Here is a 576,716-nt window from a genome sequence, read left to right as displayed (position 1 = left end):
CCCTTCAAGAGAGGACCAGCCACAGGAGTTCAGGAAGCTGAGAGCATCCAGCCATAGTGCCTTCAGGGCATGCCTCAGTCTTGGAGCCTTTCCTGAAGCTCTGTGACCTTCTGAGGTCTCTACTACCCAGCGCTCCGATCTGCCTCTCCTTTCATAGGCCTCACGTTAGCCATGGGCTTGAAGGCTTTCCCTTCGACTCTACTGCCTTCTCCCCTTTATCATCGAGAACTGTTAGCTCCAATGAATCTCTGGCACATCTAATTCCATCGTGACATCTACTTCCCAGAGGACATAAGCTTACACATTTGTCATTTACTTTTGATTCCATTCAGCCAATGGGATCGACTGGAGAGCAGCTAGAGGGAGGAAGGAAGACAGAACCGGGGTACATGCCCCCTCTCTCGACCACAGGGGCATCCCTGTTGTGGCCGCACCTCCTCCAAGGCGCCGGCCCCTGCGCCATGGCTCCTCTTTGTATGGGTCTCAGTTCCTGTCAAACTCGCCAGTTGCTAGGCTCCAGTTACACCACCTGCTCCCATCAGCTTCAGGAGTAATAGTAGCTTTCTGTTATTTTTAACATCTCGGTTGCCTCACCATTCTTTATCCCCAAAATAACCATATGGTAAAAGGTAGTTACCAAGCACTGTCTTTTGCAGAATATTTTGGTATCTTCGTATTGCCTGTCTGAGATCTGGGTCACTGAGGGAATGTTAGTTCCCTAGTTCTTTAATAGTTTCCTTTCAGACTGCTTCCTGAAATAGGCTTTTTTGAGCCCTGCATCCTTGCTCTTCTGGTAACAGATTGCCTCACTATTTTGTTCTAGAAATTGTTCCTTCTCTCCCTGGTAGTGCCCCAAATTTAGACATGTCCCACCTTCTTCTTCAGCAGTGGGGTTCGGGCATGAAAACCACTCTCAGTCAATCAGCATCCTTTTTCTGGAATGACCAGGGATGCTGGGGAGAGAGGAATCTTTTTTTGAACTTGTGTCCATGAAGACTATGCAACCCTATACCTGCTGGGGGCCATTTTGTGGAAGATGCCTGTCTGTGAGTGGCGCCAACCTCAAAGGAGACCAACCTAAAAGATAGAGACCTCATAACATTTTGTAAAGCTTTCAGGGGGAACCTGGGTCCTGTAGTCGGTTAAGTGTCTGACTCAGTTTCGGCTCAGGTCATGATCTCAGGGTCATGGGATCGAGCCCAATGTTGGGCTCTGTGCTTAGCATGGAGGCTGCTTAAGACTCTCTCCCTCTCCCTCCACCCCTTCCCCCATTCTCTCTCTCTCTCTCTCTTTCAAATAAATAAATCTTTTTTTAAAAAAGTTTTTGGATAAATGTGGGAATACAGCGCTGTTACGTGAAGTACAACCCAACACAAAAAACTGTCAAACTGTAAAAATCTTTCTCTTCTAGCTTCCTGAATGGGAGTTTTGAATAGAGGGGCTTTGTGGTAGGAGAGGGAGGTTGTTGGAGACAAAGTTAACTTGGGGTCACAGGCACAGAAGAGAAGGGTGTGTCTGGGTGCCTGGATGATTGCTGACGAGTGAAGGAACTTTGAGAACACAACACCAGCAGAAGTTGACTTACGTCTACATTTTCGTTTCCGAGCTTCTGGCCCTTTCTGCCACTTATGATGTCTGCAACACCCTTCCTTCTTATTGCAATGTGGCGTATCTCTAACTCTTTGAAGTCCAAGCCCTTTACTATTTGCTACCACCAGAGCTGACATCTGTGACTAAGCTCTCTGGCTGCCTTGGGATTTTTCTGGACCAGGTGCCATAAATTAGAGGAAAGGAGCTTGCTGAAGATTAAACTGTTTATTCATAAAACAGTAACATTTTTTTTTGTGGTAGGAAATAAAACCGCTTTTAAATGCCAATGAACGAACTGTTGAAAATAACATCTAAACAATCATCCATGTTTTCCTTAATTTTGAACGAATTCCTTTAGTGTATGTTTTCCTTAATGCTGTAGTTATATGGGTTAATGCTGTTGAATAGCTTACTCCATGCCGTGAATGGATAGGTTTCTGAGAGGATCTCAACATCAGCTGGGACATAAGAGCAGTAATTTTTTTTTTAACCGGATTATATAAACTTTACTTAGGCTAAGAATACTTTCTTTTTTCTGCTCTCGGACTCTGGGTCAGAGTAACTAGGCTGGCCATTCACTCTGACCCTGCTTTAATTTTCTGCATGAATCCCTCATGAATCACTATCTTGTCTTAGCCTTGGTCGGAACACTTAACATTTGTGCTGCCAAGTGAAGCTCTCGTTGAATCAGCTAGAACTTTGAATAGGAACCATGTTTATTGACATGCTCTTATATATTCATAGTGAATCATATAATTAATGATTAAAATAAGTTAAATGTTATTTAACTATAGGTTAATTAAGTTTATAAGCTATTAATGGTAGTCTTGTGAGCAGCATGATTCTGTGAATTGTAATTTCAGAATTTCGACCAACTCTGACTTCTCTGACACCTCAAGAATGAGTACATTGAGTCTTAAAGGATATTTCTAGGCTTCAGTGATGGGTGTGTGGATGTTCAACCCAGTGTTGTTTATCTATGCATATCTTGTTATGAGCTGTAGTTTCTAATAGTACTATATTTGATAATAAAAATTGCAAGTATATATAATCTTATGGAGACTGATCTTTCTTCTCTTCCAGTACAATTCTCTTTCTCTTACTGTGTTGGTGGGGGTAGAATGGGAAATAGGCTCTTATTTCCCACTTGGCTATTTGAGGGAGGAGAAGCCTGTGAATATTTGCACACAGAATATCTTCGTTTTGTGAAATGCGTTTCTCAGTGTCTGTCTCCTTGGTTGATTTGGGAGCTCCACAAGTGCTGGGATTGCCTCTGGCCTCTTCTCTGGTGTAATCCCAGTGCCAGGATAATACTTGGCTCAGCGTGGATGCCCAAAACCTGCCTGAAGAAAGAAGTATAGGATTTGGCCATGAATATAACATTGAATAAATGCATTCCTCAAACTTTTTACTCACACAAAATTCAAAACCTAGAATTGCTTCTTATTTTCTCTATGACTTTGGATAAGTTAATCTCTGACTCATTTTTCTCATCAGTGAGTATCATACAATGATACTCATTGTATCATCTTCTTTTATAAGATCCTGAAGATCAAACACAATTGAGTAAAATAGCAAGCATGGTATTGCCATCCAGTAAGGCCTCAGTGATGACCATATTGGATATCTTTTGCAGCACTACATAAATATCAAAACTTAAAAGGCTAAAAGGTTCCTGCTGATTTTTTTTTTTTTTCTATCAAATGGGATCTTTGGCCACTCTCCCATGGCTGTAGTTCCACCACAGAATTCAGTTGTACCGGAAGGACTGAGGACAAAAATGGCTCTGAGCCTAATTATTTCTTAACAAAAGTGGTGATACAATTTAGCAGCATATGAAAAGGTAGTAGAAGGAAAAGCAGTTAATGAATGCCTTGGCTATAGTGTTCAAAGCAAGGAAGTGGGATTTGCTGTGCCCATGTGAGAACACATCAAGGGGCAGCCAGATCACACCTTTTCCCATGTTTCACATAAGGTCACAATAAACTTTCCACATCCATGAGATATTATAACAACATGTCAAGGCAGTTTCAGATTTAATGGTAGAATGCACATTCTGGTGCGAGGGAGATAAACTTTGAGCTGGGCAGAAATGAATGTCCTTTCCAGTTGAGAAGAAACAGGAGGCATTGAAGCCACAACTGTCGTCAGAGCAAAGTAAAACAGTACCCAGATGTTTGGGGATTCCTTTGGCACTGAATTGTAATGGGGTGTAGGAAACTAACGCCAGACACATCTTGCTATAATTGTGCCAGCCAGAGAGAAAATCTAGCATAATTTTAGGTGTTTTTTTTATAAAATCAGCCCCACCTTTCCAGCTTACTTTTTGCAACTTTGAAATTAATGGGTGTCCCCTAGGTCTGCTTGACAGAAGAAAAAAAAAAAGTATAAAAGTTAGATGAATTTATCCAGCAACTAAACTTCATGGTTGAGCTATGTGATTTTTAGGAGTATGGAGTATTTAGCCCGTTTGTTGCAAAAGTCATTTCGTGATTGCCTATTCCTTCTTCACGTTCCACCCCCTGCCAACAATCCTTTCTCCGATCTCAACTCCCTCTGGTTATAACTAAACTTAGAGTCAAATTCCCTTCCCTTCCTCTTCTCCCTCCTCTCTGGCTTCTTCCTTTCCTTCCTTTCTATTAACAGTTATTGAGCACTATATATTTGGGACTCCACTAACAGCTTTTAATAAATTATCTCATATTCTTCATGGTAAACTTAGGTAGATAATAATATATTTCCCCATGGAACAAAAAACAGCTACTAGAAAGTAAGACTTAGGGAAGGGAAAAGTTTGTTCAAGGCCACACAAGTGGGAGGGGTAGAGCTGAGCTGGGTTTAGCTGAGTTTCATCCTCACTTTATCTCCAGATTCTGTGTTCTTAAACACTGAGCAATGCTATCTTCCAGTTGTGTGCAAAGAGAACCAAAATAGTGAGATAAATGTTTTTTTTTTTATGTGTGTAAAATGTGTAAGTAGTCTCATTAATCCCAGAAGCCTGCATCATACATTTTGCCAAATGTGCATTTTCACAGCAAGTCAGAGGGTAGTTGAGCATTTTAATAGAAAGGATGCAACCCTCCCTTTCCAAAACAGCTCGCTGCAGGACAGTTTGAGTTAATGTAACATGCCTTAGTTTTCTACATTTGATTTGCAAAGTGTTACTCTCTGATGGTTTTATAGGTCTCTAGGCAAGTGCTGAAGTGATGAAGTATGCAGAGAACTTCACTATGTAATTAAGAATACCTTCATGAGACCTGGAAGACAATCTTCTTTGCTGTGTGTTTACCACTTGCATTGAAAGAATAGATTTGGCATTGCTTAGCAAAAGACTCGTTTTGTTTGGTCTGCTAATGCCTGTGTTCTCAGTACTGTTTGAAAGAGTTTGCTTTAGCATAGAAAAAAATCATGCACTGAAATTTTTATTAAACCGACATACCAATGAAACTCAGATGTTTAAACAGACTGTCCAGACACGAAATAAACATAAGTAATCTTTCATTTCTTATTTATCCAATATTTCAGGTTATATGGGATGCATATATATATATGAAAACATAGATATTACCTTAGAAAATTTTAACTACTTTTTGGACTGGTGACAACAAAATGATGCATATTGTACCTTGTGGTTACAATTGTAAGCGGCATCAAATACTGCCTTGTAGATCTTAACCTATATAGCTCGGGACAAGAGTAATCATCTCCACTCTTCCCTGGCACGAAGGTATTATAGGCACTGACTGCTCTGTTTCTTTATTTGTAATACTGTCTGCTGCATGTTTCAAAAGACTTTCTTGAGGCTTTGTCCCTGTGTTAGAAGCAAGTTCCAGCAATCCCAGTTATGTAAATGATGCCACAATTGTGTAATGTCCTTTTGTTTTTTCAACAAATCAGAACATCTTTACTACAGATGAATTCTCTCGGGCAATTTAAGACCGCACAGACTTTAAAACTATTAAAAACCAGAACCTCAAAAAGGATTGCAGGAATGTTCAAAATAATAAGTCTTTCTCTCTACTTTTATAATTTTACCTGGTACTTGGTTCTTGTGTTTGAAAGATGGATTAACATATAGAACTATGATATGGACTTAATGGCCCAGATATGCATATATATATGTATTACTAGCTTGCTTCTAAGTGAGGTACTAGTACGTGTGTCTTGACACAGCTATTTCTTTGGTCCCAATTATTCTCTCTTCCATTGGCACATAAAATTCGTAATTTGTCCAAATGAGTCAGTAGATCTGGAAATTTGTGTGAGTAAATGTGTGTACAGCTTGCTCTGGGGGAAACTGTTCATTTCCGAGATCAGAGCAAATGGCACTGAACTTGCACAGGACTGTGGAAAGAGGAGAGGCTCCCTAAGTAGACGCACTTTGGTTCAACTACACCTTTTGCCAATTATTAGCTACGTTACCGTGAGCCTCAGTTTCCTCATTTAAAATGGGGATGATAATCTCTGTTAAATAGGAGTGATATGAAGGTGCATGTGAAATGAAGTGAAAGTTAAAGCAGGTCCTGAGATAAGATCAGCAGCTGCTGTCAAGCCTGTGGTTATCAGCTGTGGACCAGGCACTGTATCAAGTGCTTTATACACACTCTTTTAAATCTCTCAACAACCGCATTTACACAATTCACTATTCTCCATTTATGCAAGGCAAATGATCCTTGGGGAAATTAAAAAAAAAAAATGTCCAAAGTATCACCACTAATAAATGGTAACATGGGATTTTGAAGCCAGATCTTAGTGACACCAAAACTTGGGGCTCTTGGTGCTTCTATGAACCCCCTGGTGTAGTACTTGGGAAAGAGTACATGCGCAATAAGAGTAGAAACTTCTGCATATGTGCATATGTGCGTATTTTCCTAGAAGTAAAGATTTTTTTCTTTGTTATTTCATGGTAACTAGATTGTTGGATTGTTGTAGGATTCAAATGCCTCACATTGCTGTGTGACCCATATTAGAGTCTTTGTTTCTTGCTTTTTTATCCTAAATTTCTCTATTATCCTAAATATTTTTTTAACTATTTCTTCAAGTATTTTTGATATGAGAAAATTGACAGAGTTATCAGAGTACTTCAGCCTTTCAATGAATAGTAAACACAGAGAAGCGATAATGAGGATCTGGCCTCAGTGTCACTGGGAACCTTTGTGTTTCTGAACTTTCCAAAGTAAGTACTTATATTTAAATCTCTTTAAATTTTTGTTACTTTTAATAAGGTGTTTAAAAAGCTGTATGAGAAAAAAGACAAAATATGGGAAAGTTTTTGTTGATTGGTTTTTCAAAACTTCTAGGTGTAATAATTTAGTAAATAAATGATTTAGCATAAAAATCCTAATAGATAGATTTTCCTCCCATAAAAATATAATTAACAAATATTTAAAAACCAGTAATGGAAAGGAATGTCAAATCATTTGCCTTTCTGAAGCACCCTCCTATCTCAGTACATATGCGAAAATTCCCACCGGAACCGTCCGCCAGTTTTCTGTCTGTGGTGCTCAAGGAAGTCGAGGCAAGATGGGTAACTCTGAAAGGCGTTGATGTAAAAACGAAAATCCAAGCCACAGGAATTGACAGAGTTATATTAATCAGAGAGTAGAGATCGGGGAATGGTGGTATTTAAAACAGCTTTGTAGAACTCCAGAATCTTATGTTCAAGGAAAAGAGAATGAAATTGACTAGGGGACTAAGAAGTGGGAAGAGAGGTAGCAGGGATTTCCCAGAAGACTATTAGGGAGGAACTTTTTTTTTTTTTTAAGATTTATTTATTTTAGAAGGGGGCAGAGGGAGAAGGAGAGAATCCTAAGCAGACTCCCCGCTGAAGGGAGAGCCCAATGCAGGACTCAGTCGTATAGCCTGAGAGCATGGCCTGAGCGGAAACCAAGAGTCAGACGCTTAACTGACTGAGCCACCCAGGCACCTCAAGAGAAGAGCATATTTTAGAGATAAAGTAGTGGCCAATTGAATGCTACTAAGAAGTTAAGTAAGATGAGGACAAAATGTTACTAGATTTAGCACTAGGTAGATAATTGGATAAGGAGATCTTATGTCCCAGTTTGCCCTGGAGTGTCCTAGTTGAAGCCTGTTGTCCCAATGAAAGCGTTTCAGTGATGCAGCCTTCCTAGTCATTAGAAATTCTAGCAACAGTCATTTCAATAAGGTGATAGGAGAAGAAGTCAAATTTGAATGGATTAAGGAATGTGTAGGAGGTGAGGAAATGGGGACATTAAGGGGAGATAATTTCTTGAAAGAAGTGTGACTATAAAAGAGAGTAGGACCACAGACGGAATAAAATGTGAGGTCAAAGAATTTTTTTCTTAAAGTGAGCGAGACTGGAATATGTCTCATGGGAATATCCGGCAGGACAGGACAAATCAAAGAGATAAAGGTGAGAAGGCGTACTTAAACGGACACATCTTCTAAAGACGTGGCAGAGGGTAGGATCCAGAGTACAGGAGGCAGTTGGGCTGTAAAAGGGAGGAGGGGGACCTTAACAACTGCAACCACAAGGGTAGAGGGGATAGGAGTACAACTGCTAGTAGATAAGGATGTTTGCAATGGGAAGTGAAAGTCATTTTGACCTATTGATGTATTTTCTCTGAAGGAGGTGAGAATATTTGCTGAGAATGAGGGGATGAGGTCTCAGGAGTGTAGAGATGGTGTGAAAAGTTGTGTGTGTGTGTGTGTGTGTGTGTGTGTGTGTGTGTGTAGTGTGGTGGTAAAAGTTAAATAAAATCCTGCAACAGAATTGCTTGACAGTATTCAGGGCCCTGTTGAGGTACATTACGATTACAATGATACCCTTTGTGCAGTTTGCTCCAGGGGCATCCAGTTGCCTGGTGTCCAGCACAGATAAGGCAGGTGTATCATTTCATATAGAAATAAAGGTAAATTTTTGCAAATAGATGTAATAAAAGAACCAAGGAACAAAGAAGACATGAGAATTGGTGATAATATGAAATGAGAAACCATGAAAACTAAACTTGATTGGGGATACATGAATCCAGGAGAATGGGTTTATAGATAAGGAGAAAATATGGAAGACCAATAGCTTTCCACCATTAACGTTGTGGTAGAAAGAGTTGGACCAGCAAGCTGAAGGTTGGAGGTTGTGGTCAGAATCTGAGCTGTTTGAATCAGTGATTTGGAAAATAAAAGTGGATCAGTTGTCAACAAAAACATACATCTGCCTACTGTCTTAGGATTAATGTTAAGTGGACACCCCATTTTCTAATCTCTATTCTACATCTTAAGAACTCATATGTAACCTATTTCTGTTTACTAAGTTTGTATCCTGTGACTTTACTGAGTTCATTTACCAGTTCTGGTCATTTTTTTGGTGGAGTCTTCAGGGTTTTCTATATATGTATCATGTCATCTACAAAAAGTGACAGTTTCACTTTTTCTTTACCAATTTGGATGCCTTTTTCCCTGCCTAATTCTCTGGCTAAGACTTCCAGTAATGTATTGAACAAAAGTGGTGAGACTGGAGATCCTTGTCTTGTTACTGATCTTGGAAGAGAAGCTGTCAGTTTCTCACTGTGAGTATGATGTTAGCTGTGGGTTTTCATTTTTCTTATATGGCCTTTATTATGTTGAGGTATGTTTCCTGTAACCCTACTCCATTGTGAGCTTTTATCATAAATCAATGCTATACTTTGTCAAATGCTTTTTTTACATCTATAGAGATGATCATATGGTTTTTTATCTTTTCTCTTGTTAGTGTGATGTATTACACTTCTTGATTTGCTAATATTGAACCACCCTTGCATCCCTGGAATAAATCCTGCTTGACTATGGTAGTGATTTCTTTGGTGTATTGTTAGATTTGGTTTGATAATACTTTGTTGAGAATTTTTGTATCCATGTTCATTAGGGATATTGGCCTACCATTTTCTTTTTTGTGTGTGGTATCTTTGTCTAGTTTTGGTATGAGGGGAATGCTGGCCTTATAGAATGAATTTAGAAGCTTTCCTTCCTTTTCTATTTTTTTGGAATAGTTTGAAAAGAATAGGTATTAACTCTTCTTTAAATGTTTGGTAGAATTCATCTGTGAAGCAATCTGGTCCAGGACTTTTGTGGATTTTGATTACTGATTCAATTTCATTGCTAGTAATCGGTGTGTTCAAATTTTCTATTTTTTCCTGATTCGGTTTTGGGAAGTTACGTGTTCTAGAAATTTATTCATTTCTTTTAGATTGTCCAATTTGCTGACATATAATTTTTCTTACTATTCTCTTATAATCCTTTGTTTCTTTAGTTGTTATTTCTCCTCCATTTCTGATTTTATTATTTGAGACCTCTCTCTTTTTTCCCCCTTTTTGATGAGCCTGAGTAAAGGTTTATCAATTTTGTTGATCTTTTCAAAGAACCAGGTCTTGATTTCATTGATCTCTTTTATTGTTTATTTTAGCCTTTATTTCATTTATTTCTGCTCTATTTTTTTTTATTTCCTCGCTTTTGCTAAGTTTGCGTTTTGTTTGTTCTTCTTTTTCTAGCTTCCTGATAGTGATCATCTTTCATGTACCTGTTGGCCATTTGTATGTCTTCTCTGGAAAAATGTCTATTCAGGTCCTTTGCCCATTTTTTTCTTTTTTTTTTTTTGTTTTAAGATTTTATTTGAGATAGAGCAAGAGAGAGAGAGAGAACACAAGCAGGGGGAGCAGCAGGCAGAAGGAGAAGCAGGCCCTCCACTGAGCCAGGAGCCCAATGCGGGGCTCGATTCTAGGACTCCTGGATCACGACCTGAGCTGAAGGCAGACGCTTAATCCGCAGACTGAGACACCAGGCGCCCCCCCCCCCTTTATCCATTTCTCAATTGGATTATTTGAAATTTCCTTTCCTTTGTTTTCATCTTTTTCTGTTTCTTTTTTTTTCTTTTTGCTTTTGAGTTTTATGATTATATGTATATATAATATTGGATATTAACCCTTAATGGATAAATAGTTTACAGATATTTCCTCCCATTCCATAGTTTGACTTTTCATTTTGTCAATTGTTTCTCTTGCTGTGCAGAAGCTTTTTAGTTTGATTTAGTCAAACTTACTTATTTTTGCTTTTGTTGCTTGTGGTTTGGGTATCATATTAAAAAATCATTGTCAAGGTCAATGTTAAGGAGCTTCTCCCCTTTGTTTTCTTCTAGGAATTTTATGGTTTTAGGTCTTATATTCAAGTCTTTGACCTATTTTAAGTTCATTTTTGTGAGTAGTATAAGACAGGGATCCAATTTCAATCTTTTACATGAATGGCTGTCCAGTTTTTGCAGCACTATTTATTGAAGAGACATTCTTTCCCTACTGAATATATTTGGTTCCCCTGCCGTGTATCAGTTGACTGTATATATGTGGGTTTATTTCTAGGATCTTGATTCTGTTACACTGACTGGTTCCTGTGTCTGCTTTCTATGCCAGCACCACACTATTTTGATTACTAAAGCTTTGTAATGTAGTTTGAAATCAGGAAGTATGATACCTCCAGAATTGCTCTATTTGGTGTCTTTTGTGTTTCTATGTGAATTTTAAGATGTTTTTTCCTTATTCTGTGAAAAATGTAATTTGAATTTTGATAGAGGTTACATTGAATCTGTAGATCACTTTGGGTAGAATGGAAATTTCAACAATATTAATTCAGTCCAGGAAGATGGGATATATTTCCATTTATTTGAGTCTTCAATTTATTTCATCAGTGCCTTATAGTATGCAGCATACAGATCTTTCACTTTCTTTTTTTTGGATACAATTGTAAATGGGACTGTTTTCTTAATTTCTCTTATAGTTCATTTTTAGTGCATAGAAACACAACTGATTTTCATATGCTAATTTTGTATCCTGCAGCTTTACTGAATTCATTTAGTAGCTCTAACAACTTTTGGTGGAGTCTTTAGGGTTTTCTGTATATAATATGTTATCTGCAAACAGAGACAGTTTTACTCCCTTTTTTCTTATTTGAATGCTGTTTATTTAGTTTCCTTGCCTAATTTCTTGGGCTAGGACTTCCAGTACTAGGTTAAATATAAGTGCCAAAAGTGGGTTACTGGTCTTATTCTTGATTTTAGAGGAAAAGCTTTCAGCTTTTCACCATTGAGTATGGTGGTTGCTATGGGCTTGTCATATATGGCCTTATTACCTTGAGTTATGTCCCCTCTATACCCACTTTGTTGAGAATTTTTATCATAAATGGATGCTCAATATTGTCAAATACTTTTACATTTACTGTGATGATTATATAATTCTTATCCTTCCATTAATGTGGCAAATCACATTATTTGTGTATGTCGAGCCAATCTTGCACCCCAGAGATAAATCCCACTTGATCATGGTGTATGATCCTGTGATATACTCTTGAATTCTGTTTGCTACTATTTTGTTGATGATTTTTCTATGTTCATCAGGTATATTGGCCTGTAATTATCTATATTTAATATGTTTTTCTCTTTGTAGTGTCCTTATTTGGCTTTGATATTAATGCTGGCCTTTTAAAATGAGTATGAAGTAGTCCCTCCTTCAAACTTTTGGAAGAGTTTGAGAAGGATTGTATTAATTTTTCTCTAAGTGTTTGGTAGAATTCACCTGTAACAGCATCTGTTCCTAAGCTTTTCTTTGTTGGGACGTTTTCTATTACTGATTCAATCTCCTTACTTGTTATTGGTCTGTTTATATTTTTCAGTTTCTTCCTGATTCAGTCATGAATCATGTCAACATTTGTGTGTTGTGTTTTGTATATTTTTTGGTAGGTTGTATCTCTCTAAGAATTTATCCATTTCTTCTAGGTTGGGGGTATATAATTGGTCATAGTAGACTCTTAGGATTCTTTGTATTTCTGGAGTATCAGTTATATTGTCTCTCTCATTTATAATTTTATTTGAGTCTCCTCTCTTTAATTACTTAAGCTAAAGATTTGTCAGTTTTGTTTACTTTTTCAAAAAATCAGCTCTTAGTTTTGTTGATCTCTTCTGTTATTTTTCTGGCCTGTATTTTACTTGTTTCTGCTCTACCCTTCTGCTAACTTTGGTCTTAGGTTGTTCTTTTTCTAGTTCCTTGAGGTGTGAAGTTAGATTGTTTATTTGAGATCTTCTCTTTTCTTTCTTTTCTATGGACATTTATTGCTATGAACTTCCCTCTTGGAACTGATTTTGCCTATCCTATAATTTTTTGTATGCTGTGTTTCTTTTTTGTCTCAAGATACTTTTTTAATTTCCTTACTGATTTTTTTTCTTTGATCCATTGATTTTTCAGGAGTATGGTATTTAATTTCCACATATTTGTTAATTTTCTAATTTTCCCTCTGTCACTGATTTCTATTTGCATACCATTGTGGTCAGAAAAGATATTTGTTATGATTTCAATCTTAAATTTGTTAAAGCTTGTTTTGTGGCCTAATATACGATCTGTCTTGGAGAATATTCCATATGCACTTGAGAAGAATATGTATTTTGCTACTGTTGGGTGGAATGGTCTTTTAGGTTTACTTATTAGTCTCAGTGTTGTTCAAGTCTGCTGTTTCCTTATTTATTTTTTGTTTGAGTTATCTGTCAAGTAGTGAAAGTGGGGTATTGAAATCCCTAATTATTACAAAATTGTTGTCTATTTCTCCCCTCAGTTCTGTTAGTATTTGCTTTATATATTTAGATGCCTGGATTTAAGTGCATGTATACTTACAGTTGTTACATCCCTTGATCATTGACCCCTTTGTCATTATATAATGGCCTTCTTTTTCTCTAGTGACAGTATTTTACTATTGTGTATGTTGTTTGATACAAATATGGCCACTTCTGTTCCTTTGGTTTATGTTTGTATGAAATATCTTTTTTTCTTTCTTCACTTTCAGCCTATGTGTGTCCTTAAAGCTAAAGTGAGTCTCTTTTTTTTTTTTAAAGATTTTATTTATCTATTCAACAGAGATAGAGACAGCCAGCGAGAGAGGGAACACAAGCAGGGGGAGTGGGAGAGGAAGAAGCAGGCTCATAGCAGAAGAGCCTGATGTGGGGCCCGATCCCATAACGCCGGGATCACGCCCTGAGCCGAAGGCAGACGCTTAACCGCTGTGCCACCCAGGCGCCCCTAAAGTGAGTCTCTTATAGGCAGCATATAATAGGATCTTGGTTTTTTTATATATATATATACATTCAGTTACTCTATGTCTTTTGATTAAAGAATCTACTCTATTTACGTTTAAAGTAATTAATGATAGGTAAGGGCTTACTATTGCCATTCTGTTCATTGTTTCCTGATTGTTTTGTAGTTCCTTTTTTCCTTCCTCTCTTGCTGTCTTCTTTTGTGATTTGATTATTTTTTTGAGCTGAGGGTGGTATTTTTGCTTCATTTTTTTATATGAAATTTAAAAATTGTTGATTTGTGGTACAGTCCAGATTACAGAGAATTGTCTACCTGATGTCTGTGCTTTGCACATGGGTGTTAGTGATGAGATTATTGAGATGCATGTTGAATGTACATCATTTTCAAATGTCATTTTGCTTTTGTCCTTTTTTTTTTTTATTAAGCACTTGGTGTTATGAAAAGAAAAGAGATGGTTTAGGATTCAAAGTAAAGGTTAACAAAAAAGTGTTCCTTTTACTTTGTGTTCCTTGAAGTCTTGCATTTCTATCTTCACATTTGAAGAAGCAGTCACCTCCCCCAGTCTCTACTGATTGGCTTTGGCAGAAAAAGACCTTCACTGCTCAGCCCAGCTAGAGTTTCTGGGCATCTCTCAGACTTTTTATATAGAAGTGACCACTCGTCTTGTTCTCTCTTAGGGAATCCTAATGCCTTAGAATTCTGCACCTTCTTTCCATCCTGCAAAGCCAGGCCAGGTGCTGAGAGCTTCCTATTTATTTTCCCTAGGACCATGCCCTGAAGTGTTCAAGATGATACATCTTTCTCCCAGTCTTGCTGAGTCAAGCTAACTGCTAAGATCTGTACCTAATGCTGAGATTTATGTGCTATCTGTAGGGGCTTGCACAGCCGTCTTCAGGGGTAATGGGGCACATGAATTAGGTTTGTGGGGTTTTGCCATGGAATGGTATGTGGGATTCTGGGGGTGCAAATTGGTTGGTTGATGGGGGTGCTGTAGGCAAGTCATCCTGTAGAGTTCATGGATAATCCCCTTGGTGAAGTCCCTGAACAGGTTAGCAGGATCCACATCTTACTATTGAGATCTATACTCCATTCCTGTGAGTTCCTCCTTTCTTTCTGCTCTTAGCTGCCCCCAGATAACTGAGCCAGGCCCATCCCCTCATTGTTTGTTGTGGAGAGGGACAGGCATGGGCCTCCTAAGCAATACCCAAAAAGGCTGGGAAAGCCTGGTGCTCATTTGCTCTCACTTTTTTCCATGGGAGAAATTGTGGGCCAAGGGAGCGTCATTTGGTCCTGAGCTATACCTTCTTGGTTGGACATTGGGATTCCCACAAAGGTTTACATTTCTGTGGGTGGTTGCTAAGTTAATGTTTTTGTGGAGGAGATGAGAGCTGGAACCTCTTATTCTACCATCTTGCTAACACCTTTCCTGTAAAAGACCTATTTAAAAGTGTTCCAAATTGTTAAAATAATAATAGTAATCAACTCTGCAGTTAACAAAGTGCTTTTTATGGATTATAATTGATTACATTCTGAAAACAACTATCTGAAATAGATACTGTAATTCTCTGTAGATTATTTAACTAAGTCAGCTAGGACTAGTACCTCACATAGTCAACACAAAACCCAAATCTAAATCTTGGTCCTTTTGTTAAGGAAAACAATGCCTTTTAATTTTACAATGCTTTCCTTGTGCATAACTTATATTTTGTTAGTTATTTAAAATTAGAAGATTGAAAAATATTTTGTGGTTATTTTTTAGTAACACTGAAGTCTGTTTATAAAATATTTTGTTGATCCTCCAGAAAAAGCCATCAGATGCCTACAAACACTAATACTTATTAATATGTAGACTGGTGCTTGTGGCAAAAAGTATTTTCACTTCATACTCTTTTTTTGGAATTTATTTCCGGATTAGTTTTCATGTTAAATTACTTTTTGTCTCAACTATGCAAAATTGGTTAGATTTAAACAACAACAAAAAACTGTCACATTGTTTTAGTCTCTCAAATCAAATGGTTTTTAAAACTTTAGTTGTATAAAATAATGTAGAGAAGTTGTTAAAACGCAGATTCCAGGGTAGCTCCCAGAGTATGATTATTAGTGAGTCTGGGATGCAAACCAGCAATCAGCTTCTTTAACAAACACCCAGCTGATTTGTTGCAAGTGATTCTTGGACCGTATTTTAAGAAACATTGTTCTTGAATTTTGTTTTTTAATTTGCCCTAATACATGTAATTTTTGATAATATACCAAGTAACTTTTAGCCATATATATTGGAGACTCTAAATACTGCGCTAATATGATAGCTACAAGGCACATGTGGATAATTTAACACCTGTACTTTAGTTTTACATGGTAAAAAAAAAAAAAAAAAAAAAAAAGACAACTAAAACTAGTTCTATAGGAAACTATAATCTTAAGTAATATAATGGTCTATATAACTGAATTTGGATCTGAACCCTATATATTTAAAAGTGGTTCTTTGAGACCCCCAAAATTACTTGTACAATTACTTTTGCATCTCTAGCTTCTACTTGTAAGGGAAAATCAGATGATGACTTTGAATTGAGGGATTGTCAACATGTTTTCAGTGACCAATAAACACAAAAATTATTCTTATTAGTGGTCAGGGAAATGCAAGTTCAAACTATAGTAACATGCAATTTCCCACTTCTGAGATTGGCAAAAAAATAGAAAGCTGAACAGTATCTAATGTTGACAAGAGTGTAAGGAAACTGGTCCACAAATTCATTATTCATGGAAATGTGCGATATGCCATATATTTGGAAAGATTTGGATAGAAATCTATTGGTTGTTGGAATTAAAAATACACATACTTTTGATGATGTTTATATAATGATAGCCACAAAGGTAAGAGTTTGTATCATTATGTGCGTAAGCTTGATTTTTAATAACACTTTGTTTTGGCAAAACAACAGCAATAATTTAAAAACTTTTAATCAGTAGGAGAATGGCTGGATAAATTATGGATTTGAAATTTATGCATCTGTTTACAAAGAACAGATATATATTTAGTGACCTGGATGAAAGTCTATGACAATAATTTTAAGTGAAGCAAACAAAATTAGGCTGCAGAGCATTTTGTATAATAGACTTCATTTTTTAATGAATATGGCAAAAAGCCTTTAAGCATATATTATAAGATTCTAGATATTGTGTTGTCCAGTATGGTAGAGGGCACATGTAGTTAATTAAATTTAAATAAATTTTAAATTTTATTTAGATTTAATTAATTTCCTCAGTCTCATTAGTCACATTTCCCTGCTTAATTACCATGTGTGGCTAGCGGTACCACATTGGGCAACACAGATAGAATTTCCTAAGTGGTGGAAATGTTTTGTTAGACAGCCCTACTCTAGAAAATTCTGGAAGTGTCTTAAGTGACCTATGAACATCAGAAAATATTCATTATCATTAGTGGTCAGGGAAATGCAAATTAGAAGTACAATAACATGCCAGTAAACTGCATGGGTATACACTAAACTCATGAAGTCAGAACTGGAGATGAGATCGGCAGAAGGTTATTAGCATGTCATTGCATATTTCATATGGTTGATGTGTTCTGAATATATGAATTATTATCCAATTTTTAAATCTCATTAAGTAGAAAGAAGATATTTTGTTTCATTATTTACTGGGGGGGGGGTGTTTTTAAAAGCTTCTGCAGTGCTCATTAAAATAATTTCTCCTATTCTTTGTAATTAAATATTTGGTAATTCTTTCAAGGTCTGCTGTACAGTTGAATTTTCAGTCTTTTTGAGATGGTAGGACTTGCATAGGACAGAATATTGTAATGTGAAACACTGGGAGAACAAAGAAACATGTAATTAAATTCTGACCTTCTCTTTCAGGCTTGACTCTACTTTATCTGTCTCTCATACAGCCAAGGACACGGCTTTGCAAATTACAAGCACTCAATTTCTTTTTCCTGAGTTTTAATACCGTTATTCAGTTCATAAGGGATAATTGTTTTTATGGGGCTTGTACGTCTTTTTTTTTTTTTCTCTCTCTCTCTCTTTCAAACAATGCTGACGGCGTAACATGAGGGCACCCATCTTCACCATTCTGCTCTTCCTCTTTACTCTTATTGTCTCCCTATCCAAACAGCTAAATATTTATAAGCAAGTGTTCTGTGTGAGTGCAAATGAATAAAAAAACCAAAAAACGATGCATTCAGGAAATGACTTCGCTTCCACTATTGAGCTGTTTCCTTCTGACCAAACTACGAGTCCCAACAAGTCTCCGATGCGCTGACACTGCCTTTGGGTGACCTAGGTCAGTGCATTTTGTCTGTGGAACTTTGGCCACTCCAGAGCACTATGCAGTAAATATGGGAATGGAATGCGAGGTGTAGCGCTGAATTTTAATCACTTCCTTATTAAGTTTATTCAGAAAAAAATAGGAAATGTGCTTGGCCAAAAAGGAAGGGACATGTACTGCTGAGGTATGGACGTATGTTATAGTAAGGTACGATTCTTGCGCAGGGTTAGGCTTCTTTTGAGGGGCGGATAAAATCCAAAATCCAATGATTCTTTTAGATTTGGCTGAGAAACAACCACAAACCGCCTGCTGGTATCCAAGCTAGATATAAGAGAAAAAACAAATTTCATTTTGTTTTATAATCAACGTGAAGTGTTTTTTAGTGGAAAAAACAACGGAAGGAACTCCTAATGCCCTATTACACACTTTGCCGCTTTAGTTACTATAAACACTGGTGAACTTAGAGGTAGTTATTTTGGGTTTGCTTGCCTAAATATTGAGATAATAGGCAATTGCTGATCATTTGTCCATTGAGTCAACTGTACAAAGTGAAAGAATGATTCATGACTTGTGACGCGGAGCATGATCTGTGAATTAGTTGCGGTGAATACCAGGAAAAGCTGCTCGTGGTTTCGTTCCATTTGAATTCCTGCAGGTTGCAGAGCAGGTTGCAATGAGGGTATTTTGCAAATAAAAGCTATAAATAAAAGCCTGCTCATCCTTTTCCAATCCTCTGCTAACTTAACTCATTGGTGATTTTTTTTAAACTCATAAAAAGTGAATTTTCTGTACTAAAATGAGAATTCTAGAAGAAGGGGCTATTGAAATCATCTCTTCAACTCCATGATTAATACTCAAATTAGGGGCACCTGGGTGGCTCAGTCATTAAGCGACTGCTTTTGGCTCAGGTCATGATCCCAGGGTCCTGCGACCAAGCCCTGCATCGGGCTCCCTGCTCAGTGGGAAGCCTGCTTTTCCCTCTCTCACTCTCCCTGCGTGTGTTCCCTCTCTCGCTGTGTCTCTGTCTGTCAAATAAATAAAATCATTAAAAAAAAAAAAAAAAAAAACCCTCAAATTAACTCCAAATCCTGTATCAGGGATGTTTATCCTATAGCTGGAGGCCCTCTCCTGTCCTCTAATCTAAACCCGATCTTACTCTTAGCCAGGGAAATTTCCTTTTTTCTCAATAACAAGACAGTCTTACCATTTGTGGATTTGTCGTGTGTGTGTGTGTGTGTGTGTGTGTGTGGATGTGTGTGATCTGAATATCACAACTCTTTTGGCCAATATACTCTTTTGTAACCCAGTCTAATAATTTTCTGTCCAATGCGCAATTCTTTTGCCTAAATTCCTATCATGATATTCTGCTCCCAATATCCTTCTCGATTAGTGTGTTTCAACTAAGGCTGTCGTCAGAATGAGCTGTGAAGGTTTATTACACAGAGATTCCTAAACCATACCTCAGGCAGATTTGGCTTTAGAAGGTGAGGGCTGGTGACTAGGTGTCCACATTTTGAAATTGTCCCCAGACCATTATAGTATTAGGACTTTTCCCAAGGGTTTAATTTATTTCACTCCAGCTTCCGTTCCGCCTTTGTCTGGTCCGTTTATCAACTAACTGATCCACAGCCCTTGTGCTACAAAAATGAAGATTGCACAATTAGAGCCTGTACAGGAAGATCGGAAAAAGCAGTATATTCATTTGTGATATACGCTTATATACGTATGTATGTTTATGAAGTTTCCGTTGTGAAAAATACATGTCTGTATTTTGGTCTATTTTGGGTGTTATTCAAAAATGAATGGGGGAAGAGACAGGGGAAGAAAATTAAGACAGCATATGAAACTTGAGGAAATCTTTAGAGGTTCACAAAATTTAGTGTGCATAAAAATTACTGGGAGAGTTTGACAATTAAATACATAAATATTTAAACATATAAAATTATATATCTTTATATGTTGATGTATTTATATATTATATTTCATTAAACACACACTTTGGCTTCCAAAGTAGGTGAGGATGGAGGCCCAGCAATCTGCATATTTAATAGCTAGTGGGGTACAAATGGTCTTAGGACCACATCATAAGTGGCTTCAACCAACCACTGCATCATGTTTTCATCATGATTTTTTTAAAAAAACAATCTTGTCCTTTGACTTTCTACCTGACAATTAAGTTTTTGTCTGTATGGGTGAACTATTTGATCACTCAAAACCAAAGGTAGTTGATGCCTTTCAGCAAGTCTTACTTGGAACACAATGGAAGTATTGGAACACGATGTAATTATTTTATTTTTATATTCTCTTCTATGAAGAAGCTATAGCTCGTGATTTCTTTAGAAAAGGGAATAGCACACTTAACTCTTTTTCATTTGAGCACCATGAGGAAGTAGTAATAGCCGCTTTGTTAGCTGTGCGTAAGGCACCACCACCACCTGCTGGCAATGGATGGAAATTACAGGTTTAGTTGACGATGACTGAATTCACATGCACTCTGTGGTTCTGCTACAGGCTATCCCATTGGCATAAGTGGTAGTTGGAGGAAGTCTGAAAGTTCATTTTCTAGCGCATGATCTTTTCTGCATGGTGATTCAGTCTCAGCTCTACCTGTTAGCACTAATGTGCGGCTCTTTGTATGGTTTGAAGTTTTTTACTAAATAAAAAAAATTAAGGTTGAAAGATGAAAAGAGTAATGTTGACAGATTCTTGTCTTTTCCTAGTAGAGACATTATTATTTTTCTTTTAGTCCAGGGAATTCTTGTACCTTGTTATACTTTGGTGATATCGCCCTTGTTGGTCTTTTTAAAATCAGCTAAAGAAATTTCTAGAGAGAATGATATATAGATACAGATATATATCAGGTCTTCAGGATTTTGTAGCATGTACAGACATGGCCAGTAGACTGATAGATATTTTCTGAAGTTTTATACTACTACTCTCTCTTACCCTCTGAATTCATGTTAGTAACCAGTGGGAAAAGACAATCTTAACTTTAGACTACCTTTTGAATGTCCTTTTCCTCAAGACCATGATTACTCTTGTTTTTATTTTGGTTTAATATAAAAATGTATATACATTTTGTTGAAAGGCACTAAGAATATACAGTGCAGCATGTAGGGCAATGCTATTGTTCTAGTAAAGGCTTTCTATTTGATGGAATACGTGAGAATAATGTTATGATTTCAAGAGTAACTGAGCCCATGCATGTCCTCTCATGCTTGTAATTTCATGAACATGTAACAAATCTTCTTGTTTACTTTTGGGAGAAACTTAACATTAGAATAGTCCCTGGGACAAATGAACTTGAACTACCAAGAGAATTTATGATGAGTAGGAGAAACATAGCACCTGAATAGTGGAGTATCTGGAGAGTAAAATACTATAAAATAGCAAGGATAGAAGGGCTAAACACAAATTTTGATGATTCTTCACTTTTGCTAAAAGTCAGCTTCTGATTTGGGTTCCCAGTCATATATCTGGTTAAAGGTTGTGCTTCTCACCCTCTCTGACGATGCTACATACTTTTAAAAAGCCACATTTGGGAGCATCTAACCTTGTAATCAAGCCTCTGTCCCTGCGGGTAATAATATTGATCAAGTGCTTAGCAATTCATTGCACTGCCTATCCTCATTCTCTGTAGAAAAGGGCTGAATTCCTCCTAATGCCTGCCCAGGATACCTGACAAGACTATTACAACGAGAAAGAGAATATCTAAGTTCTTTTAGTTCTTTGAAACAAAGTATTTTCATCTATTAATAAACATAGTAGTCTATTTGGAGATGTGTGGGTAAAATTTTTAATTTTTGTTAGAGAAATTAATCATTCCTACTTGTCAGAATCCAAGCGAAACAAGATTACATTAAATGCTACCTCTCAAGTACAGGAAACAAATAACAAAGGAAAGCTCCCACCTAATCACATTTAAGCTAAAATAATACTACAGATTCTATTTCTGTTGAGTCATAGAAAGACTGTTTTGTTCTGTTTAAATGCATTCCCTAAGGAGTATCTATGGGAAAAATTGGAACAAACCTTCTTCCACCATTGTGTTTTGAAAGTACGGGATAAAAGAGTAAACAAATAAGGATCTTCCTCTCTTTCTACACTCTTTTAAGCTGTTCACTTTGAACTCTGTGGTTGCTGAGCTGATGGACACATCTGCAAAGGTTTCAACAGAGATCCTCCTGGTTTAAAAATTGAGATGATCAAGGCTTTAAACTTGGGTTTCTCGTCACCTGGTTGTGGTGCAATATGGTACCTAGCCCTCAGCTATCCTAAAGGAGCAGAGAGAGGGAACGACTCCCAGCATGTCACATCCTACAGGTATGGGGGTCAACACCAGCATTCCTAGGTTGCAGTCTGATACTAAACTGATCTACGCATGGCCAGCTGAACTTACATGTCTCCCGCAGGCAAAATTTATGTTCACTTTAGGGAAATAAAAATCTGGACACCCGCACATGCATGCATGTGTGTGCACGCGCACAAACACACACACACCCACCCCCCAAACCCCACACACACACCCACTCACCCACACACACAGTTTTAAAGTAATGTGGAAAAGAAATGCAAAAATCCTAAAGGTTTTACTTTTTGTCTATGGTTAGATACAGTATTTAAGATACCAACAGTCGTGGTCATTGGTGTGTTCCTTAAGGGATCATTGCATGCCCAGGGTTGCTTACCATGGGTTTTCAGGCCACGTAGTTGATGGACAAGCTAATTAACATATTTTCACTGTATGGAACATCCTTAGGGCATGTAGCAATGAGCTAATGTTGTCGTGTCTTGATTAATATAAAACCAATATAATTAAGCAGTTACATATTGTTCTTGGATGTGCTAAGAGTAAGAATGAGTTAAACACTGTACCAGGGTGATAATGAACACTCCAAAAATATATTAAATCTGTATGCAATCTATTTTAAGGGGAGCTATATAGAATTAAAATTCTATTAACAAACAAGTAGCTGTTTTTAACCCAAGATGTTTGTAATGTATTTGGAGAAACCAACCAAATATGCAAAAAAACATTTCAAAATAATCACCAAATAGTGTGAAATTTTTCCTTCTTACCAACAAATTCAAGTTTCTCAATGCTAAAAATCTCAAGTATATTTTTTCGTAACACAATAAATGCCCCTAGTTACTATGATAAAAAGCACACTGACACAGAATTTAACTTGGCTTAAAAAAATTGAGATGCTCCAGCTTTTCCCATTTTGATTTTCAGAAGTTTGACTGTTACAGTCAAGCAGTACTGATCCAATGCAGGTATTACGATAGCTAAAGGATTCATTTTAAATAGGTTAAAACAAAACACACACACACACATGCACGCGCGCGCGCGCGCGCTCACGTGTGTGCTTGTATTTCTATATTTTTCTGTGTTATTTATATATTTTATTTATAATTATATACATAATTTACATATTTTCCTGTGTTAATTCATATTCATAATTTATATTTCTATATTTTTCGGTTTTACTTCTAAATAGGTCTGTGTGCTTTTTTTTTTTTTTAAAGTATAGTTTCGAAGACCTGCATTTTCCTTAGTTAATTTTAACAAGAGCCTCACTTTCCTCCTATACCCTTTGCAAACTACTGGCTGCTTCATTTTCAAAATTTCAGGCTCTAGCTTCAGTGCTGTTCTCCAAGCCTAACAGTCCATGGTACTTTTCTCTTCGTTAGCTCTGTTCTTTCTCCCAGATCACTGTTCTCCACTGTCCTTTGCTGCCACTGTGGCAACTGAGGAAGGGGATTTATTTAAAATATTTAATATCCTGGGGCGCCTGGGTGGCACAGTGGTTAAGCGTCTGCCTTCGGCTCAGGGCGTGATCCCGGCGTTCTGGGATCGAGCCCCACATCAGGCTCTTCCGCTATGAGCCTGCTTCTTCCTCTCCCACTCCCCCTGCTTGTGATCCCTCTCTCGCTGGCTGTCTCTATCTCTGTCGAATAAATAAATAAAATCTTTAAAAAATATATTTAATATCCTTTTTAAAAAAGACAAAACCAAAAAAAGTCGCTCCTTGTGTAGAATGGATTGAGGAAAAATACGGCTAGCATGAGCCAGGAGTAACACATTACATACCAAGAGATAATCCGTCTGGGAAAACCACTGAGATAGCCATGCGCTTCTTTTGGAATTTCAAGACAAGAAATGGCGTGGAACCCCAGATCTTCTTTCATGTCTGTACCTTTGTCTAACACAGCATGTGCCTACAGAGGTGAGCCTGTCAAGAAAAGGAAGTTTCCTTTGTTGCTTTTGTTACTGTTGTTTTTATAATCGGCAGCTTAGTTATATTTCAAAAATAGAAATCTAGGTGGTGAATCAGGAGGAAAGCTTGGTATGAATTGGGGATGGGAGCAGCACACAGCGGTATCATAGACTGGAGGGGGCTCTGCAGGTGTCTGTCGGCACCTGCTCTATGGACTGGGCTCCCAAGTGAAGTGAGAAAGGAACGAACATGTCTACGTGCTTTACTAAGCCAGGTGCTTGAAGCAGACGTGGTGGCCTCTCTATCCGGCTGCCGCATCTCTCCTAGTTTTTCCTTTGCTGTGGAGTCTTCCTCACACCGGAAGGAAAATGCTGAATACTCACTTTCCCAGCTTTGCCCGTAGCCCAGACACAGGCGTGTAACCCAGTGTAGGCTAATGGGACCACAAGGGATATGCCTGGGCCTTCTGGGAAGAATTCTCTCTGATGAGAGACACGCAAAGAAGAATGGCCACGCTTCTGCTTTGGACATTGTCATGTAAGGGCATGATACCTGGAGCTACTACAGCCCGGATAATGACCGAGAACCAGACCGAGATCACGGCCGCCATCGGGCATGTGCACCAGTGCAGGGAATCCCTACCTCTGTTGCTGTTGTTGTTTGAGAAAAATTAACCCCTTGCATTGAAGGCACTTTTAGTTGACTATTTGGTGTCTGGCAGCCACATGCACCCTAACTGAACAACACTGTACCAGACGCTTGTCATATGATCTCTTTTGATATTTATTTATTTTTAAAAGATTTGATTGATTGATCAATTGATTAAGAGAGAGAAAGATACACCAAGTGGGGGCAGGTGCAGAGGGGGAGGGAGAGATAAAATCTCAAGCAGACCACACCAAGCAAGGAGCCTGACCCGGGGTTTGATCTCACGACCCTGAGATCATGACTTGAGCTGAAGTCAACAGTCAGTCGCTCAACTGACAGAGCCACCCAGGCTCCCCTGTTTCGATGTTTATAATCATCCTGCCAGCTAAGCCTTATAACTGCCCCTCCCCACTTCAGAGACAAGGAAACTGAGGCTCATAAGGAGGAAGGCTCTTGCCCAGTGTCCCAAACCCCGTAAGGACAGAAGGCAAGGTCTGAATCTGTGTGCTTGTGCCTGAAGCACATCTATGTCTCCAGTTCTCGTTCGCTTTCTGCCCTTCTGCGACCTCACGCCGCCTCTGCGGAACAGCAAATATTTACCGACGGAGTTAGAGTTTGAGCTGACGCGGCAGGGTGGGCGTAGGCAGGTGTGTCTTTGTTCTGAGACCACGGCAAGCACTGTAAGAAGTCAGGCTTGAGTGCAAAAGGCAGTTTTTGTTGCATGACACTTCAGAAAAAGCGAATATAATGTTTCTCTTTAGGGCCAGAGGGCTGGAGCCTATTTATCCTCGATTATAATTAGATATGGGGTCAAAAACAGAAACGTAGCTTTGCAAATCTTTTCTGGACACGGCATGACTGCAAGCCTCTTCACCGTGCTCGCTGTCCTCCCCAGAGCGCTCTCTCCTGGTCTTGAGCTGCCGAGTGACTCACGAGTCCAACAATGTAACTGGACGTCTTTGAAGAGCTGCCTCTGGCAAATGAGGGATGCTTTTGAATTCTCCCGTTTGAAAAGCCACAGAATCCCTCTAAGATAGGGGAGAGACTCAGAACAAAGGTCAGAGCATGTGGTCTTTCTTTTCCTCAGTACTGCTTGACTTTTAAAAGGGATTTAGTTCAACAAATTCTGTGAGGCCCTGGGCAGGTGGAATCCAATTATTTGTGTGTCTCACGGTGGGCCCTTAGACCTAATTCTGCAAGATGGAAGATTATCTTGCTGGTGTCACCTTTGCTTTGCTTTCCCAGATGAGGGATCACTGTCCTCGTTAGCCTGAATCCTGGGCCTCTTTGTCCTGTTCCAGCCCTCTCCTGACTGCATAGGATTCCTCTTTTGGGGATTTTTTCTTCCTAAACATTAGTGCTGATGTTCTCTTGGTAAGTTAATCCAAACTAGTGGCTAATGGCATTTCAAAGTTAAATTATCATATCACATACGTGTAGGAAGTAATATATTTACAAGGCTTTAACGCAGGGTAGTAACTTCCTTGGCGCGGAAATTTCTGCCAGAGTCGGAGGATTCCTCTAAGGGAGGCAGAATCGTGACACACGGACAGCTGCCTCTGCACTAACCAGCCCACAGGGAGATAGATGGCTATAGCTCGTTCTTCAGTAGGACACTGAGCTTTTGGAAAACATCGACTTAAGAAAGCCTTTATAATAATGTAAAAAGGCTTGGCTGCCCTGTTATATTCCTAAACTCATGTTAACAGTGAAAGCAGCCAGAGTGGGAGACCTAAGTAAATTCAGTTTCCACTGCTTCGAGCCTAAGCCACTGTCATCTGTTAACTGAAATCGATGAGATAATTCATTAGCCTCTAGCTTCCACTGTCACCAGTACACACCTCCCCTCTCAGTTCCTTCTCCAAATAGCAGCTTCAGTTACCCTTTAAAAGCGAAATCCAAACAAGACGTGCCCCTGATTAAAATCCTCCCCAGCTCTCCTGCTCCCCCAGGATAAAAGACAAAGTTCTGACACTGGCTTTAGGCCCTACTTTGCTTTCACCAGACTCGTACTAGACTGTCATGCCACTCCCGCCACACTGGCTTCGTCCTGTGCGTAGCAAACCCCAGGGCACCCCCACCTCAGGCCCTGAGCTGTCTTCTTGGCTCAGATGCTGCCTTCTCAGTGAGGTTACCTAACTGCCCTGTTCAAACTGCACATCTTCATTGGCTGGACGCCCTTCCTCTGCAGTCGATTCCCTTCCGGGCTTCACTGTTCTCTGTAGCCCCTCACAGCAACCGTAACACACATTTTCCTTGTCTGGATTGTTTTCTGTCATCTTCCGGTCAGGGCCCGCCCGCCCCCCCCCCCGCTAGAATGCAAACTATATGAGAGTAAGAAATATTGTCTTTGTTATTTTAATGCTGTATCTATAATACATGGTACAGTATTAGATCCAATAAATATTTATAAAATAATTTTCCCACCTGCTGTTCTGCCAGAGATTGTAGTTGCAAAACTACGTACGGTATGGCCTGGTTCTAAATCATTTAAGCAGAGAAAGAATTTGTTGAAACGAGATTGGAAGGCTTAAAATATCAGACTCCAAAAATGATTAGGAGTCAAAGACGGCTGGGCGGCAGAACAGCCAGGCACTGAGAACTCAGCAGAATTGCCGTGGGGTTGCTCGATCTCTGTCTCTGTGAGCGCTCTCTACCTGTCCCCGCGTCTTTGCACACTCCCTCTATGTGCTGGTCAGCAAGTTGGAGCCTCGCAGGTTATGCGCCAACAAGCTGGCCGTCAAGGGCCAGGGAAGACAACATGTAACCCCTGTCAGCTGCCAAGTCGAATCCCAGTGCTGCCTCCCACCAAAATTTACGCAAGGGATTCCCTGGAATAGGAATGGATCTGGATCACAGGCAGGCAAAGAAGAAAACACTAACCCAACAAAACCAAGTCTAACCCACAATTATAAATAGAACATGACTTTCATTTGTTGAATTTTGTTTTTCTCTAACTATTGTTTTCTAAAATTTCCCAGTGATATGAATAAGCATATGAGCTTATTTCATGACTTCTGTTAGAGAAAATTTACACTGAACCATATTTAGCTAATAAAAATTTTAGCCAGACCTTAATTTTCCCCTTGAGGCAGATTCTGACTTGTGACTTATCAATACTTCCATGCTAGAATGATAAATGAGGGAATTGAGTGGTCTTCAGTGAGTCATCTGATCTCTTCACAGTGAACTTTTTTCCAGAGATCGTTTCTGTTTAACTAAATTCACAGAATGAAATAAAGAGCGTCAATGAAAAGCAGATGCTCATCTGACTGAACCATTAATCACTTTATTCCCATAAAACACAGTCACGCATAGTATTGAACTAGAATTCAGATTTATCATGCAAGTTTTTTTGTTTGGTGTGGGATTATTCTGAAGATGGATGTGGCAATCCCTCCCAACCTGCAGTCCCCTTTGCAAGTGACTTTGCTACTCCCCTTACAAGACCCCCTTTGAAATTAAGCTAGCCCTGTGACTTGCCTTAAAATGTGGTAGAAGGGACATGAGTGACTTCTGGGCCAGCTCCTTACTATGCAGGTCGGCTCTTGAGTTTGACCTTGTAGAAGCCAGCTACCATGTAAGGAAGTCTGGGTTACCCTCTGGAAGAAGCAACATGGAGAGTAAGGCCCCACAGGATGCTCTGAATGGAAAAAAATGCAGGGCGTGCCCCCAGAAAACAGCCAGCATTAACTGCCATACACTGTGAGTGACGCCCTCTTGGATGTTCCAAGCCCCCCTGAGTCACCAGCGAAATGCAGTCATGAGTGACCCAGCCAATACCATGCGGGGCAGCAGAATCACCCGTAAAAGTGTAGCCAATATGCAGAATCGTGAAAACTCATTCATGTTGCTGTTTTACGCCAGTACATTTGGAGGTGGTTGTTACAGATCAATAGATTGCTGAAATATTTAAGATATAAAGTTTTAAAAACCTGATTAAGTAATGGCATTGTTAGATTTTTCTTGACAATTAGAAAATGTCCCCCTGAACCCTCTGAGTTCAAGGAGTACCGTATCATCTTCTTTGCTGGGCCACACTCTGATAAAAATCCAAGGGCTGGAAAACAATTGAATTTTTAAAAACTGATCAAATCTTTGTGTGTGTGTGTGTGTGTGTGTGTACACGCAGGCATGTGTGTACGTGTGTGTGCACATGCATCCTTCATCACCTGTGAGGTATGTACAGCTTCTGTCTCCTTGGCTTTATGAGTCCTGTCTCTGGTTTGCCCCACCACCAATTCCACGAACGAACTCACTTGACAGTCAGCCTTTAACTATTTCCCGGCATCTCCCGAGTACATAAACTTGTACTCGCAAGTACTGCTCTCTAGTTGTCTTATCCCCGTTTCCTTCTTTCCTGCTATTGCTTCTGCAGCAGGGTCTGCTGCTGAGGCAGCTTCTGCCCATTCAAGATACTCCAGAGGTGCCCATGACTGTTTCCGTGAAGCTGTCTGTTCCCCCACTATGTCACCAACATCACCCAGAGTTGATGACCCCGCGTTATAGTATCTTCTCCAGCCATCTCGCTGCTTCAGCGGGGCTGCAGATCAGGGCCAGCTTCAATTTCCTTTGTCTCAAGAGATTTTAGTAAAACTTCAGATATATTTGTGTTCTCCCTAAGGCTCAGATAGCAATCAGGTTGGGGCAGTTAATGATCTAAACAATGGACACTGAACTGATCACCTTTCCCTTGTGAAGTAACCTTTGAAGTTGTCTTGGTTCTGTCTTCCTCATATCACTGTTCCATTGCTGGAGACTCAAGCGATGCCAGCTATATATAGATTGAAGGCTCAATACCAGACAGATGCACGCTGTAAATGTATTGAAAGACCAATTCTCTACCCTTCTCAGGGTTATTAGCAGTTACTCATGTTAGACTGGAGAAAAGGCCAGAAAGCTCAGGATACCCCGGTCTGACACTATGACTTGATGTCCAAGTAAACAGAGACTTGGTGGTGGTGGTTTCTCCAGTTGAATGTTAGAATCATGGCTGTTAGTGGAGGTTCCTGGAAATGCAGTTTAGCAGCTGGTTTGAGGATGGTGACTCCTAATACCTATTTGTATGATCATCACTTCCCTCTCCTGCCTCCACCAATTGGTCCCAACTACAGTAGGGATTATGGGAAGCAGCAGGTCCTCATCACTTCTTTGACCTAAAGATAGAACCCTATAGACTCTGTTCTTAGAGAACGTTGCTTAGAGTTGACTTTGTGTCGCTGGGGCCTATGCAAGTACTTCTCTTTATCAGTTGTCTACTTATAGGCCCCCGGCATCTACACAGAGCCTCAGAACCACTTTCTTTCACTTGTAAAAGACACTATGGGACTGACCCTCCAGTTTTCTACTGGAAGCTACGCCACTTCACATCTTTTTCAATGAAGTCATAAAAGTACTCTCTAGATGCTGCAGAAAGATGCAGATGGGACAGTTCTCTTTAACTGTGGTCAGACCTGAGCATAGATCCCTCTGCGGTACCAGCAGCAAGAACCCTACAGTGTGACCTCTCTGAGGACTGGAGAAAACACCCATCAGTTGTACCTCCTGTGTGAACGCACGCACCCTCCTGTCCTCGGCGTACTCTGCTAAAGCTGATCTCAGCATGAGCTGTGTGGTTCTCTCCTCTCCTCCCTGCCCTCCTCCCTTAACCCTGCTCTCAGGGCTTGTTTTTTTAATGTTTGAATTAATGGTTTGTAGCTTACACAGTATTTTTTGGAAGCAGTTGAGGTATAAACATTTAATAAGTAAATAGATAAAAGTGTCACATTTCTTTATATCTGCTCCTTCCATAAAGTACAGAGCCAACTATTCAGAAAAAAACACCTAAGATAGGGATCCAGAATACCTCAGACATATATGCAAGCTAAACTCTAATAATGACCTAAATAAGTAATAGGTAAAAATTATCTGGCTCTAATGAAGCCACACTCCCTCGCACACCCAAGCCACTCCCATCCCCACTCCCAACCTCCTGTCCTAGCTCCATCTTCCTGGGCAGCAATATCCCATACTTCTCCTGAGGTCCACAGTAACTGAGCCGACCAATAGACCCTTCTCTGAAGTCTGAAAATCTCTTCTAGCTTCTCTTGTAAAATCAGTGCTCTAATGGAAAAGGGCAAGAGGAGTGCTGTCTCATAAAGTATATGTTTTGACTACTGATCCCCTTCCTCTTGACTTCTATGTCTCTATGATTGAATCTTTTAGTTAGTTGCCTCATATGGTGAGAGTTTCAGTCTGGTTAGGTGGGGCTTGTGTGGCAACAGCAGGATAGTGGGGAAGAGATTTGGGCACAAATGATTTTGTCACGTTAGAGGGGTTTCTTCATTTGATTAACACTATGTGGCAGACTTCCAGAGGCCCGAACTTCAGATACATTCTAGGCAGCCATTTCAGTATAGTTTCGATGTCAAACATTTAATTTAGACTGAGTCAATACTATAATAAAATAATAAGACTTAATTACACTTTATGTAGTTTTTTCGAGGTTTTTGAACATTTAGTCTGTGGTGCTTTACTGTATTTCTTAAAGAAAGCAAGTTCTACACCCGGCGTTCCTGGACTTTGCTGGCTCGGAGCTGCATTTTCAAGGAGGCTTACTTAAGGACCCCATAGATGTATCAACGAGGCAGACACAGGTAACACTATAATGTAATAGGTACATTTCAGTGAGGCCAGTTTTAGCAATGAAACTTTGGACAACTGTCTGAAGTGAGTTTGTGCTCTTGTACCCGGATGACATTGATTTCAGTTAACAAATTGTTATGACACATCTAGTATGCACCAGTTTTGGGACATGCAATTTGCAAGACTTGTTAAAAATATTAAATAAGGTTCCTTCCCTAAACGTACTAATAACGTATTGGGGGGAGAGAAAAGACCAAAGATATTATCGTGCCTGTGTTCAAACTCCACCCTACCACACTAGGCAAGTTTCTTTCTCTGTAAAATGGAGTATTAATAGTACCTATGTTATAGATGATCTATGTAAAGTGCTCGGAGATGTGCAGTAGATTTAGAGTAAACATCCAGACATGTAAACCCATATTGCCGATAGATACTCTTACGCCACCAAGAGATAGATGTCACCTTGGTTGTGTCATTTCGGCTCATTAGTTTACATATCAGTGTCCATAGCTGGGAAAAACATGTTTTTCACGATCCCCCTCAGCTCTATCAATTTTAGAGAGAAAGGAATTTACAAAATGCTAAAATAGGGGCACCTGGCTGGTTCAGTCCGTTGACATCTGCCTTTACTTCAGGTCATGATCCCAGGGTCCTGGGATGGAGCCCCACATCAGGCTCCCTGCTCAGTGGGGAGCCTGCTTCTCCCTCTTCCTTTGTCCCTTCCCCTGCTCATGCTCTATGTCTCTCTCTCCAATAAATAAATCTTTAAAAAAGCTAAAATATATTATTTATAATCTTTGTCACTTTTGTAGTTAAAATTTTAAAACCGTCTAAGTATTAGGATTGCCTTCTTTCAAATATTTCTCTATCTTTATAAACATTGTTTTTAAAACCTTAAAAGCAAGTGTTCCTGGGTGGCTCAATTGGTTAAGTGTCTGCCTTCCTCTCAGGTCATGATCCCAGGTCCTGAGACCGAGCTTCCAAGGGTCCTGGGGTTGAGAGCCCTGTGGCCTTGGGCTCCCTGCTCAGCAGGGAGTCGGCTTCTCCTCTCTGCTCATGCTTTCTTTCTCTCTCTCTCAAATAAAAAATCTTAAAAAAAAAAAAAAACCTTAAAAGCTAAAAGAAATGGAGCCTTTTTGCATTTTAATTATTTTGTTATCACTGAATTTGAATGGTATGAATTGAGTTCTAAGTATATCAAGATCAGTGATCACACTAACAATTCTATAAGTAATGCACTAATTTATTTCTTTAGTGGGTTTTTTGATTCTTGATTAAGGCACAGAATCACCTTTGAACTTTATTATTTGAGAATAGAAAATGCTAAGTTGTATATTTCATTCTTGGCTCTCCAAAATGCTAGCTTTGGGTTTGTTTTTTTTTTATGTTTGTATAGTAAATAAATTTAGTGAAACTACCAGTCGTCAGTTAATTAAACAGTTTAAAAACTGACATATCAAAACAGTTATCTTTGCCAAATAGCTTATTGGTAGAGGTTGGTCAGTAACAAGCTCATCTTAAAGGAAGGGTTGTAAGTTGAGCATAGTTAATTATACACCCTGAAGAGTTGTTTTCCAATCCTTGGTGATATTGTTGTGGCTGTTATTATTCCTAGTTCTAGTAAATGAATAAGCATTTCCTCCCAGTGTGCCTGTTTTATTATAAATGTGATATGCTGAACAAAAGGTCATCGTTGATATCTGTTTGATAAAGCGTTTTTATTTATATTTTACTCACCATTGTTTGCTGTTAGAAGATGAATAATCCACCTTCCCTGATAACTGAGCACTCTGGAGGGATGGGGAAGGAGAAATGGGAATATTGTTTTATCTTGTGTTTCAGATTTGACAAAAGTATGTCTCCAGTGTAATTTATCACAAAAATTTATAGAAAATAAGCTGGCTGAATCAGAGGTTGATAAATAAACAATACACTCCTGTGAGCCCACAGACACAAGAGTTTATAGTCAGGCATTTTAAGTTAAAAAAAAAAAAAAAAAGAAGATTGTATTTGAAGTGTTTTTGCACCAGTAAGTTACTGAGTCATATTTTGTCACATGATTTATATATTTTTACCAGGTAGTTGATATGTTTTACCAACATGATTTGAAATAAATATCAGACATTATATGTATGAATCTAGGTAAACAAATTAGGCTTAAAACTTTATTGTAAAAAATAGTATTACATTACTTTACAAAAAGATTAGTTCAAAATTAAACTTTAAAAGAAAAATCAAGTAAACTCAAATCTTCAGGGGAAAAGTGAATAATAAAACTTTAATTATTTCTAGAATTGTAAAGCATTCTTCATCCAAGGAACTTAGGATCAAAACATTATGCTCTCAAATTTTAAACTGTTAGCTATAAAAAAAAAATCTGCTTTAAATAGTTAGAGTGGGGGCTCCTGGGTGGCGCAGTCGTTAAGTGTCTGCCTTCGGCTCAGGGCGTGATCCCAGCGTTCTGGGATCCAGCCTCACATCAGGCTTCTGCGCTGGGAGCCTGCTTCTTCCTCTCCCACTCCCCCTGCTTGTGTTCCCTCTCTCGCTGGCTGTCTCTCTCTGTCAAACAAACAAATAAATAAATAAATAAATAAATAGAGTGGACATTTTTTGTACATTTTTCAGTGATAAAATCATACATTTTTGGATAATAAAGTAATCATAAATATAATCACTAAAATCTGGTATATATTTTAAGTGTTGGAATAATACCTTTATGAACTATGTTTCATAAGAAGACAGGAGAGTTTGAAGTGTTTGAATTAATAAGACTCTGTTCTCTAATTTCGGCTTTTAAGGATATATCTAACACCCTATTGATGCTATAGTCTGCAAACAAAAAAAAATAAACCAGTGAAACCACATTCAGTTTATTTCGTTTGTATATGAATACAATCCTTGCTAGAATACTATCCATTAGGTAAAGATTTGGGGGGAAATAATATAACTATAATAATTAAAAAAAAAAAAACTTCCTAAAGTGCTTAACATTTACTAGAAATAGAAGTAAAGGAATTTTCAAATTCTTTTTTTTGAAAGCTTATTTATCTTTTTATTATGTTCAGTTAGCCACTGTCTAGGACATCATTAGTTTTTGATATAGTGTTCAATGATTCATTAGTTGTGTATTGTTAAAATGTCTATCCTGCCCAGAGAAATCTACACTTTCAGTGCCATCTTTATTAAAATACCATTGGCATTTTTCAAGGAGCTGGAACAAACAATCCTAAAATTTGTGTGGAACCAGTAAAGACCCTGAATTGTCAAGGGATTGTTGAAAAAGAAAAACAAACCGGGGGGCATCACGTGCCTGACTTCAAGCTATATTACAAAGCTGTGATCACCAAGACAGCATAGTATTGGCACAAAAACAGACACATAGACCAAAGGAACAGAATAGAGACTCCAGAAATGGACCCTCAACTCTATGGTCAACTAATCTTTGACAAATCAGGAAAAAATATCCAATGGAAAAAAGTCTCTTCAATAAGTGGTAATGGGAAAATTGGACAGCTACATACAGAAGAATGAAACTGGACCATTCTCTTGCACCATACACAAAGATAAACTCAAAATGGGTGAAAGACCTCAATGTGAGAGAAATTCATCAAAATACTAGAGGAGAACATAGGCAGTAACCTCTTTAACATCACCCACAGCAATTTCTTTCAAGACACGTCTCCAAAGGCAAGGGAAACAAAAGCAAAAATGAGCTTTTGGGACTTCATCAAGATAAAAAGCTTCTGCACAGCAAAGGAATTTTCAAATTCTCTCAAGCAGAGAAATACCATTCAGATCAATATATGTTAATTATATGAGAAAATTATGAGATCAGTTCTTGCAGATGAAAATTTTCCTATCAAATTGTTTTAAGGTTGTTTCAAATTGCAGGGTTGTTTGAATGGTTTTTCTTACCCAAACTTTCTGAAGTATATCTCCTACCTCAGTGGAGTGAAGTTCAGACCAATGTCTGTCTTGAAAGTAGAGCAATACCCTTTACTTTGTCAAAGAAAATCAATAGATTCTCATTTGTTGAACCTGGAAGAAGCTGTTCTGCAAATGCCGCCGGCCCCTCTGCTATGGTGGACAGGCTATCATACAAAAATGAAGTAACCCCAAGCTACCTCAGTGGAAACACATGTGGGAACATCAACAGAACACTAGGCAGTGTGGCTCTATTTGTTATAAAACCTACTTCTAGAAAGATCAGTACTTAACACACAGAAGCTAGTTAAGTGGACATGATCTACAAAGCATTTCTGACAAGGTGCTTTGCACTAATCTAATCTCAGGGAAAATGTCAACTTTCAATTCAATTCCACAAATATTTGTTGAGCAAGAGCTTTCAATATTTGTTGTACAAGAGAACTCAGTACTCTGCCAAAGGCCCTGCTTTGACAAAAATTGGAAATCCGTATTTAAGCTTGGACAAAACTTTTAACCATCCTGGGTCTCACTTGCTCCATCTGTAAAATGAAGAGATTGGACCAAACAATATCTAAGATTTTGTAGTTCTGTGATGGGATTGGCTTAGACATAGGTGATGACAGATTACTTTTGCTTTTAACCCATACCTTAACCTCGCTGATGGAGTGAAAATAGAAATGCCAGAGATTCCCTGCAGTGGAAGGTACATTAGCCATTAGAAGATGAAATGTCCTCCAGGATCCTTGAGGTGGGGAGCATGGGCTTGGAGTGGGACTGCCTGGGTGGGCTCTGCCACTAACCAATCATGTGCCTTTGGACAGTTCCTTCACTTCTTGGGGCTTCAGTTTTTTCATTTGTAAGATGGAAATATTGTATTTACCTTATAGGGTTTTGTGAAGATTAAATGAGTTGAGGTACATAAAGCACTTAGAACAGTGCCTAACACAGAGTAAGTGTTCAATACGAGTAGCTATTATAACTCTGATTCAAGGCTCAGGGACACACATCAGTGGTGTGGGTTCAAACCCAAGCACTGACATTTGCTAAGGCATTGCTTAGTTATTTTAACTAATAGTAGCCAGGTCCCAGGATTATTCAGGAATTTAATATTTATAAATAAATATATATATGTATCTGTAGCTATATTTTATCTGCAACAATATCAGTGCCCAGCACAGAGTGACACCAGGAATTCAAATATTAAGAAATGGAGGGGGAAAATGTGTGCATGTACAGAAGTCTTTAGGTATTGAGCTTCATACATAACAGATTTATGAATTTAATTGGTAGGTTTTGCAAAATAAATATTCAGAACAAGAGTGTACAGCCGTGTAATCTATACGTAGTATGCTGTTCAGTAACTGTTTAGGAAATGTTGGAGTTTATTGTTAGTATCATTAGAAGCATTAAATCTTCCTTGGCTGTTATCGAAAGTTACCTTCAAATATGTAGTAAAATTATTTCAGTAGTGGAATAAATGCTTAAAAGATAAACTTAAAGAAAAAGTCCTTTTAACCACGTATGAGAACATGGTGTCATGAATGTGGCATGGCAGTGTAAAGGATTAAAAGAAAATAATTATAGCGTAATAAATAGAATTCATTGGAATGAAAACCCATTGTTTCAACTAAGTCCATCTAATCAATTAAATCCCCAGTGGTGTATACAGAAACAATGGACAAGCACTTTGGCTGCTAAGATTCTCTGTACTCTGCAAAAACTACAGTCTCATAAGAAAGAAGTTCATTTTCACTCAGCTAAAAATTTAAGTTAAAAGTATATCAAAATCAGGGGCGCCTGGGTAGCGCAGTCGTTAAGCGGCTGCCTTCGGCTCAGGGCATGATCCCGGCGTTCTGGGATCGAGCCCCACATCAAGCTCCTCCGCTGGGAGCCTGCTTCTTCCTCTCCCACTCCCCCTGCTTGTGTTCCCTCTCTCGCTGGCTGTCTCTCTGTCACATAAAAAAAAAAATTTATATCAAAATCATTAGCTAAAAACACTATTGTCCATGTATGGACACTCCATGGAATGAGAGGGGATGTGTGCCAAACACCTGCCCTAGATCTTCAGAGACTATTCTAGTAATTAGGTTCACAGTTTATCCATTCAGTAAGAGAGTTTCTATAAAACTCTTCTATAGATATTATGTGACTTCTATGTGAAATAATTTGCATAACTAAATATATGTCAGGCCAAGAAACTCAGGATAAATATTACAACTTACTGCTAGGCCTTGACAGTGTTAGAATATATAGTTAGATGCACAACCTTCAGAAGGATCACAAACTAGTCACTCGAGCAGTTTTCAAACCTTACTCCTTGTTTTTCCACATATGCCATGTAAAATTCTGTTGTTCAATATAGATCACCACATACCTCTTCAAAATGAAGAGTAAATGATTCCCTCTTTCCTTTTCCATGCTAAGCATGTTGGCCTAGGGATTGGAAGCGGCATGACTGGAGAGGATTTTTGCTTTGAGCTAAGATAGAATATTAGGGACTGAATTTACTCTCCTGCTTGAAACCACTAAAACACTTGACAAAAATATAAAACAAGTTTTCCGACATTGGACACCACACAGTGCAGACAGTGATCCCTGAGAGAGAGGCAACAAACCAGGTGAGCCCTCTGATTGTCCCAAACGACAGCCTAGAACGTTTCCAGGATGCAGCATAGGGATAAGAAACCCCGGTGAGGTTTAGAGCACTCCGTGAGTTGCGGTAGAGCTGGGAATCTGGGGAAGGCAGCTTGGTTGGTGTTTCAGCACATAGTTCCAGAAGGAGAGCTGCAGGCATCTATAGAATTCCTCTCTTAAGTCTTCTGCTCAGTACTAATCAGCACGTGTGAGAAGGAAACCACTCAAGTTTATGGACCACACCACCCTGAAGAAGCAGAGGGAATGACCCCTGGAGCCCACATAGGACCAGGAAATGTTTGTGCTCCCACCGGCCAGTGTGGGAGATGTCATCATTCACAGGGTACTGCCTACGTAGTGGGACAAAATCAACCCTAGACTAAAGGCTGGTAGGACGCCTCTGTACAAAGCTTAAAAGCAACCCTCAGAAGGTTCAAAGTGTTTGCAAGTAACTTAACCTCATTCTAGACCAAGGATCAGAAACTATTTACAGGAATACAAAGATATCCAGTACCCCACAAGGTAAAATTCACCATGTTTGACAACCAATAAAAAGTGACCAGTTACATAAGTAAGTGGATATAAGGGTAAAACATGTCTGTATACCTCCTCTTATCTCAATAGTCTGCTCACCAAATACTCTACTTCTGACTCTGCTGGCCACGAAATAGGCAGGGGTCCCCTCCCCACACACCAAGCAATTTTGTGACAACAGCTGGGTGTCCTCTGATTCACCTCAATTCTAGCACTATCCACCTGGAAATAGTGTCAGATCCCACCGGTTAAGGGCTCGGTCCGACACGACTGTCCTTCCCCTCTTGACTTCAGCTGCTGATCTCAAGTCCAGATTGTTATCTGTGCTTCTGACCAACTGGCCAAAAATCAGAGGTTTCCACAACCCTGTCTTAAGGTACAATTAATTTTCTAGAGTGGCCCAAAGAACTCAGGAAAATATTTTACTTACTGGATTGCCAGTTTATGACAAAAAGATGTAACTCAGGAACAGCCGGAGGAAAGAGAGGCATAGAGCAAAATCTGTGGGAAGGGGTTGGTGCTTCCGTGACCTCTCCTGGCATGCCACTTACCCAGCACCTCCCTGTGTTCACCAACCTGGAAGCTCGCTGAACCTGTCCTTTTGGACTTTTATGGAGGCTCTGTTACACAGACACGATGGAGTAAATCATTGGCCATTGGTGATTAAGTTTAATTTCCATTCCCTCTCCCCTTCCTGGAGTTCTGAGGGGCTGTGAAGCTGAAAGCTCTAATTGTATAATCACACGGTTGGTTCCCCTAGCAAACAGCCCCCCTTTTTAGGGACTTTCCAAAAATCACCTCATTAACCCAAATCGGGTGTGGTTGAAAGGGCCTTATTATGCATAATAGAAGTTACCTTTACCTCATGCTTATCACTTAGGAAATCCCAAGGGTTTCAGGAGCTCAGTGCCAAAAATGGAGGTAAACCAAATACATATTTCTAACTGTAAATCCAAATATTGTAGTAGATAGAACTCATAATGTGCAGAAAAGTCAATCAATTAGAAATATTTCCAGGAATGACATGGATGACAGAATTATTAGGCAGACAATAAAACTGTTGTTATAATTACAGTTCATGTAGTTTTGGAATTTTCCCTGTGTTTAAGAAGCTAGAGGAAAGATTGAGCATGTTAAATTAGATGCATGAAAGATATTAAAAACAAAAAAGACCAGCTTGAAGTTCTAAAGATGTCTGACATTAAAAAAAAATACACTTACTGGGATTAATACCAAATTACACACTGCATAAGAAAAGATTAGTGACTTGAAGACATACCAATAGAAGATATTTGAAATTGAACAAAAAGTACTGAAAACAAATGAATAGACATGAGAAAGTTGTCAGACAACTTCAAGCAGCCAAATGCAAGTGATTTTGGAGTCACTGAAAGAAGGGAGAGAAAAGGGGACAGAAAAAAAAAATTGAAGAGGGGCGCCTGGGTGGTGCAGTCATTAAGCGTCTGCCTTCGGCTCAGGGCGTGATCCCAGTGTTCTGGGATCAAGTCCCACATCAGGCTCCTCGGCTAGGAGCCTGCTTCTTCCTCTTCCACTCCCCCTGCTTGTGTTCCCTCTCTCGCTGGCTGTCTCTGTCAAATAAATAAAATCTTAAAAAAAAAGAAAAAAGAAAAAATATTTGAAGAAATCATGGTCAAACATGTTCCAAACTTGATGAAAACTATACAGGCATACTTCGTTTTATTGTGCTTTGCTTTATTGCACTTTGTAGATATTGCGTTTTTTGCAAATTCAATTTTTACGAATTGTGGCCACCCTGCATCAAGCAAGTCTATTGGTACCATTTTTCCAATAGCATTTATCTACTTTGTGTATCTATGTCACGTTTTGGTAATTCTCACAATATCTCAAACTTCCTCATGGTGGCCTGTGATCAATGATTACCACTGACTGAAAGCTCAGATGATAGCATTTTTTGGGATAAAGTATTTTTAGTTTTTTTTTTTTAAAGATTTTATTTATTTATTCGACAGAGATAGAGACAGCCAGCGAGAGAGGGAACACAAGCAGGGGGAGTGGGAGAGGAAGAAGCAGGCTCCCAGCAGAGGAGCCTGACATGGGGCTCTATCCCATAACGCCGGGATCACGCCCTGAGCCGAAGGCAGATGCTTAACCGCTGTGCCACCCAGGCGCGCCGGGGATAAAGTATTTTTAAATTAAGGTATGTGCTCTTTTTAGACATAATGCTATTGTACATTTAATCAACTACCGTATGGTATAAAGATAACTTTTATATGCACTGAGAAACCAAGAAGACTCATTTGACTTGCTTTGTTACAGTATTCTCTTTGGGTGGTGGAATCCCACAATATCCTTGTTTGGAAGTGGTGATTGGGAGTGGAATCCCACCATATCTCTGGTTGGGAGTGGTGATTGGGAGTGGAACCCCACAATTTCTCTGAGGTATACTTGTAAATAGATCTAAGAAGTGCAATGTACCCAAAGTACAAGAAACAAAAGGAAACAATAGTAAGATACACCATAATTAAATTATTTAAAAACAGACACAGGAAAGAAAAAACACTTTATATATAAAGGAAAAATATAAGACAACGTGTCTTGTTGGAAACAAGGTGAGCCAGAAGATGTTAGAAGATAGAAGATAGGTGAGACTAAAATAAACAAAATACAAAAAATTACAAAAAAACCCCGAGTATATATTGAATTCTATTCTCAGCAAAAACATATGAAAAAGAAAGGCAGAATAAACTTTCCTAGGTATAGAAACACTAAATGAATTAATCACCAGCAGAAATGTCAAAGAAAGTCCTTCAGTCAGAAAGAAAATGATACTAGGGGCACCCGGGTGGCTCAATTGGTTAAGTGTCTGACTCTTGGTTTCGGCTCAGGTCATGATCTCAGGGTCATGGGATCGAGCCCCATGTCAGGCTCCACACTCAGTGAGATGTCTGCTGGAGGTAGTCTCTCCATCTCTCTCTGCCCCTCTCCCTGCTTGCGTGCATGATCTCTCTTTCTTTAAAGTAAATAAATAAATTTTTAAAAAGAAAGTATCAGATGGAAATCTGCATTTACACAAAGGTTTGAAGAACATGTGGTAAATATATGGATAAATGTAAAAGGTATTTTTTATTGAAGTATAGTTGACACACAATGTTACATTAGTTTTAGGTGTGTAACATAGTGACTCTAGAACTGTATAATTATGCTCAGCTGACCACAGGTATGGCTACCATTCCTCACCATACAACCTTATTACAGTGTCATTGACTGTAGTTCCCATGCTGTACCTTTCATCTCTTTTGATTTAGTCATTGTGTAACTGGACACCTGCGCCTCCCACTCCTCTTCATCCCTTTTTGCCCATCCCCCTACTCCCTACCCCTCTGGCAACCACCGGGTCTCTGTATTTATGGATCTGTTTCTGCTTTGTTCATTAGTTTTGCTTTTTAGATTCCACGTATGAGTGAAATCATATGGCATTTATCTTTCTCTGACTTACTTCACTAAGCATAATACCCTCTACATCATTCAGGTTGTTGCAAATGGCATGAGCTCATTCTTTTTTATGGTTCCATCGTATACGTGTGTGTGTGTGTGTGTGTGTGTGTGTGTGTGTGTGTGTGTGTGTGTGTCTGTCTACCTATATACATCAATCACATCTTCTTTATTCATCTATCAGTGGACACTTGGGTTGCCTCCATATCTTGACTATTGTAAATAATGCTGTCATAAACATAAGGGTGCACATATCTTTTTGAATTAATGTTTTCATTTTCTTTGGGTAAATATCCAGTAGTGAAATTATTCTATTGTATGGTACTTCTATTTTTAATTTTTTAAGGAACCTCTTTATTGTTTTGCATAGTTGCTGCACCAATTTATAGTCCCACCAATAGTGTAGAGGGTTCCTTTTTCTCCACATCCTTGTTAACACTTATTATCTCTTGTCTTTTTGATAAAAGCTATTCTGACAGGTATAAGGTGATATCTCATTGTGGTTTTGATTTGCAATTCCCCGATGATCAATGATTTTGAGCATTTTTCCAAGGGTCTATTGACCATCTGTATTTTTTTTGAAAACTGTCTATTTAGGTATTTAGGTCTTCTCATTTTTAATCGGATAGTTTTCTGGGGGTGGTGGTTGAGTTGTGTAATTCCTTACATCTTTTGAGGATTAACCCCTTATCAGATACATCATTTGCCTTTCTCCCATTCAGTAGGTTGTGTTTTCATTTTGTTAATTGTTTTCTTTGCTCTGCAGAAGCTTTTATTTTGGTGTAGATCCAGTAGTTTATTTTTTGCTTTTATTTCCCTTGCCTAAGGAGACATATCTAGAAAAACATTTCTAGGCTAGTCTCAAAAAGGATATTGCCTAAGTTTTAGGAGTTTTATGGTTTCAGTTCTCATATTTAGGTCTTTAATCCATTTTGAGTTTGTTTTTGTGTATGGTGTAAGAAAGTGATCTGGTTCCATTGTTTTGCACGTAACTCGCCAGTTTTCCCAACACTTATTTGTTGAAGAGACTATCTTTTCCCCATTATATATTCTTGCGTCTTTTATCATAGATTAATTGACCATATAAGCGTGGGTTTATTTCCCCACTCTCTACTCTGTTCCATTGATCTTCTAGTATGTTCCACTGATTTTTTCAAATCCCTTTAAAAGCTATTTAACTGTTCAAAGCAAAAGGAGACAATATATTGTGGGATTTAAAACACATGTAAAAATGGGATGAAACTACACACTTATAAGACTCTTATCCTAAATGTGAAATGGTATAATATTCCTTGGAGGTAGACTGTGATCAAAGATGTGTACCATAAACCCTAAAGCCACCACTAAAAAACAAAACCGTTCTACCTTATAAGCCAACAAACAAGATAAAATGGGGAAAAAAGTAAAATTATTACAAATTTAGGAGAAATGAACCTTTATAGTCAAGAAACAAGTTTTCCAAAAATATGTAATTCTTATTTGTCACTTACTTAGCTCATGAGACCAAACCTGCCATTTCAAGGAATCTTAGTCACCTGCAGTTTAAAATGCACACTCTTTTAAGCAAAATCAGTCAATCCAGGAGTCTTTCTCTTTCCTCTTCTCCTTGACATTTCCCTGGAAGAGATGCACATTCCTGGGATGTTGTCCTGATGGAGGGAAGGCTTCTGAGCCAGATGCTTGAGTCCCAGTGTTAACTCTCCTGTTATCTGTTCTGTAACCATAGGCTGGTTCCTTACCTTTTGTTTGGTGCTTCTCTTTCCTCATCTGTAAAATGGGGGTATTGATAGAAGCAACTTTGAAGGATTATTGTGAGGATTCTTAAGATGACTTAAGGAAGCACTTACTATAGGACTTCACATACTAAGCCCTACACAAGAGCACTTACTGTCCGTCTGTGATCCTCTCTGCTGTTGCCGTATCTGCTGCAGATGTCCCGGCCGTGCCCCAGGCCCTGGAAGGGACCATGCAGCTAGCGGTTGCCTTCTGTCTTCATTAAGTACCCAGCTCAGTCAGCATTTCTCTACTTCCCTTGGGGGTTTTAGAAATACTTTTTAGTTTTCTGGGCCTGGATGGTCAGGACTCAGTGGTGCAGCCTCGAGTCCCATCTTTTGGACACTTCACTCCACTTTGCTTCTGTACTGCTCAGAAATGTCCACTCTCCCCAGTCCACACTCCTCAGAGCAAGATACAGTTCTTCCTGTGTTTCTCTGGCCACCAGAATCTCGCTTTCAAGGGTAATGTTTCTGATATGAGCTTAAAACCTTCATTTGGAAACTCAACACTAAGCAGTGACTTCTATGATCTTGCTGGAGCAGTCCTCCCCATGGCAGAACATGTGGCTCGTGGCTCCCTGTCCGCATGCCAAGGGCTGATAGAGGGGTAATAAGAGTGACAAGAAGGGGTGCCTGTGTGGCTCAGTCAGTTAAGAGCCTGACTTTTGATGTCAGCTCAGGTCACAATCTCAGAGTGGATGGGATCAAATCCTGCATCAGGCTGTGTGCTCAGTGGGGAGTCTGCTTGAGACTCTCTCTCCCTCTCTTCCCCTCCCCTTGCAGTCTCTCTCTTTCTCTCCAAAGTAAGTAAATAAATCTTAAAAAAAAAAAAAAAACAAGTAACAAGAAGAAACCTAGTAATATTGCCAAATATTACCTGCTCCCAAGACAGCCTTGAATCTGCTCTGTACATGGAAATGTTACTCATTCATTTGACTTTAACTGTTACTGGTAACAAATTAGTTATGACACACTAGAAAGTGATTGCCATTCGCCAATGTGTCATGATGCCATGGTGAAGAATTGTTGCCTAGGATACCAGGACTATTTGTTATCACACACAGGAAAAATATTGGACGCATTTGGAGAGTCCTAGAAGTGCCATATTGACTGACGAGGCCCTGAACATCCCTGGAAGCTGCAGTTGCCTCTTGATGAAGTCTCAAAAAACTCAAGTCTATAGACAATGGGCCACCTGCTGAGTTTCAGATCAGTTGAGAACAGTTCTGTGGGACCATTTTGGATCATTACAGCTGGAAATACTGTCTCTCTGTATGTTTCTCTTATGGCAACGATCACTCACTTACTTGTAGTATAATCATTCACATACGCTTCTGGTCTCCCCTGGTAGTCTAGAAGCTCCTTGAGCAGTGGGACTTATTCACATCTTGCAATCTCCACAGGGCCTAGCAGAGTCTTAGAAGGGGCTACTGCTACCACCACCACCAGCACTAAACATGAGAACACCACGCTAGACATGGCTTTAGAGGCTGCTCAAATATGATTCCATTTAAAGCTCATAGGATACTATCGGGCGCCTGGGTGGCTCAGTCAGTTGAGTCTGCCTTAGGCTCAGGTCATGATCCCAGGGTCCTGGGATCAAGCCCCACATCAGCCTCCCTGCTTAGAGGGGAATCTGCTTCTCTCTCTGCCTCTCCTCCTACTTGTGCTCTCTCAGGCTCGCTCTCTCACTCTCCATCAAATAAATAAATAAAATCTTTAAAAACATGAAGCTCATAGGACACTCTAATTTATTGTTTTCCCATTTTAAGGACAAAATAACTGAGGATCCAAGTAGTTTCAAGATTTGTGTAAAGGTGCAAAGTGTGGGACCCCAGTTCTCACCAAGCCTCTCATGCTTTACATCCTGTCAGTACATGTCTCCTTCACAGGACACCTCTCAGTGGTGGCTGCGCTTGTCTCCTTCTGCTGTACTGAGACTCTACAAGCCCTCTTGTGGTCAGGCTGCCCCGGGAGGGCTCTTAAACCCAGGGGAGCAGAGCCAACTGTGGCTACTGAGATAGTAGAGGTAAATAGCATTACCAAATACACAGACCATTACTTAAGAAATGAATGCCTGTGAAAATTGTATAAAGTACAGTCAACAATAATTTCTTTATATTTATCTTCTGAAAATATGATAAATTTACCAAAATGTTATAGTTAGGAGTGAAAGGAATTCAGCAGAAGGCATCTGAATAGTCTTCACATTTACAACCTATGTTAGCTAGAGTCACATACTTTTTTTTTTTTTTTCATAGAAAGTGAGAAGTGTGGGGTCATATTCACTAATTTTGGACTGGAAGTTCTGGCTTGTGGTCTGCATTTTAGAACTGCTGGATTGCATTCTACTCTAAAAAGGCATGTGACTTCGGAGCAGAACTCTATGGTGGAGTCGACAAAGCTTGTCTTCTGCTGTGCTCACTTCCCTCTTATGAAGCCTTTTCCCCCATTTACAGGCCCTTCTCCCTCTCACCTCCTCCTACTCTGGTTCTTAGTGCTCTGCTCTAAGTGTCCAGACGAGAATAGATCACTAATGCTTTAAGAGAAATTAGTCTGAGAGTTTGTAATTACCACAAGGAGAGTAACTCAAAATAACAAATCTCTAATGATAGAGATGATGAATAGTGGCATTTCCACTGCTGTTGTTCCTGGTTAAGTGAATTATTTTGATAGTAAATCATACCATTTGAGAGGTAAATTGTACCATTAAATCAGTCACCTGATAGGCCTACTTGGATAGACTTAATACTCCAAAGCTGATAGGAAAACCATTTTCCACTAGCCATATGTGAAGAAATACACAATCCCAAATTTGATTCCATTCTAATAGAGAGGCTGAAGTGTTATTAACAAACAGCAAAGCAAGATGAATGGAAACTTGCAAAGTGGTTCTTCGGTAAGAGTGTGCTACTGCTGACCTTGCTGTTGACCTCACTGCTTTCTCCCAATATGTGTCAATTGAGGGGACTTTTGACTGCTGGACATGAAGAAATCATATAATCAATGCAGAAATCGATGCACAAATGTATAATGGACTTCCACAATCTGCAAGGCTTGGTGGCAAATTGTACAAGGGATACAAAGATGATTTATGAAGGAATATCCCTGTTTTTAAGTAGCATATGGTAGCTATCAGGAAAGTGAATAATGCATGCTACAGGAGTCAGAGGAGAAAGCAATCCTTGCGGCTGATGTTGTCCAGAACAGTTTGGGGTTTTTTGTTGTTTTATTTTGTTTTTTTGAAGTAGTACTTGCCCTATTAAATAATATTGTAGGAAGTAATAGAATTCTTGAAGACATTCTTTGTGTCAGGCACTGTGTTAAGTAAGCTCTTCACGCATTTTATGTGTAAACTACTTAGACAAATAAGTGGCACGGGATAAATGCTTGGTAAGTGTTGCAGTTCCTACTATTGTGCTTTTCCTTCTAAATGCTTTCAATAGGAACAATTATTTCTCCCATAATATAGTTAAGAAGACTGGGGCACATCAACATCATGTAACTTGTGGAAGACATAGAACTAGTTAGTAATTTTGAACTCAGACACTGATTCCAGAGTCCATGCTTTTAACCACACTCTACTGCCTGGAATCAATAATATTGGTTTAAAAAGGCAGAATTGGAAGGGGGGGTAGATCCAAAGAGCAACAGGGCAAATGAATAGGGCGACAAAGTTCCAATCTTGTTCAAGAGGCCAGGAAGTTAACTAGGGTAGATGCTTTGGGTTAAAGCTGTGAGAGGGATGGCTAGAAAAATAATTTAGAACAAATCATGAAGGGTTTGAATATTAGCTGGGAAGACTATTAAAGGAATTTCAGCTGTAGCTTATATGTACCGGAGACTCAACAATTCTTACACACACATACATGCACACACACACTCCAACGTGAAGAAAAATAAATTTTTGTGAAGATTAAGATAGAGACATTATCAGGGCCAACTTATCCATTAGAGTAGGCTGTGGCTAGAGCTCACAGTACTTTCAGGGGCCCACAAAAATGTTTTAATTTTAATGTATTTTAAATCAGAAGGAAAAATAAATATCCTGAGTATATAATGAGCACAGCTTGGATTATATTCATCTTTATAACAATATGGTCATAAAATATAATTTAAAAATTTAGTAGAGAACAGGGCAAAAGTGCCTATGGCCCACAAAAGTCATACCGAAGCTCTGGATGTTATGCTGAATCACCTAGAACTGGGAGTGACTAAGCATAAGTAAAACAGGAAACTACTAAAACCATTATGTATGAAATAAGGCAGGCGTTGACTAAGTTTGTAGCCATGCCAGGTAATGAAAACAGATCAAAAGCACAGAAAAGTTAATAACTGCCTCTGATATATGGGTGTGGTGGACTATGGGACTATTAGTCACAACTGAGTACAAAACATTAAGTTTTCTGGTTCAAGATAATGAGCAGATACATACATGTCCTTTCTTTGTGTTCCAGCATTTCTTGAAAAGACAGATATATTTTTCAAAATCCATAATAGTGCTGAAAAAGTGAGTCTGAATCAGCAGACTAGGGGATGTTTGGGGATCCGATTGATAAAGAATCAAAAGTGAGAAACCTGAAACAGCCATTGGAGAAAGTTGCAGGATTCAAGTCAGAATAACCTGGCCTAGGAAGGGGGACTCAAAATAGATTGACTAGTGCCATGATTAATTTATAAAGAATTATGAAACACCCTGATCAGTTCTATATAGGGCAGCTGGCTTGAGTGTTTGCCTCTAGAATATAAAGCTAATGATAACAGCTTTCAGAACAATGCGCTGATGGAAAAAAAGTCTCTAATTAGAAATTTATAACCAACCAATTAGTTTGCAATATTTAAGAACCATAAAGATTTTTGTTGGACATGAAAAGTTACAGTAGATCATTCAGGAAATGAATTACCCAAGATGTGTTTCAGGAAAAGAATTACTTAAAATATATTTCTTTCATTTGTTCAAAATTAACCCAGAAAGAAGATGTGGTATATATAAAAGTGCATCAATATAGAAATCAATTGACTACATTGTTAAGCCTAAACAGTTATTAGCAATTTAGCCATAAATTTCAGTGTAGTTCATTATAAAAATAATTCTTAAAATAGTAAAGGCATTACACATAATAAATGAATAAACTCTAAATGATTTAAAAATAGTACTTGGAAACTATGAGTAGGATAGAGGATACATAGGGATCAGCTTTTCTGTTAACCTAAAACTGTTCTAAAAAATGAAATCTAATTAAAAAAAAAATACATGGGAGATGGAAGAAAAAGTGAAATAAAGCCATTTTAATGGCATTTCTGTTTCGGAAGAGGGAAAACAGATACTACTACTTCATATTTAAGAAAAATAAAGTTTGCATTTGTATCTTAAGAATTTAAAATATATAATGAAAAGAATTTAAAATATATAATGAAAAGAATTTAAATAGCATTTAGAACTTTTTTTTTTTTTAAAGATTTTATATATTTATTTGACAGAGAGACAGCCAGCAAGAGAGGTAACACAAGCAGGGGGAGTGAGAGAGGAAGAATCAGGCTCCCTGTGGAGGAGCCTGATGCGGAGCTCCATCCCAGAACACCGGGATCACGCCCTGAGCCGAAGGCAGACACTTAATGACTGAGCCACCCAGGCGCCCCAGCATTTAGAACTTCTAACCTGCTCAAAGTCAAAAAAGGAGCACATAAAATGTATTTCATTTAGCAGAAGATAAGAAAGAAAAGGAGAAGAAAAAGGACAATGAGAGGAAGGGGGAAGATAGGAAGAAGTAAATTGCATATAAAAGATGGCATAAAATGACAAATATAACATGGCTGGATAAAATATATAGTATCAGAAACCACAATAAATATGAGTGGTCAAATTTTCAAATAAATAATGACACTAAAACAAAAAGTAAAAAATCCAAGTACATTCTGTATACAGGAGACCAACGTAGCATAAAGTATTTCCTCACTCAATGGACATTTCATCTTGTTGGGACATCTGACTGTGGACTCTTTGTGGAATGGCAAAGGTCTGGGAAGCAGGTGAGGGAGAAAGGATCTAAGGGGGCACAGGAAATGTGTCTGATACAGACACTCAGGAAAATTGGTGGTTTTCAATGTACATATTAAAAAAAAGACACTGGGAAAAAATGGCAATCATGCTAAATTAACTACGAAAGATTTAATTAACTGAAACAATATAGCACTAGAATATATTACAAAGGCAGTAGGTTCATATAGTTTTATGAGTGTGTTAACTCAAATCTTTAAGAAACATATACTGATATAAAATTGTCCAAGTCATCAGAAAAGAAGGAAAGTCTCAAAAATTATTTTATAATGCTAGCAAAATTTGAGTAGGGATATTACAAAAATACCTTACAGGTCAAAGTGTTATATATTAGTTATAAATATTAACAAATCACATACAGCATGATTTAAAAGAGTAATGTACCAAGGCCAAGAAGAGTTTATGTAAGGGATACAAGAATGGGAAGGGCGGGGTTCAGAGGATGCAGTGGAATAAGGACAGGAATGAGAGGAGGTCAAGGAGGAGTTGCTCTGAGGGGGGCTTGTGGCCAAGAATTTGTGGAGTGGCTTAATGAATGGCTACAAAGTTTCCTAACAAAGCTGATATAAAATTGTTTTTAATACTTACATTGGCTGAGTTCCTAAGTAGAGTTGGACATACGAGGACAGTTCTACAGTCGTTGCCAGGATTCCAAATAGAATGGTGGGTGATAAGATATTTTTAATTATTGAGATATGATCATTCCAAGGACTTCATTTCTCAAAGAAATTAGCAGTAACCCTTGCTGCCAGTAGAATAAACTACCAGGATATGTGGTATGTTTAAATCTACTCTCAGTTTCTTGCAGACATTTTGAGAGGGGGATATTCCTTCATTATATATATTTAGAAGTGAAGAAAAAAAGTCATACTAGGGTTACAAACCCCTAATCCTAAATAGGCCAGGATGTAAAATATTTCCTAAATCTAATGGTAACAAACATCAGAGTAGGGAGATTTCCAAAGTTTAGAGTCTGAGTTATTAGGATCATGGTTTTGTTCAAGGCCACAATGGAGAATATAGAAGGGTAACAAGTTTTAGGGGCATATTAATGGATCAAGTTGAAGTGACTGCAGAACTTCCATGTGTAAATATCCAACAGACAGTTTAATACATAAGCCTGAGGTTTGAAAAGAGAAGATCAGGCTGGGTTTATAGATTTGGAGCTATCACACAAAGGAAAACTAGCCTAACTCTTGAGAATTCATGATGTGAAACAAAGACAATCAAAAGAGATCAGCCCAAAAAATAAAAAATGAAATTGAAATAAAGACAATCTTTAAAATGAAGCTAGGGAAACAGAAAGATCAGGAAAGACTCTTGCAGACCAAGGGAAAAGAAATGCTGAGAGATCTTGTACTGTTTATTTGTTCTACAAACATATACTGAGCACATCCCATGTATAAAGTAGATTAAATGGTCCTCACCCTCTGATGCATTTCATTTAACTTACAATATCTCTGTGGTATTTGTCCTTTCAGTTTGACTTATTTCACTTGGCATAAAACCCTCTAGGTGCATCCATGTCATCACAAAGAGCAGAATCCCATTCCTTTTTATGGCTGAGTAATATTCCACTGTATATACCACATCTTTACCCAACCATCTATCAGTAGACACCTAGGTTGCTTCCATATCATGACTATTGTAAAGCTGCAGTAAACACAGGAGTGCATATATCTTTTTGAATTAGTGTTTTCATTTTACAAATTTTGAATTTTGATCTTTTCCCTGGCTAGTAATATGTGGTACAACAATCCGGTGATTCTGGGCAGCAGTAGTTCCCAGTGAGCCACAGTTTCCAGTCAACCACACGGTCACAAGGGTAACCAACCATGCACTTCCAACCGTTCTATACCTATATACCCATTCTGTTTTTCACTTTCTGTGGAATATCCAATAACTTACATAAGATACTCAGTACTTAATTATAAAATAAGTTTGTGTTAGATGATGTTGCCCAACTGTGAGTTAATGTGTTCTGAGCACATTTAAGGTAGGCAAGGCTGAGTTATAGTGTTCAGTAGGTTAGATATATTAAATACATTTTGGCTTATGATATTGTCAAATTATGATGGGTTTATTGGATGTAATCCTACAGTGAATCAAGGAAGATCTGTATTTGGAAATACTCAGAGTAGGTTCCTCCCATAATCATCCCACATTCCTTTGTCTTCTCTTCTGTATCTTCTTCATCTTTTTTATCTTTTGGCTCATAATTCAAGTTGTTCTGTGACAGAGAAAAAAATCCTTATATAGATGTCTGAAAATATCTGCTTGAGGCGTCCAATCCGTAGAAGTCTTTCTGAGCTGTTCTAGATGTTGCAGATATAGCAGCGAACAAACAAAACTCTGTGAATTCCTGGTGTATTCTAGAAGGACAACTGCACAAATAAATACATGATTTATGAGTGAGAACAAATGCTGTGGGGAAGAACAAAGCAGGGAAAGGGTGACAAGTGTGCTGCAGACTTGGGAATGGTTGCTATTTTACTTAGGATAGTCAGGGAAAACCTCTCATAAAATAGCTTTTAAGCAGACACCCAAAGTAAGTAATAAAGTGAGTTATATGGCTCTCTTGAGAAAGAACATTCCTAGAAAGGAAAGGGCGAAACCCTCAGGTGGGGGCATGCTTGGAAAACCAATATGTCTGGAGCAAAATGAATGAGGGCAAGTGTTGCAGAAGCCACGGCTGGGGTTGGTACAGGGCCATCATGTTGGTCCTTGTAAGACGTAAGAAGCACATTTTGTTTTGTGCAGGAAGAAATGGGAAATCATTCTAACTTTTCACATGTAAGAGTGAAATAATCTAATTTATGTTTTAAAGTGATCACTGACTGTTGAGGGGCAGGGGGTACCAATCAGGAGGTCTCGATTTTTAAAGAACTTTACTTATACAATTTGTTTAACAACTTTTAAATAAATTCATGGATGGTATAGTAATTGTTATAAAATAACTGTTTGAATCTCCCCTGCACCAAGTTCATATGTTGAAACCCTAATGCCAATGTGATGGTATTTGGAAGGTGAGGCCTTTGGGAGATGATTAGGTTGTAAGGATGGAACCATTGTGAAAGGGATTAGTGCCCGTATAAGAAGAGGCCAGAGAAGTAGCTAACTCTCTTTCTGTCATGTGAGGATACAAGAAATCAGCTATCTGCTACCCAGAAGAGCGCTCTCACCAGAACCCAATCATGCTGGCACCCTCTTAAGACTTTCAGCTTCCAGAATTGTAAGAAATAAATGTTTGATGCTTAAATGACCCAGTCTATGGTAACTTGTTGTAACAGTCTAAATGAAAACAGTAATCAATTCATAGTTCACAAAATGCAACAGATATTGATGGCTGTCCCCTCAAATCTGTCCTTTTTCCTTAGTGTATCACTCTGCTAGTACCATACAAAGTACCACAGACTGGATGGCTCAAACAACAGAAATTTATTGTCTCAGAATTCTAGAACCTGGAAGTCCAAAATCAAGGTGTCAGCCGAATTGGTTCCTTTTGAAGACTCCTTTGACTTACAGAGTGTTTAACATGTATGTCTTCACGGTCTTCTGTCTATACGTGTCTGTGGCCAAAATTTCTTTTAAGGACAACAGTATATCAGATTAAAACCCACTCACATGGCCTCATTTTAACTTAATCACCTACCTAAAGACGCTGTTTCCAAATGCAATCACATTCTGAGATACTGGGGGTTAGAACTTTACCATACGAGTTTTGGGGCCATACGATTCAGCCGGTAACTCTAAGTAATAGAGTTGTGGCTAGAATGTAGCTGCCGGGTCATTGACTACGTGTTCCAGCCTCCGTTGCAGATAGACACTTGGCTAGAATCTCACCAGGGAAATGTGGGCAGAAGTGATGAGTTACGCTTCCACACTTCTAGCCAAGCTCATATAAAATTACAAGTATATTCCTCCAGGGCTCGCTCTTCTGGCTAAAATGGCAATGAAGAGAGGACCTTTTTAAAATAAAGGGTTGAAGATGGTGCAGCCTACGTCAGCTTGGGTTCCTGATTGTCTGTATGAAAAGACAAGGAACACCTCACCTGGATTATGACATGAGAGAGAATAAAATTCTGTATTCACTGAGCCACTAAATTATTATTGAATTCCTTGTTACTATAACTCATTATACCTTAAATAATATACATGCCCCTATGACTGTCTACCTAGTATTAACCAAAGGGAAATGTTACCATTAATCTTTAATTTGAATAGAGTTGTTAATATTAGAGCCAAGAAAACTTATGATATACACGTAATCTGGATTATAACTTAAATTGTAATTTTTTCTTAATTATAGTCATTTATGAATGCAACCCAGTTAATTCAACAGGTTGGTGCCAGGACTATGGACAAGATTCAACCCTAGACTCTGACTGTAAACAGTCCAGCAAGCAAAGTAGATGAATCCCACGTTGTCTCTGTCCTCAGGTTGCTCAGAATCCTCTGGGGAAGCTATGGATAAACAAATCCTCTGAGGCGCGCATAAGATCTGCTTGCTGGGGAGGTCTTGGAAACTTACAAATTCTAAATGGCACTTGAGCTGGACCTAGAAGAAACTGCAACAGGTTATTATTTAAGGATTCAAAGTAGAAAGTCCAAAAAAAAAAAATGTAGCTTACAAAGAATCTAGGGGAAAATAAAGTATTTTTAGTATTCGTTGAATGAAAATAATTTCCATTAGTTCAAACCTGGCAGAGAAGAAAAACACCTGTATGAGAGAACCATTGCCAATTTTCCTCTATCTTAGGTGAAAATCAGAGAAAATATGCTTATATTTAATCAGGAAATTTGATTAGTCTTGAGGAAACTTTCTGGAGGGGCAGGTGATAAAATACTATGTTCCTAGAGAGCGCTTAAGGGTCTGGACAAATCCCTGGCCTGGGGTGAATAGTTTCCATCCGTCTCGAGGCAAGAATGTAGAACAGGGAACATCTTGAGGCTGTTTCTTCACGAGGGTGAGGGGGAAAGCCATGGAATCTAGAGCGTACTGCTGTAGCCTCTTTACATGAATTATATAATTTAATTCTCATGAAAACCTAATTATTCCATTTTACCGGAGAAGAACCAGGTCCCAGAAGAGTCCAAGCTTGCATAACTAGTAAGTGGAAGAAGAGAGTTCAGTTTATCCGGATCCCATGCCTACGTTCTTTCCAGTGAGTTTCCTGCCTTGCTTTCTGTAACCACGGGATTGCTGGGGGAACTACCCGGGTCCCCGCGCCTTGCTGCAGCTTAGTTCACGCAGCTCCAGCGTAAGCACCTGTGCGTCTGCGCTCTGGGGCCCGGATACCTCGGTTTGAATCAAAGCTTCTTCTACTTATAAACTGTAGAATTTTTTATCAGATCCTCCTCCTCCCCCCCCCTTTTTTTTGCAAAATAAGCAATACCTACTGCACAGAGTTCCCTCATGTGCAGTGCATAAAGCAACCCCAACACATAGTAGGTGCACGATATGTATTTCTTGGCCATTAACGTAGAATTTGTTTTCTTTTGATAGCCACATTTAACTTCACAAATACTGCCTCAGTATGCAGTGTTAATCCGCACAATAAAAAGCAGGAACTCGAGCTCGTTATGCAAGTAGCTCTAAATATTTTTAACGATCATTTTAAAGTTTATTGGCCCCAAGTAAAATATTATATAGAACTATAAACCACGGGTATGTGAGGTTAAGATACGGGAACACTTCAGCTTTTGCCATCTGAACTCTTGGAATACCACAGCTACTTTTTATTTTGCAAAACGTGCTGTTGCAGGGGGTCTCTGGGAATTAATCCTTCCCATATTTACTGGCCTATAGACCATCAAAATCCCAAAGCGGAGCAAGAATTGATTCCGTTATTTACTATTTTGTTTTCATCTTCCTGTTTACTGTGTCCTCATGACTCATCTTTTTCCATTACCAGTGAATAATTGTAGGCCTCAGATCTTTATTTTTTTCTCTCCTTCCTCCTCTCTCTCCTCGCATCCGTGTGAATGTCCCACATCTGGGCCTCTTGTGTCTGGACACTGTTTCATAGCTTCCCCCTTGTTTGTTAACTGTGTCTATCACCCCAGAGTGTGCACACCATTTCTGAGATGAAGCAACAGACTGGACGGATTGCAAAAGTTATGTAACAATGACTGATAATCTTTAGCCTTCAGTTCCAAAATCTGAGGTGTTTCTAGCTTACTTTCTTAGCCAGGCACCAATCTGTTTGCCTTCTGGCATTTTAGTAGTAATCTTAGATATTCAGGTGTTTCTCCTTATCCTTGGTGACGTTACAATAAATGGAGTGTTACTAAGGAGTATGCCAAGACCATAGGTATGGATAGGGTGACCCCAAATCCCTTCTAATCCCCAAATCTCCCAGACCATCAATAAAGGAGCTAATACTCCAGACTTAGAATTTTATGTTTCTACCTACTCCATTTCCCTTGGCTATTTGTTCCTTAAGTTTTTAAATCTATCATCTTTTAGCTACAGTCACAATAAAATTTAAACTCAGTAGTACTATTATAATAATCAACAACTCAGGTAATTTTTAATTTCATTTGAGATTTAAAGACACAGGGATAAAACTAACTCATAGCAGTTTTCTTTTAAAATTTGATATTTATAAGCCAGTAGTTCACTGCTGCATCTTTCGTCAACTGAAATGTGTGCATGTATTTACATATCTGTGTGAGAGTATTCATAACAGTGTTATCTGTAGTAGCCCCAGACCGAAGATTATCCAAATTCCCATCAATAGTAGATCACATAAATCCTCATCTGTTCGCACAATGGAACACCGTACAGCCATGAGGAAACGAACCATAGCGACACACAACCATGAGGGAGCCAGATACGGATTGTGCATACTCTATGATTCCACCCATATAACGTTCAGAAAGAGCTAAAACTAATCTCTGGCCTTAGAAGCCATGAGAGTGGAAGAGGGGCATGGAGAGACTTCAGGGTGCCACGGTAGGAAGAATCTGGGATTCTTCTGGAGGCTGGTTAAATGAGTGTGTTCAGTTTGTGAAGCTTGTAAAGGGTCCTCATGTTATAGTCGTATGATCTGTGCACTTTTAATACATGTCTTGTACTTTGACAACATTTCAAAGGTAGACAGTGACATATAATAACATAGTTTTTAGGCATATGTAAATATTCCTCTTAAGAAAACTGGCATTACTTGTTTTATGATATGGAGACCAGGCTTTTAACAGACGGAAAGGGAGAATAGAAATTTGAATAGATTGGACACACTAACAGCAACAGTCAGTAAGCGTTGAGGGGAGCCCTCTTTAAACAACAACAGCAACAAAAATACAAAATTAGGTACAAATTGGGTATTTAGAACAAAATCACAAAGTGCGATAAAACATTTTTAACTGCCCGAAACACATTTATGAAACCTATTTTCCCACATGTTGTAACTGCCTTGATTGCCTCTTTCTATGATATGCTTTATAACATTTTCTACAAGGACACTACAAAGATTTTTTCCCTTAATGTGGTTGATCCAACACTTTTTTATTGAAAAAGAAGAGATCTCACACACATTTACTGCTTGTTGTATTGCTACAAATTTCGGTTCCACAAACACAGAGATTCTGATAGATTTTATTTCTTGCAATTCCCATACAAAGGAGTGGTGCTTTTTATAATTTGATACTTGCATTATAAAATATATCCCCAAACCCGAGAACTTCCATTTGACTAGGAACTTTCAAGAAGGTAATCCTCCACTTGAAATTTTACCAAACAAGCAGGAAGAATTTCCCATAGACTGGCCTCTTCCGTCATCACTGCCTGCATTCTCACAGACCCTGAGCACAGGACATGTTTATAATGCACACATCTTTGTGTTCAGGCGCTGAGTCTACCCAGCAGGCAAGAGGACTATTCCTGGTTTTCCTGCACCAGGACAGCCAGCAAGAACTTAAGTACAGACAGAGGTGATAAATATATCCCACTAACTCCAAACTAAATATGCCCAACTCAACTTCCCCCTAGTTGGATCTTATAAATGCCCACGACCTCTCCAGTTCCCTCCACACAAGAAGTATGGCAGAGACTAAGGTGAGGTGGGAAATAAGAGTGATCTCAACTGCTGTAAAATACTGTATTTTTGAAAATGTTGCAGAAGCCAATGAGCATATGAACCCAAGTGCCAGCTCCCTTCCCGGTGCCCTGGAAGGCACTGCTGCAAGCTTCATTTGCTTCTGTGTAAACCCACTTCTGCTCCCCACTTTGCCTCCCTGGTTGCATTTTGCTTCTCCGGGAAGTGAGCTCTTCATCTCTAATCACCGTCAAAACACTGCACGCACCTACAGTTGGCCCCTTTGTCCGCTGTGATTGTCTTCCCACAGTCAACAATCTGTGGGGCATTATTGAAGTTTCTCCTTCAGTGACTTTTTATAGAATTTCATCTGCCTGCCCCCTGGACAGTGGACAGCAGCTGGCGAGGTGTCTGGCTTTTGTTATCAACCATTGTTAGAAGATGACCAGCTGAGCACAGCTGAGAGGCGGCCATTAAGCTTCGAGGCAGTCGAACTGGCTGTGCTTCAAGGCCTTAATGGTTTGCCATGTGGTGCTGACTGGATGCTAGTGAATAGGGCAGAGCCTCTATGGATGCACGAGCAACAGCAGTATTTTCAGTCTTCACTCCGATTACACAATTCCTAATTCAATTCATCACTTGCCCGGACAGGAGCTGCTGTTACATATTTGCAGTTATGTATGACTTTCTGTTACACCTTTAAAAAAGTACTCAGAGTTTCTATTTCCTTTCACCCCATAATGTAGATTTAGTAATATGATAAACATTTGGGCTTGCCGTGAATTTCATAAGCACTCATCAGAGGAATAATTGCATAGGGAAAATATTTCCTTAATAAATTAATTTCTGCCATTTAGTGATATTCCGTGCTATCTTCGTTCTCTTCAGCCTAAAAAAGTATTTCGTTATTCTAAATTAATATAAAGCTTTTGCATACAGCACTGACATTCCTTTAAACTAACAACATTGGAAATTAAATAAAACGGATTTCTTTTATGCTAGCACTCAGAGAATCTTTATCGAATATGTTGCAGTTGCCACTGAAAGTTTTTCGATTCCTAATTTTTCCTCTTGCTCAGTTGTACCAAACAAGCACTTGTACTCAGTGTTGCACACATATTATTTCATTTAATTCTCACAACAAAACTTTAAAGAAGGCAATATTGTCTATGTTTTAAGGAAACTGAGCTTTAGACAAGGTATAAACTGACCCAAATTCCCACTGGAAATAACTGGTGGATCTGATATTCAAACATGGGTCTGCTGACACAAAGCTGGTGTTCATACCCCCTTTTTACTTTTAGATTTAGTAGTCTGGTAAACAAGAAGAAGCCAGAAATAAAAGATCATTGTTTTTAACAAGCCTCTCAAATCTAGAATGAACTGGAATTATATTCCTATGGTTGGACAATTGAAAAATATTAATTTATCATCTCCCAATCGTAAGAACAATTCATCATATTAAACATGTCTTGAGTTACCATTCAATTGGGCTGTATTTCTTAGTAAATTTATTTTATTTTGGCTATTCTAGTACCTGTCATGCACTTTTAGTCAGAGTGTGGTCACGTGCCTGAGCGTGGTCTGAGATGTTTGTTCAAATGAGGAGTTCTAGGCCCCATTGCAAACCTACAGAATCATACTCATTTGTGCTGGGGCAAGGAGTCTGCATTTTTACACTAACAATTAGATTGCAATTCTGAAGAGCACTTAAAGTCTTTAGAAAGAGTTTCCCCTGTGTTTGTGGTGGTTCATATTTCTTGACCAGTCATATATATGTTCTCTTAAGATATTGATATGGAATCTCAGTGTAACTGCTTCTCTGAGAAAGGCTCCTCTGGAGTCATTAGCCTTCTTCACAAGTATCCTGATTCTTCTCTGTCAAAGCACAAGATGAGATTGCATCTCCCTGCACCCTCGAAATCAGGGGTAGCCATGTGACTTCCACTGGCCAATGGAAATGAGTGGAAGTGATGTGTTCTCCCTTCCCTGGCTCCAGGAACCATCTACGCTCCAGACAGTGGAGGCTTTATCAGTCTGCACTCCTGCATGAATATGAGACGAAGCAGAGCCCCAAGCTGATCCCCAGTAGATCTGGCAAAATAGAACACTAGCAGGATGTTAGTTCTTTTCCAATATCATACTGAACTTACACATTAGTTGTAAAAACAGTTTTTGGTTGGTCACATTACTTTTCAGCTAAAAGATTAACTTTTCCAGTCTACTTTGTAGCTAGATATAGTTATTATGTTAAATACTGGCCATGAGGTATAAGTGGGGATTATATTTCATTGCTAGCAAGTATCCTTAAAAGATGAAGGTGCTCTCACCTTCTTTCCTTTTTCAAGCTTCCTGGAATGCAGATGTAATGACTAAAGCTTCAGCAGCTCTCTTGGGCTATGAAGTGAGTTTTAAGATGCAAACCACAATAAACAGAGGAAAAAGGGAGAAGGAGCCTGGGTCCATAACAATGTGAGGCTTCCATATTTCCCTGGAAAGCCTACCCCTGGATTTATTCTATATGAATGAGAAATAAACCTGTACAAATCACTATTTTCAGATCTTTACTTCCTACCACAGAATCTTATTCTCTCTGGTACAAAGAAGTCTATCTACTTGTAATTACTTATTACCCAGGACTCTGCCATTAACTAACTTTATTAGTTTGGGCAACCTACTTCATAAATCTAGGCATTGTTCGTCACTTGCAGACAAAGCGGTGATAGTGAGGACCAGAGCTTTATCCAATGTAGATGAGCTAATGCAGCCCCTGCAGCTTCCATGCCTTCCAGAAGTGGGACGTGATTTCTGTGCATGTCAGCCAGGCTCCTAAAATGATATTCTGCATTTTCTGGGCCACTTCGCCAGCTCACCCATGATCAGCGTGGCACTGGTCAGCATCCTATCAAGATAGATGGAGTTTGTGAAGGATTGCCAGCCTTCCTCAAAAACAGCTGGAGGAGTGATTCTGAGCTCGCCAAAGTGACTGAACTCACCAAAGACCCATACGCGTTTCCTACAGGAGCTTCAAAGGAGCTGATGAGTCCATTTATTTTGGCACTCATTTATCTAACGTAAATCATACTGATCAACTTCAAATGGGGTTGCTGTTTTGCGGAACTTCTCTAATCAGCAGAATTCTGCCGTTGGAAGGTTTAGAAGTGGCTGAGCTCAATAATTGGATTTTACATTTGAGGAAAATAAGCTGCGGGGAGCAGACAGGACCCGACTAATGAAGAGCCACCCAGCTCAGCTCAGGTTAGAAGGGAGAGCTCTGATTCTCCACCCATGTTTGCTTGTGTTTTGTCTAAACTAAGGTTCCCCAATGGCCACTGCATCCTCCTTTCCCCTGCTTTACTTTCATCTTCGTTCCATAGCACAGAGTCAGCAGTTAGCTGGAGTCTTTCAAGCTGAGTCCGAGTTTTGCATTTATTCTGGTCTTAATAATCTCTCCAGCATTAAAAAAAAAAAAAAAAAAAGTGTCCCCTCTTGAGGTTTTTCTCCTAAATTCCCGAAGCAAATGGCCTCTCTAATCATTTGGGCATCTGTACTCTCTCCCAGCCTTTTGCCTGCCTCCTCTTAAAATATGCCTAGTTCTTTCCTATCTTTACATAACCTATGGCTTTTAATGTTTTAAGTAGAATTAACTGGACCATATAAGCTTTTGAATTCTTCATTTTCCGGGCAGCTTTGTTCAGAGATTTTATTCAAGATCTTCTTTTGCTTTGTTACTTTGCCTTATTTTCTCCCTACCATTTGTCAATCTCTGGCTCCCCCTTTTCCTCCTTACCACATTTCCTCTCGTTGATATAAAATATCTTTGAATCGCCAGTGGCTGGCATATGTGGAGTATATTTTTTGAATTAAGAAATAGTAGATGGCTAGAAAGGAAATCTGGCTGTTCATTAAATATCTTTCAGGTGGAACCATGGCTATTTATACAAACTTGTGACTGTACCTACAAAGGAGGATCTCAGTAACTTATGTGTTCATTGTGTACCTGTCTCTGTTTTAAGCACCGTACCTGGTATCGCCTCACTTGATAATAACCATAATCATAATCACGATACAGATAGTGCTCCGGGTGTGCCACCTGCCTATTCAGATCACTTTAATATGTATTCATGTATTTATCCTCACAAAAACTCTATGAGGTAGGCACTTTATTACCCTAACGAAGACATAGAAATAAGGGCCACTGGATGGCTCAGTCAGTTAAGCATCTGCCTTTGGCTCAGGTCATGATCCCAGGATCTTGAGATCAAGGCCTGCATTGGGCTCCCTGCTCAGTGGGGTGTCTGCTTCTCCCTCTCCTTCTGCCTCTCCTCCTTTCTTGTGTACTCTCTCTCTCAAATACATAAATAAATTTTTTTAAAAAGACCTAGAAATAAATAAATTCCTTCCTTCCTTCTTTCCTTCCTTCCTTCCTTCCTTCCTTCCTTCCTTGTTTGATAATTTCTAAATATGCACTCTTAGGGTGCTAGCAGTTCCATTGATTTCAGATGAACTTTAACTTTCATTTTACAAGGCACTATCATAGAGACAGAGCATTTGGAGAAGTGTGACAGGACACCAAAATACGGCTCTTCCTGTCTGGGGGTTTAGACCAAGTCCCCAAAGCTGAGAATAACAAGTACTCCCTTGGTAGGCAAGATGGACCATTTATAAAGGAAGTGGCCAAAAAGTAGCTCTGCCAATGTGTATCAAAGAAGAATTCAGGAGAAGCTAAGTGATGGGAGAGTGAGGGTTATTTAAAGAGAGAGTTACCTATTCCTTGAGGAAATCTTCTCAGAGAGGCAGACTTCAAGAGAGCCAGGAAAAGTTTTTGGCCTGTGAGCTCTGAAACTAAGGAAAACTTAGAGATTAAAATTGTGGCTCATGTCTGGAAACGTCAAACTACTGTGCAAGATTTGCCAAAAGTCAAAAGGGAGGATTTGAGTAGAAGCAAGGTGAATCTTCACGTGAGGTGAAACAAAGGCATGTATTTTCTGTGGGCCAGAGGTGGCCCATGGAAGGTAGGCTGCTGTGAGCCCTTTTGACAGCTTTTCCCCAAAAGAGATCACTGGAAAGCTAATTACCAGCTCAAGAGGATGGATTGGGAGAAGCCAGGGGCTTGACAGCAGTCTTATCTGGCTGGCTAGAGGAAATGTCACTAGTGCCAGGGAGCGGCAATGGGACAGTCCAGCAAGATGGTCCCACAGGAAGAATCTCATTGAAGAAGCAGCTGGTCATCCGACACACCCACGAGACACCAATGCCTGATTACAGTCAAACAAGTCTAATAAGAACTTGTGCATCCCCTTCCATCTCCTCTTTCCCCTGCTCCAATGCTGGAGGGTCTAGGGTTAGGAGAAATGAGAAGAAGAGCAAAGTGAAGAAATAACAAAGAAGTCTATAACTTCTGTGTAGCCTGGGATAAGCTGGGGAGTAGGCGAAGACATAGAGCAGATAAGAAAGAGAAGTTTAAGTTTCAATTATGGGTCGAACTGACTTGTTATTACATAAGAATGAGATTATGTTTTCACATCTGATAGAGTCCTAAAAGTTCTGGCATTTTCCGGAGATTTTATCCACAACAAAGCAGGATGAGTCAATAGACTAAGTTTAACAGAGTATGTTGAGAAACAATAAAGTCGTCTTCCTCTTGAAGCGTACTGAGTGTGACGCAATAAACTCTTTAGAAATTATATAAATTTAGAAGGAAGAGAGCCAAAAACCCTATGGGTATATGAAGAAAAAAATCACTCTGTAAAACATTGCACTATTTCTTATCATGAAGGTTCTCCATAAATTTAAGAAAATTAATTTTAGGAAGCTTCTTTGAACTTTGAACTCAGATAAACTATTCAACCAGAACATTAGAGCTGAAAAGTGTCATTGGCAATCAGAGAATTTTGTGGTGGATATTAACTATAAAAATAGTGGATATCAAATAATGTTTATCACTTTGAATATGATCTGAAAATAGTCATGCATGAAATCAGAACACTGTGAAGAGTATATTAATGTTTGTCTTTGTGTCCTGCTGCTGCCATGACTAATTTAGTGGCACAAGCAAGACCAACTTCGTGATCTCACAGCAGGTCAGAAGTCGGCCAGGCTTATCTGTTCTTCTGCTCCAGTTTCACAAATCCAAAATCAAGGTGCTCGCAGAAGTGCATGTCCCACTAGAGGCTGTGGGATGGAATTCAGTTTGTTGTGGTTATAGGACCAACATATTTGTTTTCTTACTGGCTGTTAGCTGAAGGCCATGCTCAGCTTCTGAAGAATGCCTCATTCCTTGGCTGGTGGCCATCTTTCTCTGTCTTCAAAGTCAGAAATGGCAGGGCAAGTTTTTCTCACGCTTCAGATGTCTCCTGTACCTTCTATCACCCCATCTCTCTGTCTGCAGCTGGAAAGGGTCTCTGCTTTTAAGGACTGCAATGGTTAAATTGGGCTGGTCTAGATAATCCAGGATAATCTTTCCATCTCAAGATCTATAATCTTAATTGCATCTGCAAAGTCCCTTTTGCTGTGTAAGGTAGCATACTTATAGGTTGCAGGGGTAAGAGCACGGTCATCTTTAGAGAGCCATTATTGTGTCTACCACAGTGTTAATGCCCTCACAGCTGTTATTTTCATGATGAAGTAAATGATTAAATCATCCCCGGAGTGCCAAGTAGCAGTGGTGTAATCGAGAAAATAACATTTAGAATAGCTATGACGAGGAGTGAGAATAAGAGTAAATAGGAATTTTGAAAAAAAAACAAAAAAAACCCTGTGGTGGAGACAAGGGATTAAGTGAGTGTTAAGCACCATTTGGCAACAAGCCACGTATAACTAGGAATCATGCAATTATTACACATGCTGATCTGAGAAAGCATCATTAATTTAAAATTATATCTACCTGCTCTTCTTAGGGAATTCACTGGTGTGAGTAATTTGCATCATGAATTCTTTTTTTTTTTTTAAAGATTTTTTATTTATTTATTTGACAGAGAGACAGCCAGCGAGAGAGGGAACACAAGCAGGGGGAGTGGGAGAGGAAGAAGCAGGCTCATAGCGGAGGAGCCTGATGTGGGGCTCGATCCCACAACGCCGGGATCACGCCCTGAGCCGAAGGCAGACGCTTAACCGCTGTGCCACCCAGGCGCCCCTGCATCATGAATTCTTAACCTTTGTTAAATGGTCAGACTCATTAACTTTCAATTAATACATAGCTATGGCTGCTGCAAAATGGAATTAATTCTTTTTTCTTTATTCTAAGATTTTATTTATTTATTTGGGGGGAGGAGAGAGTATGAGCAGGAGGGTCAGGGAGGGGCAGAAGGAGAAGCAGACTCCCTGCTGAGCAAGGAGCCCAAGGCTCTATCCCAGGAGCCTGGGATCGTGCCCTGAGCTGAACGCAGAGGCTTCACTGACTGAGCCACCCAGGCGCCCTAATTCTACTTACCATTCGATAACCAGAGCATTGATTTTCAGCAGAAGGAGAAATAGTACCAGGGGTTGGGGGAGAACAAGGTGGAGTAAAGCCTCTGAATCTCCAGGAGACTAAGAAGATTGAAAAATTATATTCAGTATGTAGTTTAATGTTATATTTTAGAAAGGAAAAACACTTATAAAATTGGAAATATGAAATATAGACTGGGGAGCAATTGAGATTCTTAAATTTATCAAAAAGAGATTTTCTAAAAATTGAAAACCACTGATCTAGAGAAGACCCTTTAGGTTTCATTAACTTTTGTTTATTTGGCTGGGAATATACAGGTCTCTGTGTTTAGTCTGCATCAGTAGCCTAAACTCACCCTTTCCTGAAGTTTGTGTGTGTGTGTGTGTGTGTGTGTGTGTGTGTGTGTTTGCTTACTGTTTATTTCTTTTATTTTTAAAATTTTCTGGAGCCATGGTCTTTTGTTTGGTCACAAGTTATAATTGGGCCTAACTTAGGATTGCCTTTGTCCACCCCAACACATTTTCCAATTCAAATTGGAAGAGTGTATAGCTAATACTAGAACTTTCTTCAATCTCAACTACCCTGTACCCATGGTTTTAGTTTGATCAGTAATAGCTGACTATGGAAAAAGTTTAAAGGGCTATAAACTCAAAGTTCGATACGAGACACCACAGAACACTGGGCAGGAACCCGAACTGTCAGGTGCACATCTCCGGCAATGGAAAGGTGAACATGGTAGAGGGGCCTGAAGCAGCAACTTTATGTGGTAGCCAGAAGCTATAGCTAGCTCTAGAAGACAGTGTCCTCTTATTCCATTACCATATAAATTAAAGATATGATAAATATGGGGAGAACTAACGAACACAAAGCAATGTTGCCATCATGGTAAGGAAAATAGTGTAGACTCCCCAAGTACTCCCCCAAACTCTCCTCATTTCCAGGCTCAGGATGATAATGGTCACTTCTGAGGTGGTTAGGCATATTTCAATATTATGAATTGACTTTCTAATAAGATTTTTAAATCTTTATTGGAGAAAGACTCTTTCCTTCTTTATCTTCTTCTTCCCTTTCCTTACCTTCCTGAAAAGTTCAGTCCTAAAGCCATTAAGTAGAGTTGATCAAGGTGACGTCATGCCAGAGTGAGGGGAGCTACCATGGCTCACTATCACAGAGTGCAAGGAAGTGAGGAGGATTTCCTCATGGAGCGACAGCCTGATGTAAGCAGGATGGGGAGGACATCACACAAGAGGGCATCCCAGGATAGGGTATCAGAGCATGAGCAATTCGAGGAGGTGTCCACGTGGGCAGTGCTCAGGCATGGAACACCGGAGCCTCAATGGGAGTGTTAAGCATGGTGTAAGTGGTCAGAGCCTTGGTGGGATAAGGAAGGCATCTACATAGTGGGACAACACAATTTAGGTCTATCAAAACTTGAGTGAGGTCAAAAGGGGTGTCTGGCATGGGGTATTGGAGCCAGTTGAGATGATAGAGAGTGTCTGTGCAGGTGTTAGGAGGATACTGATCTGGTGTCAGGACCTAAGTAGGGTGAGGGAATGTCCTTACAGGAAAGTATCGCAGCCCAACGAGGTGAGGCAGCTTCCGTGCTGAGGAATGTCAGAACCCAGGCAGGTGAGTGGGGTGCCCATCCAGGGATGGGGTGTAGTACAATGAATCAGAACTCAAAAAGGCTGAAGTGTGTATCCATGCAGGGGAGAGGCTGGTAGAAGCAGTGGAAGATATTACTTCCTGAGGAACTGAACCAAAAAGTAAATGTATGAAGATAATGGGAAGCACATTTCTCACCTTTGCAGAGGGGAATTCCAAGAATGGAAAGGGAAATAATCTAGAAGGAACTCTGTCTTGTTAGCTTAGACTTAGATATGTCGGTGTGAACTCATGGTTTTCAACTACGTAGATAAAGAACTACATAGATTTTAACGTGCATGTGTGCGTACGTGTGAGTGTTGCTAGGCTGGAGTGGCAGTGGTTTCTCAGTAGACACAAAGACACCAGCAGCTGGATTGCGAATTCTAAATACCACCCCCAGTCTATGATTGACTCCCAGGCTGGGGCAGGGAAAAGGACAAAATGACTCTGGGACTCTTTTTTCTGCCAGAAAGAAAGTGCTGACAGAGTGATGTGAACACATTGGAAGGAGAGAAAAGCCAGTTTGAGGGGCGCCTGGCTGGCACAGCAGTTAAGCGTCTGCCTTCGGCTCAGGGCGTGATCCCGGCGTTGTGGGATCGAGCCCCACATCAGGCTCCTCCGCTATGAGCCTGCTTCTTCCTCTCCCACTCCCCCTGCTTGTGTTCCCTCTCTCGCTGGCTGTCTCTATTTCTGTCAAATAAATGAATAAAATCTTAAAAAAAAAAAAGAAAAGAAAAGAAAAGCCAGTTTGAAGGGTCTCGTACTGGCCAGATGGGGGACAATTTGAACATAAAATACCAATAACGGTATAAATCTTAAAGTAGGAAAGCGTGAATCCATGCTGTTGGATATCAACAGTCTCAAAGTAACTCTCTCATTCATAGAACGCTTATGAATGGCAAAGGGAAAATCAGTAATTCTACAGTGGAGAATTCTGGCAGCTATCATCTTAGCCAGGTGATCAGAGAACATGATCAGCAAGGGAACAAGTCGAACTGTGTATCACCTGATAAGATGTAATGAGAAGAACACAGTGTTTCTTCTCTAATATTCTTGCCAAAAATGCATAACCTGACTCTAGTCACAAGGCAACATTGGAAAAAGCCAAACTTAGGCTCATTCTACGAAATACCTGAGCTGTAATCTTCAGCTACAAGGAACACAGAGTATAACTAGAGTTAGCTATAACCATTTGTCTCTGATAACAAGAAGTAAAGAAGTAGGCAGCCCAAGGCAGCAAGGCAGTTCACTGATGTCAGCAAGGACAATCATAGGCACGTTAGCTTCCATTCTTTATTGCCACGTTGCACAAGATGGTTATAGGACACAGGTTTTATAACCCTACAGGCAAGAAGAAAAGAGCACAAACGGATTATAGAGCACACCAACTGAGTCTGTCTTTTCATTTTTTTAAGAGAGCACAATTTCTCAGAAGCTTTTGTCCACTAGACCTTTCTTATATCACTTTGATTAGAACCGAGTCACATAATGCCCCCGAGATAAATCACTGTGGGGCAGGAGAAGTGGGAAGAAGGGTGGTATTACTATAATTAATTCAGGTCACTTATGATTTATCTTCCAGAACTGGGGCAGGGATCAGCTTTCTCAGTAAGACCATCCTTAGTATGTTACCTGAACACACCAGGGTTCTATTAGCAGGGACGAGGAGGGGGGGTGTAGGTGTGTAGACAATGGATGTTTTCTGTCCTAAATGGCCACAACTGTTAGTCAATTACATTAAAATGTAACAGTTTATCACCAGATCCTTCTGAAAATATCAACCTAAGATATACTAGTAAAATATGGTTGTAACCTGCTTACCATTTAAGCAATTATGAGATCTACAGAGCTTTTTTTTATATATCTTTAGCATATTTTTTAGATACAAATATAAAATCGGAGCACGTAGAATCCTTATTGAGGATGAGCTAAGATCTATTAAATTAGTCCCAGTTTGTGATTAAAAGCTCTCAATCTTGGAAAGAAAGAAAAGTTTTCCATTGTGTGAGAGAGATGGGATTCCATACAAAATCCTGAAGGAGCACAGGGGACCGTGTTTCTGTCTTCATGGTGTGGGAAAGACCTCAAATGAGTAGAATACAAATCCAAAAACTATTTCTCAATATGACCTCATGAAGATCATCTAATCTTGCTCCCTCTTTGCAGATAAGAAAGGACTGAGGCCCAGAGAGAAAAGATAAGGCAAGTCGCCAGAGGTTGCTCTGTCGTTAGGGGGGGTGGAACTCGATCTCACACCTCTTCACCCCAATCCAGTCTTCTTTTACCTGTATTCCTCTGAGGCTGAGACAGTCCAATAATCTGGAAAAAAATGTGCGTGAGTTGTCTTGATTTTTGTTGAAAAGAGAAGAGATAGAAAACAGAGAAGTTTCCTGGATAGTCTAACCTCTGGCTAGGAAGAGAGGACCAGAGCTGAAACATTCTTATATCATGAACAGGGAGAGAAATAACAGATATGAATGTTTGGTTTTATGTAACCAGCAAGTCTAACAAAACTCTAAACTTGTCTCCCCCCTCCCCCCACCTCCATATATTTACTGAACACCTATTTTCTATCTGGCACAGTAGGATATAAAATGAAATCCTATCTTCATCTTCCGTACAAGCTAGGTTTTCAAATCTGCTTCAGGATTATACTCATGATCACAAAGAATCAAAATTATGGTTCGCAGTCTACTAGGAATCAACTCTGTCACCATCGTCCAATGCAACTAGTGCTGGCTCTAAAATTAGAACAGGTTTCTGATTTCTCAGGTGAGCACTGGATGAAGTAGCTGTCTTTGGTTTAGGGGCCATGACTGTTAACAGATGCTACCTTTGCACACTCACATCACACTCATCGTTGTGGGGCACATGCACGGTGAGCCAGAAATCAAGGCAGACTCTGAGGATTGAACACCAGCATCCAGTCTCCCATCTTAAATTCAGTCTGAGGCCTGTGTTTATTTGAAGAGAATGATGTGCAGAACTGTTAGTTTTCGGTCTTTTATTCTTTTTAAATTATTCTTAATAAAATATACAGAAGTTAGGGGCGCCTGGGTGGCTCAGTCGTTAAGCGTCTGCCTTCGGCTCAGGGCGTGATCCCGGCGTTCCAGGATCGAGTCCCACATCGGGCTCCTCCGCTAGGAGCCTGCTTCTTCCTCTCCCACTCCCCTGCTGTGTTCCCTCTCTCGCTGGCTGTCTCTCTCTCTGTCAAATAAATAAATCTCTAAAAAAAAATACAGAAGTTAAAGTGTATATACAGTGTGGCATATGTACACTGTTAAATTAGTGTGTAAATGACTATGTCAATATAGAATTATAACTCAGTAGTTCGTGGGTTGCTAGCAATGAGTATCTAGTTAGATCTGCAGTGAGAAAGGGTAATAAGCAACTAGCAAATAAATGACTGCTTAGAGGTCTATGGTGAGAGGTGACCATTTATTAGGAGAAGAGAACTACCGAGGAGCGTCTCCTCCCTGCCAGATGTTTTACAGATCTTACTTCTTTTAAGCCTCATAGAAATTGCACGAAGTGACTTTTATTATCCCCGATGGAACAAAAATGGAACCAATTCAAGCACTTCTCCAAGATCATATAGTTGGTAAGTGGTAGAGCCCAGATTGGAACCCAGTTCTGTATGACTCTGAAATTTGTGTTCTTTCGTAACAGCGTCCTGTCCCCAACAGACCGCACAGCTTAGGATCCTGTGCATGAAATTACCTTCTTTATGTCCCGGCCTGGGAGGACTATCCCTGGTCTCTAGCCAGGGATAACTTTTTGAGGGTCTTATGTGCAAATGTTATGTTTTTAACTTGAGGACACTCTGAGTGCATCTTCTTATTCTGAGTTTCCTGTTACAATCCTTAGCATCAAATTTGTGACTCATCTCTAGCAAGCTAGAGAACCTACTCTATGCATATATTTTTTTTCAAATGTCCTTCTTGCCTTCATGTTAACTTTTCTTTCTTCTATGCTTCGTCCCACTTTCATATGCAATTATGTTATGCTAGTTTATTTTATTGCACTGTAATGGAATAATTACTTTAAATTCTGCCTGTAACAAGTCATAATCTTAAGAATGAAATAGAAACCCAAATATAAGATCATTCACTGGCAGAACATGACTTTAAGACTGAAGGATTAACTTACAAATAAAGTCATAAACTGTAGAAGCGTATTTTAACAACGTAATTTACTTATAGTTTTCTTCATTGTTGTTGATATTAACCAAAGCATTGCTCTGTTATGTGTTAGAAATGAGAGAAGCACAAAGGAAGGAATTGTTTGTTTATAGGAATAGATACTCATTTTTTTTTCACAACCCGTAATATATGCTATATGTCAGGCATCATGCTAGGCCTGGGAGTAAAAAGACAAATGAGACATAATCTCTCCCCTTAGTTATAGATAATTGCCATGGAGAGTGATTAGTGCTATAATAGACACTTGTACAAGACCTTCTGATATTAATGCAATAAAATGACTGAACGTTTAGCCTTTAAAGTCAGTTAGACTTGGATTTAAGATAGTTCTTTGCTGTATTACTGTCCTAGGGCTGCTGTAACAGATTACCACCCACCAGGTGGCTTAAAACAATATGAATTTTCTTTCGTTCTGGGAACCAGAAATCTGAAATCAAAGTATCAGCAGGGTTGTTTCCTTCTGGAGGTTTTGAGGGAGAATCTGTTCCGTGCCTCTCCTAGTTTCTATGGCTCTGACAATCTTTGATGTCTTTTGGCTCGTAGATGCATCATTCCAATCTCTACCTCCATTGCCACATGGCTTTCATCCCTTTGTGCCTCTGTGTCTTCATATGGCCTTCTTATAAGGACACTAGCCTTTGGATTCAGAGCCCACTCTGCAGCTGCAGCTGCAAAGACGCTCTTTGCAAATAAGGTCATATCCTGAGATTCCAAGTGGACATGAATTTTGGAGCAGCACTGTTCAACCCAGTGCACTCACCTACCGGTTACCTTAGTTTAAATAATTATTTCTCCATTCCTCATCTGTAAAATGGTGATGGTGGTAGTAGCTATCTTCTAAATTGTTAGGATATTTAAATAAAACTTACATAAAATATGCTGCATACTACTTTGCACAAAATAATTGCCGAATAAGAGCTAGCTAGTAGTGGTTTTGAGAACTGTTGAGTCCACTTTTTTCTTTCAGTGCTAAGGCTTAACTACTTAGTATTCGGGAAGTTTATTTTCCAAAGTCTATGATATCCACCCACTTGTATAATTTAGATTATTTCTAAAACTTTGCAGTGGAAAACTGTCATATGTGAGCAGGAAGTGTCTGAGGAGTATTGGTATGTCAAGCACTTTACAATCATGGGGATTAGAAATATGAGTCACGTATCAAAAATGTGTGCATTTGGAAATAAGTCACTTAAATTTGATCTTTAAAAGGGTACAACTATTTTCAACATCTCTAGTAAATTTGAATTAACTTAAGCAATAAACTCTTTTAGTCAATGTGATGAGGTTATAAATAACAGAGTCATTCCGATCTCTAAGATCCAATTTCTTATTAAATCAAGAAAATTGTTTCCTGAGTATTTTAGTCTTAGGTTTGTTGTTTATTTTTAATTGACCTTATTTTTAGAGCAGTTTAAGGTTAATATCAATCAGTTGAGCAGAAGGTATGGAGATTTTTATGTATCCCCCACCCCCATGATGCAGTACTCCTCATTATCAACATCGCCCACAAGACTGGTACGTTCGTTACCACTGATGAACTTACACTGACACATCATTATCATCCGAAGTCTGTACTTTACATTGGGTTCACTCTTGGTGTTTTACATCCAATGCATCTGGACAAATCTGCAATAACATATACCCACTACTATTGTATCACACAAAGTAGTTTCACTGCCCTAAAATTCCTCTGTGTTCTGCCTTCTCATCTCTCCCTCTCCCCTGAAAGTGATGGCAAGCACTGATCTTTTAATTGTCTCCATAATTTTTCTTTTCCCTTAATCATAGTTGGGATCACACACTGTGTAGTCTTTTTAGATTGACTTTTCGCTTAGCAATATGCATTTAAGTTTCCTCCATGCCTTTTCCTGGCTTGATAGCTCATTTTTTTAAAGCGCCGAATAATATTCCATTGTCTGAATATACCACAGTTTATCCATTTACCTACTTAGGGACATCTTGGTAGCTTACAAGATTTGTGAATTATAAATAAGCTGCTATAAACATCTGTGTGCAGATTTTTGTGTGAACATAAGTTTTCCTTTGGGTAGATACCGAAGGGCATGACTGCCGGATTGCATGATAAAAGTATGCTTAATGTTATAAGAAACTTCCAAACTGTCTTCCGAAGTGGCTGTACCATTTTGCATTCCCATCAGCAGTGAATGAGAGTTCCTACTGAGCCACATCCTCACCAGTATTTGATGTTGTCAGTGTTCTGAATTTTGGCCATTCTAATAGGTATATAGTGGTATCTCGTTGTTGCCTTAATTTGTATTTCCCTGATGATGTGTGATTAGAACATCTTTTCATATGCTTATTTACCATCCATGTATCTTCTTTGGTGAGGTGTCTGGTCATGTCCTGGGCCCATTTTGGATAGTCATCCCTTCTTAACTGTCTTTTGCAAATATTTTCCCTGTCTGTGGCTTGTCTTCTCATTCTCTTGACATTGCATTTCACAGAGCAGGAGTTCTTAATTTCAACAAAGTCTAACTACTAATTCTTTCCTTCAGGGATCATGCCTTTGATATTGTATTCAAAAAAATCATCACCATTCCCAGGATCATCTAGGGCTTTTCCTATGTTATCTTCCAGAAGCTTTATAGTTTTTGTGCTCTACATTTAGGTCTGAGATCCATTTTGAGTGAATTTTTGTGAGGGGTAGAAGATCTGTGTCTAGATCCATTTTTTGCATGTGGATGATGAATTGTTCTGGCAGCATTTGTTGTAAAAATAATCTTTAATCCATCAAATTGCCTTCGCTCCTTTGTTAAAAATCAGCTGTATTTATGTGGGTCTGTTTCCGGGCTCTCAGTTCTGTTTCACTCATCTGATTTTTCTATTCTTTCACCAATTTCACATTGTCTTTATTACTGCACCTGTAGCAAATTCTGAAAGTCAGGTATTCCAGTCTTCCCACTTTGCTTTTCTCCCTCAGTGCTGAATTGGTTATTCTGGATCGTTTGCCTCTCCGTATAAAGATTTTATTTATTTATTTGACAGAACACAAGCAGGGGGAGCAGCTGAGGGAGATGGAAAATCAGGGGAGCCCGATGTGGGGCTCCATCCTAGGACCCTGGGATCATGACGTGAGCAGAAGACAGATGCTCAACCGACCGAGCCACCCGGGCGCCCCACCTCTCCACATAAACTTTAGAATCAGTTTGTCCATATCCACGAAATAACCTGGGGAGATTTTGGTTGTGATTGCACTGAATCTGTAAGTCAGGAACCCCTTGACAATATCGAGTCTTCCTATATATGAACATAGAGTATCTCTCCTTATTTAGTTCTTTTATTTCTTTCATCAAAGTTTTATAGTTTTTACTCATATAAATCTTATACACATGTTGTTAATTTATACATATATAAGTATGTAATTTGGGGGTTGCTAATGTTAATGTTATTGTGTTTTTATTGTCAAATTCTGCTTGTTCATTGCTAGTGTATAGAAAAGTGCTTGACTTTTGCATATCAGCCTTGTGCTATGGGTAGAATGTTTGTGTCTCCTCAAAGTTCATATGTCAAAGTCTAACTCCCAAAATGAATGAAATTAGGAGGTGGGGCCCTGGGAGGTGATTAAGTCGTGAGGGCAGAGCCATAATGAAAGGGATTAGAATTCTTATAAAAGAGGCCCCAGAGTACTCCCTCGCCCCTTTTAAGGGCAGGAGGGAAGACGGACATCTACCAGCCAGGAAGTGGACGCTCTCCAGACACTGAATTTGTTGGTGCTTTGATCTTGGACTTCCCAGGCTCTAGAACTATGAGAAATAAATCTCTGAAGAAATTAGCTACCTTGGGACACCTGGGTGGCTCAGATGGTTAAGCATCTGCCTTTGGCTCAGGTCATGACCTCTGGGTCCTGTGATCAAGCCCTGCGTCAGGCTTCCTGATCAGCGGGGAGTCTGCTTCTCCACTTTGCTCTGCCTCTGCTCCCATTGGTGCTTGCTCACGCTCTCTCTCTCTCTCTAGTGAATAAATAAAATCTTTTTTAAAAAAGAACAAAAAAGAAATCATGCACCCAGTCTGTAGCAGCCACAACAGACTAAGATACATTGTATCCTATAACTTTGCTACAATAGCTTATTAATTCCAGGAGGCTAGTTTGCTTTGAAATTGATCTGAAGAGCCAGTAAAGGGAAGGAAAGACAGAGGAGAGACACTACAAAAGCAGGATTCTTCTTAGTACAATCCTTTGCACTAATCATCTGTATACTATTCAGTTTCATTTCCCTCTTGGCTGTTATCTCTCAGTCTGTCCCTTCAGCACTGACTCATCTAGCAGCAACTTTTTTAAATGAAGATGTTGACACTTTTTTTTTCACCTTCCCTTTTAATAATTTTCTAACAACCATAATTAATTTTTAAAGTTATGACTCATTTAATACCCTAGTTTCATTTCCTTGATCTTTACATTAGTAATCTTTACCTCTAACCACTCACATGTCTGTCTACACCTCTAATATCTTAAACCCTGAGATTTTTCTCTCTGAATAAACATTCCACCTCTTCTACTTCCTCAATTTCAGTAAGATTGATTTTTGCTTTTGTTGTGATCTTCCCTATTCCCAATTTATTTATTATTAGCTTCCAGTTTATTAGAATCTAAGCTTCATTTTCTGCTAATCACCTTTCAACAAGAAAGTATGCCCCTGCTCCTTGATGCTATAAACGTCCTCCAAGCTTGTTGGATAACATGCCTCATTCTACTCCAGCTCCCCCAGATTTCTGAATTTATCACTAATTTTCACATTTATAGCATTTTACTACTCTGTGGGCTTGTGGCTCAGCCCTGCATTTAGTGTTAGAACCATGTTTTTCCTCTTGGATAGTAGACTGGGCTTTCCCTTGTCTGTGTTGCCTGTAGGCATCTGGATAAATATCTTTTTCCTAGAATTTTTCAATCCTGAATCCTAGCCTTGCTACAAACCTTATAGGTGGAGCTGTTAGTGATTCCACCCTTCCCCATGTATATGATCTCGATACTCCCTACACAGCCAGAATCCCAGGGTTCCTCGTGTCAAGTATATATACCCATTGGACACTTTTCATTCTTTTACTTTCTTGACTGTTTAGTGGAGTTTATACTCCATTAATTTCCAAATCTGGATCACCCTACTGATTCACAATCTCTAATTCCATTCCAAGATTTTTAAATACTCTTAAAGAAAATTGCATAATCATGTTGGTTGGGATGCATTGATGTTTACAGTTTTCAGCTTCAATGAGATAAGCAATTCTTTTAATCATTCTTAGTCAATCCTTTACACATTCCTTTTAGTAACTGTTCAAAACAAAACAAAAAACCTTTATGGTTCTTTTCAAGCCCCTGATTAATAAAAATAACCTACTTTTTATGTAACCCTAGAATCTGTATATCTTATAAGAACAACCCCAATTTCACTATTTACTCTTTCTAACATGCTATTCTTTCATCATCTTTCTCTCTCCCTTCTGTGTCAGCCAGGGTGACACAAATGGGTTCTCCTAAGGAAAAATGGAATTTACCAGAAAGATATTATCATATCAAGTGCCAGATAATACTATCAAAAGGAAGCTTAGAAATGTGGATTTGGAAATTTTCGAGAACCAAGGAAGCCCCAGGGGAAATTATAAAACAGTCTCTTGAATGACAAAGATAGTTTGGTGTTCCAGTCCCGACCTCTGGGATGAATCCAGCTGTTTCTAGTCTCCTGTTACTCTGCCCAGTATTAAGCTTCTGGGAAAAGAACATTCAAGTGGCTTAGTTTGGATTACAGAAGTTACTTCTTGGCTAAGTGGAAGCAGGACTCTCAATTACACATCCACCAGACTCTGACTACTGGGGAAGTCATACTTCCCCCAAAGGGAATTGGGATGCTATGGAGAAGGGAAAAGCGAACGCTAAACAATCGAAATGTAGCAAAAATCCACTATCCTTCCTGTCTCTGAGAAAGAATTGGTTCTACTCTGTTGCAATTCTCCCACTAGGTTCTGATTCAATCCCTTGTAGGATTTAGTCATATCCTTCCTCTCCGACATACTCCTTCAAATCCTGCTCCTCTTCATATCTGTTGAAAACCATTATATGTTCCAGTCCTACAAATTATAGGCTTCAGAGTCATCTTTGTCTTTTTCCTCTTATTTACCAACCATCATCCAGTTAATTGATGTTAAAGGTTCATTGATACTATGTGAACGATAGCTCTCCAATTACGTTCCTTTCTTTTTACCTCAACGGAACCCATCATAGACTATTATAATAACATCGTATTTTCTTTAATATTTTAGGGTTATTTTTTCTCTTTAATTTTTTGTTTTTTTTTCTTTTTTTTCAAATTTTTACTTAAACTCTAGTTAGTTAACATACAGTACAATGTTGGTTTCAGGAGTAGAATTCAGTGCTTTATCACTTACATACAACACCCAGTGTTCATCACATCAAGTGCCGTCCTTAATCCCCATCACCCATCCAGCCCATCCCCCACCCACCTCCCTCCATCACCCCTCAGTTTGTTCTCTATCTTTAAGAGTCTCTTATGGTTTGTTTCTCCCTCTTTTTTTTCTCTCCCCCCCCCCAATATGTTCACCTGTTTGGTTTCTTAAATTCCACTTATGAGTAAAATTATATGGCATTCGCCTTTCTCTGACTGACTTATTTCACCTAGCACAATACAGTCCAGCTCTATCCATATCATGTCGAAGGCAAGATTTCATTTTTGATGGCTGAGTAGTATTCCATTGTGTATATATACCACATCTTCTTTATCCATTCATCAGTCAGTGGACATTTGGTCTCTGCCCATAGTTTGGCTACTTTTGATAATGTTGTTATGAACATCAGGTGCATGTATCCTTTCAAATCTGTATTTTTGTAGCCTTTGAGTAAATACCTAGTAGTGTAATTCCTGGAGTGTAGGGTAGCCCTGTGGTTAACTTTTTGAGGAATCTTCATACTGTTTTCCAAAATGGCTGTACCAGTTTGCATTCCCACCAACAGGGCAAGAGGGTTCCCCTTCCTCTGCATTCTTGCCAACATCTGTTATTTCCTGTGTTGTTAATTTTAGCCATTCTGACAGGTGTGAGGTGGTATGTCATTGTGATTTTGTTCTGTATTTCCCTGATGATGAGTGGTGTTGAGCATTGTTTCATGTGTCTATTAGCCATCTGGATATCTTCTTTGGAAAAGGGTCTCTTCATGTCTTCTGCCCATTTCTAAACCAGATTACTTGTGTTTTGGGTGTTGAATTCAATAAGTTCTTTATAGATTTTGAATACTAACCCATTGTCAGGTATTTCATTTGCAAATATCTTCTCCCATTATGTAGGTTGCCTTTTGGTTTTCTTAATTGTTTCCTTCACTGTGCAGAGCTTGATGAAGTCCCAATAGTTCATTTTTACTTTTGGTTCCCTTGCCTCCAGAGATGTGTCTGGTAAGAAGTTGCTATGGCCAAGGTCAAAGACGTTGCTCTTGTGTTCTCTAGGATTTTGATGATTTTCTGTTTCACATTTAGGTCTTTCATCCATATTGAATTTATTTTTGTGTATGGTGTAAGAAAGTGGTCCAGTTTCATTCTTCTGCATGTTGCTGTCAAGGTTTCTCATCACCATTCATTGAAGGGACTTAATTCCATTGGCTGTTCTTTCCTGCTTTGTTGAAGATTAGTCAACCATTATGGTTGTGGCTCCATTCCTGGGTTTTCTATTCTGTTTCACTGATCTATGTGTCTGTTTTTGTGCCAGTACCATACTGTCTTGATCACTACCACTTTGTAATATAGCGTGAAATTCAGAATGGGCATGCCTTCAGTTTTGGTATTCTTTTTCAAGGTTCCTTTGGCTATTCAGGGTCTTTTGTGGTTCCATACAAATTTTAGGATTATTTCTTCCAGCTCTGTGAAAACTGCTGGTGGTATTTTGATAGGAATTGCATTAAATGTGTAGATTTCTTTGGGAAGTAAAACATTTTTACAATATTCTGCTAATCCATGAGAATGGAATGTTTTTCCATTTCTTTGTGTCCTTTTCAGTTTTTTTTTTTTTCATAAGTGTTCTGTAGTTTTCAGAGTACAGAACTTGTACCTCTTTGGTTAGATTTATGCCTAAGTGTCTTATGGTTTTTGGTGCAGTTGTAAATGGAATCAATTCCTTGATTTCTTTTTCTGCTTCCTTATTTGTGTATATAGAAATGCAACAGATTTCTGTATATTGATTTTATATCTTGTGTTTTTATTGAAATCATGTATTCTAGCAATTTTTTGATGGAGTCTTTCAGGTTTTCTACATAAAGTATCATGTCATCTGCAAATAGTGAAAGTTTGAGGGGTGCCTGGGTGGCGTAGTCTTTAAGCGTCTGCCTTCGGCTCAGGGCGTGGTCCCAGCGTTGTGGGATCGAGCCCCACATCAGGCTCCTCTGCTGGGAGCCTGCTTCTTCCTCTCCCACTCCCCCTGCTTGTGTTCCCTCTCTCGCTGGCTGTCTCTCTCTGTCAAATAAATAAATAAAATCTTTAAAAAACAAATAGTGAAAGTTTGACTTCTTCCTTGCCGGTTTGGATACCTTTTATTTCCTTTTGTTGTCCAATTGCTGAGGCTAAGTCTCCCAGTACTATGTTAAGTAGTAATGGTGAGAGTGGACATCCTTGTCTTGTTCTTGAACGTAGGGGAAAGGCTCTCAATTTTTCCTCACTGAGGATGATATTAGCGGTGGGTCTGTTGTATATGGCCTTTATGATGTTGAGGTGTGTTCCCTCTATCCCTACTTTGTTGAGGGCTTTTATCAAGAACGGATACTGTACTTTGTCAAATGCTTTTTCTGCATCTATGGAGAGGATCATATGGTTCTCACTCTTTTATTAATGCGGTGTCTCACGTTGATTGATTTGCCAATATCAAACAAGCCTTGCACCCCAGGGATAAATCCCGCTTGATTGTGGGGAATGATTCTTTCCTGTACTGTTGGATTTGCTTTGCACCCACGTTCATCAGGAATATTGGCTGTAATACTCTTTTTTTAGTGGGGTCTTCATCTGGTTTTGGAATCAAGGTAATGCTGGCCTCAGAAAATGAGTTTAGAAGTTTTCCTTCCATTTCTACTTTCTGGAATAGTTTGAGAAGAATAGGTATTAACTCTTCTTATAATGTTTAGTAGAATTCGCCTGGGAAGCCATCTGGCTTGGAACTTTTGTTTGTTGACAGATTTTTGATTACCAAATCATTTCTTTGATGGTTGTCCATGTGGTCAAGTTTTCTATTTCTCCCTGTTTCAGTTTTGGTAGTTTATAGGTTTCTAGGAATTTACCCATTTCTTCCAGATTGCCCAATTTGTTGGTGTATAATTTTCCATAATATTCTCTTTTAATTGTTTATATTTCTTTGGTGTTGGTTTTGATCTCTCCCGTTTCATTTGTGAAATCATTTATTTGGGTCCTTTCTCTTTTCTTTTTGATAAGTCTGGCTAGGGGGTTTATTGACTACATTAATTCTTTCCAAGAACCAGCTCTTAGTTTTGTTGATCTGTGCTACTGGGTTTTTGGTTTGTTTGTTTCTCTATCATTTCTTTCTGCTCTAATGTTTATGATTTCCCTTCTTCTGCTGGCTTTAGGCTTCATCTGTTGTTCCTTTTATAGCTCCTTTAGGTGGAAGGTTAGGTTGTGTATTTGAGATTTTTCTGGCTTGTTGAGGTAAGCCTGCAATGCTATATGCTTCCCTCTTGTGACAGCTTTTGCTGCAGCCCAGAGGTCTTGCATGGACTGTCATGTTTTCATTTTCATTTGTTTCCTTGCATTTTTTTATTACTTCTTTAATTTCCTGGCTGATTCATTCAGTCTTTAGTAGAATGTGCTTTAACCTCTATGGATTAGTGGTCTTTCCAAATTTTTTCTTGTAATTGACTTCAAGTTTCATAGCATTGTGGTCAGAAAATATGCATGGTATGATCTCAATCTATTTGTACTTGTACTTGTTGGCTTGATTTGTGACTTCCTTTGTGATCTTATCTGGAGAATGTCCCATGTGCCCTTGAAAAGAATGTGTATTCTGCTGCCTGAGGATGAAATGTTCTGAATGTATCTGTTAAGTCCACCTGGTCCAATGTATCATTCAAAGCTATTATTTCTTTGTTGATTTTTCTGCTTAGGTGATCTGTCCATTGCTGTAAATGGGGTGTTAAAGTCCCCTACTATTGTATTGTTATCGATGCGTTTCTTTGTTTGTTACTAATTGGGTTATATACTTGAGTGTTCCCAAAGTTGGAGGGCCTAAATATTTGCAATTGTTAGATCTTCTTGTTGGATAGACTTCCTTTATTATGATATAGTGTCCTTCTTCATCTCTTGTTACAGTCTTTGGTTTAAAATCTAGTTTGTCTGATATGAGTATGGCTCCTCTGGCTTTCTTTTGCTGTCCATTAGCATGATAAATGGTTCTCCATCCCCTCACTTTCAATCTGCCGGAGTCTTTAGGTCTAAAATGAGTTGTAGCAGCATATAGATGGGTCTTGTATTTTTTTAAATCCTTCTGACCCCCTCTGTGTTTTGATTGGAGCATTTAGTCCATTGCATTCAGAGTGATTATCGATAGATATGAATTTCGCATCACTGTATTACCTGTAAAGTCGTTTCTGGAGATTTTCTCTGTGCCTTTCTAGTTCTTGTGCTTTGGTCTTTCTTTCCCACTCCAAGAGTCCCCTTTAATATTTCTTGAAGGCCTGTATTTGTGGTCATGAGCTCCTTTTGTTTTTGTTTGTCTGGGAAACTTTTCTTTCTTTCCTTTTTTTTTTTTTTTTTTTTTTTTTTTTAAGAGAGAGACAGAACACACAAGAGGGGGCAAGGAGTGACAGAGGAAGGAGGAATTTAAACGGGCTCTGTGCCCAGTGCAGAGCCCAGTACAGGCCTCAATCTCATGACCCTGGGATCATGACCTGAGTGGAAATCAAGAGTCAAACACTTAACCAACTGAGTTACCCAGGTGCCCTTCTGGGAAACACTTTATCTCTACTTCTATTCTGAATACTGGCTTTGCTTGGTAAAGTATTCTTGGCTGCATGTTTTTCCCATTTTGCACGTTGAATATATCATGACATTCTCTTCCAGCCTATCAATTTTCTGTGGATAGATCTGCTTCTAACCTTATTTGTCTCCCCTGTATGTCAGGGATTTCTTTTCCCTTGCTGCTTTCTGGACTTTTTCCTGTGTCTGTGTTTTGCAAATTTACTATGATATGTCTTGGTGTTGGTCTGCTGTTGATTGTGGGGGAGTTCTCTGTGCCTCCTGGATTTGGATGTCTGTTTCTTTTCCCAGATTAGGGAATTTTTCAAGTATAATTTGCTTAAATAAACCTTCTGTCCCTTTTTCGCCTCTTCTTCTTCTGGAACTCATATGATATGAATGTTATTATGCTTCATGGAGTTGCTGAGGTCCTTAAGTCTACCTTCACGATCCAATATTCTTCTTTCCCTCTTTTTTTCGGCTTCATTATTTTCCATAATTTAATCTTCTATATCATTTATTCATTCCTACGTTCCTTCCTGTAGTCATTCCAACCAGTCAGTTTCGTATCTCAGTTATAGCATTTTTTATTTCAGCCTGACTAGTTTTTACGTCTTTCATCTCTGTGGTAAGGGACTTCCTGGTGTCTCCTATTCACAAGCCCAGGTAGTATCCTTATGATTGTTGCTTTAAATTCTGGATCAGTCATATTACTTATATATGTTTTGATTAGATCCCTGGCCGTGACCTTTTCTTGTTCTTTATTTTGGGATGAATTCCTCTGTCTTGGTATGTTGTCTCGGTCTCTGTCTTCTTCTGTGTGTTAGGAAAGCCTGGTATGTTTCCTGTTCCTGAGAGTAATGGCTTTATAAAGAGGAGGTCATATACTGTCCAGGGCCTGGTGCTTCAGGAAGCGTTTCTGGTGTGTGCAGTATGCACTCTGCAGCGCTCTTTTGGCTGCTCTTTCCTTCAGGTTCTCTGCAAAGTTTGCCTTCAGTGGGGAGTGTTTGGCCCTTGGCCAGTTTGTGGTGAGTTGAACTAGGTGTGTTTAAAGAGGCTAGATCCTATTTCCACTGGAGCTATAGCTTTGTAGCATGCTGTGGTCAGTAGACTTGGGGCGTGCGGGAAGCTTGTGCTGGTCTTCTGGGGGAGGGTCCCGCCGTTGCTCTGGTTCTGGGGCACAGTTGCCCTAGTCAATAAGCACCAGCAAAGCACAGGTGGGTGGGGCTTGGTGTAAGGGGCTCATAGGGGCTCTGCTGCTCGCTGAAGTCCATTTGTGTTGCTGGGTGGGGGAAAAATGGTGTCGGTCTGCTCTCTAGTCCATGAGGGGGGAGTTTGGCCTGCTGCTGTTGAGGAAGCCCTCACAGAAGTGAACAATCTCTCCTCATGTGCCCCAGGCAGCCCTCAGCTCCCTGCCTTCACCCTGTGTCTGGACAATCTTCCCCCCTGGTGGCACAGTGAGCCTGTGTTTTATCTGAGGCGCACTGGTTGGGTTTCCAGTCTCCACGTTTTAGGGACCTGGCATGGCATGGACTCACCCTGATCCGCTGGGGGAGGTTTTGCCATGCTGTGGCTGGTGCTGGCAGTCGCACGACTGTGTAGGAGCTTGGCGTTCATGGTAAAGTGCAGCAAAAAGCCGGTGTCCACGTTAGCTGCCCTCAGCGGTCTCTCTTCTGCGATGCTACTGAATGGAGCAGCGCAACGGTGTCCACCAGCTCTTTTGTCCCCAGAGAGACAGTGCTGCCTCTCCCACATGCACTCCCAAAAGGGGAACTATCTCTCCCACTGACGTCCAGGGGATCCTCAGATCACGCTGCTGGCCCATGGGCCTCTGCCCTCCTTCATCACAAGAGCACTGCTATGCCCATGAGGCTCCCCCTGGGCAATGAAGATGACTTCTAGAACTTCAGTCTTTGAGCTCCACTGCTCATAAAAACTTGCAATTATCAGCCCCTCTTGTTTTCCCAGTGATTTTGGGGACATGTTTGTCTTGTGCAATCCCCTGTGTCCTGCCTTCTTTCCCCGCCTTCTCTTTCCCTCTCTCCTCCCATAATCAGGGCTCCCTCCCATCCACAGCACCCACAATTCTTTTCTCCCCCAAATCACTTCTCCATACCTCCTACCTTCCACCTCCACCTTTTTTCCCTCTAGTCGTGCAGTTTCTTCTCAGTCCTCAGATCAATTTCTTGGGTATTCCGAATGATTTGATATTTACCTAGCTTTTTTCAGGGATGAGACAAGCATAGGATCCATCTACTACTCTGCCATCTTAACTCGTTCTACTGGGTTCTTTTATAGGCACCAAAAGCACAGAAATAAACAAGCTGACAGAAGTCTCAGCCCTCGTAGAACTTATTTTCTAAGGGGGAGAAACAGAAACTAACCACTAACAAAATGGTAAGGTGTACAGTGGTATAAAGTATTATGGAGATAAATAAATCTCCGGAAAAGTGATAGGGAATGCTAGGGAAAGACTGTAATGTAAAATAGGGCAGTCAGGGAAAGCCTCACTAAAAAGGTGAAATTTGAGCAAATATTTAAAAGACATAAGAAAGTAGGTGGATATCTGGGGGGAAGTTAAGGCAGCAGTGTATACATCATGTTGTGTCCGTGTGTCATGAAAGAATAAGTACACCAGTAAGCGTGGTGGGACAGGAGCCAAGAGGAGAAGAAGAGTTGCAAATTTAAATGAGGGCCAGACCATACGAGACCTTTTAAGCAGTTGACTCCAAATAGAGAATTTGGGCAGAGAATTACTAGGATCTGTTTCCTCTCCTCTCTCACACTTCTCTCTCTCCCTCCTCTCTTTCCAGTTACTGTGTGTGTGGTTTCTTTATTTCTTTTTTTTTTTTTAATCAGAGTATAGTTGGCACACAATGTTACATTAGTTTCAGGTGTACAGCATAGTAATTCAGTAAGTCTAGACGTTACCCTATGCTCTCCACAGGTGCAGCTGCCGGATGTCACCAGACAATGCTATTACAATACCACTGACTGTCTTCCCCATGCTTTGCCTTTCATCTCCATGACTTGTTCATACTTCTCTTTTTAAAGGATCATTCTGGCTGTTGGACTGAGATTAGAGTTTGGGTAAACATATATCACACGATATAATTATTAGTTATTTATCTCTCAGATCTCTTCCCCCTTTGAGTGCAAAAGCTGTATCTTGTTTATCTTATGATGCTTGTGACTTCTACGTGCTTGAGAGACTTAATGGGTAATTGTAATATTTGCTGAATTCCATTTCCTTCATCAGGCATAAGAGAAATGTTTGTATTAAATTCAATCTGAAAAGATTACATTAAGCTTAATTTCATAGGAAAGCAACACTAAGCTGATAAAGACAATAGAGTGTAGAAAGGGAAAAAGAGGGGCGCCTGGGTGGCACAGCGGTTAAGCATCTGCCTTCGGCTCAGGGCGTGATCCCGGCGTTATGGGATCGAGCCCCACATCAGGCTCCTCCGCTAGGAGCTTGCTTCTTCCTCTCCCACTCCCCCTGCTTGTGTTCCCTCTCTCGCTGGCTGTCTATCTCTGTCAAATAAATAAATAAAATCTTTAAAAAAAAAAACACAAGAAAGGGAAAAAAGAAAGTTAAACCTACGCGTAGGTAAATAAACATAGGGTGCGGTTTTAAAATAAGGGATAATTTGTCTTTAGATTTTTAAATGATTAAGAGCTAAGGTAGTGCCGAATCCTAGCTTTATCAAATATATTAAGCAAACATCTAGAATGACACTAGCTAGACTATAATGATGTATGTCTCTATTAAAATCGAAGTCCTGGTAAAATGTTGGAAAGTTAGTCATTTCTCAAATGGCTGTATAACAGTAGCATAGACAAATCATCAGATAAGTATCCCATAGTTAAATAACTTGTCCCTTGAATCTAAATCAAATTACATGTTTGAGGCATGTGTATTACTTCCAAATACAAATTTGCAACTTCATTCAATTTTCAGACAATTCCTAGGTTTCACTAAATGTATTCTTTTGCACCATCATTTGTCTGGTGTTTGAAAAGCTGTATTCACAAGTTCAGCTAGAAAATATAAGCCCTATGGTGCCAGGCATTGGCAAATGTCCTCTCTGGACATGTGCTGAAGGGAACAAGCCAATACAACTGCTTCCCTCCCACATAATCCCTCTGGCTCATTGAAATTGGATGACCTTCCTGGGAACCCTTTACTGTGGCCTCCGTGGGTGCCAAAAGCCCAAGAAAGCTTGCTGGGTTGTTCTCATTCAAATACTGAGCTTGCTGGGTTTTCATTCAGGGATCTTTAGACACACTTCCTTCTTGCTCAGCGACACTGCTAATTGGCACAGGAAACATCCCAGCTTTGTCCATTTTCTATACAAGTTGGAAATGCTTCTACCTCACTGTGCTGACGGAATTATATTTTCAATGGTTTGAATGCTCCAGACATTTCAATGATAACTTGGGGAATAAAATAAAACATGTAATGCAGTTAGTTAGTCTTACACAGCCTCATGCCATAGAATAAGTGGTTACAAGCAAGAGTCCTCCAAAATTGGGAGCTAAAGAAATGTGTGCTTGGGATATAGTTATTTAACTTTGATAAAAGCTGTACCTAGTGACTTTGTGTTGCTGTGTTCTTTACCTTAATTGGCCCATTTGCACAATTATACATTTAATCTGTTTGCCACTAGTTATAAATAAGAGGCTGTTGTGGTCTGTTTCCAAGGAATTTTTCCATCAGTTCAAGAAAGCATGTTACATTGCCAAGAGTGAAGAAAATTGTTCTTGTATTTTTCATTGGCTAAGAGCCTATGTCTCGCATATTTATAAATGGGGGGAAAAAACGCTCTAATCTGTATTTTTAGGTCTTTCCTGCTTGTAATGGACTTGTGTAGAGTGATAGGCAGAAAGGAGATGTAATTACTTGTGAGAGTGCCTGGGCTGGGTATTGAAATTACTTGAACATTTTTAAGCCAGTCTTAACATTTTGTAAGTTTGTTTATGACAAATTGCCAAAAGCTACCTTAAATTCTTTGCATACGTATATGCATGTGTGTCTTCTTTGAATTCAAGGGATGCATAAAGGTTTTGTAGAGTTTTTTGAGGCTAATGATGCTCTTTAGTTGTGATATTTCACATCAAATATATTGATACGAGCAAAATCCATTCAAAAATATTGTTAAATAGATTATTAATGTTTTGCTTGTGTTTCTAATTGCATGTTGTGAGGTTTTGGAGTGTTCAGTAAGAATGAGATAGCAATTCATGACATCACCATCTTTTGTGTTTAAAAGATCATGACGGGGTGACTGACCAGGTTACTAGTCATGCACAGAAAAATCCAGTCATTTCCAGTTTTTACTTCATGTATAAGAAGTTCATTCATGCTGCCTTGTTTCCAGTGCTAGAAGTATTTGATTCATTGAAATTCTATGTGCCCACAAAATGTCTGGAACTGTGATAAATATTTGAATGGATAAAAAAAGAAGTCTCCTGGAGAACTTTTGTTTAGGTCCTCTTTGAATTATGATATTTAATTCTTGCCAAGTTGTTTTGTTGGAATTAACTTTTAAAGGATAGTTTCAAAGGATAATATTTTATGCCTCCCCAAATTAAAGATCCATTAGTTTGTGAAACAAAACTAAAAACAATTTTCAAGATCCTGTAAGTCAAAGAGGCTGATGCTTGACAAGGAACGAGATGATAAATAAAACAGAATTGACAATTCTAGAAATAGAGCCAAAATACACATAGGGATTTAGTGTGTGGCAATGCTATTATTTCAAAGCAGTGGGGAAAGATCAATTATTTAATACACAGCGTTGAGACAGCTGGCTAGTCATTTGGGTGAAGAGCAAGCTGAATCTCTATACAAGAGCCCTAATAAATTTTTGGTAAAATACTTTTTAAAATAATAATAGGAACCCTAATAAATTAGGGAAAAATTGAATACAACTTTTTAAATTTATTTAGGATCATGAGATGGGCAAAGTGTGTTTAAACAAAAAAGTATCACCTAAAATCTCTAAAGAAAAGGAAATGGCAGAATTGACTGTGTAAAATTTTAAACTATCTGTGCAGCAAAATGTATCATAAAAATATAAGAAGAAAAACACAAACTGGGAAAAATATATGCTGAACATATAATAAGCAAAGGCTAATTTTCTAGATATGCAAAAAACAAAAAAACCCCTCAGAAACCAACATAAAGATAACACCTGAAAGAAAATTGGCAAAAATATAAACATTGCTTACAGAAAAACATAAATGACCGATAATCATTCATGTCACAAATGTGTGCTGAAAACCTCCATGTGCCAGTATTATTCAAGGTGCTTATAATATATTAATAAAACAGACACAAATTCTTGTGCTTGAGTTCGTTCTATCACAAGGGATGGCGGTAAAGAAGACAATAAGCAGCCGCCTGGGTGGCTCAGTCAGTTAAGCGTCTGCCTTTGGCTCAGGTCATGATCCCAGGGTCCGGGGATAGAGCCCATGTGGGGCTCCCTGCTTAGCTGGGAGCCTGCTTCTCCCTCTGCCTCTGCCCCTCCGCCCTTTTCATGCGCTCTCTGTGTCAAATAAATAAATAAAATCTTAAAAAAAATAAAAGATAAATAGTACAGCTAAAAAAATAATTATATAAAAATTAGATCTGTGGTTCCCAAACTATGTGCCGAGGCATCTTGAGGTACTACAGCAAAATTACAAGATGATGCACGTTACCTACATTTTTAAGGGAAACATGGCAGCATCTATCAGAAAATGTACAAATTACTAGCTGAGGTAGCTCAGAGTTTCAACATTAAATTGTACTAAATTTCTTTTGGTGACATCATATCTTTTCAAACTTAGCTCTTCAGTGGTTGCTATAATCAGCAAATCCTGTACAAAAATCAGTGTGCATCAGGAAATGAAGACGGTGCTGTCCATGATGATAACAAGTGTTGACAAGCCATTCAGGGTCCAAGAGGAACACACATCCTATTAAGGAACTAATTGATTAATGAAGAATGAATATAAATATTATTACTTTTTAAAATGGCTAGTAAGTTGTTTAAACATCAGTGCTATTTGGTTGTTCAGACCTATCTACTTAATGAATGGAATCGTTAGATATTTCTTTTGGCAGGAGGTGCTGTGAACATTTTTTGAGAAACTAAGGGTACCGCGGACTGATGAAGTTTGGGAACCTCTGTGTTAGTTGGTGATAAATACTATGAAAAAAAAATTCAGAACACACTGAACCGGTCTGAGTGCTGAGGGTAGACGGGGGCAGGTTGCTCTTTGAAATAGGGTGTATAGAATGAGCTTAAGTGAAAAGGTGACATTTGAGCAAAGCCTTGAAGAGGTGAGGGAGTGAGCCATGTGGAAGGATACCTGAAAGGAGAAGTGCAAGCTGAGAGCACAGCCAGTGCAAAAACCCCAACATGGCAGTGTGTTTAGAACATCCAAGGAGTTCAGTGTAGCTAGAGCAGAGGGAGCCAGGGAAAGTGGTCCAAGGAAAGGTCAAGTAGGGGTCAAGGACGCATGTCACAGAGGCCATTCCAGAACTTTGGCCTTTGCTCTGAGAGAAATACAGAATTATTGCCTTTTAAAATAAGCCTTTCAATATATTTACCTTCCAAAATAGTTTATTTAAAAAAAATACTTATATTTGACTCTTCTGATAGTTCAATAAACTCTTCACCAGAAAGTGTGAACTATTGTACATATTGCAAAATTCATGTATTTTTTAAAATATATCTTTTTGTCTTCGGGAACTTAGCTTTCTATCTTTGAAGTGAATCACATAATGACATTATTTCTTAGAATGTAAAAGTTGTCCCTCAGATTGTTAGAGGCTATCAACATTTCATTCCCCACCCCATTTTCTCTTACAAAAGAAACACTTCCAGTAGTTAAGCCTAGAAGTACCCAATCTTAAATTTAAAACACTTATTCATGAAGAGTAGAGGGAGATAATTTATTTTATAGTAGTTTTCACCATCGAACATCTAAAGAGTTATAAATAGAGTTATTTTTGAACAGTATTCTTTAAGGTTACATTATTTCCTGAAAGCTCTTGGAGGGTTATGGTAACACATTTTAAAATATTTCAAATGATGATTTTACATTATATGAATATTATGTGAATATGTTTAATTACATACATGGTTTTCTTTTGCCTGAGATGAAAATCCTAGAGAGTTTTTATGACCGAACATAAATACTGTATTTGAGTGAATTTATTTTAGAATGAGAGTTAGGGTATTTACAAACAAATAGGACTAAAATCACTGTATATATTCAGAAAAAAGCAATATACCTCATTGTACTTAAGTGGCAGCCAAAATATTAATTGTGAACACATTATCCTATTGAATAAATAATTTCTTACTGTAGCAAGTAATCAATACTAGTCATAAAACAATTTTCAGTTAATAGAAGTAAAAACGTAGGGTATAATTTTTAATATTTCTAAGACTTCATGTAGATAATAGCTACAAAGAACTCCTTTTAAAAATGTCAAGTTAAAGGTTTTTTGGGTTTTGTATTTTTGCAGTAAGATCAGAAGTTCAGTTTGGGATGTGTGAGATTTCACTCAGATACCCAAGAGGCAAGGGATCTGGGCTGGATAAATTAATTAGGTGTACTTGCTACATCTGTGTTATTTAAAGAACGCAGACTGAATCAGATCACCAAGGAGTGAGCATATTCTAACAGAAGAGTGCCAGGGACTGAGCCATAGAGCACTTCTTCATTAACAGGACAGGAAGATGAGGAAGGAAGAGAATAAGAAAGAGCAACTATGAAAGAAGCCAAAAAAAGACTCAAAAAGCGTACGAGGGCATGTTCAGTAAATGAGGATTCCGAAATGAGCATTGGAATTCAGTCCATAAGAAATCTTGGTAAGAGTAGTTTCAGTGGAAATGAAAATCTGATCGAGTTTAAGAATGCAGGATGAAGAGGATTTCCACTTTAGTAATCCCATAGGTAAACTTGATCGACACTTCAGATGAGGAAAACAAACTTGATAAAATGGGAAAGAAAAATGTCCAAGATACTAGAGAGGTAAAAACAACAACAAAAGCCTCAGAGAGAGATGCAAGGCGTTCGGGGACACCTTTTTCTTAGGGATACCCACTGATAATAGAACTGCCAGCTAAAGCGTTCAGAAGCTGAGTAGAATTTTAAAACAACTCTCAGGGCTGGTGCATTGGACTCAGGGCTTGCCAAGGAATATGAGCCCTGGCCGAAACAAACCAACCAACCAACCAACCCAAGCCTTAGGTTGGGACCCTGAAGGTGTGAGAGACAATAGATGGACAGTCCAGAGACCCAAATTTAATGTCAAAATATCTCAATTTCTGATTAGGTTAAGGCAGTCATGGGGAGGAAGCTGATTTTGTCCCCCAGAGGATGTTTGACCATACCCTAGACACTTTTTACTGTCGTGCTGGGGGATGCTGCTGGCGTCTAGTGGGTAGAGCCCAGGGATGTTGCTAAAGACCCTAAAATGCACAGGGCTGCCCCATAACAAAAGATTATATAGTTAACAATGTCAGGAGTGCTGAGGTCCAGAAACCCTGGATTAAGGTGATCTGGAATCGCTAGCGCCCCTCGCTGCCTTACGAAACTAATAAAATCTTCTTAGGATAAAAATATTGCTATTTGTGAGGATAAAAATGACGCTATTCGTGGACTCAAGCTATATCTATAATTGGTTTTTAAATTTTTGTTTATACATGTTATATTGTAGATATGGTTCTTCCATTCTTAGTGCTTTACAGTATTCCATTTTGTGCATATACCATAATACATTTGTTCCATTGTCAGTGGGCATTTGAGTAGTTTTCAGTCTGGGAAATTATACGCAGTACTGCTACCAACATTCTTATCCATGTCCAATGTTAAGTATGCTTCTGAGAACGTGTAGGTAGTAGAACTGCTGGGTCATAAGGGATGCAGACACTCAGCTTTCATTGATATTGCCCATGAGTTTGTTTTTTTAAGACTGTAGTTTATTTTATTTATTTATAGTTTATTTGTTTTCCTTTTTTTTTCACATTTTTATTTAAATTCCAATTAGTTAACATACAGTGTAATGTTAGTTTCAGGTATAAAATTTAGTGATTTATCACTTACATACAATACCCAGTGCTCATCACAAGTGCCCTTCTTAATCCCATCACCTATATAGCCCATCCCCCCACCCACTCCTCTCCAGCAACCCTCAGTTTGTTCTCTGTAGTTAAAAGTCTGTTTTATGGTTTGACTCTCTCTTTTCTTTTTCCTCATGTGTTCATTTGTGTTGTTTATTAAAATCCACATTATGAGTGAAATCATATGGTAATTGTCTTTCTCTGACTTATCTCGCCTAGCGTAATACTCTCTAGCTCCATTCGCATCTTTGCAAACGACAAGATTTCATTCTTTTTGATGGCTGAGTAATATTCCTGTGTGTGTGTGTGTGTGTGTGTGTGTGTGTGTGTGTACCACATCTTCTTTATCCATTCATCACTCTGTGAACATTTGGGCTCTTTCCATGATTTGGCTAATGTTGATAATGCTGCTATAAACATTGGGGTGCATGTATTCCTTCAAATCAGTATTTTTGTAGCCTTTGGGTAAATACCTAGTAGGGCAATTGCTGGGTTGTAGGGTAGTTTTATTTTTAAATTTTTGAGGAATCTCCGTAAATGCTGTACGGTTTGCATTCCCAGCAACAGTGCAAGAGAGTTCCCCTTTCTACATATCCTTGCCAACATTTATTGTTTCCTGTGTTGTTAATTTAGCCATTCTGACAGTGTGAGGTGATATCTCATTGTAGTTGTGATTTGCATTTCCCTGCTGATGAGTGATGTTGAGCATCTTTTCACGTGTCTATTAGCCATCTGGATGTCTTCTTTGGAAAAGGGTCTATTCATGCCTTCTGCCCATTTTTAAACTGGATTGTTTGTGTTTTGGGAGTTGAGTTTGATAAGTTCTTTATAGATTTTAGATACTAACTCTTTATCGGATATGTCATTTGCAAATATCTTTTCCCATTTTGAAGGTTGCCTTTTAGTCTTGATGATTGTTTCCTTCGCTGTGTAGAAGCTTTCTATCTTAATGAAGTCCCAATAATTCATTTTTGCGTTGGGTTCCCTTGCCTCCAGAAATGTGACTAGTAAGAATTTGCTACGGCCCATGTCAAAGAGGTTACTGCCTGATCTCTCCTCTAGGATTTTACTGGTTTCCTTCTTACATTTGGGTCTTTAATCCGTTTTGAATTTATTTTTTTGTATGGTGTCAGAAAGTGGTCCAGTTTCATTCTTCTGCCTGTTGGTGTCCAGTTTTCCCAGCACCATTTGTTGAAGAAACTCTTTTTTTCCATTGGATATTCTTTCCTGCTTTGTTGAAGATTAGTCAGCCTTATAGTTGTGGCTCTGTTTCTGGGTTTTCTGTTCTGTTCCACTGATTTATGTGTCTGTTTTTGTTCCAGTACCATACTGTCTTGATCCTACCACTTTGTAATATAGCTTAAAGTCCGGAACTGTGATGCCTCTGCTTTGCTTTTCTTTTTCAAGGTTGCTTTGGCTATTCATGGTCTTTTGTGGGTCCATAAAGATCTAAGGATTATTTGTTCTAGCTCTGTGAAAAATGCTGGTGGTATTTTGATAGGGATTGAATTAAATGTGTAGTTTGCATGGGCTATTATAGACATTTTAACAACGTTCTTCCAATCCATGAACATAGAATGCTTTTCCATTTCTTTGTGCCCTCTTCAATTTCTTTCATCAGTGTTCTATAGTTTTCAGAGTATAGGTCTTTTACCTCTTTGGTTAGGTTTATTCCTAGGTATCTTATGGTTTTTGGTGCAGTTGTAAATGAGATCCATTCCTTGATTTCTTTTTCTGCTGCTTCATTATAGAAATGCAACAGATTTCTGTACATTGGTTTTGTATCCTTCACTGCATTGGTGTATTTAGTAATTTTTTGGTGGAGTCTTCTGGTTTTTTTACATAGAGTACCATGTTGTCTGCAAATAGTGAGAGTTTGACTTCTTCCTTGCCAATTTGGATGTCTTTTATTTCCTTTTGTTGTCCAATTGCTGAGGCTAAGTCTCCCAGTGCTATGTTAAGTAGTAATGGTGAGAGTGGACATGCTGTCTTGTTCCTGACCTTAAAGAAAAGCTCTCAGTTTTTCCCCTTTGGGGATGATATTAGTTGTGGGTCTTTCATATATGGCCTTTATGAAGTTGAGGTATGTTCCTTCTATCCCAACTTTCTTGAGGATTTTAATCAAGAATGGATACTGTACTTAGTCAAATGCTTTTTCTGCATCTATTGAGAGGATCATATGGTTCTTACCCTTTCTTTTATTAATGTGGTGTCTCACATTGATTTGCCAATATCAAACAACCCTTGCAACCCAGGAATAAATTCCACTTGATTGTGGGGAATGATCCTTTAATCTTTTGTTGGATTCAATTTGATAGTATATTGTTGAGAATTTTTGCATCCGTATTGATCAGGGATATGAGCTTGTAGTTTTCCTTTTTAGTGGGGTCTTTGTCTGGTTTTGGAATCAAGGTGAGGCTGGCCTCAGAAAATGAGTTTGGAAGTTTTCCTTCCATTTCAATTTTCTGAAACAGTTTGAGAAGAATAGGTATTAACTCTTCTTCAAATGTTTAGTAGAAATCCCCTGGGAAGCCATCTGGCCTGGAACTTTTGTTTGTTGACAGATTTTTGATTACCAAATCATTTCTTTGATGGTTGTCCATGTGGTCAAGTTTTCTATTTCTCCCTGTTTCAGTTTTGGTAGTTTATAGGTTTCTAGGAATTTACCCATTTCTTCCAGATTGCCCAATTTGTTGGTGTATAGTTTTCCATAATATTCTCTTTTAATTGTTTATATTTCTTTGGTGTTGGTTTTGATCTCTCCCGTTTCATTTGTGAAATCATTTATTTGGGTCCTTTCGCTTTTCTTTTTGATAAGTCTGGCTAGGGGGTTTATTGACTACATTAATTCTTTCCAAGAACCAGCTCTTAGTTTTGTTGATCTGTGCTACTGGGTTTTTGGTTGGTTTGTTTCTCTATCATTTCTTTCTGCTCTAATGTTTATGATTTCCCTTCTTCTGCTGGCTTTAGGCTTCATCTGTTGTTCCTTTTATAGCTCCTTTAGGTGGAAGGTTAGGTTGTGTATTTGAGATTTTTCTGGCTTGTTGAGGTAAGCCTGCAATGCTATATGCTTCCCTCTTGTGACAGCTTTTGCTGCAGCCCAGAGGTCTTGCATGGACTGTCACGTTTTCATTTTCATTTGTTTATGGATTTCTTGTGATTGACTTCAAGTTTCATAGCATTGTGGTCAGAAAATAGGCATGGTATGATCTCAGTCTATTTGTACTTGTTGAGGCCTGATTTGTGACTTCCTATGAGACCTTATCTAGAGAATGTCCCATGTGCCCTTGAAAAGAATGTGTATTCTGCTTGCCTGAGGATGAAATGTTCTGAATATATCTGTTAAGTCCACCTGGTCCAGTGTGTCATTCAAAGCCATTGTTTCTTTGTTGATTTTCTGCTTAGATGATCTGCCCATTGCTGTAAATGGGGTGTTAAAGTCCCCTATTGTATTGTTATCGATGAGTTTTTTTGTTTGTTATTAATTGGGTTATATACTTGAGTGTTCCCAAAGTTGGAGGGCCTAAATATTTGCAATTGTTAGATCTTCTTGTTGGATAGACCTCCTTTATTATGATATAGTGTCCTTCATCTCTTGTTACAGTCTTTGGTTTAAAATCTAGTTTGTCTGGTATGAGTATGGCTCCTCTGGCTTTCTTTTGCTGTCCATTAGCATGATAAATGGTTCTCCATCCCCTCACTTTCAATCTGCCGGAGTCTTTAGGTCTAAAATGAGTTGTAAGCAGCATATAGATGGGTCTTGTATTTTTTTTTTTTATATCCATTCTGACCCCCTGTGTGTTTTGATTGAAGCATGTAGTCCATTTGCATTCGGAGTGATTATTGATAGACATGAATTTCGCATCATTTTATTTCCTGTGAAGTCGTCATTTCTGGAGATTTTTTCTGTTCTAGTCCTTGCTGCTTTTGTTCTTTCCCACTCAAAGAGTCCCCTTTAATATTTCTTGTGGGGCTGGTTTAGTGGTCATGATCTCCTTTAGCTTTTGCTCAGCAAACTTTTTTTTTTTTTTTTGAAAGAGAGAGTATGTGAAATTGGGAGGAGGGGTAGCAGAGGAAGTGAGAATTTAAGTGTGCTCCATGCCTAGTGCAGAGCCCCATAGGGGCCTCAATCTCATGACCCTGAGATCATGACCTGAGTTAAAATCAAGGTCAGACACTTGACTGACTGAGTCATCCAGGCGCCCCTGTCTGGGAAGCTCTTTATCTCTCCTATTCTGAATATCAGCTTTGCTAGATAAAGTATTCTTGGCTGCATATTTTTCCGTTTCAGCATGTTGAATATATCATCCCATTCTCTTCTGGCCTATCAGTTTTCTGTGGATAGATCTGCTGCTAACTTTATTTGTCTTCCCTTGTAAGTTAGACATTTCTTTTCCCTGTTGCTTTAGGATTTTTTCCTTATCTCTGTATTTTGCAAATTTACCATATGTTTTGGTGTTGGCCTGTTTTTGTTTATTTGTGCTTCCTGGATTTGGATGTCTGTTTCTTTTCCCAGATTAGGGAAGTTTTCAGCTATAATTTACTCAAATAAAACTTCTGCCCGTTTCCCCCCTCTCTTCTACTTCTGGGACTACTATGAGATGAGTGTTATTATGCTTTATGGAGTTGCTGAGGTCCCTAAGTCTACCTTCATGAGCCAATATTTTTCTCCTTCTTCTTTTCGGCTTCATTATTTTCCATAATTTAATCTTCTATATCATTTATTCATTCCTGTGTTTCTTCTGTCCTTGTGGTCATTACGTCCATTTGGTTTTTCATCTCAGTTTTAGCATTTTTTATTTCAGCCAGACTAGTTTTTAAGTCTTTTAGGTCAATGGTAAAGGACTCCATGGTGTCTTCTCTGCTTCTCACAAGCCCATCTAGTATCCCTATGATTGTTGCTTTAAATTTGGATCAGGCATATTTCTAATATCTCTTTTGATTAGATCCCTGGCTGTGACCTTTTCTTGTCTTTCTTTTGGGATGAATTCCCCTGTCTTGGTATTTTGTTTAGTTCTCTGTCTTCTTCTGTATGTTAGGAAAGCCTGGTATGTTTTCTGTTCCTGAGAGTGATGGCTTTATAAAGAACAGGTCATATACTTCCTTCTCTACCTGAGTACCGCAGTCCCCTCAGGGCTCCACACTGGCCATGCTTCAGACCTCTAAAACTCCAGTCTTTGAGCCCCACTGGTTGTACAAACACATGAATAACAGCCCCTCACAGTTTCCTGTCCAATGGCTTTGGGGAAGTGTTTTCCTTATGCAATCCCCTGTGCACTCCTCTTTCTTTCACCTATCTCTGTGACCAGGGCTCCCTCCCCACTGCCGCACCTGTGATCCATATCTCCCCCAAACCATGTTTCCGTACTTCCGATCTACCACAATGTGACCTCTTCTCTCCTTCTAGTTATGCAGTTTGTTCTGTCAGTCCTCAGATTAATTTCTTGGGTATTCAGAATAATTTGATATTTATCTGGTTGTGTTCAAGATAAAAGTCAAACCCAGGGTCCTCCTACTACTCCTTAGCTCTTCCTCCATATGTAATTGTTTTTATACAACATCTGACAAGAGGTCAAAAATAATCAGGTACGTGAGGAGGTAAGACAACGAGATCAAAATTAAATGAAACATGACACAATGAAATTATATCATGAATTTTATATTTTTAAGTTTCTCATTATGGAAAATTTCAAACACACAAAAATAGAAAAAATAAGGGCTCAGTCAGTTACACGTCTGACTCTTGATTTTAGCTCAGGTCATGATCTCAAGTTCGTGAGATTGAGCCCAGCATGGAGCCTCTCTATTCCCGGGTCCCTCCCCTCCATCTGTGTGCACTCCCTCTCTCTCTTAAAAAAAAAAAAAATAGACATAATAGAAAGAAAAAGGAACACCTTTCTATCTATATCGCAGGGATAACAATCAACATTAACTCATAAATCCTCTTTTGTTTTATCTATCCAGCTCTACCACCACTGAATTATTCTAAGGAATTGTCATAATTTTTCACCTGTACGTATGTCAGCATATATCATTAAAGGTAAAGAATCTTATTTAAAATATGTCATGCACTGAATGTTTGTGTCTCCCCAAAATTCAAATGTTGAAGTCCCTAAATTCCAATGTGATGGTATTTGAGATGAGGACCCTGGGAAGTAGTTAGTGGTAGATGTGAGGACACGAGGGTACTGCATTCATGATGGGATTAGTGCCCTTCTAACAAGAGACACCAGGGATCTTGTTCTCTCTCCTCCCATGCAAACACAGAGAAGAGGATACATGAGCATATAGCAAGATGGCAGCTGTCTACAAGCCAGAAAGAGAGCCTTCTGCAGAATCTCACCTCAGTGGCAACCCAATCTCAAACTTCCAGTCTCCAGAAATGTAAAAAAGTAAATTTGTGTTGTTCAAGCTACCCAGTCTATGTTTTTGTTATGGCAACATTAGATGAGGAATATAGTATATAACGATAATACCATTATCACTTTATAAGGAAAAACAACAACAACAACCTTATAACCCATTTTCCAGCCTGAGCTTTAACTTTCTGAATTGCTTCATAAACTTTTTCTAGTTGGATTGTGAGCATTAGGACCCAAACATTATTCCCAGAGCAAATCTATAAAACAAACATATTCAAAGAAGCTTCTTTGGAAGGTGTCTTGCTTTTTCCTTTCAAGATATATATATATATATCTTTCAAGATATATATCTTGAAAGGATATACACACACACACACACACACATATATATAATATCATAGCTTCTTATCCATTCATCTATTGATGGGCACTTGCTTCCATATCTTGATTATTGTAAGTAACATTGCCATAAACATAGGGGTGCATATATCTTTTTGAATTAGTGATTTCATTTTCTTTTGGGTAAATATTCAGTGGTGGAATTACTGGATCGTATGGTATCTCTGTATTTTAATTTTTTGAGGAACCTCCATACTATTTTCCACAGCGGCTGCACCAATTTGTTATTCCCACCAGTAGTGCACAGGGTTCTCTTTTCTTCACATCCTCATCAACACTTGTTATTTCTTATCTTTTTGACTCTAGCCATTTTGACATGTGTAAAGTGATATCTCATTGTGGTTTTGATCTGCATTTCCCTGATGATGCGTGATGTTGAGCATCTTTTCATTTGTCTGTTGTCCATCTGTATGTTTTCTTTGGGAAAAAGGTCTATGTGGGTACTCTGCCGATTTTTAAATTGGATTATTTTTTGTGCTGAGTTGTATAAGTTCTTTATATATTTTGGATATTAACTTTTTATTGGATATAGCATTTGCAAATACATTCTCCCATTCAACTGGTTGTCTTTTTGTTCTGTCAGTGGTTTCCTTCACTGTGAAAAAGCTTTATGTTTTTTTGTAGTCCCCATAGTTTATTTTTGCTTTTGCTTCCTGAGCCTGAGGAGACATATCCATAAATATGTTACTAAGGCCAATGTCTAAAAGATCACTATGTTCTCTTTTAGGAGTTTTATGGTCTCAGGTCTCAGATTTAGGTCTTTAATCCATTTGAGTTTATTTTTGTTCATTGTGTAAGAAAGTAGTCAGGTTTCATTCTTTTACATGTAGCTGTCCAGATTTCCCAGCACCATTTATTGCACTGTCTTTCCCCATTGTATATTCTTGCTTCTTTTGTCATAGATTAATTGAGCATATAGATGTGAATTTATTTCTAGGCCCGCTATCCTGTTGCACTGATCTGTCTCTATTTTTTTGTTCCAGTACCATAATGTTTTGATTACTGTAGCTTTGTACTATATCTTGAAATCAAGGATTTTGATACTTCGAGCTTTGTTCTTATTTCTCAAGATTGCTTTGGCTTTTCTGGATCTTTTGTGGTTCCATACAAATTTTAGGATTATTTATCCTACTTCTGTGAAAAATACTATTGGTATTTTGAAAGGGATTGCTTTGACTCTGTAGATGACTTTGGGAATTATAGACTTTTTAACAGTATTGGTTTTTCCAACAAGCATGTGCATGGAATGTGCATGGACTATCTTTGCATATGTTTGTGTCATCTTCAGTTTCTTTCATCAGTGTTTTACAGTTTTCAGAGTGTAAGTCTTTCACCACTGTGGTTATATTTATTCCTAGATATTTGATTCTTTTTGTTGGAATTGTAAATGAGCTTGTTTTCTTAATTTCTCTTCCTGCTACTTTATTATTAATGTGTAGAAAGGTAACAAATTTCTATATATTTTATATCTTGCAACTTTACTGAATTGATTTATCAGTTCTAATAGTTTTATGATAGAGTCTTTAAGGTATCATGTCAATGGCAAATAGTCACAGGCTTACTTCTTCCTTACCCATTTGGATGCTTTTTATTTCTTTTTCTTCTCTGATTGCCATAGCCAGGACTTCCTGTGTTGAATAAAAGTGGTGAGAGTGTATATCTTTGTTGTGTTTCTGATGTTTGAGGAAAAGCTTTCAGTTTTTCACCACTGAGAATAATGTTAGCCATGGTTTTTTATATACATTGCTTTTTTAAGTTTAGGTATGTTCCCTCTAAACCCACTTTGTTGAGAGTTTTTATCAAGACTGGATGTTGTACTTTGTCAAATGCTTTTTCTGCATCTATTTAGGTGACCATATTGTTTTTATCCTCCTTCTTGTTAATATGACTGATTTATGAATATCGAACCACACTTCTATCCCTGCAACAAATCCCACTTGATTGTGGTAATTTTTTTTTTTTCAGTGTATCGTTGTGGATTTGGTTTGCTAATATTTTGTTGAGGATTTTTGCATCTATCTTCATTAGAGGTATTGGCCTGTAGTTTTCTTGTTTATAGTGTCTGCATTTGGTTTTGGTATCAGGGTAATCTGGCCTTTTTGAATGAATTTGGAAGTTTTCCCTCCTTTTCTATTTTTTGGAATAGTTTGAGAAGAATAGGTATTAGCTCTTCTATAAATGTTTGGTAGAATTTGTCTGTGAAGCCATCTGGTCCTGGACTTTTTTGTTTGTTGGGAATTTTTTGATTACCAACTCAATTTCATTACTAATAGGTGGTCTGTTCAAATTTTTTATTTCTTCCTGATTCAGTTTTAGAAGATTGTATGTTTCTAGGAATTTATCCATTTCTCCTAGGTTGTCCAATTTTTAATATAATTTTTTTATAATCTCTTATAATTCTTTGTATTTTAGTGGTGTTGGTTGTTATTTCTTCTCCATTTCTGATTTTATTTGCGCTGTCTCTTTTTTTCTTAATGAGTCTGGCTAAAGATTTATCAATTTTGTTTATCTTTGTAAAGAACTAGCTCTTGGTTTCATCGATCCTTCTGTTCTCTTTTTAGTTTCTATTTCATTTATTTCTGCTCTGATCTTTAATATTTCCTTCCTTCTAACTTGGGGCTTTGTTCTTCTTTTTCTAGCTCCTTTATGTGTTAAGTTAGGCTGTTTATTTGAGGTTTTTCTAATTTCTTGATGTTGGCCTGTATCATTCATTATACATTTCTTTCCTAGAACTGCATTTGCTGTATCTCAAAGAATTTGGACTGTTGTGTTTTCATTTTCATTAATATTCGTGTATTTTTAAATTTCTTCTTCTTCGTTGACTCGTTGGCTGATAATAGCATGTTATTTAGCCTCTGTGGGTGTCTGTTTTTTTTTTTCTTTTTTTTGTAATTGATTTCTAATTTCATACCATTGTGGTCACAAAAATATACTTGATATGATTTCAATCCTCTTAAATTTATCACGACTTGTTTCTTGGCCTAACATGGGATTTATCCTGGAAAATGTTCCATGTGCCCTAGAAAACAATGTATGTCCTGCTGTTTTTGGGTGGAATTTTCTTTATATTAATTTGTTAGGTCCATCTGATCTATGTTATTCAAAGCTGGTGTTTCCTTGTTGATTTTCTGTCTGGATGATCAATTCATTGATGCTAGTGGGGCGTTAAAATCTCTATTATTGTATCACTGTCAATTTCTCCCTTTATGTCTGTTACTACTTGCTTTATGTATTTAGGTGTTCCTGTGTTAGATACATAGATATTCATAATTATTATAATCTTTTGTCGGATTAATCCCTTTATCATTATATAATGTTTTTCTTTGTCTCTTGCTACAGTCTTTGTTTTAACAACTATTTTGTCTGATATAAGTATCGCTAACCCAGTTTTCTTTTTTTTGCTCTCTTGGCATGGTATATGTTTTTCCATCCCTTCACTTTCAGTCTATATGTCTTTAGGTCTGAAGTGAGTCTCTTGTAAGCAGCATATAGATGGCTCTGTTTTTTGTTGTTTTTTTTTTTTTTATCCATGCAGTTACCCCATGTCTTTTGAGTGGAGCATTTAGTCCATTTACATTTAATGTAATTATTGCTGGGTATTACTTAGTGCCATTTTGTTCATTGTTTTGGGTTTTTTTTTAGAAGTAGTTACTTTTTATTGAATTATAATTAACACACAGTGTTATATTAGTTTCATGTGTACATGATTCAACAATTTTGTACATTACACAGTGCTCATCACGATAAGTATAGTCACCATCTGTCACCAAACAATGTTATTACAATATTATAGACTATATTCTCTAGGCTGTACTTTTCATCCCTGTGACTTATTTTATAATTGGAAGTTTGTACCTCTTAATTCCCTTTTGTAGTTCTTATTTGTTCTTTTCTTCTTCTCTTGTCCTCTTCCTTTGTGGTTTGATGGCCTTCTTTAGTATTATACTTGGATTCCTTTCTCTTTTTTTGTATATGTATTCATTATAGATTTTTGGTTTGTGGTTACCACTGGGTTCAAATATAACATCTTACATGTATAGGAGTCTATATTGAGTTGACGGTCTCTTAAGTTAGAACACATTCTAAAAGCACTAATTTTTTACTTTCCACTTCACATTTTATGTATATGATGTCATATTTTACATCTTTTATTTTGTATATCCTTGACTGATTTTTTTTAGCGTTCTTTTAAAATAATTTTTATTTTGTTATATTAGTCACCATACAGTACATCCTCAGTTTTTGATGCAATGTTCCATGATTCATTATTTGCATATAACACCCAGTGCACTATGCAATATGTGCCCTCCTTAATACCCATCACCGGCCTATCCCAATCCCCTACGCCCCTCCCCTCTGAAACCCTCAGTTTGTTTCCCAGAGTCCATAGTCTCTCAGGGTTCATTCCCCTTTCTGTTTGCCCCCCTTCATTCTTCCCTGTCTTCTCCTACCGATCTTCCTATTTCTTATTTTCCATAAATAAGTGAAACCATATGGTAATTGTCTTTCTCTGCTTGACTTATTTCACTTAGCATAGTCTCCTCCAGTCCCATCCATGCTGCTCCAAATGTTGTGTAATCATTCTTTCTGATGGCTGAGTAATATTCCATTGTATATATGGACCACATCTTCTTAATCCAGTCATTTGTTGAAGGGCATCTTGGCTCCTTCCACAATTTAGCTATTGTGGACAATGCTGCTATAAACATTGGGGTGCATATGGCCCTTCTCTTCACTACGTCTGTATCTTTGGGGTAAATACCCAGTAGTGCAATGTCTGGATCATAGGGTAGCTCAATTTTTAACTTTTTAAGGGACCTCCACACTGTTTTCCAGAGTGGCTATACCAACTTGCATTCCCACCAACAGTGTAAGAGGGATCCCCTTTCTCCACATCCTCTCCAACATTTGTTGTTTCCTGCCTTGTCAAGTTTTGCCATTCTAACTGGCGTAAGGTGGTATCTCAGTGTGGTTTTGATTTGAATTTCCCAGATGGCTAATGATTTTGAACATTTTTTCATCTGTCTGTTAGCCATTTGTATGTCTTCATTGGAAAAGTGTCTGTTCATATCTTCTGCCCATTTTTTGATTTGATTATTTGTTTCATGTGTATTGAGTTTGAGAAGTTCTTTGTAGATCTTGGATACTAGTCTTTTATCTGTAGTGTCATTTGCAAATATCTTCTCCCATTCCGTGGGCTGCTTCTTAGTTTTTTTGACTGTTTCCTTGGCTGTGCAGAAGCTTTTTATCCTTGACTAATTTTTTGTAGATATAATTGATTTTACTACTTTTGTGTTTTAACCTCTATTACTGGCTTTATAAGTGATTCATCCAGTACCTTTACTGTATATGTTTGCTTTTACCTATGAAATTTTTTCCTTTCATAATTTTCTTCTAGTTATGACCTTTTCTTCTCACTTAAAGAATTCTCTTTAACATTTCTTGTAAGGCTGGTTTAGTAGTGATAAATTCCTTTAACTTTTGTGTGTTTGGGAAACTATCTCTTCTTCTATTCTGAATGATAACAGAGTATTCTTGTTACAAGTTTTTCTTTTCAGCATTTTGAATATATTATGACACTTTCTTCTGGCCCATAAAGTTTCTGCTAAAAAAAAAACAGCTGATTACCTTAATAAGGTTTTCCTTGTATGTAACTATTTTCTCTGGTGCTTTTGAAATTCTCTCTTTATTGGGGCACCTAGGTGGCTCAGTTGATTGGGTATCGGACTCTCAATTTCAGCTCAGGTCATGATCTTGGGGTTGTGGGATTGAGCCCTGTGTCAGGCTCCATGCTCAGTGCAGAGTCTGCTTGTCCCTTTCCCTCTTATCCTCCCCCAGCTCTCTCTAAAATAAATAAATAAAATCTTTAAGTTCTCCCTCTTTATTATTACTCTTTGCCATTTTAATTATGTGCTTTGGTGTGGACCTCCTTGGGTTCACCTTGTTAGGGGCTCTCTGTGCTTGCTGGTCCTGGATGTCTGTTTCTTTCCCCAGATTTGGGATGTTTTCAGCTATTATTCTTAATGTAAGTTTTCTGCCTTCTCCTCTCTCTCTTCTCTTTATGAGATTGCTATAATGTAGATGTTATCACACTTGAGGATGCCAGAGTTTCCTTAACCTACTTTCATTTTTTATTATTTTTTTTTCTTTTTGCTGTTCAGCTTGGTTGCGTTCCATTATCCCGTTGTCCGGATCACTAATTTGTTCTTCTGCTTTCTCTAATCTGCTGTTGATTCCCTCTGGTGTATTTTTTGTTTCAGTTATTGAATTCTTCAGCTCTGACTGGCTCTTTTTTAGTATTTTCTCTTCATTGAAGTTCTCAATGAGTTCATCCACTCTTCAGTGAGTATCTTTATGACCATTGTTTTGAATTCTTTATCCAGCATACTGTTTATTTCATTTACCTATAATTTTTATTTTGTTCGTTTGGGACATATTCTTCTGTCTCCTCATTTTTTCTGTTTCTATGCATTAGGTAGGTCAGTTATGTCTCCTGGTCTTGAAAGTAGTGGCCTTATGTAGAAGAGGTCCTGTGATGCCCTGTAGCACAATGCCTTCTGGTCATGGAACCAGGCACTCCAAGGGTTTCCCCTTTGTGGGCTGCATGCACCCTCCTGTTGTGGCTGAGCTGTGGTTGCCTTCACCCAGTTAGCTGTAATGACCTCCTTTGCTTGCTGTGGGCACACTGGGCAGGGTTTCTCCCCACATTATTGAGAGGCCTGTCTGTGGCCCACTTGGGCTCACCATTGGTGGGTGGGGCAGGTGCTCACCCTAGTTCTCTGCAATTAGCCTGTCACAGCAGCAGGTGCAACCAAGGCAAGGCTCATTCCCTGCTAGGACAACAAGAGGACCAGCTGCAGGAACTACAGGTGCACTGATGTGTGGGATTATCTTCCGGCACCTTCCCCAGGGCATGAGTCACTCTGGTGTGGTGCCAGTCATGGCTGAGGCTGCCTGCCAGGTGCAGTGGGTCAGGAGCTGCTTTGGAGGGATGCCTACTGAGGCGGCCAGCTGGATGCAGTGGATTCATAGGGGAATACTGGGGCAGGTCATGCGGTTCTAACAGGATAGATGGAGGGTATTAGCACGGGTTCCAGAAAGTGTCTGGCTATCTAGGTTGGGGGATGGGAAAACAAAGGGCATCCACCAGCACCTTTGTTCCTGGAGAAATCTGCAGATCCTTGCCCTTCCAGCACATGTTCTAAGATTATTCAGTGAATCTCCTTCACATATACCCCAGGTGCTTTTCAGACTGCTGCTTCTGAACTGTGTGTCTTGGGCCAAGTTGTTTAGTATGCTGACTTTTTAAGGGCAGCAACTCAGTTTTCTACCACCATTTCACTCTCAGCAGTTAAACCTGCTGGTTTTTAAAGCTGCTGGTGTTAAGCCCCGCTGATTTTTAAAGTTCTCAGAATTAAGTACCACTGTTTTTCAAAACTAGATGTTATGGGAACATTCCCAGTGCGGGTCCCCAGTGCCAGGGAGGGGTGCTCAGTGTGGGGTCTGATCCTCCTGTTTTTCCATACTTGTGATGTCCTTCTTGTTTGTGGTTCGTCCTGCCAGGCATTTGTTTCCCAGCTATGTCTCTGTCCCTCCTACCCTTTTTGATGTGGCTTCCGCTCTGCGATTAGCTGAGAAAAGTCTGTTCTGCCATTCTTCAGGTGGTTTTCAGAATTAGTTGCATGGATGTAGCCGTAATGTACGTGTGTCCTTGGGACAAGGTGAACTCAGGATTCTCCTACTCCACCATCTTAAAATTCCTAGGTCTTTAATAAATAAAGATTACAGAATCTTTATGTCCATTAATATATTTGAATTAGAAGTTTACAATTTCTCAGTTGTTTTTATGAGCTATTCCAAAACATCTTTCCAGATTGTAGTTAAATGATATGTCTGATTTTTATCTTTTTCTTCTAATGTGTTTTGATTTTTTGTTTTCAGACTTTTAAAAGTATATGTTAGATGCCCTTAAAAGTCAGAAATCCTTATGATGGCATTATGTTCCAATAGCCTTATGCTGGAGAGACCCTCTTGTCACACAAAACCTCTTTAGAACATTTTAAAGTATGTTTAAAGAAATGCTTGAAGCTGTTCTGTGAAAGATACTATTAGGAGAATGAAAATATAAGCCACAAACTGTAGCAAATACGTGTAGAACACATACCTGACATAGCATTTGCATCTGAAATGTACAACAACCTTTTAACATCCAATAGGAAGGAAACAACCCAATTTAAAAATGGACAAAAGATCTGAAAAGACGCCTCACCAAAGAAGATAAACAGATGGCAATGAGCTTGTGAAAAGATGCTCGCCATCATTTGTCATTAAGGAACTACAAATTTAAACAATAACGATACACTATTACCCATCTATTAGAATGGCTAAAATCCAACAAACTGACAATAAAAGTTGCTGGCGAGGAAGTGGAGCAGCAGGACTTCTCATTCATGCTGCTGGGAATACAAAGTGGTACAGCCACCTTAGAAGACAGTTCTGTGTTTTTTACAAACCTAAACATAGTTTTACCTTATAGTCCAGCAATAATGCTCCTAGGCATTTACCCAACTGATTTGAAAACGTGTGTCTCCCAAAAAATGAATGTTTATAGAAGCTTAATTCATAATCACCAAAAAACTGGAAACAACTAAAGATGCCCTTAATAGGTAAATGGATAACCAAACTGTGACACATCCAGACAATGGAATATTATTTTGTGATATAAAGATATGAGCTATCAAGCCATGAAAGACATAGATGAACATTAAATGCATATTGCTAATTGAAAGAAGCTAGTCTGAAAAGACTACGTATTGTTGAATTTCAATCATATGACACTCTGGAAAAAGTAAAAACTGTAAAGAAAATTAAAAAATCAGTGGTTTCTAAAGGTACGGAGGAGGGAAGGAAAGTTGAATACATAAAGCACAAAGGATTTTTTTAGGGCAATTAAACAATTCTGTATGTTCTGTGATGGTGGGGATACAACACTACACATTTGTCAAGACCAGTAAATTGAGAAGCCTAAAACATGTGTCCTCATATATAGACTTTCCAGTTCTAGAAACATAGCAATTTTATTAAATTCTATTGTGTTTCCTCACAATTAAGAGGAAAAAAATGTATGCTTTGTTTATAATTGTATACTCTGTATTACTGAGCATTTTCTGGTTGGGGAAAGCTACCAAGGACTTGACCAGGCATTAATGAAACCTGCTTCCACTTACAATTTTACGTATCAGATGACTGTGATGATTGTGAGAATTTTGCACAAACTGGCTTCTGCCTCCATTCTTTTTAAACCTTGTTTTTCATCCATCACCCACATACTTCTGGTACAGGTCCATAAGACACATTCACTAGGGCGTTCTGATACAGCCTCTGGTCTCACACATTTGGGTCATGATGTCCTAGTGAATTGGCACAGTGGTCAGTGGGAGTGTTTCTAGAAGTCATTCCCATACCAGAACCTTAACCATACCTTAACCATACCTTAAAGATAAATGGAAGTGGCTGCAAATTTTATAATATATTACTACATGAATACATTGCTAGCTCCTTCCTAGCTAGCATAAAAGATGTACAATGTGTGAGGACCAGAAATTTAAGTTTCGTTAGCTTCACAGAAAATCACCCTCCAGGTGTTAGGAGTCTTTGGAAGTTCTTTTTTATTTATTTAATTTTTTTTTCAATTTTCAAGGTAAAACAGCCATCAAGATTATGAGCTAAGAATGAGAATGAGGAATGCAGTGGGGGGTTTGGGAGAGAAAATAATGTATAAAATTGTCAGCTATGAGAATGGAAAAAAGACTAGGGAAGAGCAATAGACTAGAAATATAATTGTTGGAGCAGAATTAAGACCCACTTGACAGGAAGGAATCTATAGAGAAACTAGTAGGCATGATGGTCTATTGTATACCAGTCATGTTTAGCCACACAAGCGCAGATAGTGGATAGAGAACTGGATTTGAAGAGGGGTGTCATTTACCAGGCAAATATTAGGAACTGAGAGGAATCAAGAAGAAAGCATATGCAAGAGAGTGATCTTAATGCTGAACTGTGTATTTTAACCTGTTTAAGGAGAGGAGAGAGGACATCAAAGGTTGACAGTTAGTGGAAAATGGTAGAATCATAGATTGACAGGCCCAGTGGATCAAAGGGAGTAAATTAGGAAGATACAGAGTGTGGGCAGAGATGGAATATATGGAATTGAGATATGAATGGGTTACAGTTAATGGCAATGATAAAGTCTATAGGAAGAGGAACAGACAAGTGGCTAGGGTGGTGTTGAGAACTGGTTCATTAGGAGAGAAGTTCAAGGACCTGAAAAAGACAGGATGTTGAAAGGATCACTTATGTGCATATAAAATCCCAAGAATTAAGACCAGAATACAGATGAATTGAGTGACAGTGAACCAGGTGCTACACCATCAAGAAATGATGGGGAGGAACCTGCGGGTTATACATGGAAGCAACAGTGAGTGGCAGTGGATATATAGTCCAATAATATGAGATTCAAATCTGGGAGGGCTTAGGCAGGAGAAAAAACAGAAGCAGCAATGAAGAGCAGAGAACCCACTCTGGACCCAGTGACAGTTATGGAGGAAACACAGCCACTAACTCAGAGGGATGAAGAGGTAGATACATCTTCAGAAGACAGCCTCATTTTAATTTTGAGTAAGGTGATGAAGGAAAAGTTCTGAAAGTACATTGGATTTTGCTAAGTATGGGCTGGAATTCCAAGGGGCACATATTTTATTACAATCTCAATGTCCATCTATAATTTCCTGGCCATTATGGCACAGTGGATAAAGGTTTGTCTGGGCTGATCCAGAGTGTTACATCTTCTTCTAATAAATGGAAAAGGTCAGGTTAGAGAATATTATTATACATATATACATATACACATATACATGCATAGACATATATACATATATGGTTTGCTCATGCCAAAAAGTTCTGGAAGCTAACACAAAGTAGTTAGTGGTGTTGATCTCTGGGGGAACCTAAATTCAATGTTAAAGGGAGACTTTTGCCTTTATTTTATAGTGCGCTATTGAAATGTACAGTGATGTGCGACAACTGAAATGTGAACGCTTACTCTTTAATATTAAGGAATTGTTCATTTTTCTTAGGTGTGACAAGTATACTGTAGTTATGTTTTAAAAAGTTAAAATTTAGAAATACACACATAAATATTTACAGATCAAATATTTTTAGGTATTAGCCTACAAATAATATGAAAGGGGGAGTGGAAAAGGGGTATAGACAGGAGACTTAGATAAAACAAGATCATTCAGTAGTTGAGTCAAGTTGAAGCTAAGTCATGCTTACACGGGGTTTCATTGTACTACTCTGCCTATTGTTGCATATATTTCAAATTTTTCATAATAAAACATAGAAATAATTTATCAGACATTAGGTAATATCTGTTCAGTTCAAATTTTATTTCAATTACACACCTTATTATTTGTATTAAATTTGGGGAACACAGTGGTATAAATATTCATGGTCCTACCCCTCACATTGTTCATGGCTTAAAGAAGAAAGAAATTAATTACCAATCCCCCCCCCCAAAAAAAAATTATGAGATGGACCAAGGAGGGCCTTATAAGTCATGTTAAGGCATTTGGGTTTTCTTCTGAAAAGAATGAGGAACCATGTAAGTGTTTTAACCGGAGAAAAATAACATCAGATGTCTCCATATTATTCGCTCTAACTTGAGGAACTGATTGAAAAGGGGCTAGTGACGTGTGATCAGTTAGAAGGCTGTTATAGTTGTCTAGGCTTATACTGGTGAAAGTCTGCAATATGAACATTGAGCGGAGGAGGCAGAATCAGCAAAGTTGAAAAGAAATGGGTGAATAAGTATTGTGTCATAGAGCTAGGGGATGTGGTCTCGAGTCAAAAACCAACCAGAGGTTAAACAAGATAACGATTTATTGCGTAAATCACAGGAGCCACAATGGTGTTTGATCTTGCCATTCCTCCTCTCAGAAACACAATGGGAAGTTTCCCATGGCCACTAAGAATATCTGCCCTCCTTGCGGCACTCAAGGCTGTGTGCTCTCATCTCTCTCTCTCTCTTTTTGTATTATATGCTCAGGGGGCACTGGTTTGTTCCGATAGAATAAGCTAAGGAATTTTATTGCTTCTTGCTTTGGAAAGTGTTGCTCCAACTGGGTATAGTTCTCCCATCAAAATTTGTCTCACCTTGTAAGTCTTAGCCTCCAGCTCCCCCATAATCCCACCTAGTCTGCATCCATTTCTCCTTCTTGCGTGCTTTAAGGACACGCTGTACGCTTTGCACTTAGGTAGTACTTCAGTGTGGTTTTACGCATAGTACAGTGGTTTTCATCTCTTTTCCCATTAGAAACCTCTTGAGATCAAACAGTGTTAACTTTACAGGTCAGGTAATCGAAGATGGTTTTAGTAACCTGTAAATATTTATTGAATTAAAATGATTTATCTCATGTCCATATAACAACAAAATCTAGATTAATGAATTAGTTTCTGTAGAAAAATTTGATTTTAGCTTAGTAAATGCTCAACCATGTTTTTTTGTTGTTTTTTTAAGATTTATTTTAGAGAGCACGAGCAGGAGGGGGAGGGGTGGGGGAGAAAAATCTCAGACTCCTTGCTGAGCGAGGGCTCAATTTCACGACCTGAGCCAAAACCAAGAGTCAGATGTCCAGCCAACTGTGCCAGCTAAGGCCCCCCTCAACCATGTTTTAAATACGTGTGATAACCTTGACATATCAAATGACAGGGCAAACTTATGAGAGTGCATAAAATTCTTTATTTAGAACAATAAAGTATATGTATATATAATGTAATTTCAAATTCAAACCTGTATAAAAAGGGGTCAGGACATATACCTAGTTTAAAAAGTACACATATAGTATATACACATACACATCACACTTTACAACTTTTTATTTAATTACACGTCAGTCATAATAAACTAGAATAGTGTTGACATACATTTACATTACAAGAGGCGAACTCCAATCTATGACTGAACTAGCAATGTATCTATGCAGCCACCTAAATGTGGGAATACTTTTCAAGTCCATCGATTTAAAAAATAGTGACAAGTGGACACTATAATCACACATTAAACCTTAGAATATAGAATAGGATATTCTTATTGAAAATTTTTGAGTCTTATAGCTGAGAAATCAAGTAATTGAAAATACTATGGTTTTTAAACAATTATCTTAATTTTATTTTTAAAAATAACATCATAAGGATGTAGTTGGAGATGGCAGTTATAAATTTACAGTGCTTAGGAAACATTTTAGGATTATGAATATCCACTTTAATATAAACTATTTCTTTCTAAAATATCTTGTTAGGAAATGAAAGTACCATAATTTTATCTGTAACAAAGGCATTTCCAGACTGGTTGCTGGAAAGAAGCAACACTATAAATTGTGTGATCAAACACCATAAATTACTAGAATTTCAATCTGAATGTTTATATTTTAATGCCAATTTCACAAAATAATACTGTTTCAAAGACAAGCTGGCTTTGAATTAAAATTCTTATCCCACTTTCTAATTTTAAAATGTAATTTATGGATGACCCTTTCCAAATGGATTATAAATTATCTTTTGGTACTAAAAAACTTTGAGCATCTTACATTTTGCACTCTAAACTTTTAATAAAACGAGAGCATTTAAATGCTTAATTTGGTGCATTTCCAATGTTGCACATATAGTATCTTTCTGAAAGGTACTTGTGGTTTTCATTCTTCAGAGGTGATCCAAAAATGTCTACTTAAGCAAAGGAAAAAGCCATCTCTTGCGTAAATGGTTATCCAATTCATCCTACATGAGATTGAATTTTACTCTTACTAATGGATCCTATTTACATTACAAACAAGAACAGCAATGACTTTTTATGTTCAAGTTGCTTATGCACAGAGATCAGAGTTGAATATTTTATATGGAATAATTTCAGATCTATTGTATTATCTTTGTCAGTCATGTATCTAAAGGTTTCACGCCTAAGGAGGTGTGACCTCCAGCTTCACCATATAGATAAATAAAAAATTGAGATCCAAAGAGAAGAGGTGACTTACCAATATCACTTAACAGGAGGGTAGAGGCTTCCAACAATTTCCCCCCACATCCACCTCGCTATGCCAAACTGTCTTTTTGAAAAATATTTCTTAAAGACTAGGTGGGAAAGGCTAAATGACTCATATTGGAATTACATTTTGAAACCAAAACCTAGCTGCACAAAAACATGAAGAGATATCCATGAATTCTGAATGGAGTTTTCTGTTAACTTCAAACCTCAGTTGAATGAGAATACCAAAATATGCCAGAGTTTCCCCAAAGTACTTTAATACTCAATTAAATGTGTTTAATCCTTACTAAAAGCAAACACTGCATTATAAACACATACTTTCTCATACATTTTCATTCTTCACATACTTAATCCTTTTTAAAGAGAACAGGGTACTTATTCTATTATCATATTGAAAAAAATCAATTTGTCTCTGACTCATTAAAAAGTGGCAGTGTGGTAAGCATGTAAGATTATAATACAAACTCCAGCAACACTTCGATATCACTGAGCAGGCACCATTTATCACAGAGCCAGTTTCTTTACAGGCTTGTCTTCTACCAAAGAGGTGCAAAGCTTTTCGTATAATTTAGAATCTGCAGACTTCTGAGATCATTTTAAAAGGCAATTTTGAACTGTTACACAAGATAGCTATCAGATACATGGCACCAATTTAAAAGGTGATTTCATGGTTTATAGTATCAGTTGTGAGTTTTCCATGATTTCTGAAGGATATTCAGCACACATATGGAATAAGATAAAGCAAAGATATATATCTATATATCTATATATATTTATCTCAAAGCAGATATGACAATTCCCAAGCAGCTAGCATCCAAAATAATGTTCAGCCTTTTTCTACTGTTCATGCATTTTATCGAACTTTAGTGTTTTAAAAATTGGTAATTCACATAACTCTCAATGAACCAATACATTAGGCAGAGTATATTGCCCCTCACCTAGCATGCCATAGTTCATAACTTGCTGAATTTGTTTCTTTAACTCTATTGATTAGAACCATGTCCTTGAGTGTTAAAACCCAGCTCCTAGCTTTGAGAACAAAAGTGCATTTATTGTACTCTCAAGCTCATTAAACAGCATTTTTCTCATGCTAAGAGAATCAAAACCATTGATGAAATAAATCAAACTATTGAGAATATTAATCTTCTCAATCTACACCTGACCCACACACATAACTCATACTAATTTCTATCTATTTTCCTCAAAACAGTGTCACACACTGAGACAGGTCCTTTCAGCAATTAAACTGATCTCTGGTTTTATTACTAATTGATTGTATTGGGGGATATTTAAGGGCCTGAATAAGTCAATGAAGCTTCCCAAAGCACCCGGGTTGTATTTTAGAGAAATGACTACCTTTTAAGGAACCCCAGCACTTTAGAGAAGGAAGGGATCGTAGAAATCATCTGGGCTCTTTGGTTCAAAAAAAGAGCAAAGGCCACTTCACTGGAGTTGTATTTGGATCTGCTTTGAACATAATCTAAAATCCAACTATGCTAGAAATTCTTGGACTTTTGAAATAAAAGGAAAGCTCGCAATTTTTCGTGCCTTTTAAATCACTACACTGAAAATGGTCATCTGAGGGTAGAACATGACAATGTTAGGACAAGAATTAAGTTATAATAGAAAGCTTTGGATGCCTTTATGTGTATGTTCATGATATAGTAAAAGAACCTTCATCAAAATAAACCACAAGATATCATTTTAGTCAGATGTTTCTTTGCCTATAAAAAACTGGTAATGGAAATTCACATAATGTCTTAAGTTTTAGTTTAAAAGCATCTTGGAAATTCTTACCAAATGCACTCTTAATAGAACAAACGCTGTTACACATTTTAAATAGCAAACTGACATGCATAACTACATAAAGCTCGCTATTTTTAGTTCATAAACATTAATATACAGTGCTGGATTTTAAATAAATGGATCCTTTAAACTGATAATGCTGATTATACGAGAAATAACTAAAATTTACTGATTTACTTTCTCTCATGATGTAAATTGAAAATGGGACCTTCATATATTCAGCAATTTCTCTTAAGTCCCTTTCCATAACTCTGTAGTGGTTTCAGAATATAAACATTTCATTATATATTTTGCAAGCACAGTTTTTACACTCTTATGGTGGCAGGGGAAAAGGGTGTCGAATGTGCTCCTCAGTGACTGTGCTGTTCAGTGTTCACAGCTTTGGGACATAAGTATTTTGGAAAGTTTCCTCTCTGCAAAGGCATCAATTTTTTTTAGGGGGGTTTATTTTTACACTTCTATTCAACTTAAACTAAAAAACAAAAAACCTAGTTCATCCATTTGTTCCCCTACCCTATCCCTTGCAACCACCGATCTTTGTATCTATGAGCTTGGTATTTTTAATTTTTTTACTTTTATTTTTTTTAGACTCCACTTCTAAGAAAGATCACACGGCATTTGTTGTTCTGACTTATTTCACTTAGCATAATGCCTTCAAGGTCCATCCATTTCACAAATGGCAAGATTTCATTTTTAGAGCTGAATGATAATCCATTGTGTGTGTGTGTGTGTGTGTGTGTGTGTGTGCGCACACGTGTATATACACACACACCCCTTCATCCACTGACCCATTGAGGGACACATTGTTTCCATATCTTGGCTACTGTAAATAATGCAAAGAACATAGGGGTTTATACATCTTTTAGAATTAGTGTTTTCATTTTCCTTGGATAAATACCCAGAAGTAGAATTCCTGGATAATATGGCAGTTCTATTTTAATTTTTTGAGGAAACTCAAAATTTTCCATAGTGCCTGCACCAATGTACATTCCCACCAACAGTGCACAAGGGTTCCCTTTTCTCCACATCCTCACCAATACTCATTAACTTTCATCTTGTTGATAATGGCCATTCTAACAGCTAATGAGGGGATAGCTCATTGTGGTTCTGATCTGCATTGCTCTGGTGAGTGATGTTGAGCACCTTTTCATGTGTCTGTTGGCCAGCTGTAGGTCGTCTTTGGAAAATGTCTATTCAGATCTTCTGCCCATTTTTAAAGTAGATTTTTTTCTATTGAGTTGTATGAGTTCTTCGTAGATTTTAGATATTAGCCCCTTATCAGATATATAATTTGTAATCATTTTCTCCCATTCGGTAGGTGGTTTTTCATTTTGTTGTTGACATCACTGTTCGAATTCAATACTGGCTCCCAGGCATGGTTAGATCCAGCTAACCATGTCCGTTTGTCTAGTGGGATATAGGTTTATGTCGAGAAGAGACGGAGATCAGACCCAGACCATTAATTAGCATCTACAAGGCTGACATGTTGCTTACTCCAATTATTTTGTTCTCACTGCTTTCTATACGTAGAGTTGCTGATGCTATTGAGTTTTTGTTTTTAAAACTTTTTCTAGATCCCTCTGAGAAAAATTATTACCCCCCACTATTCAGGATGAAATCTACTTGCAGAGACGAAGATAACTATGAACTGCAGGTTGTAACTGAAAATAAAGCTGTGTGGCTTTTCGGCAATTAGACACTTCCGGAGGCATGCAGAATGGTGCATGCAGTCTGGGACACGTGCTTTCTCTCCCAACATCAGTTGCAAGTTCTAAATGAGACCACAAGTCCCCGAGGTCCTTAAAATAGAGTCCTGCTCCATGCAAGTTCTTCTTTATAGATGATTAATTCAGTGCCAGTTTCACAGTAAAACACTTTGTTCCAATTTGTGAATCATCCATATAGAGTCATGGGCAGCAAGAACAGATAAAAATGCAGTCTGTCACTCCAGACAGAATATGAATTTGTTTAAAGCTGCTTCATTTATGAAGCAAACATGAACTGTCACCCGCCTAGAGAGGAAAGAAAAGAAAGGTTATGGTGTATCTGCTTTCTGCCGCCTTTTCATTCTCAATAGCTGAATTCATAGGACTACAGATTTAGTAATAGACTTAAAATAAATGCTTCACTTACACAGCCTAAAAGAACTTCACAAATCTTTTCCTAGATGCAGTGACTAGTCACTCTCTCTGATCTTCCTGGTAACATTTAACATTATCTGAAATGATCTTACTGTTTGAGTCTCTCCTCCCATTAGAATGTACGCTCCATGAGGATACAGAGATTTGTCCACCTTTTTTTTTTTTTTTAAGACTTTATTTATTTAGAGAAAGACAGCAGGGGGAGGGGCAAAGGGAGAGGGAGATGCAGACTCCAGGCAGAGCAGGGAGCCCTACTCAGGGCTCGACCCCAGGATCATGACCTAAGCGGAAGACAGACACTTAGCTACCCAAGTGCTCCGTTTGTCTCTCTTTTTTACCTGTGTACTCCAACACCTAGAACAGTGCCTGGCACAAAGGAGATACTCAGTAAATATTCCTTGAACACAAGAATGGATGAAGGTATCCCTGTGGCTTTCACACCCGTTTGCATACCACAGATTGTTTCCGTTTGTGGTAAGAGGGTTATCTTGTAGTCTTGAATTTCTCTAACCAGGCTATGAAAAGGTGGTAGGTAAGTGGTAAGGGGAGAGGCTTTGAAAGACAAAGGCAGTGTCTAGAGAGAAACAGGGTAGCATGAAGGAGATAACCAGTGGAGAAGCTGATCACCACCAACAAATAGCAGCCTTCTGGCCACTGCGCAATGCCCTGTCTTGACCCCTAGCCAGGTTCGAGCCATCACTTCTCCCACCAGACGAATAGCAGCAGCAAGATGGCTTCCACTGTCAGCAAGAAAAGAAAGACAGAATTCCTGGCACCTTACCCTGACAAAGCCTCTGGGGAGGATCATTTGGCCTAACATAGCTTATTGTACTTGTTGAAACAGGAAAGCCAGACATTGTTTCATTTCTTCAGAGCTGGTGTTAATCCACTGAGTTTTGGACTCGGCTTTAGGGTTTACAACTTTCAAGTCAAATATCTGTACTTCCTTAACTTTTTTTTCAGTCACAACCCCTAAATAAATGTGTATGTTGCTTTTTCTTCCCTACTCAATACTCTTTCTCTTTGTCCTTATCAATCCCAGAATCTGTTTTTAAATATTTGAGATCAATGCAGAGGTTATATATAAATTGTGTAAAATTCCATAGTATAAGGCATAAGAAGTGCAGTATTTTTTCCAGTCTCTCTCAGTGAATATACTCAAAACCATTATTACATGACAATTTACCAGACAGAGAACTCTAGAAACTAGAGAACCCGCACCTGGGAAAGGAGAATTAAATCCTGAAAGAAAAATTAAGAAACATTTATATATAGTTTTTTCAGAAATTAAAAATATATAGCAGATATTTTAAAATAAATCTTGATTAAAAAAGCAAAAAGGAATCACAAAAAAAAAATAAAGGAAAAGGATATATTTTTTAAAAGCTAGGAATAGCTTAAAATTCTAAACTTAAGTAGAGAAGCAAGATTGGAAATCTATTTCTAGTTTTGTCCCCAGGTCTCTTAGCAAAGAAAATAAACTTGAAGGTTTGACAATTGTTTTCCCATAGAACAAAAACTACAATTTTTATAATGATACCCTGGATCCTAGCAACAACCTCATGAAATGAGCAGGGTGAGTCAGTTATCCCCTTATTATCTTTGAAAAACCAGGGGTTCAAAGACAATGGACTCATCCAGGAACATACAGCTTAACTAGTTGCAGAGCCAAGGCCTGAACCCAAGTCTAATCCCTTCTTATCCTCTCTATTATAATGTGTCTACAGACAGAGATCAAAAGCAAATCCTCCGAAGCTCTGGAAATTCTTAGAAAGCATCTGGTAAAGAGTCACTGATCTTACCAAGTCCTGTGTGTGTGCTAAATGACCAAACTTGACTCAAGGTCATCCATATTCCATCTCTAGAATCTATTTTCCCCTGTCTTAGCTCAGATCTACAGGAAATGTCCAGGTTGTGTTTCTTTTGTGAATCTCTCCACCAGCCTAATTGTAATAAGAATTATTTTCAACACTTACCATGCTGGGGTGTATCAGTAGTCACTGCTGTCCTAGTGTCTACAAACTCATGCTATTTACGGTCAACCAAACTGGGCCTTCTCTGTGACGATGCAGTTCTTCTCTCAAGGTCTCAATTAAAATTCTTTGTAGCTGACTCCCAAATCCCAAATCTATTATTTCCAGCCCTGCCTGTTCTTTGAATTTCCAGTCTAACATATTTGGCCACTGGTCAGTATTTCCTTAACAGCTCCTTCCCTCATTTTCTTTTAATGGCACTGCCACCTGGTTAGTCCCATAGACTCCAAATCATCCTTGAGTACTACCTGTGATGTCAAGCCTCACATTCCACATGTAACCAGAAGGTGTGGATTCTTTTGCTGCATATCTCCAAAGTGGTTCATGCTTTCCTATTTCCATGGCCCTGTCCCTAGTACAGGTCATCGTTCTCTCTCATCTGTTTGGAAGATTGGCCTCCTACGTGGAACTCCCTGACTCCAGTTCACTCCTCCTATCCATCCGGTCTGGCCACACCAACATCTCATTACTTTCCTAAACCTTGGCTTTGATTATATCACTCATGTCTTCTCTAAGCCCTCCAACATCTCCTCACGTTACTCAAAACAGTGTATGTCCTGTACTTGGAATTTTTCAAACCGATGCCACACCCTTGTTTCTCAGCCTTTTAACCCCTCATGTGTGATCTTCCACTGGGAGTGCAACTGTACAAATGGACTCTTGAACACACTCTCTGCATTTTGGCCTCCCTGACTCAGTTTATGCCCTCTGCAGTATCCAGATTACTCCTTCATTATTGCTATTAAAATTTTACCAATCATCCAAAATCTGACTCAGTATATATGCCACCTCCATCACCTACATTGTGATGAAGCCTTTCTCCTGTTGCTAGTGATTTCTCTCCCTTCAGATAAGGCAACTGGATACGGGTGTACATGGTATAGACCCAGGAGGTCCATACCACACCTTAGTCGAGGACACACCCTGTACAACTATAAGCAGTGGTCTTGCCTTTGATCTCTTATTGCATTTGCCTTGTAAGCTCCTTTCATTGCTTTTTTAACTTCATAAACTTCTAGTTTCCTTTTAAAAATAGGTTATTACGCATATGCCTTATTTCCTTTTGTAGGCTATAAGCAATTTGAGGACACAACTAGGTTATATTGAGCTCTGCATCTAACAGTGTACCTGCTGGAGTGCTGGAATCGTATTTGTGGGAAGAATGAAGAACAAAATTTCCCTATAAATACTCTATTTTCTTTCTTTCTCAAACTGCTACACACAAGCTAATAAATGAAAAATTCTTGGGGGATGCCACCTATGAATACTTGGCATCAGCTCGTTGATTCAATCAGTTTCTAACTTTTTGTATAGAGTTTCGTGTTTGGTGTCAAACACCACTCTAGTATATCGTCAGAGCCAATTTCTTTTGTTTCTAGCTCATTACCTTATAATCCCTCCATCTTCTTTCCTTGTTTTTGAAATATCAAACCCTTCTTCTCTTCATTTTCTAATTACGGGTTATTTCATTGAAGAACTAACTATTCCATTTTCTATTCTAGTATTCCAATATTTGTCTTAATTTATTTTAGCTGGTGAAACTTACACTTCAGGGAGAAATCCCTGCCATAAATCTGAGTTATTCCCTGTAATTTCCCCTTCCTTGTAAACCAAAATAATGGCTATAATCCAAATTATATTTACTTTTTAAAATATATAATAACAACTGCACATTACATTTCCATCTCAGTACTTTTTATTACTGTTTTGTTTCTTGGCAAATTTCCTCTCTTATGTCATATTCTGCTCTCCCAAACCCTTTCCTTTATCGCACCCATACTTCAAGTTTCTCAGCACGTTTTAAACCTGTGGGTATAGGGACAAGCAAAAGGCTTTACACAAAGGGTACTCAGTAAATGATAGCGGTACGTTTTGACTTTGGGGTCTGTAGATTCATGACGAGGAGCTACATCTTTTGTCTTTCTCCTATCCTTCCCATGTCTTTTTTATTTTCATAAATTTTATTTTCACATTAATGCAATTCTGAGATTCTCATCTTCATTTCTAACAAATATTTATTCATCATTTGCATGCACAAAGTATAAGCTATATAGTTTGGTGGGATTCCAAAATGAAATTCAGAAACAAACCCTGCTCTGTAAGAGCTTATGGTTTAGAAGAGGACACAAAACATCTATAAAAGTAACTGTGAAGTCCTATCAATGTGTATTACATGATATATGAAATGTAACATGAAATATAATTAGAGGGCCATAAATTTGGGAAGTCAGCTTTTTGGGGGTGGTATCTGAGCTGAGTCTTGAGAGAGCTTTGCAGACATGATGAGTAAGGTCCTTTATGAAGGAGAATGCCACTTCAGATTACTCATCCATTTCACACTGACTACGCAATAATGGGTGAGGAATTTATTTCTAAACAATCCAGGGTTCCTTTTTAAACTTAGTTTGATTCATCATAAATATGAACAATATTTCACATTTTGAGAAAAAATAGGCATTTCCCAGGACTCTCTTTTTCCCCTTGCTTTGGACATTTTATTTTCCTCTTGACCCAATTCAGCAAATTACGTGCGCGTGCGCACACACACACTCTAAAAATAAAGATTTTTAAAAACTTATTGAGGTAAAAACACTTCCTGTGAGATCTACCCTCTTTCCACACGTTTAGGTTCACTGCAGAGCACGGCTCCCTCTGGGCACAGTGTTCCACAGCGGCTCTCTAGCACTTGCTCGTCTTGCGAACAAATGAAAAAACCCTACTTCGGAAGGACTATCTTCCTTACCAGGGGTTAACCTTTCGTTCAGGGTTTATCCACTCTGTCACACTCATTCAGTAAGCATTTAGTGAGAGTCTACAGCACACACGTGAGTTGCTTGTGAAGGACACACAGCAAGAACCAGCCAGGCTCAGTTCCTGTCCTTGACCTTTTCTGGACTACATGTAACCACGCATGAGCTGCCTGACTATGGTTGCTTTACAATGCAATTGTTTTCCCTTCTAAACAGGTGCCCTGGGCTTCTCATCATAATCCATTTTCCAAATGTCACAGGACAAATACCACTATTAAACGCCACATGATTAAAGACCTGTGTGCCAAAACAGGATCCCAGCGATCAGTGCAGTCCAAAACCAAACAGGACACTACTTGAGACTTTAAGACTCAGTTAACCATGTAATGTGTGGTTTGTGGACGTCTAGCTTAAGGGAGCTGAAACAGCAGAGAAGCAACAGTGAGGCTCATGTGGGGGCTGAAGGGCAGAGAAATTATTTTTCCCAGAAACCTATGATTTCAGCTTGCAGAGTATTACTCCAGAAAATAAAAAGTATCGAGTGAAAGGTCTATCCATTATTTGACAGAAAACACGAGCTTAGAGAGAAGGTAAGATGGTGGGCAGGGGGGAAAAAGGTGCTATTTATGCTTCGGATATGGTGATCAAGGGCACGATTAAAGGCCTAAATGAAGTCCATGTAACAGCGGGATTAAAGTGTTAGAGAACTATGTGACATAATTATTATATCATGGTATCTGGGGCTGTTGAAAAATGTTTTCCAACTACCAAAGTGAGCCCCTGGAGGAGTTAAAAAGCTCTCTGACCCAGCTTCCCTGGGGACGGTTCAATCTGGAGAGAAATCTCTGAATCTGGGACAAAAATGAAACTGGAAGGATAGTGACCTATAAAGAAAAGGCAAAGCTCACCACAGACCAACTATCTCATAACCCCAGAGAGTAAATGATCTTCTGACCGTGAGGAAGTGCAGGGGAGAACTGAAGACTTAGAAAGATGAGAGGGCGTTCATGTTCCATTGTAATAAAGGCGCTCCAGATCCCATGGCCGTAACAAAACGAACAGCAATAGCAATGAAAAGAGCAGGAACTGATGCGGGCTCAAGTCAGGGCCCCTCCCCCAGCCCGCTAATCTGGCATCTGCAGACTGACCCCGGAGAAAGTAGACAGGAGAGGAAACGGGAGCATCAGTGCCTCCTGGCCATGGTTTCGTGCTCTCTCTCCTCCCCTAGCCCTCCACAGACCCGCACTATCATAACAGGTATCTGTTTCTGGTTTATGTTTACTGCATGCCGGGCTCCGGACTGTGACGAGGCATAATTATTACCACTCAGGTGTTAGGTGGCGCTTTCCCTTGACAACTTTCTTCTCCTGATCTATAAGATATTTTGGTCCTTTCTCTTTTTCCTTAAAATAGCAAGGAAACATTTCTGGCATTCGCTTGTTTCAGCATCTAACAATTGAGATACTTCTTCTATTATGTTATAGTAGTTACACCAAACTGAAATAGGTTTGAGTTATTCTTCCTCTGTTATCTTATTTGAGTCCTAATTTGTTCTTTCCCCTTGTCTAATTTTTTTCTGGCCTCAGAATAGTAAACACTCCACTGTTCATTTTTTGTATTCCTCCCATACAAGATGAAACCACTCATCAGGACCACGAATCACTGCTTGCCTTTCAAAATGTCAGAACACACATAACTGAATGGTGCGTAACAGCTTCAGTTAACATACTGACATCAGTTTAATAGTCGACTTAATAAATTTTCTTTCTAAATTTTGGCATCAAAGATGCTGTATAATTCTTGTTAAAGCTTTCATCTTGAGTTCTAAAAACTTACCGAGGTACGAAAGTAACAGTGTTGATATAAGCCACAATTACACCTCTTGAAACTCTCTCTCTTTTTCTTGCAACATACTGAAAAACAATAAGAAAAACGCTTATTTGCTTTAGGAGAGAAATTCTGGAGTACACCGTGATCTGGGCATTGTAAAAGGCAGTTTTTCTGTAAATACAGTAACAAAAGATGGCAAAATTGAGTGGAAAGCTTACCTTCATAAGAAATACTAAAGAGAAGAAGGAAGACTTTATCTGCCTCCATATAGTCTTCCTAAGTAGTGTAAAAATTCTCTCTGCAAATGCATATACAAAGCATGATAGAAGAGAAAGCAGTAACATGCCAAATGAAACTATAACTAGAGGTTCATCAAAATATTAGTATTCAGGCAATATGGGGTAAGGTAAAAAGGGATTAGCATCAGCTACACTCAATGGAAAGTTACCTTAAAAACAATTTTTGTGTTTGGCTTTGGAGAAAATACTAAACAGACTGAGAAAAGTTAAGGGCTCCAAAAGCTAGAGTGAAGTCAAATATATCAAGTACGCAAGAGAAAGTCACTGCAAGTATCCTGACTAGGAAGTAACCTTATGCACTGGGGGTTTAAGGAAGAATGAGACAAAGGTACAGTTTAGAAGGGGAAAGGAAAAGCAAGATTCTGAGGCAGCTCAGCCAAGACACCATAAAGATATGAAGATGATGACAACTGCCAAAGAGCTAAGAGACACAGGAGGAATCTGTATGTCCTGTTGGTAGCATGGAAATGAAGGAGAATATGCAGACTTGCCCCAGAGCCCCATGACTGGGCGTCTAAGCAAGATGCTGCTGCTTACAGAAATGGAGCTGAGACGACCACTACTGATACCTTAAATGGGTCATGAAGACACCATTGTGAAGGTCTTCTACGGGTAAGTGGAGAGGTGGGAATGAAGCAAGTGTGAGAGGTAGGAAATGTGGATAAAGGCCATCGACATGCATTGGGAGCTGCCATGGAGAGCGAACAACTTCTTAAAGATATATGAGCACGTGCATGGTAGGTGAAATGGCAACATCGAGCTTATTTATGCACATATTTAGCAAAATAAAGTACCTTATTTCATTATCCTCTTCATTAATCTGTATATTTTCAACTGTCCTTGTGAGATTTGGTTGTTTCTTCTGGGAAAAGAACAAGAGTATATATAATAAAAGTATCAATGAATGGTATAATATTCAAGAGGTTAATGGTCTCTACTTTTATATTTTATGTCAATAACTCCAATATCAGGTTTTTTTTTTTTTTCAGCATGCAGCATGTAAAATACTTTTGCAATAAAAACATGAAAAATGCATCGTATTATCGACTCAACATTTTTAGGGGGTTGGAAGTGAAAACGTAATAGAGAAACTGAAAGATTTAAATAGTAATCAAATTCAAAAGACTTTTCAAAAAGTTGAATCACAATGATTTAGCACATTTTAAAATTTTAGATAGGTCTCTGTGAGAGGAGAACACAAGAACAGAAATCCAAAATGGTAGATAATACAAATGGCATTTCTATTTGGCCTTAAGCACATATGATTTGCAGCATATTTCTTCCTTTTTATATTTAGTGCAGGCTATTAAAACCAGTTCCCATTTCTTAAGTGTGCATTTTCAGTGGGAGGGGTTGCCTCCTAAGCATGAAAAGGAATACAGGGAAAACCTTAAGATTTACAGTCTGTTGAGACTAAGTTAAGGTAGGACCTTTTCTCAGAAAAGGGCAGTGTGGTAATCATTTATGTAAATATAGTATGCACAAATATCTAAAGTTCACGAAGTTTTAATCAAGGAAAAAAAAAAAGGAATAGCAACCCTTACCTTCCAGTATAAGGCTCCAAAAGCAAACCCAATTACAAGAGAGAAGAATGCTGGCAATGCCATGGCTGCCCATTGTAAGCTGGAGTCTCCAATGGGGTTTGAGGCCTTCCCTGTAATTAAAACAGCACGGTGGTGAACACAGCGTATTCCTGCTGGCGGTTTTGCTCTTATGCTGTGGTTGTTCTCAGCTGTTTCTGTAACGCACTCTTGATCTAGCGCTGTTTAAAATATTTGAAACACTGATTTTTCTGCTGAGTATTGTTTTGGGACAGCAATACAAGTCCTTGTCATCTCCAAAATATGTAAGTTGAAAAATAAAAGAAAACCCACTGAAGGATATCCGACGTGGCTGATGTTGACACACAGGGAACGCAGACGACATATTCCTAAAAGTGATTTATACTATCAAGCAAATCCATTTTCTGTGACTTTATCATCTAAAACCTTTTTGTTTTCTCACTCTTCACACCTTGCCAAGAAATTTTAAAGAAGACATTTTGCAACCCGGATCAAGGACGGTATGCATTAAGCTGTTTAGCCTGCCGCAAATAATAAGTCATTAAATGAACTTAGTGGTTAGAGTATTTTTAGGTACCTCATGCTTCGAGTCATGGCGTTTCCTCATCACACCTGCAGTATACCTACTGGATGCCAGAGAGTGCCCAACTCTGTGATGAGGACTAAAGGTTTGATTTTTTGGACCTTTTATGTTGAAAAGCTTGAGACCATTAAACACTAAAGAATGGCTGAAAGCACCAGTGCTTAGTCTAAGTAACAGTGAGAGACAGAGAGAGAGGGAAAAAACAGGTGAGATTAACTTGGCACCCCTTTTGATCTTAGCTCAGCTCTTCCATGTTAATTCATGAATTAAAACACCTCTACCACAAGGGTCTCTTCTGTCTCCTTACAAGGAACAACCTGGTTGTTTGTTAGAGACACGGACACATGTGCCAACCTGTACAAAAAGGACTGAAAATCTTCAGTACTCTTTTGATGAAGGAATACATTTAGAAATTATACATTTTCAGCAATTATAGGATCAAAATGTAAACTAATCCAAGGTAAAGTGACTGTTTTGGGCTATAATATTTTGCAATATTTGGGATACTGTGTCAGCCTATAGTCACCTAGTTAACATATTAAGCACCTAAAGTAGATAATACAAAAGAACCAAACCACTGTATGTGTATAAAACATTTGCAGGGAGAACATGAACTTACAGATTTAACCTGAGAGGCAAGAAACGAATCTTACCTACTGCAGAGAGAACAGGAATTGCCCATTTCCCCACCATTTGTAAACTGGGAGCAGGAAATTCACTAATTCCAGGACTCCTATTTCCAAAGGGCTCTAATAGGAAGTGTGTGTGTGTGTGTGTGTGTGTGTGTGTGTGTGTTGGGTAGAGGGTGAGTCATGGGTGCCCCTTAAACTTAAGGAAGGGCGATGGGGAGGGAGGTGGGGTCTTCCATTCATATAACTATGAATCACTTCCTTGAGACTAGACTAGCCTAGCTTCTGACCCACCCGCCATCCTACAGCCTCGTGGGAAATACGTCTTGGCATTTTAAAGTAGAATTCAACATGAACTCGTTCATCAAAATAAACCAGAGTTACAACATGGGATTTGGTATAATTGAAGTGGTACTACTATTATTGTAATAATACAGCTATTTTAAGGGTTATATCAAAGGTTGTGTGTACTAGTCTGGGATTTAACTACCATTTATAGAAGTGTTTTTTCTCAGAAAATGGATTCAGAATTATAAGCAATTCTTGCCATTTTAGGAATTTTAATATCACTCTCTGTACATAACTTGGCTGTTTGCGGTTGTATTCCAGTAACAAGTATGAATTCTTGATGGCCATTGTGCTATTGATGAAGGATAATTGGAAGGCAGGCAGGGACAAGGCCTCCAGGCCCAAGAGGAAACCACCCTTAAAAGGATTTTTTACACTGCCCTGGAAGGAACTCTCCACCCTTTCCCATGTGACAAAAACCTGATTGGATGACAGGCCCAGGAAGGGTTCATCAAATTGAAACAGCCTGTCAATAAGCCCATAAGAACCCCTAGACTTAGAAACTCCAGTGGCAACCCCTTCGGGTCCCCTCCCATCTTGGGAGCTTTGTACTATCATTTTGCTATCGCTCAGTAAAGCTTGCTTTGCTGCCCACCAGTGTCTGGTCTACCTCTTCATTCTTCAAAGTGGCATGACCAAGAACCATGGGCACCATCGGAGAAAAAAAATCCTGCAACACTATGGCCCACAGCGTCTATTGGGACTGAGTCTGGTTATGATGGATTTGACCAGGTGACCTCCTAGAGGGGTCCCCTCATGAAGGTATACAGAGAGAACAAAGGAAGCTATTGATATTTTTGTCCCCAGACTCCAATGGAAAACTAACGAGCTAAGATGGTGCTATGGAGAATTCTATTACATCTGTGTGGGTAGCCAGATGCCCTGGAATCAAGGCAGCCAACACCCTATATTCTTCCTGTTCTTTCCAAAAGCCAGATCTTCATTTGAGCCATTCACACCACAGGAAAGACCAGCAACGAGCAGAAGTGGCTTACTAGAATGCGATATTCGGGGATTCCCCGCTCAATCTTTCTCAGGAGAACAGCCCCTAAAGAAGATGTTCCCAACAAATCCATGCTGGACAAGAGACCTAACTAAAGAGACACGGACTCACTCTTCCAGAGTAGTGACTTTTTAACCACTTTAAAAGTTCCACCCCCAGGACTATGGCCCCAAAGTCCTAGACTCTGACTGAGACACTGCCGCAGTCCACCTGCAGGAGAGAGGGAGGGAGGGAGGGGCCTGGTAAAGACTGGGAGGGGGAAGGGACCAGAGGAACTGAGCTTCACCTCCTTGAGGGATCAAGGTTACTTTGCTTTTGTTATTTCTTATTAATGCAAAGAGCTTAATAGCCAGCCTTTGGTTCTCTCCAGTGATACTGCCATCCCTCTTGCAGAGAGAGAAAAAGGATTATATCAGAAAAGGCTTATTCATATCTCCAGGGCATGACTCCCAAGAGTTTCTACGGCTGCTATCTACCAGGGATCAATGAGATTTGAACTGTGTGCCTCAAGGCCCAAGTGGTGGGTATTTGGTACCGATGCCCAAGCTAGTAACAAGGCTTTGCTTTTATGTAAAGATTGCCATGGAAAACTTGTAGGGTGAGGGAGCTCATCTGGACAGGATTTCAGTAATCCCAAATCCCTGGGTTGTTGCTTTAACTGTATATCATTATTATGAAATGGCCCACTGTCCAAAATTCGTGGGAACTGGCTTGACTAATAATACCCAACATCTGTTCAAATACAGAACATGAAAAACCGTGCTACAATTTTGCTGAACTACTTTTTCGAATGATTTTGCTTATAGGCATCACCATACTTGTGAGCATGGACCCTCTTGGTTCTTAGAAAACCTGCAACTCAGTACTCCTCCTTAATTCAGATTCAAAGCTCATTGTAGGCTTGCCACAATTACTGACCCACAGCCTTGGTGCACCTAATTGTTCTAATAATGATGAACACATATTATACATAAGGCATGGCTCCAAGTTCATGCATGTTAACACATTTAGAACTCACAGAAACTCTATGAAGGAGGTACTATGATCCTTCATTTGACTGGCAAGTCCAGAGAGATTAAGTAAGTCGCTCAAGGTCACATGGTTATCCAAGGGCTAACACTGGTATATAAGCCCAGGCAGTCTGACTCAAAGACTCTCTTATTAGAAGATGTATAATGTAATGTCAAAGTAAGGACTTCTTGCGTATCGTTTAAATACTGTCTACAAGGATCTTAAACATTCTTTTAGCTTGGTACAAAGGAGATTCCTATTATTTTGAAAACACAACTCCTTTTGGATAACTTTAACACTTTTATAAGGGAGAATCATGGGATAAGATAAGAGAGGACATTCACATCTCAGGACTCCTTCATATATATTGGTCTTCCGGCTAGCATGGCCACTATTTGGGATTTTATCCTGCAAACTAGCCTGGTCACTTCAAATTTCCCAGGCCATATGTCCCCCCAAAAGTCTTATCTCCTTTATGCTACGACTAAAAACATTTACATACTTCTATTATAATACATATATATATGATATATATAGAGAGATATATATGACATATCTCTCTCTCTACATATGATATATATGATAAAGTACTAGGACTGTTTCTTTTACAAGAACGTAAGCTCTTCAAAAGCTAGTTTTTGTTCATGGGTATCTAAGTGCCATATTGATGAGTGATGTCTCCTGACAAAAAGCTGCAAATTATGCAAGATCCATATTTTTTTTTTACAAAAAGGAAAAAAATAGGAAAGCAAAACAAAGAAAAAAGGCTGGCCATTCATTTTGTAATAAAAAAAATGAATAGGTGTTTTATATTCAGTTGTCTTTTGAGATAAGTAGAAAAGACTTTTGCTTCCAACCATGATTATAGCAGATTAGCATTCCCAACCTAAATAATTATTAGACAAATTATTGGAGGCAGTTATTTTCATACATTAGACAACAGGTAGCTCAAGAATGTAATCTCTAAGAGTAAAAACACACATGGTAAAGCGCATGATTGTCTTCACTTTCTGGCTGGGAGGTATGGAAGATGGAAACCAAGTAGGGTTCAGTAGTCTCAGAGAGGGAATTAGACACTAAAGTTTAGGGATGCAGATGTGGCTGGAGTTTGTGGGGTGGGGTTATTGGTGCTGTGCAGAAAAGGAGCACCAGGAATCTCTGGAGGAATCTCCTTAAGTCATTGGTTAAAAAAATAAACTGTACATGCAAAGGAAGAGACTTCACAAAACCTGGCAATGAACAATACCTGGGAAGGTATGACCTTGACAGAGACAAAGGAGTTCTGACAAGAATGGGAAGATTTTCTAGGCACTCAAGAGCTATCTCAGAAATTCCATGCCTTAGAAATAAGCCTACTCTCTCCCTTCCCTCTAAGAAAGCTTAAAAACAAGACTGGGAAGGAAAATAAATATAATCTGCCACTAACTGAACTGCCTATCTGTACAAAACTCAAGTCTCTAAAGAAATGCTACAAAATCTGCATTCTTGTAAACATACTATCCACAATATCCAGCATGTATTCAAAAATTACTAGCCATTTAAAAGGAAATGTGATCCATAATCAGGGGGAAAAAAGCAGTCAATACACACCAACCCTGAGGTGACCCGAGATGTTGAGATTAGGAGACAAATACTTTAGAAATTTAGAACTACAGTTGACCCTTGAACAATGCCGGGGTTAGAACACCAACTTCCTGCACAGTTGAAATCTACATATAACTTCGACTCCCCTAAAACTTAACTACTAATAGCCTACTGTTGACTGGAAGCCTTACCAATAACAATTAGCACATATTTTGTATGTTATATATAATATATTGTGTTCTTAATCTAAAGAAAATGTTAAGAAAATCATGAGAAAATACATTTATAGTACTGTAAAAATCTGTGTATAAGGCAACCCACATGGTTCAAACTCTTGTTGTTCAAAGGTCAACTGTATATCCAGGGGCCAAAAAGAAAAAAAATTATCATAATGAATATGCAGATGGAAAATCTCAGCAGGAAAATGTAAAAAGAATTAGATGCAAATTCTAGAATACAAAATACAAACTTAGCAATGAAAAAATGTACTAGATCCAAACCCATAGAATGTACAGCACCAAGAGTGAACCCTACATAAAACAGGCATTTTGAATGGTTATGATGTGTCCATGAAGGTTTATCAATTTTAACAAAGGTGCCTCTCTGTGGGGAATGCTGATAACAGGAGAAGCTGCACATGGGTGTGGACAGGGGGTGTGTGGGAAATCTCTGTACCTTTCCCTCAATTTTCCTATGAACCATAAACTGGTCTAAAAAAAAATTAGAAAAAAAAAAGTACTGGATGAAAAGTTCAACAGCTTACAGATGGCAGAAGAGCCAGGAAACTTGAAAACAAGTAAATAGAAATTATGCATTTTGGTGAACAGAGAGACTGAGGAGAGGGAAAAAAATCTGAACAAAACCTCCGTGATCTGTGAGACAATTATCAAACTACCTAATACACATGTGACTGGTATGTGTGTGATTATACTATGTGCGATTCTTCTTAGAAAAAAATGAAAAATATTTGAAAAAGTTATGGACAAATTTTCCCCAAATTTTGGGGTAAATACACTTATATGCCAAAGAAACTTGACAAAAAGCAAAACCCCCAGTCCTAGGCATATCTTAGTCAAGCTATTACACAGAAGAGGGGAAATGACCCAGTACATATGAGAACAAATACAAACTCTGGATGCCTTTTTGTCAGAAACAAAAGCAGGAAGACAATTGAGTGACATCTTTAAAGGATGGGAAAAAAAATTCTGTGAACCCCAAATTCCATATCTAGTAAGAAGCACCTACAATACTGAAGACATTTTTTTCTTAAGTAGGCTCCATGTCCAGCACAGAAAAAAGAAAAAAGATGTTGTTGCCAGTAGATTTACACTATGAGAAATACTAAAGGAAGTTGTTTAGCCTGAAAGGAATTAATTACTAGATGGAAAGTTGGGCTTACAAGAGGGTATGCAGAGTTTAAGAAATAATATGTGGGTAAATATAAAAGACAACTATTTTCTTTTGCTTTTTAAAAAAGACATAGGATAGTTTAAAGCAATGATTATAAGACTTATAACCTATGAGGCTTATAACCTATGTAGATCTACATGTCAACATAGCACAAAAGATGATTCTCATATTTTTGCTTAAGTGCTACAATATTAAGTAGAACAATGCAAGATGTATATTGTAATTCCTAAAACAACCATAAAATAATGCAGAGATCTGTTGAAAATAATAATAAAAAAAATAACCCCAAATCAACCTGCGAAGGAGAAATAAACAAATGAGGCAAATAGGAAACAAAATGGTAGGCCCAAATCCAACCATACCAATAACTGTATTAAATATAAATGGATAAAACACTCTAATGAAAAGTCAAAGACAGCCTAGCTAAAATAGCAAGGCCCAACTATATACTGTCTACCAGAGATGTTCTTTAAAAATAAAGACAGAAGGTTGAAGAAAGGTATACCATGAAAATAGTAAGCATAAGAAAAACTGGCTCCACTAATGTAGACAAAATACACTTCAAGACAAAGAATTCTAGCAGAGGTAATGATGAATATTTCACTAACAATATAAAGGTCTGTTAATCAGGGAACCTATAACAATAAGCAATCTATAACCACCTAATAAGATAGCTCCAAAATATAGGAAGTGAAAAACTCATAAACGAAGGAGAAATGGCCAAATCCACAAGCAAAAGATTTTTAATTCTCCTCTCTTAGTAATTGATAAAAAATTAGACAAAAAAATTAAGCATATAGAAGATCTAAACACTATCAGCCATTTTGACCAAATTTGAGAATGCTACACTTGATATTTGAATGATACACATAAGTTTCAATAAATTTTGAAAGATTACAATGTATGTTTTCTGACAATAGGATTTAGAAACCAACAAGATATCCAGAAAAACCACGTTTAGACATTAAATAACCCACTTTTATATTGCCCATGAATCAAAGAAGAAATCACATGGAGAATTAAAAAATATTTTTAAAGAAATAATAATGGAAACACAACATATCAAAGTGTGTGGGATGCAACTAAAGTTGTTTACATGAAAATTTATAACTTTAAGTGCTTATATCAGAAAATTAGAATGGTTTAAATCACAAATTAAATTTTTCTACCTTAAGAACTTCAGCTACAACTTAGCTGAACTAAACCCAAAGTAAAAAGAAGGAAATAATAAATATTAGAAATCAATGAAATATAAATTAAGCCAGAGGTTGCATCTTTGAAAAGATTAGTAAAATAAAATCAGGAGTTAGTAAGAAAGACCTTAACTGGCTAACACACAGTCCTTTTTTAAAACTTTTCAGATCTGATGTGTTCTCTGTTTCAGAATTTCAGATTTTAGAAGGTTCTGTCTACAGATATTGTATATAATATCCTCAGTGAAGTCTCGGTAGCACACTGTAATCAAACACCGTATTTCAGTAGTGAAACCTTTAAATATTCACTTTTAGAAGGAAAAAGACTACAAACAGCCTTAGCTTAGCTTAGGTCAGGTCAGGTTTTGGTGGCAAAAATTCCAAAACAAATGGATTTTAGAGGTTTTTAAAAAATTTCTGAATTGCAGAATTGCTCTTGTGGATTTGTACTAAATCGATTACTCCTTTTTATACGTAGGTCCTCTATGTCCCTGAACATATGACAGTGCCCCATTACTAAGTCTTAAGGGATGACTTTCTTAGCGAAGATCATAGGACGATTTTTTTTTCCTTCTACAGCTTCCATGAAACTAGAGGATCAGAATATTTAGTAAAATCCAATGACCTTTATAATAACCTTGCCTGTATTTGAAAAGAGGACATTAGACTTCCAGGAAATTGGGTTCTTAGTCAAAGAGGACAGAAATTTCAGGCAAAGAAAAATATTCTCCTCTAACATAATTTTATAGTAAATAAAATCATCATATGTACAAATACAGAATAGTAAATACTGATATATACAAAACTGAAAATATCCTTGGAACTCTATACAACCAACATCTGTACTTTCAATTTTAAAATTCCATTTTTGTCAGGCAATTCCACAAAAATATATTGACAATGAATAAAGCTTAAATCATATTTCTAAAAGTAATTATATGACTTACTTAAAATAATCTTAGCAGATTTTGACCCAATTCTCTAAAGATCATCTTGAGTTGTAGGGAAACCCATTTCTACAAACCTTTTATTTAAAAAAAATTTTTTTTAAAGATTTATTTATTTGAGAGAGAGAGAGCACACAAGCAGGAGGGGCAGAGGGAGAGGGAGAGAGAATCTCAAGCAGACCCCACACTGAGTGAGGAGCCCAAGTGGGGCTCAATCTCACAGCCCTGCAATCAGGACCTCAGCAAAACCAAGAGTCAGACGCTTAAGCAACTGAGCCACCCAGGCACCCCCAAATTTTATTTGAATTCTAGTTAGTTAACATAGTGTAATATTGATTTTAGGAATAGACTTTAGTGATTCATCACTTACATACAAACCTAATATTTAATTCTCAGGAAGGCCATAACAGGAAGAACAGTAACAGAACAGTATTAATAGTAATAATTGCAGAAATTTCCTTTAAAGCCCATGCAATACTCCCATAGGTGCTAATTGGAGCCATGCATGCATTAAATCAGATGTATGTACTTACTATTACTGCTACTGCTGTCATTCCTAAGGGAGCTGGCTGCAACAGGGGGTAACATAAATGGTTTTGTGACACTGACTCTGGAATCTAAATAGAAAGCAATAATGTGTCAGTGTTGCATGGTGATTTACATAAATTACAGAGTGTGCAAAAGGTTGAAGTGCAATACCAGAGTTCTTTCAAGGTCTGCTTCCCAAATTTTGATTATTCAGATCCTATTTATTTCTTACTGGGTCCTGTTCTATTTTTATTAAGTTCATCACGGTCACTTTATAGAACAAAGATTCATTGCCTACATATGTTAATAAATATAACACAAATTGTTGGTAATTAGTCTTAAAAAAAAAAAAAAAAAAAACAATGGAAGTAGATTTTGTACTACAGGGACCCAGTGGGAAAAAAAAAGGTCTCAATACAGAGTAACTGGTGAAGATCAGAATTCATGACTCAGAGGTAGACCTTAAGGAAAAGATTTGAAAAGGGGACATTAAGAAAACTGGAAATGAAGAATAACATACACTACACAATACTAGCAAATATCAGATAAAAAATGAGTCACTATCTCCCATATTGTTTACCCACACAAAATTCTTATATTTGAAAATGATGACTGTTGCTTTGGTTTGAAAACCAACAAATCAACTGATCACTTCCTTCATGCCATTGATATATGTCTTTATATTAGACATATACACATATATCTTTCTCTAGCTACACATATATTTGAGTCAGAGGTAGATTCTTACCTATACATACAAGATTCAAGCTTACTTTTGACATTTAAATTGGAAATGCTTATGTCTTACCTTTTTCAGGACTTAATGTTGAAGAGACCACACATTCACTACTTTTAGATGCCACCGTCTCCAAGTCCTTGAGGGCATCAATGGATCTATTAAAAATTCTGAAGAATTCTTCAGGGGTAAAATGCCTGAGTTCTGGGCTTTTAGGTGATTTTTTTACATTCTAGAAGAAAACAGGATTATATTTTTCAGATAGTTTACAGATTTAACTGATGTCAAGGTAAAAAACTATCAATATGCCCCCCAAAGATTCAAGTAAAACTAACGCTTTCAGACGACTGTTTTAACACACATAATACAAATTGGTACTGTAAGATAGTGATCCCATCCAGTTTGGTCTGGAGCTCAACTCCAGATAAAGGAATGGAGTGGTGGTGGGGGTAAGGTGAATAGAAAACCAAAACAAACTAATGGTAGCAACAAATTAGAGACACTGTCCTTTAGAGATGCTTATTAAAATAATTATTCCTCATTAAAAAAAAAAAAAACCCTCTGTAACACATGCTCCAAATAGCCCAAAATGAAAAAGTCTGATGATACTAAATATTGGCAAGAATATGGCACCAGGGGGACTCTCATACACTGGTGGAATGAGATAAATTGGTGCATTTGGTACCATCTAATAAGGTTGGACATGTGCCCATTTTGTAACCCAGAAATTCCACTTTTAGGTGAATACTCTAGAGACGCTCTTGCACAGATGCACCAGGAGACATACCAGAAAGTTCTTAGCAATAGTGTTATATAACACTTACATCAAACAACAGAAGAGTGGTTTAATCATGAGAGACTCTTAACTACAGGAAACCAACTGAGGGTTGCTGGAGGTGAGGTGACTGGGTGATGGGCATTAAGGAGGGCACGTGATGTGATGAGCACTGGGTGTTATAACCAACTGATGATTTACTGAACTCTACATCTGAAACTAATGATGTACTATATGTTGGTCAGTTGAATTTAAATTTAAAAAAATGAAAAAGAAGAGTGGTTTAATAAATATTGGTATATTAAGTCAACTCTATAAGCAGGAAAAGCTTAATTTCAGCTATATGCTTCAAAGTGGTGGTTATATCTTATAAACATAATGCTGAGCAAAAGAACTGAGTTCAAAAGAATAAAGAACATGATTAATTTCTAGAAATTCCCCAAGAAAGCAAACCAGAAAACTATATTTTAGGAATTCATGCATGCATGGTTATCTGTAAATAAAAGTAGGTAATAACACCTATGTAGCACTTGGTATGTACCGCACTAAGTGCTTTATACATAGTAGCTCCATCTCCAAAACAACGGAGAAACACCACCTGGGTTCTAGTGCCAGGATTAGTAAGTGTATATTCTCTGGTATTTGGGATGCTCTTCCTGACATCACTATTTACCTAACACTAACTCATCTTTCAAGCCCCAGTGGGTGGATTATTTCCTTCATGACACTGTTCCTCATATGCCCTACTTTTTGTGACCTCTACCTCTTATTGCCATCAGAACACTATTTGTACCAATACGATATAAAAAGACATGTTAACTCTGTCACAGACTGTAAGACACACTAATTTAGAAATGAGAAAGTAAAGCAATAAAAGTGATGAAATGCAGTGAGGAGGCTCTTAGTATGGTAAGAATTCTGAGTTTGAACACAAACGGGACAGCTATTGGGTCTTGAAGAGAAACTGGAATTTGGATGAGAAGAAGTATTTAAGTTGCAGAGTACAGAATCATGCTTAAAACCTTGGGTTTAAACATCTAGAAGGCCTGTGGGGTAGACGCTGAATTGTGAACTCTGTGCCTAAGCAGGTCTCCTAAGACCTAGTTTATTATAGATGTGGTATTCTAAAATAATCATAAACATGTGTATTAAGATTTATTTTGCCAGACATGGTACTAAGGCACTGATCACAAGTCACCTGACGTCAGCTCCACGAGGTGGATCCTGTCACTGTCCTCATTCTAGGCATAAAGAAAGTGAACACAGAGACGTTAAGTTCACAAAAGTAACTGGTGACCGAGTCAGGATTTGAACTCTCACACCTCTTGTTAATCTCTGCACACTGCCTCGTCCGTACACTTCGATCTCAAAGCATTGCCAGGCCCACATTCTGAAGCTGGTGACAGCTAACCAGCCAATGACCTGGAGATGTTAAGGTGCACTTCATCATTGCAACATGCTTACTGTGGCTAGGAGGGCAAGTCTGACTGTTCATTATAGGTAATTTTCCATTTAAAGGTAAATGAACATTTGTAATCTAAAAGGTGGGTGATGAGGACTTCACTCGTGAAATAAAAGGCTATTTTCTTACATTGTTGTGTGAATAAATTTTTTTTATATTAAGTGACATCTAAGCCTTAATGTATCATTGCCGTGTGACTATGACCACCTATTTTCTGTGCTCACCTTAAAAAAAATTTAAAAATTTCACAAAGACGCCACCACCCTTGCCACCAGCAATCAGCATAGGTCTTAGAGAAGAGCAGTAAGAAGCAATCCCAAGGAATACAAAGTTACCTCAAATGAGTGTTCTTCCATGCACTCCACAAGGTCATCCACTATTTTCACAAGTTTGTCTATGATAGAGTAATTACTCAAGCCTTCAGAAATATTTGAAAATTTGTCCAGAAGATCAGTTAAGCTGACTGACAACTGTTCCACCATCACGCTTATCCAACAATGACTAGGCTGCAAGAAAATGAAAGAAAGGAAGATAAAGGAATCTATTGTAAATACAGTAAACTTGGAGCACGCTGCTTCAAAGACATTAATGTTTCAGTTGCTGCTGGACAAAGAACTTCCTTATATCAGAATAGGTCAGTTCTTGTGTTTTTTTTTTTTTTTTAACTCAGATTTAACACCTGCTTCGAAATTTGCAAATGAATAAAGACCTGACCAAAGTATTGACGGTAAAGAATGTTGCTCTTCCATGGAAGTAAATTAAAGATGGAGCCAAGTCTCACCCTTGACAAGGTCTACTCCCTTTACTCACACTGTATTTAGAAAAGCTTTATGCTGAGGGAGTTAGAAAAAAAAAATCATTGTAGGGGGGAGTCCTAGACCTCAAGGACTTGCAGTCTTTGGTGAACTGGAATATGAAACAACGGATTAAAAATAGCTTATTTTCCCGAAGTACTTGATAGATTCCAAGGCTTCTTCATAGATAAATTCATGTGGATGTTTAAAAAACAACAGTCCTGGCAGGAACGTGGTCTGAGAGAAGCACTTTTGCCTTAGCAGCAGGACCAGCGACATAATTTGTGGAGCCAAGTGCAAAATGATAATGTATTTATTGTTCAAAAATGTGTTCAGTAATGAATCATGACAAGACGGTGACAGCGGAGCTTTACACCAAGCACGGAGCCTTGCCCATGGAGCTAGCCCTGCCGTTGGCGAGAAGCTCAAATATGTACAGTCAGGTCAAACTGGGATCGATTCTGGCTGAGAAACTCCAGGCAAGCTGCATAAATTCTCTGACCCTCTCTATAGAACAGGAATAACAGAACAAGGTAGTTGTAAGGAGATAATGTACATAATTTGAATGTAAGTTTTATGAAGGCAGTATTTTTTTTTTAATATGGCCTAGAACAGTGTCTGTGGCTTGTGAAAAGTTGCTCAGAAACTATTTGTTGAACAGATGCATGAGTGAATAAAAAATGAGAAAAAATCCTCTGCGTCAGGGGACCACATGTTCTGTAAAGGGCTAAAAAATCAATATTTTAGGCTTTGCATGCCAAGAGGCAAAAATAAAGGATATTATGTAGGTACATATATACAGAGAAAGCAAATTTCTACAACTTTTATTACAAAATTAAAATGTAGTAATAAATATAATGTCTTTTGCATAATAATCAAATTTAATCTTTTGTAATAGAAGTTTACCAAGAAGAATGGAATTCGTTATTTTGGGTCAACATTTTGGTTAGCAGGGTTTCAAAGTATTCTCTATTATCACATCGACGGCAAATGTTCATCTGTAAAAACCAATCTCAGCTGGCTGGCCGTATAAAATCAGGCAGCGGATTGGATCTGGACTACAGGGTATAGTTTGCCAGCCTCTGTTATAAATGGCTCTGGGCCAATAAAGGTTTAGATTACTAGAAAAAAATCTCCTTGATGTGTATTATTAAAATCTATTCTATTTTTTAAATTTGTGTAACATAACTTAAAATAATTACTTAAAATAAGTTCATATACTTTGTGTATTTGAACATTATGTTTTCTTGTATAAAGATCTTTTAAGTAGAAGCTCTGATTTTTTTTTTTTTTTAAACTCTGCTAAAATGTAACAAGTGAGGAAAATCAGATTGGGGATAGCAATAATTGCCTTGGCTTATAAGATCCTAAATAATTTAAAATAACTTCTGTTGTAATAAAAATATTATAATCATAGGGAGTGACTCATGCCATGTAAAATGAATCAAACCACTGAACTTGATTTCTCTTTGTACCAGCAGAATATCTCTATGGGGGAAGGCCAAGTAATTTATCCTAAATTATACAAGGGGGCTGGCCATCTTCTATTCATTTAATAGAACAGTTTTAATTAATGTAACACAGCCAAAAAGGAAACCAGTTTATCTACGAATTGGTAAGCCCCAATTCCTGGAAGCACTAAATGTCATTCAAAACTTTCAGGAGTGTTGGCTCTAGCTTCAGAAAAGGAGAATAAACAAACCCCCAAATGGGAATTAGTTCAATTAGGCCATTTCACTCAACTCATCAACCAAGTTCTCAAAGACTGTGTGTTTCCAAAGTATGTTCAGAATGGATTCTTTGTTTTGTTTAATCAGTGCTTATCTTAAGCACATGTAAGTTCACATTTGCATCATTCACAGGTCTCTTTCCAAAATGTCAGTCTTTCCTTTGGGGCTGAATGGCTCTCCAAGTCTCCCTCCATTTAAACAATAATTCCCTTGTAGATAGTCAGCCCTGTCAGCAAGGGGCAGATTTCCTAGGATATGGGATACAGCACATACTGCAAATACTGTTTGAAGAGCATTTATATGGTAGGGCAGCCTTCCCCAATTAGTTCATTCCGTTGTAATTGTGCAAATTTTTCTGTGGCAAGCAGATTCTAGGTGTTGGTCTCTTTAAACTCTGTCTTCACTCCACTTAATAAATTTGCTTGCCTATCCCGTTCCCTCAGATCTTCTGACACAGAAGAACCAAAATCATATTCCCATTTTGAACAAAGGTACTCCTTTAGTTTCTGCAGTCTTGAAGCCTTAAGTGAGCAGGTTTTTTTTTTCTTTTTTGTGGTTAAAGTAGAAACGATTTTGTTTATAGGTTTCTTATTTTTAAACCAGGGAACTCTGGGGTGCTTACTGCCACCACTTCTGTTTATCTCTATTTTCAGCTGAACTCTGTGTTTGCATTCTGTATTCAAGTTCTTATTTAGCTATGACGACTCCCTCACGGCCACCCACAGTCCCCCACCAGTCCCCAGCTTTCACATACCTAATCAACAGCTGAAGCAATCAACTTTTTCCAGCAAAATTCTCAAGCCTAACTTATAATTTCTTACAGTTAAATCCTGGAAATCTCACAATCCACTCTTAGCCCAAAATCTGCCCTTTAAAAATTATGAGGAATTCATTGCTAGCTGATAGGAGCTTCTGTACTACTACACTGCTGAAAACACACTTCTAAACCTCTTGTAAATTGTATTTCATTCATTATTCATTCTTGCCAAATTTCCTTGGAAAAAGCTGTATAATCAATTCAGAGTTCTATCTTTTCATTAATTTGCTGAAAGAGTTACATGTTAGCTTTTTAGGATTCTTGGATTTATTAAAGATAGATCTGAGGCTGAAAAAAAAAATATCAGCCAGTTTTGACCTGTCTGGATTGGAGAAAACCAGTTTTGACTAGATCATCAAGCAGTTTCATATTTTCTTTTTAATTAAATATAGTCAATGATTTGCAAAGAGAACGAAACACAGGAAACTCAGTATTTCATTTGTGAGATAATAGATACGCTTATCGACTCTTCCAAGATTATGATTAGGAAATGGATGATTGAAGGCTGTAAGTTTCCCAAATGTAATTTTTTCCCTTTGCCTTAATAACAGGCATTACTGTCACTATTCCTTAGCTTTGAGAGACCATTTTAAACTTAAATAGTTCTGTATAAATATTAACTCACAACACTCATCAGAAGAATGTAAGATACAAATAATATTCTCTATTTTACTAGCAGAAGAATGTGAAGAATTAGGAAAGCTGATAAAGCCACACAGGAGGCCAAAGAAGTGCCCCTCACATTCTTGTACATATAATTTAATGTTCCATTCACCTAAATATACATACAAAACAAAATATACTCCTTGCTTTGAAAAGGAAAATCTGTCTGGGTTTCCTTAAGTCCAGACTCTCAATTTCTTATCTTCTTTCTTGGTAGCTTCCGTCTTACATTTCTGGGTTAATTACGGCAACTCCGGCTAAGGCTACTGGGAAAACACGCTTTCGGTTCCTATGTAACATGTATCATTCTAAAATGCTAACTGCATCAGTGCATTCGCTAATTCTTAACCTGCGACCATGCCACTGCCACTGAAGATTTGTTTAAAAGCTGTAAACTCCTACGGGATTTTAAAGCACCATGACCAAGTTAATGTTTAACTAAATGATTAAATAAAAGATACAGAAACTACTATACTTGAAAGCATTCTACACTAAGTAGGAATAGGACTGCTTCCAAAGAGCAATAATGAAAATATCTATGCACATTCTAAAACCACACATAAATTTAAAATAGGTCATATATGATATATAAAACAGAAAATATAGGATATGTGATATAACACCTCTGCAGTCCCAGAACCCATACATTTGAGACCCTGGCTGAAACTGTGTGCTGCACATACTTCCTGGGGACTTGCTCAGTGTGGCATGCTTTTCTTTTCTCCATCCCCTGCTTCATTCAAGAAGTTGTTCTGGTTTATTAGCTGAAAGAATTTGACACATTTATTCTGCATCGGTCTTAGATGCGGGGGGGGGGGGGGGGCGTCCCTAAGAGCAGTCACCATGAGCTTTATGGAATTAGAGGGTGAAACTGGACAAAACGTAACATTTCCTCATGCACACACTTGGCACTACTGTCCATTTGGTAGTTGTTAAGTATAGAGATACTTGTGTGCTTCCTTAGTGGGCCTAAGGTAGGTCTCTATGTTGTGAAAGTTCCCTACACAGGAGTTGGGATCATGAATCCATTAGCGATTCTTAGGGAGAAAAGCACGGACTCATAAATCATGAGCCCTCTGAGGAACAGTCACAAGCGTGCACCCTGTCTTCTAATCCGACTACTCTAACTACCAGCATCACTGCCCAGTTCGATTGTTTTTGTTTTCTTTGCTTTAATATGTGTGTGTCAAGCCTCAGTCTAGCCACAATCAGAGGTATGAACGCCCAGGGCACAAAGCATTCCTTTCTTTCCTCTTGTGCTTCCAGCATTCACCTCCTGGCTGAGAAATCAAAAGAACCTAGAGCCATGCAGTTGAGAATCACAATAGCTTAGATCTGGAAGGAATACTGAAGACCACCTGCTCCAGTCCCACCAATTTCATAAATGGGAAAACCAGGACCTAGAGCCGTGAAGTGGTTTGTTCAAGGTTGTACAATAAATTTAAAACAGAAACATGAGAACACCAAGACTCACCTCGTTCTTTTACCAGTGGTACAAAGCACATACAGCTGCAGTACTTTTTCCGCCAGGTTGACCATGAGTCTTGCGGTCTCACATCTGGACCAGGCATACTGGTGCTTAGACTCGACTAAGGGAGCTCTGGGGGATGGAAATGGCTCCTTCTGTGTCACTTCAATGAACTCAGAGTAATACTGATGAAAATAAATTTCTCCGAGCCAACTGTCACAACCAAACAGCAAATGCCAATTGCCTTTAGTGGACTTTCTTTACTCTCCTTCTAGTATTTACTCTGAGGGCTGGAGAACAGACACTCCCCTGCTACTTTCAAACATTCCACGGCAGGCAAATTTCAAACATTTCTATAAAAGCACTTTGCAAAACAGTGTGTGCTCACAATCCTGGTGTGGGATCTCTAAAATCTTAACTCCCTTTTGGAGGAGCTGGGTTTTGTCATGATTTATTTGGGTCTTCTCCCTGAACAATTAATTTGGGTCTCTTCAGTATTCTCTTCAGGCATCTTTCATTTTCTTGCTTGAATTAAAGCCATGTAGCAACCTCAATCTGATTAAGATGGTAATCAGCCCAAACACTATAAATATGTGTTGTTTCCCAGGGCGGGCCTATAAATGGTCCCTGAGCCCTACACAAAATAGCGCAGTGAGGAAGGAACAGCATGGTGAGGTAAGGGCAGAAGTGATGAACCAGAAGCTCGGTGTCTAGTCCCAACTGTTAACACACTTTGTGATTTTAGTCCAGTCACTTAATCTATTCAGAGCTTCATGTTTCTCCATAAAATAATGGGTTCTGTCTAATCTGTGCTAGCCAATACTGGGGCTATTAGCCCCTGTGGCTACTTATCACTCAAAATGTGGCTAGCCTGACGGAAGCACTAAAATTTTAGTTTTACTTAACTTGTTTAAAGTTAAAAATCAATACTATTCAGTGACTGGAGAAAGGTTTTTTTTTTTTTTTAATTTATTTATTTGGAGAGCACGTGCAAGCACAGGGAAGGACGGAGGGAGGGGAGAGAGAATCTCAAGCACACTCTGCGCTGAGCATGGAGCGCCACATGGGGCTCGATCTCACAACCCTGAGATCACCACTGGGGCCCAAATCAAGAGTCAGATGCTCAACCGACTGAGCCACCTGGCTGCCCCATGCCTGGAAAACTTTTCAAGTGTATTTGGAAAAACTTAAGTATGTGAATCTGCACTTTCAACCGTAAATTTTATGAAAATCTAAATATGGAATGAATATTTCTGATGAAATATTAATGTCTGCACACTGAATTGTGCTGTAGATATGAAATACATAGTCGATTTTGAATATGAAAAAAATTTAAATATGCAATTTAATTTGATAAGGTAAAATGTTATTTTGGATGTACTGCAATAAAAACTATTTTACTTATTCCCTTGTTCCTTTTTACTTTTTTTAAAATGTGGCTACTGAACAATTTTTAAGGTTACATATACGGCTTCCCTTATGTTTGTACCAGACAGTAATGGTCTAGATATTCTGAAGAGTGTCTTAATATAATCACTTATTATTAGATGGGCCCTGTAGTTTGAGTACACAAAGGGTCACTTAAAAATAGTATTTAATGTTATATTTTGTTCATTTAACATTTTATACTTACTCATTTTTAATAAATACATTATTATATGGGAGGTAGAAGTAGATAAGTACAGTGTCTACTTGGCTGATTTAATCTATTTCTATAGGAAGAACTACTAATCATAGGGGTTGAGCCTCAGGATCCATACCTACTAGTGAACTTGCCCTGTGACCCTAACTGATTGGATGATGGTAGACCCGGAAGCCAGTTGGACCAGCCGGAAGTCTCTCCCCCAAACCGGTAGATAACAGAAACTAAACAGTCTCTGAGCAGTGCTACAACTGCAAATATATAAAGCTGGGAGTGTGGGGTAGCCACGTTTCACCAGATGACGGAACACAAATTCTACACAGAAGAGAATAAAGCAGAGATGCAGAGACTTGGAGAGAGGAAAAGGAAAACCCAGTAGTTTTCCAATCCTGGCTGGAGTCCCTTCATGAAGCCTGGCCACATCCTTGCCCTTTTATTAGAATGCTGTTCTTCAGCATCCTTATAACTGGATCCCCCCCCCCCCTTTCCTTCCTTCTTTAAGTTTCAATTCATTACTGTTAGGGAGAACTAAAGAACTCTAAACAAATAAGATGGACTCCTTCAAGATTTGGAAATCAGGACATTTTTTTCCCAACAGTTAAATGTTTACTGGTAAGCAGTTTTTGAGTAACACCTGCCTGCTTGAATGGTGAAGAAATACAGAGGAGTGAAAGATTTGGTCTCTAATCTTTAGACAAATAAAACACAGTAAAAAGAAAACAAATAATGATACCATTTGACAAATGTATATATTCTATCTCTTGGACTTTTCCGATCTTATTTCTCACAACACTTTGAGACAAATACATAATACATACAATTTTAAACAGCTCTGTAAGCAATATATGATCAGGTACTCAAAATGAATAGCTTCTGGACAAATTCTCTAAAAATTCAGAGATGATGGACTAAAAGGTGAGGTCCACAGATCAGACACCATGTTGGTGTTGTTGACCACTGTGTCCCCCGAGCCAAGCAGAGCAGGGGTAATGCCAGTTTTTACTGGCCAAATGATACAGGGAAGAAGGCATGGGCTTGAACAGTAGAAAACGGCCCCGGGGAGAAAGCGGGATCTCATCCTGACCTTAAATGAGAGGACCATGAGCTTGCTTTCAGCTGCAAGATACTGCATGATTTTGCAGGTAGAATTGGAATGAGTGCATGGAAAAGGAAAGGGCATCTGTGGCAAAGGGAGGTAGCCCTGAGCAAAGTCTTGGAGTTGAGAATTAGCATGGTAATTTTAGGAGGCAGGGATGCATCTTGCTGGCTGGCAGGTGTGTGTTGGGGAATAATGGCTATTAAGATGAGGCAGTTAGGATGAGACAAGATTATGAAGAGTCATGAACATCAGATTCAGGAATTTGGCATTCAGCCTTTAGTCACTGGAACAATGAGAAAGTCCTTGAATACAGAAATGACTCCGTGAAAGTAGTTTCATAGAAGCCTCAAGGAAACCATGATTCCTAAAAATTGCATAATACCTTATGCATAAGATTTTTAATAAAATGTACACACATCCAAAAAAAAGGATAGCAGTAATGTTGAGGTGCAGGTATTGTGTGAGGGGTTACAGGCACTCACCGCGACACAGTCTTGTGGACTCTACTGAGGTCAAATTTGTGCCTCGGGAGAATAACAAGAGATTACCTGGGAACTTTTCTCCTTCCTTGTACACTTTCTCTCAGCAGATATTTATTAAGTGCCTATTGGTCGTCAGGCACTGACGATATAAAACAGAGCAAACACAGACAATCCCAGCCCTCATGAAGTTTACAGGTCTAAGTGGAAGGTTATCAATTAAATAAATCGACAAACGGAAAACTGCTACTTTGAAGAAGGTCACAAAGACAGCTTCCAACCGGACGATTGGGCTTCATCAAGGAGGGAAAGGAAGCCTCCCTTACAGAAGTGAAAACGAAACCAAGAGTCTGGAGTTACTGGAATCAAAGGTCAGACCAGGTACACAGGAAGTCATGTGCAGAGGAACAGGGGCCACAGGGAACACGTGAGGACGTGGGGCTGGAAGAGGATTTGCAAAGGTGCACAGCATGAGGGTCTTGGAGGCCTTGTTTAAGGAGCTCCTTTTTTCTGTTTCCTAAGAGCTACAGGCATACAGACATTCAAACTATATGAAGAAGGAGGAGTAAAATAATTAGGTGTGTGTTTGTTTTTTTAAAGATTTTTATTTATTTAGCAGAGAGAGAGACAGCCAGCAAGAGAGGGAACACAAGCAGGGGGAGTGGGAGAGGGAGAAGCAGGCTCCCAGCGGAGGAGCCTGATGTGGGGCTCGATCCCAGTATGCTGGGATCACGCCCTGAGCCGAAGGCAGATGCTTAACAACTGAGCCACCCAGGCGCACCAGGTGTTTGTTTAATCACGCTGTCTACTCAAGAAGAGTCAAAACCTCAAATGAGAAGTCCTGGAACGGCAAGGGAGATGGGAAGAGCCCAGAAGCAGCAGGGCCCGGCAAAAGAAGGCGGGAAGAGTTGAGAATTGGAATCCTGCACACCCGGGTAAGGGTGCTGCCCAGGGAAGGCGGCCGGCAGGATTATGGTTAGAAACGATGTTACGTATTCCCAAGGACTTGTTTAACCTTGCCTTTAAAAATAATTAAAAACTGATGTGACATACAGTAAAGAATGGTTTAGGTAAGAATCATCAACAGATGCTAAATTTGGGGGAGAAACTTTGATGAGGAACTGGACATGGTCTTAAAACATCTCCCTCAAACATTGCTTTTGAGTTGCTGATAGGTAAATACATAGAACTAGTGGAACACGTTAACCAGGGGATCTGTTTGAGCACCTTGAGGGGAAGATGGGTGTGTGATAACCTGAGGATGTTTCATCATTTATGTAGCATCATGGCTTGAAATACATAATCTGAATATAATCATTAAGAAGCATCGATCAAACGTTTCAAAGATACACATTTTACGTAAAAGGGATGGTTGTGTTACTCAAAAATGTCGATGTCATAGAGAGGCTGAGGAACTTTTAAAGCAGACTAAAGAGACATGAAATATTAGTTTACACAAACTTAGTGGGCCTAAAACAGCACAAATTTATTATTTTACCATTCCTGAGGTCAGAAATCTAACAGGTCTTACTAGGCTCAAATCAAGGTGTTCGTGCGGGCTGGCTTTCTTTTAGGGGCTCTAGAGGAGAATTCCTTGCCTTGCCTTTTCCAGCTTTTATTTTATTTAAGATTTTATTTATTTGAGATAGAGCGAGAGAGAGCATGGCCTGGGGGAGGGGCAGAGGCAGAGGGAGAAGCAGACTCCCTGCTAAGCAGAGAGCCCAGGCTCAATCCCAGGACCCTGGGATCATACCTGAGCTGAAGGAGGACACTTAACCAACTGAGCCACCAAGGCGCCCCACCTTTTCCAGCTTTTCGAGACCACCTGCACCCCTTGGCCTGTGGCTCCTTGCGCTATTTTCAAAGCCAACACTGCAACATCTTAATCATTCTCTCTGGCTCTCACATTCCTTTTTCATGTGTACAAGGATTCACAAGATTAGACTATGCCCATCTGGATAATCCCAGATAAACTCTGCATCCCCAAATCCTTAATTATATCTGTAAAGTCCCTTTTACCATGTAAGGTGATATATTCACAGCCTGGGATATCTTTGGAGCCATTATTCTGTCTATCACACAGAATGTCAAAAATGCAAATCATTATCCTAGATTGGATCTAGTATTGGAAGAAAAGAAATACTTAAAAAAGAAATTTTGATAAAACTGAAATACAGCCAATAGATTTAAATATTTTGTTACTGCTAAATTTATCAAAACTGACAACTATACTGTGGTTACGTAAGAGAAAATCCTTTACTTAGGAAATACCCACTTAAGCATTTAGGGTTAAAGAGTGACTCAGTGAGTTTAGAAAAGTAGCAACACACACCTGTGCACAGAAAGCATCTAGTAAAGCAAATGAGGCAAAAATGTTAAAAATAGGTGAATGTGGATTAAAGAGTGAGTGTTCTTAGAATATTCTCATCACTTTTCTGTATATTTGAAATTATTTCCGAATAAAAAGTTAAAACTTGGTGAATCTATAATTAAAACTGATAATTTTTTTTTTACTCAAATACTATAAGCAAGTCATAGTTTGTATCATTTTATAAACATCAGAATGACTGCAGACGTATGGCACAAATTCAGCAACCCAATTTCTGGTCTGTCTGTGGTAACATTACTGGTAAATGGAAGGATCAGAAATGTTTAGGATTTTTACGGTAAGTGACTTAAAATCCTAACAGTCTGGAGATACAGTTTCAAGAGTTAAAAATAGAATTGGTAATTATCGTTGGATTTAAATACCTACTGGTTGGGCACACCCTGCTATTTGTGAGAGAGAATCTGCTACGTAATTTTCTAGGAGGTCTCTTAGAAAAGTAGTCCCCTCCTCTTTCAGGAGTATTTAACAGATTTTTAAAGCAAAAGCATGACAATGAACTGTATTCTATTCTAGAGCCTTCTTCTGCCCAGTGCCTCAGGCAGAATTTTATTGCTTTGGCCCCAGAGAATCTTTCTGGTACCCATTCTGATTCCTACTCTGCCCTCTATTGTTTAGAAACAAAAGATAAGGCAGCTGGGACTCTGACCACTGACAAATCATCACTGGCCTCTCCACTGGGAAACTCCTCTGGTCTTGGCAGAAACTCACATTTTAAAATAAAGGTAAAACAAAGCCTACGACCCGTTTCTGCCCAAACCCTCTGCACGGACTTATTTTTCTTGCCAATTGTGGTAGCCAAGAACAAAGTTTCTCCAGTTATGCCAGGACAGTATGCCAAGATCAAATAATAGTGGACTTTTCTCAATTACAGAAACACTTTCAGCTTTATTTTTACAAGTTTGGCTCTTGCTACCACCAGCCCATACTGAAATCTGTGATTTAGCACAATCTATGATTATACCAGCACAAAATAATCTATTTTGTTATTTTCAGTTTAACATTACGAGCTGCATGATTTGAGTCAGTTTGGCAATCACAGACCTAAATGCTTCTCCAGTCAGGGGCAGGGTACATCTTATTACTTAAATGGTTCACTTAGAACACCTTCCTGGGGGCGCCCTGGGTTAAGCATCTGCCTTCAGCTCAGGTCATAATCTCAGGGTCCTGTGTCCCTGCTCATCAGGGAGTCTGCTGCTCCCTTTCTCACTCTCCCTCTGCTCTCCCTCAAACAAAAATCTAAAAAAGAACACCTTTGCTTGCTATTGTAATTATTTATTTAGATACTCACATTCTGTAACCCAAGGTTCAATGTCAGATGACCTGAGGTTTCCTTTTAAGACTGTCACTTTTTAGTTGCATAACCTTGGGTGAAATACTTGTAAACCTCATTGGGTCATTTGTAAAACAGAAATCACACAAATCACAGTAGATACCTTGCCTTCCTGGAAGGGTTTTTCTAATTACCCAAGGAGATAAATATGTGAAATCATTTTGAAAATAAAAAAAAAAAAGCATTATAAAAAGGCCCAATCATCCCCTCACCTAGTTATTATTAAAGGTTTTTGCACATAAGGCTAGGTGATGTATTTGTTTCTTAAAAATATCTGGTAAGGTGCTGGCTCCACATTTTTTCCTAAACAAATACTGTACTTATTCCCTGAGTAACTGAATGATTAGATTAATTAACTTCCAGTCTGCTATGATTTTACATTCCTATTTCCAGAGAACTACCCCTAATTCAATGGGACAGACACTGACCTGGACTTGAGGATATCTGGTTCAACATGAAAAGACATGTTCTAAGGAACTTTAGATAGTTCATGCTAACTTAAATGCTTAGTTTCCTAATGAAAAGAAACAGGCCTTTGACAGTCCCTTGAAATGATAACCTTAGAGTCCGTCTTTGAAAGACTTTTTAAGCACAAGCACTTAGCGATGTGCTTAACACAATTAAACTGGTAATAATTTTGATGGACTAACCCACAAAAAGTACTCAAAGCCTAAGACAGCTTGCACAAAGTGGATCTGTAATAAGTATTTCATTAGTCATGGAAAGATGTCTACTTGGGGAGTCACCCAAATGATTTTAAATGAACTCAAGGAACACAATACAGCAGTTAAAATGAATCAACATGGATCAGTACATGTCAACATATGTTACAAAATATAAGCAAGTTGCAAAGTGGTATATACAGTATAATGCTACTAAGTATGAAAATATGCAAAAAATACAGTAACTTATGTATGAGTACAGGTTTGCAGTAAATGGAAAAGAGTGGGTGGGGGCTGCTATGCCTTGTTACATTCAACACAAACCCAGGGGATGCTATCCTCATGCCAAGCCTTGAAAACATGCAGTGGAATGAAAAATTCCAGCTCAGAAGACTTATTCCTAATAGGTTGTCTGGAAGAGACAAAGTGGGGACCAGTGGAGACAAGAAAGAGGCCGTACAGGGGTCTTTAGTAATATTTATAATGTTTCATTAAAAAGTACATTTGAAGCAAATATGGCACCACGGTAGGGTTTAACAAGCTATGCGGTGGGTACATAGGCATCTCTATGCTTTCAAAATTTCTTCATGTAGGAATTCTGATAATTTGTAATCAGAAAAATAAAATTTATTGGTTGCAGTAATAACAATATATTTATAATCATAACCTCATATTTATATTGTAAGTTTCTAAGAATCTATTGACGAATAAATTCTGAGATAAAATACATGGTGGTCTCAAATTAAATAGGAAAGAGACTTATAAAGGACCTTTTCAGATATGCAAAGAATTTGCCTACTTTTATACTCAAGCCTTTTTTAGGAGGAAGCTGAAGGAAAGAGAAATCTGTGGCTAGCTCTAAGGAAGATGATCTTACTTTAGAAGTACAGGTCTAAGTCGCATGTGCTGCAGTGCTTACCCATAAGTAAAGTTTAGCAGTTACTTGAGGATAAAACAAAAACAAAACCATGCAAGTTGAATTCCAAGGATACTTTCTTCAAATACCGACCATTAGCTAACTCCTAAATGGCAGATAATTTCCTGTCTCAATAGAATGATCCCATCTCTTTTGTCAGTTACTAAAAAGAAACTCGGAAATGTACAGTCCACTTACCAAAACATCCATCCCGGGGACATATTTGAGGGCTATCTTATAGTCTTTTGGAAGATTTGCCACCTATAGAGACCAAAAAAAGAAGAAGAAAAAAAAAAAAGGAAAAAAATCCATGAGAAAATTCATACATAGCAATTAATCATATTGTTTTTAGTGGGAGAAAAATACATACAAATCTGTTTTATTGTTTTTAAGTTACCACTGCATTTCAATATTTACATAGTGATTTTCCATTCTTGATTTCCTTTTGTAATCAAAAGCACTCTCCAAAAATACAGTGATAATACAAGTCTTTTAGACTCCAAATTCAGTAATGAGTGTAAGTATAATCCAGGGAGTTTTGGAAACATCTGAATTTCAATTTCTATCTGTGGTCTTGGAATTCCCTTCCAGGACTATTTTCCTACTGTTTCACCAAAGAATCAGTAATACAATATTTTTTGTTTTGTTTTTTTTGGTCAATGGTTCTCAAACTGATGTGTCAACATCGCCAGGGAACTGCTAAAAATGCAAATTCTCAGGCCACATCAGCCCTACTGAATCTTAAACTTAAGTCCTCCAGGTGATTTTGATGCAAGTTGGAGAACTTGTTGATCTTAGAAAAAAAAATGTCAGTGAAACCTCAAAAGAATACTATTCCTGTGATGCAAATGCTTTCTAACTTAAACAATTTGCAGAGATTCAGTTCTGTGAGATAACTTAATCTGCTTACCTAGGCCTGAACATTGGAAATGTCTCAAATGTCTACCTAGCTTCTTTTAAAGGCTTTTTAAAAATATCTAACACCTTTCCATCAGTCACTGTGGCATGTGTTGAACACATACCTAATTTGGAACCAAATTTAAATTGTGTACTTTGGTTTCTTTCTCTCATCTATAAAATGCTGATGAAAGTACCCATGTCAAATAGTTTACAAACGAGATAACTGAATGAGGCAAACACATCATAAGCAGTCCATATTCTGTATTAAGGGATATGCTGGCAACTGACTTCCCAGGTATAGATCTGGTACGTCACAGAGTTCTAGGTTCCCTTATCTCCTTTTCTAGGTACAGCACCAGCTCTGTCATACCACCATGATTAGAATTTTCAGCTAAATATAGCCAACAACTGATTTAGACCATGAGTCTTAAGACATGGTGTAAAAAAGTGCTTTTGCACTATTACGTCTTCAATAAGTCTACCTTACTTTCGCAGATTTTCCCCCTCATCCTTTCTCTGAAAACTTTGCTCTTCCCCATATTAAGCTAGGATCTTGCTCCTGTTTGCTGGACTAGGTCACCTCTGACAAGTCTCCCATAACACAATCTGTAGGTTTCTTCTTGGCCATGCCAATAGCTTCTAGAATCTGAGAACAATTTGGTGAGAAAGGAATATAGGCAAAGGCATAAGTGAGTCAGAAGGGAGCCAAGGTAGTAACGGATCCCTTTTTGTGCTTACTACCAGTCTACCTCCAATGGTACTATCTCACACTCATCTTAGTCTTGAGCTTACAATTTTCTCAATATGGGCCAGGTAGTGTGCTCAATAAGGGCTTACATTGCATGATCACCTCCAATCTTCCAATCCCTGTGACATATTATCTCTATTGAACAAACGAAGAACTTGAGGCTCAAAGAGGTCAAGTAACTAGACCAAGGTCACACAGTTACAGTGTAAAGTACGGACTAGAACTCAGATCTTTGACAGGAGAGCCTCCCTCACCACTGATGTTCTACTACACATTTCCTCCACTCTCTGCATGTTTTTCCTGGGCACTTTCTTCCTCTCGGTCAGATTTCCCACCAGGCTTCCAAAATTTCTTTTGTCTTTTGGATCTTCATGCCCATCTTTGAAAAGCAAAATGACCCAGTCATTTTATGTAAGCCCTGCTGGCAAAGACTCAGCTGACGCTTTTGTAGGTATGAATGCTGGAATTAGACTGAGCAGCAACATTGTATTATGTTATGAACCAACCTTGTAAATTAAAGCCATTCTGGATGGAGAAACATGACAAGAAATGGCAGGTGTTCTGAACACAACCTGCTCGACAATCTAGCCCCTCCTTCAGAATAATTTACATTATCTAATCTATCTATATAAAATTGACGGAATTAGTATTCAGAAAGCTTAGGACCTGAGTATATACATAAACCTAATGAGCAGAAAAAAACATAAGGGATATGGCCAATTCCATTTTATTAGTAATCTACATATAAAAATCAGTTGAAAGAAGTCAACTTACTGAAACACACTGAAATCTACATACCTTACTACTTGGGGGGCGGTACATAATAATTTCTGCCTTAAGCTGATTTACTGATATTTAATTTCTGATGGGATGAAAATACTATTTTTGAAAAAATGCTTTGCAATTTATAACAAGTTTATATATATAAGCTTTGCCACAACCTCATGAGATATATGCTATTAAGCCTGTTTTATAGATGAAGACATGGAGGCTCAGAGGGGCTAACTGGTATCTCAAGGTGGCAGGTGGCAGGAGTTCCTGATGGAGGGAGAATACTAACCTGGCCCTCCGTGCTCGGGTCAGCACTGTGTTCTACAGAGCAGGCTCCCTCTGTTACTCTCTTGGTTGCCACTGGTTCCTTTCCAGTTGCATTTGGAAGATGACTTAGAAAGTCAAGTTGTAGATTTTTATGGTTGCTTCCTGAATTATTGTAGGACTCTCTAAGCACTTAGAGTGTGTTGAAGAGTACTCAGAGAACACAGATAACTTTGTGATATATTCAGCTTCTTCGATATACATTGATCATTACAGAAGGTTTGACAGTGTAGAGGGAGGGAGCCTTTGGCCTGGAATTTAGAAGATGTTCCTTTGAGTTAATTTGATGGAGGAGTCACGGCACAGGTTCTGGGGACACAATGTTCAGGTTGGATCCAGGCTCTTCTGCATGTTAACTCAGATCTTGGGCAAGTTACTTAATCTGCTTTAGCTTTAATTTTGACATGTGTAAAATGGGAATCATAACAAAATCTAGCTAGTGAATTTATAAAGACTAAATAAGGACTAAGTAACTCATTTAAAACACCAAGTGCTTAAGCATGGTATGTACATGAAGATGGGTTTATATTAATTGCAAGAGAGTGGGACATTCTAGATGGAGGAGGGGTCATATGCAAAGACAAAGAAATGGGAAAGCACAGGTGTGTTTGGGAGGCCACGGACAGATACTTCAGGCTCCAGCAGGTAAGAGATAAGAAATATGCCAAGAATGCTACATTAGAGAAGGACTGTAATGTTGGGCTAAGGAGGCCCAGTGGGAGGCAGTAAAGTTCAGTAGGACATGCTCTGCCACCAGACCCCACTAGCAAGTCACTTCTGCCTCATTTCCTCTCCATAGAACTTCTACCACTCGTCTGTAAAATAAAGGGAGTCAATTAGGTAATTACTAAAAATGTAGTTTGATCTAACTTTCTCATGGAAGTAGTGGTACTACACTGAACGTCCAAACAGGGAGGGATCAGGATAGTAAATTCAGGAAGACTGGTCTGGAAGGTATGGAGTGAACCAAGGATAGAACAGAGACCAGGAACTGTTTAGGAGACCACTAGAGGGGCACCTGGGTGGCTCAGTCGTTAAGCGTCTGCCTTCGGCTCAGGGCGTGATCCCAGCATTCCGGGATCAAGCCCCACATCAGGCTTTTCTGCTGGGAGCCTGCTTCTTCCTCTCCCACTCCCCCTGCTTGTGTTCCCTCTCTGGCTGGCTGTCTCTCTCTCTGTCAAATAAATAAAATCTTCAAAAAAAAAAAAATAAGACCACTAGAAAAGTGCTGAACATGCATTTAATATTTATATAGAGACCGGAAGCTGAAAAAAACAGAAATGAGGTTTAGATTCCAGGGAAGTAGCCCGTTGATAGGGTTAAATGGATAAGTAATCAAAACTATAGATTTTGAAAAAAACTAATTCTAGTAAAATAAGTTCAGGGCAAAAAAAACAAAAAAAAAAAAATGGAACTTAATTGATGGGAAATTTTGCCAAAAGCCAAATTATTCCAATGAGCTTTTGTGGTTTGGCGTATGAAGAGGTCAATGCTACGCCAGACTGTAAAATGCATAAAACTGCAAAAACAAGACACTTCACGAGGGCTCACTCTACTAGATAGGCCCCATTGGGTGTCTTTAGGATTGACAATACTCGGTGACACTGGGAAACACAAAAATAAAACAAAATGTGTAAGGGAACAGCACACGGAAATGCTGAAAACTTGGCCAAGAAAAAGTCTTTTTACGCCAACAGGCACTGGCTGCATACCATGTCCTAAAGGTATTTGGACTCAGAAGAAAAAAGAACTCTAAGTTAGAACACTTAATGCCCTCTCCAGATCACTAATCTAAAATCTTTGGATCTCATGATTCATATATCACTGAGGTCTCCAAATCTCATGAAATCAGTGGCTTCTTGGACATCTCTGCTGAAACACTTAACTTGTCTCAGTTGTTTCTCCCCGGTGCAAGGTAAGAATCAAAACGCAGTGGTAGTAACTCCTGATTCCCTTGATACCATCCATAAAACGTTGTGCATAAGTGAACATCTCTGGGGGAGAGTCCACAGCTTCCAGAGCCTCATCAGACCCAGAGAAGTTTAAGAATCACTGCTTTGGGGGGCAGGGTGGGGGACTTGTTTGTATGTAAATATCCCAACTCACTCATGTGTAGCAGCTTAGTGTAATGCTGGTTTTCAGAAATAACACAGGGGAAAGCTTTTTGCTTTTTTATTTTTCCTTATAAGTCATCCCCTGTTAACAGTAACACTCTAACTCACCAGGACAATTGTCTAGTTTTCAAAGGTATTTGCTTTTTGATAAGAACTCAGCGATTAAAAAAAAATTAAGACAACTTTACAAGACTTTTCTGAGACCTCTTTTCTCAGTGAAAGATACCTAAATAGAGGACTCCTCTCCCTCCAAAAAAATAAAAAATTTTAAAAAATTAAAAAAAGATTAAAGAACATCTATAATATCACTTCCTAATTATAAGGTGAACTACTACCTAGGAAATAAAAGTCAGGAGGTTACAATGATAAATCTTAAACGGCAGTTGACATTTAAATCTTAGATTAAAGCATTGTAAATTATGAACTAGGTTCTTGAATTCCAAAGACAGGTAGTTATAGGTTTGAACTTCTCCACTCGGCTTCCTATTTCCAGATAAGGATGGTCAGGTTACTTATCACTAGGTCTCAGCTTCCTTATCAATGAACTGGGGTTTAAAAATAATTACCTCCTAGGTTTGTACTGATTAAAGGACAGAATCCATATAAAATGCTCTCCATGGTACCTGGATACTCACACAGTAACTACTGCTTTAAAAAGTCAAGGAGCAGGAGACATACTACCTAAGTGGTTATCTGTCCTGTAAAGGAAGAATGATTTTTTTCTTCACAATAAGACTGCCATGCTTAGTGATATAGCAGGACATTTTGTTGTCAGTTTTTGCAAAAATTATTTCCAATACACTTCAGTCCTTTCTTTGAATACTACAAGTCCAAAATTTAGTTTTAAATAGGAAAAGAAATTTCTATGGACTACAGGAGAAGAAATTAAAATGCTAAGTATAGCAAACTAATAAACTTTAAAAACTATCCAGATGTCAAACCATTGTTCTTCAAAGGTCCAAAATAGAAAAAGGAAAATCCCACCCCAAAAAACTGTGGGAGATCTCTGCTTTTATTTTTATTTTTTTTCAGAAAGAGAGAAAAAGCATGCAGGCACAAGTGGGGGGAGGGACAGAGGAAGAGAATCTTAAGCAGGCTTTATGCTCGGCCTGGAGCCTGACTTGGGGCTCAATATCAAGACCCTGAGAACATGACCTGAGCCGAAATTGAGTTGGATGCTTAACCAACTGAGCCATCCAGGCACCCCATGAGATCTCTGCTTTTATTTTCTTTTTTACTTTTAAAGATTTATTGAGAGAGAGAGAGAACACAGGTGGGGTCAGGGGGAGAGGGGGAGAGAAAGGATCTGTGGAGGGCAGAGCCAGACACAAGGGATTGGATCTCAGGACCCTGAGATCATGACCTGAGATGAAATCAAGAGTCGGAGGTTTAACCGACTGAGTCACCCAGGTGCCTCTGAGATCTCTGCTTTTATTTTTTTATTACATTTTTTTATTAAAAGATTTTTCAAAAATTTTATTTATTTGAGAGAGAGAGAGAGCATGAGCAAGGAGGAGAGGCAGAGGGAGAAGCAGACTACCCACTGAGCAGGGAGCTGGCACGGGGCTCGATCCCAGGAACCTGGGATCAGGACCTGAACCCAAGGCAGCCACTTAACCAACTGAGCCACCCAGGCACCCCTGAGATCTCTGCTTTTAAAGAGAAGATATGCTTAGAAAAGCTCAGAATTCACCTAGAAATGGAAAGACTCCGAGACTCCAAAACTTTATTTTAATGCAGTGGTAATTCTATTTGAAAAACATTGTACTTGAAGAAGAAAAATCAGAATTATTCAGAACTGTTCAAAGTGAAATTTATCTGAGATATTTTTATAATATCCTATTATGGTAAACTCTAAGAACCATGTGTTAAAATAAGTACATATCATAAGACCAGGAAAACCATGAATTCCTGAGTTTTTATTCTATTCTGATTTGTAGACTGACCTGGAAAAGACAGAGTAATTTCACCTTTTAAGATGGGGCTGGGACAGCAACCTGCCTTAAACATTTTGAGGAAGACGAATAATTAATATATATTTTAAAACAAAAAAGGTTTTAAAAAGCAACATAGTCACATTTAATTAAATTCCCCCAAATGAAAGAAAGCTATGACCACAAATGAAGGGAACGGTACGAAGAACAAAAGGGGAAAGCAGTTTGAACTATCTCAGTATTCGGGTGCCGTCTTCTGTAACACAGCCGTGAAAAGCTGCAGCCTAATTGCCCCACAGATACAAATTTTTAAAGTTTGTTTCATCCTCTTCCCAGATACTTGACCCTTTCCTTAGGTAGGTCTGACTTTGCCATTTAAAACAAGTCTTGCAACATTTTTTAGAAACAAAGCAAAACGTTCTGTAAATAGATGAACTATTATGCTGAGCAAACATGCCAGAAGGATTTCAAATGAAAACCATGGAGACTGTAGGGGCAGCACAAAGTGTCCAAGAAGAAATTAAAAAAAAAAAAAAAAATGACAGTAAGGTCATAAATCATGTGCTTCTGTGACATGAGAATCACCCCAAGCAAATAGACTTCAGGTCTGTGGGCACAGTACCAGGTGCCGCCTAATGCAGAGGAGGAACTGGTAGGGACTGCAGAGAAATGATTTCAGTCAAAGAGGTTACTGGGAGCACAAGGTAAAAAAAGGTACTGTCAAGCTACTTTGTTTCTCTCAGAATGTACCAAGGTTATGCCTGTAAAGCAAATCTCTCCTGTTCTATGTAACCTCCTTGAGTCAGGGCATTACGGAATTATTCTAAAAGGCGCAACCTGACGATGTATCATTATGGAATTGCCCCACTGTACTTTATAGAGAGAGGCGGTAATTATCTGGATCTGTGTAACTCTCAAGTCACTCACGTTACTGTCTGAATTAGTCAAATTAATGAGTTTTAGGCTAAGGATGAGAACACAGTTTTGTTTTTGTTCTGGTTCCCCTCCCCAAAAGGAAAAAACCCCAATGTTAGAAGTATGATTGTCTATGTAGTTCTGGCACGTCCATGCAAACCCTCACAGCTAGGATGCTCGCTGGACACATGTAGGTTCCTACACGCCATTTCACAAGCTGAGACTCAGTATTTCTGCAGTGGGAGCCCTGACAGCTGTGCTTTTAATAAGATTCTTAAAACCCTGTAATACAATGATTCTCAAATGATATCCTACAGGTGCTGGTTTACAGCAGGGACTCCCAACATTTTTTCAGCTCGATTCTTTCTTCCACATCAAGTCTTATTTGGAAATCCAGATACACAAATGAAGGCAGAGTGGCCGTGTGGGCTCTAGGAGCCAGTGTGAAAACTACTGGTAACGGGACCCGGAGCTGGGCGTCACCATTCCTGGGTCTGTTTCCTTATTTATTTACTTTTTAAAGATTTTATTTATTTATTTGTCAGAGAGAGAGAGAGAGCGCGCGCACGAGTGAGTAGAAGCAGGGGGAGCAGCAGGCTCCCCGGCTGAGCAAGGAGCCCAATGTGGGACTTGATCCCAGGACCCCGTGATCATGACCCGAGCCGAAGGCAGAGGCTTAACCCACTGAGCCACCCAGGCATCCATCCCTCAGTTTCCTTATTTATAAAATAGTTTGTCCAGGTTGTCTCTAAATTCCCTTTCAGCTCCAGTATCCTCTGATCCCCCAACACCACTACTACCATACTAACAGCTAATATTTAGTAGGCACTTGCTCTGTTCCTAACACTGTTCTACTGATTCAATCCTTATAATCACTCTACGACGTACTATTAATCTTAACACCGATAAGCAAACTAAGGCCCAAAGAAGTTATAGGACAAAAACTGTGATAAAAAAATTTATAAATAAACTCTCTTATTTAATCTATAAGACAAAATTGGGATATAGAAACTGTGATTTAGAAAGGTAGTTATTTAAGGTCAAAAACCTGGGCTTTAAATTCAGGTCTATCAAATTCCAAAATCCATTCCTTAACCAATATATCAGCACAGGTTGGTCCTACATGAAATCTTTTAAATGGCATCCACATATGTGTTGTTATTGTGGTATTAATGATATTCATATTTTTATGGAGATGATTTATCTCCCAAACTAGATTATGAAATTTTTGAGGTCAGGGATTATTTTTCTGTTATCTACTCTATGAAATACGGGTTGTGAATTATGTAGGTCTTTATTCAATTAGAAGTAATCTGAGTCTTATTTTTTGGGGGAGGGGGAAAGAGGAGGTGGGGGGGAGCAGAGAGAGAGAGGGAGAGAGAGACTCTTAAGCAGGTTCCAGAGCCCAACACAGGACTCGATCTCACAACTCTGAGATCAAGACCTGAGCCAAAACCAAGAGTCAGATGCCTAACCAGCTGAGCCACCCAGGCACCCCTGAGTCCTATTTTTTATTAATCTGATTTTATTTCAATAATCCAAAGTAAACACACTAATTTCACTAGATCAACTGTTGAAATTAAAAAATTTCCTCGAGTCAGTTGCCGGGAGGAAAAAACCCTCTTTTTTCAGTCTAATGATTTCACATTTGCCCTTGAGGTGAGGATTTATCTTTTAGTGTCAATATTAGTAAGTGTCTCTTTTCCAGGCTCTTCTTTCTCAGTGATGCTTCTTGCCATTTTTCATTTTATAAGCAGATAGGTAACAGACTGAACATAAACAGCTGGTCAAAGACAAGGATGGAAGATCTTGGAAGGTGCTTGCAATCCCTACTTATGCCACTTGAAAATACGGGTTCGACGTTTCACAGGAAGTAATGATCATTAAGTAGTTTTCCTTAAACACTTAGCAAGTCATAATGCGTATAAGTAATTTCTCTTTAATACCATGTTAATTTTGGATATACTTGGCCTGTGGTCAAATATACCATCACCTTCCAACTATAATTCATTGTCCATATACTTGACGTTTGCTCCTTAGGACCACTGCAGATCTCCACTGATCATCGTCAGCTCCACAGTTATACCAGCAGCCCCATGAGAGCTTTAATTTCCCAGTTGTGAACTACTTTAAGCATATTTTTGAGACTCATGTTAATCTGACATCCATATAGATTTATGTAACATAGATAAAGTGAGTCATAATAAGAATTGGGACTAAATTAGGATCAACACAGTCTGGTCTCCAAATTTTGACTGAACAGACCATCTAGAGCAGTTCTTAAATCTCCTTTCAGAAATCTCTTTAACATGTAGATGCCTGGAGCCCTTCCTCAGACCTATCATTGTATCAGTTTCTTGGAGTGCAGTCCAGACACCTGTAATTTTAATAAGCACCACAGGTGATCATGGTGGTTACCACAGTGAAGCACATCAGGTCTTCATTCACTGAACAAACATTTAATGAGTGTCTTTTATGGATACAAAATTTATAATATAAGCATATATTTTCTTTTAGTATAGTTTCTTGGGTCACAGATTAATAAGGAACTTGAGGAAGAGGTCCATGTTTTACGGTCTTTGAAAACAAAACAAAACAAAAAACAAAACAGGGCTGACTGGGTAGCTCAGCTGACTGAGTCTCGAATTCTTGGTTTCAGCTCAGGTCATGATCCCAGGGTTTTGAGATCGAGCTCCTCATTGGGCTCCATGCTTAGTGCGGAGTCTGCTTGAGATTCTCTGCCTCTCCCTCTGTCCCTCCCCATGCTTGTGCTTGCTTCTCTCTTAAATAAATAAAATCTTTAAAACACCAAACAAAAACTTTCCTCACCTAATCCCGAATACCTAGCTGAGCCCATAGCAGGCAAATGCTGCATTGCTTTGATTACCAGCCCCTCAAACAGGACGTGCTGGTGTATCTTCAGGCACTGCTTCAGAGAACTCTTTTTAAACCTGGGCCCTCTGGGCATCCTTCTAAGGAATCCACATAAATTCTGTGTGTGTGTGTGTGTGTGTGTGTGTGTGTGTTACTAACTGCATTGAGACTAAGTCAGAAAGACTCTGACCATAGAATTAAATCTCTTTCAAAGTTTGGCTATAAACTCCAAATAAAACATGAACCAGGAAATATATATCAAGAGTAGGAAGACAAGTATCTCAACAAATATAATTTTCTTTCTTTTCTCCATGTCACGACCCTTATTTCTTCCCTATGCTCGTATCAACTCTGTTCTCTAGACAATTTTCCAATAACAGAAGGCCACTTGGGTATTTTGAACCAGGCACTTACAAAAATGTTTCTCAAAGTTTGCTCATCCTGAAATCACACATTGTAGCTCAAATGGGCATGTAAAATCTCCCCTCGATGGAGAGCTGGGAAGAGTGCATTCCTGATGCTGTATTATCTCTCTGTCTGTGGTATGCGTTTTAAGAGAATCACGGCATGAAGCTAGCCATGACCGAGGGGCACTGGTGTAAAATGGCTTTTGCTTGGGATGAGTTCCAATGTGACAAATGTGGGAGACGAGTCTGCTCAACATTTGGGTACAAATCACTCCTCCAGCTACGTTCCCAGAGGGAGCACATACCCACCCACATGTGATAGGGTCTCCACGCTGTTGGAAAGGGGAGAATGGTCAGTTCAGATCTTTTTTGTTAGGCTTGTTAGAGAAGAGTAAGAAGGCGTAAGGAGGGGAAATAAGACACACTGAGAAACCCACTAAAGAGATAATGGGGAACAAGCCAACGCTGCCACAGCAGCACACAGAGAACTCTCCAGTGTCCTTCACTGCCTGTGACTGAGCTGAAAAAAATGAGCAAAGAAACAAAGTCACTGCAGTGATGTACCAATTTTACCAACAGAATCTCCTCGATCTTAAATATCTCCCTACCTGCTCTCTCTATACCCTTTGGAATAACTTATTGATTTCTTTCTTTGTCTTGGAAAAATACTAACTTGGGACAAGAAAAAAATGAAATCTTTTTTCAAAAAACACACAAAAAAAACCCCCAAAACTATTGAAAGCATTCCTTACTTACCAATTTTGTAACGTCTTTCACATCATCAGTCACACGGTTCCTGCAGATCCCTTTAGTTTTGACCAGAGGATTAAATAGGAGTAGTTGAAGATAAATGCAAGTGATAATCCAAGTCTAAATGAAAACAGAAAAATTGCTGGTGATGACCAGTTAACATCTGTAATCACTCAAGCTATTACATCTTATATCTTAATGTGGAAAAGACAATCTACCTTTAAAAAAAAAACTGCTACTGGCTTAAATACAATTCAATGTTGAGTAACTGAAGTATGCTTACCACATTTAAAAAAAAAATTAAATGTGGTTTGGATTTTTCGTTTCTACAATATTAGTGTTAACTTTAGTCAAAAGCTTTCTAGAGCCAATTTCCTAATGGCAATTAGGAATGAACGTGCGGCAACAGTAAAGGATCTGCCACTTGAGGTGTTTTCTAAAAACTAGGAATGTATAAAATTCATACCTTAAGGCACCAAAAGAAACTTTCTATACTTTAAGCGTAGACTGTTTGGCAAGTAGCTGCAAACCTGAGCAGTCTTTAAATCCAATAGTGTAGGACAGTACACCACATGAGGGAGAGAGATGTATTTTTAGATTGAGGACAGAACTTAACCTCATTTATGAGACATCAAACGAATCATTATTTTTAATCATAGCTTTTTAACCATTAACTATGGAAAAACATTTTCTTAGCGAATAGGAAGAAATTCTTGAACCCCAGTGTGAGGTAATCACACACACACACGTGTGCTTACACACACCTCTGCTTGAAAATAATTACTTTTATGCAGGACTTGTTTTTTCTTATAATACTATATTTGAGGTTTTTAAGAAATTGGGCATCCAGTTCTCTTTTTTTAGTATCTTGATAGCCCATAACGCAGCACCTTGCATATTAAAAGTTCTTAATAAATATTTGCTGGATGAATCAGTGACAAAGGTAAAAATGGTCTAATGCTTCAAATTTAAAACCATTTTATTGAGCAGATATTATAAGATAGGGACTGTGACAGTCCCTAGAGAAACAAAGGTGATGAAGGTGCCCTTTCAACTCAGAGGCAGGTACAGAAATAACATGCACATCTGTGACAAGTGCTTTGGGAACACAAAGGAGGAAGCAATTGATCAATTAACCTCCAGGAGGAGATCCCTTGGCAGAAAGACTGTGCCAATAGAAGCCAGAGAGAAAATGTGACTGTGGTTGGCTTCTGGAGGACAAGGAGGAGTTTGCAAGAGTTGACCAGGAAGGGATAAGCATTCCAAGAAAGATAAACAGCATGAGCAGAGGCATGGAGATGTGAAGACACTTTAAAATGTTCAAGTTCCTTTATGAGCTCACATTCATCCACAGCATCTTAAAATTACACAGTCCATCTGCGCATGGCTAGAAATCTTTCCTATTAATGAAGCTGCCATGTTTAAAAAACAAAACAAAACTGGATTATTTTCCCCTAATACCTGCATGCTAACTAGACATTACACCAGACCAAATGATGATTATCATTTACTGAAATTTCTGAGACTACAATCAATGCTACCTACACAGATAACAGTGGCTTGTAAACAAAATTCAAACATTTTTATTGTGTTACCAATGTGATCTTCTATTTTAGCAGTAATCCCCCCGTTTAAGTTTGGTTAAAGCTCCTTTCAGCACTGTGGGATCATACTCTTCATAGCACTGTCTCCCTTGGACTGAAATGAAGACTAAATTGTGCAAATGATTTCTTGGAAGCAACCAGGATATTCTTCAGTAGGTGGATAAATAGACTGTAGTATACTAGACAATGGACTGTTATTCAGCACTAAAAAGAAACGAGCTATCAAGCCATGAAGACATGGAGGAAACTTCAGTGCATACTATTAAACAAAAGAAGCCAATTCAAAAAGGCTACATACTCAATGGTTCCAACTATTATGACACACTGGAAAAGGCACAACCCTGGAAACAGCAAGAAGATCAGTGGTTGCCAGAGGTTGTAGGTGGAGGGATGACTAGGTGGAGTACAGGATTTTTAGGGCAGTGAAAATACTCCGTATAATGGTAGAAATGTCATTATACATTCATCCAAACTCACAGAATGTACAACACCGAGAATAAACCCTAGCGTAAGCTACGGACTTTGGATGATTAAGATGTGTATCCGTGTAGATTTATCAGTTGGACAAATATACCACTCTGTACATGTGGAGGGGCAGGGAGCATGGGGGAAATCTCTGTACTTTCAGTTTTGCTGTGAACCTAAAACTGTTATTTAAAAAAAAAAAAAAAAAGTTTTTAAAAAAAACCCACATCACTTCAAGGGCTCCTGAGTGGCTCAGTTCGTTAAACGTCTGCCTTTGGCTAATGTCATGATCCCAGGGTCCTGGGATCGAGCCCCACATGGGGATCCTTGATTAGTGGGTGCCTGCTTTTCCCTCTCCTCCCACTTGTGCTGTTGCTATCTCTCTTTTTCTTTCAAATAAATAAATATTTTTTTAAAAAATCACTTTGATCGCTGTGGTGAGAACTTTAGGGTAGCAATAGGTAGAAACAGAACAGTTAGGGGCTCTTGTGATAATCCAAGCAAAAAAGAGTTGTAGCAATGCACTGACCAGAAGTGGTTAGATTCTGGGAATCTCCTGAAGCTCAACCAGTAAGATTTCCTGATAGTTGGAGTGTGGCTTGAAAGAGTCCAAGATGACTCCAAGGATTCTGGCTTGAGCAAATGGAAGGATGGTGTTGCCATCAACTGATATGGGGATGGCTGAGGGTAAAGAAGGCTGCAGGGGAGATCAGAGCTAAATTTTGAGTGTGCTAAATTTGAAATGTCTTCGAGATACCTTAGGGAGGATACTAGGTCATGATATTTGAATCTGGATTTAGAAGGGAAGTTTGGGCTAGATATATAAATGATAGTCTTTGATGTATAAATGGAATTTATTCATCATTCGAAAGAGTGGATGAGCCCATCCAGGGAGTGAGGACAGACAGAAAAAAGAACAAAGAATTGAGTCCTATGGTGCTCTAACTGGAAGAGGTCTGGCAGATTTAGAACTCACAGAAGAGCTTGAGAGAGAAGCCAAAGGAATAGGAGGAAGCCAAGTTTTAAAAAAGGAAAATTACCTGGAGGAGGAGGTCAAACTATGTCAAATACTCATAATAGGTCAAGTAAGAGGAGAACAGAGAACTGACGCCTGGATTTGGCAGCATACAGCTCACTGGTGACATTAACAAGAACTTTTTTACTGAAAGAGTTATGGGAAAAAGCCAGTCTGGAGTGGGTTGAAGAGAACGAAAGAGAGTAATTAGCAACAGTGAATGTAGACAGCTCTTTTAAAGAGTCCTTCAAAGGAGAGCAAATAAACAAATGAATAAATAAATAAAAACAAAGTGGGGTAGCAATTGGCAAGGACTTGGGGGAGGGGAGAGTTTTCTCTGTAAGCTGGTAGAAACACCAGGCTGTCTATATGCCTGTGTGGATGACACAGCAGGGGGGGTGCAACTGGCGATGTGGGTCAGAAAAGAGGCAACTGCTTGAGTAAAGTTCTTGAAAAGGCAAGAAGGGGTGAGATCTAGCTGTCAAAATGTGAATGCAGTTGCTGGTGTTGTTTCAACAATACAGTAAATTAACAGCTACGATTTACTGAACATTTATTACATATCAAACATTTTGCATATCTTAAACTTTAAGTTTCATATATCCTAATTTTTTTATTTTATTAAAAAAAACTTTTTAAAAAGATTTATTTGAGAGAGAGAGAGAGAGAGAGAGATCATGAGCAGGGGAAAAGGTAGAGGGAGAAACAGACTCCCCACTGAGCTGGGAACCCAATGCAGGACTCGATCCCAGGACCCCAGGATCATAACCTGAGCTGAAGGCAGATGCTTAACCGACTAAGCCATCCAGGTGCCCTTTTTAAATTTTTTTTTAAAGATTTTATTCATATATCCTAATTTTAAAGATGAAGAAATTGAACCCAGAGAGATTTGGGGACTTCTAAGTGGCAAAAAACAGGTCTGCCCAATTCTAAATCCTGTCCTCTTTACCACCCCATACTGTCACAGCATTCCCGCAAAACTGTCAGATCATTGGTCAGGGCTCCAAATAGCATAGCTCTAAAACTTCAATAATTTTTCAGATATCAAGCATATGGAGACAAGTGTGTTCTAAAATCCATGCCACAGCAGAATACTCCACATTTTTCAGGTTACCATAATTTTTAATACATGTTCTATCACAGTTTTAAAAAATATTCTAATACAGACTTTTATAACAATTGCAAAAGAATCTCACCAGGGTAGCCTCCATATATATATATATATATATATATATATTTTTTTTTTTTGCATCAGTTATATACAAATACCTGTAAAGATAGGATTTTGCTCATTATATAGGAATCTATTTGGCCAGGGCTAAAGTTAAATCTGTTAATACATTCACACATCTCTGACAAACTTATATTTCTTGAAGCACTTTATTTTAAAGCTGTTAAATAAACTTGTATTTTTGTATACACTTAGCTAGTAGTATGGGATATTCGCCTTTCGTAAAATTCAACAATTCACTCTGGCATAACTAAACATTAGAATAGAGGAGCAGTCATGGGAGTAATGTCACTCATCAGTATTCTCATGAGAGGAGAGGGCTGAAATGCAGAGCTTACTTATTTATATGGAAGAGTAATCTTTCAGTATTACTCTAGATAAATTATAGACATTTTTCTAATATATAGTACACACATTTCCTTTATTTCTTAAACAGTGGGTGGAAGTATTAAACCTTACTTCTTTTGATGATTCAGGTTCATGAAATAAAAGACTGTGTGAAATAAGCCAGACATAGACAAATATTGTGTGATCTCACTTATATGTGGAATCTAAAAAAAGAAAAAAGAAAAAAAAGGAAAAGAAAAGAAAAAGTCACACTCATGATAACAGAATAGAGTGGTGGTTACCAGAAGCTAGGCAAAATCTAGATCAAAGGGTACAAACTCTCAGTTAGAAGATGAATTAAGTTCTGCAGACTTAGTGTACAACACAGGGACTACAGTTAATAAGACTGGATTATATACTTGGAATTTACTGAGAGTAGATCTCTTAAGTGTTCTCACCACACTCAGAAAAAAAACAGTAACTGTGAGGTGATAGTTTGATTGCAGTCAGTTCGTGATGTATATTTATATCAAACATCACACTGTATACCTTAAATATGTATGATTTTTGTCAGTCATACCTCAATAAAGGTGGGTAGGGGGAGAAAGCATTTCAGGTATGCAGTTGTGACCGCCTTCCTCTAAGTAGCTCCAAAGTACTGTATTTGTTTGAAAGACTGTTTTTAAAATTTTATTGTTTTGTTGGTTTCTCACTTTACCTGTTTCTCCCAGGCTGTCAAGTCATTACCTGCAACATGTTTTGTTGTAGTATGCCTATTTCTAGTCTCCTGTAGTCTCAATGGCAACACACAACACATGGCCCATGGGGGGTGCATATGCTAGGCAGAGTAATGGCAAAAAGATGGCCACGCCTTAATTCTTTGAACTTATGAATTTCTTCCTTGTATAGCAGAATGGACTTTACAGATGTGATTTAGCTAAGGACCTTGAGGTGGACAGACTATCCTGGATTCCCTGGGTTCGAAAGAGTCCTATGGCTCCTTACAAATAGAACCTTGTCCAGATCTGGCTACAGAAATGCAATAAGGGAAGAAGTGTAAGATATGACATGATAAGGACCTTACTTGCTATTCCTGGGAAGGAGCCAGGAGTCCAGGAATGCCAGTGGCTTCTAGAAGCTGAAAAAGGCAAGGACCAAAGTCTACCTTAGAGCCTTCAGGAAGGAACATAGTCCCATGGACACCTTGATTTTAGCTCAGTAATCCGCCAACTTCGGATTTCTGAATCCCCAAAAGCGTAACGTAATAAGTTTGTATTGTTTTATAAGTCACTAAGTTTGTGGTAATTTGTTACAGCAGCCGTAGAAAAATCAGAGCTCAAGAAACTTTTGAATGAATTAATGGATGAATGGCATAGTATTGCAATGTCCAAGCTTTCCTGGTAAGGAAAATAAACTGCCCCATAAGTATTCTGGGCCCCCAACCCCTGCTTTATGCAAAGCAGCTTGGTTTTTTTCTGTTTTATTTGTTCATGCTTCTGGGTAAGATTTTATTTGAACAAAGGTTTCCAAGGGCAAGAAAGGAAAAAAAAAAAAAAAAAACATGCTTTTGAAAACTGGTGGTGTGATGGCAGAGAGCAGAACGTGGATCCAGAAAACCTCTGAGCCCCTTACCGTGTGACCTCAAAGAAGCCAATTAATCCTTCAAAGCATCTGTTTATCAGTCTATGAGAATAAGAACAGATTTTGCCTTACCCACTTCATGGAGCAATGGTGAGGATCAAATGGAAACTTTTCAAACTACAGGTTTGATATTTGTTGTGTGGTTTATGGGTTTTGGATCGTCTAGGAAACCAGGGAAACAAGGACTTTTCAAACTGAATAAAATAGTCAGGGAAAAGGACTTTACAGAGTCAATCTTCCATAAACAAAGAGTATGACCTTTAGTACATGGCTATTTTGACACTGATTTTGGATTCAGAGGCCTTTTTCAATTTCTTTCTTAGCTCTCAACTGTGTTTAGAGTAGCTTCAGTTAACAAATGACTTCCAATTAAGTGAGGTATTTCCATATATCGCCAAAATATTTATCTTTGTTTTCTCTCTTCCTCTTTCTCTAATTTCTGGAAACTCCAACAAGTGTATACGGGTGCCTAAATGTGGGGGGGGGGGGTGCGCACACACCGTATCAGAGATAGAATGCTGAAGCAAAATGTCCCTGTGTTTGTGACTTCTGCTCTAAAATGTATCTTTTCAGTTTGGGCAATCATCTCACTGTGTTTTTTTTTTTTTTCCTCCTCTAACATTCTCTGCTTCTGCCTATGACATTTTTCTTTGGCTACTTTGTTTTAGCATCGTACAACTTTTCTCTCTAGGTCACGCTCATTGTGTGATAACCTCACATTTCATGATAACCTTTCATTGCACAGACACACTGAACTAATCTTATTGTCGGCAGTTCTAGATTTTTTTATTGAGAGGCATGCGTCAAAAGTGTCCCCCACATACTCCCCACATCACACACAATTCCAATAACCCTTTCATTGCTAAAAATTGTCTTTACATTATTTACATGATGAAAAAAAAAAAAAAGAATAAGAAATCTGGTTGTGCTGTTAGAACTAAGCCATATGACAGAAACAGTTTTGGTAAAGAGAAGAAAAGTGACGAACATTCATACTCCATTGTGAATGACAGATACAGCAGATCTTCTTCTGGGAGGTTTTAACAGTGGCAGATAGTACTGAAAAGATGCTTTGAAGAAGAGGCGGAAAGTTACAGGAACATGAGGCTGGAGACCCTGAAAGACAAAGGTCTTACCGATGTCTCATGTTTGTTGAGAACCAGCCTCAGCAGACCCCGGTGGGATAGTCACCCATCAACAATTCTTTCTGAACATAAGAACCTTCCTTATAGTAAAAAGCCACATGCCAGGAAAAGGAGCTGGAACGTCCCCCTAAAGCAACTATTTACTTGATCTGAACATGTGTGTGTTATAACACAGAAGTTGCTTTGCAGACTTCTTAAATGGACATGCAGGTAGCCCACATACATCAGAGGAACAGACGCCGTTTGAGAAATCAGAAAATTCCAAGCTTCTAAACAATAACAATAACAAAAACCAAACTTTTCTCTCTGAACTTGAGAAGAGATTTTAAAATATGCATTGCCAGGGCCCACATCACACACTTGCCAAAGTTGGAAAGGTAGTGGAGTGTCTGTGTAGCTTGTTTTCGTTATGCGCAGACCTACAGAGTGGTATTAGGTCTGCCCTGAACAAAACAGCAGCTGCTGCCAAAAACAACATTCATCTTCTCTTTAATCTTGAATGCCAGCTAGCGAAGCAGGCAGTTAGTTCCCTTGTAGCCCAAATGTGCTTTGGAAGCAGGCCAACAGGCTTGGCTATCCAGAACCAGGAAAGCAAGTTACCAAGACACAGGTATAGTAATTAGTCCTGAGTTCAGGTCTTTTGAGGTCATATGAACAATATCCTTCAAAAATCATCTTAATGTAAACCAACAACAGATTCTGGTTCAGTGAAGAACGATTTAATTCTATGTGACTTCTTCCTTCGGATTTTTAATTTTTTAAAAATATGTCATTACACATTATAGAGAAAATACCTAATCATCCCTACACAGACTCAAATTCTTCTCTAGTGATTGTCCGATAAGCTCGAAGGGGCAAAGGAAACACGTAGCACTAAAGTTTAGAAAAAATAAATCTGCTACCAGGAAAGCGGATGTTAACAGGATAGCTTAGTGAAGTGCAAACCAGCTTCTTCAAGTCCAGATTGGTGCACTAAAATCTGGTGAAGATTCAAGTCCACATCTCCCCATGAAGATCCTTTTGTGAAGAAGTGAAATGAAAATATCCCAAAATATGGATGATCACTAAAATATGCGGTGAATACACTCTACTAACAAAAACTGAACAACCTAGAGACGAATTGTTTAATATAAAAAAGACAGGCAATGGCTTTAATGTAAACAGTAAATTTAAGGATTTCAATGGGGAAAAAATGAGAAAAACCACCCTTGATGGTCAGTCCTTACTCCAAATGTAAACGCTATTTAACGGGAAATGATTCACATATATTGACTTCTAACTAAGGGCCACACATAGGAGGAGCAGTTTGCATATATAATTACATGTAACCTTCCCACCAACCTGATTGGGCAGGTAAGACAGGCTTCAGTGAGATAAAGTAACTTGGTTATGGCAGCTCTGCTAGTCAGTCCCCGGGCTGGGTTTAAACCACGACCTATACCATATATTAGAAAGAAAAATACTGGGCCAGTCAGATAATAAAACTGATTTCATTTATATTTAATGAACTATTCAATTTTACTTAAAATACCTATGCAGTGGATGGCATATAGGTCCATTTAGCCGAATCAGTTTTTAATTGAAGTCACAGTGTCAAATTATTACTAGGCTGGGTAAATAAGTGGTACGGGTAAATGAGCTACACCTCACCACAGCTTTTTAAAAATTTTCATAGCTAGAGGGAGGGGGGAAAAATAAACAAAGTGTAAGTTGTTCCTTCTGATAAAAAAAAAATGAGTGCTTTCAGACTTCTAAGAGTTACCTAGTCATTTAAAAAACATTCATGGAACACCTGATAAGTATATAAGATAAGGACAGAAGATACTGATTTTGGCCTCCGGAAGCTCAAACTACAAGGGAACACAGCAGGGAGACAGGTAGAGAGGGGAGGGGCCCAGGAGGGACACTTACACTGGACTTTGGTGAGAGGCAACTGAAGGAGGGGCTTGGAGAGAGCTCCTGGGAGAGGACCTGTTCTTTAAAAGGTGAATAGCAGTTAGCCAGATCAAAGAGAGCAGGGGTGAAGACCCCTGACAGAGAAAATAGCAGGTGCCCACAAAAGTGAGAAAACAAGGCATTTTCATAGGACTTCACATTGATGATATGACTGGAAAATGAGTTTCAAGGAATAAACAAAATAGACAAAGCTAGAGAGATAGGCAGAGGTCCTCCCAATTTTGCCAATTGATTTGATTTTATCTTAGAGATATAGGGAGCTTTCGAAGGACTTTAAGCAGAGGAGTATCAAGATCAGATTTATTTTTGAAAGGCTTATCAGACATCAGCATGAAGGATAGATTGGGGGGCATGGAGGTCACTGAAGTCATCAACTGGGGCAGAGGCAGAGGGAGTGGAGGGAAATGGATAAGTTCAAGAGGATATGGAAGTAGACTGAGACTTGGGTGACTGACAAAGTGTATGGGGTAAAAAGGGGAGGAGTCACAAATGACCTCAGGTTCCAGGTTAGGAGACTGGGTAAAAAGCAGTGCTTTTCAAGGAGCCAGGATAGGTAAGAGAAGTGGCAGCTAGAGATTGGAAGTTATCACCAAAAACCCTGCAGGATAGATACCACATCTAAGGAGGAGAAAGAACCATCTGCATAGATGAGACAGTGAGAAGCCAAGCACAGGAGAGGCCGATCAGTTTACTGTGGGATCTGCAGCCACTGCAAAAAGAAAGCACAAAAGGGCAAGTGTGAGCAACAAAACAGGCACTAAAAGATGTCAACCTTGGGATGTCTGGGTGGCTCAGTCAGTTAAACGCCTGCCTTTAGCTCAGGTCATGATCCCAGGGTCCTGGGCTTGAGTCCTTGCTCCGTGGGGAGCCTGCTTCTCCCTCTGCTTGCCACTCCCCCTGCTTGTGTTCTCTGACAAATAAATAAAATCTTTAAAGAAATAAAGATGTCAACCTGACAGATGCCGAAAAACACCTCACGGAGTTGACACTGACAAGGAGAGTTTCTGTGGGACTGATCGAACTAGGAATCCATCCAGGAGGGTTCACAGGGATAAATGAGTGTGGGGAATCTCAAGGGTATACTGAACCACTTGAAAAGGAAGGAGAGCAGGTAATTCAGAAAGGCTAGAGTGTTAACTTTGGTCTTGGTAGAAAAGAAGGCAACTCAAAAGCAGTGGAGCTATCACGACAAACTCAGCCTTCCTCTTTCTTAAAGGGTCTGTGCCTGGGAACAACTCACCAGTGGCTAATGCAAGCCAGGTAAGCTCAGAGGCTTTGCCACTGTGTGAAAATCTATGCAACGAACTACCTCAGGATAGAATCCAGGGCCTAGGTGTTCAAGTTTTGCTATTACTCTTTTGTAAGACGGCAGTAGAAGCATTTATGCCAGCAGTAGACATTATTTCATTAGAACCAAGGGTAATACAGGTAATATAGGTCATTAGCTATTCATAAATACAGCAGTTCTATAAAAACACAGGGGGAGACTTCCCTAACAATATAATCCACTGTATTTTACAGAGATACTGATGACTAATTCTAATCACTTTTAGAGGGAGGATATGTAACAAACCAAACTACTCTAGAAAATTGGTGGGTGCTAGTTTAATGTTGAGCCTAGATTTACATATTTGTTGCCAATTCTTTTTGTGGGTACATATATTTTCAAAGAAATAGGAAAGAGGCCCCCCAAATTGGCCAAAGTATAGGAACATAGCAAAAAAAAAAAAAAAAAAAAATCATGACAGTTCTGAAATGCACATCTCCACCTTCAGTACTCCATGGGCCTGGTTCTTTTTGCATGGCGTTGTTCACTATTATGTCAATTAGTGGCTCTTTAAATTAAACCACAATATGTACTCTGAGCGTTGTAGCTTTCCAAAAAAAAAGAGGTATAAAAACAAATTCTCCTTAATACTTTTTCAGCTATGTGACTCACTTCTGAAAGTGTGAGCTCATGTCAATCAAAAAGCTCTGCAATTTTTCAAAATCCATAAAATCTTGCCCACTCTGAACAATGGAGAGATGGAAAAATGAATGTTGGTTCCAGTTGCTCTCTGATCCCATGTGCTGAATCTGGACTGAAGGACTGAACTTCCTAGAATTTCTTGTGTTTTTTGTTCTCCTATGGTTGCAATTAAATGTGCTCAGATGTCTCGTCAGATCAGCTACCAGGAGTCTGACAAGCTTGGTCTCTCAGGGACTTTTTAAGTTTTAAGAAAACTTAATCTGAGGAAGCAAGCTCAGGAAATCTCCCTTTTTTGCCCCACCTAGGCTTTTTTTTACTACATTAAAATAAACAAAATCTTCGTACTCTGCTTTAACTGCTTCCAAACAGCATCAGAACCAGTGGGGGTTAGAGGTGTGAGCTAAAGCACGCTCACAATCTTGATCATTTTCTCCATCACATCAGATAGCAAGCCGGTCTGCAAAGGTCACGGCCTAAGCATTCCTGATTACTCAATGTGTGCTGGACACACCAACTGCCTTTGGTTAAGTTGAATAAACTGCTGAAATGCTCCCCCCCTTTCACTGAAAGTGCTCTAACTTAAACAGGGAGGCAGCCGTCTTACCTTTAGATGAAAGTGTGTAATCATCTGCGGCTGTTTACTAAGACTGCAGATTCCTGAGCATTACACAGAATCTCAATTTCTGAGGGTGCATCTCAGAAATGTACACTTCTACCAAGCCCTCCATGTGATTTTTAGGTATTCTCTAAAGTCTGAGACATGCTATTTTAGGCCGTACTAGCTCAGGGGTACTATATCATTAGGAAAAACGGAAAGGTCTAAAAAGGTATACAAAGTTACATTTGGTTCCAGGGCTACATATTAGATCCTCCTGATTTAGAGCAACTTGAAAAAAGAAAAGTGAAATGTAATGAACAGTGTAGGAGTAGTGAGTGTAGAGGATACTGTAGATTGGCTCTTTTAGTTCCCACTCCAGCCCTGTCCTAGCATATTCTCCTGCACTGTGGTGGCTGCAAAACTTCTGCTCCTTTGCAATTAGCTACAGTTGCAGAAGGGACTCTGCCAATCAGGTACGACCCTGCAAGACTTATATGGGAAGGATATTCTTGAGAAAAGAGCTGGATGCTGGGCATGCATTTTTGCTCACCTGGATGGTAGTGAGAGCAAAAAGTCCCTTCAGTCAAGAGTAGTAACAGCTTCCTGCACTAGCTATAACAGTTTTAAAGACAGTAGTGGGCTTAAGTGGGTTCTAGGTGACCAGAGTATTCTGGAAGCTCGGCCTCTTCTGGCCCCTCCAGTGGTTTTATAAGCCATAAAATACATTTCATTATATCCCCCCTTCTGTTTAGCCAGAATGGTTTAGACCATATGCACCTAAACCCTAAGCAATACTAGGAGAAAAGAACCCAAGTTATTAAGCATTTGTTTCTCATAAAGGTTAGTCTAAACTTTCCTTAGGAATTTTCCATTAGTGTTTCAAAATTCAAAATATTGTAAGATAAGCATCATTTTAAAATTATAAAAAAGCAATTTTTTGATTGGCAATCCTTAGAATGTTAATGTAATTCTACTACCTAAAGCCAGCAAAACATTTATCTTTGACATGTCTAGGACATGTTCCTTTGGTAACAAGACACTTCCACCTGCAAGTTCATTGTTGATGGAGATGATGTTTAGAGCAGAAGAACATCAGCAAAGACATGGATTCAAATCCTAATTCCATCACTGACATGATATAACCTTGAACCAATTATGTAACCTCTGTGAGCCTCAGTCTTCTCTTGTGGATAGCATTTCTTTGGGTTTTTGAAACGATTAAATAAGACAGTGTTATGTAAAGCACCCACAAGATGCCTGGTACATGACAGATCATGACATGACTACCACAGTTATTTAATCATTATTACTAATCCTTTAGATGTTGGAGTCAAAACTAAAAGTTGTACTAATAGTGAGGTTCACATTCCATGTATGTTCTGCTTCCCAGTGGATTAAAGATCAGCACAGGAAGAGGATAAAGAGGTTGTGAAATTGCCCCTGGGCTTGGAGTTGGAGCAGCTCTCCCAAAGCACGCAGGCCCATCTTGACCTAGTGTAAAAGTAAGGCTGAATTGTTTGGGTAATGGGTGAATGTTAACCTAAACAGCAGAGTTTCAAAAGTCAACTAGAGCTTCAGTAATAAATTCGAGACAGTTTTAGAAAACATCCACGTTTACTCATGCACAGAGAAGCCCAACTCTGAATCTCTACTCTGCCACTGACCAGCCCTGCGGTCTCTGAAAAGTCACTTCATCTTTCTCTGCTTTACCTTCCTCACCTCCAAGATGGGCCTAATCACAGAACCTACTTCCCAGGCTTGTTGACGACCAAAAGGACTTCTAGATGGAAAGCACTTGGCGTAGTATGGGACAAACAGCACACCCCATCAATGCTTCCATGGTTATTATCATTGCTGTCATTCCAACCACACTTAGCACAAGCATCCCCAAACTCGAAGCAGGGTGGTTCAAGCCAAAACCCAGGGCCCCATCCTTGATTCTTCCTGTTCCCCTATTTCCACATCCAGGCTGTTACGTCCTGTTAGTTCCACCAGCAAAATAAATCTTTTTTTTTTAATTCTTTTTTTTTTTTTTTATAGATCTTATTTATTCATTCGACAGAGATAGAGACAGCCAGCGAGAGAGGGAACACAAGCAGGGGGAGTGGGAGAGGAAGAAGCAGCCTCATAGGGGAGGAGCCTGATGTGGGGCTCGATCCCATAACGCTGGGATCACGCCCTGAGCCGAAGGCAGACGCTTAACTGCTGTGCCACCCAGGCGCCCCCACCAGCAAAATAAATCTTGCCACTTTCACCTTTCTCCCATGTCCTCCTGTACTGCTACAGTACAAGTTCCACTCCTGCCCAGAAGGCTTTCAAGGGCCCCTAAATAGCCTCCTTTGCTTTCACGCTTGCTACTCAACAATAGTGTGGTCCTCTGGGAATAAAGAACAGCTCTCGCTGCCCACTTAAAATCTCCGGATACCTTTCTATTCCATTTACAACAACACGCAAGCTGCTGAACAAGGCCTACCAGGCCCTATTTAACGTAAACTTGCCTACCTCCGTGCTCATATCTGAGCACGCGGCCCTCTCTCCCCACCAGACTCACAACAGCCACACCAGCCTCCTTTTTTGTCCCTGAGACACCTGAAATGTATTCCTGCCATAAGCCCTTTGCACTCGCTGCTGTGAGCTTTCTCCTCTTGGGCTCTGCAAACGCAAGCCCTTCTCATCATTTAGGATTCACTGTGAACACCACCTGCTCAGAGAAACCTTCCCAGGTGACCTGTCTTAAGTAGCCCCAAACATTCTCATATCACAGTTTTGTTTCCACTGAAGCACTTTTCATCAGAAATTATCTTCATCACCCAGTTAGTGGACTCTTTGATCATCTGTCCCTACTGACAAGAATGTCAATGGTGTGAGGATGAGAATTGTATTATTCTTGTTCTTCACGTTTGTTCCAGTACCTTGAGCCGCACCTCACTCACAGGGTACGCTCCTTCACATCTGTGCATTGCATGCGGTGCAAATTGCCACTGAAGTACCCACGACGTTCGAATCCTCTCTGGGACAGACCATGATGGTTACAGGCCAAACTCGGGCTTAGGAACTGGGGCACAGATGAGGTCTGGATAATGTAGGCTTCAATTCTCAGCAGATGGTGTCCACATTCACACAACAGAATCACAACGTCACCCACCAGTTTTGCTTATAATTCGTCTCCCACACTTGATTTGGAGCACCATAGGCCGGTACTTCTCAGTGCCTTGTTGTTTTGTTCAGAGTGGGTAAAACGGTGCTGAGTACAGAGAAGCCTCTCATAAATATTTTTTAAATGAACGAATACAGGATAAACAGCAGAGTTTTACTCATCAGTTGGCCATAAACACCGTCGCACTTCTCCCTCTAGGGTCCAATAACTGCTAAATCCTAATGACAAGTGTGAGTAATGTTGCAACTTTTTCTTGATTATTCAAAATGGGACATTAGCTAAAGGCTTTTTGGTTTGAACTTTGAGCCATTTTCTCTATGCCTTGACTTCTCTAGCTCCGTGAAAACGGTAACTTAGGACATAAAACCAAGGGTAGACTGTAAGCTCTATGAAGCACAGAAACAAGGTAATTTTTGCTATTATATTTCTAGCCTCTAGCACAGTGCCTTGTAGTAAATACTAAATAAATCTTTTAAAAAAATTTGAGAGAGAGGGAGAGCGCCCACGCGAAGCGGGGGAGGGGAGAGGGAGAGAATCACCAGCAGACTCCTTGCTGAGTGCAAAGCCCAATGATGCAGGCTAAATAAACAATTTTTAATGAACAACTAGTAGAAAAAATGCCTTTCCCAGCAGATGTGGCCAATGTATGATAATAAGCCAAAGTGCTGACCTGCCTGTAAAATCCCCAGAATCCCCCCTCTAAAGGAACTAGATAAACTCAATTTTGGAATTACTTTCCCTTATTGACCCAACAGGTATTAAAACAAAAACCACCACCACAACAAAAAAAACCCCACAGATCTGGAATGTAGGCATTTTCCCATATCAAGTTCAATGGAAATCTCTGAGAATTCTACAACTCTGCACTTAATTTAGAATTCAGAATACAGCAACTATAAATTTCTTCCTGTCTCCCCAATGAGTTGCAATCCATCAAAATTTCTAAAGCAGCCAATTAAAAAAAAAATTATTCATGGGGATTCTGTGCTGGGAACACAGGCAGAGAATAGGATTTCACTTGGGAGAAGACATGTTCAGAAGTGATGACATTAGGTTAAGCTTTTAAATGCTAATCTTATCTCTTCCCAAAGCATTGGTTGACTTATCTAGCTGTCATCCCTACTAGAGCAGGCAAAAGAAGTTCATAGAACTGATTTTTTTTTTTTTTTTTTGTCATCCAGATCCATTCCTAGTTTGACTAAAGAATAAAAATGTTACCTTTCTTCAGAGTAACTGAGGCATACTGTTACTGCTCCCCTCTCACATGACTTGGATGCAAGAAACAGGAAGTTGCATGCCAGACTACTCAACAGCTGACTCAAAATGATACTCTCTGCCCCCCAAAATAGGCTTTAGTTATGCCTATTAGTGTGAAAATGGAATAAGTGGTAAGCTCTTTTATTCCAGTTTTTTACCATGATGTTCATGAAATTATACTTAGTATTTTCCATAATAACCACTATGTAGGAGACTCCAAATTCAGTACAGAAAGATGTTCAAAAGAAATTAAAAAGAAGACCTTTTCCAATGTATCGAGATGTAAGTATTAGCATCACAGATTTTTAAAAATTTAAAAGGGTTCTGAGTTAATCTTCAAAGTAAGTGTAAACTATTTTGTGTTCTAAAATTCTCCCTCAGGTTGGACTTGGAAGCTTACTTGGTAATATTCCCTGGTTTAAAAAAAAAAAAAAAGAATATGAAAAATGTACTTTAAACCCTCAAGTTCTTACTCTAAATAATGCTGGGAGGAAAAAAAAGGAACTTTCTTCTTGGGTCAGGAAAGAGGGTGAGTGGGTAGCCATTACAAGATAATCTCTTGGGGTTCTTTTCAAAGCAGCTGCTTTCCTGGGGAATCAAAAGAGGATGGGGGAATAAATGTAAACAGGGGGACTGCTTGGGCAGCACAGAGCCTCTCTCACCGTAGTGGGGAAATGGGGATGTACATCCTCAGAAAGTGAAGAGAGGCCTGTGTGAGCAGTGCATCCGGCTAAGTGAAATTTAAAAGATATGCTTCAGCTGCTGTGCGATTTAAGTGCCAAATCCGCAGAGATAATTTTGCACATCTACTTCACTGTTTAATTTTTTGTATGTTATCTCTCATTTAGTGTACTTTTGGGAGCTTTGCTTTGCAAATTAGGGCAGGAGGTGGACTTTGCTCTTTGTGATACAGTAATTACTTAAAATCTGAGAAGTTTTTATATGTTCCAGAAACGTAAACTTCTTTGTTCTATACCCCAAACTGAGCTTACCTGATTAAAAAGAAAGAGAAAGAAAAAGGAAAGAAAACAGACCGTGCTACAAGGTTGCCTAACTTTAAAAACTTCAGAACTTGGAAAATGTGGCATCAAAAGAGTTTTAGGAAGCTTTTAAAGTACACTAAATATTGCTACCCCAGCACTGCTCAAAAGCTGTATTACTGCTCTGGGTCATGAACATGGTGGATTCTCATCACAGAAGAAATGTGAAGACATCACTTCTTACTAATCCTTCTCCAACCTTCCTCCACATGTAAATAGATCTTTGATCTGAAGTACTGAAACATCATTTTTTGCTAAATCCCTTAACCACACCTGTCTTAAATTCTTAAATACTCAAACTGAACCATCTAAAACTTCTATTGTCATATTTATCTTTGCTCACTTTCTTAGATAAAGATTATACACATCAGTGTCTGAATCTATAGGACACCCCGCCCTTGTCTACTGCACTGGCTGTTCACTAGCACAGACCATGAAAAGAAGATCTAAAAGGAAGCATCTTGAATGCGGGTAAGTTGTGGAGGAAGAAGAATCAGTTTACTCCATTTACAACAGTCTTATTCATTATTATTATATAACAAGAAAAACGCCCTATCTAGGCAATATAAGAAGATGACAAACACTGGTACGAAGCAAGGGCTTAGGAGCAAACAGACCAGGTCTGAAGACTGACTAGATATTACGATGTGGAGTAACTTCTTCAACCTCCCCAAGCTCAAATTCTTCTTCTGCAAAGAGGAATAGCCACACTACCACTCTCATAGATGGAGAAACTTGGGGGAGATAAAGTGTGTATTTTCTTCATCAGCAACAGTATTAGGTCTAACATCTTTTCTGGCTCTTAAACCTTCTATACATCTTGAATTAGCAGACACTCACTGGCACCTGGCATTCAACCTACGGTATTATTTTCTTAAAGATGGCCAGCAACTTGCCCACCCTCTGTTTTTTGTTTTTTGTGTTTGTGTTGTTGGTTTTTTTTTTAATCCATGGTCTCCATGCTCTTCTAACAAACCTAAGTGGCCCATTTCTCTCTCCAAACAGAATTATGTTTGAACAATGTATGTTTGAACAGGCCAGCGCTGCAAGTACATTTTGTGTATTTCTTATGGACATCAATGCATAACAGTAATGTTCTAAAGTTCTTCCTACCTTCTGAATCACTCTCCTTATATCAACCAAAGTCACACATCAATGCAGGTCAGCAGGCATAAAGTTGATAAATACCCAGATTCACTCTTAGAATATTGAGAGGTGTTCAGAATGCTACATCTGATCACACTTTGGTTCAGAAAATCTTACCAAGATTTTGGTGCTGAGCCACTACCTGGAGATACCAATATGAGGCAATTCAGCCAGGTAGACAGGTAAGAAGATAATTTCAGTCAGTGTTTTCATACTATATGATTTTATTTACTTTTTTTTAAAGATTATTTATTTGAGACAGAGAGAAGGAGAGTACGAGTTGGGGTGTGGGCAGAGGGACAAATGGACACCCCGCCAAGCAGGGAGCCTGATGTGGGGCTCAATGCAGGACCCTGAGATCATGATCTGAGCCAAAGGCAGATGCTTAACCAACAGAGCCACCCAGATGCCCAGTTTGATTTTTTTTAAAGATTTATTTATTTTAGAGAGAGAAGAGCAAGCATGTGAGTTGGGGGGATGGGCAAAGGGAGAGAGAGAGAGAAAATTTTAAGCAGACTCCCTGCTATGCATAGAGCAGGACGTGGGGTTCAATCTCATGACTCTGAGATCATGACCTGAGCCAAAAACAAGAGTTGGACACTCAACCAACTGAGCCACACAGGCGCCCTGAAATTTTTTTTTTTTAATGCTATGGAAGTACAGGGTAAGATCACTAAACACAGGGGAAGTGGGAGTGAAGAATAAGGGCACACAAACATCACAGAGGGCTTCTGAGAAGAGAGAACATCTCAGCTAGACAACCGGAAGATGGAGGAAAAAGGGGCCACAGGGCCTTCAAGACCAAGTGCAGTGTGGTGGGTACATCACTGTACCACTGTACGTTATTAGATGACACTGCAATAAAATGTACCACTCAGAGCAGTGGAAACAAGCAACAACCAAATCAGAGAACCCTGTAGAGTGTGTTGAGGGTTTATAATGAAAAGTCAGGGGAGGATTTTAATCAAGGTACATAGTGAGACTTCCTCTAATCACTCTAGATTGTGTGCATTAGAACCTTTGAAATGACAAAAATCACCGTTTGGTTGGATAATGAAATGGACACCCTTGGAGGGACTAAAATGCCAGTGCCACATAGTTGAGTTCAGGCCACGATCTTCAGTGTTAGAACATTCTTATTCTGATGTTCCTGCAGAATCCCTCAAATGCCAGGACACACATTTTCAGGGAAAGATGCAAAACTAAGCTCCCTTGGACTCCAGCTCTCCTTCTAAATCACTTACAAAAATAATATAGGTCAGTGGTTCCATCCCATTCTCCTTTGAGTTTGAAAATAATGGACTTTATATATATCAGCATTGAAAATAAATTTTGCTCCTTGGTTTCACAGTCTTGGTTCAAGTTTTCATGTTAGATCTACTCTGAACTGAACCTAAAATTACTTCACACATTTCTCGATTGGTAATTTAATCACAGAGGTAGCGATGATGTAAGATTCAGTCAAGAAACCTCTAGAAACGGCCTTAAGATTATACAATATCAGAAAGCAGGAGCTGTTTTCAGTCTTTCGCAAGTGCTTTGAACAAGTCAGCATTCCATCAAAAGGAACATAACAGTTTCATGTTCTGTCAAAGAATGTAAGGCTTGTTTACCTGAAGTAATGGACTGATAAAAGTAACTTGCATCTGTCTTGAGTGACACAAAACTTACTGGAAGATTAACCTGGACAATCAAGCCCTTATTCTTGAAACACAATTACCTATAATGAAATAAAACCTGAATTCATACTAAAAACACTCCCAAACTGTTGATTGTGACACACTTACTAAATTGAACACACGCCACAAAAAAAAAAAAAAAAAAAGGTTTTGAATGTAAAAATGCATTTTGCTTGAAAGCAACTAGCATTTACCTGGGTATTTGGCATGGTACTGGCCCTTTGCATGTACTGGCTCATTTAATCCTCACAACCACCTAAGGAATTAGACACTATTATAAACTTCATTTTACACATGAGAAAATCAGAATGTTACAAGAATTAAGTGACTCAAAGTCATCCAGTCTGAAAAAGGGACTCTAGATCCAGGAGTCTCCAAAGCTATCAATACACACTATCCATAAAGTTGTTTCTGGCTTATTCTGGAAGACATTAATAAACACAAAGCTTTTAAGGATTTGGAAAGCTTGAATTTTTAATCACTCAAGGCTTAGAATAATAATATGACCCTAGGCCCCTGAGCAGAACAGCACAGTCTACAGAGCGTTGTTCTAATGATTACCTCTCTCTCATACACATGAGCTTGCGAGGTAGTCAAGACCTATGTCAGCATCCTTAGTTACGAAGGAGGATGCTGACCCTGACCCAGACCCCTTACTAATCTCAGTTTACCATTACACAATCCTATTTCCTATAATCACCCATACTCTCTGCTTTTCAATGACAACAGGTTTTTAAATGATTACAGCCACCACACAAATGGAACAAACCAAAACAGTACATAGTCTGATGTATACTGGTCTTTTGCTGTTAAAATACAGCCCAAGAGATTACGAATACCACCTATCAAACATCAGTTCTAGGTCAACCAACTTCATGTATTATCCCATTTAATCTTTGTATTCTTCCAACTGCATACTATTACCCTTATTACCCCATTATACATATGAGAACACCAAGGCCTAGAGAAAGAATGTTAATAACATGCACACAGTCTTGGTGAATAACAGAGCTAGGACTTGGGCCTCCTTCTAACCCCAAAGTCTGTATTCCTTCAAGTGTCTTTGAGGCCGACGAGTCAAGCACTTTTGCACAAACATATAATTTTCTGCTTAAGAGTATAGTAGGAAAATGTGTTAAGCCTGAAAATTATTTATAATAGTATAATTCTGCGAGTGACAATCACAAAGCAGGTACACAACATACTATTTCTAAGTTAAAAAAGGAACGGGATAAACAAGGAAAGGATGGGGATTGGAGGGAGGAAAAGGGTGGCGAGAGGCAGGAAGGAAGGAAATCTGCTAAGAATTATTATTTTACGGAAGAGGAAATTCCAGGTAAGAAAAGGTGAAGCAAAGTTAAATAATTTGCCGCAGATTCCTCAGCAAGCTAGAATCAAAAGCCAGAGGGAAAGCCTAAGAGTCCTGACACAAAAGCCCTTTCTATTTTCCCTTGACAAGTGGCTATATTTCTGCTGATGCTAGACAGGACTTCTCCTTCCAGATAGGGAAAAGTAGGAGATCACTCACCAATTCATGGAGAGGACTTATGTTCTGTCCCTCCAGTTCCAGGTGTAGCACAGAGATTAGGAATGCAGATCTGGTTCCAGACCACCTGATTCATAAAGCAGCTCTACCTCGTATTAACTCTGTGACCTTGGGCACAGGATAGAAAGTAGTAACTTTGCTCCTAGGTAAACTATCTTGCGATTATAATTATGCACATTTAGCTCTTTTTCCACTTTTGTTAAAGTAGGGAATGGAAACAATCAAATTATTCAGGACTAAAGTGAATCTGAAGCCTGACTTATCCGGATGAATGGCTTCAACTTTCCCTCTCATGCCGAGGGTGGAGACTTTGCAATTAAGAGAAGTCACTGATATTGATAAACTTACCATTTGTTTAATGCTCGTGATAATAGCAAACGTTTTATTTAGTATTTCCAATGTGCCAGCCACTGGACTAAGGGCTTTTTGTGGATTATTTCACTTAATCTTCATAACCGCCTTTGAGAAAGGCACTATTGGTCTCCCTGTTCAGCAGATGGGGGAAACTGAGGCTTGGGATTACATGCTTAGTCAACCAAAGCAGGCCATCTAACTTGTGTCCGTTTGGTTCATCACACCTCTGTTCTGTTGTCTCCTTCACCTACTCTCAAATGATTCCTTCTAGCTATAAGTTACATAGTGATACTGCTCATAAGGGTACTCTGACAGTCATTTGTTTATACAATCAATACATCAACGTAGAAAATGATTTTTACTGCTCATGCACTTGGACTGAGCTGACAAGGAATTACAAAGCAAAGGTCACAACTTAAATGGCTGGTAGTTTTAAAAGCCAGACATAAGCATCAGGACATTATTATTAAATAGTTTTCTAATATGATCACAGCCACTTAAAATTGTCTTCAAAAATAGCATGAAAGGGAGTCAGAGCAAATTGATTAAAGTAATCCCTGATGCATCATTTTTTTCCCCAAGAAGTTTTTTTGAAACACAATTTAGAAATATTTTAAAATCTGCCCTCTGCCAAAAACAGTATCATTTTCTTTGAAAGACACCAAGGATTTGGCAGTAATTCTTCATTCCATAAAGTAAAAGGCACTTTTGGAGTCTCTAAGGGGCCTCCCTCACAACAGATGAGGCATGCATTTGATGGCTAAGGAGACAGGGGTGGAAGAGGCTGGTGACCAAGCCCAGGCTCCCTGACTTGTGGGAGTCTGGTTGCCCATCACAACCATTTACACTCCTGGGTGGTGCGGAGGAGGTGGTGGTGGTCAGAATCACCAGTCCCTCCGGCAGAGACTCAGCTTTGCCTGCTCTCAGTCTTGCCCGTATAAAGACATCATCTACACACACTCACAAGCTCAAGCCTTTCAGATCACATAGATATGTACATTTATACTTAAATATGGGTGCATTCTATTATAGTGTTAGGAGGAATCTAGTCTTTAGAATTAGACAGGCTTGGTTTGAAAACCAAGCTCTTCCACTTACTTGCATTTTTTTTTTTCTTTTAATCTTGGGCAAATTTTCTTAATCTCTTTGAACTTCAGTTTCCTTATTTGTTTTAAAAAAAATCAATATCTCCTTCTTAACATTTTCTTTCTTTCTTTTCTTTTCCCTAGAATCAAAGGAGATATACCTGTACAGTTTGTGGCACGGTGCCTCATCCATGGTGAGAAGCCAAATATTAACTTATTAACTAGTCATATCATTTCTTTATTCAATAAGCTGTTTTTTTTCTTGTTAAACAGCTTGTCTTTTGGCCTATTTTGTGTAACTGTTTCCTTTCTCAGAAAGGGAAGAAAGGTAAAGGAGATCAAATTGGGTGAAAATTTTGTTTAATTTACTAAGAGTGCTTATGAGTGTTTTAAAAAAGTAGATAATATATAAATAAGGCAGTTAAGGCATTAATCTCTAAGGATTATTTTAATTCACTTATTCAGCATGCAAGTCTTAGAGCCAAAGGCAGGTATTGCTAATAATGAATTTATTTCTTACAGCATGTGGATTTGCTATAATGCTCCATGATTTACTATTCTAGCAGAGAATGGAATGATTGTTTACTAAGTGCAAGTCACTGTGCCGTTAGACACTATCCTACTTAATCATCACATCAATACTATAATAGGTAGTTATTTCTGTACACATTTTAAAGATCAGGAAAGTAAAGTTCAGAGAGAAACACTACAAGTCATACAGATAGTAAGTGGCAGAACAAATAATGTATGTGATCTAGAACTCAATGCAATGTTTTCTATTTTCTTGCATGGTCTCCCATTTGGGGGGTTAGTAAATGATATTGCATATTCACTGAAATTTAATGCTGTAAGTGGTGAACCAATTAGCCCTTTTTTTTTTTTTTAAAGATTTTATTTATTTATTTGACAGAGATAGAGACAGCCAGCGAGAGAGGGAACACAAGCAGGGGGAGTGGGAGAGGAAGAAGCAGGCTCATAGAGGAGGAGCCTGATGTGGAGCTCGATCCCACAACGCCGGGATCATGCCCCGAGCCGAAGGCAGACGCTTAACTGCTGTGCCACCCAGGCGCCCCCCACTTAGCCCTTCTAATCAACCAAACATGTTTGTATAAGAGACACATTACGGTAGTTAAAATTTGCCTTCTGTTGGGGGGGGGGGAGCTTCTTAAAAATATATCAGCACCTAACAACCTTAATCAGGTATCGATTCATTCCACAACAGTTGATATGTATTTACTAAGCATCTAGTATAAGCCACTCTGCAAGGCAGCTAGAATCATGAAATTTTTGTTGTCCAAATTAATATCACTAGCAGCTGTTTTAATATCTGAATTGCTTTTCTTTTTTGATTCAATGTTCCTATAAATAGAATGTATCTTTGAGGTACAGAGTAAGCCTCATAGATACACGGTGGTTGCAGCAGCTAAACTTCTTTGGGTGTTAGTCTTGGCAATAACCACTTGGAGTTGGCAGAGGAAAGAACTTATCTTAGTTTCCTCATCTGTGAAATGGGATTTGAAAAAATAGTACCTACCTCCCAGACGAAAAGTTCTACGAATTAATTAATCTTGGAAGAGTTTTCTACTAAGTGCCATTCTGGCATGATCGTAGTATCAGGGTGATTTGATTTTATAAAACAGTGATGGAAGCTATTTAAAACAGCCACACATTTAAATGCCAAACACTTGACACAGAACCACAGTAAATTTCCCTTCTTCAAGCTGAATCCTTTGTGTGTGACATTTGTACAGAAGTACAAATAATGGTCAAATCAGTTTGGGATTTAAAAGTGTATTGAATTGTTTAGGAGTAAAAAAGATCCAAGTTTCAAATAGTGGGGGGAAGTCTACTATTTTCTTTTTTTTTTTTTTTTTAAAGATTTTATTTATTTATTCGACAGAGATAGAGACAGCCAGCGAGAGAGGGAACACAAGCAGGGGGAGTGGGAGAGGAAAAAGCAGGCTCACAGCAGAAGAGCCTGATGTGGGGCTCGATCCCATCACGCTGGGATCACGCCCTGAGCCGAAGGCAGACGCTTAACCGCTGTGCCACCCAGGCGCCCCGGAAGTCTACTATTTTCTGAATATTGTGAAGACATAGTACTATAGTCATGGAACATTATAAACAAATATGCACTAAAATCTTAAAAAGATTTTCCTGGGCAGAGGTTAAAAAATGAAAAATTTTAAAAATTAAAAAAAATACAACACAACAAACCTGTTAAATTATTGCAAAAACAAGAATTACAGAAACCCTATTTTGTAGCCCTGTGCTTTTCTACATAGAATTTATTTCATCTAATATTAAAAACATGCTAATAACCTACTTTTCATTTTTCATGAAAAGCTCCCTTTTTATTCCTGCATTTCAGTGCCCACTTTGGACCACCTGGAGGCAGAAAGCACCAGCCACTCCCCTCTACTGTGATAATTTATCTAACAAGCAGTCAAATAACAGGTGTTCGTCCGTTCACTACTTAACGGAACACATCAGAGATGTCTGGACAGGGCCAAATAGAGCCATTTTCTCAAATCACCAGAAGATCCAAACTCAACAATCACAGGAAGTTTTAGTTGATCATCAAAAATGTAAATCCCTCATGTGTTGACTATTTCAGAAGCATTAAATTGTAGGTTGACACAGAACCCTAAATAATGATGTGTGACTGCCAAGGCTTGTTTTGCAATCCTTGGGTATTCGAGATCACATTAGAAACCATTTCATATGAAACCTTGCCATCCTTCCTCCCTCTGCCCTCATCTGAAGGTCTGCAGTAAATATAAATTTTGATAGCCATCCATATGGACAACACATCCCGGGGGGGGGGGGGCAAGGCCTTCATAACAAAACCCACTTTCTCTGCAACACTCTTCTTGGAAAGCAAGGAATCTGTGTTTTCACAAGGCAGTTGCTTAGGAGGGCATTGAGAAAGGGACCCCAAGGAAGCAGTGGAAAACTCAGCACAAGGGGGACCCTCACAATAGAGAGCCACTATTAAATTGTCATTGCTATAGGTGAGCTGGTCACTATACCATCCAAACGTTTGCATTAGGAGAAACAAGGCAATTATGAGGAGTTTCCTTCCTGGAGTTTAGTCAAGGCACTTAAATGGAAAGGTCATCATTGGCTTCAGAGATTTTACGTCAAGGTAAAAAAGAGCCAAAAGTTCTCAGCACCCACAGGGCTTTTGTTCAGAAGATGAACTTTTGCTCTTGGAAGCGTCGACAGAGTGTGTGTATACAAGACAAATACAACGGCCCCCTCTGGGCTGTGCTCTTTCCTCCCAGGTCTGCAGGGGGAGGCACATTATGCAGAGGGTATGCCCTTTTTGCAAAGGTGAAACAGACTGAGGCTTGCTTTTTCAAGTGAGCAGGGGCGGTGGGTTTGTTCTAGCTCTTTCCTTTTACTCCCTTTTCCATGGGAGCAAGGCATTCTTTGCAAGGGGACTGCTGGATGTTTGAGCTGTTGTCTGTGCACCAGGAACAAAGAAAAGGAACCCGAACTGCTCCCATTAAGACAGCATTCTAACCCGCAGCAATGAAAGCCCCAGGGCAACAGTTACACCTGCAAAGTCAAGTGCTGAATTCCTGCATCCAGGTGGCTGGTATATAGCTACTGCTACTTGTTTAACTGTCTGGATCAGTGCCTTTTGTTTTGTTTGTCTTAGTACGTAGCTGACTTGACTCTGCGGGCATTTAGAGAAGAGCGTTACTGTCATTGTCATGACTCTATTTTCTGAGGATTCCATGGTCACTTGTCTGGTGGAGAGGTCCAACTGATCTTCAAATATTCTCAAGTCAACAAGAAAAGGGCTGTCATGGCTCCAGACTGCTAAGGAAAACCTATTGCTGGCTACTAGGTCTGCCCCAACCCTCAGCTAATGTCAGTTTCAGAGAAAAGCTAAGGAAAGAAGGCAGGAGAGAGGTGTTCCAGAGACTGTATTAGATCTGCAGAAAGCCAGGGCACGGAAAGACTCAGCCAAGTATCATCCATGGGAACTGTCTTTCCCCTGAAGCAAAAGGGCTGCTCCTTCTTTTTTCAGCTTCTGTGCATCCAGCTACAGACCCCTCCTCTTCACTATCTTTTCAGGATTAACTCGAGGGCGCAATTCACAGATACTACTACCACTCAGAGACTTGCCTGTGACTTGCCCATGACTTGCCTAAGACTTGCCCAAGACTACTAAGACTTAGTGATGGGCACTGGAGCCAGAGCTGCACATAGGACCCATTCTTCTGATTCTGCCTACTAATATTTCTAGTGCATGACCAAATTCTCTCCATTTTCCACTCCCGGCACACAGATGCTGAAGACTGCAGGGGCAGCAAAGAGAAGCAAATACTGGGAGGCATTCGTTACCTTTTGTAAGCTTACCTACTCTGGCTGACCTTGCCTTAGGATTCTTCCTCCCCTAAAGAATTTAAAGATTAGAAGAGAAAAAGATCCTCTTCAACTACGGATATTGCTAAAATAGGAAGTATAAATACCATTCTTATTATAGAGAATTATCAGGTAGTAGGTCAAATGGCTAAAAGTACACATCCTATACTTAAATCTCTTTCATTTCTCCCCATTGGCTGGTTCACAATCATAAAAAATGGTTATAATTTGTATTCACACCAAACCAAAGCAATGGCTACATAAGTCTCCAAATCAAAGGAAGCTTAAATGCCATGTGGTTCAAACCTTTATTTTACTAGTATCTTAGAAATAAAAAAATTTAGAACTGGAAGGAACTTAGAAATCACCTACTCCTACCTTCTCACTTTACAGTTGAGGAAACCAAGGTTGGAAGAGATTAAAATGACCTCCCAACGTCATACAACATAGTATCTGGGCTACTAAAAGAACTCCATCCCCTAATATCCAAGTCAATGTGGCAACCTAGAAAAATAGTAAAATGTAGCCAAAAGAGAAAGAGAGCTACATAAAGAACAGTCTTTCTTTAGATGACATACATTGTGATTTTAAAAAAAGACCCATGAGGCCTAATTATAAGAAAATCACCCACCCCCACCCATCTCCTCTTTTCTGACAGAAGGAAATAGGTAGAGATAACATAATGACAATTTTCTCAAACTTCTAACCCTTGTAAACAGTTTTTAGTATACACATACTTAAGTGAAAAAGCAAAAACATCTTGCTGCATCTATAGATTAGTAAGACTACAGTCAATGGTTTCTATGAGACGAAGTCAATACAAAATAACTCTGAAAACAGCACAGATTATAAAAGCATCCTGGCATTCCCTCAATTTGTTTTATAAACTGTTCTGACTACACAGGTGACTAACAGCAAAAAAAGAGTCTCTTGCAGCTGCTCATGATTCATGTACTGGAAAACAAAGATAAAAGATCATTCCTCAGATTTATATCCAAATGCTTTACACCCTCATTTACAAAAGGGAACATTAAGGTAATCGAGAAAAGAAAAAAAAAAATCTCACAAACTTGCATAATGAAAAAAAAAAAAAAGTTACTGCATGTTGCCTGGTAAAGACACCCTGCAGAAATGAATGCGTGTCCTCCCCCAGAAGAGCAAGTATCTTTAGTCTATAATAAACCCTCAAAATCATACCAGGGCAACTTAGAAAGCAAGAGTGTGGAAATATGGAAGTGAATCAGATACAGTAATATTTCCAGTTTCTATTTTTATTTTCAATTCTAATGCTCTTATTCGGTTTTACCTTTAAAGAAAAACTTTAAAGGATTTAACATCTCTCATACCACAAAAAGGGTTTAACATCTCTCATGCCACATAGTGCCTTTGTTTTCAGATAATCCTAGTTTGCTACGTGTTAATTACAGTCTGTAAACAGATGACAACCTATAATGGGAGGCACTGAATCCACAGATCAGATTTATAAAAACCTGGTCTCTCTGCTTTGCTGGTAAGCATCATTCAGACCCAATAGCCAGTTTTTCTCTGGCTTATAAGTTGCCGGCAAGGCAATTCTCTTCTCAGGGACAATAAATTCTGATTGTAACTACAGTAAGCCACTGTGCTGGAATAAAGACCTATATAAAATTTTGTTTAATCCTTTATAATCATATGAGAAGAATCTTTATAACTAGTTGATAATCATCATACAGAATATAAACTGGAAATCCTAAGAAGTCTAACCATTTGTCTGAGGGTCATTTGTCTTACCAGTGGTAAAACAGAAATCAGAATTTAAGTCTTCAAAAGCAAGAGCCTAGGATCTTTCCATTATAGCTTGGGTACTCCCTAGACAGGGATGGGGAAGGCACATGCAGTGGGGTTCAATGGACCATGCAAGAAACTTTCCTCCAATATTCTGACTAGCTATTTGGGTAGGGATTTTTTTTTTTTTTTTTAACGTTATTTCTGGTGATGGAAGAATTTCAGTCACTTATCATTAGAGGAAAAAATGTGACTCACAATTGCTATCTTCAAATCGGTAGTTAGACATAAATAAAATTTAGCAATTTTAATTGGTTTGGCTCAGGCCCTCAGATTTCCATATGGTTACTTTCCTTGTTTTCTATTAAGTGTAATTGACTTAGCATTTGACTTTTAAAGTCTTGGCAGAATGTATCAATTAAAAGTATATAAATTAGAATTATTCAAAGCACACATTCCAAACTGAGTGACTTTAAGGACAAAATTTTAAAATATTCTTTTCATAAATGTTAATTTTTTCTATAAATGTGCATCATCACACAGATGACAAATTTCATAAAGAGAAAAGAGGATATTTTCTTTGGAATAACTAACAAGCATTCTATTTGTTTCTTTTTGAGAACTAATGTGTGCCTAAAATGGCCTTACTACACTGTTTGCAAGATGAATTTTTCCTGTCTTAGTATTTTTCAAACTGACAGCAGTCATGAAAACGCTCACAAACCATCTCAAAACTAAAATATAAGTACAACATCGATAAACATGGCGCCAGGCCCATTAAACTGACAGCTCTTTTCTAATTGGTCTTGCCAAATATGCTGCACAATTGTTATTTAATATACCAGTATATCAGAGCATTACATTAAAAAAAATGATTACACATTGAAATAGATGTTCTTTTTAAGCCAGAGCCACAATTCTCTTGTGAAACTGTAAAAATCACACAATATGAATAAAACACAATCAGAAACATATAAAATCTGAAAAATACAAAGCACATTCATTTCTGTAGGCTTCTGATTCAATTTATTGTTACAATTGCTCCTGAGGACTATTGCCCATGTAATTATTTTCCAAATACTGAAGCTAAATAAATGACAGAATCATTTATCAAACCCCAAGTGGTTGTTGATGGAATTTCCACACTTACTTGGCTTGAGTAAAAAGCCAGAATGCCTGGTGTCCCTGGGATTCTTGGAGAGCTTATAATTCAAGTTCAGGTTTATTATTATTATTACTGTTATTAAATTCTTATTTTGTATCTTGGGTACTGGAAACATACTGAACCATTTGCCTTATGATAGAACTTTGGTATTGATGCCATATTTATAAACGATTACTTAAACTGTTGAACATTAATAGACATTCCGCCCTGGCAAGGATAACATTTGATGTAGTAGAACAAATGACCTTACTTATTAATGTCTAATTTCCTTGTGCTATTCTCCATCCACATAGAAATTGCATGGAAAATTTCATCCTAACTTTTGGATTAGGAAATTTAACAATATGAAGGAGGATCTTACCCCCCTCCCCTATTTCCATGATTTTATTGATTTCCTACTATTTCCAAGCGTCTTCCTTTGCAGTGGCAAGAATGTGGAATTGCTAGAAGTATCCTTAAAGGAAACCTTGAAGGTCATTAGATCCCAAGCAATGAATGCCTTCATTCAACAAGGGCACTACCCTCCTTTGCCTGCAAACCCTTTAACATCAGCAAGATCCCCCAAGGGCTTGCACTTTAACTTGGTTGGAGCAGGTCACATTTCTAAAATACTTAGCGGTCTCAAATGTCCCTGGTCGGCAGCACTGAGTCACTAACGCCACAGCGTTTCAGGCTAGATCAACCTCTTTCTAGTTTTCAATTATTCCATGTAATCCGATTTACACAGCCATTTAATCAAAGTGAGAAAGGAGATTACAGAGCTCACATTTGTTTTGCAAAGCAAGGGTGCAAGGATCATCAATCCTACTGACTCTCAAAGTGACATGATAGTACATCGTCTCCCTTTGGAGTGTTGGACATTAACCTGATCTGTCTCCTGTGTTCTTGTTTAAATAAGAAGGTTTAGGCTCCCCCACCCCACCCCGCCCGCCCAGCTAGAAGGTAGCGGTTTCTCCACGGGCTCTCAGCACTATCATTCATGTGAGGAGATGCTACTATAGCAAGGAATTGGTCCCCCGCCCTTACTATTCCACAAAGCAGAAAGCTTGTACAAGTCAAATAATTACATTAAAACTTTTCTTTCGGTGCCAGTCATTCACATTTGCATTTCAACAGCACAGTGGGGTGATCCTGGGTGTGGTGTTCAATGCTTTGCCTACAAACGAACCTGCTTGCCAGAGGAACCTGTGCTCCGCTCCTCAGTCTTGGGCAGCTGCCCTCCAGACTGCACAAACCTCCTTTCTGCCAGGCGACGTCCCTTCCCCCTGCCCTTTCCACACCTGTGCGCTGCGCTCCCTTCTTCCTACTTCCTCCTGAATGTGTACATTTCCCAGGCCCACACGTCCATTTAAAATAGGATACAAAGCAGTTCATTCAGTAAAGCATTTTCAACACATGGATACCTTCATTCTAAACAGACGATTTGGACAAATGCTCAATTTCCTTTTATCCCCACCACTGCCACCCCTCGGAACTGCAGTCTCTGATAGATCCTCTTGGGGGGTGAAAGGGCAGCTTTACCCAACTCGCAGCAGATACACAGATAAATTCCTAAGGGGAGAAGTAGGGAGAGGTAAGAACTCCAATGGAGAAAGGAACTGTGGGTGGGAGTACCGTGGCAGCCCCTTCCAAACTATAAGCCAGATATTTGCTTCAAGGGGAAAAAGAACGTCTAATTGTACCCCTGGGCGGTGCTTTACTCACAGTGTTTATGTATAATGCACAATTCAGCTACACTGGGAATTACCTCAATAAGTATCATTAGAGGTGCCTATTTAAAAAGCAAAACAAAACAACAACAAACTTTTTTTCCTCTTCTGTAATGGAAGAAGGTGGATGCAATGTGGTCGTATTACCCCATCTATGGCTCTCTGGAAACTCACCCAGAGCCGCAAACCTGGCAAAGACCGCGCAGAGCCAAGTTTTCCGGGCTGGCCGGGCAGGTTCTCTCCTGTTGGCTTCACTCCCGCGGCTGCACCCGAGTCCGCACGAGCCCCGCGCCCACCTAGGGGCTGCACAAAAACCTGCGTTCGACAGTGAGCGAGCGTAGTGCGCTGGGAGCGGTTTTGTAAGCTCCCGGAATCCACGGGAAAATATCTCCCGTGCAGAGAAATGCCTTCTCCTGATAACTTAACTCTCCGGCCAAAGAGCAGATCCTTCCATTTTACAGGAACTGCGGTTCCGACTGACAGCTCCAAACTTAACGGCTGCGGCTCCAAACTTGACACCAGCTCCCTCTCATCGCTCCCACTCCTTCTGTCTGGCTCACCCGGCCAGGGCGGCTCCGACTCGCACGCCACGCCCGCCTCCCTCGCACCCTCTTGGCTCGTCCGGCGGGCACAGCCCCACAAGCCCCGGCAGCGGGTGCCGAGACAAGCCGGCCTCCCCCAGGCTCCGGGCGCGATTTTCTAGGACAGCCGGCAAGCTCCCGGCGCGCCCTACTCACTTGTGTCTTCTTCATAAGGAAAGGCAGCGCTGTGATCCAGCCCAGGCAGCGGTGTGGCGACTCCGTTTAGATGTTCTGGAGCTCCAGCATATTGCACGAGCAGCGGCTGCAGGTAGTCCACGCATTGGGTAGCCCGAGCGCAGCGCCCTCTCCACCGCCCGTGCTTCCCGCAGCGCTCCTCGTCCCGGCGCAAGGCGGCAAGTGAAGCCTGGGCCGGCGCGCAGCCAGCACTTTTATACCGGTCCCTCCCGCCTGCTCCGGACACGCCTCCTTCCCTTCCGGAGCCCCGGGGAAGCAAGACGGGGCAGGGGCACGGGGGGAGACCCGGGAGGCCGGCCAGAGCGCGGCCAATGCCCCCGAAGTTGAACAAATCAGGCCAAGCGCTTACCCTTGCCTGGCCGCCGCGAACGCACACCAGAGGGAAGCCACGAGGGCGCCGAGGGTGAAGCTTAACCTGCAGCGGCAGCTCGCGCCGCGTGCAGGGCGCAGCGAGTCCCAGCCCGGCCTCTCAGCTCCGCCAGGGTTTACCTGGCACCGCCCGGGGACAGACGCGAGCTAAGGAGAGCTGGGAGCTCCCCCTTTTTACACTGAGGCGGTTCGCTAGAGTACACTGGGTGCTTAGCAAAGAATTCACCCCACCCCGCCTTGGGGGCGGGGGGAGCTTAATTGGGATCTGTTGTTCGCCCATTGTCTTATTCCCTCTATTTTATTTTTAAGAATTACTTTAGTGAATGAATATTTATAATTTTAAAAAACTTGACTCAGGGTTAAGTATTGCTAAGGGAGATGCTATTTTCAGAATGGTTTGCTGCTGCTTCTTTAGAAATTAACATTAAAAGAGAAGCCATAGATTATTAAATGTGCAAGTCAATAACAGCAAGTGTATGAAAGTCGTACTTTTTTGTTAGAGAGATTTTCGAAATCAGAAAGATAATGCCCTAAGAACAGTGATAATAGCTAACACCAGCATGTGATGCACTTAATTACATACCAGGTGTCATGCAAAGGACTTTTGGTAGATTATTTTGTTAAATCTTTTCCTCAAACGTGTTGTAAAGGTCCTACCATTTTTATTCCCATTTTATGGATGATGAAACAGAGGCTTAGGTCAATTTTCCCAAACCACAGCTAGTAAATGGTACAGCTTAATTTGAATCCAGAGCCCTCTGGCTGTATAACCTTAAAAAAATGCTTAGAACAAGTATTTTATTACCTCTCCAAAACGCTTCTATTTTTGTTCTTATACCTGGAGACCATTAAAAAGAATTGTGTTAACTTTTTAAAAGAAAATGTTAACCAGACATAACATCAATAATTTTTTGGAACAAGAATAATGTATAAATTTAGGAATTAGGTGTATTAATGAAAGTAGGATTCCAAATTTGCATTAATTAGTTCAGCGTGCTTTTGTTAAGAAATAAATATGCCAAACTTACAACCATGAGAGCACAAGAAACTAGGTAAAATTTGAAGCTCCCTGGGTTTTCTGTGGCTGCTGTAACAAATAACCAGATATTTAATGGCTTAAAACAACGCAAGTGTATTATCTTACAATTTGGAGATCAGAGGTCCAAGATGGATTTCACCGGGCTAAGTGTTGGCAGTGCTGCATTCCTCATAGAAGCTCTAGGGGAGAATTCCTTGTCTTGCCTTTTTCAGCTTCTAGAAGCTGTCCACGTTCTTTGGCTCGTGGCCTCCTTCATCTTCAAAGTCGGTAAAGGTGAGTTGAATTCTTCTAGCATCAAACCACTCTGACATTCCCTTCTGTCTCCCTCTTCTGCTTCTAAGGGCCTTGTGGATAACCCAGGAAAATCCGCCTATTTTAGTTAGCTGATTAACAATATTAACACTATCTGCAATCTTAATTCCCCTCTGCCAGGTAAGAGCATATTCACAGGTTCTAGGGATTAGGATGTTGACATCTTTGGGGGGGGGGGGTCATTATCCTGTGTACCACATCACTTAATAGCAAACAAACTTGGGGATTTGGTATGTCACTGTGCCTCCTTCCACAGTGCTTTGGTCTATGTGGCTGGAGCTCCCAACTAGAAGACTACTTCCCGATCCATAGTTATGAAAATAGATGTTTGAAAAAAAGGACCACAAGAAAGTTCACAGTATTAAACAATCGTTTTTACTTTCAATTAGAATGGTGCTGCAAAACCACGTTTAGCAGAAGTGGAAAGAAGCCTGAAAACAGAAGCAAGTATGACGGTATTAGAAAATCATTTAATTAATGACTCCTCCCGGGTAATCCCAATTTTCACCATCCCTTAGGGGTAATTTTGCTATGCCAAAATCTCCCAAACACTTGCATGCATATATATACACATACATGTGTATATATATATATATACACACACACATACACACACACATATACATATATATAATGTATATAATGCATAAAGGATCTACACTCCTGAAATGTATTACTATACTCTAATAGAAAAGGAAATGGGTATGAGAAATGTTTTTTTCAGATTCTGCTGCTGGCTCTATGACCTTGCCTCAAATCCTTTCAGATTCTGCTGCAGGCTCTATGACCTTGCCTCAAAACATGGGTATAGCAGTGTGACATGCATAGCTGCAAAGGTTCCCAGGATGATTTTAGGTGGTGTACAGATTAATATTTTTGTTTATTTTATCAAATGAGTATGAATTAAAATGTATATATATTTAAATGTATACATCTATAATATGCATATATATCACATCAAACAGATGATTCCAAGTTGTTTCTTGGAAAAAAAATGTAAACGGTCAATTTAAAGACAGTTTAATGTATAATACTGAAGAAGTAAAAACTAGTACTAAGGGAAGATGTATATGACAAAAATCATGAAGTTGGTAAAATTACAAAAATTGGCAAACATCAATCTAACCATACTAATTTTATGAAACTAATAGGAAGGAGGGGCTAATAAATCAGGCCAGGTTTAAAGAAACCAGGAGGTGAACCTCTCAGAAATTCAGGTGAATTTCTTTTTATTCAACTAAGTCATTCATCTCAGTACTCAATATATTCATCTTCTATAGTGTACTCTCACTCTGTCACTCCCTATCTCCCTCCTTCCCTTCGTTTCCCTTGTCAGTTCTGTCTCCTCCTCCCACCTGCACAGCTCCATGGCTCTAGCTACATTTAAATCATCACTGACTTTCTTATCTATAACTATCTCTTTTGTTTCCTTCATATTCTGCAGCGCAGTTTTGCTGTATAATCATGTTATTTGAAATCAAGAGAATAAAAAGCAGATATCAAAGAGATTAGAAAGAGCTAGTATGCAATTCAGAGGTTCTCCAGCAAGCTTATGGGGAGGTCAAAAGTGGGTCAGAAAGACTGAGATCTCCCTTTAAGGCAGGCCTTTGGAGGAGACACAGGCCAGTATCCAGTCCCTTAGCAGAAGGAAACCAGGAGCTACTTAAAAGTGAACAAGTGTCACGGCTATGCCCCAAGTGGATAGGAGACATGGGGAATGTTTTCTTCCAGAAATATAGGGTTCAGGGAGTTCAACATTTGGTACATTTGGAAGAAAGTCTCTCCATGATAATCTCGTCTTTACTTGCATTCTTTCAATGCTACTTTGTCCATCATGCTGTTTTTGATTAATTGTTGGAAACAGTTTATGTTTTTCAGTGTAATATTTGTTGTTGTTAAGAGACAGGTCTAATTTAGTAAATAAGTCTTGTAAGTCTTGTCTCATGCATGTGAAACAGCTTTGTTCATGCACCATTTTGTGACTGCCCTGTGTTAGACACACGTGTTGTTTTCAATACCTTTCTTTAAAAAAACAGGCATCCCAAACTGAAACTGTTATTGTCTCACCAGGCCAGACTAGAGGGTTGCTATCCATTCCCATCTCTTGGGGAGATGAAAATGGAGGATAAGAATCACGTTTTGATTATGTAACTTCCTCTACTGAAAACTCTCTGGTGGCTTGTCATTTGCTCTTGAGATAAAGAAATAAATACCTTAGCAAAGGCTTCACAGATTCCAGGGTCTGGCCTTTGCTGCCTCTCCAAAGTCAATTACTTTTGTGCTCTCCTGCTCAGACAAGGGCCTTCTTTCTGTTCCTCATAATTCCTTCCCTTTTCAGAGCCTCTGCATATCTCCTTCCTTTCCTTACACCACTTTGCTTAACACTTTTCTCTTTGCCTAGTAAATATCTTCTCATCCTCATTAGATCTCAATTCAATATTCTCTATATTCTCTTCCTTAGGCAGGCTTTCTTTAGCTCTGATTCAGTGAACTCCCTTCTTAATATAAACTCAAGTATGAATTCCTTCTCTTGTGTAGCACTTATAAAGCAGCTGCAGTTTAACATTTGTCTGGGTGATTATTTGATTAAAGTCACTGACTATGACTGTCCTCACTCATTATTTTATCTTCAGTGTCAAGTCCAGTGAGCAGAACATAGTGAATCTCTTAATACTGTTCTAATTAAGTTACTGATGCCAGACATGAGGCAGGGATTATGCTAGGCCCTTAGTTTATACTATATCACTAACTTCTCACAACAATCATGTAAGGGAGATAATTTTTCTATTTGATATATAAGGATACTGAGAACCAACAAGATAAAGTAGTTTCTTAAAGGTCCTTCATACAGTAAGTAGAAAAAACATTGCTCTAATCCAAGCATATGGACTATGGTGAGCATTTATTATCGGCCCAGCACACTTTCCTATTCTTCTTCTCTGTTATCAGCACCCCCACTTCTTTCCAGTAGAATTCACAGTGGATTCCATGTCTTTCATGAGGGATTGGAATTGGCAAGGCTCTGTTCTCCCCCCTTCCCCCACCCTACAGCCCCACGTGGGGATTGGTAAGGTAGGACTATGTCACCTAAGATGGACCAATCAGAATCCACTGTGGGACTTATCTGTTAAAGTTAATTGGAAAGATTATCTCTTTCCTGTAGAGTTGCCAAACTACAAACATGTGAATCTTCCTTTATCCTTATAGGTGTGTGATTTTACCAGCCTTAAAAATGATGAAAAAAACATCAGTTTATGGAGTATTCTTTGAAAAACCCATATTTTCTAGTATTCAGGGAATATCATCAAACCCATTTGTTCATTTTTTTCTTGGTTGTGGAAAAAAGATTAGCAAATATTGCCAAGGATACTAAACACTTCAATTACTGGTAGTTGGCCTTCTTTTTCCTTTATATTGTGGCTAAAAATTAACCTTAGGCCCAATTTAAAAATCAACAGTAAATAGTTACATTTCTGAAAAAAGTTGAACCTGGATAATATCAAATCAGAGGGATTTAAAAAAAACATTGTTTACACTCTTTTGTGAAATTCTAGACATGTCCATAATATTAATTCAGAATGTTCTATTTAGAATTATCAATAAATATTGATTATCTAGCAAATGGAGTTTGATTGACAAAATAAAATAGTGTTCCATGGAGATAATTATAATATAGATAGATCATTATCCTCTACATCTATCAAATAATCAAGAAGATATTAGCCATTATGGCCCAAAAAAAAAATGATATCAAGAAATTCTAAAATTTAAACATTCTAGTAGGAATATGAGAGAAAAGAAATCCAATGGATCTTCAAGAAGGAATTTCCTGGCATATTTTAAATTATTAGTTTAATTTTATAGAAATAATTCATATCATTTATTCATTAATCAATTTGACAAGTATTTTTTAATATCTCCAGATGACTAATAATTTCCTTTAAAACATAATATCCATTTCCATTATCCACTGCCCTACTTCAGAGTCTCATGAATCTCACTTAAATTATTTCAACAGATCCACCAATGGTCCTCCTGTCCATGGTCTTTTTTTATTTCAGTTCATTTCAACTTCACAGGCAACATTTCAGTAGCATCTGTAAAAATCTAATCATACCACCTCACTGTCTATAAATGTATTTTGATTCTCAGTACCTAGAGAATGAAATCCAAAGTTCCTCACAATTTGGCCACAATATTTATAGCTCCCCAGGTGGGTCTGCTATATCAGCACTTCCATCTAACTAGCCATATTGGACTTCTTAACATTTTCTCTTTGACACCTTTGTTTCTGTGTTCACATTGTTCCTGCAGTAGCTTTTTTATATTTTCTGTCTGAAATCTCCTTTTCATCATTCAAATCCTGGTTCAAATAATACTTCCTCTTTGAAGCAGAGTGTCTGTTCATTCTTTATAGCCTTAATTAGGTTTATAATTAATGGAAAATTAATTTGTAATACACGAATCTTCACTCAGTGAAGGAGAAAAAGATATTATTCAAAATGTGATGAGTAAAAGAGTAAAGTGAGCTGTGGGAATTTGATGGGAACATTCTAGAGAGAGAATATGAAATAGGGTTTCATAAAACAGCTATGTTTTCATGTCATTATGTTTGCTACTAAACGTTTAACATTTTTTGACTCAAAATTTATTTTCTAATAAAAGAGGTATAATTATTTCAATTAACTTATATAAAGTTTGCTTGTCTTTTTCTATTCCTTAGAGATTTCAGAAACTTATTTCATGAATACGTAGTTTTTATTTATTACTTTTTTAAAAGATTTTATTTATGTATTTGACACAGAGGGAAAGAGAGAGAGAGAGAGAGAGAGCAAGCACAAGCAGGGCAAGCAGCAGACAGGGCAGAAGCAGGCTCCCTGCTGAGCAAGGAGCCCGATGTAGGGCTCAAACCCAGGACTCTGGGATCATGACCTGAGCTGAAAGCAGACACTTAACTGACTGAGCCACCCAGGCGTCCCAATACAGAGTTTTTAGAACTAGAAGTCAATTTTGATAAATGTAGTTTACATAGTTAATCCACAGATCAAGAAACTGAGGCCACAAAGAGCTAATTTGAATGAGAGGCAGAATCCACATCTCCAGAACTAACTTATGAAACACTAGTCCAGAAGCACTACCTCTAAGGAATCAAGGTCAAAGAGTAAATATTCCACCCTTGTTTATAGTGAAGAGTGATTTATTATTAATAAGAAAATGATTTAAAGATTATTCAGAGAAGGATTTCTAAAGAAGAAGAAAAGTTGAAATTGATTTTCTAAATGTTATGTATATTCTGGGAATATGCTTCTCTATAGTCTGTATTCCCAGAATATAGGACAATGTTGAGCATATATATATTTTAGATGCTCGAATACCATGAAATGTTACAAGTTTTATATATTTTACCAGAGGTCCCTCTGCTCCATGACATTTAAAAAATATATTGTCTAATTGTACATTTTTGCATAATTTTCCTGGTTATGACTTTCATATATGTCTCATAACTTTTATGTGGATTAGATAAATTCATTAATTTACGTTGGTGTTTTTGGCAGTGATGTTACCCATTTCAGTTATCTGATTTTAAAAGAGACTTGTGGCTCCAGCTGTGGCAATGTTCTTTTCTATATTCCTCTTTTGAAATGTGTTTTCTAATGAATCATTTATATGAGAAGTTTCTAGAGCATGGCTTATTTCCTAATTGACAACTTTGTTCTGTACAACTTTTGAATGGCACTGTTAATAAAGAGTGTGGAGACACAGGTAAATATACTACTTTGTAAAGCTCTAGGACAAGATATAATGCAACTCCCCCGGTTATCTCTTTCTATAAAAACTATAAACAGGGAATGTCAGAAAAGCTGTCACATATTTGGAATTTTTCTTTCCTTCTTTCTTTTTTGGGGGAGTGTCTTTAGGTGATAAAGAATGGGTTTGACATTAAGGTGGCTAGGTAGTAGACAACTTTACTCTTGTGGGTTCCGAAATCTGAAATAAGCAGTGTAGATACTTTCTTTTTTTTTTTTTAGTGGATGTGCAATTTAATTAGACAAGTAGCATATTTTTCATGTCTCTCTCAGCGTCATCAGACCACTTATCAAGTTTGGATAAAAGACATTTGTTCACAATGTACCTCACTGTCCGTGTTTTCCCTCAGCTAGAAACTGTTTGTAATGACCCCATCTTTAGAGGTTATGGGGATCTTGACCAGTTTTCAACCTGTTTTCCAGAGACCTTGAGGAAAGAGAGGGCTTTCAGAATCTAGAGATCCAACTTTAAAATGGCTACGAAGCCCTAGACATTGTCATCACTAGCCACGTACACCAGCCACCCTCACCTACCTTCCTCTTCTTTATTCTGTTTCCATTCAAAACTGCCATTCCATGCTAGGAAGGCTCCTATGGTGAATCCGAGATACCACCCTTCTGATTCTGAAGATCACACTCCAGGTGAGACAGTGTGAGACAGTGAATAAAAGTAAGGTTATAGTTGTCATAACAATTAATTTTTAAATATGTACTTTCTTTTTCACTTATAAAGAATGCATGCTTAAATTGGACTGATCATTGCTGTGATACCTTTCATTTACCTTAAAATATGTAGGATGGTTTTGTGTGTGTGTGTATGTGTGATTTAATTGAAGGTACATCCCCCAGGGGCTGTACGCATTCTATTGAAGAATTTTGGCCCAGGGCTAGCCAGCTAGCTTTCTAACTAGAAGTTCCATGCTCTAGAGAATACTGATGCTACTACTTCTGTTATCTGTATCTATACCATACAAATCTACCTTATTTATAGATTTTGGAAATATGTTAGAAATAAGAATGTTAGATATTGTTCATAAATAGCACACTATGTGGCAAAATAATTTTTTTTAGGCAGGACAATTGTTGCTTATTGACTAACACCATTCATGTAAGAAAGGCTCATTGGTAATATTAAAGCTCTTCAGGATATATGGATTGGATAAAATTGTTTCAGAGGCATAGACAGGAATAGGGTATAAGATTTCAAGGAAGTCTGCCTTTGGCGGTAGAAATGATACTCACAACTTCAGCCATAATGAGACTGATTCCAGTCACTGGTGTGGGAGGATTTCTAATGATGTGTCTGTCTTGAGTAAATATTTCATGCAAGCTGTTAATGAGAGCACTTAGCTGTACAAAAAGCTGGGACTTCATCAAGCTTTAAAGAATATGTTGTGTGACCTAAGTTGTGTCTATTTGTCAATATACTAGTCTATATGTGATACAGAATTTGGTCTGTGATTTGCTTTCAGTATGGTCTGGTGGCCACGTAACATACCACAAATAACCTAAAAGTTGTGTTTATTAAATTGGCTTGAGGCCAGTTCATAATTGTTTATGGAACACACACCAAATGCTGAGTACTTTGCATATATTATTTAATCTTTATAGTGATCTACACAATAATCCTTGCAATAATCCTAACACAACTGTTACTTTTTGGTTTTAGTAAACTATGTATAGGGTGCTGTTAATCATTGCCATTATTTGGAAAAAGAGAAGCAAGATGATCAAATCCACCTATAAGGTGGGTACAATTACCCTGTTTTACAGATTAGGAAATTGAGCCACAGGGAGTTAAGTGATCACTGAAGGTCACAAAGCTAGAAAGTGACCAATCTTGGATTTAATTTGTGCCTGAGTGACTCTAAAAACCTATCCTTCTAATCATGATGTTTTATTGCATCCATTAATGACTCTTTCTTGTTAAATAGAAGAATTTATGGGCTAAGATGTGAGTTAAATATTCCTGATCATATAGTATTTACATTGTAGAGTTTTCATGTGTGGTCAAAAGGTAGAAAATAACTTGTCAAGTCCTAGGGCATGCTGGGTAGCTGTCAGGACTATAGGATAATTAGACACCTTTCAAAGGGGTACTCTCAGCGTGGAAAATGTCCTTAAGGACTCAGATTTAAATGACTGACTTCGTGACAATGAAGGACTCTGAAAGCGGAACAAGGTTCTTTTATGTAGAGCAAAGGAAACAGGCTAGCATTGAGTCTTTTCAGGGCAAACACTGGAAGCTGAAGATTATCCGTGCTGATTTTTACCCTAATCCCTGTTACTGGGTTTCTGGTTACCTGACCTTAGTATAGCTTGTACAATATCATCTCTGTAACCTTTGTGTTTCTCAGTTTATCTTGATCAACTATCAGTGCAAAGTGAGAGGCTGCCTTTCATCTGGTTTCCAATGGTGCTAAGTAGAAAAGGAGAAACTAAAAAGTTTGCATTGAGCAGAAATAAAGTACTCAATAAAGCACCTGACAGTAAATCTAAAGAAGGTATTTGAAGAAGGAAGGCTTCCTAGGGAGAAGGTTCACTAAAGAATATTGACACTGTAGGACATTGCAAACAAAGAGGGTTGACTAAAATCTTGGTTTGCAGTGGTACAAAGTTTTCCTATCTGACGTTCAATAAAGAGTTTTTGTCAATTCATCCTTATGCTGAAGCTGTTCTCCTAAATCTAATATATCAAAGATCTGGCATCATTAAGGAAGATAATCCTAAGAACTCTTAGCAATATAAGCAAGGCTAGCAAAACAACAACAACAACAAAAAAAACAAAAAACAAAAAAAAAAAACCAAAACCCAGAAAGTGTAATGCTATATAAGCTTTCCTCTCTGGGAAGAAAATAGAACAGGTTTCACTTTTGGAGACCAGCTAAATCAGGTGGAAGAGCAGGGAGAGGCTTTGTAGCCAAGGAAGGAGGAGGAAGTGAACAAGGGAGCTGTAAAACACAAAATGATTTACTTACAGTTGTTTATTAGATGAAAGGAGGAGGCACATTTTACTTATCTAATGTGTTTCATTTTTTTAGTGGAAAGAACATTAACTTTCCAGTAAACAGACCTGGGTTTAAAGCCTGACTTCACCATTTTCCACCTGGGAAATTTACAGCAGATTCCTTAATCCCTCTGAGCCTCAGTTTCCCCAGAGGTTAAATGGAGCTTCCAGTTTCTGCCTCCCAGCAATGTTGGAGTCTATATATCTGTCACTTGATCTTCTGTTTTTGACTTTGGTCAACTCACCCTCCTGAGCGTCAGATGCTCCATCTTTAAAATGGGAATAATAATGCTTTCTGGCTCCAGTTGAGAACTTTTCCCCTGCACATGTGGACCAAACATATAGGAATGATGCTCTTGGTAGCTTTTGTTCCATCAAACCAGAATAATAATGACTACCTAGTAGTGGCACTTTAAATTAGACTGTAATGTATTTCAGATCCCTAGTTGATGATAGCCAGGTGATAGATGGTACAAAATATGCATGCAGTAAATATTAGAACTACATTATTAAATTCACACAAGATCTATAGGTGCACTGGCTTACTCAATACTTCCTTTCATAGAAAAAAATATATGCCATAGTAGACAACTTATGAGACAAAAATTTCTCATATTTAAATTGTGTTCTCCATTTTTTCCAAAGCATAATCTTATCCTCATAGAGAAGGGCACACATAAATCATACTCTCTATTTTCCAGAAAAGAAGGCTGAGATCTGGACAAATTTAGTGATCTTTACCAGAGATGATATGACTTTAAGTAGGGAGTCAGGCTTGGATTCTGGATTCCTAAATTCCATCCTAGTGATCTGCTCACTACACTGCATCCTTTCTGTTCTGTGGGTCTGATACACCTTTCTAGAAATCCTCTGTTACGGTAAACTGTAAGAGCAAGAAAAAAATAATTAAAATAGGCTTTCCTATTATGAATTCATGATGTGTTGATATCCTTGGCTTATTGTTTCAGTTTTTTAAATGTAAAAAAAGAGATAATGAATTCTCTGTAACATTTAGAGAGGAACAGAGAGAACACACTTTTGCTAAATTGAGTGGACTCGTGCCACTATCAATTTTGAGCCTTGACCTGATTTCAGACCCTTGAAAGTTGAAAATTAGCAAAATGTTTTGCCATTTTTCAGAAACAAAGATTGAATCTTTTGAGTTCACAAATCAAATTCATCAACTTTAGATAGCTAAGGAAAAATATTTTGATCAACAAAGAAAATTGGAATATCAACAAAGTTATTTAATTTTCTTTGAAACATGTCTGCTTATAGTACGTGGTTACTGAGTACATATTGTTTAAAAGCACTGGGTTTATAAGAATCAAACCTAAACTGAATTAGATTCCTTAATGTAGTTTATTTTGCCCAGCTATATACTTTACTACTTGATAATTTTTTTCTTTGCATTACTAGAATACTTCTAGAAAGTATTAGAAATAAAAAGCAATAGTAAATGTAATATACCAAGTATTTTAGCTCAGTCCAAACTACAGTAATTTAATTCAACCTATAATACTCATTAAGAGTCTTCTCTCTAGCGCATAATGCTGGCCCTAAGATAACTAAGGTCTTTGAGGAATTCAATGTCTGAGCTTTATGATAATAAAAGCATATAGTTAGTAACTTTTATTGATCTCTTGCATGAATCAGCCACTCCACCAAGAGTTTTGCATATGTTTTCTTATTTAATACCCCCCACAACATCGTTTGGAGATATATTAACCCCATTTTATAGGTAAGGGAACTGTGGCTTAGATTAAGGAATATATCCAGGGATACACAGCTCATAAATGGCTTAATTTATTCACCTAATTCATATATTAACACAAATATGTAGACACAAATCAATTTACTTATGCAAGTGGACACAAACATTTGCAACTTTTTATAAAAAAAACTATGAATATATTTTTCCTTCTTTAATTGAAGCAAAGGTGCTTGCTGTTAGTTACTATTGTTTCTCCTGCCAGCTTATGCTTAAATAATGACTGTGTGATAGTAGCATCATCGTTGTACAGAAAGGGCAATGCATTTGTGATCACAGAGGAGTGCAAATGCCTTTCATGGCTATTAACTAGAGTCTTAAATGCTCTGGTCCTACCACTGCGCATTGTTCACTTTTTATGATAAATTATAACCAAAATGATATTTAAATTTTAGGTTAACTTCATAATAAAACTTCTCTTAAACCATAGTTGTAGTTTTCCTAGGGAATTGTGGTAATAGCATGCTTTGAATATACTCAGAACTGTCTTTTATAAAAGAATCCCAAACACACAAGGCTAGAAAGCTTCAGACATGAGTGCGTGAGGGGCAAAAGAGTAGGAGGGAAACTCAGAGAAACATGAAGTTTTAAAAAGAATAGACTCTCCCCACCCCCTGCCCCCATTTATTTGGTTTTCAGGTAGAAAACTCTTGATAGTATATTTAGAAAAATAGAGATATCTAATTCCAAATAGTGGATTGAGTGACTATATTCATTTATTAGGCTGCTGTAACGAACTACCACTGATTAGGTGGCTTAAACAACAGAAATTTATTTGCTCACAGTTCTGGAGGCTGGAAGAGTTGGCTTCTTCTGGGGCCTCCCCTTGGCCTGCAGATGGCTGCCCTCTTGCTGTGTCTTCCCATGGTCGTCCCTCTGCGCATACATGCCCCGGTATCTCTTTGCATGTCCAAATCTCTTATTATAAAGACAGAACTCATATTGGGTTAAGGTCCATTCTATTGGCCTCATTTTGGCTTAATTATCTCTTTAAAGTTCTCTCTTCAAATAAAATCACATTCAAGCTACTGGGGATCAGGGCTTCACATATGAATTTTGAGGGGAGACACAATTCACCCCGTAACAGTGACCTTTAGCTTCAAAGAGCTGAGTTCTTACAGATCTAGAAATTCATGTCTCCTCTACAAAGCGTTCACTGTAGATACACTGAGTACAATCTAATTTACTAATATAATGTTTTACATATTTTTGTTTATCATTACCTTTATCATTTATCAAAAATGATATTCCTTCTTTTCTGTGCTATGCAGAGTGGGGTCCCTATTATGTTGTCTGGATTTCCCTTATAAATTAAAGGGAAATTTCCACAATGTCTGGAGCCCTAAATGTCCTGCAAATGAAGGAGGAGGATGTGCTCAATTTCCTGGCCGCAGGAACCCACTGAGGCAGCACCAGCCTTGACTTCTAAACAGCATAGTACAATATGAAAGAGAAAAAAAAAAAGGATGGCATTACCTCACAAATCTGAGGAGAACCTGGGAGAAGCTTCTGCTGGCAGCTCATGCCCTTCTTACCATTGAAAACCCAGCTGATATCAGTGCTGTATCCCCCGTGAATACTGACCCGCGAGCTGAAGTTTGCTGCTGCCACTGAGGCCACTCCTGCCACAGGTGGCTTAGCTCCTGGAACCTTCCCTAAGCCGGGACTTCCGGTGGTTCCTGATCCCAGGGCTGAGCGCTGGCTGCTCAGGGAGGCCTCCTAGGTTAACCCGCCCGCCCTGGCGCTGGGGAACACAGACTGTCCTGCGCGCGATATGGACATTGTCATCTCCCTCAGAGGGGCTGTTGGGGTGGATGCTGGCCCGGAAGTTCTGCGCATGCGCGGCGCCGCGTCCATGAACCCCCGTGGGAGGTCCCTCCCGGTCTCTGCTTCTACAAAGATCCTGAAGGGATCAGAAAGGAGGAGCAGGCCGCTGCTGAAATGCCTGTGACTAAGGAAGAATTTCAGGGTGAATGGACTGCTCGGGCTCCGAATTTACTCCTGCTCAACCTGAGGGCCCAGACGGGTGTGAAGGCATGCGGGGGTCCTCTGTGTCTCTGCTGGAGTGGAGTGGCCCGCCTGCCCCCGAACACTGGACGGCAGCACCACTGCTCCAGCTGCTGAACGGGTAGGAACAACCACTGAGTGGTCTTAAGCTATTCTTCCCCACACTCTTTATTTTCTAATGCTAATTTAAAATTGTTTTTATTTTTAAAGACATATTTATTTATTGGAGGGGGGAGGGGCAGAGGGAGAGGAGGAATCTCAAGCAGGCTCCTTGCTGAGCGTGGAAACTGGTCGTGAGGCTTAATATCACCACCCTGAGATCATGACCTAAGCTGAAACAGAGTCGGTCCCTTAACAGACTGCACCATCCAGGCGCCCCTCTTCCACACACTCTTCAACAGAAAATGGAAATGAGGTTGATGAAAAAGAAACAGTTTATTTAAAAAAAAAAAAAGATATTCCTGAATTAGCTTTAAAAATATATGTTATATCTGTGTGTGCATATATAAATACACACACACAGGCAGGCAGAGAGACAGCCGTGGTTATAGCTGCTACCTTTTTTCGCTTACACATTTACAACCAAAAGTACACATCCATTTATTAATCAATTAGATGTAACCAAATGAATAACCAAGATCACACATTTTCACCATGCTAGAAGCACTTTTTTTAAAAATGCATTTGACTAAGCTTCTCTTTTAGATTAATTTACAATTTCATGTTACATTAAGCTTGGTTTTTTAATGTATTTATATAGACTAAAATAAATTATCTACAGTTGTACTGAGTTAAAAATTATCTCAAGTACATTCAGCAAGAGCCTTGCTATTGTGGATTGAATTTTCCAAAAGTGGCTGCAACAACGTTTCCAATTCCACAGGCTCTTGAAAGTTCCCAGTCAAGACGTGACGTGTGTGTCTCTGCCTGTCCCCCACCTGTGTCTTTAAAGCTTGGTGGGCCTTTATGACTGCCTCAATAAATAGAAGCAGCAGAAGGGATACTATGGGACTTTTGAGAACAGACCCTAAAAGGCAATATAACAGTTATTTTTATTTGCTTATTTGACTATTTTTAGGTAAGTTCTTTAAATATGTTTGAATTTTTAATGCTGTCTGTAGTTCAGAATTTTACTTAATTTCTTTTTAATGATCTATATAATAAATATTGATGTTCTCATGTAATACATTTGTTTGCTATTCTCTAGAGAATAGCCATCTGTTTTTATTGGGGAGGTAATATTTTATGAATCTTGAATCATTCTGTTTACTGTTATAAAGTATGACATAAGCCAGCCTAGCATACTGAAAAGTTCATTAATATGTTGGCTCTTATTAATTATAAAAATTTTACTTTTCTACATCAGTTTCTTCATTTATTAAAAAATGGGAGGTCATACCAAGTCAATATATGACCATGAAATTACCTTGTTAAAAATTTTTTTTAGCAAGATCCTGAAATGACTCTATGATTAAGAAAGTTTTTGGAGTAATTTCTAGTTGTTCAATTCCTTAATGTAGGAAGATTTCAAACTCAGTAGAATTACATTTAATTCTCAATCATCATCAATAATGGGAGCAAAATAATAATAATTCAAAGGGATGAATAATCTCCAGATTTTGTACTTTTGGATTTCAAATGAGTTTTGCATTATTTTGTCTATTGCTATATAGTCCTAATTATTCTTTCTCATTGAGATATAAAATGTAGTGTTAATTAAAAGATCCTTATCAGCCATATGCAGTTCCATCAAAAATTTTTTTAAAAGGATACACTTCTCATATGATTTAGTCATTCCACTCCTCAGAGATATGAGGCATATGTCCATACAATGGCTTAGATATAGATGTTCACACCTTCTTTATTTGTAGTAGCCAAATAATGAAACAACCCAAATTTCCAATAAGTAAATGGATAAACCATTTTATATACATACAATGAACTACTACTCAATAATCAATAAAAACCAACTGGTGATACACACAAAGACATGGGTGGATCTCTATTATTAAAATAAGTATACGGAGTGAAAGAAGTCAGACAAAAAAAAAAAAAAATAAGAGTACCCACTATATGATTCCATTAATCAAAATTCTAGCAAGTGCAAAATAATCTATCATGACAAAAACCAGATCAGATTTTGCCTGGGGACACGAGGAGAGTGGGTGAGAGGGATACAAAAGTATATGGGAAACTTTTGATGTGATGAGTATGTTCATTATCTTGACTAGTCTGATGGATCCATGAGTATACACATATATTAATACCTATCAAATTGTATACATTAAATGTGTCCTTTTTTGTATGCTAAATATACCTCAAATTAACTTTAAAAATAATATTAAAAATCTTTAAAATAAACAAAAGGTGTGTGAGAGCTATCTATGTAAAGAAAATTTTAAGACTTAAAATTTATGTATAGTATCTGTAGGACATTTTATTAAATTCTTGGCAGAATTTTTACGCCTCTACTGAATGGCATGATGAATATTTCAGTTGCTAGTTTTAATAATTATGTAGTTTTTGAGTATTTTAAATAGTGACTTTATGTTAATTTGAAACTAGATATTTGAGCAATTAATATACATCTATGCTTATAATGAGTAATAATACATAATTTAAAAACTCAAGTGTAGCCATTGTTAATTTATTGCTATAGAAATACTCAGTTTCCTGTCTTGCTGAAAATTGTGGTCTTCTAACCTGATTTAATGCCAGTCAGTTACTCAGCATAAATGTTTGAACCACATTGTGATACAGGTTGTGGGTAGTGAGATAAGGTAAAGAATCAGAAAGTTTGAAATCAGATAAAGGGCCGAAGACTCATGAAACTATAACAGAAAGTGATAAATACTTTTCAAGAATTACAGAAAAATAATTACAAAAATAATTATTTTTAAAAAGGAAGAATTACCAAAACAAAAACAAAAACAAAAAACCCACCCCAGGTGAATTCCTGGGGCAACTCATCACTTTCAATGAGTAGGTTTTGCATTCCTGTAGATCACTTGTGTCTGAAAAGACCAGGGATGTCCAATGGAAGAAAGGTTGTTTGAGAAGGCATTTGAAGGCAGGATAGAATCTGAACATGAGGATTTGGTTTGGAGAAAGAATATTTCAAATGAAGGGAACTATGTGTGCAAACACAGATGGCTAAAAATGCCGGATGCCTGTAAAAAATTTTGACCGGTTCAGGTTGGCTTGAATATTTCCTTTATTTTTATTTTTAATTTTAATTTTTTTTGATATAAAGTTCGATGATTCATTAGTTGCGTATAACACCCAGTGCACCATGCAATATGTGCCCTCCTTACTACTCATCACCAGCCTATCCCATTCCCCCACCCACCTCCCCTCTGAAGCCCTCAGTTTGTTTCTCAGAGTCCATAGTCTCTCATGCTTCATTCCCCCTTCTGATTACCCCCCTTTCTTTATCCCTTTTTTCTCCTACTGATCTTCCTAGTTCTTATGTTCCATAGATGAGAGAAACCATATGATAATTGTCTTTCTCTGCTTGACTTATTTCACTTAGCATTATCTCCTCCAATGTCGTCCATGTTGCAGCAAATGTTGAGAAATCGTTCTTTTTGATAGCTGAGTAATATTCCATTGTAGATATGGACCACATCTTCTTAATCCAGTCATCTGTTGAAGGGCATCTTGGCTCCTTCCATGATTTAGCTATTGTGGACAATGCTGCTATGAACATTGGGGTGCATATGACCCTTCCTTCACTATGTCTGTATCTTTGGGGTAAATACCCAGTAGTGCAATGGCTGGATCATAGGGTAGCTCAATTTTTAACTTTTTAAGGGACCTCCACACTGTTTTCCAGAGTGGCTGTACCAACTTGCATTCCCACCAACAATGTAGGAGGGATCCCCTTTCTCCACATCCTCTCCAACAATTGTTGTTTCTTGCCTTGTCAAGTTTTGCCATTCTAACTGGTGTAAGGTGATATCTCAAGGTGGTTTTGATTTGAATTTCCCTGATGGTTAATGATTTTGAACATTTTTTCATGTGTCTGTTAGCCATTTGTATGTCTTCATTGGAAAAGTCTCTGTTCATATCTTCTGCCCATTTTTTGATTTGTTTATTTGTTTCTCGTGTATTGAGTTTGAGAAGTTCTTTGTAGATCTTGGATACCAGTCTTTTATCTGTAGTGTCATTTGCAAATATATTCTCCCATTCCGTGGGCTGCCTCTTAGTTTTTTTGACTGTTTCCTTGGCTGTACAGAAGCTTTTTATCTTGATGAAATCCCACAAGTTCATTTTATCTTTTGTTTCTCTTGCCTTTGGAGATGTGTCATGAAAAAGGTCTCTGTGGCCGATGTCATAGAGGTTGCTGCCTATGTTCTCCTCTAGGATTTTGATGGATTCCTTTCTCACATCGAGGTCTTTCATCCGTTTAGAGTTTATCTTTGTGTATGGTGTGAGAGAGTGGTCAAGTTTCATTCTTTGCCATGTAGCTGTCCAATTTTCCCAGCGCCATTTATTCAAGAGACTGTCTTTTTTCCACTGGATGTTTTTTTCTGCTTTTTCAAAGACTAGTTGCCCAAAGAGCCGAGGGTCCGTTTCTGGGTTCTCTATTCTGTTCCATTGGTCTATGTGTCTGTTTTTGTGCCAGTACCATGGCTTGAATATTTCTGTGTGAGAGCCAGTACTTGGAGTATAGTTGGGGAGGTAAATTGAGATTAGGTCATATCTAAAACACTGTTTATTTGGTTAGACTTGAGTTGGTAAGCTACAGGGAACCATCAAAGTTGTTGGGCATTTTCATTTATGATAAGATCTATATTTTAGGCAAATAATATGGCAACAGAGTATAGGAGAAGTTGTAGGAAAGAAAAAATGTTTTCTGCTTTAAGTAGTTTTTCATTTTTGAAATGGTCACCTATGTTGCCAAAAGATACTTTCTTAAGCAGATAACATATTGGCTTTATTAGGGATGCCAAGAAGGAGGAGTTAGTTATTAGAAATAGGATAGGTTGACTAGCTAGTGACTATATAGTCCGCCTGTAGACTCTGGCTTACTTATACTCTGATCATACTGTCATACCAGGTCATACTCTGGATGAGAGGGATATTTATCTCCCCTACTGGGGCAGCTTTTGGCTAATTATAACTCCCATGCTAAGACAGGGTAAGTTAAAAGAGACAGGACTATGAACCTGGCAGAGAGAAAGGATCAGGTAGGCATGATGATACATCTGTGGAAATTAGGTAAAATAGGGATCAACGCGCAAATTTAAACTAGGCAGTGGATTAAAAGCAGTCATGAGTGGCGGTGAGGGGCGTGTGGGGTTGGGAGAAAAGAGGAGAATTTGTAGCATGTGCAAAATTTCCCTGGCGTAAATATTCCTACCCCAATCAATTTTAAACTACCGAAGTAGGATCAACAGGCTCACAAAATTTTGGAAATTGAAACAGTCCATTCTTGTGGCCCATCACGGGCCAGCACCAGCCCACTACCAGTACTGCCACAGAGATTTATAACCCAGGCAGGGATAAGGGACCAGAGATCGGGGAATTAGGCAAAGAGACTAGGCAAGAAGTTGTGTGAATCTGGGCAAGGGATCTGGGTGATATATACTAATATCATCAGCAAGAAAAAGCTGGTTATATTACTGAAAATTATATGAGCCGTGGCCTCCCTGTAGTCTTTTGTTTGATCTCTATGGGGGTAGGTCAGAGGCAGGTAGAGGCAAATTGGAGTATCTGCCTGAGTTGTGAGCAGGGGCCTAAGAAGCATCATATGGCAGTCATGGTCTTCTTCTTCTCTTTTTTTTTTAAGTCATAATGGGTTTCTTGGTCATTAGTAGGGCTTTGGCTCCTCCTTTTGATTAGAGGCTTCATTCTCAAACCTACATCTTGATAAGTATGGAATAAGGAAAAGTAGTCACTGAAGGAAAGCATTTCTCCATCTGGTAGTGAGTTGCCTGCTTCTAGCCAGTTTTTTAAAATGAGATAAATCACATAATTTGTACAGAAGTCTTTCAGCCTGCCTCTTTCTCTCTAAATGTTCTGCCTTGTTTAAAGCAAGCTATCATTCCAAGTGACACCATTCACAAACATGGTATTATAAAAATAGTCTCTAGCTCACATTCTACGATGGGAGGTTTCAGTGTTTAAATCTGTGAAATTATTTAATTTCCAGAAGAAATTTATGACCTAAATAATAATGAAAAGAATTCTAAAATGACCTGATGACTATAGTTTTCATCAATTAGTAAATTTTAAAAAAAATAACTGTCCTTAACATACCAATATTTTTTATGAGTTTGGCCTTTGGGTAGAGTTTTAGTAATATTATTCCCATTGATAATTTCTGCCAATTAGTTAGAAGTTTAGGGAAGCCCAGAGAAGCCTTCCAAAATGTCAATAAAACAATTAAATAGGGTATTTAAAGGATCCAAATTTTGTTAAAGATTGAAACTCTATGGACTCTGAGAAACAAACTGAGGGCTTCAGAGGGGAGGGGTTGGGGGAATGGGATAGGCTGGTGATGGGTAGTAAGGAGGGCACGTATTTCATGGTGCACTGGGTGTTATACGCAACTAACGAATCCTTGAACTTTACATAAAAAAAAAAAAGATTGAAACTAAAAATTTCTTCATTAGAGTGCTCCCTTTCCTTTCAAATGTTTTTTGTTAGTGGAACTAAATATTATTATGCAAATAGTTGTGGAAGTAGTGTTTTCTAAAGATACACATCCGCCTTATATCATAAAAATTGTTGACAAAATTAAAAAATGGTATATATACAATTAATTATGTAAAATCATTAGAAGTTGTGGAATTAGAAATAGTTTGTGGTTGGGTTCTCCATCTCCTGTGAAGGAAAAAAAGAGATAAATAAACAAAAATTTAAAATATTAATTTAAAAGGCACCCTGCACAAGCCTACTGCCCATTTCATTTTTCATTCCATAGCTCATATCCTAACTGCACTACTGCTTTTCCATGCTACCAAGCCTGTCTCCACCTGGCTGAAGAGTTCAAGTCCACGCCTGTCTCTGATAATGTCCCTGAGCCTCTCTCCAAAGTCCTTCCCAAGGCACTAGGGCTTCAAGCTTTCTCTTTCTTGTAAAGTCCCAAGAGGCTCTCCCAAGAGAAGTATGAACTTACAGCTGTAAGCCCAGCTCAACAACATTTCTGTCCTGCTCCTTATGAATCCACAGACTGTGGTCGCATGCTATAGGCCTCTTTGTGAGTTGTAAGCTTCTTTGTTTACCACAGCATTATATACTGTTTATTCCCCTGCCCCTTTTCTTTTTCTAGAGAAGAGCTAGGGAGGTAGGTTTGGTATCCCATTTCCCTTGAATTTTGTAAGAAGCCGTCCCTGGAGTATAAACTAGTATTATGTTACCCTAAGCCATTTCTTGGCTTTTCTGTTAAGAATTGCCTTCCCTCAAACCTTTAACCATGCTCCACATACTCCCTATCCCCTTTTCAGTTCTATTTCCCTCCCTAATATTCATCACTGAGTGTAATGCCTTATATTCTACTTCTGTATTTGTCTATAATTTTTTTTTCCCACTAGAATGTAAATTATAGAAGGTCAGGGGTTATATCTGTGTTGTTTACTGTTGTATCCCTGGCACCTAGAGCCATGCCTGTACACAGTAGGTACTAGATAGTTACTGAATGTGTGAATAAGTACAAGAATGAATGAATAAAGTCTGGAGGATAGGGTTCAGAACTGGTAATAGGGTCAAAGCTGTGGCCTTCTAGTGGCCAGTTTCATAAGAAAGAAGATGAACATAATTTCCATGCAGGACTATTATTTATTGTAAATATATGCCTCATTCATTCATCTATTCACTTAACAACAAATATTTGTTGAGACCTTTTTACATAAAGGCATTGTTCTATATGCTGGAAGTTGGTGCAGAGTTCTAGGTTAGTAGGTTTGCTGGGATAAGTAAGGTTCAGAAATGATGCATGTTATTATGATATACTATGTGATGCTTACTTACATGCTGGCTGAAGGAATATATGAATGAATGCTAGAGTAAGCATCCTGATAGAGGTAGATGTAAAGCAGGAGCAAAGAAGCTATGAGTGCCTTAAGGAGGTTGTGAAGAGACCTCGGCAGGCATGGATTTACTGAGGAAAAGTCACTTATTTTATATACTAAAGGAATTGTTCGCAGTGGTCACTTTGAGCTGAGGGAACTGAATGTTCAGAAATATAAATGAGGAAGAATAAATCATTTGGGGAGAATTGCCGAGTTATTTGTGACCAGACATTGGAAATGTAGGTTGGGGCAGGATTAGAAAGTACCTTAAGAATTTTAAATTTGTATCCTGTAGGTTATTGGAAACTACTTAAGGTTATTAAATGAGGAGTGACATGTATGTTATATGTTTCAGAAACATGAATATTTTTGGTGCAAAATGTTTGGGAATGGAGGAGGAAGGAGATTTCATATAGAGATGCCTGGTAGGAAGCCATAACTTTGGTCCAAGTGAAAATGATGAGGACTACGGTGATAGCAATGGGAGCAGAAAAGAGGTAATAGAGTAAATAAATATTTTGGAGGTGGAATCTGTAGGATTTGAAGAGAAGGATGAGGAATGGCAAAGTTTCTAATTCGGGGAACTAATATATTGCTTTATCTTTAACTCATATGACTAATACATGGGGTAGAGGGAACAGGCTTGGTCGGAAGTTGGGAAAGGAGACACCCATTTGCTATTAGACATGTCATGTGTGAGTTGCCAGATGCTATTATTAGGAAGATGACCCCTGGGCTCAGTGAAAAATGGGGCTGTAGAGGAAGATTTGGGTGTCATTGCTGAGGCTATAGGATTTTGTGAGTGCCATCAGATAGAAGATACAAAGCAAGACTAAAAGCACTCCTAGGATGGAATTCTGAGGTACATGAGTATTTAGGAGGAACGGGTAGAGATGGAGAGTAAATACTCAAGTTTCACCAGAACCAGAGGAGAGAGAAGGGAGGGGGAATCTTTGCAGAAGGAAGAATCATCAACCAAAAACTGCTGCAAAAGTCAAGAGAATGAACAATTAAGAGTTTTGGGTGACCTTAAAAAGAGACATTTCAGTTGGGTGCTGGAGGTGACAGCTGGATTGTGAGGTCTAGAAGGTGAGAAAGCAAACAGAATGCTCCACGTTTTATATGAATGCATAGCAGCATCCCCTCTTGCACCCTCAGCCCCGCTCCATGCCACCCTTGCCACAGAAACAGATTCGCAGTCATGCAGGGCTTACAATAACTTGAATTAATTTAGTACCTTGTACTCACGTAAAAACTCTATAATAGTATTCATGAGTTATACAATGTAACTGCAAGTTGTTTCCTTTTCCTTTAGCACCCTCACAGATACTTTTTATGACTGAGGAATACCACTTACTGAACAAAATGTGTTTGAGGAAGTGAGTACGGAAGTCTTTATTTCTGAAAAAATCAAGGGTACGTGTTCTGATTACAAATAGCAGTCACCTCTCCTGAGGTGTCCTTGACTTACGTTTGATTGGTTCTGAGCTGGTAATAGTAGCCTCGGTCACCTATATGATGAAAAAAATTGCTGAGATCATTTTATAAGCAGAGTTTTTGTCCAAAAGCCAAAGGACAGAAAGAACACACATACCTATGTATCAATGTATGTAAATGTATAGAAAAATCCGGAGAGTATATACCCAGTACTTATTAGTGGATAACTTTGGATAGAGGAGTGAGATTAAAGAAGGGACAAAAGGAGAACTGTACTTTTTACTTTATATTCTCATGCACTGTATAAAATTTTCAATCAACATCTATTCATGTATTACTTACACAACTCTATTTTTTTATTTAAATTTTAGTTAACATACAGTGCAGTATTGGTTTCTGGAATAGAACTCAGTGATTCATCACTTACATATAACACCCAGGTGCATTACTTGTACAGTTCTTTAAAAGAGTAGTATCTTCTTACGTGGAAGATGCCTTTCTACAACTACCCCACACAAAATACTAAACAGAGTATATAATGCATTGAGGGTTTAAATATCTACTTGTTGACAAGTTAGTCTTAATTGTGAGCCTATTGGTGAAGGGAAAACGTGAGCAAGTTAACCAAGGGTAGAAGATAGATAGATAGATAGATAGATAGATAGATAGATAGATAGATATGTTTAGCCAAATTTTAGTGTTCTTTTCAGCAGCCAAATGGTACGATATACTTTCCCAGAGTGTAGTCCTCTTGCACGTACATCACAAGGGGATACTCAGTAGAAATACAGATTCCCAATCCTGTTGATCTACCAAATAGGATGCTCTGAGGGTCAAACCTGGGAGCTTGCATTTTTAAAGAACACTGTTGGCGGTTCTCAGGTATACCAACATTTGAGGATCATTGGTACAGATAAGAAAGAGAGTACTAACTTGGGAAGCTGCGGGCCCAAGTTTTAGTCCTAATCCTTACCATTTAGGTGGCTTTGCACAAATGGTTTATCTTTTCTGATATTTTCTCTTCTGATAATCGGCATTCCCTCCCAGTTCTAGGATTCTATGATACTTATGATTGTAAGCATGACATGGCACCATGAAGGAGAAACTTACCTGTAAATCAAGCTCTTTGTTATTATGTTTGTATTTGTGCCTGGTCCTACCAAGTAAGATGCCTTTAGTGAAATTGTGTTTATTGTTTAAAACTTTTAAAATCTGAGCTTATCAAACGTTCAGATGCTTATCTAGGACAGGAATTCCTGCTGCTAATGGTCACGGGGTGTCAGTCATGGGGGGAATAGAGCAGTGCGATAATAGAGCAGTCATTAAAATTTCTCTTATTCATCCTGATTTGTAAATATTCAGATGTGAAGTGTCTGTAAAGTGGCTGGGGCAGGAGATGAGGTTGGTGGGGGAGGCATGAGTAATGAAGGGAGTGCTATAAACCTAAAGCAGTTTAGTTCCTTAACGTTGAAGGTTATTGAAATTCCAAGTTTCTTTTGGTGTGGGTATGATCTTTCTCACCTCCTGTCTTTGTGTAATAGCTGGGTAATTAAGTCTCCTGCAAGCTTGCTTTGCTCTTGTTCTGGTTCTTTGGACCAGATTCCCCATCTGCTGGCCAACAGTGATTGAGGGTTAACTTGGTGAAATGGTCTTGGAGTCACACCCTAAGGTGAGAAAGCTGGAGCAAGCAGTTGGCAAACATCAGGACAGAGATTCTCTCTTCTGTTGATCTTTCCTCTGCTTCTAACCTAGAGAAGAAAAAAAGGAAGAAGGATTGCTGTACTTTTGGTATTTTACTGTACAGAAATTCATGAGAATTTCTTATATTTGTTTAAAATTACAATTGTTAAGGACATAAAAATGTGGTTTCCCTGTTATGTGCAACACTCTACTCAGTTTGGTATAGCCTAGTATATCATAACCATAACAAAAATAACCACATGCACACACACACACACACACACACACACACACAACACCCTGAAATTTCCAAATGGTATTTCGGATACCAAAGTCCCAGTTGTATTTTGTAAGACACTCTGTCCCTTCTTGTCTATATTTCCTTTTCTTTTCTAGTACTGGAGCTATTGCCCTCCCTTTTTCTCTCCCTCTCTCCTCTGTTTTCTCTCTCTCTTCCTTCCTCCTTTGAAAATTGATGTCTAAATCATTTGAAACACAGTGGTATTTTTTCATAGACTGCAGTGATTTAATACATACAGTGGGGCCATATTTTATTTATTTATTTGTTTATTTTTAGTGGGGCCATATTTTAAAAAGCGTTAGCTACTTAAGAATTCCATGGCAAGGGGAGGTCGAGGGGAAACAGGATTCAGTTTTGAGTGGAGACTCTCGTTTTGTTTGGAAAAATCACCTTAATAGGGCTATTGTTTATGAAAAGGCAAAGTCCAGAGTCGGGCGAAGTTTGCACAAAGAAGAAAAAATGCTATGCTACCTAGTGAAAAAGGCAGTGTTCATTGAGTAAGCAGACAATCTGAGAAGTCGTTAGGCTAACTGACTACTTCTGGCTGGTGGATGATAGGAACCGGGGACGGGGGTCACTGGGGGTGATGAGAGAGAGTAAAAGACCTTGAGTTGCAAAGAGCTAAGGCTCAGCCCTGGGGACCAAGGAAAAAGGAGGGAGATTCTAAGTAGAAAATTTGTCATGGAGGGACGTGGCCCATGAACTTTAGGAGCTCAAATAATATCCGATACTAGTTTTTTCCTTATAATTAAGTTTCATGAATCACTAAAGTCTGGATTAAACTTTGCTGAGAGAAATTATGAGATGATTCTTTGATCACAGTTGTACTGAGCTCATGATGTGAGAGTAGCTGTTTTTTTTTCCCCCGACGCAAATGGGAAGGTAACAGCCTTCTTCCAATGGATGTCATCAGTCAGTGAATTCTATGAGTTGGCTAATAACAGGGAAAGTGGTTATGAAAGAGCAAGAAGTGTAGTAACACCCGAGATTGGCTAGTGGAATACACAAGTATTCTCCAAAGTTGACTGTGATAGTAAGAAAGGGGGAGGTGAAAGGGCATGCATATCTGCAATCCTGCAAGGGGAAGAGTTGAATGATTTTTATATGGATATTAAAGGAAAGGGACTCTCCAGAGTCTTGCAAACTTGAGACCCCTCCGATTAGTCATAGTATATTGTGTTTTCAAAATGCCTCCTATTTAGGATTATCCATTTTGTAAACATGAATATCATACTTTTATATTCTGTAAGTTAGCATTTAAAAATGTTTCTTAAGGTTAGGGATATCCTGTTAAATGTAATTTTATATAATATTATACCCTATGTGATGGGATGAGGGTTAAATTTTATCCATACAAGACTAGTATTTGATTGCAGTAAAAAAAGATGGGCAATGGAGAGACTGAACTCTCAGAGGTCATCTGACTTTAAAAAGATGAATGGAGTTTACTTGATTGACAGATCTCATAAAAGAGAATTTTGATGGAAAAACAATCTGACTTTGTAATCAGTTACAGTGTTGTTTTTCACTATCACCCTGGAATTCTGCCATTGATACAATGCCCGCTTTGCAATCTGTCTTTTCTTAGTCACTGCTTTCTTCTCCAAAATTCTCTTCAGATTAAGAAATACAAAGCCACACTCAGTAATAGTGATTCATGAATAAAAAATTCACAATCCATAGTCCTTCTATAGCTCTGAATTTTTTTTCTCCTCCTTGAGCTTTTTCAGTTTAAAAATAAATAGAGACACTTCTGGGAAGATTAACTTGATTTGTTGTCATCAAGTTAAAAATCATCCACTTCATATTGGCCTCATTCTAGCCCAAACAGTGAGGGTTTTACAGATAATATTCCTTAAACATCGTTAGTTTTAATCTTTGGGGAAAAAGAATCTCTATTACTAGTCAGTAGTCCAGTTCTTGGGATTAGAAGGTGAACATGGGTATGAATTGTGGCTGACACCGTACACCCTACATCAGTGATTGTATCAGGAGTCAGAGGTCTTAAAGGGAGATACAAATTGGTGCCACAGACTTGGCGCCAGGCACAGACAGGGCCTGGCTTTTAGTCATGACCAGTGTTGCACTGTCAAAGTGATTTCTAGATGTTGTGACCTATTACCAGCTCCCCTGCCCTGGGATGCACAGACAGTATTGAATAAACTTGCTGTTAATTTGTCTTTTTGCTTTTGTGTTCCTTTACTTTTCTGGCCTCTCTTTCTTCATTTTAGCTCATCACTAGTTACAAGCATATCCGCTGGAAAGTGACTCTTGAGAAGTTGGCTGAGGGACCATGATTGAAATAGAATTAAAGAACAAGCTCCCTACCCCTCCCCCCAACCCATTGCAGGAAACTTGAAGGAGCACAACCTCAGAAAATGTGGACATTAGAAGGGGAATATTAGGACGGAGAAGGTATCAAGAAAGAAAACTTGACAGATGAGAGATTTTCCTCACAGGATGTCATGACAGAAAGGGACATATGGGTTTTACCTGGGAAAGAAAATATCATAGCTGAAAAATTGAAGAGAGCTAGAGAGAAGGAAGAGAAGGGAAAGAGCTGGTTAGGAAGAGAACTTTTCTGTAATTTATCAGCCTTCAAAACAGAGGCATTCCCAATAAATAATTAAATATCTATAAAGATATTTATTAGGAAAGTTCATAAAAATAAATTCAATTTTTAGATATGAAAATTAAATTTCCTTTTTTTCCCCTTCTCCAGTCTTCAATACCTAGAGTACTGTACGTTCACTACAATGGAGAAGGGCCTCAGAAGATTTTCCTTAAGTCATTAAAAAAAAAAAAAATTCTGTCCTCTTCTCCACTGCCATTAAACCCTTGCATGGCAGTGGACCAAAGTACATTAGAGTCATAATGGGGAGATGCTAGTGAGGAAAACGTACAGTAACGGGGATGAGAATGTTTCTGTTCCCCGCCATTCCCATGGGCCTTAGTTTAGCTAGAGTCACCATTAGCATTTTTCTCAAGCTGCATTTACTGTATATGTTCAGTTTTAAATTAACTGCACAAGGTTTATTTACTTCATAGATTATTTAAGATTCCTCTTTAAATATCCAAATATTAGGTAGGGTTTTAGTGTCTGAATTTTCTCCCATTGTGCAGTTGATATGGAGTCATGGAGAAGGCTATGGTGTGTGTCAGCAAAACATAGGAAAGCTTGATGTGAAAAACAAAACTCAAACATCAGAACATCTACAATCAAGTACAGTGTGCTTCAGATCATCTGTGGTTTGAGATTATTTATGTCATTAAAATTACTCCTCTTCATTAGTATGGATAACTGCAAATTGCCCAAATTCTGGTGCCTGGAACTCATAGATAAGCAAGAAGACTATCAAATACTGTAAGATCACCGATAGCTGCATTCTTAAATGACCAAACATTTGATATTTTCTCAGAATCGCTCTTGGTCTCATTTTAAAATCCAAGCAATGGTTAAATATATAGTTTCAAAAGCTTCTAGTTTTCTGTACTTATGATGGGTTGGAGTTATTACATATACATTTTTGCAAAAATAAGGCCATTTCTGCCAAGATAAATATTGTGTAACTCCCTAAACTATTACAATGGCCCAGAAGTAAACTTACAACAAATAAAAAGAAAACAACTCTTTAGAAAGAGCATGATCAGCAAGGCAGACAATGCAATGCGTTCTTGATAGACATTTAATGCATACCTTATCTTAAATGGAATATAAAAGGCAAATATTTTTGCTTATATTTTAGGATAAGATCTAAGAAGCAGCTCATATGTTTGTGTTGTTTTAGTTTGCTCATGTTAGGAATGGCATAATACTGATAACAGCCTCTTGACTACTTCATTAACCATATTTATAATAGTCAGCAATAGCATCTGAAGTCTTATTTTGTTCTACTTTGGATTGTGGTTGGTTCCCCTAAAAGTTTCTCTGGTCATCTTTCCATTTGAGGTCACTGTGTTATATGTCAAGTTGACTGGGCCACAGGGTACCCAGATATTTGGTTAAACACTATTCTGGTTGTGTCTTTGAGGGTGTTTCTGGATGAGATCAACATTTCAGTTGGCAGACTGAGTAAAGCAGATTGCTCTCCTCAGTGTGGGTAAGGCTCGTCCAAATTGTTGAAGGCTGGTTTAGAACAAAAAAGGCTGAGTAAAGAAGAGTTTGCTCTCTTTGCCTGAGTGTGTTTGAGCTGGGACATCAGTCTTCTCCTGCCCTTGGAGTCAGACTCAGACCGGAACTTACACCGTCAGCTAGCCCAGTTCTCAGGCCTTTACACTCTGACCCAAACTTTTCCATTGGCTCTCCTGAGTCTCCAATTTGCTGACTGCAGATCTTCGGACTTCTCAGCCTCCATAATTGCATAAGCTAATTCCTTATAATTAATCTCTTCATATATATATATATATATATATACTTTTTTTTCCCCTATTGGTTCTGTTTCTCTGGAGAACCCTAATACAGTCACCTATTTAGCTTTCTCATGAGCTCGTCAATGGGAGCTATGCATGACTATAAAAACACTAGCTTCGAAGATTTGTACTCCCTTTCTGCAAAGTCTCTTTAAAAAGAGCACCAAGAGGGAAAAGCAAAGGAGGGCCATTCCTAAACATGTGCCTAGAAGCTGTCCCAGGGCAACCCCATTTAAACAGAGTGCTGCTCCGTAACACCTTCCTCGAGCTCATTTCATATAGCTCTATGTCTGTTTGTCTCTGGCTTGGAGTCCCAAAATGCTTTTAGCATCTGGCAGCCACTTGCTCAGTTCTCAACTACTCATGCTCAGCTGAGGACTCACTCAGTTTCTGAAAGATTTGCACTCAGCCTCTGAAAGTCATCCTTGCTCTTGTTATTTTCAAAGCCCACCAGTTTGGTTGCTTCTACTGGAGCTGCTTCTGACTTTTTCAAGGGTCTTTACTCTCATATGGGTGGCCGGGCTTTGGAGACCCTGAATTTCCATGATATATACATAAATAAGGGGGGGGGGATTCCATGTATATATAGTCCATATAGATACATTTTTTTTCCCCCCACTTCAGATGTTCAAAAGATCCCAGGACCCAAAAAAAGGATCTTTGTCCTAGGGAGTTGGTATACTTGCTGGTTCTTTAAGGCATTCTGGTTCTTTTTTTCCTGCCCAGGAAAGAGATATCAGTCAAAAACATTGTTTGCTTTCTTGAGCCAAGGAGTTCAGCAGTATTTTAGCACTTTCTTAACCAAATGTCCTTCCCTTAACTGAGAAGGTTGCATATTCTTATTCCTCAGAAGGATATATCAGGCATTCACAGCTGTCTCAGGGTGAGTAAAATAGCTTAAGGTTAAGCCCAACTATATAATTTTCCAAGGAAATCCTGTAGTCTCTAAGTTTCCAGGGTTGGACATATACAAGTTCACTGTTTATCGAATTTTTAGGATACCTCATGTTTCCTAAGCATGCGTGTTAGCAAAAGATGTATTTTTCCTGCTTCCTCTAACATGTCTCCTTCCCTCATCCCACCTTTATTTGGGGGCACTAAAGTTCAGGTTAGGGTTTTCAATGATTTCCAAAAAATACTTATGGAATACCTCTGTGCTTTTAATCCCTGGATATTTACAGTTGTAAGCTACAGTGACAGGATAAAGTCACTGCCATAATATTTCCCTGAGTAAAGGAATAATACTGCAGTACATTTGTGTTCTGCCAATTTGCTACTATTTCACCATGACAGCTTTGAAAGGTTTTTCTTAGTTATGTGTTACCTAACAGTAGGACTGGTCCTTGTCTGCATGGAGCTGTCAGTCTAGCAGGAGAAAACTTCACAACTAAACAGTGATAATCAAAAGCAACAACTATAATAGTGGTGTCTATAAAGTGCAACGGAACTGAGCCTAGGGAGCAGTTAACTCTCCTTTCATGCACGCAGGTCGGGGAGGGCTAGGAAAAGCTGCTGAGAGACTTTTCTCTTGGGTCTTGATGTGAATATAATTTGGCCAGGGGACCAGTGGGAAGGGAAAAGAGGGAGATCTGACAACTGTAAAGTACTTTAATTCTTTAAAAAATTTACAGAAGCATTCTTTCTGAAACCAATGTTTGGAAAACAATTACTGTTCGAATTAGAGTATTTAAGCATTCATATTAGGCAATGTCTTTGAAATGCTCACAACCAAGAAACTCTATGCCAGTTTTTTTTTTAAATAGAGAAACAGCTGTATGCATTCAATGCTTTATTAGTTTTAATTTTAAAAACAATGTAAAAATATTTTAAGGAGTAATTTTTCTTTTGCTTTGGAATTAAATTTATTCTTTTTATACAGAGGTGCTCTAACTTCTTTGTCTAACATTTATGGAGTGCTTTGTGTACTTTATGTAATGTATACTTATGCTCTTAGGAAAGATTTGTGCTTTCTGTAAAATAGAATTGCTACTGCCAGCTACTATGCGATTTGATTTATTACATGAGTTTATAAGTTAGGGTCATTAGCATACTTCTTACAAAGGGTCATTCTGGAAAAAGTTTGATTTAAAATTTTAAAGTTGTTATAATTACTGGTCAGAACCTCCTGAAATATCAGAACTCTATATTTTTTGTGCCTTTATAGATTATGGTTATTTTTGGACTGTTTTGTGAGGAAGTATATTTGAAGATATTTATGCACGATTATTCAAATAACACTTCAAGGACCATAGATTTCCAGTATTAAGTGTTCTTTTTAATAGATTCTTTGCCTATTGATTGGGTAGGTATTTTTGCTGTTTTAATGGCAAATGAAAGTTCTGTTTAAAAATACAGTAAATTTGAGCACCTACAAAATATAAATGTGCTCAGTACCTACAACACAGTCCTGAGGAAAAATAAGCTTATAGACAAAGAATTAAAGTGTAATAGGTTAAGTGCTATAAAAAAAGTATGCATAAAATATCAGAGACTCACAAATTATGAAGCACTAAATTTTGTTTGGGGAGAGGTGAGAGGGGTGAGAATGGTTACCAAAAGGAGAGAATGTTTGAGAAAGTCCCTAGGGGAATAAGGAGAGTATTTTAGTTGAAAGAAACATCATGAGCGTAGTGCATGTGAGGAATGGTGAAAAGTCCTATGGGGTTGGAGGTGAGACTGGGAACGAGGCGGGAGGCACAACAATTTAAACAGTCTTTATGTACCACTTAAGCTGAAAAAAGAAACAGCATGTACTAGAGAGATCACCTGGATAACAGAAAGGGGAGTGGGTCCTTTCTAGAAAAGAGCAATGGCAAGAACACAAGTTAGTATTTAATAGGCAATATGAGAGTCTCAAATGCAATACTTACAATGGAAAGAGACAAGACAGGTGGGATATGAGAACTGTCTGGAGATGGAAACTGACAGAAACTGGTGGCTGATGAGGGAGAGAAGAAGGGGTAGACATAAGGGAAGAAGAAGAGTGGTCAGTGACCAACTTTTTACTTTGGGAAATACAGTGAATAGTGGTATTATTAATTAATCTAGGAAAGATAGGAGGAAGAAACAATAGTACTTATTTTTGGAAAGAATATGGACACAGGTTTCAATCTTGGTTTTCCACTCTGTTACTTACTAGCTATGGGAATGTGGTGGCCAAGCTCTGCAACCTCTCAGAGCCTCCTTTTCTTCTTTTAAAATAGGAAAAATTATACTCTCTTTGTGGAGATGTTTAGAGAATTAATGACAATGATGTATGTAAAATGACCAGCACGTTCCTGAAATATCAGAGACATTTAATGTTATTGTCACTTCCACTTTCTCCTTCTTTTGACTTTGAGGAGGAGTAAAGATCCAAAATCTTTAGCCAGTCAGCTAGGCAGCTAGAGCTGCTGTTAAAAAGAAAAAGAAAGAAAAGGAAAGTCTAATCAAAAGAAGAAGGGAAGAAGTCAACAGATTCCAGAGACTTTTTTAAAAAATAGTGTCTAATGGGGTGCTTGAGTGGCTCAGTCAGTTAAGTGGCGAGCTCTTGGTTTCAGGCTTAGGTCATGATCTCAGGGTACTGGCATGGAGCCCCGCATTGGGCTCTGTGCTTAGTGGGGAGTCTGCGTAAGGATTCTCTGTCTCCCTCTCTCCTCACTCGTGTTTTCTCTCTCTCAAATAAATAAATATTTTTTTAAAAAAAATAGGATCTAATTGATTTAAAGTTCTAAATGTTCTTAGATTGTTGTCAGAGATTATATTGGTATATAAAAATAAAGCACCTCCTAAGTCCTTAACATGACCAAATCCAGAGAAAAGTAATTTGGCCTTTATTACCACTCTTACTGTTACATTATCTGCAATAAGTATTACTGAATCCTCATCTCTATAGCTACTTTAGAAATACATTATAGTCCAAACGGCTTATTTCTGTTGGTTTATTTTCCCAGTTAAGACAAAATTCAGCTAAGGATTATTGAGGAAATGAGAGCCACTAATGTTAGCCAGAGGAAGGAATATGTTTTAGAAAGTATGTTCAGAGAGGAGAACATCAAGATGTGATTTGTAGTAATATTATTATTTTTTTATTGTAAGATATGAGAAAGGGAGAAGGAAGTGGTCATTGGCATGCAATTGGCAACTGATAATGATTAGCTGGCTGAGTAAATATATCCATATCTCATTGAGCATTTTGAAATCAGTGTATTGTAGACCTCTTTCTTCTTCCTTTTTTTTTTAAGATTATTTATTTATTTATTTGATGGAGAGAGAAAGGGAGAGAGAGAGCACAAGCAGGCAGAGCAGCAGGAAAAGGGAGAGGGAGAAGCAGACTCCCCATTGAGTAGGGAGTCCGATGTGGGACTCAATCCCAGGATCCCAGGATCATGACTTGAGCCGAAGGCAGACGCTTAACAGACTGAGCCACCCAGGTGCCCCTAGACCTCTCTTCTTGTAAGTCATTTTTCATTCAGCACTTTTTCCTGTTATAAGTATAAAACATATTTTTTCCCCACAGAATGTCTGAATATTTATAAATGTCTCAATGTCAGATTCAATCTCCTGTATAGATTGATTCCAAAAAAACTTTTACCCATTTTTCTCTTTTATTCCCAACCACAGGAAGGCATAATTCTCATCTTCTCTTAAAAGTTAGTAGAAAAATATGGGCGATGTGTACTGTTTCCAATCTGTTCAGTTGTCTACCCTGTCCTGAGATCTCAGATTGAGAGAGGTTCCCTACCACCTCATGGTTACCTTTGATATGCAAAAAGGTTTATCTTCTTATTTCCAAACATTCCCATATAGTATCATGAATTTAGCAGGTACCATCCAGAGTTGGGTTTGTTTTCTTTCTCTTTTCTTTTTTTCTTTTCTTTTCTTTCATTTTGTGTGTTTGTTTTTTACCTGAATCATCCCTCATATACCAAGCAAAGAACTTGGCTTTACCACCTATTACATCAAATATTTTGGTAACATATTAAATCAACTTTATGAATGCTGAGGAGTGCCATCTTTCCATAATTCTGCAGTTTGGTCAATAGAATGATGTTCACTCTGACTGTAGAACTTGTTCATCCTACCTAATATTTATTTTTCTTTACTCTTTTTCCAGAAGAGAGACAACCTGAAATCCTTGGAAATTCTCAGTTGACTCATAGATCTCACTTGAAACGGAACAGAGTGGTGTTTCAGAATAGTTTTGATCAAACTTTGGATTTGTTATATTGCTATTCCAGATATAAGTTTGTTCCAAAACAAACTGATTTAATTTTTCTAAATTAAATTCTTCCTTCCCTTAGAGTTAAGAGGGGTTACACCCCTCAGAAAGAATGATTATCCAACATTTGCATCAACAAGGATGAGACTAGAGGAGATTATGCTAAGTGAAATAAGTCAAGCAGAGAAAGACAATTATCATATGGTTTCACTCATTTGTGGAACATAAGGAATAGCAGGGAGATTGGTAGGAGAAGGAAGAGAAAAATGAAGGGGGGTAAACAGAAGGGGAAATGAACCACAAGAGATTATGGACTCTAGGAAACAAACTGAGGGTTTTAGAGGGGAGGGGGGTGGGGGGATGGGCTAGCTCGGTGATGGGTATTAAGGAGGGCATGTATTGCATGGAACACTGGGTGTTATATGCAAAAAATGAATCATGGAACACTACATCAAAAACTAATGATGTACTGTATGGTGACTAACATATCATAATAGAAAAAGTAAAAAAAAAAAAAAAAGAGGGGTTACACCACCTCAAAATATGCCTGTTGTCTTGCATGGTCTGTAGGAAGGCTGGAGGCTCTGTGGCTGACAACATTCATGGCTTCTCAGACTTTCCATGAAGCTTCCAGGGCTTTGGTTTTTGGGTTTTAGTCCTGAAAAATTCCAGGCTCATCTACATTAGGTTACTGTTTCCTCCCAGAGTGTTTTCCAGTCCCCTGAAATCTCCCCTCATTCTGAAGTTATGACAAATCCTCTCTTTAATCCCTGTGAGACCTTCTCTCTCTAAAATAATCCAGCTTTTTAATTAAATTCAAGAGCAAAAGTCATTAGAACACAAAAATCTTGCTTGTCTCCTAAAGAGGGAGGAGGAAAAATGGTTCTCCTTTTCCTGGTGTGCCTATAGAAAAAAAAATTGCCATTTATTTCATCATCTGATTGTTCTGTTACATTCGTTTAGTAACTATTCCCATTTCAATGGTGTTAGAGGCTTCTAAGTGGATGCTTAAGAATTATTCTTGGTATAAAAAAATGAGACCCTAGAGCTAGGATTTTGTGTGTAGAGGTCTCTTAGGTTGAACAGATTTTTTTTGTGTGTATTTTTATGTGTGCAAGTATCAATAATTCAGTATGAAGTGTAATAGTCAAGTAGAAAATCAGGTATTCATTCCAAAAAGATTTTATGGGACACCATAATGTTCTTGGTACTGTAATTGGCATTGGGATTTGGGTTACAGCTGTGAATCAGAACTTTCATTCTATCAGGAAGCTTTCTGGAGCAAGATGATGATTAAAATGATGATAGGCACTGTCATAAATGTATGTAAATTATTTAATATTTGTAATATTCTTATGTTTAGATATAAATTATTAGTGCTATTTTATAGATAAGGAAACTGGAGTGAAAAACCCTTAACTGGTTTGCCGAAGTTTAAATCGCCTACATAAGTGCTTGAGATATTATTAAAATCCATGTTTTCCAAGCCTATGCTCAATGCTGCCACACCAGTCAGGATGGAAATAAGACTGGGAAGATAGATTTTTTTTTTAATAGATAAAAACATCTTGATTACTTCTTTTGAAATATGCTTAAGGTACAGGTTTATTTAATGACAGTTAAACACACAAATTTACGTGTTGAATTGTGTCCCTCTCAAATTCATATGTTGAAATCTTAACCCCCATACTTAAAAATACAATTTTACTTGGAAATAGAGTTGTTGTACATGTAATTAGTTAAGTCAAGATGAGGTTATATGGGAATAAGGTGAGCCTTTAATCCAATATGACTGATGTCTTTATAAAAAGGGGAAATTTGGATACAGATACACACAGGGAAAATGCCACATGAACATGAAGACAGACATAGGAATGATATATATCTACAAGCTAGGGTAAGCCAGAGATTGCCAGCAAAATGCCAGAACCAAGAGAGAGAGATGAAATAGATTCTTACTCAGAGCCCTCAGAAGAAATCAAATCTATTAACACTTTAATCAACCTCCATAGCTGTGGACTTCTACTTCCAGAATTGAGAGACAATACATTTCTGTTATTTAAAGCCACCTACTTGCGATACTATTTTACAGAAGCCCTAGCAAACTAATATACAGGCCATGTAAGACACCGTATCAGAGATGCATGTGTTTGATGAAAATGCTCCCTTAATGTCTTGTATTCAATGATGATGAGGAACAACACATTGGACAGATAACATATTTTAACATAATAACAATAAACCATTCAGTATGCATGTTTATCTATGTTGACAGTCCTTATAGCCACCCTGTATATTTTACTTAGAGAAGTTGATTCACTTTAAAAAATCAGTAATTAAATTCATCCATCATATCCCAGTAAATGCTTTCTTCTTTCATTGAGGAATTTAATCAAAGGGAAAGAGGGAAACCTATTAAAATAAATTTTGAAAACAGAACAAAATTTATTAAATGCAAAATCTGAAAATAAGCATTCAAGATAGACAGCTATAGCATTTTGCATTCCCATCAGCAATGAATGAGAGTTCTTACAAATTTACCAGCATTTTGCATTCCCATCAGCAATGAATGAGAGCTCCATACAAACTTACCAGCATTTGGTGTTTAGTGGTATTTCATTGCTCTTTTACTTTGCATTTTCTTGATGACATATGATGTGGAGCATCTTTTCATATGCTTATTTGCCATCTGCATACATTTATTATTTATTTATGTATTTATGTATTTATGTATTTATGTATTTATGTATTTATTTATTTATTTATTTATTTATTTATTTTAAGATTTTATTTGTTTGTCAGAGAGAGAGAGAGAGCATGCACAGGCTGGGGGAGCAGCAGGCAGAGGGAGAAGTAGGCTCCCTACCAAGCAAGGAGCCCAGTGCTGGACTCGATCCCAGGACTCTGGGATCATGACCTGAGTTGAAGGCAGATGCTTAAACGACTGAGCCACCCAGGCGTCCCTATATACATATATATTTTCGAGGAGGAGTCTGTTAAGGTTTTTGTTCCGTTTTTTAATCGGATTTTTTTTAAATCATTGAGTTTTAAGAGCTCTTTGTACATTTTGGATTACAGTCCTTTATCAAATGTGTCTTTTGAAAATAATTTCTCCCAGTCTGTGGCTTCTCTTCTCCTTCTCTTAACACTACCTTTTGCAGAGCAAAAGTTTTTAGTTTTAATGAAGTGCAGCTTATCAAATTTATATTCATGTGTTGTACCTTTGGTGTTGTATCGAAAAAGTCATCACTATTCCCCAGGTCATCTAGGTTTTCTCCTATATTATCTTCTGGGAGTTTTATAGTTTTCTGTTTTACATTTAGGTGTGCAACTCATTTTGAATCAATTTTTATGCAGAGTGTAAAGCTTATGTCTAGGTTTTTTGTTTTTGTTTTTGTTTTTTTTGTGGGTTTTTTTGCATGTGGATTTCCAGTTGTTCAAATATCATTTGTTGAAAAGACTATCTTTGCTCCATTGTCTGCCTTTTCTCCTTTACTAAAGTTTAGTTGACTGACTATATTTATGTGGATCTGTTTCTGGACTCTATTCTGGTCCATTGATTTTTTTGTCTGTTTTGCAAATATCACGCTATCTTGATTAAAGTAGCTTTATAATAAGTCTTGAAGTTGAGAAGGGCCAGATTCCTGACTGTGCTCTTCTTCAACATCATGTTAGCTATTTTTGATCTTTGTCTCTTCATATAAACTTTAGAATCAGTTTTTTGTATCCATGAAAAAAAACTTGCTGGGAATTTTTATTGGGATTTTATTGGATCTAGAGGTCAAGTTGGGAAGAACAAACATCCCAATATTGAGTCTACCTACCTGTGAACATGGAATCTCTCTCCATTTATTTGGATCTTCTTTGATTTCTTTCATCAGTGTATTGTAGTTTTCCTCATATAGACCCTCATACAGACCATATGTATGTATATGTGTGTGTGTGTGTGTGTGTGTGTGTGTGTGTATAAAATTTATACCTAATATCCCATTTTGGGGGAGTGCTAATGTAAATAGTAAGATATTTTTAATTTCAAATTCCACTTGTTCATCACTGATATATAGGAATGCAATTGACTTGTCTACTACCCTCATATCCTGAAACTTTGATATAATTACCTATTAGTTCCAGGAGGTTTTTTTGTTTTTGTTGTTGCTGATTCTTTTGGATTTTCTACCTAGACAATCATATCATCTGCAAACAAAGACAGTTTTCTTTCTTTCTTCCCAACATATATTCTTGTTTTTTCCTTTTCTTGTCTTATTACATTAGTTAGGACTTCAGATATGATGTTGAAAAGGAGTAGTAAGAGGGGACATGCTTACCTTGTATCTGATCTTAATGGGAAAGCTGTAGTTTCTCACCATTAAGTATAATTACTATTGGTTTTTTTTAGATGTTCTGTATTAAGTTGAGGAAATTCCCCTCTATCCCTGGTTTGCTTAGTTTTTATCATGAATGGTTGTCTTATTTTATTAAATGCTTTTTCTGCATCTATTGATAAATTACTGTGACTTTTCTTGTTTGTAACCCATGAAGTGATAGACTCATTAACTGATTCGCTTTCCAGTTTTATAAGTAAGTATAGTTGACATACATCACAGTATAAATTTAAGATGTAAAGCATAGTAGTTTGACTTATATGTACTATTGAAATAATACATTAATTGATTTTGAATGCAACTGGCCTTGCATACCTGGAATAAATCCCATTTGGTCATGGTGGCTATTCTTTTAATACATTGTTGGTTTCAATTTGTTAATATTTTATTGAAGATTTTTACAACTATGTTCATAAGAGATATTGGTCTATGATTTTCTTTTATTGTAATGTTTAACTAGTTTTGTTAATAAGATAATGCTGGCCTTATAGAAGGAGTTAGAAAGTGTTCTATCTGCTTCTATTTTTTGGAAGAGATTACAGAGTATTGGTATAATCTCTTCCTTAAATACTTTGGTAGTATTCACTGGGGAAATCATCTGGGCCTTGCTTTCTTTTTTGGAATGTTATTAATTGTAATTTAATATTTTTAATAGGTATAATTTTACTTGGATTATCTATTTCTTCTTTTGTGTGCTTTGTTTCTTGTGTTTTGTGTATTTGTGTCTTTAAAGAGATTGATGCAGGGGTGCCTGGGTGGCTTAGTCAGTTAAGTACCTGGCTCTTGATTTTGGCTCAGGTCAAGATCTCAGGGTCCTGGGGTCGAGCCCCACGTTGTTGGGCTTTGTGCTCAGTGTGGAGTCTGCTTGTCCTTTTCCTTTTGCTCCTCCCCCTGCTCGCTCATTCCCTCTCTCTGTCTCTCTCTCTCTCTCTGTGTTAAATAAATAAATTAATAAATAATAAAATCTTTAAAAAAAATTTGATGCATTTACCTATTCATAACATTACTTGATTATCCTTTTTATGTTCATGGAATTAGTAGTAATGACCCCTTTCATTTCTGATACTAGTAATTTGTGGTTTTTTTTTTATTCTTGGTTAGCCTGGCTAGGAGTTTATTGATTTTATTGATCTTTTCAGAGAACAGCTTGTATTTTTATTAATTTTCTTTACTGATTTCCTCTTTTCAATTTTATTGATTACTGCTATGATTTTTGTTATTTCTCTTCTTCTGCTTGCCTTAAGCTTACTTTGCTCTTCTTTTTCTATTTTTCTGAAGGAGAAAGTATGTATTGCTGATTTTAGATTTTTCCCTTTTTCTAATACATGCTTTTAGTACTATAAATTTCCTGCTAAGCACTGCTTTTGCTGGATCCTACAAATTTATCAGTTTTGTTTTCATTTACATTTAGCTCAAAATATTTTTAAATTTTCTCAACATTTTTTCCTTGACCTATTAATTTCATTTTTTTGAGTAATTGTAAAGACATTACTATTTAGAGTTCATTAAATACCAACTACAATAAATAAACCAAAAACTCAAAGTTCTATGTTTTTTGCAGTATAAAAAAATTAAATGTTTATTCATTCTGACTTTTAATAGTGTGCAGAAAAATGCATCACCTATATTTTTTTAAATAATTTTAAATAATCTAAGCTCCCAAGATAATTTGATTTATGTTTTTGAATAAGCTTCTAGTCAGCTAAGTATATTGCTGTTTAAGAGGGATTTACTTATGGACTATCCATGTTAAACAGTGTCCAGCTCATTACAGTGTTAGTGCTTGTCTCCTCTTCAGTGCCATAACTATATACCTGTATCTATATGACATGTATACATACGTATTGCAAAAGATGGTCAGGATTAAACAAATGCCTCATTTGACTTTATTTATTCAAATAAATTATACCTAAATCTTAAAAAAAGGAAAGAAAGAAAGAAAGAAAGAAAGAAAGAAAGAAAGAAAGGAAGGAAGAAAAAAAACATATTCCCATTAGTTGTATCACTTAATTTAAATCAGTCTCTGCCTGGCTCTGATACCACAGTAGCTGCTGCTTTCTTCTCCTCACTCTCTGTCATGCTCTACAAAGTATTTGAAGCCCTACATTTTGGGTCCAAGGTTGTAGTTCCTTGCTCTTTCTGGTTTCAGGAGCTTGTACTTCCTTCCCTGATTGTCCTTTTCTCCTTTTGCTCACTTCAAATTACCTGAGTTTTGAACAATCTTCCTTATTTTCAAGAATTGTCTCCCGGTTCTGCTCTGTTTATATGACATTTGACCTCTTACTTCTCTTGACCTCACTTATTTGGGTAAGAAAAAGACTCTAAAAAAAATCATGGCAATTGAAGCACAGGGGAGGGGATGTGCTGCTCTTGACATTTCCTTCGTTCTGTCTTGAGTTTATAGTCGAAATAAAAGCATGCAATCTTCATAGAGACTAAGACATCCTCCAAGAAAAAAAATGACATCCCAGTTATTATAAAATGCTAACTTATAAGTATGTTCCATTACGATAAATTATCTAGCCTTTAAAGAGCTTTTAGAATTTCAACAATAAGAATCATTTCTAGAGAAGAAAAAAATTTGTTTCTTTCCACAGCATGATTACAAATCATTTCTCCTGCTGTCTGATGCTTTTCAAAATCATAGTGCAGTGAAGAATCCCTCCACTTCCTCTCTTGAAAAAGGAAGGAACTGAAGTCATTAATGGTTCTGATGAAATTAGGAAATTCATACTCACCCAGCCCCAAAGAGAATATGTTAAAAGTTTTAACAGCTTGAAAATCTCTTTCAACTTCTCTCTGTGTCATTAAGAAAACACATGAGAAATTCCCATATGGAAAGTATGGATTTTTCTTTCCCCTAATCACGTAAAGTAGTTTCTTATCTCTCCTGTTTTTTGTGCAGGAGTGAACTGGACCAAACCACAGGCTACTGTCTGTTTCAGTGCATTCTGGTCCATCTCCACTGCCGATTAATTGCCTGTGCTCAAATACGAAGGTAATCAGCTCTCAGCCTTCTAGAAATGTTTTGACCCCTTCTCCTAAGTACATATACAGAGCCTTTTGCCAAAGTTTCTAGGCACTTTGTCAAAGATGCACTGTCTGTAATGAAGATGGGGGAGGTCACAAACAGTAAGAGCAAAGCCCACAGCTGCTTGGAGTAACACTGCCAAGATAAGAGCAGCTTTGAAGGATAAACTGGGAGATTATGTTAGCAATCATGGCTAAGGCTTATGGAGGGCTGGGGGAGGTTGCACTTCCATATAACATTGTATTACAAGTCTTAGAGTTTTATTCTTTTTTAATGAATTGTTTATGTTCCTGGGAACACCAAACAAAACTTTTCTTTCAAAAGAATAATATTTCATTAAAAGTGCTTAAACTTTGGGGTAAACATATTTTAGGACCTAAGAAAATCAAGGACAGTGATTTCCACAAATGTCTTATCTATTAGCAATGAATGCTTAGATTCAGTATAGTCACACCATTGCCTTTTCTGAAAATATTTTCTAAAAGAATGGAGAACCTTTAGGCCAGGAATCCACTCTGTGGCATGGAGTTTCAAATAAGATCTATTTTTCTTCTCTGTCATAGCTATATTTCATTTGTTTGAAATAGTTTCTTTCCCTGATTTGTGTTGTCCTAGGTTAAAATACTTCTTAAATTTTTGGGGGCGCCTGGGTGGCACAACGGTTAAGCGTCTGCCTTCGGCTCAGGGCGTGATCCCGGCATTACGGGATCGAGCCCCACATCAGGCTCCTCCGCTATGAGCCTACTTCTTCCTCTCCCACTCCCCCTGCTTGTGTTCCCTCTCTCGCTGGCTGTCTCTATCTCTGTCGAATAAATAAATAAAATCTTTAAAAAAAAATACTTCTTAAATTTTTAGTTTTCTTTATGCTGTATTTTCCCCTTCGTCTTTGAGCACTGCTTATAAAAATTAAATTTTGGAAGTTGGTATAGACATTAGTAATATATGGAATTCATACATATTTATTTGTACAGATTCATACATATTTATTCATGCATATTCAGAATATTATCCCATAATATATGGAATTTAAATGAATATCTAAATTCTAAACTTCAGATTTTGTTGCTGTCTGTATGATTTTCTTGTTGCAATTTTGCCTTCCCAATTATATTTTTTATTGAACTAATGTAAATTTAGTTTCCTTCCTGAGGAATACATAATAGGAAATACACACAAATAAGGCAGCATAGAGCAGTACCTACACATAGTGGATGGTATCTATATACTGGCTAAATGAGTGAATGAAGGGATGTGCTGAATGAAGCCCTTAAGAAAATCAGAGTTAAAAAATGTTTTTTCACATCGGGGCGCCTGGGTGGCACAGTGGTTAAGCGTCTGCCTTCGGCTCAGGGCGTGATCCTGGCGTTATGGGATAGAGCCCCATGTCAGGCTCCTCCACTGTGAGCCTGCTTCTTCCTCTCCCACTCCCCCTGCTTGTGTTCCCTCTCTCACTGGCTGTCTCTATCTCTGTTGAATAAATAAATAAAATCTTTAAAAAAAATGTTTTATCACAAGACAAAATCAGAAAGGGAGACAAACCATAAGAAACTCTTAATCATAGGATACAAACTGAAGGTTGCTGGAGGGGAAAGGGTTGGGGGGATGAGGTAACTGGGTGATAGGGATTAAGGACGGCACGTGATGTAACAAGCCCTGGGTGTTATATAAGACTGATGAATCACTGAACTCTACCTCTGAAACTAATAATATACTATATGTTAATTAGTTGAATTTAAATTTAAAAAGTTTTATCAAATATCAATGATTGAGAACATAATATATTTAATGTAGGTAATGGAGAATATATCATATTTTTTATTTTTCATTATCATGGCATATTAACATTTATATTTCCAGTATAATAATTAAATATAAATGTGTATATTATATATAATTTTAACTTGTTTTTAAAGCATAATGTTATGAATGTTTAGTTAATATTGAATTTACTTAGATAATATATAAGAAAATAGGGCTACATTTTTTAACAGCAAATATGGTATTTTTAGTCTCTACTGAAAGAATTTTTAAGCTTTGGTTCTAACTCAGTTTTATTCAGCTCAAATGCTCTTTGATATCAGTCTGAATGGCTGTTGAATCAGGACACAAAAAGGATGAGAGGCTACTTTTGATCCCAGTTTTAATACTTAATTTTTTTTCCTTATCAAAATACATTTGTCAGAAAATTTTCTTTCTAGCTGTATATTTATAACAATTACTCCTGGCTATTTTGAGAATGATGCCATTTTAACATCTTTATTCCATGTAGCATAGGATATTTTTATAGCATCTGGAAAGGCTTTATTGATACACTCAGGATATGGGAAAAGCTAATTTGAGAATTGTTACCAGAAAAAAGAGGTTACAGATGTTGGGTAGGAAAATATCATAAATATCCTCTTCTACTATTATTCAGCTGATGCTTCATGAATTACTAACCATTTCTCTACACTTGAATTTTTGTTTTGAACATCTAGCTCCAATAGGCATCTTTCTCTAAAGTCAATTTTTAAGAACAAAGTTATTGGGCCCAAATGTATTAGTATTTTTTAATTACCCATTTTGTATGTTTTTCAAAATGTTTGTACTGATCCTCACTGCTAACTGGGCTAACAGTATGTGAAAGTAAAGTAACAGTTTCCCGGGGGGAGGTATAGAAAAAAAATCAATGTTGTCTAAGGTTATGCACCAACTGGAATTTAGAGTACAATGCACAGATACACTACTATGTTCCCCCATAAACTTTAAAACAATTTCAGAAGACTGCCTTGTGCTTGGTTGCAAATGTATCATTTATTTATTTATACCCTACCTTATTCCAGAACATATTTCAAGATGACTGAATGCATCTATAACAATGACTCAGAACAAACTTGACAAACCTGAGTGGAATATACATCAAATTTCTTTCCAAGAGAAAGGGAGTGGAGGAAGCAAAAGCCACTTAAAAAGTCCTTTAATTCCAACTTTTTTTATTTATTTTTTAATTTTATTTATTATTTGACAGAGATAGAGACAGCCAGCGAGAGAGGGAACACAAGCAAGGGGAGTGGGAGAGGAAGAAGCAGGCTTCCAGTGGAGGAGCCTGATGTGGGGCTCGATCCTAGAACGCTGGGGATCACGCCCTGAGCCGAAGGCAGACGCTTAACGACTGAGCCACCCTGGCGCCCCCTAATTCCAATTTCTGTGTGGAGCTTGATCCTCCTTAAAGCTGAGATATAGTCAGAATTAGTCTCCTAGAGTTAACTTTTATATTCCTTTTGGAAAGCAGTTTGGCAACTACACCCTGAGCCATAAAAACGTGCCCACTCTAATTCACTAATTTCACTTCTAGGAATCCTAAAAAATAAATTATAAATATGAGAACAGTAAATTTTATGCATTAAATGTTCACCACAGTACTGTTTATAATAGTCGAAACCTGGAAACAACCTAAATTTTCATCCAGAAAGGAATATAATTATGTCTATTTGATAGGATAGCAATTTGGATATTAAAATATGATTATTAATCATTGTAAAAATTAACATAATATGTTAAGTGAAGAGGCAGGATATAAAATACCATGTGTGACTATAATTATGTTAAAAGAGAAAAAGGTCATGGTCTATAGAAGAAAAAAATGAAGTAAAATACACCAAAATGTTCAGTTACTATAGTAATATGATGGGAACTATCGATACATTTTATATTCGTTTTTATTTACTAAAATTTTATTATGGGCTTATATTATTTCCAAATAAATTCTATCAGGAATAATTAAGCCTCTATATCTGAATAATCTCATTTTTGTATTCTGATGCAATATTAAGAAACAGGAAAAACTGCTGTCACGAAGTTACCATCTGCTAAATGTTTGCAATCGCTATGGCCTATATTAGCCCTCAGCAGGACTGCAGTAGTTCTGCAATGGGAAGACTTCTGAGATTAAAGAGAGGGACAAGCTTATGAGTAAGGGACATCCTGGAAGCTTACAGGGTTTGAGAATTTGGGAAGAGCCAACAGCCTAAAGGTAAAAATCAAAATGGGGAATAACTTAGGCAATCTTGTGTAAGGATGCCCTAAGGAACCAAGAAGATTCTACATGTATGGAACCAGTGACTGTCAGAGGGAATATGCATACCATAATCTATTCCAGTTTATGCCAAAATTCCACTCCAACAAAATACAAACAGTCATTGAAATCTGTCTCTACTCTTTCCTATAAATGAGACATGGATACAAACAGAAACATAGTAGGTGATGGCACTACCAAGTTGGAATGAAATCACAAAGGTTTCTCTTTGAACATGGCAAGAGAGGTCTCATTTTTTTTTTTTTTTTGGAACCTTCTATTTGTCAAAACTTGTGTTCAATGCTTTATTAATGCTAGTTTATTTGATTCACTCAAAACTCTATGATGTAGTTGATATCATTCTCATTTTACAGAGGAGGAACCTGGATTCCAGAGAAGTCACATATTTTGCCTAGGGACATATTCCTGGTGATAGATTTAGGCTTTGAACCCAGGTCTACAAAGGCCAAGTGCTTTTTTTTATTATTTCTAGTGGATCTAACAGTGAAATGACCCAGTAGCTTAAGTCCAGTGAATTGTTATTACACTTCCACCACAAGGCATAGGGCAGAAAAGATGAAATTCTGTATTTCATTTTCTTTAGAAAGCAATTGAGTTATAACCTGCTAACCTAGAAGTGATAATATAAAGACCACATTCACCCAACTATGTTCAGGATAATTGGAATATGTCTAGATCCAGAGTCAGACCTACATTTAAGGTAATATTAATAGTGCTAATGACATCTGTAGAGAAAATCTTAGATGTTGCCTCCATTCTTGCGAAATTCAGAGACAAACTGACTCATGTTGACAAAAGTACAGGTTTCCAGAGCTCATGTGTCCAAATTCAATCCACACTAACCCAAGCCAAACTGCGTAAACCAAACCAAAACAAAATAGCTCCTACAAACAGCTGGTGACATTTTTAAGCAATGTAGTAGTGCAGAGTATATGGTCAAGCAATGAAACAATTACTGACCATTTACAAACATAGTTGTATTTATGCAAAAGAAAAATATCACACACCAGATACATGTGCTTGTGAATATGGAAGTTCCATATAGTCATTTTATTTATTACTTTGCATTTTACCTTTACTATAGATTTTGAAGTAAAAAATGACCTCCTTTTCCTAAGATTATACTCATTTCATCATCAATTTCTGCTTTACTCCAAAAGACTTGTTTCAGCTTCACAATATTTATTGCCCTTGGCTCTTACATTTTTCTAAATTCCCTATTGAAGTCATGTATTTTTAAAATGTTAACCTGGTCCTGCCTTCTTATGGGTAGATCCACTGAATATTTTCATTTTTAAAAATAGCAAATCTTTAATCAGATGCCTGGTGTTTGGTAGAAGGTTCAGTTTACATGCTTAGTAGAATGAGGCCAGCTCATCTTAAAGCAGGAAATTTGAATTGACCAAAGAGTTGGTTAGTTTTCTAAAAGCAACAAAATCTAATAAGAGCTCAATTGGGGCAATTTAGGTCACTCTTCTATTACTGAAAGGTAATCACCTTTAATAGACTTACTGTAGTAAAACAGCTGAGAAAGCCTCTCTTCCTGCCATAAGACCATAACAGCTGACTTCCTTAAAATGTGATCATCACACCTGAAACTATCTATTTTAGTCATAATTGAAACGTGTGACGGGAAAGAATTTAGAAGAGGGGCAAAAAGTGTGTTATTATTAAACTTCTCTGTGTGGAAACCTCAAGGTTCTACTTAGTATTCAGCGTGTTGAGGGAGATTATAACCTCCCCTCATGTTTTTTTGCCATTCCCTTCCCTTCTGCTGGTTCTGCTGCCCACTCTCAAAGCCCCCTCTTCCTGAGCATGGCAAATAGTACTGTTAGGTATTCCTACATCAGCCCAGCCCATGTTTAACTGGTCTTTGCTCTTCCCGAGTCCTCACAGCTGGATTCATTGATTCTTACTCCCATTTCCTGAGCCAACTCTGGCTCAATAGAAAATATCTCTGTACCACTTAACGCTCTACTTTTTCCAGTCTTTGGGATTTAAAAAGTAAGTTACCGAGAAGCCAATCTGAAAAGACTATATGCTGTATGATTCAAAATAAATGACATTCTGGAAAAGGGAAAACTATGGAAACAGTAGAAACATCAGTGGTTGCCCCTTCAGTGGTGCAGAGGGGAGGGATGAATACGCAGAGCACAGAGGATTTTTTAGGGCAGTGAATTTACTCTGTATGATAACCATGATGGTGGATACATGTGATTATATAGTTGTCCAAACTTGTAGAATGTATAATACCAAGCATGAGCCTAAGTGAATCTAAACTATGGACCGTGATCCTACGGTCTTGGGACTGAGCCCCCACCAGGCTCTCTGCTCAGCAAGGAACCTGTTTCAACCTCTCCCTCTGCCGTTCCCCCTGCTCTGTCAAATAAATAAATAAAATCTTTAAAAATAAAATAAAATAAAAAATAAAATCTTAAAAAAAGCAAAAAAAAAAAATTTTTTTTTGAAGGGTCACCTTTCCAGAACCTAAATGTAATGATTCAGGCAGAATTTTTGCCCTCCCCTGTTTCTACCTATCTACATTGCTTTGAGTCATGGTTCTCATTTCTTAAAGAAGCCCTGACCTTTGTGATTCATATGACATTGTATCAACTACACACCATTTACAATGGTAGCCTCCCTGTCTTCACCATTTCTCCAGTGGTACTGGGGGCAAGATGGAGTCCTAAACACTTCTGGTTCTTTACTCTTTAAGCTGTAGGTTCAATGCTTTCATTTTAAGTTAGTTTATGGGCAGTTTTGCTATTTCAATTATGCAACCGTTTTTTGTTCCTGACATGGATTTTAGCCTCCTATGCTTTATTTCCACCAAAAAAAAATATCACTCATACAAGGCCGTTGTGTGAGGACTAGACTTACTGCATATTCATTGTTCAGCCAGCTGGGTCTCGGGCTAGAATTCAGCTTGTCCCTCACTTAAAGGTAGAGAGGGACTGAAGAGTTCCTGGGTTAGAGGGCTCTGTGGAAGCAAATACCTATCTATCTAATAAAGGTAGGTTTCTAAACCTGAAACAGACCTTAGGACTGGTCTGGACTGTTATTCTTTTGCCTATGAATTGTTTTCAAGAGATTCTGTATAGATCTCAGAGTCCAGTGATTCTCAGAAGACATCTGGATTTTATTTATTTTATAATGGATTGAGTTCAAGACTAAGGGAAATTAACAGACTTTTTGACTATGGGGTTAGTTAAGGAAACTGGATATGTGGGAGGCAATGAAATGCAGATGATTATTCATTTACTTATTCATGCATTTATTCATTCAAGAAGTGTTTATTGATTGCCTTCTCTGAACCAGGCGAAGTACAATATGCCTTGGATACACAGTTAATAAAAAGGACATGGTCCATCTCTTCTTGGAACTTCCAGTTTGCTAAGAGAAGCAGATAATAAATGAGAGAATTAGTGTTGGAGAGGGTCATTATGAGGATGTGACTGCAGGTTGACTCACAAGCTGGGCTTGGACAATTGGAGGCTCCTCACCACTTCCCTGTCTTTGGAATGTGTATTCTACCCACCATTCCCACAGTGGAAACCATTTTCAAGGATGCAGTCTTGAGAGAGCAATGTGTTGTTGAGACCATCTGGAAAGTGTACATGACTGAACATACTTAAGTCTTCCATATAAACCTTTAAGATTATGGCAGGTGGGTGCAGAGATCTACTGGTCTTGTGAACGCCCAAGACAAACCCTGTATGTAAATTCCCTTGCTTATTTAAAGTGCCACCTACCCAATCTGCAGTGGTTTGCCTCTTTCTTCAGTGTCTCCTGCCCTTCAGAGAGAGTGGCCAGTTTCATATTTCACCAGGGATGCTCCTGAGGTTTTGAACCAGAAAGTATTGCAAGTAAATATGCTAAGTCTGTATTTTTTATGAATAGTTAATATAAGATGTTATTTTAAAAATTGACTTTATTGGTGCATAGTTAATATGAAATAAAATGCATCCATTTTAGTTGTATGGTTTGATGAGTTTTGATAATGGCCAGTCTACTCAACGTATAGAGTATTTTCATAATCTCAGAAAGTTCTCTCAAACTCTCTATAAATTAGTGCTTTCCTCCTCAATCCCAAGCACCCCAAGCAACTGCTGACTTGCCTTCTATTAGTTGATATTAGTTTTGTCTGTTTTAGAATTTCATATAAATGAAAACCTATGTATTATTCCTTTGTCTGGCTTCTTTCACTCAGAATAATATTTTTGAGATTTATCCATGTTGTTGCATGGGTCAGCAATTTGTTCCTTTGTGTTGTGGAATAATAACCTGGTTTAGGTATATACTATAATTTATTTATTTATTTGTTAATTAAGATTTCAATTATTTTCAGTTTCCAAAGCTGCTATGACCATTTGTATACAAGTCTTTGTGTGGGTCTATGTTTTTTTTCCTCTTAATATATAAAAGTGGAATTGCTGAGCCAAATGGTAGAACTTTCATTTTAGAAGAAACTGACAGACTACCTTCCAAAGTGGCTATCCCATTTTGTCCTCCCACCAGCAATATGTAAGAGTTGGCTCAGTTGTTCCACATCACTGTCAGCACTTGGTAATGCCATCTTTTTAATTTTAGCCATTCTAGCAAGTGTGGAGTATCCTATTAGGTTTTAATTTAAAATTTTCTGATGACAAATGATGTGAAGAACATTTCTTGTGCTAGTTGGCCACTTACATCTTTTGTGAAGAGAATGTTTAAAATTTTTCACCACTTTTAATTCATTGTTTGCTTCCTTATTATTGAATTGTAAGAAGTTCTTTAAACAATTTGGACATAAATCATTTGTAAATAAATCATTTGTCACGTAGATGTATTGCAAGTATTCCCGCTGCCCCAAGTCATTAGCAGTATTTTTATTTATGTAATGGTAATTCATTCATGAGAAAAACATTGACTTTTGATGAGGTCCAATTGATCACTTTGGGTTTTTTATGATTCATGCTTTTTTGTGTCTTATCTGAAAACAGTTGCCTAGCATAAGGTTGCAAAGATTTTCTCCTATCTTCTCTTCAAGAAGTTTCATAACTTTAGCTTTTACATTTAGATTTATGATCCATTTTGAATAAATTTTTGTAGGTAGCATGAGATAAAGGTCAAGGATAATTTTTTTGCCATATGGATTTCCAGTTGTCCATTCTAGCATCATTTGTTGAAAATACTTTTTCTCATTGAGTTACTTTCACATCTTTGTTGAAAATTAACAGATCATATGAAAGTGGGTTTCTTTGGGCCTCTCTATTTTGTTCCATTAAATGATTTGTTTATTCTTATGCCAATGCCACATTGTCTTGATCACCATATTGTATAGGAGTCTCGAAATCAGATAGTTTCTCCCACTTTCTTCTTTTAAAAAAAAATTCTCCAGGTTTTTTCTTTTAAAAAATTTATTTTGGCTATTTCAGGTCCTTTATACTTCTATAAAATTTTACAATAAGTTATTCAATTTCTATTTTTAAAAAACCCTTCTAGGGTTTTGATTAGACATTTATAGGTCAATTTGGGGAGAATTGACTTTAAAAATGTTGAGTTTTGCAATTTATTTATTTATTTTTAAAGATTTTATTTATTTATTTGACAGAGATAGAGACAGCCAGCGAGAGAGGGAACACAAGCAGGGGGAGTGGGAGAGGAAGAAGCAGGCTCATAGCAGAGGAGCCTGATGTGGGGCTTGATCCCATAACGCCGGGATCACGCCCTGAGCCGAAGGCAGACGCTTAACCGCTGTGCCACCCCGGCGCCCCGAGATTTCCAATTTATAAACATAGTCAATCTTCTTTCACTTCTCTCTACAATGTTTGTAGTTGTTAATGTTCACACCTTGCATATATTTTGTTTTTCAAAGATATTGTAATTGGTATTGCATGTTTTAAAAAAATTATGTTCCACATATTTGTTGATAACAGATTATTTTAATATTTATCCGAAACCAAATAATTTGCAGGTTTCCAGTATCATGGTACATTTGAATATCATATACAAGTCTGGCTGCTTTATGGTCATTTAATTAAGCCTACCACCTCAAAGGTGCAGAAAATAAACAGATTTCCACTGTTGACATTATACAGATGGAATAAAATTAATTATGTTTTATGATATTTCATTTACTTGTTTTGGCTTGTTATTTCAAAAATTTTTCTATAATTTTTTTTGATAGTGAATCCCACTCTATTAATAAAACCTTTTGAACACATCCTTACATATATATCTTGGAAAATGTATTTATACATTACATATACAAAATTCTATACAATTTATTATATAAATGACATAAAATAGAGACATCTTAAAAGGTCAAAATAAAGAGTATACCATATTTTTAAGTGTATTGTAGTAGTGATGGCCTTATATTATCATTGGCTGATTTCTTAAAACATGAAATACATGTAGAAAAATTTTCTTTGTAACTATGGATATAAGTGCATTGCTTAAATAGTCTTCTTGATCATTTAAATTTTTTTGGCTGACTTTATGTCAGGTTGGGTTAGGGTGTCCTCATCTTTAATCTTGTATTTTAAAGGACAATGAACAGCTGTTCTAGGAGTAGGAGGTGTGTCTTCTATGCTATTCTATTTTTTTTTTTTTTTTTTTGAGAGACAGAGAGTGTGGGAGGGAGGAGCAGAGGGAGAAACAGTCTTAGGCAAACTCCACACTGAGCAAGGAGGCCAACACCAGGCTTGATCTCACCACCCAGAGATCACGACTTCAGCCGAAACCAAGAGTCAGACACAAATGGAGTGTGCCACCCAGGTGCCCGTCTGCTATTCTTTTTGTAGTTTGCTTGTGCTTATGTAAGTAGCAACAGTCTCAATTTATAATTTATTTGCTGGAATCTTTTTAAGCCAATTGTCCATTTTGTAAAGTTAGGCTTAGCTAAATCTATATAATTTAATCTGAAAATACAGTATACCTACTTAAACTACAACAAGCTGGAAGTTAACAAGTGAATGAAGGACTTTGTTGCAGAATTCCCTCCCATCCTTTCATAGGATCCCTTGCTTCTGAACCTGACATCAGGTTACCTGACAAACACAGCAAGTGATAATACCAGTTCAAGTGTATATTACTAGTTAACCTTAGCTTGTTAATTGTTTCAATTAAAAGTAAGCATAAGTATAAATTGTAATTTTTTCCCTGTACTTCAGTGGATCACCCTGGCATCCTGTAGTGTAAGCATCTCCCTCCTTTTGGGAGACCAATGGTTTAGGCTGTGTTGCTACCGAGTACACTTAATTGCATGATTTCTCTGTCAGCCCACATGTTTCACACAAGAATTAAGTAAATAAAAATAAAATAAGACAACATCCTCTGTTCTACTGCAATCTGTTTTAGTCAACTGAATCATAATGTATGCTATTGGTCATAAAATAAGAATGAATTTGGATGCTCTTTGCAATCTTACAAGTTTGGGAATAACCATGTAAAATATGTGTTTCTGAGGTCACGTAAAACTTCAGTGATTTCTGATTCTACGAATGATTTTACTGGGAAACTTTGGTAAGGCACAAATTTGTTTAAATGTGTCCAATAATAGCCTAAGTATTTCTGAGTTTTGTCTGTGTATGTTATATATATTCACATCCTCCTGTCCCATTCAACCTTTGTGGTGTTCTATATAATTTTTGTGGTAAAAAATTCAAAACATTTACGGGGCGCAGTTCCTGGTTTCAGTGTCCTTCCCATCTTCATGGCAAGCTGAGAGGTTTATGAGTCAGGTAATTATAGAACAACAAAGGACAGAATATAAGTAGTGTCCAAACAGCTTCTCATTCCTACAAAAAAACTAAACAAAAAATCCACCTAAGTATGACCAGAGAGGAGTTTAGGATGAAAATATCGTGGTGAGAAGGGCCCATCTTAACTAAATTCTGTTTGGGATGTCTCTGCCCACACATTGGAGGATTGGGTTTTGTTATAATGCAGACTAATATGGCATGAGTGTGACAGCACAGAACAGGAGTACTATGTGAGATCAGGGAAGGGGGAGATGAGTATGGATTGAAACCAACCATCGCATTAGGAGAAGGAGAGGTGCTAAACAATGCTAATTCTCCTCATGCCTTACCATTCTTATTTTAACTGAATCTTTTTTGATGTTGAGCAATCTTCTGATTAATTTGTTGATTCTCTAGAACAGGGATTTGCAAGCTATGGCCCACAGACCATATACAGCATGCCACATGTTTTTTTATAGGTTCCAAGAGCTAAGAAAAAACAATAATTCATGTTTGCAAAATAATATGAAATTGAAATTTCAGTTTTCATAAATAAAGTTTTATTGGAACACAGCCACACTCATTTGTCTACATATTGTCAATGCAGAACTGAGTAGTTGTGACAGAGACTTCGTGGTACACCAATCCTAAAACATTTACAATTCGGGCCTCTACATATACAGTTAGCCATCCATATTTTAGATGGTTGCCTGACCTTTCTGGCTTAAACAAATGTTATTTTCTTGGAGGAGACAGGAAGAGAAGTAATATTTATAGGGTTTTTATTTGCTAATTTATTTCACCCAGTTACTAACCACCCAGTTAGGTAACACTCCATTTTAGAGATTAAGGAACTGAAGTTCAGAGAATTTAAACAGTTTAAAAGATTGTGTAGGCTATATGTTAATAACTAGAATTTAAATAAAAATTTGGAAGAAAAAAAAGGAAAAGAAAAATGAAAAAAACCACTTTGTAAACTGCAAAAAAAAAAAAAAAAAAGGATTCTGTAGGTAGTTGATTTTGGAGCCAGGCCTCAAATACATGCTTTACTTTATTATGTTATTATGTCATTACTCCCCTTTGCCCAAGAAAGTAGATTTGTTATGCCAAGTCAAAAGCAAAGTAGAAAAGAATTGCAGGATTGTGGGGAATTAGCCATTCAGCGTGTAAGAGTAATTGGTCATAATGTTGGAACCTGTTATACCAACAAATATCTCAGAAAGACGGACTCTGAGCCTATTGCAGGAAGGTAGCCTTGGGTACTTTTTACTAGTAAATGGATACTTTCCCAATAGACTCTTTCTCTTAAGGATAAAAACTCTTATCAGTAAGACCAAAATAATTTATAAGAAAGTATCTTTCTATACTGTCTGAATAAATCTTTATTACATGAAAGAATATGAACCTTAAACTGTACTCAACAAATCTTCCTGATTTTCCAATGAGTGGTTAAAGCAGCTCAGAAAACTCCGTTTTCTTTTTTAATACCCGCAGATACTATAGCAGCAGCTGCAGCAGTGGGAATCTGTTGAAACAAATTATATTTCTCATCGATTGATCTCCAAAGGCATGCTTCCTAGTCTTTGAAAATTCACTGAAAATTTTATAGTGCTTTAAGTGAAGGGAGTTAAAACACAAAGAATGGGATTATATCTTTATGTGGTGGCTGAACCAAACTGCAATATAGCTTAAATATTAATTTTAACTCTCTCTCTGATCCAAATCATCACAGCCAAACAGACATTCAGACAAATGAACTAATACTTCAGTTACTAAAAATAAATGTTGGCCATATTGTAACCTATTCATTTTTTGCAAGTTGCTATGATCCAAGTTTCATTTGGAAGAAATAAAATGTCTCTCTGTATTGCTGTCATTAGATTCCTTATCCCTACCATTATTTTTCTCAAATTGTTTTTAGGTCAACTCTCTCTCACTATAATGCTTTTCCTCCGCAGGAAAAAAAAATATGCATGTGCTTATTGTCTTCTGTTTATTTGCTTTATTCCTGTTCTGTTCCCATGCCTCCCTACAGGCAACCCAAAGTGCCCCACCCCCATGCCATTGTATCATGCCTTAGGAAGCTAACTGTGATGGAAATTGCCACATTGACAGGAGTGTGGTGCATCTACAAATCAGGACAAAAGCCATGCACCCAGGCTCACTAAGAGGAGGTTGTTCAAGGTCAGCTAGTAAAAGATGGCAGAGTGGACACTAAAGATGGAAGTTCTAAGGATGGAGGGTTATTTTTTGTAGAGGGTCACCAAAGAGAAGCTGTTACAAAGATAGGTCTTCTCTTCCCCACTTAGAATATTTAAAGAAGCCAAATGGAAACAGCAAACATAATGAAAAGCCAACACTAAGTGAACATATTAATAATTGTGCTTTTTCAACACAGTAAAATTTCCTACGTCCATTAAAATTGTAATTATAAGCCCATGCTCCATAGAAGATCAGGCCGAATTGGACAACATATATGGGATGGTGTAGGTGCAAATGGCGGATCTCAAAATAGAGTTCTTGAATTACAAGAACGCTACGAACCTGGATAATTTAGCCAGACAGAGAGAGGGAGGAGGAGAGAGAGCAGTGCGTTGGGGAGGATTGAGAGACAGACAGACAGACAGAAAAGATAAGGAAAGATTAAAACCAGGTTTCAGAAGACAGGAGAAAGGACAGCTCCAGAGATCTGGAAGTCAGAAACTAATGTCAAAACACTCACAGTGTTGGGAACAGAGCAAACAACAAATACTGTCAACAAAGAGGCTATGAGTGAATGAATATATTCTACTTTTATGAAGGTTGGGAGTATACCTAGAGAATTTCATTATGTTATAAGTAGTCTTTTTTTTTTGATGCCGTTTGCGGGGAACTTTCTTGTCATCATTTTACTAATTGGGAAGATGTATGAATAATATATTTTAAATTACTTAAAAAATGTTACCTCAGATATAAACTGCTGCCTAGTGTGCTTGTGGAAAGACGAAATGATTGCTTAGAATCCGATAAGTTGGAACAAAGCCCCGAAGGGGCTGCACCGCGGGGCACTGGCAAGAACTGTGGGTGCTGAGGTGAAGCCCCGAGTCCAGGTGAACTCTCGGTTTTATTCTTGTATATTGTAGAATGTAAAGTATGTGGAAGCAGCGAGTGAAAACAACGCAAGAAAGGAATCACTTGAGGGATGGCAGGAAACTGTATACGTGACTATTAACGTGGATCCTAGTGAGGCATTATGTAAGGGGCTGCAGGGGATGGGAGAACTGACGTCAGCAGGCCTATCTTATCCACCATCATTGCTGTTTTCAGCACAGACCCTTGGTGGAACAGGTGGCTTTTGCCACACTCAAGAGCTGTTGCCATTTATGCGTGTTGCTTTCTTATTGTCTCTTTTACCTGCTGAGGTCCTGTGCTCCCACAATAAACACTATTCTTTGCATCTTACCTTAATAAACCTGGAAGTTGAAAAATGATCTTTGAGTCATTTCAGATCCTGTGATTGCAGTCTTTCAATGAAAAACAAAATTGCACCAGTAGGAATGGAAAGTCACAGCTATTTGAAAAGTGAAAAACAAGGATTCCAAAAACTAAGACATTTGCTTCTCTGATTTTTTAAATGTATAAAGTTGCTGTCAAGCCTGTTAAAATTTACAAAGTTTCAACTTTGTTTTTGGACTTTACCATGCTTTTGTAATTTTGTAGAGCTATGCAATGTGACAATAGAAAATAAAAATATATACTTGAGGCATAGAATGTTTTAGGGGTATTATCACTCTTTGAATAGAGATTAAAGTGTGGTTTCCCTTATTATAATAAAACATCTGGGTTGCAGGCAAATCAAACCATTGCTGAGTATTAGGACAAACTATAGAAATAAGAGTTTTATTGATTTTTAAAAGTTATATCATATTAATGCTTCTTTTTACATGTAGTTTTGCAGAAGAATTTTTCAATATTGCCTTTACCAGTTATATTGGTAGTGCCGGTGAATGTCAAAGATTTGCAGATAGTACATAAGTTGACACCAATGGTATATGAGGATGGCAGACCTCTTGGGAATTCTAGCCCACCTACCACCTCTCCCCAGTTTCATCTTTCAGGAGCATCACTGACACGTACACACAATAGAAGTGTCTCTATTGGGCAAATTTGTGTGTGGGCATAGGTATCTGGTGGAGTCGGTCGTGTGATGGACTTAGGGTTGTGAGAGAACACCATCTATTTTAGATTAGACTCATTTATAGTGGACAGCTTTTAGAGAAAAATAGAATGGAGTTGCCTAAATGATTTGTTGGTTTTGACACAAACTTCTTAAACTTCTTCATATTGTCTCTTGACTTTCTCAGCATTTATCTTAAGATAAGAATATGCATCACAAAAGACACGTGTACTCACCACTGTGTATTTTAGGATTACATGCTGGTATAATCTCACATTGTAGACTTTTATGATTTAATAGGATTTTTAAAAATTCAGTAAAGAAGTGTTTTAGGAAAATATATCTTCAAATAACAATGTTTTTATAAACTCATTTGTAGATACTATACTCACCAGATTATGTGAGAATTACATTTTTTCTTTACCTGGATAAACTCTATAGCAATGGTGGTTAAGTCTTTAAATTGCTTTAGTTTTTGCTTTTCTTTCTGATTTTAATTTTTTTTTGAATTATATTCACATATTATTTAAAAATCAGAGAGGTCTATAAGGAATAACCTCCTCTCTTTTCAGGTTCCTCTGCTTTCCACCATTCTTATTTTTTATGTACCCCTAAATCCATAAATGACATTTTAAATTAACACTTCTTGGTTTTTCCGTTGTAGGCAATTTCCAATATGAGGGATGAGAATTATCCTTTTATCCCCACTCCACTTCCAACTGCTCCCTGCCCCACAACACACACATTTCTACGTCTCTTCCTATCCTCTCAATATAGCTAATTAGGGTAAGGCACATCTGTAGTGCTTACATTATTATTACCATGTAAACACCTTCACAGATGAGCCATACTGTGTACTATGATTACAGTTCTTTCTGGTACAACTTTTATTTTCCATGGATTTAGTTATTGTCTCATTTCCAGTTGTTTACTTTCCCTTGTATTTCTTGCCATACGACTTCCAAAAATCATTCATACTAATAAATAGAACAGGTATTTTGTCAATGCTTTCTTCTTAGACACATCTGTTTTGGAGATTTTTTTGTTTTTTTGCTCAGATCAGATTGATGGCTCTCTAAGTTTGCTATCAAACTGCCATCCTGGGTGCCTGGGTGGCTGAGTCTGTTAGGTGTCTGCCTTTGGCTCAGGTCATGATCCCAGGGTCCTGGGATTGAGTTCTGCATCTGGCTCCTTGCTCAGCAGGGAACCTGCTTTTCCCTCTCCCTGCTGTTCCCCCTGCTTGTGTGCGCGCTCTCTCTCTCTGGCAAATAAATAAATAAAATCTTAAAAAAAAACAAAAACAAAACTGCCATCCTGGGATCCCATCACCTTGGACATTCAAATGGTCTCTTTCCTTATTCTATTTCCTGTTTCCTTGGTTCTACATCTTCCTTTCACCTGGTTTGCTTTCTGGGTTTATATTTGGATATAAAACAATCAAATCAGCCCAAATAAAACATATTCAAGTTTGAGATATTTTAAATGTTTAATAATAATCAGTATTTAAAATCAATCTTTAAGATGATTACTAGATTTATCATACATTAATTTGGTTAATGTGAGTGACCCACACACCACAGATTCTGTTTCTCATGCTTTGATTGTTGGTTCTATGTTTATAGCAGAAATTTTCCTTTCTTTTTCATCTTTATTTTGCAGTTCATCTTGTAAATTTCCTTACCCCTTTTCAGTGATACTAGTTACAACCACTCATCCAATACTAAGATTACCAGAGTTCTTTTCCTTATCTATTAATTTCCCTTAAGGGGTATGAAAATAAACCCACCCTAAACAGAAAGCCCAAGGGTCTTAACAATTACATGATTTTTATTTTAGTTTTTCTTTTAATTTGCTTTTTAAAGATTAATGTATTTATTTTAGATGGGGGAGCTGGAGGGGCAGAGAGAGAGGGAGAGAGAATCTTGAGCAGACTCCACGCTGAGCATGGAGCCCAATGCGGGGCTCAATCCAGGACCCTGAGATCACAACATGAGTTGAAACCAAAAGTCCAATGGTTAACTGACTGCACCACCCAGATGCCCCTCTTTTCTTTATTTCTTAAAGTAGCTTACAAATTCTGGCTCTTCTTTCTTTAGAACATTTATAGAGACTTACTCCTCCCTTTTTTCTTTTTTTCCTTCCCTCAGGAATGTGTGGATGAGTACATTTTGAGACAGAAACTTGGTAATTGATTTCTGGAAATAGCCTGATTCATATTCATATAAAAGAGTAAATGTTCAGAATTGACAATTATTGACTAATCTTCTCTTCAAGTATGGTCCCTTAGTCCATGTAGATGACCAGGCTAATCAAACCTAGGTGATTGGTTTAATCATTCTGTGGGCTATTTGTTGTTGTTTTTTCTGCAAACATAAAGGAATAAGTAACTGCTTGGCTGAGTTGGAATCATCTTTTTTTTTTTTTTTAAAGATTTTATTTATTTATTCAACAGAGATAGAGACAGCCAGCGAGCGAGGGAACACAAGCAGGGGGAGTGGGAGAGGAAGAAGCAGGCTCATAACGGAGGAGCTTGATGTGGGGCTTGATCCCACAGGATCACGCCCTGAGCTGAAGGCAGACGCTTAACCACTGTGCCACGCAGGCGCCCCTGAGTTGGAATCATCTTAAACACACGTTTAACAATTATTTTTAATAGAATCTTCATTCTGCTTTCAGAGGTAACTGCTGCCAGTACTGCTTAAATATTGTTAAGTATTGTAGGCTTAATCCACATACTTCTTTTTATTTTTTTTTTAAGATTTTATTTATTTATTTGACAGAGAGAGACAGCCAGCGACAGAGAGAGCACAAGCAGGGGGAGTGGGAGAGGGAGAAGCAGGCTCCCAGTGGAGGAACCTGATGCAGGGCTTGATCCCAGAACGCCGGGATTACACCCTGAGCCAAAGGCAGGCGCTTAACGACGGAGCCACCCAGGCACCCCCACATACTTCTTTTTAACAAAGAGCCAAGAATTTTAGATGATGCGATGGAGGGAACTGAATAAGAACATTGGTATTTTTTGTGCACCTTTTATGTGTAGACCATTATGGTAGGAACTTTTTTATTTTGCACCTACTAGAATAGAAACTATGTGGACGTGAATTTTGTTTTAACTACTGTATCTTAGGTGCTTTGAATAGTGCCTGACACAGAGTGGGTTCTGAATGAAAGACTTTAATCCTGATGATAGCCTTTTATGTGATGTTATCAGAAAAGTTTAAGTTGTTTGCTTTCATTCTCATAGCTAATAGTAATAATTAACAGGTGTGATTCAAACTCACATCCATATGACTCCAAGTTTAGGCTTTTAAAAATTAAACTGGACTTAACTGAAAACTTTTCCTGTTTAGAATCCTGCCTTTCACATGGTAATCACAAAATACAGGAAAATGTTGAATGTGTGCAAAAAATGAAAAAAAAATAGACAAAAGAAGTGTCCTTTACATAACTTCAAGTATTTTTTTTTGTTTTTTTTTGTTTCTGTTTTTGTTTTTTTCAAGTACTTCGTTAGTCTTCCTCAGGATTCTATCTTTTGCCATATCTTGGCATAGAACTTAATGCTTGTTTTAAATTTTTCTCTAAACACAATCTACCCTATTGTCTTTTTTCTGAGTTTTAGGAGAGTTGCCAAAGGGTGTGGTGTTCAGTGGTTAGGTTTTCAGAAATCATTCATATTGTTTACTTCAGCCCTCATTGTAATTAAACAATGATCTGCTTTAGGCATTATCACTTGACAAGCACTATTGAAAATACTATATCTACATCTGATAAAATGCAAAATTCAAAAAAATCTATCACTTATTTCAGAGATTCCCAATACAGCTTCTTTCAGTAGCTCGAATAAACTCAAATGGATGGGTACAAGTAAATGCATTCCTCTTGGTATTTAATGCGATGAGCAGAACCTGCCCTAAAAGAAATCCTAATTAAAATTCCATTCCTAGTTTAGCTTTTTTTTTTTCAATTACACACAGAAATTTCACTTTTGAAGGTAGTGCAGTGTTATCCTATAAAGAGCAATAAACATGGCAAAGCTGACCTATATCTGTCGGAGTCAGAGCTTGACCAATCCAACAGCTATGAGAACTTGAGCAAGTCATCCAATTTCTCTGAGCCTAAATTGATCCACATGTGAAATGTAGACCAAAATCCATGACTGGGGCTGTTGTGAGCATTAGATGAGAGAAAATATATGTTGAAACTTCTTTGTATATTGTAAAACACTAAACCAATGTCTTTTAGTAGTAGTAGTAGTAGTATAATTACATTTGAATTCAGGGCAACTTTCTTGGTGAGCTGTCCCTAAGCTTTATGAATGATATAGCTTCACATTCCACTATAATCAACAATAATCCATTCCCCTCTTTCTCATCTTTTCTTTCCTGACTTCTTCTGAAAACAGATTCGAGAGACGTCATAAGTAAAATATGTCTGTTATGATTAACAAAACAGAAATGGAAAGAAGTTTAAATAATGAAAACTGAATTCTAAACTAATTCTGAGAGTTCATAATAAGGATAACACTAAAACTAAGAATAAACTTTGGATTGTAGAACTTGATGTGAATAATATAATAACTGCTATTAGGATAATGCAAAGGCACTGACAGTTTCTAGGGATTCTAATTCAATTCATCTAAGAAAAATGAATTCTACTCATGTAAGTTTATACTTTCACATAATTCAATTAAAATATATTGAATAGTTATGATATGCTATACACTGTGCTAGTAAACAGTGGGTAACAAAATGGACATGCCTTGACATCAAGTCAATTTGGATAAGAGATACGGAAATGAATAAAACATGTACTTTGTATGAAAAAATACATTCTTATATGTTGTAATAAATAATATGAAAGAGAAGAACTGGATTATGTGAGAGGGAGTAAAGGGGCAACCTATTTTACTTTGTAGAGGGGGTCAGGAACGTGCTGTCCAAGGAAATATTTGTATGTATTTTAAACATAATATTCTTAAAAATTAATCATTTTTAATTTTGTTCATTGATGAATCCATCCATTCATTCAGCTAAGACTTGAGAATTTTTCTCTGTAGGTATAAAAATAAAAATAATAGCCAACTTTTAGAGAGCACTTATGAATCATAAATTGTAAGAGCTTTATGTATATAGATTTCTTTCATTTTGTAATATTTCTCTGAGACAGGATATATTATTATACCCATTTTACAGATGAGGAAACTGAGGAACAATAAAGTAAATAACTTGCCCAACTTAGGTCAGCAGTTTGGAAATGGCAATGAAAAAATTCCATTCCATAGTCTGAATCCACACCACATACCTGTAAGTGCTAACTTGTCACCTGTACTGAGCTCAACAAGAAGAAACAGAGATATGGAGAAATAGAAAAAAATGTTCTCAGTCATAAAATAGAGGTATGCAGATGGAGCCGTGGGGATAAAGGAGAAAACCTGTAAAAGAGCATGCTTCTCAGTGAAGCGTTTGACTTAAGTCTTGAAGTGTGAGAAGAGTTAGCCTAAAGCCTATTTGCTATTCTAGGATGAATGCAGTGATACACTCCCTGGAATTTTGGAAGCTGAAAAAAGAGGGAAAAAAGTCTGTAGGCCTACAACTATAAAAATAGTTGGCTGCTTTGGGGGGACTATAATATTTGCCTGTGGTTCTCATTCTAGGAAGAGGTTAAAATTGAACCTGGGGTGATAGGTCAGGGATGGATCAGAAAGGGCCTTCTGATCCAGGCTAAGGAATTTGTGCTTTATTTTGGATACACTGCAGGAAGCTATTTTATAAAAGGTACTGTTACTAAATTTGAGTGTTAGAATAATCATACTAGCAGCAGAACAGGGGATAGATTGGAAGAGGTGGGGCAACCAGATGCAATTCAACCAATAACTGAATTGCCAAGTGATAAGGGCCCAAGATAAGGCCGTGGAAATTAAGAGGAAGATACGAATTAAAAACCTATTTAGAAGATCAAAATGTAAAGGATTTGGAAAACCAACTGGATGTGAGTTTTGAAGGAGAGAGCTATAGTTTAGGATAGTTTTCCAGATTTCTAATCTGAGAGACTGAGTGTATAACGATGACATTTACCACACTATAGAAATCAAGGACCAGGTAGGTCTTAGAGAAAAGATAATGCATTTAAATCTGAACACAAGAAGTTTGTGGTCTCTATGAGGTGCCAGATCTCCCAAAAGTAGTTGAAAATGTGGATCTGGAGCTAAAGAGCAAGTTTTGGGCTGGAACTATGGATTTGTTACTTAAAGCCAAGAAAATGGTCAAGAGAAACTGTATATAGTAATAAGAAAAGGAAAGCCACACATTTAGCTCTAGGGAACACGGGCATTTAGGGAGGAGTCAAACAAAGAAGAGAAGGCTTCATAAAGACTAAGAGTGTGACCAGAGAGAAGAAAACAGGAGAGATTTGTGTTCTACAAGAAGGGAGGAGAGCATTTCATAAGAGAAGTGTGATCAATAGTGTAAAATGTGTTTCAAGGCTAATTTAGTTAAAGGCAGAAAGTAATCATTGTATTTGGTAATATGGAGGCTATCTTTCACTTATTCACTCAACCAACATTTGATGAGAGATTACCATGTGTCAGATGCAATGCAAGACACTGAAGATACAATATTAGCAGAGGAGATACTTGCCTCTGGGATCATGGTGCTTGGTCTAATGGTGTTTATCAAGTAATCTTTCAGGTAACCACCCAGAATCAAGAAACACCAGCCTGCATAGTGGGAATTTTAAGAAGAGAGGTCCCCAGGGAAGGCCATCTTTGAATTGGCTTTCACAGGAGCTGGTCTAAAGAGTACAAAATAATTTCTGATGGTTCAAGTTCAAGTAAGACTTTCCCTGTCATCTTTTTTTCCTCTTTTCTATCAATACCTTCCTCCTCCCATTCAGGCACAATGGGAGACGGAAGAGGGATTGAAGCAGGCCCTAGTTGGGGGAGAGAATGTTTAATGATAAAATAAAATCTGAAATTTTAATTAGTATCTTGGACATTCTAACTATTGAATAGAGATTGAGTTTGGGACCTAAAACTGCAGCACAACCATCTATTACTTATATTAAGCAGAAAAGGCATGGAATTGATCAAAGTTTTCCTCGAAGGGCAGGGGGAAATTACCCTGAAGGAGTTTCAAAGTTACCCATGGAAGACAAAAAATAGTTACCTTTGCTATTATGTCAGGAGTTATTAACTAGAAAGGGTAGCAGCAAATTGAAGAGATAAGAGCTGAGAAGTGAAAATAACTGGGTGGCTCTTTTCCAAATATACTTAAAATATAAAATGAGAAGGAAGCAGGCTATGGCAAGTTTTCTTTTTGAAATATTGGAAAAATCTGAGCATATTTATATGCGAAGGGGAAAAGTAAAGACATATTGATAAAGAGAGATTGGATAATTCTTGTATGTTTATGAGTTCTTGAGTAACCTAGAACATGTGATTAAGCAAAATCCCTCATTCATGGATCAGAATGTTAGCAGCATAATCAAGAAACTGTGTGGTTTCTTTACTTTATAAATTACTTTCCTTACCCAAGTACTCAATTTTATTCTTTGTCATTTGCAAGTCAAAGAATTCACCATTCCTGGTAAAATTACTCTAATATAACAATGTCTTGGACCTTAACTTGGAATCTTGGAGGAATGAATAAATGTGTAAGCTCTATGACAAACTGTTTTTACTTTTACTGTATAAATTTTATGCACCTCTGCATTCCCAGCAGCTATAACAGTACCTGATTCATAGTATACGCTAAAACACATTTGGTGAGTGAATGACTAATCAGTAGTAGCAGAAACCTACGAGATTGGGTGAATAGTGAGTGAAAAGTCCCACATAGAAAACAGTAATACTAGGTCACAGCATGTTTGTGTCAATCCGTTTTAAAAATCCGAAATCAGTAAGCCTGAAAAAGGCTTTAGTTAGTTGTTGAATTTTTTTTTTTTAGACTTTATTTATTTGAGAGAGAGAGTGTGTGAGCATGAGCAGGGGAGGGGCAGAGAAAGAGAGAGACAGAGAGAAAGAGTGAAGAATAAGCAGACTCCCTGCTGAGCAGGGAGCCCCATGCTGTGATGAGGGACTCCATCACAGGACCCTGGGATCATGACCTGAGCGGGAGGCAGTGCTTAACCGACTGAGCCACCCAGGAGCCCCTGTTGTTTTAATGCACACCATTGAACAAAATGAGTATCATCATGAACTATAGGGACATAGAATTCTGACATTGGAAATTATGGGCTGAATTCAACAAAGAGATAATGATTACAGACTTTTTATTGTATAGTTTCTCCCTCTGCATTTTTAGCATGTAAATGGCATCCTTATTTATTATCATCAGCTATTTTCAAAATTTAACCACCAGTTTTAATAATTATTATATTTATAGAAAACTGACACAGTAGATGCAGTGTTACAGTTACAGGTTTTCTATAAATAAAGTGATAATTATCATAGGAAAACTTATATTTTGCGTATGAATGAACAAAGGACAAGGGTGACACTTGTTTCTTAAGATTTAGGATGTGAAAAGTAGCTGGTTTAAGATGTTCAACTTCCGTACTTAACAAGCCTTTCAATACGATCACCGTAATGTTTCCTAGATACTAAACAGTGATTAAATAACAATAGGCAATGTAAATGACACATTATTAGTAGGTGCTATTGTTAAATTATTTTCTTTAGCACTACTTACTTAGGTAAGATTTTAAGCAACAATCTATCCTAGGGTAGTATCTCTGAAGAAGAGAGATACTTCTTCCTTTAGTCATTTAATTCATCTTTGGAGGTGCACAATTCATAGTCTGGATCTTATAAATACTAAAGGTAACTTGAAGAATATTATAGGACACGCAGATTATTTAAGCCCATGTGTGCTTTGGTTGACATTTTCAAGATTCCTCTTCTTTCTTCCCCTTTGTTTCCCTCTCTCCTACTGATGCCTTCCGAAATCATTTCCCAAATAAACTATACTAAAATTCCTGCCTCAGGGTCTACTTTTAAGGAAACCAACCTAAGACATAGATATTCGTAATTGGAATTGACATGATAAAACACAATAAGGCAAATAGCTTTCAAATTTATAGGCATCAGTTGGAAAGAGTAATAATAGTGGTGATAAACATTACTGCCATCTCATTGAATGTTTTGGGGGTAATTATGTGACAATGATGAGTCTAAATATTTTTACATATTAATACAATCTTCCCAACATTTCTTTTTATGAGGTAATTGTATTATCATCTCCATTTTATAAATGAAGATACTAAGTCTTAAAGATAGTAGGTCACTTTACTTTGGTCCCATAACTAGTCATTATTGGAGTCAGGATTTGAAGCCCATGCTCTTAATTATTACTCAGAAGAAAGTCCTCACAAACTGCAAAATACTTAAAAAAAATAAGGTCCTCTCAGAATACATATATATATCATTGTAAAATATAAGTATTATTTTTATATTTCATTCTTTCTGAACCTTAATTGACATTGGCTTATGTTGCTGAAAGTTTCATGATAAATAGTAATAAAGATTTTGTTTCTTTAAAAAGGATTGAATTTTGGGGCGCCTGGGTGGCACAGCGGTTAAGCGTCTGCCTTCGGCTCAGGGTGTGATCCCGGCGTTACGGGATCGAGCCCCACATCAGGCTCCTCCGCTATGAGCCTGCTTCTTCCTCTCCCACTCCCCCTGCTTGTGTTCCCTCTCTCGCTGGCTGTCTCTCTCTCTGTCAAATAAATAAATAAAATCTTTTAAAAAAATAAAAATAAAAATAAAAAATAAAAAAATAAAAAGGATTGAATTTTGACCATGGGTAATAGTGACCACTATAAAGAATTCTTCAAAAGGACAAATGAAACTTGAAACATGGTAGTCATATGAATCATCCACCACCTGCAAACTTACTCTTCCTAAGAAAGAAGGCTCGAGTCCAATAGGTTGAAGTAATAAAGTGATAAATCTTTTGGATAAGGATTTTATTTCTGGTTTGTTTTAAAAGGAGGAAGCGTTTTTATTCTCTATAAAAATGGAGCCAGTGGTCTATACTAAAAAAAATCAGGATTAAATTTATATCTGTTAAATGGCAAAGAACCTGGCCTTCTTTGCTGCCATTGGTTTACAATTAACCAGATAGGATTGTGGAATCATAGGAGGAAATGATGGAAATGGAAATAAAAGGAAGTTTTTCAAGATCTAAAAAATCCCCTAGCTTCTGAAGATTTAATTGTGCTTAGTAAATATCTTTGGTGCATACTAAAAAAATAAAAACCGTGTGTTTATTTTGATGATAGCGTCATTATGGTGGGGGGGAAAGTACCATTTTGAAGAGCTTAAGCACTAATACTGTCAAGTATTTGACTAAGCTGCTCTTTCTGTACAGTGAGGTTGCCTTTTCATGCTCTACATGAAAGGTTTTTTTTCCTTTTTCTTTCCTTTTCTTCTTCCTTCCTTTCTCCCTTCCTTATTTTCCTCTCCCCTCCTTCCCTTCCTTCCTTCTTTCCTTAAGAAATAAATGAAATACTTTTGTTTTACTTATGGTCAAGTTTAGTTATACCCATTTCCCCAGAAATACCCCAAGTCAGAAAACAGAAGACAACTCTTCATTTTCTTTAGGTTCATTATAATTGTGCAAGTAACTATTATAAAATAACAAAATCAATATTTAAAAATTAAAATGTGTAGTTTATTTTCTCAGGGAAGGAATAAATACCAGGAAAATAGCATATTTAGAAAAAAGTGCAATGAATATGACAATATTCTATATGAAATTCTGCCAACAAATATCTTAGTGATTATAATTTATTTGCAAAAATAATTTGATCTTCTATAAAAGGAAAGAGCAAATATATCTCTCTAGTCTTAAGTAATGCCTCTTCTGTCACACTTTGCTTTGCACTGTAGTTAGTTATATACATATTTGTCAGCCTAACAAAATTTTGATCCTCTTAGGGGTTGGTATCATTTAATTATTCAATGAATATTTATTGTATATCTACTGTGTGACAAATTATGTGCTAAACTTAGGGATACAGGGACAAATGAGACAAGGTCTCTGTCCTTAATAGAACTTGGAAAAATAGAGTCAGAGTGAAAGGTAATATGATCAATGCCATGATTACTGTCATCTGGAATGTAAAAATGAACATATATGAATTTAAAAAGATGATACAAATTTAGTCCATTATAGGATTCATGAAAAATAACTTACATATTATACAATAAAATAAAAATCTTGATCTTAGGAAGATTTTTATTGAATTTGTAGCTACATAGCGAAGGTGCAACTGCTCTGGCAAATTTTATCAGGACATAAAGTTAGCTGAGACCAAAAATATTCAGCATGGCTTACCCAGTTTTGCTAAAGTGACAAATTAAACTCAGATCTATAACTGGTGGTATGCTTTACAGAGACTGTTTTTAACTACAACTTTATATTTCAAAAAAGAATGTGTTGAAAGTGGAGAAGCCAAATATTCAGTTAGTCTATTTCCTTTAGCACTTTACCAATGCATAACTTTTTGTTTTTTTAATGCATAAGATTTTGATTATCTGTGAAATGAATTCAGAAAAAACAAGCCACAGGGAATCAGATGAACTCTTTGTTTCATTCATGGGGCTGAATTTCTATAGACAGAGTGTGCAAATAATGCATTCAAGTTCAGTTCTTACCGAGAAGGGACGTGATTATCCATGGAACGGTAGAAGAAATAAAGCTTTATCACAATACATTTCTTGGATCTAAACTCCTGGAGGGGCAGGCATCATATTTTTGCTCTTTGTGCAACTATCCCCACAGCATTTAGCACAGCACTGATTGTGTTCAGTGCTCAATGAATATTCCTTGAATGACGATCACTATTTCACTTTACAGATGTAGAGGGTGTACTTCAGTTTACTTTATACCTGGTCATGTCACCTGTGCTCCTCCATCGTTGGCATTGATGTGATGTTAGTGATTTTAACTGTACTAGGCTACTACCTTACTTCACTTCTTTTACTTTCTGTAGGCCCTTCAAGTACTGTGATAACAGAGGGTACAGATTGTAGTAGGTCTAAATCATGAGATTCTGTAAATACTATCATACCTCCTGGAGTTGTGGGATTATGGCTTTGGAGTACTTTAAAATCAGCTCAAGGAAGGACATTTGATGGAGTGTCATAAATCGTACATCCTTTCTCTTAAGTACAGCATACCGTAGACTCGTTTGCTTCATTAACTCTCCACCCCATCACTGTAACAGGTGTTAACAGGGGAGATGGGAGGAGCAAGTCACCTTCAGTCCTAAAAACACTCATATTTTTATGAACTTCTCTAATTCCTAGGACATAATATACCTTTCCTTCCCTGAGCCGTACTAAGGTTCCAAGTGCCTTGGGGCTTTCTTCAACATCTTAGCACAGGCTTTGTTTTGGTTTTCCCTCTTAAGTAGTGCAGTTAGATTAGACGAAAACCGATCTGTGTAAATCCTAAATGTCAAGGTCAGGGGAAATTTAATGGTCAGTTATTTTAAGATAATAGGAAGTGTGGTGATTGCTGTGTAGTCAATATCATAAATAAGAAAATTCAGGATGATAGAGAATTGAAATGGCTCCTGGTGTGACAGAAGAGGAAATAAATAATATCAATGAAAGCAGATTTAGAAATTCTTGCCAATTAAGTCAGGAATCCAGAATTGCTTTTCTAATTCCTATCAGCATCTCTCCAAAAAGTCTGTTTATTTTCTACAGCACTACTTTTAACCACCCAAGTCTGATCCCCACATATCTAATTAAGTGGTCAGCCTATAAATGAAGTGGCCATTTGATTTAGAATGTGTAAGAAAAATATTAATAGTGTTCACTACTTCATTATATGGCCCTCCCATTCTAATACAAACTTCAAAACCTCTTCACCTGTTCTTCCAGAACTTGCAGTTTGTATCAAGTGTGGACATTTATTAAATAGGTGTTCAATGAATGTACTTCTTTTTGTAAAAAAAAAAAAATAGTTTGCTTCTTTTCTGCTCTTGCATCATAGTTTTGCAGAATTGATTTAAGAGCTACTCTCCAGCTGCATTCAGAGGAACAAAGAGTAAGAGAAGAAGCTGGTGTAAAGTCTGCTACCAAGGATAACAATAGCCTGGATGGAAAAGTAGCATACTGAGATCTAGCCTTTTACAAATGATAGTGGATGAGTTGCTCTGAGAGGACAAAGTCCTGCTTGGAGCCACCTGTTTCCAAAGATCTTTTCCTTGCTCTTTAGTTTGTCAGGTTTACTGAGGCCAGCCAGGGTTCAGGAGGTAGGAGAAGCTTATTTGTAATGCTCAGGCAATCTGCAGTCACAGGTGAAAAATCATGCAAGGAACAGGAAATACAGAAAGCATACTCAATCAAATCATTTAAAAATATTTGCTCATTTATTCATTCACTCATTTTCATTTTAATGGAAAAGTAACAAATAACCAGAAAAGAAATCATAGCTCAACTTACATTTAGGTTTCTGTAGGATCCAGGTTCTTCATTTTCCTCAAAATAGAAAAGCCTCTTATATTACACATCATTTGATCCATGGAAATAAAGGTAGCTCCTCATTTATTTTAGTTCCTGACCCTTCCCAACTTGGTTTAGAAGAAGAAACTACCTTTGTCCCCTTTGAACTAAAGTAAGGCAGGCACAAGTCTGACATGGGATAACTTCTGCAAAAGAATTGATTAAATCTCTCTTTCTTCTCTAGATGAAAAGGATCTTTAAAAACAAACTGAGGTTTTATATCTGTAGGTATTAAATTCTCCCCTTGCATTTGCTTTCGTTCAATGTAGCATTTGTGTGGTTTATTACAACATTTTTCATGTAGCAGATCTAAAAACCTCTTTGTGAACTTGAAGATAATGGCATAGTGTGCTATAGGTTTTAGAGATTCTGTTTTTAAAGCCAGCAAGCAGCCTTTTGCAGAGAGAAGCTGCCGTGCTGATGTGAAGAGTTTCTTTTTCTGGCTGTGGTTTAATTCTCCATTCATTTTAGGGGTTGCTTCCTACAAATAGAATGTTTGATGGCTATTTTTCCCTTTCTAAAGCAAGCCTAAAGCAGAAATTGCCAAATTTAAGGGTAAATAAGAACCACCTGGAGTGTTTGCTAACATGTGATTCCTGGGATCCTCGGCTAATACACTGATTTAGTAGACTTGGGGGTGGGACCCAGGAACCTGCCTTTCAAGTGACCACTCAGTTGACCCTGACACAGGAGGTCACTTCGAAAAACACTAGTCTAAACTAATTCTGGAAAAAAGTGAACATAAGGGTTCTAGATAGCTTGTTTGCAAGGTATTTTATAGGTCTAATTGATGAGTTCTCTTTTACTCCAAATAGTCATAAACAAAACAGTGAATTGTTTTTTAAAATAAAAAAAAATAGATTTAGAAGGAAGTATGATTACCTTGCTTTCCAATGGGAACTGTGAGTACTATGCACAAACGTGATGGAAAAGCAAATTAGTCCATTGGTTTGATTTCAAACCAGTACAGAGATTTCATAAAACCTGATTATATGTCATGAAATCCAATTCTTAAAAAGCGCCTTGGTAAAGGCAAACCTACAGATTATAGCATAGATTAGTTTAATAAGTATGTTCCAACTTGTTGGCTGTCAAGTCAGCATACGCTACACGAAGAGATGGCAAAATGCCTACCATTCTAGCATAAATATTGATATTCCTCCACCGAGAAACCTAACACAGGCTTGTTTCTATTTCGGTTCAGTTCATGAGTTGTTGAAGGGGAAGATGTTAGTGGGCCCTTTTTGGCAACACCTGGAGAATAGTCACACCTGGAGACCCTTTAGTGAAACCCAGGAATGGAAAGGAGAATAGAAAGCATCCAAAGTATTCTGGTGGACCACACAGTGATGCTGCTCAAACCTGATCGACCAGCTGCTGGTAGTGCTGCCAGCCTTGAGGAACTGGCAGCCTGTCTACAGCACCTGGAGAAATGATGGATGTATACCTATTGGAGTTCCGTGTTACACAGACCCCTAGAGAAGTTAATTTGGATTTACACACACTTAGCTGGTTCCTAGTGTCGTAGTCCTCAGGAGTTTTCAACCTTGTGGAATCTAATATTGCTAAAAAAAAAAAAAATTAACTCTTTATCTTTCAATCAATCAGTTATAACTGTTGTATAGAAAATAAAGGGAACACAGTGTGGTGATGAGGAAAACAGGCTCTGGATTTAAAATGCCTGGATTAATAGACTGACTACACCAGTTTCTATCTGTGAGCCACTGAGCATATTAATACAATATTCTGTACATCAACTTCCTTACATAACAAATGGAGATGGGGGATAGCATACCTATGATATAAAGTATCAGAATTCCTAGCAGGGTTAAATTAGTTAACACGCATGAAGCATTTATCTAGTGCCTCACACAGAAGAGGTGTTCAATAAGAGCTAGCTTTTTTATTGTTGCTCTTGCTATTGGTAGAGAGAATAGGTGAAAAAAGTGTCATTCTTAATTTGAAAATGTTTTTAGTCAAATATATATATTGAAATGTGCTTTGCATATTATATGCATAAATTTAAAGTGTTTACTTCATCAAGTTTTGACAAATGTATACACCTGTGTAATCATCCCAATTAATATATAGATTATTTCCATTATCCCAGAAAGTTCCCTAAGGTACTTTTGCAATATCTCACCCCCTACCCACACCCAAAAAACAACCTGATTTTTAAAACCATAGCTTTATTTTGTCTGTTTTTAGAACTTCATATAAATGGTATTGAATAGAGCATACACTTTTATGTCTGGCTTTTTTCACTCAACATGATGATTGTGAAATTCATCTTTGTTGTGTATATTAGTAGTTTGTTTCTTTCTATTGTGAAGTATTCTATTTTCTTAATATACCACCATTTGCCCAATCACATCTTGGTCAACATACAGATTTTTTCATATAAATCATTCAGTTTTTGCTGCTAGGAATAAAACTGCTCAAACATGCTTATACATGTCTTTTTGTCAATATATTTTCATTTATTTTGGGTAAATACCTAGAAATGGAATTGATGGTACAAAAGTTATGTGTACGTTTAAATTGATAAGAAATTGCAAACTCGTTTCCAAAGTGGCTCTTCTATTGTACACTCCCACCAGCAATCTCTGAGAGATCCGTGTATTCCACATCCTCAACAATTGGTATTTTTATTTTAAATTTTAGTCATCCTAATTAATGTGAAGAGATATTATGTTTTTAATTTGAAGTTTTCTAAAAATTAATGATGTTGAAGGGCGCCTGGGTGGCTCAGTTGGTTAAGTGGCTGCCTTTGGCTCAGGTCATTTTCCCATGGTTCTGGGATCGAGCACCACATCGGGCTCCCTGCTCATCTGAGAGCCTGCTTCTCCCTCTCCCTCTGCCTGCTGCTCTGCCTACTTGTGCTCTCTCTCTCTCTCTCTGTCAAATAAATAAATAAATAAAATCTTAAAAAAAAAAAAGCAAAAAACCAAACTAATGATGTTGAGTATCTTTCCATGTATGTTTGGGAAATTTCTGTATCTTTTTATTTTTTTTATTTTTTATTTTTTTTTTTAAAGATTTTATTTATTTATTCGACAGAGATGGAGACAGCCAGCGAGAGAGGGAACACAAGCAGGGGGAGTGGGAGAGGAAGAAGCAGGCTCATAGCGGAAGAGCCTGATATGGGGCTCGATCCCATAACGCCGGGATCACGCCCTGAGCTGAAGGCAGGCGCTTAACCGCTATGCCACCCAGGCGCCCCAAGTATCTTTTTAAGTGTCTATACAATCTTTGGCACATTTTTTATTAGTTTGTATTTTTATTACTGCATTAGAGGAGTTCTCTATTTAATTGGAAAATATAAAATGGCTTATTATCTCAGCTCTTTTTATTATCTTGATTTTTTTAGGAGCACAGGTATAATTCTGATAGAGTATAGTTTATTACTTTTTTAATGGTTAGAGCTTTTTTGTCCTAAGAAATCTTTGTCTACCCCAGTATTGTAAAGATATTCTCCTATGTTTGTAGAATTTTTATAGAGTTAGCTTTATAGTTTAGTCTATGATACATCTTGAATTAGTTTTTACATATGGTAGAAGTTGAGCTTTTCCTTTCATGTACATTCAATTGTTCCAGCATCCTTTACTGAAAAATTATCCTTTTCCCATAGAATATCTTGCTACTTTATAAAAAAGATCAGTTGACAATATAAAATGTTTGTCTTTTTGGACTCTTTATTCTTTCATTTATCTATTTGTCTATCTTTACATTGCTACCACATTTTTTTTTGACAAATGTAGCTTTACTATATACTTTGCAATGAGGCAGCATATGTCCTCCAACTTTGTTATTCTTCAAAAAATTTTTGAAATTTTTGAAAATGAGGACTATTTAAAGTACTTTACATTTCCCTAATCATTGTGGAATCAGCTCGTGAGTTTCTTTTAAAAAGCCTGCTGGAATTTTAATTTGTATTGCATTCTATCAGGGCATCCATTTAGGATAATTGACAACAGCTCTGAGTCTTCCAGTCCTTGAACTAGTATAACTTTCCCTTTATTTAGCTCTTTAAATTCTCCCAGCAACATTTTTAGAGTTCCAAAGTAAAGAATTTACACATCTTTTCTTTAATGTATTTCCAACTATTTTATGTTTTTGTTGCTGTTGCAAAGCATTCTTAAATTATATTTTCTAATCAATTTTTCTATGTTTTTCAGTGTTTCTTTTGTATACTCTGACTTTGCTAAATTTACTTTGTTAATTCTAATGGATTTTTGGTAGATTTCTTAGGATTTTCTATATAAGCAATGATGTCTGCAAATAGAGTTATATCTTCCTTTGCAATTTGGATACTTTTTACTTCTTTTTCCTAAATTATCATGGGCTAGCACCTCCAGTGCAATGTTAAGTAGAAGCGGTGAGTTCAAACACTGTTGCCTTTTTCAATCTTGGGGGGATTAATCACTATGAAATATGATACTAAGTATAGGTTATTCATAGATGCCTTTTATCAAGTTGAGAAAATTCTCTTCTCTCCCTACTTTCCCAAGGATTTTTAGGATAAATGGCTGCTGTAATACTATATCAAATGATTTCTGTGTTTATTGAAATGATCATATAATTTTTTGTCAGTTTTCTGGAGTAAATTCTACTTAGTCATGATGTATTTTCCAATAATGTACTGGTACATTTAATTTGCTAATAATCTGTAAGGATTTTTGTGTCTATGCTCATGAGAACTGTTGGTCTATAATTTTCTAGTAATATCTTTGCCAGGTTTTGCTAGTTTCATAAAACAAATTGGGAAGCATCTACCTCCTCTGTTTTTTGAAAGAGCTTGCAAAGTTTGATATTCCTTCCTTAGATGTTTGATAGACTTCAACAGTGAAGCCATGTGAGAATTTTCTTTTTGAGAAGTTAATTACATCTATCTCTTTAATAGTCTTGGGACTATTCAGATTTTTCATTTTTACTTGTATCAGTTTTGGAAAGGTATATTACTTAAGGGATGTGTCCAGTTTATGTGTTATTAAATTTGTTGCCATATAGATGTTCATAGTATTTATTTATATGAATCCCACAGGATTTATACTGATGTGCCCACTAACATTCCTGTCAAGTCTTCGATATCATTACTAATTTTTTGGCTACTTATTCTATCAATTATTTTGATAGATAAAATTTCTACCAGTGATTGTGGATTGGTATACTTTTCCTATCAGTTCTGACCATTTTGCCTCATGTATTATTTAGCTCTGTAATTAGATGAGTACACATTTACAACTGTGTCTTCCTGATGAATAAATCCTTTTATCATTATAAAATAACCCTCTATCTCTGGTAGTATCTCTTGTATTGAAACAATCTAGTCACACTAAATTTCTTTGACTTGTACATTGAATAGTATGTTTATTTTCAACTTGTGTGCACTTTTATATTTAAAGTACATCTCTTTCAAACAACATCTAATTGAGCCTTGATTTTTAACTAGTCTGACAATTACTTAATCAGTGACTTTCTAGGATTCCATTCTAGCTCTTCTGATTGTTTTTTAGCTATACCTCTTGGTATTTTATTTTAGCATTTGCTTTAGAGATTACAGTATACATCTTTAAGTTATGAAAGTCTGTTTGAATTGACATTATAGCACCACATATAAGAACCTCACAACAGTATAATTTCAACTACTTCTCCTCTATCCATTGTGATATTCATGTCATATACTTCTACATCTATTATAAACTCCATAATCCATTAAAATATTTATTTTTGTTTTAAATAGATAATGGGCTTTTGAAGGATTTTATAGCATTTCTTTAATCTTTTGTATTTATCCACATACCTAATATTTCCATTATTCTCCATGGCAGAGATGTTCTTTCGTGCTTTTCAGGCCATAGTTTGGCTCATTACAAACAGATCTGTAGTATGCATAGAACTGATTTCACGGGGAAGATTTGGAGCACAGATTCTACCACTGAGTTAGTTCTATTTTGAGCAGGGGTGCTAACCTCTTATACCCTGTGTCAGTCAGTCATTGGCTAAAGTCCACTCCCTTCCTCTCCTCAAAATAAAGGATAGCCTCCTGGGTTAGGTGGCTCCTGTTAGCTGAAGACCATTCTCTAATGATGGGACAGATGTGATTTGTCATCAGCCAAGATCTGGCCAGGGCACCAAGGCATCTGCTATAGGGCTATACTGTAGGATGCAGTACACTCCTTAAACCAACAATCACTATTTATTGACACGTCTCCAATAGGTAGAATAAACAAGTTCAAACACCAAGGAGTGAAAATAGAAGTGGCCCTATTTAATCTCCTTGCCAGTGAACTACTTGGGGGAAGTTGTATTTCCTGTCCCCACATGTACAGGCTCAATGGATAAAGAGGTATTGGTTAGTGGTAGGGATAGGGTGCTTCCACCAAGGGATAGAGTAAGTCTGCTTAAATTTAAAGATGCAGCTGCTATCTGATGATTGTGGGTTCTGGAGTCTGTGGAAGAGCAGGCACAGAAAGGGGATATACTGGCAGGTGTAATTGATCCTGACTTCATGAGGAGTTATGACTGCTGTTATGTATGGGGACTGGATAGAATGTCTGGTACGAAGGTGAACCACTGAAACATTTTGGGGTACCTTAGTGACCCATTTTAGTTTATATAGGCATGCAAATCAATCCTGGCATGGATGAGGTCATGATAACCAGAGTTCAACCTTCTCAGGGATGAGAGTCTGGGTCACCTCACCAGGCAAGCCATTAGATTACAAAACTGCTATCATAGGGTGCTGGAATGCTAGAAGAAAAGTATCGTTTTGTCTTGGAGAACAACTATAGCAGTATGGACTCTATTCATTCCAATAAGACATCCCTCATAAATTTTTCCACAAATTATGATTATAGTACTCTAGAGATGCTGTAACTGTTAGAATGAACTTAATGTGAAAAGCAAATGCAAGCAGTGGGCTGTAATAGTCTCTGTGGTAACTCACTTCTTCAGATCTCTTTGGAGATGGTGCTTCCATCTCCCAGCTGATGCAAGTTTGCAGCTGCCTGTCTTTCTGAAGAATTGTCTCAATTAGGGCTGATGGGAGCTGACTCATTCAGGGTATTGCCTCCATTGGCCCACAGACAATGACTGAATGATACTGGTCGGTCTTCTGATCTGGTCCTTCTGTTTCAAGGGGGAATAATATGCAGTCAAATTTATGCTCTACCTCTCATCCCCTTTCTGCCCCTTTTATCAGACCAAGACTAGATTTTAACTGAGACTATATCCATGTAACCAAATTCCAACTCAAGTTCTGTGTCTAGGGAATCTGAGCTAAGACAGGGTGAAAATCAGCTTTTGTGCTCCCCTTGCTCCTTTGGGTTCTTGGTGTGCTTTTCTTGTAGGGTGAGTTGGAGGGTGGGCCCTTGATTTCTTGACAGCTGGTTAGGTACATTTTGAAAGATTTAAAAAATATTTTCTTCATCAGAGGGGTTAGTCTGAATCTAATTTCACATACTATTGGGAAATAGCAGTTTTATCTCTGCTCCTGTCTTAACAGGATTATTTTCTTAGATACAATATTTATTAAGCACTTACTATGTACCAGGCAGTGTTCTAAGGATATTACAACTATTAACTCATTTCAAACCACTCATTAACCCTATAAATTAGGCGTACATATTATTTCCATTTTACAGATAAAGAAATTAGGACACAGAGAATTCAAACAACTTGTACAGGCTCATGCAGCTGGTAAGTAATTGAACCAGGATACAACTCAGCAGTGTGGCTTCAAGAGTCATGATATTCTTCTACCTTTTAAGTAGGAGTTCCCCAGCTAAATTCTTCCATAGTTCTTTTACATGGTATTTAAGTGCCTGAAGAAGGGTTTGGAGGGTGATTTTCCTATCACCCAACACGTGTATTTCATAATATGTAAATCTGTGTTGAGAAGGAAAAAGTTATATGGCCTATCTGGATTTTTTGCTATCAAAGTTTGCTCAACCCAAAAGTGTCCTGTAACCACTTCATTGCAATGAATTATGCTTCCAGTAGTTAAGATATACAGTGGAAGGAAACAATACATTAAGATAATGATATTACTAGAATAATAACTGAAGAAAAAAGATTTGTGACATTTTATATATTTTGCATTATGTTACTACTAATAGGTTTTTCTTGAATACCTGGTACCTGCCAGTAATTTTCAAATGTTGTCTTGTAAAATTCATTACAACTCTTCAAGAAAGTGTTTTTCAAACACTGAATAAGTATTTATTGAATGAATGATGAGTGAATTGTGAAATAACATTTTCCTGGCCAATAGGCAAAAAAAAAAAAAAAAAAAAGAAAGAAAGAAAGAAAGAAAGAAGAAAAAAAAGAGTGTAAGTTAAGTCAGAGCTATGCAAATACTATATTGGACAAAGTTTCTCTGATAAGAAAGAAAGAGACCTTAGTACTGTAAGATTTAGTAACATAGAGGTAAGAAATTTCTGCAAAGAAAATCTGTCATGGTGCAATCAGACTTTCATTCTCCTTATTCTCTTGAAATCATCTTTCAAAGATCTATAATGTGGTTCATGTCACATTATTTCATGTTCAATATTCAGGCCTAATTTTACTCAGCATCATTTTGTGCAGTTGGTGATTCTCTCTTCTTTGAAACATTTTTTTTTCTACTTGGTTTCCAGGGTACTGCTCTCTCAGTGTATCTCATACCTCCCTGGTCACTCCTAGTTTTCTTTGTGGGATCTTCCTCTGTTTCCCATTCACACACATTGAGGTGCCAAGGCCTCAGCTTTGCACTCCTTCTTGTCCCCTCTGCATTCATCCACTTGGTGATCTCGTTCAGGCCCACAGTCATATGCCCAGCCTGACCCTCCTCTTTCTTGGCATTCAAGACTCATCTATTCAACTGCTCCTTAATCTTCCCTCTGGGGTCTCATTGCTACACCCTGGTTCAAGTCTAGAGTATTGCAGCAACCACTCGTTTTCATCTTTGTGTCCTGTTCTCCACAGGGGAGTTAGAGTGACTTTTAAAAAATGTAAGTCAGATCATGTCACTCCTCTGGTCAAAACCATCCATTTGCTTCAGTGATTATTCAGAATAAAAATGGAAACCTTTCCCAGTGACCAGTTAGGCTCTATGTGATCTGGTGTTACTCTGTTCTATGTCCCACTTCTCTAATCTCATCTCACTCTTTACCTTGGTTGCTTCTCTCCAGCTACTCTGGCTTCCTTGCTATTCTTGGAATATACCAAACACATTCTTTCCTCCATGCCTTTGCCCTTATTGTTCTCTTTGCCAAAAAAATCTCCCCTCAAATATACATAGACTGCCCCCCTACTTCCTTTATGCCTCTGTTAATTGCCAACTCCCTGGCATCTATCTAAGATACCATGTCCTTCCCATTCCTCTCTGTCTCCCTACCTTGTTTTATTTTTCTTCTTCGTTTTCCCTACCACATATGTGGTTCTTTGCTTATTGTCTCTTCACACTTCCACTCCCTTTGAAACATGAGCTTTTGAGAGCAACGACTTTGTTTTATTCACTGCTGCATCCCCATTGCCTAGAACAATGTCTAGCACTTAGTTGATGCCTAATGAATATTCAATCAATGAGTGTATGAAAGCATTTTAATTATTATTATTTTTTTTATTTTTTTTAAAGATTTTATTTATTTATTTGACAGAGAGACAGCCAGTGAGAGAGGGAACACAGCAGGGGGAGTGTGAGAGGAAGAAGCAGGCTCCTAGCAGAGGAGCCTGATGTGGGGCTCGATCCCGGAACGCCAGGATCACGCCCTGAGCCGAAGGCAGACGCTTAACGACTGTGCCACCCAGGTGCCCCAGCATTTTAATTATTAAAACATATATTATTAAGATATATTGCTTTACAATGAGTTTTCACAGAAACTATGTCTATAAAAACTGCTCAAAAATCTGCAAGCATCTTCTCTATAGTTTTCTCATTTGCATTTTGGGATATCTGCCTGAGATACAGAGAGCTAAGGAGAGTCTTCCACTTCTTTTCCTTTGGCCAAATTATTTTCAGGAGAAGGGAAGAATAAGTAGGAAACAGTTTTTTCTGACCTGACAGCAAAATAGAATTTGTATAGTGCATAATTATTTGTCATGCAGAAAAAGTCCTTCACATGGGCTGGGCATCCTTAAGAACAAAGCCCAGACAAGGCTACCTTTGCTCTTGCTCTGCCATTGCCCTGACTGGAGTCCATCCTTCATTCTATAACCCAGTGATCTGTTTCCAATCCATTAAACTGAGATAATAATACTGTCTCTACCTTACAATAGTGCTGGGAGGCTTGATTAATTAGTAAAAGTTTATGAAACACTTTGACATTCTCAGATGAAAGGCACTAAAGGTGTACAGTGTTATTATATTTTTAACAATCAGAAAACCTAATATTAAAGTAATGACATTTTATACTTTTATAAGATCAAAAGCCTTAATTTTATACTCATTTTATGTTTAGAACACTGAGGCACAAGAAGGCTGAAGCATAGTTTCAGAGGTGACTCTGCAAATCAATTGAAAAGTCACAGATGGATGTGAACACATGTGCAGAAAAAGGCTACAAGATAGCAAATAAAGTTAGTTTAACCACCTTAACCATGAGGACAACAACATGGCATTAAGAAGGAACAGCTTATAGTAGAAAGGTCACTTGACCAAGAGTAGAGAGGACATGTTCGATTGCCCTGGTTGTCAGACCAATTCACGTGATGGTAAATAAGTCATTTAACAAATACTTAGTAGCTGACTAATAGCCTATATGGGTACAGGTATTACTTGTCCTTGTCCAGAGATTAATGGTAGTGGAGTAGTATGGAGCCTGGGAGGAAGACTTGACATTCCTGGATTCTAACAGGTCACTAAAGAAGCACCTTCATTTGCTCAGGGTAGTAGCAACACCCCAATTCCTGTGTATTTTCTGGGAAGGGCCCATACAAACCTGGGAATTCTTGTGAGCCTGGAGGTAAACTGCACTGTCAGCTGAATTTCTCCTGGCTCTAGGATTTGGACAGAACTCTTGCTGGCAGTAGGAGGAAACTGAAAGCCAAACTTTGGCTTTCACTTTGTGCCTCATCAAAGTGCTAACAGCTACCAATACCTTCACTACTGGGCATCAAGTACAAAATGTTGTGCTTTTTGCCACTCTCTGTACCGTGGCTCTAACCTGATAAAGAGCAATGATAAAGATATTATCCCTGCCTGAACTACACATGTGCTATAAGGACATAAATCTGTCAGCAAATAAAGAATAATAATAACTTAATTAAGGAGACCCAGTTACTGAGAGGAAGAATAAGTGACTCCCTTTGCAGTAGAATCAGTAGAAGAGTCAGAAGACATTTTTAACAAATCAGTAGTTGCAAAGAGATGGTATGCCAAAAAAACCTCTCTGTGTCTACTAAAATGGAGAGTCAATGAAAAGAAGTTTTTTTTCTGAAGTTCAAGTCATAGAAAATTCTAACAACACAGAACAAAATACAAAGTGATGAGTATCATTAAATAAAAGGTAAAAATCTCAGAGAACATATTCTGAAAATATACATCTGAATAATAGGAGTTCCATAGGGAGAAAAATGAAAAAAATGAGTGCAAATAACTTAAATAATTCAAGAAGAATTGACTGGGCTGAAAGTGGACTTGAGTTTGTTCATCAGAAAACCCTCTTCGGGGCGCCTGGGTGGCGCAGTCGTTAAGCGTCTGCCTTCGGCTCAGGCCGTGATCCCAGCGTCCTGGGATCGAGCCCCACATTGGACTTCTCTGCTGGGAGCCTGCTTCTTCCTCTCCCACTCCCCCTGCTTGTGTTCCCTCTCTCGCTGGCTGTCTCTCTCTCTGTCAAATAAATAAATAAAATCTTAAAAAAAAAAAAAAAAGAAAGAAAACCCTCTTGGAACCAGGAAGAATTATATAGATGGTCCCTGAATTAGGATGGTTCAACTTTATGATGGTGAAAAAGCAATATGCATTTAGTAGAACATACACTTCAAATTTTGAATTTTGATCTTTTCCCAGTCTAGCCATATATGGTACATTACTCTCTTGTGTTGTTGGGCAATGGTAGTGAACTGCAACTTCCAGTCAGCCATGTGATCAAAAGGGTAAACAATGATACACTGACGACTATTCTGCATCCATACAACCATTCTGTTTCTCACTTTCAGTACATGAGATATTCAATACTTTATTATAAAATAGGTTTTGTGCTAGATGATTTTGCCCAGTAATAGTCTAATGTAATTGTTCTGAGCACATTTAAGGTAAGCTAGGCTCAGCAATGATGTTAGGTGTATTAATGCATTTTCCACTTATGTTATTTTCAACTTATGATGGGTTTATTGGGATATAACCTTGTCATAAATCAAGGAAGATCTGTAATTTACAAAGCCAGATGCCAAGGCTTATTTTGGTGACTTTTTAGAATTTCAAGAATAAAAAGGAAATCTTACAGGTTTATAGAGAATAGATAACCTAGAAAGACAATAGCAGCTTTCTAGTATTAAGCATATCATTTGCAATATTGGATGGTAGAAAACAGTGGGATTACTTTAATAAATGGCAGAGAGACTGTAGCCAAGAATCATATACCTAGCCAAGATATCATCTGTCTAACCAAAGGAAAAACATTTCCAGGAATTCAAGAGGTCAGAGAGTATACCACTTTATATTTTATCTAAAAAATATGTTCAAATCTGTGTCCTAACTAAATGAAAACCAAGGAACTCAAGATCTCAAGAAGAAAAACATGGTAGTTAGTAAATTGAAGGTGCTGCCCTGACTATATTTTTAAGTATTAAGTTTGATATAAATGACATATTCATTCTGCAATGGAAAAACTCAGCAATTTCTTCCAGCTAATTTTTTTTTTTTTTTTTTTGGTGCGGAAGTAGCGGGGAGGGAGAGAGTGAGGGTGAGAGAGAGTTAAATACTACTACTAGTATCATCCTTCATTTCACTTAATAAGCAGATAGCTCTGAATGAATGAGAAATGAAAGATAAGATTCTGTTGTTCCTTCCATCAGCAGCATTTCTGATGTGCCTCTGACAGTGTATGTCTCCATTGTTGAAGGTTTCTGGTGTTTAAAGATATATTGTTTATACAACATGGCTTGTAAAGTCAAAACAGTGGCTTCATCTTGTGGTCAAGGATGATCAAGGGTAATTTTCCTGTGTGCAGTTTCATGACTTAAAATGTAAATTGAGTGAACTGCACCTCCACGTTAGATGAACAAACCTAGGGATGAAGGAATTCATGTTCTAAAGATCTTATATGTGGGTGTGGAAAAGGGCAGTAAAAGAAGTCTAAAGGTTTTATCCTGACGTGTTGGATGGGATGTAGGAAAGAAAATATAACAAAAATTTTGAAAAAGTTTAGAAATGTGAGAGAATATTACTTGTAATTCTGTGGCAATATGTTTGCAAGCCAAGAGAAACTGGATGATTTTCTAGCCAAAATGAACTGGATGATTTTTGAGGACACTATTAAAACTAACTTAAGTAAAAATACAAAACCTGAGCAGATAATAGCTGTGGGAGAGATTTGGAAGATAATGTAAGATGTACTATTAAAAAGGGCTAATTAAAAAAAAAAGATAAATACACTGTTATTTAAACCATTTTAAATCTTGGAAAAAGGTGAAAATCTCTAGTTAGGTTTATGAGGTTTATTTATTGATAAGGTAATACCAAACTATTTATATATTTAAGAATATCAATATAAAAATTCTATACAATTATAATTCAACAGAATTGAGCAGCTATCAAAGAATACACCATGATTCAAGCTGGATTATTTAAGGAGGGTGAAGAGAGCTCAATACTAAGAAATGTATTAATGCAATTAATTGAATCAAAAAGTTAAAGGAGAAAACAACAAAAAAAAGATTATCACCTTCCCTTCTTCTGACCACCAATATTTGAAATATTGTTTTATTAATTATATATTGTCAAAGCTGGTAACATTGAATTCTGCCTATAACCATAATTTCCATGTTGAGTTCTACAATTAAATAGATTCAGTGTTCTTTATTAGTGTTTTGACCATGGCTTCTCCTTGAGGTTATTATTTTGAGTCCTCTATCAGTGGACTAGTTTTCACTGGCCAGTAATTTTACAAGAAGGGCTCAGGAAAACTAATTAATAGAACAATATTTCAAATATTGGTGGTCAGGAGAAGGGGAGGTGGTTTTTTGTTTTTGTTTTTGTTTTGAGAGAGGAGGAGCCGTTATTCTATGGTATATTTTCTGGATCTTCCTTTTATTTTGTTCATGCATTTTGTGGGGGGAGCTATATCTGACCAAAGATGTTTCACTGGGTCCTTTTTTACTACTATCACGTAGAGGCCAGTTATTTGCTGAAGACTTATTTGTAGAAGGTAAGGAATGAGCTAACATAATCTGAGCTTCAGTTTTGTTTGCCTGTCTTAAAAACCTTTCACACGATCCTTTATTTTGTCTCCTCTGGGATGGCATTTCCATCAGTTTTGGTGTTCTGGGTTTGGTGAGTCCCACAGTGGAGGACTTCATATCACCAGCTTTATGGTTTTTCCATCTAATGATGACTATCTCCTTTTTCCCATTTTATCTTGCTACCCCATCTACAGACTTCTTGCTAAAAGCTAGGTGAAAGCAATGCAAATGACATGTACCCAGAATATGGACAAAGGATCTAAATAGACGTTTCTCCAAAGAAGATATACAAATAACTGAGTAGCACATGAAAAGATGTTCAGTATCATTAGTTAATAGAGAAATGGAAATTAATACCACAATGTGACATCACTTCACCCCCACTAGGTTGTAAAATGAATGTAAACTGGTGTAGCCACTTTGGAAAGCAGTTTAATAGTTCTTCAAAATGTTGAACTTGAAGTTACCATATGATTCAGTAATTCCACTCTTTTCTGTATGCACAAGATGAGTGAAAACTTATGTCCACACAAAAACGTGTACATGAATATTCATAGCTTCATTATTCATACAGAATTACTCAGCTTATGACAAAAAGTGGAAACAACCCAACTGTCAATTAATTAATGGATATATTAAATGTGGTCTTTCTGCACAATGGAATATTATATGACAATAAAAAAGAATGGAGTACTGATGCATATTACAACATTATGAATCTCTTAAACATTATGCTAAGTGCAAGCAGCTAGTCACAAAAGACTACATATTGTATTATTGTATGATTCCATTTATATGAAATGCTAGAACAAGCAAAACTATAGAAAGTAGTTTACTGGTTGGCTAGGGCTGAGGGTGGTGGTGGGAGGGGACGGGCAATAGGTTTTGTTTTGTGGGTGATAAAAATGTCTAAAATTAGATTGTGATGATTGCACAACTCTGTACATTTTACTAAAAACCATTGAACTATATGCTTTAAATGGATGAACTGCATCATACGTGGATTATATCTCCATCTTCATATATTTATTAAGTTGTTTAAATGACAACAGATGACGGAAGCCTCTTGAGTCAGAATATCCCGGGTTCAAATACTGGCATTTCCAATTGGCCATGTCACTGTGGGCAAGTTCCTCCACATCTTTGTGCATCTGTGTCATGTGGATAATGATATTACCCACCTCCAAGCTGGGTTGTGAGGACAAAAGAGTGGGTGCTTAGAACAGTCTGGTATATAGTAAGTGCCAAGAAAATGTCAGTTATTTTTTGAGCCTATCCACTGCATTTTAAAAAAATCTCAATGACCATATTTTTCATTTCTACAAGTTCTATTTAGTTATTTTCTAAATCAGCTTATACTTCCTTCATTTTCCTTTTCTTATGTTCTTGATTCCTTTTTATATATTTAATACTTTTTAACACTTTGTCTATGATTAAGTAAGTATAAATAATTTGGCACATAGAAGGTACTCAGTAGATATTTGTTGAATTTATGAATGAATACCTAGTAGAAAGTCCTGTTTTCCTTACTCTTCCAGTGTGTTTCCTTGAAGAAATTATTTAATACTCTTTGCTTTAGTTTTTTATCTTAACACAGAACAATGATATCTATCTCCTAAAGCTGTTGTGGAGTCTAAATGAAATCATGTGCAGATTAGTTCTGGATATACAATAGTTGCTTAAGTCTATTCACTCTCTTCCCTTTCAGCATCCTCATCATCTTTTTACATATGTTATCAAGGACTCCACCCTTGCAGGAGTGGCTGCGTGTTCAGTTTTTTTAATATTTCTCCTCAGGCTTTGCTGCCCTCTCTGCAAATCCTTATAGAATCTGTTTCTCCTTCTCAACAGTTCTTTCACTATCAAGTTCTTTGGAGCCATACATATCCTGATGTTGTCTATTCACTTTCTCTTGATTGTTTTGCTTCTTTTGCCACTCTGGCTGTTCTGGTTACTGAATTAATTTCTGCTTTCAGAATGGTAATACATGCAAAAGCACCTTAGTGTCTACAGAGTAGAAACGCGATGCATAATGATTGAATCTTAAACAGCTCTTAAATTCTGCTGCCTGTCCCTCAGTTTCCTTTTGTGTCCCACTCACTGCCTCACTGAGAGCTACACAGTGGCTGTACTCTGGTGGATCTGCAATCAGTTTGCTTCCTGACCCTGGGTAGCCAGACTGAGGAGCATCTTATGCTTCATCTTTTGAATTAAAAAAGGCCTGATTCCCTAGTAAAGGAGTGTCTAATGCTACCCATCAGAAGGGAAAAACGAACAACTGAGAATCTCAGATTGCCTATTTATGGTACTTCTTAGCTTCTGCCTATGATTGGGTATAGGACTCTTAGGTAAAGGGATCTACAGAAGAGCTTATTTTTTGTTGCCCGTTCCCTTTGGTAATGAAAGGGCTGGGTATAGTGTTCGACAGATACTAATTACTATATAAATTGCATTATTACTAAAACATAAGGTGAAACTTAGCTCAAGTTTTGGGTACTGTCCAAATAAAGATATCACCGGAAGGACACTATCATAATGTTGTTTCATCAACTAGAACTATTTGTATCCTTGATGCTTTAGGCTTCGGGGCTATCAGTTTGTGGTTTCTTTGTGAAAAAAATTAAAGCAAGAAATGGAGGCAGGAGTTTAAAAGGAAGTGAAATATTTTCAGGCACTGGTCAACTCCCAAAATGTAATTTTTCCTTCTCTATGCCTAGAGTTCTAAAAATTCTTTTTGCAATAGAAATCAAATATGTAGTGAAAGCATTCATAATTATTTAATGAGTCAGATGTCCCATGGTTTTATTATTATAGAGGTTTATATTGGACATTAATTATTATATTTTGTCTTTCCAGAATTCACAATCTTTTCTGGAAAAGATTCTTATTTTTTCTTGTGGAAACCACCCCTTCCCCACTCTTAGTCCAAGGGACTTGAGTAAGATTGATCAGTATATACTATTTTTTTCTGGTCAGCCACTGTAATTCATTCAGAGATAGGCATAATCTTATTTAAAATCAGCTATACCTGATAAGGGTTATAAACTCTATTATTACCTTGGAGTAGCTGAGAAAATGGCTTATCATATTTCATTGATTTTAAGATGTCCTATTTTCACCCACATTTTAACATCTCTGATATTGGGGTACATTTTATAATCTGCATCATAGCAAGCTGTTGTGTTATTATTAAAGGATCAGCATCTTTCTTTTCTTACTAGTTCATAATAAAAGTATTTTCTTACAATCAGTGGTGATGTAGGTCCCATGAAATATGGCATACCTATAGCTTCTAGCAGCCATCTTGCCATGGTGAGGGCTGAGGTGGGTCTAAGAGTAGAGAGGACAGGGGAGGAAAACAGTTCAGAGATCAAGAGAAACTGAGCATTGATGATGTAATTTAGATTCTGTTGTATCTAATCACATCTGAAGCTGACGGCCAGGTTCTATAAGCCAACTAACTCTCTTCTCACTCAGCACACACTTGTTGTTTAAATATGTGTTTGTGGCTTATCTCTCACTTTTAACTGTGAGAGTTCTTACCACTTGTATATCAAGTAAAGAAACCTTTGAGATATTATCAAAGACCAATACCTAAACAAAGAGAACTTAACTGACATTTGTGATCACTTGCTTCTTTCTCAATGAAGAAAAATAATGGACACGAAGCAATGTGGAGTATCTAAAACATTTGACAAACATAAATAAGGTCAGTAACAGGCATTTTCTCTCAGGAAATACTGAGATGCTTTATAATTCAGGAGGCAAACATAATCCATAGACACATTCTAAGGCCTGGGAAACAGACCAAGATTCTTAGTTCCCCTGGAATGAAAATGACTTACAGAGATTGCTTTCTCTGGGGGAAAGACATTCTCACATGCTCATCAAGATTTAGGGAATTTACAGTTAAGGTACAGTCCAGCCAAACTCTAACAGTAGACACACCACATAGGATGTGAAAAATGGGTAATGGGGTGTGTGTGTATATGGAGAGCACAGGGAGTTAAGGGCCTAGAACTTTAAACCATCCAAAATGAAAATTTTTATGCATCAATTAAACAGTTGAACTACAATTTTTGGAGGTAAAAGGGTGTTAGTATAAACTCTAAAGTTTTCTAGTACCATTGTCTTGAAACTGTAATTTGACTAAGGCTTCTTCTCCAAGTGATCAAAAATACTTTCTAAAATTTCAAGTTATTTGATAACAAAAATCCTTAAAATCCTTATAGGATAGGACATATGTGGAGATACTGTTCCGTCTTGTTCAGATGCTTTCCTTAAAGATAGACAGTGCCTTTGTGCATAATTAGCATATTTTGGCCTTAAGCCTTATACCTAGTAATGCTCTTCAAGTGGTTAGGACTATCTGAGAAATGCTATAATCCCCTCGAAATGTACTGTTTGGTTTTTCCTCAGTGCTGTTATGGAAATGACTAAGAATGCGTAAACTGGAATTAAGGAACAATGTTTTCTGCCAGTGAAATGAGCAGAACAAAGGTGTATATGTTCCATCATGTTCGCTGAACTAAGGACAGCTTGAGATCATTAATTAAATTGTTTAAATAACACCTTTAAATCCCTGATCTTTATTATAAAATGAACATTATGCAATTAACATTTGTTCTCAGTCTATTTTTCCTTTAAAATCATGAAAAAGTGACAGGGGATCACCTGTACACGAAGAAGGTGTGAACAACTCCTTAAGAAATTACTTGATGCCTCACAGGCAGATTCAATATAAATCATAGCCATTCTTTTTTATTTATTTTTATTGGATTTTTCTTCCACTTCTGTCATCACTGTGAGAAATTTACATGATACTAATCTAGCTGAGATTACTCTCTTTTTAATGCTCTATTAAAAAAAAAAAATTGGGCCAGACTCTGGAATGAGCACTTTGGTTTATATCAAGAGAGGAATGATTGTGTAACCAAACATATTCAGATACTAAATCTGTACCCCCATCTTGTAGAAAGAAGTTACCAGCAGAACTACCTGGAGAGCCTGCATCTCTGCCTGGATGCTCTCTGGTGACAGTTTTACGTTCCTAAGGGTCATTTGGATAACTAATACAGGCATTAGTAATACAAGTACTAATTCAGGTAGTATGTAAGTTTTAAACAAACAGACAAAAACAACATTATTTGGGAGTTTTGATGTAGACAGCATGATTAAATAATGAACTTATTGAATAGTTAAATTAAACTTTACACAATCAATTACAAATAGGCCATATTTTTTTGAGCAAATGATGTTAATGTAATTTTAAACACCCCAAATCTCCCCTATTCCCAAGATATCTATAGTAGTTATCAACCAGTCCACCTTAGTTGTACTGTTTCATCAGGCTATTGTAGTATCGTTCTTGAGTAATTCTTTCCATGGGTCAATCCGTCACTATATGTAGGCTTTCTGATCCCTGTGCCAAACCATGTAAGTTTATTTTCTCATTCTCCTGACACACTTTCCCCCCCTTCCCCATATACTCTTTAAAAACTTTCCCTTTTCTTTGCGTCTACCACTTCATTTAGTCTCTATTCCTCTTCTCATGTGTCAGCCACTCATTTTCCTGTTGCCTAGCTTTCTTTATTTCTTACTTTGCTTTATGTTTGTGTTCTTGGTGAAAAGGGCAAAAAAGTGAGTGTTGTTCACTTAGAAAATGCTATTTTGGGGATTATTTAGAAGACTATTCATTTTAGTATACAAAATACATATTTCTACAGTGCTTTCTATTTCTGTAACTTAAGGCAATTAAAATCAATGCAACTTACTGTACAAGCAGCTGAGCAACTGCATGATATTGTAAGGTATTAGGAGCACAGTCTCTGCAGTCAGACTTCCTGGCTTCCTCACTCCACCACACCAATTTAACGCTGGGTAACTAACTACTCCTTATTCACTGTTCAGAGTATTCAATGTCTCTGCTTCTTTCTTTTTCTTGGTCTTGACCCTGAGTCTCCACCCTACTGTAGCCACTGAACTTCATAGTCATAATCTAGACTTTATAACTAACTCTCTATAGTCTGAATTACCAGGATTTAACCTTCCAATCCCACCTCCCTAGAGTTCTCTTACTTTTATAACTTACTCATTAGAGTTCTCAAACTTCAACATTAACTTCACAAGATCTTATGATCTCCTTTTTCACTATCCATCACTCCCTCATGTACTTTTAACTCCTCTTTCCCATCATAATTCTGTGGTCCATCATTATAATTACTTCTCTATATATCCTCAAGCCAAGCAAGATCCTCTCTTGCTCCATCATGATCTCCTGAAAACCCTACTTCAGTTCAGTTAAGCTTTCAGCCTACCCTATACCTCTACCCTCAACAGAATGTGACTGAGGAAAGGCACACAGTCAGGATGACTGGTCTTAGTTCACATGCATAACAGTGAACCTCGGCCTAGATCTGTACCCACATACTCTGCCTTTTCTCCTCTTACTATGAATGAGCAATCCCTACTAAGAGATAAGTCTGTCTGTAACCTGTACATTTGGCTCTCTCCCTTCTCACCTACTCAAGAACTTGATTCCAACCATTCTTCCTTCATTCTCTGGCACCATCCATTTTTTCCCTATCAACTTGGTCACTCACATAAGCATATAAATGAATAGAAATCTTTTTGTGTTTAGCAAAATTGTACCAAAGAATTGTCTATCTTCATTTTCTTCAGTTGCTTTGTTCCCATTGCCCTTTGAACTATTTCCAATTAGGTTTTTAACCCCATAATTCCATCACAAGTGCTTTGGTTAAGGATTCTAAGGACAGAGGTGCCTGGGTGCTTGGTCGGTTAAGCGTCTACCTTTGGCTCAGGTCATGATCCCAGGGTCTTGGGATCAAGCCCCACATCGGGCTCCCTGTTCAGCCAGAAGCCTGCTTCTACCGGTGCTTCTGCCGTTCCTTCTGCTTGCACTCTCTCTCACGTGCATGCATGTGCTCTCTCTCTCTCTCTCAAATAAGTAAATAAAATCTTAAAAAAAAAAAAAGGATACCAAGAACATGCATGTTTCCAAAGTTAGCGGTCAATTCTCAGTCTTTGTCTTACTTGGGTAGTCAGCTGCATTTGACGGAATGGAATTCTTTTTTTTTTTTTTTTTTTTTTAAGATTTTACTTATTTATTTGACACAGAGAGAGAGAGAGTACAAGCAGGGGGAGCAGCAGAGGGAGAGGGAGAAGCAGGCTTCCCATTGAGAAGGGAGCCCGACGTGGGGCTCAGTCCCAGGACCTTAGGATCATGACCTGAGCTGAAGGCAGATGCTTAACTGACTGAGCCAACCAGGCGTCTGACAGAATGGAATCCTAAATCCTGCTTGAAACACCTTCTTCAGTTAGCTTCTGGGATGGCATAAGCTCCTGGATTTTCTGGCCTCTTCATTTTCTTATTCAGCCTGTTTGCCTGAACTTGAAAAGCTGGCATGCCTCAAGGCTCAGTCCTTGGGGAAAAATCTTTTTTTTTTTTTTCTAGCTAGACTCCCTTAGTGATCTCATTCAGTCTCATAACTTTTAAGACAATCTATAACACTGGTAGCTTCCAGTTTTGTATCTTAAATGCAGCTCTCTTTCCTTTTTCAAACTCTTCCATCCAACTTCTTTTTCAACATCTCCACTTGATAGAGGTACCTAATAGGCACCTTAAACTTAACCTGTCCAAAACTGAACTATCACTTTTCCTCTAAATTTTTCCTTCAAGACTTCTACTTTAGTAAATGGTAGCTTCATTCTCCCAATTGCTCATACCCAAAATATTTGTCAAAACAAAAATTTTTAAGAGATAGGAACATGACTTACAAATATAAAGTGAGCACTTGCCAAAAATTTATTAGCTCACATATGTTGAAAACGGCAGGGTGGTAAAGCTGATACAAGAAGTCAGTCAGGAAAGCAAGACAAATAAGTTTGCTAAACTGGAAACAAGAGTGGCTAATAATCTTCAAGACAATAAATCTGTTGAGGTTATCTTCTTTACTAGATAGAAAATACTTGCATCTTCATTGGACGAAAGTTTACAAGTGAACATACAACTTCACAGTAGTGAGTTATTTCAAAATAATAAATAGTAAGTCAACATTGGTTCATGCCCTAGAGCATTAAGCCATCTCTGTCAGGGCCTGTGAAGCAATGTCTAATATGTAAGGACACACAGTCATCCCTTTGTCTTATTTCCAAGTTTTATATAACGTTTCTTAAGATTAGCCTTTAGCCATCCATGGTTTCTGTCTTACTTTCACACTGTACCTCATCACATCTTGTTGACTCTACTTCTATAATTAGAACCTAATGACTCCTCACTATCTTTACTCTGTCCGTCTGGTCTGAACCACCGTTATTTCTTGCTTAGATTGTTGAAATTCTTCCTGAATGGTTTCCCTTACACTTTCAAAATCTAGTTTCAAGAAAGCAAACAGAATGATCCTAAAGTAAAAGTTAGGATCATAACACTTCTCTTGTTAAAATCTTCTGAGTTTACGTCTTACTCCCCACCCTCTTCCCCAAATAAAAAGAAGTCTTTCCAATGGCCCATAACACCTTCCATGATCTGTATCTCTCTCCAAGCTTATTATCTCTCTGATATTGTCTCCTACAACACTCTGATCACTTACAATGTTCAGCCTGCAAGGGCTGTCTTACTGTTTTTTCAGCACCCTTAACATGCTTCTGTCTCAAGGCTTTTTGGACTTGTTCTTTATGCTTGAAATATTCTTCTCCCAGACACTCTCCTGGCTCGCTCTCCACCTCCACTAGGTCTTGCTCAAATATCACCTTCTGAGTGAGGCCTTCCCTCACTACCCTATAAAAAATCCATCTCATTCACCCACATTTCTGCCCCTGACATTCCATTACACTTTTCTCTGCTTTGTTTTTCTCCGTAACACTTATTACCTTCTGACATATATATTATTTATTGAAGGCAAATATTTTTGTCTGTTTTGTTCATCAACTTGTCCCAAAAACCTAGAATAGCACGTGACACATGGAAGTTATTCCAATATTTTTGAATGAGTAAATGAGTGGATAGAATATTAATTTTCCATCTATTCCTAATAATAATAACCATTTATTATTTTCTTTCTAGATGGTCCATATTAGCTTTAAAATGAAGCTGTTATTTATTTATTTATTTATTTATTTATTTATTTCTGATTTCCATCCTAATATTGTTTCTAATTCAATCAAATTAAGACCAGTTACTGTCTACATATAAGACACTGGGTTGGTCCTATGGAGGACACAAGGATTTGCAATCTAATTAGGGATATAAGACAAGCAGATGAAAAGTTAAATGTTAAGAAAAAATATAAGTAATGTTTCAAGCCAAAAAGTTGATGAAATGTTAGGAAACAGAAATACTTAATTACTAAAATAGTTTGCTTTCTGAGCCTAATGCTTAGACATTGTAAAATGAAAAATTTATGGACAGTAAAGTATTTTCCAAAATAAAAGAAAGGAACTTAAATATACAAAATAATTTAGAAACTTCCAAGAGGTTACTAAATGACATTGTTTTTGAAAAAAAACTAAGAAACTTATTGTGAGATGCAAATGTAAAGGAACAAAATTGTATTTCATGCTCTTGAGCATGAAGACCTTGCATGAAGGCCTGTTTTGGGGTAGAAGATGACCCATTTGTTCATGGTATTTTTTTCAATGTTCTTATCTTTCTCTTGTTCAGGATTTGTTTTTGTACTGAATTCCACATTCTGCTTATTTTTCAAATTCTGTCCTTTCTGTCTGGCCTTTCCCTACACACACACACACACACACACACACACACACCCTCCTGAGTGTGTTTAGTGGAATGACCAGTTCTTCGGTAGCTCTGATCACAGAACTAGAAGCTTATTTACTAAGGTGTGTTTTAGTTTCAAACCAAGGCCTCTGCCAGCGGTTTACCATTTTTGGTTCCCCAATCTTGTCACAAAAAGAAGTTTTTAAAATATATTGCCTCTGCGCCTCTAGTCATAATCTAAGCATCTCAAAATCATATCTACACAAGTTAGATCTCAATATAACTAGTGCCGCTCTGAAAAGAATGTGCTTTGCTTAAGGAAAATGTTTATGTTTCATTCCCTGGCTTCTTCCAAAAAAGGTTTCAAGCTCCCTAGGTAAATGGAGAACAATGAAAGCAGCTTTATCAGCACAGCTTGTTTAATTTCTTTTGGAAGTAACATTGCTAACCTTTCTGAAGTATTTTAGTTGATACTGCAGGAAAGAAATGCAATTTGTACTGAGAAGCTACCAAATATAGCTGAAGTTAGAAGATAAATATAATGTTCTTATTAAGGCCATGTCCTCCTCCCATTTTGAAATTCCCTACCCTTAGGGCAGGCACCAAGCTGTCTACGTTTGATGCAATACTAACCTTATCAGTAATGTTAAATAAATAGGAAATAATGAATCCCTGGATTGACTGTGGCAGTTAAAAGACATGTTCTCTGTCAAAATGGATCATAAGCAACAAGTTCAGACAAACTTCTTTTTTGAATAACCAAATCTTTACTATTTGTTTTCACAGTAGACCTTGGTCTTTAAATATAGCCAGCAAATGAAAGGTTTTTAAAAACCCAATAATTTTCCTAATTTATAGCAAAAATTGGACTTAAGTGTTACATATTCAGGGTGCTCAACATTTGCTCATCATTTCTATGTTACAGAACTTCCCTTTATAAATGTAGGTCAAATGAAAATCGTATTTCCTTTGCTTTCTCTAAAGTCATTCTTAATTTCTTTTTCTTTCTGTCTGTGCTATTTCTGCTTCCCTTGATGCTTAATGTTCCGAAGTAGTTGAAGAATGTCAAAAATATATTGCCCTAGATAGGTACATGGCTAGCTATTATTACACTCTATCATCAAAAAGTTCTTTCAATTTTAGGAAGAAATCTGATATAAATCTTGAGAATATTTTTTTAATATTAGGGTCAAATAAATCCCATGTGCTAATGACAATATGGATTAATTTTTATTACTAATGTTGTTTTTTCAAAAGTGTTAAATTTTTGTCTTAGGAAATTTATTCTTTTACAAGTCTAATGAAGGTTTGGACCTTCTTTGTAATGCTGATTTTCGAAGTCATCATCACAGCTTTGTTTATAACCTATGCCATTAATAATATTATTAGACCAGAAATTAATAGCAATAATAATCACAACAAACTTTTATTAGGCATTTGCTGTACACTAAGCTCTGCTCTTCATGTTCATAAGTCATTTAATCATTGGGAAACACTAACATTAAATTCTTAATAGATAAGAAAGATGCAGTTTGGAAAGATCATCAAATTTGCTCTAGGTAATGCAGTGAAAGTAGGTCATGCTGCCAATAAAAGTGGGAGAATAGGGATATGAACATAAATCTGTTAGACAACGTTTCCTGAACAAAGAACTTTGTTGTATGATCTCATTTATTTATTTATTTATTTTACAAATCACAGAAGATAAGTGTAATATTATACCAATTGTATGGATGAAGAAACTGAGATAGTTAATTACTTTACTCAAGATTACACAGCCACTGAATAACTAACTCAGTATTTATTGAATGACTCAGTCAAATACTTTTTGAATGGCTACTATGCCTGGCATTGTACTAGGCTCTGGGTTTATGAAGATGACAAAGACACATTCACTGTCCTGGCAGGGATTTATTGCCTAAGGAGAATCAAAATAAACATTTTTAGTGCTTAATAGAGGAGATACCCACAGGGCCCTAGGAGAGTCCACTGGAGAGCAGTACTCTAATTCAGATGGAGTAGGATGGCAGCTGGTAAGAAGAAATGCTTCTGACCCCGCAAAGTGAAGGATGAGTAAGAAGCATCGAGGTGAAGGGAGGGAGGAGAGCAAGGATGTTCTGGGGAGAGGGACAAAAAGCATGCTCAAAGTCTAAGAGGAAAGAAGGCTTGACAATTTCAAGGAGTCATAGGTGCAGCCAACAGAATAAAATGAGAAGGAGATAGGGAGAGGGATGGGCAGGGAAGTAGCAGACATGAGGCTGTGGAGTTCCTGGGATGCTATCCTAAGCTGCCGGACGTTTTATTCTGAAGGCAATAGCTACAAAATTAACAGATCAGATCAGAAAGATCTGGCAGGTGTGGAGGTGAAGGTAGGAAGAGCATGAAGCCACTGTGGTAGATGTTACAAAATGATACAGCTTAAACTAGATCATTGACTGCAAGAATTGAAGAGTGGGATTGCGTGGGGGGAGCAAAGATAGTGAAGTAATAGAACTGGCAATATTTGGTAAATGACAGGTTGAGGACCCTGAGAGAAAAGGAGGATTTTAAGATGACTTCCAAGTTTCTGGGAGCTTTTTGTGTTTCATAGGTTTTGTGTGAAGAGCATGTCTATGTGATATGACTAAATCAGCTGCAGATGCTCTTTGACTAGTCTATTCGCCCTTAAAATTTTAAGTGATTAACTGTGGCGTTTTGGTTTTTTTTACTCTGAATTATATCCATTATACAGCTAGAGTAGTTCAGATGCCAAACCGTTCCAATGTCTGAACTAAATGAATTAGTCAAGAGATGATTCCTTAATTCTTGTCACTAAAATTTCCACTTACTTTTAAAATCGCAGAGTTGATGGGTAAGTTTGTCCTGCACATCCTTGGCGGTGATAGAGCATCATCCATTCATACAGTGAAGGCGGAAAGAAAAAAAAATTAATATGTTGATCAAAAGGAGCATTTGAAAACTGCTGATTCAGTTAATTTTTTTTCCATACTCAGTCTTTTGCCTATGCATTCTGAAGTGATGATTATGTAATCTGGGAATAAAAAAAAATAGTAAGTCTATTTTTCCAAATCATGAATCTGTTTGGAGAATGAAGGTGAGAGACTTGGAATCCCACGAAAGTACTCTATTCTGTCCTAAACAGGATCCCTGATCTGAGAATTCTCTGGGAATATTGGGGTTAGTCCCAACATGATGTGTTCTGGAATAGTGTAGAAGTGCCTGGCCTGCTTAGAGGGATAGAGAAAGGAGATTTCAATGTGCAGGTATTAGTGTTCAGTGTACTGGGCTTCTGAGAATTATTCAGTAGTCATCCCCTTCTAAGAATCAAAAGCCAGTAAAACTCCAGAAAGTAGATGTCCAGCCTTTTGTATAGAGGCAGCTTTTTAGTTGCCCATCTCAACAAGGAACAGCAGCAGTTGGGTAGAAAATGTGGCAGGGCAGAACAAATGAGAAAAAAAGGTTGAAGGTTAACCCTCAAATCTTTAACTATATGGTTAAAGAAGAAATCCAGTGACTAGCAAGAAAGGGTCTTGAAGATGAGAGCAGGCATGCTTGCTGATGATCCCTGAGACACAGGGGAAGGGGATTTGTAGCAAAGAATGAGTTGAATTTGGCCAAAGCTGGGCAGTGATGATGGTTATTCTCCAGCTTTGCCTGAGCTGATGGAAGAATCAAGGAACCAGATCCATGTCCACCAGCAGAGAAAAAAACCATGAACCAGGTGCCCCTCTGCCACAGCCAGAGTCTGTGTAAGCCCCTCACTGTCACCTGAGTACCCTCAAAGCCTCATCGACTAGGGGGAAAGTTCTAAGAAGCATCCTGAAGTGACCGAGTAGTTTCCCAGAAGAAATCCAGTTTAAAAACCAGAAGTGACTGAGTTGTCCTAAAGGAATTCAAGTTTGCACTATCAAATGGAATTGAGGCTTGAGACCTAAGCGTGTTATAGAAAGTGTGGTTATATGAGGGTGGACTGTTTTGAATTATTGCAAAATTATTACAAAATTGCAAAATTATTATCAGGGTGTGGGCTGCTGGCCAGAGGTTGATGATTCAGGGCTCATGCATTGTGCATAGTAGTGGAAAGAGGATAGGCTTTAAAATAGACAGGTGTGATTCCTCCACTTGATGACCTTCGGAAAAGTATTTTATTTCATTGAGCTTTAGTAACCTCCCCCCCCCAAGTAAAATGGGTTTAAAAAAAAAAAGAAACATGTTTTTGTGAAAACGTATGCTTTACCACACTAGAGAATCAGACTGTTGCTGTACAGTGGAAAAAACACCAGACTGTAAGAAAAATGCCATTGGCCTGTGTCATAGCTCTGCTGCATATTCAACAAGTGACTTGTTTCCTTTTTTTAATATTCTGCGAAGAATTAGGTAGGTTGGAAATTATCTCTTTCTTCAAAGTATGAGAGAACTCATGAATATGAACCCTGGTTCCAACATGGGTTAATCTTTAATATTTTTTTCCTATATGAATGATCTATGTAGGCTTTATAATCCATTATTCAATTCTGATAATTTATATTTCCTGAGAAAAGCATCCATTTCACTGAGATTTTAAATTTCTTTGTAAGCATGTGTAGACAGCATTTACTGAAACATTTTAAATTTCCTCTTCATCTATTTTCGTAGTTCCTTTCCTATTTTTAGATTTGTTTTTCTACATTAAATTTCTGATAGTTTGGTCAATGTTTTTGCTTTCATTTCAAAAGGCCAGCTGTGTTATCTTTAATTCCTCTTTATTACAGTGGGTTTTTTTTAAATTTCATTTTCATGTTAATTATTTCCTTCTGCTTGCTTTTCTTGGGCCTTTAATTTTCTCTTTTAAAATTCTTGAATTGAACATTGTTTTGAATGTGTTCCCTCTATTCCATTATTTGTAGGATTTTAATAAAGATTGCCATTAATTATTTTTTTAAATGTTTGGTAGAATTCACCAATGACACTGTGTGGTCTTGGGCTTTTCTGTGCTGGGAGATTTTTGATTCCTAATTCAAGTTTTATTTTTGTTATTGGTCTAAGAAGATTTCCTATTTCTTGCATTCAAGATGCTTGATTCAATTGTGGTAACTTGTGAGTTTTTAGGAATTACCTGGTTTTTTTTCTAAGTTATCTGATTTGTTAGTATATAATTGTTTATTAGTAATCTGTTACCACACTGTGTTTTCTGTGGTTATCTGTGTATTGTTTCTTTTCCAGTTCTCATTTTGTTTCGGAAACTTCTTTTTTTTCTTAGTTAATATAGTTAAAGCATTGCCAATTTTGTTTATTTGTTTGGAAAAACTGGTCGTTACTTTCAATGTTATGTTATTGTTTATTCTGGTCTCTATGTTATTTATTTCTGATTTTCCTTTGTTATTTCCTTCCTCTATTAAATTTCAGCTAAGGTTCTTCTTTTTCTAGTTCCTTCTGGTGTAATGTTAAGTCGTTTATTTGAACTTTTTTTTCTTAGTACAAGGATTTACAGCATAAATTTCACTCTTTGCTACATCCCATAGGTTTTGGAATATTGTGTTTTCCTTTTCTTTTGTTTTGAGGCATATTTTGATTTGCCGTTTGCTTTCTTATTTGACCCATTGCTTGTGCAGTAGTGTGTTGTTTAATGTTTACATATTAAATATTTAATACTAACATTATAGATTTCCCAGCTTTGTTTTCTTGTTGATCTTTAGTTTTGTACCATTGTGGCTGGAAAATTTGCTTTTCTTAAATTTCACTTTTCTTAAACTTATAATATTTGTTATATCTCTTGTTATGTGATATAACCAGGGGATTGTTCTATGTGTACTTGAAGAAAATGTGTACTCTATTTTTCTTGGATGGAATGTTTTATATATATCTTTTAGAACCAAGTATTCTTCAAGTAAAAAATGTTCCTGTTGGAAAAAAAAAACCAAACAACCACCTTTAACTGAGGCTACTCTTTTAAAATAAAGCATATCAGAAGGGAAATATGGGAGAAGAATGGGTGAAATAGGTGAAGGGGATTAAGAGTACACTTATGATGAGCACTGAGTAATGATGTATGGAAGTGTTGAATCACTATATTGGACACCTGAAACTAATATAATACTGTATGTTAACTATACCGGAATTAAAAAATTTAATTAAAAAATTAAAAATAAAATTCTCGAATTGGACATGATTTTCATTTATTTTCTGTATTTAAAATAATAAATATTTAAGAATATAGATTATTAATGAGTACTATCTTTTCATTTACTCTATTAATAAAGTATTTAAGGCCATGAAATTATAGTTTATAATGTTTAGATTTGATATGTGGCATTTTCAACTTTATTATTTTCAAAATAGTTTGTTATTGACACGGTATTTTGAGCTTTCATATCTCTAAGCAATTTGATTTAAACAGTATTATAGTCACAGTTATGTAAAATTTCTATTTTATAAGATTATGTAACTTTTTGCTACCAGGTATTTGATGAATGCTTATAATCGTTCAATTGACATTTGAGATGCAGGCATATTTGTTGTTGCTAAAACAGCATAATATTTGAAAATGTGACTATTAATTCTGTTTCAAAAGTAACAGAGCTATTTGTTATGTACTGACTTACATCTCTTATTTGCTTTTTACAGACCAACAATGGATTGTTCAAATACTGTACTGTAGTCATATCTATTCCTCTTTTATATTTCTAGTTGTGTTTTTCTTGATGTTTTTGATGCTATATTATTCATCTGTAATAGTGGATCTATTTTACTTTCAGTTTAGATGTTGCCTTTTATCAATCAAAAATGACTTTAATACTTTCTATCATATGTTTGACTTTGGCTAATGTTAATATTGTTATTTTGCTTTATTTGGAGAGTTTAATTCTTTACTGCTGTATTTCTTCCATATTTATGATCATCTTTATGGATTACACCAGGAGTGTTTTTCTCCTTGCACAATCTAACTCATTTTTTCACTAAGAACCAAAAATGCTCCCTTGAGTGCAGGGTTATTAAATGTTTCCCCTGATTTTCACATGCTGTGTTATTAAACATGCCATATCTGAAGATATCTAGACCTTCATCCCAATTTCAGCACTTTTCCAACTGTTTTCCTTTCAACAACCTATTTCTTTCTGATTTTAATTAATTGTAAGATTGATGTGGGGGGGTTGTTAAATTAAAACCACTTATTAGTAGAAGGCCTTAGGTTCTTCGACTATTTCTTTCACAGGCTTGAAATAAAATAGGCTCGATGACAAGAATTCCTGCTGTTTTCTTTTCATCTGTGTATGAAAAATGATCATTTTGGAAGCTAAAGAACATTTAGTCCTTTGAAATAAAAGTAAGAGTCCATGAAAGGTGAGAGGTGCCCTACACAAACAAGAGGATTAGAATGGGAGTTAACTGCTATTTCTACCCCATCTGCTTTCCAAATGTGGATCACTCCTTCAGATATGCATAAAACAGAAAACGTGGGCAAAGTCAGAGGCACATTCTTGTTCGGGAAACCTTTATTACTCTTGTCAGCCAAGCTGTAATCATGCGGACCACTGAAAGAGACTATTTTCCTTATTCTCAGCTTGTGATTACCCAAGTAGATTTCTTCTAAAATTTGAGATCAACAGTAATGTAATTTCTGAGTTCCAAATCAATAGCTTCCTTTCTGTCTTTCCTTTTCCAACTAAATTGGGAGGAAAATGGTATAGATCTTCTCTAACGAATTTATTTACAGAAGATTTTCTTCTCTCTATACATTATATGCTTTGGTTTAATTCCTGATGGATTTTGTATTCACTGTAAGAACCTTCCTCAAAGGAGCCAGAGGTTAAAGTTCTCTAACATGAAGACAAGTAAGCATTGACTCATTCTAATATTTCATCTCTTTGCAGTTTATAGATATTTATTTTTGACCTTTAGTCTCTCTTGCCAGACTATCTCACCCAGAAGACAATTAAAGAAGAATGATTTTCCTAAGCAGTCACAAAGGACATAACTTTTTAAAAGAAACTGTCCACAATTTTTAAATGGTTAGTTTTTTTGTATTTGTTATACTGTGACTGGTTAAAAATCACCCTTTTAAATTCTTGTCCTAAGATCTATTTCTTTGTCTTCCACTCTTTTTATTGGTTACTTTTTTAAAAAAGATTGAAGTGCAGTTGACATATAACATTATAGTAGTTTCAGGTGTATGACATAATGATTCAATATTTGTATACATGGCAAAATGACCGCCACAACATGTCTAGTTACCATCTGTCACTACACATACTTACGAACAAATTTTTTCTTATGATTTCTTTCAAGATCTATTCTCTTAATAACTTGCAGATATGTGATACAATATTATTAACTATAGTCACCATGCCGTACATTACATCCCTATGACTTATTTATTTTATGATTGGACATTTGTATCCCTTGCTCCCCTTCTCCAATGTTGCCTACCTCCCAACCCCTCTCCCCTCTGACAACCACCAATCTGTTCTCTGTATCTATGAGTTTTATTTTGTTTGTTCATTGTTTTTTCAGATTCCACATATAAGTAACATTACCTGGTATTTCTTTTTCTCTGTCTGACTTATTTCACTTAGTATAAACACTTAAGATCCATCCTTGCTGTCCCAGATGACAAGATGGTATTCTTTTTTTTTTTTTTTTTTTGATGTATAGTTGATACACAATGTTACATTACTTTCAGGTGTATAATATGGTATTCAATAAGTCTATAAATTATGTTATGCTGGGTGCCTGGGCGGCTCAGTCAGTTAAGCATTCAACTCTTAATTTTGGCCCAAGTCGTGATCTCAGGGTTGTGAGATCAAGCCCTATGTTGGGCTCTACACTCAGTGGGGAGTCTGCTTGACACTCTCTCTCTTCTTCTGCCCCCCCCCCAATTCTCTCTCTCTCTAAAAAAAGAAATTATGCTGTGCTCACCACAAGTGTAGCTACCATCTGTCACCCTACAATGTTATCATAATAACCATTGACTATATTCCCTATGCTGTGCCTTTTATCCCTGTAGTTTATTTATTCTGTAACTGGAATTCTGCTCTTCTTTACCTATTTTGACATCCCTACAAACCCTGCCTCTCTGGTAACCATCAGTTTGTTCTTGTATTATGGGTCTCTTTTTGCTTTTTATTTGATGTTTCATTTGTTTTGTGTTCTAGATTCCACATATAAGTGAAATCATATGATATTTGTCTTTTTTTGTCTGACTTATTTCACTTCACATAATACCCTCTAGGTCTGTCTATGTCATTGCAAATGGCAAGACCTCATCCTTTTCATGGCTGAGTAATATTCCATTATAGATATACCACTTCTTCTTTATCCATTGATCTATTGATGGACACTTAACTTGCTTCCATATCTTGTTTATGGTAAATAATGCTGCAGTAAACAAAGCATTGCATATATCTTTTTGAATATTTTTATTTTCTTTGGGTAAATATATGGTAGTAGAATTATTGGATCATATGATATTCCTATTTATAAGTTTTTGAAGAACCTCCATACTGTTTTCCACAGTGGTTGCACCAATTTACATTCCCACCAATAGTGTAAATTATCTTTTCCCCACACCCTCACCAACACTTGTGATTTCTTGGGTTTTTACTACTAACCATTCTGACTAGTGTGAGGTGATGTCTCATTGTGGCTTTGATTTGTTTTTCCCTGATGATGGGTGATGTTGACCATCTTTTCATGTATCTGTTGGCCATCTGTATGTCTTCTTTGTAAAAATGACTACCCAGGCCCTCTGACCATTTTTAAATTGGATTATTTGATTTTTGGTGTTGAGTTGCGTAAGTTCTTTTTTTTTTAAAGATTTTATTTAGTTATTTGTTTGTTTATTTATTTATATAGAGAACATGAGCAGAGGGAGGGGCAGAGGAAGAGGGAGGGGGAGAATTACAAGCAGACTCCTCAGACCCCAATGCAGACCTCAGTCTCAACACCCTGAGATCATGACCTGAGCCAAAATCAAGAGTCAGGCACTTAACCAACTGAGCCACCCAGGCACCCCAATAAATTCTTTATACATTCAGGATATTAACCCCTTATCAGATATATAATTTGCAAATACCTTATTCAGTAGGTTCCTTTTTGTTTTGTTGATAGTCTCCTTCACTCTGCATAAGCTCTTTATTTTGGTGTAATTAGTCCCAATAATTTATTTTTTATTTTGTTGCCCTTTCCTGAGGAGACAAATCTAGAAAAATGTTGTGTTGGCTGATGTCAAAGTATTAATACCTATGTTTTCCTCTAGAAATTTTATGGTTTCAGATCTCACATTTAGGACTTTAATCCATTTTGAGTTTATTTTTGTGTACCATGTAAGAAAATGGTCATTTTATTCTTTTACATGTAGCTCTCCAATTTTCCCAGCACTATTTATTGAAGACTGTCTTTTCCCCTTTGTATATTTTTGCCTCCTTCGTCATAGACTAATTGACCACATAAGTGTGGGTTTATTGGGCTCTCTATTCTGTTCCATTGATCTATGTGTCTATTTTTGTGTCGTACCACACTGTTTTGATTACTACAACTTGTAATATATCTTGAAACCTGGGGTTGTGAGATACCTCCAGCTTTATTCTTCTTTCTTAAGATTTCTTTGGCTATTTGGGGTCTTTTGTGGTTCCATTCAAATTTTAGGATTATTTATTCTAGTTTTATAAAAAATGCTATTGGTATTTTAATAGGGATTACATTGAATCTATAGATTACTTTTGGTAGTATGGACATTATAGCAATATTAATTCTTCTAATTCAAAAGCATGGAATATCTTTCCATCTGTGTCATCTTCAAAGTGCAGTTGTAAGTGGAATTGTTTTCTTAATTGCTCTTTATGACTTTGTTACTAGTGTAAAGAAATGCAACTGATCTGTGTATTTTTCTGTATCCTGCAGCTTTATGGGATTTGTTCGTTATCTCTAATAGTTTTTTTGGTGGAGCCTCAGGCATTATTTACAACAGCTAAGATATGGAAGCAGCCAAGATGTGCATCAAGAGATGAAGAGGCAGGCTGGCTATGGCACCCAGAACTTGCTGTTATCTATATCACCAGGGTGGAGGGCAAACACAAACCTTGGCACTCCTCAGCCCCTCCAACCTGGAGAGAGTTCCAGCAGATCCCCTGCTATTTGGTGGAGTTCTAAGGCTGGATCTTTTATATTCTAGTTGCTGTTTTGAACTGCAGCTTTTTTCTGTTCCCAGGGGCAGATGAATCTGCTCACAGTCCCTCAATACTGTCCCTCTGACTATAGTTCACATTAGAAATGGGGGTTCCCTTTATTACCGTGTCTCTACTTTCTTGCTGTTCTGTATGAGGTCTCTCTAGTTTTTGTTGTGCAGAAGCTATTCAGTCAACCCTCAGTTCTTCTTCAGGAGAAATTGCCCTATAGATTTGGTCCATAGAAGAGGTAAGTTCAGGGTCTTCCTATATTGCCATCTTGGGCCAGAATTCAAGACTGTATTCTTTTTTATGGATGAGTAATATTCCATTGTGTGTATGTACTGCATTTTCTTTATCCAGTCATCTATTGATGGACATTCTGGTTGCTTCCATATCTTGGCTAAATTTTTCGAAAAACTTTGTGTTTTCTGTGGCTGTGACCAGTTTACATTTCCTACTAGTGATACACTCTACATCCTTGCTAACACTTGCTATATCTTGGGTTTTTTTTTTTTTTCTTTTCTTAACTAAACAAATCCTAACAGGAATGAGGTCATATCTCATTATGGTTTTGATTTGTATTTCCTTGGTGATTAGTGATATCGAGCATCTTTTCATGTGCCTGTTGGCCTCTGTATGTCTTCTTTGGAAAAATGTCTGTTCAGCTCTTCTGCCCATTTTTAAATAAGATTTTGTTGTTGTTGTAATTGAGTTGTGTGAGTACTTTATATAGTTTGCATATTAATCTCTTATTGGATATATGTTTTGAAAATATTTTCTCCCATTCAGTAGGTAGCCTTTCATTTGATTGCTGGTTTCCTTTGCTGTGTAGAATCTTTTTACTTTGGTGTACAAACGGTCCCTGACCTATAATGGTTCAACTGACAAATTTTCAACTTTACAATAGTTTAAAAACAATACCATGTTCAGTAGAAACTCTACTTCAAATTTTGAGTTTTGATCTTTTTCCAGGCTAGTGATACAAAGTATAATATTCTTTTATGATGCTGGGCAGTGGCAGTGGACCACAGCTCCCAGTCAGTCAGGTGATCACAAAGGTAATCATCCAGTACACTTACAATGATTGTGTATCCACACAGGCATTCAGTTTCTCACAGTATTCAATAAATTCCATGAGATATTTGACAATTTATACAAAACTAGGCTTTGTGTTAGATGATATTTCCCAACTATAGGCTAACATAAGTCTAGGCTGAGCTATGATGTTCACTAGTTTAGGTATATTAAATGCATTTTTAACTTGCAATATTTCAGTTGATGATGGTTTATCGGGACATAACTCCATTGTAAGTCAAGGAAGATCTGTGGTCCTATTTGTTTATTTTTGCTATTGTTGTCCTTATCTTTGGAGTCAGGTCCAAAAAATCATTGCCAAGACCAATACCAAGAAACTTACCACCTATGTTTTTTTCTAGGAGTTTAAAGGTTTCTGACCTTACATTCAAGTCTTTATTTTAAATTAATTTTTGTGTACAGTATAAGGTAGTGGTCAAGTTTCATTATTTTGCATATGACTGTCCAGTTTTCTCAGCTATATTTATTGAAGACACTGTCCTTTCCTCATTGTATATTATTGCCTTCTGGTTACATTTTCTTATATTTTAGTAACTTCAGTTACTTCCAGTTGATTGTTTCTTAAGAATCTGTCAGAGCTGAACAATGGTTAAAGGAAAATATTCTTATCATTAGCAAGGGTCTTTCTGTACACAGGGGCCACAGAATGCTAGGGTAGGCTTCAAAGAATACACAGATCACACATATAATGAGATAGTGGCAAGCAAACAATTAATTAAAAACCATAACAACATTACATTGAAAATTAAAAATGTACAGCTAAAAACATTTCAAAGACCTAGAGAAAATACCAGCTTAGAGAAAATACTCTTAAAGCAGAGATATTGTGCTTGCTATATAAGTGATAAAAGAGTCTGTCTTTTTCTGGTTTGTTGATTATTGATATTTATGTGTCTCAAATTGCTTGCTTACTTACTAAGAATGTAGCGTTAATTAGGCCAAAGTTACAGGTCTAATTCCTATGCAAGCTGGTTAGACAGAGTGATGTACTGGCATAGGAGTAGGTATCTTTCCAAAGGCATTGCTTTCCAATACCATGGCTGTATTTATTAGGCAGTTGATGGAGAAACCTGTTAAACTTTCTGAGCCTCAGGTCCCTCATCTGTAACATAGGGATAGTAGTCTCTTGCCTTTCACTCTCAAAGGAGTGTGAAGGATCAGGGAGATAATGTAGTTGGATGTTCTCTTTAAAACTGAACAGTGTGACACAAGTACAGGTTATAGACTAGTGCTATTCTAGTCATATGTTACAATCTCCGTTGTCTTACAAACCATACCTCTGATGTGCAGGCATGGCCAATCATTTCCATTTTCTAGACTGTCCTGGTTTCAGTAAAAATCCCATGTTCCTGGGAAACCCCACTCTTCTGGAAAACCTGAACTGTTGTTCACCCTATAATATATAGGAGTCTGTAGTTCATAGGATATAACTAATTCTCAGTTCAGTTGTGGTTACCATCTTGAACAGCATGTTCATTAATTCACTCATTCCTCATAAATTTTAGATCATCCACAATGCAACAGCACTTTTCAAGACAATGAGTATATTATGGTAAACAAAACACATTGGGCTTCTGCCCTAGGAGAAAAGGCCATTCTATTCTGAGAGAGAGAAATTAAAGCAAGTAAACATACATATAAGAATACAACTGCAAGTTGGAAGAAATGTGCTAAAGAAAAAGAACAGGCTTCTATGAAAGACAATGAAAGAGGAGATCTTTAGACTGTCTGAATGAAAGAAAACTTCCTTTTAGATACTACAAAACAAAAATGGAAATTTTTTGAGAATAATTAGAACCATAGAATTGATATTTGGGGAAAGACAAGGAGGTGTTTTGCCGAGTAAAAAAGTAGGAGTAAACATTGTTGCAGTGTGGCTGCTAGCAAGATAAGGGTAATTAAGGCAAAGGACACTCTACTCATGGATCAGTCAGCACTCTGAGAAGAGAGCAAATGAGGCTTGTATAAGACAAATTGTTATAATCAGGTCAAATTATTCCAGTATGTTCTGGGGTGTTTGAAGACATCTGTCTTGGAGTTAAAACTGACACAACCTATACTCAAAGAAAGAGGAAGGGTTATTGCAACCTATGTGGTAGTGTTCCTCTTAAGGCTGCCTCCCCAAATGGACTTTCCCCTGAAGGAGCTGAATTCCTCTGTGCTCTTGAGTGCCACCAGCAGGTGACTGAAGAGTATAATGAACAAAATCATAGCCTCTAAAATCGTGATGTCAGCATATGAGTTACTTTATCTAATTCGACTGTTCATCTAATCATATCAATTATTATGATTCAGTCAGAGGACGATGTCTAATAGAATGGATAATTCTGTTTTTAATTTTGCACTTATAAATTGGATGAAATAATGGAATAAATCTTTTTTTTTTTTTTGATTACTTACTTTGCGGGTAGGTGTATAGGGCACCCCCTTTGAGAGCTTTAGGCCCCCAAATCTCTCTCTTGCCATAGAGTTAGGACTAAAAACTATATTTTATTGAGGACTTTCCCTCTCTACAATATATTCTTCTCTAATTTTTAATTTCTTTTTGAAATAAGCATGCATACATTTTTGTACATTTCTGAAAATAGATAATCATATTTTACATGTTTTAAATGTTAGATTGGATATTGAGCAATTGATGTGCATGCATTACTATTATAAACAGACAAAAGAGAGGTTGAGAGAAATTTTTATCATTAGAGAGTAATTTTTTAGATTAAATATATGATTCTCAGTTGTTTTTTTTTAAACAATCAGTTACTCCTATCTTCTTTTGTGGACCCCACCTTTAGAAAGGGTGGACACTATCAAATAATGAAGTATTTTTCCATTTTTTATTAATTTCACATGTATGATTCAGAACTTCTGCCATGAGATATCTAGAGTTACTTGATAAGTTGCTGTAATTCCAGCCAATTACAAGAAACAATCATGACATGTTATTGGTGAATAAGTGTTAAATTAGATGTCAGAATAGAAAAGCAATAAAATTGCTGATAATTTGTTGATGGAAAAAGTGTTATTTTAAGTTTCCTTGAGGTAAAAACCATTGTATTTAAGCAACTATTTTAATTTAAATAATACTCTTATTTCAAGTTAATACTATTTCAGAGTCCACAAACTATCAGCAGCCAGTTGTATCTTCCTAAGAACTAAAGATACAATGTCTACCCACTTATTTTTTCACACTTAGCTATGTACTGCTTTGTAATAATTCATGTTTGTTCATAGATGTATGTGTGTCTTACCTACCTAAGAAGGTCCATTTGTTCCTTTGTCCATTTATCCTTTCATCCATCTAGAAATCCTTCAGTAGTAGGCATGGTGTTAGGTACAGAGGAGTCAGAAGAAAAAGACACAACCTTTTCATTAAGGCACTCAGAGTTTAGAAGAGCTCATGGTTCCTGTAACATAATAAATTTCCTGACAGACACCATGGAAATAAAAGAAAAGCACTGCAGATACTGGCTTGCATAAAGTTAACATCTTTACATGACATTTTATTTTTTGATTTTTCCTTCTCAGGTCTTATTCCCATAAGTAGTTAAAATAAAAATGAGATTAAACAGAACCATTCAGTATCACCTACTTGGGCCTATTGCAGAGTGGCTCATTAAAAAAAAAAAAAAAGAAAAGAAAAGAAAGAAAAAAAAAGTCACATCTGGTAAACATTAAACAGATGAGCTTAATAAGCTACCTCATACTTCAGTAAATAATTGACATTTTTCTTCAGAGTTTAAGAAAAATGTCAGAGCTCCTTTTTCACTTGTAAGAAATCAGTCTTCAGCTGGGGAAGTGCCTTTTTCAAGGAAATCATTGCTTATATTTGAATGAGGAGGGGGCATCTTTAAGGTAAACCTAATACATTTTGACCAGAGATTTATGCTTTCCCAACCAGACTCATTAACTATGAGTTTGAATGACACAAGTGCCAAGGTTTAACAGAGGGCACAAAAGGAATAAAAACTTTCTAGACTCTTAGAGCCATTTGAGATACCAAATTCTAAGTAATTTCAGGTCATGGTCAAAAACACAGAAGTGGCATTCTCCCATTTAGCACTCTCCCTACCTGTTTTAACTTCTCAACATTGTGAATTTGGTTCATTTATTTGGTCTTTTATGCCAGCCTAAACTGTGGTGTTGTTCAGGGATACATATGTGTAGATGTATATAAACTCACAAATAATTACATAGTTAAATATATTTAAAAATTTAAATGACCTCCTGTCTATTCTTTAAGCAGATTGTTCCAATTTCCCACCAGTATGACCTGATCTAGGTCTAGAAATTCATTAATAATAGCTAAAATACTTTTTGCAGGACAGTATGCTTAGTGTGCAAGATGGGCTTTTCTCACTTAGCCATCATAACTACTATGTATGGTTTGAGTCAGTATATCCTTAATATATGCTCAAGAAACTAAGACTAGTCCAAGGTTTCAGAGAAGTATGTGATAGTGCTATGATTCGAAAACTATTGCCATTGTTCATTTTAGCTGACAATAATTGTAAGACAAAACTTGGTTAGTTTTAGAAATTAAAGATATGCCTAATCCTTTAGTGCTTTGGTACCGTTTTCTTTACATATGCAGAGAATACATGCTACCCCTTCTGGCTAGAATGCTATTTCCTCTTAATCCTTCACTGGGCAAACTTTCTTGCTAATTTCTCAAGTCACAGCTCAGGATTACCTCTCTGAAGAAGATATGCCACCAAACTGGGCTGATTTCTTTTGTAACACTCCGCATGTAGCTTTTTCTCAAATACTTTAAACTCTGTCCACAACTGTATGGTCGGCTTCTAACATGGACATGCCATGGAATACACATTTGTTGAATGAATGGACTAACGAGTAACCCACCTAACAAATTGTTCTGAATTAGGTTAGAATTATATGTTGGGCATACGAAATGTTGCAGCAAGGGATCAAAAAGTAAAAATATCCTAAAGAAAGAACAAGCATAGCTGATTCATGAGGCATAATAATTTGAGGAGATCAAACATACCCATAGAAAAAATTGTATCTGTTTAGAAAGGAGAAACAGGACAACAAGTGTGACAAGCTAAACATCTAATTGCTGAGAGCGTGGGGAGTAAAACAAGGACGAGAGTAACACAAAACTAAACTAGAGATATTTCCTGGAGCAAACTGTTAATCCCATAATTTCCCTTTATGAAACACCCAGGTGTTTTGGAACTAATGTTGATCATAGAGTTCAGTTGTGTTCTTAAACCATGGTGCAACCACAAGCAAATTGAATATTGTTGTCTTTTTTTTAAAGCACTGTGTAAATGACCCTATAAATATGCTAAACACCAACTGCTTATTTTTGCCGTCCATTAGAGAAGAAAATCACCCCATTTATGCATAGAATGTTTCATTTCCTTGTCCACAGAGCCGATAGCTAAAGCATAGGTCTTGCTGACATGGCAATTTATTTCAGAACAATAAGAGGAAAACCACAGAGTACATTGTCTAAATTATTGAATTCTTACAAAATCAAGGTAGAGGCCAGAAGTAGGGTGGAATCTTCTCTCAATAGATTAGAAAGAAATACTATTAAGATGCTTACACAATGATATCATGAGAAGATGTCAGATTGGGCTGTCTTCCCTATCTTCCTATCTTGGCCTCACTCTGTTGTGAGGAGAGTGGGCAAAGTGGTCTCCATCATTACCTCCAACTCTAAAATCTAGCACTATCCTGCTTTTTGACATTTCTTGCTCCAATTGATTGCCCTTTCGTCATTTTGTTGGTTATCTATATGCTTAGATAGGCAAACATTCTCTCATCATGTGACTTCTTGTAGCAGTTCCTGGATAAGAATAGTTAAAAGTAGGCTTAGGAGATGGATAAATGGTACATTCATTGGAGTTTGCCAATTTCCAACTATGTGAATTCAGGTGAATTTCTCAACTTCTGTAAGCCCTGCTTTTCTCATCATAAATTGTGGTTAATATAATAGAACCATGTTCATAGGTTTGTGGCAAGTATTAAATGAGATTGCATGTAAAGTGCTATACATTTATTGACTAATAAGAATTGTTTCTTATACATTTATTGACTAATAAGCATTGTTTCCTTATTTTTGTTAATTTTGTAGGAAAAGATGTTCAGTTTCAGATATTTGGATTTTTATGTGTGAACTTCAATTATTTACATGTTCTTTCCTATTATTCCAGAGTAAAAGAGAAAATTACTTTGAAAATAAAGTTTAGTCATAATTTATAAACATTGAATCACTATGTTGTATACTTAAAACTAATGTAACATTTTGTGTCCAATATACTTATATAAGAAAGAAAGAAAGAAAGAAAGAAAGAAAGAAAGAAAGAAAGAAAGAAAGAAAGAAACGAAGTTTAGTCAATGATTATAGGAGCCACATATGTAGTCTAATTGCTATATAAATGCTATAATATTGTTTTTTTTTATACTGAGACCCCAATTAACTTCAGTTGAATATCTGTGAAGTATGAATCCCTGCTAATTCGGGACTGAACAATTGGATATGTCATAGAGTGTGTTGTGAAATAAATCATGTTTTCTTCCAATAATTCAAAGATGGGACAGCACACTATCATAAAAATGGGCAAGCATGTTGCTACTTTGCTTATAAGGTGATTCCAAGATCTTGGTCATTTGCTTTGAATGGCAAACTTTAGACACTCTCATTAATTATATGTAGACTGTGTTGCTTTGCTAAATTATATTTACCACAATTAATGATTTTTCATTGTGTCTAGAGTTTCTTTGTGCTTTCCACTTTCTCCCTGGAGATAGTGCTTTTTTGCATTAGTGATCTTATGCCACAAAAGAGATTCTTCCAGGAGCCAATTATCTGCTGTTTGGTAAAGGCAGCCCATGATCCCGAGGCAGTTTCATAGACAGCATTAATTTCATGGATTGTTTACTCACAGTGATGATTTTCTAAATGGGGTGTAAGATATGAAATCCCATATAAAGTACAGAACGGAAGTCGCTTGGTTTCTACTTACTATAAATGTCTATGTATGTTAGGGATTGGAACCAATATGGAAATTTCTTCTACATACCATATGCTTTATGCATGTTACTTATTATCCACAACTACGACCCTGGCTAGTTAAATTATATACATTTTGCTTTTATAGATATTTATACAGAGGCTCAATGAGGTTAAGGTATCTTGCCCGGTACACACAGGTATGTAATCGAGTAAGCATTTGAACCCAGGTTAATTTTATTCCAGAATTATTGGTGTTTCCAATATTCCACCATGGCAAATATTATGCACTCATGTCCTGCTAGATGCATGATTTTTAAAATAACTCTGCCAAATAGATACTGCTACTCAAAGCAAAAATGAAAGGAAATACTGAAAAGGGATGTTTAATTCAAGAATAGAAGTTCCAAAGTGAATCAAATGATGCCGATTCAGTGAAGAGGCTTTCATTCATTCATTGAATAACTGCCATTCACTCATTGATAATTATATGATGCAGTCATACTCTGTGGCAGTACTGAGCAAGGTGCCAGGGGTACCATAATGAGCAGAAGCCAGTGTAGTCTTTGTATTCAAATTGCTTTGATCTTATTGAGAAGAGATATCAATAAAATTATTTTAAAATTATATTATTGCATATATTAACTATGATCCACGTTTTAACTGAAAAATATAGGAGCGTATGAAATTATAATAAGGGGATATGGATTTATATTTGCTACAGGAGGACAAATTTAAAATAATGAAAACCCAAAAGGATCTTACCTATTATATATAATTGAATATTCAGATTTGTAATGATCAGGTAATGATGATATAAACTCATGTATTTGAGCTTATGTTTTTTAATAATCATAGTTACACATAAACATTTTATAATTTCATTGTGGCTTTATAAGATTGGTGGGATTATGGGATTTTTTTTCCTCTTTTTTTGTTTTCCATTAAAAGCCGTTTTTGGTGACGTGGTCTTTTAAAAAAAAACGTTGAAGCAAAATGATTTCACATATTGCAAAATTTCCTAAGAACTCTGACTGCATCTTGGAAAACACTGTGGGTGTGGGTGTGTGTGGGTGTGTGTGTGTGGGTGTTTGTGACTGTGTGTGCTGTGTATTATGATTTTTTTTTCCTTCTTGTTTTTGGCTAAATGAACTTTGTACTCTTGATATGCCTCATCTTCAGTTTTGGAGGTAAGGGTCTACAGCTGCAACTCAGCTGTTATGATCTCCTTTCCTGGTTTCTGGCTGATAGATTTGTTTAAAAGGAATATTGAAAATTTATTCAACCTTTAATTAATGCCTATAAGATTAGGGCAAGTCTATGGAACTCAGACTTCTAAGGTACCAGCTCATTTCTGCTTTTGCTAAGCTTGAATGCAAAATGGAAATATTTTGTTGATCATATATTTACAATCTTATTAATCCTGGATCAGAAACAATTTTGCATTAGGAGACATTTTCAGTGTCATATCTTAACTTATATATCTAATTACAAATTAGATATATACAGTTTATATACACTACATATAGAACTATATATATATATGTATATGTAAGCGAAATATATTTGTCTTTTTTCCTGAAGTTTATTAATCTTACTTAAAATATATTTATTACCTTTCATATTAGAAAATCCTTGTAACATGTTTACTATAGAAATTTTAACAAGACAAGTAAGAAAAAGAAGAAACTAATATTCATAATCCCATCACACAAATATAGACTATATTTCTATTTTTGTACATGGCATTCTGGTACTCATATATACATATTTTACTATATACACATACTTATGCACAATAAATATATACACATATTTATAAGATAATATTTTATGATCTTATTTTCTTATATCTTCCAATTCTTTTAACAGCTGTATAACATTCTGTTACATCATCTTATTGATCAATTAATCTCTTAGTGGAGGACTTCCACGTGGTTTCCACTTTTTCACTATTGTATACAATGCCATAATAAACATCCCTAGAGAAATTCTGAAGATAAGGTTTGGATGTAGCTGCATAAATAGATTAAGGAATACCTGGCTAGAAAATAAACAATGTTCCCACCTCTACTTCCCTCCCTCCTTCTGTATATATGTACCAAATGCATCCTCAAAAAGACTTCTCAGGCAGTTCAGGGAAATCATATAGGTATTAACTATCTGATGTGGGGATGTATTTTTCTGCTTGGTTTATGCTACTGCAGGGCATAATTTAAGTTAAAAAATACAAATAAAGCTGATTTATTCTTGAACATTCTATGACTACTTTAAAATTATGAATACACTAGACCATCACCAAATGAAGATAGCAAGTGATAGAGAATGTTAACTTTCTCTATCAACTTTCAGAATGTTAACATGACTGGAGTTGTAATATAAAGGCTTAAAGAATGCCGGCTCCATCTCCTCCACGGAGTCCACATTCTCTTCTGTCTCTGTCATACTTAGTTGACCAGCATTACTGATTGAAAAGTGATAGTTACTTTTCTGTTGTTGTTTTATGTATGACCATGGATATAAATCTACAATAAATAGCTATATCTGAAAACATAACATTGAGGAAGAAAACCAAAGTAAGTTGTTTTATGTGTGTGACGTTAAAGAATTGCAAATTGGTTAGCTCTGTCCCAATTTGTTTACACTTCTCTGATGGGGTTAATATATAGGGGCTAGTGCAAATGAGTGTTAAATAGCCAAGTAATCATAGCCCGAGGCAAGAGAAACAGGGGGCTGACGTCCTGACATTTATTTTCAAAATAGCTGAACGTTTTCCAGGCACATTTTGTCAGTTCTACTGACAAAAGTTCTTCTGTTAACCAACTAGAATGAAATTCTTCTCAACATGACATAATTGAGGATCCACCTTAAAACACTTGGAAAAATAAAGACCTTTTCAAAATCAGATTGACTTTTTGTCTCTCAGTTTTTATTTTATGAAGACACTGAGCTTGAAATGTAGTTCTGAATATTTGTGAGTGTGAAAGAGTTGGAGAGCGAGAAGGCCCTTTAGTGATGGCTGCTGCATAGATTGTTTTTAAGATATTTACAATTTTTAAGTCAAAATAAGTACATGAAGAATAGGTTATTGATTTTTTTTCCATGAGCCTTTCAATATTTTTTATTTTATACTGATAAAGTATCAGCTGGCAGTGAGAATAATTTAAAAAATAGTGCAGCTGGTGTTAAGCCTAAATAACTAAGCTTCCAGTTTAGCACAGCTGTTTAGAATTTAGATAGTGAACTAGAATAAACGTTTTTCTGGCGGAGAAAACTTGGGGAGCATGTGGGACATCGTAACAGAAGGGTCAGGTAAAGTATGCCTGAGAAGATCATGGGTGCTGAGGGCCAACGAACGTCAAGGAAGCGTTGGGCGCTAAGAAAGTCACATGACCACATTGTGAGGAGGATGGAATGAAGGTGAGTGACCCTGGAAGAGAGGGAAATTAAGAAGCAATTGGAGACCCTTGATTATCTTTCTTACCTGGAGTAACTAGGTGAGAAAAATAATAATCAAGTGCGTTGCAGTAGTTTGGGAAAGCTGTAAACAAACCGAGGGCAATTTAGTCTAGTTCTTTAAATAAAAATAATGGGGAATAGTCAGGATTTTGAGGAGCTTAAATATTTAAATAAAATGGATACCTGACCCAAATGATTTGAGTGCATTGTGTAAAATGCAGACCCAAACCACACTGCCATCTTTTTTTTCTAATTATATGGCAAAAGTCCTTTTTTATACTTTCCATTCTTTTAGTTTACCCATAACTTGAAATTTAAGCAGAATTTAGAATCTATAATCCATCAGCTTGGGACAAGATGAGGAAATTAATTACATGAATATTCTAGGACCTTTCTTAACATACTATTTGACCATTTACTTTCAATATAATTTTAAGATATTTAATTTATGTTATTTAGTGAGTTAAGATATCTTTACCAGAAGAAAAAAAAGACAAAATTAAAATAAAAATATAATTTAATGACACCTAGTTTTCTTTCTAACTCGATGTGATGAATTATTATTTTAATATTTTTTGCATTGAAAGGTTCCTCTGATTGCTTCTAAATGTTTGTATCCCTTTGAATTGCTTTCAAAGCTGAGTCTTTTCCTAAGAAAGAACAGATGTGGATCTAGATTCGAATCTAGAATTGTCCTTGGAGATTTCTGTCTTTTGGCCCCATCTTCCTAATATCTAGCATTGAGCAATGTCTCTGAGAAAACATCATGCTTGACAACTTCCATGGTGACATCATCTCTCCTGTAAGAACTTTATGAGAAAAAATGTCCTTGAAGACAACTCCATGTGAGCTTGGAAAAAAACAGACTAAGCTGCTTAAATAATGAAGCAAGGTCATCCTCTGCTTCCTTAGAAAATGTTTTTATTACTCTGAAAGGAACTTTGGAATTGAATCAAAAAATGAATGGCAGTCCCTCCCAGCCTAGGAGTTGTGTTTAGATTATTAAAAGGATTTGTCTGGTGTTACTGAAATTAAAATGGGAAGTATGCGGTGCCATTTCAACTTAAAATCTATATAAGCTTTGATATGTAAGTCATACATTAGTATTTATTTGCATGTCTTTTAAGTTTTTTTTCTATTACATATTACTAGAGTAATAAGACATTAAAAATCATCTAGTCCCAATAACTATAAGGGAATCAGGTGCAGACTTTAGTATAAAAAGATTTAATTATGCATTCTCAAAAGATTTATTTTAATATTCTCCCCCTAGATATAGTCAAAAAGGAGAAACTTTATTTGAAAATTATATTAAAATGGAATACTATATAAAGTCAAAATAATAATATAGATTTCACTATTCGTAACTATTGCTTTTGACATATACTTTCAGTTAATTTTTATCAGACAAATGCATGAAAAATTTTTAAAAATACACTTTTTTTTATGTCTCCTATGTTTATGCAAAAAAGTGGATTCATTGAAAAATATTCCAGATAATCAGAAAGCAAAATCCATGTTTTGGGGGGGAAAATCCAGCTACTTGGAGAGCTCTTTATTATCTTTCGTTGTTTCTTCCTTTTATTTTCAAGTAATTGTTGCTCTCTTCTTAATCACTCTCATATCTTACTTTTACTTTAAAAATTAGCTTTAGATACATTCCAAAACAACTCTACACTCAATAATCATTAACAAATGTCACCCCAGCCTGACCCTTCTAGTCAGACAGCCACCAAGAGATAAATGTTTCATAAGGCTTCACCTTTAAAAGGGTTTACTTCTGCCCTCCAGGCAACTGTAACTCTGGAGCCCTTCATTTCCTACAAATCTATCTTTCTTTGCATTCCCAAATCAAATAATTTATGTTGATTTAAAGGTTTTCCTTTAAATCACCATAGCCCTGATATTGTAATTCTCTGTTGCTCACCACCAATTTCCTAACCCTAAATTAAAAATACAGATTTGAAATGTTTCCCAACACGACAGCAAGCTGGAAAGGGACATGTACTAGGAATTAATCTTTTTTTTTTTTTAGTTTTTACTCTAATTCCAGTTAATACACAGTGTTATATTAGTTTCAAGGAATTAATCTTATTTACATAAATTGTGCAAGCATGTTTTGTGAACCTCAACTACATATGAACTGATCTCTTCCACTCAGTTGAGCTCCTAGAGGGCACAGGTGTTATGGTTTAAAATTTTTTTTTTCGGTATGTTCATCATATTGCTTTACACAGATTAGATGCTCAACACACTTGGCTCTCAGTGTCACTGCTGATGACAGTTTTCCTCTTGGTCTTCGTTATTTATCAGATGATTGCCTGGCTGTCTAACTGGTTTCCTGGCTTCTAGGCTTTCTCTTTTCTAACTCATCTTACACAGCATTACCAATTGAAGAACTACATTAACTCTGTTATTCTGTTGGTTAAAAGCCCCTCCATTCTTGATAGGAATTCACCTGACTTTTCACTTCTTAGACTTCAGTGTATTCCTTGAAATGTTTACTATTAGCATGTAGTTTTACTTAAATATAATTAAAAATAAAAGCTATTTTTAGTTTGAAATGATAAAAATATTCAAAGGAATAGACATTTGCTCTAATAAAATAATTCTAAATATAATAGCATTTCTGTTTCCAAAATGAATACCAGTCTCTGCACTTGAAAATGTTGCTGCAAATGACCAAACTCTTTATCAGTCACTGTGGGAAGGGAATGAAATATATATAAATATACTTAAGTAGTCACATGTAAAACCAATAGATATTTTCTTAATGCACCATATGCTTCCCACTTTCAGGGGTTTTATATTTGAACATTTATTTTATTTTTATTGTTGACAGATGTTTTTATATACATATACCTATCTACCTATGACCAGAGATGGAGGTCTAGAATGATATGTACCAAAATGTTAGTTGTTTCTGTACACTAGGATAATTTACTGTATTTACAATGGTACATTTTTTCTGAAGTGAGTCTATAGGCTTCATCAGAGTCTCAAAGACATGGGCGATCACCCAAATATTAAAGTCTGTTTTTCGAGGCATACTTTAGACAACTGGTCTCTGGTCTTTATTTAGAAAAAAGTCAATTTCCTACCTCCCTGCTCTTGCTGATGCCTAATCATCTTCCCTTTAATGTTCTATTCCTTTCTTTCAATGAAAATCATGATTATCTGATCCTTCTTTCAAGCCCCAGACCATGAACCCACACCCTCCCCTTCACAAATCACCCCCAAATCTCTTCTTTCTCTCAATTCTGACAGCACTAATGATCTCATTAGGTGTTGATTACTTAATGACATTTTGGATTATTTTTTATGAGACTATGTGGCATCTTTCCATCTGGATAGTAAACTAACCAAAGGCAGAAATTACGTCTTTTTTTTTTTTTTAAACTGAAGTGTGGTTGACACACAATGTTATGGGAAATATGTTTCAATCAAATCTCTAGCTGTGTTCCTTTCAGCCTAATACATCATGTTTGCGATATGAATTGTTCTACCTGATAAAGGAAAGAAAGCGAGCAGCATATGGAATGGTCTAAATGAGATAGGAACATTTTATTCTTTCAGATTGTTGAAAAGAGTAAATGATAAACTCATGTTCCATTTTTTTTAATTTACCCAAAACCAATATAGTTACTGGGGGAAGGGTATGTCTCTGACAGGAAATTTTTTACAAAATGCATATTTAACTGTACAATGAGGTTTTGAGGTGAATCACTTTAAAGACATTTTTAAAAAGTATTATCTTCAAGCTAAATGATTCAAGCTAGTGGGAAAGTGTAACAATCAGGAATTTTGTAATGATCAGGAATTTCAAATTCATCCTCTTTAAGGCCAAAGGGAAAGTAAGTATTCTTTCTTGCTCTCTCTTGCTCTTACTCTCTCATTGTTGCCACAATATTGTTTAAGAACAAACTTTAGGTGAGAGAGTGAGTATATATACTGAACAACACATTTTATGTAAACAAAACTAATTAGCCATTGAGTCAATGAGTCCCTCTAATTTTAAAACATATCCTAACCTCAGATTCCCACTTTACCACTGAGCCCTGATCAAATCTGGTAGTTAAGAACATGGATTTGGTTTCAGGTAATTCTGGGTTTGAATTTTGAATCAAACACTCAATCGCTCTCAACGTGAACAAGTTAATTAATCTCTCAACTCATTTTCCTCATTTATAAAGTGGGCCTAAAAATATTGCCTCACACAGTAATTATGAAGATTAGAAAATATAAAGTATGTAATCACAATGCCAGGAACATAGTAAGAATGCAATAAATGCTATCTATTCTTATTAATGTTACTAACCTTGTTTAAATCTAATCAACAGAGATGCCCTACTGCTTCAGGGCTGAGTGGGATCTTTGGGTATAGAGTGTTCTGCCCTGTGTTTGACCACTGTGCGCCTCTCCAAAGTCTCGCATATTTCTGTGCTTGGCTGTCTGCATCAGTACTCATTGTTTCCCAAGCTCACCAAGCTCTTTCCAGTGTTTTATACCGTTACTCCTTCCCATTTGACAGTCTTTCCTCATCCTTTAACTCCCAATAGAAGGGGTTCCATCTCTCAATATTCCTACCTTGATTGTGAACCTCTGAAGAGACTGTAGCTTATTCATCTTTGTGTTCCTGGTACCTCGCACAGTGGTTGACACAGTAAATTTTAAATAAATATTGATTAAATTCAACTGAAAATAGTGTCATTTTGCAAGGCACCATAGAGTTCAGAATCCTTCCTCAATTCCCTGGGATCCCCTATAACGCAAACCAAACTACAATTAAAATTTAGGGGCGCCTGGGTGGCACAGCGGTTAAGCGTCTGCCTTCGTCTCAGGGCGTGATCCCAGTGTTCCGGGATCGAGCCCCACATCAGGCTCCTCCGCTATGAGCCTGCTTCTTCCTCTCCCACTCCCCCTGCTTGTGTTCCCTCTCTCGCTGGCTGTCTCTATCTCTGTCAAATAAATAAATAAAATCTTTAATAAATAAATAAATAAATAAATAAATAAATAAAATTAAAATTTAATTAAAAGTAGGGGCTTTTGAGTCAAATAGATATAGGTGTATATCATTTGCTACTTATATAATCTTAAGTTATTTAAACCACCTGAGTTCCAACTTTGGCCTACAAACTGAGGTTATTTAAAGCTATCTTATAGAGATGGCAGAAGGGAGTGAAGGAGAGAATGTCAAGTATTTAACACAGAGCTTAGGATATTCTAAGTATTAGAATATTCTAACCACTGTTGTGGTTAGATTCTTTTTATCATCATGGTCAGGATATCTTCATCACCAAATCTTTTCATCATCAGGAGTCAGGAAATCTATTGTGAAGGGATGAGAAATGGAAAATATTAGCATAAGCCATGGACTAGCCATCCCCTTTGTAAAGGATTTAAGATCCAATGAAAAATGCTAAATGGAGTCCTCTCCTCTTAAGAGAGGAGATATACCTTGGCCCTCCAGACATGAGAGCAATTACTAAGAGCAGGAGGTTGGAAAATGAAAGACACAACAGAAAGTTAGTTAATGGTCTCTTTTGATGTGAGTGATTGTTACTTGTAAGCAATAAATGAAAATGAGATACAGTTAGAAAGATTAGATAAGAATAACACTCAGAAGGTCCTGTACAGCAGGTTAAAACAGTTAGAATCCATTGACACGATAGATCAATCATCTGGAGAGATGATTGCATTCTTTTTCTATTGCTACATAACAATTTGCCCCTGAGTAGCTTACAACAGCACCCATATTTTATTTCAGTTTTATAAGACAGACATACAGTGCAGAGTGACTGGACTCTCTGCTCAGGGTTGCACAAGGCTGAAGTCAAGATGTTGACCAGGCTCTGCACTTAGAGGCTCTGGTGAAGAATATGCTTCCAAGCTCATTAGGATGTTGGCAGAATTCAGTTCTTTGCCACCGTGGTACTGAAGTCCCAATTCCTTGCTGGCTGTCATGTGGAGTTTACTCCCTGCTCCTGGAAGTCACCCACATTCCTTCTCACATGGTCCTCTCGAGCATGAAGTGCAGCAAGAACACTGAGGACTTCTCATGCTTTCAAATCTCTCCGACTTTTTATTTTGCCATCAGTCTGAGAAAAAGCTCTGCTTTAAAGGATCATGTAATTAGATTAGGCCCACTAGGAAAATCTCCCTAAATTAAGGTCAACTGATTAGTTACCTTGATTACATCTGCAAAATCCCTTTTGCCATGTAAGGAAACCATCACAGAAATAACACTAGGAGGCTAGGGTCATGGGACCATCTAGAATTCTGTTTACCACAAAGATCCTGTCAGTGTTGTACAGGATAGTAAAGGAAAGTTCCCAGATGCATGAAGACCGCTCAGGAACTATTTTGGCAATTTGAGCTGAGGTGTTCAAGGTCTAGTTAGTTAATAACAGCAGCTTGCTGTGCACTAGGCACTGTTTATGGTTTCAACTCCGTATCTTCACACAGTCCTTGATATAGGTGCTGTTGCTATTCTTATTTGACAGTTGAAGAAATTGAAGCTTACTGGGGTTAGGAAATGTGCTTAACCTCTTTAGGCTCAGTGAGTTCAAAGCTCTGATGAGTGGAAACATGGAGTAGCTACAAGCATGGAAGCTGATGATGCCAGACTGCCTGTATGTGCCCTGTTCTGCTACTTGTCTCTCTAGCCTCGGTTTCCTAATTTATAAAAGGAGGATGTTACCTGTTTTAAGGCTTTAGCAAAAATTAATCATTATAGGAAAACTCTTAGAACAGTGCCTGGGTTGTAGTAAATACTCAAAAACTCTGAGCTATAAGATATGTCTGGGAGAAATGCATGATATGGACATATGAATTATTTTTTTACTTGTTCTTTATGTTATTTGCATCATTAAAAGTTGATGATACCAGGGAATAGGGATTGGTTAAATAATATAGAATAGCAGTAGTGCTATGTAGGGCTAGCTAATTAAGCTATTGATGAAGAGACGCTTATTTTGAGTTGAACTTTGAAAACCCGGAGGGCATATAGGAGTAGCAGGAAGTGAGGGGAAAGCTTTGTAGGTAGGTCATTTGTGAGAAGGATGATAGAAGGTGGCTTATGCTTGGGACAAAGTAAGTGGACTTCCCTGTTTGGGATGGGGAGGATAGTGAATAGTATGTCATCATTCAGGTGAGAGTGTGAAGGTTAAAGCAATGACAATATTGAAAATTAACTCATGTCTTTGTATCTGTTCATCCATTTGATGAACATTCATAGAAAATCTCCAATGTTCAAGGTGTTATCAAAAATACTAAAATGAACTATCAATCCTGCCCTCAAAGAACTGATAAACTAATAGAGTAAATAAGACAAGCAAACACATAAAACTGAAGGTAAAAATTTGCATGATTTATAAGTGAGGCACAGATGAAATTATAATAATGTTCTGAGGAAGGAGAGATTGCTTCAAGCTGAGAGGAATTGGGAAAGGTTTGTGGGGAAATGACAGATTGCAGGGAGGGGAAGGGATGAGAAGATGTTTAAAATAAGGAATTGAAAGATGGGGAGGGATTATGTCTTGGCCCTTAAGATATGAGAGCAAACATAAATCTTCATTAGAGTAGTAAGAGTGGCAATAAAGGTAAAAAGGAATATAAGAGAGAAATGTATGGGGACAGAATTGATAGAAATTGACAGCGAAATGGATTTTGGCCTAAGGAGAAAGAAGAAGTAAAAATTCACTACTATTTTTGGTTTCAGTGACTAGAGAGTTAGAATTAGGAGAAACACTGAATTGCAGAAAGAGTACATTGATAGGGAAAGTGATGGACTTTTATTTTGGACAAACTCCATTTTACCTACTGGACAGGCAAAACCATCTAGAAAGTAGTATGGTCTGTCTATATTGATGCTGTTGGTGGAATGCTAGCTACCACCTACAGCAAGTCACGAGGAGAGGAGATGCCTAGACAAGAGAGATATCCCCTTAAAATGTACACCACCAAGACTAAATTTTTTTTTTTTTAACGTAGGCTCCACACCCAGCGTGGAGCCCAGCACAAGACTTAAACTCATGACCCTGAGATCAAGACCTGAGCTGAGATCCAGAGTCAGATGCTTAACTGACCAAGCCACCCAGATGCCATCCAAGAGTGAATCTTAATGCAGATATGGACTTAGAATGATTATGATGTGTCAGTATGGGTTCATCAGTTGTAACAAGAGTGGGGATGTTGATAATGGGAGAGGTTCTGCATGTGTGCAGATTTCCATTTTGCTATGGACTTAAAACTACTTAAAAAATAAGGTATTTTTTTTTAAAAAAGAAAGAAAAAAATATTAACTAAAGGAAGAGAATTCTATTATCTCTTAGAACAATTCCAGATCAGTGTTTTTCATCCGTGTTCTAGGAGCTCTTCAGTTATTTGGCAGTGTCTTGGAGGCATGCTGACCATACAGTTTATGAGTGTGAAAGGAGGAGCTATTAATAATTATGCTGGAAAACCAGTGTAAACCAGGACTGCCATGAAGCAACTGGGCACCGTTTTCATTCTCTTCAGAGGCCGCAGGAGGAGAGTGGAGGTATTGAAAGCTGAGGTAGCTTCACCCGCAGGGCTTCTGTCTCCGTCAGAGCGGCTGTGCTTGCATCTGCTTTGTGTGGGTTACTGTTCTGCAGAAAACATAATTTGAAAAGGAGTTTCGATTGCCATAGAAAAGATTGGCAGCTGTTGGCTTAGGCAAAAGCTTAAGGGTGAAGAACAAAAAGATTTAAGTGGAGAATGTATTTTCTAGAAAAAAAAAAAAAAGGACTGCTTTTTTGGTTTCCCTCTATCTCACAGGACAAAGGTGATAAAATCTTACGGAAGCACGTGTGCTTTTTAAATTACAACTATATTTTTAAACAAACCATTTGTTGGTGATGCAATTGCAAAAGGTGTCTAAAATTGTCATGTCTATATTTGATTCATAGAACTGCATGTTATAAAGGGATGAATAGATTTTTCCAGACTATGTTTAAATTCACTTGTAAGTTGTGACTTTGCAAGGCAGGTTTCATCTTGGATCACATTTTTTTTTTAATGCTGTGAAAATGAACAATTTTAACAATAGCAACAAATGTGCTGTGAGAATCAGTTGCTCAAGAGGCTTTTCCATTTATAGTTCACTAGTGTTGAAGGAAACAAAAATTATCCATATAACTTGTGAATGCCAATAAAAAATCTTAAAAATATAATATTGAATAAGAACTAAAAATTCAGTAAAAAAAGAGCATTAGAAAACTGTAAGTTATGATCTTAAAAAAATCATTGAATTCTGACTTAATTCCCAGACTTCAGATATTTTCCTTGTATTAAATTATATTGAAAAATTGAAATTCACACCAGATAATTTTTAATTTAAATTGAATGTTTTAGCTATTAGATTAATTGTATTTGATTGGTAGCATGGCAATTGAAGTGCTACAAATGGTTTTATTAAATACTTTGTGGTTCGATTTGCAATTTTGATTTCGGGAAACTTAAAATTCAAAGTTTTGGAATAATACTTTGCATTTTTCCTCCTCCTCCCATTCATTTTCCTTCTATTTCATCTTCTCCTTTTTTGAGCATTTAGTGAGCTTAATATGTGTTTAAGAATGAACCTGATGAATTTTTCTTCCTCAAGTCTAACTTTGATTCTCATGTGAGGCAAAAAGATAAATACCATTTTCTCAAATTGAGATTCATTAATAACAGGACTTACTGTCTAGATCCAGTTGGTGAAATGTCTTATTTTTCTTGAAACCCTAATCCATGAATCAATATTCTCTCTCACGTGTCTGATTGACTCTTCAGGCAAGAGGTACCATTCATAACATTACATTCATTCACAATATAAGACTTTATTATGTTGAGACACTGGAGATTTTAATGTTTAGACCCAGCTCCCAACAAGGATACACAAATCCTGCAAGGAGATAGAGAAGCAGAGAAGCAAGGAGATAGAGAAGCAGAGAAGCAAATAGATAATTGCATACAATGGTATGTGTCGTGGTAGGAATGGGCACAAGTTCCTATGGAATAACAAACAGGGAACTTCTAAGCATTAGGAATAAAGGAAGCTTGAGAGAAGATGAATGAAACACATTCTGAACACTAGTAAAAGTTTTTCATAAAAATCTGAGTAGGGATTCACATATTCCAGCAAGTTCAACCTCATGTTCATTCATTCTCACCTCATGGTAGAGTCCCTTGGACAGCTATCTTCATGCTGGAATCTGCCACACTGAGACACCTATGTCCTGATTCAGAGAAAAGGGAAGGGTGAGTAGATCACACTTCAGAGAAGTATAAGATTGAGTGAAATACCCAAGCAGGGTCATGACTTTAGAAGTCAGGGATCAATATAAAGAGATATAACTCTCTGTCTGCACAGTTACATGTACAAAAATTGTCACATGTAAAATCTTTTATTTAAACCAACTGAATTCAAACTCCAAACCTCAATACATTAGAATGGTGAAAATTAGATCGTATTCATTTTTAAGGCTCTTCATTCTTTGCTGGGCAAAATTCATAGATCTCACATAACTAAAGGCTATGGAGAACTAAGCTAATTGGTTATTAGGTCCATGCCACTTCCCATGAGGATATCCATTTTCTTTCTTTTTTTTTTTTTCTTAAGATTTTATTTATTTATTTGACAGAGAGAGAGACAGCCAGAGAGACAGGGAACACAAGCAGGGGGAGTGGGAGAGGAAGAAGCAGGCTCCCAGCAGAGGAGCCCGATGTGGGGCTCGATCCCATAATGCCAGGATCACGCTCTGAGCCGAAGGCAGACACTTAAGGACTGAGCCACCCAGGCGCTCCGAGGATATCCATTTTCTAAGTTCATGGTCTCCTCAGGTTGTGCAACTGTGCTTCTCAGACAAATATCTTCATCTTTGAAGAGACTAAGAGCCCTGGTGCCTGAGATTTTTTCTCTCTAAATGCTGCATATTTCTTTTGAAATCTTTCCCCAATTTGGGATGCTACAAGGTCCTGCAGGATAGGACCTATTTCTTTTTTCTTTTTTCTTAATTTGAATTCAATTAATTAGCATATAGTGTATTATTAATTTCAAAGGTAGAGTTCGGTGATTCTTCAGTCTTATATAATACCCAGTGCTCATTACATCAGTGCCCTTCCTCATGTCTATCGCCCAGTTAGCCCATCCCTCCACTCCTTCCCCCTTTCAGCAACCTCAGTTTGTTTCCTATGGTTAAGAGTCTCTTATGGTTTCTCTCCCTCTCTGTTTTTTCCTTATTTTATTTTTCCTTCCCTTCCCCTATGATCCTCTGTTTAATTTCTTAAATTCCACATATGAGTGAGATCATATTTTAATTGTCTTTCTCTGATTGATTTATTTGGCTTAGCATAATACCCTCTAGTTCCATCGACATCATTGCAAATTGCAAGCTTTCTTTTTTGATGGCTGAATAGTATTCCATTGTACATATATGCCACATCTTCATCTGTTCATCTGTCGATGGACATCTGGGCTGTTTAGCTATTGTGGACATTGCTGCTATAAACATTGGGGTGCAGGTGCCCCTTTGGATCACTGTTTTTGCATCCTTTGTGTAAACACCTAGTAGTGCAATTGCTGGGTTGTAAGGTAATTCTATTTTCAACTTTTTGAGGAACCTCCATACTGTTTTCCAGAGTGACTGTACCAGCTTGCATTCCCACCAACAGTGGCAGGACCTATTTCTTTTTGGCCTCTCTCCTCTCTCTCCCCTCTCCAGTCAATCCTGGAGTTCTTATAGCTTCCCCAATGTTTTCTTCACTTTCTTCTCCCGTTCTGGCATAATACTTCTAGAGATTTTGTTTTAAATAAAAGCAGAAGGAGCTCTTAACATTTGGCTGCTTCTGCTTTGGCTCTGCTCAAAATCCTTGAGGCCACAATTACAAAGCTGGCTGCCTGCTAGAAATGGGAAGGGAAGGAGTATGTAAGCAGAACCTATACAATTGAACCTTTCAATAAATTATCCTGCCATTAAGGTCATGGTTCATCGGAGGGAATAGGAGAAGGAGGTCAGTCCCAGGTAGATAAGTTGGAAAAGTGCCATAGTACCTTGGATAATTGTGGTCATCTACACAATGCTTAAGATTATCTTGCTTGCAGTCTTTAGTAGGCCTGGTGCAGGTTATCAGTGCTACACCCTGAAAACAGTCTGTTTTGTGGTTTTATATTTTATGTACTTCAAATCCCCAATGCCGTTGTCTTTTTCAAATTGGTAGCCACAGGGCTTTTGGTTTTCCACTTTGGAATCTTCTTCAAAGTTATTATATGTGTTCTCCAGATGCCCTACATTTTCGGAGCAGAGGTGGATTTTCCATATACTCCTGGGTCAGAAGTGTATACCCCATGTCCCTGCTGTCAAAGAGAGCTGACTTTTTCCAACAGAATTGTTGTCATTATTGACTGTCGTTATTATTAATAGAATTTTCCACTCTATAGCAATTAAGATTTTTAAAGATTTTTCACTCATTATCCCATTTGATTCTCATGAGAATCCTGAAAACTAGGACAAATGCTATCATCTATGCCTCTAACTATTGTCTTGATTAAAGCCCTTAAAAGCAGTAGGTTGACTCAAGATTTGTTGATAGAAATTTAAGTTGTTAAAAACATATTCCGCATAATAAGAATAAGCTGTATCCAAGGCATTCATGTCTTATTTCAGCTGAGGACAAATCACTGCACAGTATCTGATGCATTCACATACTAATCTATGCAAAACGTTACAGGAATTGTCTGGGAGGGGGAGGTTGAAGGACATTAGTTATACATTTTACTTTGAATCAGATTATATTCCTTTGATGCCAGTTAAAATCTTTGTGGTGAAGCTGTTCTTGTGTAATATAATGATCACTGTGAACTTTTTCTTTCATTCTTTTCTTCCTTCTCAGCCCCTTCCCCTCTCTTCTTTCATCCTTTCTTCTCTTGTTTATTTGTTAATTCATTTGTTCATTTGTTCCTTCATTCTTTCCTTCTTCCCTCATCCTTACTTCTCTTCCATCAGCCACATGTGACAAACAACATTTTCTATTTCCAAGGCTCTAAAAAATACCTAAGCAGTAATGGTTTCTCAAGAACTCAAGGGTTGGCATTAATTAACTCAATCAATCAAATAACAAATATGTAATTATATAATACATGTAGTGAAATACATACATAGTTGTGTATATTTATGATTTACTAAGGTAAAAATATTTTTTTGTTTATTGATCACCTATTACATGTCAGACACTGTGCTAAATTTTACATATATTTTGTCATTTAAACTTCACAACCATCCTTTGAAATAGATATTACTACTGTAGCTCAAAGTAGTTGAATATATTTACTAAAACCTCATACTTGAAAACTAACAGGAAGAATTACAAATCCATTCTTGAGGGACTCCACAATCAATACTTTGTCATTCCATTGAAAATGGTGAAGTTCAATTTTGGGTTAGAATCATACAACATATCACCTCAGACTTGGCTTCAGAGGTCTCCTTAATGCAAAATGCTGCTCCTCCAAAAATTTCTGCCTAGACAAATTTAGTAAAAGGTTGGATTATTTTTGTGAGAAATTCATTCTTATTTTGAACCAAATTTTGTCTCTTTCTCTCTTTTTCTCTATCTCTATCCCATCCTTTGATCTTAGTTATCTCCCATGTGTAGGGTAACCATATGTCCTACTTTGCTCAGGGCAGTCTTAGAATATATATATAAGTCTTAGAATATATATAAAAATATATATATAGGGGCGCCTGGGTGGCACAGCGGTTAGGCGTCTGCCTTCGGCTCAGGGCGTGATCCTGGCGTTATGGGATCGAGCCCCACATCAGGCTCCTCCGCTATGAGCCTGCTTCTTTCTCTCCCACTCCCCTGCAGTGTTCCCTCTCTCGCTGGCTGTCTCTATCTCTGTCAAATAAATTAATTAAAAAATCTTTTAAAAAAAAAATATATATATAAAGAGTCCCTTTAACTCTCAGAAGTGTCCCATTTGGGATGATAAATTATATGTCCAGCCATCTGTGAAGCCACAGAGATTTAAGTGTTCCAAATATTTAAGGAGAATCACTGTCTCTCACTACTTATCTCCTCTTCAGGTTAATATTCCTGGTTGATCTTTATCACAGATGACACAGTTCCAAGTTTCCTTCAATCCCCTTTGGCCACAGTTTCCTAGACTTTTTCTGATTTAGTGTTCTTAACTTAGGCTTTATGAAACTTTTGGGCATCCATGCATGGGTTTGATATTGTACGAAATATTGCATATAGGAGCATTATGTTAGATTCCTAAGGCTGCTGTAACAAATTGCTACAAACTAGGTAGCTAAAAGCAACAGACATTTATTCTCTCACAGGCCAGAAGTCTGAAATCAAAGTGTCAGCAGGGTTGGGACACTTTCTAGAGGCTCTGAGGTTCTCCTGCCTCTCTCCTAGCTTGTGGTGGCTTCTAGCAATCTTTGATATTTCTTGCTTTGTGGCAGCATACATACTTCCAATATCTGCCTTTGTCTTACCAATACATTCTTCTCTGTGTCTCTGTGTCTTTTCCTTTTCTGTCTCTAACTCCAGGATGAACTCTTCTTGATATCCTGTACTTAATTATATCTGCAAAGACTCTATTTCCAAATAAGGTCATATTTACAGGTACTAGAGGTTAAGACTTGGACTTTTTTTGAGGGGACACAATTAAATCCACTCTAAGCATATATGCATTGTTTTGAAAAGTGGACCAATAGATTTGTTCGTACCACAGAGGAATCTGTGATTTCCCCAAAAGTTGAATAACCTGCTTCAGTTTTTAATTGATCCTGAATACAATATTCCCAGAACCCTTAAGAACAGTTTTCACTGAAGTCATAATGCCTGGCACATGGTAGGCATTTAATAAATATTTGTTTAACAAAAGATTGAAGGTTTGATCATTTTAGAGGACTTACCTCTTTGAAAATTGGCTTTTCTTATGGCATCCAATGGGTTTATTCATTTTCAAAGAGCAAATGCTTGCTCATGGATTGGAAGAACAAATATTGTAAAAATGTCTATGCTACCCAAAGCAGTCTACACATTCAGTGCAATTCCTATCAAAATACTATCAGCATTTTTCACAAAGCTAGAATAAACAATCCCAGAATTTGTATGAAACCAGAAAAGACCATGAATAGCCAACGTAATTTTGAAAAGGAAAACCAACACTGGAGGCATCACGATTCTGGACTTCAGGCTGTATTACAAAGCTATAATCATTAAGACAATATGGTACTGGCACAAAAACAGACACATAGATCAATGGAACAGAATAGAGAACCCAGAAATGGACCCACAACTCTATGGTCAACTAATCTTTAACAAAGCAAGAAAGAATATCCAACAGAAAAAGACAGTCTCTTCAACAAATTGTGTTGGAAAAATTGGATAGCCACATGCAGAAGAATGAAACTGGACCACTTTCTTACACCACACACAAAAATAGACTCAAAATGGTTGAAAGACCCCAATGTGAGACAGGAATCCATCAAAATCCTAGAGGAGAACACAGGAAGCAACCTCTTTGACCTCAGCCACAGCAACTTCTTGGTGGACTTGTTTTCAAAGGCAAGGGAAACAAAAGCAAAAATGAACCATTGGGACTTCGTCAGGATAAAAAGCTTTCGCACAGCAAAGGAAACAGTCAACAAAACTAAAAAGCAACCTACAGAATGGGAGAAGATATTTGCAAATGACATATCAGATAAAGGACTGGTATCCAAAACCTATAAAGAACTTATCAGACTCTACACCCCAGAAACAAAAATTCTAGTCAAGAAATGGGCAGAAGACATGAACAGACATTTCTCCAAAGAGGACATACAAATGGCTAACTGACACATGAAATAATGCTCAGCATCACTCGGCATTGGGGAAATACAAATCAAAACCACAAGGAAACGCCACCACACACTTGTCAGAATGGCTAAAATTAACAACCCCGGAAACAACAGATGTTGGTGAGGATGTAGAGAAAGGGGGACCTTCTTACACTGTTGGTTGGAATGCAAACTGGTGCAGCCACTCTGGAAAATAGTGTGGAGGCTCTTCAAAAGGTAATAATAGAACTACCCTACAACCGAGCAATTGAACTACTAGGTATTTACCCAAAGGATGTAAAAATAGTGATTTGAAGGGGCACATGCACCCCAATGTTTATAGCAGCAATGTCCATGATAGCCAAACTATGGAAAGAGCTCAGATGTCCATCAACAGATGAATGGATGAAGAAGATGTAGCATATATGTACAATGGAATACTACTCAGCCGTCAAAAAATGAAATCTTGTCATTTGCAATGACATGGATGGAACTAGAGGGTATTATGCTAAGGAAAATTATTCAGTCAGGGAAAGACAAATACCATATTATCTCACTCATATGTGGAATTTAAGAAACAAAACAGATAAACGTAGGGGAAGGAAAGGAAAAATAAAATAAGGAAAAAACAGAGAGGGAGAGAAACCATAAGAGACTCTTAATCATAGGAAACAAACTGAGGGTTGCTGGAGGGGAGAGGGGTGGGGGGATGAGGTGATTGAGTGACAGACATTAAAGAGGGCACTTGAAGTGATGAGCACTGTGTGTTGTATGCAACTGATGAATCACTAAATTCTGCCTCTGAAACTAATAATTCACTATATGTTAACTAAATTGAATTTAAATAAAGAATTTTAAAAATGAAGGGCAAATGCTAACGATAATGAAAATTGAATTGATTTATGATTATAGCTACTTGGAGGCACCCACATTTCAAACAGAATAATAGAGGAACCCTCTTGTAAGAGGAGTTTTTCCTTTTTAATTGGTTCAGGTATAAATTGATGAAGGCTAGATTCCTTTCCTCAAAACAGATAAGGTCTGCTGAAAATGTCAGAGTTCCATGAGGATCAGGCATCTATCTCCTTTTTTTCCCCCGTCAGTCTATGGTGCATCTTAGTGTAGGCTAGAGATGCTCTGGGCACCTGCATTACTTTGGTTTTGTCCCTATGATAAAGGGAATTTAATGTCACTTTCTCCACTCCATGGCAAAAACCTTATTAAGATACCACTTCTTTTGATGGGACTCTCAACAACCTAGGATGGAACCAGTTTGGATAGTCATTCAAATGACAGTTATGCTCCACTTAATTTTATGCCACGTGAGACAAAGACATCTTTGCTTGAGTTAGATTCCCCAGTAGTGTGCTTCCAATGTCCAAGATTCCTCTCTTGCAATGTGGCTGAATAGGGACCTGATTTTAGTAGTTCAATTTTATTGGATTTTTTTCTTCTAAGTTTTAATAGTTTAAGCCTTCAGGAAAATTGGATTCTAGAAAAATAATTTCAACCTCCCCTAGGAGGGGAAAATCAAAAAAGGTAGAAATAAGGGCATATCGGCTATTATAATTTCAGTTACTATCAAGAGATTCTTACTGAGCATCCAGTATTGTGTAAATGGAACTTTTTTTCATCTTGATGGAACTCCCAAATAAGATGAATGCAAAAATTTTTAATGTTTATATCCTCCAGCCAAAGTACCAGTTGTTTGTTTAGATACATGGCTACAATTCAACAATCTTGTGAATTCCATTTAGTCCAAGTATCCGGCAGATGAAATAAATATTGCTGTGGACTTGAATGCCACAATAGATGGTAGAGTTTCCAGAGCTTTACCTGGACTCATTTTCAAGTATAGGAGGATTGTTTCCTCATAGGTCATCCTTTTAAGTGGAATGTTCCTGTTGAAATTAATATTTTTCTCATAGGTTAACTTTATTAACATTGCCATTTTAAGACTCCTCTTCCCTTCTGCAATACTTAGTGTCCCTCCAGTGTTTGCACAATCCTGGTCTTGATTATTTTTCCTTGTCCAGTCCTCTTAAATTTAAATGTTAAATAGGACTGAGTTGTTACAAAAGGTTCTACAAACTTAAAAATACTCTTTTATGGTCTGAGAATTCCTGACACTCCATTCTTATGCCTTTTGAGAGATATTTCTCTTCTTAGCCCCTATCAACAAATTGGCATTCTGAAATTAAGTTTTATTTGTCCTTTGTTAAACTTCCTTTAAGCCCCAAGTTGATAATGATTACCAGAATGTTAAAATATAATAATCCTGACTATTAGAGTGCCTGGGTGGCTCAGTCAGTTAAGCATCCAACTCTTCTTGGTTTTGACTCAGGTCATGATCTTGTGGCTGTGGTATCGAGCCCCACCTCGGGTTCTGTGCTCAATGCAGAGTCTGCTTCAGTTCGTCTCTTCCTCTTTCTCTCCCTCTCACTCACTCTCTCTCAAATAAATAAATAAAATCTTTAAAAAAAATCCTGACTATTTTAGCAAGTTGTCATAGAAAATGGCACCCAAAAGAAACTACTTAAGAGTCTAATAAAATTTAAATATTATTTTAAACTTCTTACCATATCTCAAAAACCTAAATATAATAGTTTTTTCAGTTATTCCAGAACGTGGCTGTTGGAAAAATAAGGACTGCCAATTTAGGGAAATAATTACCTACTGGATGGGTTTGTTGAGTGAGGTTACAGAAATGGAAATTTCTAATAAATACCTTGAAGGGGTTTATTTCTCCCACCTATGTAGTTCTATGAAAACAGTTTGAAACTCTGTAAACCCTAGATCCCACAAGGGTGGGACACAAAAGCACCAGACAAAAACTTTGTCATCAGAAAAAGTCAAAGTTTGATATGACTTGTGAGTTAATCTTTCTCTTCCACATTCTTCCTTCTTTCCTGACTTTATTTTTTGCATTTTTCTTTTTTTAATTTTTTTAAAGTCTTTATACATCTGAGAGAGAGAGAGAGAGCATGCGTGCACAAATGGGGGAGGGGGACAAAGGAAGAGGGAGAAGCAGACTAAGCAGGGAGTCTGAGATGGGGCTCAATCCCAGGACCCTGAGATCATGGCCTGAGACAAAGGCAGCCGTTTAATGGATTGAGCCACCCAGGCACCACTTTAATGTTTTCTTACAAACAAGTAAAAGTAGCAACATTATCACTGAATGTATTTATAGGTATTAAAAAGAAAGTAATGTAGTTAATATTTTAAATCTAATTTATTTTATGAATAGTTACATAGTATTCCATAAACATATATGTCATAATATTTTTCAACCATCCTTGTATTGGTGAACGTTCATGTTTTGCAATTGAAAAGAGAGAAAGGAAGAAAGAAAGAAAAAATAGTGCTTAAATATTTGTATATATATTCTTATATGATCATTCTTTTGGGTGAAGTTCTTTTGGATAATTTCTTATTCTAATTGTAAGCTTATTTTAAATGATATTATTTACTGCCTATATATTTTTATAAGGATTATACCAATTTCTTATAACCTTTTTACATAAGTAATAATTCTGATATACCATCTATATGGTTTAAAGAGGCATGAAGAATATATCCAGAAAAACTAGTTTCTCTCCTATTAGAGTTTTTGAAAGAGAGACTAGAAGATAGAGTAGAACAAATAGTAAATGATATAATGATGATTTCAAAGGGAAAAAAGTGATTGCTTAAAAGTGAAAACTAAAATGATATCAGACTTTTTGGCTGTGATGTAGGTTGCTAGCAAACAATGTCTCCAAGGTGCTAAAGGAAAATTATTTAGGTATATACATAACTAACTTTCATTCTAATGTAAGAGTAAAAGTAAATTTCTCTTGCCTATTTCCTTGGATGGGTCAGTGCCTACCCTCCTGCATGTGAGTAAAGAAAACACAAAAGGTGGAGGTAGGGATGCCTAACAGTAAGGGCTTGAGTGTTTCCTGCCCCCATTTCCCCTCCCATATTCCAAGAGCTAGATGATTACACTTGAGAAAGAATGGTGGGGAAAAAAGGATTCTGGGCGGAAATGCTAGATGGCTCCCTGAAGGGAAAGGCAACTCAGCAGAGGGATGACAAAGTAAAAAGTTGAGCCCATATTTTAATGTCAGAGGCTGTCTCACCTGAGGCGTGTTCCTCCTCAATCCAATAGGAAGTAAGATCTAGTTTTTTACTTTTTCATAAGTAAAAAACTTTACCTACTCTATTGGCTATTTATCACTACATAACAAATTACTCCAAAACTTAGGGCTTAAAACAATAAACTTCTATCATCTCACAACTTCTATGGGTCAGAAATCTGAGTGTGGTTTAGCTGGGTGCCTGAGCCTCAAGAGCCATCAGAAGGATGCAGTCAAGGTGGAACAAAGGCCATGGTCTTATCTGAAGGCTCAAATGGGGAAAAAGCTGCTTCCCAACTAACTTCTTTCATGTGTTTATTAGCAAGACTTAGTTTCGCATTAGCCAGAGGCCTTCCTCACTTTCTTGCTATGTGGCCTCTCCATAGAGCAGCTCACCACTTGACAGGTGAATTCTACAGAGTGAGTGCGTGAGAGCAAGAGAAAGTAGTTCCAGAGTCTTCTTCTAATCTAATCTTTGAAGTGACATCCTATGGTATATTCTCATTAGAATCAAGTTTCTAGGTCCAGCCCACACTCAAGAGGAGGAGATTAAGCAAATGTAAGAATATAGGATGAAGGCATCACTGGCGGACATCCTTCAGACTCCTTATCCCTATGGAATATAAGCAGGGAAAAATAAGGAGAACTGAGCAGTGCAATAGAAAAGAAAAATAACAAACTAAAGACATTAGAATAGGAAAAAAACGGCAGATCAAAGAGAATAGCATTTTAAATAAGATTAATAGTCTCAAAGAATTAAGGGCAGATATTGGTAATATGAAGTAGGAACCAAAAATTGATAATAAGGACCAGTTGGGAGCTATCATTTTGAAAAATATAATCATTGAAAGAATATCATGTGTAGGATGTATATTCACAATTTATATAGCTAAACAAAAATACATAGGCTGCATATAAGAAACTACCCAAATGACATTCAAAAGTGACAGAAATGGAAACTATAAAACTCAAGAGATTTTTAAAAATCCATACCTGAATAGCAGGAGTCACAGAAGGAAAACGTATTGATAGAGGGGGATAAATATTTGAAGAAATAATGACTAAGAATATACCTGGATTGTTTCTTTTTTAAATAGTTATTTATTTATTTTAGAGGGGGAAGGGCAGAGGGGGAGAGAGAGAGAAAGAGAAAATCCCCAAGCATACTTCCCACTGGGCCCGGAGCTAGACACAGGGTTCCATCCCAGGACCTGAGTCAAAACCAAGAATCAGACACTCAACTAACTGAGCCACTCAGGCGCCCTTACCTGGATTGCTTCTAGAATTTAACCTGCAGTGTGTTTCTTCAGCTCTTCTCATAAGTCAATAAGCCATTTAAAACTGTAATTGGGACACCTGGGTGGCTTAGTCCCCGAGCGTCTGCCTTTGGCTCGGGTCATGATTCCAGGGTCCTAGAATTGAACCCTGCTCAGCAGGGAGCCTGCTTCTCCCTCTCCCACTCCCCCTGCTTGTGTTCCCTCTCTCGCTGTCTCTCTCTGTGTCAAATAAATAAACAAAATCTTTTAAAAAAATAAAACTCTGTAATTAATACTTTTCTGCTAAAACTAGCTATGGAGGATTTTGTTTTTTGTAATTGAATCCTGGCTAATATTATGTTAATTCCAGGTAGAATACAAAGTAATGTATAACTTTAAAATCAGCAAAGGTAAAGTTAATCTATCCAATGGAAGTCAAAAAAGGAGAAAAGGAATGGAAGCAGAAAACACAAAATTGAGATGGGAGAAATATAGCAACTCAATATACCATACATATAAGTTTAAACTTAAGGTATCACTATGAAGGGTTATGTAGCAGTATTAAGTGAAACTAAATGTGTATACACATTGTCATCTAGCAATCCCACTCCTTGGAATATAGCCCAGAGAAATTAGCACATTGTTTGACAGATAAGCAAATATAAGGATATGTATCACAGTATTCTTTTTGGTCCTAAAAAGATGAAAACATCTATGGTGGCTACAGCTTTAGTACTTGGAAGCAAAGGACTAGATTCCCAAAGAGCAACATGATTGGATCTAGAAGAGAGTAGAATTTTAAAAAAATGAATTAGATCTATATAACACAATACCTATATTGATGCAAGTTAAAAAAAAAACTCATGGATAAACACAGACATATAAATCCGCATTATAAAGCAGTCAGAAGGGTGTCTGGGTGGTGCAGTTGGTTGAACATCCTACTCTTGGTTGCAGCTCAGGTCATGATCTCAGGGTCGTGAGATTAAGCCCAGCATTGGGTTCTGTGCTTAGTTTGGAATCTGCTTGGGATTCTCTTTTCCTTTCCCTCTGCCCCTCCTGCTCATGCTCTCTCTCTCTCTCTCTCCTCCACCCTCTCTCTCTCTCACACACACAAAATAAAGAAATGAATCTTAAAAAAAATAAAGCAGTCAGAAATCATAAAGTAATAGTACTTGCACATTGCTATCATTATCTATTGCTAGGTAGCAAACTACCCCACACTTAGTGACTTAAAACAATCATTTATTATTTCACAATTTTGTGGGTCAGGACTCCAGGTAGTACTCTACTGGACGATTCACCTTTGCGTGGTATTAACTAGGGTGACAACTGGTATTTAGTAGTAGAAGGGCTGGTTTGCAGCATATACGATGGCTTCACCATATGCCTGGTATGTTGGTAGAGATGGCTGGAATATTGGACTCAACTGGGACTGTCAGTGCCTACTCGTGGCTCCTCCAGCACGGTGGACTCAGGGTAAGCAGACATTTTACATGGCGTCTCAGGGCTCCTGGAGAAGGCATTCTAAGAGGCAGGACACAGAAGCTGTCAGTTTCTTAAGGTCAGGGCTCTGAAACTTACACAGTGTCATTTTGCCATATTCTGTTAGCCAAAGCCTTCACAGATCCCACCAGATTCAAAGTAAGGCTTTTGAACTCATCTCTTAATCGAAGGAATGTCCAAGAATTTACAGCCGTATTTAATCTGTCACGTATGAGCAGGGCTAAGACCCACAGTGTTGTTTAAGCAAGAGAGAAGACATGTAACAAAAACTTTTCCAGCCTATGTATTTTTCAATAGTTCATGTATCTCCAAGGCCATATATTAGACCCAGTAGGGTAGAAGACAGTAAGAATGGAGGGAAAGGTACAGAAGTTAGGGACCATCAGGGAAAATAGAATAATATAAAGTGGGAGGAAGTTTGTGTGTACCAATGATGGTATGTGCCAGGGACTTGGGGATGGGTAAGAGAGAAAAGGTATAGTAATTCCTTCCTTAAATCAAGTTAGAGGGCCATCTCTTTGGACTGTGCCACTCTAGCACTCACTAATTTAATTACGTTTAAAATGATGTCCTTTTGAGAATTTAAGTACTTAAATGTGTTATCAGATCTTAGTACCTTTGAGGAAAACATGCTCTATCATTTATATTCATGTTTCTTTTTCCTTTTAAAACCTGAATCACTTAGAAGACAGAAGTATGGGGGGCTGTATATGTGTATGTGTGTGTGATGCGCATGTGTGATCTGGGGCTGTATTTATTATTTATTATTTCTTCCTTCTTAATTGTAGACCTGGCATAAAAATCTGCCAAGATTTCTTCAGGGTGAGGCTCTGCCTGCTGTTGAAAGGCAAGAAAACCCTTCTATTTCTAATTTGAGTTTTACATAATGTTTTGGCATTTGGCTACTAAATTAAACTCCTTTCTTCCCTAGCTCTAATACTTATACTGCAAAAATAAATTTTAAGACTCCAAATGTCAAATGTGATTTAGTTCATCAAACTAAATACTTTCATTTCTGTTGCTTACAAAATGCTCGTATCTAAGGAAAAGAATATCATAACTTAGTTTATAAACCTGAACATTTTAAATTAAAGATAGATCATCTTTGAATCTGAACTAAAAATCAACAACACCATACTTGAACGTCTGGCCATAATTTGTTCATCAATAATTTATCAGTTTTCAGTATTACAGTCTCAGTCCTTTAAACACTTGGAAATAAGGGAAATGAGATTGCTTGCTCAGAATCGAGCAGTTTGGTCCGCATCAGAGGGATGCGAAAAGATTTTAAAGAGAAGAAATGGCTTCTAGACCAGGAAAATTTGACTATCATCAGACTAAGGATATTAATTTAGTGAAAAGTCCACCAGTCAGATGGGAGAGCTATGAAAGTGTATAAAAAGAAAGTTCACAAAGACACATCACACTGTGAAAGAGAAAAACACCAAAAAGGAATAATGTCAACAAAAATCTTATGTATAATTGATAAAAATGCTGATTATAAAGTCTAAGAATCTTAATCAGATGCCAAAGTAAAAAGCATAGAATCATAAATGTTTAGATTTGAGAAAGACTTCAGGGGCATCTCACCTACTTTCTCCCCGTTTCTCTTTCGGAAACATCCAAGATAGTTTTGAATGTCTTCAGTTTTTGCTTTCTGCCTATTAAGCTGCCCATCCCCTTTGGATTTAGAATGTCAGTGTATCCATTGAATTTGTCAGTTCACTTCTGGTCCACTGTAACAGTAGCTCACATAAAATCAACATTTATTTGCTGATTAGGTGAATTATTTTATCAAAATAAATGGAGAAATGGTTCATGTGAACAGACAGTGGCAAGTAGGGATTATTCTCAGACTCCTAGGTGGAGTTTTGGATTGGATGGTCATCTCGGGGAGAAGAGTGTACTCCTTGGCACTCAATCTCGATTTTTCATTTCTCCTTCCCCCAGGCCACGTAGTGGTGGTAGCAGCTTCACACTAAGTGTAGGAAGGCACTAGTGCTGGTGAAGAGTAAGATGTCCATCACACTAGAGGTTATATCAGTCTACTCAACATTTGTTTGGCATCAACTCTGTCAGGAGCATGATGCTGCTCATTCTTCATCACCATGTCATGCAATTTTCACAGCATGCCTTCAAAGTAGGCTTTATAATCAGACAACCTTGGAGATGTTAAGAACATTATCCATGATCAAAGTTTAGAGCTTGTATTTGAACACAGGACTACCCAACTCCAGAGGTCGGGGGCACACTGGCTGTCATGACATTTTCTTACCCAGGCTCCTTTCGTGTTGCTTGGCTCTCCTTTTTTTGCCCACTTGAGTGTCTCCTCCCACAATCTCTTAGATATTTTCTTCTTGTAAGCCCAATTACAATTCATGTTAATTTAAAAATATATGCATTTATTATATATCCTCTGTTGAAAAATGAGAAAATACAGATAAACAACAACAAAAATACCCCAAACAAAATAAAACCAACAAAAATTGCTTGAACTATAACTCTCACCCAGAGAACAATTGTTCCATGGGGAACAATTGCAATATTGGTACAAATTTATGCTTCTCTTATTCTGAACACATTAATAAATGGCGTCATATTATAATACGTTTTATATCCTGCACTTTATCATCAACATCTTTCCATTTCTGTAAGTAGGCATCTTCATCATTATGTGTATTTGTGTTTTTAGAAGCTGTTACATTAGCTGAATTTTATATCAGGTGTCTCAATTCACTACTTTTAAAAAGTATTGTTTCTGAGTATAGAATATTTGTTTATTATTTAAAAATTAAATAATTATAGTAAATATATCATGTAGCAAGTGAAAGCCTCCCTTGCCATTGGTACATATAACTCTTAGATTTCTTTCAAAATAGTTCTTTAATTTTTTAATGTTTCTCTTTGAAGATTTCTTTATACAACAGATACTCTAATAATTTGAGAGATTTGGATATATATATACAAGGATAGAAAATGTGTGCCTTGCTACTTATCTATTATAATTAGGGGAAATTTTCTTACTTATTTTTAAGCAAGTAGAGATTATGATTGAACAAAAAATGTTTTTCAGTATGCATCAATCCAAAGATAAATGGGAGAATTCATTAAAAATCAAAGCCTTCTAATCTAAACTTAAAATTCTCAGGTTTTTTTGTCTCTTTAAATTTATCCATCATACAACACTTCTTAGCCTCTGAAAAGTTATTAGTTAATAGTATTATTTCAAATACTTTATAAACAAAGCATTGCTCTAGAACAGTGCTGATAAAATATATAGGCTCCTGGGTGGCTCAGTCAGTTGGGCATCTGCCTTTGGCTTGGGTCATGATCTCGGGGTCCTGGGATTGAGCTCCACATCAGGCTCCCTGCTCAGCGGGGAGTCTGCTTGTCTTCCTCTCTTTGCCCCTCTCCCAGTTCATGCTCTCTCTTTTTCTCTCTCAAATAAAATCTTTTTTAAAAAATATTTTATTTATTTGACAGAGAGAGAGAGACAGCCAGTGAGAGAGGGAACATAGCAGGGGGAGTGGGAGAGGAAGAAGCAGGCTCCCAGCAGAGGAGCCCAATGCGGGGCTCGATCCCAGGGCTCTGGGATCACGCCCTGAGCCGAAGGCAGACGCTTAATGACTGAGCCACCTAGGCACCCCATAAATAAAATCTTTAAAATATATATATAAACTCTGAATTTGGAAGTTAAGTATATTAAAGAAATATAATATGAGCAAGCTACATATATACTTTACATTTACTAATACCCTCATTAAAACAGAAACAAAGTGAAAATAATTTTGTAATAACATATTTTATTTATGACCCAATATATCCAAAATATTATTATGTCAATATTTAATCAAATAAAAAATTAGTGAGATATTTTACTTTCTTTTTTGTATTAAGTCTTCTAAATCTAGTGTATATTTTGTACTTAAGCTCATCTTACTTTGGACTTGACCACATTTTGAGTGTGCAAAAACTACATACAGCTAGTGTCTAGTATATTGAAAGGCATAGCTCTAGACGTGAATTATGGTAATAGTAGTTAACCATATAGATTTAAAACTAAAGCACAGATTATGAATCTAAACTTTAAAAAAAAATCCAGGTAAAAACAGTGATTTTCCTGTATTTCTATGGGCTTACATTTATGAGCCAATTGGCTGTGGTTGGAAATCCAAACTAAGGTCAAGCAAAATGGCAACTAGTTAGCCTCAGTGAAAACCTAACCTCAGTCATCACTTAACTGGTTATGTCCAGTGACAAGTACATAGTAGATATTTCATGTATTATTGTTCTTTTGTTGATTGGGATTATAAAACTTTGATCTTTTAACATTATGGTCTGAGTTAGTCAGCTGGTCTTGGATACATTTCCAATAGGACACTGAAAAACTTTGGTAGACTGATTAATTATTCATGAGATTACCATTTTTTCTTAGGAAACCACAGGTTGGCAATATCTATACAAAGATATGAGGCAGAAATAAAACAGAAAGCTTGGAGAATATTCCAGTATTCAAATTTCACTTAATCTTTATTTCATCAGAGGACTGGGAATTTTCGTTGGCGTGTGGAAGTGAGCACTCAGCTTTATGGAGATCTTATAATTTCATTGATAGGATTTATAATTCTGTTACTGCTTATCTATCCAAATGATAGGACATTTCTTTGGGCAGATTAGAGTGCCTTTAATTCACCTTTGTATCCTCTTTATATAATATGTTTGGGAATTAGTGAATAATAATAGCAATTAATATTAATATGTAGCCATCTCCTTTCCTAAAAAAACAAAGTAAACACAAATCTGACATATTAAAAAATGACCTGACTTTTAATAATAAAAATGGAGGAAAAAAAAGAAAGAAAATAAAAAGAAAGGAGAGAGAGACATACACACAGTCACACATAGGGCAGAGTAAGCAATATGAAAATGGTACTCCAGAATATTCACTCCCTAAGAAATGCATATTCCCCAGAGAAGAGAAAACCTGAATTCAGTTGAGAAGTATTTTTAATCAGACTATGGGAGAAGTCAGTGTTTTGATAATAAACAAATCCACACATGACCCAGACTAAATTGGTTGGCTTAAGTGGTCCTTCATCACCTTAGATGACAAGTTTTACTTTTTTTTTAATCTGGTGAAATATTTAATTGAAAAATATCTGAAATGAATGCTTTATTGCATCTCTTCTTAATTCCAACAATCCGATTTTTCAGAGACTTGAATTTACATCATCAACTTATTAAAATTTTGTTTCATATTTGGTGAAATGAACACAGTAAAGCACCAGCATTAACCAGAGCATTTTCCTTAGTAGAGAAGTTCAGGCATATTTATTTACTATTTACCACACAGTTTCTCCATAACATTTCTCAGCTTATTTAGCTCATTAAGAAAAAGATGATTTGATTTTTATCCTGCATACATTAAAATAACTTCTCCCACTTACTTCAGATGATGAATAAAGATGTCTACTGGGTGGATGAAGGAGATGAATATTTCATTTTTACATTTTATAGTTACAGCTTTATGATTAGAGAAAGAAAAAGAAAGAGGGAAATACACAAAACACTGTATCTTGCAGAGCTCAAAGGGAAAACAGCAGAACTCAAGGGCAGGAATAGGAAAAATTTAGAACAAAGTACTGAAATAAATTAAAAGGAATTTAGAAACCAATATAAATATTTAGAAATTATTCCTGACAGTGCTTTCTCTGTATGCAAAGGGGATAAAGTTACATTTAGCAGTGTTTCAATTCTCTTTATTCCTCCTCTGTTCTATCATCTACATGACTACACATACCAATGAGTATCCACAGCTTGCAGAAAATCTTTTATGAACAGTTTTGCCAAAAATATTACTTTGAATTGTACAAAATAATTTTAAATTTGAATACACAGTTAGCTATCATTTTTAGAATTGTATTCCTTGAAATAACACTACCACTGCAAACTCAGAAAAAAAGGATTCCAAGGTCAAATTTTTGGGAAATACTACATATATTTCTCTCTTGGAGATTTACAGATGGCTTTATCATATTAAGGTTCTGATAAATCCTGCAGTACAAAGACTTTGCTAACCTACTATTTCCCAAATTTATTTAAATAGGAAGCCTTTTTAAAATTTGACATCTTGTAGAACAAATGTTTAAGGAAAAAATATTTGGGAAAATGCTACTGTAGACCCACAATATTTATATTGGTTACAGCTCCAGACCCTTGAGTATTTTCAAATTCATAAAACCCAGAAATTAAGAAATTAAGAAGCAGATGTTTGGGAATTAGCTAGGCTAGCAAAGTAACTTGCTTGTCAAAACTAACATCACAGCCCATGAGATTTGAATTCATGCTAGATACTTTTATTATAAGATCTTCATTTCTCCAGATGCTTATGTCTCAGAGCAGCCATATGGTGCTAATGTCTTTATTCTCATTATAGTTGAATAAATCATGAGATTTTTTGTGCTCACTGATAAGTACTTGGAAATATAAATAATAAATCTATGATGGCCAAAGATTAGAGATGCAGCATAAATAGTTGTGTGGCCCAGTTATTTAATATCTCTGTACCTCCATTTCCACATCTATGAGTTGGGATAGTAGTAGTTCCCACTGCATAGAGTTCTTATAAAAGCCAAATTAATTAATACGTGTTAAGTTCTTAGAACAGTGCCTGTAGTATATAGCAAGCACTATTCAAGGGTTGTTAAATTAAACAAAATATTTTCTTCATCAGCCTTATGACTGAACATAGATGTCATAGATTTGGATTTGTGAACTGTGGACAGCAATCATGTCTTCCCATGTGCAGTAGGAAAATAGAAGGAAAAAAAAAAGAAAGAAACAAACAAAATGCCTGCTTCAGTTACCACAGCAAATGCATCAATTGTTTCAACATCCATAAATCTGAGAGTTTTTACATTCTTGTTATTTGTTGGGTTTGCTTTGCTTTAAAATAAGATAAAAACAGAGAGGGAGACAAACCATAAAAGATTCTTAACTATAGGAAATAATCTGAGGGTTGCTGGAGGGGAGGTGGTGGGGGAATGGGGTAACTGGATGATGGGCATTAAAGAGGGCACGTGATGTGATGAGCACTGGGTGTTGTATGCAACTGATGAATCACTAAATTCTATCTCTGAAACTAAGAATACAGTATATGTTAATAAAAAAATTAAAAAATAAATGTGGTCTTAGAACTAGCATTGGAAAGTCAAGTTGAAATTCCTATGTGCCACCTAGATGACTGGAATCAGAACCAGAATCTATGTGGCTGTGGCTCAGAAATGCGCATGTGTAACAGGTACCTTTGGTGATTCTCAAAAATACTAAAGTTTAAGAACCTACAGCAGACACCATTCAAACTCTATAGCTGCTCGGGGCTCATTTTGGGTGGCTTCCTCTAGTCTGTTCAGGTTCACTCCACCAGTTTGCCCAAGTAACCCAAACCTGAAAACCGGTGGCTTAACTAATTAAGGAGTTTTACCCTCTGGTAATAAGTCTGTGATAGGCAGTGGAGGATCCACAGAGTTTTTCAATCCAGCCTCAGGGTTGCAGGCTCCTTGCATCTTTCTGCTTTGCCATCCTTAGCACTTGCTTGTTGCCTTGTGGCACAGGGCATTGTTCTTCCTCTGAGCATCATTTTCACATTCCAGGCAGGAAGAACAGGAAGGGAAAAAGGCAAAGGCCCATCCCAGCTGAGCCTGCTCCCCTTTTAAGGAATTTACCTGGAAGCTTTCCTCCACAACAACCACTTTTAACTCATCAGCCAGGCCTGGGCTACATTCCCATTCTTCACCTTCATTTGCAAGGAAGTCTAAGAAATGTCATGGTTTAATGGGGCACATTTTTATGCCCAACAAATTGAAGTAGGCTCTTTGGCATACTCTATATTGCAGGATTAATGAAAGTATGTTTTCTCAGCCTCCACAGTTCTGTGTATACAGTTTACTTGAACAACATTGCCCTTTCCCACTTAACTATTTCACGAACTTCTATCCCTTAACACCAGTTCAAGTTATCCATTCCTCTGTGAAGGGTTCCCATTCCACCAAAGCAACCCCTCCCTCCTGGTTTCACATTCACGGTACTCTATTATAGCACTATTGTGTATATACTAAGTCAGGAGACTGAGATCACTTTGAAGGCCGAGATAGATGGCTTATTTCCAGAGGCTGACTATAGCAGTTGACTCAACAGTAACTACTTAATAAATGTTTATGGAATGAATGAATAAATTAATGAATATGCAGAAATTTAAGTGAACAGCAACTTATGAATGAAGAGTGGAGCATTAATTTCTTTGGTAAAATAGTGACTTCTATTAGACTCTGCTATTCTTCTCATTCAGAGACATACCTGCCATGTGTTTGGGAAGCTATTATATTATGAAATTAAATGAAAGTCAGGAGGAATATAGTAAAGAAAATGTCTGGCACACAATAAGTATGTGAGCTCTTCTGGTAGAGGACCCACTTTTATTATCTTTTATCTCTATTGTTCCACCCCATGAAGGGCTTAGTCCGGAATAGGTTTTTAATAAATGTTGAATGAATGAGCATTGAATTGAAAGGAAAAGAGAGAAGAACCAAAGAGTTAGCGGGTTATTTTCACCTCTTAAAATTCCAGCAGTATATTATCAATGTCATCATTCTGAGTGAGTAATTTTAGGGTGTAATAGATAAGTAATTAACAGCAACAATAACTAATAAGATACTGTATGTCAATTATACTTCAAAAAAAAAACAGTAATTATTTGCTCAAGATGATGCTATATAGGAAGCTGGTATTTTTAACTTCTTTTAAGATATTTGGGGTAACAGCATTGAACACTGAAACTGAAGTGAAGCTTTGCATTTTTATAACCACAGATATTACACATGACTGTAGAATTGTAAGAAATAATTTTAAAGCTATGTACTACTGGAGTTTAACTGTGAAAACTAGTGCCTTCACAAAGGAGTACATTTTGCAAGGAATTTTTTTCTCTCAGTAAATAAAAAATAGAGGTGTTCTATCTAATTGATGAATATAATCCAGATATTTACTTTTCAAATATTAAAATAATGGGTCTTAAGTTGCCCTGCAAAGTCTAGTTTAGAGTAGGAATGGCTGAGACTTAGCCTCTTTGTGAGATAATAGCAGCAAAAGGCTGGCTTTACAGATAGGGAGGAGATGCTCTCTTTTAACACACCCCAGGCCCAAACCCGTAGGTTCAAGGTCTTAAGAGTAACCAGTCGACTGTTAAAATCAGGAGGAGGGAGAGTAGCTACAGAAAAGACCTTATCCCTTTTTCATGTCTGAGAGATAACAGGAAAAATAAAATGGAAATCAGAAGTAGGAAATTAAGGTTTCCTCTCTTCCTGAATAGAGCTCAGAAAGACAGGTTCTAGGAGTTGAGAGAAGGAACAAAGCAAGATGTTGTTCCCTGTATGTTTGCAACTCTGGGTAGGGACCATGTTGGTGATGGCATCATAATAATCTAGAATAGTGACTCCCACTTTCCTGAGGTGCAGAGTTTCTGAGCCATTGATTCCATATATCATAGACACTGATTCAAGAACCACTGTGACTGGCCAACAGGGGTTGGAGGAGAACAGTCAGGCCATTGAGCCAAATGGAGAACTCAGCAGAATCTCAGCTACTAGCCTTAGGTTTACACAAGGCATTCAAATTGAAAGGTAGAAAAATACAAAAGGACAAGGAACAATGCCAGATTTTAAATTTATCAGAAATAATCCCAGGTAGGAAATTTTTATATATGAATCCATTATGCATAAGAAAGCAAACTGGGGCGCCTGGGTGGCACAGCGGTTGAGCGTCTGCCTTCAGCTCAGGGCGTGATCCCAGCGTTATGGGATCAAGCCCCACATCAGGCTCCTCTGCTATGAGCCTGCTTCTTCCTCTCCCACTCCCCCTGCTTGTGTTCCCTCTCTCGCTGGCTGTCTCTATCTGTGTTAAATAAATAAATAAAATCTCTAAAAGATGGTCCTAAAGAGCCAGAGAGGGGAGCTTAGTTTTTGGGGGGAGAAATGCTAAAGATTTGCTATATATTTTTGAGGAAGTGAGTGGCACTAGAAGTAGATTTTCAGGTATATGTATCAAAAAGGAGAAGGATTGAGACTAGCAGGGAAGTGAGGAGGGTGCTACAGAACTCAGAGTATAGATGGGCACAGAAGCAATGAAAAGGAAAGCAGAAACTTTAAGAGAGTTAAAATAAGGAATTGACAGAACTTAATGACAGAGAGATTAAATAGTGTGACTTTTAATCCTGGTTTCCCCAGGACCATCTAATTTGTATCTGGTACACCCGTGTAGTTATTGATAGCACTTCTTTCATTTGGATGATAAATTATAGTGTCATCTTATATGTATTGGAGAACAGCTCCTAGCCCAGGCAGCTATGACGATGAAACTACCTTGCAGTGCCTCTGACAAATATAGGGAAGATGGGCAACTAGAACAGGAAATAATTTCACTTGGGGAGATTAGAGGGAGCAGTGGCAGGATTTCAAAGTGTAAATACCCAACAGTTAAGATAAAAGACAAACTGAGATGCACATTCCAGAAACAGGTTTTGAAGTCATCTACACTCTTCTTTTGGAAAAGCCAATTTATACCAAGCTCCAGATTTTGATTCTGAATATGAAGAGATGAATTGAACAAGGGAATTCACTACATCCAGCACAATCTTCCAGAAGTCCAGACACCATCAAAGTTCGGGAGAAGTGGAAGACTACCAATGGAAAATTTCAAGGAGAGTTTGACTAAAGGAGTCCCACACTTCCGTCTACCTAACATTTCAACCTACTTTCTGCTATTCCCCTTCATAAATATGTGAATCCAGAGTATTGCATCCCGGCTAATTTAGTCACTGCCTGATGTTAATGCTGGATGCCCTTCTGTTTTTCCTTGTGTCTGTTAAGCCCCCTCCATGTTCCACCTCTCCCTTTCTAAAATCCTTTCCCTAGCTTTTCCATTTGCCCATTTTCTACTAGTGCTTTATTGCCCCTTAATTTCTTAACTTCCCTGTGAAATCTTCTTGACAACAGCAACAAACTGCACTCTGCAGGATATGACCTCAGAGCATTTAATGTCTTTATTTCTAATTTGGTTCCTGTTCAATCATGTATGTGCATCATGGCATTCATTTTTCTGTGATCTTTTATGTTCCAAAACTATTTAACCACTCTATTATTTAATTTATCCATATCTTTTCTCCTCAAGGTTATGTGCCATTTGAAATTGGGGCTGCCACACTTCTCTTGATTTAGTGCTACTCTGTATTTCTCACAAACAAAGCAAAACAAAGCATTTTAATGCTTTTTATGTTGATGAGTAAATTCAAGTCCTAACACTATTACTAATGCATTTTTGGAATATTACTTCAAATTTTACTACAAACTATGTCAGTTATATCACTTACCAAACTTACATCATATCATCATAATGTGGAGAGGTTCTAGTGTTTTGAAGACAGTTGACACAAAACATGAGTCCTTTCCCTTGTTTCAAAGACATTTTTTAATGGATATATAATAATAGTTTCATGTACATTTAAAAATCATATTTATCTAGGCTTCTATTAATGCCACATAATACAGTGTAATGAAGTAAACAGAAAACATGCAGCTTCCAAATTTAAAGCTATATATGTCATCAAATTAACAAGGATATGAACTGATTCACATTTCCAAGGTGGCAGTGACACTGAGTTCAGGGTGTGATTTCCTTTCTTCTTCCTTGTGAATAAATCAATGAAGTTTAATTATTTAATCATTGGACAATTGCAAGATCTTTGACTCTGTCCTGAGTCTGCCACTGCCGCAAGTGCATTTACCCATAACAACCTCATATGTTGTTAAACAGAATGGCACCTCTTTATAATGACAAAGGAAGTGTGAAAAGGGATTGCTTCTAATTTTATAGAGAAGCTCTAAGATGAGTGGTTACAATGAATTGAAGGGCAGATTTGGACCATGATAACATATGAGACATATGATTGAGAAAATTATTACAATAGGATTCCACTGAATTTTCAAATTTACCTCTCAAATTCTGAACGTAGGTGTCTCTTGCAACATCTGTTTAAGCATCAGGATATAGGCTGTGCCATGGGAGGCAGCCAATATAGATTGATCAAGAATTTAACCTTCATGAACCTCGTCAGCAGCAAAGTCCATGAGAGTAGGTATGATTTACTGGACATCCATCCATCTTTACCTTCAGAAACATGAGTAATGTTCTTATATTTTTAATTTGCACACAGTTTCTATGTAAAAAAGACTGTGTAAGTAGCTAGACATTAAATGAGTAGAAATCTATGCTTGAAATTCAAATGGTGGCATGGGAAAATATTTTTACTATAGTACATATATCTCAGATGTCTTCAGGGGAAATTGAATAGTATTTTACCAACTAAGATCAAACAATCTGTAATTACCACCCAGAGGCATAAAGTAAAATTGTAGCAAGTAGAGGCAGCATTAGGTTGCATCACATAGGCAGGCACTATTCTGGTATATGCCCAGGCATTTCCTTGGGGAGCTCTCATAGGTTTACCACAAAATCCATCCCACTGGGCATTGTATGGCAAGGTCTTAGTTGCCCTTCTTTGCCATGTCTGAGTTTTGTTTCTTTTTTTACATTTGAGGTCTTCAACAAACTTCAAATAACTGGAAAGCATAACCAGGCAGCTCTGGTTAATTGAAATGCACAGGTTGTTTGTGGTTTTTTTTTTCTTTCCACCTTTTGATAAAATACTTATAAAATCTGTCAATCCATTATCTATATTAGTAATTGCAATATCCTAGATGCACATGAATCTTCTGGGTACAATTCTTATGATCTTAAAATTTTATTCTCCTGCATATAAACCATCAAGATATCTTAATTCTTTGCTGGATAAAATGCATATCTTACCCTGAGGCAGGATCAGACTCCAGCCTAAATTTCCTGTGACTCTCCACCTCAGGCCCTAAACTCCAGCCTTGCAAAATTATCTTCAATTCCTGAGTATCCAGTGTTTTTCACACCAGGTGTCTTTGCCCATGGAGTCAAAGTAAGTCTTAAGAGTACAAATTTGATCATTTCACTCATCTCTCTTTTTGAATCCTTCAGTGGCTTCATTGTTGTTGCCCATGGGTATTCCTTGACCTGTCCCTGCCCACGTCTCTAGAACCATCTTAGGCCACTTCTGTCACTATTGTTAGTTCCAAACACTGCTCATCTTCATGCATAGCTGATCGTTGTGTCAGGACCATTAGACATGGTATTGTCATTGTCTCTTAATGTTCTTCCTTCTCTGTTTTCCACTTAGAATAGATAATTCTGTTATCCTCTAGGTTAATCTCTAAGTAACTTCAATGTCATTTCCTCAGAAATATCTCTACTTCCCTTTTCTCTCTATCCCCAATTTAAATCTTCTTATCAAACATTTTCATTGTACTTTTAAAAGACAAATCACCTGTAGTCATTTCTTCAAATTTCCCACTAAAATAAAGATGCACGCAGGTGGAGACCTTATTATCTTGCCCACTCCTGTAATCCAGTATGCAGCATATGGCCTGTCCCACAGTGGTTTTTAAATGAGCACTCGATGATTGATCTATATTTTTTCTGTTGTCTGGAATCCTACTCTCTAGTGAAATGAATAGCATTTCAAGATGCAAATCAAATGTTACCTCTTTCAAGAACTACCCTAATCTCTCCCTTAGGTTTGAGTTTACTTTTTTCCCAGTACAGGTTATCATGTTCGGGGGTGGGCTGCTTGTGGAGTGTGGCGATTATTTGTGCTCATGTCTGTCTCTTCCCACGTCTGTCTTTGAGGACCATGACTATGACTCATTCATTTTACATTGCCAGAACCTAGCGAGGCACCTACACAGAGTACACATGAAAAGACTATTTCTATTAGTTAATTAACGGGCTCTTTCTCAATAATCACATTAATGTCTATTTCTCTTTGAGTAAATGGAGTGGAAAAAGTAGAGCAAACAAGGATATTGGGCGTCCTGGATTTAGTCTGAGCTTTGCTACTGAGGGACCAGTGGAAAAATAGTTAACCTCTCTGATATTTAGCTTCCTTATCTTTAAGGGAGATGCCAGTAATGGCTCTTAAAAATTATAAGTCATAAATGTAAAAAGTGTAGAACATAAGACTGATTCTATATATACGATATGCATCAGCTTTTGACCAAATTCCTAATAACATTTGCTGTACTTTTAAATATGCCTTTTCTCCTAAAGGGGAATTGGGGGTGGGGGGGAATTGCTTATTTGAAATTTAAGACTCACTGAACAAAACAAGTCAACAAAACTACCTCTGTTCAGTACAAGGACTGGATGAAACGAATAATGTTCAGTACAAGGACTGGTCTAAACGAGTAATGTTAAACCTAATGGAGGTTAGGATGACAGACCTGGCGGGCATACTGTTTGAGTTTAGATCCCTAAATGTCTCAGTTTCCCATTAGTACGTGAGATGATAATTGTACCCACTTCAAAGGTTTGTGGTCAGCATTAAATGAGTTGCAGTTCCCCAAATGGGCCATGACCTTCATCATGGCCAAGCCTTTGTAGTAGATGTTCATCTCCCCACTCCTTCATTTAGTCTCAGATTGACTAGTCCATCATATAGGAAACTTTTTTGACTTTCAAATTTTGATGGCTCTCTTCTGTGTTTCCATAGTCCCTGGTGCTGACTTTGTGCTGATACTCATACTAGGTACAGCTTTATTTCCATAGAATTCCTCTGCAGGTGCCTCTGTAAATGGCCAGGGCCACTGCCTGTGCCCCTGTCACTGCCATCGAAGCACAGATCCATTCTAGACTCAAGGCTGCCTAGTGAAAGAGAAGGTCTTCCTCCTTCCCCACACCCACTTTTTTTTTTCCATGCACTTTTGAAGAGTACCTAAAGCACTGTGCTTATAACTCAACATCATACCAAAATTCTAAGAAACCATCCTTTTGGGCTTAACATTTATATCTGGGGACTAGACATGAGTTCATGGGCCTGGTCCAGCAGACAGTTAGGGCCAATACCCTGTTGTTTTCAGAGTCATCTCTTCTCTCTGATTGTCAAAGCTCTGCCATTTCCTTAAATTTGTTTTCCTAACTCTCTTATTGCTCAGAATGAATTAATTCCCAGGGACTTCACAAGTCCTTCATGAAAATAGATTTCTGGGAATCCCATTTCAGCATTTCATTGAAAATAACTAACCTGGTCTAACTCTCAGCAATAGACATTTCCTAGATTAAAGCTGAGGTCTCCATTGTATTAACAACTGAGAAATCTCCCCTACATATTCTGTGGACTCACTCTCTCTCTCTCTCTCTCTCTCTCTGTGTGTGTGTGTGTGTGTGTGTGTGTGTGTGTGTGTGTGTTTCTTTTAAGTGTAGGGATAGTTTTACATTTCTTACATTGCAATATCTGTTCTTGCTTTTCAGCCAAATTAAATGCAGCCTCCTGTACAAAAGGAAAATAAGTCAGTTGCAAGAAAAGATGAAATGAGAAGTTGGCCCAAGAGCACACGAAAGCATCAGCAAGTGTGAATATACTGCCCAGAATGGCTCCCATAAAAGTCAGGAAATGGTCCTCCAGATAATACAAGTTCAGAGTTAGTTGCTGGAGCTTGTAAGAATTTAATATTGCAATGTAGCCTTTCCGATTTAGTCAAATATCTCTTATATTTTGACATTTGAATGTAAATAATTCCTCATTTTATTACATTTTAAAAATTCAGTTAAAAATCATAAAGAAAAACAGCACAAATTTGTGATGTGGGTATTAAATATCAGTTTAGTGCTCAACACACTCTACATCCATTCTTGTCTTCCATGGCCATGACCCCATTTACATTCATTCATTTGTTTTATAATAAATATGTATTGAGCAGCCACAGGTAATATGTAAACAAATGAGCATGGCTGCATTCCAATAAAATGGCATGTTTGGCCATTGAAATTCAATATAAGTTTCAAATATCACAGAATATTCTTTTTTAAAATTTGTTTCAGCTTCTAAAAAATGTAAAAGCCATTTTTAGCTAATAGATCATACACTGACAGAGTTGGATTTGGCTCACACACTATAGTTTGCTGACCTCTAGTTTAGAGAACTTGGCATATGAGTTCCATTAGAGGATGTGTAGGAGTTTTCCAAACAGACAAAGGCATCTTGATTGGAGAAATCACGTTTAGCAAAGATATAAGTATGTGAACAGGCATGACTCATTCGAAAAGCCAAAAATAGTATTATTGGCCCTTTGGGTTGGAGGCAGTGGAAAATACAGGGAAGGAAACTGAAGGGTCCCATGTGCCATACTGGGAATTTGACTGCTATTGAGTAGGCAGGGGGGAAACATTGTGGGATTGTGGCATAATGAAGTTTGCATTTTAAAAAGGTCACTCTAGCCGCCAGGTGAAAAACTGATGAAAGAAGTCCAAGAGAGAAGGAAAGAAAATAAGAAAATTATTTTAGTGGTTCAGTGAAAGATACACAGAACAGGTAATCTATTATTTCCATAAAATTTTCTATTTTTCCCACAGATGCCATACCCTTTACTGACTCAGGACCACTGCAAATGATATTCCTTTCCTTCTGGAATTTTTTTTTTCTTTTTGCTTCTCTTTAATTACTTAGCTCCTTCTCATCCTTTAGGTTTTCATTTTAATTTTACTTCTCCAGATAAGCTCTCACTGACCCTTCAGATAGGATTCACAGCCCTGTGATACACAACCATAGGACATTACACTTCTCTGTATCAGTGATCACACCCAGGATATCTGCTCAATGTTGGCCTTCTGTGCTAGACCGCAAGCCACATGTCCATCCCTGTATCCCAGTGCTGACTTCAGAGTAGATGCTCAGTGAGTATTTGCAGTGGCCATGAAGTGGGAAGAGAGGATACTTACCAAGAAGAACTGACAGGATTGTCTGACTGAATGGCTGACTTGATGGATAATATAAGGGTAAGGATAACTCCTAGATTTGGGTGACAAAGTGCTTGGTCAGAAAGGAGAGATAACAAAGGATAAAAGTCATATTTGAGGCAGTTGTGGGAGTGTTGATTTTGAAGTTCCTGTAGGACGTCTGAGAGGACACACCAGGAAATATTTTGTCTGCTTCCCACTAGTCTAACCTGACCATTTTACATCTGTTCTAGCAATTGCAGGAATCTATGTCTTGGTTTCTGTTTTGAACTCTTTGCACTCAACATATGCTAAGATTTAGAACTCTTTCCCAAAAACATCACTTCTAATATGTTATCCCTTGCTTTAGAAGTTAGTAGAAGGCTTTTCTCAATGTGGAATCTAGGCCCCCTAAACTGATTTCATTTCTCTATTTTGCCTTATTTCCTTAATTCCCCAACATAAATATTCTCTGGTCAGAATGGTCATCCTATTTTCCCCCATTTTCACCGTTGTTTTTCCTGTCTTTACTTGTACTGTCCCTCTGAGGAAGAATTCTGTCTGGAATTCTCTTTTTGGCCAACCTAAAGATAATCTTCCTCTAAAAGCCAATTTAATTTCCATCTTTCCATTGATGTTTCCTTGAACAGATTAAATGTACAAAACTTGTCCTTCCTTGATTTGCCTTAGTGCATGTGGATTATTTCTCTGATAATGATAATGCCTTCCGTTTGGAGGTGCCTAGTGTGGGCCAGCCCCTCATGTAATCTCATACCATCTGTACAATAGATCTTCTGAGGTAGTTATTATTTACTTTTTGAAATATAGAGATTCTAAAATTCAGAAAGTTTAATTTTAACTCTACCGAAGACTTATAGTTGGTAAATAGTGGTTCCAGTTCTGACTATCTATAAAGCCCACACTGCTACTTACTATGTTGTGTGAAAGGAAAGGTTTTTTTTGTTTGTTTGTTTTTTTAATTTAGGCTTATGAAATGTGAGGTCTCATTTTAAATATTTTCTCATAGAGTCAATACGATGTCATAGGCTCTGGGCTTAGAAGCCCAGGGTTTGGATGGCCCTTTTCCAGCTGAATGACCACAAGGAAGTCACAAAGCCTTCTATGACCTCTGTCTATTCATCTGAAAAACGAGAACCCAGACTGATTAAGAAATTAAAAAATGAGATGATTATGTGACAATGCTTTGAAAATTGTGAAGCATTAAACATTATATAAGTACCGTTGTTAGTAGAGGTCTTGAGTAGAATTTCAAAATAAATTAAAACTTTAAAACTCATAGATAAAATGAAAGTGAAAGAAATAAGAAGTTGTCAGTTTAAGCATTCATCAAAGAGAATAATTAGGTATTTATTGAGGATCAGCTATCAAGAATAAGATAAATTCAGTGGATGATTTTTAAAAAGTTAAGAATAATACATGGTCCATGCTCTCAAGAAGCTTTTTTTCCTAAGGCAAATACTGTGTATGTATATCCTTGTTATATATATGCATATGTATAACATACATAATTAAAATTTTGGAGATATCTATAAACAGATATATAGATATATATATGAATTGTGTATTTATATATTTAACTTGCTCAATTCTCTTTACTTAATTCTCTACCTTGACAATTTCAACTGTTCTTTCTGCTTTCTTAGCACCTGGTAAAGAATTGATTATATTTTGTAATAATCTCCTTACATGTATGTCTTTCTGGATTCATCATTGTAGTCCTATCATCAAACATAGAACCTTGCATATCAGTAATTAATTAATGTGAAAGGAAGGAAAGGAGGAAAGAAGGGAAGGAAAGACGAAGGGAGGGAAAGAGAGTAGGAGGAAGAAAAAATCTAGGTCACTTTGTGAACATTTGATTTCTTCTTGGAGAATTTCCCAAGTAAGGAGAATTTTCGAATTCTAGAGTCACAATGATCATCTGTCTACAGGTCTTCCTTTTCACTTGCACATAGATTTTATTGCTAGATCATCTCCCTTCCTGTGGCTTTTTTTAGTTTCATTCTTTGTTCAGCCCATAGTCTTGCTGATTCATTGCCTAAAATCAATGACTAAGATCTTAATTTATCAACGGCCAAGTAAAATTATATTGAATGAATAAATCATGGAAAGCACCAGATTAGTCAGTGAAATTTCAAGCTGTTTCCCTGACTATGAAGACTTTTTCAGTACGGTTTGACAACCACTAAACATGTGGTCTAGGAAAAGGAGGTGAGCTGTGTATTCAAAAAAATCTAGGCTTGGAAAACCCTTTCACATTATTAGATCTGTAGTTTGAGGTATGTCACTCAGTGTCTATGGGCCTCCATGTCTCAGCTTTAAAAAGAGGGTTTTAATTCCTGCTCTGAAGAGATTTTGTGGAGGATTAGAAATGATGTACATAAAATATTTAGCATAATACCTGGCTCATGGAAGAAAAAAAAATTTTTTTTTTGAAATATACAAAATGCATAAATTTTTGTCAAATTACTATTACAGATATTATGATTATAAATTCCTTAGTAATTTAAAGAGAGATATATGATTAGCTACTAGCAATGCCTGAGAATGTAGTAAAGACATAATAAATATCAATCAGTTATTGAACAATGGATATTGAATACATTCCCAAAACACGTGAAATGATTAATGCATATTATTTGATTGGGCACTTGGGTGGCTCAGTTGGTTAAGTGTCTGACGCTTGATTTTGACTCAGGTCATGATCTCAGGGTCATAAGATCGAACCCTGCCTCAGGCTCCACAGTAAATAGGGAGTCTGCTTAAGATTCTCTCCCTTTCCCTCTTCCTCTGCCCTTCCCCCCTTCCTAAAATAAATAAATAAATATTTTAAATAAGTAAATAAATAAATATTATTGGATGATGATGGTCTTGTTTGCCAGATTTTCACACCCTGTTCATTCCCTTTAAACATGGCCTATCATACTACTAAAAAAACAGAAAACAAAAAACAAAAAAAAACTAGTCGGAGGATCTTAGAAAAATACTACAAGCAGCGAGTGAATAATAGCAAAAGGAAGTCCTTTATGTAGGTCTTGTTGAGCTATTGTAAAATATCATAAGTTAATGTAATGTATCAACACTGTGAGGCTTGAAAGAAACTAAGAGAAAAAGTAAGCCATGCATGGCAGGAAGTGACGTAAAGGATCAGGTGCTGCACACCACTACTCTACCTGTGCGCCTGATTTCCATGTGAGCTAAAGGAGCTAAAAGCAGCTTTTCTCATAGAAAATACTCCCTACTCACCAGAAAGAGAAATTCATGTTTTCTATTTACCTGATTGGTGTATGTACTCATTTTACTATGACTTCCTGAACATACCCTGAAAACTAGTGAATCTCTGAACTCATAACGAATTCCAGAAATCATCTTTTATTCATAAAATTACGTTCATAAAAACACTTCCAGGAATTCCTAAAGCACACTCCCTTTTCAGTAGGACAATGGATCTACCTACCTTCTAAAATCTTGAAAATCTTTATCTTCCATAGCATTAGGAAAGACTAATGCTGTCACTATGTAAAAGTGTGCCTATCCATTATTGTTTGCTTAGTGTCCCTTCCACTTGTGCATATTGGTTTTCATTTGGCATGTTGCCTATGCTCGCTATGACTCTTTCCTATCACATCACAAGCTATGGGACACCTGGGCTTAAAACCCTCTCTTTAACTGGAAGCCTAAACCTTTCAGGGTTCTTTTTTGTCACTCTGAGCAGGGCTGAATTACAGAAAGGGAGTAAAACTGATCTTGTTGCACATATTGGCTGCACTCCTTTGGTTTTGTGCAAAAGCCTTCCAAATCCAACCGTAGGATGTCAATGAACTGAGCATCCAAATATATTTGTAAGAGCTAGGGCTTAGGCCACCTGAAAGTATCTGATATCTCTCTTTGGTGAGTTTGCACATTTTCTTACAAATAGAGCTACTTTTAAATCCTTCTAATGTACAATGAGTTCATGCGAGGACAGACATTTCTTACTCAATACCACACCTTTTCGGAGACTTTAAAGGCTGGATACGGTTACCTTGTTCATAGGTCCGATAATATCAAATGTTGTTCTAAGGCTGATTTGTATTTATGTAAGCCCTGGTGTTATAACCTAAATACCTAAACCAGTCTTTTGTTTTTATTTTTGTTTTGTTTTTTTTTTCCTGAGCTACAAAGCCTATAACCTGGCATGCCATATGGAGACATAAAGAATCTATAGTCACATTACAGGCTTGGAATGTATGCTTAATAATGCATTTCTGGGAGACTCAAAGGTTTAGCTAAGCTCTACCAGTTGGTTTACAATTTCCATCTCCTCTCCCCTCCCTTTTTTTCTTCCTCAGCTCAAACATGGCACCTGCAATGGTTATTAATCAGAAATGTGTGTTTTAAAAAATGGTTTCCAGTTTTTCATTTCCTCTCCCAAGAAACATTTTATGTATTGCAGTTCTAATCTAATCTGTCTTTTGAGGTTTTTGAGAACTGCAGTCCCTGAACTGTAAGAACTAGGAACTTTGGGAAGGGTGGCAAAAACAGGGGAGTCATCTGCCCCAGACAGTTACTTGTGTAAAATTTCTCTAGGACCCTGACAACAAAACACTGAAGATAAAGCAGCAGTTCATTGTCACTGCCACAGGTCCACACACCTGTCCCCTACTAATGCCAAATCATCCCAGAGAAAGCTAAGTAACTTGTCCCTGTTGTATTATCATCAGCAAAAGTTGTCCTTATGAGATAGTTTATTGGGTGCTGGAGCCATAATATGAAGAAATATCACAGGAAACATTAAATTAGATAATTGAAAGCCTTCCAAGAATCCAAAGCATCTGCTTATAACTGTGAGTGCTGTTTTTTATGTTTGGAACTAGAATAAGGCAAATTAATAACAATAACAATAACAATAATAATAATAATAAAACACTTTTAATGGTAATAATGACAGTAAAATCTTGAGAGTAGTCATTTTTTTTGCTAGTCAATGTGCGGTTTTCCAATATTCCTTCTTCCCTCTTAATCCCCACATAGCCATATGAGACCCTACCTCCTTTTTACAGATAAGGAAACTAAAGAATTACACATCTAATTAATAGCAAATTAATAGTGTAACTATAGTTATGATAACAATAATAACAATAATAATCACTATTTGAGAAATTTGCACAAATTACGCAATTTCGTCCTTAGTAACAGGCCAATGACATAGGATCTAGAATTAGAAACTTTACACATGAGGGAACTGAGGCATAGAGAAGTTAAAAAAATTTCCCAAGGGTACTCAGCAAATAAATGGTAGAGCTGGGATTTGGACCCAGGCACTTGGCTTCAAAATCAAGGTCACTAAGCCTTGTGCTATACCATCCATCCAGAAGCAGGGTATAAATGAATGTAGATATTGTTAATAAATACCCAGCTCACAACTTCTCATTTACTTTATTTCAGTAATAGAACACAGCTGGTATTAGGATGAATAAAATAATGCACTCCTGGTTGCTGAAGTGAAGTGTGACATAAACAGAGCAGCTAGAGAGATCAACCCTCCCCAAATTGCCCAGTATCTCCCCAGTTTTATCACTGACAGTCCCACATCCAAGGAAATCTTTCAGTTCTAGATAGAGCAAGATAGTTGGTAATAATAGTGTGTACTATCAACATTGTTTACTTGGTACCTTAGTTCCATTCCAATACCAGTTTCAACTGGAGGTTACCAAGCAGAGAATTAAGACATCCACCATAGTAAACATGGCAAATAAACCTTATTCTAAGGCTCCTGTTTTAACACTTAGCAACTTTGTAACTTTCAACATGCCAAATGTTCATACCTAGAAAGGGCCCACTAAAACTCAATTGGGTTTAAAGAATTTATTGCTGCTAAGAAAGAAATATACCACATGTACCATTCAAATATTTCTGATTTCTTCCCTTCTCTACCATATTATGCAAAAGCCAGCATTTACTAAGGATCTTTGCTAGGAGTTTGGGCTTTCTGTCAATGTACCCAGAGAATGGCCTCATCCCTAGATAATATGTGAGAAAAGCATCTCTAATTAATTGTTTTGTGTTTGAGAAAGCCAGTCCTAGCAGAAAATGTTGAAAAACACAAAGATAGTGACACATTTTCACCTGACGAAGTTTGGTGGGAAATAGGACAGATATACTTAACATCTGCAATCATTTTTAGTAAATAAAGCCCCACCATCCTGAAAAGTAAAATTGAAACAAATTTAAAGAACTACATGAAAAAAATTCATATTATGTTCAAAGAAAACAACCTACTCAGTTGCATTTATGTATTCTCACAGTAAGCATTTCTTGGGTGCCTTATGTGCCAGACCCTGCTTTAGAGGCTTGGAAGGGGCCGTGTGCTGTTTACTTCAATTTTCTCTGATTAGCATAATTATCCTGCAACTATGAAAAGTAAACATAGCTTCCAAAAAAAAAAAAAAAAGTAAAAGTTAGTGACACAAGTAGCAATGTTTTAAATTCTTGCAAAATTTCCCCAGCTTTATGAAATATAACTGACATATAATACTGTGTAAGTTTAAGGTGTACAGTTGATGATTTGATATATATTTATGATTACCACAATAAGGTTAGTAAACACATACCGCATGGTTACCTTTTTTTGTGGTAGGAACTGTTAGCAACTTTCAAGTAAATGATACAGTATTGTTAACTATAGTTAACTATTACAGGTTAGATCCCCAGAACTTACTCATCTTCTAACTGAAAATATGTACCCTTTGACTACCATCATCCATTTTCTCCACATACCCTCCACCCCCTGCAGCCACCAATCTATTATTTCTGTGATTTCAGTTTCTATTATTTCTGTGGTGGTTTCAGTTTCTTTTTAGATTCCACATATAAGTGAGATCATACAGTATTTATCTTTTTCTGTCTGACTTACTTTACTTCTCATAATGCCCTTGAGGTTCATCCATTTTGTCACAAATGACAGAATTTCCTTCCTCCTCATGGATAAATAATATTCCATTGTGTGAGAGTGTGTGTGTGTGTGTGTGTGTGTGTGTGTATCACATTTTCTCTATCCAGTCATCTATTGACAGGCATTTTGGTTGTTTCTGTGTCTTGACTTTTGTAAATAATTCAGTGAACATGGAGATGTAGATAAATCTCTTCAAGATAGTGATTTTATTTTTTTGTTGTTTCTTTGTTTCTTTATTTGTTGATACATACCTAGAAATGGGATTGCTGGATCAAATGATTGTTCTATTTTAAAATTTTTGAGGAACCTCAATTCTGTTTTCCATAGCAGCTCAATCTACATGCCTACCAACAGTGTCTTCCCAGGTGGGGGAGCAAATTTGCACTCCAGCCCAACTGCTGAACATAGCCCCTCTGGGAAGTGTGGTTACAGATAACCAGCAGCAGCAGAGCACATCCTATGGCCTTTATGATCAGGGACACAAGCCAGCTGTTGATCATACCCTCTGACCCCAGATAACCAGGGAACCTGAACAATGATCCTGAGCAGCCTCAGAGTCCAGCCTATAGTACCATTCGGCCATGGAGTCCAGTCTACCAACCAACCCAGCAGTGAAGCTTAGCATACAGGTCTGCTCAATTGCTGAACAAAGCTTGCAGCCTCATCCAGACAGGAAATCCAGCCAGTGACCCCATGCACTCATGGAGCATAATCTGTGACCCCATTCAACCAGGGAATCCAAAAACCAATCCTGTTTGACTGCAGAATCCAGCCATGGTATGCTCCATCTGACCTCAGAGCATGGGCAGGGTGACCTTGCCTTTCTAGGGAACCCAATAGCAAACCCTACTTGCTACAGACACTACCTGCTGATTCATCAAGCTTACTACAGGCTAAGCTGACTGGCTAAGGTAATTCCTTACCAACAAATCCATAAATTCTAGTAGAGGAGACTCTACTCAAAAGTGCGGATACCGATGCAAGGATACAAGGATCACAAAGGATCAGGTAAACATGGAACTACCAAAAGGAACTAATAAAGCTCCAATAATTGACCCTAAAGAAATGGAAATCTATGAACTATCTGACAAAGAATTCAGAATAATCTTCCTAAAGAAGTTGAGTGTACTGCAAGACCACACAGACAAGAAACAGTATTAGGAAAACAATGCATGAGGCATATGAGAAGTTCAACAAAGAAATAAAGACAATCCATTAAAAAATAAATAAAAACTAGACAGAAATTCTAAAGCTGAAAAATACAATGACAACTGAAGAATTCAATAGAGCGCTTCAACAGGTGACTTGACAGAGTAGGAGAAAATCAATGAATTCAAAGACAGACCATTTGAAATGATCCAGTTAGGAGAAAAAAAATGAAGAAAAATAAAGAAAGCTTACCTTCTTTTGATGGTATGCCATCAAAATAATGTATGCATTATGGGAATCCTGGAAGAAGACAAGAAAGAGAAAGGGGCAGAAAATCTGTTAAAGAAATAAATGAAAACTTTGCAAACTTGGGGAGAGAAGTAGGCATCCAGATTCATGGATTCCCAAATAGGTTGAACCCCAAAAGGGCTACACCAAGCTTACGATGTAATCCTCATGGTAAACACCAAAGAAAAACCTGTAGTAGGTTCACAAAAGGTTATGATAGATGAGTCAAAGCATACCTCCACAAAAAGTCATTAAGTCACAGAGACGACAGAAGAGGAAGCAAAGAACAAAGACTCTACAACAGTCAGAAAACAATGAACAAAATAACAATAAGTAAGATCTTACCTAACAATAATTATTTTAAACATAAATATTAAATTCTCCAATCTTTCAGATTTCTCAAATTAATGTTTGGCTTAAATATTGTTGGTTCTAATATCTGCATCTGCATTATAAATGTGATCTGTTGGTTTTGATTGAAGTTTACTCACCATATATTGGGCTCTGTGCTGGATGACAGAAGTATGATGAATAAAATCAATGTGATCTCTTTATTCATGGAGCCTACAATCTATTGAGGGATGCAGTCCATCAACCATGGTTATACCAATAGCTTCCTACCTGCTTCAGCAATAACAATTCTGTGATAAAAGCAAAGATGCTGTCAGAGCACCTGACCAGAGAAAGTGATCTAGGCTGAGGAATCTGGGATGAGGTGATTTGCAGGTATAACAGCACTACAATCTTCAGAAAAAAGGAAAAGCACGTTTTCATATGTTAATGAATTTGTTCATTTTTTAAAATAAAATTCATTATTAGCAAACTCACATTGAAGCAATCAGCTAGACAGATGGAAACTTTGGATTCCACGCAGATTCATGTCTTTCTATCAGCTAGCAATTAGACATGTGAAAGCATATTCTTAAACCATAATGTGTCAAAGATTTGCAGTTTTTAAAGCAATACTGTCAGGCTGCGAAACTTACAAAATTATCCAATTTTTTTATTACTGCTTTTGATTTATATGTTCCCAAAAGCAAGGTTTGGAAATCTTCCCATTTTAGTTATCGCAGTCACTGGAAAAAATCAAAAACATAACACATAATTTTTACTTTCTTAAAATTATATTAAAGTCTTTCAAGGGATCAGACTTTATTAATATATTCTCTTTGGAACACCGAATATTCTGCTTTCTTAGTAGCAACAATGACAATAAAATGACTATTTTGGGATTCTGGAGAAGTCTAGTCTCCTCCTGAATTTTGAACCAGGAACCGGAGATAAATGAGCAGCCCTATAATGTTAGACTGGCAAACACAATGCAAGCTGGTGGTTGAAATGAGCCTCTGCTACGTCCTCTCTCCAATCTAGATCTAGAAGCCACCTATAGATTTTCAGAGTGTCACTATAACCAAACTGACCACAAGGAAGATCCCAGCCTGCTTCTGTACCAAAAACCTTTGACCTGGTGAACAGAAGTGGAACAGAATGAGAGAGGCCTGAGGATAGGCAGATCCCAAAAGTGGAATTTGAGCAAGGGAGCCCTGTGATCCCTGTTTTTACTCTCACTGATAGGTGTCTTTCCTCCTCTTCCCCCACTCCTCCTCCTCCTCCGCCCTCCTCTTGTAGGAATAGGATAGTGGAAGAAGAGAAAAAAGACTAAGGAAAAAACTTGGAAAAAGGGAGAAAACATTTGCTCCCTCCAACTAGTATGCAATTTATTTATTTATTTATTTATTTATTTATTTATTTATTTATTTTAAGGATTTTATTTATTTGTTTGACACAGAGAGAGCAAGAGAGCACAAGGAGGGGGAGCAGCAGAGGAAGAGGGAGAAGCAGGCTCCCCGCTGAGGAGGGGGCTGGATGCAGGGCTGGATTCCAGGACCGTGGGATCATGACCTGAGCCGAAGGCAGACGTCCAACACACTGAGGCACCCGGGTGCCCTTAGTATGCAATTTAAAATCAGGATCCAGGAATAAATAGTTTCTCTTATTTGTTACTTTCAATGTTTCTCTCTGTTATGGCTAACACTAGAAGCAGTGGAGCATAAAAGAACCTAAGAACTTCATCTTCTCTCATCTTTCCACCTCCAACCAACCTATGAAATCTGACTTGAAAAACGAACATATTAGTATGGAATCTAGACATCCAGAAACCAATCCTAGAGATGATTTACTTTTAAAAATAACAAGGCTTCAGTGTGGTACATGGTAAAGAGCTTTGTAAACAGAGACCTGCCTCTCCCTCAACACACTCGCCAAACTGGTATAATCTTTGGTGAATTACTTAACTTGCTGAAACACAGTTTCATCTATATAATTGGGTTTGAGTTTGGGTAATGTCACTGACATTATACAGAATGTATTTTACTTGGTTTTTCAGAACTTTCAGGAAAGTTACTAGGGAAGAGAACTTCTTAAAAATATCCCTTAATTTATTCCTTCCCTCCCTCCCTCCTTTCTTCTGTCCCTCCTTCCTTTGTTCCTTCCTTTTGGGAAGGGACTAGTCCAGAGGGTATGCCTTTTTTTGTATTAAGTGTTGAGTATAATTTTAAAACTCCCTTCAGAGTAAGACTTTTTGGTGCCGTTTATTTACATGAAAAAGATTTTAGTGCTTTATTTACAAAATGCCCAATTAAAACCTGATCCATCATAATTCAGCCTTAACATCAGAATTAGAAATGCATGAAATAATCTATGTACTTGTCATTTAAGACTTACTTAATTTACTAATAGCACTCTGAATTGAGGGCTTTTTACAATCCAATACTGATTGATTACACCCCAGACATCACTGCAAAAGAACCATGTATTTTATGAAGTAAAATAAACTCAACTCTGAGGTCCTCAAAATACTACTCTGTTTAGTAAGTGTTAATGTTTCTAAACGCATACACAGACAAAAACGGGTGCTTGTTATTATTTTAGACTTAATTTTTTGTGTTTTTTAAATTTTGTAGTTTTTAAAAATTTAACCATGAGTTTAATCCACTGCCAGTTTATTACAACATTCTTAAGTAGTATACTTTAATGGCTTCTTTCTCCCTTCCTTCCTTCTTCTTTCCTTCTTTACCTCTTCCCTTCTTTTTTTTTTTTGAATCTTAGTCTACATATTTTCCTCAAATAAATTTTTCTAACAACAGCATGTTAAATATTTAAAATAATAGCCAAAAAAAAAAAAAAAGTGGATCTATGAAGATAACACAAGGTGGTACAGGCCGAGGGGAAAAAAGGAGAACGTTTTTCTCCGTTTTGCCTACGTGCATACATACTCCATTGTTTTTTGTTGTTGTTTTTTTTACATAGAACCCAGTGAGTCTATCCATATATGATCATATAGTGAGTCTATCCTCAGGAAGGAAAAAAAATTCTCATTTTTCAATTTTGGTTATTGATCTGTAGAGCCCAACACACCGTTTATTCATCTGCGTGTGTTTGTATAAGTTAGGTAAAATCGCTCCTGGCAAAAAAAGAAAAAACAATTACCGGTACAATATGTAAAATATATGCTAGGATATCTTCTAAAGCTGTTGGTAGGGGAATTCTGCTTTTGCAGAAAATACTTCTATCACAATTGCCAAGATAATTTGATTTCAGCATATGTAGCACCAATTAGTGCATTCAATATGGTCATACAGCTTTGTACTACCCCTTTTCCCAAGAACTTCCACCCCCATATCAGAAAGACGCAGATGTTTCCAGATTCTTGTTGTGCATCACAGCTATACTGGGAGGGCCCAGCAAATAACTAGCCTGAATATTTTGGCCCTATAATTTATTTTTTGTTATTGTTATACTCCTAACATACTTCAGGCAATAGTTCTATCAAATTGTTAGTATTTTTTGTTTGTTTCAACTGATGGGTTAAAAAACTTGTTAGTTAATATCAAGTCTAACTCTCATATATGTTTATGAAAAGACTGTTCATAGATGTTAAAGGATCTCATACACTGTCGTCATCTAATAAATATTATAATGAAGTATCATGGTGCTTATGTAACTTAAATAAATTCAATTATAAGTGTTCAGAGGGCAGAGAGAGAGAGAGATCAGCTGATTTTATCCACTGTCCACAGGATGAGTTTACGGCTCTGAGTGAGCATGAAATGGAAGATACGACTCTGTTGTTCTCCAGTTATCTCCGTTCTCAACTACCTGAATGGAAGCATCTTGCTGCATGCAGTAAGTGTAATTTTCATTTTTAAACATGCAGTAAATACTTTTTTCTGAGACATCGTCCTTAAATGCCAACTGTCAACTGTTGCTTAACCAAAGAAACAGCTCCATTCTGAGACCAGTGGAAAAATTGTATTAGATTTAATGAATGTTGTATTTGAAGGTCATTTCAAGGGTATTATTTATTTTATTTCATTTTTACTTTAAGTATTGACCATAAAACTAATTCCCATTTGAGATGCTACTATGCTGTAAATCTGTTATTAGTAGTCAGAACTATAATTTAGTTTAGAATCATCAATATTTTTTATTTTAAAGATTTTATTTATTGATTTATTTAGAGCACGTGCATGAGTGGGGGGAAGGGTCAGAGGGAGAGGGAGAGAGAGAATCTCAAGCAGATTCCACTCTAAGCACGGAGACCCATGTGACACTTGATCTCATGAGATCATGACCTGAGCTGAAATCAAGATTCTGAGCCTTAACAGACTGAGCCACCCAGGTGCCCCTAGTCATCAATAATTTTTTGATAGAGATTAGAAGAAAATTATAGTGTGAGTGGAAAAAAGAACTTCATTGTTATACTAAGTGCCAATATTGCCATTTTATAACCAAAGTAAGATGTTGAAGAGATTTACTAAATCGAGACCAAGCTCCAGTGCAAGTCCAGAATTCACTGGGACATGGGTCAAGGACACCATGGATTTATATTTAGTGAAAGAGTTAAAACTGAGTGAATACTAATAGATGCTATAACTGTAGAAATTTAGTTTTAAATTAATAAAAACAATGTTATCTGATTGGACAAAGTAAACAGACATCTTGGTTTTTCTCTTTTCCATTTTGTTGTTGTTAATTAAGGATGCCCCAATAATATATTGGAGTGTAAATATAAAAGTGTAGTTTGCATGCCACGAATTGAGAAAAACTTCACTATACTTTTTTTTAACCTAGCACATGATGTACTGTTGAACAAAACTTACCATTCAGATATGCTAATTAGTTAATGCACAATGAAGAGGGGTTAAATAAAAGAAAGATGTAATAACCACAGCAGTAGTAGGAAACATGATTGAATACTTCGTATGTGATTGGCATGGTGATGAGTGTTTTTCTTACGTTATGTAACTTCATCTTCAGAGCACGTGTATGTAGTGGGTATTATTATTATTAGCCACCACCCTTTACCAATGAGAAGGTCAAGATATCAAGAGCTTTGATAATTTTTCCCAAAATCACAAATAGGAAGTGTCAGAGCCAGTTCTGAACCTCTCTAATTCCAAAGCCCATTTAATAACTACTATACAATTTTGACACACACATGAATTTTATAAACAGACCTAAACACAGCTTATAAAAATTTAAAGATGGATGCCCATAAATTAGAAATGAATGTGCTTTATTAAAAACCATTGTAGGGGCGCCTGGGTGGCACAGTCGTTAAGCGTCTGCCTTTGGCTCAGGGCGTGATCCCAGCGTTCTGGGATCGAGCCCCACATCAGGCTCTTCCGCTATGAGCCTGCTTCTTCCTTTCCCACTCCCCCTGCTTGTGTTCCCTCTCTCGCTGGCTGTGTCTCTCTGTCAAATAAATAAATAAAATCTTTAAAAAAAAAAATAAAAAATAAAAAAAATAAAAATAAAAACCATTGTAAAGGTGCCTAGGTGGCTCAGTCAGTTAAGTGTTTGCCTTTGGCTCAGGTCATGATCCCAGGGTCCTGGGATTGAGCCCCACATCAGGCTCCCTGCTCAGCAGGGAGTCTACTTCTCCCACTGCCTGCCGTTTCCTCTGCTTGTGCTCAAGCTGTCTCTCTCTCTGACAAATAAATAAATATAAAACAAAACAAAAACAAAACCCTTTGAAAGTCATTACTTTGTCATAGATATATGTGTGTGTGTGTGTATATATATATATATATATATATATATTCATTCTTAAACTGTCTCACATTCCTTCTGCCCTGCTGCATTGGGAATCAATGAGGTCATTGTTTCTGTCATCGTCTCTGTCTTTTGTTGTTGTTATCCTCAGGATGGTGAGTGTCATTCTCCTCTGCCTCAAAATGAGACACCAGGCTTGCATTGCAAGAATGCAGAAGCAGAGCCAGGAAGGGCTGACAGGGGTGGTGGCAGTCCAGGCACCATTTATTTTGACTTCTGTCAATGGTCACTTACTTGCTCCCAGAATAATGCAGCTGCATTTGTGAACTTAACTACCATCCAGGTACTTACCTCTTCTTCACAATAAAAAGAGTTGTCTATACTCCCAGCCTCTAACACTTTGCCAATTTTTCATCTGTGGCACTCCATTTTCTCTTCTGACCAACTACACACTGAAACTTCTTTGCCAAGGTTATAAATCATCATTTTGTTGCTAAATCAAATAAATATTTGAAATTCTTTTCTCAGTTGACTGAACACTGTCATTAGACACAGCTGACCATTTCCTCCCTCTTGAATATACTCCAGTTTGTTTCCTAGTGTTTTAATTTCCTATCACCTGCCTGGCCATTTTTCTCAGCTTTCCCATGTTCATCTTATACATGTGTGCATTACATCACTGCAGTAGACATTTTCATCCCATTCATCTGGCCACAGAGGTTGAATGAGAGATAGCCACATGACCCAAATCAGGTCAAATAGAGCCAAAGAGATTCTCTGCTAGGACTTATGCTGAAGCCATCAAGGAATAATTATGTTCTGTCTGCTGAGATTGCTGGCAGTGAAAATGATATAAGCACAGCGTTGCTGGGGGTCAGAAAAATGAGGCCATTACTGTGGAAAGCCCATAAAAACCAAGTCCTGACAAATTCATTCAAGTCTCTGGATCCAGATGGGTCTGAAGCCTTAAATATACATCTGGATTTTTCCATAACATGAGCCAACACATTTTCTTGATTGCTTGAGTGAGGTTTTATATCATTCACAAATGAAAGAGTTTTCGATGAGAAAATACTCCCCTCCCACCTACTCACCCATCCCCACTGAATAAATATAATTTTTTAGAAATCTCATTTTGGATGTTCTACAGGCACCACACACTCAACATTCCCACTTCTATTAGCCCAGTTTTCTAACCAGAAACTTGGGCATGAACTTTGACTCTTTCCTCACCCTTCGCTCACCTCTCCCATCCAAATAAATCATGTAGTCTTATTAATTTACTCCTAAATTTTTGCTTATTTCATCTAATTCTCCTCATTCTTGCTGCCCCAACAAAGGTACTCCACTATCTCTTGCTTGGGTTACTTTAACCATTTCCCAACTGATTTGCTTGCCTCCAGTCCATCTTTTGCCTTGTAACCAGAGTGATGTGTCTCCAAAGTGCAAATCTGACTATAATAATCTGTTTAAGACTTTGTATGGCTTTCCTTTGCCCACAGAGTAATAAGACCCCAAACTCCTTACCATGGCTCCCATCATGATCTGGCCCCTGCTTCCCTCTCCAGCCTCAGCTCCTGTGACTCCCTCCACCCTCACAATCTCCTACCTGGAACTACTCTTAATCCTTCAAATGGGCCATGCCCTCTCTGTTCTTTGGGTGTGCTTTTGCTCTTCCCTCTGCTTTAGACTATTCTTCTCCCCTGCAGTGACTGGTAGAATTCTATGCATCCAGAGGAACACTTCTCTCAGGTCTCCAATCTTCCAAGACAACTTCCGAGTCTGAGTTAAATGTGTCCCATTAGCTTCTGAGCCATTTGTATTTGCCATTTATGTTATCATTGCCAATTTATATCACTCAACCTGAAAGAACCACTTGAGAGCAAAGATCTCTCACAGCAGTGCCACTCCATAACTACTTGTGTACATGAATGAAGAAGCAGTGATTGAACAATCAGTCAGAGACTGATTGAATATAATAGACACCGAATTGACATAGATTGAATTTTCTGCTTATATAACTATATAAACCTTTCTCCAATATAGTCAAAGCAGATCAGGCTCAAAAAAAGTAAAAAAAAAAAAAAAAATAGAGTTTTCTGATAGAGGAATTTCAGATCTTACTTGAAACTTTTTCACTTCCCAAACTCATTTGATTGATATTATACACTTAAAATTAGGTAAATGGTTTATATCAGTGAAAATGAGGGCATGCCCTTAACTTTCCAAATCCATCTTCTTGTCAAAACATGGACCTTTTGACCCCAGTTTACATATTCATGTTTAGGCTTAAAATAGTAAAATTATAAAAGAGATAGGTTGATAGTTCATGAAGGAAGTTACGCTGCTCTGTGATAGCTGACTGAGTGCTTTATACAAAACATCACAACTGACAAGCCTGGGACCTTAAGCAAGAGATCCCGAGGGGAGGAGGACAAATAGTAAGAGAAATAAAGGATGTGGAGTGAACCAGTTTTCATGCTTCCTGCCCTTCCTGACCTTTCCTCACCACACACACATAGGCATGCACACACACACACACACACACACACACACACACACATCTGTGTATGCGCGAGTATGATTTCAGATTTCAGTGATTTGGGTTTTTTTGACCACCTAAGAAACAATCATTTATATCTTAAAAGTCTATCAAGGAAATTTTCTATTTCCTATACCTAATTTCCTATTAAAGAAAATAAAGAACCAAACATAAGGAATAGAAAATTCAACAACAAAAAATAGCAAACTGCAAAAGTTCCCAATTGGCTTTCTTGAATTTGCATTTTCTTTCCTCCAATCAGTTCATCACAAAGAAGTGAGAGAAATATTTCAAGAATTCAAACCTCATCAGATTCTGCTTCAAACTCTTCAACATCTTCCTATTACCTTTGGGATAAAGCCCCTAATCTACAGTATACCTCTTAGTCCTTAGTACAACCCAACTCCTACCTGTCATTCAGTCTGCAACAGGTTCCCTTTTCTCTCTTTCTCACCCCATGCTAGCCATAGATGTCCTTTCACTTCCCTGAAAGCACCATATTCTGTTCTGTCCCAAGGCCTTTGCACATACTGTTTCTCTGCCTAAAACACTTAGACACTCACAGCTCTATTTAACCACCCGTTAGTTCTCAGTTCAAATTTTACTTTTTCAAAGATGTCCTCTCTGAGTTATGTATGGATTAAGTCACTCTTACCTTAGCCACCCCCTTCCGATGACCATGACCTTTCATGGTCACCCTTATAAGTTTCCCCAGTGAATTATAAATTCCATGAAGGCAAAGATTATATCTGGTCATTTTCTTTGCAGCCCTGGTACCTAGCACAGTACCTAATAACTGCTGGTCGTTCATAAATGTTTGTCGAATGAATGATTGTGTAATTTTAGGGGGAAAGGGACTAGACAAGTATGTAATTCAATTATCAACTAAGACCACTCATTAAGGCTTTGCTGTCAATTGCTTTGGCAGTAACCAGCACTAATTATGGCTAATTTCTTAGGCTGTGATCCATAGCATCTTGTCTTATGGGTCCCTAAAAGTGTCACTTGAATTTAATACAAATATGGACATCTTTAATTGACTTTTTCTCCATGTTATTAAATATCCTTCTGCTACCAAAAGTCATGCACTGACAACTTTGAGACCATGTAAAATGATGAATCCTAGATGCTGAAAACCTTCTATAATTGTGGCGACTTAGCCCATCTCAGCAGTATGCCAGTCCTCTTATATTTTAGTGACATTTTATAGCCACAATTTGAAATCTTCCCGCCTATTTTCTGCCCTGTTGTTCTGTAAAATATCTCTGGTTCTTAATAGCGTATAGCCTCAAAGAAAAGATTAAATGAACACTTGAAAACCAGCCTCACCAGAGCAGTCTAGAGTATCTCTGCAGGTTGGTCAAGGTAGTAGCCCTTCGTCAGGTACCTCTGCCTGCTACACACCCTCTTCTTTTCCAGGAAGGAATCCAGTTTTTAAAGAAGTTGCAAATCTGGGGTGCCTGGGTGGCTCAGTCGGTTAAGCATCTGCCTTTGGCTCAGGTCATGATCCCAGAGTTCTGGGATCGAGCCCCACATTGGGCTCCCAGCTCAGTGGAGGGTCCAGTTCTCCCTCTCCCTTTGCTACTCCCCCTGCTTGTGCTCTCTCTGTCTCTAATAAATAGATAAAATTAAAAAAAAAGTTGCAAATCTGCTTGGGTTAATGCTCAATTTCCAGCCTGGTTCTTACACTTTTAATTTTTAAAAACTTGTTACATATTTTAAAAAGTGAAATAGTTATATAAGGTTTATAAAGCAAATTAGATTTATCTGTTACTTCCTATAGCCTAGCTCTTTATTTTATCTAAAAATTTTTTGTCTTCAAATTTATCTTCCAAATTCTCCTGTAAATTTCTTATTTTTGCTCTTTATCTATTTAATTTCCAAGGCTAACTTTGTTTTCTGAATCTTATTGCCTCTTATTCTTACATAATGCAATTTCATTTCTCTTTATAATTTTTACAGAAAGTTTTCTCCTGTTTCTTTCATCATCTCTGTTTCAATTATTTTATTATTTATTTTGATCTCTGCCTTTCATATTAGAGGATTTCCTCTCATGTGTGGTGATTGTTGGCTTCTTAATCATCTTTAAGAGAGACCAAAAAGCTGATTGGATATTTAATGTATTAAAGTAGGCTTCTCCATTTCTGTTTTCACTGTGGAGTGATCTGGCCGAATTGTTTCTTTGGAGAACCATTTTGAAGACTATCAATATCTGCATATTCCTTTCCTAAGTTGGTCAGTTTTCCAGAGAGGAATTCTACAATGGCCTGCCTGGAGAGAATAAAAGACTGGTTACTAGCCACTCATTTATAACTAAATGAGTGAAGTGAGCCCACTATTCATGTGTAGACTTTTACTTTGCTTCCTTATATTTGTAGTGATGTCCTTGCCTTCATCTGTATATGGTGTCCCCCATTTTCAGCTTTTCTAGAAAATAAACTTTAATCCTCTGCTGAGAGTAGTATTTCCTGACTGAGAATAGCATGGGAGTGGATCTGGGATTTGAGCTACTGTTTTTTGTTTTTTGTGTTTTTTTGAACTACTATTTATATAGTTTTTTGAACAATCTTCTAGTTTTCAGACCCACTTGTGCCCTAACCCAGTTAGTGTAACTGGTGTTTCCAGCTCCCAAGATTTGCTGGATTTGCATTGTGATTAGCTTGCCTCAGAGGTTCACACCCTTCTGGATAAGCTTCAGCTTTCTCTGGTCGATTAGATCAATTATAACTTAATCATTTTCAGCTTCTAAAATTTAGTTATTACCTTTTTCTTGTGTACATTGTCCTTGTTGATTTGTACCATTTTTGAAATCCATTTATGATCACTTTAGTATGGTTTTAAGAAAAAATACAGGAGTTATGATCATTCCACCATATTTAATCAAAATTTTGTAACTTGATTGGGAATACCTGATATACTTGGATATACTGAATTCCATTTGAAATACCCTGATTCCAATAAGGCAATGAAGGTCAATCTCATAGTTATATCCAGTATTATTCTGATAACAAAACCAAAAAAAAAAAAAAAGTCCAAAACAAATAAACAAAACCAGAGACAGATGTTCCTTATGAATATAAACTAAAAAATAATCCCCAACAAAATATTAATAAACTGACTCTAACAATATACATTAAAAAATTATACAGCATGAGCAGTAGGATTTATTTCAGCATACAAGGCTACTTCAACATTAAAAAAATAGCTACTGTAATCCACGATATCAACAGGCTAGAGAAAAAAAATCACATGGCCATATGAATTGATGCAGAAAAAGCATTTGATAAAATTTAACACACATTCGTGGCAAAACAAAACCAAAACTTCTCAGAAGACCAGGAATAGCAGATATATTAGTTTGCTGATTACCGTAACAAAATACCAAAACCTGAAATGTTTAAGCAACAGGAACATATTATCTAACAGTTCTGGATATTAGACATTCAAGATCAAGGTCAGCTGGGTTGGTTCCTTCTGAGGGCTGTGAAGGAGAATCTGTTCCATACTTCTCCTCTACTTTCTGGTGGTTTTCTGGCTATCTTTGCCATTCCTTGGCATGTAGAAGCATCACCTGATATCTGCCCTCATCATTACATAGAATTCTCTCTATGTGTCTGCTCCAAATTTCCCCTTCTGGTAAGAACACTGGTCATATTGGATTAGGGACCCACCCTACTCCAGTATGATCTCATTATAACTTAGCTAGTTACCTCTACAGTTTGCCTATTTCCAATAAAATCCCATTCTGAGGTATGAGGGCTAGGACTTCAACAATTGGAAAAACACAATCCAACCCATAACAGAGGGGGGACTTCTTTAACTTTTTAAATAACATGTACTAGAAATTCTATCCAGTGCCATAAACCAGTAAAAAGAATGGGTATACTTCTACATGAAAAATTAAAACCTCCAAAAATTAATGAATGAGTTCAGTAAAACTACAGGATGTAATATCAACATACAGAAATCAATTGAATTTCTATATACCAGCAGGGCACATGAAGAAAATGAAGATAAAAATACAATACCATTTACAGTTTCTCAAAAAAAAAAAAAAAAAAGAAGATAAAAGAAAGAAAAAAATACCTGAATGTAAACTTGGCATGATATATATAGGACTTGTATGCTGAAGAAAAGTACAAAATATGGGATGCCTGGGTGTTTCAATCAGTTAAGCATCTACCTTCAGCTCAGGTCATGATCCCCAGGTCCTGGGATCGAGTCCCACATCCGGTTCCTTGCTCAGCAGGGAGCCTGCTTCTTCCTCTGCCTGCCACTCCTACTGCTTGTACTCTCTCTCTTTCTTTGTCAAATAAATAAATAAAATCTTTAAAAAAAACCACAAAATTTAAAAAGTGTTAATGATAGAAATCAAAGAAGTCAAATTAATTAGAGATACCATATTCATGGATTGGAAGACTCAATGTAATAAAGATGTCATATCTCTCCAATTGCCATTCAATGCAATTCTTATCAAAATCTCAGAGAGATTTTTTTTATAAGCCTAGACAAGATTATTCTAAAGTTAATATGGAAAGAAAAAGGAACTGGAATAGCTAAGTCAATTTTGAAAAAGAAGAAGAAAATGGGAAGATTCACTTTTTCTGATTTCAAGTTTAATCATACAACTACAGTAATCAAAGCCATGTGGTATTGAATGATGGATAGAAATGGATCAATAGAACAGAATAACAAATCCAGAAATAGACAACACAAGTATAGCCAACTTATTTTTGACAAAGGTGCAAAGACAATACATGAAGGAAGGATAGCTTTTTCAACAAATGGTACAGAAACAATTGGATATCCACAGGCAAAACAGAGCCTTAAACTAAGCCTTACACTGTATGTAAAAAATGAACTCAAAATAAGTCATTAGTTCACAAAATGTAAAACTACAAGACTTTGAAAAAAAAAAAAGAAAACACAGGAGAAAATTTCTAGAACCTGAGGCTTGGTAAAGTGTTCTTACATGTGACACCAAAAATCATGATATATATAAAAGAAAATATATATAAATTAAACTTTGTCAAAAATTAGACTTTTATACTGTAAAAGACCATGTGAAGAAGATAAGAAAACAAGCTGCAGACTGGGAGAATATATTTACAAACAGCATATCTGACAAAGGATATTTATAAAGAACTTTATAAAGTTCTTTATAAATTCTATAAAGAACTCTCAAAACTCTACAATTAAAAACCAAGTAGTCCATTTAGAAAATGGGCAAAAATATGTATTTTGCCAAAAAGAACATATAGTTGGCAAGTAAGCACACAAAAATGTTCAACATCACTAGCCATAATAGAAATACAAATTAAGACAAAATGAGATAACGCTATTTATCAAAACATTTCTCAAAACAACTAAAATTAGAAATAATGAAAATACCAAATTCTGGTGAGAGCAAAGAGAAACTGAATCATTGATGATGGTAATACAAATGGTATCGTCACTTTCACTTGGAAATTAGTCTATTTAAATTAGTTTCTATTAAAAAAGAAACCTAAACATGGGGCATCTGGGTGGCACAGTCAGTTGAGCGTCTGACTCTTGGTTTTGACTCAGGTCATGATCTCAGGTTCATGAGACTGAGCTCCATGTTGGGCTCTGCGCTCAGCATGGAGTCTGCTTAAGACTATCTCTCCCTATCCCTCTGCCCCTCCTGCTCTCTCTCTCTAAAATAAATAAATCTTTTTTAAAAATATAAATAAATAAATAAATAAATAAATAAATAAACATAAGCTAATGGTATGGTTCAGCTATCACACTGCTGAGCATTTTATCCTAGAGAAATAAAACTTATGTTCATATAAAAACAGGTACACAACTGTTAATAGCAGGTTTATTTATAATAGCCCAAAACTGGAAATAGTCAAAATGTCCTGCAATTAACAAATGACTAAATAAACTTTAGTATATTCATACCATGGAATACTACTTAGCAATAACAAGGAACAAGTTCTTGATACATGCAACACCTTGGAGGATCTTAAGGACATTACACTAAATGATAAAATCCAATTTCAAAAATAATTTATTATTCTACTTATATAACATTCTTGAGTGACAAAATAATAGAGATGAAAGCAGTGATTTCTAGGAGTTAGGATGGTGGGGAAGAAGGGGATGAGTGTGACAATAGAGGGGTAACACAAGTGAGATCTCTGTGTGATGAAACAGTTCTGTATTTTGATTGAAGTGGTAGTTAAATGAATCTAATATGTAACTACAACAAACAAACAAAACTCCATACACACATTGTATCAATGTCAATGATTTTGACAATGATTTTGAAGAAAATGAAAATAAAAATACAATACCATTTACAGTTTCTCAAAAAAAAAAAAAAAGGAAAAAGAAAGAAGAACTATGGTTATATGAGAGGTAACCATTATGGAAAACTAGGTGAAAGTACATGGATTCTCTGGACTATCTTTGTAACTTCCTGTGATTTATAATTTCAAAATAAAATGTTAACAATAATATATAATAGAGGGGATTGTGTGAAAACATGGATTAAAGAATACTGGTCATAAGTTAATAATCATTAAGCAAAGTGATGGATATGAGGGGGTTTATTATACTCTTTTGTCTGATTTTGTATATATTTGGAATTCTTTATAATAACAAGTTAAAAAAATTAGGGAGTATGTCATATTTACTTCTGTATCCCCAGTGTCCAGCATGTAGATGATTAAAAATATTTGCTGAGGGGCGCCTGGGTAGCGCAGTCGTTAAAGCGTCTGCCTTCGGCTCAGGGCGTGATCCCGGGGTACTGGGATCGAGTCCCGCATCGGGCTCCTCCGCTATGAGCCTGCTTCTTCCTCTCCCACTCCCCCTGCTGTGTTCCCTCTCTCGCTGGCTGTCTCTCTGTCACATAAATAAATAAAATCTTTAAAAAAAAAATTTTGCTGAATAACATACTTTAAGAAAGTCAACCTTTTCAATCTTGGTTTTCCCCCCCAAAATGATCAGTGTAGTATTTGTCATTGTGACAGGGTAAAAAGACAATAAATATGTTTTTATATATAAAATATGAACAAAGCATCAGGGAATTATGAGACAACTTCACGCAACCTAATCTACATGTATTTGGAATCCCTGGATGGAAGAGAGAAGGAAGGAGAGAAAAATATTTGAAAAAATAATGGCCCAAATTTTCTAAATTTGATGAAAACCATTAACCCACCGTTCAGAGAAATTCAACAAATCACAAACAAAAGAAACATGAAGAAATCTACATCAAAGTGCATAATACTCAATACCAATGATCAAATCTTAAAAGTAGCCAAAAAAAGAAAGTTACATACAGAGGAACAAAAATAAGATATAACATTGTCGGAAACAATGCAAGCAATTGAGCAAGAAGAAGTAGATCAAATGAGTTGAACTATAACTTTTAACACTTAGCAAAAATAACACAATCCAGCAATATATAAAGAAAAAATACAACGTGACAAAGTGGTATTTATCTGAGGAATGCAATATTGGTTCAAACATTTGAAAACTATTCAATGGAGTTCACCTACTAACAGACTGTGAAGAAAAAATGATATACTCATCCCTATAGATACAGAAAAAGCATTTGACAAAATTTAATATCACTTCCTAATTGAAAATTCTCAGTAAACCAGGAATAGAATAGAAATTCCTCAATATGACAAAGGACGTCTATGGGAAACTTATAACTAGCATAATATTTAATATTGAAACACTGATTATTTTGCCCCTAGATTTAGAAAGAGCTAAATATGTCCCTCTTTCCACTTCTTTTGTATGTTGTACTGGAAGATCTAGCCAGGGTAATAAGGCAAAACCAAAACAAAACAAATAAAAACATATGAATAGTAATAGAGGAGTAAAACTGTATTTGTTGAAGGCGCAGAAAATCCTAAGGATTCTACAAAAAAGCAACAAAAATTTATAAATGAATTTAACAAGTTTGCACAAAGTCAACATACAAAATCAGTTGTATTTCTATTTATATAAACAAGGTATAACTAGAAAATAACATTTAAAAAGCAATACCTCGGGTACCAGGGTTGCTCAGTCGGTTGAGCGTCCAACTCTTGATTTTGGCTCAGGTCATGATCTCCAGGTCCTGGGACTGATCCCCACACTGGGCTCAGTGCTTATCAAGGAGTCTGCTTGAGGATTCTCTCTCTCCCTCTGCCCCTCCCTCCACTCACACTCTCTCTTTCTCTAAAGATTTTATTTATTTATTTGAGAGAGAGAGATTGAGAGAATGATTGGGAGGAGGGGCGGAGGGAGAAGCAGACTCCCTGTGGAGCAGGGAGCCTGATGCTGCACTCAGTCCCAGGACCCTGGGATCATGCCTGAGCTGAAGGCAGCCACTTAACTGACTGAGGCACCCAGGCACCACCCCCTCTCTCAAATAAACAAATAAATCTTTAAAAAATGTAAAAATAAAAAAATAAAAAATAATACCCATTAAAATAGCATAAAATATGAAATACCAAGAACACTTAACAAAATATGTTCAAATCCTATCAACTAGAAAACATTGTTGAAGTTAAAGAACATCTAAATAAATGAGAGATATATAGGTTTTTGGAAGGATTAATAGTATGAAGACTTCAAATTTTCCCCAATATGGTCTATAGAACCATAATTCCAACCAAAAATGTATGAGGCCTTTTCATAGAATTTAACAAGGTTATTCTTAAATTTGTATAGAAATACTATCTAGAATAGCCAAGATGATTCTTGATGAAAATATGTTTCTTGATGAAAACAACAAAATTAAAAGACTTATAATACCTGATATTATGGCTTATCATAAAACCTTAGTAAGCAAGACAATGTGATGCCAGCATTAGGATTAACATATAGGTCAGCGAAATAGAATGGACAGCAACAATTTCAGCAAAAGAGCCAGAGCAATTCAATAGTCAGAGAATAGTCTTTTTAACAAATAGTGCTGGAATAATTGGAGATTTCGATGCAAATAATAGGAGCTTTGGCTCTTATCTTATTTGATATACACAAATTATCCGAAAAGGATTGTAAGAATTAAATGTAGGAATTAAAACCTTAAAAATTCTGGAAGAAAAGGAGAAAGTCTTTGTGACCTTAGGTTAAGCAAAGATTGTTTTTTTAGGTATGCCACAAAATTCATGAACCATGGGAGAAAAACATGGTTATATTGGACTTTATCAAAATTTAACTTTAGCTTTTCAGAAGACACTGTTAAAAAAATGAAAGGGTAAGTCAAAGGGTAGGAGGAAAATATATACAAAATATATATCTGAAAATATTTGTATCCATGTCATAAAAGGAACTATTACAACTTAAAAATTAAAGGATAAAACTTTGAAAAATACAAAGATTTCAACAGACATTTCAGAAAAGACGCATAAATGTCAAATAAGCACAGAAAAATATGTTCTACATCCATTAGTCATCAGGAAAATGAAAATTAAAACCCCAGTGAAATGCCACATCACATCAACTAAAATGGCTAAATAAAAAAAGCTAACAATACCAAATGTTGGCAAAGGTATGGAACAATTGGACTGCTCATGCATTGGTGATGGAAAGGTAAAATGGTATAATAAACAATCTTACTCCTAAATATTTATTTAAGAAAATGAAAGCATAAGTCCACATTAATACTTGGATTCATATTAACTAAAAATTGGAAACAATTCAAATACCCAACAACTAGTGAATGGATAAACAAATTGTGATACAGAAATATTTTGAAATAACTATCAAACAATAAGTAGAAACAGTATATTGATATACGCAATAATGAGGATGAATCTCAAAAGCACTATACTCAATAAAAGAAGAGAGATGTAAGAACTACATGATGTGTGTTTCCAGTTATTTGAATCTAGAAAAAAATAAAACTACATTAGATCAGTGGTGTGTACGGGCTGGATGTTGGGAGATGGAATATACTGCAAAGAGGCATGAGAAACTTTTTCAGGCAATGGAAACGTTCTGTCCTGTGACAGTCATGGTGGTTATGCGACTATATGAAGTTTTAAAATTCATCCAAGTGTACATGAAATACTGATTAATATTACTACATTTAAATTATACTTGAATTACATATATATTATGTACATTATATATTACATATATATGTTATATATAGACATAATATATGTTACATATATAATATATATAATATATAGCATACACCTATATGTAATATATATAATATGTAATAGCATAAATATATGTATATAATATACATAATATTTCAATTACATACATATACACACACAGGTATAACTTATGTTTATACATCTGGTAGCAGTATGCAGAGTGGATGAGTTTAGAAAAAAGACTAAAGGTAGAGAAGTCATTTATTAGGTCATTGCAAAAGTCAAGATAATCCTGGTAATCCTGAAGAAAGCCAGCTGTAGAAGGAATGGAAGTAAGGAACATGAAACAGGTGTTGGAGATATTTCAGAATTAGGACCATTTCACAGAATTTGCCAGCCCCTATTCTTTCTCTTCTCTTCTTCTGGTGTAAATAAGAAGTTCCTCACCTTTGGTCACATATGGTGGTGGCAATTGCAAGGAATGGACAAGGAAGAAGGAGTTTGGATATCCAAGAGCCTAATACAGCCTTTGTCAGTTTGAGGTACTGGGGGATTAAGGTTGGGCAAAATCACCCATAAGCCTTTTTTCACTTTATGTCCACTTCCTCAGTTCCCTGCTCCAGGAAATTCTGACACATTTATGTAGAGAGAGCTTGCTTTGAAAGCCTCTATACATGATTCTGATTCAACCTCAACCTCCCAACAATCCCATCCCTCTCCAAAACTTGAATTGAGAACCACTGGTCTACAATCTGATAAGAAATACCCAGGGGAGATAGTAAGATTAGTTTTTAGATATGCTGAGTTTGCAGAGAATTCCATTCAGTATGTCTGGCAGGAAACTGAAAATGAAGATATGGAGTTCAGGAAATTTGTTAGGGTTTATAAGATTAAATTGGAAATCTTCAGTGTGGGGATAATATTTTTAGTCATAAAAGTTGAAGAAATTATCAAAGGGAACAGAACAGTAGAGCTCAGAATAGAATTCAATAAATTATCTACAATCAAAGGACAAGAGGAGGAAAAGAAAGAAAGAGCAAAGGATAGTGAGTAATAGTGATGAGACATAGGGGAAATCAAGGACAGTGTTACATATTTGGTCAAGGACTGGAACTAAAGTGTGAGCCCAAAGAGGATCAGAGTTTATTGTACTTACATGACTTACCTGAAAACAATTCCTCTAACTACCTCTCTTCTGTGTTAAAGATAAAGGTGAAAGATCTTTGGAGGTTTCTCAGGACCACATACATTATCTAGATAGAGTTGGGTGTGTAGTGGAGAAGAATTATGGTATTTTTAAAAAGAGGTTTAAACTGAAATATTTTAAATATTTAAAGGTAAGTCTCATGCATGTAATTCATTTGTCAGAACATGATTGATCACTTTGCTTTCAAAGAAAGAGTAAAACCCTGTCAGTTACATTTTCAGATGTCTCAATTTGAATTTCATTTTAATTGTAAAATGCTGTTAGGTCATTTCTAAACCAGTTTATGAAGGATTACTTTGACATACTTATATAATGGCTTCTATCAATCATCTCTTTTACAATTGTTCAATCCCAAACTTAACTTACAATACATTCAGCTAAGTTGATTTAAATAAAAGCCATGCTATCAAAAGTAAGGAAATTCTAGAAATCTTTTTAATCATACATAAGTATGTAGATTCCAAATGGTTCCAATCATAATTCTTAGTCAAACAGATCAGTCTGAATGATCTACATGCCAATACTGAAAGAAGTAATAATTCAATTCTGTTCAAGAAAACTTTATTTAACATCTATACAATTCTAGGGAACATATTTGGTAGAAAGAAAAAAAGGAAGAAAGAAAGAGACAGAAACAGAGAAAGAGAAGAAGAAGAAGAAAAAACAGTCTTGCTTCAAGTAGCTCACAAGTGAGGGAAGCAAATAGTCCTTGCCAGTTCATCGCTTGAAAGTCATTTATATGTCTTTATACTTAGTTTTGTGAATTTCAAACAAAAAAAATTGTAGTTTTAAGTCTTTGATTACTTCTGATTTAAGTTGGCACACATTGAAAGTATAAAAAAATTAAATGCATTAGTGAGATTAACAAAAATATGTATAGAGGAAATTAGATAATTAATCTTTCAAATACTATTTTTTATAAGTTGGTATCATTTATACTTCTGAACTTACTAAAGCATAAAACTATTCTAAGACTTCAAATATCCTGTTTTTCTTGAAAGATTTTTCCATACCAGGTTGTATAAATTATGCTGCCGAATTAAAATCTTAGTGGCTTGACACATGAAAGTTTATTTCTTGCTAATACTACAAGTACAACATGGGTCACCAGGGCTCTGATGATTATTATTACCTAAGAAGTCAAGGTAATGAAGCCTCTTCTTTTTAATTTTTTTCAGCTTTATTGAGGTATAATTGACATATAAAATTGTAAGATGTATTTAAAGTGTACATTGTGGTAGTTTGATACATGTATACATTGTGGAAGGATTCCCACCAGTTAGTTAACATATCATCACCTCACCTACTTTTTTTTTAATGAGCTCTACTCATCATTTAAGTTCTACTCTCTTAGCAAATTTCAATCATATAATAGTGTTACCAACTATAATCACCTTGTTATACGTTAGATCTTCAGACCTTACTCATCTTATAGTTGAAAGTCTGTACCCTTTCATCAACCTCTCCCTATTCCCCCCCCCTTACCCCTGGCAACCACTTTTCTACTTTCTAAGAGTTAAGACTCTTTTTATTTTTTTTTAAGATATCATACTTAAGCGATACCAGGCAGTATTGAAGCCTCCTTTTTGATACACGCTTCTATTGTTGAACCAAATGGGGAGAAAAGGGAATGTAGTAAATGACACTCTAACTCCTAAAGCCTTTATTGTTCACATTTCTGTGGTCCAATCTAGCCACATGCCTACCAAAGGAATGAGGACTTGCAATCATGCCATGTGCCTAGAATGAGTGGAGAACCAGAAATCTATGTGAAGTCCTTATGACTTCCAAACCACTTCTTTTCTCTTCTTCAGAAACAACCATCTTGCATATGTTAGATCTCTGCAAATTATTTCCTCTGAAATTCCCCATATAGAGTTGTTCATTTCTTTTGATGATATTTTCTGTAACTTACTCTTTATATTTCTGACTTTTTCAGTAGCGTTTATCCCATCTTGGGGGTTATTTCTACAATGTTTTTGTCTTTAATTCCCAAGTCTTATAAAAATGCTTTTCATTTTTTTCCCATGGTCTTGTGATCGCTTTTTGTACTCATATGATTATTTTGAACTTTTACAATTTCTTTTAGAAACGATAAATTTTTCTTTACAATTCTACTATGTAGAACTATGTAATTCATTCCTGTGTTTTTCAGCTGCTTTTTGTTTCTCTCTCTTGCTTGCTTCCAGTCTATTTTTTCCTTTTTCTTTATGCTTTTTAGGCATAGTCCCTTGATAATATCTTTTCTGAATATTACTGGGCTTTGAATGGTGATGGGACCTGCTGAAGGATGGTCTTGAAATTTATTACAAACAATGCTCTCATCAAGTTATTTCCTTTGCTCGAGGAACAAATATCTTCTTAGATGGCTAAATGTAGCAACCTGGCCTGAATAATCTTTTTTTTTTTTTTAGTTCTTCAATTCTCCTTTCTATTGAGTTCTGTCCTTGGCAGAGAAGCTAAGTCATGGACAACAGAAATGACATGTACACCATAGTTTTTCCTTTAACATACCTGTTTCATAATTCCAAGTTGAAAAAGTCAGTCTAACAGGGCATTTTAATAAAAATATATATTATGGTGTATGTCCTTTAGAATATGACAATTGGCGGAGAGAGGTTTGTTTCTGGCTCAATATCTAAAATAATATGTGTTGGTACTAAGCATGTTTTCTTCTCTCAGGCCAGATGTGTGTCATAATGTAAAGTTAGGAGTTCACGCAATTTCTTTGTCTTAAGGAAGATTTTATTTTTATGTATTTTCTCTTTTTGATGGGGTTTGAAATAGAAAGATGAACTAAAAATGCCTTTAATCCATTGCCTTAGACATTTTCATTCTTAAAAAAAAAAAAAAAACCTGTTTATATGTTGTTTTCCCACTGAGTAGGGACCTCTTTCAAGGCAAAGTTACTCCTCATCTTTTTATCTTTACCACTGAACATAGTGGGCCCTCACCAAATGTTTTTGAATTGAGGTGAAGTGGGTTGAATTTGTAAATATCTTATTGTCTACTGTTGGTCAAAAATGGGAACTAACAGGTGCCCGGGTGGCACAGTTGGTTAAGTGTCTGCCTTTGGCTCAGGTCATGATCCCAGGGTCCTGGAATTGAGTCCCACATTGGGCTCCCTGCCCAGCAGGGAGTGTGCTTCTACCTCTGCCCCTCCCTTCCCCCCACCTCCCGCTCCTGCTTGCCCGCTAGTGTGCTCTTTTTCTCTCTCTCTCGCACATGAGCGCAAAAATAAAATCTTTTTTAAAAATGAAAACTAAGAAAATGTGGACATACAGCATATCTCAAGACATTACCACTACTAGAAAAACATATCAAAACACTTCGTACTGGTATTGAAATAGGATCGTTATCATTATTTTTTTTTAATGCAGAAAGCCAGCAGGCTTTATGTTGTAATTCAGTTTTCAGTGCTAATAATAAGTCGCTTTCACTTCTACTAGGCAACTGGAAAACAGAAGCATTCAGAGGTATATCATTCACGCCAATGTTAAGGGAAAGCAGAGTACCTCAAGTCAATAGCTACAGGAATTCTATTCAGCATATATATCTATACCACAGTCCAGCATTGCTCAAGATGGTCAACCCACTTACCTTTACAGGTGATTCAGACACACTGATGGACAAACATGGAAGAGGTCAGAGGGTTTCTCTTTTGCCTGATGTATTAATCTATGTTCTTCAAGAAACAGAATCAATTAGATGTGTGTGTGTATATAGACAGAGAGAGAGGGAGAGAAAGACTTATTTTAAGGGCTTGGCTCATGTGATTGTGGGGTTTGGCAAATCCAGAATCTACATGCAGATCAGCAAGCTAGAGACTGAGAAAAAAGTTGATGTTTTAGTCTCCAATCCAAAGGCAATCTGTAGGCAGAATTCTCTCTTCCTCAGACAACCTCAGTCTTTTCTCTTAAGACCTTCAACTGATTAAATGGGGCCCACCCACATTATGGAGAATAAACTGCCTTGGTCAAAGTCTACTGATTTAAATATTAATCACATTGAAGAAATACCTTCCTAGCGCCATCTAGACTGATGTTTAACAAAAAACTCATTACTGTGGCCTAGCCAAGTCAACACATAAAATTAGTCACTACCTCTGGTATGCTTAGGAGAATTACGGATCAGCATCAATTGACCTGGCTTTTAATTCAAGTGCTGTTGTGCCACATTAAGTGACCAGGAGGCTGCTGAGCCATTTTATTCCACACAAAGTGTCCCCATGGGAACAACGCAGAACTCAAAATCTCAAGCAGTAATCTTTGTTGTGGTATTCAGATTTATTCTTCCTAATAAGTATGTTATTGTAAAAACTTCTTGATAGCTTAAGGCATCCAGAAAGTAGCACATTTATAGAAAATGACAGCATCATTATTAGAGCTGAAGCTTCAACATCCCCACTCCCCTACTTCATGTGATGGATAATTTGGAACTCACTCATGTATGCTTTGGCTAAATTTTGAGATTTATAATCAACTTGCAAAATGAGTCCCAATTTCACATGAGCTGAATGAAGACTAAAAATCAAGCAACAAATATTAGGATTATCCTTCCATTACACTTCTTTTGAAAAAGGACTCCTTGCTACCATATGAAGGATTCTCTAAGCTTTAATACTGAGCAGAGATTTAAAAGGATTAACATGAACCACCTTCCAGTAAACACACAGAATGCATTTTAACATCTAGTATTTCATCTTTATTTGAGTACTTTCAAATCGTAATGCTCTGATCATGTAGAAAGACTGGCTGGTATTGTTCATTATTATTCCTGCTAAGTTATTCATAGTTCCCCACTGACCTTTTTTCAGCATGTTTTTCAGATCTTTTGTTTCGGCTGCTGTTTTGTGTCTTGCTGACGTTAGTCAGTCAGATTTATGGTGCTCTGTACAGGGGTTCCCACCATGCATGTCATTATTACTAATGTTTCTCCCTGTGTTTATAACTTAGCCATTTAGTTGCTGTGCTCAACTCTTTGAATTCCTAGGACTTACACCTCACTGGAATAGCACTTCTTATTGCCAAGGTCCTTTGTAAAACACTTGACTCTATTTTCATGTATAACTATTTTTAGAGCCCACAGTGGAATTGAACAGACCTGTTCTTTGATTGTTTATTTTCACCCAGACATTTATTTGGAAGATGTTAGTTCTCTTTGGGCTTCCACAGATGCCCCATTCGTTCATTCAACATCTTCTATTGTACCAAATATGGACACGACCAACTTGCTCTCAGATGAAATAAAAGCTGGTACTTTCTTATCATGTAAATATCTGCAATGTTGGGCTGTTAATTTGGGACTTTATGCTTTTAGTTTTCTCCAGTTATGCAGAATACTAGTCTTGTCCTCCAACAAAAATGTGTTTCTCACTATAACTTTCAAATGGTTATAATAATAGACACAGCAAATAATAAATGGTTTTGTAACCTTGAAGGAAAAGTGGAAATAACTAAGGATGATTATGCCATAGAACAGTTAGAACAGAATGTCATTGGTATAGTAAGATTTGAGGGGCATTGAAAACCTGCTTGCTCCAAAATGTGTCTAATGATTTGTGTCAGTGATTAAAATACCTACATTCATGTAACACTTTGGATAAGTTGACCTATTAAAAAATAAACATTTAGAAACTAGAATGGGATATTATCACCCATGAATATATTAACTTTTATGCCATGACTTCATGAAGCATTCACAATGTCTGTAGGTAAATTATCACTCCTTAGAACTGTTTAAGTTGAGTATTTTTTTTATGGAACTTATTACATAATTCAAGTTTTTATATTCACCCATATTGTGCCTACCTGTATCAATTTAACTGTAAGGTCTTTGAGGGTGAGGTAGGTGTCTGAAGTTTTTAATATCCCTCACAGCAAATAGCAAAGAATTGTGTGTGTTGTGCATGCTCAAAAACTGTGAATAAATGAAAAACGAAATGACTATATTAAAATTGATTAGCTTATCAGTTTAACTGGGAAAGGTACATAAGGTAAGCATAATATGATGATGAAGAAAGATATAGGCTGCTGCTACAAAAGTTAGTTTCCAAACAAAGCAATAAAAATAATTGCCCGGGGGTGCCTGGATGGCTCAGTCAGTTAAGCATTGGACTTGGTTTCAGCTCAGGTCATGATCTCATGGGTTGTGAGATCAAGCCCTGTGTCTGGCAGAGAATCTGCAGAAAATCTTCCTGAAGATTCTCTCCCTCTGCCCCTTCTCCCACTCTCTCTCTCTCAAATAAACAAATAAATCTTAAAAAAAGTAATAATTGCCCAAAGTGGAACTTTCAGAATGGCAGAGTGAGAACCTTGGTAAATCCCCTCCGTAAGAACAACAACAAAAATACTAGAAAAAAATTATCAAAATCAACCATTTCAAGGGCACGTGGGTGGCTCAGTCGGTTAAGTGTCTGCCTTTGGCTCAGGTCATGATCCTGGGATCAAGCTCCACATTGTACTTGCCAGTCAGCGAGGAGCCTGCTTCTCCCTTTCCCTCTGCTGCTCCCCCTGCTTGTGCTCTCTCTCTCTCTCAAATAAAATCTTTTTTAAAAAAATCAACCATTTCAGAACTCTAGAAATTAACCATAGGATACTACAAAATAGAAAATGTTTAAGAAAAGCTATTGAAATTTAGTAACAAAAGTAGGGTCAATGGAGTTTATTTTGAGCATATTCCTATGCCTACCCACCTTCCATGGCACAGTAGTTATTGACAACTACCAGCCTCACAGCCATGAGAGCCACAGATTTGTCTTAGAGCTCTGCAAACAGCCCCATTCCCCAGAATGTTGTCATTATTTGACAAAACTTGCAGCTCTCTGGAAAAGTTCCATTTCCAGAACATTGTTACAGTTTAGCCTGACTTGGAGTTCAGCTTGGTAGGAAAGCCCTATTTCCGGGTCATTGTCAAAAACAAGTGCAATTAGCTGCAATAGGTAGCTGCAATACATGTTGAGACAAATGAGACTGGCCAAAAACTATGAGAGGAAGATCTAGCAAATGACACAATCTTAAAGGGTTTTGAAAAGTCTCAACATATTCCTGGGGATCTAGAAATCCACATACATGTGTGAGTTGGGCACATGCCCAGGAAAACAGAAAGGAAGCCCCAGTTATTTATCAATATCTGGCTGACCTTGGGCCCTGTACACGCAGCAATGAAGACTAATGCAGACATACAAACTGCCTGAACTTGAGTGTGTGCCTCAGCATGGATACAGAGCCCTTGGAAAGACTGTAAGGTTTATTGGCTCAAGTAAATCTCCTGAGCAACTACTGACTGACCCATGGGTGAACCCTACAAATCCAGGCTTAAAACTATAAACAAAAAGTAGATGATAGATAGATAGATAGATAGATAGATAGATAGATAGATAGATAATAGATAAAAAGCAAGGATTGCAGGGGCCACACACTCAGGAAATAGAATACTGTTTGGAGTTAGTCCTGGAAAGTCGCTAAACAAATAGCAGCAGCAGCAGCAACAACAACAACAAAATAGTAACAACAAAATTGGGAGGGGGTCTGATTATAGAGTTGCTGTAATATGCAGTTGATTGCTATTATGCACAGATTTCATATATGTAAATTCACCTATGTGCTAAAACTTACTTGTAACATCAAAATCAATACTCATGGTGCTTTTCCAGTCACTCATGTGATTGTGAATGTGTGGAATGGCAAAAAATTTAAGTCGTCCAATGCACATATTCCCAGATGAGGTCAGAGAAGGTGATACTCTGCCTTATTGTTTTAGCTTTCACACAGAGATGATCAAGAGATGGAGACAGGGGCACCTGGGTGGTGCAGTCAGTTAAGTGTCTGGCTTTTGGTTTTGACTCAGGTAATGATCTCAGGGTTGTGAGATCAAGCCCCCTTCGGGCTCCATGCTCAACATGGAGTCTGTTTGAAATTCTCTCTCCCTCACCCACTCCCCTGCCCACTCATGCTCTCTTTTTCTCTTTCCCTAAAATAAATAAATAAATCTTGAAAAAAAAAAAAAAAAGAATGGAGATAGTAGTAGGGCAGCCTCACACAAGTTACTTAACATTTCTAAACCTCATTTTCTCTCTTGTAAAATAAAAAAAAGAGAGTTTACCAGGATTTTTTTTTTCAGAATTTAAGATTAAAATCTATGTGAGATATGTATACATACATATATCCTCTAGGAACAGTAGTTCAGTATTCACTAATTCAGTGTTTGTGGTAGAGCAGGACTACCATGAACAAGGAGAATCAATGATCTTGTCTAAATGTTCCAGTTTTCAACAAAAAATTAGAAGAAATGCATATAAACAGGAAAGGACAGCCCATACACAGAAAAATAAAAACAGTCAATAGGAACTATCTTTGAGGGTACCCAAATGTTGCACTAAAGGAAAATCATGTTTATAGAACTAAAGAAAAGTAAAACAACTATATATCACCAAATCGAGAAAATCAATAGAGCTAGAAATTATGGAAGAAAAAACAAATATTCTGGAGTTGAAAAATATAATAACTATAGTTGAAAAAAATAGAAGGGATTAACAACAGATTTAAGCTTGCAAAAGAAAGAACCAGTGAGCTTGAAGTTAGAAGAAAGGATTAGTGAACTTGAAGATAAATTAATAGATTATCCAGTATAAGGAACAGAAAGAAAAATGAAGAAAATGAACACAACTTCAGAGACATATGGAGCACGTATAAATTTACCAATTTATGCATAGCGGGAGTCCCAGAAGAAGAGGATTGGAAAAAGGGACAGGAAAATATTTGAAGAAATACTGTCCAAGAACTTCCAAAATTGATGGAAAACATTAATCTACTCATCTATCAATGAACTCAATGAACTATAAGTAGGAAAAACTCAAAGAGAACCACATCCACACACATATGTGACATAGAGAACTACTTGAAAGCAATTCAGGTACAAATACAAGGATCCTCAATGAGTTTAATAACTTATTTTTCATCAAAACCATAGAGACCAGAGCGTGATGACATATTCTGAAAAGAAAAGACTGTTAACCAAGATTTTGATATCCAACAAAACTATTCTTCGAAATTGAAGGAGAAACAAACATTCCTATATAAGCAAAAAGTGAAAAAATGTGTTGCTAGTACACTCTGGTGTGAGCCTGTCACTCTGAAAAAGAAGCACACTAGATGGTAATTCAAATCTACACAAAGGACTAAAGAGCATCAGTAGAGGAATTTACACTGGGAAATATTAACTCTTTTCTTCTCTTATTGATTTAAAAACAATTGAATTAAACTAATTATGGAACTGTATTGATAGGCTAATATAAAAATGTGATTTGTGTGATAAAAATAGAACAAAGTAGAGGAGGGGGAAAGAGCTATATTGGAGCAAAGTTTTACTATACTATAGGAATTAACTTAGTATTAATCTGAACTAGATTGTTTTAAATTAAGATGTACATTGCAAGCCCCAGAACAACCATCAAGAAAGTAACTTAAAAAACATGGTTTATTTATTGATTGATTGATTGATTGATTGATAAGATTTTATTTATTCATTTGACAGAGATAGAGACAGCCAGCGAGAGAGCGAACACAAGCAGGAGGAGTGGGAGAGGAAGAAGCAGGCTTCCAGCGGAGGAGCCTAATGTGGGGCTCGATCCCAGAATGCATGAGCCGAAGGCAGACGCTTAACGACTGAGCCACCCAGGCGCCCCTAAAAACCATGGTTTAAGAAACAACAAAGGAAGTAAAATAGTACACTAGAAAATACCTAACAACAAAGAGACTAATGGAGAAATGAAAGAACAACAACAACAAAAAAAAAACATGACATGTAGAAAGCAAATGGCAAAATGGCAGTTGTAAATCCTACCATATCACTAGTTATGGTAATTAAAAATGAAATAAACCATCCAAATTAAAAGCATAAATTATGAGACTGGATTGAAAAACAGAATCCAGATCTATGGAGCTTATAAGAGACACATTAAATTCAAATAGATTAAACCAATCAAAAAGCTAGAGTGACTGTACAAATATCAGACAAAATAGACTAGGAGAAAATATAGGTTATGAAAAAAAGAGGTATATTTTGTAATGACAAAGGGTCAATTCATCAGGAAGATATAACAATTAAAACCTATGCAGCTTAATAATGGAGCCAAAAAAATACATGAAGCCCAAGCTAACAGAATTAAAGAGCAATAGACAATTTAATATTAATAGTTGAAGAGGTCAATACTTCACTGCCAATAATTGATAGAACAACTAGACAGAAAAATAATTACCTAGGCATGAAGGGGAAAAAATGATGGTAGTATAGCAATGAGGCTAAAGGAGGGGTTGGAAAGACGTTACCAAAACACTTATGTAGGTCTTCAATGGCATCATTTATAAATTATTTTAATTCTCTTTAACAGTTGTCAGAATTCTGTTTTACCCTTTTTATAATCATAAAGTTTTATGATTTTCTAGTAATTTTTCTTCTTGGCTATAGTGCCTATAGAATAGTTAAATTTTGTTGTTAATGGTAGTACCTTTTTCTCTGACATAATTTTTTAAATCTAAAATGATAAGTAAATAACATAAGCACATGGCAGAAAATATGAAAAAAAAGAAAGAAAAAGAAAGACCAAAATAGTTTCCATAAATTTTGGCTAATTTGAATAATCCTGCAACTTCTTTGTAGCTAAATGATTACACATGTTATAATTATTTTCTTATAACAAATTTCTAGAAATAAAATTGTTAGAGCAACTGGTATGACCATTTAAAAAATTTTTATATATACAAAGGCAAAGTGCCCTCCCAGAAATAGCAAATTAGTTTCTATCCCATCAAAATATAAGAATCTGTTTCCCAAAAAACAATTTATGATAGTCAGCTGAGTGGATTATTCAGTAATTTATTTAACTACTATGCTATAGTTGGACTTTTCAACCATTCAATTTAATAAACAAGTATTTGTTGTATGCCTGCTATGCGTCAAGTTTATGCATAGAGTAATTACAAAACAGACATACACTTTGCCCTTGAGAACTTAATTCACCTTTATACTACTCTGCTAATATTTATGGTGACTATCTTTTTACACATTTGGATTGTTTTTAAACAAGTCCTAAAAGTGGTGATGTATTTTCTAACACTTGTGAAAGTTCAGTTTTCAACGATTGCCTTCAAATTCTCTTCATTGGATATCCTGCGAATATTGAGAAGGCTCCCAAAGGCACTCCAGAGGATGACTTGAGTGTAGAGACTATAGTAAAGAAATTTGGTTCATGCTTATTTTGAGATAACCTTCAAAAGAATAAAGTAGATGAAAATTGGTTCTATGTGTATATGTGAAGTATGATAGTTACAGACTTTCAGAGCTAGATCAACTTTAGAAATCTCATTCAAATTCTTAATTTTGCATTTTCACATTTTTAAGACTGATACTCTAGAAGATGCTCTTTTGTAGTCTCATGACTAAAAATTTTAGAAATAATGTCAAGGGTTAGATAATAATTAGAAAAACTTGAAATCTCACTGAACTTTCACTATGCCATATAGCAAATATCAGTAGTCCAATAATTATTGATCTTAAAAGGAGTTTTACTCCGGGACATAAAAAGCATTACACAGCTATAATACCTATAATGTCAAAAAAGTGTTTGTTTTTCTTTTGGTCAGTCTAATGATTAACTGATAATAAATAAACCTGAGATACTAAAGCACTCAAATCTTTCCATATTTGTCTCTTCTAGAGCGAATGCAGGAATTTTGAAAGAACAGCCTAAAAAGCCTTGTTCTGAGATTGTTCACATCATAAAAACATTAGTGCTTTATTAGAATCTACATGAATATCACGAGTATTTCCATTTTGGAGATCTCCTAAGGAAACTGGAGAAATTGTTCTGAAGAATCAGAAACTCTTTTCTGACTTTTGAAAATTTTTTTAATTTTTATTTTTTATATTATTTTTATTTTTATAATTAGAAGTATTAACATTGAAAAAGACTGAGGATTTCAATACAAGTGAAGTTTTGTCATTTACTTTCAGCAATGAATAGTAACACAGTTAGCTGCTTGTATCACTCCAGAGAACTGCAATTCATGATGAAATAAGAAAGAAGCGAGTCAACACCCAAAAAATGAAGAAATGCTTCTGGTAATCAAAGTCACCAGAACTATGTTTATCTGTATAAAACTATTTATTAACAGAAACTTCAAATAAATTAATTTTTAAAAGCACTATGACATAGCAAACATTTTTTTAACTTAAATAATGTGATATCTTATAAACTCTCCAGAAATAGTTTCACTTGTAAAAGACATTTGTGAAGCAGAAATTTACTGGCCAAAGAGCAGATCACTTAAAGCTATAAAACCTTTAAGTAACGATAAAAATAAATCATTGGCTTCAATGTGAAAAAACCCTTCCAGAATGACTGTCACCAAAAATAACAAAGAATCGAGTCCCTATCCCTATTTCTTTAACCTTGATCATAACTTTGGCAGAACATGTCAATGAACAATGTTTGTCCCTGCCAATGAATTTCTTTATATAAAATATGTAATATAACCCAAAATGATTAAGTTCTTGGCTTGTCCTCATAGGAAATCTATAGCTTTACTTACTCATGTAACTGTCCTATGTTTCTATTTCCTATTTTTGTGTAATACTGACTTAATATGATAACTAGTCTCCTCAGGAAGTTTACATAAAGTATTGTCTTTGATGATTATTCATATTTGGATAATCTTATATTATTTTTTTCCTGGGGGATTTACTCTGTGGTAGTCTTTAAGATTAGTTCTCAACGTTCTGGGCGATAGTATAATTACACTCTTGACCACCCTATGGTTGTATGAGACTGTGTGACCAGTCAGTGTTTTTTGAGCAAAAGTGATGTGTGTAATTTCTGGACCAAACGTTTAATAGCTAATTTAGAATTCTCTGTAACTCTTTTTTCAACGACGTTTCACATGCTGGCTACTCTTTCAGCCTGGGTCCTTGAATGCCTGCAATAGCAAGTAGGGGGATTCATAAGGAAAATAGATGCTAGAGATGGTAACATCAGTTATTTTTTATAAAAATGAAGTATACTGAATTCATATGAATTTTCTAGATTTGGAAATAACTGCATCTGATTATTTTCTCAGTTTCTTTTTTTTCTCATTGAAGCACATTTGCAATACTGTAGTACTAAAACATGATTTTACGTATTGCTTTTAAGATTATACCTTGGAGATTGCACCACATCCATTCATATAGAATTGCTCCATTTATTTTTAACTTGGAGATTATTCCATAGATACTCTTAGGGAGCTGCTTTATTCTTTTTTACCATCTATATAATTTTCCATTGCATGAATATATTTATTTATATATGATATATTTATAATTTATTTATTTTTAATGAAAGTATAGTTGACATACGATGTTATATTATTTTCAAGTGTATGACATAGTGATTCAATAAGTCTATACATTATACAGTATGCACCAAAATAAATATAGCTACCATCTGCCTCCATGCTAAGTTATTACAACATTATTGACTATATTTCCTATGCTTTACTATACATCTCCATGACTTACTTATTTTACAATTGCACATTTGTATCTCCTAACCCCCTTCACCTATTCTTCCTATCCCTCCATTCACCTCTCCTCTGGCAACCACCGGTTTGTTCTCTGCTATTTATGAGTCAGTTTCTGTTTTGTTTTGTGTTTCAGATTCCATATATAAGTAAAATCATATGGTATTTGTCTTTTTCTGTCTGACTTATTTCACTTAGCATAATACCCTCTAGGTCCACCTGTGTTGTTACAAATGACAAGATTTCATTCTTTTACCCATTCATCTATTGATGGACATTAGGTTGCTTCTATATCTTGGCTATTGCAAATAATGCTGCAGTGAACATAGAAGTGCATGTCTTTTCGAGTTAATGTTTTTGTTTTGTGGGGTGACTATTCACAAGTGGAATTACTGGATTGTATGGTATTCCTATTTTTAATTTTTTCAGCCACCTTCATACTGTTTTCCATAGTAGCTGCATCAACCAACAGTGCACAATGGTTCCCTTTTCTCCATATCCTTACCAATATTTCATTTCTTGCCTTTCTGATATCAGCCATTCTGACAGGAATGAGGTAATATTTTATTGTAGTTGTGATTTGCACAGCTCTGAAAATCGGTGACATTGGGCATCTTTTCAGGTGTTTGTTAGCTATCTGTATATCTTCTTTGGAGAAATATCTATTCTTGTCCTCTGCCCATTTTTGAATTGGACTGTTTTTGTTTTGGTTTGGTTTTGTTTGGTTTTGGTGTTGAGTTATATGAGTTCTTTAAAGACTTTGGATATTAACTCTTTATTAGATAGATCATTTGCAAATATTTCCTTTAAAAATTAGCTATATCATTTTAAGGATATGTTATTTAGGCACATATTGATGAAGAAAATGTTTCTTGAGGATCACTGAAGCTAACAACATATGAAGAAATAAAAGTGACACAAGTAGAGTGGGTGTGTATTCAAATAAAAATGGAAGATTTAACATTTATTCTCAATTTGGTTTGCCTATCATGTGAACATTTAGGTCTCTGCTAGTTACTTTCTGGAGATCACCTAGTCACTGCTCTTTCCCATGGTTAAGGGATATCCTGTTTGTGGAATTTTTTTTTTTTTTGGAAGACTTTACTTATTTACTTGAGAGAGAGAGATAGAGAGTGAGCAAGCAGGGAGAGGGAGAGAGACAAGCAGACTCCTGAAGTGGGGCTCAATCTCACAACCCTGAGGTCATGACCTGAGCCCAAATGAAGAGTCTGACATTCAGCTGACTGAGCCACCCAGGGGCCCTGTGGAAACTTTTGATTAAAGTAGGTATAAATAAACACTTTATTTCTAAGCAGCATAATCCAGTATTAGATACAACTGAGTGAAACTAATCTATTCGGAGGGATTTCTCCCTTTTTGTATATTTAATGTGTAAATTCTTTTCTGGTGTACCTTTTTCTTTTTATGAATTTGGTTAATTTTTTAAATTACCATATGAAAATTGGCAGAGACATTTTTATTTCAGTTACTTTTCTCAGAAACCACACAAAAAAATAAATGAAAGGAAAAAGGAAAATTTATGTTGTCACCGATGGATGAAGCATTTATACACTCAAAAATGTATATATGTATAAGTTATTTTATGCATTTTTGTATGGATTTAGCTATATACTAAAATGTATAAAATACAACAACTACATTGAAATTGGACTGAACTGGACAAAAATGAGAACTGGAATATATTTTTTTTTCAGAATTTGAGCAGGAAACCCATTTCCCTAAGAGTACAGTCCTATCCAAATATGTTGATTAGAGTGATTAGATTTTGAGGTGTAGTTAGATCATGGCAGAAGTAAGGAGTATCATATAAATTCAGTAACACACAGCAAAATGGCAGAGAAGGTAGAGCTGAAAGAGAAAGTATATTTACTCTTCATTTACATTTTCTATGAATTATAACCCTAGACAAGGGAAATTTCCTGACAAGACATGGGGTAAATTATGGAGGTGGGGCGGTAATTGCTATAATTTAGCATCAAAATCATGTCACTTAAGGGCTTTGTTTTAAGCTATTTAAATCTCTTAAACATCAAACACTAAGGAAAAATGAGCTATCAGGGCAAAGGAGATAAAACATTTGGTGGATGGTTTCAAAATGATAAATCAGAAACAGAACCATGAACTACCCCCTTTTTATTTGCCCTATACCACCTACCCTATTTAATATATTATAATTATTATACCATAATATATTATAATTATATAAATAAAATACGTTATAAATACATAATATAATACGTATTTTAAAATGAGCAATAATCCAAAAGAAAACAAAACAAAACACACAATCTAAACATAAATGCTATAAATAAGTGAGGAAATGTATACAAGCTAAAAGAAAATGAAAGATCTATATCATGTGGGGATTTATCCAGAGCAATAGAGACAAAAACAGTTCAGATCCATTGTTCTCCATAATTTCAAAGACATTAAAATAACATATTAACCTGAGTAAAAAGAATCTCAAAGAATAAAGTAGCCAAAATGTGATAAGATAATGTGAATATTTGAAAGGATTTTCATGATTGTAGAAAAAGATTGAAGAGAAAAAAATTAATTACAGAAATAAAAACCCTTTCAAGTACAAAGACCATTAAAAAAAGAATACTAACTAATACTAATACTAACAACTGAAAATACAATCAAGCATAAGTTAAAAGACTGGAGGAAAACACATATACACACATATGTATGCACACACGTACATGCACACACATGTACACACACAGAGATGTATACTTTTTGGTAGATTTATTCTTAGATAATTATTGTTTTAGTTGTTACTTTTTTTTAAGTTTCCAGTTTTTGCTGGAGTATTGAAATACAATTGACTTATTTTTAAATCTTCTTTATTGAGGTATAATTTACCAGAATAAGAAAATGTATCCACTTCAAGTGGTCAGTTCTATAAATTTTGATAAATGCACATACCCATGTAACCACAAGATCCCTATGCCCTTTAGCAGTCAATCATCATACCACATCTTGGTAATCACTGATCTGCTTTCTTTATTTTGAGTAAAATTTGTCTTTCCTCCAGTTGCATATAAATGGAGTTTATCTGTAGACCAATTGGAGGAGAATTGGCATCTTTAACAATGTTAAATCTTTCAGTTGATGAATATGGCATACTTATCCATTTATTTAGATCTTTTAAATATCTGTTAGCAATATATTATAATTTTCAGAGTGCAAGATGTGCACATCTTCTGCTATATATATTTTGAAGTAGTCCACATTTTTATGGCTTTGTAAATATATTTTTAAACTTTAACACCCAACTATTTATTATTAGTATAGAGAAATGAAATTGACTTTTTCCTAACTTTATATCTTGTGATCTTGCTTAATTCACTTACTGCTTCTCTTCTGAAACTCCAAATGCCGGCTAGACAGACTGCTTGCTATTGTCCCAGAGGTCACTGAAGCTCTGTTTATTGCTTTTGTCTTTTTCCCCCCTCTTTCTCTGTGTGCTTCAATTTGATTTGATACTATTGCTAGGTCTGTACAGTCTAATTTGCTCTTTATCCCATCCTCTAAATTTTTTATTTCATATAACTTGCTTTTCATATCTAGCCATTTCATTAATTTTCTGTATCTTTTATTTCTCCCTTCATCATTTCCTACTTTGTTTTAAAACCTCTGAACATATTAAGCATATTTATTATAGCTGTTTTAATGTTCTTGTTTTCTAATCTGTCCTCCCTGTCATTTCTTGGTCTGCTTCTATTGACTGCTTTTTCCACTGATTATGTGCTATAATTTCCTGCTTCTTTGTATGGATAGTAATTTTTTTTATTGTATGGTAGACATTATGAAGTTAAATTGTTGAGTATTTATAATTGATGTCTTGCTTTAAGGAGTGCTGTGCTTTGTTCTGGTAGGCAATTAACTTACTTAAAGATTAGTTTGATACACTTAATTACTATTTTAAAGCATTTCTATGGCATATCTAGAGTAGTTTTCATTTTAGGCACACTTCAATCCTGTTACCAAGGTATGACCCCTCTGGGGTTTCTTGGATGCCCTGGTGATGACAAAGAATCTCTACACTGGCCAAAGCTCAAATGCTTTGCTGCCTTGTGTAAGATCTGGTAATTGTTCATCTTACAATCCTTTTGCCTGGTTTTCATTGAGTTTTACATTATACTTGCATAGCCTAGTACATACCAAGGACTTAAGGAGCCTCAATGACAGTTTTGGAAGCTCTTTTTCTTAATATCTCCTTCTACAAAATCCTGCCACACAGTTTCCAGCTGTCTCAACTTTATTGAATTTCCTTCTCCATCTGCTAAACTAAGTGAGACTGCCAAGCTTTTTTTGTTTTCTCCTTCCCCACACCCATGGTCTGAATATTGCCTCCAGCCAGAAAGATGAGGTAATTATTGCTTATATTCTTTGCTTCCTTTCTCTCGTAGATAATAGTTCAGTGTTGCCTGTTGTTCAATATCTAAAAACAACTTTTCCCCATTTGTCCACTTTTCTAATTATTTATGACAAAAGAGTATTTATGGTCTATGTTTCTTTACAATAGCCAGAAACAAATTTCCAATTAATTGATTTTTATATGTTGATATTACATCCAGCCAATTTGCCCAACTTGATTATTTTTAGTTACTTGGATGAGAATCTATGGGTTACCCATATGGATACTCATATCATACATTAGGAATAATGACTTTCATTTTTTCTTTTCCAATCCTTAAGCCAGTCATTACTTTTCCTTGTCTTTATGGACTGGCTACAACCTTTAATACAATATTGGCTTATTCAGAGAGGGATGCTTATGGATAAAATTACCTGAGAAGTATAAAAATTACTTTGGTTTTTACCGTAAGTCTTAACTTTCTCTAAGACATTTAATATATTATCTGAATATTAACAGAAATAGATTCCATTTTTCCTATCTACTTATCCATCTGTATAGTTACCTTATATTGACAAAGGCATATAAAGATGTTTGGAATAATATTTACCAAATTTTGTTATTTATTTCTGGGGAGTAAGAGTTGCAATAGATTTTGGAACTAATTTTTACTTTTCCTTTTGTTCCTTTATGCATTGCTTTAATTTTTTTTAAATAACAAGCTTGTATTATTTTACGAAAATAATGGTCCTTAATCTAAAAATATTACATGCTTATTATAAAAAGTCAAATAACACGAAGGTGTACATAGGAAAATGTGGCAATTATCTTCAATATATCCCAATCCCAGGGGTATCCACTGTTAAATAATGTATATACTTCCATTGTTTTTTCAGTGCATATACAAGCATTTAAGTATATAAATATGTATGTGTTTACACATGTATGTATATATGTATATACAAATGTATGCATATGTAATATATATTTATACACACATATATATGTACATGCAAATGTAGGCAGATTCAGTATATATAACTGGAAATATAACACACATATATAACTGGAAGTAGATATGATTTTCTGCCAAATGAGATCTTGTTGAATATAATAATTTGCAATATGCTTTTCTTGGTTTAATAATATATTATAGACATCTCTTCATGTCAGTACATAGATATACATTGTAAAATTATAATTTAAAAATTATTATTTTATATCTACAATTAAGTAATAGAAAAATATTGAAAGAAAAATGTGCATTTGTCACTTTGGCTACCTCTTTCCCTCCTCTGCCATCTTTTCCAAGGCAGCATTGTAAACAGTTTGTTATGCAAACTTTGGTCTTTTCCTACAATAATTAAATTTATTCAGTTGTATTTATACATAATATAACTATATATCCCCATATATATAACACTATAATATGTATATTTAAGTATACATATACATAGTTTTTCTGACACTTGATTTTATAATAAGCCTTAAAAACACTATAAATCTTTCTATTTTATTGTTCGTATTCTTTTTAATAGCATGCTAGTATTTCTTAGCATAAATGTTCCATAGTTCATTTAGCTCCTTTTTCCTCGATGGACTTTTGGTCCTGTAACAGATACTACACATTGACTCACCGCAGTCCATTTCAAGTACTTTGGAACATGCTTGACTGAATGACAGAGGCTGAGCAGTTACAGACTATATTTCTCAGACGCCCTTAACAAACAACTCAGGTTCCAATGGGCTTAGCTTTCAATGAGCAGATACATTCATATATTGGAAAGGTTATCTGGTACTTCTGTTGTTTCTGCTGGTGAGCTCAGTTGTAGTGGTATGTGGTTTCATGAAACAGCAGTTACTGGCCTATGCATGGTACCTAGCTTCATAGGTGTCATAAAGCAGGGGGCTTGGCATCACTTTGCTGGCCTCAATCTTGTCTAAGTGAGAGCAGTGTAGAACTGGACGTGGTGGTGGCAGAAGTGTGGACATGGGACTTGCGCAATATTGTGATTTATGGGAAATATATATTTGGTCATTTAGATGATCAAAATGCATTGTTACACGTATTTGGTCTTATCCCCAATTCCTGGTTTTTAGCTCCCAAACTCTTGGAATTTCCCACGATGAAAACAAAAAAGGTCTCTTGTTATGTTAATAAGATGACGTTTGGACTGCACCTAAGGACTGAGGTTGGTTGCCAGGGGATAGATCATGTGATTAGAGGGTTGAAACTTTCAGTCCCACCTCCAGACCTTCTGAGAGGGAAGAGGGGCTGGAGATTGAATCTTTTGCCAACAGCCAATGATTTAATCAATTATGCCTATATAATGAAGCCTCAATAAAAAACAAAAAGGAAAGGGTTCAGAGAGCTTCTGGGTTGATGAACATGTGGAGACCTGGGAAGAATGGCACTCTCCAAGAGGGCATGAAGTTCTGCACCCCTTCCTACATACCTTACCCTATTTACCTTTTCTATCTTGCTGTTTCTGAGGTATACCCTTTTAAAATGAACCAGTGGTTTAGTAAGCAAAATATTTCTCTGAGTTCTGTGAACTGCTCTAGCAAATTAATTGAACTCAAAAAGGGGGTCATAGGAACCTCTGATTTGTTATCAGGCAGTCATAAGTACAGGTAACATGCCGGACTTGTGACTGAAGGCTAAAGTCCAAGGAGGGGGTTGTTGGAACCCTTAATCTATAGCTCGTAGGTCAGAAGCATAGGTGACAATCTGAAATCGTAATTGGCATCTGAAATGGGAGGACCCTTGTAAGACTGAGTCCTTAACCTGTAGAATCTGATGCTATCTTCAGGCAAATAGTGTCAGAATTGAGTTGAATTATAGGACACCCAGCTGGTGTCCTGAGAATTGTTTGTTGATGTTGTTGATGGGAAGTATGGGGAGCTCCTTCTCACCACACTTTGGAAGTTGGGTCTCAGAACACTTTTGTAATAACACAGTTTCCTGATTTTCCTGATCATGGTTGGGATAGAAGCTTGCTTGTCAGCACAATTCTGTAGGGGTGTTCTGGGAGTCATTTCTAGAGACTTAGCATAAAGATTGCTTTTATAGTCTTTCCAATGATTTTGAAATGCCTAATTCTCTGTTCTAAATCCTTTTGGTTTAAACTAGCTAGAGTTGTTTCTGTTATCTGTAACTAAACATTTAAGAAGGCCGACTATTTTAACCTAAAGCTGGAAGCAGTTAGTAGAAATCTAAAGTAATAGCCGTAGCAAGATAAAAGTAGTAACAGCCATAGTAGGAGGCCAAGAGTCTTCCATCACAGAGAATTTTATCACTGCTAGGGGCCAATGACTGTGTGATTATTTTCCTCTTTTTCGAAATGGAGTTTTATTGTATTTGTCCCATTCCAACTGCACCGGGATATAGTGGATGTGTTTGGGAGCAGATAACTTGCCTCTTATTTTAGCTGTTGACAGACCATGAGATTACACATAATCCAGAGATTCTGCGGTCATGCAGTCACCACTATATGGAACTGTGGTACTATCTTTCTTGGAAAAGGCTCTATGTGTTGAAAGCAAGCTGTGGGTGAATATTTGAGTGGACAAATGGCCAGACTATGGGACAAAATACGAGCTGTCCTGCAAAATCAATTTTTCCCTCCTGCTTAGGAAGAGATCTTCAAATATTATTTGGGGACATAGACTCCAATAATAATAACTACATAGACTCCTTGAATTTAGGTGTGGCCAAATTACTGTGGATAAGTTCTGGCCAGTGGCATGTAAGTGAAAGTGATGTAAGCAACATTCAATAAATGTTTTTAAAGGGAGGGGACAGGGGTTTCCTGCTTAGCAGGGAGTCTGCCCCTCCCCCCTGCTCGTTCTCTTTCCCTCTCTCCAATAAATAAAATCTTTAAAAAATAAATAAATAAAATAAAGGGAGGGAACATGCTCTTCTCTCCCTATTTTCCTACCTGCTAACTCAAATATGCATCAGATGACTGAAGCTGGAGCAGTTCCATTGGACCACAGGTAAAAGGCTCATATTGAGGATGGCACAGAAACAAGATAGAAAGATCTCTGATAACTATGGAGTTTTCATACCAGGCATTTACATGAAGAAGAAATAAACTATTATGTTTAAATCACTGTTATACTGTCATTTGGGGTTTTTCTGTCAATCACAGATGAAACTAATCCTGTGTTAGTAGAGGTGTTTTCTAAATTTTTAGATTTACAAAAAAGATTTGAGGAAATAGTGATGTCTTCATAGAAATGTGTTTGTGTGCATGTTATTAGCATTATTTTTTAGGTTAGATTCCTAGAAACGGAATTCTTGGGCAAGTGATATATGTTATTTTGATTTTGAAAGATACTTCCTAATTGCCCTGCAAAAAGGCTTAATCAACTTATTGTTTCACGAAGAATACATGACAAGAATTACTTATATCCTTATAAATATAGGTTTTCACCAATATTAAGTTTATTCTAATTGGATGGATATATTGATATACCTATCCCTGATTACAAGTAATGCTGACAGTACTTTTTCCTTTCTCTCCTCCTCCTCCTCCTCCTTCTCCTCCTTCTTCTTCTTTTTCATCTGCTTTACACTGTCATTTGCCAAACTTTCCGTAAACGGTTTATCTTTTTCTTTTTGATTTGTAGGAAATCTTTACATATATGGGATATTAATTATTTTCAGTTAAATTTGGCAAATATTTTTTTCTAGACTACTGCTTATTGTATAACTTTCTGGTGTCTTTATATATAGTAACTTTATTTAAATAAGGAATTATTTATATTTAGGCAAAAATGCCGATATTTTCCTTTTGACTTCTGGGTTTTGTGTCTTGCCTAGGAGACCTTTTTCATCCCTAGAGGTTATAACATTAGATTTCTGTATTTCTTTTAACATATTTGTTCAACTAAAAAAATTGTTGAGCTCTTGGGGTGCCTGGGTGGCTCAGTTGGTTAAGCATTTTGGCTCAAGTCATGATCTCATGGGTTGTGGGATGGAATCCTGCCTCAGGCTCCATGCTTAGTGGGGAGTCTGCTTGAAGATTCTCTCCCTTTGCCCCTCTCCCCATTCATGCTCGCTCTTTCTGTCTAACTCTCTCTCTCTAAAATAAATAAATAAATTTTAAAAAAATTGTTTAGCTCTTTAATCCATCTGGAATGTATTTATATAAGGTATGATGTGAGGATCAAACATTCCATTCTTTTTAAAGAATATTCAATTTTTCCAATGCCATTTGTTTACTAAAACATCTGCACCTTACTGATTTGAAATGCAACTGTTAGTATAGTCAAATTCCATATGCATGGATCTGTTTGTTGGTTTCTCTATTCTATCAGTCATCAGTCTATTTCTATGCCAATGTCATCCTTTGTGAACTACTATAATTCTGTAATGCATTTAGATATCCAGATGGCAGGCGTTCTTTTTAAAAATGTTTTGATATTCTCATTTATATACATTTCCAAATTAACTTTTGAAACAAATTTTCATCAACCCAGTTGAAAGGAGATTTTAAAATTGTTATAACTGACCCATAATTTTTGGAAATCAGTAAATGTGTTTAAAATATATGTTAACTATAATATTAACAGTTGAAAAAATATGTGATACCTAGCCCCTTGGAAATTATTGTAGAATAAAGATGCTATATGAATGTATATGGTGATATGTACATATGAATACCTATGTTATTGATGGGTTAACAATCTATGAATATAATGCCTCAAACATTTTATTTTATTATTCCAAAGAAACCAAGCAATCATCTTTCCCCAAAAACTTATTTGGGTCCATATTTAGGCAAAGAATTAATCCAACCCCAATTCTCTTTTCTGTATAGTCAGACGTTTTAGTGCATGTTGAACAAGATAAGCAAATACCAGTGTTCTCAGTTTCCTTTGATTGACAAGAAACTGGCAGGAACTGGAATTTCTAGTTTCTTCAAATTCTGTTCAGTGAATGTATTGGTATTGTGAAAACTTAGGCTACAGGTACTGTGATTTCAAAGTATTATGCAGAGAGAAAGACTGTGACATTGGGTTAATGTTGATTTGCATTAATAAGAGTTAAATACGGAACTTTCAGTAAAATCAGCAAGAAATGCAGACCTCCATTATTCTGTAGCTACTGTTGCCTCTGTCACAGTCACCTGGCAGTGTTTAGCCAGATACAGTTTAATAGGTTCTTTATTTCACACTAGTCAGCCCTGGGAGGCAGTTGATAGCATACTTTCTCAGCTGCTGCTGACAGTCAGGCTTCTAATTAGTGTGTATCTATTTGCTGACTGGGATCTTCCCCAGACACTGGAAGAGTTGATGGACATTTCGAAATCCTCACCTTCTTCTTCTGGTTTGCTCCAACAACAATAACAACAACAGCAGCAATAAAAGTTGCCAGCTTCACTTAGAAGGAGCCTGTCCACACATCTAATGTCCTAAATTTTATGACTGCCACCTGAGGGACAGGCCCCCAAACCTCATAGCTCTTAGAGTCCATAGGGCTTGCATTCATGAGTCTTCAAATACTATAGCAAATAAAGAAGAATCGGTTTTTCAGATGGGCATGGAGGCATTCGCCCGAGCTATACACACAGGGCTAGCATAGAGGGAGAAGGTAAAAGCCCTCAACAGAGTACGTACAGAAGGACTGTACTCCAACATAGTAAAGGTTGTATGTGACAAGCCCACAGCTAACACGGTACTCAATTGTGAAAGATAAAAGCTTTCCCTCTAAGATGAGGGACAATACAAGACTGTCCACTCTCTCCAATTTTATTCATCATGGAACTGGAAGTCCTAGCCAGAGCAATTAGGTAAGAAAAAGAAATAAAAGGCATTCAAATCAGAAAGGAAGAAGTAAAACTGTCACTATTTACAGATGACATGATATTTTATAAAGAAAACTCTAAAGACTCTACCAGAAAACTATTAGAACTAATAAATGAATTCAGTAAATTTGCAAGATAGAAAATCAATATACAAAAATCAGTTGCATTTTATCATTAATAATGAACTATCAAAAGAGAAATTAAGAAGACAATCCCCATCTATAGTTGCATCAAAAGGAAAAAAATACCTAAAAATAAGTTAACCAACTTGGTAAAAGACATTAAAAATGATAAGATATTGATGAAAGAAATGGAGAAATACACAAATAAATGGAAAGATAATCTGTGTTCACAGATTGGAAGAATTAATATTGTTTAAGTGTTCATACTACCCAAAACAATCTATGGATTCAACGCAGTCTCTATCAAAATTCCAATGACATTTTTCACAGAACTAGAACAAACAATCCTAAAATTTGTATGGAACCACAAAAGACTGAATAGCCAAAACATAATCTTGATAAAGAAGAACAAAGCTAGAGGTATTATGCTCCCTGATCTGTAGTAATCAAAACAGTACTGTATTTTTCAAAGAAGACATACAGATGGCCAACAGAAACATGAAAAGGTGCTCAACATCACTAATCATCAAAGCAATGCAAATTAAAACCACAATGAGATATTACCTCACACTGTTAGGATGTATATTGTAAAAAAAAAAAAAAGAGGAAATCACAAGCATTGGCAAGGATGTGGAGAAAAGGAAACCTTTGTACACCATTGGTGGAATGTAAACTGGTGTAGCCCCTATGGAAAATAGTATGAAGTGTGCTCAAAAAATTAAAAATAGATATGATCCAGCAGTTCCACTTCTGGCTACTTACCTGAAGGAAATGAAAACACTAACTGGAAAAGATATCTGCATCCCATGTTCATGGCATCATTATTCACAGTCGTCAAGGTATAGAAACAACCTAAGTGTCTGTCAACAGATGAATGAATCAGGAAAATAGGGTATATATACAGTGGAATACTTTTCAGCCATGAGAAAGAAGGGAATCTTGTCATTTGTGACAACTTGGGTCAACCTGGAGGACATTATGCTAAGTAAAATAAGCCAGACAAAGACAAATACAGCATAGTATCACTTATATATGGAATCTTTAAAAAAAAATCAAGCTCATAGAAACACTGAGTGGAATAGTACATATAATTTATAGTTTTATAAGATGAATAAGATCTGAGGATCTAATGTGTAACACAGTGACTAGTTGAAATACTATATTGTATTAATCTATGCTAAGAAAGTAGAACTTAAGTGACTTGCCAAAAAAAAAAAAAAAGTAACTATATGAGAAGATGGGTGTGTTAATGAACTTGTGGGAAACCTTTCACAATGTGTGTCTCTATCGAATCATCTCATTGTACACTTTAAATATATTATAATTTTATTTGTCAATTATACCTTAATAGAGCTGAAAAAAATTAGCTATCAAGACATGAAAGAATTTTAAACACATATTACTAAGTGAAAAAAGCTAATCTGAAAAGGCTACATGCTATATGATTCCAATTATATGACATTCTGGAAAAGACAGAACTGTGGCACAGTAAAAATATCAGTGTTTTCCAGGCACTGGTAGGGAGGGAAGTTTGACTAGATGGAACACAGAGGGTTTTTAGGACAGTGAAATGACTCTGCATGACACTGTAAAGCTGGACACATGCCATTATGCATGTTATGTGCATCCAAACTTATAGAATGTACAACATCAAGAGTGAATGCCAATGTAAACTATGGACTTTGAGGGATTATGATGTGTCAATGTAGGCTTATCAATTGTTACAAACAGGAGAAGCTCTATGAATGTGTGGGATCAGAAGCTACATGGGGAATCTCTGTACCTTCCTCCTCTTGATTTTGCTGTGAACATAAATCTGCTCTAAAAATAAAATTTCCTAAGGGGATAGATTTCATTTAATCCCAAAACAGCTCTAAGAGCTGGATGTTATTATAACTCCTGTTGTATAGATAAGAAGACACAGAGGCACAGAAAAATTGAGTAATGACCAATATCACACACTGAGCATGTGATAGACCTAGGATAAGAAGACAGTGTGACTTCAAGGTTCATGCTTCTAACACCTACTTTGTGCTGCTTCCCAAAAGGATCCTCCAAAAAAAGAATTTTGAGAAAGATTTCACACAAACTTATAAAACTGCACACAGGCTGCATTTCTCTTTAGGGATGTGACCATCTCACTACCTCCGGGAAGAGTACTGTAAAAGCTAACCCTAATATTCACTGTGTTATAAAGCATATATATGTGTAAATTACAATATCTTATAAATCTTAAAATTGTTTAAAGGTATTTATACTAAATCTTCTTCCTGAGAGTCTGTATTTCACAAGAGCATTTGCCTTTTATTTCCTTTTGGGTTTGTCTGTGTTAATCTGAACCTGTAATGTTTGTCTAATGTCAACAAACAAAATTTACGTTTTTTTCTTTTTAGAACCTGTGACTTTGCATACATATGCCCTTAGACCATTTCTATAAAGCAGCAAGAAATTATTTCAAAGAGAAGCACACAGGTTTATATTGGTACACAGAATGTCCATATACTTTCAACAGCTTTACTTTCGTGGCCTCAATGTTTAACATGATTCTTTAAACAAGCTGTTGCACAGAAATTCTTGTTAATAGATTCAGTGAAAATACTGGGGCACAGAATCTGGCTAAGTAACCGCCTTACTTTCTTTAATTCGAAAACATGCAGATAGTTGGTATGGAGTGAATAGTTATTTTAGGTTTAAAAAATAACCTCCGTAATGTGCTCATCCCATGTAAGTACTCCAGAGACATAGACTAGGAACATGTTTTCTCTTATCGGGATCATGATATCCTTTTCCTAAAGGAAATATTTGTATCACAGAGAAAATTCCCCCTTTCCCTTAGGTACCTATGGGAAGCTTCTAAATACTGCATTTGTTTTGGCTCAAAGGCAAATTGTGGGTAATCTGAATCTCTCATCAGTTTCACAATTCTCTGTAGATTGGTTCTGTTTCCTCAGCAAATTTCCTTGATCACAGTGGAAATTTGGGCAAAAATGTGTTTATATTTTCCACCAGTAAAATAGTGTTAGCTGAAGGGCCCACTCTGTGGGACTTGGGGTACTTTGCTGGTCTTTGGCTGTCAGTACTTTGGGACTTGGGGTACTTTGCTGGTCTTTGGCTGTCAGTACTTTAGCCAGAATGTGACTTAGACTGCAATATTTGGGCTGTTTCAGAGCTCATTCTAGGGCAGTTTGTTCAAATCGCAAACCACAGTGAGATTGGATCTCTTACAAATTTCAAACCAAATTCTCCTGGGACAATATTTTAGTGTGGTTAAATACCAGCAAACCATCTTCCTTACCCCAGCTAAAGATCTCGAGGGAACTATGTTATGTGGTCCATTTCTGCAGCCCTGTACCAAAAATGACCATTGACAGAAATACTTCATGTTTTGCATGCACAGGAGCTATGCCCTCTATTCTACTCTCTTCCTCAAACCATTTTTTCTTTTCTTTTTTTTCTGCTCTTCTACTTTACTCTTCTAATTTTTTAAAAGTTTTTCCCTCGTAATCAACACTGAACTTCCCTTCAACATTTTAAATATTCAATAATAGGACCCTGGGAAGAAATAACATCATATATATATATATATATATAATGCATGTATGTATGTATATATGTATATATAAACTTTTTTATATACCAGAGTAATAGAGCAATTAAAGAACAGTTTTAAACAGTACAGGCAAATTAGGAATTTTGGAGAAATTTTAGTTTCAAAGTAATGAATAAAACACACACACACAATTGTTAAGTACCTTCTATGTACCAGTTACAAATTATATGTTTCTTACAACTCTAAGAAGTGTCTGACATATCTTAAATAAACCAAGTTCAGTAATGAAAATCCATTTATAAACATCCCTTACACTAATTAAAAAACTACTAATTCACCAACGAAACATCACTTCCAATATTAGTAAACCCTTTCATGTCAGCCTAAGATAAAGATGTCCTGAAGTGTGACCTTTCTGGTTAAATGTTGAGTCTACTCTTCCCTGTGAACTCCTGAATAAAGCAATGGATGACACATAATGTCATATCAATGTCTACACTGAGGTATTTTAAAATAAATTACTGACTTTATAGCACACCATTGATTTTTCTCCCTAATTCACTGGTCACTGTTTCTTAGCTTTGCTGATAGGCTTGAAATCAACTATAAATGGTGAGCTGCCTAGGGCTGAAGCTTAATATTTTCTTTTTCCTCCTTAAATAAATTTAAACACTACCCATATGATGATGAATCTCAAAATACCCTGTTTCTGGCCCCGACTTTCCCCCTGAGCCCCTTAAGCACCTTGTTGACATCTCCCTGTGGATAGCTGCTTTGCAGTTTCAGCTCTTCATATGTCTTGATTCCTGCACCCAGCTCCCAATAAGGAGGAAAAAATCCCGTTACATTCAGGGTCCTCTCCGTCTCAATGGTACCACCTTCTATCAAGTTTCCCAACTCAAAATTAATGGGAGTGAGACTTGCTTCTTTCCTTCCTCTTAAACCTTGCATCTAATCCAGAAGTTCTAGCCTATTTGAACTCCAAAATATTTCTCTGATTGTTCCACTTCACTCCATTCTCCTCATCAAGTCCTAATCCAAAGTAGCATCATTTCTCACCCGGACTGCTGTAATAGCTTCCAAATTGTTTCCCTTGCTTCCTGCATCCCTACCATCCATTGTCCACATGGTAACCAGTGTTCATTTTAAAACATAGATCATATTGCTCCCTTGCTTAGAACCTTTTAATGGCTTCTTGTTGCATTTATTTGAAGTTCAGATGCCTACCGTGTCCTCCATGATCTGGCTGCCTATTTCTCTATCCTCTTTTTGTCCTACCTACTCCTTTCCTCCATTCCCCCATTTGCTCATTATACATCAGCCTCACTGGCCCCCTTTCTAACCCTCAGTAACCCCTTTCTAACCCTGAGTAACTAAACTGTTTAAGGACCAGTTTATAAACCTTGCACTTGCTGTTACTGCTGCCTGATGTGCTCTTAACCAGCTCCCTATGAGGCTGGTGCCTACTCATTTTTCAGGTCTCAGCTCAAATCCTCAGAAAGGCCTTCCAGGAAACTCAGTTCAGATTACCTTTCCCTAAACTCTCCACTTTCATAATCGACTTCATGAGCCCATTTATTTCCTCTAAACACTTGCTACAATCTTTAATTCTCTTTCCATGTACTCATTGGCTTGCTTATTGTTGCCTCCCTAGAGAAGTACAAGCTTTGTGAAAGGAAAGACCTCACCTACCCTGTTCATGGCTTCATTCCCTTGGCGATCACCATGCCTGATATATACATGGGTGTCCAATTAAGCAATTGTTAAATAAATGAATGAAAACAAAGAACAGAGGAATTATGGAGACTATGAAATGAAATCATCATGGAGAATAGGATGTTACAAGGCAAAGGGGCTTGAGACTTACCTGATATACCTTCCTGATGAGCTAGACCAGAGGGGTTAAGTTGTCTAAAGATGAAGAAGTGAGTGGCTGCAATGTGGGTGTCCTGACATTGAGTGCAATGTTTTCCACTAAACAAATGATTCATAAACTTGGTCCTTGGTCAGATTTTCACTTGCTTGTACTGAAATGAGGAAGATAAGAGCAACATCACATATGTTTATCTATCTCCAGCTGTCCTTTCTTGCAAAGGACACCTCTGGCTTGTGTCCTTCCTTCCTTTTTGTATCTAATGTCTTTTCTTCTATAAAATATTGATGGTAGATATATATTTTTTAATGTTCTTTTCTTGACTAAATAAAAATTTCATCCTTTTAATTTTGGATACTATTGAATAGCACAAATGTGCCAAAGTGTATTTATTCCTTTACTCAATTTTCCAGTTTTTTTCCCACTACAAACAATGCTGTTATCAACATCTTGTATTTATGTCAGTAAAATAATATAAAAAATCTCAATTTCCATCTCTTCCTGTATTTACATTTCTTCCCATATAATAGTACTATTACTTCTTTGTCTTGGGCCAATAAGGTGTTCTTATACCCTAGGACTTCCCACTCTGGTGATGATTGACAGGATATGCCCTTAAAGAGGTTTAATATTTTTATTCTTTTTTCTTCTTTTTAAAAATAAATATAAAGTCTTCAAATTACTTTGAGTGTCTCTCTTTTAGATAGTTTCCTAAAGACAAAGCAGATTTAGATTTTTAGAAAACAGTGATTAATCTCCATTTGTCACCTGTTTCCATCTGACTACTCTCCTGTCCAGATGTCAAAGCCATTCCATACCATCCTGGTAAGCTCAGTCTCTTCACAGTCCACTGTAGATTTCTCAGATCAGCCCTGATCAGTTCACACTATGTAGTGAACGAACAATTCATGGCCACTGTCTGAAAATGGAATTGGCTCCAGCTCTAGAGCATAGTGTTTAATGCTGGTATATATTGCAAAAAAAAAAAAAAAAAAAAAAGCAAAAATGCAGAAGTCACCTAAAATAAAGTGAACTGCTATGCCAGTTTTAAAATACTAAAAAAAAATTAAAACTAGTCAAATTCTTACCTCCCAGATTAGTAGGAAGCCCACGGTTCAAGGAACCTGCAGAATGGGAAGTTCTGACCTCCAGCCCCAAGGAGAGGAGCCTGTCACTGCCTTTGGTTCTGTTTACAGTCATAGAGATGATGCTGATGTGCATCAGGTCCCTGGAGAGAAGTATGCCTTTTCTCCCAGGCCAATTTCAGCCTAGTGTTGTTTACGCCTCTCAGGCTCGTGCTTTCAACTGACAACTCTTTCAGGCCAATCTCTTAAAATGCCAGCTGCCTGAAAAGTGTCAGAATTAATTCATGTGTTCATCTGCAAACTTAAAATATTGTGGCCTTTCCTTCACTGCTGTGTCTTACCACAAAGTTTCAGGTAGGTATTCTTTTTCTATTCTTGACATATAAGTGGGATCATAGTTTTAGAAAGTAAATACTGCCATGGGGTAACCTGCTTAACTAGCTGGGGTGGTAATTCTGATTGCCTCTGGGAGCCCTGTAATTTCCCCTTCCCACCTGTCCACATGCTACACACACACACACACACACACAGTCAGAAAGGGAGTGATTTATTTTCTCTGAAGTGGCTTTCCATGCTAAACACAACAAGGTGAATTTCTAGTCATAGAAAGAAAAATGGGTAAAAAAAATCTACAAGATAAATCTTCAGTGAGGTATCTTGCATAAAAAATAGATTGAGATTTTGACAAGTAAAAATGAATGTGCACTCCAAAATATCCAAAATGTGACATCTAATCAAAAACCTGCTTTTGTGCCTTGGTACAGACTGCAGAAGAGAGTTAATGATGTTCTTTTTCATAAACAGATTTGAAGCTTATTCGATTCTCTAAGTTACACGGCCTCCATATCAAAGGAAGGTTTAAAACGTCTGTTTACTTATTTACTGTGAATAGTTAAGTGGTTTGCTTCCTAAACGCTAATTTAAGAAAAACAGTCACTTATAGGGTACATTCTCAGGTTATACAAACAGTCTGTGCTGCATTTAGTGTTAGGTGGATTAAGATATGCGTCTACTGGTAACATTTTGCATACACAATACATGTCAGGCGAAGATTCAACAAGCTGTACTATTAATCTCTTGCCCCAAATTCCTTAACCAAAAGGTTTCTCCAATTATTTTTTTGTATTTGTTAATTGTTCTGTTAACATGGAAATATTTCTGCTTTGTTTTCCTCAGAAAGTTCATATATATGTAAGTTCATCAAATATATATATATGTATGTGTGTGTGTGTGTGTATTTTTTTTAAAGATTTTATTTATTTATTTGACAGAGAGAGAGACAGCCAGCGAGAGAGGGAACACAAGCAGGGGGAGTGGGAGAGGAAGAAGCACGCTCCCAGCGGAGGAGCCTGATGTGGGGCTTGATCCCATAACGCTGGGATCACACCCTGAGCCCAAGGCAGACGCTTAACTGCTATGCCACCCAGGCGCCCCGTGTGTGTGTATTTTTTTAAACTGTGCTTTACTTTGCCTTATAAAGAAACTGAAGCAGACTTTTTGTAACTTGAGTTAGTCTGCATACCAAGGAAAAACAATACATTTACAGGTCTACATGATAACTTAGGAATTGAAGTTAATATACAAGTTAGTTATTTGTTATAAAAAAATGACATAAAAATCCTACAGCCAGATATTTCACTGATTTGGATATAGTTAGCTATTAGATATCATAGGTTTTCTTTTCTTATAGAGCTGAGTGCTAACTGTTTGGATTTGGTATAGACAAAGAATTCATCTTTCTCATTCACTTACTCTTAAAATATATTCAGCCACCAAAAATCCCACAGAATGCAAGGAGTATCCACTTTCCACTCCAGGTGCTGATTAGAGTAGAGGATGAGTTTCACTAAGGAATAAGCTAGATATAATTTTATCTTATCCATAAACAGCCTAAAACCATAGGTTCTTTTAAAAATCAACACCATGAGAAAATTTTAAATGATAATTTTAAACTAAGAAACCAATTTCAAGCATTAAAAAATATATACACAGAAAATAGGAGAAACGATTACAGACTAAAGAGCTGTCCTCGAATACAAAATAGCAATAAGTTGAGTATGGCTAATACCAAATTAAATCTGGATTAAAGGAAATTAACTCTCCCCACCCCCCTCCAACCCTCCATTAAGTAAGTCAGGAGTGATTATGAGTCCTTATGTGCAATTTGGAGGAAAGAAGGTAGTTTTCTGGATTTGGGTGATGACTATTGAATTCAAGAAACATGCAGTCACAGTCTGCTTTCAAAGATGGGAAGTTATAAATGGCGGGAAGAATGCTAAACTAGTCCTCTACCAGGATCGACAGACGCCCCCGCTAGGCATGCCCAACCATCTGACTTTATCACCGTGCCTCAGAACAGGCCATGGTTGATTTTATTATCTCTTTGATTTAAATTTAAAACATCTCTAAAAATAGCACATTTCAACCAACTGGGTGTGTCTTTTGGGACTTTCACATACTGACCTGATTGACTTATAAGTAACTCAAACTCAAATACTCCAACACTTAATATAGTTGTTCTTTGCCGTTCCACCCCTTCCTACTGCCAATCTCACATGAAGTAAGAGAGCTATGTATTGAACACTAAGTGCCAGACATTGTGTTAGCTCTTCATATGTTATAACATTTTATCTTCACCCAAACTATATGTGATAAGGGCTACGACTATTTTTAAGTTTACAGACTAGGAGAGTAAAGATTAGGAAGATAATAACTTGCCTGTATTTCCCATCTCAAAACATCATCGTCATCCATTCAGTTGAATAAGCCAGACACCTAGTATTGTCTCCTTCTCTACCTGCTCCCTAAGCCTTTCCAACTCACTCAAATGCTTCTGGAATTCATTCTTATCTTTTCATTCCCTGTCACTGCCAAGCTTAAGCTTTTAGTTTTGTGCTAACAATTGTAATAATCAAGTAATCTCCTGTTGGGGTTTCCTATTTCTTATCTCTCCCACTCTAATCCCTGAGCCACCCTGACATTTCCTGCCTGCCTTCTTTCTTTCTTTCCTTCTTTTCCTCCTTCTGTGAAGCCTGTCTGAATTTGCTACCTTATCATTTCTGCCCAAGTTTAATTATTTGCTCATTATTGCACCAATAGAACCTATGTGTTCCATTGGTATAAAACTTACACCGCTGAAGCTTGGCTAGCAAGGTATTTCTGTTGCTGCTATTATCGGACTATTAACTTGTAGACAAGACCCTGACTCACTTCCATACTCATTCATTTAATCATTTCATTCATAGGCCCAATACTTATGCATTGCCCACCTTATGCCAAGAACTTATTATTAAATAATGATAATAATAATAATAATGGCTAGCTATCTTTTACTGATGATATACTCAACAATCCTATGAGGTAGGTGCTGTTATCTTTATTTATGCTGAGGAAAGTTCAAAATAGAGAGGGAAAGACACTTCTGTCAAGAGAAATAGTTTGTTTGTATGCCTGGGACTGTGTACGTATTCAACAAGTATTAGTAGAATTTATAGAATTTAGTTGAACTTAAAAGAGCAAACAAGTACATAAGAGAACCCCTCTTGTCTAAGAGCCTAAGAATGGTAGAGGCAGAATAGCAGTAGTTGAAGAACTTGGGGAACTTTAAAGTCAGATATATAAATTGTAATCTCTGCTCTGTCACTAGTAAGCTACATGACCTCAATAAATTGCTTATTTCTGTAAACATCAATTTTTTTAAATATTTTATTTATTTATTTATTTATTTATTTATTTGACAGAGAGAGAGACAGCCAGCGAGAGAGGGAACACAGGCAGGGGGAGTGGGAGAGGAAGAAGCAGGCTCACAGCAGAGGAGCCTGATGTGGGGCTCGATCCCAGGACTCTGGGATCACACCCTGAGCCAAAGGCAGACGCTTAAGGACTGAGCCACCCAGGCGCCCCTGTAAACATCGATTTAAAATCTGTAAAATAGAGATATTATCAGTACTACCTCAAAGAGCTGTTATGTTGGTTAAATGTGAAAATACATGTAAAATGCATAATAAGCCACCTTGTACAAAGTAAACCCACAATAAATATCAACTGATATTATAATGACTGATTGCACAATAAGACAATAGGGGCCAATAATAAGCTATTTGATGGGGAATTATAAATTTTCCAGTTATAATTTTCAATTTTATTATTTTCATTTGATGTATTTATTCTTTTCATTATTGGTGGTGTTGTTGTTATTATTATTATTATTGTTGTTGTTGTTGTTGTTATGGAGAGCCAATAAGAAGTATGGTCCATCCATCTTTCATAGAATTACTACATCAGGAAGAATAAATAAAAATGAAAATAATTGCTGAGATAAGAAACTAGGTTAAATGTCATAGAAAATATTATTTATACCCACTTAACCATCTCAACTGTGGTTGAAATAAAGAGCGAAATGTTTTCAAACAACCCTAAGGGATTGTCCTCTTAAGGGAGAAAAAAGAATTTCAGACATTTCAGAATACAAAGAAGGAATTTCTGGAACTCAGAGGAGACTTTTGGCTAGAAGACTGATTAACCAGCATACCCTACGCATGAGACACCAGCTGGCCCAACATGCAGTTTTCACTGTGATGGTAGGAGCAAAATGGCCCATTGCCCAGCAGTGGCTGTCCTGTATGGTGGGTGGGTGAGCATGTGGCCCTTCGGTCTTCCTTCTCTTCAGGTATGCTCAACCCCATAGTAGTGGTCGGTTTCCCAATGAGTAAATAAGGCCTGCTTCTTGACCCACATTCCACAGGCAAGCCAGCTTTTAGTAGACAAAAAGTCAGATGTGCCAAAAGGAAATTATAGATGTCCAAGAAGCCACAAGAGAGTGGGGAGTGTGCGGGGTGGTAACGGGGCCTTGCCAAAACGCCAGTGCAAGCGTTACTCAATCTTCTCTTTCAGTAAACATCCTTAGGATGGAAGCATTAGATTTTTGGGCCACTCTAGTAATTCCCAAGCAAATACATTGGTCCTTTTGTGGTTTATAGTCTAGGACTTTATTTTGCTGGATCATCTGTGTATTTTTTAATGTTGTATTTCTTTTGGTTAATCTTCCTTCCTCCCGGGAAGCAAAGCGTTCTGCAATAACAAACACTGTCTGTGGTAAGTCCCTAAAACTCCAGTGCAACAGATTGCAAAGCCTGCTGTCCATTCTAAATACACTTGCATAAGCTGGTCATGTCTGTATCTCCAACTTTGTATTCCATATGTGTGTTTTTCTTTGGTCACCAATCACTCTTTTCAAAAGATGTTTCACCATGCATAACAAATGTGTTATTTAATAAAATCCACAAAACTGCTTGAGTTAGAGAAGTAACTGACATTCCAATAATATGAAAATTGTCATTTTTTTCTCACTGCTTTCATTATGTACAAGTCTGCATACGTTTTTAAATCTATATTTTTAATTACGAAGTATTTTGAATTCACAGAAAACTGTAGAGAAAAATATAAATATTGAACATTGTATATCATCTTGGGAATGCCAGTCAGACTTTATTATAGGTATTTCTTACTTAAGAGCAATTCACCTATAAAAAAGCTGAATCCAGTCAATTAACTAACTGGTTCTTGGATTCACTCAAAGAACTAGATGCTCTTGAAGAGAATCTCATGATACCGCCAGGTGAAAGGCAAGTGATTCCGTAGAATAAAAGGATTCAGTATGAGAAGCAATAGAAAGTGAAAGGGACTCTGGCTATGGTAGGATTATATTCCATTTGCCCAAGTTTGCCTTCTGATTTGTGGCTGTTGTTCTGGCATAATTATTGATTCGACCCCATCATTTTCAAACTATGATGGTCTTGGCAATAAATTGTATGGCTACCCTAACTCTGAAAAAATAGAGAGCATATATTATACCTAAAGAAGGGAGCTTCTACTGGATTCCAGGCAATTATGTCATGTAGGAATGAAGATCTGTGCTTTTTCAAGAGAAGCCAGATTTGGACTTTTAGGTACTATCCCCCAATATTTAATGTTAGTTCAACTGTCTTCTTTTTCTCTTTATTTACTTTACAAGAAAAAAAAAAGGAACTTGTCTGGATGAGAGATTTCTCTATGGGTTACCCACGTACAACTTCTTCTGGCCTAGAACTCCTATAGTTTGGGGATACAATACCACCATTTTCTTATCTCCTCCAGTTGGAATGTCAGGCTTCACTTAAGACATTGACATGTACTCTGTGATCCAGGTTAAACAGGTCCTGTTTGCAAACATCCATCATCAGTTAAGAGCACTGACCAAGAGACTGGAAGCAGAGTGAGTGCAAACTCAGGCTTCATTAACTAATTTGCCAGCATATGCATTTAAACCATTTTTCATTGGTGAAGACGTCATTCCCTGAGCACCTCTGATGCCAGACACTAGTCTAAGCATGTTATCTACATTATCATGATATCAGTCATCACAACAATGATTTTAAAAGAAGTAAGTAGAGCCTGAAAAATTTATGTGATTTGATCAAGGTCACATGGCTAATAAATGATTAAATTGAGATTAGTGCATAAAACTGTGGGCTCCAAATCTTGTGCTATCTATTGCACTCATATCCTTTGCTGGGCAAAAACTAGCAGCTTCATCTTGATGAAGTTCCACAAGTTCATTTTATCTTTTGTTTCTCTTGCCTTTGGAGATGTGTCATGAAAAAAGTTGCTGTGGCCGATGTCAAAGAGGTTGCTGCCTATGTTCTCCTCTAGGATTTTGATGGATTCCTGTCTCACATCGAGGTCTTTCATCCATTTGGAGTTTATCTTTGTGTATGGTGTGAGAGAGTGGTCAACTTTCATTCTTTTGCATGTAGCTGTCCAATTTTCCCAGCACCATTTATTGAAGAGACTGTCTTTTTCCCACTGGATGTTTTTTCCTGCTTTGTCAAAGATTAGTTGCCCAAAGAGCCGAGGGTCCATTTCTCAGTTCTCTATTCTGTTCCATTGGTCTGTGTGTCTGTTTTTGTGCCAGTACCATGCTGTCTTTGTGATCACAGCTTTGTAGTATAGCTTGAAATCCAGCAACGTGATGCCCCCAGCTTTGTTTTTCCTTTTCAACAATTCCCTGGTGATTCAGGGCCTTTTCTGTTTCCACACAAATTTAAGGGCTGTTTGTTCCAGTTCTTTGAAAAATGTCATTGGTATTTTGATCGGGATAGCATTGAAAGTGTAGATTGCTCTGGGTATTATGGACGTTTTAACTATGTTAATTCTTCCGATCCATGAGCATGGAATATTTTTCCATCTTTTTGTGTCTTTTTCAATGTCTTTCAAGAGTGATTTGTAGTTTCTAGAATATAGATCCTTACGTCTCTGGTTAAGTTAATTCCAAGGTAACGTATGGTTTTTGGTGCTATTGTAAATGGAATATGGATTCCCTAATTTCTCTTTCTTCAGTCTCATTGTTCATGTATAGAAATGCAACTGATTGCTGAGCATTGATTTTGTATCCCGCCACATTACTGAATTGCTCTATAACTTCTAGTAGTTTGGGGGTGGAATCTTTTGGTTTTTCCATATAGAGTATCATGTCATCTACGAAGAGAGACAGCTTGACTTCTTCTTTGCCGATTTGGATACCTTTTATCCCTTTTTGTTGTCTGATTGCTGTTGCAAGGACTTCTAGTACTATGTTGAATAATAGTGGCGAGAGTGGGCATCCTTGTCGAGTTCCTGATCTTAAGGGAAAGGCTTTCAGTTTGTCCCCATTGAGAATGATATTTGCTGTAGGCTTTTCATAGATGGTTTTTATGAAATTGAGGAATGTACCCTCTATCCCTACACTCTGAAGTGTTTTAAACAGGAAAGGATGCTGTATTTTGTCAAATGCTTTTTCTGCATCATTTGAGAGGATCATATGGCTCTTGACTCTTTTCTTGTTGATATGATCTATCAGACTGATCGATTTGTGAATGTTGAACCACCCTTGCATCCCAGGGATGAATCCCACTTGCTCATGATGTATAATCCTTTCAATGTACTGTTGGATCCTATTAGCTAGGATCTTGTTGAGAATTTTGGCATCCATATGAATTAGAAACCAGGAGCACAGTAGAGCAGATCAACAGAACGAGAAGCTTGTTCTTCGAAAGAATAAATAAGATCGATAAGCCACTGGCAAGACTTATTCAAAAGAATAGAGAAAGGACCCAAAGTAATAAAATTATGAATGAAAAGGGAGAGGTCACAACCAACACCAATGAAATAGGAAGGATCATTAGAAACTTTTATCAACAGCTTTATGCCAATAAATTAAACAACCTGGAAGAAATGGATGCCTTCCTGGAAACCTATAAATTACCAAGACTGAAACAGGAAGAAACTGATTTTTTAAACAGACCGATTAATTATGAAGAAATTAAAGCAGTGATCAAAAACCTCCCAAAAAACAAGAGTCCAGGGCCTGACAGATTCCCCAGGGAATTCTACCAAACATTCAAAGAAGAAATAATACCTATTCTCCTGAAGCTGTTTCAAAAAATAGAAACAGAAGAAAAACTACCAAACTCATTCTATGAGGCCAGTATTACCTTGATCCCCAAACCAGGCAAAGACCCCATCAAAAAGGAGAATTACAGACCGACATCCCTGATGAATATGGACGCCAAACTTCTCAACAAGATCCTAGCTAATAGGATCCAACAGTACATTAAAAGCTTCTGCACAGCCAAAGAAACAGTCAAAAAATACTAGGAGGCAGCCCACAGAATGGGAGAAGATATTTGCAAATGACACTACAGATAAAAGATTAGTATCCAAGATCTACAAAGAACTTCTCAAACTCAATACACGTGAAACAAATAATCAAATAAAAAATGGGAAGAAGATATGAACAGACACTTTTCCAATGAAGACATACAAATGGCTAACAGACACATGAAAAAATGTTCAGAATCATTAGTCATCAGGGAAATTCAAATCAAAACCACATTGAGATACTACCTTACACCAGTTAGAATGGCAAAAATGGACAAGGCAGGAAATAACAAATGTTGGAGAGGATGTGGAGAAAGAGGATCTCTCTTACACTGTTGGTGGGAATGCAAGTTGGTATAGCCACTTTGGAAAACAGTGTGGAGGTCCCTCAAAAAGTTAAAAATTGAGCTACCCTATGATCCAGCAATTGCAGTACTGGGTATTTACCCCAAAGATACAGATGTAGTGAAAGGAAGGGCCATATGCACCCCAATGTTCATAGCAGCATTGTCCACAATAGCTAAATCGTGGAAGGAGCCAAGATGCCCTTCAACAGATGACTGGATTAAGAAGATGTGGTCCATATATGCAATGGACTATTACTCAGCCATCAAAAAGAATGATTTCTCAACATTTGCAGCAACATGGCCGGGAGTGGAGGAGATAATGCTAACGAAATAAGTCAAGCTGAGAAAGACAATTATCATATGGTTTCACTCATTTATGGAACATAAGAAGTAGGAAGATCAGTAGAAGAAAGGGAAGAAGAAAAGGGGGTAAACAGAAGGGGGAATGAACCATGAAAGACTATGGACTCTGGGAAACTGAGGGCTTCAGAGGGGAGGGGGGTGGGGGAATGGGATAGGCTGGTGATGGGTATTAAGGAGGGCATGTATTGTATGGTGCACTGAGTGTTATACGCAAGTAATGAATCATGGGACTTTACATCAAAAACTAGGGATGTACTGTATGGTGACTAACATAATATAATAAAAAATATTATTAAAAAAATTAAAAAAGCTTTAAAACAAAAAAACAAAACAAAACAAAAAACTAGCAGCTTCAGTACTTAGATTTTCATCTTATGCAAATGCATTATCCCAAACTGTACAGTTTCTATTTGATGAAAATATCAGAGAAGTTAATAAATTCAAAGAATAAGGCAACCAAGTGATAGAAGATTACCATGATACCTATTTAGCAGTGTCAAGGTAGATGAAACGTCCTAGAAAACATAGTTTTAATACTAAAAAATTCAAATTATTGTTTACACAACAGGATAACTATGTGATATTGGTGATTGTCTTTGCAGGCTCCTTAGAGGCAGAGTATGAGAGGGGGAGTCTTATACAAGCAATTTTTTGAGGAGCTGTTTTTGTGGGAAACCTATAGCGATGTGAGAAGAGCCAGATAACGTAGGGGAAAAGCTAGGCAGTGATGGCCTTTTAGATGCCTAGACTCCTCACCTTGTAGGGATTTCTGGAGCTTAGATTGTATCACAGAAGCTGTGCTGCTTAGAGGGCTATTCTCATCCCTGCCTCATCAATCTGTTGTTATGTTCTGCCAGGGTTCACCTGGCAAGGAGGCTCCCATCAACTAAGGGAGGGCCTCAGAGAAAGATATAGGTGTAAACCCTTAGCAGGTAATACCTATATAGTCAGGTAAATGGGGTGTGCAAGGAGGTCAGGGGTAAGTGGGGAAGTGGGAGGTGGGGAGATGGAGGTTGCCACTGACAATATCTACCATAGCTATCATGTGACAGATTTGGATAAATTAGACTCTCTTTATAGTATTTTTATTTTTGTTATTTTAAATTGAAAGGACTATTTTTATTTGTTTTATCTCCAAGATTGTGTTTTCTTCTTTAATGGGTTATTTTCAAAGTTTGCAGAATTCTTGCTATCTTTTCCCATCCCTGGTATCCAAACCCTCACCTTCCTTCATCCACTTCAGCCCCAGGGAAATGCTATTACATCACAGCTAAGCAATGGGCAAAATTATTTCACAGACTGTGATTCTTTTCAAGCAATGTTTATTATTAGACATTATAGTACAACAGCAATTTAGTCAGCTGCTTAAAGATTGTTGTATTTGGCTATGTCATATTACACAAATGAAAAACTTATTTTTTAAAAGATTTATGTATCTGAGAGAGAGAGAAAGTGCATGTGAACAGGGGGAGGGGCAGAGGGAAAGAATCTCAAGCAGACTCCCCACTGAGCTCAGAGCCTGAGGTGGGGCTCGATCTCAGGACCTTGAGACCACCACGTGAGCCGAAATCAAGTCGGGCATTTAACTGACTGAGCCACCCAGACACCCCACAGAAGTGAAAAAATTATTAATATCAAATATGGAGAAAGCTATTCTTCATTTCTTTTAATAAGAATGTAACCCTGCAGAAGAAAACCTTTTATTTTTTTAGAAGAAAACATTAAAAAAAAAAATAAAACCCACAAAATATTTATGTGCATTTTGTATCATTGATTAAAAAAATGATACTAATAATAGCAAAGAACCTTTAGTAAGAGTATAGCAGTTTGTTATATGTTTCACATGCATTATCTTAAATGGATATTATATTACAATGATGCATGCATGTGTTAGTTCTCTGATCATCAGTTTTTAAATTCAGAAATCGCATCTTATGCATAACTTTTTCTCAATAAATAGCAAAGAAACAGATAGTCAAGAAAGGCTTCTATTTTGACAAAATAAAAAAAAATGAACCAACCCAATTTGCTCCATAATATTTGATTTCTTCAGATTGCCACCAACTGCCCTGCTTACAATAAACCTTTAAAATGAAGACCAGTGTGACTGGTGGAGATTCAGAAGCCATTGTCAAGATCTAACAGACTATATCTGGTGGCACGGGTGAAACAGATGCTTTCATAAAAAGCGTGAGAAGAGACTCTCAGTGGGAGAGTCGCTTCTTTCACAATCCACCAAGGATGAGAGAAATTTTTCTGATGTTATTCTCTTATGGGATACAGAATTCTAACTTGGGGTCTTGGCTTGCTTGAGTGAGCTATGCAGATTTTTCATTCTCACTAAATATACACGGGTTCTCAGAGATACAGTCTTCATTAAAATGTTTTCAAGTGTAACCTTACGAATGAAGGCTACAATCCAAAAGATTTTCATATCTAGTTTATCAAAGACGAAGAATGTATGAATTTGCTGTGATGAGTATTTAGTTTAAGATTTCTTACTTACTAAATGGGCCACTGTAAGTCAAAGGCAGTCTCATAGATTCTCAGTATTATATTTTGAAAGATTTCCTGTAAAGCTTAGAAATGGAGATAAGGATCCACATTGTGACTCAAATCACGCTAACCCTCCCCCCCAATTGACTAATTCCTTCTCTAACATAGTCAGCAGATCAGAAGGAATCTAAAAAGATATGTCCATTCTTTCTGTAAGATAAATACTTCCCATCTTTTTATTAAGGGCATGGACCGTGTGTGTTTGTGTTTGTGTGTGTGTGTGTGTGTGTGTGTGTGTGTTAAGTGTTCATCCTTTATACTATGCTGAAACTCTACTATAGTGGCAAACATTCTCCTCTCCCCATCACTGGCCCTCTCAGGATCAATATCATCATCATCTTCTTCTTTTTTTTTAAGATTTTATTTATTTATTTGACAGAGAGAGAGGCAGTGAGAGAGGGAACACAAGCAGGGGGAGTGGGAGAGAGAGAAACAGGCTTCCCACTGAGCAGGGAGCCTGACGCGGGGTTCTATCCCAGGACCCTGGGATGGTGACCTGAGCCGAAGGCAGACACTTAATGACTGAGCCACCCAGGCGCCCCAGGATCAATATCATCTTCTTATCCACTATCATCTTCTTATCCACTACCAAATTCTGTGGTGCTCATTTCTATTGTTAACACTGTAAAAACAGTAACTCTGATTTTTCTTTTTAAAACTTAAAAGTATGGGGGCACCTGGGTGGCACAGCGGTTAAGCGTCTGCCTTCGGCTCACGGCGTGATCCCGGCATTGGGGAATCATGCCCCACATCAGGTTCCTCTGCTATGAGCCTGCTTCTTCCTCTCCCACTCCCCCTGCTTGTGTTCCCTCTCTCGATGGCTGTCTCTATCTCTGTTGTATAAATAAATAAAATCTTTAAAAAAAAAAAACTTAAAAGTATGATTTCAAGTAATCTTTGCAAGCTAATAAGCTATCCCTTCATAGATATTGAAACGTGGACTCTGCTGTTGAGAAACACTGCTTTCAATTCTCAAAAGAAAACCATTATTAAATAACAACATCTACTTATTTATTGGAAGTATCTGCATATGACCATTATTTCCTTGTTGAAGAAATCAGAAAATTTGAGACACAAATATAAGACACAAGGGAGTTCTTAGAAATAGCAGTCCGTTAGCTGGGATTTATCGATGGCTTTCTGAGAGAAGCAAAGATGGTAAACACAATTCCTGGTTTGTCTGACATGGTCTTACAAAGGCTATGTACCCTATAATAAAGAGCTATGGTTTGGAACTAACCAATTTTCTTTTTCTTGCTAACCTAATTAACCATATATGTGTGTGTGTGTGTATGTGTGTGAATGTATGTGTGTATGCACACATTGGAATACTCCATGTTATATGTTTTTTTTGAAAATTAGTAATGATATATAGAGTGCCTAGTACAATATATAGCATGAGTAGTAATTTATTAGTTGATAACAGTTGTAATTATGTTAATTCTGAGAGCAAAACTGTCAGGCAATAGAGTTCTATAAGTATGCCCAGCATTTCTTCACCTGTGTTTCCTAAGCATACTGTATCTTCTGTCCACCACTCTTATCTCCACTATGGCCAGGTAATTTCCCACATTTGTGGTTCCAGGTTAGATATCAGTGTTTCCCTGTATGACTCCTAGACTTTGTGTTATTGTAACTGTTATTACTTGTATTGATACTGTCTGTGGGCCTGTGAATACATCTTGCTTGAACATTATGAGTGCTGAATATGTGTTTTTCAAAGGATGCTGCTAAAGTATTAGTATATAAACTATTTTCAGGCTGAAAATGTACCAACTGAGAAAATTATTCTGATCACCCTAGAATTGTTTCCTCTTGGTCAGCATCTTCCTAGTTTGGCATACACCAGTTGACTCAGACTACTTGACCCTATGTGTCCCCACACAACCTCATGTATGGGATCATGAACCAAATTCAATACCGGCTCATAACTCCTCTAGAAATAATGCCACATATACCCTGACTCACACCCTGCTTAATCTTACTTGGGACCAGTTGAGAGAGCTCTTGTCTATATTATCTGTTCCTCTAAAACTCTTTTCTACGATTTCTGAAATTTTGCCCTGAAATGACTATTTCTATCACATGGCCTTAATGCCACTTTCCTTTGGTTTAACCCACATTGTTCTCAGTCATGGCTGACTTGACTGATTCCTGTATTTGTTACATGGACTCCTTCACATATTTCCAGTGGATTCACTTTTGTCATTGACTCACCATTCTAATGAAGTGTCTTTATTGAAAATGTGACTTTTTCTTTGGGATTTTTGCCCTTGATCCCTCCTCAAGTATTGTTCTTCCTATACCAATAGTTTAAAAGATTAGTAATCAAACACCAGATTGATGGTGTGATAAACCATCTACAAAAACGGCCACAATACTTTCTCCCAACCCTGCGGGCTTTTGCAAAGTGACTGTTACCTCCCCTCCACCCATCAAGAGACAGGGTTTATTGTCTGGCCCTTAAATTTCAGTTGGTCTGAAATTCGGTTTGACCAACAGAATGCAGCAGAAATTATGATAGAGGACTTTTGGGCTTAGGCTCCAAAGGACCTTACAGCTCCTGTTCTCATTCTTTCGCACAACCATGCTGAGACTACCATGTGAACAAGCCTAATCTAGCCAACTAGAGAACGAAAGCCCTCATGGAGCAAGAAAACCGTCTGATGCCCCCTAGACCAACCAGCTAACAGCCAGTAGTAACCACCAGAAACATAACTATCTTATACCAACCAATTCTAGGTAAGTGTCCAGATGATTGCAGTTGCATAAATAACTCCAGGTTAGAACAGCAAAAGAACTGTGCAAATGAACCAGCCCAAATTACTAACCCACAGAATGATGATAAAATAAATTTAGCAAGTAAATTTTGGGGTGGTTAATTATGTATCAATAAATAATAGATAACACTAGTTAATAGGTAATACACATGATTTTTCAAAGAGACACAACTTACTTTGTTTGTTTTAAGTCAAATCTGGAAATGTACTATTCTTTTCAAATCTACAGTATTATTTATTTGCTGCTTCTCATTTATCTAGCATTTGTGAAACATCTTAAAACTCCAGAACTTATTTTTTAATCTATTCCTTTGATCCTAACATCCACTCCGTATGAAGGAGACAGCAGGTGTTATAATCATCCTCATTATTTGGATGAGGAAATTGAACTCAGGGCACCTATCTACCCAAGGACACACAGTAACATACCTCAAGGCCAGGATCATTACCCAGCACACTTTATTCTGTGCAGTGCTATCTGGTGTCCCCCTCTGCCTCAGTGCAAAATATTGCATATTTAATGCATCTTGCTTGACCCCTTAGCCCCATGGCCTAGTATGGTGCTTAAAACATTATGAATGCTGAATATGTGTTTTTGAATGGATACTGTTAATTTGTACATAAACTATTACCAGGCTGAAAAGATACCAACAGAGTAAATTATTCAGATCATCCTAGAACTATTTCTGGTGAGATTTTCTTTCATTCCTGTGTAGCTTTTCAAATTTGTGAACCTAATTTTTCCTCCTGGTCAGCATCTTCCTAGTTTGACATACACCAATTAACTCAAGACTATTTGACCCTATCTGTCCTCACACAACTTAATGTATTGGATCATGGGCCAAAATCAACTCCTCCATGTGATACCTCTAGAGTGCCACGTATAACCTCATTATTGCATTCTAACATTGGCAGGATTACATTAACTCTAGGTTTGCATTTACCAAACACTTGATTCTGAATTTTTTAAAAACCCAGTCTAATTTTCGATTTTCACCATTTAAAAAAAAAAAAAATCACAGCCATGTTCATTTTAAGTAACTGTAGCTCTGAAGTTTCTGATTCATTTTCAATCAAATTTTTATTTAGCAATAATTCTTTGATGTTCCATAAGAAAGTGGTCACATAAACTAGGAGGGTAGAAATCAACATAAATACCAATTTTGGGAAAGACATATTAGGAACAAAATCTTAAGTAAAGCTCATTGGGCTATCAGTACAAAATTTTTTTAAAAACTTCTATTACTTATTTTAAAAGCATGGCCATAGCCTAATATGTACGTGATATATACTCAGAGTTCCATTGATATGCAAAGGACTATTTCTTTCCTTTATCCAAAATTAGCACAACTAACATTGACTTAACATCTACTACGTGCCTAGAATGGTTCTGCTTAGATGCTGTTTAATCCTCCCAATAATTCCCTAAGTTGGTGAGTATTTGTCATCTCCAATTTACAGACAAGGAAATTTAAACTTAGAAATGCCAATGGCTGAACCTACATTCTACCTAGTATCCAATGATGGGTGTGAAAATCGCTTGTGTAAACTTATAGGGGAAAGCAGTTTGCAAACTAATATAATATATAACATTTTAGCTTTTGAAATGAACAGAACTGGCATCCTCAATGACACCACCAATCACCTGTCTGACTTCAGGCAAATTATTAAACAGTCAACCTCATTTTCCTCAACAGGAAACTCAAGTTTTCTGGTATAACGACCTAAAATTATTAGACATTTTTGTCCTTAATTTTCCTTTCATCTTTTTTCTTATTTATTTTGAATTATTTTATCGTGCTATTATTTATAAACCCAGGTGTTCCTAAATTTAACATCAGAAGATGTAGAACCAGAAGACTCAAATTTTCTTTCTGACTCTACTTATTAAGAATGTAACTAGTAGAGAAATTACTTAAGATAATATCTACTTCACATAGTTGTTGAAAGAATTAAATAAAATAGCATAACAAAAATTACTTTTCAAATTGTAGAGTGATCTAAAATTACATTTGAAAGCCATCAATATTAATCTAGGAACATGATTCTAACAATAAACAAGAAAACCAGCACACTACCCCAAAACAAAAACAGCACATCTTACCAAAAAACATTTTTTTTAAATCTGTAGCTTCTGTCTGTGCTAAGACTATTTCAAACTGATTTAAAAAAATATTTGGCATCTTCGTTTAAGTTACGTGCAAGTGACCACTCACATGAGTTTCATTGATGGAGAAATTCCTTCACCTTGTGTGAAGCTATCAGAAGAGAGGTCCAATTTGCCCGTTTAAAAATTACTCCAATCATGCAAAAAATGTTTGTTGAATTGGGACATGAATCTAGAATATACCAAAAGTCAAGTTAAATTTTTTAAGTAAATGCAGTAAAATAGAATCCATTTTAGTCTCCATTTAGTTTAGAAGGGAAAGGAGGATGTGAGATCAAGGTAAGAGATATTTTCATCTCTCAATGTGCAGCCAAGCAGTTTGTGGAGAAATAATAGGTGTGATGAGACCTTCCCAAAGGAATTTCTCAATATAAATATTCCGACTTCTGTGTTTAAGGATGTCAGCGCTATAGGTGATTTTCTGGATTCTTTCCAACTTAACACATTCCTTTACACATTTCAAAGAGCTTCTGCTCCCGACATCCCATTAAGATCATTCTCATGGAGATAACTTGTGATCTTCTTGTTGCAAATCCAATATGCCTTTTTAATCTTATCCCATTTGACCTCTCAATCTTTGACCCTTCATCCTTGAAAAACTCTTTTTCCTTAACTTCTGTGACCCCACACATTCTAGGTTTTCCTTTTATCTCTAGCAGCTGTTTCTCAGTATCCTTTGTGAATTCTATTTTTGCCCATCCCTTAAAATTTTGTGACTCTTACATTTGTCCCTGTGTCCCTTTCCTTCTTTCTCTGTAAGCAATCCCATTTACTCATTTGGCTTCAAATACCATTTGATATGATGACTATCAAACCTCCAGCTTCAGCCAAGATCTCATTCCTGGGCTCCAAACTTGTGTGGCTACCTACTGGACATCTCCACTTAGGTTTCCTATGGGGACTTCAAAACCAACAAGTCTGAAGTAGACTTTGTCAGCTCTTGCCCTACCCTGATGCTGCTTTGTTCCAGAGATGCTTTCTCAGTATGTTACTACCACCAGCCATCAACTCTTTTCTCTTGACATTCTCCATTTTCACACACCAGCAAGTCCTGTCAAATCTATCTACTAACTAGGGCTACAATCCATCCATTCTCTATCTCATTTCTTTCAATTATGTAAATGTTTGCCTACGATTGATTTTACTCATAACAACCAAATCTGATTATGCCCTTCCCTTCCTCTGTCATTCCTAAAGATGTACATCCCATGATGACTATTAATGACTATTTGCCATAATGGCTCTTGAAGAGTTAGACTATTTTTCAGAAAACTTATTTTTCAATGTAACAGCTTTATTTTTTACCTCCAAACACACTAAATAAATACACTATATGGAGTAATTTTAGTACAATTTTAAGCAAAAACACATTTACCAATTTGCTTGACACAGGATGAAAAATCTGATGTTAATGCAATTTTTGGATGAATCTAAAACATGTTGTTTTGCTTACATAGGCCAAATGAAAGTGTATGGTCTTGTAAGCATGCACCATGTTCATGTTAGCCTTTACTCTAGCTTGTAGCCAGTGTGTGTGTGTGTGTGTGTGTGTGTGTGTGTATGTGTACTTCATTTTTCATGCAGTTTGAGTACAAGGTAATCATATGCTCCTTCCTAGACTTTCTCCTTCACATTCTCCTCTACCACCCACAGGCAAGTCCTTCTTTAGCAAGTACAATAAATCTTCAGAATATTTAATTATATATTATATGTACATATTATATTTATTATCATTGTCATATTATGCCTTATAAGAAATACATATTTAGTGATACAGATGACCAAATATATTTCTCACATATATTTGGTCTTTGTTCACAGTTCCTGGCTCACGGCTCCTAAAACCCTTAGAATTTCCTGTGATAAGGGGTGGGGGAGAGAAGTACCTTTTGTTATGTCAATGAAGTGATTCTTGGAAAGCCCTTAGGTAACCTGAGGATGGGGGCTCTTTGCCAAGAGAACCAACCTTGTGCCAACCTCCAGGGAAGGGAGAGAGGTTGGAAATTGAGTTCAGTTACCAATGACCAAGGTAATTTAATCCATCATATCTCTGTTATGAAGCCTCCATTAAAACCCAAAAAGACAGGGTTCAGAGAGCATCTGGTTTGGGGGACCAGAGAAGTTCTGCACCCCTCTCTCACACCTTTCCCTATTCACGTCTTCCACCTGGCTGTTCCTGAATTATATTCTTTTGTAATAAACCAGTGATCTATTAAGTAAAATGTTTCTCTGAGTTCTGTGAGCCTCTCTAGTAAATTAATTGAAACCAAGGAAGGGTTCGTGGGGACTTCTGACTTACAGGCAGTTGGTAAGAAGCGCAGGTGACAACCTAGGCTTGTGACTGGCATCTGACATGGGGGCAGGGTGGTCTTATAGGGCTGAATCCTTAACCTGTGGGATCTGATGGTATCTCCAAGTAGACAATGTTAGGATTGAGTTAAATTGTGAGACACACAGCTCGTGTCAGAACACTGCTTGTTGGCATAGGGAAACACCCTCCGCCACTGCCATATTGGAGATTGGAAGCAGAGTATCCATTTAGATACGTAGAGAAAATCTTCAGTGTTCAAGTGATATATACTTATCTATATGTAAAAATTATTTATGTATTTTGATTTGGGTTGGAACACATAACAACATGTCTCATTAAAAATAATGGAATGCCTCTTTTCATTTAATGGCTTTTCATTTAGCAACTAAGTTTTTAAAAACAAATGAAAGTGAAGTGGGAATCAATTGTATTCTCCTTGCTTTCAGGATAAACTCTAAACTCCTTAAGGTAGTTTGAAAGGTATGTGTCCCAGGGGCGCCTGGGTGGCACAGCGGTTAAGCGTCTGCCTTCGGCTCAGGGCGTGATCCCGGCGCTATGGGATCGAGCCCCACATCAGGCTCCTCCGCTATGAGCCTGCTTCTTCCTCTCCCACTCCCCCTGCTTGTGTTCCCTCTCTTGCTGGCTGTCTCTATTTCTGTCGAATAAATAAATAAATAAATAAATAAATAAATAAATAAATAAAAAAGAAAGGTATGTGTCCTAACCCCTGCCTCATCTGACACCAACTCCCATTTCACACTTTGCCTTCAAGGGGAACTATAAACTTTGCACCAACTCAGGAGCTGCGTTCCTTAAAAGTACTGTGGTTGGCAGAACTAAGGCAACATGATTAAATAAGGTCTCATATATATGATAGAGGATTCAGGGAAAACAATAAAATTATATTAAATACATATACTACCTCATAGAGGAATTTTAGAAAACATTTTTTTATAGAACAGACAGAATCAACAAATGGCTATTTTTCTGAACCATCTTGTTCATCTTGTTCCGCCTTCCTTGCAAAATCATGGTGTTATTATGATCTAATGAGGCAGAATGTTTTACACCTTATGTTATACTGATGACCCATTTAAAGTTTGCAAATCAACTCTCATTAGTTTCAGCTTTAAGTGGACTACGCCTGAATGTCAACCCTGTAGACCTGATTCATTCATCCTGTGTTTTGCTGATTACAAAATTCTCCTTAGCTCCCATGTATTTTTTTTTAATGTCACCAATATTAGGGTACTTTAGTCTTTAATGCATTTGAATGAGTGTAGTAGCTAAAGATTTTCTTGAAGGATCTTCTGAGGTGAGGGGCTATTAATCAACAGGGCTTTAATGAGAGCATCTCCAGGGCTGTTTTGTAAAGAATGTACTCTAGGGTACAACAATGCGAGCAGAGAGTTTAGCGTGGTGGTTATTAGAGTGAACCAAGTGAGAAATGGTAGTAGCTTGCCGAGGGTGGTGGCAAAGAAATGGAGAGAAGTAGGATAAATATGAAGATTTTAGAATATGAAATCCTGCCATTTGAGACAACATACATGAATTGGAGAATACTACACTAAGTGGAATAAGCCAGACACAGAAAGATCAACAGTGCATGAAAATTCTTATGTAAGAAATCTATAATCAAACTCACTGAAGCAGAGAGAGTTGTGGTTGCCAGGGTCTGGGAGAATAAGGAAATAGGGTGGTATTAGGCAAAGGGTACAAAGTTTCAGTTACGCAAGATGAGTAAGTCCAATTGTATAGTATAATACCTACAGTTAATAATATATAGTGTACACTTCAAATTTGCTAAGAATGTAAATCTTAAGTTTTGTTATCACAAAAATAATATTAATAAATAAAGTGGGAAGAAACTTTGGAGGTGATAGATGGATTCATGGCATAGACTGTGGTGATGGTTTCACACATACTTATCTCTGAACTTATCAAGTTGTATATATTAAATATGTACAGCTATTGTATGTCAATCATACCTCAATAAAGTAGTTTAAGAAAAAAGAATGAACAACTGAAATGTGTAAGACTAGAAAAGGAATGGGTTGGTGGGGCAGTAAGGAATCGAGAGATTTGTCTCGAACATACCAAGTTTAACTTGCCTATTAGACATCTATGTGGAGATCTTAGGAATTATTGGACAGTTTGGGGCAGAAGATGTAAATCTGAAAGTCTAGCAAGATCCCAAGGGCAAGAGTGTAGACAGAGAGCCTAGCAAGCTTTCATATTCAAACCAGCACAGGAATTAAAGTAGAAATGTACCCTTAGTGGATCAAATGCCAAGAGAAAAAGTCATACAACAGTGCTCTATGCCAACTTTCCTCCTCAAGTTGTTTATGTAGAATTTGTATCCCATTGCAAGTCTTTTTTTTCAACTTTTTAAAATATTTTGTGTATTTTTATATTTTTTATGAGTCCTAAATGAATAATGTAAATCATCTGTGACAGGATATGTGCCTTCCTGCCCTGCCAAATGGGAAGTTAATCTTTTCTGTACCAGTTGTGTGATGACTGTGCATTCTAGGAGTGGCCTTAAATAGTATGTCAACCTAAACTTATTACCAAGCTCAATATCATTTTTGCCAAAACCAAAGGCGTTTGGCATATTTTGACATACAGAAGAATAATTCCAAATAAATCTCATTCTACAGAAAATCCATTTAGTGTGCAGTATATTGTGCAGCTAATTTGAATTACTAGAACTACTGAAATTCTATTCTCCTCAAAACAAAGTATTCTAGAAAAACCACCTTAGGAGTCTTTAGACAGTAGACGTATCCCCTCAGACCATATATCTCTTGATATCCTAGCCGCCAGAGCTCTTATACAGGATTCGCATCAATATTTCTTAGGGACTTTGTTTTTAAATACTCATATCCAGGCCACATTCTTATAGATTCAAATTTGGTCGGTATGTAAAGAGAGTCTTCTGAAAACATTCCCTAAGTGATTCTGCTCTGGATCCCAGGTAAGAACTACTGCTTAATGGGAAGGAGCTCTGGGGCTTCAAGCATTTGAGATTCAGATCGATTCCTAGGAGGCTGCTTTACTATCCCTGGCCCACCTACCTACCTGCAACCCAGCTGTGCCAGTCACCTTCAATTTACATAAGAATCAAGTCTCAGTCTTTAATTTTCATAACAAAATAGATAGTTTGATGGACCGCACACCAAGCATTTTATCTAAAGCAGATGGATGTCCTTTAACTAACAATTGAGAGTAACTACATTTTAGGCACATATGATCACTTCTATCTCAAATTGCTCTTCTAAATCTGACTAAAACTAATTAATGAATAAATACTCAACAGGGACAGTCCCATATAAGTGAAATTCTTATCAATCAGTGTAAGCCTGTCTTCTTAAATTATCAGAAAGCCAAATTCCTGGACTGTGTCATTTTTGATTACCTTTGTTCCCTGTGGAAATAGAATGCCTTCAGAGAATAAAAATTTTAAATTCTGAGCCTTCAAGTTTTATGGAGGTTTTTTAAAAAAGATTTATTTATTTATTTATTTGAGAGAGAGAGCAGAGGGAGGGGCAGAGGGAGAGGAAGCAAGAGAATCCCAAGTTGACTCTGTCCTGAGCTCAGAACCTGACGTGGGGGCTCGACAGGGGACTGGATCTCATGACCCTGAGATCATGACCTGAGCTGAAACTGAAAGTCAGACGCTTGACTGACTGAGCCACCCAGGCACTCCTGTTATGGAGATTTATAAAAGAGATCACTTCATCTAATAATTACTACTATTGTGGATACTATGTACATGATAAATTTCCTCTCAGAGTAGAAAGCCAGGGAAAATGTATCCAGTATAAATTGATATGCTTCATTTTATTTATAAAGAGAATTAATTAATTATTATAAAGAGAAGTATTTAAGTGCTTTGATCTTAACTGCCAGGAACTACTTGAATAAATTTTATGTGTCACTGTAGTAATCATTCCTAACCCAGGTTTTCTGGTTCAAGAATCTTCCCACATCACTTGGACTTCACTCCTTAATGTTTGTTTTAATGGTGCTGTGGATGTGTACCTTTTATTGTAAGTTACTTCAAATCAATTTTTGGAAGTGGGTGACTTATTAATAATAAGATCTATAGTGGATTCAACTATTTTGTAAAATCAATATCCATTTATTTTTAGTTATTGGGAGACCACCTCCAACAGTCTCCTGTGAAGATTTCCTAAGCTAAACAATCAAAAATCTTTTTTCCTGCCATGACGAGAAGCTTTCTTTATGGAAGATTACATTGTGGTCAAGGATCATAAATGCTCCTGTTAGCACCTAGAATAGAACTTTGTGATTGTCTTCCTCCTCTTCCTCTTCTTCAACATCATCATAACTGATATTTAAGCACTTCCTATGAGCCAGGCACTGTGCCTGAAACTTTGCATACAAGCCTTCATCCAAACCTCACAAGCTTGAAGCTGGTCCTTCAACTAATAATGTCCCTTTTTATTTTTATTATTTTATTTTAGTAAATTTATTAATTTATTCTAGGAAGGGAACCCAAAACTTAAAAAGATTAAATATCTTACACTCAATCCATGTTTTTAAATAAATGCATGAACTCATGCAGCCAAATATTCAATTATTAAATTTAGTTCTGGCTGAGACTAAGAAAACCCGATAAGGAAATGCTCCTGCTCTGGATGCAGGAATGAGGTACTACCACTCCCAGGAGCTCTCTGGGGCTTTTTTCATCTCCCTTCAAATTAGAAAAAGGACCTTGCTATTGCCCCTTTGCATGGGACAGACTGATGAATCTCACATATGACAGGGTTCCTTTTTTTCCCAGAGGCTTCGACTTTTCTCTTTAGTTGTGTTGTGTTTGAAATCTAAGTAAAGGCTTTGACAGTGGAAGAGCCAGCTGACTAAAGGACCAGACAGGAATGGTTGACTGCTCCAGGGCTCATAGAATCCAAGTGACAAGGGAATCCAAGTGCCATTTGGTTGACCATCTTACTGTGTCATGGTTATCAGTCCCCAAAATGGGTCTCTTACAGCAATTTTTTTCTTTTTCTGTGTCTGGAGAATTAGCCATTGTCTACTTAACATGAAGCATATATTTCTCTACATCCTTGGGGATGATAAATGATAACCATTTGACTCACATTCTTTGACTATGGGATTCACAGTTAGTTAATAAATGTAAAGATTTATTGATCCAATAAGTCTTCTCTGGCAGCACTGGGTGGGGCATCAGGAAACGTGGTATGTAGGCCTGTTTATTCTAATGATGTGTGACTTCAAATAAGTCGTGTAAATGTTCTCAGCCTCGACTTATTAACTATAGAAGAGAGTTGTGTCTTCCAACTCTGAAAATTTATGAAGTTACCGATCTCACTGATTTACTGTATCAAGTGCTCTTTAATGAGCTAAAGCTTTGCTTCATATAATCTTCTTCAGTCTGGCAGAGAATAGTTTAAAATCAACAGGCAAAAGCAAGAGCTTTTTACAACAGAAGGATAAATTTAGGCATGATCTATTCTCACATGCCTCATCCAGTCATTCCGGAGGATTTGATTTTCTTTCATTGTTACTCATTTCCCTAATGGACTTTAGATGTGGACATCTGATACATGGAGGTGAGGTCAAAATAATCATTGATGAATTTCCTTTAAAATAAATGTAAAAATTGCTTCCCATTGTATCATACCCTGAATGAGGTCATTTTCCCCAACATACTGCATTTATTTATCTCAGATTTGAAATCATAGACTGCTCTCTGCACTGATAAATATTTAACAACATATTTCCTTACAGATGTCTAAAGAAAACAAACCTTTCCTTTCACTAATTCCCTGATTCAATGAATCAGCTCTGTGCTGAGTGGCCTGGCCATTCCTTGGTCCCAAGCCCAGGGAAATCTTTGCCTTAAAACACCAAAAAAAATTAGAACCTCAATTTACAATGGTTATAACCTACCCTGGAAAAGTAATGTTTTTTCCTATTTTCCTATATTTCCATTTTTCCTATTTTCTCAAGTTATTAACCTTTATTTCAATACTTTACTCAGCCATTTTTAACTTTTTTTATGTTTTTTAAGTTTTATGTTTATTTTTCTAAAGTCATTCCTGCCTCCAATTCTTTCCTTATTCCAAAAATGGCAATAAGCCAGGCCCCACTTTCTTCTAACTTAATTTTTCCAGACTTCTTAATGGCTATGTCAATTTCCTGTCATTGTTCTGCTATAGGATTTCCTTAGTTCCCTCCTAATGCCTTTGGCGGGTGCACGTTTATACTGAAATTGATAAAGGTGGGGAAAAGTCATCAACATAGTCTAGAGAAGACACTGATTCATTATGATGTAACTAAGCTGAAAAGCACAGTTTAATGGACTATTTTGGTAGCATGACTTGAGACTCATAAGCTGTGCTTTTTACTCCCTGGAAATCGTTGCTTTTAAATGGTATTTCCAAGGTCAGGAAGGAAACATGACATCACTGAGGAGCAGCTGCCCCTGAGGTAGTGAAAAGAAACTTCAAGAAGCTCCTGTTCAAAGGTGCATTAATCATAACCATTCACTTGGCTGCAAGATAAGACAAATAAGGGACAAACTGAGACAAACTCAAAGGAAAAGAGCTTGGAGTTTTGTTTTCAGAATCAGTGAACTCTTTTTTTTTTTTTTAATTTAAGTATGCTTGACGTATAGCGTTGTATAAGTTTAAAGTATACAACATGTTGATTTGATACATTCGTATATTGCAATATGATTGCCATTGTAACCTTAGCTAACACTTCCACCACATTACACAATTATCATTTCTTTTTTTGTGGTGGGAATAAGTAAGATCTAGTTTCTTAGGAAGTTTGATTTTATAATACAATATTATTGTCTGTAATCATTATATTGTGCATTAGTTCTCCAGGACATATTTATCTATTAATTCTAATTTTATACCTTTAAACAGCAGCTCACCTATTCTTCCATCCCCCAGTTCCTGGTAACTACCATTCTACACTCGATTTTTATGAGTTTGGCTTTTTTTAGATTCCACATATAAATAATATCATATAGTATTTGCCTTTTGCAATCTGATTGATCTCACTTGGCATAACGTCTTCAAGGTCCATTCATGTTGTCACAAATGGCAGGATTTTCTTCTTTCTTGTGGCTAAATAATATTACCTTGTAAGTATATATACTCCATCTTCTTTATCCACTCATTCATTGATGGGCAAGTAGGTTGTTTCCATATTTCGGTTATTGTGAATAATGCTGCAGTAAACATGAGAGTGCATATATCTCTTTGAGATCCTATTTTCATTTCCTTTAGGTACATACCCAGAAGTGGAATTGCTGGATCATATCTATTTTCAGTTTTTTGAAGAACCTTCCTACTGTTTTCCATAGCAGCTGAACCAATTTATATTCCCACCAACACTACACTAGGGTTAACTTCTCTCCACATCCTCACCAACACCTAGTATCTCTTGTCTTTTTAATGATAGTCATAACAGGTGTGAGGTAAGATGTCGCTATGGTTTTGATTTGCATTTTGCCTATGGTTAATGATGTTGATCATCTTTCACCTACCCAGAATCAGTGAACTCTTAACCTTTGTAAATTGCTTCCTAGTAAACTTTTTTTTTTATTATTCTGTAAAGAATATAAGTGTTATTATTTTCTTGTCTTCTATGAGGTCAATTGAAAGGGCCATTTCCTCCCCAGAGTCCAGTGTTGAAACATAGACATTTAGTTCACATAGTCTGTGTTTGTCACATCACAGGAAGATTTGGACAGAGAAGAAAAGAACTATTTTTAAACTAGACATTGAACATGAACATTTGGAAATGCAATATTGTGAAAAAAAATTGTTGTTGAAGAACATACTCATAGACTTTAAGTCATCCAAAGAATCTAATATTTCAACATATTTGGAGAACTATTAATTTTCTTAATTGTTAAGATCTTTATTTAATGATAAAGCAGATGAAATTTTGGTAGTATCAATCTCATTTGTTATGACAAAATTATGGGACCCTTTATATGTATTTGTTTATTCATTCATTCATTCATTCATTCATTCATTTTTAGAGAGAGAGAGAGCAAACAAGTGAAGAGAAGGGGAGAGGGAGAGAATTTTCCAAGCGGACTCCCCGCTGAATGGGGAGTTCATTACAGGGCTCAATCCCAAGACCCATGAGATCATACCCTGAGCATTAACCAAGAGTTGGATATTTAATCAGATGAGCCACCCAGGCACCCCTTTTTATTTTTATTTAGAAGTTATGCTGATCATCGCATAGCTTGTCAAACTCATGAGTATTGTAGGTTATACACACACACACATAAACACACACACTGCACTAAATGAAAGAAGCCAAACACAAAGGATCATATACTGTATGATTCCTTTCGTATGAAATATCCAGAATAGGCAAATCCATAGAGTTAGAAAATGGATTAGAGGTTGCCAGAGAATGGGGGGAATGGTGAATGATGAGTGATTACACAAGTAAGGGATATTCTTCTGGGATGATGAAAATTTTGAAGCTAGAGAGAGATGGTTGTTATACAACATTATGGATGTATTAAATGCCACTAAATTGTACATTTTAAAATGCTCAATGTATGGTATATGAATTTCTCCTCAATTAAAAAAAAACTTTAAAGAAATTCCAACATGCCAGTTCTACTTTTTAAGAGTAATATAATCCATTCAACAATACTGTCTATGAATACCAAAAGAAATATATAAATCAATCTCAAGAAGTGCTTTCAGAATATTTAATCAGATGATTAACAAACTCTGCTCTAATTTCAACTCAGCCGCAAATTGGACATCTGATTTTGGGAAAAATCACAGTTCCTCTGAGTCCATTTTCCTTTTCATAAATTTAATAAATCAGGTGATTTCTAATACTAAACTTCAAAATTCTATGATTCTTTTATGCTCTATGTTCACCATTGTATTTTCTGTCCTCAAATAGTTTACATTTTAGTATAAAAACCAAGCAGGACAATTGTCCTATTTATGTGAATGTATAATTTGTAGCAAATTTGTCTGCAGTTATCAATGAATAAACAAAGAGAGGGACAGAGAGACATATACACAGAAACAGAGAGAATAGAAGTACATATACTTACCAGTGGTTGTTTATATCTGGATGGTAAGATTATGGCTTTTTTGTGTTTATCTTCATCTTCTAGCTCTTTAAGAAATAACATGCATTGTGTTGTTAAAAAAATAAATTCCAATAAATTTATGTCTGTATTTCAATGTTGAAGTATTGCTAAACCTATAGTTATTAGGAATTACAGTAATCTGAATAAACACTAGCAGATTCAGGAATAATGTTAAAATTATTTTTAAAAATTAACATAAAAAGTCATAAACCTATTCAATTATTTGATCCTAAAGAAACAGTTCAACAAAAGCAAAATTTTGTATTTAGGAAGATGTTCATTGCGGCATTATTTATAGCATTTCCAAATTAAGTTACCTCAAAATCCAAAAAAAGAGGAGTGATTTAGTAAAAAGCTCTACACATTGCCTTCTTTCTTTTTCTTCAAACACATCAAATGCATTCCCAGGACAGCCTTAGGCCGGAAACATTTTTCCATTGGCTCTTTGCATAATCAGCTACTTCTCATTCATCAGGACTTAGCTCAAATGGCTACCTCTCAGAAGGTATTTCTCTTATCACCCAAACCACCTCCTCATCACTCTTTTATATCACCCTTTTGTTTTCTCTTATAGTATTTTTCATAAACTAAGATTATCTTGTTATTTGTTTACTTATTGTTTGTCTCTTTCCACTGGGATGTAACTATGAGAAAAGGCGTTTGCTGAATGATCACCCTTGTATGTTGAGGGACTAAAGTAGTATCTGGCACATACAGTAAGTGATCCATCAATATATGTTTTTTAAAAAGAAGAATGAGGGGCACCTGGGTGGCACAGCGGTTAAGCATCTGCCTTCGGCTCAGGGCATGATCCCGGCGTTCTGGGATCGAGCCCCACATCAGGCTCCTCCGCTATGAGCCTGCTTCTTCCTCTCCCACTCCCCCTACTTGTGTTCCCTCTCTCGCTGGCTGTCTCTATCTCTGTCGAATAAATAAAAAAAAAATAAAAAAATCTAAAATAAAAAATAAATAAATAAATAAATAAATAAAAAGAAGAATGAGAAGTACCTGCACCTAAGAAAAATAAAAAATTTAGTAGGGAATATACAGAAATAAAAGAATGATCTTAACTGGATGAGATTCTGATTATTTAAAAGTGTATTGTATATATCTACTATATTATTTTTATAATACCTTCTCTTTTTAATTGAAACTCTAAAAGGGTATCCTCAATGGTAATTGTTGGGGCCTTGTTTTACTATCATCATACGCCCAATTCAAATATGAAGTCCACTGGCCATATTTACTCATTATCATTTCTATAATTTTTCTCACATGAAGCAAAGTGTTATATAAGAATAGCATGGGATTTGTAATATTATTGGACGCCAATTTTATTTTTATATAAATTTCTTGGCTCTATGATGTTGGACAAATTACCTAACTTTCCTGGGTCTCATTTTCATACTTTATAAGGTCCAGCATCTCTTAAAGTTGTTGTAGGAATTAATGAGACAATATTTGACTCATTTAGCACAGTTTTTAACACATTATACCTTAGTAAATGATTGCTGTTACTACCACCATCAGCCTTTTGTGTAAATCATCAAATTGATGTTGAATCCTGTTTTCTGTTCTTGGAGTACAAAAAGTAGAAATATGAAAAGAGTTTTATTAATATTCCCATTGTTCACTGATCCCCTCAAGTCCCTTGGTTCTACCCCAAGCCTAGGTTTTTCAAATTTACATGAACAAGGGCATCTTATTCTCTGTCATCCAGTATATTAAGCACAGGGTTTTAACCATGCCTGTGCTGTGCAATTCAGATGCAACATCCTACTATACAAAATCAGACACATCCTTACTGGGAAACAGAGCATTGGCCCATGTTTGGAACTCTTGTATCTGAATCAAAGAACCAGTAACAAGATAAAAATTTTAAAACTGGATAGGTCCATTCACTCCATTTGATCCATGAGGATGAGACAAAGAATGGAAGAGCATCTTGCCTAAGGCCACCCAGTTAGTATGAAAATTGGGAGCATAGCCCAGCTCCAGACCCAGGCCAAAGCTCTTTTTACCATACCACCAGAACTTAATCATTACCAGATGGCATGAAAATGAAAATCAACCAACCAATCAATCAGGTCTGCAATCAATCAATTCTGCCATCAATCAATCAGTTCTGTAAAAATATCAGTGCCACCAGGTGAACGGCCTAAGTAATTGTCAATCATTTTGTTGTTGTGTTTGTTCAAAGGCCCATCTGGCTTGGCATGGAGATACAATATGTTGAAGTTTTGGAATTGGAAAAAGAAATAAGCTTCTTGATTTAATTTCAACATTTTCTGTTGTAATCATTCTGAATCTTCAGAGATTAGAATTGTTCTATTCTGGACTCTATTAAAATGCCTAACAAGTCAACTTCCATGTGTCGTGACGGGGTGTGACCATCACCATTTATGGGATTGCTTTTCTCCTTTCTTCGTCAGTCTACAGAGAGTTCTTTTGAAAAAATAACCTCAAACTCAGCTTCCAAGTTGGTGGTCACGCTTAAAGCAGAATATCCAGGAGATTTCATATGCCTTGGCTGTTCTCTGGGGCAATACGAGTAGATCATGAAGAGCAAACAGATAGGAAGCCTTTAAACAAACGTAATAGCATGCAATTAGCAAAGAAGACAACTTGTCGCTCAACCAAAGTACTCTGACTCTTTCCATTGGAAAATTTGCTGGTGTATCTCTAATTTTATATACACTTATTTGAATGTACAGAATCTTCCCAAAGGGAAGCTTTCTGAGCATATCCATGGCAGTGAAAACACTGAGCCTTTCTATGTGTGACTTCAAAGCACCCAGCTAGCAAATTGAAGATTGAGCCAAAATTCCATAATTATTTTCTTCTCTAATTGAAGCCAAAATCAGGTTGTCTCTGGTTGCCACTAAATCACTTTAGTAAATATATTCTTGGTCTCATATTGATACTCCCAGAGAATAGTCCTTGTTAGACCACAAATTCTTGGCTCTCTTGAGAATTTATTTGTTTCTCTTATACTATATAGGTTATTGCAGTTGAATCAGTTTTACTAAGCAAACTATGTTTTCTTCATTTTTTGTCAGTATCTACTCAAGCATGCACCATTTCGTAGATTCTTTTCTTACACATTTGCTCTGATTCAAATATCTTGAAGAATTGGTCATATTTTTTCCTCAAAAACAGTATTTATTTATTCGATGAGTTCATAAGTGATGTCAAAGACCTAGTTTCAGCATGAAGTATTTTAATCTAATGCAGTTCTAACTAATACAGCTCTAAAATTCTAGAATTCTAGTCAGTATTTCTGATAAAGCCTTTTAATTCTATGAAAGAAAATATGGGGAGAGAGGAGAAGCTCTCATTTAACATGTTTATATTTAATCCAGCCTTGCAGCACTCCTTGCTAATTCTCAATTTAGCAAGACATATCTTGGAATACATGGGTACAAAGATTCAGAATTATTTTTTTATTGTTAAAATCTGAAATCATTTTAAAAATAAGGCATAATTTACATTTTGTACGAACTATGGGGTATTAAGAAGTTATTTAAAATTGATCCCTTGTTTTGCTGACACAAAAGCATAGACTCAGTTTTCCAAGGATACCTCTTTAAGTAATGATGCATTAGGTTATCCAGCCATTGCTTAACACAAGTTAAGCATTTATAACCAACTGAGAACTGTTCTAAGCTTCTAGGACACAATGGTATCCCCACCTTATGGGATATTTCCATTTCTGGAAGAAGGTGATATATTTCATACAATGGGAAAGGACTGTATGATGAGATAAGTGCAATGAACTATGGGAATACACAGAGGGACATCTAACTCAGTCGTAGCCAATCAAGAATGTATTCCTGTTGGAAATGACATATGAGCTGGAACTTCAGGATGAATAGGAGGTAGCCAAAGCACAAGTATGTACAGGGATGTTTAGGTAATGTGGAGAAGGAAGTTTTCCTGAAACTAAAAATAGTTCAATATGCTTGAGCATAAATTGGCTTGGGGTAGTGTGCGTATGTTTGCTGATAGGGTGGGGATTAGAAATCACAAGGCCGAGTCAGGAGTTGGATAATAAAGTTCTTTTTATTCCATGCTAAGCAATTTGGATGTTATTAAGTGGACAATAGAAAAGTGAAAGGTCTTAAGCCCTGGGAGGTGGGAGGATGGGGACAGAGGTGGACAACATTGTCAGGTATAAGTTTTAGAAAGATCAATTTCCAGCTACAGAAAAGAGGCTGGATTGCGGGGAGACGTGAGATATGCCACAAAGCTGATAGGTACTTAATCCTACTAAGGTTAGTTTTGAGGTTGCTCCTCTGTGCCCCCAAATCTGTCTCTTGTCTGCTACACATGAGAAGCAGGAATATTTTCTGGCGATACACAACTCTGAGGAGCACCATTCCCCTTCCAGCCCTGTTGGGTTGTTCTCTCATATAAGCAAGCTATGGCAACCAATGCAAGTAGGGCTTAAAGAGCCTAACACATTCACCTGTTCAGTCTGTAACTATTTCTTTTTCTGAGACACCTAAAAAATGAGCATTAGTTTTTCTATCTTTTGGGTTGCTGTATTTTGGGGAACAAAGACACCTTGGTTTTATTTATATCACAAAGCTACTGAGAAATAAAAACAAGGATACATATATAAACACAGCTATGTAAAAAAAAAATAAAATAAAGGGTGGGGAGCATGCTCAGTCAGTTAAGCATCCAACTCTTGATTTTGGCTCAAGTCATGATCTCAGGGTCATGGGATCGAGTCCTGCCTCAGGCTCTGTGCTCAGCTGGGAGGCTTCTCGAGATTCTCTCTCTCCCTCTCCCTCTGCCCCTCACCCTGCACTCTCACTCTCTCTCTCTCAAATAAGTAAATAAATCTTTTAAAACAATAAAGATAGAGGCTGGTACAAAGTGCAAGAGAATATTGTTAGGGGTTATACTTTTTGGAAATTAGATTGTCAGCATTAAAAAAAAAAATTCCAAGTATATAGAACAAATAAGGATAAATACAATTTATAGGCCCCAAAGCTTTTCTTTTCATAAAATAAAAGTATTTTAAGTTCCCATTAGAAAGAGATATTCTTATAAACACATTATACATTAATGTCTCAAAATACCCCTTAAGGTAGGAATTGTTATTTCCATTTCCACTGAAACTGGGTTTCAGGGCACTTGGGCAGCTTAGTCGATTAATTTCTGACTCTTGATTTTTCAGCTCATGATCTTAGGGTTGTAAAATCAAGCCCCGTGTTGGAGACTGCGTAAGATTCTCTCTCTCCTCCTCCCTCTGTGCCTTCCCCACCCTCGCCTCAAAAAACAGCAAAACAAAAAACAAAAAGAAACTGGGTTTCAGTCAGTTGAGGTGTATTGTCCAGGGTATCTTGAGGTAGTACAATTAATGGTAGAGGTGGGCTAGAATTAGTTCATTTTGCTTGCCACAGCTAAATGCGTACTCTGTGCGTGACACTGTAAAAGGGGCTGAAGATGCGAAGGTAAGGAAGATGTGGACTTCTGCCCATCATCATCTTGGGTTTCCTCCCATGTAAGGGGGATTTTCTCTCTGTTTTGCCTACACGGGCAGGGAAGTTCTAACCCCAGAACCACACAAAGGGCCACTATATTCCTAGATAGCAAGGGATTAATTCTGTGCTGATTCGCTCCATTGATTCACTGTTGACTCACTCTGTCCTGGGCTCAATGAACCCCCAACCTGCTATGGGACTCAGTATGGGGCTGACTGGTTTACCTGTAATTCCCTGAAAGCTACAGCTTCTGAGAAAAAAAAAATCATAAAATTAATTTCTGGAATTTTATTATACTATTCTTAATCTTAATGCCTTATAGAGATAAAAGTTTGTAATTAAAATTTGCTAGGTGAGTCTTGATTTGCTTATCACTGATCTAGACTTTAGACTCTGAGACAAAATGTAAACCTGATTATTTTTGCCTATGATCTACTCTCCAAAAGCACATAAGCCCAGTCAGGAGTTACTTCAAATACGTACTGAATAACATGCAATTTGGATATATGAGTATGGGGAGTATTGCTTTATATTATCCCTGAAGTAAAAGGCATATTATGGTCCCAAAGTGTTCTCAGGAAAGCCAATCATGTGATGATAAAATAACATCTTTCAAAAATTCATGCGTACCATTTAAAAGTGATTGAGATATAGCTATCAATCATAAAACAGGCTAATTTTGGGGCAAAGTGGGTTTTGAAAAAAAACATATCAATCAAAGATTGTCAAGATTTGTCTCCAGCCACAACTTAAAATTGATTTTATAAAATTAACCCACTCAGCAACAATTTAAATAAAATTTTGGATTCAGCAACCTATGAGAGTATGTCAGTGGCTTTTTCCTAAGAATCTGATGAATAGAGCAATGAAATCAAAGGATAGTTTTCATCTGATGATCCCTTAGGCTTCAGAGTCTATGAAAACAAAAAGCTACCACTCTCTAGGGTTTAAAACATAGACTGTCTTAGGCTATGAAGTGCTAAAGTTAGCAAGCCATATATTTACATCTTCCTTTGTAGTGAGAACCAAAAATGACACAAAATCTACTCTGTGATAATAATATATTTCAACTTTTCCATTATTCCCTGAAGATCCAAATATCTGTCATTCTCATACTCTCAGAATCTCTCCATCAAAGTAAAACTAAGAAAAATGTATGTGTCCCACTTTCTACTTTATAATATTGCTCCTGTCAATCAGACCTATCCAGGGACCACAAATAAGTTAACAGGAGTCTGTGAAACAAATTGAGTCCTTCAGATAAGAACCAATTGAAAAAAAATACATAAATTTGTAATAACATGAATGTCTTTCGAGTGTTTACAGGCACTCCTTATGAACCTTATTGGAAGGGTCTGAAGCCTATAAAATTCTAGTCAGAATTGATAAAAGGAGGGGCGCCTGGGTGGCACAGCGGTTAAGCGTCTGCCTTCAGCTCAGGGCGTGATCCCGGTGTTAGGGGATCGAGCCCCACATCAGGCTCCTCTGCTATGAGCCTGCTTCTTCCTCTCCCACTCCCCCTGCTTGTGTTCCCTCTCTCGCTGACTGTCTCTATCTCTGTGAAATAAATAAATAAAATCTTTAAAAAAAAAAGAATTGATAAAAGGAGCAATGTTTACTTATAAAGTTATCTTCAGGCTCAGGGCTGGCATGTTCTCTTATGCCAAATCTATTAGATTGTTTTGATTTAACACAATTGATAGCATCTTAAAAATTACTGTAAGTCCCAAGCTTTATTACCATTTAAGTAACGAGGAAAAGCCCCTAAACTGTTGAGTTGGTTAGAGGGCTAAAGAGTAATATGCTAAATCTAAACTCCCCTCATAATTAACAAACCACGTAGAACAAAAGGAAGGTTAAAATATCACATTAATCTAAATTTTTCACATTTTACATTTATAGCTAACAAAACAGAAAATCAATAAAAATAGAGATAAATAGGCAAAAACAAAAGCTGGATTTATGTTAAGTGCCATAAAATTGATAACCTTTAGGCAGAATTATCAAGGAAAAAAGAGAAAGTCGTATATTCCCAATATCAAAAATGAAAAAGGGACATCCCTACAGATCCTGTAAATTTTAAAAAGATAATAAAGAGATATCATGAACAACTTTATTCTAATGTATTTCATAACTTAAAAGAAACAGACAAGTTCCTTGAAAGACATAAACTATCTGAGCTTACTCAGGAAAAAGATAGACAACCTGAAGGATCTTATATTTATCAAGGAAAAAGAATTTATATTATACAAGGGAGCACAAAACCTAAATGCAGGAACAAAGGCTGTAAAACAGCCAGAGGAAAATATAACAAAAAACCTTTGTGATCTTTGGTTAGGCAAAAATTTCTTAGATAAGACATAAAAAGCACAAACAATAAATGAAAAAATTGAATGATGTTTCTCCCAAATTAAATATTTTCTTTTAAAAAGACGTTTTTAAGAAAATAAAAAGACAAGCCAGAGATTAGGAGAAAAGGGCCAAACATAGAGCTGACATGCCATATAACCCAGCAATCTCACTGGTACATATTTATTTAAGAGAAATGAAAACATAGGGTCACACAAAAACTTGTATGCAAATATTTGTGACAGCTTTATTTGTATAACTCGAAACACCCAAATTGTTTATTAGCTGGTAAATGGATAAACCAATTGCTTTATATGTAATACTGCTCAGCCATAAAAACGAATACATTACTGATACATGCAATGAAATAGATTAATTTTAATAGTATTAGGTTAAGTGAAAGAAGATAAACACAAAAGACATTTACAGCATAATTCCATTTATATGAAGCTTTCGAAAAGGCAAAATTAGTGACAACTCAGGTCAATGATTGTGGAAATTGGTTTGGAAAGAGAGAACTGATAGTAGAGGGACAGCAGACAAGTTTCTGGGTTGATGATAATGTTCTACATCTTGATAGATAATCACATAGGTATATGTCTTTGTCAAAACTCATCAGATTATACCCTTTAAATTGTTGGATTTTATTTTATGTGAACTATATCTCAATCAAGCTGACTTTAAGAAGAATACATGTGCCATCTAAAGGTCCCTCGGATTGTCTAAAATGAAATGTTAGGATGATGATATTGAAAACAACTTTGAGGTCTCCAAAAATATTGGAGAAATCATCACGGGGAAAATATAAAAATAAAAATGTGAGACAAAGGAAAATTGCACAGGATAGAAAAGTTACAATTGGAAAATCAAACCTGTGGGAATTTTGGCAGTAGAACAATTAGAAAATGAGAGAGAAGGGAGAGAAAGACTGAACAATAAAAATGGGGAAAACAAGGAAAGGACAAGAATATGATTATGAAGGCCCTCAGCATCATCACATAGTGAGATTCAGAAAGCTGCTTCTAAAGCCATTTTCTTGCATATTGATTATGCAAGATTCCAGACTCAGGATATTGATTCCTTCCTTATGATTCCATAAGAAGTGTGGACACTTCTTATGCTTTCCTGAAACAGTAAGACACACTTTAGAAGGCACTTCTTTCAGCCAGTGTCAAAAGGGGACAAAGCATTATAAAACAATGCTTAGTTGTTATTAAAGACAGGATTAAAGACAGGTAACGCTCACCGAAGGGGCAAGCTTCAAATTCCACCTGCCCTTGGTGAAGGACTCTTCACTGAAGAGAGAAAAATGTTCAGAAATTGAAATCAGCAATTTCAAAATAGAATGTGGTGATGGAAATGGTAGAATGGAAGACATCAAAGAGTCTAAAAAGGAAAACGAGAGTGTATTTTGTAAAACAATTTCAAAGGAGGTCCGTATTTCCAAAATACAAATAATTGGTCTTGAGGATGAGCTCATCAAAAAGATCCTTAACTAGCTTCTGGAAAGAGAAACCTCAAGATAAAGCAGAGAAGTCTTGAGGAATGTCTCACAAACCGGACAGCCTGTGAGAGACAATGTAAACTCAGGGCAGAGGTGAGAGAAGAGCCTGGAAACGGCTGGGAGTGGGTAGAGCTGTAGGGAAGGAATGTTTGGAGTGGGGGAGCAGATGGGGACAGCACTATTTAATCTCCTAATGACCACAGTAAAAGATTTTTCAAACTATTTGTCACAAATTATAGGTGGCAGTTTGAAGCGGAGGAGGAGGATGGAAGACTGCCAGGCAACCCTAGCTATAAAGGAAAGAGCCCATATAAGTTCCCATTGTGTACTATGGCACATAAACTTCATGATCTGCCCCGCCCAATGTTCAAGCTCCTGTTTCTCCCCACCCTGATGCATATTATTTGTCCCTTCCTGTACGCCATTTTGCCCTTTGCGTTGAATACATTTCCTTCTGTATTGTCACTTTTGTTGGAAAAATCTTCCCAGATATTTTCTCACTCCAAAATGACTTATTCTGAGTTGCTGTAGCTTGTCCAATAAATATCATAATATAATATACAACACCACCTCCGTTGAGCATGTATTATGTCCTGAAACTGTAGTTGTTGCTTCATATGTGTTGTGCCTAATCGTCATAAAAACCAATAAAGTAGGTACAATAATCTTTAAAGATAAGCAGTGTGGGGCACAAGGAGCTTTTGTAAAGTGCCTGAGGTCACACACCTGGTGACTTGTTAAGATTTGAGTCCAGATCTGTTGGGCTCTAGAGAACATTCTTTTCCACTTCACTCGGCTACCTTTTGCATTAGTCTTACATATTGTAATTTTTTTAACCTGTCTGTATCACTTTCCAGGCTATGAATTTTTCCAGGCTGGGATAGGACTATATCTTTGTCTCTCCAACACCAAATACAATGCCTACTCAGTGTTTAATAAATGTTTGATAATACACGAATGAAAGAACGAATGAATACATGAATGAATAATAGAATTTCCATGGTGAGCATAAAATCAAAGCAGTAGATGTCAGTCATATAGTTCAAATATGTAATAGCATCAAGCTCTAAAAATCTAATTTAGTGTTTAACTCTTTTTAAAATTAATTTTGAAATGCAACACGCAAGTGTGTTATTTATCAAAATTCAAGACAATGTAAACCACTTTTTATAAACATATGCTGCCAGTCTGACTTTTTTGCCTGAGATTTTGGCAGAAAATTTCTCCTGCCATGTCTGTGCCTATGTTTGAACTTTACTGTGAATGTGTCATTGATTCTGAAGAGGATTGCTTGGCATATTGACGTGATATTTCTACTTCTATGAAAATTCCAATCGCTTACATAGCTCTAAATGACAGGAAAAAAAAGAAGTGAATCACTGGGGCAATGAATCAGCAATTTGGGAAAATATATCAACAATCAACATGATTCATCCAGGAGAACTAGCATAATTCTTCTATATGGATAGAGGCGAGGCTTTTTCAAATGAGCAACAAACAGCGTGTGGTAGGTTGTACTATTGTTTTGCAATTATTGTATTGCAATATTCACCTCCTCTTTCCCTATTTTCCCTCTTTTGAACTGTTGCTGTCCTCTTTGTAGTTATTTTATATTTCCCTGCCTTTTTACATCAGGCTTAGCCATTAGACTTTCTTTGGCCTGTGACCTATCAGAAGACACAGATGTTTGCCACATCTGAGCAGAAGCAGATATCACTTGTCTCCTCCAGCTTTCTTGCTCTCCCCTAACTGCTGTGAAAATGGCATTTCAGCCCCATAAAGGGGCTGAAATAACTTAGGACACACGGAGCTGAGCCAAGCAGAGCCAAACAGAGTTACAGCAGCTGCAGCTAACCCGCAAATGCTGACACAGAGCTTGAGCAGGGAATAAATGTTTTTGTGAACCACAGAGATTGGGGGATGTTTGTTACTGCAATAAAGCTAACTAATATATAGGAATTTAATGAAAATGAAAGAGCCGTGTTATGTTGCTTACAAAAGTGGAAAGAATAGTTCTCTCCCCAGTGTTGCATGGAATGTTGCTGTTGTGTCCCCAAAGAGGACTACCTGTGCCCTAAGTTTCCAAAAAAAAAAAAAAAAGAAGAAAGAAGTCCCTCAGCCCCTACTATCATGTCTTTATGACAATTCAAGGAGACATTGGCTTTCAGCTCCTTTCTTATTCTCAAATGACAAAGCTCAAAAATCAGAACCAAAACAAACAACAACAAACCTGGTCTTTCACCCGTTGCCAGAAAATACCAATGCATATCAATTTATGCAAGTAGAAGATAGGAGTGGTCACCAGCCCATGAGTCCTGCAAACAGCCAAATTCTGAAACCCATCCAGATATAATCTAGGACACCTTGCTCTATTTTGTTTTGTTTGTTTGTTTGTTTGTTTCTTTGTTTTAGATGAGGAAACTGAATCTCAGAGTGATTACAAGTGTAGGTTTCCAAGGTCACTGTTATGGGCTGAATTGTTTCGTCTGAAACTCATCTGTTGTAGCCTTAACCCCCAGTACCTCAGAATGTGATTGTATCGAAGATAGGGCCTTTACAAAGATGATTATGTTGAAGTGAGGCTATTAGGATAGGCCCTAATCCAATCTGACTGGTATCCTTTAAGAAATGGGAATTTGGATACACAAAGAAATACCCTGGAAATGCCAGGTGAGGACACAGCAAGCAGGCAAATATCTGTACCTCAAGGAGGGAGGCCTGGGAAGAAATCAAAGCCAGTGACTAAACCTTGATCTTGGACTTCAAGCCTTCAGAACTGTGAGAAAATAAATTTCTGTTGTTTTAGCCATTTAGTCTGCAGTATTTTGTTATGCCAGCCCTAGTAAATTAATACAATCACAGAGTTAATAAGTAGCTGAGGTACATTTCAAATTCAATCTGCAAAACTCCAAACCTTTGCTCCTTCCACACTAGTAATTACCTGCCTTCTCCTAACCAATATGAATTTATTTCTTGTGTATGTTTATAGAGAGATAGGAGTATACTGATAATAATAGCTAAGTTACCCCTTACTGAGGTCTTCCTATGTGTTATTGTGTGAAGAGTTTGGCATGAAAACAGACTGGATCATGCTAGGAGAAGCAAGTAATCTGCTAAGTAAGGGAGGCCAACTGTCTTTCCAAGTCCTGCTCACCAATCCGGACTCAGTTAAACTCAACTTCCTTTTGGAAAGATTCATATTCTACTCCAGTGTAGCTACCTATTTGAGGATTTCGTATGGAGTCTTGTGTGGACAGTACCCTTGATGATTCTTATCACAGTTTTTAATTGCTCATATTTGTCCCAGTACTGGATACTGATTTCTTAGATATCAAAGACTGTTTTCATTTCTTTATTCACACTATGTTGCATAATATTTGGCACATGAAAAGCACTATTTTTTTTTCCTCGAATTGAGGCTATGTTGGAAAACAGCTAAGGCAGTTTATTACCATTTCTTATGAAAGAAAACCGACCTGATGAAAGATGGTCTAACTGACTTGAAATAGTTCTTTATTACATCTGTAATCCAAAAGTAAACAAAATTCTTTTCTTTCCTTGGGAGGAACAGTCCACCTCAATGTGTACCAAATATTTTTGAGCTGTTTTGAGGAAAAATTTTGCAGAATACAAAACATTATAAGTCAGATAACAATGACCTTATTTTTACATTTTTGCTGCCTGTGTAGACATTTTTTTATACCATTTTATTTTTGTTTAAAAATGTACCATCAGGGGGCGCCTGGGTGGCACAGAGGTTAAAGCGTCTGCCTTCGGCTCAGGGCGTGATCCTGGCGTTATGGGATCGAGCCCCACGTCAGGCTCCTCCACTATGAGCCTGCTTCTTCCTCTCCCACTCCCCCTGCTTGTGTTCCCTCTCTCGCTGGCTGTCTCTCTCTCTGTCAAATAAATAAATAAAATCTTTAAAAAAAATAAAAATAAAAATAAATAAATAAATAAATAAATAAATGAAAATGTACCATCAGGGCACTGGGGTGGCTCAGTCGGTTAAGCTTCTGCCTTCGGCTCAGGTCATGATCTCAGGGTCCTGGAATTAAGCTCCAAGTCAGGCTCTCTGTTCAGTGGGGAGTCTGCTTCTCCCTCTCCCTCTCCCCTACCGCCACTCATGCTGTCTCTCTCTCAAATAAATAAATAAAATCTTTTTTTAAAATGTACCATCAACACTCCTAGTTGGGAAGCAAGGAATAGTAATGGTAGATTTTTAAAAATTTTTTCAAGGACCAAGGTAGCTTAGCACATAATCATCATGATAAAGTTTGGATGAATGAATGATCAGAGGTAAATATCAGATCTTCCTTGCTTCTCCTTAGGTATCATAATCTCCTCCAACAACCACCTTATTCCTTTACTTCACAGAAAATCCTTTTAAGTAAGTTACCACCTTCACTGTCCCCATCTAACCACCTCAAATTTAGTGATCTTTCCATTCCAGAGAGACCTCCAACCTTACTGTGGCACTAGCACCTCTCATCCAGGTGACCAATAACTCCATGTTGCCCAATCCAAACAATAACTCTTATCTTTTTCAACTTTCAATGGCTTTTCACACAGTTGACCAATCTAGCCTTCTTGGAACACCTCCTCTCATAGGCATCTATAGTAGTCTTGCTCTTCTGCATGCAAGTAATAGAAACATAACTCAAACCAACTTGTTCAAACACAAAAGGAATTTATTGGCTCTTTTATCCAAGAAGTTCAAGAAATAATCCTAGCTTAAGGCACCATTGGAGCCAGAAGTTCAAACAAAATGATCGGAAAGCTGTTTATTTTTCTTTATCTCTCAGTTTATATTTCCTCTGTTATCTTGTTTGTTAGGCAGGTTCACCTCACGTGGCAACAAGGAAGGTTTTTGGCAGTTCTAGACTTATGTCAATCATCCTTCTCTTCGCTGGTCTTAATTAGGGGGCAGAAAAACATGCTTCAGAAGTTGTGGGAAAACTTCAACTGAACAAACCTGGTGCTGTGTCCAAACTAGAATTGGTGAAGATGGTCAAGTGTGTTAGGAAAGAATCAGTCCCACTGAGCTGCAGAGATTGAGATGCAGGGAAAAACATTCAACCCACAAAAAACCCCACATGTTCCATAGCTTCTGTAAAACCCTCTTTCTCTTATTTTTCTTCTTATGATTCTGCCTGTTCTTTCTTGGTCCCCTTTGCCGCCTTTGCTTCCAGTGTACAAATCTGAGCTTTGTTGTGAGTCCTCTTTTTTCTCTATTCATCTTCTCTTCCTAGCTGTTGACTCAAATTCTTCTATCTCCAAAGTTTAAATTTACTTGCGAAGCTAATAACTCCTCAAATGTATGTCTCCAGAAGCAGTCTCTCCTCTGCATAGCAAATACAGGTTTCTAACTGCTTACTTGAAATTTCCACAACTATATCTATATCCATCTCTTCTACATCTCAAAATGGTACACTTGGGGTTTTTTTTGCATAAAGCCTATTATTTTCTCCAGTCTTTAACATCTCATTAAATACCACCAGCATCCATCAGTTCAGTCTAAAAATGTAGGAAACACCCGTGTCTTCTATTTCTCTGTCAATTCCCATATTGAATTCATCAAGAAATCACACCAAGTATAGGTCCAAAATGCATTCAGATCCATTCACCTAAGCCACCCTAATTTCTCACTTAGACAACAGCAATAGCTTACTAAATTAAACTATCTTCTTGCTTCTAACTCTTCCCCCTCTATAAGCCTGTTTTCTACTGAGCAGTTTGAGTGAACTTTTTCTCAACTCTTACCTCATCTCATTAGACTTTCCATCTCCTTCGCTATACTAGAACCATGCTGGTCTCCTTTCTCTTCTTCTAGTAGGCTAAGCCATTTTCTGCTTCAGAATCTTTGCATGTTCCCTCTTCCCTTACTGGAATGTTCTTCCCCTAGCTCTGAATTTTTCAGTTCTTAACTTAAATAGCTTCTCCTTAGCAGGACCTCCTTTTACCACTTTATCTAAACTTATTTTTCTTTTTGTTAAAGAATTTTATTTATTTATTTATTTGAGAGAGAGAAAGACAGAGAGAGAAAGCACAGAGGGAGAATGAGAGGGAGAAGCAGACTCCCCGCTGAGGAGAGAGCCTGATGCTGGGCTCGATCCCAAGACCCTGAGATCATGACCTGAGCTGAAGGCAGATGCCCAACCGACTGAGCCACCCAGGCATTCCTAAGCTTATTTTCTTAACTCTTTTAATTCATCACTCACTAGAAAGAATATAAGCTCTGTGACCATATGGACCTTGCCTATTTTGTGTATCACTAAATTGCCAGAACCTAGGACAGTGTTTAGGCATTCAAAATCTACTTGAATAAAGATCCCCATTTATTTCCTTCATGGGATTGATTAGGGTTCTTTCCTTGCTAACTTTTTTACTTGTTCAATAACTATCTTCTCCACTAGAATGTAATCTTCATCAAGGCATGGCAATCTCAATGTATCGCCAGTGCTTTGTACTTAGCAGGCATTAACTGAACTGATGTTTATTAGTGATTGCAACCTGAACTTCAGCAGAGAGCAACACTAATAAAGCAACACTAATAAATTCATCTTGACTCTCCCATCTGAAAAGAAGAAATTGTACTAATTATGATTTAAAAGGAATACCTATGTTTTGGCCAATATTTGCCATTTTAAAATAGTGATTGGAAGTGTTAATCATAACTAGAATATGGTTAAGTACAAATTCTGTAAAAGGGCATACAGGGTTTTGTAACCACATTCTTGCCTTCTTGGTCTCTACACTCCTATAGACACCCTATATATTCCAGAAATACCAATCTGTCATTTTCCCTGTATCGTTCACACCTTACTGCCATTTTGCATGTTGTTCTTTCCATTCCTGTAGTGTCATTCCCCTCCTTCCTTTACCTGGTGAATTCCTGTTTACCTTAAGTATGCTCGTTCTATAGAAACCCTCCCCCAATTTTTTGCTCTTCCTTTTCCTGCTTTCACAATATTTTTACATATTCTTATGATAACACTTATTAAATTGTATTTATGTACACACGCATGCATGCATGAATGTGTGTGTCTGTATCTTGTCTTTTAATGTCTGTTATCTTTCTCACCTCCTAAACTCTCAGTTCTCAAATTCTGGGCCTCAGACTAACTCATTTTTTTAACATCAATAACTACTGTGTCACCAGCATGTAGTTAGTTGGTACTAACAAATCTAGGTGAAAATAGAATTAATGTAGCTGTCAAATCTTATCCAAAATGGTCCAGTGATATTTGTTGTAATCAACCAATTAAAGAGGCAAAAATAACATCAATTTATATTTTTATGTCGTTTCTAATTTTTCATCCAAACACTTGTGCATCAATTCTTTCATTTTACCATTATAACATCTATAATAAATCATTTCCATATTATATTGAGGCAAAGACAGATTTAGTCATTGATCTATGGTCAACAGCTAATAACTGGTATTAAAGAAAAAGACTTTTGCTTCCTGACTCCTAGTCGCATACTCTTCCAATTGCACTGAGCATTCGTTTTCAACCTTGATCCAAGACAGGATTGTTAGCACTTGTACTGATATTATAGTGATTCTAACAGTGACAACTGGTTCCCAAAAAGGAAAAATAATATTTAATTTGAATACTTATCAAATAAAAAAATAGTATTTTTTCTCATTAAATTAGCAATCAAATAATACTATTGTGAAGGGGGTATGGTAAAATGAGTACCTTTTTTTTTATTTTTAATAACAAACATTGATTTAAAGATAGCCTTTGGAAAGTAATCGACTGTATTTTGTAAGAACCTTAAACTATTTAAACACCTCATAAACCCACTTCTTGGAATAGATATAATGATAATAATATGAGACATAGTTTTATGTACAACTTTTATTATAGATAATACAGCATTGTTTATAACCGTAGTAAAAATTGAAACAACCTAAGTACACGACAATGTGGAATGATTAAGTGATTTGAGTGTGAGGGAATGTCATGATGCCAGTAATTACATTTACAAATCAATTTTAGTAACGGGAAAATCCTTATCTTATAATGTCAATTTTAACACGATATAAGATATATTTTTTATAAACTTATACTTGTAGAAATATTCATAGAAATAAAATTTAAAATAGATTACAAATGCAAATAGTTTTTTGTTGGTGGTGGGACAAAGAGGATTTTAAGTTATTTATTTGTATAATAGAAAAAGCAAAGTAAAAAACAGTTTTAACCTTTTTCAATACATTGTAAGCACTAAAACACCATGGCAACATACCCACTACAGATGACAAGAAGGTTTGATGATAAAGAAAATTTTAATCTCCCTATTGTTTAAGAAATTTGATTGTTCATCGAAACATGGTCATTTCCATGGGAGAAAGAAGGGGCAGATCATGGAACTAGGTGTAAAAGTCAGGATTGTTACTGAGACACAAGAAGGCATGTGGCCATGGAAATACAGATAAGAAAGAGACTTTGAAACGATAGAGTAAAACAAGCACCCATCTCCCCAGTGACTTGAGATAATATTCAGAACAAGATTGTCCTCCGAATTCTATCGAGTCCTGTGCCTCTTTTCTTATCACATTCTGCCTTCTCCAATTTTTATTGGTGTTCATATTAAACCTCCTAAATTTTCTATCTAGTGACCAAGTAATGTGATCTTCGTAACTTCTCAGTGTCCGAAATGGTTGGTGCTTATCATATAGTAAGCTATTGAGAGTTTATAGAATTGAATTAGATAAGCATTCCAATAAGGTTTCAGAGCAGGGGAGACTGATGATGACAGCAGATTTTTAGGAAGGAGGATGTGGTAGTGGTGCATAAGCAGTTCAAGTTCTGAGAGGCTGGATTTAGGAAGTGTAGATGATTCACGGCTATAGTATTTTAGGTACAAAGGGTCATTTTAGGATGGGTTTCAGGAATGAACCGAGCAAAAGTGATAACCAGCCTATTTAGCAACCTGTGTAGCATGGATACTGACCAACCAGAGGAGACGCTGGCTGAGCTGTGGTTCTAGAGGGTCCCTGAAGCAGGGTCAGGTATAAACTCTGAAGCCGCTGGATTATGCAAGGTTGTTGGGGGGGGGGGCAGTCCAAGATAAAGGACTGAGTGGTGAGGTGGTGGTGAGCATTTACGGGATGCAGGGCAGGGATAGCAGGGGTACAGGAGAATATTTCAACATTTCAAAGTCAGTATAGCCATGCAAGTGCACAACCCTGATGTGTGCCTGGGATAGAAAGGAAGATTGCAAGGAGCATTTGGGAAGAATGAATTAAAAGGACTTAGCAACTGGTTAGAAAACAGTGATGTGGAAAACAGAAGTATTACAGAAGTTTCTAGCATATACTGGGGAGAATATTGTTCCTTTTAGCAAAAAGCAGAATGAAGCTAGTTTTGATAGTAAAAATGAGATGGTTTTAGATATGTTTAAGTTTGAAATGATTTTAGGACATCTAAGTGTGACTAATCAAAGGAGGAGATACATGATTTAAAGGGGGGCGCTAGCATTTAAACATACTAAAATGGAGAGTAACTTCCACCCAGGTGCTACCTATGGGACGCCTAAGGAGGAAATTCACGGGACTTCGCAAAAAGAGGGAAGAAAAGAGATCTTGGCAGACAACATCAGGGAACACTCAAATTAGGGGCGTTTGAAAAGTTGTTTCCTTCTGGTGTTCTGAAGCTTCCGTATTTTCTACAATAGTCATGGCATTCCTTTTAAAAATGAGGGGATGTTTACTTTTAAATCTGCTATTATGTTCACCATATATACTATCTAGAGCAGTATACCTCAAAATGTGATCTAAATCACAGCGCTAGCTAATTCAAATGGTTATTATTTTGGTTCCAGGCCTAATCAATCAGGACTTCAGTGGATGGTTCCCGGGATTCGGAATTGTCAACAAACCTCCCAGGGGATTCTTATGCACACTGAAGTTTAGGAGCCAGTGACCCAGAGCCCAGCCGCACAGCGCCTGGGTACGTTTCCTTATCTCTCTTGGCATTGATGCTAATCAGTCTGCATTGCTCCCATCTGGAGCTTGGGGCCAGGCTCAGCTTCACTGAGCACAGAGCTTTCTTGAGCTCCCAAATTCTTTTCAAAATGTCCACCGTGTTCCTGTTTGAGAACGATTACTCAGTAAACCTTCTTGGTTAATGTGTGCCAGGTAGACTTAGATAAATCATTTGGTCCGCTGAAATCTTTTGCCTTCTTCAAGGCATAGAATTTCGAGTTTTTTTCTTGACCTGTTATCCTTTCTCTTACGTCTCATCTTGGTACAAACTGAATCCTCTATTCTTTGATTTTCTCCATTAATAATGGTCATAAGAAGTGCGAAAACAGGCCTGGCATACAGAAACATGCATCATTGCAAACAATGAGATGACCTCGCAGTTGGATTAGGCCTGCCTTTGAAGGAAAAAAAAAAATGAACCTTCAGTCCTTAATGATTTTATTTACACACATACAAACACTGCACATGGCCCTTGTTCAGGACCTATTATCCCTCATCCTAACCTAGAGGGGAAAAAAATGTAGACGATAATAAGAATCTTTCTTTCTAGCGATTGTGATAAATCATTAAAAGTGGTGTAATTCCTGCTCGGGGGAAAAAAAAAGATTTACATTCAAATTTTTTGAAAGGGTCATTAAAATGTATAGAATCATTCTTACTGGGAAAAAGCATTTTAAAATCAGGTTTCCTTTTTTCTGCACTCAAATGTAGATATTCTCTTGAAGATTAAAACACTTTTTGAAAGTATAGTTGGGGACTAAAGGGCAGTATTGAAATCACACATTGAGCTATGCTAGCAAATAGTTGTAAGGGTTATTTTCTCACATCGATGCCCTCCAGCAAGATCAGAGACAAGGTTATATATTCCCAAATGGAGCCAGTTAGCTGCGGTATCCAGCATGTGGTACTAATGAAGCTAAGGTCAGGGTTCAGTTCCAAAACAAGCTGGTTAGCGTGACAAGAGTGATGGCCTCCCCAACCTGGCTGTGCAAAGCATTAGTCACCTAGGGATTTTTTTTTTTTTTTTTAATTTTTGTTTGTATTATAAGTTTCTGGGCTTTATTCCAGACCAACCAAATCGAAATTCTGGGAGTGGGGCAAGAAGCCTATACTTTGAAAGAAATACCCAGGTAATTCTTTTAACAGTCAGGATTTTGAAATTAATAGACCCAGAGGAGCTAGCCTGAGCAAGAAGTAACCCAGCATGACTGCTTGGTGTTCTTTGCAACCCAAAGCTGCAACTTCTAAAACAGTATCAATTGAGAACCTTCAGAATTTCCAGAGTTTTTCCTTCTGCACCCACGGATTGGATTTCTCTGGAGAAGCCATGAATACATGAAAATTTCAAGTCTAATGACAAAGAGCAGGCCCTGGCATATTAAAAATAGACCTTCTACATGCTTCTTTTCATGTACAATTCACTGAGCTTTTAAATGCCAACTGATAAAACTCACCTTTCCTCATACAGCCTAAGGCACACAGAAGAGATGCCCTCCCCCATTCCGGGAAATGGACACTGATTGCAAATTCAATTCTCTGAGATACTCTGCTCTGAGAGTAGTGACCATTTCCCCTGAACTTCCCCAGATAGGCTTCTGGAGAAATGAGAAAGATACCTTTTCTGGGAACTTGGAAGGTTTTTCATGGCTGGAGTATTTCCAAACACAAAAATTAGTCCCTAGCTAAGACCAGAACAAATCAGGGTGGGCTTAAGGGCAATTGTGTGAAACCAAACCAAATGATAAATCCATGTCTTTGTAGAGAATTTGTGTTGGAGCAGAGAGGAGAAGTTCTGGGGGAGTGTGTATAGGAGAAGGCGACAGCAGGTGGGTGAAATGAAAACTGGTAAATGGTGTAGAAAATAAAACACCTGCAAAATAAATGAATTTTTACTTTCTGACCAGCTGTGCTGAGGAAAAGTATATATATTCTGACCATATTTGTTATATTTTTCAAGTCAAATAGATAACAAATAGCGTCAGAATTATACGCAAATGCATTGAGGTGAGGAAACCAAATTTATCTTCAGGCACAAAATAAAATTCATCTCGGGGTGCCTGGGTGGCTAAGTCATTAAGCCTCTGCCTTCAGCTCAGGTCATGATCCCAGGGTCCTGGGATCAGGCCCTGCATTGGTCTCTCTGCTCTGTGGGAAGCCAGCTTTTCCCTCCCCCACTCCCCTTGCTTGTGTTCCCTCTCTTGCTGCCTCTCTCTCTGTCAAATAAATAAATAAAATCTTTCAAACATATTTTAAAAATTTAAAAAATTAAAATAATTTCTTTTTTTCCCAGTTTAAAGCAATTTTTTTTTTTAGTTCAGGTTTGGGAAAGCTCATTTTAAAAGCCCCCCCACTTAGAGCTGATATTAACCCCCTTTCTATAAGAAATTGGATGTGTAAACTCCTCACCAGCAAAACTTTCAGACCTAACCCAACTGGCTCAGCAAATACTTTCTTAAATTCAAATAACACCACCCATTTCCACTGTCATCTAGCACGCTAAAATCCAAAGCCAATGAGATCTGCCTTTGCAAATTTTGGCAACTGTAGTCGACATTTATCCACCATCCCGTCTGTTACAGATTTGGATACTTAAAAAAAAAAAAAAGATAGAGTTTTTCTCAATGCCTCCTGTTCTAAATATGCTGCAAAGCTGGAATGGGCCTGGGAAGAGAGAGCTGGCGCAAGGCATTACACACTTCGAAAGTTGCCAGGCACCTACGCTTCTCAAGAGTCAATACTTTTAATAGGATGCCCTTCTCTAGGGGATCTTAACATTAAAGGAGTCTCCACTCTGTTATTAGAGCAAAACGATTCTTAAAATCATCTCTTTCCTGAATTCCGCAGGGTCCTTGACCCGTCAGGCTACAAAGAGAGAAGCTTGGCTGCTGTCATTTCGAGACAGCCAAACGGTTTTACAAAAAGGAGGAAGCTGTGGGTAGATGAAAGTTCTGCTTATAAAGTGGATGTTACTACAGTGCATTGTGGTTGTATTATGTGTGCCCAAAGGATAAAGAATTCAGGTGTGAAGTGGTGTGGCAAGAGTTGCAAATTCAACAAACTGCGCTTTCGGGGCTTTCTTCCTTCAGTGTGCTGCGGTAACATGCCCGTGGCTCCGGGGAACCGTATGATTAAGTCCAAACAAAGCACTCATGCCTCGTGTTAAATGTAACAGAGGAGAGGTTATTAAATATTTCTTGGCAATTAATTACCTGACATACGCCCTTTTTTCACAGCTTTGGTTTCAGGTATGTGGGAAAGTTGAAAATCTTTAATTGCACCTAATTTGTTGCTATAGTTTTAATCATCTGCCTAAGCATTGTGTTGAAGTCTGGAACCTTTGTGAAGAATTTGTAAGGGGACTTCATTTTGACACTCCCAGAGGAGGAGTTATTATCTTTTTTTACTTTAATGCAATAATCATACCTGATCTTTGATCTGCTTTCTTTGAAATTAAGGAAATTATGAAAACCTGCCAGATGTGTAATGGGTTAAGTACAATTGGGAAAGAAAATTCTTCCTACTGCTCCTGCCGTCTTTCCCCTTAATTAGATACAGCCATTTTCCTCACATCCACCAACCTGGCCCAGTTCCTGAGAGAAATTCCTTCCCAGAAATAAGCTAAAAGAGAGGTTAAGGGTAAGCATCCCTTTGCATCTGGCCCTTTTGGATGTATTCTGCTGGTCACTCTTTTATCATCAATCACCTGAGATCTAATTACTCCTCCAAATCTTGCTGGCTTCCTGTTCTCTAGATCTCTTCTTTAACCACTGCTTTCAAGCAATCTCACTTGCTGGCTTCAAGATAGTCCTCTCTTCAGATCCTCTGTACTTCTCTTCATAGAACTTGGTAATAGCCAAAATCATATTATTTATTTCTTTCCTTAAAGACAACCACTTTTCATTCATATTCTCTCATTAGAAACCCCATGAAAGAACAAAGCTTATTCATTGTTAAATGTCCACATGTATTCTAGGATCTAACACAGAGTTTGTGCTCAATATGCATTGCATGGATGGTTGGATGGATGGATGGATGGATGGACGGACGAATGTATGGGAAGCTGACTTTTTCTAGGTTCTATTCTAGACTGATTCATATCCCTGATCAACTCCAATAGCATAGTCTTCATGGAATCCAGACTATATGGCATCTTTTAGGCACTTGTCAAAGTCTTTATATACACACTGTAGAAAAAGAGAAAGAGAGAGTTAAAGAATTTTAAATCTGCTGAGAAAGCTCAAGATGAAAGTAATATGAGAATAACATCTGAATGATAGTTGACCAAAAAGGGGCAACAATATGACAGCTGATGAGACTGGCTCAGGACCATGAGTTTTGGAAGAGCAGATTAAGCATCAGAGCTGCTCCTGTTGCCTTTGCCCTAGAGGCAACAGACAGAAAATAAGTCATTGTTTTCCAGATCAAACTGAATTAATATCTTTCACTCGGTGGTACATTTAGACCAAGCATAAATAAGTGCAGAATAACAACAGTAAGCATTTTAAGTCAAAAGTTTTAACTGGATATAAGCAAATGTAGAGAGATGATGAAGGGCTCCTTCAGCCAGGATAAGATTTCACTTACTCCTCATAAGAAAACTATCAATGAGATGATGCCCAATTTCATAGGAAACTAGAGGTCAGATAGGCTTATTATCCTGATCCAGGTCACACAGTGATAAAAATGTGATTCAAACTCGAATAAGTGCTCTTTTTTTTACTATAGTAAGAAGGGCAAATGTGTATCATTTTTCATTTAATTCTCACTGACTGGTAGCAACAGCCTCAAGACCAGTGTTGAGAAGCACTCTGAGACTCCAGCAGGATCTGTGGAAATGGGTGGTGACCTCGGTTGGCCATGTCTGCTATAAGCATTGTAGCAAGGACCGGCAGCATCCATGCTATTAACCATTTTTGCATATGTTGCTTCATCATAAGAGATTCCAGACAGTGTTTCTAAGGTGTTTGGTAATTTGGGGGAGAAAGGTACTATAAGAAGAATGACTGACAGGCTTAATATAGGCAGTAAACCTGATGTGGTATTTTTTCCATTTAAATAGATCAATTCATGCTTTATGGGGCAAGTAGCAGGAGCCTCTGGCTGGGTATAAAATGAAGTGTTTATTTTAAATTTCCTTCATTTTTATTAATTATAAAGGAGTACCTGCCTGTCACAAGTAAAAAGTTACAACGATCTATAAAGAGTTTAAATAATCTCCCTCCACTCTACAAATCTCCCCCATTCGCATTTTTAACAAATTGCTGCTTTTCCTTCTGCACACACACAACCAGCTTGTGAGCCAAACAAAAAAAATCTTTGTTTTTTCGACAAAGGCTTTGTTCTTTTCAAGACCTACTACTTTGCAACCTCAGGGTACCCAAGCTCCCTGACTTCAATGTGTTATGCACACTCTGCCTGATTTGTCATCTCACACTCTTAATCAGAAGCTATCTAATGAATTAAATCTCAAACTCCTAGCCTGGTTTTCAGCACTGTCAGTGCTTTGGCCTCCTACTACCTTGTCAGACTTATTCCCCACACAGCCTGTGAAGGTTAGCCCCTTTAGGTGCCTGACAGAATGTCTTACACGCGCTATGCCTAGTAAATATTCATACAATGGCTGAATGAATGGTTTCTTAAGGAATAACAGATAGGTTTGAGTATGGGAGTTAAAGAGAAGATTGACATGTTATGTAAGATTGAGGTTAGGTAAATCCTGGAATAAAGACAAAAAACCCAGGACATTATTCTAAAGTAGAAAGCATACAAGATTTAAAATCAGGAAGCCTGGGTTTAAATTCAGCTCTTCCATTTTTAAATTGAGTCGTTCTAGATAAATAACTTACTATTAATCAGTTTAAATTTCTTCTTTATAAAGTGAGGTAATTGCAGGTTTTAATTTTTGTTTTAATTAGTTAAAGAGGAATTGAGAGAGGGAAGTGTTCTCTAAGTAGTGTCTTAGAAAAATAAATTTGATGGTGAAAGAGGATGGGAAACACAGAGTCTCAAGACGGCAAAATCATTTTGGAGATCTTTGCATTGGTCAAACTATGAAGTGATGGAGTTGGGGACCTCAGAAGTGACATTAAGAATAAAATGGAAGCAAGAGGATACAAGCAACTCTGTGAATAAGGAATTTATAGGACCTTGTATCCAATTGGAGAAAGAAGAAAGAGAGGAAAGAATCAGAGAGCATTATGGTTTTGAGTTTAGGAGATAGGAAATAGCTTGAAGACAAGGATTAGTAGGTCATGTTGGGACATTCATTAATAACCATTCATTAATAACATCCATTAATAAGTGGAAGAAACAGTAAGTGTGAAGTGAGCAGGAAACTTTTAACCTTCTCCCATCCTTTCTATCCACCCCTGGAGAAGGTCTCCAAGCAAAATGACTGAAAGGTCAGAGACTTCATCATGGCTTCCCTTCCCACCTAATTGATTTAGAAGACTTCTATAAAATAAATGTTCTCCAGATCTTAGACTAGAAATCTAACAGCCACAGTGTTCTTGTAAATAAGTCACTCCTGTGAACATGTCACCTCTGTAAATATGTGTGTCACATATAATTGAGATTTTTCTGATCAAATATGCATCAAGACAAAGGGTTATAATTGCATCATTAATCTCTTTTTCCTGATAGCTTCCCTCCCCTGCCCTCATAATGACCACCTGCCTTCCAATCAATTGAATGTGATTAGTAAAGGTATTGAATCAAAACTGGGATGCAAATGATGGGAGGGGACTTAGAAATTTAATGTTATTTTGTAGCTTAGAAAATCTTTGTGAAAGATTTTCTAGAAGTACATCATTCACTATACTATAACTAGTTGTATGTGGCTATTGAGCAGTGGACAAAAGATGCTATTAGAACCAATTTTACCTATCTCTTTTTACTTTTTAAATATTGCTATAAGAAAGTGTAAAATTACATATGCGGTTTATATTTGTGGCTCACATGTCATAGCTATTGGACGGTGCTGCTCTAGAAGTCAGGTTGAGGACCAACTATCATGGTATGGGAGCTGCCTTGTGCCCAAATTTCTAAAGTTCTGTCAGCCAAATGATCCCTGCTTCCTATGTTCTTATGTAATTTACTCCCACATCCCAGAGTCTAAGACTACAACAAGAAAATGGGTACTGATATCATACATACTGGTGTCACACAGAAAGAAAAACTCATCCCCATTCAGGAGAAAGATAAGGCGTTCTATTGTGATCGTGCTGAGTTTGAGGTAGGACATTCAGAGAGAATGTAAAAAAGAAAAAAAAAAAAAAAAACGGAGACTGGGAATTGAAACTCTGGAGTGAAGGTAGGACCTGAGATGTCAAATTAGGTAAATTGAAGCAAAAAGAGGTGAAAAACTTGTCAAGGCCTGTGTTTAACTGTCAGCACCTCCCAATACTCAATGTTTAGTAACATATAAATTCATTTTTCAAAATATTAATCCTTGTATCATTAATATACAGTGTTATATTAGTTTCAGGTGTGCAATATAGTGATTCAACACTTCCATACAACGCCCAGTACTCATCATGGCAAGTACTCTCCTTAATCCCCATCATCTATTTAACCCATCCCCCACCTCCCTCCCCTCTAGTAAGCATCAAAACTATAATTAAGACTCTTTCTTGATTTCTCTCTCTCTCTTTTTTCACCTTTGCTCACTTGTTTTGTTTCTTAAATTCCACATATGAATGAAATCGTGTGGTATTTGTCTTTCTCTGACTTATTTTGCTTAGCATTATACTCTCTAGCTCCATTCATGTCATTGCAAATGGCAAGATATATATATCTACCACAACTTCTATATCCATTCATCTATTGATGGACACTTGGGCAGCTTCCATAATTTGGCTATTGCAAATAATACAGCAGTAGACATAGGGGTGCATGTGTCCCTTTGCATTAGTGTTTTTGTATTTTGGAGGTAAAAACCCAGTAGTACAATTACTGGATCGTGGGGTAGTTCTATTTTTAACTTTTTGAGGAACCTCCATACTGTTTTCCACAGAGGTTGCATTGGCTTGCATTCCACCAACAATGCAAAAGGCTTCCTTTTTCCCCACATCCTCACCAACACCTTCTTGTGTTTCATTTTTAGCCATTCTGACAAGTGTGAGGTGGCATCTCATTGTAGCTTTGATTTGCATTTCCCTGATGATGAGTGATATATAAATTCATTTTTTAATTACGAGATTCAGTTCTCAGTGATAAAGTAGGAATAATAATCTCTATCTTTCAGTAACTATTACTGAGCCTCTGTTAGGCGCCAGGCACAGCTTAGGTGCTGAAGACGCTAAGATGAACACGTCTCATCCCTGAACTCCAGAAGCTTTTGATCTAGTCAGGGAAGCAATAGGGAAAGGGGTAATAGGAAGCCAGTGTCAGATTTGTCACAGTCTGGGTAGATACTTAGGAGCCGCAAATTCTGTCTTGAGGGGTCAAACTTCTTCACCCTGATAATTTATATTAAGATTTCTTCTTTCTTCTGAGAAGCTTTCACAGTCACCTTTCCACACCCTAAGTATTCACCTTTGACCCCCCTGTACACACCTCTGCTAGCATCTACAATCTATAGTCATTATCTTTTCTTTTTTCCCTCTCTATTAGACTGTGAAATCCTCAAAGGAAGGAGCTGTATTTTCTATCTCTAGATCTAGATCCACTTTGAGTGCCAAATATGTATTTTCTCTTTCTCCTTTCCTTTTTCTTCAATTAGAAGTAAAAGTTAAAGCCCTAAGAGCAGGAAGGGCTGAAAGAGGATAAGTAATGCAAAATGTTGAGGGTTTAGGAATGTTCTTTGAGAAAACTTTCATTTTAGGAGAAGAGAGTTCCGTGTCATGGAATTTCTCAAAAAGAGAGTGGCAAAGAACATTACCAAATGCTGCAGAGATATCACAAGGAATGAGATTGCAAAACAACTATTGGAAATGGCAGTTGTGTTTTATTTATTAGCTGAATTCAAATCAAAACACTAAAGAATAATTTTCCCAATAACTCCTTCAGTCCAGCAATGATAACTCTGTTTCTCTGCCCATGAGCGTTATGAAGCCCTGAGGAAAGTACAAGATCCTTTTGCCCAATGAGAACAAAACTGTTTTGAAGTCTCATAGATGCCTGTGGTTAACACATGGTGAATTCCTGGCAGCAAGGGAAGTCAGGTGACTCTGTTGTTAGCATGAACTGTGGCATGACTGAGCCCTGTTAAGAAAACAGCTTCAGGGGCGCCTGGGTGGCGCAGTCGTTAAGCACTGCCTTCGGCTCAGGGCGTGATCCCGGCGTTATGGGATCAAGCCCCACATCAGGCTCCTCTGCTATGAGCCTGCTTCTTCCTCTCCCACTCCCGCTGGCTATCTCTATCTCTGTCAAATAAATAAATAAAATCCTAAAAAAAAAAAAAGAAAACAGCTTCAATTTCTTCTTTTAGTTATTTCTAGCAGAGAAAGAAGCAAAGATACAAGGGTATGGGAACCTCGATGAATCATATATCCTCTCTTCTTTCACATAGACTTCATTCTGACCCAAGGATCTTCACCTATCAAACAAAATTCTATGCTGGGAAAAGAGGCCTGAGCTCCCTGGGGCCTGATTCCAAGTCCTGGATTTGCTACTATGTAACCAAGAGCAAGTCAGTTTTGAGGATCTCTGTTTCTACATCTGCAAAATAGATCTTCCCCATAAATTACACCTTGAGATTAAATACCAACTTTCATTTCTTTTTATCCTCATCCTTTATGCAATATTTTACATCAAGTAGGCACTGAATAAGAATTTAAAAATGAGGGGCGCCTGGGTGGCACAGCAGTTGGACGTCTGCCTTCGGCTCGGGGCGTGATCCCGGCATTATGGGATCGAGCCCCACGTTGGGCTCCTCCGCTATGAGCCTGCTTCTTCCTCTCCCACTCCCCCTGCTTGTGTTCCCTCTCTCGCTGGCTGTCTCTATCTCTGTCAAATGAATAGGTGGAATCTTTAAAAAAAAAAAAAAAAAAGAATTTAAAAATGAGTTTAGACTCCTGGTATTAATGTTCGATATCTTAAGTTCAGGTATTTACTTAAAATTCTTAAATGTTTTTTGACTTCAAATAATTGCTAGATATATCTGTTGAATGCTACAGCCTCAACAAACAATGGCCCAAGGGCCAAATCCAGCCCTCTCCTGTTACTGTCAAGTTACACTAGAATCTAGTTGCACCCATCATTTACGTATGCTCTATAAGTGCTTTCAAGCTGCAGAAGCAGTGTTGAGTAGTTGCAGTGTGACTGTCTAGCCTGCAAAACCTTAAATATTTACTATCTGACCTTATGGAAAAAGTCTGGCAAGCCCTGATATAGACCATTGTTGACTTTGAATACCTAGAAAGCATGTTGGACAAGGTCTGGATGGGACCCTGAAGATGGTCCCAAACCCATGGTATTCTTCCTTTCAGAGACTACTTGAGTCTACCTTTTGATAGAATGAACTGTCGCAGTCAGTAAACATAACTTTACTTAAGGATGTCCTGTATCCAGAGGGTCTGCATGCTCAAGGAAGATGCCAGAATGGAACACTGAAAAGTAAAAATCAAACTTAACTCATAAGCACTGGCAATCCAATAATGTCTGAAAAGTAGGCCAAACAAGACACATGGCAAAAGCTATTTTTGTCTGGTTAATTTCTCTTTGTATTCAAGAGCAAACTCTAGCCTCGGCAACTCTAGGAAGCGTGACCAAAAGCACACCTGGCATATTTAAATTGTATATCTTCATAACTGGCTCTCCGTAAGACAGTGGGATCCTCAAGCGATCATCATTTTGCTCCCAGCATCAGCACTGGGCTCGGCAGAGCATGTAATAGAGGTTCAATAAGTGCCTTTAAACCAAACTGAGCATAAGGGTTTCAGGTGGGACAAAGACATCTACCTTGGCCTGAGTTGTTGAACTGATAGCAAATGAATTGAAGCCTTTCTTTCCAGAATTAGGGAACAAATGCTAACTTTCCCAGATTTTTTTCCCATGACCTCTCACCACTTTCTAATCTGATAACAAAATAACAATGAAATCATACAAAAAAACAAATATTTGTTGAACGCCTACTCAGTTCAAGGCAAATGGAAGCAGATGTAATTCCCTTTGGTCTCATCATATCATTCATTTTCCTCCCAGATTTCCTTGAGCTCAGTTAGGATCTCCCATTAAGCTGAGGGCATGCAGGTCTGCCATCACTGACATGACTGGATGAATGTATAAGCTCAATAGCCATGAAGAAAAGAAGGCAATCAGGGTCCATATCATGCAGTCTTCACCCAAGGAATCAAGAGCAAATCACTAGTTGCCTTAAGTTGGTTGGATGAAACATACACCAATTAATGATGGGACAACTGGTTCAGATAAAAGCTTCTAATTAATGAATCATTAAGGCACACACTTTAGGAACATGGAAAAATCATGAGCCATGCAGCATGCCCAGAAGCAATCTTCCAGTTACGTGGCTGTACTTAAATGCAATGCTAATTTCTGATCGCCTGCCATTTGTAACAGCACTGAGATAAACCACAATGCATTTATGAATGTGATTCTGCACCGCCCATTCCACAAGCGCTCTCCTGGAAAAGTGAACCATCCTGACAGCAACTCCTAATAAGTAAAAATTAAGTGTTATTGTCCCTTGCCACCAGGGGAAAAAATAAAACAAAACAAAACAAAACAAAGATGCCTAGGGGAGGGGAGTAGGGATGGATAACATGGTTGTACATAAATAGTGAGAGGGAAGAGAGACATGCATCTATTTTAAGCTTTTATAGCCTGAAGAACCACATTCCCTGTGCTCAAAGCCAGGAGCCCTCTCACACGGTAAATAATTCAGAAACCCCACAGCAAGCGCCTGGAGAGGAGGCCTGCTTCCTGAAAGGTGCCTCCTTGGCTAATCTTGGAAAAGCAATGGATCACCCTGTAGTTCAGACAGAATTCCTGCTGTCCACCTCAGGTTTCTGACCAAGACCCTTAGCCAGGGTACATCAGGAGGAAATAAACACAATCCTGTCATTGTTTGTGTTATTTATAGCTTATTGTTTGAAAAAAATTGGAAATAACTTAACTCCTTATGGCAAACTTAAGATCTCGTACATGAACTTGGCAGGCACTTTTACTGAGACAAATTTAAAAAAGTTCAATATATTGTACACTGTTCCAGGGAAATGCAAACCAAAAACCCCTCCTTTCTAGTATGTTTTTCCCTGTCTCCCCAGTGTCTTCTGACATTCACCCAGTGTAATTTTAATGAAAGGACAGTTGGCTTTCTTTTTCCAACTAATCCCCAATTTTTATCCGCAAAACCCAAGGAAGCAAAAAGCTCAAATATCTCCTGTCTGATGAATCTCTGAGTTTAGCCTGATCTCTGTAATGCTGAGATATATATGTATATATATATATACAAAGATTAGTGAGACATGATCAATATATAATGTACAAAACACAACAATGTGTAATCTATACAATGCCATCAAGACAAGACACTCTTACCCCAAGCAACCAAAGCTACATTTTTGAGTAGGTGAGGTGTTGTGTGTCTGTAACTCAGATCTCAGCCCACCGCCCCTCAAAAGTCTTATTTTTCAGGGTGTCTTAAATCAATAAAGGACATTGGTAAAGGTGATAAGAAAGATGGATGGGCTGGGAGTTCTCCAAGAACTCTAAGTCAGTACTCACACATGTATTTTGGTGTGAAGGATGGTTTCTGCAAACTTTTTAAAGTATCCAAGGTTGCCACCATACACAGTTGCGTACCAAAGTGCTGCTCCATTATTTGCTATAGAGAGGAAATGAGATCAAATTCCTTTGGGCCTGAAAATGTATGTCCCACCTGAAATGGCTCTATAAATCTGCCAAGTAAGCAGCAGGTGTTCCCGCCCGTCCTGACTCCTCCACACACCACTTTAGAAAGAACAAGCAGGAAATATTCTTTTGTATTTTGTATTTACTGGCTCTGCCAAATGGTTATTTGCCTCTAGGGGGCATTTCTAAAGACTGCAAAAGAACAATCTTATGGCTGTCAAACCAGATGGCTCCGAAATAGGAACAAAAAAGAAGAAGAAAAAAAGGTCACTTTGATCAAGTCAGTTTTTATTGCCATGAGCAGAGAAAGGTCAAAGTGGTTTCTAAATTGAATTGGGAGATGAGAAAGAATGACTTTTTAAAATTATTTATTGAAGAATTCTTATCTAGCTAATTTTCCTGGATAGACAGTGTCTGATCTTTGACCTAAGACAAACAACATAAAAACAAAATAAGTATTGGGGTGCCTGGGTGGCTCACTCGGTTAAGCATCTGCTTCCAGCTCAGGTCATGATCCCAGTGTCCTGAGATTGAATCCCACATTGGGCTTCTTGCTCAATGGGGAACCTGCTTCTCCCTCTGCCTTCCACTCCCCCTGCTTGTGCTTTCTCTCTCTCTGTTAAGCAAATAAATAAAATCTTTTTAAAAAAAAAAAGTATTATTAGGATGCCACTCTCAACACCACGGGTTAGTATTACAAATGTCCTATCTATTCATGGAAGAATATAGGAAAGACTTAACCTTGATTGAAATAATTACCTCCCATTTTTTTTAAAAGCCAATGTTCATTTGGAAAAGAAGGAAGGTGTTGCAATACTCAGAAATTTACTATTGTATATCAAAAGAGATTATTTTGAATGAGCTCTTCAAAACCCTAGTATCAATATTATGATTTAGGGTTACACCAACTTTATTATCTTCCAGGTTCTGTTGCCCAATCTGTTAGTTCTTTTGCATTGTCAGGCACTTTTAACATCTTACTTTGTTCTTCTTTAATATATTTTATATTTCCATACCGCCTTATATCTCCCAGCATATTGCAAACATCAATTAACTAAGCTACCTAACATCCCTGTGTGGGTAGAGGAATCTTATTATCCTCATTTTGAAGCTGGAAAAAGGAGGTGAGGTGAGGTGAGGTGACTTGCCCAGTCAGCCAGTGGTGGAGGCAGAAATGGCCTCTCAGTTTGTGATGCCTGGTAATCTGCTTTAACTAGTAGACCATGATCACTGCTCACATCTAATCATCTCACGGCTGCCCATTATGTGGAGTGAGGACATCCATACTGAGGTCCATTGGAGAAACCAGTCAAATTCTTACAAAACATATGCACTTCTGCTTCCCAAACAAACAAACAAAAAAAATTGATTTCTGTTGAAAAGCTTCAAGAGCCCCTTCCAGAATGTCAATCTTAACTCCGATTTCTCTGGGTAACTCGGCACCTAAAAGTGACTTCGTGAGGACAAACTGGTTTTACTCACACCTGTGAACAGATCAAAAAGCAATGAGTTTTTACAAAGAAAGACCCATGAAATGGACTCTTTGCTAATAATAATAGAAACTACCATTCATTGAGTTCTTAAGCTGGGCCTATGTGCATTTTCTCATTTAATGCTGACAACTCTGTAGGGGAGGACTATTCTTGTTCCTACTTGAGAGATGAGAAAATTAAAGCACATAGAAAGGTTAAGATGAATTGTACAAGATCAGACAGCTAATAAGCAAGGGAGTCTGGACTTGAATTCAGGCATTCTGTCTCCAGGGTCCATGCTCTTGACTATTTCACTGTAATTATCCTATTGTCTGAGTGTGATGCCACTTACTTTTTCCTCCACATTAAAAACTCCACGTTCTCTCTGACCATACAGGAAATACCACTGGGCATTGTGCCTGCACTCCATGTCACACCAGGAGCTCTGAGAACGTAAGAGTAGATAACACAAGCAAGGACATTCCTGCTGAGGACAAGTAGCTGAGACCACTAGAATTCATATACTGTGATTCAGTGCCTGCCTCTTCCCTTTCTACTCCTTTATTCCAATGGCCAAGATAATTACCACTTCTACTGAGTGTTTATATCAAATTTGACGCTATGCTCAGTGCTTTACATGCATTAGCTTATTTATTCCTTCTCCAAATCCTATAACACGAGACCATTATTCTCATTTCAGTATGAGAAAACTGAGCTACAGAAATATCAGGTAACTCTCCCAAAGATGGCACTGCCATAAGCATTGATATAGGCATTTGACCCAGGTAGTCTGAGTTCAGAGCCCAAGAATAGAATCTATATGGTATTGTTCCTCCATCTTTTGATTCCTGGAAAGCATCCTACTACTTAAGACATTTGTACGCCAAGAGACTTTTTATAGTGTCTTAGAAGAATTAAAAGTATTCTAGACATTTTCAATTAGTAGCTAAAGCAAACACTAAAAAAAAAACAAAAACAAAAACCCAAACAAACAGCTTTTAAAGAGGCACGAGGTTTTCTTTTGCAACAAAAGGTCAGTGGGCTGCATTGTGTTTGCAGCTATGGAATGAAAGTGGCCATACAGAAATCCTCGTAGTGCCTGAGAAGAAGGTGAGGGGAATTAGGTCATCTTAGCTGGCATCTCAAGAACAATCCCAGGCAAGAAGCTGATCTCCTGTATTTTCAAAATTGATTCCAAACTCTTTGTAGGTGGAACCCAGTCTCTGAAAGACAAGAAAAAAAAAAATGGGAGGGAAGCTGATTAAAATTTATATATCTAAGATGTGTGGGTTCAGCCGATTAGCAACTAAAGAGATGGCTTTTAAGGCCCCAGGGGAGGTTTGAGTTCATCCTTGGTTATCTTTTACTCCTGAATAGCTGTATAAACTCCTGGCGAGCAGAAGAAAGCTGACCTGCAAGACAAAGGCACAGGAGTTGCTCCTTTTCTCTATCAGATGGAAGAAAAGGAACTCTAGGAATCCTTTATAGTTAACTATTAAAATTGGTCCTTCCTTTTTGCTTTTTAAACTTCTTTAACCTCAGTCTCTAAGAGCAATCAAGCTTCTAAGAGCAATCAAAACTTCTCCCTAGGTAAGCTGGAAGCACCAAGGTGGCTCACCTTATTCTCTCCTCTTCTAAAGCCTGTCTCCGGAACAATAGCTTAAAAGAGAACTAGCTTGCATTCATTTGCCGAAAGAGGATCTCAGGACGAGGTTGTATTTTTAGCTTTGGTGTTGACCCCCGAATATAAGGTATTCTTCAGGGTCTATGAAAGAGGGGTCAGAGTAAAGAGGATAAGACATGTCTGGGCAGCTTTATCCCCATCCAAAGACTGTACCTCCTTCCAGATCCCTGCAGCTTAGCGGGGAATTACCTGGGACAACAAAGGGAATCTAGGGATAGGAGAAATAGATGTGGGCGAGGATAGAATCAAAAGGAAACAGAAATGTGTAGAGGGGACTAGAGAAAAAAAGAGAGAGAGAGAGAATTTTGGCAATCATTTCAGAAGAGTAACAAACATGGAAAAGGCGGGAGAAAGAGAAAAGAAAAAGAAATTAGCTATCTTAGACAACAGTTCACTTGCGTCATGATTTTATTCAGCCAGTTATCCAAAAAAGACCATAGTCCAGGAGATCTGCTAAATAGTAGGGGCTCAAAGATGAATGGCCCTAACCGGAAAGAATTCACAGTTTCCGTAGGAAGATAAGCATATAGATAAATAACTGTGTATTGACTATATATTGACTATACATATCTTAATGTTAGTTGCACTTTTTGTCCTTCAAATGTGGCAGCCTTGATCCCATGAAAGGACTTTAGCACTTCTGGTCCTTCGGTTTGAAATGCTGTCCACACTTACTTTTATGTAAGCCTGGCTACTGACTATTATTTCTCATCTCCAACCCAGATGAACCAGCACACCTAGTCCCTGTCTACACTAACCCATTGTATCCTCCAAAAGTCAATTTTAACATCCAAAATTATCTTCATTTTTCATTTTTGAACAGGTTTAGAATTTATCATTCTCCACTAGGACTTAAGCTCCTTCAAAAAAGGGACTCAGTGATAGGTCATTGATGAACTTATAAATATTTATTATTTGACTAACAGATTGACATAATGTAAGAATGTGGTAAAAGAGATAAGCATTGGATTCTGCAGTGCCACAGGGAAAATGCAGAAAACTCCATCATGAGCATATTAAGGATGGCTTCTCCAAAGTAGGTGATTTTGTTGTTGTTGAATATTTAAGGTGGAATAGGGTGTTCAACAAGTGGGTGAGGGAAGCAGAGCATTTCAGGCCAAGAGCTCACATAGTGACAGTGACAAATGAGCCTTGCTCCTTCTGGGAACTGCATTCCATTTCTCATGTCTGGAGTACAGACAACGCTGGAAGAATGTGACACTATGGAAGAGTAGTTAAAAGCATGAGTTTTGAAGATAAGCTATTTGAAAGTAAATCCTGGCTCTTCTACTAATAAGTAGGTAGTGTTAGGCACGTTATCATCTTCTCTGTGCCTCAGTTCTCTTATCTGTAAAATGGGGATTCATTTGATTTATGGTATGTCTACCTCATGGGATTCTCAGGAGGATGAAGTCCGTTCATGTAGGTAAACTATTTAGAGGAAGGTAAGTACTCAAAAATGTGATGGGAAGAAGTAATGATATCAGTATGTGAAGTCCCTATTTCATTCTAAACACTTTATGCAGATTAACTAATTTTATACATATACACTTATGAGGTACCCCGGTGGCTCAGTCCGTTAAGAGTCGGACTCTTGGTTTCGGCTCAGGTCATGATCCCAGGCTTGTGAGATCGACCCCCGTGTCACGCTCCTTGCTAGATATGGAGCTTGCTTAAGATTCTCTCTCCTTTTCCCTCTGCTCCTCCCCCTTCTCTCTCTAAAAAAATAAAATAAAGTACATATACACTTATGAGGAAGTACTCTTATCACCATCTTACAGATGAGGAAACAGAGACAGAGAGGTTCAGCAATTTGTCCAGTATCACACAGCAGTTAATAGTATGGCTGTCAGGCTTTTGAATCTTGCCTTTCACCATTACACTATGCCACCTCTTTGAACACCTAATTCATAGGGATCCTGTGAGGAAAGCTGAAATAAAGTATATAAGTGTCTCATCATGGGCCCTGGCATGTATTAAGCACTCAATACAGTGTGCATTTTTTCAATATCTATAGAACAATAGAGCTATAATTAGGATAAGTCAAAATTTAGAAAATAGTTACCTGTGGATTTACTGAAAGACCCAGTAGAACCTGGAGAAGACAATTAAGGAGCATCTAAGCACTCAGTGCCTGATCGAATTACTGCCAAGCAGTCCGTAGAAAGGTGGACCAGCCAAAATCACTTGCTTGACCTTGATTTCTGATGGGAGTACCCAAAGGCTCCTTGTACATCAATCTTTGCCCAGCTGTACTGCTTAACTAATTAATTTTAAAAAGATCTAAGTCAATTAATTATAAAGTAATGGGTTGTCCCTTCCAGCTGCCAATTTATCTACACTGCAAACTGTAGCTAATTAGTTAGCTTATTCTGTCTCTTTCATGGACACATACTCCTTGCCTATTTACATTAATTTATATACATAAGTTCTGTGAAGAGCAAGTTATATGTTATTCTGTAATAAATTATGCACCTAATCCTTTTGTGGACATTCACCATAAAACACCGGAATGACAGAGGGAAAGCACCTCTAACCTACCGAATCAAAGGTAGGAAAAAAGCAAGCAAGCAGATTTGACAGGAATTCCATAAATGGCACATGGTAAATGCCTTTAAAATGCTGTCTAAAACTAAGCCCAAGCCGGGTGCTTTGGCGCTATCGAGAGACTCTTGACCTTGCGGAAGATGGCCTACAAATAGACTTAAGGTGGGATTCCGTTTATGTCTTGTGAAGCGCTGGATAAGCCGTAACACAAATGTGACGAGGTGTATTTTCTTTCACAAAGAAGCTGTTACTCCCCTTTGTCCCTCTCTTCCTTTCTTTCCCTCTGTCTTAGAAAGGGTGTCCCTTTTCTCCAAGCCTGACGACCTCCACGGAAGCTCTGAATCTCATTCCCTCCCACCTCTCCTGAGACTCTGCTGCATACAATCTCCGCAAACAATGTCTTGTTTTCTTTTGCATTATCAGTTGTTGCCTCTCTTGAACGTGCTTACATCCTCCTGCTCGGAAGAAAGCTTCCCCAGGGCATAGCACTGCAGACTGCTTCCCTTACTTCACCCCGAGGGGAGTCTCAACTCCAGTGTCCACTTCCGAATTTGTGTAAAGCCTTCCTAGGGAGATAAGCTGCTGTCCTCTGCTTGGATGCAGCACTTGGCTCATAAGCCACATAAAGCTCTTTGCCCAGTAAGTACCAACAAGAATTAGATGTTGTGGTGGTTGTCACTGTCTTTTTCGTCGATGTGTCATAGTGCCTCACAGTGCAGGCTCCAAAATCAGACATTGCAGCTCAAATCCTGGCTTCACCTTCTTGTAACTGTGTGACCTAAGGCAGGTTACTGGTTTTGAAACTTTGACATTTTAAATATAAAATGTAGAGAAGCGCCTGGGTGGCTCAATCGGTTAAGTGCCTGCCTTGGGCCCAGGTCATGATCCCAGGGTCCTGGGGTCGAGTCCTGCATTGGACTCCCTGCCCAGTAGGGAGCCTGCTTCTCCCTCTGCCTGCTGCTTCCCCTGCTTGTGCTCTCTCTCTCTGACAAATAAATAAAATAAAGTAAAATAAAAAATATTATCTTTGCCACCCAAGAGGATGTGATACGGAGAGCTTCTGGACCACTTTGCCATCATGTCAGTCTAGGAAGGAAGCCAACCCACAGAAAAGAGCACAACTAATTCAATAGACCTGACATTGTTTGAGGCCCTAAATCCCCCCAAGACTGATGCCAGCTCTGCCCGTATAATTTTCATTCATTTGTCAGTAGATTTATTTCTAGTGTAAGCTACTTTGCATTTTTCTGTCACTTGCAACTGAAACTGGTATAAATGCTTATCATGTTTTAGCCAAGCTAGTCTGAAGGTGAGGCCCCCTCTTGAATATCATCTTGGGGCCTAGTAGAACTCAGTGGATGCTTAATAAATAGATGTTGCACAGAGCTGAAAATACTCTGTTGATGGTGACAGAAGCATATATTGTGCACCCAGCTCATTATCGTGCTCACCATTTAGGCAAGGCATGGACTACACAGATTGATAGAAGGGTAGGCCTTACATGGTAGTGGTCACAAGGAGCCACAGGAAAAGCTATTCCTTCCCTGGAAAGATGATAGCAATACGGGCTCACCTCCAGAAGCAAAAAAAAAAAAAAAAAATCTCAAATAAACAACCTAAACTTACTTTCCATAACTTTACTAGGGCCTGCAAAATTGTTTGCATTTGAAATGTCATCTCTTCCAGCTGCTTTAAAAGGAAACAAGTAGCCAATTTAACAAAGTACTTAATTGAGCACACTAGATGACTATGTCAGTAAGCATTTTCAGACAAGGTAATACTTCCCATGACAATGGAGAATTGCATGCTTCCAGTTTTAAAAATACTCCTTCCATGACTTTTTAAAAAATTATCTTTCAGGACTGATTATTTCCTCCAAAAGCAACATTATCCCAAGGTTATAATGAGGACCAATGGAGTAAAAGGAATAAAATTCACTTTTCAATCCACTTTTCACATCTCATAATTCTTGTGGAAATTGAGAGATACTTGTCAGGTGGTCCTGTCTAGCTAAACTGCACCTAAAAATAATTTAACAATCCTGTAAATGGAAAAAAAAAATTCTATTCCCTCTTCTGGACATCAGGATGAGAAGAGAAGGAGGCAGGCACATGAATAAGTAAAGAGAACAAAGGATTCAGAGAACTGTATTTAGGTAAGGAATATGGGGCAGCTAGGGGGAGGTGGAAAATGAGGGACATTAAACTATTTATGTGAATTGTTTGTGTGAATTGAAGGCACTCAAACTGAATGTTAAAAAAAAAAAATTTGATTTTGATGCAGATGGCAATAGAAATACATTCCCAGGAAAAACTCCCTGCACGCCATCAAAAGCCCTGCAGGCACATTTCCATTCCTTCTGTTGCTTTGCAGTGCAGGAACACAACAAAAAGAACTGGAACCAGTTAGAAAATCATGGCAACCGGTACAACTGCCATGGAAGGGCCGTTCCCCTGTTCGGTTCACACTCTGGGCCTAAGAGGGTTTTCATTCCCCAAAGGGCTCCGGTCAAACAATCAGCCCGCCCCTCAAGGGTGAGCGACCGTCGTTATCTTTTCAAATTGACATCTGCAGCTGCTGGTCTTTTGAGTCTTTGCTAGTCAGGGCCCCTCCTCTTTCTTGTAAAAGCTGGCATCATTTTAATTATTTTTGTAAATTTCACCCTTCATTAGCTCCACCGCGCTGGGATACAGGGGGAAAAGTCTGTAATTTGAGGATTCATTAAGCAGCTGTTGTTACTTACATGCTGCAGTCAATGCCCGAAGTGTGCTGGTTTGCTGCACTGATATAAGAAACTGTAGTGTCCCAGCCAGACCGGTTTTGATGTGTTTCGCTTGGAGGTCAAGCAACTGGGGAACAGAGACATCCAGCTGGAGAATATGTCAATATTTGTTTCTCTTCTTTGAAGGGTGTTCATTCATTCAACAAATATTATTGACTATGGGAGAACTCTCATGATGCTGCACAAATGCCATTTCATGGAGAAAACTTTGTTGGGAGAAAATTTATTTTTCTTCTAAGATAAGTGGAAAAGTCCCAAAGTGGGCCCCTTTTAGTATACTGGTTTTTATTAAAAATTTTTTATTTTATTTTTTTTAAGATTTTATTTATTTATTTGACAGAGAGAGACACAGCCAGCGAGAGAGGGAACACAAGCAGGGGGAGTGGGAGAGGAAGAAGCAGGCTCCCAGTGGAGCAGGGAGCCCAATGCAGGGCTCGATCCCGGGACTCTGGGATCACGCTCTGGGCTGAAGGCAGATGCTTAATGACTGAGCCACCTAGGCGCCCCTACTGGTTTTTATTTATAATCCACATAAATACATACCATCTCTCCTTTTTACTTTCTAAGTCTTTCCCTCCCTTACTTTCTTTTCTTTCTTTCTTTCTTTCTTTCTTTCTTTCTTTCTTTCTTTCTTTCTTTCTTTCTTTCTCTTCCTTTCCTTTCTTTCTTTCTTTCTTTTTTTCTAGTTTATTGAATTTTTTATTCAAATTCAATTTAATTAACATGCACTGTATTATTAGTTTCAGAGGTAGAATTTAGTGATTCTTCAGTGGCAATTAACATCCAGTGCTCCTCACATCACATGCTCACCTTAATGTCCATCACCCAGTTACCTCCTCCCCTCCAGCAGCCCTCAGTTTGTTTCTTAGAGTTAAGAGTCTCCTGTGGTTTGCGTCTTAGTTTCACAATTTTAGCAAGGAGAGAGAGAGGCAGCCATTCTTCTGAACTGTATAGCTACACAGTGTTGTGTCCACTCTGCACATAGTGCAGGAAAGTCACACATGAGCAAGGACAGTGACTTGTGCAAAGTGTGAAATCAGACATCCCTTCCTCAGTACTTTGCAGTTTTATGTCTAAGATGAATATCTAAGATCCCATCAGAGCCAGCCTCCTCTCTCCCTTGACTGAAGGGCTGGAAAACTCTTCAGCCAAAAACTCCATCAAAAAAATACCGTGTCCTTGCTTTGAAGAGTAGTCTCTGGTCAATTTTTTATAAATAAATCTAAGATTTTGTTAAAAAAGAAATAAAGCTCCTTTCTGATTTTTAAATATATATGGAAATAGTATCTTCATATCGTATGCCGGCTTTCTAAAATATTACAAATTAGATTCATTTATGAAGAAAAAAATGGCATTTGGGAGCTTCCCAGGTAAGACTGACCATCCGGGGCAAAAGATTTTCTCCAAACATCAAATGATCATCCCTACAAAAGATGCTAAAAGGAGTATTCAACCAGGGAGCTAGAATTCTCTCCATTGGTGAGAAATTGGCACCAGCTAAGAGCTGGGGAAAAAAAAAATTCTTCTACAGTTCCGGTCCCCAAAGGTCACTCTTGGCCACGTTTCGTCTCTGAAGACAGAGGACCGAAATATTATTTGTTCTTGTGAATTATTTTTTGTTCCTTTATTGGAATTCAATAGAGTAAAAATAACTGCTGCCCATTATCCGTTGCCTGTAGGCTCTACCTGGGCTGAGGTGGTGGGAAAGGACAGGAAGAGCTTTTACAGATGTTGAATAGAAGAAAGCCCTTTTTGGAATGTGTTTGCATGACTCATAAAGAACAGTTATTCTTAGCCTTCCCGTCACAAGAGATAAAGCTCTTTTGTCCTATAATACAGGCTCCTACTTAAAAGGAAAACCCAAGGTCCATTCAAAGCTAGAGCCCAATAATAAGCTCCCTTAATAGTGCTGCCCCAAACCCCTGGAGTTATATTATATCACTCTTTACAAGCCTAGAATGTAATGCAAAATTTTATTGTGCTTGGCGTTTTCATTTGTTAGAGTTGTACCACCTGGAACAATAGAAAGTGCTTGATGTAGTAGCAATAATTTTAATTCCGTTACAAGAATCACCCATTTAGCAGGACAACTAAATACAATTAAATATGCTATCCTATACAGAAACTCCATCCCCTTTTTGGATCACCTCTCTAGAATCAGATCTCATAATCAAACTTCAATCTAATATTGATCATGTTTTGGATAAGCCTGTCTTGATTCCCGGAACTGATAAACCAATAACATTTGGAAGCAATTTACTAAAGGATAGCACCACTCTTTGATGGATTAAATAGCAAGAGGTCAATGGAGACTAAAAGGACTTTGTTCGAATTAAAACATATCTTATTTCCAGTTTGCTTCTGAACTGGTTTCTTGCACATTCTTAGATTTTTTTTTTTTCCTTTTGGAAAAAAGGACCACTGTACCAGCTCACTGGTACACCTTTTCCCCTTGATGCTTCTGTCCTGTTTTTTTATTCTTTTTTTTTTTTTTTAAGATTTTATTTATTTATTCAACAGAGATAGACAGCCAGCGAGAGAGGGAACACAAGCAGGGGGAGTGGGAGAGGAAGAAGCAGGCTCACAGCAGAGGAGCCTGATGTGGGGCTCGATCCCATAACGCCGGGATCACGCCCTGAGCCGAAGGCAGACGCTTAACCGCTGTGCCACCCAGGCGCCCCTGTTTTTTTTATTCTTTTAACATTTATTAAACATTTTAAACACTTTGTGCCAAGCATTAGCTGGACGTTATAGACAAAGTGAAAGAAGTATTCCAGGAGCTCTCAACCTAGAAGGGAAGACAAATAAGGAGGTTATAATCAATGTTGGTAAGGGCTATGAGTTTGGGAAGCTTGCAGGGCTGTGTGAAACTAGAGAAAGATGCCCAGAGCATCCGTGGGCCATCTTTAGCATTTAGTAAAAGATTACCACTCTAATTCATAGAGAAGTAGGATACCATATACATCTATCAATTCTTCCTGGGGTCAGTGGAAAATAAGGGGGGGGTTCTTCTATGTGCTTCTCCTTCTGACTAGAAAACTGCCTTGACTATTCTCCTTGGTTTCACTTTGTCTACTATCTCAGGAAGCCTTCTCTGACCACCTCTTTCCCAAGTCTGGATTGGGGACAGTTTCCTCGCCTGCTGCAATATCACCTTAAACACTCCCGCAGTACTTTGAAGGCAAGTAAAACAGGGTATGGCCAATGACTTACCTGTCTCAGAAATAGGGTTTTATTTTATATTACCTCTGGAGTTCCCTATTCTTATTGATAATACTGGGATGGGAGGAAATTTGTCATTTGAAGATAATTCAACATCTTTCAGTTCAAAACAGTTTTCTTTGTGAAAATATTTTGTTAATCTGAAGCTCAAATTCTACCTGAGGGCTGTGTCTGCCTTCTCAAAAGGAGGGGTCTTCCTGGGCTCCTTTCTCCCCCAGATGCCGTACTGAAGGAGAAGCTTACTATGTTCACAGTGTCAGGGCAAAGCTCTTGTCCACATGTTGTCCTCTGGGTCTTCATTGGCCTGAAAGAAAATCTGTCATCTTGTTAGGTCAACATCCTGGTGTCCCCTGACATGTGGCTAATTCTTCTGTATCGTGCATTCTTTATTGTTGTTCCATGATGGAATACTGAGTGGTTATAAAATATTTATACATACATAAGAAATGGAACTTCCATTTACCCACAACCCAACTTAATAAAAAGAATTATACCTTATTTTTGCCATTGTTGTCTCCCATCTGCCTTTCATCTTACCAATTTTTTTCCCTAGTCAGGGGGATCATGAAGTTGAATTTTGTTTTATCACTGTCTTACTTTTATTTATAGTATGCTGGCATCTTTAAATTTCTTTTTTCACTAAACATCATGTTCCTGAATTCATCCAAATTGTTGTGAACAACTAATTTATGATTTTTTTTTCTCAAATGCATAGTACTTTGTTACATGAAGATATCAGAATGTGTTTATCACATCTAATAATGGGCATTTGGTTAGTTTCTAGGTTTGAGTTTTTGTTGTTGTTTGCTTGTTTTTTTTTTGTTTTTTGTTTTTTTAATTTGTTCTGTTTTTTTGTTTTTTGGTATTTATAAACAGTATCTCCTACTATATAGGTGCAAACATTTTTCTAGAATACATACCAAAGAGTGAAATTGCTGTGTTATGGGGTACATACATTTTCATTCTACTAGAAAATGTTACTTTTTTCCCCAAGTTGTTATATCTATTAATACCCCTGCTCTCACTATCAGTGCATTAATGTTCTGGCTGTTCCATAGCTTCACCAATACTTGAGATAGTCAAACTTCTTTTTCCTCGTTGGTAGACATGAAATGCTATCTCCTGATGGATTTAATTTGCATTTTCCACATTGCTAATGAAGCTGAATATTATTTCTTAAGTTACTGATCATTTAGAATTCCTCTTCTTCTTCTAAAGTCAAATCTTTTCAAGTCTTTTGTCCATTTTGCATTTCTTTGGATTGTTTTTATGGGGTGGGTGGTGTGTAGGAATTCTTTCTATTTTGGGTATGCAGCCATTTTGCATTTTGTGTTTTGCAAATATATCTTCAAACCTATGGGTTTTCTCTTTTTATGGTATGTTTTAATAAGCATAGCTTCTAATTATAATATAGTCAACTTTGTATTTAATTTAGTAGGGATAATTTGAATATATTACTTAATATAAATTTCTTAAGACAGAGTATCTTATATGGTCTTCTTAATGTTTTATTGTTTTGACTTTTACATTTAAATCTTTAACTCACCTAGAATTAAGTGAACTTACCTTATCCATTTAATTCCTATTTGGAAGGAAATGATTTTTGTAAGCTGTGGGGTAAGAAATCCAATTTCTTTTTTTCTATATGAAAAACCAATTGTCCAGCTGTACTTACTAAAAAAAAAAACATTTTATCTCTCCAGGGATCTCAATACAATCCCTACTGTAAATCAATGTTCCATACTGTCAGGAGTGGTTTCTGGAAACTTTTTTTCTGTTCCAGTGGTTCATTTGTCTGTCTCTGCACCAATGTACACCATCTTATTTATTAAGGCTTTATCAGTCTTTAAAACTGATAATGGATGTTCAATCATTGATCCTTTTCTTCAGGAGAATTCTGGTTATTCTCAGGCCTTTCTTTTCAATATAAAATTTAAAATTAATTTGCTGGGGCACCTGGGTGGCACAGCGGTTAAGCGTCTGCCTTCGGCTCAGGGCGTGATCCCGGCGTTACGGGATTGAGCCCCACATCAGGCTCTTCCGCTATGAGCCTGCTTCTCCCTCTCCCACTCCCCCTGCTTGTGTTCCCTCTCTCGCTGGCTGTCTCTCTCTGTCGAATAAATAAATAAAATCTTAAAAAAAATAAAATTAAATTAAATTAATTTGCTAAGTTTCACAAAAGTATCTATTGGGATTTTGAAATTTATATAATATTGAGGTTTTGAATTCATAAAAGTGATATCTCTCTCTATGCAAATTTCTTTAATATCTTTCAATAAAATTGTATTTTTTTCTATTATAGTCGAACACATCTTAAGTTAGACCTATGCCTAGATATTTAATATTTCTTGAGGATATTATAAGTGGCATAATATTATTATTATTACATTTTCTTCTTTTGTGTTGCCTGTGCTTAGAAAAATAAATTTTTTATTTGATTTTGTATCCAGAGACATTTCTAAACTCTGTTGCAAATAATATATTTTTTTCTTTCTTTGCAATTTCTGTACCTCTCACTTCTTTTCCTGCCTTATTGCCTTAGAAATGAAATTGAACAGAAGTGGTGTTAGAAGGGAGATTTGTCTTTTGTTATCTGAAAAGGAACATTTTTAATATTCTCCTATTGAAATATTTTCTGGGTATTTTATGTATATTCTATTTATTTGTTACAGTTCTTTTTTATTCCTTATTTGGTGTTTTTAATCAACCATTGTTCAATTTCATCAAAAATTTTTTATGACTCTATTGAGATAATAATGTAATATTTTTAAACTTTTAATATTAAAAACTACTATAACTGACTTGCTAATGGTTTTTTTATTTTTTTACTGACTTGCTAACATTAAAGTTTGCATTGCTAGAATAAACCAAATTGTTCATGATATATTTGCCTTTTAATATATTCTTAGTATTTTTTTTTGCTAGTATTGTGCACAGAATTTGAATTCATGTTCATGAATAAGATGGTTCTATACATTTTCTTTCTCTTTCTGTTCTTCCCAGGTTTTTCTACCCAAGAGTAACTTAGCCTTCTAGAATTATTTGAGGAAAATACTTTCTCTTTTTCTATTTTGTATTCTCCACAATATTTTCTGTAGAATCAAAGCCTTTGTTCCTTGAATGTTTGATAAAACTTGCCTATAAGACTGTCTGGATAAGGTGTTTTAACTTAGGGAATTTTTAAATTACTAATTCAATTTCTTCATGGTGTTTACATTCTGTACAAATAGTTGTGATTAGCCACATATTTCTTCAAGCTTATCTGTATTATCTAACATTTCCAATCAAATTGTTCCTATGACTCTCTTATTTTTTTATAATCTTTGCTACATCTGCGGTTATAGCCTCCTTTTCCATTTCTGGCCTCTCATTTTATTTGACCAAGATTTCCAGAGGTTTCTCAGTTTTATTTTTTTTTTAAGGATTTGGTTTAGCTAATAATTTTTTGATGTTTGTTTTCTATTTTTTTTAACTTTTCTTTCCATTTTTATGAGGGTGGCTTATTCTGTGTTTCAAGTCACTTAAGATGGGATTGTGTAGTAAATTTTGTTATTATTTGCAACCATTTATGTCATCCTTCCCTATAAAAGGGTTGTATTTCTTGCCCACTGATTGTAATCTAAACTCTGTAACATGCTTTGAGAAATGGAACGTGAGCCGAAGGGACAGGGTGCCAGTTCTTTTACTCCCAGTTCTGGGTGGAAGCTTTAAGAGGCATTGAGAATTGCTGGCACAGAAGCTGAACTTTCAGTCACAGAATGGGAAGACAGCAGAACAGAACCCATCCTATTTAAAGCATGTAGCTGAACTGTGGGTGACTCAACACTCGGTGTAACATGAGTAAAAAATGAATATTTGTTGGTATAAGCACAAAGATTTTGAGCTTATTTGTTACTCTATAGCAAAATTGACTAAAACAAGATATTGGTATCTTCAGGTGACATGCCTCTGTAACAACAATAACAAAAATCAGTGTATTGATCTTTGGACCAAAGGGCAAGTTATAAAGGAATGATTATTGGAGGATGGAAAAGTAGGGAGCCACAGTATGCAGTGGCAAAATATTTAGCAAACTGTCACCTACAATAACTTAGCAGATAATCTACCTAATGAATGAGTGGCTTTGGGGAAAGAGGTTTCAAAATAGAATGTTACTAGTGTGACTTGGTTATTTTTTCCCGCGGAATTGTCAGGTAAACTCAGAAAAGCATTTGGCTGCTTTGCAAGCAGGGGGAAAAAAGAAGTGAGAGCCACTAGGAATTATAGGAATCACAAGGTTGAAAAACATACCTGTTTCTAATTAGTAAAAGATAAACAGAAATGCTTTGAGTGACAAAGACATCATTAAGGCTCAGATGAAGATACTCGCCCAAAAAGGGGCATTGCCATTCATAACCTTTGTCGAAAACTCTGAATGATTTAAGGTGACCCCTAGAAAATCATGTTAGTTAGAATAAAATGGCTTAGCAAAAAAAAAAAAAAAAAGAGAGAGAGAGAGAGAGATACTCAGTCTCCTTGAAACCTCTTAGCTTGAGTTATCTGTACGTCTAGGAAGAAAGCCACATCTGAAAAGACGAGAAGTAGTATAGCTATTTGCCCATGCTGCTGATTGAAATCAACTAACTTTTTAAAAGCCCACATTTTTAAGAGATATTTTGCCAAAAGTTCCAATAGGCTTGATTAAAAGAGCCTAACTGTTAAGGCATAAACAAGTTGGGGTCCCCACTTTTCTTCCAAGGGAAAACAGGCTTAGCAAGCTGCTCAGCTTCTAAAGATGCATATTATCCAATGCCCTTATGAGATGTGGTCTAGGAGTGTAATAGAACAGAAGACTCTTTCAAAGAGATCATCTCAGCACCTAGGAAAACAATGGACTGAGCAAAATAAAGTCTTAATCAAATAACATTTCTTTCCATCAAGAGAGTTTTTTGTAGCTGTCAGTCATTGCCCCATGATTATATATTTGACCTAAGTGCATTTCATTTGATAGATCTCCAGAGCTTCACCTAATAGATTATCATGAGACCTTATTTTGAACTTTTTGCGGAGATTGAATGAGATACTCGGGATCTCTTCTTCAGAGGTGGCAATGAATGTAGTTTGATTGCAGAACGAAGCAAACTGAATATTTTTTAGCAAGATGGCAGGCAGTAGTATACTTCCTTGTAATACATCTCAATCCATTGACTTTTGGCTTGGGCATGGACTTGCTTTGACAACATGCCAGTTCTGAGTAACAGCTTTGAGGTGCAAATGAGTTTCCCCCAGCTCTCTGGTTCTTCACCTTAGCCATAAAAACAAGAACAGACTGGTCTCCACAGAGGGTCTTTCAGCCTAGATCTTGGAATGAGAAGACTCATGGAGCAGAGCCACAGACCAGATCAACACTGGGGACAAGCAGTAGCTCACACCCAGCCACATGTAATGTGAGAAAGAAAGAAATTTCTATCATTATAGAACACTGAGATACATGATTGTTTGTCACCATAGAAAAACTAACCGAAACAGATGTTCATTATTTTTCACGCTTTCTTCTTTCCTAATTAAAGAAATTAAAGTTAAAACATTTTCTTTAAGTATTGGTTTAACTGTATTCTACATTCTCTCTCTCTCTCTCTCTCTATATATATATATATGTATATATATAGTATGTTCATAACCATTCAGTTCTATTTCTAATTCCCATTTTCATTTTTTTGTTCCATGTCTAATTTAAAGTGAGCTTCCTAATGTTCGAATATTTGGGAGAGTTCTACTCATTTTTTTATTGATTTCTAATTTGATTGTACTTTACTAAGAAAAGGTGGCCCATATTATACCAATCCTTTGAAATCTCTTGAAGCTTTCATCAGGGCTCAGTATGAATCAATTTTCATAAATGTCACAAGTGCAGTAGGAAAGAATGTATGCTGGTACACAGGTCAAAACCCAAAAAGCATACAAAACAACAACAACAACAACAACAACAAAAACCCGGTGGTATCTTCAGGGATTGATACGTGTGCTTCACTTACATTTTCCAATGTGCATTTAGGAAAGTTTCATCTGGAACCAGTGTATAGAAAAAACCTTTGCCAGGAGAAGCGTTTAGTGATAATAAAAATGTTTAGGACATTTGCAACTCCAACAAGGGGTTGTTTGGGCTGTGGGGAGATTGGTGGAAACAACCACTGGCTTGGATAAAGACCATGGACATATTTGAAAGGAATAGGGATTTAGAGATGTTCCCATAGCCTCTTCCTCATCCATCATCCTTTCACTGTTCACCCACACAGCAATTGAAATGCTGCCAGTCATGGATAAGAAGTGATCACGTGATTTTCATTCCTCCCTTTCTCCTTCCTTCTCGTTCTTTCTCTATCACTTATTGGATACCCACTGTCTACCAGGCACTAGGTGGCTATGAAGATGAATGAGTCGTTTCTACCTTCAAACTGTTACACATTTATTAAGACACCAATAACAATAATGAAAGGCAAACTTAACACAAGGCATAATGTGTTGGGGAACAAATGAGAAACCAGCCAGAACGCCCCAGGTAGAGAAAGGATTCTAAGTGCCCCATGTTGGGATAAGAATTTGTCTGGGGGGCGCCCGGGTGGCACAGTCCTTAAGCGTCTGCCTTCAGCTCAGGGCGTGATCCCAGCGTTCTGGGGTGGAGCCCCACATCAGGCTCCTCCACTAGGTTCCTGCTTCTTCCTCTCTCACTCCCCCTGCTTGTGTTTCCTCTCTCACTGGCTGTCTCTATCAAATAAATAAATAAATAATCTTAAAAAAAAAAAAGAATTTGTCTGGAGCCTTAAGAAAATAATCACTCAGGTTTCCTAAGATGATTATACAAGTTTTCTTTTATTCATTAACTCTCTACTCCAGATATGACATACATTAATAATGATCTATATTCTTTATCAAAGTCTTTTCCAATAGAAACATATAGTGAGCCACATATTTAATTCAAAATCTTCTAGTAGTAATATTTTAAAAAGCAAACAGAAACAATTAAAATTAATTTAATGATATATTTTAACTTAACATATTCCAAATATTATTTAAATATATAATAGTCAACACAAAAATGTTAATGATATTTGATTACCTTTTTTGTTGAATTCAGTGTGTATTTTACATTTACACTATATTTCAATTCACACTAGCCACATTTCAAGTGTTCATTAGTCACATATAGCTAATGTCTAGCATATTGGATAACTCAGATTGGATAATTAAAACATAGATGAATTGTTAAGTATTTATATTGTTTATAACACAGGTAGGAAGGAAGAAAATATAGTAATCAGGAAAACAGTTTATGAAAGTCAAAGAGGGTTTACACATTAAATGTCTAAATAAACTTCTTGAGAACAACAACAACAAAAGTAAAGGCTATATATAAAATTCAAGTTCAGGTTCACAAATAAACAGAGAGCTTTTTAAGAAACTAATAAATTATTGTTTCTCCTATTTATATGAGATGACTTTTGTTTTTAATTTACGTCAATGTGTTTTAAATTGTCTTGTTTACAGGGTGGAGAATTCTTAATATAATAAGTCATCACAATAGCAAGTGCAATGACTTTTTGGCCTTGCAGAGAGGAAATCCTATACTATAAGGGGCTGCAGGCTGCACGACTTCAGGGTGGGGCCCTATTATTCTGCAGAATAAGCCAGTCACGTTAATCAAGGCCTAATTCAGAGCCAATATGAAAATAATGACTGCTTGGGTTGAACTCCATGTGTTGTGAGAATAGGGCACATATTTGATCAAATCCTAAACTTCATTAATTGAGCAACTGACATATTCAGTGTACTTTGTTATTCCCTGGGATTGGTAGTTTTATAAACCAGTTTGTCATCCACAACTAACCAAAATATCCCAGAATGTAATAAGTTTGTGTTTTTGTTTTGTTTTTTAGGGAGAACTTAAAAATAAGCCAAGTTTCTTTGTGGTGATGAACGTACCAGACTTCAATGAATGCAGAATTATTGGAAAACAAGTAGATAGAGGTAAGGGAGAGAACACAATTCTCTGATCTCTGTGCTATGAATTTTAAAGCAAAGTCAGACTGTTAACAGAAGATATGAGAAAATATTGGAATGTATGACCAAGGGGTAGACCCAGCGAGATAGATTCATGTGAGCCATGTGACAAAGGAAGATTTAAACTGAGATTGTTTGAGCTTTGAATCAATAGTCCCAGTATACCTTAGATGTGATTTTATTCACATTCATTAATATTCAATTTATGAAACAAAACAAACAATAGTGCCCAAATTTTATCTAGATATTTTGAAACACAACCTAAAAATCCCTTTGCTAACCATTCTTCTGGGGCTACCTTGTTCATAGATTCAAGAATGACTTTTGGAGATCAAAGTTTCCAATTTATTCTTGTTTTCTAATAAAAGTCATAGTCCATGATAGAATCTTGGTACAACACTGCCAAGTTCTCCTGCATCCTGAATAGAACAGAATGTGAGATAATCACCAGCATCACGCAGGTGGTCCGAGGAGCCCTAATTGAATGCCAAAACACAAAGGTCATACGCTAAGTAGATAGAAGATAAACATCATTCCCTCATCCACATAGTGGCCTCCCAGGCTTCTATAACACATTAGCAATGTTTGAATTGTTGTCATCAATATAAAAAAAAAAAAACAAACAACAAACTTTGCACAGTGCTTGGTGTCCTTCCAAGTCTCATGCAGTATGCAGTTTGCAAAGTGAGCCCAACCTTAAATGTACCCCCCAGCCCCTCTCGCTAATTATTCATTAAGCTTATTTCCCAGCCGACTTCTCATTTCCATAACCTATTTTCCTCTTCACCTTTCTACCTCTCTGCTCTAGTTTTTAATTTTTTTTCCTTTCTTACTACCTAATGCAAAAGTACATTATGTCCCTAGATAGCACATTTTTTATATTCAGGTTAATATTCTTAGACTAAAACATTTATCTATACCACCATTGGTCCCTGAAGCAATCCTGAAATGGCAATCCATTTAAAGCAGAACTCCAGTCTAGATGCAAAGGCACAATCCCTCAGCTATAAGAGGGGTCCAAATTTCATTGTATTTCCTATTGATGTTATTTATTTTAAAGGCTATGGAGCCCCTTGTTTAACTATTTTTAGAGTGTCAGAGAACATGTAACCAAAAAGGTCATCTCTTCCTTTACATTTTTGGTAAATTAAATGGTTGAGGAAGGTAACAGCCTTGGACAGGGAATCCTGTCCTCAGGTATAAGCCTCCAGCTTAATATTGGCTGTTGGATCATGAAAACTTTACTCAACTTCTATAGGCCTCTGTTTCCTCATATGTAAAATGGGAATAATAAAGTACCCACATTAACATTATTGGGAGCATAAGTGAAATAATATACAGTTCCTCAGAAATGAGACGGACTCAAGAAATTAGTTGTGTTATCTTACCATCATTATTATAATAATAATACATTAGTATTATCATAATGAGACCAACATCAGTGGGAGAATAAATCTCCATGGAGTCCATTCCATGTCCAAAATACAGATTGAAAAAGAATGGTCAGACGGCAGGCGCTGTGGCTGGGGGCTGGGAGAGGGCTAGCCCAGTTTGAATAGAAAACAAAATATAGGGGCTCCTGGGTGGCACAGTCATTAAATGTCTGCTTTAGGCTCAGGGCGTGATTCCAGCGTTCTGGGATCGAGCCCCGCATCAGGCTCCTTGGCTGGGAGCCTGCTTCTTCCTCTCCCACTCCCCCTGCTTGTGTTCTCTCTCTTACTGGCTGTCTCTCTCTCTGTCGAATAAATAAATAAAATCTTAAAAAAAAAAAAAAAAGAAAAGAAAACAAAATATAAATGATTGATTCTTTTCATTTGCCGTCTAGACACGTTACATTTTGTTGATAAATCTCTTAAGCCTATTTTAGTTGATAGACTCCTCCATTTTATTCTCTTGATATTTATTTGTTGGAAAATTTGAGTTATATGATCTTTAGTGTTTCCCTCAGTCTGGATTTTGCTAATTGCATCCCTGTGGTATTATAGTTAGTAGGTTCCCATGTTCTCTATCAGATTTAGATTTGATTTTTTATAAGACTTCTCTATAAGCGATATTGAATTGTTCCGTTGGGAGGTACACAGTCTTTCTTTAATTTTATAAGGTGCCAATGATGTTCAATGTCTGGATCACTGATGGTGATCAGTGGGGTGCAAAGGGCAGTGAAAAGATAATGTCGCAATTCTATCATTCCTTCATTTATTTCCTAGAATATTTCCAAAAAGGGAAACATCCCCTCATCTACCACTTGGTTTCCCAAAGGTACAAAATAGGAAAGGCACAGTAAATGTTTGATGCCTCCTCCTCTCCTATTTTTTACCATATCTAAAAATAATGAATAGGTGTCCTAGCATTCTGGGACCAATACGTTTTGCTGATGGTTATTGACTTATTTTTTGTAAGTATTATTTATATTATTATGAACCCGTTGTTTTAAACAGATTTGGTATTAAAGTTATTGCAGTTTGCATTCTTATTGATGATCAAATCATTTCACCTTTTTTTCTTTTTTTCTTTTTTTTTTATTTAATGATTTTTTATTATATTATGTTAGTCACCATACAGTACATCCCCGGTTTCCGATGTAAGGCTCGATGATTCATTAGTTGTGTATAACACCCAGTGCACCATGCAATACATGCCCTCCTTACTACCCATCACCGGTCTATCCCATTCCCCCACCCCTCTCCCCTCTGAGGCCCTCAGTTTGTTTCTCATAGTCCATAGTCTCTCATGTTTCATTCCCCCTTCTGATTACCCCCCCTTTCTTTATCCCTTTCTTCTCCTACCAATCTTCCTAGTTCTTATGTTCCATAGATGAGAGAAATCATATGATAGTTGTCTTTCTCTGCTTGACTTATTTCACTTAGCATTATCTCCTCCAGTGCCGTCCATGTTGCCGCAAATGTTGAGAACTCGTTCTTTCTGATAGCTGAGTAATATTCCATTGTATATATGGACCACAACTTCTTAATCCAGTCATCTGTTGAAGGGCATCTCGGCTCCTTCCACGATTTAGCTATTGTGGACATTGCTGCTATGAACATTGGGGTGCATATGGCCCTTCTCTTTACTACGTCTGTATCTTTGGGGTAAACACCCAGTAGTGCAATGGCTGGATCATAGGGTAGCTCAATTTTTAACTTTTTAAGGGACCGCCACACTGTTTTCCAGAGTGGCTGTACCAACTTGCATTCCCACCAACAATGTAGGCAGGATCCCCTTTCTCCACATCCTCTCCAACAATTGTTTCTTGCCTTGTCTATTTTTGCCATTCTAACTGGTGTAAGGTGGTATCTCAGTGTCGTTTTGATTTGAATTTCCTTGATGGCTAATGATTTTGAACATTTTTTCATGTGTCTGTTAGCCATTTGTATGTCTTCATTGGAAAAGTGTCTGTTCATATCTTCTGCCCATTTTTTTTATTTGTTCATTTGTTTCTCGTGTATTGAGTTTGAGAAGTTCTTTGTAGATCTTGGATACCAGTCCTTTATCTGTAGTGTCATTTGCAAATATATTCTCCCATTCCGTGGGCTGCCTCTTAGTTTTTCTGACTGTTTCCTTGGCTGTACAGAAACTTTTAATCTTGATGAAGTCCCATAAATTCATTTTATCTTTTGTTTCTCTTGCCTTTGGGGATGTATCCTGAAAAAGGTTGCTTTGGCCGATGTCGTAGAGGTTGTTGCCTATGTTCTCCTCTAGAATTTTGATGGATTCCTATCTCACATCGAGGTCTTTCATCCATTTGGAGTCTATTTTTGTGTATGGTGTGAGATAGTGGTCAAGTTTCATTCTTTTGCATGTAGCTGTCCAATTTTCCCAGCACCATTTATTGAAGAGACTGTCTTTTTCCCACTGGATGTTTTTTCCTGCTTTATCAAATATTAGTTGCCCAAAGAGCCGAGGGTCCATTTCTGGGTTCTCTATTCTGTTCCACTGGTCTATGTGTCTGTTTTTGTGCCAGTACCATGCTGTCTTTGTGATCACAGCTTTGTAGTACAGCTCGAAATCCGGCATTGTGATGCCCCCAGCTTTGTTTTTCCTTTTCAACAGTTCCTTGGAGATTCTGGGCCTTTTCTGTTTCCATACAAATTTAAGGACTATTTGTTCCAGTTCTTTGAAAAATGTCCTCGGTATTTTGATCGGGATAGCATTGAAAGTGTAGATTGCTCTGGGTAGCATGGACATTTTAACTATGTTAATTCTTCCGATCCATGAGCATGGAATATCTTTCCATCTTTTTATGTCTTCCTCAATGTCTTTCAAGAGTGATTTATAGTTTCTAGAATATAGGTCCTTTACGTCTCTGGTTAAGTTAATTCCAAGGTAATGTATGGTTTTTGGTGCTATTGTAAATGGGATGGATTCCCTAATTTCTCTTTCTTCGGTCTCGTTATTCGTGTATAGAAATGCAACTGATTTCTGAGCATTGATTTTGTATCCCGCCACGTTACTGAATTGCTCTATAACTTCTAATAGTTTGGGAGTGGCTTCTTTTGGGTTTTCCATATAGAGTATCATGTCATCTGCGAAGAGAGACATTTGACTTCTTTGCCGATTTGAATATCTTTGATCCCTTTTTGTCGCTTGATTGCTGTTGCAAGGACTTCTAGTACTATGTTGAATAATAGTGGTGAGAGTGGGCATCCTTGTCGAGTTCCTGATCTTAAGGGAAGGCTTCCAGCTTTTCCCCATTGAGAATAATATTTGCAGTAGGCTTTTCATAGATGGCTTTTATGAGATTGAGAAATGTACCCTCTATTCCTACACTCTGAAGGGTTTTAATCAGGAAAGGATGCTGTATTTTGTCAAATGCTTTTTTGGCATCAATTGAGAGGATCATATGGTTCCTGAGTCTTTTAGCCTTTTTTTCTGATACATTGATTTACTGTAATGCATGATTACTTGCACAGAAACTAAAAGAAAAAGACAAAAATCAGTAAATATAAAGAAACTTTGAAAAAACAGAGTTTACATAGTTGTATATATGAAACACTGCTCAAACAACTGTATATAGTGTTCTTTTCAGTATTATTAGAATTGTTCCATCTTTTGCCAATGGATCCCCTTTAGGTTAGTTCCTGAATCCTTTTAACATGACCTTCATAGTGTCTGATAACTTCCTGCTAATTAGAATGGTAAAATGTTTCAGACTCACATGGCATATTTTTTTGTTCCAAGCACTTTGGTTTGTTTTAGTGGGAAACAGTATTTCAAGATAAAAGCCTGAGTGCAAGGGGGCTCACTGCTCTTTGGTTAGTCGTGGTTTTTAGGCCTTTCCATTAAACTAAGTAAAAGTTCTGCACCCAATACCGCCATGGGTGTGAAGGGTGGGTTTCCCCACATATCTAACAAGCAAATTTTCAATTTGACTCAATTCTGATGTTTTCAGTTTGACTCAATTCTGACACTATCTACCCAGTGATAACATCAGATTCTACACTACAAGATGGCACCTCAACACAAATATTTCAGATGCCAATCACAAGCCCATGTTGTCACCTGTGCTCCTGATTCACCTGACGGTTCCGACAACCTCTTCCTTGGATTTGATTAATTTTCTAGAGTAGCTCCGAGAACTTGGAGAAACATTTTACTTACTAGGTCATTGGTTTATTATAAACAGATATAACTCAGAAACAGCCAAATGGAAAAGACACAAAGCAAGTTACAGGGAGGGGCTCAGAGCTTCCATGCCACCTCCAAGTGCACCATTCTTCTAATTCTGCACAGATTCACAAAAGCAGCTCTTTCAATCCCGTCCTTTTGAGTTTTTATAGAGGCTTTATTACATGGGTGTGATTGATTAAATCATTGGCCGTTGGTAACTGTTTCAACCTCCAGCCCCTCTCCCCTCCATGAAGGCTGGTGTTGGGGTCGGGAAGAGGAATTGAAAGTTCCAACCGTCTAGTCACAAGGTTGGTTCTCCTGGCAACCAAAGGTATCCAAAAGTCACCCTTGTAACAACAAATGCCACCTTTCTCATTCTCAGCACTTAGGAAATTCCAAGGGTGATAGAAGCTCTGTGCCAGAAACAGTGGACAAAGACCAAAGATATATTGCTTATTATAAATTACAATATCACACAAAGCTAGGATTTATTTTTGAGGTAAATTACATTAAGATCTCTACTGTTATGGACTGAATGTTTGTGTCCCGCAAAATTCATATGTGGAGATCATAACCCCCAAGGTGATGGTTTTAGGCAGGAGGGTCTTTGAGAGGTGATTAGGTCATAAGAATGGAATTAATTCCCTTATAAAAGAGACCCCAGAGAACTCTCTAGCCCGTCTTCGCCATGTGAGGATACAACTAAGAAGACAGCCATCTGCAAATGAAGAAGTGGTCTCTCATCAGACACCAGATCCACTAGCTTCTTGATCTTGGACTTCCCAGACTCCACAACTGTGAGAGATAGATTTCTGTGCTTTAGGCCACCCAGTCTATGGTTTTCTATCATAGCAGCCTGAAACAGTCTGAGATACTTACAGTATCTTCCTATTTAAATTTGAGATTGTAGGGTTTTTATTTAATCTCTCCTATCTTATACTTTTATTTCCTATCTCCTATTCTGAGAGTGGCAGTCTGACTCTCAAGGACACAGGGTTAGTTGAAATAAATCGTCACATAACTACTGATTTGTCTATATCCAGATTAACATATAATAGTCTTAGAATAAAATGCCAACACTATAACTAATAATTACTGATAACAGCTTAAGGTTTTTATTAATTTTTGATTGCTTGATTACAGTTTCTTTTGTCCTTAGGACATACACCGTTAGGTACATACGCTCAAATTTCTGGGTTTTAAAGTCATATGAAATGAAATACTTCACTATGTGGCAATGCAACAAAGTGAATATACACATGTAAGTGTGTATGTGTGTGTGTCTTTTTAGCGAATAGAAAGTTTTTGATTCAATCAAAAATTTTAATTATGCAAAATATTTATGTAGTTCCAAAATCAGATATATGAATAAGGTATATTTAAAGAAGTCTAGCTTTTTTTTTTTTTTTTAAGATTTTATCTATTTACTTTAGAGAGAGCATGCAAGTACAGGGAGGGAGAGGGACCACACAGAGCACAGAGTTTGATGCAGGGCTCAACGCAAGACTCGATCCCATGACCCTGAGATCATGACTCTGACTGAGGTCATGACCTGAGCTGAAATCAAGAGTTGGAAGCTCAACTGACTGAGCCACCCGGGTGCTCCAGAAAGTCTAGCTTTTATCCCTGTCTTCTCTATCTTCTTTTCTGCCTTTCCTTCGAGGTAACCCTTTTTTTTTTTTTAATGTTATGGATTTTACTTCATTGTCTTATTTATATAGCATGCTATACTTAGATAAATGTAGTATACTATATGTATTTTCTCCACCTTGCTTTTTCACTTAATAATATATTCTAGACATGTCCATAGTAGTGCATGGAGATTTTTCCCATTCTTTCTAATAGCTGCATAGTGCCCTCATTGGATGGCTATGATAGTCTACTCAACCACTTCTCTTTTGTTGTATACTTGAGGTGGTTCCAGGATTTTGATAGGACAGTCATTCAGTAAATGGTCTTGAGCAGATGACTGTTTAATTTGTGCTAGTGTAACTTTGGGATTGATTCCTAGAAGTGGAATTGCCGGGTCAAAGGGCAACTTTGACTTCATAAACATTGTACTGTTTTGCATTCACATCGTCAGTGTATGAGAATACCTATTTTCCCACAGCCATGCCAATAGAGCATGTTGCCAAACTTTTGGATTTTTGCCCATCAGATAGATGAGAAATTTTATCTCGGTGAGTTTTAGTCTGCATTTCTCTTTTTATGATCAAGTGTGATTATCATTCTATATTTTAAAAACTATTTGAATTTTTTAAAAACTATTTGAATTTTTTAACTATCCATTTTTCTAGCTCATTTTTTTCTATAGAATTATCAGGTTTTTAATTCTCTAGTTATTAGCAATGCTTGTGAGATAAACTGAAAGTATTTTCCTCAGTTTATCTTTTTCTTTTTTCTTGCAAAAATTCTATATATATATAAGTGTATATGTAAAATATATATAGGCATACATATATACATTTGCAATACCTGTGTACAAACACACTGTTTTATCTACCCTATTGCTTTTGGATTTAGAGTCATATTTAGGAAAGTTTTACCCACTTCTATTTATAAAGGAATTCACACATATTTCTTCCAGTACATATATGGTTTCATAATTTTATATTTAAATCTCATAGATGTGAAATTTATCCTGGTATATGGTTTGAGGAATTAATCGAGATTTATCCTTTTACATAAACTGTTTATCTTGATATCATTTATTGTACAAATTCATCATCTTCCATTATTTGAGATGCCATCTGTGGGAGGTAGAATAATGCCCTCTCCCCACAAAGACTCCATGTCAGAATCCCTGGAACCGGTGAATGTGTTTACATGGCAAGGGATGATTAACTAGCAGATGGAATTAAGTTTGCTAATCAGCTAACCTTAAAATAAGGAGATTACTCTTATCCAGGTTGGCTCAGTGTAATCACAGGGTCCTTAAAGTGGAAGAGGGAGGCTGAAGAGGAGGTCAGAGTCAGAGAAAGATTTGAGGATGTTACACTGCTGGCTTTGAAGGTGAAGGAGGAAGCCAGCAGCCGTGGAATGTGAGAGGTCTGCTGAAGCTAGAGAAAGAAGGAAGTGGATTTTCTCCTAAAACCTATAGAAGGAATGCATCGCTGCAGACACCTTGGCTTTAACCCGCTGAGAGCCATCATAGACTTCTGACCTACAGAACTGCAAGACTATTAAATTTGTGTTGTTTTAAGTCACTGAATTTGTGGTGATTTGTTACAGCAGCAAAAGGAAACTAGTACCTCCTCTTTATCATAAACTAAATTTAGGAATTAATTTGGTTTTATTTCTAGATTTTTAAAAAAGATTTTACTTATTTATTTGAGAGAAAGAGCAGAGTGAGAGATAGCATGAGCAGAAGTGAAGGGCAGGGGGACAGGGACAAGCAGACTGCCTGCTGAGCAGAGAGTGTGACACAGCCTGGATCCCAGGACCCTGAGATTAGGACCTGAGCCAAAGGCAGACACTTAACTGTCTGAGCCACCCAGGCACCCTTATTTCTGGATTTTCTATTCTATTCCATCATTCAGTCTGTTTTTCCATGTGCCAATATAACACTGTTTTAATTATAGAGGCTTTATAGGAAGTCTTAATATCCATTGAAGATGCCACCCTCTCCCTTTCTTCCCCAGTGTTGTCCTAGCTATTCTCAATTGTTTATTTTTCTAAATAAAGTTTATTATCAATTTGTCTACCTCCAGGAAAAAAAAACTTAATGGTAGATTTAGTATCAGTAGTCTTTTAACCTTGGGAAATCACATATTTGATTTATGAGGCTCAGTGATTCATACAGTGAAAAATAAGACAGGTGTACCTGGCATAATATGCCAGGAGCTATGGTTGAAAAAAAAAAGTGTTATAAAAAATTACTTGGAAATCAGATGTGTAAACAAACAATTCCTGTATTATCAAGATTTTTTAAATGCCAAGTGAACAGAAAATATTCATTGGCTCACACAATTGAAGATCCCAAATGAGGGTGGGAGCAGTTATTCAAATGACCTCAACGGCAGGTCTAACCTCTTCCTTTCTCATTGTTGTCTTCCTGCACACATACACCCTCTTCATGTACTGCCTCCCTGTAGCTACAGACATGCACTTTACCAACTTAGCAACTCCTGGAAGGAAAAAAAAAAAGTGTGCCTCATAGTAGTTTCAGCAAAAGTTGAAAAATTGAATCTGTCTGGCAAAGGAGTGCAAAAAGATTTCAAATAATGATATAAGAATCCTAAAGGCTAATAATCTTTCCTAGTAAATAGAAGAGGAAAAGACTTCAGAAAAAAAAAAAAAAAACCCATGGCAGGGTGAAAGAATGTGTTCTGTCTGAGAGGCTCTGGGAACTCCATGCAGCTGCCGCAGAGTTTGCGTAGGGAGATGTCAGGCTTCAAGCCCAGAGAAGCAACAAATGGATCTTTCATGCCAGGTTAAAGAGTTTGCACCTGATCCTGAGTATTATCAGATGGTTTTAAAGAGGAAAGAGTGATGATGAGATTTTGTTTTAGGAGAACAGCCATGTGGATTATTTAAAACCGGATTGAGCAGAAGGATAAAAGAGATGACCCATGGGAAGGCTAGTGTGGTGGTTTTCAGCAACGTAATGAGAACAAGAGTTAAGAAAGAGTCACTGCTGTGCATCTGAAACTAATGTAACACTACTATCAACTACACTCCAATTAAAAAGAAAAGAAGTTGAGGAAGAGAGAAGGATTAGGTCTTTTTTTTTCTGAAGAGTTTTCCCAGGAACACTAATGCAGCTGAATATCAAGGTATTATGTAAAAAAAAAACACAAAAAAACAAAAACAAAACCTTAGAGCCAAATAAACTGAGGTCACTTTGTCTACTGCAGGACTTTTCAGAACATTTAATATACTAATGCGTAGGTTCAGCCTTCCCAAAATAGTAACTTTGTCGATTCCATTCATTTTGGTCATCATGCTAACCAGATGTCTTTTTTGGCTAGTCTTTGAAAATACTGGATTAGAGAGTAGAAAAAAAAGGTGATAAGATATAAGATACATATGATAAATAAGAAATAATATTGAAGTAGGAGATAATAGAATATGTAATTTATAAGGTAGTAAATATAAATAAAATATTTCAGCATGGCACTTCTCACTGAAATGTTTGATAGGAAAATGTATGGCAAGTACGTCAAAGAGCCTAAAAGCCAGAGTGCAGTAATTTTAAGTTGTAGCTCTTGTCGGGGTGTTAGGTAATATAACATTCTCTTTAGGAAAACTGTTTTTGCCAGACCTCTTTCTATCCTTCAGACTCTAACGTCCTGATGCTTCACCAAAAGATATTGTTTTTAAAAGCATTTACAGCAGATATTTTTAAGAAAAACAATGTGATATATTACCACAGTCTCCCTCACCGCCCTAAATAGGTGAGTACGATTTCTTACTTTGCACTTCCATGTACCCAGTGATAGCCACCCTCCAAGAGGGGGCTCCTGGCAATGATACTCCAGGCAAGAACCAGTGAGGAACTAAAGCCTCTTGCCAATACCCATGAGGGAGCTTGGAAGTCCCAGTCACGCTTTCAGGGTCTGTAGCCATATCTGGCATCTTGATGGCCACCTCATGAGAGACCCTGAGCCAAATCAGCATTGTCTCATGGGGTTCCATTTCTGTTACTCCTTCTATCAAACTCTAGTCACTGAGTTTCAAAATGTTAGAGTTGACTTTGTTCCACTCCCTCATACCCATGTCAGTCATAAGGTACAACTTCCTGCTATCTCTTTCTTTATATTCTGGTGGTCTCTGTTCTAGCTGAGCTCTTAATACCTATTAGCCTACCACAGTAAATCCCCAGATCCCCTCCCTCATGACCCTTCATTATCCTTTTTTCCCGATTTCTTCTGTGCACAAATCCCAGATTAGTCATATTTACTTTAGCTGGGTCAACACTGAAGGCCATGCAGTCTCTTGCTCCAGCTAAATTCTCCAAATTTGGCAATGATAAGAGCTAGCTTTGCAGGGCCTCTACCCATGTCTATTCATTGGCCTTTGCCTACTGCTACCACTGCCACCATGCCACCCCGAATTTAATATACTAAGTTAAAATGGAGTGCTCACTATGTAAATGAAACATTGAGATGAGATCTGAGCAAATACTTCACCAGATTTCCACCGAAGTTTTTTCTTCATGTAGAAATTCTGTATCTATCCTTTTTACTTTTCATTACTTTTCATCTTATATGCTATGTTTTAAGTAATCTGGACTCTTGAGGGTACAGTGAATTGAGTTCCCTTTTCCCCATACCTAGAATCATTTCTCACATTGATTCCACATGCAGTGCTGTGGTTAAGAGCGTGGGTGTGCTATTCGCACTGCCTGGGATCAAAGACCAGCTCTACCATGTACTTATTTTACGGCCTTGGGCAAGTTAATTAACATCTTTGCACTTCTGTTTCCTCATTTGTAAAAAGAAGATAATAAAAAAACCTAACTTACAGAATTTTTGTGAAGATAAGCAGTTAATTTCCAAAATATTTAAGGAACTCAAAGACCTCAAGAGAAAAAACCAATTCAATTAAAAAGTGGTCTGAGGACCTGAATAGACAATTTTCCAAAGAAGACCTACAGATGGCCAACATTTACATGAAAAGATACTCAACATCACTAATCATCAGGGAAATGCACATCAAAACACAGGGAGATATTACTTCACACCTGTTAGAATGGCTGTTACCAGAAAGATAAGAAATGAGTATTGGCAAGGAAATGTAGAAAAGGCAACACTTGTGCACTGTCGGTGGGAGTTTAAGCTGGTGCAGCCATTATGGAAAACAGTGTGGAGGTTCCTCAAAAAATTAAAAACAGAATGTTTTTATGATCCAGCAATTCTACCTCTGGGCATATAGCTGAAGGAAATGAAATCAAGACCTCAAGGAGAAATCTACACTCATATTCATTGTATGATTGTTCACAATAGCAAAGATATGGAAACAATTTAAGTGTTTACAGATAAATGAACAAAGAAGATGTGACACACACACACACACACACACACACACACTGGAATATTATTCAGCCAGGAGAAAGAAGGAAATCCTGCCATTTGCAACAACTTGGATGGACCATGAGGGCATTATGCTAAGCAAAATAAGTCGGACAGAGAAAGCAAATAGTGTATGATAGCACTATGTGCAATCTAAAAAAGCTGAATTCGTAGAAACAGAGCAGATTGGGTGTTGCCAGGTGCTGGCAGTGGGGAGAAGGAATGGAGAGATGTTGGTCAAAGAGTACAGTCTTCTAGTTATGAAATGAGTAAGTTTTGGGGAATCTAATGAGCAGCATGGTCATGTCTTAACAATGCTGTATTATATACTTGAAAGTTACTAAGAGAATAGATCTTAAGTGTTCTCACCACAATAAACACATGGTAATTATGATAGGGGATGGAGGTGTTAATCAACCCTGCTGTGATAATCATTTTGAATTATATGCATATCAAAACAACAGTTGTATATCTTAAACCTATACAATGTTATATGTCAATTATGTCTCAGTAAAGTTGGAAAATTAATGAAAAATCTGTATCAACTAAAACAATATCTGAAGAAAGAAGACATAGAGTAAACAGAATGAAGAATAACAGTAGCAAGAAAAGAACATGAACCAGGAGATCTCAGTTTAAATCAAGGGCAGGCACATTACATGGTCTTTGAACTAGTGACACAGAGGGTCCAGAAGTGTGCCTGGAGTCAAAGTCTGGAGCAAGGATATAGAGCCCAGGGAACTAAGCAGAGATACGTATTGGCTATTGTCGAGTTTTTGTACTGGCTACACACAGAATCTGTTTCCGTGTAGGGAAGCAGTGGAGTATGGCAGAAGGGGCTCTGGACTTGGAGCAAATTCAGTGAGATAGGGCCCAGACTCTGCCACTCACTAGCTTTGTGATCTCTGAGGACCCCTTTCCTCATCCAAGAGGGGGTAATATTACTGTCTTCAAAAGATGGTCATAAAGATTAAATAATTCTTTCATTGAGAGGGAAGATAACTAGGTGGTTCAGTGGGTTGAGCATCCGACTCTTGGTTTCAGCTCAGGTTATGATCTCAGATTTGTGGGATCGAGTCCTGGGACAGGCTCTGCCCTCAGTGCAGAGTCTGCTTAAGAATGTCTTCCTCGGGGCGCCTGGGTGGCTCAGTCGTTAAGCGTCTGCCTTTGGCTCAGGGCGTGATCCCAGAGTCCTGGGATTGAGCCCCACATCAGGCTTCTCTGCTGGGAGCCTGCTTCTTCCTCTCCCAGTCCCCCTGCTTGTGTTCCCTCTCTCGCTGGCTGTCTCTCTGTCAAATAAATAAAATCTTTAAAAAAAAAAAAAAGAATGTCTTCCTCTACCCCTCCCCCACACCCCCTTTTAAATAAATAAATCTTTTTTTAAAAGTCAATTAGAGAAAGACAATTATCCTATGATCTCACTCATATGTGGAATTTAAGAAAACAGAGGATCACAGGGGAAGAGAGGGAAAAATAAAACAAGATGAAACCAGAGAGGGAGACAAACCATAAGAGACTCTTAATCATTGGAAATAAACATGGTTGCTGGAGGGGAGGTGGGTGGACGGATGGGGTAACGGTGATGGATATTAAGGAGGGCACATGATGTAATGAGCACTGGGTATTATATAAGACTGATGAATCACTGACCTCTACCTCTGAAACTAATAATATATCATGTTAATTAATTGAATTTAAATAAAAAAATAAAAATAAAAACAAAACAAACAAAAGAAAAGAGAGGGAGGATGACTAGTCTCTAACTTCCTCTCTAAAACTCAGATTATACTTCTATAATTAACCATAACTCTATTTTTTTTAATGACAATCTCCCTACCTATTAGAAAACTCAAAGGTCTTGCCTAAGTTGCTAGGCACACAATGCTCTCAGTGAATTCATTATTATGTAAGCAGGGATGGCAGCCTAATAATTAGGGGTGGCAAAGTGCAGGCAGGTAACCTCAAGAATGTCATGAATCAGGCACGGCTGCCCTTCCACGACATTGTCACTAAGGGAGAAAATCAGCCTGATTTCAACACAAATGGAGATATTTACTTGGAAACCTCTTAATGTTTAAATGTTGGCAGTAACTCAAAAATTTAAACACTTGTTTAGACCACATGAATCCTATCTGCAGGTCCAATTGCTGCCCCCAGCCATGAGTCTTTCCCCTCCCACCTTCACCTTAATCCTTCTAGGAATTCACGTATTTCAAAAAGGACAAAAGTATCCTTAAAAAGACTGAATGGTAGACTTCCAGGTAATCCTACAGGAAAGAACATGAGACACGTAGAGTACAACACATTTTCAGCACCCCTAAGCCAAGGCATGTAGACTTTCTTTTACTTTGCCTGTTTGTACATATGGGGGGTCTATTTTGAACCAGGTGGTCAAGAAGGCCTCTCTGAGGAGATGACATTTAAACTGAGAAACCATCATGTAAAACCTGGAGGGAGACCGTTGCAGAAAGACAAACCCTACAGTGGAAGAAGCACAGAGGGTTGTAGGAAGAGGAGAGAGGCTGGTGAGGCTAGGTACAGTGAGTGACAAGGAGGGATGGGTGCCGGGCACCTCATGCAGGGCCTGGGAGGGAGGAAGCCTGGATTTTATTGGAGTGCAGTGGGAAGCCAGTGGAAAGCTTTAAAAAGGTAAAAACATGACATAATTTTATTTTTGAAAGATCTCTGAGGCTACTGTATGAAGAATGTGCTGGAGAGCAGCAGGCTTTGAAACAGACCTGTGTTTCCAAAAGCAGGCAGGAGAAAATAATGACTTCAAGTAAGGTGGGGTTATCAGAGCTGGAGAGAGGTAGGTCAGTGCAGCCTCATTTTGGAGAAAAAGTCCGTAAGATGTGACATATGCATGATAACCAAAGAGGGAAAAAAGGAAGGAAAGGAGAGGGTTGCTGGGGTCAAGTACATTTAGGAAATGCAGGTGTGTGTGTGTGTGTGTGTGTGTGTGTGTGTGATGTCTTCAGAGGCTGGTGGCAAGAGGGTGCACATGGAATCATTTTCCCCAGAAAACATCTCTTGGGATTTGTATATCCCAGGATACACTTTGTAAAACATCTAAGTATAATTTCAAAAAGTTAAAAAACATGATGTTTATATATTCAACTCATTAATTAAGGAAACAGCAGATGGTAAAATTGGTTTAAAGAGCATTTGAAGTGGGTGTTTTTATTCTTCATTTAAATACAATTGCTGGGGCGCCTGGGTGGTGACATCGGTTAAGAATCTGACTCTTGGTTTCAGCTCAGGTCTTGATCTCAGTATCTGAGATCCAGACATGGGATGGGCTCCTGGCTCAGCAAGGGGTCTCCTTGAGATTCTCTCTCCCTCTCCTTCCCACGTGTTCTCTCTCTCTCTCTGTCAAATACATACATACATACATACATACATACATAAAATTGCTAAGTTAGATACAAAGCCAATTAATGTCCTCCAGGGTGATAATCTTTGGCATTTTCTATTCTGTGACTCAGAAATCAGTTTCTTCTCCACTGGACACTATTATCCAAGTATAATAATAGCATCCTGGTTTTGAAGACAAATTATATGGTTTCTCTATTTACTAAATGAACATATAAATTCACATAAATCTAGATATTTAATCAAAAATGAATAGCAAGTTCCAACAAAAGTGCATTCCCCTAAATATTAGGTAAATAATTCTTGGGTAGGCCTGTTGAAGAATGTTCTCTTATAACATTGAAAAGACATGCTGCTCTCTATTTTTCTTATTTTTCTTGGGGCCGTTTCTTAGTGGGGTGATTTTTCTTAACAGATGCCTTTATGATCATGAATAATCTCCAAAGATTATCTATAATTAACCATGAATAGAACACACACACATACACACACAAATGATGGTCTTCCTGTGTTCTGGCTATCTTATTTACACAGAGGCAACACAAGACGTTAGCCTCCTTGAATATATATAAAGCCATATGGTGTTAAGAAATCACTGAATTGTCAAGTCATTATGTCATACACCTGAAACTAATATAACACTGTATGTCAACTGTACTTCAATAATAAAAATTTTAAAAAATTAAAACTAAAAATTACTAACACTAGAGAATTATCTTTCATGTGGAAATATGTATAAGGAATGTAGGGTTGTACTTGGAAAAGCCTCTGTGTTGTTTGCTCTTGGTCCAGAGGCTGAAAACCAAGCCTAAGAAATTTATCTCCATAAATTTCACCTGCAGTGCCTATCAATGGGAATGAATTCCTCTCTCGTCAAGGTTCCAGTATCTGTTGATGCTCCTGGCCTGACCAAGACCCAGGAAAGCCTGGGCTTGGGCTTCTCCTTTGTGTTGATAATTCTTCCCTCTTAAGACAGTTACAGCTCGGGGCGCCTCAGTGGCGCAGTCGTTAAGCGTCTGCCTTCGGCTCAGGGCGTGATCCTGGCGTTCAGGGATCGCGTTCCGGGATCGCGTTCCGGGATCGAGTCCCACATCGGGCTCCTCGGCTGGGAGCCTGCTTCTTCCTCTCCCACTCCCCTGCTGTGTTCCCTGGCTCGCTGGCTGTCTCTCTGTCACATAAATAAATAAAATCTTAAAAAAAAAAAAAAAAAGACAGTTACAGCTCTTACTGTAGTGTTGAGCTATTTAAGAAATATTGAACGTACTAAACAAACCTAATGGTTTCGAACGTCCTTCGTTTTTAAAGGTGAAAGAACAAATTTTGTAATTGTACCTGTTCTCCTTGGGAGGACTCAATAATGATTTCCAGCGTACAAGATCTATTGAATGCATCCCTCTGACCCTGAATTTAGGGTCTTGTCTTGGAAGACAAAACAAAGAAGATATCAAAATAGATTTGGTCACTTGATTAAGATAGGATCATGAATACCTAAAAACAATAAATCATGGAACATTGGCTATTTATCAACAAGAATAACAATAACATATTTTAAGTACACAATTGTAAGCAACATTAGGTCTCAAGTAAGGAGCTCTTTGTTTTTTAATAATAGCAAGACACAGAGTATCTATCGAGGAAATTACATAAAAGGTAAAGGATAAACTTCTATTACATCTGCAAAGAGTAAAATATGCCAAGTCGCACTCATAATTTTCAGAGGGAAAATCAAATTTTAGTGTTGCAGGAATATAATATTTAGCATTAAAAGATACACAGGCTCCTTTTTTATAAATTATTTTCTGAATAACTCCTTCAATACTGAATAAATTTTGCTGAAATTTAACATGTTCTGTTACTTCTTTTTGGATACAGTATTTTTAGAGATTATAAAACGAGAAAGTAAAATTTACCTTCTGTAAGCTTTCTACAACTTCCTATGTCCATATAAGTTTTGTCTCTTACTCTCCTCTTTTTCTGAAAACCTGACACTTTACTTTGGGTCAAAGCTATACTTTTTTACCCTTCATAAGCCCAGGCACATCTCTTATATTGATACACAGTTGTGCTCCTTTGTCATTGTTCCTAACATCATTTCGACCACTGTGAAATAATAGAAAAATATATACTGGTCTCTGCCACTGGTTCCTGGCACAGAACTTCTAAAACCCCTGTAATTTCCTAAATGATAAGAGCACTAAAGCATCTTTTGTTCTAATATTTGGTCTTTGACTCTGGTTCCTGACACAGAGCTTCTAAATCCCTTGGTATATCCTGGATGATAAGATTATCTTTTACTCTAATAAGGTCACTCTTGGTGGGCTCCTGAATGAGAGACAAGCCATGATTATAAACTTGATATTTTCAGCCCCATCCGCCATTCTCCAGACTGAGGCTAGAAGTTGAGTTAATGATCCATGCTGCCTATATGATGAAGTCTCCATAAAAATCCCCAGAATGTGGGGCTTGGAGAGCTTCTAGGCTGGTGTACACATCTATATACCAGAAAAGCGGAGCACCCCCAACTCCACGGGAATAGAATCTCCTGTGCTTGGGACCCCTCCAGACCTCACCCTATGAATCTCATCATTCGGATGCTCATCTGTATCTTTTACCATGTCCTTTATTATATAATAAACTGGTAAACTCAAGTGTTTTCCTGAGTTCTGTGAGCTGTTCTAGCAATTACTCTAATCCAAGGAGAAGGAGGTCATGGGAAACTCTGATTTGCAACCAAGTCAGAGAGAAGTTGTGGGGAACTGGGGACCTGCTACTTATACCAGTGGGGCAGTCTTGTGGGAATGAGCCAACTCCCATTGTATGTCTCAACTCCAGTTAGAGCTGGATCGAACTATAGGCTGCCCAGCTGATATCACAGAGAATTGCTTCAGTGTAGGGGAAAATCCCCACTCATCTGAAGTCAGAAATACTGTGAGTGTGGTCGGAGATGTGAGAATGAAGGAGAAACACAGGACAAAGAGTGACATTTTCCTTTACAACTGCCCATATTAATTATAATTTTGGCCAGATTAACTATTTTTCCACAGAAAGACCTGGAAGATAGGTAATTGGTAAACCTGTGTGTCATAAACAAGCATGTTAGCATACTAACAAGTCTCGTGAAAGGAGAGGAGTAAAAATTTCTGTTGGAATAGGGGGCGCCTGGGTGGCTCAGTCCATTAAGCAGCTGAGTTTTGATTTCGACTCGGGTCACGATCCCAGTGTTGTCAAGCCCCACCTTAGGCTCCAAGCTGGAAGTGGAGCCTGCTTCAGATTCTCTCTCCCTCTCCTTCTGCCTCTCCCTCCATCTCTCTCTTAAAAAAAAAAAAAAAAAAAAATTCTGTTGGAACAGTGTCTGGTGACAATGTTTTAGTATTCTGTGTTACTTAAAAATTACCTATATGTCCAAGATTATGCATTAATTACCCTGATATAATAGTACTTCAAGAATTTTTGAAAAACATCTTTAACTACAGATTTTGGAAGTTTTGTTTAAGCTGACTTTACAGAACATAATTACTATTTATATAAAAACATTTGTCAAAAGTGTAATTCAATGTAGTTGAACACATGATTTTATATCTTTTTCTTAACTTTCCATGTTATGTGGAAGTAGTAGTAAGAAGTAATATGGGCTTATCTGATTGGTGAAACAGGATTGGAATGTTGAAGAATTCAGATCAACTAATTTCTTCAATTAAAAAAAAACTGCAAATGTTATATGAAATAAAATGCAAGCTTGTATTCTACTCCACACTGGTTAAGTCCAGAAAAGACATTACCTTTTATAAAGAAAAATGATTAAATCATCATATTTTGTCCTAAGATTCACTTTATTTATATGAACTTGGATTATTGTTTAAAATGTAGGACAAAAGACTACAGAAATATGGAACTTGGGTAATATTAGATTTATTTGAACATTCATGAATCTCTATTAGCCAATCAGAACAGAGCTCTTTTATTTTGAGACTTTATAATTTATTTCTGTCGTCTAGAGACAGGAGGATACTGGATACTTCCCATTCATATGATGAAAGAGGCTTCTGTTATTTATTGCTGCTTGTCAGCCCACTATAAAACACAGTAGCTACAGACAATAGCTATCAGTTACATGGATCACAAATCTACAGCTTGGGCAGAACGTGGCGTGCAGTGCTGTTTGGGGTAGCTCGGCCGAGGCTTGGAGGATGCACTTCCAGCAGGTCTCACTCACATGGCTGACAAGTTGGGTGTTGGCTCTTGGCTGTGAGTTTAACAAGGGCTGAGAGCTGGGACCTTGTTTCCTGTCATGTGTGTCTTTCTACATGAATGGCTTAGGCTTTCTCACAGCGGGGTGGTGGGCCCTCCTCATAAAAACAAATTGCATCACCTTTTGTGACCTAGCTTTAGAAGTCATGTAGTGTAATACCATAGTGCAAAATCTGCTCAAATTTAAGAGTGCGGAACATAGACCCTGCTTCTCAACAAGGGGGTGCCAGAGTCGTATTGTAATAAGAACCTGTTGGATGGGAGAAACCATGGTGGCCATCTGGGGAAGATACAGTCTGTCAAAAAAAAAAAAAAAAAGAGTTCAGGCTTTTCTCAAACACAGTCACATAGAAACACAGAGAATGTATTGTACGACCTCAGCCATGGGTCAAAAGTAAAAACAGAACACAAAAACACACTTGTCCAGATCTTAGTGTATTCTCTTCCTTTCCAAGAGGACTGAAGGATTTTCTTACATAACTTGAGTTCACAAATACACAACCAACCAAAAAAACAAATTTTAAAAAGGTTAACAAGCCAGATTCTCTACCGTTTCTTGCCACCTGCCTGAAATCTCTGAATGATCAGATCATAAAACCAGATTCCCCATCATTGCTGCCACCGGTGGAGAATAACTTATTAGCCATGTGCCTCTGACTTACTAGGGTAACTATTAGCTTGCACGAGTAAAAGTTGCCTTAAGTGCAACTCTTGGGAAAATAGAGTGTGTTTGCATTTCACAATTAGACCTTACTTTCACAAAGGGCGTTTTCTAACAAGAATCCAGTCTCAGCAAATATGATTTTTAAGTTGAAACTTCTAATCAACACAAGCTATATCTGGTCAATAAAAAGCTGAACAGAAATAATATTAATTTTTAAGTTATTTTTCCATCTTTGTGGCTACTGATAAGTTTTTGATCATTAGCAATAAAGTGCTGGAGTTGGAGTTTGGGTACAAGTGCTGGGTCTACTGCATAATAGCTGTGTGTTCTTAGGCTCCTCCATAGTCCTTTCCATCTTTTGTCGGTCAAATAGGGAATAATAACTATATCTCAAAGACTCTCATGAGTATTAAGTAAATCAATTTAGGTAAAACACTTAACATGATACCTGGCACAAAATAATCCCAGGAAATGCTAAAGATTAGTACTATAACAATTACTAGATGATAGTAATATAATGTAAAGTCTATTATGCACATGGTATATAGCATATAGTATATTATGTACTATGTATACAACCATATATACTATGTCTATGTGTATATTAAGAGCTGTAATAATATGTCTATAGTATTAAAAGTATTACTATTACTCCCCCTTACTCATACCCCTATATAGAAGCTAGTATGCATCAAGGGAGCTGTTCATTTGACCCTTGGATAGTCCAAAAGTTAAAGTGACAATAAGTCTCCACGAACATTCAGTATTTCAACCATAAAGCTAGAGAAGAAACATTGTCATTCGATAACCTTTCATCTGAATTTGCATGTGGTACATTTACATTGTGCTTTTGTACGAATTTGAATCTCTTTTGGTTTGAAACTGCTTCAGAAAGAACAAGTCATTTTTGCTGCTGGGAGTTGAGGCATCCTGTCTGAAAACAGAAACCTAGATACAGCCCCTTATTAGACATGTCATTCACCCGCTCCAAAAGCCATTTTGAGGCATTGAGTTTGCAGTCACATAACTGCGAGGCTGATCCCTGCTGCTGCAGGCAGCTACATGTACAAGCAGAATCCCAGCCCTTTCTCCTTGTCATTTTCTCTTGTGCCTGTTCCCAGAAAGGGGGACGCATGCATTCCCAAGCAAAGGCAGCATTTTAAAAATTTCTGTCTTTGGAAACTGCAGACTCTCACATGTCAAAATCCTTATCTAGGATCCCATGGCCCTTCACATGGAGACTGATGTAAACTCCCCTGTGAGAAACCTGGTCAATAGCTGAATATCCTGCAACCCCACCACTAGCTTGTCCCAAGTAGCACCTTCCTTATAACACAGAGCTCTGCATCTGTAGACAAAGAACTCCTAGAAGAAACATAATGATAAGAGGAAAACAAAACTCCAGCATTTGGAAGGCATAATGTCTTCTATTTTTGATAAATGACCGCTAAACTGAAAGCAAGGCCATCGAGCATCCTCATTTTCTGCACAAGAAGGACGACTAGTGGTGAGAAGATGTACTCATCACTTAATTTCTCATGCTTTGAATTCCTCAATCAAATATTTTGAAATTAAATTTACAGATCATTTAGTTTATAGGTTTATCATGGAGGAAACGTGACGCCATGAAAAGAAGTGGAATGACTTATTCAGTGTGTCCTGTCTATTTAGGGCCAGATCCGGGTCTCTAATACGTAACCTCTGTTCGGTCAAATTTTCTTTGCCTGTGAATATGAAGTATAAAGTGATTAGCTCAGATTCCTTTAGTGTAGTTCAGAAGAATTTGGTTCTTTGTGCAAAGACCCACTACAACCAGTATGCTCACGCACTGGGAACCTTACACCCTAGTCTTCCTCAAGAATTCTGGTAGAGGTTTGTCTTCGTTTCTGACTGGCTTTGAACCTTCTGAAAAGGAGTAGGTGTTATGTATTTATGTTGGTCCATATTTGTGCGTTGAAAGTTTTCTCTTTTTTTTTAAGATTTAATTTAATTAATTAATTTATTTATTTTTGAGAAAAAGAGATCAGAGCGAGAGAGAGAGAGAGAGAGCAAGGGGGAGAGGCAGAGGGAAAGGGAGAAGCAGACTTCCCGCTGAGCGGGAAGCCCGATGTGGGGCTCCATTCCAGGACCCTGGGATCATGATCTGAGCCAAAGGCAGATGCTTAACCAACTGAGCCCCCCAGGCGCCCCTGCCTTGAAAGTTTTCTAATGGAGTTACTGTTGAACAAGTAGATGCAAACCTGAAGGGCTGTACCAGGATGCAACTCCCTGTCCTTCTTTAAAAAAAAAAAAAAAAAAAAAAGGTTTATTCATTTATTTGAGAGAGAGAAAACACAAGCAGGAAGTGCTGAATGCAGAGCCTTGGCCGGTGGGGGGGGGGGGGGGGCGGGGTGCCAGGAAGGGGCCTCCAGAGATCACAGGACCTGAGCCAAAACCAAGTGTCTGATGCTTAACCAGCTGCGTCACCCAGGCGCCCCAGCTCCCTGTCCTATCCACATAACTAAACATCTCAAGAACCCAATCACCAGAGCTCTGCATTCCTCAGCCCTTTACTGAATGTTGACACTCTTGCCTGACTGTGTGTGTCTCAGGATAACTGTGTACCAACAAGTTCATGATCTCTAGCTGAATTTAATTATGTTTCAGAAACTTGGAACAGTAAGTAGGTAATTGAATGTGTCTGAAAGTAATTGTTTTCGATTCAGAGCTTAAACAAAGATCTCTGAAAATTATCTAGGCATTTGCTTCTCATGGTTCAATCAAGGTATTTCTTAATTTTAACACAAAATTATCCTGTGGGCAGAAAACTCCCACACAAGAGGAAAACATCTTAGAGGTAGGTAATATAAAAGCAATGCGGGAAGAAAAAAGGAAGGAGAACTAAGAAATATTTTCTTGAAAATAAATTGGCGTTTCTGATCTCCTGCTCAAAGATGTTCCACATTTCACATTTTCTTTTTTTTTTTTTTTTTTTAAAGATTTTATTTATTTATTTATTCGACAGAGAGAGAGACAGCCAGCGAGAGAGGGAACACAAGCAGGGGGAGTGGGAGAGGAAGAAGCAGGCTCATAGCGGAAGAGCCCGATGTGGGACTCGATCCCGGAATGCCGGGATCACGCCCTGAGCCGAAGGCAGACGATTAACCACTGTGCCACCCAGGCGCCCCCACATTTCACATTTTCTTATGTATACAATTGATTTCAACAGTTCTCTCCACAGTGACCACATTCTCTGGCACAACCAACAAACACAGAGGTTCTAGGGGATGAAATACAGTTGACCCTTGAACAACACGGGTTTGAACTATGTAGGTCCACTTACATTTAGTTTTTTTTTTTTTTTTAAGATGTTATTTATTTATTTGACAGAGATAGAGACAGCCAGTGAGAGAGGGAACACAAGCAGGGGGAGTGGGAGAGGAAGAAGCAGGCTCATAGCAGAGGAGCCTGATGTGGGACTTGATCCCATAACGCCGGGATCACGCCCCGAGCTGAAGGCAGACGCTTAACCGCTGTGCCACCCAGGCGCCCCTACATTTAGTTTTTTAAAATAAATACTGTACAGTACTATAAGTGTATTTCCTCTTCTTAATGATTTTCTTAATAACCTTCTTTTCTCCAGCTTACTATAGTGTAAGAATATAGTATATAATACATAGAAGCTACAAAATATGTGTTAATTGACAATTGATGTTATCAGTAAGGCTCCTGGTCAATAGCAGGCTATTCGTAGTGAAGTTTGGAGGGAGTCAAAAGTTATACCTGGATTTTTTAACTGCATGGGGGGGGGTCAGCACCCCAGCCCCCATTTTATTCAAGGGTCAGCTGTATTTATTTTGGAAGACTGTGGGAATATCACAAAGATTTAAGTAGATAAGAGGAAAAAGAACCCTCCTCAGGAAAGACAATCATATCAAGAAAGGTTAGTGGTAGAAAACGCCATGATTCATATGACCTCTTTCTTCTATGAAAAGATTTTCTTTTACATGCCACTGAAAGTGCTCTTTTTCTTATTTGAATCATCAGTCTCTACCAATCTCTCTAGTACAAAAAGGGTAAATGCTTTGTCCGAGGTGGTAGGTGGTAACATGTCCCGATTGATTTACTTTGAAGCACTAACAGTGGGCCATGAACTATTCTGGGTGCTGAAGTCATTAAGTAACTAAAAGTCTAGTAAGGGAGCCAAATTTTTTAAAGTTCCAATGCACTGGTGTATATACTCTGACAATGTATACATACCAATCCAATGGTGTGTATATATTAAGCAAACATTTATTGATAAGAAGATCATATGTTCCAGTTTGCAATTTGCCCATCTTACATCTGTTATCCCAATGGAATGATTAATAGTGTTCCAGTTTGGAAGGCAGATTATGTAATTACCCTATTTATTAGGCAACTCATGCATGCTAAGCCCTAGAGACACAAGAAAATCTCTGCCCTTGAGTTAAGTATCTATTAGAAGAGATAGAAAATTAAATAAGCAATTTTAATAAATGTGGTAAGTGTTATATATTATGTATATATACATAGAATCGTCTTCAAAGTTTATTCATACCATACCTGGTTCAGACCCAAGGTCAGGAATACTTTACAGATTCAAGGGGCATCTAGTAGGTCGTCTTAAAGGAAAAAAAGAGGAGTTAGCTAAGTGAGGAAAGAATGCTGCAAACAGAAGGAGGTATAGCTGCCAAGGCAGAGGAACAAGAGAGCAAAACAATTTTCAGGAGCTAAAAGCATTTGATTGGTCCAGAGCATCCGAAAGCAGGGCAGGAGCTAGAGCTGGAGAGGATAATAATTGGATCATGAAATAACTCACATGCATTTAAAGTCGGAACTAAATCCTAAGGGTTGGGAAGTTATTGTTACATAAAATATAGGATTGTTTTGGTCACAGCATGGAGCATAAAATAGAGGGTGCAAGACTACAGGGAGAGGTAAGCAGGTGTTTTGGGGTGGGATTTACATAAAATCACATTATTTGAGCTTAAATTTGACATAGGCCTCTTTCTTCCTTTCTCCTTTTCTGTTGCTTTCTGTTTGGAATAAGGATGTGTTGGCTGGATTCCAGCAAACGTCTTGAGACCTTGGGAAGGAAGTGACACATAGGGAGTGAGCAAGGCAGAAATAATGAGCCTGGAATCCTATGACTTTGTGGATACATCTTACTAATTATAGATCACCTCCTTCGCACTATACCACCCTTTCTCCTCTGTCCTTCCCAAGAGTTAACCATGATCCTGAAATTGATGTGTATCACTTCACAAATATTTTATATTTTATTGCATAAGTATTTAAAATAAATTTATCACTTTGTGTTATATTCATTAGGATACACATTAAGCTGCTATAACAAAAGAAACGGAAAAATATAATGGCTCAAAAATGCATAGCTCGAGTGAGGAATCCAGTGATAGACTTAGCAACCAAAGCCAGATGACCTTACCCACAGGGTTATCCAGGACCTACGTTCCTACTCTTGGCACTGAATCATCATCTTAGGTGTCTATGTAGTTGAAGTTGGTATTTCTGCATTTAGGCCATCAGAAGGAAACGAGAGATAGTGGTGGGGGTGCGGGAACCTTACACATTTAAGGATGTAACAGTGAAGTTGCACACATATTTCTGCTCACATCACATTGGGCAGAATTTGGCTCTTGGCTATACCCAGCTTTAAGGGAAGCCAGAAAATATCTAGTAACATGACCACATACTCATATACTCTGCCAAATCTTAGATGAGGGGCTGTTCTTTTATTAGAAGAAGGGTAAACTGGATCATGAGTAACAATTAGTCACTGGTATGTTTTAACATCTACATAAGTTGGTCTTGTTGAATGTATCCTGTCAATGTTATATTTTTTAGATTTATCCCTATTGTTACATATAAATACATTTTGGTCATTTTAATTAACTGTATGGATCCCATTATAGGTATAAATTACACTTTAATTCATTTCCTGATGGATGTTTAGGTATAAAAATCTAGGAAATAACACCCATTCTCTAACTGATTGAACCAATTGAGAACTGATTTTATCCTGTGAGAAATTATCTTAATATAATGGAAGACTCCAAGTACGCTACCAGGAGGGCCATCCTGGAACAAAACAGTTCACAGACCAGGTTAAGCTGTTCAGATCACATGGTTTATTCAATCAATATAAATAACACGATGGGAAGCAATAGCAAATTTTCTAAAAGGGTAGATTTCAGGTACTCTCATCACACACACACACACACACACACACACACACACACACACAGGTAAATATGTGAAAAAGAAAAAAACTGCATGATCTCACATGGAGCATCTAAAAGAGTTGAATGCATAGAAGCAGAGAATAGAACGGTGCTTTCCAAGGGCAGAGAGGTGGGGGAAATGAAGTGATGTTGGTCATTCTAGAGAATCTAGAATCTAATGTACAGTATTATGACTGTAGTTGATAATACTGTATTGGATACAGTTGGTTCTTCTGAAATGTGTGCCTCTAGTGACATAGCAAGGCTCAGGAACCCGTATGCTCCTTAAGAGACTGTCCGTTCTGTTTAAATGTTCTAGCCTTGGGTAGCATTTCTTTCTGCTCTGTGCGTGTGTGGGTATGTATTGGGGGGGTGCAATAATGGATTATCCTGTAATGCTTAATTTCACTCTACTCTTCTCCTACATCTTTGTGGGAGATTCTACAGGGTGTGTAAGTAGTTTATTTGGCTTCTTAATTATTCCCTTTCCTTGTCTACCTCATGAAGAACTATAATTTTGCTAGCCCTCAGTGTCTTCTTTCATACATTTACAGTTTAATTTCTGACCTAGACAGTCAGTTTTCTAATATATTCCTCCAGATTTGGTTTTGCATTTTTTTTCTCAATAAAAGATATGAAACCAGTGTGTTCTGAACCTGCCAAAATAATCCACCACTCAAATCCTTGTCCACTTTCACCTTTCCTGGTGGAAGCATCTCAGCTGGAAGACGCCTCCTTTGGCTCAGCCTTTAACGGGGGCTAGACTCAACCTGTCTTTGCACTGCCTGTTGCCTCTTTATCCTTTTACCTTTGCTCTGCCTTCCTTTCGAGTTTTAATTCCCTAATTTTCTCGGACACATTTCCTCTTAGAACAAGCGAGTCCTAGATTTCCATATGCAGAAATTGGCACCTGGAAACTCTCCCAATAATAATTTGAATATAATGCTGATCTTTTTCATTTCCTCCTTTGAAATATGTCCAGATTTTTCTGCCACCACTAAGGAGAGCTGTTTCAGTCTTCAAGGGAATCTAATCTTTAAATTTTCCAAAGTATTATTTCAAATGACTTCGTCTAAGGGACAAGATCATAGCAAGTTGCTTTTCCTGTACAACATTAAAAATTTGCCTCTGGACAGTGACTTAAATCCTGGCCTTTCCTGGGGCAACCTTTCATTTGTTCCCTAAGATTTTACTTTCTTCCCTGGGTCCCAGTCAATGCTTCTGACAGGGCAACAGGGCACCCCCTCCACCCCACCCCCTTTCTAATGGCCTCCAAGAGACTGGGTTTGAGATGCATCTCCATTTTCTTTTAATATTTTCTATATACTCCACCCTTAAAATTTTAATGTCCCTTTTATAATAGTTCGCCTAGTCTCTAAAGTCTCCACTGTTTGCCTAAAGAAATTTCTCTTCTCCTAGTTCAGTCAGCCTGTCTTTCTGCTTATTGTTGTGTTTTTATTTTTTACTGCACTGTGTGTCTCAAACTTCTTCAGTTTCTTGAATTCCTAAGCAGACCATCTATGAAAGACAGATTATTCCAGGCATGGGATTTGTTGGTTGTCTTCCTCATTATTGCATCTGTGATAATTTCATTGAGTTCTCTAAGAGGAAATTATAAAATATAAAAATGGTATCTCAAGATGACTTTAATTCGTATTCCCATTTTCCCCATGAAGTTGAATTTTGTTTATGTTTACTTGCCATCCACATTTTCTTTCAGTATGATTTCCCCATTGGTATTTTCCCTCATACTTCCATTATTTTTCTTGACTTCTTACTGATTTATAAAAGACTTTTAAAAAAAATCTGAATATAAAATCTAAGGTCAGTTATACATGTTATAAATCTCTTTCTTTTGTATTTTTTAGTTGTTTGTCTCCTTATACTACATTTTAAGGTGGGATTGGGAGGGGGGAGGCAGTGGGCAGGGCTCTATTTTCCTGTTGACTCATTCTCTTTTCCTGTATCTAATCTCTGTTTAGCTCATCAATCAGATTTAAACATCAGCCAGAATGGGAAAAAGAAAGACAAACTTAAAAGTCAAATGCATATCATAGCAAACCTTATAAACATCCCTCTTTAGCTCAAGTTCTTCAACTTTATTCTTGACCACAAGCCTCTGAGTCTATTCCTTTTTAAAAATTCTTCCTCATTTAGCCTCTCCTAATCGCTTTTAATTCCCCCAAGGAACTCTTCTCTGCCCTGACCTTATATTGTTCATTCTGAAAAGCAAAAGTCTTAAGTTAACTAAACCCCAATGCCGTAGAAGACAATTTGATGACCATAGTTCCTCTATTTTCAAGTAGCATCTCAAAATATTCACTCAGCAAAGGAAGGGTTCTGCCATAGGGTGGTCAACAGCGAGTTGGTCAGGACTTGCCCAGCACCGAGGGAATTATAATGTTAAAAAGGGAAATGTCCCCATCAAGTCAGGACAGGTAAGTCTCCCTATTTTGTCTCAAGAAAAGCTACCCATATTTTTTCCATAACAGCACTACTTGTTATTTTTCTAGGATAAACTTCCCCATATCGAATGATTGGGTCAAAGAGCATTCATTGCTTAAGGATTTTCACAAGTGTTGAAAAAAGGAGCCTTCTAATAGAATTGAACCTATTTTCAATTCCATAGGCAGGAGCAAGGATTTCTAGAGTTTTACAGTGGGTCAGAAAAGAATCCTTAGCTTTGGAAAGCCACAGTATATTAGAGACTATTCAACTGAACAGATGAGAAAATTCTATAAGACTGTCCCCACATTTGTAGGACATTTAGCATCCTAACCCAGAAGCAGAACCTCCATTCACACGTTCACACGTCATTGAGACAATTCCACAAATATCTCCAGGGGGTTGAAGACAATACTTGCCTTGAAAAATACCGTGTCTATAGTAGTACCATCTCCAAAGCCATTTACTTAAATGTTATTCTGTGCTAGGTACTATGTTAGAAACTATAGATTTCAAATGAATCAGAAAAAGTCACTGCCTTCAAACATCTATTGGGGGGAGACAAGCATATAAACAATATTTGAAATATCTATAGTCTAAACTTTAACTTTCCAGAAACAGGTATACACTTTTAGGACACTGAGGAAATAAGTAATAATAGATATTTTCCCTTGGTAACAATAGAATATTATGTGTATTTCTATTCCAACTCTAATTCTCAGATTTCTTAGTTTTCTGGCTTGCATTTCTAGTAATTATATCCATCGTGAATCCATTTTCCAATAAACTCAAATTCAAAAAAGAAACTGAATTTTAAGCTGTAATGTATATTTTATAAAAAGTCATCTCTATGTTGATGCTGATAATGATCCTAATGGTGGGCTATAGACTTTTTATTAAGTAGCTTTTACAGTCAAGTTCTGAAGGCTTGGTGTAAACCAGAGAAAGCAGGCTTGAGTACATTTCACCTTTGAAACTGGTCAGAGAATAAGGCTCATGATAAGCATCTCTGTAAGTCTCACGCATTTACACGGAAGTTACAAAATAGACTTAAAAATTAAAAAGAAAAAAGGTAGCTCCACAAAGGAGTAATAACAAAACAAATCCAGTGGTTAAATTGGAACAAAACAAAAGTACTGTGTGTAAGTGACGCACGTCTGTACACTATTTGAGCAGTTGGGTTTTATATATTTTCTACCACTATCGGTCCTTTTTTTTTTTCCACGTTGACTGGACCCTCCTCGAAAGCACGGTTTTCTCAATTGTGACTGAGCACCTAACATCCAAATCTGTGATCACTGAAGGGGTGGCTATCAGTTGAATATTCTAAGTAGGCGTCCTGATATTTTCATCTCAACTCTTGTAGTTGGCAATCATTCTAAAACATGCTACTCCTTTTCCTGTGAGGAAAAGCAGCCTTTCTGAACACAATTGAACCTTTCTTTGGTGATTATGAAGATTGGTGCCTCAGGGACATCCTCTGGAACAACAGTTTCCTTTGCCCAAAACCATAACTGTCAAAAGTGTGGGAGGTTGACCTTCGTAAACTTAATTCTTTATACCAGATGGTTTTCTTATCCTCCAAAAGAGGGGCACAAAAACCCCCAAACTTTCCAGAGGCATTAAACCATGGTCAATTTAAACTAAACATTTCATAGAGCCCCAAATTGTAAATGCTTATAATCTGCTCATTCTGGGTTCTTTTTTTCAGCCTGCATTTGGGAATTAGAGTCACAAGCATCACCTTTGTTAAAGGATTAGCTTGTCTATTCTAAGCAACCAACTTCTTTCCTAATATGGCCAGTTGCTTTGCAAAAGCACGAACTAGACTCAGCTATGGATGGACTCACACACATCCATCTTTGCTGAAAAAGCTAACAGTTCAATGAGCATGTACTTCCATTGCTTTTTCAACATATGAAAGATTCTACTAAATATTTGGTCATCTACCTGGCCCTGGGCCATTAGGTAAACAATTCAATTCAACCAACGTTTATCAAATACCAACCTACCGCAGCAAGTACCTACCATTTGCTCTCAGTGTGTTTGAGGGAACCGACAAATTAGATCAAAAACAAGTTCTACAACCCGAAGCAGCTGTACACCTTGGGCAGGAGCAAGGAAAGGGAGCAAGTCCCATTGTTGGAGAGCAGGGACAGCCTCCATTGTGTGTTCTGAGGGATGCCCCAAGGTCTCTCCAGAACTGTCTTCTTCCTTAGTATAAATTTCCTACTAATAAAGTTTACTCTCCTGGGATAATCAATAAACATGCATTCATGTACCTATTCAATTTTTTTATTTGTCTTCTTCTAGAGAGATTATAAGCTGCTTCATAGCTGCATGAAAGGTATTCATTAATGTTTGCTTAGTTAATTAATTGAAGATGAGGAAATGGAGAATAGAGGAAATGTTAAAGTTCATATTCCTACTTGTTTCTCTCACTGTGCCTCTTGAACTTTTGACACTTCATAGCCTGAGAGTCTGTTGTTTGCATCCACATCTTCCCTGAGCCTCCAGAATTGACAGTTAACTATTTCCAAAAGCAGGAATAGCCATAGGCACAAACCATAATGTACATAATGTGTGTCTAGGGCAATAATTTGCTTCTTTTCTCCTTCACTGTTTAGTCTCCCACCAAAGGTTTCTAGAATTCTTTATAATTATGAGCAATCAACCTAGCTGAGCAAAAACTGATTGGCTGAGTAGCTACTATGTAGAAGGCTCTGTGGCAAGCCTTCTATTTGTTATCATGAGTCTTAATAACAATTTAAGAAGGAAGATGTTATTAATCTTGTCCTACACATGAAAAATGTGGAGGCTCAGAGCAAGGTTGACTCACTCACCCCAGGCCACAGAGCAGGAAAGTGACAGAGCCAGGCTTTGAATCTAAGACTTCTGACTTTACAGTTCTTTGCACCTTTCATTGTTGTAGCCAAGGCACCTTGCCCAGGCCTCAGCTGTCACCTGTACCTTGAGGATTTTATGTTGGATAACCTTGAGTTTTCTTTTTGAGTTGACCCTTCAAGGTCCGCACTCCATTCTCATTTGTCAGCAATTTAACATGTGCCTGGCCCATGAATAGTAAATTGAGATCCAGAGAGGTGAATTAACTTGCCCAAGGCTAGCAATCTACTCACCATAGTGCTAGGACCAGAGCCCAGATTTCTAATATCCATCCCCAATATGTTTAATACCAGATATACTTAACCTAGCTCCTGATTTTTCTAGCTTGTTGTCTCTATCTAGCATCAACAAATGCCATTTCTCCCTTGACTCATTACATTTTGCCCACAGTGACTAAAATTACCAGATCTTTCCCACTTCATACACATGCTTTTCCTTTTGTCTGTCTGGTATACTCTTGCCCTTTATTTTCTTCCCCACACCTCTGGATAATATCAATAACCCTCTAGGTCCAAGCTCAGATATCACTTCCTGAAAGTGCTTTCCTTAATTACTCCCTTCCCCAGTCCACACATAGAGTTCCCAAATAAAATACAGAAACCCAGTCAAATTTATTGATTTCAGAAAATCAATAAATAAGCTTTTAGTGTAAGTATATCCCAGATGCTCTATGAGGCATACTTATACTGAAAGATTTGTTGTCTATCTGAATTTCAAATGTAAGTGGATGTCCTATATTATTTTCTCAGTATGGCAACAATATGTATACTTCCAGATGAGGTCTGTCCCATTTCTTAAATACTCTTAAGAGTACAATTGAAAAAAATGGGCAAAGAACTTGAATAGACATGTCTCCAAAGAAGATATGAATGGCCAGCAGATACATGAAACAATGCTCAACACCACTAATTGTGAGGGAAGTGCAAATTAAAACCACAGTGAGCTATTACTTCCCACCTACTAGGAGGGAAACAAACAAAAAAACAAAAGTATTGGTGAGGTTGTAAAGAAAAGAAAAGCCTTTTGTACACTTTTCATAGGAATGTAAGATGATGCAGCTGCTATGTGAAACAGTATGGAGGTCCCTCAAAAATTAAAAATGGAACAACCGTACAATCTAGTTATCCTGCTTCTGGATGTATTATATGTAGCCAAAGGAACTGAAATCAAGATCTCAAAGAGATGTCTGCGCTGTCGTGTTCGATGAAGCATTATTCACAATGACTTACATATGTAAAAAATCTAAATGTCCATGATAAATGAATAAAGAAAAAACGGTATGTATATAAAATAAAATATGTATTTAGTTTTAAAAGAAAAAAAGAGCGGGGCACCAAGGTATATCAGTTGGTTAAGCATCCAACTCTAGATTTCAGCTCAGGTCATGATCTCAGTGTTGTGGGATCAAGCCCTGTGTCAGGCTCTGCATCGTGTGTGGAACCTGCCTGAGATTTTCTCTCTGTCCCTCCCCGCCCTCTAAAAAAGAAAAAGAAGAAGAAAAAAATGTCTACCATTTGCAGCAACATGGATAAACCTGGAAGACATTACGCCAAGTGAAATAAGCCAGGCACAGAACAAATATTAGGTAATTCTACTCATATGGGATATCTAAAATAGTCAAAATCATAGAAACAGAGAGTAGAATGTTGGTCACCAGTGGTGGAGGAGGTAAATGGGGAGTTGCTGTTCAACAAGTATAAAGTTTCAGTTATACAAGACGAATTAGTTCTAGAGATCTGCTGTAGGACATTGTGCCTATAGTCAGCAATACTGCATTGTGTTTAAAAATGTGTTACAACAGTAGATCTTACGTTGTGTTCCTACCACAATAATAATAACAAAAGAATACCATCAGCATCTCCTTCTTTTTTTTTTTTTTTTTTTAAAGATTTTATTTATTTATTTTGACAGAGAGAGACAGCCAGCGAGAGAGGGAACACAAGCAGGGGGGGTGGGAGAGGAAGAAGCAGGCTCCCAGCAGAGGAGCCCGATGTGGGACTCGATCCTGAAACGCCAGGATCACGCCCTGAGCCGAAGGCAGTCGCCTAACGACTGCGCTACCCAGGCGCCCAGCATCTCCTTCTTAATACTTAAAATTGTACTTAATAATTTTTTTTATGATTCTTTGTTTCCAAATGGTTTCTATGCTACTCCAGACTCTAGGTTGCAGGAGAGTCAAGACTGTGTCTGTTTTGTTAATTAACTACTATCTCCCCTGCACTTACCACAGTGCCTGCCACATAGTCAATATTCAATAAATACTTCTGTAAAAGAGCGAAGGAAGGGAGGGAGGGAGGGAGGAAGGGAGGACGGAAGGAAGGAAGGACAGCAAAGGAAGGGAAAGAAGGAAAGGAGAAAAAGAAAGCAGCATTATCACAGTTTCCTCCTTGGACGGGGAGAGTTCACATTAATATGTGTGTAGCATCATGATTGCGATAAATTAGTACAACATTCAGAACCCACTGCTCTAGGGCCCAGGCACAGTGCATATATACAATATCTTCATTACTTCCTCACTCTTTCTTTCCCTGCCTTCCTTACCTTATCCCAGGGTCTATTTGCATGTGATGATGTGCTCAGAAACTTCTCTCAAACAGAAACATTTTGGCACATCAAGATATAGCCAGTTTTTAAAAGCTATCACCATTTGGCTTCATGGACAGAAGATGTGGACAAGTGGGAGCCAGGTCAGAAGAGAAGGATAAAAAAGGCCAATGAGGTGGCTGCAACTGACTGACGTACTTGTGGGCAAATGAGAGGAACCCATATGGGCTACCCGGAAGTCACTGAGAACTCCTTATGAGTGGTGCTAATGTCAGGCAAGCAATCTTGAAATCTTTAAGAGGGGTTTGAAACAACATCATTTTATCTTAAAAAGAAAAGTGAACTTTCTTAGCCACACACTAATGGAGAATCCTTCCACTTGAGTTATTGGCCCAAATAACATTTCTAGCATTTTCTAGGTGTTTCTTCTCACCACGCTCAGCTTTATTCTGTTAAAGTTGCCTAATTATTAAGAATAGTTTTCTCTTTACACCTAAAGATTTCCAGGAGGTTGGGTCTTATGATGTGTTCCCTGTATATCCTCTAAAGTTTGCAAAACTTATTAAACCCCACTAAACCCTGCAAATCTATTCACTTCTCTCACACTTTCATATCTTAAACACTTTCCTCTACCCCCTGCTCCAGAATTACTTAACAGCCAAGTTTATTCTATGTGATGCCTAATCCTTTGGCTTCCTGATTTTCCCCTACCCTGACTCAGGCATAAAGGATTATGGGTTTGCCTGAACAAATGCAGTTGCTATTACTTTCTTACACAACCAAACCAAATCAGGCTGCATCATGAAACACTGGGCTCTGACTTCCATTGGGAAAGATGGATTCCAAGAGGTTAGAGCTAAAAGAATAAAGCAGAGAGAGGAGGAAGCACACTAAAAACAAACTTTAATTTTCCAAATTACAAGTTGGGCTGGCTGTTCGCCTCTCTCCACCTGGAGACCAAGCACAGTCGGTTAATTCCTCAATTGTTTCCTTTAGAAGCGAATTGGCTCCATGGCAACCAGGAAAACACAGCCTGGGGAAGATTTTGCAGAGCTAAACCCAAGAGAAGCTGTGCCAAGCAAACACCAGATATTTGCAGAAGCATTTTATTCTGCCCATGGCAGTTTCCTGTGTACATATTGGAAGAACAACGCCCTCTGCACCTCTTCCAAATATCCTCATTGTGTTCCATTGTAGAAGAGCCTTTAGTCTTATGGACCCAAACTCTCTTCTATAGAACATTGACATCCACAGAAAGGGGGGTGTGTGTGTGTCTGTGTGTGTGTGTGTGTGTGTGTACACATATATATACACTTATATGTCTTTATATATATATATATATATATATCTTTACGTATGTCTTTTTATATCTATCTCTTTACCTACCTGTTATCTACCTACGTCATTTCAAATTTTATTTATTTGTTGAGAGAGAGAGAGCACAAGCAAGGGAGCAGCAGGCAGAGAGAGAAGCAGGCTCCCCGCTGAGCAAGGAGCCCGATGCGGGACTTGATCCCAGGCCCCTGGGATCATGATCTGAGCCTAAGGCAGATGTTTAATCAACTGAGCCACTCAGGTGTCCCAAACTCATTTCAATGTAATTCTACCCAGCAGTCATCTAATGTACCCCTGGTGCACACCAGGCGCTGTCCTAGGCCTGATCATAAAAGGACTCAAGCCCTGGTCAGCACCCTTAGTCAATTCACAGCTGGGCGGAGGAGATAGGCATGGCCATGGAAGAGTACCAGGCAGAGTGATAGGTGCTGTGATCATCACAGCAGAACTGAGGGAGTGGTTAGCTCTTTCTAGGGAAGTAAAGAAGGCTTCTCTGAAGAGGAGAGTCTTCAGCAAAGATTTCATGGATGAAAAGCAATTTGCCAGGCAAAGCATGAAGGGAATTCCAGGTGGAGAGAACACCTGGTCAAACACACATTAGTATGAAATATGGTGATTTGGGAATGGTTTGAAGGCTAATTAAGAAAATGAATTTAAAGCTGTTGGCACAGCACGTGGTACTCAGTCATGTGACTTCTGCCTGGCGTGAGTAGGGTAGACTTGGGAGAGAGGCAGACACCAGATTGCACTGGTCTTACTATGCTATTCTGATCAGCTTGGACCTCACCTCAAAAACCACAGAGAACCACTGGAAGGTTTTCATCAGGGGAGTAATGTGATCAGATTTTTGTAGGAATTTTCATGCTTTATTAGATACAGACAAGGGAAAAGTCTTGAAATGTATATTATAAAAATATATCTAAAATCCATATTTTAATGGCAAGAGCTAAGATTGCAAAGTGAAAGGAAACAAGAGAAAAAAAATATTGTGGAACATCCTCCATGAAAACAGCTATTCGTGTTGCTACTTAAAAAAATTGCCCCACATTTAGGATCTTCCCAAGCATCTGGAGCTCTGGTCACCACCCACCACAAATTCTGTCCAAGAACCTGAGACCCACATTTCCCTCAGGTCCATAAGCCTTAGATGAGAGCCCTGCTAGCCTTGCTTCTGCATAAGCACTAATACATTAGTGAGAGAAAATACCAGATAGATACATTGAAATTTCATACTACTAACATAAATTTCTCATCAACTCAACGACTCGTCTTTTCTGAGGCCATGTGCGTTTGCATCTTTACGTGCATCCGCATGAACATGGAAGAGGGCTAGCGTGAGAGGAAACTAAAGGAGGTTTATCAGAATGGTCTTCAGAACGTTATATACACAAATGAATAGAAATTATTTCAGCCAAACAGATAACTACTTTGGAAGAAGAAGAATGAATTTATTCACTCAATAGCTAGACAGTGGGTCGGCTGCATCTGTTTATTAAAACGAACAAACATGCCCACAATAATTAATCTGCAGATACGTCCGTAATAATTGGGAGCCACTTAAATGGAACTTAATTTTTTTTGGTCATGCATCAATACTTGCCTTCAAACCTCACTGAACCATGTGATTCCCAGATTTGAAAGTATGGCACTTGAAATAATACTCTAAATATTTGTTTGTCATAATAGCTTCCTTCTTGCTGAGTGGCCTCATTTTAATGATATTGGCATGTTGGCTGGGGCTGAAGTGGGGCTTGGCTTGCCAACGCCTGCCGCCAGTGAAACATCTCTCACACGGTAACCTTCATGTGTAAGGGCTTCGAGTTCACAAAGCTGACTTTTGGTGGAAATCATTGCGTTTTCACCCAGCTCCAGGGTTTATCCCTTAGACCTCAGCTTATGTGTTATGTCCTCAGAGAGGTGTTTCCTGACCACACCATCTGAAAGAGGCCCACTGTCTCCCCAGTCCATCTTTATCACCCCACGCAATGCCTTGCCCAAACACCACCATTAGTCAGTTCAACTCTGTATCCACGACACGTAGAACAATAGCTGACATAGTTGCTGATCAATAAATATTTCCTAAATGAATGAATGAAAGGTGGAGTGAGGGAATGAGTAAGCTGAAAAGGGGTCACAATTCATGCTACCAGGAAACAAAAGGTAGAGAAATATTCCCTTTGGGGAAAGGGACCAATCACTTCAGAATAAGTAACTTAACACAGGCAAATATCAGGCCTAAATGGGCATTTGCAGAATGAGGTCTCATTTGGACTTTTTGAAGGAGTTCCCTCAATAAATTTTACTTTGACTTCTAACAAATGTCCATATACTGGTCATTACACATGTTTTGTGCAAGGAGGAGCCAGGTTGGATTTCCCAAGACGTCATCTTCATAATGCAAGTGAACCTTTTGGGGGCACTTTTCTAAAGAAAAGAGAGGTCCTCTTACTCGCAAATGACAGAGATTAAACAGGTTACTTAGCCCCCATAAATCAATCCTTTTCATACTTACTTCTTGAAATTAGCAAAGAGTAAATCTTAACTTGAGAGGACTAATAAAATAATAAAACAGCCCTGAACTCTTCAAAAACGTGTCCAAATTTCTGACTCAGAGAAATTAGTCTCTTAAGAGGCTGGTATTTTGGGCACCTGGGTGGCTCAGTCCATTAAACATCTGCCTTCGGCTCAGGTCAAGATCTCAGGGTCCTGGGACCGAGCTCCGCATCAGGCTCCCTGCTCATCGGGGCGTCTGCTTCTTCCTCTCCCTCTGGCTCTGCCCCCACTCATGCTTTCTCTCCCTCTGTCTCTCTCTCTCTCTCTCAAATAAATAAATAAAATCTTAGAAAAAAAGAAGCTAACATTTTATCAGTGATTGCTTTAGTATGAATAACCACAACTGAGGTTCAGGGAGCTGCACAGAGGGAGAAGAAAAGAAATGGCAAAACTTGCCCTGGGGAAAGTAATTTATTGCAAGGACACCTCTAGAAGATTATGCCCAAAATATGGTTTGTGGATATTCCAAATATGAAATGGTGGATAGCTGAAGGCAGTACAGATCTATCTGAAGGAAAGCCATGGGAGTTGGACTTCATTTCCATTTTGAAGAGGGCTAATAGTATCTCTCCTGATGTGGTACCTTTTAGCCATTGAACTTGACCCTATCTCTTTGGCTTAGGCCTAATGACTGGATCCTTGGCCAACAACAAATTCTTGAGACTATCACACCAGAAGGTCAGGTCTCTTCTTCAAAGGAATTTCAGCAAGGCCTTTAGCCACTTCTCTGGAATAGTTGTAAGCAAAATTAAGACATGTGGACTAGGGATGCATAATTGGGCTTGTTTCTATTCAATAAACTCACCCCCCAAAACATTAAGTAATGTATTTGGTACCAAAACATGGGGATATTTCTAGTAGGGAGTCTCAGCATTTGAACTCGGCTTTCTTCTAGCCCGTATTTTTAATGAATAGTCAAACTCAGACACAGAAGGTATGTATAGCAATTTTTCAGATACCGGAAAATTAGAATGATTTCTTTGGTGATAATCTGAATTTAAAATCTGAGACAGGGTCAAAACTAAATAATCCAAGGCTTTAGCTCACGGGAAAAGTTTAGCTGCGGGGTTAAAGTATGTAAGAGACCTCACAGCAATTATGATTGTAGAAATAATTTTTTTTTTCTTCAAAGTTAGTGTAATGTCTTATTACCATTCTTCATTATAAGAATGCAAAAGATACCCCGAATAACAAGACCTGTACACTGGAATAAGAACACATTTCTAAGTAAGTAGTCATATTCTTTTTTAAAAATCTATATAACGTATGTATCTAGAGAGAACAGGTTAGTGCTGAGCCACAGAAGTTCCTTCTAGAGTTATGTCAAACAGTACTGTACTTTAAAATGATTGTAAAAATGAATTTGCCCAGCATTTTGGGGGCTTTCTGTTCAATTTCAGGCAATCTGATGAGACACATACAAATGGAACAGATTTAAACATGATTGCATTTTGGGGGGGAAGTTCTTTGAGGGTAGGGTTCATCTTTTCTTCTGTCTCTAATAGATGGAAGTTCAGAAGACTAAATCCAATCTTCACATTCATAAAAGTTTTCTCTTTGGGCTCAGGAAGGCACAGGAACCACTACAAATGTCCTCATCCATGGTAGTGAAGGGAACATCATGCTTCCCCCTTAACTCTTTCTTAAAGTGGATTTATTAGTTTGAATGGAGCCAAGCTTCTGTGACTTTTAACATATTAAAAATTTGGATTCTGTTTATTTCTGAGGAAATAAGAGGGATCCTTTTTCCAGACCAGGAGGGAAACTGGTGAGTTATTTCCTTCTCCCTATGATGAGAAAAGAAAGCACATTGGTGAAGATTCAAAATGACTCTGATAAAATGTCAGCTTTTTCACCTGTAGACTTTAGGCATGCTAGTTAATCTTTCTAAGCCCCAGTCTCCTCATCTGTACATTAAAGATAATATTACCTACTTGACTAGATGGTGTCCTGACTAAAGAAGATGGAAGGACATAGTGACTGGCATAAACTAAATGTGTGATACATTGTGTCTAGTGTTCAAGGTGCAACACAGGTGTTCATGCATATGCCAGGGCTGCATCCCTGGGGGCACCCACAGCCACCTGCCTCTTGCCCTGCCCTTCTAGAAAATACATCACATTTTATTTAATTATTCTATGTCCTTTACAGCCTCTTTTATGCACTTCCTTCTTTCTAAATGAATGGTTTAGCTTTTTTCATTTGCTACTTGTAAAGGCACTGATCTTTAAGACACAAATATACACAAGACAACCACACACACACACACACACACACAGATATTTTTATGAAACTCTGAAGTTAACTCTATCTGGAAATTAGTGTGTTTACCAAGTCAGTTCAGTTAGAGATAAACATTTCCCTTAATCGCTTTCAACTATAATTTTCTCAAACTGGGAGTCAGACCGTATTTGCTAAGCTGTGACAATATGATTTCTTTTAGGCACACAGATCGTCTAATACAGCAAGAATTCACAGGAGTATTTACAAGTTCAAAATATCTGGAGTACAATTTTGCATTTCCTTTACATGAGCATTACATTTTTGAAAATAGGGATCTGCAAGTTTGATATGTAAGAGACAAAAAATATTTGCGTCTTGTAAAAGCTTCTATCAAACCTCTCAGAAGAACTTGTGAGATAGCTTCCCGAGTGATGAGGAGTGCCTCCTGGGACAGAAAAGATAGTCATCTTCCCGGTGGCGGGGGGGTACTAAATTCTCATTCACTGCAGAGAGCCACAGAGGAGAAAATGTACAATGTTGCCATTTACACTATCTAGCTCACACACTTAGGGTCTGTTTTTTGGTGAAAGCATGCACCGTTTTCCCAATATCCCAGGTGAATAGAATCAGCTCTCCTGACAGGAACAAAGGAGATGATGGACATTTATCAAGCACTTGACATTTGCTGGTAACTCGCAAAGCACCCCTTTCTAATTTAACATTTAAGACAAATCTGTAGGGTGAGTTATATTGCCCTCATACTAAAAAGAAGTTACCTGAGGTTTACTGAGGTCAGCTGATTTGCCCAAGCCATGCCGCTAGTGAGTGGTGGACCAGGGTTTCTCAAGGTGTAGTCCCGGGCACCCTCACTCTAGGTCACAGAGGGCATCTTAAAACAACAGATTCCTCCCACACCCAAACCTGCTAAATCGGAATGTAGGCCGGCAATGGAGCAGAAGCTGCATTTTAAAACAAGCACATCAGGTAATCCTGACCCTTTTTAATTAATCACTATGGTGGTGGACAAGGTCTCTGAAAAACAAACATAAGAAAAATCTCCATTCTTAGATCCATTAGTGATTTTCTTTTCTTCTGTTGAAATAATTTGTTTTACGTTGCATGAAACAACAGCTTTAGCTCCATTTGTCAGATACTCTCATACACATCTTCATCTTAAAATCAAAGCTAATGCAATACCATTCCTAGGTATTTACCTGAAAGAATTAAAAGTGGGTACCTAAGCAAGTACATGGACACTCATGTTCCAAGCAGCACGGTTCACAATTGCCAAAAGGTGGAAACAGCCCAAATGTCCACCAACAGATGAATGGATAAACAGTGGAATGTACGTAGAAAGGAATAAAGTACCGATACACACTATGATGTGGACGAACTTCCAAAACATGCTACACAAAAGAAGCCCAAGACAAAATGTCCCATGTGCTGTGATTCCATGTGTATGAAATATCCAAAATAGACAAATCCACAGAGACAGAATTCAGGTTGGTAGTTTCCAAGGGTTCTAAAGGAAGGGGAAAATTGCTTAATGAGTAATGGGTTTTGCTTATGAGTGACGTAAATGTTTTGGGACTAGATAGAGGGGTGTTTGCACAACACTATGAATGTACAAAATGCCACTGATTTATTCACCTTAAAATGGTTAATTTTATGTTGTGTGAATTTCACCTCAAACTATTTTTTAAAAAATCAGGGATAATACTATCAGCTCCTAATTTCCTCTCATATTGGTCCAAGTTTGCTGCTAAGAGCATTGTCTTTTTTGGAGAAAGCAATAGTGATGATAAACTTTACAATATTCCTGTATTAAGTGCCTAGAATTCTATGGCCAACAGATGGCGCTCCAGCTTCAGTTGTCACAGACGGTCTCCGCAACTCTCACCGAAGGGCTCAGTTTCCGTTAATGACAAGGGAATATACGCATGTGCTCAAACTCTTAATTAGCTAGAAAAACCGACTGATGTTTCTTAATTTCCCTTAGAAATGACTTTCAACCTAATCATAAAGTGAATATACAAAAAAAAGAATATAAAGCAACAACTTTGAGTACAGAAGTCATACATGAAATTTTAAGTGTGACTGACAGCAATGATGGATAGAAAAGCAGCAGTTTTCTAAGCAGATAGACCTAAATTCTAACTCAAATCCTGGCATTTGCCAACCATGTGCCCTTGTTTAACCACATTGCTTAGTCTCTTAGAATCTCAGTTCTTTCCTGCAAAATGTTGATAATGCATACTTCCAAAGTTAGTTGCTAACAATTAGGAATAATATATTTGTCAAGTGCTTTGCAAAACAGTTAGTACATAGTAGGTACTCAGTAAGATTTAGCTAGTCTAATTAGTGACAGATTTTATATATTATATATATAGGATTTCTCTGCCTTGGGTCATATGTATTTAAATTAAATGCAATCCAATACTATTACTTGCATATTAAGAGCATGGAATTTGACACACCAGAGATCTATTTGTAAATTGTCAGAGTCCACTGAAACTCTACTTATGCTTTCTCTAAATCAAACATGGGAGTGACATTATACTAACACAAGCAGAAAGCTCTTAATATACTTTTAGGTGAAGAGAGAAAACAGATTGACAGATCGCAAAATGATATTAGAGTGTACTCTTAATTTTGTTTAAAAACTGTATATATCTGGTAAGATATACATCAACATATTAATGTTGGTTATCTCTGGGTCATGAAACTATAGCTATTTTCAATGTTCTTAATAACTTTTTATACATTTTAAATATTTTCTATAATGAATATGTGTTAATTTCTACTCACACACAAAAAAATCCTTTTTCGTGTAGTACGATGAAGCTAGGAATATATCAGATATGGACACTGCTTCCAACGTGAACCAGTTGAGTCCATAGAGGAACCTCAGAGCTTAGCTATAGTGCCCTGGGATCTCCCTCCTACTCAGAATTCTCCATAGGGGAAAAAAGAAATGGAAAAAAACAAACCCAGCTGTGTTTCTCTTTGCCAGTTTTTCAGCCAGCATACATAAACAGTATCTGTGAGATGTTCAAACAACCGATGGGAAAGTAGAAAATTCAGTTGGCCTCATAATTTGGAATCAGGTCAAACACCCTCTTAAATGTAAACAGACATAACAATGTCAAAATTTTTTACAAATCTTAACTCATAAGATAAAGTTTTTGTATTCCTAACAATTTGGGAATATTCATCAAAAATTTTAAGTACATATACTTTTGACCCAACATACCCCTTTTCTAGGACTCTAGGACTTCAGCTAGGTGCTGAATCTAGCACCAAGATTCATGGTCAAGGATTATGCAGGGCAGCATTGCTTATAAGAACAAAAATTTCCACTAATGGAATGATTTTTGCATTATGAGGCATTCGTACTACAGAATGGTATGCAGTTATTAAATAGAATGCTATAGATTCTAAATATGGCCAGGAATGATCTCCAACACACATTAAGTGGAAAGAGAAAGAGTTAGAGAGCTATAACAAAAATAAGATATCATTTATGATTAAAAAAAAACTCTGTGTGTATGTGCATAATGTTTATGTATGCATATTTAAACATGTAAATACATAGAAATATTGAAAAAGGTCTAGAAAGGTAAATACCTGATTATTAACAATGATTATGTCTAAGGAAGGTGATTTTCTTTAACTTTACATTTTCTAAATTGTTTTAATTCCTGTCTCTCTGTCTCTGTCTCTGTCTCTCTCTCTCACACACACACACCCCATACATACACACATTAATACATGTGTCTACTATGTGCTATGTTCTGATGTAAATGCCAAGGATATATTAGCAATCCACAACAGAAATAGCTCATTCTTATGAGAGTCTCAATGTAGAGGTTCATCCCTGGGGCTTTTCACAGACTACTTATTGGCTCTGTGGTCCAGTCAGACAATGAATAATTGTTTCTGCAGGTTGATCAGACAACTTGTGCTCCAGGGCCTTCTCTTCCACTTCTCAGTAAGAGAAAAAAAGACAAAGAACAAGCCCAGATTGAAATATAAGAAACAAAACTTTGACGTGTTTGGAAGAAAACATAAAAGATTATATTCTTAAGGCTTTTTTTAAAAAAATACCCAAAAAGCATGAATCGTAAAGGAAAGTGTTGATTAATTTGACCATATTAAAGTTTAAAATATATTGAAAGCATTAGGGAAAAAAAAGAAAATGTTATAAACTTGAAGAAGGTATTTTCAACACACAGAATCAATAGGGGAATAGAAGCCAGAATGTGTTTTAAAACACCTGTAAGAAATAAGAAAAAAGACCATGAGAAAAACAATGGGGAAAAGTCATAAAGAGGTTTTTTTAATGGATGGGAATCACAAATCTTGAACATTCAACTTTATTAGTAATCACAGAAATTAAAATTAAGACCACAAGGGGATGCATTTTATAACCACGAAGTGTACAAAAATACAGGTCTGATATTGACAAATATTGGTAAGAACTTGAATCAATGGATATTCATACACTGCTGGTAAAAATGTAAACCAATTTTACCACTTTGGAAACAGGTTTGACACCTTCATATTAAGTTAAATATTCTATACTCCCAAGCCAAGCATACTCCTCTTTTAAATATCCACCCCAGAAAAATTCTTGTACATGTATACAAGAGAAAGGAATAAGAATGTTTAAGGCATCATTATTCACATAGATGAAAACATGGGGGGAAAAAACCCTCAAAGTTTCAATGACAAGCCAGATTACAGAAGTCACAGGATGGAATATTATGCAGACTAAAAGTGAATGAACTGTAGCTCCTTGGAAGCATATGAATACATTGTAGAATGTAATGTGAAATGAAATGAGCAAGTCATAGGAGATTACCTTAACTCATAATGTTCAAACTCAAGAAATATCAAACCATATACTGCTAGGAAACTTAAAATTTAAAAAATTAGACTACGTTTTGAAAATGTAATGGAATGATTTCAGGAAAGTAGTAACGTCTAAGAAGGAGGCATGGAGAATGCCTCTATTATATTCAGTCTGTTACAAACATTAATCAAATTCTAGTTCTTAAGATCAGCGGCAGATTCCTAGGTTTTCATTTTATTACTATACTATTAGCTTATATAACTGTTACTGTGATTTTTATGTTTCAGTTGTTACATCTTTAAAAAAAATTTAGACAGTGTGCCTGGGTGACTCAGTGGGTTAAGCATCTGCCTTCAGCTCAGGTCATGATCCCAGTGTCCTGGGATCTAGTTCCGCATCAGGCTCCTTGCTCAGAGAGAAGTCGGCTTCTCCCTTTTCCCCTGCCTGCCCCTCCCCCTGTTTGTGTGCGAGCTCTCTCGCTCTCTCAAATAAATAAATAAATCTTAAAAAAAGAAAAGAAAAGAAAATCCAAAGATTAATTAGAGTATGTATTCAGGCATGTTTCACAGTTTGCTTTTCACCTGTATTCAATGTTCTTTCCTTTAGTACTTTTTTTTTTAAGATTTTATTTATATATTTGACAGAGAGAGAGAGAACAAGTAGGGAGAGTGACAGGCAGAGGAAGAGGGAGAAGCAGACTTCTCGCTGAGCAGGGAGTCCCATGCAGGGTTCCCAGGACCCTGAGATCATGACCTGAGCTAAAGGCAGACACTTAACCGAGCCCCTCAGGCACCCAGTACTTTCTTAAATATATGCGTTTTAGATCTAATGTTCTTCAGATTCTTTCTTTGTAGAACAGCATTTTGTCAAAGAAAGAAAGAAGTAGAATAAGAATAGCAACGAAATATCAACGAACATTTCCAGGTACAATGGGACCCCAAAGAGACCATTTTTAATCCGTCACTAGCTGGTAAATCAATTTTACTTTGTCTGATTGGAAAACAATCATAGGTTCTGGTTGTTCAATCTAGCCTGCCATTATAAGGTTTAACTATAAGGTCCTGGCAGTTCTAAAATTTTAACTTGAAACAGGAGATCTCTGCTAGCCTTCAGAAGATTATGGTAGATTTGTACATTATCATGGAGTTTGCATCTGAATTTTCTACTCCTTGTGATTAACAAAACTCACTTAAAATAATTCAATATTCAAACAAAATGTGCTTATCTTTGGATAATATAAGGTTTAAATTCTAATTTTATTTTTGGTGCTTAGCAGATTCACTTTTTATATTTGATACCTTAGACACTTCCAATTTATGCAAAGACCTCTGAAAATCTGGCTCAAAAGCAATTTAGCTTAGTATTTCGGTATAATATCCATCTCAGCCAGCCATATTTGATCTCTTTCTTACATCACTTCTCCCTGGGTGTCAGACCTCTTCAGAAGATGCTGAAGAATAACAGTTTGGGGGGTGCTTGGGTGGCTCAGTCAGTTGGGCGTCTGCGTTGGGCTTGGGTCATGGTCCTGGGGTCCTGGGATGCAGCGCCAGGTCGGGCTCCCTACTCAGTGGGATGTCTGCTTCTCCCTCTCCACCCCCCCCCCCCCCGCTCCTGCTTTCTCTCTCACTCTCTCTCATGCGTGTGTGCACTCTCTCTCTAATAACTCTCTAATAAATAAAAATCTTTAAAAAAGAAGAAGAAAAGAATAACAGTTGGGGAGAAAGAACACAGGATTTAGAGTATTAGTACATGAGTTCAAGTCTGATTTACTTAGTAGCTAGGTCAAGTTACATGACTTTTCTGAGCTTCAATTTACTTATCTGGAAAATGGAAAAAATGATTGTATTTAGTCAGGCTCTTTTGTCCGCAATTCAAATTTTCAAACGCAGTTCAAGATAGCTCAAAGAACAATTCAGACACTTCACATTCTAAAAGTTCAAGAGTCAACACAATTGGATCCAGAATGTCATAAGCCTCTTTCCCGATCCCTCTTTTTCTGTCTCTGAAGACTCACTTTCTTAGGCAAACAAACCTTCATCATTTGGTAGGAAAAACTATTTCCGATTGACCCAGAGCCACATTTTTCCGGTTTAGCAAGCACAGAAGGAAAAAAAAAGTTTGGGGGGGGGGGGCGGTGAGGAAGGAGGCATTCTATCACCCAACACAAGCTTTGTCTTTCTTAGGGCATGTGCTCCCTCCTAAGCCAATCACTGCTCCTGGAAGGACAGGCTGTTATCATTGGTCCACCTGGGATCACGTGTTCACCCCTGAGAACAAAGGAGAAGCTCTAGTGATTGCTAGACTCACCAGGACCGGTTGCATTGGATAATAGCCGATTTCCATGGCACAAGATGGGGTGGGGGGGTGTCTAGATAAAAATAACAACTCTCCACTGCCATAATAATTCCTCTAGGTAGGATGTTATGAAAACTGAAAATTGGGAACAGAGAGCTTTGTACATTGTAAAATACATTAAATCTTGGGTTAAAATGATTTTTTTGTAAAAAAAAAATCACTTTGAACAAGTTGAGGGTCCATAAGATCGGATTAGAATGAGGTAGAATGAAGCATCTGTTCAAAACAAGTCATTTCTTATGTAAAATTGGGAAAATTGTTATATGTTCTTTACAAAGCAAATTACACAATGAAGGAAATAAATATTAGTTTTATGTATAATATAGATTTTTTGAGAAATGAAAGCCGCAATGAAATCTCCAGTGTCTTTATGTGCCCACAATAAATGTCTCATTTTCTGTCAAGAACTAAATGTGCTCAGGGGTGTGAACATGTCATGATCGCTTAGCTTAATGGGTGTGAAGTAAATGCGCTCTTTTCTGGAGGGAAAATCTTTTCTAAAGATCATTGCAACATTTACAGAACTAAGCACATTTTTATAAAATTGGACAGTTGGAAATGACCTGCAAAGTTCATCAAATCTCTGCCATGGCTTTAGAATGACAATCAAAACACCCCAGGGAAATAACTATCTTGAAATAGATTTTTAAAATGTCTTCCAGGGAGAGTCTTTCCGGGGAATCTATGTTTCTCAAAATACATCAACATCTACCTTCACCTCTTTCTTTCAGGCTGCCAGGAAATAATTGGATTACACTCCAGCTCCCCCAGGCAGCGGTTCCCAAACCGGGTTATTCATCAGAACCTCCTAGGAAACTGTAAAATACAGATTTCTGGGCCCCACTCTAGGCTTAACTGAATCAGGGCCCCAGAATCAGTTTTTTGTTTGCTTGTTTTTTTAAAGCTTCCGCCAGGTATCTTTATTCAGCCACTTTGATCTATGTGCTAGCTTTAGGAAATCACAGAGTACAGGACTAAGATGATATTTAATCATGACCCTAATGCCATTGCCAAAAGAATGTGCCTCACTATTGTATTAGGCCCTGGGGGAGAAACAAGCAAGGTGTTTTTAACTTTTGAAGCTCTAACTTATGCAGGAAGTTTATGAATCTCTTCCTAATTTTACTTTTGGAATATTGATGCTTGTACTCCGAATATTGACTATTAGATCCAGTTTGAAAGCCTCTGTAAGCAGAGGCAGTATGTTCCCTAATACATGCTCCGGATGTTGGAAAGTGCTAGAAAAGGAAATGACATTATGAGAAGGAGAAGAATGACTAAATAGACAAGCTTCCATCATTTTGTATTAGAGAGAATTTTCTGAATTTATTAAGAACGGCTCCATTCTTTCTGAAAAGGTTACCAGTTCACAGCCAAATGATGAACTCTCATGCAGTTATTAAGGCGTGCTTGTACAGAATTTTAATGAGATCAAACCGTATAAAGGTTTTGCATCCTGACCTTTTCTTTCTGCATTATATCATAAGCATTTTTCCATGCAGTTATAATTCTTCACATATATGTTGGCAAACACGTGTTAAGTATGAGCATGCATATACTAGTCTGTTTATAAATGCTTTCCTATGGCCTTCACTTATTTTTTCAACAAACACATTTTAAATGCTTCTGCTAGCACTTCCTAATTAACAGGGGAGAAAAAGGGACATCAGGAAAAAGAAAAATAACCATGATAGGCAGATTGGGATGCAAGAGTAGGCCAGCTTATAGATATCTCAGCTGTTTAGAAGAGGAAGTAATTAAATGAGGAATAAGGATATGTGACATGAATTTCTGTAGGAGGGTAAATTTAAATTCATCAAAAAGGGGTGGGACTCAGACAAGAAAAGAAATTTTCATGGAGGGGAAGGGAATAAGTTAAGATTTGAAATCAGAAATCTGCACATTGTGTTCAGGAAATGATAAGAGAAGTGTAAGGAGAAAAGTTTGGATTCCCAGGTAGCAGTGAGATAATAGATTTTGCTTTAATTTTCATTTCATTTTGTTTGTTTTTTATAAAAATGAAAGATTTCAAACATAAAAAAAAGTATGGGATGTTATATAATAGACATCTATGTGTCCACTGCAGACTTTAAGCAGATGTTAAAGTTTGACATATGTTCTTGATTCTTGGGCATTTTTTAATGGCATGAATTTGAGTTTGGGTGCTATAGGCTTAGCCTGGGCTTCTCCAGCTGGAGGCATTCAGCAGGTTGAAGGGGATCAACACGTGGTGTTTCCTTAACTCTAAACTCTATTTAGAGATTGGAGAGGTAGGGAAAAGAGAAGCGTAGTCATTTTCTCAATAAAAAATTTTAAGCACTTTAACATTCTTTAATACTGATGTGTTTTAGAGGCAAATAAAAGACTGATGTGAATGTTTAATTAAAATTAAGAAATCAAGGAAAAATTTTGCCTGCTACATGCTCCCAAGGGCCACATCCCCAGAACCCATGCCAAGGGTGAGATCTGGCTCTTCACAGGCAGACCTATTTCCCTATCTTTGGCTGTTAGGAATGCTTCTCTGATGAAAGTGTCAGATGTTCTCTTCTAGAGTACAGGGATCCACTGAAGTTTTACCTAATATGGGGCTTAACATTCTAAATAGTGAAATTATACTATTTACAACTTCAACGGACCATTGTCAATTAGTTCATTAAGTAAAAATGAACAGAAACCATGGGACCTTCTGGAGTTTTCATCCATAAGCAAGGAAAGATTGCCCCCACTGAATAAAATAGAAAAGAATGGTGGAAGATAAAAAGAATATTGTATTTTGAGTTTCTCATGAGTCAGGTGTGTTCAGTTTACTAGTTACTTACATGAAATTTCAAGACAGCAGTCATGACCCCTGGTTTTCTCCCTCCCATAGGTGGGCTCAGTTCTCCAGGGTGATGTGAAGGAGGGCAATCTAAGCAAGAGACTGCCCACATGGAACCAATACTGAATTAGCTTGCTCATGGCATCAGCTAGATGAGCCTGAGTTTCTGACTTCTCCCTCTCCAGAATGTCCTTCCAGACCCTGATGTCAACAATGCAAAATAGATTATACAATGAGAAAGTAAGTCACACAATTTTTTAGTGATGGTGCCCTCACCAGAATCAATGGGAGAAGAACACTAGAAGATATCCAACTCTCATACTTTGATTTATAGGGATCATAGTGTAAGGCTTCGGATTATAGATCCGGAGCCTGACTTCAGAGACCCAGCTCTGCCACTTACTCTGTGCCTTGATATCTCCTTTGTAAAATGGGTATATTTTATCCTGTAAAGGATTGCTATGAAGATTAGATAACTTAATACGTAGAAAGTACTTAGAACAGTGCTTGACATTATGTATTCAATTAACCCTAGTTTTATTGTATGTTTATATAAAACCAAGACCTTTTCCTTCCAGTCTGTATTTGTTATTTTGAATCCTTGCAGATTCCCGCCGACGACGACCCCCTGGGCAGTCTTAGCACATCTCCTACTTCCATGTGCAAACTAGGGCTGTACCTCCACCTCCCAATACTTCCAAGTCCTTTTAACACGTTCAGCTGATCCAGTGGTCCCGGCTGCCTTGTTTCACGCCCTTGCAGTTTTCCCTTGGTGATAACTCTAATAGTAATTGGTTTTCTCCCAAGTATGTGTAAAACATATGTGCAATACTAGCCTTGTTTCTCTGTGCCTTTCTCTTACACTAATACCCCTAGTTAACACTGAAACAGAAATAAAGATTTAAATAAATTGACAACCTCAGCACCAGATGCAGTTTTCCTTCTAAGACACATTGTTTCAGAGCTGGATTTTTTTTACCTGTGGGGTGACATTAAGGAGAAGAGAGTGGAAGTGGAGAAACAACTTTATTTTCTTTTTTAATTTTTACATTTTTATTTATTTATTTTTTAATCCCAGTATAATTAACATAGTGTTATATTAGTTTTAGGTGTACAGTATAGTGATACAACGCTTCTATTCATTACTCAGTGCTCATCATGGTAAGTGTCCTCTTAATCTCCTTCACCTATTTCACCCGTCCCCCCACCAACCTCCTCTCTGGCAACCACCAGTTTGTTCTCTATATTTAAGACTCTGGTTTTTTGGGGTGCCTGAGTGGCTCAACTGGTTAAACATCTGACTTCGGCTCAGGTCGTGATCCCGGGGTCCTGGGATTGAGCCCTGCATCTGGCTTCCCACTCATCGGGGATTCTACTTGTCCCTCTCTCTCTGGCCCTCCCCCTGCTCGTGCTCTCTCTCTCTCTCTCTCAAATAAATAAAATCTCTCTAAAAAAAAAATTCTGGTTTTTTGTTTATCTCTTTTCTTTCCATTGTTTTGCTGTTGTTTTGTTTCTTAAATTCTACATATGAGTGGTGGTGTGGTATTTGTCTTTCTCTGACTGACTTATTTCACTTAGCATTATGCCTTCTGGATCCATCTGTGTTGTTGTAAATGGCGAGAGTTCATTCATTTTTATGGCTGAGTACTACTCCATTATATAGATATAGATATAAATGCCACATCTTTATTCATTCATCTATGGATGGACACTCGGGCTGCTTCCATATCTTGGCTGTTGTGAATAATGCTGCAGTAACCATAGGGGTGCATATATCTTTTCAAATTAGCGTTTTCATTTTCTTTGGATAAATGCCCAGTAGTGGAATTACTGCATCATATGGTAATTTTTTGAGGATCCTCCACACTGTTTTCTAGTGAAGGTGGGTGGCTTGGATGGGTGAGGGCAAAGGGCCTGCTACCTCACTCTACAAGGAGTACAGAGGATGCCCTTTCTCAGAGCGTGGCTCATACTCATTTCCTATAGATCTGTCTTGTTACTGTCCTAAATACTTTATAAACACCCCCTGACCCTTAACAGAGGAAACCAAAGATAGGGGAATACCCTAAAGGGAAACTCTTGCCTCCTGGTAAGGGTAACACTAAACTGTATTAGCGGGGAACTTTGCTATGAGGAGACAGATTATGCTTCTGAGATTAAATGTATTTAAAAATGGAAAAGCCCAGAAGTTTATCTTCTAGTATATCTTAAGGAAACCAGTTTGTGTTGAACTGATCTCTTTGCAAATTTCATCATTGTGTCTATTTTGGAATAGAGCACAGTTTTTCCCAGAGATCAGGTCTTCTTGTTCAAATTTGAACCTACTCATTTCATTATGTTTTACATGTCATTATTTTGCTCCCAAACAGAAAGTTCCTATATGTGCCTGAAGGAACAGAGAAGTCAAGGCTGATGATACAGATTTTGGAATCATCCACTTAGAACAAATACTTGAAGGCATGAAAATAATTGAAATCATGAAAGAGGTAGTAAAAGAGGAGAAGAGCAGATGATAAAGGACAGAGTCTTAGGAACTACCAAGTTTATTTGCATGAGAACAAGAAAGAGGAGCTCTCCTAGAAGAGAGAGTAATTAACCAAAGATGTAAAGGACAAGAAAGCATTGAAAGGAGGATATCAAATAAGGAGGGATTCACTAATAGAGTTAATTGTTTAAAGCAGGAAGAGAAGTGGGAACTGAGAAAAAACTTCTGGATTTATCTATTAGGAATCTGCTAGTGATATGCAAAGAAGCAGTTTCAATAAAGTGCTGGCAGAAGATGCCCCATTGATCCAGAGACGTTGAGGAGCGTGAAAGTGTTCTGGTTCCAGGGAGCAATGAGACAGCTCTGGTCATGGAGTCTGCCTTCCCCATTTACCAAATTGCAGGTGCTGAGGTCCTACACCCAGTTTTATTCAGTCCAGCTTTTCCACTGAGGTAGGCTTCCCTAGGAAATAAATACATTGGGATTTTCTGGAGAGGACTTTGGCATTAGTTGTGGGGCCATAAAGCCAGGTACCTGGGCCTTGGCAGCGTGTTTGCACCAACCTACAGTCTCCCCAAACTTCCACCCTTTGGCTCTGACTGTTCCTAGGCTTGAGCTTTGACTTTAGGATTGGTATTCCCATTTTCCCACTGATGTCAAACCTGCACTGAATCCCAGCACCACCTGTCTGGAAAATTGGCAGTCAGACTAACCATTGCAGCACCTTCCTCAAGGGTCTGGCTTCTATTCCAAATCTCTGGTGGGGGTCATGATCCCATCATCATCATCATCATCATCATCATCATCATCAATCATCATGTTGCATATAACACATTAACATAAAAGAAACCTCTCTTCCCCCACCCCACCCTACTCTTACTAACACCATCTGTCACCTTAGTCCTGTTATTCTAATGGACTTCAACCCCTTGTCTGTGTTCTCGGCTGGCGTGTACGCTTGTGAAGGTTTTCCGTTTGGGGAGGTTATTTGGATACTCTGGCTTGCCAACTTCACCTTACTTCCAAGGCATATAAAACATACATACACACAGATAAACATACGTACACACACACAACCTCGATTTTTGATGATCTTTGCATTCCTGTGGTTCCCACAGCTTGGGACCATCTTGAATCTACCAAAATTCTGCCAACGAGGCTAAACCCCAACCATAATCTCCCCACCCTCCAGAAGTTGTGCAGAGGGAATCAAACCTAGCTTTGGGCTCTACTAATAGAAACAAGTGGCCCAGATAAAAGAAATTAAGCATCTAACTGAAATGGATACTGGGAAAAGACACAACTGAGCACTGAATGCAATTTGAGTAGATTTTAACCTTGGTGTTCTCACAAAGTTCTGGTAAAAAATTACCAAACATGAAATAAGAGAAGCCCAATGTCTTAAATAGAAAAAAATAGCAAAATATCTACCCCATAATAAGATTATTTTTTTAACTGTGAAGTCTAATTGAGAAGGGGTTGTGGCTAGACAGTTAAAGAGCAATTAGAAAAACCACACTTGGGATCAACTGATCCCTAATGTTCCTTCCAGGTCTTAAATTCTGAGACATGGGAAACATCAAACACTCCTTTCACATCTCTCAAGACCTAATCTTGTTTCACTGCTTTTCTTTTTTTTTTAATCTCTCACATACATTCATTTAAAAAAAAATATGTAAACCATTCCATCTTCCAAACTCAGGAGTTCTGCATCTAATATCTGGCCTGGCTTCTCCAGAACACTCTGTACAAACTTAATGGTTGTTTATTAAATTTATTCAGATCTCACTTCTGAGAATCAAGAGCTTTGGAGTCTGCCAAGTCTTTCCTCAAATCGTGGCTCTGTCCTTTATGAACTGTGTACTCTGGGCAAATTAATAAACCTTTCTGAGTCTCAACTTTCTCATCTATAAAATAAGCACACTAATGCTGACCTACCTTCATTCATCCAACAAGTATTTTTGTTTGGAGAAAGACTGAAGGAACTAAGATATTTTTCTAAAATAAGAAAAAGGTATGGAGGAGACTTCCTTTTTGGTTTTCCAGTGGGTAGCAGAAGAACCAAATAGAAATAGCAGGAAGACCGATTCCAGGGCAAGGAAACTGTGTACCATCTAAAGCCATCTTGCAGTGAGCAGGATGTCCTGTCCTGGAAAATATTCCAAAAGGAATCAATGGACCTCAGGTGAGGTGCCCAACAGATTCCTCCACGAGCAACTAGGTTTGGAAGGAAAGGAAACTTCTTTCCAACTCCTCAGTGATTGCATAAGATATAAAAAGTACATAACTAAAATTGAGAAAGGAGATTGTTCTCATATTATTTAGAAGTTTCTAGTTCTCATTTTCCTGTATTGCCCTCCTTTCCTGTGGTTTACGTTTCTGCCAGTGCCTCTGAGAATCTCTTTCTTGCAGGAGAGAAATATCTTTTGAAAGGCAGCAAATAACTAAATTAGTAAGATGATGGGTTAATGAGCTGAGAGTCTCACACAAACAATTTCTGAGTCAGATTATACATGATGGGGCTTAACAATGTTACAATTCTAATCAGGAATCAAATGCTGGTGATTTAGCAAAAAAAAAAAAATCACTTTAAGTCACTCTATAGTTAGCACTTCCATTATGCTACACATTGTGGTAGGCAGAATAACAGCTCAAGTGTGGTTTTTATTACATCATTTTGGTATATAATGTCAATTTCAGGACTACTTTGGGTGCTCCTCATGAACGAACAGAATCTGGATTTTCAATATGTCAAAAAACACTGAACCTTGGCTCCAAACTAATAAATCCAATTTAGAAAGAGTTAAGAGGGAAACATGATGTTCCCTTCACTACCATGGATGAGGACATTTGTAGTGGTTCCTGTGCTTTCCGAGCCCAAAGAGAAAACTTTATGAATGTGAAGATTGGATTTAGTCTTCTGAACTTCCATCTATTAGAGACAGAAGAAAAGATGAACCCTACCCTCAATGAACTCCCCCCCCCAAAATGCAATCATGTTCAAATCTGTTCCATTTGAACGTGTCTCATCAGATTGCTTGAAATTGAACAGAGAGCCCCCAAAATGCTGGGAAAATTCATTTTTACAATCATTTTAAAGTATAGTAGTGTTTGACATAACTCTAGAAGGAACTTCTGTGGCTCAGCACTAACTGGCTTTCTCTAGATACATGCAACTTTATATAAATAAGAGATTTTTTTTTTTTAAAGAAAATGACTACTTAATTAGAAATGGGACCATAGATTGTGTTCTTATTGCAGTGTAAAGATCTGGTTATTTGGGGTATCTTTTGCATTCTTATAGGGAAAATGGTAATAATACATTACTTACAGTAACTTTGAAGAAAAAAAATCTATTTTTTACCAAAAATAATTTCTCACACAGACTGTCATTTCAGATGAGGAATGCAGAAAGCATTTTAGGAAGAATCATCAAAATTATTTCTTCTTTCTTATTCCATAATTTTCCTCCATGATGAAATTAAAGAGAAACTAGGAATACGTGTGTTATTTTAGCTCCTTTAATGCATGAATCATAAAATACAGCTTGTACATTCCCCCTGAACATTGGAAATGTGTATTAAGATAGACACACCGATTATATCTACCAAACACTTCTCAAGTCCTCGTATCCTCCTGATATATATCCTTACCTCCTCACAAATACATAAGAAAAGCTCAGAAAAATACATGACTGAAAAGAACATCAAATCGAGGCCTCTCAGAGTTAAACAAAAGCTTTGGTCTTCATGGACTTCTCCACGTGGGCATCCTGAAAGCTATTTTAATTTGGCATGTTCCAAACTGAACTCAACACCCACCAGCTCTTCCCAACTTCCTCCCCCAGTTTTTCCAATTCTGAATGGTAGCAGCCCCACCTCTTCATCTTGGTTGTGAATCTAGAAATTAGAATTTTCTCTTCCCCTCTCTCTCCACAATCAGCAAATCAGTACATCCTGACAGGTGACCTCCTAAATACTCCTACCCAGACAGAATGCCACTGCCCAGGTCCAAGCTCTGCCCTCTTTCACTTTTTTCTTCCTCAATGACACCTAATTTCTTAAATATCACTCATGAGACTCTCATGCTCAAAACCATGCCACAGAGCCTCACCCCCTGTAGAATGAAGGCTATGCTCCTTAGCATGACATAGAATACCCTTCTTGCTCAGCTTCTCAGCAGAGAACTTATCTTTTGTTAGTTCTCCACAAGTGCCCTTCATTTGGCCGTTCTGAAGTCTCGAAGTTTGCCTCTGATGCGGCATCTTCTCCACAGCTCTGCACCTTTATGTCTTTTCTCCTCACTAATTGAATGAGCTCCCTTGACCTATCCGCCAAAAACACCTTACTTGTCCTTTAAAAGGCTTTCATAGAATAGAATAGAATAGAATAGAATAGAATAGAATAGAATAGAATAAAAGGCTTTCTTCAGATGTTCTTGCCTAAGAAACACCCCCACACCACGCCCGCCCCAGACAGGTGCTTTTCTCTCCCTGTCTTGAAGCCATTATATGTGTTGTAATTTTACTTGTCTGTCTTCCTCATTAGATGATAAGCTCCTTAGGGCTTCCTGTCCACCACAGGGTGTGACATATGGTTAAATATTTGATCATTGCTTTCTGGATGAACTAATGAATCTAGGCTAACTTTCTTCCTTGTCAAATGAGATAATTTAGTTCCAGAGAGGTTAAGCAACTTGCCCAAGTCTACATAGCTAGATGACAGAAGAGACAATAAAGACAGATGTGATGTGCTTTCAGACTATAGCCTAGCAAGTATTCTGTGGTCCAGCTGATTTCGTATCTGATGCCATCATGTCCTGTGGAAACACCTTTCCCTGAGTTTCTATCTGTGTTAGGGAACTTTGGCTTGGGGCTTAGCTTCCTTTTTTAGTTTCCTTAGTTTCTTTTTTTCCTTGCTTTTCTCTCAGAGAACCACCCCTTCTGTATTCCCAGTGCCTGTGGTTAGAATGAGTCTGGCCCCAGGCCCTGGCTTCAGGAGAAGGCAAGTGACCCAGGGCTGCTCAGTGAGAGTGCTGTATTCCCCTGGGTTAATCAGAGACAACAAGTGACATCCCAGGACTTGATAAAACTATTGAGAAAGACAAGCTCTTCTTCCACTGGGCTTATAAAGCTAAAGTGAGAGAAGAGGCTCTTTGAGAAGAAAGTCAGAAGAGAGAAACAGAGCTGAGAGATTTCTGAGGACGTTGTTTGAACCCCTCCAGCCAGCCGTTCCTCATGCCAGTATGCAAGTTGTTTAGAGACTGTCAACTTGGCTACATTACACTACATCTCCCAGAATCCCCTTCACTGTATGTTTTCGGTTAGAGTGGAACATAAAGACATTCTGCATGGGTTTTGGAAGGTAGAAGTGAAGGCAGCCATATTGTTTTTATGCCTGAAAGGATCTGGCAGGGGCACCAAATGCTGCTGCCCCACAGGGTCTATGAGATCGCCTTTGGTTTTTGTGGGGCAGCAGCTAGTTTTACGTCTGTTCCGCTTTCCCCCATAGTCTCCTACAGCTGCACCAACTGCAGGACCACATGCATATTTAGCTTTCTAAGAAAGAGCACCAGCTTTCCTTCTGCTGGACCCTCACAGAAATCCAGTGCGGTCTGGAGGTCGTGAGAGACTGACATGGGTCACCGCCCATCCTCATAGGTTCTGGCTCATGTTCCCAGGTGCCAGTTTGCCCTTGCTCTTTCCCACTTGGCATTTAGCTTCCCCACCTGACAGCTAGCCCTGAGGTCTTTAAGCGCCAGCATTAGAAAGGAAGACCGCAGCCTTACAGAAACTGGCTAACCAGTCTCTAAAACTGCATCGGTCAAACTCTTGCAATAAGTCCTTTAGTGTGAGTTTGTGTATGTGTGCATGTGTGCGCACTTTCCATTGGTTGAATTCTTCTGTTTGGACTCTGACTGATCAGTACTATCCCTGGACTTTTCCATTTGTAAATCAAAATGTTCTCTTTAATGTTCAAGTCAGTGTGAATTTGGTTCCTGTCAGTTGCCCCTGAAAAAAACCTGAAATGCAAACTTTTTATATTTTAACTAAACAACTGATTATCCTGAGGGCAGGATCTATGCTTCTGTCATTCTTATGTCCCCAGCATCTGCAAACTGGCACGTATACAGTAGGCACTTGTCAATCATGTGTTGAATGAACTAACAATAAACAGCTACCGAATAAAAATGCTCTCCTGGGGACCCAGAGTTAAAGCCTCACACAATGTGAATCATGTGGAAGATGAAAAGCAGGATGAGAGGGAACTCCAGGGCTCTGGATAAAGCCATGAAGATCCTGGGTCTAGGGAGCAGCTGAGTCTTCCACCTGACAGCCAGGGGGAAGGGGCAGCACCTGTTAGACGTCTCATGTTCGCTACCAGCACAACAGGTGTCCCAAGGCCAGCCAGCCCTCCCACGGAAGTGAGCTTCTGTCACTCCTGACCAGGATTCGCTACATGAGTGTAATAGAAGTGGTGCAGGAAGGTATTTTTTAAATAGAAAACTTGAAAGCATATCAGGTTCCTAGAAAAGAAAGCTTCCAAAAAAGGTGATTTTACAGTAAGAAAACCCACGAATCATCTAAAGAACTTATATCTGAGGTAAAACATAAATTCTAACTATTCCTTGTGCCTACCTAGAACACTTTGACAGATCCTACGTAAGTAAGGGGTTGAAGGGAACCAGAGAGACAGAAATTTTTGAGCAGACATTTTCTGAATGGTTTGGCCAATAGTCACCATAAGTGAATCAGGCAAGGAACCAGTTTATTTCCAAGTACAAACCTTCACAGGCAAAAACATATGACACAAACATATTGAATTAAAATGGTGGAGGGATAAGATAGGCTCATAATGGCCCCCTCAAAGATATCTCGTTTCTCATCTTAAAACCTGTGACTATTGTCTTATATGGAGAAGGCTTCTTTCTAGATATGATTGAGTTAAGGATCTTGAGATGAGAAGAGATTATCCGTTTGTGATTATGCAGTCACAGATGTCTTTATAAGAGGGGGGCAGAAGAAGATTTAACCACAGTGGAGAAGACGATGTGAAGAAACAGAAATTTGAAGGTTCTGGCCCTAAAGATAGAGCCAAGGGCCATGAGTTGAGGAATGCAGCAGGTACAAGATGGAACAGATAAGGAAAGGGATTCCCCCCAGAGCTTCCATGGAAAGAACCTCAGTTTCAATCTCCTAAAACCTGTTTTGGACTTCTGAGCCCCATAACTCTAAAACACTAGATGTGTGTTGTTTTAAGCAATCAAGTTTGTGGTAATTTTACCTACCCTAAGGTAGTCTCCACTTGGGCATCTTGACTACAACTCTTTTCCTCATCTAGGGGAAGCCCAAGCAATATATCAGTGAATCATAACAGATGAAAAAATTCCAATTTGGGTCTCTTGTCTGACCATCTGGTGGATTAAGAGAGTAGACTATGAAGTCAGATGTCCTGGATTCAAATGCAGCTTTGTGTCTATTTTCTATTTATGGCACCTTGGAAAAAAATTTTCTTTCCTCTCTGTGCTTCAGATTCCCCACTGTCAAGTGGGGATTGTAATAGCATCCAACTACCTAGTAGAAAATTGTCAGAAACAGCTGAACATACACTTCACAAGAGAGTATATCCAAATGGCAAAAAAAAAAAAAAAAAAAAAAAAAAAAAAGGTAAAGAAGAAATGCTCTACCTCATTGATCATCAGTTCACACCACAATGAGATGCCACCACATACCTAGCAGAATGGCTGAAATAAAGAGGACTAACAATACCAAGTCATGATGAAGAAATGGAACTACTGGGACTCGCAATACTGTCCTCAGACCCAGTCAAGAGGGATCCATTCTTGGAGTTGCATCCCATGGAGTAAGGAGCCCATTGAGCCCAAGAACACACCCAACCAGAATCCATGTCCTTCCTTTCCTCCCCTGGACAATAATCCAGACACCCGGGGCTTCAGAATTTCCTGCCTGAAGGGGTCTCTTCCTTAAGTCCATTTTTCAAGCAGATCACATTCTGGATGTGTGCAAATCTTGATCCTTGGGGTGGCCCCCGGGGTGGCTGTGTTGACAAAGCCTACAGATACATATTAGGCTTGTTGCAATGCAGGACAGAGCCAAGGGTGGGAAAGAAGAACGGCAGGCTTTGGACGAAGGGATAAGGGATAGCTCTCCCTGTGCCAAAGATAACTGGCACAATCACGATGGACAATGGTTTGGCAGTGTCTGCTAAAGCTGAACATAAACATACTTTACAACTCAGCAGTTTCCCTCCTAGGTATGCAAACCAACAGAAAGCAACATACTTGTTTACATATATGAGCTAGATATATAATCTCACATATGTATTGTTAGACAGAAGTGGCATCACTATTCACTATAGCCCCGAACGAGAAAGAGCTCAAACTTTTTTAACATTAAAAAGTGTGTAAATAAATTTGCAATATAGTCATACAATGGAATACTGACAGCAGTGAAAATGAATGAATTACCGCTACATTCAACACTGTGGACAAATCTCACAAATACAACATTGAGCCACAGAAGCCAGACACGAAAGAGTATTAGAGTCATTTATAGAAAGAGAATATTATTCCATTTATATAAAGTTTAAAAACAGGCCCGCAGACTGCTTTGTGATAACAAGTCAAGATAGTGATTAGCCTCAGGGAGGAGGAGGGTAATGACCGGAGGTAGGGGTGCCTCTCAGATGCCACCAATGTTCTAGTTTTTTACCCAAGTTACACAAGCATGTTTAATTGATGAAAATTCGTTGAAATGTACACTTAGGATTTATGCCCCTTTCTGTTATATATACACACACGTATTTTTTTTTCTTCACTGAAAGAATTAAAAAAAAAAAACTGTCACTTACCTCATAGTCTTGTGGAGATGAAATAATTCAATACTCACCAAGCTCCTAGGACAGAATATGATACAGCAAGTGCCATGTCGTTGCTGTCATCATTACCTAAGATGGCAGTGCTTTCTTTGTAAAACCAACCCTGATCCCTTCACCGTGTGGTTTCGAGCACCTGCTGGTGATCCCCGCTTGGTACAGTGGCTCGGCAGATAACTAGCAGGAGCAGTTGATGAGCCGCAATGAGTTGTCAACTACTTTGCTCAGATTCATGCATGAAACACGGTAGTCACAAAGTCCGGTCTCAATAGGAAGGGAGCTCAGGACCGCCCACCCCAACTCGGCACAGAAGCCGCTCACCCTAGAACATCTACCCAGAATCTCCGGGAGCAGTCACACCCTTCCTATGTGCTCCTGTTGTTTTGCGTGTTCTCTCATAGTGAGTGTGCCTTTTATAGGTGTCTCTCCAGTGGACCATAGGCTCTGTGAGGGTAGGGACTGCCTCTCTTATTTCTGTCTCCCCAGTGCTTGGCATTGTGTCTGGCACATGAACGATTCTCAATAGCTCTGAATCAAAGAAAGAATTCCTGACTGCTGGCAGGCATGTAATACGTGTTAATCCCATCTCTCCCCATCCCTTTCTCTCCTCCTCTTTTTACACTCTTTCTCTCTTCCTCCAGTTTTTTACTTGTAGCTGGAGGAACCTATATGAGACAGAGACTTTTGAGTGTTTTCAGATGAGACCTTTATTAACAGTCTAAACTGAAAAGTCTAAACAGTCTAAACTGACCCAGTGACCGAGCCTACCTGATAGTGACTATGTACTCCAAGTGTGTACCGTGATTTCATTTTATAATGGGACAATGTGTCCATAAAAGAAATTCATCACCAACTTGCTTAAGCAACAAACACCTGCAGTTTATGGAGTCTTTTAAGATGGTGGGTAAAGCTCCCAAAGAATCCTTCATGCTATGTGAAGTGGAGGATCAACAAATTCAACAGCTGGTAGCAACACGACCCACTTCATCTGGGGACGAATAGGTACAGCTAATGCACTCCACAGGCTGCCACAGGTGCCTTACAGAATGTTTCCAACAAGGGAAGGAGGATCCGGAAAGAGAACCCAGTATCTGAGGAACACGTGCTAATGGTGCACAAATACTGGTCTACATTTTTTTTTTTGCACACAGTATTTCACTTAAATAACACAATTATTAAACACTAATATGTAATTGGCTGTGAGCAAAATTAATTTCTAGGGCTTTTTCTATGTAATACATATGTGCACAATGATATATGAAAAGAAAGTTCATGGACTAATTGTTTCAAATAGTGAAAAATCAGATTCAGTTGAAATGTTTATTGTTAAGAGTAAGCTCAAATTCTAATACCTCCACTGTATGGGCTGATATGCAGCTGTTAGGACAGGAAGTGCCTCTGTGTGGATTGATGTGAAAGGATGTCCAAGTTATCCAAGGAGAAGACTCTGCAGAACAGTAGGTAATCTTCATTTATATGTAATTTCAATAGAGAAATATGTTTATAAAATGCACAGAAAATCATCCATAGAGAATCATGCCAAAAGAGTAACAGAGATAACCTCAGAAAGGAAGAGTTAGAGAAATGAGAAAGTCGGGGGGTGGAGGAGAGAAGCAGATGGCATTTTACTTTTTCTCATTTGTATTTCTGATTTGCTTAAATCTTGCACAATGGGCTTGTATTAGTTGACAGTTTTCTAAAACTTCAATGTATTGGATTATGTTGGAAACAGGTTTGGGATAGCTCCATTGTTTACCTTGGGCACTCACTCCATCTTTCTATGTATCAGTTTCCCCAGTTGTAAACGAATAACAATCGCTACTTCCTGGCATGGTAGCGGGCGCTGCTCTATGTAAAACTCGTAGCCCATTGCCTGATACTAATAAAACTGAACTGTAGAGGTCAGCCATTGCTGTGTAATAAAGCATGACACATATCAGTGATTTAAAATAAGAGCCATTTATTATCACTCATGCAAATATAGCTTTGCTGTGCTATAAACCAGGCTTGGCCAGGCTGCTCTGCTGAGGTTGGCTCTGCCCCACGCACCCCTCATCATCCTTGGAGCACTGCGATGATCAGGACATGTCCTTCTCATAGTGATGGCAGAGGCACAGACAGCACAAATATGCAATGTCTTTATGCCTTAGGCTCAGAACAGACACATTGCCATTTCTACTTCATTCTATTGGCTAAGCAAGTCCCATGACCAAGCCCAAAGTAAAAGGATGAAAAAAATACACTGAGCTCAGGGTAACCAATATCCCAGGTTGCCTGAGATGAAGGGGCTTCCCATGACATAGAAATTTTAATGCTAAAACCAGGAAAGTCCTAGGTTAATCAGGACCAGCTGGTCCCTCAATGTCTCTCTACTCTTCTAGTAGGATGAACTTCAAAGTCATCCAAAGAATGGTATGGTATAGGGACAAGGTGAAGTCTTGGGACCAATTATACACTTTACCAACTCTTACTAAAGTTATCATACTCAAATACCAGGCAAACAGTAGGTGGTCCAAATTATGTTTGGTAGACTGGTTTAGGTTGGCTAAACAAAATCAGATCCTCCCCAAGTCTCCATCAACAGAATATTTTCCAGAATATTGTTGTCAAATAAAATTGAAGATGTTTCAGTAGCAACCAGTTATAGCATCAGTGAGGCGATTAGGCTAAATTCTCAAAAAAGCTTAAGTCTCTTCCAATCCGATTCTAATTTCATTTGACAGAGAATAAGATAAGTCTACCCAAGACCAATGAAAATCCCTAATACAAACTTCTTTCCTTTTAGAGAGAATGCTTTGCTTATAACAGACTGCTAGCAGGAACAGATTGTTTGCATGTGATCATTAATATTTATTTAACTTCCTCAGCTTTACTAATCCTTTTCAAATACCAACCGCCATAGTACGTGGTTGTCTTGGGGTGAAACCCACAGAGTCGCACGGAGCTGTGCTCTGCCTGTTGTTTCCTGATACCTGCCGCTTCCCTCTTCCTGTCTAGAATGTATATCTCTCGTGTGAGGTCAGGCCCTTATTGGATAAGATCAATGAGCAGGCACAAATCAGCAAGAATGATTTCTCTGTCCTCACAACCCTTTTCATTATCTGAGATACAAAGAGGAAGCCTATTAAAAGGTGTTTAGGTTTTTAAATCTTAAAAAAAAAAAAAAAATTAAGGGAAAGCAGGACTCCAGACATTTTTAGTGGGAATGAACTGTTAAAATACTTCAGGGTTCATTTTCATATGAACTTGTAGAATAAAACAAAGGAATATTAGTATGCTAACTCAAACATATTCAATTGAGAGGCAGTTGGCTGGGAGCTGGGAGCTGACTGTCAAAGGCATTAGAGGGTCAACGTGTCAGGTTGTTTTACAACTGCAGACAAATCAATTAGGGTTTAAGTGACTCTGGCGCAAGTATCTGGGCCCTAAATGCTTTACAAATTCTAATCCAGGTGCCAATGCAAGTGCAATTAAACTGCTTAGACCATTTTTAATGATCAAGGATGTGCTTATTTTTTTAAAAAGGTTTTATTTATTCATTTGGTAGAGAGAGAGAGTGAGCGAGAGAGAGCACAAGCAGAGGGCAGAGGGAGAAGGACAAGCAGACTCCCCGCTGAGCAGGGAGCCCAATGTGGGGCTCATTCCCAGGACCCCGGGATCATGACCTGAGCCGGAGGCAGACGCTCAACCTACTGAGCCACCCGGGTGCCCCAAGAATATGTTTAGATAGCTTAAATATATTGCCTTAAATTACAGTCGTAATTTTAAAAGGACCCAACCATCAGCTTTATTACACTCTACTAAGATTGTGTAAGTGGGGTCAACTATAGACTAAAGGCCTTTTAAGCTGCCCACACTCCTTCAAAAATAGGCATTTCCCTCTCTCTGACATTTACACAAGAGTCTAGCGCTAAACAGACCACTTGCTCTGAAAGACCTAGAAACAATGTAAAGATTTCAGATTTTGTTAATCACCTGAAGCTGATAGACACTGACAACGTCTTTGCCTTGCCTGAAATTCCAGCGCAGCTGAGAGCGCAGGCCATTCCCGGTTTACAAATAGTGAGGCCAAAGAGCAAGATGATGTCCGAGATGAGTTTCCGCCTGCTTCTTCTGCTGCTCTGTTGGCCTCCATCTATTTCCATTCTTGTTTTAATTTGGTGAGGCAGGTGGTTAAGAAGTACATCATTCCAGGAAGATACAGAAAGGCATGGGGGGTAGGTACTCATTGGCAGTGTTGTTACCTTCAGTCTTTTAAAAAATGATCTCATATGGCATTATGACTATAACCATTAACCAGGATACCGAGCTTGGGGGACAGCTTCTCAGTTAAACCCATGACAGTCTCTGAGAAGGGTTGACCAACCAACATTTTATTAGAGCAGACTGAATGATAAACAGGGAAGAGATAAGATAAAGTGATAATGTTCCTTCAGCTTTTTAAATCATGAAAGGAATTTAAAAAATTGCAAGAGAAATATCTATCTTGAATTAAAAGCTACCCAGAGGATAGGAAATAAGAGAGAATCTATTACGCCTTACAACAGGTCTCCAGAGACCCGGGGCAATTTTTTTTTTTTTTCTACTATGAGCTGTTGATTAATGACTTGGGAAAAGGAATGTTTAGGGAGTTAGAGACTTGTAATTTTATTTCCTTCTGGGAGTAGAAAGTGCGGAAGGAGGGAGAGCCACCTGAGTAATTAGAATTGGAAGATTTGTGAGTTCAGGAAAAACAGAGGAAATGAAATTAACTTAAGGAATCCTGTAGAAAGAGATAGAGGCATGTAAAACATACTCTTCAGAGAGATGAGACGGCTAACTAGCAGTTCCTGAGGGCTTACTCAGTGCAGGGACTTCCCATGCCGATTCAACTCCAGAGGGCAGGCACCACCACATGTTCCATCGATTCTAAAATGAATACACACACAGATAGATTGCATATATTTAAATTTAACACACACATACACATATATGTAGTATCATAATATCAGGTAGCACTTTCTCTCTCACACACACACACACAAAACATTTTAATACAGGATAGATGTCACTTACAATCACCATGAGCCAAAGGGCAGACATGCTATAATTCTCTCACTGTCTGTGAATGTGTAAACTCATATTACAGTCACATCACTTGACCAATGCACATCATTGGCACTGCATGTGGTTTAATTGCTATTTAAAAATCTTTAATGCTATAACCTGGTATTTAAACTAAAGATTATTACACAAGCAGAATGGCATAAAAACCAAGCAAAGAAGTAGATGAAATGTGTTATTAGTAAAGCAAATGTTCATCACAGGAAGGAAAGACCGTGATTCCATATTTTTTTAAAGCAACAACCAAGTGCTTTATAGGACCCTAAATGAAACTACCAACAAATAGATGAAGTTGTGCTTTGTTTCATCACTGAAATGTATGCAAAATAATTGCCTATTACATGTCAAGCAATTGAAATAAAGGCAGAACAAATGACCAAATCCCCAAGAATATCTTAAAGACATTTCCAAACTGGGAAAGCTTGGTTTGACTGACTCACGCATGATTAGCAGTGTGGTTTTGTATTTTCTTAGTGGTACATAAAATTATGCTGCATCTTATGTCTCACCGCATTTAGATTCAATTAACCAGGGTATTACCGCCTCTTTTCTACAGATAAGAATACAGAGACTCAGAGGGGTTCAATATTTGTCCCAAAGCCCACAGGGAGTGAGTTCTTAGACACAGAGATCCTTTGGAAAGAGGTCAGTCTTATTCCAGAACTCACGGTCTTAAATATTATGATAAACTACTTCTCAAAACAGGGAAAGAAGATTGTCATAGTCTTTTGAAAAGTTAAGTCAGATCATGGCACTTCTCTTTTTAATAAACTTTCATTTCAAAGTAAAAGCCAAGAAGTACTTTTAGAAGGGCCTTCTAGACCTCAGGACATCTGTGGTCCTCTCCCTCCCCCACCATATTCTCTCTCTCTCTCTCTCTATCTCTCTCATCGCCCCCTCACTTCTTGGCTCCAGTTCCACTGACTCTGCATTTTTCTTACTATACCAGCAAGCTTGCCCCTGCTTCAAATATACTCTTACCTCAGGGCCTTTACACTTGCTGTTCTATCTGGAACACTTTTCCACCACATCTCCACTTAACTTACTCTCCTGCTCCTTCATTGTCTGCTCAGATGTCACCTTATCAAGGAGACCCTGGTTGACCACCCTACATGGAAGAGCAGCATTCTACCCCATCTGAGACCCTCTTTATAAACTGTAGCCTGTTTTCTTTTCTTTACAGCATGTTACTCTATGAAATATTAGACATGCTTTTTTCATTTGCTTTTTGCTTATTGCTTGCAACAATGCAAGTAAGCTTCAGAACGCAGGGGCTTTGTTATACACATCTCTGTATCTGTAGAGAGAGCGCTCGATGAATGAAAACACAAATAAATCTTCCTCTGACACTATCAGTATACTATCTTTCCCTTCTATTTGTCAAGTCAGAAAATTATCCTAAATTACGAGCTGTGGATTATTATTCCTTAGAAATCAGTAATTCCATTTTGCACTCCACTGGGGGGCTTAATAAGGACTTATACTTTTGTTGCAAAGGATTTTCAAGTGCAGATTCCAGAGCCAGACCACCTGGATTTTAATACTAGCTCTACCGCTTGCCTATGTGATGTCATGAAAGTTACTCAACTCTCAGAGTCTTAGTTTCCTCATCTGTAGAACAGAGAGAATAGCAGGACTTACTTCTGAGGGTTCTTATAAGAATGAAATTAAATAATACAGGTATATGGCCTGTCTTCTACTAAGTCATATTCAATGAAATATTTGTTTTGATTGGAAAAACTATCTCCAACTTCCCTAATAGGAATTGTTAAGATGATTCTCAGTCAGAGGAAATGATTCCCCCCAGAGGACATTGGGCAATGCTGGAGATGTTTTTGGTTATCACAACTGGGGATGCTACTAGAATCTAGTAGGGGAGAAGGCACGGATGCTGCTACATATCTTACAGGGCAGGGGGTGGGGTGGGGGGGCTGCAACAATAATTATCGAACTCAAAGTGTCAACAAAGTCACTGGTGAAAAACTCTGATAGAGAACATTTGTTTCAACATACTATAAACTCCAACATTCCAGAAGTTAAGAAATTAAAAGGGGAAACTTTTCTGTCTTTTTGTAAAGCCACCACCACTCCTTCTGTCATGCCTATAAAATCAGCTTGGAGATCCAAATCCAGACTTGCATTGCCCTCCTCTAGAGACCTGGCCTATGATTGATTGTTTCCATTGGTGTTTTTTTGTTTTGTTTTGTTTTGTTTTGTTTTGTTTTTTTATAATTCACGGCCAGGTAGATGCAAGGGCTGCTGTCCAGACCTCAGAATGGCGGGGCAATTTTCCTTGGACATTCTTGGGTTGACCATTTTAGTTCTGCCTCAAACCACTAGAGGGGACAGAAACACTATCAATCATTCAGCAGTTGGGTGGCAGACTCCTCACAGTTTTCCGTCATGAATATCTTCATAAAATGCTAAATTATTTCTGAACCCTAAATTAAAAACCCAAAATATGTTTATTAGTCACCTCTGTAGGTACACAGTTTACAAGGCTGATTCAAGTAATTACTCTAATTGTCCTCACCCCCAAACTGTAAAGTATGGTAGTAACTTAATGTCATATGTTAAACGGAAATCTAATAAACGACTATTGGTGCTGTGATTAAAAGTGTGAGGCTGTTATAATGATGGTATTATGATAATATTCAATGACTATAATGGTAAAACTCTTTCTTTGATGAAGATTCAGTTATGTTGTGTGTTAATCATACTAAATAGTTATATATGATATCACCTGCCAGGAATTAAGCAAAAATTAAGTAGGAATTAGAACCTAAACATGAACTCCAAGGTGTAAGAAATCGTGTTGTTTTGCTGAACCCTGAACCAAACACAAACCAAAATATAAATGATCATTGTCCCCAAATTATTGCCTTAGGATAAAACTGAATGACTGAAGGCATCAATAAATATTTAGATACATCTCAGTTTCACACATTCAGATTTGGAACAGAGGCACTGAGGAAAAGCTATAGGGAATTTTGCAGGGAAAGAATTAAAGAGTTATTTTAAAGAGCAGAGTGTCCAGTTGTTTTTCCCTTCAACTAAAAATTAACAAAATTGTGAATACAAGCATCGTGCAAGTGATTCAACTTGTTCTCGTGGCATCCCAAGTTGTCCCTAATTATCTCTAAGAAGATTGCAAAATTCTGTTCAAAAATAACTTCAATTTTCTTTAACTTACACTCACACACACAAATATAAACGAAAATGCTGTGTATTTTGGCACGGAGCTGAAGAGCTACAGGATGCTATCAAATCTAATAAATGAGGATAAAGATGAATGATTCAGAAATGTTTAGGTATCACACTAAACAAGATTAGATTTTAGGATTCTGATAGAATAGGGTTAACGGCATAGCTCTGATATCAGATCCTTTGGTCTGAAAACTGCCTCACCAGGTAATAGTTTTGAAGCTCTGGGAATATTGTATCCTATGCTTCAGTTGTAAAATGGCTGTAAATATCCTAGCATATTTACCTCATAGGGTTGACGTGCGGATTACACGAGTGAATATAAGTAGAGTACTTAGAATAGTAGCTGGCACAAATTAACTCTGTATATGTGTTTTCTATTATAATTATCATTTCCTTTAATAGCTAGCCCAACCCAAGCAATAATATCTATACCTATTCTATTTTCTATTGGACATGCCCTTTCTTCCTAAACTATCACTGAAACATTTTTTCTTTAAAAAAGAAAAGCAAATGACTGAACGTATTGGGCTTCATGGACCTTGAGAAATAGGGAAAGCTGGCTCAGTTTCTGAGCCATCCCACCACAATCATCATAATAGAGGCAGCCCCTCATTCTTTGCTTTTCCTTTCCTCTCTGTCCCCCCATTATATTCTCACTTCACCTTTTTTTTTTTTTATCAGCACAGACCTAAGCAAAAGGTGCAAATGAGGGAGAGTTATTATCATTCTTTTTTATTTTTATTTTTCCATTTAGTCACCAACCCTCAAGCCGGGCATAAGGATAATCATACTCTATGACAGAACAAGCCTCTTACAGCCTTTGTGAGGCACTCTGAAAAGGTCAAGTGAATTAATGGGAGCAACATTTTTTCCTTTTATCAGGTTCTAGAAAGGTTCACCGGATGCTGACCTTGCTTCTTCCTCCCCTAACAACTGGTTATCGTTAGCTTGTGATAGGACCAGATGCAAGAGGAAATATATCCAGGAAGTTGAGAACACAAGAAAGGAATGAGTGAAGGGCAAATCCAGAACCCAAATCTTGCCATCATGTCAGCCCTGCAACAGTCAATGCCCTGACCTGTTGCCATGGAAACAAGACCTCTGTGTCAGACTCCCTCCGGTTCCACGGGCATACAACATACTTCGCCCTGCACTTCATTCAGCTTCAATCAATTACATTTCATTCAGAAAAATCCTCATTTGGGAGGTCAGTCCCAAATCCTAAAAAAAGCCAAAATGTCAGATGCTCAATATATTGGGTTGAAATGTCATTAACGAAAACTCACTAACCTACGTCACAAATCAGCCTTATATCAGTGTACCATCAAAGCGAGACTGAGCTGCCATGAGATAAAAATTCTAAATATGTATAAAATTGAAAATAGGTAACACAATGTTGTTTTTTTTTCAAGATTTTATTTATTTGAGAGAAAGAGAACGAGCAGGGGGGAGTAGCAGAGGGAGAGGGAGAAGCAGGCTCCCACTGAGCAGAGAACCCGACACAGGGGTCAATCCCAGGATGCTGGGATCATGACCTGAGCCAAAGGCAGATGCTTACCTGACTGAGCCACCCGGGTGCCCCAGTACCATTATGTTTATATTAATGTTATTCCCTTTAGATTTCCTTCTCTTGATATCTAGCTCAACAGGACATTACTAGTTGAAAAATAACATTAAATACTTCTTTACATGTTCTTTACATCTGCTTTTAGAGCACAGTTGTGAGGTGACCAGACTCTAGGCACAGATGGACTGGGTTTGGATCTCGGCCTTATATTACCTTAGTCTAAATTTCTAACTCTCTATGCCTCAGTTTTCTCATTTGTAAAATAAAGACAATAGCGGTTCCTACTTCATAGGGATTATTGTGAGAATTAAATGGGTTAATAGAAAGTACTAAGTGCCTGGCACATTACTAACACTACATAGATGCTTGTCACAACAAAAATCGTTATTTTGTTATAATTATTTGATGAAAGTCTTAAATGCTCAGTTTTTATTTTAATAATTTTCAAATATCCTATTTGCAGTGCTTTAAGCACTAAAAAATTACACTTTCATTATATGCAATGGCTAAATGAGTAATCATAACATTAAAAGAAGGAAAAGGTGAAACTCCTTAGGAGGATTTTCTGTTTTTCTTCATTTCTTGTTTTTGGTGCATTTTCCTACATCCAATCACAGTTCAGGACAACCGCTAATGAATGAACGAATGAATGATGACCAGAACGGTTTCCTGACCAACCAGCAGCCAGGCCCATTCATTCTAGTTGTGGGACTGGATTGGAAATTACTTTGCAACCACTTGAATGGTGGTAAATGGTGGGGAAGAGTCTGCAAAGCAGTTTCCATTGAGCAGGTTGCAATCAAGCAAACAGCATTAGAGACTTTCTCCTGGCCATATTTCCTGAGCTCTGCTTCTCTGCAAGTCATCAGAATAAACAAGTCCAATTAAAGAAAACAGGGACATACTCCCCAGATCATGGATGCTGGGAAACATGTGATCTTAAAGCCCTTGGGAGAATGCTCCCCAGATCTTTTGACTCATGAAGACAGACACAGTATTACATAGTGGAATGCTTCAGGTTATTAATCTTTACCAGGACATAGAGTTAGTGTCACGAAAAAGTGTATTTAATTCCTGGGTAGGACTGTCATTTGAATATTTCTTTCCTATGCCACCCTGTAACATAGTTCTGACTCAGTTCTACCATCTACATCTGACCTTCTGAGACCCTAGGGTCAGAAGGTTCTGAGCAAATGAGTTCAGGCTCCCACTGGGTTTTCTTCTAGATGGTCCCAGGCTGCAGCATGAACGTTTCCAGTGGTAAATTCCAACTCCCCTTGAGGCAGCTCATCTCCTCCATACACATTTATAGAGCACCGATTCTGTTACATATATTGGGTTTTGTGTTAGGAATACAAAATTAAATATAATGAATTCCTTGTTTTCCAGAAGCATGTTATCTGCTGAAAAGAAAGGCATGAGAAAACACAACGACAACACAGCGTGAAATATTTCTAGGAAGATGTACAGCATGCTAGGGGAGTCTATAATAATAATGGTTGTGATAGCTCACACTTGGTTCCAGTCAAGCACTGTTCTCAAGTTCTGCACGTATTAACGTTTTCAGCCTCATGACAGCCTTTGCCATAAGCTGAGGTGCCAAGCGGCCAAATCACTTACTCAGTCTCATAGTAACGTGTTATGGCAAGTTGAGAAGAAACATGCAACCCACCCTGGGAGAATTAAGAAGAGTGTTTGGAGGAAGGAGGTGGAATATGAGATGATCCTTGAGAGGTGAATATGAGTCAATTAGATAACTGTCTCAGGATGAGCAGCCTAGGAGGATGGGGAAAATGTGTGCCAGTACCTCCCTTGGAGCCAAAAGAGGACCTCTGCTCTGGTGCTCCTCCTGCCGTGCCCCTCCCCATGGGTACACAGTGCCAAGACGTCATGCCCACCCAGCGCCCATTCCCACTCCTTCCAGTTCAGACCACGCGCTAGAAACTAGAGCCTCGGAAGCCCTTGCCCCAGTGGCTCCAGGCTCCCTTGCAGAGCCTGTACGGCTTCTTCCATCCACCCATGGGTGGGCCAACCTGTGTGTGTGCTTGCTGCTAGGGGATGGCCATTTGCAGGTGGCGTGGACACACCTGGATGTGCAGTCTGGGATGTCCACACACCCACATGCAAAACAAGTGGTGTGGGACAGACAGATCGAGGGGTGTGAAGAGAAGGCAGGTGGGCTGTGTGCCCGGAGCGCTCACCTGTGTTGCGACATTCTGCTGTGGAATTCTGATTTCAAAATCAAAATCTAGCTTTCCAGGTAGTGATGAAGGTATTTTTGTCCAAGATAGAGGATAGAGGGGTCCCTGGCTGGCTCAGACCCTGGCTGACTCTTAGTCTCAGGGTCATGAGTTTGAGCTCTGCATTGCGTGTAGGGATTACAAAAATAAATAAACTTAAAAAAAAAGATAGAGGATAGAACATATTTTATATTACACTGTGTTATCTTAGTCTATACATATTAAGAGTTCAGAAATATAGCCTGTACCCTCTGTTTGTACTCAAGCCGCGGGCCCTATAAATGTTAGAGGCAGACCACTGTGTGTGAGGGACGAAGACATGAGAAAACACAGCTTGCTTGGGAGAAGCTAAAAGTAGTTTGGCAAAGCCTGAGCCTAGGTTATGAAGCAAAGGGTTCAGGCAAGCACTTGCCTGCCTCGCAATTTGAACTTAATTCTGAAGGCAGCAGAGATCATTAAGGGTTTTGAGCTGGGGCGTAAGCCGGCAGCAGGTTCAGAGCCCACACAGCACAAGCGTCAGTCTGCTCTGTCCCCCAAAGGAGTACACGATGGTTTTTCTATTGTCTCTTCTTCCCTTTGCCCCTATCCAGAAGCAGGAAAGAAAAAGAATGGTGTTATCTGTTATAGCTGTAGGCGTCCAGATAGCAAAGCCTGGCACAGTTAGAAAAGCAAACATCTGGGAGAAAAAATAGCAACCCGACATCCTTATCTGGCCTACTCAGCTGAACAGAGCCTGAAGTTACAGACCCAGAGAAGCCAGGTGACCAGGCTGAAGCCCAAGAGCCCACAGACATCAAGGACGGGACGTCTGGGAACAGGACAAGAAAATGGGTCAGTGCTGGGTAGGTAATCAAAGAGCTAACATAGAACGAGAGACGCATGGAGTCCTCAGAATGAGGCTTGCTTCACCTCGAAGCCTTGTAATTCTCCCGGGTGCAGCAGAAGACTCCCAGTTATTGATTATTTCCCTGAGCAGGACCAGCTGGCCCTGGTGTTCAGATCTACAGGGCCGGTCTCTCATACCATCGTTCATGCATGACTGCATGTAACCATAAATCATGGACACTGGACAAACAGAATCAATCCCCCTTCAGTAGGTCTCTGTAGTAGATATTTATCAAATTTTATGTGATTTGGGGGAAACCAGCAAAACTTCAACTGAACCTCCCACCAACAGGACAGCTCTTTTGATTACCATCCTCATCGCACTTACAGCCAGGTGGGGGGAATGACCTGAGCTCAACCTATCAAATACTCACCCCAAGGCTTTAAACTGTGAACTGGTGAAGGGAGAATTTGAGAACAGTTGGGGTGCAATAGCAGCCTCTGGGGCACCAAGAAACTCTGCTGTGATGGCAGCAATTGCTCCAAGAGAATGACCTTGGAGGAGGGAGATGCTGCCCACCCTTTTCCAAGCACCCTGTGCACTCCCTTCAATCCTGTCGATAAATCCCTAAGCGCTCCCATAAAATCAGCCGACTTTCCTTCCATGTCATGAGTAAGGGAGCTCTTGCCCCCTCAGACCAGCAAGTCAGTTTGAAACCCTGGAATTGCTGCCCAAGAGTATTCATGAAGACACAGATTTTCACATAATCGTGGTTTGCGCTGGCGAGCCAGTGGCTCCTCCATTTTTAGTGAAGTGTGTTTAGCACAATGTTGCATTCTGTTTCTGTGCTCTCTCCCCACATTCCAGGATGTGCTAATTGTTACAGAGCCACTGGGCTGTTGGCTTACTCTGGGACAGTGGTCCCCAAAGAAAGAGGAGTTATTTTTTATTTCCCTGGGGCCGTATGATTCCTGCTACTGTGGTGAAAAGTGAGGGGATGCTAACAGAAAGTCAATTTGCTGAAGCAGAGGGGGAATGCTCCACTGGCTCTGCTCCCTGCAGAATATCCTCGAGCTTGAGCAGGGAGAGAAGTCAATGCATGGGGGATGGCGGTGGACGAAGGGGGTTGCTGGGCCTTAGCTACTTTAGCAACTGTCTACTGATCACATTGGGGCAGATAGATTGCCATTAAAAATGTCATTTTGAAAGTTAGAAAAGCATACACACATATGCAACTCAACAGATGTTCATATCCGTCCTCCTCTTCCTTCTGCAGCACTCACAGGAAACACATGTCTGTGTTGTCCTAAGTCCAGTTACTAATTAGCACGTTTCAGTAGCACATTTCACGGAGGATAGGGAGGATTTCAAAGGGATTCCTTCCTTTTAAGTTGAGACAGCTGGTGCTAATTACCAAGCAGGAAAAGAATGTGCAAACAGAACATTGAGAAGCCCTCCCTGAAACAGAAGGCTGAGGGGTCTTTTGGTCCTCTTGTGGAGCTCTTCTCCAGTGGTTGGAAGGGGCTGCAGATTACCTACATCTTCACCTTACCCACAGGAAGCAGCTGTCGGGTTTCATCACCCTGCAAGTAGGTGGGAGACACAGTCCAAGAACTCGGACTCAAAGGTCATTCCACAGTATGCATGTAAATTTCACAGAGCTCTAGTCAGAGCTCTGGTAGTAAACCAGCTTTCCCTCGCTCAAAAATACACAGCCAAATAAAAGCTAAGCATGGCCTTTTCCTTTTTCAGTAACCCCGGGGATTAGCGATTCAAAGTTCATCTCTGTAATTAAGTGTTGCTATGAAATGAGAGCAATCCAGACACTCTAGATGATGTGTGGTAGGGAAAAAGGGAATCTTGATTCTAGTTCAGTCATACCTCTAATGGGAAGAGCACCAAACCAAAAATCAAGAGACTTCTGATGCATACTAATTATAAGACTTTGGGAAAGTTATTTAGTTTTTCTGAGCCTCAGATTTTCATCTATAAAATGAGAATAATGGGACCTACCCCATGGGCTTTTTGTGAGAGTTTTAGAGTATAATGAAAGTACAATGGTTGGCAAAAGCCAACCAAAGTACTCTCAGTCCTTTGGAAGTATATGAGTGTCTCATTGTGGAAGTTGTTGTCCTGGGTTCTCAGGCTCTCCAGAGAGTATAGAAAGCTTGCAGGATGACTACCTGCATATTAGCAACTAACTCCATCATCAGGAACAATTATACAAAGACAGTGAAGCAGAGTGGCTAAAGGTCAACTTTCTACAAGTTCTGAAATTCCACGGCCTAGTTTGAAATTCTGTGCCACCACTTCCCACCTGCGGGATCCTGGGCAAATCCCTTGACCCCAACTATAAAATAAGAATCACAGGAATGACACCAACTCATGGATGGCTTCATTGTGAGGATTAGATGGAATGTAACATAGGTGCAGTGCTTGACAGATGATAACTTTTGTCTCAAAAAATACCAATCTTACTATTGCAAAGACAAAGCTAGTATTATAATTACAGAGCTGAGTAACAAGTTCATTTTGCTTTATTTTTCTTTTAATGATTACGATTAGCTAACACATATACAATGTTTACATTATGCAGCTTTTATGCACGTTGATTCATTTAGTCCTCATAGCAACCCTATGAGACACGCTATCGAGGAGCAGAGTTGGGGTATAAACGCAGGCAGAAGGCTCGCTCTTAATCACTGCACCAATTACCGTGGGCTGGTGATTAAGGCCAGGGGAAGGGGAAGAGTGAACTGCTTGCTGCAGTGGTAGTTTGTACAGCTGGATTTGAATCTGAAAATATTCCACGTGCTTGCTGGGCTGCGTGTCACCCCTGCACATCAGGAGGGCAAGTACATTTAGCTGCTTGGGCATTAAAGTCCTCATGCCTTGACTTAAAGCATCACCATTTGTTCTTTTATCTCCTTCGTTATCTCTACTTTCAGAAACTGAAAACACTCTGAAAGATAAAGGAGGTCTTCCCCTGTTCCAAATATTCTACTTTTAAAGACAAAAATAATAACTCAGAATAACGGCAAGATAAATTCAATGAATCCGATGCCATCGAGAACCATTTTAACACCCACATTCACTGTCTGTCTGAAAAGTTCCAAGTTCTATCATTTTCAGCAAAGCCCAAAGATCTCACTCTGCTCTGTTTCTATCAAAGAGATAGAAATTTCTGAATCATTATGAGTGCTTTTTATAACAGCTGAGTTTTAGGAATAGTGCCTAGACCCATACCCTGCGCATCAAGGAACTCACTAAAGGCTTCTTGATTGCTTAAGTGCTGATGAACAGTGTCTGCTTGCTATTACATGACGTTGCCATGAGTTGGAAATGTACCGATTTTTGTGCAGAGACGCCTTTGAACCTGGGAAGGCATACTTGCAAGGTAGTGGCTGGCAATGAGGCTGTGGATTAAATATAAGCCAGTTGTGTGAGACCAGAGGAGAAAATTGTTTCATGTTTAAGAAGACATACAGAAAGCCTGAGAAGTGACACGGAGAGAGGCAGTGACAAACAAGATCACCAAACAATGCCTTGGGTCATTTACAGAACAGAGCCCCCCTGAGAACTCCAAGGTCATGCCAGCTTGTCCAAAAACTGCTCTCTTCCCTTCTCTGGCTCTCTAGAATAGATTCCGGCTCTCGTCATGCTCATCGCTTGCCAACCAAGTTGCTACATCCTGCATCTGTGCTCTTATTTACGCTTGGCTTCCTCTCCAACTTTTCTTCTGTTTCTAATAATCTGCATCTTACAATTTTCAGACACCTGACCAAAACTCATGTGCCAACACCTAGAGTTTAGTTTTAGGGGTTGATTGATTGATTTACTTCCTACTTACTTACTTACCTATTTATTTTTTTGTTCTCAGTAGACCTCTCTACATTGAACTGGTATTATATATTCCCTTGAAATTAAGTTCTTGTTATTTAATTAGTTACAAGGTCTTCCACACTTCCAATATTTTCTCACTAAACTGCTTGAAAATGGGATCCATGGTTTCCACAACTTTTCTGTTTGCCAATGAACTGCTTCTTGTGGGACACATCGTCCCCAATAGCTATTCCATGACTGTGGTAGTTTGTCTGTAATCCCACTACTCTCAAGTTGTCTGCATTGAGACGGCTGTACGAAAGAGGTGTAGTTCTTGGTATCATGACAACAAAGTGTAGAACCATCAGTAAGTATTGACTCTGCCAAAATCTTCAGATAACATCTGCTTAAATTCTAGAAGCAGGTGCAAGCTTCAGGATCGCAGTTGATGCATGCAAGGCCAGCTAATGTGGTGGTTATAAGGGTGATTTGGGGAGTGCAACTCTCCATCCTGTGCCATTTTATAGCTGGTTGAGCCAATTAACCTCTTAACCTCAGCTTTCTAGAGGATAAAGATAATCATAATAGTCATCTCATAGAATTTTTTATAAAGAAGATAATATAGATAGCACAGCACCTGGGACAGAAAAAAGCCCTCAATAAATGCATGCTATTAATATAATGATGGAAATAATTAACCAAGAACTCAAATACATTTGAAAGACACAATAGACTATTGCTAATGATAATCACTGTATCCAGTTTTGAAGTTGAACTTTTACAAATACGTATATTGAATATTTAAGGTATTCATAATTAATAGTCCTGAATCTTGAAAGCAGTGTGGCATCCAGGTATCACCAGGGCTTTATAGTCGTTCAGATATGGGTAAGAATTCTAATTTTTCCACTTACGGGCTAAAGGGCAGAGGACCAGTTGGATAATGTCTTGAAATTTCAGTTTCCTTAACTGATATGAGGAAAAAAGGTAGTTCCTGCTTTGCAGGATGGTTATAATCTCATATAAATCCTCTAGCAGTCAATGAATGACCCCTGTCATCATTTCTGAGCTCTCTGTTTTCCTGATTATTGTAAAGGACAGCAGCTATGCAATTTCCAGATAAATCTGTAGCAGAAAGCCCCACACCAGGACATTTCACAGAGCTCTGCCTCTTCATCTCCCTAGCAGCTTTCTCTCAGAATGAAGAGGCGAGTATTTCTTTGGGAACAGACTCATGTGGGAGAGCTTGGAGTAGGCAATTTGCGGACTCATTTTCTATAGTGTTGGCAGAATGTGGGTTGTCATCACAGGCTGGGCATTGTCTTGCTTCCTGCGGTCTTACAATTGCCACACTGTGGCATGGTGTTATTTTCATCTCCACGATGGGCTGATTATAAGGTAAAGCTGCACTGCCTGACCAGTGTGCCAGGTGTCTGCTCTAATAACTCCAAGTGTTATTACTTAAAAAAAAAAATAGAGATGTGGAGGGAAAACAAGGAGCCACCAACCAGCAAGCACCTCAAACCTCACCACAAGGAGACCAGATGTTGCCAGACTCTTTTGTTTGGACGAGTTCTGCCTCATCTTCCCTGGGATCAAGTGAGGACTTCACCAACGCCTGCCCAAGGCAATAAAACTGACAAGTATTTAGCAACATCTGGACCTGAGGGCCTTCCTTTTCCTTTTCTCCACTGAGAAGGCAGTGAAAAGGCAGAGAGGAGGTGTACACAAAGCTGTGAAGGGGCTAAAGTCATAGGTAATTCAATTCATGCTTCCCTACATAAAGTGTAGGATTGGAGCCATCACTCTTAATCTAAACTTCACTAGGAACTGAAAATTTCAGGGAATATAATCATGACAAGGACAAACATACGCACATCGTCCTTGACCTCAAGAGGCTTAACAAACAAAAAAGCAAAAGACAAACAAACCACACATAATTACAAATTTTAAAAATAGCTTTAAGCTTTAAAAAGAAAGTTGAGAGAGAATCACAAGGAAAGGGTACTTATTGCAGGACAAGTCACCTGAAGGAGCAGTCACTTAAGCTGAGGTATGAAAGATAGATGGAGGGCTGGGTGAATATCCTAAGCTCAGGGAAGAGGAGGTGCATAGACCTGGAAGCAGGTGGGAACTAAATGCGACAGGGGCGTCAAGAAGAGTGCGTAATGGGGAGAGTAGCAAAGATGAAAGTGGAAAAATAGCTAAGGGCCTGCTCATGCAGAACCTTTAGGTCATGATTCATTTTGTTAGTAGAATAGAAACCATTGAATAGTTTTTATTTTATTTTATTTTTAAGATTTTATTTATTTGAAATAGAGAAAGAGCATA

At 37.5% G+C, this 576,716-nt stretch overlaps 1 protein-coding gene and 1 long non-coding RNA gene across 4 annotated transcripts; one reads left to right on the top strand and one right to left on the bottom strand.

Moving 5' to 3' along the window:
* Positions 1–111,794: 111,794 nt before the first annotated feature.
* On the bottom strand, positions 111,795–196,648 carry KITLG (KIT ligand). 2 transcript variants are annotated; one of them, XM_026499931.4, is made up of 10 exons: positions 196,440–196,648; positions 163,476–163,589; positions 151,931–151,993; positions 138,079–138,249; positions 135,579–135,738; positions 134,776–134,859; positions 125,517–125,626; positions 124,767–124,834; positions 123,680–123,756; positions 111,795–116,931 (listed from the first exon to the last, which is right to left on the bottom strand). In XM_026499931.4, the coding sequence occupies exons 1-9, from the start codon at positions 196,452–196,454 to the stop codon at positions 123,717–123,719; spliced, it is 825 nt and encodes a 274-aa protein (XP_026355716.1). In that variant the 5' UTR covers positions 196,455–196,648; the 3' UTR covers positions 111,795–116,931; positions 123,680–123,716. The 2 variants fall into 2 exon arrangements, with proteins under 2 accessions (XP_026355716.1, XP_026355717.1); XM_026499932.4 differs by lacking the exon at positions 134,776–134,859 and having other exon boundaries at positions 196,440–196,536.
* LOC130544505 (uncharacterized) lies at positions 196,618–395,626 on the top strand. 2 transcript variants are annotated; one of them, XR_008960829.1, is made up of 5 exons: positions 196,618–198,159; positions 198,588–198,653; positions 204,429–204,647; positions 205,675–205,752; positions 210,055–211,216. It is a non-coding gene; the product is annotated as an uncharacterized LOC130544505 (long non-coding RNA). The 2 variants fall into 2 exon arrangements; XR_008960830.1 differs by lacking the exons at positions 204,429–204,647; positions 205,675–205,752; positions 210,055–211,216 and adding exons at positions 367,617–367,722; positions 392,960–395,626.
* Positions 395,627–576,716: the final 181,090 nt, after the last annotated feature.

This window comes from Ursus arctos, unplaced genomic scaffold, assembly GCF_023065955.2.
Source record: "Ursus arctos isolate Adak ecotype North America unplaced genomic scaffold, UrsArc2.0 scaffold_21, whole genome shotgun sequence".
Lineage (NCBI taxonomy): Eukaryota > Metazoa > Chordata > Mammalia > Carnivora > Ursidae > Ursus > Ursus arctos.
This window is presented reverse-complemented; position numbering and strand designations above follow the sequence as displayed.

Excerpts from the sequence above, each read along its gene's own strand:
- KITLG (XM_026499931.4), bottom strand. Across the intron at positions 151,994-163,475 it reads TGAAAGACGTTACAAAATTG|GTGGCAAATCTTCCAAAAGA; the intron begins GTAAGTAAGGAA and ends TGGTCTCTATAG. Across the intron at positions 138,250-151,930 it reads TCCCCGGGATGGATGTTTTG|CCTAGTCATTGTTGGATAAG; the intron begins GTAAGTGGACTG and ends ATTTTCTTGCAG.